The following is a 576,716-nucleotide window of genomic DNA, read 5'->3' as shown; positions in this document are numbered from 1 at the left end:
CTGCCACTTAATACACATTTAAAACTATTCATACTCCCTGAGGTAACTCAGCATCTGAAGAACATAGTATGGATTAAAGACCTGAGCCTACTCCATGGACAAATCTGAGGATCTTTCCACGCCAAGTTTCTTAGCAGTAATATTTGATACCAATTTTTGCAAAAATCTTATGTTGGCCCTAATTATAAAAATCTTATGTTGGCCCTAATTACAATGTGACCCCTGATGTATCTAATTCTGCTAAGATAATAACCTTATTCTTCTGACAGAAAACTTCTCTGGGGCTTTCTGACAATGCAGAAAACTGCTTTAAAAAAAAGAAGCACATTTATTAAACCACTTCATGATTTAAAGAGTACAATTACATATTAGCTTTACTATCTAAAGGCAGCAATGGAAGCAGATTATTTAAATGCAAGCCACACAGATGACCTTGATGCTGCAATCAGACAGAACATAAACTCACTGGTGAAATGTGGAGGTAGGTATTGCTTTCAAGGGTGGTGCCTCTTCAGAATGCATTATTGTTACTGTAATTTTTTAATAACTAGAAATATATCTTAGGTTATAGGAGGAATAAGTCCTTTTTTGACTTCATGGAATTCAGTCCCATTCCATAGTTAAAGAACTTCTTTTTAAATTTGCTTTCTGAATCAACATAGCTCCTGCAGCAAGGAAGACATTAATTCAGCAACAACCTACTTCAGCAAAATTTTTTGTCCATGAAATGATTTTGATTTTGCCCCAAAGATAATTTTGCTTTGTAATAATTTGCACTCTGAGATATTCAGATTGTATTGATATTCAGTTCCTAGAAAAATTATTCTAAAAATAACAATGCAATATATATTGCATGTATGTATTCATTTTATAAAAAATGTATAAAAAGAGAATGTGGGAAAAGAACAAAAGAGATTGAGCTAGAAAATTCAGGGTTCAGTTTCAGTGTTCTGATCCAAGCCTCTGGTGTTTCCTTATGTGAAGAGATTTTAATCAAAATCAGATTTTTCCTGACAATTTCCCTTATGGATTTAATCTTTGTTTTCACCTGACAGATCCTTTGCAGCCCTGATTGATAGAGCTGAATTTTGAAGCAGGCAGCTATAATCCAGATGGAATCTGGTTTTCTTCTCACTCTTCTGCCTTTCTCTCAGCTGTGTTATCTGGGGCATTTCTGCAGACAGACCATCTCAACATCACAATGGAGTTATGCTCAAATGCAAAGAGAAGAAAAAGTGGCAACTCCATCAAGTGATTGATCTGATTTCTCCAATACAGCCTCCATATATACAGAGACTCTTCTCTAGTTTTAATGTTCTGTGAAGGAAATATTTACACTGTTTAGCTCTAAGATTCCAATTTAATAACTGAATCACACTTTCAAGGTACTTAACTCTTTCCATTGTATTTTTACGAAAATTTAGGCTCCTAGAGTAGAGTTCTCTTGAATATATCTTAGGTACGCACTTTAAGAAGACAGAGGTAGGAATGTGTATTAGCTCCTGTGACTCATCCTTTTGACCACTTCTGCTGGTCTACTGGTATTTGATGAAGGTTGTATATTTTCACCTTTAGGTGTCAAATTATATTGCTGTATTTCTGAGTATAACTCTAGAGCGAGCTGTTATTAGAGATTTCTTAAAACTGTCTGGAGGTTCATGTTAATATCGTAAGACTTTGGTGTGCTTGGGGCATTATTTCCCTGGTATATATTAGGAGTAGCTGAATTTTCTAGAATTGTTTCTGCATGTCCTTGAAATAGACTTTTCCTGGAGTGTGTCCAGGTTTTTCTTAAAACATCATGGAGGATGGCATATATTAAATAACAATGAGAATAGAAAGAGACAAGTCCTAGATAGAGAAGTGGAACATAGAATATCTCAGAAATACTAAAAAGTTATTTAGTTAAATTCCTTTCATGATATTAAATTCACGTTGTGACCCATCTCAATCAAAACCCCAGATGGCTCTTTAATAAACATAACATTCACCTTTCAGCCATGTATCAGGATCACATAAAACCACTGTAAACCAAAGTTGTTCTCACAGGCCACAGATGTATACAGCCAGTTTGTGTCTTTTTCCACCACTGCATTAGAAAAACTTCAGAACTCTGCAAAGACAAACTCTATGATTGATAGAAAATTAAGCCTTGAGGGCTGCTCTTAGCAATGCCTGTTCTTACTCAGACCTCATCATGGTAACTGTTCTTAAAGAATTCTTACATTCTTTGTGTTCAGTTTTTCATAACTGGGTCTACTGCTGTACAGTGTTTTAGTCAACATTTAAAAAGTAAACTCAATACAGTTATCCTAGACCACAAAACTTAATGTTTTAACTACTAAATACAGCTCAGCTTATTGAGAAAGGACACACAAGTTTTTCCCCTTTCTGCAAATATATTTGAAAATGTAAAAGAATAAATCCAGAGAACATCCACTATCCATATAACTGGCATTAGTTTTTACAATGGGTCAGAAATGTTATAAGTATTAAACAGAAATTGATTTAAAATTAAAAGAGTAAAAAATAAAGAAAGGAGAAGTGACAAGAACATTAGGACTTTAATGTGCAAATAATATAATGCTGAACTGACTGATGAAGCAAATGGTCTTTCAGGATGTTTAAAATCCACTTGGCATATAAAAGTAAATGCTAAAAGAAAAAAAAAAACTAGCACAATTGAAGCATTTTAAGTTGTATTTATGTCCAGAAACAGGCTTGGAGACTTAAGTTTAACTTGGTTCAAAAATATAAACATATAAACAGTCAGCAAAATAATGAGTTATTTCAGGGATGACTTGTTGCATGAACTAACTTGTCACAAGGTCACGCAACAGCCATTGTTAAGTACCAAAGAAATCACAAGTACAGACACATGAAAGTGGCAGAGGAGGTGCTGGACTATCTTAGCAGCAAAGACCAACTTTGTCAAGACATCAAGCAGTGCCCTTATGGCACCAAGGGTACTGACATAGATGTGCATCATTATAAAGTCCCATTTAATTACATTTGCAAGTTGTCTGTGTCCCTCACTCTACCACGCACTGAAATGTGTTTTTATGATATAAGCATGAATTTCTCTTAAATGACAGCAACTTGCAAGCATCTCCTTGCAGTGTTTTAGCACCATCAAAGACAAGTAGTTCACCTTTCATTCAGTCACAAACTTCTGTAATGGTTGGTGAAACACTGGAATGGTGAGAAGTGTCAGTAAATGCACATAGAATCATAGAATAGTTAGGGTTGGAACTAGATGATCTTAAGGTCTTTTCCAAGGGCAGGAACACCTCACACTAAACCATGTCACCCAAGGCTCTATCCAACTTGGCCTTGAACACCGCCAGGGATGGAGCATTCACAACTTCGCACCATTTTCAGTGGGAAATCAGAAAATCTTTAGAAAAATCATCAGTAAGCATTTCCCATTGTATCCTAGCATTATCTGCACTATCTTTCACCTTTTAAAAAATCAGCATTTGATTCCAATTACTGGGGACATTCAAGATAAAAGATTAATTCAGCTCTACAGAAGCATCTCTGATAGATGAATGGTCATCAGCGAAGATGTTACAGGCAACATGGAAAGACCATATTCTGAGAGGCACAAAGATTGTGCCATATCTGGTGATTTTGACATCATCATCATTAACAGTGTCAATTTCTTGAAAACACTTGGCTATGGCATATATTTCAAAGTTTAATCATCAAAATATGCATTAAAGGCAGTGGGTTTTCTTTTTTTTTTTTTTTTTTTGAGGATAAGAAATAGTCCTAACAGTAGGAAACATCTAAATACGATGGTACAAAACTGTTTTAAATACCTGATTTCATTTACAAAATAATTCTAATATGTTTGAACATAACTTTATTATATAAATTATGGAACGATTAATTTGTCAAATTAAGCACAGATCTTTCCGGATCCTTCCAATCCCACTAAGATTTCTAAATATAAATCTGAAGCAGAAGATATACCATTATTTCACAGGGCAAGAGCAGAGCTAGCCTGAATAAACCCCTGAAAGCCACTGTGAACATCAAGTCCTTGGCATTAGCCATTTTACTCTACAGATCTACTCCTGCTTCACAACAGTACTTAATTATGAAGACATAGCTGGAAACTCAACTTATGTGTTTGGCTCCTATGAGGGAAAGGACAAAAACTTTCGAAGTTGTCTTGAAGATAAAACAAGAGTTCTAGTTCAAAACAGCATCAAACACCCTAAATTCAGCAGAATGTTGATGTACTACCCTTTTCTATTGACAGGTGAAAATAACCTTCCAGAGTAACAACTGTCTCTGTATTAAGGCCAGAAGTTTAGTTAGGAGAAACAATGGATTCTTACAGCATCCAGGATTTTTCTCTCATTTCTCTGTTACTTTGATTTGAAAGGGGAAGTTGGTCACCAGAAATCACACAATTCTTTTTATACATTCAGTATGAAAACAGTAATGTTCAATACATAGCATGGAGGTAGGTCCAGCAAAAGCAGTTACAAGCTAGAGAAGTTGTGTGGCTGCCCCTTTGTCATGCCTACATGCACCATTCTAGGATGCAAACGAGGTGAGACAGCAGATTTCAGCTCTCCTATTACTCATCTGTCCTGTTAACAATGAATGTGCTCCTGAAGGAGATCTCTGGGGATACAGGCTTTAGGAAAACATAAATCAGATCTGCTGTTTGGAAACTGTCAAAAGTACTATTCCATAGAGCCCTAAGGTATCATTGACATACATTATTTTCTAGTTTGAAAATATTATTTCCATTTCCCACATGCCATTTAAAAGACTGCAGAGTATTACTTCACCAGCTTCACTATAGCTAAATGGAGAAGTAAGTGAGTGGCGATCTGCGCTGAGAAGAAGAGAAAAGTCTGTATTAGGATATGCAGTTTTCTTTGGCGTTTAGAATAGCTGTCATCTTCAACTGCGGATTCGTAAGCAGCTGACCTTTCTCTCTTCTGCAGTCTCACTAAATTGACTTTTACATACACTACCTTTTTTAATGATTTCATCACTTCTTTCTCGCCTTCGTTAACATCAGAAAATTCTTCAATTTGAGTAATGGTTTTCTCCCAGCCACTTTGCTCTAAGCAGTGAAGCTCTAGCTATCATGTAATTTCTTCTTTGCTAAAGTCCTTTCCAAAATACAATAGAATCAAAGAGAAGACAATATGTTCCATATGCCTAAGGAAATGAGAAAACACAATGCAGTAACTCTGTATGTAACTATGGCAGTGACTACACACCTTGGAATAGTTCACACACAGATTCCAATAAGGCACCGCAGTATGTTAGAGAGAAATAAAGCCAGTTAAGATACAGGTTCTTAAGCAATTAGAATAATTGTCTAATTGGTGATCCTGAGCACCTTTGACGGTTGTAGAACAAATTATATGGTCAGATATGCCAAGCATGCCTGTAAAGCTGTTGTTGTATGGACAGATACAGCTTAAAAAAACCTAGTGAAACAGGATTAAATCTTCAGGAAGGAAAACAGTTTCCAGAACTATCTTCCTTATATCAAGTAGTCTCCAACAAAAATCAAGGAACTTTCTACTTCTTTGATAAAAGATTGTGCAGTGTTCAGATTTTCACTTTGTCAGACAATGGCTCCTGTAACAATACTCAGGCTTTCTGTTTAGAGGATGACAGAGCTAGCCCTGCAGCTGGTGCCTTGTAGCGCACCATCACAGCAGCAAGGCAGAGAACTACTATGTGAGTCCTGAGTCTTAAACATTCTGATCGGTTCACTGGGTCTGATTTAGACATGGTCAAAGTAGTCCTTTGGGGAATGTTAATAAGGCCAAATTGTAATTTGCATATTTATGCAAGCAAGCATGCAAATGCTGTTGTGTCATCCAAAATGGAAGGAGGAAATGAAGGCAGAAAAAGAGAAGCAGAGGACATCTATACAATTTTGAACAGTTACAGCTAAGAAGCACTATCTTATCCGGGTACAAGAAAAATCAAACAAGTTCTAAATTCAATTAAATATTCCTCTACATCTCAAATTTATCTGTGGCATACTGCAGAGTGCTGTGTATTGTTAAGTGCCTGCACTACCTCATCATAAAGAGCTGCAGCTGACAACAGTAGAACGTTTCTTTCAGCAGCCATTATATAATGAGGATATAGCTCCTTTAAGAATAATCTTTTTACCGTGAAAACATCCAATGATACCACAATACATGTTACACACAGCCATACTTCCACAGGGGGTGCCATATGTCTACCAGAGTAACCTGCAGCACAATCACTTCCATTTGGTCTCTTAAAAAATTCCACCTATTAAACTGCACTGCTCTTGCACAGCTGTTCAGATGCTGTCTCATGCTGAGAAATGTTCTCCAAACATGCTGGTGCTGCATTGGCACATTATACAAAGCAGACTCCTCCTACCTATAGATACAGTGTTGCACCTAGACCATTTCACATAAATTACATCATTTGCCATCCACAATCTCTGTTATTTTTCACTGAATATAGTCTAAGCATGAATTTACCAGCAGGCACAAGTGCTTGAGTCACTCTCATGAGCCCTGCCCCGTACAGCACATGCTCCTGTATTACAAGACCTGTTCAAAAGACAACAGCTGCACAATACCTCTCCTTTTAGCTCCTAGATTATGGCTGAAACCCTCATTTAGTCATATACTTTCTGCTTCAGACAGATTGCAGCTCAGTTGCTTAAATATAAAATAAACACTATTATATCCTTCAGGTTCTTGGTAGCCGGATTACAATTCACATACTCATTAACATGACATACCATACATGTGTGCTCTGACATTACAGCTTCTGTATTTGTATTCTGTATAAATAAATACAACTTCTCTACTGCCACTCCCTACCCTCAGACTCACAAAGCATTCTTCTCAGAGCTGCTTCACATATCCTGCTCTTTCCTGCTGCTTAGCTTGTAATCTATGACCAGATCTTATATGCAGTTCCTTATAGATGTGTTGAAAATTTTGTCTTGTTTCCTTCATTTTTGGGAATAAAAATGTACAACATATTGTGCAACAGCAGATAGTAGGAAAGATTATTTTTCACATGGAGAAAAATAATCAAATAAGGATTAAAACTTTTTCTAGTACTATAAAAAGAAAAAAAAAGGTAAAAAATCTGAGTGTAAAGATGGTGATCCTGAAGAGAAAAAATCACATACATGTTTAAATTTCTTCTTTTGTTGTGCTTTACAAATAGTAAAAACAAGAATTGAAAAGAGCTGCACATGGAATTAAGCTGATGCCATGCATTTATTATCATTAAAACAGACATAAACATGAAACTTCATGTCTACTACAGAGAAAACGTAAGCCTATTAAAGGGCTTGTTTTCCATCCTGGATGGCTCATAAATAAATTGATATCAAAAATGTGTAAGTACAGGCATTTATAACTACTTATTTGAGTCACAAAAATTTTTATCAATCACCATCTCTCTTCATTCCATATGTATGAAGATATTAATAAATTATTGGTCTAATTAAAAGCATGGAAAGATAAATTTCAGTGTGCTTCTTTTAAGACAGGAGTTTGCAGAACTAAAATTGCATTCTTTCAGAAGATCCTGTAAGTCAGATCTCATCAGTATGACTGCTCTGTGACTTGTATGACATTAAGCAAATGATGGCTCTGGTTTTCCAAAAATACTTCTTTTCATAAGGTGATAATTATACTACTATTTATTATAACTACAGCCACTTGCTCAATATGAAGATTTCACAGGTATAAATTGTATAAATTGTTTAGATCTAGCATGCCACAGAAATTTTTATACCAGTATATTTTAGAACTAAGTTTTAATAACATGGAGAGAGAAGTTCATTTCTTGTTTAAAGAATATACAGATGAACTTCACTGAACTCTAGTTCAGCATTCAGTCTTGTATTATGAAACTAAAATAGCTTTATGAAGAACCTCAGGGAACACTTCAGCTCCCTTCAGACATAATGCACTCCAGTAAGATCTGTGGTAATTTTACCTTAGTTTCCAAAAGAGCCAGCCATCTGAATGCTTTTCTGTAAAAGTCAGGAAAACGTAATCTTTGCTGGACGTGGAAAATTTTGCTTTCTCATTGATTATGCCACTCTCTTTTTCAATAAAAAGTTGAAAAAAGGGTGATAAAACCTAATAGCTCACTCAATTAAGGACAAGGTTAACAAACTTGGGGATATCAAAGACAAAGGAAAAGCATATTAATATTGCTGTATAATTTGATTTTGAAGTTAGGTGAAGAAAAGCCCTCCTCCATATTTGGAGTTTTCCATTCCAAAGACCTTTCTGTTACAGTTAAGAGAACTAAAATTCCATTAGAAGTGGTACATTCATGTAGTTTTCCATTGTCAACAAATAAACAAAACTACCCTAAAATAAACTGACTGGGTAAAAATAATAAATAAACCATTTCAAACAAAGGTTTTGTTCAAGATTTTTCAAGAGTTTGCAGAAATCTCCAATATTAATACGCCTATTAACATGCTTATCAGAGAGTATAACGATAGGTAGATTTTTTCAGTTCTAATAAAGATATATGGAAAAAGATCTTAATAGAGCCAGATCTATACATTTTGGTATTTGTTTGGTTATTCCTGTCATTATGCTTATTAATAAGATATAGAAGCATAGACCTTAGCAAGGATGTAGGCCTCCTGTATAAAGATGCTTTTATTAGTGCAAATCAATCCTTTTCTAAAAGGAAAAAGCACTAGCAGTATAACCGCTCAGTTCTACCATCACTGTGACCACAGTGGGGAGGAGCATACAAGGAAAGGAAGCACATTTGTTTTAAGCATTCAATATACATTTCAGTTTAAGAACTTGTGTCTGAAGGCAAGGCCTTACGGTTTTTGTGATGTCTGCCTTCTATTAAACTAATCCAATATGCCTCATTTTTTCATTTAATCTCTGATTAGAATACTCTCCTTTCATACCAAACACAAATTATTGAGCTTTGTTACAATGATAAGCCTACTCTGAATTGAGCACTTTTGCACTGAGACTCACTACAGAGTCCGAAGTCATCATCTCTTCCTGTATCAAACACTCAGCCACTATACCTATGAATAAACATTTAAGATATAAATTAGCAAAGTACTAAAAAAAAACCATGCTTAATTCAAGGCTGACCTTGGTATAACAAACTCACATGCTTAAAAACAAACATTTGTTACAACACATGTTGAAGAGTTTTGCCTACAAAGCTCCTCTGCAGAAAAAAGAAATAAAATCCTCCACTCACTGAGCAGGGGAAGGAGGGCCCAAGCTAGGCTAGAAAACTGCATGCTCTTGAGAAAAAAGTGGAATTACAAGATTCATTAAATGGTGATCTCATTCAATATTCCTACTTTCAAGAGGTTTTTAATGTTGAAAAATCAATGTCCTGATTGATATTCCAATCAGCTTTCCTTTTCATCTCTAGGCAAATGGCATTAATATTGAACTGCTCTGTAGTAAGGTTTTGATCTATTAGCATGCTACATTGCTGTACAATTAGAGGCTTTTTCACTCTCTCCTTAATTTCATAACCTATTATATTCTAGACAGTTAAAAATGTACAGTTTTCCAGAGATGCAATTAACTTGTTCTTTTAAATGAGGGTCATGCACATTTCATACTTGTATCATACCAATCATGTAATTTTTATTTATTTTTATATTGCTATCTTACTGCATTTAAGAAGATGGAGAAAATTCAGAGCTGAGTCTAAAGGAAACAAGATCACTATCAATGACCTCTTTTTCTGACCTCTCTATTTTTTAATTTCGTGTACTCCCTGGACTAAATTAGCCCTTGCTGTAACAACATGGAAGTAAAACAGGATTGCAGCTGGATGAAGTTGACAGACACAGTGCTTAATTCTTTCACCCCATGAGGACTAGGCACAAGATATAGCAAAACGGAAATATCCATAACTGTTCTCTCTCTCTCAGATAGGTTCATGGTGCTTTTGTGTAACTCAAGTAACCTCATAGCAGTCTAAATTATGCTGAACAGTGTCCTGAAAGAGATCTCAGCTGTGAGATACCTTTTTGACTGCCATTAAAGCAGGGTGGAGAGAAATTAGTTCAAAAGCACGAGTCATAAAATGCTTTGGGTTGGAAGAAACCTTACAGATCATCTAATTCCTGCCCCTCCTGCCATGGGCAGGCACAAGCAGCCTAGGGATTCTCTACACTGAAGTGATGCCTCACTGAACCACTATTTTAAAATATTCTATTAGAAAAATTGGCACAAATTTGGAGGCTTAATGACTCACTTGAAACTATTTATTGATAAGCAATGTGCATAACTCTTAGCTCTCTGAATGTTATAGTGCTGTTCTCATACAGTACTCTTTAAACTGCACTTCATTAGCACCTCATTAGAATCATACTAAGTTCTTTCTGTTAAAAAACAAATAACTCCTTTTTTTCTCTTTATTCTTTGAAACCATACCTGCATGACTGTGAGGAAAAGGAGAGAAAAGCAAAAGCACTAACTTAGCCTTTTGCCAAGCATCCCATCTTAGGCATGGTATGTCAGAGCAAGGTTGGTTGTCTGATTAATTTCTTTAAATATTCTGGGGTACCAGATGTGCAGACACTGCTGATACTGTCCCAAATTAATGTGATTTTGTATGATTTTTGTGGAGTTTGTCCTCTTGTGACAAGCTAAGGTGTGCCAGTGTAATGAAAACACTAAAGCACACACAAATGCTGCATGCTCTCTTCACAGTAAAAGAGGAAATAATTTTTTTAAGTATGAATGAAAGATCAGTTCAAAAAAAAGAGGACAGCCTCGCCATGTTTTGCATTGATGTCATCAATGTATTTTTCTCTTCAGGTATATTTATATTCTTATGAAGGAAGCTGTCACTGCAAAATTAAATCTTTGACAATACATTTTTTTTAATTTACTGAGTATTTTCAGCAGCAGAATATTTTGTCACTTGTCATCATTTAATACCCTTACTTTTATACAAATAAAGGGCTCTTCAGAATGAAAGAGCTGCTTGAAATGCTTTATTTTTGATGGATCTTTATGTACACACGGGTATTAGAACCATTGCTTCAACCAAAGGCTAGCTTATTGATGTCAGTATTTGAAAAGAAATCTACTTTTTTTTTTTTCCCCCCCCTGCAGTATGGTGCTGAATCTGGCTTTACCTAGTCCTTCATGAAATCAGATTTAGAGAACATACTGGTGGTTTTTTCCTCTCAGGTAACTTTTAAACCCATGGGCTAAACTTTCAACCAAAGTGGAAGAAAATAGGAGCATTGATACAACTTGTCATTATTGTGCTGTTAGGGGGAGAAGGTTATAGAGAATATGAATGAGACAAAGATCATCATTTGCTAATGCCATCACTTATCTACTTACTGTATGTCAAAAATAGCAAAATTTACTGTAGCCCAAGAACAAAGAACATATCAGTACTCAATTCATTAGACTGCCTAACTGTATCCATATGGTTTGATTGAAAGCAATGGCGCAAAACAAACTTGGTTCAAATCCGTAACTTTCTATTTCAATTGACCTGTTACAATAGATTAAGTTGGAGAATAATTAAATGCATGGCCAGCATTGTTCAATATCACCATGAACTACTAGCACTGTTTTTCTTAATTTCAAAACAGACATTCTAGTATTTTCAAATTACTAACTTCTTTTCTCATCTGAGTTTTTTGGCCATCCAAATTCAAACATCTGAAAGGGTTTAGAAATCAAGGGACTGTCTAGCTGTTGGAGCATCAAGGTTATTTACAGAGGATCAGGTTAGGTACCTAAATGTTGAACATATGAAGCAGGGGAAATTACTCCTCCTGTCTTTTTGTCCTTAGGCAAAAGTTCTTACTAAAAAATTTCCCGGTTAATCTTGTCTTCTATCTTCTCCCCTTCAGTCCACTGCTTTTGTATTTTTCACATTCTTGGTTATGTTACTCCTTAGACTGCCTGTTGACAGTTGGAATTACCTCCTAGGAAACATACAATATTCCATTTATTTTCCTCCTTCAGTTTCTCTCAACAAAGCATAAGTATTTCAGATTATTCCATTTCTAAAGTCCAAATACAACACAGAAAATCTGTAGACTTCTTGGGAACCAGGAAAGCAAGTTTAGTTTAAGGCAGTACAGGGGAAACAATTGCTTCAATAGCTAATGAAACCCCACAGTTAATAATGTAAGGGGGTCTAGATTAAACATGAGCCATAGTAATCCAAACTAAAATAGCTGGATTCCCTATAAAATAGGGAAGAGTGTTAATGTTGGACAGAAGTCATTTTCATTCCTCACATGCTGAGCACAAGGTGATGTGAAACAGGCGTAGAGAGAAAAACAAATAAGAAAATAAATGACAGAAAATAGGAGTCAGAAATAGGTGAAGCTGCAAAAGAAGAGAAATGAGAGAGGAAAGAGAACAGAAAAGCAGATAAAAGCTGAGAGTTTATTTCACACATCAAAATAATGGATCATGACAGGTAAATTTATTTGCATTTGATAGAGTATGTGCTCTCCAAGCATCTGATACACAGATAGTACCCTTCTAGTAACCTGGCACTGTGCCTCATCTGCAGCACCTACTGTATCCTGAATCAGCTGAATGCCACAGCTCTGTCACAAATACAGATTCCTTCTCAGATTAAGCTCAAGAATGCACCATTCAATTCCCTCCTTGTTCCCTTATGCATTTCTATTGCCATTAAAAAGAAGTCTGCATGTGCTACTGGGAAGGAGCCTTCTTCAAGAGATGTTTCAATCCAGGCCCAAATGATAAATGCAGCTCTTAAGAGAAATACTGTATAGAAGCATACAAGTACTGTATAGATAATGAAAAAAAACACCTCCTCTATGCACTTCTGATGGTGATGAGTCTGAAGTGCCAAGGGGCAAATAAAAAAATCGATTTCTGTTGGTTCTTGACCTGGTTCTACCAAACACCAGCATAGATTATTATATGGCTGACCAAGGAGAAAAAGGTCTTAAGAGAACAGTAATACAAAAACAGTCCCTCATCTTAAATGATTAATTATTAACGTTTTTAAGGGAGTTATTGGGGAAAAATTCTGTAATAGTTTCTCTCTTACATTCAGATCCTCTTTCTGCAGCAAACTTGAACATGCATTTATGTCAGAAAGTAACCTCTGACTGGTAAATCCTTGAAGAACAAGTTCCCTTCAAATTTTAGCCAGTTTAATTCAACAGTATATTTAAATATATTATGTAGGACAACAGTTACTTGGGGTGCCTATCTTCATCTCCCTCTGCTCACATTGTTCTTTTCCATTCTTCTTTTCTCTTTTTGGGTGAATGGAAAGTGGCCCTCCAGTGAATGTTCTCTGGTTTATTTTACATCAGTCCTGACTTATACTTTGCTTGTACCAGCAAAAATAATGAGTGAATAATTTAAAAATGGCTTTTGTACACTCAGTGGACTGTAACTCTATATACCAGAATTTATGCCTAGCATAAACATGCATTACTTCTTTTTCCCACCCTGCCAAGCACAAACATTTAAAATGATTGAGTCGAAGTTTGCTTTGAAATATCCCTCATGTCTAAATTTACCAAACATTTTGTTTCTAACTTTTATTTAGCTGTTTCATTTTGTACTTTGCGTGCAATCTAGATACACAGGCCAAAATTACTTTAATACTCAAAAGCTCATACTTACCAGTCATTTGTATGCTCTGTTCAGGTCCTGGGGGCACTTTATGTATGGACACTTTGATATATGAGATAATACTTCAGTTTAAAATCACTCTAGGTTTGCTTTTACTTTTACAAAGCTTTCCTGTCACAAAAACGTTATTGGCAGGGCATGCCTTTTTACATTTTACCATTAAATAAAAAGAGGTCTTACATCAGAATCTACTTACATATTCCAATACTCTTGAGAGTCTTTCTATTCATCCAAAGGCTGTAGATTGGCTTAACAGGTACTGTCGTTGCTTCATGTGCTAGGGTTATACATTTTAAAGAAAGAATATTAGTATATTTTAAAGAAAGAAGGTGGGGTTTTTTTTAAGTTTGTAGTGATTTATTTAAAATACACCAACATTCTGCTTTTCCACAGCAATTTGTGTCTAATATATTAGTCTTTTACGTTTTTTAACCAAGGCTTGTCAAGATTTTTAATGTGTACTTTCCCTTCCCTACACAGTTCACTGGAAGCCAAAAAAAAAGTCTGACCTCAGTTTTCACCTTTATCAATATTTGTGTATCCAGTCACAAAACTCCCCCTCTGGACTACACAGACATTAACACACCATCTACATTTACAGTTCGTCATATATAAGGCTTCTAAGGAGGGAAACATTTAGTGGGAAGCACAAAGGCAACTGCGTCCCCCTCAAAACACTGCCCGCTTTGCAGAGGTTCTCATGCACTTTCTATCAGGCCAGTCATCTGCTCAGCCCTTCTTTTCCACTGCTGCAATCACATCACACCTGCCTCTCCCTATGCTCCCTGCTCCTGTATCAACAGTGGCAGAAGGCAAACCCTCCTCAGGTTGCCTATTTACCTCATGCCCTATCCCGTGCTAAAGGAAACACTTCTGCAGTCATTCATGTCCCTAGCCCTCATTTCGTTTTTCCTTTAACCCCAAATAAACAGCACGAGTGAGGCAGCGGCTACAAAACAAAGGACGAGCACACACAAAGAAGCCGCTCGGCAGCACCCGCGGCCGCCGCCCTTCCCTCAGCGACACTGCGGAGGGGGAGACGGAGGCCAGAGGTCTGACGGCCGTTAGGCTGGAGGCGGGGAAAAGCTGCTTCCATCCTCTTAAGTGAAGCGGAGGCCGCCCGGCGCCCCCCGGCCCCTGCGGGTCACACTGCGGCTGCACGCGGGCCAGCAGCGCGGTGCGGGCTCTTGTGTTCACCGGCAGGCCTGTAGGCACGGGTTAGTCTGTGTAAGGGGGTAAAATGTTCGGCTTCCCCCGGTAAAGGGCCCTGAGAGAAAGGCTGAATAAAAGTAACAGGACAGTGACAAAACATCATAGAACCACAGAATAGCTTGGATGGAAAGGGACCTTCAAAAGTCATCTAGTCCAACCCCCACGCAATGGGCAGGGACATTCTCAACTAGACCAGGCTGCCCAGAATCACAGCCTCCCTGGTCTTGAATATCTCCAGGGATGGTGCATCCACCACCTCTCTGGGAAACCTGTGCCAGTGTTTTATCACCCTCAGTGTAAAGAACTTACTTTTTTCCTCACATCCAGCCTTAATCTCCTCTCTTTTACCTTAAAACCATCACCCCTTGTCCTATCAGAACACTCCCTTTCCCCATATTTCTCACAGGCCCCTTTTAAGAGCTAGAAGGCTGCAATAAGGTCTCCTCAGAGCCTTCTCTTCTCCCGGCTGAAATATAAATGATTTTAAAAATTCTTCAGCTATAGCCCTCTGTGTTGCAACTCTCTGTGCTGTCAGGAGTCTAAAGGAGCTGTATCAGATCACCTTGAAGCTGGGTTCATTTTTTGGCAGTTTCAGGTATGTACAGCTGAGGGAAGCCAGTCTCTCCTGCAAGGTCCACAATAAAAAAGCATCATTATGACCTGTGCCCTTTCCTGTGTGAACGTGAAAGTAAAATCATACTTCTAGTTGTGGACCTGTCTATGCCTGTAGCTGAGGGCAGTGGAGATTAGAGCTGTACCTCAGAGGTCTGCAGATACCACACGATAGTACTCACTTGCCTCAGAAGGTTGTTGACAGGTTATGTTCATTAATGTTTGTGTGAGTCACACTGTTACTAAATTGATAGAGCTGCATAAAAGCCTACCAGTGAACAAAAATAAATAAGAACACTTCTTCTCCCTAACTCACCATCTGCCACAAGCTTATGACACCTTCAAATTACCTCAGGTAGTTAAGGCATATTTCTGTTTCTATAGACTAGCCTCACTGTTTCCATGAAATTTCCTCAGAAAGTGCAAGCCGTTAACATTCCATTAATACAGCCCTGGGGATCCATCCTGTATTTGGTCCAGTTAACCACTTCTGTGGGGTTTTCTAACTGCAATTAAGAAATCATTAATTTCATGGCTCCATGGACATGCTAACAAAATTTACTCAGATACAAATACTAGTAATACTGGTAGGTAGGTATTTTCTGGATTGGTACTGAGTGTGAAGAGCATAAATACATAAATCAGACCAAACCCAGGACTAACTCCAACAGAGACCAAAACCAGGTCTCTCAGGAGTAGCAGAAGAACAAGGTAAGCCAATATGTTACTTCTCAGCAGTGCTTCTCCATCCTCTAGACACTTTCAGCTCTGTCACTACATCTATGTTTGTAGTAACCATTAATAGATTTCTCATCCACAAACTTGACCTAACCTGCTATAAAGCCACATAGATTGTTAGCACCAAAGTAACCTGTAGCTCAAGAGCTCAGCTACCTGCTGCACAAAAAGTCACCTTTTCTGTTTAGAAACAGATTCTATACGTTCCTTTTCATGCCCTTCATTTTTATCCACAAGTGATACATACTTATATAATGTTTCCATGCTGCTCATGATTTTACAGTGGTATTATTTACTAATTTCCAATATGTAGCTCTTCCATATATTGTTCTTCCTTGTTGCCCTTCATATCTCTGCTAGTCCATCCTTTCTGAGATCAAGGAAAGTAGGGAATGCCTTGAGTATTAGAGATGCAAACATACCATGGATTTACACAATGTCAGAGACACTAGAGATGTCAGTTTATTAAAATTTCCTAGTGTTTTATTTGCTCTTTTGATTGATTTCAGGAACTAAAACAGCACTGATTAGACATTGTCTTGGAACCGTCTATCATAATAATAGAATCATAGAATCACAGAATAGTTTGGGTTGGAAGTGACCTTCAAGGGTCATCTAGATAAACCCCAAGTTATAAAAGTTATAATCCCTAGATATTGTTCCTGAAAGGCAAAGTTTAACTCAGAGCCCATCACTTTATATGTAAAATTAGAAACTTTTGAATCAATTTGTATTTATTTCCATTGAATCTTATGTGATGTACCTACTGACTAGTTGTAGCAGCTGCAAGGAAATTCAGCTAACAGCATTTCCTAAACATGGATACCTAACTTAATATAAATACAATTTGTAGCAATGACAGCAGAAAAGGTGGTGCTGTATTCTCTTACTTCTGAAGTGCTGATTTAGGTTTTACATTCTAAATGCAGTAACACCCTGTCACTGAGATGCTTTGCCCAGGATAACTATTCTTCCTGACACAAAAGGGATAAACAGTGTCCTGACTGATAGTGATTTTTTAACTAAGCTATTTTATTTGTAGTTACAGGAATAATTGTGTCATGCATGCATTTAATGTAAAACAACCACAAATGAGACTTCACTCATGCGCAGCAAATACTGGCCTTGCCCTTGGAGACTGTGGAATTTTTATATAATCGCATGAACCCACTGTCAGTAGGGTACAAGAATAAAAGCAAAACTTTTACAGATTTTCATTCCCTTTGAATGCAAATAAAAGACACCTGGACAGCCTAGATTCCCCAAACTTGCATAGCTGGAACATTAAAAGAAATAAGGCCCGATAATTGTATACTCTAGAGCTGGGGAAAGACACAGTTGGTGAGTTGACCAAAAAAAAACTAAATAAAACAAATTAAAAACTTCAAAAGAAATGTGAATTACCAGCTGTCTGTAAGATTTTGTTGACTAAATTTGTTCTGACATAAATAAATAAGTTGAATCACTTTTCTGTCGTATTAACCAATATTTTAAACTGGTTTTATTTAAATACTTAATCAGTTGGATATAAGTAGGATTGCTGAGGATTACGCAAGTTTGCATGAATCAAATACTTAGTGTTTTTACATTTTAGCTTTCATTCTTTCTTCCTTTACAATAAATTCATAATATGTTTGGTCCAGACCTATCTAATTTATTGCACCTTTTCTTCATTATAGTTTTTTCAGCTGTGATGTCCTCTTGAGTTTCAAAATGGGCAGCCCATTTTGCAGCAGTTTCCTTTTTTAGCAGAGCCAGTTACAGTAAATGAGACAGCTAAACTTTTAGAATTATAATCATTTTAAAACAAATGTTTTCTTCCAATACTATCATATCAGCAGAGAATTTGGACCCAAAACATTTTCAGCATTTGGGTACACAAAATGAAGGATATACTTAGGCTTGACGAGTTGCTGAAACAAATCTACAAATTGTTATCTGTTACTCCATTCTTAAGAAGTTATTACTTATTGTGTAGAGTTTTCCTCCACATATAAAATGTTTTCATATTTAAAAAAAAAAGAAAAGAACTATAGAAAATATTTAACATTATTAAAAAATGGTGGTTTTTTACTTTCTAGGAATGCTCTTCAGTGAAATAGAAAGTTAAATAGTTAAACCAAGATTGCCATTGCTTTATGGCCCTTTTTGCCATACCTAACCCCATCTGAAGTTATCATCTTAAGAGTAGCTCAGATGAATGTGGCAACCTGTAAGGCCAAATAATTTACTACTTCTGAAGTATTGCTGCCATTCAAATCAGGTTTAGACTAGACTTGGGATTAGTTAGAAAGATGGTAAAGTTTCAGTTTAGGTGAACAAAGACAACAAAGATGAGGGCTGATACCCACTTAATTAACTTTCCATGGATATTTCTGGAGCAGATATGGGATATTAGACTAAAGCTGGATGGTAGATTAGCAGCCGGTTAGCAGCTAGAACTTGATTAACTGGCAGTGAAGGGCAAAACTGTTGTTGCAACTTACAGTATTTGTAAGGCAAGATGTAGACTGCAGAAGTACAGAGATATGGTTCATGATTTGTCAAAGGTAGGACTGGGTTCATTTAGGCCTCAGTTTTCATGGATGCATCTACTTATAGACCTATTGAGAGGGCCATTATTTACTTATTTTACAACTTACCTGCCCTCATCACAGCACTTGGGTATTTTTCAAAATCCATCAGAAGAGCAAGCCTTTTGGTCCCTACTGGTGTGAGTATTGACAAACCGTATGCCACAACTAAGTCTATATGCTGATCCAGTCTGCAACTAAACATAAAAACCATTGGCTGGTTTTTACTAATCCTTATCCTACTTGAGGATTTTGCATGACCTGTTAATCAACCTAAAGCTTCACTTCTACTTCCATCCACAACTGAACTCTTAACATGAGACCCAGCTGTAAAAATAGCCCTCAGATTTAGTTTGTACCTTACTGTGCTATACCTTACCATGTTATTTGTAGGGATTTTACCCATTCTGTTACTGATCCTAAACTTAGTCATGTAGGTCCTGCTGGAACTTGGAACAAAATGCAAGTCTTAGCACAAAGTTCAGGCAAAATATTTCCCTTAACCAGAATACAGCAGTAGGTAGCTGTCCCAGGGTGCTGGTACATTCCTGACAACAGCTGACACTCTAGATCAGTGAGCCTTGACGAAACCTGAAACAACTATTAGCCATTGCATTAAGCACATCCCCGGCTGCACAAGCAGCACGGACATCCACACCTGTCTGATCAATTACTACCTACTAGTTTCTCAGCATCATGCTTTTGCTCTGGAGGATCTGGTAGGCTTTTCAGTCTAACCCTTACTCTACCTTATTCCATCTTAGCCTGTCCTAGACATAGTGTTACCTCAGAACAGAAAGCATTTTTCCATGCAGTTACTGTGCCATTTCTCTTTGTTTCCCTATGTATCTTCCAGGATTTAACGACTGGCATTAACCTTATCCTCAGAATTAATCAGAAAGCAATTGTCTTGCTGGCTTCAGCATCTTTACGTCTTGCAGTATTCAGCCATAATCATAAATTCTTCAGTGCCTGCTGTTTTAAACCGTAACTCTTAGCCTTGGACATAACCTCCTGTATGCCTGTCCTCCATAGACATAGAATTACTACTGCTGGAGAATCACCATGCTTTTAAAGAACATTATCCTTCAATTATTTGTTCAGCTCATGCTGTAAGAAGCATGTGCTCTTTAGGTTGTCTTACAGCTGAAATTCAGGCTAGAACAAAGTGCTGTCATCAGACTAAAGTGCTGTCATCCTGAACACTACAGCATCTAACTAGGATATAATTTTTACAGTGTACAAGGCAGTTCAAGGCAGCACCACACAGAAATGCTAGATGTGGGTGAAGTGAATTTCCAGTCTTAAAGTCTACAACTTCAAGCCATTAAAAAGTTATTTCTACATTATTTGGGTACCTAAATCTAACGTATGTGACAGTGCCTCCAAGTACATAACTGTGAAACCATGATCTCACTTACAGAGTTAAGCACTTGTGTAGAAATGAGTCTGCTGAAGACAGCCGCAAAATAAGACAGCGATAACACTCTGATTTTGTAGTAGCTGAGTAGCAGCAGCTAAATTCTTTTCTGACTGTATGGCAGATCTTCACAGCACACCATTTAGCTATGTGGATTACTGTAGTTGAGAGTACCAAGATACACCAGTGGAACCACCCTGTTTTTTAAAACTATTTGACGTATCGACTGAAAAGCACAGTGTATATGGTGTGGCAAATGACTTCTTAGGATTAGAAGAGTTGATAAAAGAAGGGACACCTGGGCTCCAGTCTCTTTTTTAGACTGTTTGCACATTTTATTCTGCTACATTTTCATATATAGTCTTGGGACAAAAACCAGGACTCAGATTTTCTCCTCATCAAGAAAAATGTGAGGTTAGAGGGACATTCACAGTTTACTTCCTCCTACACTTAAAAGAAGCTGGTGCACATCTTTATGTACTAAAAGCATTGATATTGCTAGTTCTTGAAAATAGTGGTAGATTTTGAATGAAACACACCATGCAGAATTGGTCAGATAGGCTAATTAAATGTCATACCTGTTCCCAAAATAGTATATAATGTATCTTTGTGTCATAGATATACGAAATACAGAATATAGTGTAAATGAGTGATGTCTCCAGTCATAAACAGAATCCAGTTCACAGCTAGGCTTTTAGTTAAGTGCAAACAGTTAATTTATGTAAGTTATCTTGGAAAATTCTAGTAATAGTGGGGAAGAGGATGGGATCCAAAGTGACCGACAAGCCTCCCTGAGGCCAGTGGATGCCATGAGCACTTTCTGGCTCAGCTGGAGCAATCCAGTCCCATTCTGTAGTATATAAATGGGAGCTATATCCCAAGTACATTGAGCTGCGCAACCAGCACAAAGAACTACCTATGTCAGCAGTGGTAGTGATTGCCATTGCAGGGGTCCTGGTTCACCGATTGCAGCCTGTACAGGAGCAGCAATTGCAAGAGTGAGGAATTGAGAGCATAGAGAAAACACAAGTTGTAGAGATCAGGGACAAGCAATTTGTGAATTTTGAAAGAAATCAGTTGCGCACTGTGTTTAAAGAAACATGACTTTCTGTAAGTAAACAAGATTAGACCAGAGTCTATGCCAGACTTTAGAGTCTGCTTTTTAATTCTAGTGGAACAACTGAAGTCGATAGGTTTGAATCATATGCTAAAAGCAGGTACCATATGCAAGTATTTTCCAGATTTACTATCTTGACTGTTTAAATAAGCCATTAGTCAAAAATTAGTCAAAGCACAGAAAGAACTGAAGGAAAAAAAGAAAAAGGAAAATAAGTGACTTGCCTGCATGCCTCCATTTCTTGTCCATCAATAGCAGTGCTGAAGTGTGTGGCCTAGATACTATAAACGTTATACTCAGGCTTAGCTTTATGCACACTAGTCATACTGAAGACAATGGAATTTTGTTTGAGTAGTTCTTATACTATTTAAGAGACAAATGTGTAAAAAGTACTTCAATACCAAAGTCAGGGAAAGCCATTTATTTTCATACTACTTCTTCCCCTGCGAAGAAAAGGAAAATACATAAATCAGATTAGAATTTTTAACTGAGGAAAACAGGCTTTTCAGCCTTAGCAATGAATTAGCTGAAATAACTGTGGCAAGTTCCATGTTGTTCATGCAGACATTCAAAAGCAAAAAAAATATTATGCTCCTGATGTCAGGTTAAAAATAACTAGGATAAGCTTCGAATGAACACAAATGCATTTCTCTCAGTAATGGTTTTCCAGAAGATTAATGCAGAAATTTTGATTCTACAAGGACCAGTATTTTTTTTTTCATTTATGAGAACAAGCAGTTGAAGTAAAACTGCTGAAATGAGGTGCAATATTTGCTTAAACTTTGCCTTGTTTGATAGGAGACTTGATATAATGGTCAGAAAGAGTTTTAAATCAAAGAAATGTGAAGATATATTTTTAACTGGGTACATTGCAAAAGGAACAACAATCCAAAATCAAGAGGTCATGGTTTTCCTATCAGTGAGTGATGGTATGTGAGTAATGAATATATAAATGGCTTATCAGCACCAGATAGCAAAAATCTGTCTGTTACATCTTAACATCTTGCAAAGAAACAAGCAACTTATTTGATCTGTTTATACCATTCTTCCATCAGCAGAGTAAGTGACTTAAATTGTGTTTCTTTTATTTCAGAACTGAAAGGATGAAAATCACTCTGTCTAGCTTTTAGAATATTGTATTTGACAAAAAAATATTCAGATGTGCATACTGGGAGAGGCTAATGTAAGTCACACTGTTTATGAATCTAGAAGATTGTCTGAAAAAATTGTGTTCAGTCAAAACATGTTCCATCAAAGTGATAATGAAGGTGTCACAACTAATCATATATAAGGAATAAAATGATTCTACAGGGCAACACAAAACGGTAACATCCTATGCAACCAGGATTCCGCTAGTTAATTTGTATATGAGACTCAGAAAGATACTGATCCTACTGAAGATTTTTAGTCCATTTCCACTGGACTAAAGTTCAAAGAGAAAACAATGGATATTCTGTCTGTGTTAGGGAAATGGAATTCTGTAAAAGTCATGCCTTTTATACAAAGCAACATCCACTGTGATCATGGTCTCTTTCCAGTTTCTGACCTATGTTGAGAGGCATATGGATCCAGAAGATAGAGAACAAAACAGGAACATTACAAACCTGAATTCTGTTCCAAGCTCACACACAAAGCTCCTGTATGACTTTGGATGAGTCACATGACATGCCTTCCATTCCTTTATGAACATTCTGCCTGTTGTTTGCCCTTAGATAACAGTCCCTGTGAGACAAAGGCTTTTATTGTGTGTTAGTACAGCACACAGTACAACTATGTCAGGGCTTAAATTAAAGTCTTTAGGTACAATAAACATGGGCATGTTCAGCAAAAATAAGACAAACAGCAAATGATATTGTACATGACAGTATCATTAAACAAAGAAAATGGATTGTTTGGATTTTACACTATTCAGGTGATAAGTGCAATGCTAAGTAGAGGTATATAGTGTAGTTTTGATTCTTGCTATTGACACCAAAATGAAGCTAGAGGGTAAGTTTAGGATTTTTGTGAGTTCCACCTTGCAAAATGTAATTGAATCTATTGTGTCAATTACTCTAAAATGGAGTCACAATTTTCTGTTTGATAATTGAGTTACAAGGTTTGAAAGAGGTTTGAATAATGATGCACATAATTGTCTTTCCACACAAGTGAAATTCCCAGTAAAGCTGATAGAATTATATGAGTGAAAGCTGAAAATTCTGGACATGTGAGAGATGGCAGTTCCAGCAGTTAGGTATTAGTTACTGCTTCTCTTAGATTCACCTAGGTCATTGCCATGTCGTATTAAAAACAATAAGATCTCACAGCACAAGAAGAATTAACTTTTTGAAGACAGATTTATTGCATCAGAGGAGTAAGCTTCTTAATCCTTAGTTTTTCATCACTGTTAGTTGAAGTCTTAGATTTCCTGGGCTCTAGTTAGCAAGCCCTTGGAGATAATAATCTGACCTTGGTTTTTCCCCTTGGAGGGAAGTCTATGCAATGAACAATACATTTGAAGAGTTTGAGGTAAGCTGTGTTGCTGAGGAAAAAATAGTGCATCATGCTGAAGAGGATGAATTTTCCTGAGTATTTGAGATTTCATGCTCATTTATAATATCTCATTATATCTCAGGAGATGAAACAAAGACACAAATAACTGAAGCCAGGTTATTACTTCAAAGTGAGAAAAGTCTCCTAGCCCATAAGAAATCCCAGGATGTATTACTCAGCACTGCTCAGGGTTCTGTATGCTTGCCAAAGTCGAAGATAAATTGTTCAAATGTGGGTGTAAACATTTAACCAAAGCAGATCACATTGCAGCTTCTCCCAAATGGATTCCTACAAGCTTCGTCATCACCTCTCTTTTGCTCAGATTTGCAATAAGGTACTTATTCTATAAAGAAAGACCTTTTTCAAGCATAAAGCCATTCCAGTAATGGCAGTGTTTATGTATGTGGTTTAAAAGATGGAGCATTGCAGGTAAATATTAGCTTATTGATGATGTTCAAGATCATGTTACTTATTTTGATTTACTGGAAGAAGGTAGATGTTGCCTAGGAGCAGCAGACAAGTGATCTTTGCGAGATTTCATAATGAAAACAAATGTTAGTAAAGGAGGATTTTCTCATAGCTACTCTTCAGATGTGTCCATCCAGGAAAGTTTCAAATAATTTATAGGCATCATGTATTTTTTATTATCGCTAGTACTAAGTATATCCAAATCACTTATATTTAAATATAAGTATCTTTTCAATAATAATGAAATACTTTTAATTCCATCAATAAGTAATTCAGAGTAATATTCAACAGCAGGTATCAAAGTTGAGGGGTTTTCCCATATCTGGCTAATGACCTGCTAAGAATTCTGTGAGTTCCACAGTAGAGGTAGCAGAGGGAAGCTGCTTTACAGAACAAGACTGTGGGTCTTGGTGAACAGCAAGTTGAACGTGAGCCAGCAATGTGGCTTTGTGGCAAAGAAGACAACAGTATCCTGGGCTACATTAGGAAGAACACTGGCAGCAGGTCAAGGGAGTTGATCCTTCCGCTGTACTCTACCCTGGTGAGGCTACATCTGCAGTACTGTGTCCAGTTCTGGGCTCCCCTGTACAAGAGAAATATGGAGCTACTGGAGAGAGTCAAACAAATGACCAGGAAGATGACTGGAACATCTGTCTTATGATGGAAGGCTGAGAAAGCTATGACTGTTCATTCTGGAGAAGAGAAGGTTTAGGGAGGGGAACTCATCAATATGTACAAATATATGAAGGGAGGGTATAAAGAAAATATAGACAGGCTACTTCCAGTGGTGTCCAGGAGGACGAGAGGCAGTGGGCACAAGCTGAAACATAGAAGGTTCTGTTTGAACATCAGGAAACACTTTTTTACTGTGCAACACTGACACTGAGCCCATAGAGGTTGTGGAGCCACCCTTCTTGGACATATTTAAAAGCCATCAGGACATGGTCCTGGGCAGCCTGCTTTAGGTGGTCATGCTCAAGCATGACAGTTGGACAAGATGACCTCCAGAGTTCCCTTCCAGCCTCAACCTATCTGTGATTCTGTGACTGCTCTGAGTCATTAATGCCGATGGTCGGTAGTTCTTGGAACACTGGCAAAATTTGAGATAATGGAAGAAAATCTATGCTATGACTGTATTAATAACACCTCTGAGACTTTCAGTCTGACATCAGTCTTGGTCAAGAGACTAGAATGCCTGGAGAGGCCTCTATTATTGAGGAATTATTTGTGACAGTGTAATTACAGCTAAACAGCCTGGGTAAAAACAATGGATATTTTCATTAACCTGATTTTTTAATGACACTACATTTTGTGGTACAAATACACCCCCACCAAAAAAAAATAAATATTGATTTAATAAATGGCTTTGTGTCATTTTTATCAAAAAAAGACTTTGAGAGAATTCAAATTACAAGTATAGAATCACAGTATCACAGTATCACAGTATGTTAGAGATTGGAAGGGACCTCAAAAGATCATCTAGTCCAATCCCCCTGCCAGAGCAGGAACACCTAGATGAGGTTACACAGGAATGTGTCCAGGCGGGTTTTGAATGTCTCCAGAGAAGGAGACTCCACAACCCCCCTGGGCAGCCTGTTCCAGTGTTCTGTCACCCTCACTGAGAAGAAGTTTCTTCTCAAGTTTAAGTGGAACCTCTTGTGTTCCAGTTTATACCCATTACCCCTTGTCTTATCATTGTTTCTTCATTGATTCTTCACATTTAAGGCAGAATACAGTAGTTACATTTGTAATTAATTTCTTCAGGTTTTCATCCCTCACTCTGAAATATAGACTCTGAAATCACTGGTAAAATATACAGGTGAGATTGGAGAGCTGGAAAGTAATTACAAGGACAGATTACTGGCAAAAGTTAATCCAGGTTGCTTGGTGAACTGTTGATATGTGGGGGGAAAAAAGTAAGCAACCGAATTAACTGCCCATCTCAGCAAGAGAATATGAAATGTATTGCTTAGGGGGCAGGAGACTGTATGCAATGCCTTAAAAAGACTGTGTCCTGCAATGAATGGTCAGATCAATATGAGCACACTCTTCGTGAAGCTATGACCAAGAACAATAAGGAAATTATAAGGAACTCAAGACTGTGTAGGTTAAAGCATTACTGCTTTTGGTGTCCATGCTAAGGCTATTAGAGTTGTGTGTCCAGTTCTAATGGCTAAGCCTCAAAAAGAGTAGGAAATAAATTCTGGAAGATTAGAGAAATTAAATCACAAGGAATACTAGGATGTTAAAAACGTTCTTTGCAATGGAGGACTTTCAACTGCTTCCAAAAGAAACCAGACTAACTTATTAAAAATGAGCATAAATATCTCTGCATTACATGGTGGTGAAAATGGCATCATATCTCTGAGATAACAGGTATCCTCAATCCAGTAAAGTCTAGCCGAATGCTGGAACATAGTTAAGTATAGCATCAACTACATTTAATTAGGTATTATGTTTCTCTAATTCTCCAGCCCACCCTTTCAAGAAAAAAACTGCTAGAGATCTTCTCAAGACCTCCCAGTGGCTTATGACTCACACAGTAAAAGAACTTTGTGCAGCAGAAACATAATATATGCACATAGCTTTTCCAGTTACCTTAGAGAGCCCCTTTGGCTCATCTTACTAAGTCAATGAACATATATGCTTTGAATTATAACTTCTTTCCCTTAAGAATTAAAATATTTCTAATTATACAGAGGAAGTCCTGACATTTAGCCTCTCTAAATTGTTCATAACTTTAAACTTCACCAACCTTTTATGAATTTGTCTCGAACTGTTGCTTATCTTTATTTTTCTGTGTTTCTTTTTCAGTTGTTGTAGCGAAGCTCAGATCATGACTTCAGGCAGGACATATCCATGAGGACTTCCTGAATGATAATAAGATTATCACATAGACAGTAAATTTCTTTAGTAATAACAAATGTGGAAGGAGATACAACTAATAAGGAATGGTATTGTGGCAGAACTGTTCTAGTTTATGTCTTTTATAATGTTCCTTGAAGCATCAGGCATTCAAACCGTAAATTACCCAAGCAAGCAGTAACAAGATCTTTTGTGCAGAGAGCATCAAACAGCCCCGCCAACAATACTATTGTAATCCAACAATAGACCTTTGAACTTAAAAAAAACCAACAACAACCATTGAGATTAAACAATTAGCCAAAATCTGTATATGGTAAGAAAAGATGAATGAAGCAACTATTGTTTTGGTTTATACCTACAGCTAAATCTACCTAATATCAATAGCCTCAGTTAGAATCGATTCGTGATATAGCCTGATGTATGTTTGCATGAAGTCAGAGAGAAAATGGTCAACACTATCTCAAAAACTCAATGTAAATGTATTCATTATTTAATAAAGCCAACTTAAGTTTTTTTTAAAGACAATGATTTAGTCAAGGTACTCTGAACCTATAACCTCACAAAAGACATAATGAACTGTCTGAATCCATGATCACTAAACAAAAAGCTCTAATTCCAAACTGCAGCCTCCCTCAACTGAAGTTTTCTAACACAACCAGACACTGTTCAACAATTCCTCCAAATTCTTGCCATTTTGTCGGCTCATTTTCTTCCTTCAGCGACCAGTCATACGTGACTGGTTCTGACACGTAGGCTTGTGACAAATGTACAAACCTAATTCATCATCAGGGAAGTGGTTGAGTCACTATTCCTGAAGGTATTTAAAGAATGCATAGATGTGGCACTTAGGTATATGGTTTAGGGACTTGGCAGTGTTATGTTTAAGGCTGGACTCCATGATCTTAACAGTCTTTCCGACCTAAATGATTCTATGATCTTAAATCAGTTGTACTTATCTACCTCAATGCAAGGTGAAGTAGATTATTATGTTCTGATTGAACAGCACTTTTTGAACTTGCCCACCATAGATATAAATGAGAATGTAGGCTTACGTAAATTTTTGCAGCTTTACTGGTAAAATCAAGTTACTTTAGAGACTAAATTAGCATGGATTGTTTAAAATGTTTGCTACCATCTCATAAAGAGAAATCTGTCATTTGCATGTGTCTCAGCTGTTAATGTATCTGATTTCTTAGTACTGCAGTATATCAGACACAACTGCTAAGTTTGTAAACACCAGCAAATGGTCGGTCCCTCGTGTAGGAGTCGGTTGCATTTTCAGATTAGCCATGAACTGCAATATTAAAACATTGTTTAGAAAAAATCACTTTCCATAGGATGACAGCCTTTGATATCATACTGTTGTTTTCTATTGCATTCTTTGAATTTAAACCAGTGGTGTCTGGAACTAAGCTGTCTTTGCACACAGAGATAGCAGAAAAAATGCCAGGCTGCATCTAAGAGATATTAAATTCTATTAATGGTATGGTCATTTTTAATCACTGTTTGAAAAGTATGAAGCCATTTCATGTTTTATAGCAAACCATGCCATGGCTTATAGGTTTTCATAATGACTTTTGAACCTTTCCTCCGCAGCAATTAAAACCATGAATAACCTTGTCACTGTCACCTGGTTCAGCAGCTTCTCTGCAATTAGCCATGACAGAGCACTTCCTCAGACTTTTCAGTGGAGTCCCACCTAAAGCTTTAATTAGTCTTGTTTCACAGTATCACTAAGACAAAGTCTTTCCACTTCCACACCACCCACCCTAGTCCTTCTTCATCTTCTGTTTTACCCACTGCAGCCTCCTTTATGGCTTTCACAAATACATTTCACTCCACTCTTGTGCTCTGAAAATGCTGGTGAAAGCTCAGTTTCTTGTCTGCCTTCTGGTTCTTCCTCATTCACCAGACTAAAACAATTTCAATTTTGAGTAGCAGAAGTATGAATCTCCATCATGCTCATTTCCACCACTGAAACAAACTCTGCCAATAACACCAGTCCATCTGTTAGATTTTCATACAAGCAGCTGAAAACTTTCTACCATGCCCAATATTTTGTGTATAAAAAGGTCTCAAAATGTACATGTCAGAGCCCTGAGAACATCTCACATCCATGAGGTTTGGCTTCCATGCCCAAGAGCCAATTTAGAGTTGGTGCAACCGACAACAGCTCCCTTCGTCTGGTCCCCTTGGAGGGAGTATACCAGGCAGCACTCTGTAGTTATGTATTGTCATTCTGACTTTTATTTCATGTTTTTACTTATTTATACAGAGTCATGTAAAGGAAGATATTAATTCATGGCATATTCAGTCACTGGGAAATATTATTGGCATTAGAGAAGCTGGCAGCTTGGAAAATCAGTATTAATCATTCTTATCTGGAAACCTGGGGATGTAATGCTGAATTATTTTAATCTAAATTAATTCACTACTCTAAAATGATTTTTTTTTACCTATATGGTTTTGAAAAGCCAAGCAAGAAGTAGAAGGAAGTTGAATATTTTGCATTTTGAGATCTTGTTATGATTAGGTGATATTTAATGCTTTCCACATGGAGCTAGGCAGCCGTTTTTAAAATCTTGGCTGGCTGTACAGTGAATAAGAGTCTTAGTCTGGAGAAGACAGTTTAATTCTACAGTCTGAAGTATTTGATATCTCTGAAAATTAAATATTTTCTCTGCATGTAATTCCTATAATATTAGATCAAATTCTACTATCATTTTTGAAGTGTAAGTCAGAATAACTTAATTGACATCAGACTGGAGACCTGGAGAGCTGTAGTACTTACACAATTTCATGTTTTCTACTGTCATCAAGATGGCAGCCAAACTCTGTATGGATGACAAAATTATATCTCCAGCTACTTCCCCCAAAATGATATTGATTAGTTTAATAGCTTTTGGCACTGTGCCCAGGATTGTCTTTAATAAATAATTTTCCTACTCTCTAAAGATTCTTTTCTGTCTTGAATTTACATAGTTTTTATAACAAGTCTCTTTGATTAAAAGCACTATTAAGTATGGTTAAGAATGAATGGAACCAAATTTGAGCAATTCATCATTTTCAATTCCAGAAGCCAATGTTGGTAAGTATAGAATTGCTCTGGCTGTCCTTCACTGAGATATGGGTAATTTTTCAAAGCATGATGCCTGTCCAACCTGGAAAACAGCCACAGGCTATCTTATAAAAATTCCATTCACCAATATTCTTGCAGCTATGATGCTCAATAAGACTGCAGAGGTTGTTTACTGGTCTCTGTAGAGTTTACAGTTATTCTGTACCGTAAGTGGAAAGTTTACTATGGCTCCCTCTAAGTGACCTTTTTATACGTGCATTCTTTTCATTAATAGTTACTAGATTTTCATTTTCCCAGCTAAGTATTCCTAAACTCAGATACAAAATAGAACTGCAGTGGGACCTGCATACTCAGGCGTGTGGTCTGCAAACTCAGAGAAGGCAAGTTGCTGTTCTTTCACCATCACTGTTTTGTCTAATATACCCAAGCCGTGTTCACCTGTTTCCATTCTGTGCTTGTGGGTATTCTCTGTATGGTGTTAGGATTCAAAACAAAAGTATTTCTAAGAGATGGACAGACAGAGAACGATGTCCGTAGTGGGTTGACCCAAGCTGTCGGGTAGGCCTCCACCATCCAAAACACAGGACCAAACAGGCTGCTGTTAAGAGAATTCTTAGACAAACCCATACAGTGCTTTTCAAAAGATGTTCTTTCCTGAACGACCCCAGGCAGAAGTTAGTACATGGCCGGTTGTTTGGCTTAATACACTGAGGGCATTTCCCTGTTGAGAACCAGGTGTCTTTTGGTGATATTTTGTTCAAGCAGTCTTAAAATTTCAGTTTGTGGGAGTAGTCATTCAGATAGACAAAAGAGGAGTCGAACACTACAGAATAGAAACAAAGTGGACACAGAAGTAGTTATAGGACTTTGCAAAACAGAGCTGAAAAATAGGATTAGTACTATCCCTGACCTGTCAACCTGTCTGTTCACAGAAGAACTGCAGCACAGCAGAATCATGCTCATTTGCAGATACATCTTGACTTCTTCCAAGAAAGCAGATGTGTAGGCTATCTTCTATACTCTTAAATAAAACAAAGCCAGTGAATGGTTCAATGTCAAGTGGCACGGGCTACATCCCCAATGGCTAGCACTTCACCCACATTCTCTTCTGGCTTCTACATGGAGTTTGATTGTTAGTTCTCAGAGGCTGTACTGCCTTACCTTAGAGAGGTGTTTCTGTAGCAGGAGACAAAACGTGTCTCTTCTTGCCTCTCCAAGTGTGATACGAGGGCAGGTAGGAGCATATGAGCTTACAAAGCTTACTGGACAGTGCTGAAAGATAGCACAGGGCTGAAGGAGGTAAGCCTAGTGCAGCATTGTCTGCACAAAGCATTGGAAGTACTCTCTGGCACATGCTTTTTCCTGGACTGTTCCTGGGCATTGTCTCAGAGAGTGCTAGTTGGCACAGACCAAAATAGTGTCAGTAGCTAAGCAGTGTGAAGGAGTAATGATATCTTACTCAATTTCATGTCTTAACCCAGATCTATTTTGCAACATAGACAAAGCCACAGGGTCTGAAAAAGACCTTTTGCACCATAGCAAATAGAGAATGTCTTGGTCTTACAGATGTGGGCTTCTGTTGCTATCTAACATACAGCTTCTCCAGACCCCTATAGTTGCATGGCTGAACAACCATTGGTAAGCAGCTGTTTTGTCGGTAGTGATTAAGGGTTATACTGCTGTTGCCAACTGGCAACTCTTGTTTTAAGAATGTACCTGAAATTAAGTGTGATTTCCAGATAAAGTAGATTTCCCATTGTAGTGTAAGAACACAGATGTATAGAGTTTGTGCTCAAACAAAAGGCAAGAGGCATGTTAGCCAATCTGAGTACTGCGTCGTGGATTTGGGAAACCACATGAACATCACTGCAAAGCACTGGCAAGTTACAGCACAGGATTCTCAGAATATCCAGCATACATTTTTTTTCACCTTGCTAATTATGACGCAGTCATGAGGATGCTTTTGACCAGCCATGTTTGGGGACTTTCTGTCTTTACCATCAGCTGGGAAAGAAAAACCCTGCATACAAAGCATGTGACTGCAAAGAAATTAAAATATGTTTTCAGCATTTTGTCCTGGAACACCTGTTTGAGAGGCTGAAGGAAAAGCAACACTTGATTCAAAGCACAAATTGCAAATATTATGAATATTTCTCAGAACCGCAAGTTCACACCAGGATACCATGTCTACAAAACCAAAGAGAAGTATTTTGCATGCTAAGTCTGGCTGTTGTTGAACTTTTTCACCAGTTCACACAAGTGTCCTCTCCCAAGCAACATGGAGCTAGGGTCAAGAAATATTAAGATGCTGTACAAGTTAACATCTATGCCATATGTGGTGGTTGTAATGAGTAATCAATTGCTAATCTTGTAATGTTTTATGGATTGTGAAATACCTTGGGACACGTTTTAATGATACGTTGTAAGGTATTGAAAAGCCTGTTGTGCTTATTTTTTTAGACTCCTGCTGTGAATGGACTGCCAATCTGCAAGGGTTGCAACATGCCAAATTAATTTTATGGATTGTGTTGCTAAAGATCAATTGATTTAACAAATAAAATATCAGTTAATTGTACCTCTCTGCTTGCTCATAAGGGACATGGGGTACCATTTAATTGGTTCATGTAAATTGCCTGAGCTTTTGTGCATGTCTGTGCACATTTTAATAAAAACTTTTTGCAGATCAGTAGCTTCTTTCTTTTTGCTTTTAAAGCACTGAGAACATGTGCTTGAACTTGGAAAAATACCAACAAGTAAATGTACTTCAGTCACTAAACAAGGTTCAACTGGTAATTCAAAAATGGATGGGAAGGCATCTTTGGTAGGAAGAGAGAAGGATTTCCTAGTAGATCAGTACCGAATTCAGTAGAAAGGGAAATTTTGTGGTTTGCCGGGTGTATTTGGCTGAATTATTCTGCATCTTTTTCCCAAAACTGGATTTCCAGCATTGCCCACTCCAAGGTGGTCACTCCCCACACAAAAAGAAACTGGAAAAAGCATAATCCAAGCATTAAATGTAGCACTGCTTCATAAATCTAACCACCTTAATGTATCATAAGCCAGCTGGGAGTTGTTGCCCACGATCAGATACTGGGAGCACTATTAAACACATCATCAATTTGCACAAAGCAAAATTGCTTTGCTGGGCTGCTGGTTAGTGTCTTTTGTCTTTCATGATAGTTCATTTGGCACTGCTACCCACACCTGTGAATGCCCAGCTGAGCGAGACTGCATTATGATTAATTGTTCTGTTACTGAAGCCAAAATTATGGTGCTTGGCCTATTCCCTTCATCTTGTTCACCAAAATACAAGCATTCCTCTATGTGCAATAGGAGCACATCCTTACCTTCCTGTAACAGGTATTAGTTAGCTGGCCATCAGGAATCAGCAACTTTCTGGTAGTACCATGTAGGAAAAATGAGGGGTTTAATACTGAACAAGGCTTTCAAAACATCGTCCATCCAATGGAGTTCCACCACTATAAAAGTACGGCAGGCAAGATCAGTATCAGTGCAGGTATTCTCTGTATCTCAAGCCGTTGAGAGGGCCTCAGGTCAGAGTTGATCCTCAGTTGCACTGCCTCTGTATTTATCAAGGCATTGCAACTGTTTTAATATCCCACAGATATTAAAACAGAAATGGGATAACTAATTCAAGAACCTTTTTTTATTAATGACCTGGATGTTTAATTAGCGACTGTTTACTTCATCCACCTTTCAGCTGCTTAAAGATATTCTGCCTGCTTATCTTTGAAGTTCCTTGCTTACCCCTCATTGAGTGTATGATGAGTTTTGACATACGGTGCTAATTTAATTTTGTTTTTCAAGTCTGTGGCATGAGAACAGATCTTAAAACTGGGTTTCGTTGTATTTTTATATTCTCATAGCTGAGACATAATCAGCTAGATTCTTCCAGCAGCTCTGGAGGTTGTAGAACTGTCAGTAAAAGAAGATGGAGCACTGCTGCGTCCCAGAGCATGCAGAATCTGCACATGGGCTACACCAAGATGGTCTATAAATATGTGCTGCATGAGGCAGCACAATAATTCCTCCACCTCACACTCCTGACGTGGATTGCCTTTTTAGGAGCTTGAAACATGGCAATGCTATCACCAAAGAGCACTGCATGTATACCAAGACATCTTAATAAAGCTTATGTAAAGTTTGTCACTGGGGGCAAGGCAGCTTTCAGCTGATGGTTTAACTGCAATTATTTGGTGAAGAGTAATTAATTACTGCTGCTATGAAGCATGAATATTTTATGGGTGGTGATATCTGTTAATAATTGAGTGTGTGGAAGTTCTGGGGTAGCAAGAGAAGAGTTAATGCCAGGCTTTTTAGTGTTGAAACACAAATCAGGTATTTCTTGATTTAAATAGACAAGGTAACACTACCTTTCCCTGGTGGAATGAATCTTACTGACAGTACAGTTCTTCTATTGGTATTCATTATGATCTGGGACAAAAATGTAGCAAGTTTTTAAAAAAACAAATCAGTTATTTGAAAATCAGGTATTTTGCATGTTATTTCAAATTAGCATTTATGTAGATGAATGACATTTTAATAGTGCTGACACCTAGAGTATGTTATGACATATATGAGCAGTACCCTTATAACAAGAGTGCAATATTTGGTTGCTTCTATCTTGCATGATGGTGGATTATGCTTGGAAACAGAAGTGTTTTTCAATTTTAGAAGAATGCATTCAAGTATTAATCTTCAGGGTATCAGTCATTATCTGTGATTAATGACAAACTGGTAATAAACAGCTCAAAACAAATTCATATTTTAGCCAAACATCGGCAGATGAAATTTGGTTGAGCAGCTGTGTTTCTAAGTCAACTGTCAAATAACCCGTGTCATAATATTATGAAGGAGGTATTTAGCTTGAAAGAGGATCAACTGATAAGAATGCTGTATTGTTAAACTGGAGCTGGGCTTAACCTGTGAGGACTTTTTTCTTACTCTGACAAGTAGCTGGCCTGTTGGTGAACCTGTGCTGCAGTGTTTTCCTTTTTCTCAGGATGACGGTTCAGACATCAGGCATTCCTCAAAGACAGAAGGAGACCTAGGATGCAAAGCCCTCATTGTTTATACGACAGTTAAAGTGGGAAAGGCAGGTTGATACAGAATACTGCCATCATTTTTTCTAAGAAAACAGGGAACAGGAAAGTAAATATTTCACTGTTATGTTTTCCCCAAGAAGCAGACTAAGGAGAAAGAAGCGGATGTAACTGAAGAATATGCAAGATTTCTGAAGTCCTCCATTTGACACTATTTCTCTTTCTTCCTTCTCTAAACCTCAACTAATATACTTGAGTTCATTCTGTGGGAAACAAAACAGAGGAGGTAATTTTCTTAGGTACAGAAGGAAAGCTGCCAGTACTTGGGGTGATGTGACTTAGAGTTTAGAAAATCATCTTCAGAGTGTAAGAAATGTAAGTTTGTTTCCAGAGCTCTTAATTTATATGAATGCCACCATCAAAGAAGGCACATAATAAATCACACACGTACAGGCTAACATGACAGGAAAGCTGCTAAGCTGGGTTACTGCCTAGAAATAAGTTCCAATAGCACCTTGTTACACAAGCTACAGCCTAAGCCACATAGTGCTTGTGCAAGTTAGTCATACTGAAGGTAATGAGAAAAAGTGTTACACTGAGTAAGTTTGGCACTCAGATTAAGCAGCCTTTTGCCTCCAGTCTGAACTTTCTTGGAGGTATTCGGGTTAAAGTTTCAGAATTACTTCCACAAGCACAGAGATGACAAACATTTTCCTCATTATAAAATAGGAGTGGCCCATACCAGTAACATCATTGCACAGGCTGCAGATTAAATAAGGCACATTGTCAAAAAAGCCTGCATTGTGGTGTGTGACACACTGTGTGAAAGATATTGCTGTGGCTGTGCTACCTAAACTAGGAATGTTTACGTCAGTGAATCACTTCCTCATGGGTAGTTAAACTCTGTATGCTACTTATTGCGCAAAGTTAATTTGTATGGCTTGAATTACCAATCAATAATTTTTCCATTAACTTTGCAGTAATGAGCAGTACTGGAGTGAACCAACTGATATATTCTATAGCTAATTCCCAAATAATGGCTTTGGAAAGGATTTGGGCTGGCATATTTATCACCTATGAGAAAGTTTTAAGTTTCCAATATTTTAAGTTGCCTATAGAAGTTCTAAAACAAAACAAATCCCTCTACAGAGTATTCAGCCATACTAGTTTCTATACTGGCACTGAGTCTTTTCTTCACTATGCTTCTCATCTGCCTGGGTGTTCTCCACCTTTTCTCAGGTTTAGTGTTGAAGGTGTAGATTTTGCTTATGTGCGGACCAGAGTAAAAATACCTATCATTTGTAAGTAATCAGAGCAAAATGGTAAGCCTGCCATTTCTCAGATTCCTGGAAAAGGATCAGATTAATGTCTCTTAGAAGAGACCTAAGACCTAATCATGGATTCCTTGTCCAAATCCTCCATTGACTTCAGTGAGTTTGAGGACTACAAGAAACGAATATATGAAAAGCCTTAAAAAGACATATTATCTCCATGTTGTCAGGGTTTATTCGTGAACAACTTTCCTCTTCTAAGCTGCTAAAAAGCAACCAGAACAAGAAGTCTCATTTATCAAAGACATCCAAGTTTTTCATCCCACCCAGAAGCAGCCTGTAAACCACAAACCAATAGCCTGTAAAACACAGACTTTAAATCTTAAGCCCTTCTCATGTCAGATGACAAACAAGACTCATATTGACACATCCTTCTGTTTACCCTAACTTGCACCTTGTGCCCATATCTACCTGTTTTGAATTTTCTCCAGAGTATACCAACTGAGACAATTGTCCTCAGTGAGAAACAACCTATCTTAAAAATTCTATGGTAAAAGGACACTACCAAGGTTGGCTGTCCCTGCAGCTTTTCTCTGCTTCAAGAACTGGGACAGTCTTTAATTCCTACGGAAAGGTCCCAGCAGAACTGTTAGCTGATTCCTGAAGGTTAAAAATTCAAGATTTCCCAGACTTGGTAAAATATAATCATATTTCAGAATTGGGACTGACCCCTAAGAGAAGAATGAATCCATTTGCAAAGATGCACCGCTAATTCTCAAAATGCACTAGTTTTAAATGGCTTTTACCAAAATCAATTTCTGTAATGTGAAAGAAAAAAACAGATTTTGAATTAATAGCTTTTTCCCTGGGTTTTAACTGAATCTGAATTTCCATTTAATATATGCCATTGAAAATGGCCAGTCCCACATCTCAGGGCAAAAATACTGAAAGAATATCAATGCATAATACATAAAGGGGAAAAAAATAAGGGGGAGGGGGAGGGGAATAGAAAGCCACATAATTCATCTGAGTTCAGGATCAGTTTTACCACACAGTAGAATTCAAAATGAACCTAATGTGCTGATCCTCCTGCAGATTTCCTGCTTCATTACAGAACAGCCTTACCAAGACTGAAAGTTATTACTATGCTCTGTAAGCTTCTAAACCTGCCTGGCTTTTTCCAGTGAGCTGAGAAGAGTTAGGGTAAATAGAATGCTTATATAGTTAATAAATGAAATGCAGCACCTTCTCCACAGATAGACTGCAGTCTTGTGTTTTTACTATTTATTAGCCCTCTGCCTTCTTTTGAGAATCCAGAACTTGAAATTACTTCTAATAACTAAAGTTCCCAGGAGCATTAAATACACAGATCCAAGCCTTTTTTTCTCAGAGGGTAAACCACAGCAGAAAACAGCTAAAGAGAAAGATAATCATGAGCAAAAGACAGCACGCAGGTAATCTCTGCGTGTATCTTTTTCAAGAAGGCATAAAGATGTTGGAAAAGGAGGTGTCTACACTGGAAATTGTTAGAAAAGAAGGCACTTCCCACAAATAAGAAAAAAAATAATCCCTGAAATATGTTTCTAGCCACAGTGCATTGCAGAAATTCATGTTCAAGTTACCCTTTCCACTAAGCTGCAGTGGGCTTCTCAAAGGTGGATAATGGTTTTTTCATAAAGAACGGGACAGAGGGACAGGTGAGGGGTGAGGATGGAGAGAGGAAGGGAGGGAGAAAGGACAGTAGTTAAGGATATGAGGCACTTATTTGTAGCTCAAAATAAAGACAACACACAGTACAGTGTGCTGGGTTCTGATTCACTGCCCTTTTTCAATTTTCAGGAACAGACATCTATAATAACATCTGAAAGCATCTTATTGAGATACTGGAGGGATACACCTCCCTGCCTGCAAACTAATATAAAAATCCTTGTTATCTGTCCTCCACAGGTCACTACTTTTAGTCATTTACAGGTAAGGTTCCTAAGGTCTTATGCATGTTCTTTTCAATATGAGGTCCTAGATTACGAAAGCTGCTTCAGGAGGCGCTGATGTGCAGTCTGACCTGACCTGTATTATACACAGAACAACAGTCTTCAGGAAAACATACACACAACTGTATTCCTATACACCATACTGGGACTTGTACACACTGGAACCTGTGCACACACACAGAGATGCACGTGTAGAGCAATTACATACGTAATTACTAGTTGTTGCTCATCTATAACTTGCTGCTTGTCCATGCAGTTGCTTTAACTGTGAGCAACACCAGTGATGGTTCTGAAACTTTAGACCAATGTGCCATCTAGTGACAATGCAAGTGATCCTGAAAACAGAATTCAGTTCTTTCTATCATTTTATCTGAAATAGAAATCACTGACTCTTGCCACAGGAACTCGCTTAAGTTTGCGAGAGATTGTGTTTTCAAGTTTTTACTTTGTACTGCAGGAGAAGCTTTGGACTCTGTAATCATGAGTTTCTGTACTAACCTGTGTGGCTTTTGGAACAAGGCTTAGCCTGCAACAGACAATTTGTAGCTGCTTTTTTCTGCATCTTGGGTTATGGTTTCTACCCACATTCTTAGAAAATCCTGCTTTACAGTGTTACAAGAACCTCCCAGGCATTCAAATGGTAATCTGGACATTACAATCCTTGCCTGTTTTTTTGCTTTTTCCTGTCTGCAGTTAGAACAGCTTGATTAGGTTATAATGGAGTTTATTTATATGTGAAAATGTCCAATTGCCAGGAAATTGCTGTAGGAAAAGCAGATGAGAGAAAAAAGACTCAGATTTTACTCTGAAAAATGCCCTTAATTTAGATATGAGCAAGAGGCAATCATTCAGCAGAGCAATATCATCATCTGCACGCAACCATACTTGAAGGACAGTGAAAACATACAAGGAAGATGGCAGAAGACTTTGAGTTTAATTTTGCATTTTTGTGACTTGCATAGGGCTTTGTTTTAAATAAAATATTTCTTAACCTGGTTATATATGTGTTAAATATATATACACACCAACATGTACATAAAAGTTTAAAAATAGACACCTGTCAAATTAATGTCTAAATAAAGATTAACTCCTCCGAATAATTCTTGAGTGGAAGTTTCTAAGGGCAAACTCAATAGAGAGAGGCAGAAAACTGTAGTGCAAGGTACGCACCTGTACAAGACAGTTGACATGGGTCAGAACTGAGATGATAAAACACCAGAGCAGTCTTACAAGCAGAGAACTTTGCTATTCATAAGACACACTTCAGTATGAATAAAGGTCAAGAAAAGGAATAAGCTTTTCTCAAATCACTTTGAAAGCAGAAGATAATCACTATTCAATCTTTTCTCCTACAAAAGTAGAACAAGATCAGAAGAGCTGATCCAAGCTGGAAAGTACTTGAGGACCTCAGAAGAAAAATAGACAAATAAGTGAAACAATTGAAAGAGGTCCGGTGCCAGTTCTAAACACCTCACATGTTAAGATTGTTGATTCTGGAGGGTAGTGTACTAATCAGCTCCATTTAATATGCCAGGTTTCCCCACAACTAAAATTTAGCTTTAGATGTGCCAAACAATCCCATCTTTGTAAATACATTATCCTTTTAGTCTTGTATCCAGTACAACAATGAGAATCCCTAAGTCATTCTAAGAAAAAAAATATATGTAGCTTGTAAAAATAGGCCCAATGAATTGATGTGTCTCTATGACAAACTTCATGGGCCAGGCTAACCTGGTTTGTCTGGTGCCTTTCGCTATTATTTCTCAGTTGGTATTATCAAACAGAAAAAAACAAAGGTGCAGAGTGCTGTTTGGGATGACAAGTGATGCTAATTCCAAGCCTGCAGTTAGACAAGCAGAAGATAAGAAGCAAAACTGCTCTCTCACAAGCTTCTATGGGTACAGCATTCATAAAAGAAGAAGAAATATTGTTTCATCTTCTGAATTGAAGCTCCTACACAGATGGTGTTTAGCAGTGAAGATACAGAAAGATGGCTATAGTCGACAGAAGCACAGTGTTCCCTTCCCAAGGATGACTGAGTATTAAAAGGACACTGTATTGACTCAGTCTGTAGTGTGAATACTTCAGTCTCTAGTCTGCATACTTCAGTCACAGGATACATAGCCTTACATAGGCCCACAGAAATTTCACTACTTTCAAAGCTGTGACCAGAAAACCAGGCAGGAATGGTCATGATAGCACTCTCTTCATCAAGTACGTGGTACAGAATGACTTCTCGTAGGGCTGTCAAAGTCCAGGGCAGCATGAAATCCTTTCTCCCTGCTCTGTGCCAGTCTAGAGCAAGCAGTCAGCCAGAGTTCATGGTCTCAGCCAGATCTTTTTCTAGGACTTGGACCTAATGATAGACAAGTCCTCTCCTCTTACTTTCTTTACTGAGGTTTCTTCTCCAAGGACTGATAGGATAGGACTGACTGATAACAGCAGGTTACTAAACCTGACTCAGTGTGCAGGTGGCATACCTTGTCATAGTCGGTACCTCTCCCAGAAAGGATGTAGACCCATGAAAATTCACAGCTGCAGAGGAATTTCAGATATTACTACAGTAAATAACAGATATAATAGAAGAAGAGCTATACAACCTGCCATGTATCTGTATGCAGATTGACAACAGTAAAGGTCAGGTTTCCTCTTACTGCATGTTATTGCTGTTTGCCTTTGGGAAACGCCTTTTTCAATAGCATAGGTTCAGGTACTAACACCACCCCTTTTTGTTAATATAAATGTAAAATTTGCATTCTCAGTAAATCTGTGGCTTGATTCGTAGCTCTTCAGTTTACAGTGAAGTTTACAGTTTACAAGCTGAAGCAATGCACTCCAAGAAGCACGCTGAGACACTGAGGGCATCCTTGATCAGACTCCGGAAGGCTGGTCAGATCCCACTCAGATTGCCCCCCATGATTTCTCTCACCCAGAACTATGAAACTACCAATGCTGTACAGAAGGAAGAGCAGAGCCCCCACTGAGTTCAGCTGGAGTCTAATGGAGGAATTCAGAGTAATTTGCATGTTTCATGGGTTTTGGATAGCTCCCTGATAGCAGAGAAAGAGAGTAATAACAGCTACAGACTAAGCTGAGGCAAGTGCAGCAGTAAGGATAAGGGAAAAACATACAGTGGAGGTCCCTGGCTCCATTAAATCACATACTACTGGAGTACCCCTGAAGAATGTTTTGCACTACCTGTTGCTCTGACAGGCAGCAATCCACAGCGCAAAGAGTCCAGGCACCAGGCAGACACAGGAAACTTATCGTCTGCCTCTTATCATCAGAGAATTATCATCTGCCTGCTTCTGCCCACAGAGGTTAGTGGAAGGAGCTGAGTGGGGCAGGCAGAGAAGGGCTCTGTGGCTGCTGTTGGGGAAGAAGCAGCTCTAGCCCCACACAATCCAGTTCACTCCGCTTTTCTATCCCTTCTTGTATAGCTCCTCTCTCCTCTTGTGTCTCCTTCGTTAAGTAGGAGTGGTAGTGGAAGAAGCTTTCTACATTGCGTATGACAGTGCTGCTTCTCCTTCAGTCCCTTACCTGCTATCATACAGCAGCTGCAAGCCCAAATGATGTGTTCTGTCCCTTTCCCTATGACTGCTGCAGGTAGGACATCATCCTACCAGAGCCTCAAGTGGTTGAAGGAGGTAACACTTCAGTTTCACTGCCCATTGAGACACAAATAGCAGCTTCAATTGCTTTTAAATCCAATACCTGTTTTTAACAATTGTGACATCTGTCTGAGTAGGCAAGGCAAGTTTAGTTTCTGAAAGTCCAGAACAATCCAGCTACAGTTGCAAAACTGGGCTGAGTAATCCATTAGATCAGGTTTGATATTTAGAAACGATTCTGCATTGATGTATACAGGACAAAGCACAGTTCAGCTTTCTGCCACACAGCCCAGTGCTGTCTGTCACATACTGGCTGATTTGAAGGTGTAGCTTTCCTGAAAGAAAGGAGAAAGAGAGAGATAGGGAGAAGGGAAAAAGTATTAGTGCAGAGATATAAAATCTCCAGTCTTTTCTAGTTTATGATTGCTGTTCTATTTCTCTCAATGTGCTATTTCAGCACATCCCAGGTGATTATTCAGCAGCACAGCTAGTGCATCTAATGTGTACAAGACTTGTGTGCTGGCTTGTTTGAGCTCTTTGGTGAGAAACAAGAGCCTGTGCTGGAGAGATGCACATAGTGGAGGGCCAGAGACCTGCTGACTCCCTCATTTTAGTTACAATAAATGTTTGAGTTCTGGATACGCTTGCATTGCAAACAAATCAGGTGTTGAAACACTTCCCTCAATATACACGTGTTAAAGAATCTGGTCTGATCTGTTTATTCTTTCCACAGAAAATAGCATTTTAGTTTGCCATCTGGTGATGTGCAGAAGGTGAGCAGAAGAGTTACTTGTGTGGAGTTGAGACAGAAAAGTTTCTAGGAGAAATAGCACCTGAACAGCAGTAGTAGATGGCACAAAAACCAGAAGACTTGAGCATCTGCCCTCTTTTTCTAAGGCTTCTCCCCTTGTTGGGTTGGGAACGATTGAGAAGCAGAAGAGAGCCAAGTGTCTGTGCCAGCAACCACAACAGCAACTGTCTCATTGTAAATAGCCAGGATAACCTTACAAATGTTCAGAAAAAGCTCAGTATGAACGTGGGCTGACATGGACAACATTTTGAGTTGATAAAGTGTAGCGCAGGCATGAAGTCTAGAATAATCAATCTGATTTTCAGCAGTTCTAATTACTCATATGCCTTGTAATGAAGTGAGTGTCAGTGAAGGGTAAACAGCCGAAACAAGGCACTGTGAACCTTTGTTTAAGTACTAGCAGGTAAATCAATATAATAGAAGTCCTTCTAAACACTTTGTACTTCAGATTTGTGTCTCCAGAGATGAGCAGGAGTTAAAGGGGAACAAAAAATGAAGAAAGGCAAATCAAAACCTGCAAATTTTTGGCTCTGAAAAATCTAAAAGCATGATTTCATATCATATCTGAAATCATAATTTTAGATGAAATGAAATTATTTCACATTTTCTCCTAACCACACATGCCATATTCCAAAGGTCTATAGAATAAAAATCTAAAGCCTTAAATCAGTAACTCAGAAGTGCAGTGGATTAATTTCATCTCTAGATGTTCCACTCACATGTGAAATGAATTTGGTATGTTTAATTTCTTTTCACAGCTAGCAGAAGTCTTGGTTTCTTCCTTAGCACTAGAAATATAAAGGTATATATGATTTGCAATCCTACCTCACAGTACAAATTATGATCAAAGTTCATTGGCAAAGCTGCCAGGAATTTCTTGTAAGAAGTTGCTTGCAGAATGTTATCTACTTGTTTGAATTTGTTCATTACAAGTTCCTCCTACCAATGGAAAAAAACCCAAACCAAACATAACAATCATCTATACACAACATAAAAAGGAAACAGGAGAAAAGATGAGAGAGGTTCCCCATTCCTCAAGACTTTGATTATTATTTACCCAAATCCGGAGAAACTAGCACAAATTCACAGTGTACATGGGAGGTAGGACTGAATACAAAGCACAGTAAATTAATGTTTTTGTCAGTTTATCTTTCATGCCCAAAGGAATACCACAGCCAGAATGTGCAGCCACAGACACCGGTTATTTTTTTGTCAGCCATTTAATATAGCCTCACTATTAATTCTCGTTGTCTGAATTGCTATACTTGGTTGTACAGCTGAGACAGGAGAGTTGAAAGTTTGCAGGAGCTATTGCACTGTGAATCAGGAGGTGGCTTTAATGCCATTTGAGAAAAGCCATGTTGTAATTTGAACTTTAATTTGATATCATTAACTGTACTCCATGACTAATGCTGAAATCCTAAGGGCTGTTTCTCATGGCCTCGAGCTTAATTCCTTGATGATCAACTATCACATTATCCTGTCTGCTGTTTCTCAAACTTGCATGGGAAATTCAAATGTTACAAAGGCAGATTTAATCCTTCTACTGTATGATGGAAAAATCCTTCTACCATATGATGGCTAAAGAGTTATAACAAATCCAATGGCTTTCTTACAAACCACTTTATAAGATTCTTCAAGTTCAGTAAAGTGTCATGAGATAGATAAGAAAAAAATGAAGTACCCTTTAGATGACAGCACGATACTCAAAATCAGATAGTGAACTTACTTGTGTCACATTGTCTGAAGTGTAAATGGGAACAGCAGGAATCAAAGGCTAAGATCATAGCATTCAGCATCAAGTAGCAGATAGCTGTAACTGTCTTGGTTTCATTTCCCTGACAGCAAAGGAGCACCTTCTAGGTGAAGAAAAACCAGAGTAGGAAACTGCCCCAGTACTCTCATCTTCTCACACAAAATTATATCCATCATTCTCAGACCATTAAGACCAGACAGTCCTGCTGAACAAGCCAAAACATACCTAGGACCATCCTAGGTGTGCTGAAATGTGAAATACCAGGGCTTAAGGTTCAATTGTGTCTTAGAAGAAAATGGGGAAGGCAGAGCAACAAAAACAGCAGTAAAAGCTGGTCTTTCTTTCAGTCTCAAGGCTGAAGACATTGTTTTGCATTTCTTACCTTTTCATTTCGTGGTCAATAAGTATCCTGCCTGTCTCCAGCAGACTTCTTTCAAGACCTTCTTTCAAGAAGTTCAAATTCCTCCCTCCTACACTGCTCTGAAGTGTACAAAAGCACAGCCAAGTGCAGCACCAGAAGTTCTGTTCTGTGACCTGGCTGGTGATAGCCAGCCTTCCTCCTGGCCATGGCACAGCCTGGGCTTTGCTACAGGTATCCCTCCCTGAGTGAGCCAGACTTGTTTCAGTCCTTGCTAGCTGGTTGTTTGCAGGAGCTGGGTCTCCACAGCTGTAAGGAAATCAAGATGAGTTATTGTTATTCAGCCCCTGTAGCAATACTAATGTCACTCTTTAAGTACTTAACGCACAATCTCTTCATGCATTCCACTGCTGAGATTACATAGCACAAATTGCTTATTTATAGCAGTTTATTAAAGCTATCTCAAGCTAATCTAAATTAATTCTGCCTGGTCATTCCTCATCTAATAGCTGTTGTTCATCACTGCTCAGGTAACTCACACTCCTGCAAATAGTAGCCCACCCTTCTAATTTCCGTAAGTTTTGAAAGCTCAGTTACAGGTCATTGATTCACCCTTTGATGTAAATAACAATACATGTTGCTGAGACATGACAAATCTGAAAACCAAGACAATTACCAAATGGCATTTTGCAGCACAGGGTTAGCTTCTCAACATGAGCATTTCATTACATTGCCCAGCACAGCTGACACGTATTAATACTTATTGATGTTCCCCTAGAAAACAAAGAAAATTAGGGAGTAAGTACAAAAATTCCAGGCTGAAGTACTGCTTTTGCTTCTTGTGTGATGTCAGTGGGATGAAATCTCTCTGACTGTATCTGTGTGATGGATGCAGTGACAGCGAAAATGGTTTGAACTTGTGGGAGAAGCAGTTATCCTGAAGAGCTCCATTGTGGGCTTTCTTAGAAGTGATTGACTAGAGAAGCTGCCAGCAACCAGGAAGGCAGTGAGGAATAAGGATGGTAAATGGCAAGACAACAAAGAGCCTGAGCTGCTGGCGAATGTGTCATGTAGAAACAACCTGCAAACAGATGAAATAAGAAAGGCTCATAGTTACCCACCGCTGTTGTTTTGTGTCCAAACATCCCATTTCCATTACTGTTTTCGTCAATTCCATAGGAAGATTTGCTGCACACACCAGACAAGGAAGTCAGGGAAGGCCTGGATACTCATGATAGACTCATAAACAAACGGTAAAAATTCAGACCTTTTTGTCATGTCAAATGATAGCAGATGCAGGAGGGGGTGTCCAATGGAACTGGCACTCTCTTTGCTCAAAGAGCATTTTCTGACCTTCTTCAGGAGCAAGTGGCATGCCCCTGAAGCTGCCTGACTCACTGGGACAGGCTCCTTTGTGGTTTCTCTTCTGTTTCTCTGTGAATAAATGAAGACCAGTGGGTTCTTCAGCTCGTTGAGATGTCTCTCTCATTTGTTTATTTGGTATAGGAGAAAAAAAATGTGACTAATTCATTCAATTTCATGTATAAGTGTAGAGGCCAGCTTGGCAAACACGCTCTCAGCTCTCAATATTCAACTCAGATTTGAGATGCACTGAACTTACAGGATTCATTGTACAGGAATCAGGAATTCTTGGCTTGTTAAACAATTCCAAATTGTTAAATATTCTTGACAAGAGGAGCCAATTTTCTGACTCCACAGAACAGCTCCAGGGACCTCCATGCAGTTGGCCAACATATGTGGAATTTGAGGACTGCAGAATTAAGATACATACAACTTTATCCTGTGAATAAGAATTGATTTATCTTGGGATTCTGCTTTTAGAAAGAGCTCTTAAAAAACCCAAATAGAAATATGTGATCTTGTCTTGCTATTGAGAATGTTGCTTGATAATAAAAGAAGAATAAATGACTAATTGGTGTTATGCTAAGATATGGTTTAAAACAACACAAAGAAAATCAGCCAACAAAAGATCTTCTGAGCCTTTTAAGTCATGCTTTGTTTTTTTAAGTTCCTCCCATTATAAAACACAAGAATTATTAATTATTGTAGACTTAAGTAAAAATATAATATGTTGAGGAAGATACAGATTTAGTGACAATCTGGTCAATCTGCTTCAACTTCGCGGTTAGCAGGGAGAGGAAGGTTTGCTGATGTACTGTGCAATGCAGCACTTTATTGTGCACTAACCCTGCATCTATTGTGCTTCATCTCCAGAGAGCAGCTGCTTAATATCCCCTGCTGCTAAATACCTGCCTCCTGAGAGTATCTCCTGCACAGAGAACCAATTTGTGTCTGCATCTTAAATAGCTCGTGGTGTTGCACTGCACCCACCAAGCACATCATTGTCCTTCTTTACAGGCAGTGTGAGCTCACTTTGCAACCAGGTGATCCAAATATGTAAGTGTTTTGGAAAAAACACTCCAGTGCATAGCATGGAGAGACTGTGAAGGCACTGAAAGGCCCCTAAAGTGGACTCCAAACATGATGGTGAACTTTTCAATGCAGGGATATTCAGAACGGGGATCTCATGCTTAACGGGGCACAAGTAATAATTTTCTGAATAAATCTATGATGGATAAGGAACAGAGAAATCTGTCTAATCCAGATTTGTGTAGACCATGGAAAACATTTTTTTGTGCTATTGTAATGTTAGTATTAGGGATTTGATAGCCAGATTATCAGCTTCATTTTGACTTGAATTCTCTGCAAAGCACATTAGGATCTTTTTTCACCAAGCAGAACTTCCTTTGTTAAAAATACGGGAAAAAATCAGAACAAGCAGCCCAGAGAGGGAGGGAAGATTAACTGTAAAATAGAAAAATTACACTTTCTCTCTTGCTCACCAGAATTTAACAGTGACAAGTCCCTATAATCCCATTTTCTAGTGGAAATAAAAGAGGCTGCTTATTTCCACTGTGCTACATTTTGCTGGCCAGGCTAAGGGCAGCCAAATACGCAAGGAAGTGACAAGCAACCGTCAATCACACAAGCACTTCCAGAAACACGTGACTGTTGAGATAGTCCCATTGGCTTTTACTGCACTGCTTCAGTGGTCATGGCCCTTCAAAACTCTTCATAACATCAAATGGAGAACAGGGAGGATGCTTCATAGAACTGCAGTGGGAGCTTCAATCACTCAGAGTGCTGCGGCATGCATATACAAGCTCCAACCAATCAGGCAATCTCTGACCTGCATTTATAGGGGCCTTTCCATGTGGTGAAAGTTGGAAACTGTTCATTCATACATCACTCATTTTTATTCTGAATATCCATCAGCAGGAAAAAGCAAAGTACTTCGAAAAGGTAAGCAACGACTGAAGTTATTTCTTTGTGTCAGTCATGTGCTGCCATGGAGGGGATATCAATATTCCAGTTACCCATGTTCCCAGGAAAAAAAATAGACATAGAAATGATAAACAACTGAATGTGTAAGCTTAGATAGAATGATTCAAATTATAGTTCTGATGTGAGAACTTCATTAAAAAAAACCACAAACAAAAAAAAAAACCTGAGAAACTGAAAAGAAGAAGGAGTTTAAATTTGAGGAAAAAACCTATTTTTTGCCTGGACCACACATATATATATACAAAGGGGAATTGCCATGTGGGGAATACTCAAGATAGTTTTCCATTAATTTTTCTCCAGTTACTTCCCATAATTACATTCTGGCTGGTTGGTAGCACTCTGCCAGCTTGGTTAATGAGACTTCTTGCCCAAAGTTCAGGGTCCAGCTTTCTGATTTTTAGAATCTCAACTTCCCAGTTGTGTTCCCCATCTGACCCCAAGGAATTGCATCTTGGCTTCTCCATTTCTCAGCATTATTTCTACAGCCGGGAAAAACCTTCCTGCCTTTGAGCCAAACCCCTGCTTTTCTTGATTCTGTGGATCCCATTCACTTGTCAAATACTTCTATTTTTTAACACTCCTGATTTAGCAACAACACCTGACTGGTTCTGGTATCTCAAGGTAGCAATGGCCCTTTCCTTCTCTCTTTCATGTTTTTTGACCCTGTTCAAGGGATTTCATAAAGCCCCTGAGGAATTTTCTTTAGTTGCTTTAAGGAGCCCCATTTAAGAGCCACCATTTCAAGGGTTTATAATTTAACCGAACATCTGCCCTCACTTTTGCATTACTGAAGGTTTCACTCACTGTAGGAAACAGATGTAAGCATTTAGTGAAGCTTTCAAAAGTTTTCAAAATGCAATGGACAAGATCAGCACCCTCTTTCTATCCTGGAACTTAGATGTAGAGGAAGTCTGGCTTTCCAGAGCCCTTGCTGGCATTTCCCTCCTCTTCTGTGTCTGCTGGAAGTGCAGGAAAGGCTGTCCCCATCCCACCAGCCCCACAGCCCACCACCGCTCTCTCTGCCTCTGCTCTCCCTGCCAGCTCCAGCACTCCTCTCTGTTTCCCAGTTAAAAACTTAATGAGTTAGAGGAACACAGCCTGCTCTCTTACCTGCCTCCTCCTGGGTGAGGAGAGCCTCCTTCAGGCAGCCCCATCTTCCATCCAGGCAATCCACTTTCACAGGAATCCCCAACGCTTTGAACCTCTTTGCAGTGTGACCTATTAGTTATCAAAATCCAGACTGGGAAAGCGGTAGCTGGGTTTGCTGGTTTAACTGAAAATTTGAGAGAGGTTGGCCCAATCAAATCTTTGTTTTTCTCAGTGCTTCCTGGGAAACCTGTATCCTTTAAGAAAATGCTTTCTGGGAATTTTCTCTCCCTCCCTCCCCCCAGTTTTATGTATTTGTGGAATTTCTAGTCCTGATGGTAATGCGCTTTGGAAAGCTTTGATTCTGGTGAGATGATGCATTATTTGTTGTAGCTTGGTGCAGCAGGAGAACCAGGTCACAGTTTCTTTCCTTAGAAGCTTTGCTGCCACAAAGAGCAGCACTGCTTTGTTTTTATTATCTGCTTGTCAGACTTCAGCACACTGCTTTCTCTTGGAGATAAAATCAGTGAGACAAATCTAGTATATTCCGTGGTGTAATTGCCTTACAGGAAAGCCGGAGTGCAGGCACAGGAGAGGGCCAGGGAGAACCTGACTGTCTTAACCTGACTGTCTTAAAATGACCACTGTCTCTCCTGCCTGATTTTTCCTTTAATAGTGATGGCAAATCACCTTGCACAGAATGTGGGATTATCCACTTAGCTCTGTTCCTGATCCCTGAGTACAATGAAAGCTTGACCTGTGATCCTTTTTGGTTTGTCATTAACTTTGTACAATTGAGTGGTAGCTGTGACAAAGAAATTAGGAAACTTGGTCATGTTTCAAAGGAAGGCAGATTTAATGGGCCATGTGGCCAAGACAACAACGCTAACACCTGAATTCTCAGTAAAATGGCAGCTTAACCAGAAAATTTGAGGGCTTCGGGTTTTCTTTTTCTTCCAGATATAATCACTTGCTCAACAAGGTAAATCACTACATTTTTCTTTTTTCCTGAGAAGCTGGCAGGTAGGGGAATGGCTTAGATCTTTTCTGAACTGTATATAGTCTAAATAACAGTATTATTTTTTTGGTATCATGATCCTGTGGCCATTTAACATACATGAACAATACACATGGAATCATAGAATCATAGAATGGTTTGGGTTGGAAAGGATCTTAAAGATCCTCCAGTTCCAACACCCCTGCCATTGATAGAGACACTTTCCACTAGACCAGGTTGCTCACAGCCCCATCCAAGTTGTCCTGAACCACTGAGGCTCTAGACCAGAGCCTTTCTAAAGAACCCTCCAGAAACAGCTGGGGTCTCCAGCTGCATACTGTCCTGCAGACAAACTGCTTTGTGACTGTGGAGATACAAAATAGCATCTTCCACGTATTGCTGATAATTTTTGGACAATTGAAAGAAAGACACTTGCGTAGATGCCTTTCTCTCTGGCCTTCTGCATGCATTTAGAAACAGAATCCTTGCATTAGAAAACTAAAATTAATGGCTACCTCAGTTCTTCTGCTGTGCTGCAAAACTGGCAGCAAATCTAAAGCCCCGAGTACCAGTGGCTGCAAACTTCTACTGATAGGATCTCTGCCATTAAACCTTAAGATGAAAAACCAAACAGTATCAAATATATGCACATAAACCAAGCTAATTTGCATGGCAAATTAGAGCATATTAATTCAAATAAAACTGATGCACAGCACTGTGTTCTGCATTGAGTAATGGACAGCAGTAGGGATAAACATGAAATAGAAATTTTCAGGAGAGCTGTGAAAATCCTGAGGTACGCACAGCACCGAGGCTCACGCGTGCGACAGCTCCATGTGTCACAGAAAGAATAACCCAAACCACCAAGCTAGCCGCCTGGTCCAGCCAACCTCTGGGGAGGCTGCCAATTACCAGCAGCTACCGCAGCTCGCTGAGACAGACACCCACATTCCAGCAGCTCCAAATGTGCCAGCAAGGAGCGCTATTGGAAACCCAGACAGGGAAAAGAGAGGGAGCAAAATGGATCTGGCTGGAAAGAGATCGGGTCATTGGCTCTGTCACAGACACTCGGGAGTCAGGGATAACTTTGATATTGAAAAATGGGCACTGTCAGATCAAATGGTGCATTACTCCTATCATCAGGCTGTATGTTGTCACTTACTGAGATTTCAGTTGTGGCAAAGCATTGCCTCAGCACCTTCTACAGTGCAATGCAATCAGAATTCTCTTAGTCTATTTTCCCAACTGTACGACCAGGATGAAGCTGTTTCCTCACAGAAATTTCATAACAGAATGAATGTTTGTGAAGCGCTTGAATGATTTCAGGAGGAAAGCACCGCTGGAGGGTAAAATCTTGTAGCTGTTTCTTTGGCTTAAGTATTGCAGAGCCGGCCTGCAAGCAATATTAATGTTTGTAAAACTGCCCGGGCCAGTCCTCAGCGCAGCCGTTAGGGAGGCTCCAGAAAGTGGCAAAGCTGGTTCATTGATCTGCAGCGATTCTCCAAAATTCATTTAGCCTCAGGCTTTTTACTGCATCTCCCTGGAGAAAATCCTTAATGAGAAATTTCCTTCAGCTATGCTTTTTAATCACACCTATTGCTTTATAGATTTTTTCCTCCTATGCTATGCTTTCTGGTTTTTGGCTCACTGCATTTTAAGCAGTAAGACAAGTTCCAGCATGTTTCCTCATCTGGAGAGATTTAAATGTCAATTAAAATAAACCATTGATGTCAGACGGGATGAATTTCTTCTGACTGATTCTAAAATGGTTGCTTTGCAACACCAGGTTAACGCTTATCATCGACTCATTTCAAAATGTTTTCAAACATGCATGTGCTGGGGGGGGCCCTTTTCTGAATTTCACAAAACTGCATCTCAGCAAAAAGCAAGATGCAGTGATCTGGTTTTGCACTCAGTTAAGCAAGCACGTAACTTCAGTCACATGAACCTTTCCTTTGACTTCATGGAGACCAGCTCTGCTTAACTTGTAATTCTGTACTGGAGCATTAGGGGACAAACGCACAATTTTATCAAACACTTTTCTTCCAGTTATAAAAAATCCACGTACTTTCCAAATAAAATGACTTCATCATTGAAAAGGAAACGATGGCTTTCTATGTTCATGAAACCCTGAAATTTGAGTGGCCAAATTGGCCAAAGCTAGAAATCAAGATATACAAATGGCTTGGAAGCCTAAAAATATACTCTCAAACACTCCAAGCAGCAAACGGTTCTTACACCAGATAGCAAACCCTGCTCATGTGAAGTGAAACACAGCACCTCTCCCAAATTCAGTGTGCCTGCTGCTAATGCCAGCACCCAGGCAAGACATTACGCTGCCTTTTTAAATCTGTATTTGAACTTCTGCTGCCCTCGGAATAATAACTTCAGTGAAGCCACAGATGTGATTTTTAATAAAACCCAGCATTTTTTGTTATTAGAGTGGAGCTATCATTGAGGAGGGTGTACATGCAGAAAATCAACTCAGTACAGCAATATTTTTACCTCAGACTCACAATGGGAAGAAAGCAACTTGGAAGGTATGAAGAACACAGCATAAACTGCATTTAAAAAAGCTGATTTTTGTAGATGACCATTTTATCAGCCGTCCATTGGACTGACAGCAGCAATGACATGAGGAGCTTGATTTGCATATAGCCCTGCATGTTTGGAAACCAAGAAAGAATGAACAGGGCTGTGCAGCAAATTTCGGGTAGCACTTGAGCTCCCAAGTACGCAGGCAGTAAGATTACAATATTATACAGCTGCATCTTTAGTCAGTTAAATAGATCTAGTCTGTGAGGTGCAAAAATGATTTTAGAAAAAGAGCAAAAAATAAACTGCACTGGGGGACATTGATTTGTTCAGAGGTCTTTATGGAAAGGGCCTTCTGTTTCTGTTTGTTTGAGAAACTCCAGCTATTCTGCAGAGTGAAAATGATGTGATTACCAACACATTTAATAACTCCTGAGTGTTTCCAGCTGCCATCCTCTGCCAAGGAGCAGGGAGGCTGCCGCCTCACTTGCACCTGAGGCACATCGCAGAGCAGGCAGCGTGTGTCCCTGCCCAGCTCTGAAAGCACCATTCTCATGCCAAACTCCGATGTGCCATCTGCACCCCCCAGATCTCCTTCCCACTAAAGTTGCCTCACATTTGTGACACTGCTCAATAACGGGCACTGGGATTCAGAATTCCCTTCTACCCACACTGACTTCTGCTCATCTGTCATTTGATTTCTTTCTAGAGTTTTCACAAGATTTTGCTTAGCCTTTTGGACTTGACTGAATCTCCTAAGCCAATAATGACTGTTGAGAACATAGTATTTTGCCTGCTCATTTATCAGTCAGTTGTGATTCTGGGAAATATCATTTATTTCATTTTCTCCAAGAACTTTATTAAGATATTTCATTTCTTAACACCTCTAAAACCTCCTGAATTATTTGTAGTCATCTCTTGCATCTCAACAAAATCAGTCACAGATAACCTGAACCACAACTCATATCCACATTACTTATCATAGAATCATAGAATGGTTTGGGTTGGAAGGGACCTTAAAGATTATCTGGTTCCAATCTCCCTGCCATGAGCAGGGACAGCTTACACTAGACCAGGTTGTTCAAAGCCCTGTCCAGCCTGGCCTTGAACATTGCCAGGGATGGGGCAGCCACAGCTTCACACTTCCTCAATAAATTTTTCTTAACTTACAAATAACATCACTTCAGAGGCGATGCCATAAACAAATGCGAAGTCACCCATTAACTTTTATGTATAAACCTAATTCTTTGTGCCTAGCTTCATACAGATCCATGTGTGCACGGAGAGACAAACAGAACTTAGAAACCTCACACTGTACACGTTTTTTTTTAAAACCCTTATTATTACTCCTGCTTTTCCTGTTAAAAACCCCCACATTTTGCTTGAAAGATGTCATGCTGCTGCTAAACCATTATTTTTTAATATAATATAAAGACCTTTAGAGCTGTGATAGTGCCTTTAGCTACTCCATAGGAACAGAAAGCCTTATAAATTATAAACATGTGCATTAATTTTTCAAACAGGTTTAAAAATGCTAGCCCAAAGGAGTTGGTGGACTACAGCAACAGAACTGAGCGAGAACAGACATTCATTGCTAAATGAAAATGTCAGGTTTATCCCTGAAATGAACAAATCTCTATCCCTTCTCTCCACCCCCAAGGGCCTAGAGCTTGAATAGCTTTGGCAAGTATTACTTGAAAACGTTGCCCTGTGTTTCCATGAAGGTATTCAATTAACTACAAACTTGTATTTTAATGCAGCCTCCCCGAAGAGGTCATTTTGTAAATACCCCGTTATTTTAAGAGCTCTCCTCAGACGAGAGGTAAGAACGTTACAAAACAGTAACTGCCCTCGAAGCTGTTAGCAAGACAAAGCAAGCACTGGGTTTAATTCTTCAGTACTAGTTCTTAACTCTGGTCCTCCTTGGAACAGGTAAAGATCTTTAGATTCCAGTTATCTTACCCTGCTTTAAAGTATTTCCAGGGCCGCACAATCCCAGTTGCTTTCTAACTACATCTTTTCTGACAGAAATATATGAATAGTGAGAAAAAAAAAATGCCTTGCTCCCCAACCATTCTTCACTGGCTGTCACTTGCAGGAGTAGCACTGGGTAAGGCTTACCAAATTAAAAACAGAAACGGTTTTTACAACATTACTGAGCCAGCGGGTAATGCTGTTCTTTAGCCTGAGGCAACTGCCCTTGGGCAATATTGCCAAGAACAGCACTGTCGGATGTATTTAGTACCTGGCAAGCGTGGCTGAACTTGCAGTGCTGTATCCCTGTATGTATCCATCATTTCCAGATGTGCTCTACTTAAAGTCAAAGATGACATTCTTGCACTTTTAAAACTGTCATTATCCATCAAAATGAAGCTAAGCCACTTGCATGGTGAGCAGCTATGCTCTTTCCTTGTAATTCTCTTCAGATACAAAAGACTTGCTGCTATAAAATCTCTTTGGCACATAGTGAGTAGCCTTCTTTTGCTCTACACACTATTTCACAGAATGCTCCATGCATTCCTGAGTACCCATTCTTTTCATGGCTGCATGTCGAAGCAGTAATTGTAGCTCCTTCCAGTGCTTGTAATCTTTTCAGTTAAAATTACAAAGGCCTTCCAATGGTCATTGACTGAAATTCAGTTTCTCGTATGCAGCAACATTCTCTTCGGAGACTGAAGTACCAGTTGCCTTTGGTATAATATACATGCCATAGTGAAACACCATCTTGCTGCCATCAGATCAGGCATATCAATTACACTCTAAGCTTTATTTCTGTATGCTACAACTAGATGTGTCATTAGAAGTGTTTGCTGGATGTCTAATTAGAACAGTGCATGTAGCTAGGGGAGGAACCAACAGTGATCATCAGAAAAGATTTGAATTCTCCTTGCTCTGTGTCTCTGCATGTCAGCCCCACTTGCTGATGTCAAAAGGAAGCAGAGGACTGATGCCACCTGGCTGATTTCTCAAAAACATCTCTGCATAACCTTGGCTCAAAGTAGACCGGTGGATCGGTGAAAATACTGTGTGGGAAGAAATAACAAAATGCTCCACTACTGCTCACATAAATGAGGCTCTGGGCATGAGAACATTAACCCAGAAATGCTCTCTTCTTAACTCTGCAAAGCTAGAGAATACTGGCAACACATGAGGAAATGATAGTAGCCAAGCAAGTTGGGGGCTATAAAACAGACCTGAGCACCTGGAAAGCCCTTGTAACTTTTTCATCGGTCTTTCGCTATCATAAACTGGCATCTCTGAACATCAGATGTTCTCCTGCCTCTCTAGAGCTGAGTGCTGTGGAGTGTTACTGTGTGCCATCAGTGCAGCCTGAATGCCATCAGTCTGGGGATACGAGAGAAAACTACGTGTACAGAAGCAAGACAGTGTTGGCTGCTGCTAAGCCACAGCAAAGCTCAGCAACACTGAAATGAGTGATCTGGGAAGGAATCCTTGGAACTTTATACCAAACTCATAGTTTTGTTCTTGCATGAAGCTAGCTAGCTAAAAGGAAATACAGTGTCTTGCGGGAAAAATATGTATGGAGTCAGGGGAGTCGAAGCTGAGACAGAAAAAAATACGCACCAGTCTGGAACCAAATCGGAATGTTCAAGTAAAGTTTTTCAATATATGGAGCAGAAGGGAGGCACAGTCTGAAAGCCATCTAGTGTTGCAACTGGCAGGTGCAATAAAACTCACCTTCATTCTACGATGGGAAACAGTCAACTATTTGGTGACTGACCTAGTAGATTCTTTTTGCCTCTAGCTTTGCACACAAAATCAATTCAAGTGTAGAAATGAACCTGATTACAGGAAAATGGGCCAATACTGTCAGCACTGAATAAATGATGCAGCAGTGGCAATAATATATCTTCTTCCGGAGAAAGGATGTTTATGAAAAATGCCATTCCCTATTTCAGCAAAGGTAACACAGACTGCAGGAAGACTGTGTAAACCTCCCAACTCTTCATTACATATTCACGCATTTGTTCCAGAAACACTTTATTTAAAAATGGAGTTGTAAATGCATATAACAAAATAACATACATAATAAATGTAACAAAAATAAATAAGGAGAACATGTTCATACAAAATAAGAACATAGTAATGCAAAATGCTTATTACAGAACGTAAAGGTATAAACGCCTGAAAGAACACAAACAGAATCTCACATGAAGAGCCTGCACCTTTTACCCTTCCCTAGTACTTTCTTACTTTCCACTCCAGCCTGCAGAAAAATGATGTTCCCAAGCATTCAACAAAAGAAGGAATTATGGTGATGGTTTGGTACACTCAGTTTTCAACGCCTAGCTCTAGTTTCGATTTATTTTTGCCCTTCTGTACCTTCTAAAACTTCTCTTGTAGCCACTGTAAACTGGTGTAGTCCAGGCACCTCCAGTTGGCTGGACTAGAGCATAGTCATACATGAAGGCTGTTTGCTTTTAATATTTTAAAGAAAATATGAAATCCATTATACAACAGATTAGTGGGGTTTTTTTTACATCTCTACAAAAAAAGATTTTGCATTTTTATTAACTGGTCCAACCTCACTGACTTCTGAAAGCCTGTACAATTTAAAAGTGTACAGAAAGTAGTTGGTTTTAAAACAAATGTCATCTAGGATTATTGCTGAAATATTAAAGACCATTTCATAAAAGCTGCAAAACTGTATCTTTAACCTTAATATATAGAGACTGATGCAAACATAAGAAAATTCCAGTCTATTAGTTACATTTAACAGAAATAACATTCCTCCAAATTACAGTGTTCTGGAAATACAAAGTAATTTACTTTTATTTTTTATTATTATTTCCAAATGTTAAGTTACTGGGACAACTTATAAGGAAAATAGGCTTATATAGGAAACTTTAAACAGACTTGCTTTCCAGTGGTATAAGCAAAATGTCTATGTTAGCAGTCGTCTTCCAGAATCCTTTTAAATATGTAAGACAGAGACAGCTTTACTAGCAAGACTACAGGAAAATATACAGAAGCAAATAAAACCATTCACTTGGGAGTGAATCTATCGATGAAGCAAATTATGACAACCCTATTTCCAAGTCCCCTAAAGAAAATTTTACATCTCACAATCGTTCCGAGGAACAGTAATTTCTTCTGTAAGCTATGTCGCATTTGAATTGGTGAAAGCCCATTCCCCTCACTATGCTTTGAAATGCCCCATGTTTAAATTTATTTCCTAGATCCAACAAACATTTGGACAGAGATGAGATATGAAATACTTCTACTTTAATTAACATCAAAAAGTCATTTGAAGAAGATCAAAAAGTGCCAAATAGTCTTTGTAGAAAGTGGATTAAAACACTGCGATGATAATACAAGTACAGTATTATCCATTTTCTATGTACACCAAAACACTGTTTGCCATTTATTGATATCGATATGTTCACCTCCCACTCCCAGCAATCTTAGTGCAAACATAATATGTGAACTTTGTAAACCCCCAAGAAAATTTATGCAGCAACAAGGTTATATAAATCACAGAACTGTTTGAGATTTTCAGTATGCAAGAATGAATGCTTTCTAAAATCTGTCTTACCTTTTGCAGTAATGTGTCATTGTAGTCAAAGATAACATTTCCTATATAAATCATCTAATTCAGAGTCAAATGTAACTGTTCAACAGTTCTGTACAAACTTTAGTGGAGGAAGTCCATTCATCAGAGCAGCTTGGCAGAGATTTGGGGTTTCAGTAACATTAAGTGTTAGACTGCTTGCATGGCTTTTGAAAAGAAATAAATCTATTAAGGGAAAATTGCTGATATTAATAAAACTTTTGCAAAGCACACAACCACAAAGGGCAAACCTGCCACAATCTGCTTTCCTACACTGGTATCTATGCATATCATTATGATTGGAAAAGGATTTGTATGACAATCAAAGCATCACAGTTAAAGAAAACTGGTTTAATAAAACAACTGCTGTTTGACCAAGCTTTTTTCTTTTTTTTTTTTTTTTTAATTATAAAACCAGTACTATATTTTTTTCTTTATTCCTAAACATTCCACATGAAAGGTTTTTCATCAACACTGAGATGTCACTCACGCAGGGTGGCATCTTCCTCTTCCCCATCTGGGTTAAATCTGTTGAAACGTATGCTGAAATCTGACTCGGATTCAGCATTCTCAAATTCCGCTGCACCAGGGCCAGCAGCGGGTTGAAGAGCCCGAGCTTCAGGCTGGCAGTTTGGCTGCACTTGAGGGCGGGTACTTTGAGAAATGGGACTGGACTTCCCCTTCGGCTGAGCTGGTAAGATGGGGCTGGCGAATCCCAAGTTGCTCAGAGCATCCAGGGTACCGTCAGGGTCGATCATAGAATTAATTGCTAAGCAATCAAGAAAAGATGAAGCTTTAGATGAAATGAAGCTACACAAACTAAACACTGCCTCATGTGCAGACAAGAAGGAGAGATGACAGACTATCTAAGATTAGTTTATAGGGACTGAAAGATGAGATTTTTAGTCATGTTTAAGGGGCCATAACATTACCATTATACATTATGCTTCATTCTACACCCCCACTCAAATGTCCATAGCTGCTAATTCTGTGATTGAATGAAATTTGTATAAAGCACAGTCTTTTATTCTATTTAATGCATAATGATGGACTCACTGTCCCCTTTCCCCCACATAGTGAGGGCAAACTGAAATAACTAGTACAATTTCATTTTATCATACTACTAACACATCTGTCATGTTTAACAAAACCTCTCTCTTTTTAATTTCCAAAACTGTACTAAGATCTGTTAGAAGACCACTGCATATTCAAGGAAATGATTTGGCCTCTTTCTATGGGCCTAATTTCTTTATTATGTTCTCTAAACACAATATCATTTCTAATAAGTGAACACTTTTTTAATTATAGCTCCGCATGAAACAAATACTAATTTGTCTCTAAAGGGAGCTAACAATCCTCCTGAAACATTATTTTCTTAAAACATGTTTTATTGTGGGATTAAATCTGAATACTAAAAATAACAAATACAGGAAATTTACAAGAAATACAATAACAGTTATATATAAACATGGACCATTAATCCATTTGACCACTCCAAATTAAACTAAGTATAAACAATACACAAATAAGACTGCAGCTTATTTTTAAAATATACTAAGATTTTAAGTTGATTTTGCTAAATGGAACATATGTCCAAATAGCAGACTTTGTAAGCACAACATACTTCTTTCTATCATACACACAGCTAAGTCTTTGCACGTGAAAAGCAAAGTAACTTTTCCATTTTGTAGTCTGTGGACTCCACAATTGCAAAGAGTGGATTCAGTGGTTTGACAGAAAGATGTCAAGAGCTAGTTCTAAATTTTCATATTATTGTATCAGATACAGGTGGTTTTATCTTTTGAGATTTCCTATAGATTATGGTCCCAGTGCATTGAACTGTGCTACACATGAGGGTATTACTGATGTACAAACACTACTTTAGATGGACTAATCTCCATATTCTCTATCACCTACTCTTCAATACTTACCCATGAAAATATTTCTGTTAAGAATGTTTCAAAATTAATTCCTTTGGAATTCTCTGGACTATTTAATTTTCATTTGAGCCTTTTCTCACCCACATAAGATATCATACCCTTCTGTTTTAAAACAATTCACTGATGTTTCTTTACTAAATGTACCAGGAATTATATTAATGTATGCAACTGGTACTATTAATATATTTTAATTAAAGGCAGTAACTTTTTTCATTACATACATATGTATATATGTACATATAAAAATTGAAGCAAACAATCAAAAAAGAGGAAAGTGAAAAAAGATTAGTACCTTGCAGCTGTTTCTCAACTCGTTTCAGTTCCTGTAAGATTGATGATATTTCCTAGGAAAGAAACAAACATGTTTCATTAAGGAAAAGGAGACTCAAACTACCTGTCAGTAGCAAACAATCCCCCCACCCAACCTTTGCAATAGGCTATTTGGGTTGTCTCCCCTAGCATCAAGAACACTTTTGCTGGTGGTGGCCCAGCCATGTCCACTACAAGTCCTGGGTGGCAGTGCTTGAGACTGGACAGCCATGGCCCACTCTGGAATCAAGAGCTCCCCTCTGCACTGAAAGTGTGTCAACCAAACCTCACTCTCTTTCTTGCTCATTTGTCTCCATGCTTCTTCTCAAGCACAGACTTAGACACTAGGGCTCTGTACAAATAGGGCAAAGTAGCAGCAAACCTTTAAAGGAAAGTTACAGTACAAGCCCCATATTAATGGAATAGGGTGACCCTGTTCACATGTGAGTGAGAACAGCAAGATGATGGCATCAGGATTTTGCCTGTAACCACTGGGCTCTATGCCCACAAGACCCTGTACAGCACCCCAATGTTGGGTCCTCCACACCTGTCTGCCTTACAGATTTTTCTCCTCTGTGCTGCCCTACTTGCTAACAGACATTGCCACAACAATGCACACAACCATCGCTAAGTGTGCCGCATCTTAAATTATAAATATGTAAATCCTACAAATTAAGGATCCCTCACTAAAAACACTGTTAAACCAGATGCTGAGGAGAGCTATCAGTGGACCTTCAAAAGCTGAGAATTTTCAAAGGCACCTATTTAACCTATTTCAGAAACCCATTCTATACTAAGTAATGTGATTTTTGTGGGTGGCAAAGAGACTGATTACCTTGGATTTTACAAAGTCATTATCTTTAAGCAAATTCCACATCTGAGCTGGGCACAAATGTCCCAAGAACAAAACAAGCATCGGTTACAAATATCCTTTATTAACTCTTAACAATATTCTGTGGTAAAAGTAAGCACTGCATTTGAACAATGAATTGCTCTGAAAACTGAGCAGAAACTTGAAGATCAGTGCACAGACAAAAAAACCCTAAACCCTAAGCCATACACTTTCAAACAATGAATTTAATTACCTGAAAAAAGAAATCGTAAAATGCTGAGCTTAGAAATAAATATACAACTAATCATTTTCTTTTGTAATGACTGCCTTAAAGCCCTATTCATGGAATTTAGAATACAAAACACTAAACTTCAATCTTATTCTGGAAATGGGTAACAGAATTATATTTGTAAAAGTAAAAACTTCTGTGAGTAACTAGGTAAATGAAACTTTAAAAAAAAACAAACCCAAAACCCAAACAGCCAGTGTATCTACTAAATACACCGAGTTACTAACGATTTCTCTTAAAAAAATACACCATTCTGCAGAAATTACAGGCCAAGTTTTTAATACTTCCAGGAAAAATCAATTTGGATTAGTTTAATAGCTCATGATGAGCTCATAGAGAAGTGCTAGCCAGTTTGATGCCAGAGGAAATGTGTTCACATTTTACTTCTGAGCGGTCCACTACTAAGTATGTGAGGAGGAGTTTCCTCTCCCACCCATCCCTCAGAAAACTGCCTAAGTTGATGTTCTTAACAGCACGATACTCCAGACGGGATAATATAGCCAGACTCTCTGCCTGCTCCCACATGTACAGATGTTTTTCAAACCCTATGCTCTGTGTGTAGAAGCAGAGGAGAAGTGTACTAGGAAACAACACATGTGCTCTGTTCCCTCACACTCTCACTCAGTCTGGTCATGAAATGGCTCTAATTACGCAGTGGGAGGAAGACATGAATCAGCTGCAGTTGTAGTTGGTATCCTATAGTTATCACTTCTGCACAAATCAACATGATTATTTTTCTCTGAAGAGTGCTTTTATTGCAACGTGTCTACAGATTATTTTGTTTCACATATAGCAAAATGCTATATGAGTTGATACTTAGAAATTAGATAAGAGGCTCAATCAATCCCAGAAAAAATAACTATTCATACCATGCTTGATGTTTTAACAATAGGAACTTCACTTTCAGCTCGCAACTTGTTTTCAATTTCTTCCCAATTTCTGTCTTTGTCCTTAAACAATATCCTAGAAGAAAAATTCAAGAACAGCATGTTTTAAATAGACAAAAAGAAATAAACTAAACTTGAAAGATTAGATAACATGATGCAACAAAGCAGCATAGGGAGCACTGAGATATTGAAAACTGACAGAATCCAACCATAAATTTTCAGGGAAGCATACATGGTTTCAGCAATACCATTATTCTTGACATTAAACTGTCACTTCTGTAGCTAAATAATTGCTTATGGTGTTGGAAAGACACAGCTTATTCTTTCCTCCAGCACTGAGATATTTTTCTAAAAATCCAACTATTTTACAATAGTCAGAGAACTCCCTATTAACACTGTATTTTACAACAACTGCAAAACGCAGAGAAAGATTAACAGTGGCAAATAAATGCAACTCTTTTACATTTGTATTTTATACTACTTTAATTATGAATACTCTCATAACACAATGTCATGGGATTGAGGCAAATGACCACTTCTGCAAGTGACTTTAGTGTATTAATGTTCATGGCACACAAAGAGTAAACATTACTACATACTGCTTCTTGGGGAAAGAGAAAATAAATGAAAAGCAATCAAAACTACAGCAAAGAAAACATGGAACACTTTACGGCCTCAAGTAACGTCACCATCTTGTAACAAAGTTGAACATCAGATGTCTGAGAAGATTGCTTTTATGTTCTGGAAGGGAGTGCAAAAGCTTGCAAAACCATACAGCTGCAACGCTGGACACGAGAAAGTCCAAATACAATGGAAAATTTAGGACTTGTCTGACAGTGATGAGTTAAAACAAATAAATGAAAAGCACAGCCAATTAAATTTTTATAGGACCATGCACTAAAAAGCAGGCAACTCGTAGAAATATCTGGATTCAGGATACAGAGTCTTATACAGCTAAACTTTCTGTACTTTAATAGCATTTATATCACACTGTAAATCAGCAGGAACAGAAAAAAAGGCCTTATTCAGCAGTAAACATCACCAGTAGAAAAATATGTTATTTTGACATTGCATGTTTTTTTCATTTACCTCTTGCCCATAATTATATTGAAATATTTCTACCTTAATGGTGTGATTAGTGCCTTTGCTTGTGTATGTGGTGTTTTCAGTCTTACTCGCTTTTAGAAATACTGTTCTTTCTTTTCTCTTACAATTTGAAAGCTTATCATTTCATAGGTCATTTTATTAAAAAAAAAAAAAAGAAAAATGAAGGAAAAATGAAAGCAGTAATTAGTAATTGTTTGGACTACACTGTGGACAGGCCAATTTGGGTTGGCCTAGGGTTTTTTTTAGGAAGCCTATTTCCTTTATACAACATTTTTCTCGATTCTTCATTTAGTACATTTTAACCTCCTGGGGTTCTTTTGTCTCTTTTTCTCTTCCTCCTCCTAACCAAACCATATCCTAAAAGAACATATTTATAAATGATTGCTGCCTTGTGCTGAACCTCTTCCTACTTTCTGGGGCAAATCTACCTGAACTCGTATTTTCTTGTGCTCAGTCCCCATTTTAGTTACATTGCATTTTGCTGGATGCACAGCAAACTGCAGAGACTGACAATTTGTATCTACACTGATTTGAATGCTTTGCCTAGATTCTGCCTGACTGAAGAGGTACTTGACTGCTACAAGCAAGCCAGTAACACTGCGTTCACATTGTAGAGCACTGAAGACCATGTAGGTCTTTTCACTGCAAAACCTACTTACCTCTTCTGTCCATAATCTCTGAAAATTCCTGCAAACCCATTATAACATATAAAAGACAGAAAAGTAAACAAATTGCATATTGGCTTCCTGGGAACCCACGACAATATTCAGCCGGCAAAGAACAGGTTATATGATATATGGCAAGAACGCTGCAGAATTTTTAAATACAATGCAGTTTCCTGTGCACCAGCAGATGAGAATATAACTGATTATACAAAGTAATGAATAAAAATATATAATCAAAAAGCAATTTAGTACTACTGAAGCTATGACCTTATCCTGAAGAAAATTACAAATATACAAAGGATTTGGTGAAAGGAAAGAACCAGGCACTTGAATCTGTTTAATCTGAACACCATACTAGGACTTAAGGATAAAAATCCAGTTTTGTTAGCACTGGAAGAAAACAGTGCTGAGGAATACAGTGTCAAAAGCTTCTCTCAATCCTATTTCTTAATATAAGGTAGGAATGACTACAGAACTCGGTGGAACTCGGAACATTACCTGTAAATTATAAACCACAAATGGTAGTGGAGAAGCGGGAAAGAAACTAGTCAAGCAAAAATATATATATTTCCTTTTGCCCATACTAATTTATTTTCCTGATTGATTTAGGCTCATTTTAATTTCTGACAGATTTGCTTCTCAAGAATGACTAAAAATATTTATGTTCTTAATACTTCAGCCAAAGAGAAACTGGTCTTTTTGTAAAGCTAGCTGTTGCAACTAAAATATTACAGAAAGAAGAGTTCTCACATTCAGAGGAAGCACATCTTTCTCCATTTGGACTCAGATAGGAAGGCTGACACTTTTTAACATGTATGATGCAACTCGTAGGGAGCGCAACTGCCCTATACTGTCTCTGGTCTGGGGAGCGGCTTAAGTTGGTGAAGAATGTAATTTGAGGGAGGACTTTTAAGACACAGGCTTACTGGCTTACTCTTATTGATGCCTCTAAAAATTTCTTCCCTCCTTTCAGATTCAAGTACTCTGAAAAAACATACACAACTGCTAGCTTGACAAACCCTAACCGATTCTCACTGTATCTGTTCTGGGTGGAAATTTTAACTGGCTTAACTCCAATAAAAGGGACAGAAGCACTGTCAACACAGCTGGCTGAACTCATGGGCATGAAAACAAAGCTAAGGTAAAAATTGTTTTTACCTCATCCTAACTGCTTTATACCCTTTCTAAAAAAAGAAATCCTAAAACTACTGTTATTTTTTCTGACTCAAAATACTAATGACATTAGGAATAACATCATATTATTCAAATCCATTCTGAATAGCAGGAAAAGGAAGTTCTGATCACAGCTCTGGGGAACACATTAAATAATTGCTTAATGAAAGTTTCCCCACTATATTTTGATAGAAATAAGCAATGCCCCTTTCTTTATATCTATATAAAATGTTTATAGGTATGCTTACATTTTTAGTATCATACATGATCACATAATTATTACATTCATTACAATGTAGCTGACTTACCTTTTAAGCTCAGAGAATCAACCAAAACCACGTAAGACTTGATTTTACAGTTATATGCTTTTCTCAGAATGAATTCACATACATAGGTTTGTTTTAAGTCACTATACTGCACTCAGTTTTTTACATTAAGTAAACTAGAGCTGTGCTAGCAACATATTGCAGGTCAGAAACTGCCAGCTGTCAAGAAGAATCAGAACAACTAAAAAAGAGTATCTACTATCTACTGCTTCTGAGGCATTTTAAGATACCTATCATCCTGGACGCCTACGACAAATAAGTCAGTCAATAAGCAAGATTCTTGTTCCAATGATGCAGCTTTAAAAGGAAAAAAAAATACATTGGTAAGCAGAGTTCCTTATGGATGTCACTGTATTTTCCCAAAGAATAACGCTCAAAACAAAACTCAATGTAGCATTTCATTTCTATTTCTAAATTTCAAATGCTTTTTAGAATGACTTTCAAAAAATGGTCATGTTTAAGTACCTTGTCACGTGTGTTTATTTGTTCAGTTTTTGAGATCAGCTATTAAAGTAAACGATAGCATGTACTTAGAGGTTGATTAAACTTGAACAAGTTATTAACTTCTGCGTAATTTGTAATAAATTCTGCATAATGAAGTTGAACTCTGTTAATCTAGCATAGCTTTTGAAAGTAACAGTATCGTACACCTGAATTTCACAAACTCATTTGTACCTGAAATTTACATAGCAAAAGACATTCATGTCTCCTTTGTTTAAGGATATTTAAATAAATAGTATGAATCATAAAAGAATGTATCTGGGGAAACCAAAGAGGGAAACGCAGCAAAGGGTGTACTTCCAGTATTATAATCCTGCAGCCCAAAATGTTGAGTTGGAAAAAGAGAAGTGAGATGAACGTCAGCCCCTGACCGTGTTCCAAGACAGCAGAAATAAGGTACTCACAAGTGTTATCTGTAACCATCAGTGTAAAAAAACAACAAAACCCACACAAAACCACTTAGAACAGAAAAAGTAAGAATGGGCTCCAGGTTTTAAAGATTTGATTCTTCACTCAGTGATACTTTTCTTACTAGAAACAGCAGGACTAGAAATGGCAGATAACCTACAGTTTGTACTGATTCATCCAGACCATTTTTTTCTTCTTGATTTCTATGGACAAGGCTTTTTTGACACTCCCATGAGAATACAATCTTCAGATATGACAGTATTTTGCTGCTTTTACTAGTTACATCACCCTTTGCTGAAATAAATCTGTGATTTGGTGATTAATCTGTCACCCATCTAGGATTTCAACACCCGACGCTTCCTAGATAAATTGACAATTACAGACATAGTATTTTCTCACATTCAGAAAATTATACGTGAAGTTCAGCCCTATGACTTTCTTATATTTTAATGTATCTGATTTTGAAATTATCTAGTGCACAAAGACATGAAAAAGGACATGTGAATAATAAAGCCCTGAACTTTGTATTTAGAATTTTCCTTTATTATTGTCAACCAAAATGGTCACCAAATGGTTGTACACTCACTCATTCAAGTTAAATGGAACTGTTGGTAGAACAACTTGTTATCATTTTTGACATGTCTATACTTCCTGATAGCTACTGTGACATTTTATGCAGGAATCTAACTACCTAAGAAGGAATTTTCAATTAAAAATAACAGATAGTTACATCTGTTGGTTTAGATTTGGAAATTAATAGTGACCACACTGTTTCCTGTGTGAGTTCTTTTTCAGAAGGATTTACTGAAACTGCTCTCCTCTGTCCCAGTATTTTTGATTTCAAACAGGCAATCCCTACAACTTGGCAGAGTACAGGGCCAGATTTACAGTTCAGCAACATTTTAATGTTATCTTTTAAGAAAGCGAGTTTTATAAGGCTCGCATAGAGGTCGTGTAGATTTTGCTCAGTATTTGCATGTGTTGGAACAACTCCTCTGTTGGAAGTATGATGGATATTGCTCGGTCCATGTAAACTTGGCTGATATTTATATAATGTGAAAAAGACTAAAGCAATAATGGAAAAATTATTTTCCCCAAATCTTTCTGAATGCTAAAAAAGCCCTAGGTAACATTGCTTTTTTTAAACCACAAGTTGCTACTAAATACTATCTGTACTATACATATCTCTTCTACTAGTAGGACTGTTGATGAGAGCAGACATTTTCAGTAATAACAATTTTTACAAACCCACCTGATTTTGCCAGCTGTTTTGTCTATAGATTGTCTTATCTTGCGAGAAAATTGGAAGACTGAGGACAAGAGCAAACTGTCCCCCATAACCTGCAATAAGTTTTTAATAAAAAAGTATACTGTTAATTTAACAAGAATATAAACAAGTCCATAAATGTTGAAATACTTTTAACTCAAAAAAATTACTTGTTTCCTATTTAGTATCTTATATAAGACAATTATATTTCAACATTTTGCAAATTAAATAATACACAAATATTTTTTTTCTACCTGCTATAAAGTCGGAAAGAAAGGACACTGTCTAGAATATTAAATGGGAAGGGAATTGTAAAAGCCTGAAATAGACACACTAATAGAGAGAATCCAGTTGTGTACTCACTTCATCTCTGCTCCAAGTCCTTCTCCGGGTAATTTTGGGGGGATCAAGGGTGTCTGTTATCTGAGGTCTAGCATCATTAGGCCGACCATTCCCCTCTGGTGGTTTGGAATGCACTAGTGGAGGGATTTTTCTAAAATTGAGACTTTCATCAAATACTCGGTCAACCAACTGGGGGGTAAAAGAAGAATGACATTTATAAAAACTACTGATACATGCAAAAATCAGATTAATATTCTTTTCTTTCTGAAATAGTTTCCAGGAAGCCCATCAAATAAAAATCATTCTCTTGTCTTGTACAGCATAAAATGATTCATCTCTCATGCAACAATACCTTGTAAAAATGAAATATTTTTTTCCTCCAATTACCAGCCACAGAAACTTTGCTTATGGTCAGGTAACATAACAGTTACCTATAAATTGGCACTGAATAATTTATTCCTTTGATTAATGGAATATATTTGTGGAATTAAATACACTGCTATCAAATTTCAGGTTTTTTTCCCAGTTTAGTCATAGTGTTACAGAAACACCTATACCTACTTAAAGCAGATACTGCCACCTGCAGTATGTACATACTGTACAATACTTCTTAAAGAAGAAAATAATTATTTAGTAACATAAAAATCAGAGTTATCTAACTGGATCTGAGAAAATAAGCACTTCCTTGAAGCTTAGCCTTAAGTCCATGAGAATCTCTGTGAGTGCAGTTATAATTTGAGTTCCCAGCTTACAGGTTTCTTATCACTGTTTATATCTTTTTTTCCACAGAAAAAGACAGTATTATACTATCCAGAGTAAATTAATATATTAACCAAACTTTATGCACACAAAAATGAACAAACACATTTTGAAAGGAATACTATGAAGAAAAAAAAATGCAGTAAACATTTATAACATACAAGGGTGAATTATAATATGGTAGAAAGTGATGATTTAAATTCAGCTTAGCATAGTTACCAGCATTAGACCTGTGATGATTACTAGAACAAGTTAGTCAATATATTCATAGAGCAGCACACCAGAATAGTCAAAGAAAATAAGAATTATTAGAGCACAAGGCAAACTTATTTTAAGGCAGTTTTTGACAATGTTATTAAAAAAGAAAATCTGAAGTGATTGTTAACTGATGGTACCTAAGTATTTCAGTGTTCAGAAGATGAAACTTTTGTCACCTGTGAAAAAAGGGACTTTTTTGTTTTTAATAGCTATGCAAAGTATTAAATGCATACAGGTATATATATTTGCACATACAAACTCGTATCTTCAAATGCACTTAGATACTACCCAACGGTATCTAAGGCTACAGACAAGCAAGAAACAAATAACTATCTTGTCCTATGTTTCGTGGAAAAAAAGAGACAGACAGATAGTATGCAGTCTATTGACAGGTTGTGTTCATAGAATAATTTCTAGGTTGTTTCTTGGAATGTAAAGGAGCTTTAAAGCAAAAAAACAATGTAGAGATCATGCATACGAGTTGAGTGGAAATAACTAAAAAAGGCTATGCAAAATGCTAAAAGCAAAAGAAATAAAGAAAAGGAAGAACCTTATGCATTTCTCCATGAAGATCTCCTACCTCTTCTCTAGTGTCTATGGCAGAGCCAGGGGTGGTGGCAGCAGTGCTTACTGTGGTACTGGGGGCAGTGCCCGATGAAGTCACTGAATCTATCTCTCCTGCTACATCGTTGATTTCCCGTGCGATGAGAGCCAGATCTTGACTGATCCTAGTAATAAAGAGAGCGTTACATTCTTCCCTATGAACGCTTCTGGACCAGTAGAGCCCAACCTGCAACTTTTGAGCTTGTAAGCTCTAGGTCCTGACAACTGTGCTATGAAAATGTGTATACCCTTCTAAACTGAAAGTTTATTGGTAGAACTATGAAAGCAATTTTTTAACTGAAGCTTTTAATAACATGTCTTTCTATACGAAGAAGGTATATGGCAATCTCAAAAGATACAAGTGCATCCTTGTTTTCTTTCTAGGATTCCCAGGTGGAGTTGTGTGCAACACGCACTAAATCTGACACGTGGGATGCACTGCAAATATGCTGAAAATACTGCAGAGACAATCTGTGTACATGCAGTAAATCTGAAATGTCCAGAACACATTTAATTTATACCTCATTTTACCTACTTACAAAAAACTTCCTGAGGACCTCTGATTATCTAGCAGCCCTGCAGCTCACTTAGATCAAGCTGTTTACATGTTTGAAAATCCAGACCAGTACCTTAGAGCTTCAACTTTAGTCAAGACAAGCTTTCTAGCCGGAAAAACAGTATGTCTGTGAAACCTCTGGATATGCTAGCACTACACAATTACATCTGAATTGTCAGGTAATGATTTCTTCTGATCCACCACATCAAAAAATTGCTCTGCTCTGTATTCTGCTCGGCAGAGGGAGGAAGCTTGCCTAGCTCTGCTTGTGCTACTCCTCCCCAGGACACCCCCAAAAAAGGAGGGGAAAAATCCTCCACCACAAAGCTAAAAGCCCCCTCCTAAATATGGCACCCTGAATCTCCACCTTGGATCAAGCAGTTCAGAAGACCTAAGAATTTCAGAGCAGCCCACAAAGTGATCCCCTTTCACACTTCTGAGAGGACTGAAGGCACAGAAGTCAACAGTGCTAATTCTGCGCCACCAAGGATTCTGTGAACAAAAACACCCACCACTTAAGTGAAAGGAGTTGCACAGCCATGTGACAGTGATGCACACCGTGCTGGCCAGTGCTTGTTAAAGGTGAGATTCTTTCTGCTCTTTATTTTCACTTTTTCTTCAAGTCAAAAAGAATGGACATCACTGACCTAAACATAGCTTAAGACAGAGTGAGCAGAATTTAAACCAGAAAGGAAAACATAATTTCCAGTCAAATTTGAACACTAGATTTTCTAGCTAACCATCAGCAATCCGCAATAATGTGCAACCTTGTGCAGCTCAGATATTCTTCTGCAGCCTTACCCCAGTTATATGTATATGTGGCAATTATCTGTTACCACTCCACACTGTATTTCTGAATTCAAACTATCAAAGACTAGAACACAAAAGCAGAAAACAAGTCAACTGCTCATTTTAATAAATTATGGAAAGTGCCTATTATTACTACATCTTTTGGTTCAATTTTAATCTATATTTCATGTTCATATATATACATACCATTAAAACTCCAAGGTTTGAGCTAATATTCTAAGTAATAGAGATACCAGAGCACTTACTTCCTTTTTTTCACACAATCATATCATGTTTTTCTTTAAACACACAAGTTGCTAATAATCACATTTGATTTCTGTGACAAATTTTGGTATTTAATGAATAGTTGTTAAGAAAACAAAACCCAGGAAATCTCAATTATCAGTATATCCTCCAGAAGACAAATGTCATTAAACACTATAATGAGAAGTACTATCAATCAAGTAAGACTTAACTCTCCACAGAAATCAGCAATGCTTCAGCATGCCACAGCCATTTCAACAGAGTTCTTACCAAGCAAACAAAATTACATAAAATGTCAGATGCCTACATAAAAATGAATTTAAATGAATCTTGAAAATATCATAATAAACAACTCTAATATGGATGGCAAAGAACTTGTTAGACCAACATCATAGTCAAATACTAGTCAAGTGAACAAAATCTGGAATTAGTTTCAACTTGATAGTAAGCTGTAGTCAGTACTCAATGTTTCTGTACAGAAACAATATAGAGCACTAAACAAAAAGCACTATGTAAAAGAAAATTAAAAACCATCTAAGAGTTGGGCCTGACTTTTCATAAATGAAGTTTTCAAGTACTTCTACGTTAACTTTTAGAAACAGAAAGTATTGCTTAAGGAATATGTTTTGTATAATTAGGAACAGGAGACTTAGGTAACACACTATTTACTCACTTGCAACAGTAGGTTGCCTTGCAGATTTCTAGCGCTTCCTGCATCACACCTAGCAATCATACAAGGCAAATTAACGCAGGGAGGCAAAACTAAAACATGACTCAAATTTCCTAATACCCCCTACCCTGCTCCAGGAAACACAGTTTCAATACAGCTTTTACCTGTATTGAAAGAACATCCATAGTATTAGAAAAACACAATGAAACAGGAATACTTTTAAGGTACCCATAAAAGTTCTGAACTGCTGGATTACCAAAACCGTTCTTATCCTTACTTTACTATGTCACACTTCCTACATTAAGTCAGTCTTAAAAATCTAAACGTACACAAGTCCATGGCACCTGACAACATCCATCCGCGGGTCCTGAAGGAGCTGGAGAATGAAGTTGCTAAGCCACTGGCCATCATATTTGAAAAATCATGGCAGTCAGGTGAAGTTCCCAACGACTGGAAGAAGGGAAATATAACCCCCATTTTCAAGAAGGGGAAAATGAATGACCCAAGGAAATAAAGACCAGTCAGTGTCATCTCTGTGCCTGGCAAAATCTTGGAGCAGATTCTCCTGGAAAGCATGCTAAGGCACATGAAACACAACAAGGTGCTTGGTGACAGCCAGCATGGCTTCACTAAGGGGAAATCCTGCCTGACCAATTTGGTGGCCTTCTGTGATGGGGCTACGGAACTGATGGACAGGGGCAGAGCAGTTGACGTCATCTACCTGGACTTGTGCAAAGCATTCGACACTGTCCCACACGACATCCTTGTCTCTAAATTGGAGAGACATCAATTTGATGGGTGGACCACTCGGTGGATAAAGAACTGGCTGGATGGCCGCACGCAAAGAGTTGTGGTCAATGGCTCGATGTCCGGCTGGAGACCAGTAACGAGTGGTGTCCCTCAGGGATCGGTGTTGGGACCGGTCTTGTTCAACATCTTTGTCAGTGACATGGACAGTGGGATTGAGTGCGCCCTCAGCAAGTTTGCCGATGACACCAAGCTGTGTGGTTCAGTTGATATGCTGGAGGGAAGGAATGCCATCCAGAGGGACCTCAACACACTTGTGAGGTGGGCTGATGCCAACCTTATGAAGTTTAACCATGCCAAGTGCAAGGTCCTACACCTGGGTCGGAGCAATCCCAGGCATGGCTACAGGTTGGGCAGAGAAGAGATTCAGAGCAGCCCTGCAGAGAAGGACTTGGGGGTATTGGTCGATGAGAAAATGAACATGAGCCGGCTTCCGTGTGCGCTCGCAGCCCAGAAAGCCAACTGTATCCTGGGCTGCATCAAAAGGAGTGTGACCAGCAGGTCGAAGGAGGTGATCCTGCCCCTCTACTCTGCTCTCCTGAGACCTCACTTGGAGTATTGTGTGCAGTTCTGGTGTCCTCAACATAAAAAGGACATGGAACTGTTGGAACAAGTCCAGAGGAGGGCCACGAGGATGATCAGGGGACTGGAGCACCTCCCATATGAAGAGAAGCTGGGAAAGTTGGGGCTGTTCAGCCTGGAGAAGAGAAGGCTGCGTGGAGACCTCATAGCAGTCTCACAGAGGGTCTCACAGAGACCCTTCCAGTATCTGAAGGGGGCCTACAAGGATGCTGGGGAGAGACTATTCATCAGGGACTGTAGTGACAGGACAAGGGGTAATGGGTTAACACTTAAACAGGGGAAGTTTAGATTGGATATAAGGAAGAAATTCTTTACTGAGAGGGTGGTGAGGCACTGGAATGGGTTGCCCAGGGAGGTTGTGAATGCTCCATCCTTGGCGGTGTTCAAGGCCAGGTTGAATGAGGCCTTGGGTGGCATGGTTTAGTGTGAGGTGTCCCTGCCCATGGCAGGGGGGTTGGAACTAGATGATCTTAAGGTCCTTTCCAACCCTAACTATTCTATGATTCTATAATGGTACTTTAAAATCCTTAAATAAAATGTATGTGAAGCTCCTGTTATTCTGAGGGTGTATCCTCCAGGCCAAAGTAGTTTTAAATAAAATGTAGTTATTCCATTAAGCTTTTACAAACATCACTTTCTGATTTTCAATTTTATTAACGTCTGTAAATTGTAGACTCCATGAAAAGTGCAAACTGGGTCAATCTTGGAAGACCAGTTAAAATGCAATATGATGGTACATGGATGCAATGAAATATTTGGCATACAGTCTCTACACTACTTTCTGTTCCACATTTGTTTTATGAAATTATCTGTACACCTAATCAGTTATTCAACATCAACAAAATAATCAGTTTTAATGAGAATGTACAACTGTCTTACTACTTTTTTAAAAACTCTAAACAGAGTTGAAGGGACTCTGATCACGGAGGCTGGACTAACGGCTGGGAAGGAAAAAGAAAACCCTACAGGGTAGACAATAATAGACGGTAAACTATAGTTAGCAAGGCAAAGGGAGCAGGGGCAAAAATATCTTTAGAAGTACAAAAGTTAAACTTAAAACCCGGAGGAGCAATACTTTGCATCAGTACAAAGAGACACAGATGTACGGAAAGCATCAACTAGTGACCTAGAGCAGAGGGGCTCAGCAGAGGCTAACCAAGGAAACTGGCATTTTAAGCAGTGACAATAGATGACAGTAGCCTGGCATTTCTCAACCACTGAGTGCTAGCTTTCTTAACCTAAAACATGCTCAGTTTGCGTAAAATTTCTATACATAATCACAAATTGGGCAATACCAATTTGAGCCTCTACTTCCAATGGAAGCAAAGAAGGTGAAAAAGGCAGGGTAAGTACATGACCTTTAAAACAAATTTAAAACCAGTGCCTAAATGAAGAAAATGGTACGAAGTGCAAGGGGGAAAATAGCCCTGCACAAATAATCATCGAGTAAGTTGAGACAGGATAGTCAATTACTTCCAGCATTAATCTCTCGTAGATGAGCAAAATGTACCAAGAAGTTTCACTGAAATAGAGGTTCAACAGCAATTTTTATAAGGACAAAATAATATGCTATGAGTATATTTTTTTTTCCCCAGATACACACATTCCTCCCTAGATCTATCTCTAGATACTTTTTAGAAAGATGCTTTGAAGATGTTTATTTCATGATTTATCAAGGTGCTATCAGATTTCCTTGAGTATTTTCCTTTTGCAGACAATACTAGAAAAACAAATGTTGAAAAACAGTAACAAGAAGAGGAAACAAAAAATAACCAATCACACTAAGCAAAACGCAATGCTTCACATCTGTGACACCACAGTATTAATCTTAAAAGGAAAACACTTCCCTTGTTTAGGCTTCCAAATTGAGTTCTGTTAAAAACTTCAGAACCTGGACACTGGCATCTAAGTTTTAGATAACGTTTATATATTTACATAGTTTTATTTATCTAGTGCAAGCTATTGGAAGCTTCCACTGCCTGAGTATTGCATAATATGGGAATAATGGATTACCAGAATGTAGAATATTTCTTTGGTTCATCTGAAGCAGAGTACGATTAGCAATAATAGAAGAATTGCTATATTAATCTCAGGGACTTGCAATAAAAGAAATTACTTTTTGATGAGTACTCATGATTTAAATCTGAAATTATCTATCATGAAATAATGTCTAGATAAAAAAATTAAAATGAGAACATGGTCTTTCACACTGCCAAAATCCCTTTCTCCTCTCCATCACATATGCATTGATCTGAAATCTTACCTCAGTATAAATGTATGGGTAGTAAAAAATCAGATATACTTCAACCTCAGGAAATACACCATTACCACAGATGACTTCTGCAAGTCCCACTAATGCAATCAGAAGTTCATTTCTGGGATCTGGCTATCATAAGTCAGAAATTACTATCATTTTCCATTAGAAAAAATGTGCTGGTAACGTAAGTGCTCTGTCTGCCAGTCTCATGAGAACTTTAAATTATTCATTCACCTAGAGAATAAGAACAGTGAGTGGTACAGAAGATCCATTAGCCCTCTTTCTCTTCTATATGTACCTGTATAACCAGCTGGGTACAAATCTTTGTCATTTTAGAGGCACTCCTTTAAAACTAACCTTGCTATTTCTTCTCGGTGGGCAGTCCAGTCACGAATATAGTCTTCCTGTTCCTTTATTCTGTGCTTGAATGTATTGCTACTTTGAGCTGCTGTCCCAGTGCTCTGCAGTCGTGTGGTTTTCAGGGCTGGAGAGGTACGCAGACGGGTATGTTTAGGAGAATTACGGTTTGATCCGAATTCATCTTCTGAGGTGGAAGCATAATCTGTAGGAAAGCGCCTCCATCTTGCACTTACTAAATTAGTTTAATTGTTAAAAAAGAATTATTATTGCAACTTTAATAAGAAAAAACAGTATTATTTTAGTAACATCACAAAAGTACACAACTATTCATTACCAATCCCCAGATACCTCACAAAAGGTTTATTTACTACATCTTAAAAAGAAAGCTACAAAATTTGTGTTAAATAATAAGTATTAATAGAAACGTAAAACGGATGCTCTTTGTATAATGATGAGTGAAATAAGATATAAAAGCCAGTAACTGTATACGAGGTCAAGCAAACTGCATTACAAAACAAGGGCCCAATTCATTAACATTTAAGTATACAGTCAGATTGCACTTTTTCTGCAGATTTTTTCCCCAAGTTTCATTCATGGTTTACATGATACACAGAAATTAAGAGACACGAAGGAAGGATGGAGCTGGCACCAAGCCTGGAATGAATGCTTACTTAAGGAAAGCATATATATCCTAGATGATGCATTATGTATTTAGTACATAAAAAAATGTTTAAATTAAGTGTTATAAAAATCAGCAACACATCTAAAAAACCAGCAGCCTCAGAGAAAAACCCATATATTCTCACATGTAGCACGTAAAGCACATACAGCCATGTTGCCTGAAGACAGCCTGAAGTGTAAGAGAACTGAAACTAAGTAGGAGGCTATTGTCCCCCTGTGAAGTATTAAAGTGTAGAAAATGCTTTTCAGATATTCTGTCCTCAAACATTCCCAGCAGGAAGAGACAGCACTAAGTGTAAAGGAATTCTCATCATGACAACCTGCTAAATTCTTGCAAGGGACTTATCCCCATACTCACTGACATTCACGAGGCTCTATAACTACTGTAGAAATTTTTAAAAGTATGTGATCATCTTCCAGTAATTCAAGAGGAATAGATTCAAGTAATGTATATTTGGCTTAGTATAATAAAAATGCAAGAAGTAATAATGATTTCTCCTGAAACATTTTAAAACACATTAAAATTGAAGTATACATCAATATGAAGTTATGTAACAAATAGTGAAAGTAATTTTTGGTTGAGAAAAGATTTGTGCAATGCTCTCAAAAATTACAATATGTAGAATAATTAGCTTGGTGTATAAGCTTACATCCCTTCCCTCATATAAATAATGCATTTTTAATCACTGAAAACAGAAATATACTGCTGAAATTTTCTTCATGTTTAAATGTGGACTTCAAATCAAGTACAAATCTACTAATTTTTTCAATAACTTTATTGATATATAAATGAATGAATATAAATATATTATAATATAAATTGAATATAAAAATGTCTCTCCAGTCACTTAACTCTTCTCTTTTTAGAGGTTTCAAACTTGTTTTGATCTTAGGGAAGTAGAACATAAGCAGAAAAAGCACATTTCCCCACCAATGGCATGCAAGCAATATGTGACTGAAATCCAAAGAGTTTATGAGTTGGGCCCACATTTTACCATCATTTTTTGTTTAAGTTCTTTGTCCCAGCTCAAATTATATGCATCAAAATAAATATAAAACTTATCTCAAACCTCTTAAGTGAGCTAGACCAGCAACTCAGCACTGTACAATGAGCATATGTCATCATATATTTAAAAACTAAAAACTGAATGAGAAGTGAAATATCAGAAACAGATTTGATTTCTAGTACTCTACCACTGTAAGTTTCAACATCAGGATCTGGGTCTGGGAGAAGCTTGGATTTCTCTGTGTACAAAATAGCGTTTTATCATGTTAATTCGTATTAAAACATTCAGATTAGAAGCATTTGCTTAAAAAAAATATATTGATGAGATTAATCTTAGATCCTCTTTTCCACCCACACTTTTTAGGAAAAGATTCTTAAATTATATTCAATCAAAAAAACCAAATTTTATGAAAGCGTAAACATTTCAGAGACACTAACTGAAGTAACATCAATAACTGTCTACATAGTATCACAAAATCCCTCTACATTTTTTAAGGTCATTAGATTTTAAGGCCTTAAAATGCTGTTTATATATTATCAATGAGTTTCTCATTAATATATGGAAAAAGTTATTGCAAGCTTAACAGCAAAAGTCTCAAAGTTGTACAACTCTTGACAAGCAATATCCAAGCATGTTTCCCATTAAGCTAGTGATATATTTGCACGTATATGCTTTTAATACTATTTCTAAATTAAGCAGCCCCAATATGTCATTGTAGTTTATGCAGATTTCTGAAAGCTATCATGCAAGCTATCTTAGACAGCAAAGACTGTGAATATCAGTACCAATAATTAAAAATCCCTCTAAAACTCTGGCTAAAGTCATCAGCAGACCAACCTGATTTGGGGACTACTCTAGAAGTATAACGTGTTGACAGCACCTTAAGCTGGCAATTTTGATGATTTGGACACCATAATCAGGTCACTTAAGACCTAAGGACAGACTTCATTAAGCATGTCTCTTATACTACACTCTCACTGATGTCTTCTCAAGGTTCACATTTTTCAAAGACCCTGGAATAAGGGTTGTTTTCTCTCCATGTTCAATATTTTTTCCTTTTTCCTCCCCCAACAGCTTTGATCAACTTATCTGCTAGTTATTTGCAATGACATTTAGGTCAGCAAGGCTGCAAAGCTGCTGAACACAACTAGTTGTTCAAGGTCTCTCTACTCTGACTCACTGCTTAATTTTACAGTTGCACTTTTGCACTAGGTCTGATCCTGTTTTAATTTTCCCAGTAAACAGCCCCTTCTGTAACATCAACTTTCCTCTGCAATTGCGAAAAAAGGTCTTTGGTCTTCTCTGTTTTTATTGATCACAGTCTACTATTTGATGATTCAGCCTTGATTAAATCTTTCATTTCTTGCAGTAAAAAAATCCTAATTCTGCTTCACGTGTCTTCATAGTGTTGTCAGTTACCAAGCCTCCTACCACAGAAACACCCTGTTAATTACTCTAATGCTGGTTATTCTCATCCAAAACATTCCATTTATCTGCTTGCCCTCTCATTTAAAAGGAAGCCTTTTTTTGCCCCTGTTTTACAGGGATGTATGTCTGAACATTTAAAAAGATTTGGGAAATGTGGAAATAATATTCTCTTTGATAGACTGGATTGAAGAAGCAGGATTTTCCTGCCAATGGTTAGTGATCTACAATATGGTAATGTTAACTGATCTCTGTTGAGAAGGCAACAGCAACAAGTTTTCTGGTAAAAGATACGAAAAAAATCAACCCAAGCCAACAAACTCTATCTTGGTAATGATCATTCATTTTCCAGTCTTTCTAGGTCCAAGGACAGAGGAAAGTGCATCACCGTTATGCCTTGATTAAATGTGTAAAACACATTCAAACAGTTGAGGCACTTGCATCAGGTACTTCACTAGTAATTGCCTAAAGTGCTAAAATTAAGTGAATTGTTGATATTTCTAGAAACAAAATTAAATTCAGGAATTATATGTTTTGGATTGAAAAGCTTCTGCTAACGTTCTATTTTTATATATTGCATAGAATTAACACATTCCATTAAAAGATATTTTAAATATTTTTATGCAAGGATAAAATAAGTAATATTATTAATAGCTTGATGTGTTGGGTAGTTAGTAGCATCATTGTATAAGATGCTAAAGGAAAAATGACTGACTAGTAGCCTATATATAATAGGAGATAAATACATATACATGCACTCTTACATATACTAGAAGATTATGCCACTTTTAAAGCAGATCAGATTTTCCTAATGTATACTCTCAATAGATGAGTAAAAAAAAATTATACAATCAGCTTACTGATACAGGCAAAACCCAGAACTCCAAATCCTAAAAAGTAGTAAAAATATTCTTTGCTTAGTAACAAGACTTGATTGATTCATTATGCCATGATTTTGTTTTGAAAGTATCTGACTGACTTATTGCTTTCAGATTTTTTTCACCTTTATACTGATACTGGCTTCTCACCGAGTTTGACATGTAAACTGATGATGTGTTTCATGACAGAAGCTATTTCTACTGTAGATTTTTCTAACAACAGTCTTTTAAAAATACCTAGCTTGTTAGGTTGGGGTAGCTCAAGAGAAGATGGCATCTTTTCTTTCCTTAAAAGAGTACTTTATACAAGCTACAGAAAACTTTGTGTAATGCAGGTAAATGAAAGGAATGTTTAACAAAGGTGACTGAGCCTAATAGACTGGGAAGAGCAAGATACACCCACTCCCTTGAACACAAGCAGCAAACCATTTCAATGCAGCAACCTGGGAAAAAATTAGGAAGCATGCAATAGTTTACATGGACACAAAACTCAAAATCCATATATAGTTTTATGAAAAACAAGCAGCAGCGAAGTGACAGCAATATCACAATGTGAACTAGTGCTAACTGTCAAACATATAGGAGCAGTCTTAACTGACAGGCTTCCCTGACCTAATGTTGCCAGCCTTTCAGGCTGCACACATCAATTTAAAACTTAAATTAAAATTGAACACATGCTACTTTTCCAATGATATCTTACAAAGACTGAGGTTTTTTTCTGAAGTTTCACTTTTTTTTTTATCTTTGTAGACACCTGTCATAACACTAAACAGATTCAACTTTATAGTTCAGTGAACACCTCATTAGTATCTCTACAGAAATTTCTATTCAGCTAATGAAACAGCCAAAAGATACCTAGCCAGGGAATGAACACTGCTGAGAATCCTAAGAAGGTATATTTATGATATACAAGCATCAAAAGTGCAGTAGGACTGTGGGAAATTTATCACAGATGTTTATATCAAGCCTGAATGGGAAGGAATAAAGGACAATATATAATTTCAGTAGCAACACACAACACTGGAAGCTATTCTATTTATACTTTTCTTAAATTGTGGATCAGCTTCAAACAAAGTCAAGTTGTTAGTATGACAATTCAAAAAGCAAGAGGTCATCAATTTTAGATATTCACTCCACATGAAAGTTCACTTATTTAGAATTAACTCATTTTAGTTTTGGTTGATCTAATATTGCTATTGTAAAAAAGCTGGCACTCTTTTACAGTACTTTCACTGAAAGTATTATGTTCACTTCTAACAGAAAAGTAGTTAAAATTAATCAACTTATTTTTCCTTCCACACATAATATTACAGTAAAGGAACACAAAAGAAGATGAACATAATTTGGAAATCATGATGAAATCATAAATTGTCAAGATTTGGAACAGAGAACAGAAACTACTCCAAGACAAGGCAAACATTTTAATTTAAATGACTTCACTTTACAGTATGAAGATAGGCTGAGAAAGTTGGGGCTGTTCAGCCTGGAGAAGAGAAGGCTGCGTGGAGACCTCATAGCAGCCGTCCAGTATCTGAAGGGGGCCTACAAGGATGCTGGGGGTGGACTATTCAGTAGGGACTGTAGTGACAGGACAAGGGGTAATGGGTTAAAACTTAAACAGGGGAAGTTTAGATTGGATATAAGGAAGAAATTCTTTACTGAGAGGGTGGTGAGGCACTGGAATGGGTTGCCCAGGGAGGTTGTGAATGCTCCATCCTTGGCGGTGTTCAAGGCCAGGTTGGATGAGGCCTTGGGCGGCATGGTTTAGTGTGAGGTGTCCCTGCCCATGGCAGGGGGGTTGGAACTAGATGATCTTAAGGTCCTTTCCAACCCTAACTATTCTATGATTCTATTTAGGTAGTGTTTGTGCTTAATTTTTCCATATCTACCTTGTTATTATTCTTACCAAAAAATTCTCACTTTCGTAGTTCTGGAAGCTAATCTTAAATGATAAATTATAGTTATCCTACAGATACCTCAGGAAACATTTGCTATTCACCATATTTACAAGCCTATCTTACAAATAAATATTGCATCTTCTATGTAGTTCTGAACTTCTACTATTGTGACTTGAGTAAAGAGATATCTGTTCTGGTGTTGTACTAATGCTGCCACATCCAAATGCAATTCTTTGTTACTGGTTACAAGTTTAAAACAATAACCAAATTGTTAAAGAATTGCAACATCTTGTTTTTATAATTTTAAATGAGAATTGTCCACAAGCCCTGCCCAGGAAGTCTCATACTCCAAGGAGAAAGTCTCCATCCATTAAAACTCAACAAATGCCTCTTAAGAACTACCACTCATTAAAAAAAAAAAAAAAAAAAAAAAAAAAAATCCACACATGAAAAAAAATAAAAGTGTACAAAACTAGTTCAAATAGCGTCACATACCTGAGGGAGAATTATGAGCTGAAGCCAAAGATCTGGATTTTGAATCTGAAAGTCGAGAAATGCTATTGGCTCGAGTTCTAGCAGAAACTTTACTACTATCTCCTGCTGATGCTAGCCTGGCACTACTTCTGAGAATAGCTTCTGGGGTACGAGATGAGGCAGTGCTTCTAGTTATTGTTGCTTCAGAATCACTACGTGCTGATAAAGAGCCAAGTCGATTTCTGCGGGGTTGAGCAAGTAAGTCTATTCTGGAAATACTTCTCCTCCCTGATGGAGGTTTTGACGTAGAACTTGTAGTGGACACTTCGGAAGCCACTGAAGCCTTATCGGCATCAGCAAGCTCACTATCAGAGGCTTCACCAAGCCGTGCTCTGCGCAAGAGAGAAGTCCTTGTAGGACGAGGTCTTGGAAGAGTGGTAGATTTACTAGACTGCCCAAGTGCAACAGGAGAAGTTTTTGATTTAGCTGACTTTCCTTCCATCTTGGAATGTAAAAGTTCATCTGCTGAGGCAAAAGGAACTCTTCCATGTGATTTGCCACAGTAGGTTTCCTGGTCAGATGATAAGATATCAGAAATGGCAGAATGAGGTACGCTAGATGTTTGGTCATCATCTGTCAAATCTACTGATGGTTGTCTCATCCTTCCACTGGACTGCACAGCTTTGCGAGTGTCAGCCCTAGAGCCACCTTCTGAAGACCGACTTTTCGTTTTCTTTTCCATCTTTTCTCTGGCACTTGTTGCAGAAGATTTTAAAACATCCTTTGAAGGAGAACCAGAGGAGCATCTATCCTTATATAAGGTTGTAAAGGTCTTGCGCTTCTGTGTGGATTTCCTTTCAGAGTCACCAGTAACAAGACTGATTGTGCTGGCTGTATCTACGTCAGATTCTGGTGATATGGAATTATCTCTGTTGTAGCTTGGAGTTTCTGGACCTTCATCAGTTTTATTTTCTTCACGCAATTTAGCTTCAAGGAAAGCCATTACAGCTTCTGTGTCTTTTAAAATGAGTGTTGTATCTAGACTGGAATCAGTGTCCATTGAATCACTTCGGTCACGTATCCTGTTTGCAGATGCTAAAGGGGCAGCAGATCCACTTTGCTTATTAATGTGAGGAATAAGTTCTATAGGTATATTTGTGCTAGGCTTATCTATAGTAAAGCTACCTTGCCTCACTAATGGTTTTGAAGATTCTTTTTTTTCTCCTCCAGATGGTTTAGGAGTTTGTCCTTTAATAGTTTCCTCATTTTTTCTTCTTTTTCCCTCACTCTGCAGCAACTTCATTTCTGCCTTATCTGTAATGTGTCCAGGAGCTTTGTCTTGATTACCTGAAGTTTTGGGTGACATAGTGATCTCCTCCCTACCTTTCTCAACTTGGTTTGCAGCAGGTTTTGTAGAGGATAATTTTGTGGGTGTCCAGTGTCCTTGCTCCTTTCTTTCTTGTTGCTGAATTTTTGCTAAAGCCTGTTTCACCACAGAAGTTTCTCTGCCAGCTTCAACTCGCTCTTTACTCGAACAGCTGGGGAAAGAAAAAACTTTGTCTCCGGTAGCTTTGGGCGAAAGACCATTCATTGTTCTGCTGGACTTGGTTACACTTCTGCTATCGGCATCTGAGAGACGAGCTGGAGTTTCCTTCTCCTGAAGTTCAGTGTCTTGCTTTTCACCTATTTCTGATCTCTGATGAGATGTCGGTTTTGCTTTTGAGCTTTCATTCACTTTCTCCTCTTTGGGAAGCTGTGGAAGTGTCCTCCTCTTTCGCTCACCTTGGCTGGTCATAGAAGCAGCTGAACCAGTGCTTCTAACAGAAAGACCAGACTCACTGATGTCTGTGTCTAAAAATGAAAAAAAAAAATGTGAGAATTCATTCAATAGCAAGGTAAAAATATTAAGGTAAGACTAATGTACCAACATAAAATACAACTGAAAAAAGTAGTCAGTCCGTCCCTCTGTTCTACAGCAGGATCAATTAGACAAATAAATAAATGCTGAAAAACACTTAACAAGTTCTTAAAAATCTCAGTTGACGGAAGTTTGACTAATCCTCTAAGCTGTTTGGGTAGAAAACTTTCAAAATAATGTTCGTGTTCTTTAACATGAGCTGGACTTTCTCCAATTTAGCCCATTACTGACATCATTTCCTGTTTACAGGAAAGACTGGAAACACTCCTCCTATGAAAGAGTGGGAATTCTGTTTGTGAATTACATTAACTACCTCCAAACTATAAAGTTGCATGTAACTAGCTATATTATTTCATTTCATTCTTGCAATACATTTTGTGTTAAGAACTTGAGCAAAGTCATGTGCTAACATGGTTTAGAACAGGTATCTGCTGATAAAAGTGATTACATATATAAAAAAATATTTCTCTACTACTAGAAGTAGAACGTTTAGGGTGTCATACAAGAGACCAGTTAATTCTATACAATCCAAAGTGCTGATACAGAACATGTGTCTATGAAAGCAATGTTTAAACTCTTACAATGGAAATACTGCAATGAACTATTTCTGGTTTATCACAGAGATGTGAACAGGACACAAAAGGCCATCTTCTGAACGTGTACTTCAGAAAACTAGCATACTGCTGGAAAAGGGAAGGAGTCATTTGAGAAGCAGGGTAAGAGTGCAAAGAGAGAACAACACCCTGTCTTCCAGCTCTGCTACAAACAGACAGAATTTCTTCCCAAACATGGATAAGGTTGATTGTAATTGAACAATTGCCTGCTTGTGTGGCATCTTGGTCTACTTAGTACCCTGCTGACACTCTGTGGCTGTACACTGCAAAAGTGAACATTTGTGGCATTCTTACATAGGGACTATGGCATTTTTTTCCTGCTTCATTGTAATTTCAGTAAGTATGTTCCATAATATGGGCTAGGATTGCACTCATATGAAAACTTTCCTTTTTATAGATACAAGAATTTGAGCTACATAAGGTATGCTATCCCTCAAATCACTCTCTTTTAGCCAGGTGTGTACACTGGACCGTATATATGAATGTAAAATTTTTACACTCTTGCAGTAAATTAAAATAGGTACAATAAAAATCACTGGTATATCAGCGTACCATTACAATAGGGAGTGTAAAGCAAGTCTTCCTGAACAAATATAACACCAGATTTCAAAGCTACTGAATGAGTAAGATCCTCCTCCTTCCTCACTACTCGCCTGTTCCACAGCTCAAGGTCTTGTCTCAACAAAAGTCTACAGCCTCTCCCCATGAGACATTCTTTCAGCAGTACTGAAAAGCCCCACTCATGAAGAAAGAACTTACTACGGTTGAGAGAGCAAAGAGAATGTTTTTAACCCAAACAAGACACTGTAGATAGTAATATATAGAAAAATGTATAAAAAGTATCAAAAGAATGCAATACTACTGCTAAAGTGCTTTCATTGAATTCTTCGTGGATACGTATTTTTCTTTAGTCAGGAAAACACAGCCATCCCATGAACAGTTGCAAGGAGTAATTGATACTGAATAACCCCATTTTAGAAATGAAATTTTATTTTTCCGTCATGACTGTGCCCTCCTTGCCTGTTCAACAAACATAACAGTTACTCTCTCAGAAGCAAGCACATACAGAGATAATACAAATTGCTCTATAAATTGCTCTGACTTTCAGTGTTTGGATAGAAAATTATTCTTTTTGCAGTTTATTTGCCAGTTGTTGTAATATAATGTGTCATATGTACTAACACACAACTGTCAATTCACTTTACACCAGGAGAGATCTATAAACAACAGTTCTATATAACTTGTTGGGAATCTTTCTATCAAGGCTTGCACCAGCATTGGCTGTTCCAGGAATACAAACTGGAATACAGGGCTTCCCTCTTGCCATGGTTTAAGCCCAGTCAGTAACTCAGAACCATGCAGCTGCTCGCTCACTCCCCTCCCCCAGCTTCTTCCTCCCCCGACTTCCAGAGGGATGGGGAGGAGAATCAGAAGAATTTAACTCCCATGGGTTGAGATAAGAACAGTCCAGTAACTAAGGTATAACACAAATCACTGCTGCTGCCACCAATAATAATGATGATAAGGGAAATAACAAGTGGAGAGAATACAACTGCTCAACACCCACTGACTGATACCCAGCCCGATCTGAGCAGCGATCTATCCCTTCTGGGTAACTGCCCCCAGTTTGTATACTGGGCATGATGCACTGTGGCATGGAATACCTCTTTGGCTAGTTCGGATCAGGTGTCCTGTCTCTGCTTCCTCCCAGCTTCCTCTCCTCCCTGGCAGAGCATGAAACTCAGAAAGTCCTTAGTAAGGGTAAACATTGCTGAGCAACAACTAAAAACATCGGCGTTATCAGCACTGTTCCCAGGCTGAAAGGCAAAAGCACAGCACTGCACCAGCTGCTAAGAAGGAGAAAAATGCCTGCTATTCCTGAACCCAGGACACCTCTCTACAAGAATTATCTAAGCACTTAATTGAGTAACAACCACCATACTGTTTGTATACAGTTGTACATATTGTACAGTTACACATATTTGCTACTTTCTGAGCCCTTCAATCTTTCTTTTCTCTTTGCACAGTACCACACCTTTGATGAAGAATGCAAAATGACTCACATCTTTTTTTGCATAATCCGTCCTAGGATACTCATTTGAGAAGCAGGTGATATCTCTGGAATCTATTAGAAAACCTTCTAATTCCCAGACTGTTTTTCTCAGAAATTATAAAAAAATGGAGGTTCAATGAAAATCAGTATGACTGCTACCCATGAAGACTGACTTCTCTCAGACAGACCTACCAGATCCAATCTTTTACATATATTTAAGCATGTAACTTGTTTCTTGGTGAATTTCAGAGAGTCTTCAGTAAGAAAAGACACAGAGTTGACCCAAGAAGGTGGGTCCTCAGCACAAATGCCCAAAGAACTAAGGCAATTTTTTTCTCTGCAATAGGTCTGACTGCTGAGCATAGTGCTGGGACTAGATTTTCAGTCTAAGCAGGGAGAGAATCACATGGTTCCGCTCTGAGAGCAGTAAAGATTTGGGTTTATTAGTTAAAAATGCAGTCTTCTGAGAGACTAACTTACAGGTCAAAGATGAGGCTAGCTCTGAAATTGTAACAGACATAGATTCTTGAAAAATATAAAGAAAGACAGCAGCTGTAACAAAAAAGTACAGAACACACATTACTCTTCTCAATGTAACTTTTTGGGGAGAATGAAAAAAAAAGAAAAAACCCTAAAAAGCTGCTCAAAACTATAGGAGGAAAAAAAATTACCCACCAATTTCTGACAAAAGGATATTGTACATGTTCTGTCGATAGTAGTATATCTTCAGAAGCAGTGTACACACAAAATCATTTCTACTTCTAAACCATACTTTTTTTTCACCTGATCTTTTAAGCTTTTTTGATGCTGAAAATTTCAAATTTAACTGGAATAAGAGGAAATGCTGGAATTGTAGGAAAAAAAATATCTGTAGTAGATGACTAATAATTAGTTACTTCTTGATCTCTTAACAGCGTATAATTTTCAGAATAAGAAGCGTTCATTAACATGACGTCCCTTTGTAGTTACTAGTCCATTTTATATTGAAGAGGTATACTAACGCCACCACAATTCACAAGTATCAGCATCAAAAATAAAATAGGTACTCATAAAAAATAAAACAGGTACTAAGAGTAAGAAAGCTGTTTATGTAGGTACTCTTTTCTCCCTTTCATAGGTTTCTTCAGCAGAAATTATGACAAAACCAGCTTTTTATACCATTTTCTAGTGGAAGAGACACAGATGACTCCAATCTGATGTCATCTTGGTCATGACGTGTGTGATTAGCAGCCAAACTGGCCCACTGTGATACCCAACGTTTACTTCCAGGGGCAGTAGAACCTCCCTAAAGAAGAAGAAAAGAAAAAGAAAAATTACAACAGTTTGATAAAAAGCATGCCCTCTTTCCAGGTTTGTCCTGACTAGGTATGTCAGAAACTATTTCCCTGGAAGAAGTTGAAGAAGGAGTTTACCTTGGTATGTTTTAAAGTTACCAACTCTAGAATGGCAAACAAACAAAATCTACATAGCTGCACAATCGGCACTGAATAAAGAATACATCCTAGTGTAGCGAACTCTTAAACATCAGAACCTATAGGAAATATGTGACTTTTAAAACGGTTATTTCAGTCCTCAGCTCAGAAAAGCAGGAATGGGGTGTGAGAGTGAGTGTGTTAACTTTAAAAATGTGTTTAAGGAAGCCAAGAAAGTGACATTTTACCAGCTTAGAAGACCTCCATGTCCAGATGAACTATTGTATTTACTACATTAGAGAAAGACTACCTTAAGGACTAAAAGAGTAAGATAATTTATGATTGAAAAGAAAGTAAGATCAGATTATTTGTTTGGCCCTAACGAAAAAGAAAGGAAGCAACAGTTAGTTTTAATCCATCCTACCAGGTAACTGTGAAGTCAATGTAACCAGTATCAGATCATTTTTTGCAGCTGACCTAGAAAGGAAATTAACTTACTTCCTTTACAGTAAGTCTTTTGAACCCTTGAAAAGCTTTAAAATGTTAAAAAAGTAAACATAAAATTAAATCATCTTCTTGTGTTGTTATAGTATCTTAAGTAATTAAGAAACAAACAAAACAAAACAAAACAAACCCCCAAAAACCCTTATTTCCAAATCTAATGTAATATTACTGTTTCACCCAATATATTGTAGTCTCTCTTGCTCACATCTCCCCAAAAAGACAGCAGGCAACTGTTAATGCATATATATGTGCACCTGCACATGCACATTGGACTGTACACTGTCAAAGGCTATATAGAAATTTACATAGTCTAATTTATTGGACTCAAAAGACAAAGCACTGCAAATGACAGAACTACTTGACTACAGTTCTAAAGGAGTTACATAACCATAGGCAAGTCGAATGAGAAATCACAATTCAAGACCAATGAGATGGAAAGGACATGGAGAAACCACTAAGTTGCTTCATAAGGAGATTTGTAGGAGTTATTTCAAAGGTTAGGTGAAGCTCTGCTGCCTGTTCATGTCATGGCACTACTATTCAAAATGCTGATTTCTGCCCAATCCCTTAGCCACTCTGGGATTCTAGTCTTTGACCAGGAACCAACTCTAAATTTTCTAAGATTTATTTAGCAGCAACAGACTGATGAATGATGTCATCTGGTGTAACTTCCTTCAAATTAAAAGTGACTTAGACATTTGAGAAGACTTGAATTTATGATCTTGAATTTCTCCTGATTAAACGAATGACCATAATTAATGCACACAAGTGGAACATCACAAATCTCTTTCAGAATATTATGAATGTAGTAAGTCAGAGATGCACCAAATAATTTATTTGAATTATTATATAAATTTCCACATTGTGAATTCATTTCTTAGAATCAAAATGTTATCAAATTCAAGTCTAATAACAGCAAAGAGAGGCAACTGAACTGAACTGTTATTCATTGGCATTTCTGAACACATTACACGGAAAAGAGTGCTAGAAAAAAATATCACAAAACCCCCAAACGCAAATACGTGAAGCATAAATGCTTCAGATTGACAACTACTGCTGAAGCCTCATTTTTCCTTCATATCTCTAAACTTTCCCCTATTTCCTGTCTGTACTAGTGAACTGCCATCTTCAATAAACCTATTAAGAACAACCAAACCCAAACATGATAGACATCCCCATTACCTTTAGTACAGAAACACTGACTAGCTCCTTGTGTACTGCCTAGCCAATTCCAGAGCTAGAGATATGATATGTATTGGAAATCTGAATTCTACTTCACAATAGAGAAATATATTAAAACTTTGCAGATTAACTGAAGCAAAGCAACATAATAAATTACTTTTCTCTGAAAATAATCACACTAAAAAAAAAAGTTTTCTACTTAGCAGTGGATGTAAATGTGTATTCTGACAACTCTATATACTAAAGCACAAAATACAGAACTATGAAAAGCAGTTTCTTTTGATAGTAGTTTAAGCACAACTGAAAGGTGAAAGAGTTATAAAACACACATTAAAAAAGTCACATTCAGTTATCCTAATGTTCTTTCTATAATCCATATCCATTTACAGGAAAGCAAGCAATCCTCCAAATCTCTTGAATACCAAAAGGAATTTCCTAGTCTTCCAGAAACGCTGGGTTCATGTAAGAGATAGCAACATTTCAACTTCCATGTTAAATCTGCTTTCCCTTTTGCTTACTGCATATACAAACTAAATTAGACTAACAGATCTTCAGAAAACGGACCAATGGATTCCTGTGGATTTCTTGTTCCAGCCTGAAGATTTAGGACTTCAGGCTGTACATTGGAAAAAACTTCACAGCGCACACACAGGACACCTGGAAGCATCTCCATACTTGGCATTTCAAAGCAAAATAATAATTTTTCTTTTTTCAATAAATTTCAACAAGCTGAATAAAAAAAGAATGAGAAGTCCTTTCAGACGCATACTCCAGCCATTTCATGCTGTAAGAATCGTATCATGTCACCCTTTAATAAACTGAAGTGTTGTCTTGAAAGCAGTTCTTTTAGTCCCTCCTCACTCTACCTGCTTCAGGACCATATTATTCCAGGGGTGATGATCTTTTTTCAGATTTCCATGCTCACTTTCTTTTCAGCCACTGTCTCCACATTTGTTCCTGGAACAACGCTGACATCTATCTTAAACAACTAACTCCATCAACTGTATACATCTCAGCCACTACTTTGCTATACTAAATGAATTGTATCAATCCATTCTTGTAAGGTCAATCTCTGTGCTCTTAATAATCTGAGTCGCCCTCTTTGTACCTTCTCTAATCTTGTATTCATCCTTCTTAATCATGGCTGATAAATATTCTATGGCCACTATTTCAGAGGAAATTTCACCGACACTTTCCACCATGGCTACAACACTGCCCTTCTCTACTTGACAATACATTGTTCCAAGGGTCATATTAGCATTTTCATAGCCACATGATACTAGTGACACAGTCATCCTATGTTTCAGTATAGCATCTAAGTTCAACCAAAAGGTACGCATCAAACTTCAGATTAAATGGTTTGCTCTACAGAAGGGCAGGAAATTACTGTAATTAGGACAAACAAAAGGAAATACAGCCTCTGAATACACATGGCAGTTCTCCACTTCTAAGAAGCAGTGTATCAAATATTTACACAAATGAAATTATTCAGTATTCAGAATGTCAGCAGTATTATTTCTTTTCTCTTCAGTGGGAAAGACATGAAATGAGCATTCAAAACAGGAAAGGAACACGGCAGTTAATGGCACTGGTGACGCTGCAGATGCAGAACCAGGTTTCAAAATGTGCAGCAGCCTTTTCAAAAAATTTAAAAAACTCCAACACAAACCAAACAAAAACCAGGTATGTCCTTAGAAGCACATCAAAGACAATGTTGCTAAAGCAGGTACAGTTTTTAAGAACTGTGGTTAGCACAGACAATTGACCACTGAAAATTAAATGGAAGCTGGATGGATAAATCAGAGCCCAAATGTCTACAGTGTGTTTATTAATCAAGTTCACATAGTAAGAATAAATAACAACAAGAACAACAACAATATTCTCTTTGTTATCTATCTTATTTAATTTTTGTTCTTAAATCACACTTACCTCGGTTGGCAAGTGGCAGCTTATAATATAGAAAATAAAAACATTTAAATATTTTAAAGAGATAGATTTAATATTTTTACTGCCTATCTGTAATCACTGGAAAGGCAAGAACCAGTGCATGCAGGCTCAATCCAACTGCGTCAGACATGCACTCTGCATTTCATTTAGTCTCATGACATACACTAACGTACCAAAGCTTGTCATATCAAAGGAAAAGGTGAGAATTTCCTTTTAAGAAAAGCAGTCTTTAAGGTTCTTTCCAAACATGTTATTCATGACACTTCACAAACCCTGTAAAGTTAAGATATTTAAGTTCAGAATAATCTTTCAACCCCAAAATTGTTTTTATAGGATCTTCATTATTTCCAAAGCCATCTTTTCCATTTTCCTCAATTGAAATATCTTAATTTTTTATTCCCTGCTTCTTCTGTCAATCATACTCTACATTTGCCTCATTCTGCTGAATCATCTACAGGTACAACTGTGATGGCAGGCTGGAAGATGGTCTACCCAGAATCTGAGTGGATGCAAGGCTGGAACACTGAGCTACCCTGAAGCCACCACTATTTAGCCAAGATATTCAACAAGGTTTATTAGCTTATGATCTGCAGCCTAGTAATGCAGTAAGTCTTCCAAAAGCCACAAGCAGAAAAGTTTGTACATAATGAGAACATGATACCCACATAATTTACAAACCAAACACGCTTGCCTCTCTCCCTTTCATAATGATAAAACAAACTGACTGTAAGTTTTAGTAATTACTTGAAATATTACAATATTCTCTCAAGAGTTTTCTCATGATTGTTTTCCCATTATGATACTACAAAACACACCTTTATTTTTCTGATTTTTTCTGAATTAGCTTCTCTTCTACATATGTATCAACTAACTTCTATTTTTAACTTTCTCTGGTAAGCTTTTTTCCATTTTCATCTGTCCTCAACTGTTCTTACACTAATGCTTTCTATATATGCATTGTTTCTGTCAGTTCTGATCCTTTATCAACTGATCAATTTTAATTTTTTCCTGTCATTTCTTGTAGTTATCTTGTAAATTAAGACTACACCAAATAACCCATTCCCTTCCTAATGTATGTAGACTTTTGTATTCAGCAAAGCATCCACAGCAATAAAAAGGCATAATTCTTGTAATTTCAACATAAATCAAAGCAAGTTTTAGTATGCTGTTTCCAGAAGGATTCTTACACCTGCCCTATGACTGCAGAAGTCTCAATCTTCTAAAATTAAACCCCATTATTTGCAAATTATGACACCTGGAAAGCTGGATTATGTTTCTAAAATAAATCATATATTCTTTTTTTGCTTGTGAAATTATAGAAATAGGAAAATATCAATACTTTTAATACCCTTGAAAACTGATACAGCACAAAAAAGCTGAATCTTGCAAAAGCCATGAAAAAACGAGAGAGAGATTGTAGTTATAGATTCATGCAAAGAAGCAAGGTGAAAGCCAAAGTTTGTCAAATTCTTCCACGTAATATGAACATGCTGTACGGCAATAATTTACTCCAAGCAGAAAGCTTAGAGAAACTATTCAAAGATACTAATCTAGATGCAGTAACATAGTGTATTAAGACTGCACAGCAGCTAAAGTACAACCATGATAAAGCAGACCTCCTCTAGGAGGAACAGATTCCTAGATACTAACCCCAATGTATTCACATAGGAGGCACACAAAGTTATACTTAAAGCTTTTGATATATTCCAGAAAATTTGCTTATTTATGAAGTTCGCTAATTTACAGGATCATACTTCAGTAACAGTTTGCCATGGCAAGTAGCAGTAAGACTCATGTGCTTCGTTACTTTTACAGATTAATTCTGCTCCAGTGTGAGCCTGTTCTGTTCCCAACACATTTCAAGTTATAGTTTATCCGTGACAACGACATCAGAATGTCACCCAAGATTTCAATATGAAATACAATTAACATCTAGCTTGCGTGCGTATTCCGAGTCATATATAAAGAACAGGCATTTTCCTTTTCCTGATCTTTCACCAACTGATTAAATTATACTGCTTCTGAGGCAAGTGGCTCCTCATGAGTGGCATCTGACTTGAGAACTCAAACTGTGAATGTAAAAACCTGGAGCTCTCTGGCTTTGCAAAAAAAATCTGAAATGTATTATCCACTATTTTTTTCTTAGCTAACTTTGTATCACGCATTAAATTCAGACACCTTATTTCTGAATTTTAATATAGTTACTTGCTTTGGGCTATAAAACATAATCAGCTTTTCCTCAGTTCTGCTGCATAACTTACAAGAAGCCTACGTTATACAAATGTATGTTGCAATATAATGTTGTAAGGAAGCTCCTGCTACATTTCCAATACACTGGTGTTAGTGCACATAGAAAGGTAGCAAAGTTGAAAACCTCCACAATGTAACATTTCTGACAGAGAAGTTCTGATAATGCAATAAAGGCCTAAAAAAAGTAAAATACTTATACATCTGAGCTAATGTTTTCTAGGCATGGGTCTGTTTGTTGTTTAACACTTACTGGTCAGTTATTAGTGCTCTCTCTTATTGGAAGAAAAAAGAAGACCTTCAAAAATTAAATTCTACCTCTGTGTCAAGAAATCCAGTTGTACTCAGTGGTCTTTTTTCTTCCAGCACTACTGTAGCAGAATTTATAGCCCAATCTTTTACTAAATCTTTCTGGTTCTCGTTGATAACAGGCCTATTATAATCCTGGCTGTCATCCACTCCAAATACCTGAAAATGAAACAAATCATTACATACATTAACCCAATACCATCCTGATACAATGTTCAATGTTAATGGATGGATGGTGGCATGCTGGATAGTGAGTTTAAATAGGTTTTGCTGTATTATGCTTATTTGTCATCTTGGTGAAATCTACAAATTAAATAGGAAAAATATATACAGCAATTAGAAAAAGACCATGTCAACATTGTGAAAAGTGAAGGAACTGCTAGTTGGAATGGTCAGATGTGTAAAAATGACACTTTGATGAAAGAAACAAAAGCTAAAGTCAAAATCTTTACAAAACCCATTTGACATTCCATTTCCCAATTAAGGAAAAAGACCAAGAACTGTAACCACCGAATTTTTACATTTTTGCTATTCCCTAATGAAAACAAGAAACACAAATGCTTATACATGTTATTAATATGCTTATTGAATTGTTTCTCTAACACAAAATTTCAGTTTTTAATTTGTTAGGGACTTCATAGATGTTAGAAGTCCACCATCTCACAAGCCATGTAGACTCATCTCATTCAAGATGTGACCTGCCATAGTTGCTCTACTACACTGTTGGCTACTGAAGTTTGCAGTAATCCCTTCTGCTTGTGATAGAATAATTTTTCCATGACATGTAGAAAATATTTCTTAGAGAAAAATACTGGAAAAATGTTATTACCAAGGCAATTTAGTAATAAGTACTTAAGCAGGAAAGCCATTATATTGTCTGTCAAATTTCTTATGAATCACAGATACTAAGAAATATGAATTCCCTTCAGAATCAACACATACTTCAAAAATATTTTAGAGAATATTTTGTATGTTGGAAACATAATTTATAAAATCTATCAATTTCTGCCTAGGCATTAAGTTCACTACTTTACTACTAAGGACTTGGGCATTAAAAAAAATTACAGAATAAAAATGGAAACACACACACAGATTAAAATTAGCTGCTAACATCAAAAATTGTTTTGTTGTAGAGAAAGACAAAGAAAATGAAATAAGGAAATTACTTTCATGGAGGTTATTCTCCTGTAAACAATACTGCTAGTGCAAAGGACAAAAAGACATACCGAATTATTTTCTCCCCCAAACATTCTGTAATTCAGTTTTGCACAGCAAAGCCAGAGGTTTATTAAAAATCTGAACAAGTTTAGTGCATTTTAAACGGATTCACCACTAGATGGCCACAAACCATAATGGTTTTTAGTGTCTGAGAAGTACAAGGAAAAAAAAATACATTAAAAATTAGGCCCCCTGTCATTTAACCCCTCCTTATGCTCTTCTAAATATCCAGTAAGATGTTACTATAGCATTTATACATTTGTAACTGAGGAAGCTTTTTCAAATGCTTTCTGCATTTCTAAAATTCAGGCAATGCTCTCAAATTTTCAACCTATACATGAATCACGTCTAGAGACAATTAGCACCAGTTCCCTAAATTATTTCATAAATATTTATTTTCTTTAAAAAACAAAAAAGTATCATATAAGTTAAGTTTTCTCAATTATATACTCTTGATTTGCACAGTTGTGGCAATTTTTGAAGCTACAAACCAGTTATTGTTCACTACCTCCTTTCTTTGAATATACTACTATTCTGCAGCCAGTTTTTTCCCACTTAATATAGTTCCATTGATTACAGTTTTACATGTTCCTTTAAATGAAAGGAAAATCTGATTTTATCACATAAGCACCTGAATAAAAATATGAATTCAACACTTCCATCTAATCAGGACTGCAGGAGTAAATTGCTGCCTGTAAATTGCTTCATATTATTACCTGGTGGCACATCCACTTACCACGTCAAATTCCTCAACTTGTATCACAAACAACAGCACACATGGCTTCTTTCAGTCTTACCTTTTCTAGTACTGAAATCCTATTCAAGCAAATTTTATTATTTTTGTTCTATTACTGAAATTACTGCAAACCCAAATTTAATATTGTGTATTTTTACTGTGAAAGGTAATATGGGTAGCAGCAAGACCGAAGTAACAGATTTACCTCCTGATACTACTCCTAATGTTCCCTCTGTATATATAGTGGGGATATTAAAGGCCAGAACAGATAAGCAAAACATCTGGTGACACTATTATTAAAAAGGGAAAGCATCTTCTTCAGTAAATGTAAATTTTTGGAGTACACATTCATTCCACATCTAGGAGCACCTGCCCTCTGTTCCATGGCTGCACAACTGTAAAGCACCTTTTCTTAGCAAGAAAGAAATGATTCACACAAGTGTGATCTAGTCCAAAAGACTAAGTTTCAAAACTGTGATATATATATATATATATATATATATAAAAAAAACCCCTTGGAAAAAATGCCATTAATGCATAAGTAAGACTTTAAATATAAAAACCTATGCAAAAACCAAAACAACTTATGTTTAGTGTTTGACAACATCACTTACACACCTGTCACGCATCTGCAGAAAATAAATACCATCAGAATTTCAGGATCACTATTCCACTTAGTACACTGTTCACTAAATAATGAGAGTATAGTCTCAACAAAAACAGCCATGGTGTAACCTTAAGTTTTGTGCTGGAAACCATTCCTCTACCATTTAGGAAAATGCAATTTGTACTTTACAGGTTGTTCTGGTAAAGTATGTGTGTAAACAATGAGCTGTTGTGATTAAAGAAATTAAAGAAAATGGATAGAAACCTCTATCTTCCCACAAATACTGAAAAGCATTCTTCAAGGTTTCCAAGTGTTCAGTCAATTCTGTTCTTTAAATATCTTCACGATTTCAAAGTCATTTAGTGAAATCTAGGAGATAACTTAACCAAACCAAAAAAAATCCTGAGGAAATGCTGATGACACCCATCACTGCATCTTTTATATATATATATATATTTATACAAAAAGACTGAAGTTTCTTTCTGTAAAGCTTGTATTTTTTCAGAAGCAGCAGCTACAGCTTTAAACAGAAGCAACTATCACATATATTTTGATTAACTGTATTTTAGGGAAGAAAAAGACAAAGCCAGATTCCACAGTACAGGTTTGGACACAGCAAGCTGTTTGAAACATGAGAAGAATGCCTTTTTCTGTTTTATTTTTGATAAAAGAGGTAAAAGGGTTCTATGTATTCATTTAGGACTTCAAGAACGTTCCTAATGACCTCAAATCACACATATCCAGCCCACAGCTATCAGTGAAAAAAATTAAGTGAAATAAAACTTTTTCACTTTGTATCCCTGTAAACAATAAGGACTTGCACAAAATCATGGATTTTTAGAGAGTTTGAGGTTTGAGGAGTAATACATTTATTTTTTAACTTAGGTAGCAGTATGTACTGTGAAGAAAACAATTCCTAGAGTTTTAATTTTTTTAAGCAGGTATTAATGCTCTTTCATTACACAGAAATAATTTAAAAACCAAACTACCAGAGAAAGGTATTTCCAAGCTAACAGCTTTCTACAAGCAAACATTCTGGAAAGTTAAGTTTTCTACCGTACTCTGTCTAGTTATATGAGATTGTATTTTAGCAGAAAGACTAGATTTTTTCATCCTGAATGCTTCAATTTTGCTACAACATAAAAAAAAACCCAAACCAAACCAAAAAAAATAAGCCAAACCCCCCAAAAAACCACACACACACAAAAATACCTACCAAAAAAAAACCAAAAACAAAACCAAAAAATCCTCCCAAAACCACCCCAGTATAATAATTTTCCCAGAATCCCTGAAATCTGACTGACAGAGAAAAATCTAGGCACTGAACCAATCTGCACCATTACAGGGGTTCCTGCAAGGTCTCTGCCACATGGCTGTAACGGTGCAACTGTCAGAAACATTGTATAAACTGTGGTGGTGGTGTTTAAAAATAACTACTTTATTGTTATGAAGCATGAAACAATTTCCATTGCAAATCAGAACATTTTGAATAGCAAGGGAACAACAACATTGCTGTAGAAAGAACAAGCCTCACTTATGAAATGTAGTTAACATAATTTTGTCTAACCTGCAATCCAGCTGACCTCTTAAACAAACGGACTAATAGGTCACACTGCATTCAGTTTTGATCCTCCCTGGTACACGAGAGACATTGTCTAACTGGAGGGATCTCAGCAGGGCTCACCAAGATGGTCACGGCCGGACCACTTGCCCTGTGCGGAAATGCTGGGGAAGCTGTACTTGATCAGTTTGGAGAAGGGAAGACTTTGGGAGTGACTAACAGCAGCCCCCCAGTACCTATGGGGACCATATCAAGATGACGGCCAGACTCATCACAGTGGAGCATGGCAGGAGGACAAGGGATAACTCATGTAAGTTGAAACAAGAGAGGTTCAGACAGGACATAAAGTAAAGCTTTTTCACTCTGAGGGCAGCCAAGCAAGTCTCTGTCCTTGTAGGGCATGAAGACCCAAATGCATAAAGTCCTGGGCAATCTGTCTGACCCCAAAGCTGGTCCAGCTTTCAGCACGGGGTTGGACTACAGATGTCCTAAGGTTCTTTGCAGGTTACGTGATCCTACGATCCTTAATAACAGTGGTCCTAGATAATAACTTAGCATCTCAGGTTATCCTTCTGGCTCAAAGAGTCAGTCTTGAGAAAGCTCAAAAAGAAATCCCTTAATTTCTCTATTGCAGAACTGCTAACACTATGGCTGACACACAATAAAGTCTCCTAAATCGGCAGGGGACAACAGAGTTCCTGACACATACATTTCAATTTCAGAGCAATGAACAGTAAGCTCTCCAAAGACTCCCCAGTGATACTCCATTTACATTCTGTGGTCTAACCAGTAAAAGAAAGGGACAAAACACCAGGCTAAAAATTCGGCAAGTCCCAAAGCATCATGCTGTTACTTGCTGGAATGCAAACTCAGCCTGACAAATAGAGAGGTGAAGTATGAAATAACTGATGGCAAAAGAATTGCACCTCGATATAGATAATAATAATCACTTTATCTCAGCACCAGTTTTCTTAATATTTTAAGTGAAAATATAACTTTAAATAAACCAGTAATTTTAAAAATTTTTATCCAATAACAAACAAGAGTTAACAAAATCTATGTAACACAAGATGCAAGCAGTGCAAGAAGCCTTAGCGTATTTTGGGGACATGAGCTACACGACCAAGTCTGAGCACGTGCCCTGCCCTCTTTTGCAGTGGCTAATTTTGTAGAAAGCAGAGTAATATGTTTTGGCAGCCTATACGCATCTCCCTGTGAAAACAGCTCGTGGCTCACAGCAGACCTACCTGTCACCATAGCTGAAACACAGCTTTAACATAAGCTAGCTTTCATGATCAGGAATTGGTCTTCCTCACTCTCCCTTCTTCTCCTCGTCCCCTGCCCCCCAAACAGGTGAATTTTTGTACCACAGATGAACTATACTAGAGGTCAATATGATAACTTCAGGATTAACTATTAAAAACAATGATTCTTTACAACCACAGAAGCTGTTTTTCTTCATTGATATGTATGAGACACTCTAGAAATTAAACAAAAACTGGTCAGAACCATTTTTCCTGAATCAAAAGGATTAGCTACTTACTACACAAAGAATTAGAAGTATTTCTAAGAGGACTAACACAAACTAGGTGCATAAATCTTATTCAAAATACAAATCTGAAGAACCCCATCTAGTTCTAAATTTTTGAGTTTCTCAAGTTTCCCCAATAGTCTTACCACTGTAGTCTTAATATAGAAGATATGCAGTAATTACTAATATTAGTAAGATTAACAGAAAAGCAACAAATAAAGATTCTAGTTGCAATTCAGAGACCTGTAACTAGGCACATATCTGTTAATGATAGTTATTTGTATTTGCATAATTCTCCTTCAATTCTTTCAGATCCTACCAACAGTTACAGCCACAATCTAGAGAGGTATCTGAAAAAGATGATGATTTAAATGCTCTTAGTTTCAGTGGAGGCAATCTGCATACAAGAAGCAGAACAAAAGCCAAAAAGCGTGCAAAAGGGAATTCAAAGATGAACAGTTAACAAAAAGCAAACTAAATCAAAGCAGAGCACAGGTAAGGGGCAAGGAGCCATACTGGACAGTGAATTAAAGACAGGATCACGTAAATAAAGCAAGGACCAAGTGATTAAATTGGAAATAAGATATTTGCCACTGTAAAGTGATGGGAACATAAATTATAATAACAATTATGTTTCATAACTTCTTAGAGGAAAGGAAGATGATGAGTGTATTTGATTGTCAGGGAAGTCAAACAAAAGTATATTTCAGAAGCTGAGCTGTGAACTGATAGTCAGTCTTGGAAACACAAGCTGGATTTGGACACAGTTTGGATGTACTAAGCAAGAAGAAGAAAGTGTAAATAAGCCACACTCAGAGGATGCTTGATTGACAGGAAGAGAAGACTCCAGAGAGCAGGAAAATGGAAGAGGCGTCAGATCCATATTGCAGATCATCTTGGCAATGCTGTGCTTAGTGTTCAGACTGAGCTCCTCGTAATTCTTCCAAAGAGGGTAGTCCAGACATCCATAATATACAGTAAATGGGTTGTTAGAAGTCAATTACTGATCAGATAGAAAAGACAAAAGGCAAACAATTTCTTCCCATCTTTGAGAAAGCGCAATGAGCCAGAGCACAGTGCCGAAGCTCTTTTTGTGTTTAGCTACTGCAAGAACTGTGTTTAACAAACTTGCTTCTGAGAAATCTGAGTTTAATAGTTTTTGCTTGTTCTTGGCAGTTATCCTAGCCATCCCAGGCGAACAGACTGTGTTCTGTGCAGGGCATATCTCATGAATAGCCATGGATTTTCACAGAAGCTGTTTATGTCATTTTAACTATATATTGAAGATACAGAATCAGATGTAAGATGCTCTGGTCTAAAAAAAGCTACATAAGTAAATGAAAACGATCAACATGCCAAGCCTAATAACTTCCTCTTACCAGGCGCCAGTTACATATTTACATGCATACATATTTTGTACCTGTTTGCTACAGTGAAGAATCAATTCTCTTTAGAATTCCAAATTCAGAAGGAAAAAATAAGTTTGAAGACTGTAAGACTCCTTCCCTTGGAAGAAAAAGAAAAATACAAACATCCTCTGAACTCTTGATTAAATTTATGTGCTCAGAAGACCTAGTAGGCTTCAACTGTTCTACTCTATTGTATTCATACAATATGGTCATTCTGTGACCAAAACACTCCATGGGGCTAAAAGGCATCTTCCTATAAGAAACTGCTGAAGCAATGGTAAGACAATTAAACCTAGAGGGTGTGAAAAGACAGAAGACCTGAAAGTAATTTCCTGAAAACAGACATCTGTCTTTTTTCCTTAAACAGTCACAGAAACATGCTGAGATCTCCCACCCCCCCTCCTAACTCAGCCCCTACCTACTGATTCTTTTCAGGTGGTTTGTCATTTCCAATCTTACAAAAATATGCTAAGAAGAGTTCCATAACAAAGCTAATTCCATAACAAGAGGAAGTAGAATAACATGCATATTAAGCATTGTAATGAAAAACATATCCCCTCCTTTCTCCACTTGCACTGTAAATACTAGGTTTTGGACCAAAACAGTTTAGTAAAAGAGTTCAGGATATACATTTTCTAATACACCTTGCAGCGCTTAAAAAGATATTTTAATTTGGTATATGGCTTCACGCTTTAAAATCTGTGCACTGCTCACTATTTGCAAATTATATCTCACAGAATTAGACATATTGGAATGTCACAATGCAATAACATACCTACTGATGATTTTGTCACTCTTACTTTCAAAATATTTAGCATAACATTAATGGTAAACTTGACAGTACCCAATTCTTCACTGAGCATTTATTTAATGCTTAAAACAATATTTCATGCTACCTGCAGGATTACTGATAAAACTTTAATTTTTTCAACAGAGAAGACAAGATCTGGTAAACAAGTTTATGAATGCTTCAAGTAACAACAGCAAATCATTCAGAAGTACACAGTTCTTGAAGAACACATTAGCCACTAATATAATATGGTATGAACAGACATACCCTGGCAGAAGAAGAGTAAGGAGATTCCATTTCATTATAAATGTCTTTTGGAATAGATTCCTATTTGTACACATACTCAAAAAAAACCCAGCCAAACCCAAACCTGAAATTAAACTGAAATAGAACTATCACCATAAGCAGAAAAATGTAGAAAATGAAAAATCTGCTGTCTGTAAGAACACCAACATAGCTTTCCTTCCAAAATTATTAGTTATTCCATACCTTTAAAGAGGAAAACGCACTCAAGATTATGCCAGAATAATATTTATAGACAGAATATAATATAAACAGAATACTTATACCCTTCGCATAGTATATAATGTGCATTAAAAACAAGGTCATTACTATTATGGTCTATCTACGGCAACAAAGACTTTAAAACAAGCATTAAATGGTCACAATAATTCTTTTTGAAGACGGCTGAGAGCTAGATTGAGGTTTGATTTTGGTACTTCTTTTTCAAGTTTTACTTCTGGTTAGGAATCAGTATGTTGAATTTGAGATCTAAAATTATTCCGCTGATGAAAAAAAGTTATTTATCAGGAAAGTTAAACGAATATAACATAATTGAAGAAAATAATTTTGGAACCAAAGAAATACCTAAGCCAAATGTTTCCATATGCGTATGAGCTGCCGTTACATTCTAGATTCCCTGGTTAGCTATGTTGATGAGAATTGAAGTATACATACAGCTTCTATTCTGTTCCTTCCTTTCCCACACAAGCATGGAACCGTTTAACTCTGCTATACTAATTTCTACAAGGTATTTCCATTCAGAAATACCCTGAATTGAAAATGGCTGAAGACCAATGAAAAAACCTACATAAAACAAACAATAAAGGGACCCCCTTTTTTTATTAAAAAAATAGCTTTTTTGTATCAACAAAAAGGAAGACAAACTGGAAAAGCATCATTTTGAATTCTTCCACTCACTGACAGACTTACCTTTTCTGTGGCCTAGGAAGACTTTTTTTACCTGATACGACTGCTGAGAAGAACTTCCTTTCAATAGAACAAATTTTATTTATTTAAAAAAAATCTAAACCAGAAAATTTACAACTTTGTGTAAACTAAAGAGCAATTTCTAAGTGTTAACAGAAGAAAGCACTGAACCTGTCCAAAAGGCAGGATGTGAAGAAAAAAAACCCAGTATGACTGCACCCCATTCAACTGTGTATTTTATGCATTAAAAGTAACACTGAAAACTTACTCTAAATCAAATCAAGATCCCGAATTTGGCTTATTTTGTATTTAGCCGTTAGCTGCAACAATCAGAGTACTATTGTGCTAGAATGAGTTGTGGCTTTCTGAAGCTATGTGAGTAAAGAATACTGGATGGCTGGTATGTTCAAGGTAGTCTTTGCAGTATGTAAGAGCAGCTTTTGTTCTTTACACATTGATAAAATTACTCTCAGTGGTAATTTTGAAAAGAGCTCAACAAGCACAGAGAAGCTATTATTCAAGTATAACTCTCTTTCACATTATTAACGTATTTGTTTTCAAAACCTGTTTGCCTACTAACCAATTCATACCTCTTTATGAAGTGACGTTTGTACACCTGAACAGAAAATCACTGGCTAATGAAAGAACTTTGAGGAGGCAAGGTTTATTGACATTTTTCAAGTGCTCTCTATTTAAACAGAACATGAAGACACAAAGAACACGAGTTTGTGAGGAACAGCGAATGCAAGTAAACTAGTGACAGAAGAGGGAAATGTATAACACATTTCCAAACCAGTAATACTGACAGTATTCACTCAGTCTCAATATATCAAAAAAAAACAGGATTTGAAAGAAACAGTAATGTCAAGTTACTAAAAAATAAAATGCATGTTTCAGAGAAAACGTCTATAATACAGGATGAAGTCTGTGTGCATAGGCTTGTGTTACTTGTGGAACCTACAAAGCTGGATCTATGTAGGTAACCTGTTCTCACCAGTTAATTGACTAAGGAGAGAAGTGAGCTAGTATGGGTAACAGCTGAAGACTGCAACTGTTCCCAAATTACAACCATTATCTCTACAATGGGAACTCTTGAGAAATCTTTAAATTCAGAAGGATCAGGAAATGAAATTTGCCCAAGCAAAAACAAAAAAACATTCTCTTTTCAAAACCCAGGCTTTACAATGGTCAAGGAAAATATAATGTGTGTTTGTTAGTCTACTCCTTTTCTGCTGCAGAGGCAATACTTTTTTTCTTAAGACACAGAAAGAGTAGCAGAGGAAGAAATCAATCCTTAGCAATTTAAATGAAATCAGGATGTTGAATAAGCAGGAGAGCATGCTTTCTGGATTTTTAAAATCTTTTCACATAAGTATCTATTTTCCTTGAATCTAGGATCTTTAATAAAAGGCTACATTACGCAATAAAGGTACTTTTGAAGGGAATAATATAACTCAACATTAACTTCTTTCCTTCCTTTTTTAAAATTCTGTAGATAGGTGGCTTTTTCTTTTTTTTTTTTTTGAGAATTTTAGTTTTTTTCTTTCCCTGCCTGTCTCTCTCGGATTCTTACCTCAAAGAAGCAATATTAATCACACCTTGATTTTTGACAAGTTAATGCCACTCTTGCATTATTGGTTTGTTCTGATATTCCTTCCTAGAGAAAAGAGTAGACTCTGCCTACAAGAATAAGGCTAATGCTGAAGCTTCCCAAGTGAATGAGTCAAACTGAAAGCAATCTTCAGATATTGTGGTCATTTTCACCCTTTCCTCCAGTAAAACAGAAAATAACCTCAAGCCCAGAAGTATTTTATTCCACAGAAAATTCTTCAGGTAAACCACTCATGGATCTTAGCACCACTCTAGTGTAAACTGTTACTGACAAGTCTGCATTATTTGTGCAAATGCTTTAGAAAGTTATTCTTGGCACGTGTAGGGCATTTTCACCCCAATCCTAACAAACGCAACACTTGAATTTCAATTAATCTTGCGACCCAATAAATTGCCTTAAATGAGACTCAACTGAGCAGGCATCGTAACTGCTCAGAAAAAGGAGTGACTTGATAAAAAAAAAAGAGATACTGGAATTATTGATATAATATATACCAATAATTCTCTGAAATCCTCAATAAAGGGTACAGCAGTCACCAGGCTAACTAAAGTCCTTGTCTTAATTCCTCACTTATCTACCTTTAGCAAAGTAACAGAATCCACAGCATTAGAAATTTAAAACAGGATTGAAGCAAAACTGAACTTAGCTGGAGGAAGAAATTTTGGCTTCCGCTTGGTTTTGATTTTCTTCACTTTCTGTTTTCCTGCACTTCATAAAAATGTCATACTTCTTTCATACTACCAAATCAAATATGAATTGCGCAGCAAGACTCTTTGAACTGGGTGTAAAAATACACTGTTCATTAACACTTCTGTACAGATACTAGGTGAAAAGATATAGAAGATCTCAAATAAAAACCATCTCTGCTTTACTTCCTAGTAAATATTTAATTTCTAATGGTGACACTTTTTAGGTTAGCAGTAACGGCTATTTATGATATAATACAACACTAAGAATATTAACCAATACTTTACTACCATTCCTAATGTTTACATTCACCTCCTGTTCCTGAATCTCTCCTGTAACAGGTCACACTTGTTGCAAACAAAAACCAGAGTGTGGATGTCCTGACCAGACATTAAAGACTTCAAATAATTTGAAATCTTACTAAACATTAGACGGTATTAACATTCTTATAAAGTATATAAATTGTTTATTTCCAAATGTTATTATTTTTTCTGGTTTCCAAATAAATCCTGCTGCACATACTTAGCAAAAACAGGACTTACACATTTTCTGATGCAATTTAATTGAAAATTTATAATTTAAGAACTAAATGTGAATATTTGTAGTCACTAAGTCGAAGCAATTATGTTCTTTGATATTCACTTGCTTCATCTGGAATACTTAATAATAGTTCTAAGAAGCTCTTTGAATATTGACTCAAAGAAGTCAAAAGTCTCCTTTACATAACCCGTAAGAGGTGAAACCACGGTGTTCATAATTTTATTGAAGACAATTCTCTTTATTTAATCCCCCTCCTCCACAAATGCTCCACAAACACCTTTTATAAAATAAAACACTCTGCAGTAAAATTTCCCATTGCCTATTATGTCAGCATTTTTCTATGAACTCAATTCAGTGAAGCTAGTTTGTCTTTCAAAAAATATTTTCAACATTTATCCAGAATTCATTCTAAATGTATTAATGTATTTGTTGAGCTCTGAAAAAGTTTTAAACATACAAAATTAATCCTTAGATAATTTCATAACAATTAAGTGATTAATTTCCTGTAAAACTGGCTAGAAGAAATGCCTAGAAGTGAATGCCAGGATTCTAAACCTGTTTAGGAAAAAACAACAAAGGAAGAAAAGAAATCCTTTTCAAGAGTCAGCTAAGCCAAATAATTAAATGTAGCTTCTCTTACCCATATCTTCCTGTTGAATCCAGAGTTATTTGCAGTGATTTAACTGCAACTATGACTTATATTATTATTTATATTGTTATCTGTATTGTTACCAAGAAGCAAAAGTTACGTGGTCACCGTAAGATTGCTAAGCCTAATGAAGTATATAACCATAGTCAAACTAGGAAAATGACTTACTATCAAACATTTCTGGAAAATGAAAGTATTCTTATACTTACCATTTATAATGATGCTGAAATTGAAGTTACTGTTATACTTTTATACTTTTTTTAAAAGGTATAGAAAACATTTGCAATCTATTTCTAGATACTAATTTGGATGGAATCAGTTTATATACTGAAAACTACAGAGACCACAGGAGTTTAAGAGCAGGTGAGTATTCCACAGGGACATAAAAAATTCAACTCTAACAACTCTTATAAAAATCCCAGTTATTTGAATTCTGTTGTCTAGTATTCTTACAGTACTTAAATATTTTGAAAACACATTAAAACTACCAAACTAAAAGAATAGCAGTTTCAAACAGGAATATTTTTCAGCCAAACGCCTACTGCTGCTTTTATGACATTCCATTTTTCATCACTGCAGACTGGCTTAAAAGCTTGTGTTCTTGTAGCAGCTTCCAGTAGAACTGAAGCGGTAGACTGTTGCCCACACATCATATACCACTTTAACATCAGTATACATTTTAGGTTTCTCACCTTGTCAATCATTTTACGGGCTTCCATTTCTTCAGAATTGGGATTTTCCAACTCAATAGTGTAAGTACCTTTGTCACTCTGGTCATCCTCATTGTCTTTTTCAGCAGAAATATGTTGGCTTTTCAACTTTTTGTCTATCTCCTGGTTCTGACTAGGCCTATGCCCAAGACTTCCTGAACTCCTTAACAATGCAGCTTGTAGGACAGGTAATGAGGGTTCTTCTGATTTTTGTTTTAGAAGTTTTGCATGAACACCATGTACTGCTCTATGATGCGATGAGCTAGCTTGCACAGATGAAGGGACTGGTTTCTCTCCTGATGTAGGTTTCACTCTTTCAGCTCGCGCATGAGGTGCTGGAGATGGAGATTCTGGACACTGACCTCCTACATTCTGAGAAAAAGAGTAAGACCGTCTCTTTCGAGGATGGTCTTCATCAAAAAACTCAATCATAAAGGCAGTCTGGCTCAAACCAGCTTGCTCTTGCTGCTTTTCTGAGGAATGGACTTTCTGATGCGACTTCTTCAGCTCTGTGTGATGATGCCTTAAGTGTTCTTCAAGTGCTGCCCTCTTACTGTAATGCCGGTGTGCACCAGCATTTTCTGAATCACTTTGTGTACCGTCATCATGCTTATTCCCTATGAGCAAAGCAAAAGAATATGTAGCACAATCAATCAAACAAACAAACGAACTCCCCAACCCAACACATAAAAAAAGAAACTGATAAAGTAAGAGAGAAATAATTTCAAACTGGTTTTCTGTTTAGACTCCAATCGCTTTCAGTACCTGGCTCTGCGAATTTTGTACAACTCCTGCTAATGCATTCAACTTGCTATGAGTTAAACAATGAATCACGTTAAGTTGATCAGTTACAGCAGTACATTTGAATTACCTTTTCACCAATATTCTCATCTATGAATACTTATCAGTGACTTACAAAAGCAGTATTTTACCAGCTGTACCACAGTATTTTTCCAAATCATACTAATTTTGTTACATAGCCAATTGATTATAAATGACTACTGAAACCTTCTAGGCAGTGTTAAGAGGAAAAAGAAAACCCTAAAACAGTCCTTCCAGCAGCTGAAAATACCCACGGAGAAACACAGTTTATATTGTCAGAGTCCTCACACATTTACAACAGTTTATCATGAGAAATGTCTACTGAAAATTGGAATGAATTCTTTATTACTCTCTCCAAGAAGTACTATGAGCTTTTCCATCATTCACTCCCCTCACCATCTGATGTATGCATGTAAAATGGTTACTACTTATTCATTCCACAAACTACTTTGAGATCTACGAATAAAGACTATGTATTTAATAAATCATATATACGCCTATAATTTGCAATGATACCTGAAAATGCATGGAAGGCTGGATACTCATACATAGTCACATTTAACACATAGCAGCTTCACATACAATGAAAGCATCTACACTTTTAAGTTTTAGGTCAATTCTTGGGAAGGAACTGTTTTACCTTCTTTGAACTCTTTTGCATCAAGTCTTGCTCACGTATACATATAATGAAAAAGATATTTTTTTTTTATATTCCCAAGAGGATAGCCTTTTTTAAGGTTTTCTCACTTACATGGTTAGGATATGCATCTACTATTCAGTTAAATAGTAATCATATATTGGGAAGCTTACTGGACTAACAGCACTGAATATACAACTGAAATCCCTCCTTACATTCCTGACTTCTACTTGCTTGTACAGTGCCTGAGAAAATGATGTGATGGTTCATATACTTTCACATAATAACAATTAATATCAACACCACAGTTAATCATATAACATAATTTTAGCCGTGTGACTTTAGTACAGGATATTGTAAGAAAAAGATGAGGAAAAAAACACAAAGGGTTGGTGTTTTTTTTGTATTTTTTTTTTTTTTCCTTAATCAAACTTTCAAAGTGACTACTTATATTCTCTACCTTTATGATTTGAAAAAGTACAAGGAATGAGTGAGAACACAAACAGATCACAGAAAATTCAAAAAAAATCAGATCTTTTTTATGGCCATATGCACCACATAATTTACATCTCTTTCAGATAAAATTTTATCAAACTTTGAGTTTCTGCCAGGAAAAGGTGAAGGCTTTGTAAACAAAGCCCCTCCTGTTTAGCAAAGTGACATGGCTAATATTTTAAAGAATATTCATAAATATAATACAGTATCATGAGGACCAAAGAATACTCTGTGGTATACTCTACAAGACATACTATTATCATAATGCTAGCACATTGATATAATTCTGTTTTCAAAATATTTTTTTTTAGCTTATTTTGGAAAAGTCAGCTTTAAAAAGCAGACTTGTGATCAGTAAGGGAAGGCATGTTGCACCCAGTCACAACTGGTTTAAAAGCTAGAAATTACAACGTTGCAGAATCAAGGTAAATGGGAATTGCAGAGTTAACCTGCTGAAATTAAATACAGAAAATAAGAGACTTGAAAAAGTTCTTCAGAAGTTTTCATCCTGCAAATTTGAATGTCACATCTTCATCTGAACATCAAAACTACTTTCTTCTCTATTCTGCTAAGTGGCATCCAAAGAAAGTAAACTTATCATGTTTAACATTTGATTTAATTTTATTTGAAGTGTCACTGTCTGAAGTAAATGAACAGGTATAATCACCTGAAACTCCATTCAATAGCAGCGCTCTTATAAATACCATCTTCTGCAAGCTTATTATAAAAATTGAAGCTCTTGATCTATTTCAGATTCTCAACTCAAACCTGACTCCATCATACATGACATATTTAAGCAGAATATCTATACGTTGTATTCTTTGCCAGAAATAATATATTTAGAGCACATGAATATTCACAGAACATATGCTATTGGAAGAGCTGCTAAAAGCATAAATTGAACTTCACAGCTTTGATTCTAAAAAGCAAATTTTAAAGTAATGCATAAAAAAAAGTGAAATATATAAAATTTAACTAAGGTTTGGGTTTCTTCCTTCTCCCTTTCCAGACCAATGTTTTAAATACACCTGATGTTTTTAGCTATACTAGAATATCTCCAGTTAGTATAGTTATTTTAGGATGATTTAGGATTTCCTTTCCTATCCTCTTTTCAAGATTTAATACTTCAGTAGAATTTCCCAGCACAGATCCTTGCATTTATGTGGAGTATTTGTGATTTCAACTGAACTCCTCAGGGGCTCAGGGATCCACTCACTCACTGGATGCTGTTGAGGAATCATTGTTGTCAGAAATAAGCATAGCTGGAATTATTCACTTTACCTTTCAGTCTCTTCAAGTACACTGGAACGTCACTTTTAATACTTTTGGAATCCTCATCTGTTGGTTCCCATATCATTCTAGGAGGATTGTTCTGTGCTAGCCAATCTGCTACTTTGCTTTCTGCAGCCATCATTACTGTTTGAAGCCCAGGCAGGTCCTGCCCACTGGAGGAAGGCTTTTTTGACTTGTGACGCTGTTCTGACGTGAATTTCGTCACGTGATCTTTGATTGTTACTTTTCCGGGAGTGTTGTCATCAAATTCAATAGTAAAGGAAGCGTGCCCTGCACCTGATGCATGGGAGTTTTGGGTGTCTTTTGTTGGAATTTCGTGAATCGTGCTCTCTGCTACCTGTGAAGGTGGCTGGAATTCTTTTGTAGGGATTTCAAAATAACTTGGCTCCCTACAGAAAGGATAAAGTTCTTCACTTGCAGCTGCAGGTTGCTCCTCAGCTTGCTTGGCATCTGTGCTGGATCCTATTAAGAAAAATAAAAAATAGATTTCATAATACTTGGGAACTTCAGGTTCTTCATGAAGTTTCTGAACTCCTGTAAAGGCCACTTGAGTAATTTCTGGAATAAACAGTAAGATTGTGGAGAAGACTGAGCAGCGCTGTTCCAGAAAAAGTAAGTCCAGAATTACATATAAAAAGAATTATTGAAAAGAGAGCATGAGCTCTGGCTGTAAGGAGTGTAAAGTGGCAAAAAGCTCACCCAGAATTTGTCAAAAGAAATTTACATTCCAAGTATTTTTAGACGATGTAAAGGTCAGATGAGTTATTAACACCTGGAAAATGGGTAAGTTACATTACAGAAATAGTTGAGATGATCATTACTGGACTTCTAATCTCCTGGAAACTACCAAATCAAGGGGCACCCCAAACAAGCGCTAATAATCTGGCTTCCATCTCCTGCAGTGGATAGCTAGCATAACTTTGGTAAAATTCTTTAGAAAGACAATTCACACATCAACACAAGATAAACATTAATTCTGGCTTGAAAAGTTTATCACTGATAAGCACTGGAAAAATGCTTTGGAAAGTGTTTTGGAATTCAAGCACTCTACATTTCTACAAAAGATAAAAATGAAAGAATCAAGATAGATCCTAATGTCATCTGCTTTATTTTTACTTGTTTCCATAATCTGTAGATGAACAGAAAAAGTAACAATAGCTGAAAGCATGCAGAATGTTATCAAATGATGCTGTAACTGAGTAAAGGAAGAAGAATGTGGAAAAAGCATGGGGCAGTAACTGAAGTCCCACTTTAAATCCTGAAGTAAGTTTAAAGCTTCTTGTGGTTGCAGCAAAGCTACCAATGTGCCTTTAAGAACACAAACCTTCTGGCTGCATTTCATAAACTGACAAGCTAGCCAAAATACCTGGTTAGAGATGCGCTATAAGCAACAGAAGTTTGAGGCTTGAACTACGGACCAGTGAGTCTCATCTCTGTGCCTGGCAAAATCTTGGAGCAGATTCTCCTGGAAGGCATGCTAAGGCACATGGAAAACAACAAGGTGCTTGGTGACAGCCAGCATGGCTTCACTAAGGGCAAATGCTGACTGACCAATTTGGTGGCCTTCTATGATGGGGCTACAGAGCTGATGGAAACGGGTAGAGCAGTTGATGTCATCTACCTGGACTTGTACAAAGTGTTCGACACTGTCCCACACGACATCCTTGTCTCTAAATTGGAAAAACATCAATTTGATAGGTGGACCACTCGGTGGATAAAGAACTGGCTGGATGGACGCATGCAAAAAGTTGTGGTCAATAGCTCAGTGTCCAGCTGGAGACCGGTAACGAGTGGTGTCCCTCAGGGATCGGTGTTGGGACTGGTCTTGTTCAACATCTTTGTCACTGACATGGACAGGGGGATTGAGTGCGCCCTCAGCAAGTTTGCCGATGACACCAAGCTGTGTGGTTCGGTTGATACGCTGGAGGGAAGGGATGCCATCCAGAGGGACCTTGACACACTTGTGAGGTGGGCTGATGCCAATCTTATGAAGTTTAACCATGCCAAGTGCAAGGTCCTACACCTGGGTCGGAGCAATCCCAGGCACAGCTACAGGTTGGGCAGAGAAGAGATTCAGAGCAGCTCCATGGAGAAGGACTTGGGGTTATTGGTCAATGAGAAAATGAACATGAGCCGGCTTCCGTGTGCGCTCGCAGCCCAGAAAGCCAACTGTATCCTGGGCTGCATCAAGAGCAGCGTGACCAGCAGGTCCAAGGAGGTGATCCTGCCCCTCTACTCTGCTCTCGTGAGACCTCACTTGGAGTATTGTGTGCAGTTCTGGTGTCCTCAACATAAAAAGGACATGGAACTGTTGGGACAAGTCCAGAGGAGGGCCATGAGGATGATCTGGAGTACCTCCCATATGAAGACAGGCTGAGAAAGTTGGGGCTGTTCAGCCTGAGAAGAGAAGGCTGTGTGGAGACCTCATAGCAGCCTTCCAGTACCTGAAGGGGGCTTGTAAGGGTGCTGGGAGGGACTATTCATTACGGACTGTAGTGACAGGACAAGGGGTAACAGGTTAAAACTTAAACAGGGGAAGTTTAGATTGGATATAAGGAGGAAGTTCTTTACTGAGAGGGTTGTGAGGCACTGGAATGCGTTGCCCAGGGAGGTTGTGAATGCTTCATCCCTGGCGGTGTTCAAGGCCAGGTTGAATGAGGCCTTGGGTGGCATGGTTTAGTGTGAGGTGTCCCTGCTCATGGCAGGGGGGTCGGAACTAGATGATCTTAAGGTCCTTTCCAACCCTAAATATTCTACGATTCTATGAGGTTAGCAGCAATAGCAAGTTATATTCCAGCAAAAGATTTTTGAATAGTTCCTACATGATTTGTAATAAACCACATTAGGATGTTTAAGAAATCATTTTAGGTTGACAAGTAAGGGAATAAGAATGCAATTAATAGATTATGGCATTAAAAATAGCCACACTAGATCAGCTGTGATGGTTAACATTTGTGTACAAAACTATTAGGCAACATAGTTGCAACAGAAACATATATGAAGGTAGGAGTTTAAGGGGTAAATGATACAGGATGGCATAATGCACCTATGCTGTTCTTCACAAACACATGCTTGTGAAGATTTAGGAAAAGGTTAAAAATTGAAAAATAAGAAAGGATGGTAGTTTGATACAGAAATACAAGTATTTAAACGATGACATCATACCTGGAAACACTGTTATGGAGTAACAATGAAAATCATACACATTCTTTATTATTGCCCTGCTTGGATACCAACAGGATAATATAATTCTGATGCAGGTAACAGTTATTTTATTTTATCTAAAAGTAGCTGTTGCAAATACAGAAGATGATCAAAATTCAGACAGTTTTTACATTGTGCTGTTGCATTCCAAGAATACTCTAGCTAATGCTTTTCCCTGCACTGTCAGCTAAATAATTTTCAGGCACTACAGCAGCATCTCACTGCTCCTTCCTCGAGAAATGGAATGCCTTTTTAATCCACTTCTCAAAACCAGACTAAGAATATAGAATGAATCGACTGAGGCAAAGGTCATTTAAAAAGCCTCGATGTTCAGGTAGAAGATGTACAGTGATAAACAAAGTCACAGTTTGCAGCTACTAGATTTTAGGTAAACTACCATCACTCTCCCTTTGTTTCATCCAGTTAACAAGCTGGAATGGATCAAGCTCTAGTAGGATCAAATCTAGAGCCAGAATCCTTACAGTATGCAACACTGTCACTGAGCAAAAGAGTAATCTATCAGGGAGCTAATTCATACATAGCTTATTTTTTTCCCCTATAGTGCAATTCAGAGCTTCAAGCCTACAATTTCATGCAATTCCTGTAACCAGTAATTAAGCAAGATAATAATATTCAATGTTCCTTCAAAAGATAACTGGCTGATACAGTATGTTTGAGAAATATTTCTACTTTTGGGCCAGGCAAGAGCAATCTACTGGCCACACAATAAACAATATTATTCAGTAAATATTAGCTGTTTCATCACCAGTATTTGAAAATTAAGACTGCAGCCAGACTGCATCAGACACGGTAGTGTTAGGATGAGAGGATCTGTAACACTGGCTTGTCAGCATTGATGGACAACTTCACAAAAAACCTTTTCTGTGAAATTTGCCTGCACCAAATGTAACATTTGAAATCAACTGTTTCAACTATAGTGATATGCATAGCATCTGATTCTAATATTTTTGATGGAACAGATGCTATAATATAGTTTGAAGCTAATTTATGACAGAATAAGTTTAATCAAAAGAGGAAACTGAAGTACACTACAAAAAAACCTTAGAAATTATTTAATGAAATATACCTGAAGTATAAGTTAAATGTAATTATTTTAAAAATACTATTTTCAGCCTCATGTACGTGCATTTTTATAAGACCTAAATACATCAGAATTGATTAGAATAAGTAATGAGGAAACAAAAAATTTCAGAGAGATTCTAATCTGAACCACCCTTGAATTTTTCACCCAAATTTCAAATTCAAGTGTTTATAGCTTTCAAAAACGTTATTTATAAAATAGCCTTAACATAGAAATCATATTATAAAAAGTCATCTGCCAAGATGAAGGAAATGATATATTAGGCTAAATACAGAGAACCTTAAGACCAAACCCTCAAGAAAATACCAAAGATAGAGGTCATCACAACTCTCTAATTTTTAAACAGAACAAGCATAATATCTGTACAGGAAGAAAAAGCAATTATGTGGAACTGAAAATGCATTTTGGGAAGAAAGAGGGAAAGACAGGTTGCAAACTGCAATCTCAGCAGGGACTGAATTATTTCTGAACTGGCGAAAGTGAAAAAAGGAAAGGGGCAGAAAAACAACCAGCACATCTGTAAAGAAGAAGATGTCATTCTACAAAGGTCTAGAGCTGCAATAGACAACTGTGCAGCAGTTTCTGCAAGCAAGAAAGGAAAAAAAGAACTGCAGCTGATACACAGGTATAGTGAGATTTAATGAAATAATTAGTCTAGGAGAAGCTAGGAGGGAAACTATGTAATGTTTGGGAAACCATAGGCTTAACCAAACAGAGATTCAGGGAAATTCTTTGCTAAAATATAATTTCAGAGACAAACATCAGAAAAGCAACATCTACTTTGTGACATTAGCAGAACTGAGTACACTGTCTATCGCTTTTAAAGTTTTATTTCTTAAGTTATACACACAAATAGAATCTTAAAACTGTACTTTCCAACCTGGACAAGAAATGTCTGTTGCTCTTGTGCTATTCAACACAATATATCAGATATGCAAGAAATTGGCTATATGTATGAATATAATATCATCTGCAAAGATAGAATGAAACCTCAGAAAATATTTTGTATAGTCTTCAGATTTTTCAGATTTTTTTTCTTGCATTAGAAATGTAATTTTGAGAATAAAACTTATAAAAGAAAATTATTTGGAAATTACAAAGCACTTCTTGAAAAAAAAATCCATAAACCTGGAGTAAAATACTAATTGCAGAAGGTATAAGATGAAGCCAAAATATTATATTTATACAATATCCCAAAATATTTTTTGTATTTTAGCTTTATATTTGGTACTCTGCAATGATATGTTTAATGAAAAGAAGCTGAAGCTAGTGCTTTTGAGTGCTTAACAAAATTTCTTTTTTTCCTTCTCTTCTTCTCCATATCACTACTTTTTATTTCCCACTTACCATTTAGGGTTTTTTTTTTTGTTTTATGGCTGAAGCATGTTGTTCATTATTTTAAGACAAGATTGCAAAATTTACATGTAATGATTCACCTAGTACTGCCTTTCAACGTTGTCATAACCTGTCTTATCAAACAGTATAAAAATTGCTCTCTCAAAATAAATAGATAAAATATTATTGCACAGAAACCCCCATCGCTCATAAAAAAATCATTTAACTTCATGGTTTAAAGAAGTTAAAGAAAAAATTGCAAAACTACTCTTACTTAAATACATTGCTGTAATGGTTCTAAAAAGTTCCGTAAGCTGTAATGCAGCACTTGCATGTATTCCAGGCAAAAATTCAGAAAAATTCTACAACACATTTCTAGGCACTTTAATCTTAATACTGGTGATTAAACGTGTGTATAATCTCCTACACATATTGATTACACTAGTATTTTTAAAATAACTGTCAGCATGCTTTACCTTAAAATGACACTGTTTCTTAAATGTAAGAAACATTTAATCTGATACGGTGTTACACAAGGCTGGAATTGTAAGATACTAATACTTCATGCCAAATGGAAAAAATAATTTAGATTCTTAAAGCCTGCTTAAAAACTGATTTCTATCTTTTCTTAGATCTCTGGTAAAAGCATTTATAATATAAAATTCTAAACTACTACTGAGATCAGCAGAAAATGCAGTTTTTGCTTTTCAGAAGTGAGTGTAACACATGGCAATAATAATAATCACAAACCCAGTAAACTTGCCAATACCAAGTTTAATAGCTGCAGCATAAAGGCACACCACAGATGTATATGCAACTGTTCATTTTAACATGTACTACTAGGTTTATGGATCGTTCAATTACAGCAAAACACATCTGAAAAAAGCAAAAAGATTTTTTCCTTTTTCAAGTTTTCCAGGTTTTTCTGATGTTTGCGAATAATTCCCATTAGTGAGTTTCTGTTGCGATAGAAAGACAGTAACATTGAAATAATCTCATTAACTTGAGACTGTAAAGACTAATTGTCTGTAGTTGGCTTAGCAGAAACAAATCTCGCATTTCAATCTCCTCATTAAACCTTGCCCCATCTGTTATAATTCATGCCTCCTTTTATATTCAGTGAATAATCCTGTCCCAAATCATTTAAGCAAGAAACAGATTCTTCATAGGGTTAATTCATTAAAATGATATCAGGCTTTATCAACTTGAGTTACTAAGCAAAAAGTTTAAGAACTTACATACATGAGTTCACCTGTACTGTAGGCAGTTTATATTAGGAAACATGTTCCAAAACAGTGTTTTAAATGCTTCATATAATTTAGCCCATGAAAGAACAAATAACTGCATCAATCTTTAGTGTTTTTTATTAAATTTCATTTTTATTAAAAAAAATCCAAACATGACAGTCTTGTTTTCAATTCAAGTTTCTGATTTCCTTTCATTAAAGCTATATTGACTTCCAATCATTATATTAACCTGTGTTATAAAACCTAAGTGCATGAAGAAAATGCATACTAACTTGTTGAAAATTAACAATGTTTTCACGGAATTAAACTGTAGACCAAACAGCCCCAAAACCTTATGAATTTTATAAATCCCCAAAAACATTCAGGGTATTTTTTTTCCCCACACTTCTACACAAACATAGTTAGTGTTCTAAGACCGAGGAAATGTGTCCATAGAGGCAAATGTCAGCTGTTATCTGGTCTGTCTTCTCAGGCTCTCTGCCAACACTACTAAAAACATCTACAACAGTCAAAACCCAGACTAGTAAAACATACAACTAGTGTCTACTCAGAGATTAAGTGATCAAGATAAATAAACCACTTGTCTATACAAGGGATTTTAGTTCCACATGCTCCTAAATTAAATTGTTTTGCAGAAATGTTAGGTTTTGTTTCCCCCCATCCCATCAGTGTCCTCTTATAACATTTCACATAAGCTTTTGCTTAGTATGCGCTTCCACTCTTGCAAATTTATTAGTCTTCCAGTTCGAGGAAACAGAAGCTATTCCTATACTCAGATTAATTCTATTTGTAGAAAATAAATTTATGATTAGACAACAATAATATAAACAAAAGGGATTTCTAACCTATGTTGTACATGAGGACAAAAATAAACAAACAAACAAAAAAACCCCCATGTTTTATTTGCCAAGAAGCCTCCAGGCCCAAATATTATTTTAATTTATATGGTGTATATATATGGAAAACAAACAAAATCAGTTAAACGGGGTAGAAAATATTAGCCTATTTTCTCTATTCATCATTTATTTTGACAGCTTCACTGATGCAAAGCATGTAAAAAATATTCCCATTACCGACATTCTGTCAAGAACAACATTTTTTGTCTACTACTGAAATAGATTTCATCTCCTTGACTAGGTAGAGAAGAAGCTGGAATCTTATTTTTTTTGGACGTGGGAACAAAGAAAGGAGCAGTGGCCACTTGCTGAAAAATCTTTTGATAAATGAATACAAGAGAATGCAAACCATTTGCAATATTGCTTCTGAAAAAGCGACTTGTAAGTATGAAAACATAAGAATGAGTATGCTACTAAATAGAAGCTGAAATCTTGTGTCATACTTTGTTAATGGTATGGCATCAAAATCACAGACTTTGGAATATTTTTCAATGAAGGCAAATAACATGCATGTTTTTAAAATTAGAACAGCATAGATAAATACACGTGAGTATAGGAACAGGTATTAGAGACATTACTATCCCTGTTCTGGCATATACAGCAAGACACAGAGTGACAGGTTTCACAGCCAACAGTTAATGTTTCCTGTAATTTCAAAAGCTAGGAAAATCATGTGGCTAGCAAGTCTACCAATGGTGCGACTTGAAAGGTAAGATCTTAATTCTTTTTCTTTGTAACTGATGACATATGCACTTTCCATTTCTGTTGAGAAAAATGAAAGTGGAGTAACATCTAACATTCATTGTCTGTCATTATTATGGCCATTAAAAACAATATTTATATACCTTAGAAATGCTTAGAAGTGTTTGAACAACACATTTCTAGACAAGATTTGAACTACAGAGTTATAGATTACTAATGTGAGACATTAAACCTGTAGTTAAAAAGCCTTCACAGAAGCACACAGTAGCATACTCTACTCATGCTGTGTATGGTAGAGAAGTTTTTCACCAAAAAAGCCAACCGAAACAACCAAATATGAAAGTGTCCTATAACTGTACCGCACTATAATGCAGTTCTTTTATATGCAACAAAACTTTTATACTGCACAAAAACTATCAATTTGTTTTCACCTGTTTTCTTTCTACTAGCCCAAATCTTAAGGTACTTACTGAGTCCTTACAACTTCAAACTCATATGAAAAACACCATTAAAGGTTATGACAAAAAGCTAACTCCAAAGACGTTGACTTCATTGCATTGAAGTGTCAATTTAGTTTGATTTTACAGTTTTTAGCATTTACTAAAATTCCTGCAAACAGAATTCATGATAATCAAGGCAACTACTATTACAGGAAGAGAGAAACTCCCACCTGTTACAGTACTTAAAAAAACTGCAAACTTAAAACTATTCGGCCTTAAATGCACATCTAAACGGCTAAATAAACATGATTGAATTTTGTCCTAGCTTGTGTAAGTTTTAAGGTTGCTCTGTGTATTAGAATAGCAGTCTCTTTATTTATATGCCTGATGATAGATTTAGAAGCTTAATTATAGACATTGAGATTTAAGTTTTGGCAATACATATTTTATATAGCCAAGCAAACTAAAAAAAATAATCTGTATTATGGGAAAATAAACATTACCAGTTTAACTTTAGACTATGTAAATCTTTACTGCAAGAATTATGAAATGCAATTCCCACTAATGCACCATTATTAAACTACAGAAGATGTTAGCACAGATCACCTTTATAGCTAAAAGTCAAATAAATATAGCACCATTTAATTTCAGAAGTTATTTCGATAAAATAACCCTATGCAATCTCTACGCTTAAGCACATAAAATTACAAATATTAATTAAATTGATAAATAAGACACTAGTTCAGATAACATTATTTTCTACAATTACTGACAATAAATTGTATTATATAGTATATACAATATAGAAAAATGGTACGTTGTATGTGAAATTGATCTTTGGAAATACACAGTTTCACACAGAATAAATTTCTTTAGCTTAATTTTAACAGTCTTTCATCTATGCAAATTGTTTATGAAAATTCTAAACATTAATATTTGTTTAGTTCCCTAGTTAAGAACATATTCACTTTAATAAAGAGAAGAAATACCCACAAAAATAAGAAAACAGACTTACCTGAAGCCCCTGACTCCTGCGTTTTTTCTTCCTGTTTGCTATCCTGCTTACAACCACTTTTTTCATCAGCTTCGTCATCACCCCACCAGGCTGGCTGTCCGTACAAAGGTGTCCCACGAGGCATGGCAGAAAGATCTATAAAATCAGGCCAAAGCAGAGGAAATTACTTTGCAGTTTAGTTATGATATTTAGGCTAAAACAACATGAAGAGAAAGTAATTTGCTTGGAACGTTTTTCATGGAAGCTGCAGTGAACTGGCCTCATGCATTTGCCTAAATACAAAACAAACTTGGAGGCTGGCTAACTGATCTGGGTTCTAAATATAAAAGCTTACTAATGACCTGATCAAAACGTTTGGCACAAACATTTATGCAAAGGCAGCTGACACCTCTTTTGTTACTCTGATATATCTGTAAACATTATTTTCTGATTTCAGTTTGAAGTTATCAACTCTAGCAGTACACACCTAAAAGCTGTCCACTACTTCTGTAAGAAGATTCTCATTTTTACCCACATTGACCTTTCAATGAAATCTGAACTCACTGCATGAAAAACTGATCAAATTTTGTGATGTTGCCAAGGTTCCAAACCACTGACAGCTACTACAGAGTGCTAAAAGTTACCTTGTGTAAAACATTACACAGAACAACCATTTTATTTTTTTAAGTAGCAGTTAAATTACAGTACAAATAAAAATACTATTTCTTATATAGGTTGTATACACAATTATAAATATCAAATAAGACATTATAAAAATCAAATAAGAAAAAAAAAACCCAAACCAAAACACTGATGTAATTAAGATTTCTATGTTGATGATAAATTGACTAGATTAGCTTTGTCTTTATCTCTGGGAGAATACTTTACCCTACTGAGATTTAGCTATTCTAGTACATACATATGATCTGAAAATACTTTAAACATTCTTCATATAAAATAATGTGATCTGTTCAAATCCAGTTTAGTAGCTTGTCTGTTACTTTGCCTATCATGAATTTAAACATTTTTAGTCAATGTTTTATTCACTGCCACTCCAAAGTTGATATCTAATTTCATAGCCATGTCAGAAATTTCAATATGATTTGAAGATACTAAGTACTTTATTTAAAAACATTACACTTTAGTTAATAATGAATTGTTTTTAAAAATTTGATGGCTGATGCTTGTGCACTGAATTAGCAAGCTAAGTAAACAGCTATGCATATATACAGCAACAGTGAATGAATCCCCCAAAAGCTTCCAAGAGTCACACTCAAATACACATCTCTACCATTAACTTTGACTACTATTTTGTGAAGAATAAAAAGTGAAATGGAAAATGAGGATAAAAAACTCCATTCTTCTACTTTATGAAAATTTAAGAGGACCTCAAAAGCCATATTGAATAGTAACCTTGAAGCAATTGATAGGCCTTACGTACCTTACAAGGATGCCAGATCAGCCAACAAAACAAATAGTTTAATTAATTATATATGAATCCCTTATGTGGGGAAGAGAACTCTTTGAACTGTGTCTTCAGAAGAACAGCCAAAACCTAAACAAAACTATACAGCCTTGACCTAAGAAGTCAGTCCTAGTCAGCTCCACATTAAGGAAGCAACAATACTCAACTCCTTTCTCATTCTTGTGGTTATCTCATGTAGTAATAGGTAACAAAGTAATTTATACTACAGACAAACAATAAACTTTAGCAAGCCTAAGACACCTGCAGTAGAGCCACCATGACACATTACGTAAATATGAAAGATGATGTAGTAACAAGATGAAAGCTTCAGTTTCTACAAATTTTTAAAGCACAATGAAACAATTGGGTTCTAACCTGACCTATCTAACAATGAATGCTAATACCTATAAAACAAACAAACAAAACCTTCACCTGTTATAAAAAGCGAGGGAGCGCAGGGGGAGGTGAGTGATTTTGTGATTTTGGGAAAGAGGAATGTAAAAATCTGATAAATGCTGATGATATGTCCCATTACAAGTTTTCTTAATGTGTGGTTGCTACAGTAAAAAAAAGCCAAAAATTAAATTATAGAAGTTATTAATTACTCTTAAAGTATATTTAAAATTTCACATATGTGGAGTTTTTACTATCTGCAGAATTTCACAAGCATTCTACCAAAGCAAATGAACATCCTTTCCAAGTTTTTGTGCTTCTGCAGCAAAAAAGAGCCTTACCCAATGATTTCTCTTCAGATTTCTGTGCTTCTGCAGTTTTATGGTGCACTTCAGCTGTGGAGTCTGTTACCTTGGACTCTGAGCTTTTGGAGCTGGTTTGCTTCGATCCTTCCACCTCTGAAGATTTTTGGGACAACTGGAGTTGGCTTGTGAATTTTTCATGCTACATGACATCAAAGAAATAAAATAAAACAATAAAAAAAAAATCCTCAAAGAGTAGAAAAAACCCTTATGTTACCAATCACTACATAATGACAGATCATCATTTTTGATCGGCACATTGTTACCTTAAGTGCTTCTTCAGGGACTCTCATCTCTCCCCTGACGACAGTAAACAGATTTGTATGTAGGAAATGCTAAGGAAAATACTGGAAAGATTCCTCAATTCGCAAGACGATTTTACAGAAAAGGAACAGTGCTGAGCATATTCTATCATTGGAATGGTGATGCTTCTTCTACAAGTATTTCACTGTTATGATCCGCATGTACAAACATACTCATCAGAGCAAATGGACAATTATTTACTATTTGTAAATAGAGTAGCTACCTTAATTGATGTAATAATACAAGTTTTGGGTTTTCTTTTTTCCATTTGGTAGTTTGCTGAGTAATTACTCATAACCTTCTCCACCTGTATACAATCTCATTGTATATGATACATGATACATATATTTATGTATTTGCCTCAAATAATGTTTCTTAGCAACACAAATATTACATTAACAGGTTCTAAATTGGAATTGGAGTTTGAGGTTTCATGCGGTGAGAAACAATGAAGTGTACTTTATCAATAGTTCTGATGAAGGTACAGATTCTAGACCCTACTGTTTTCTCTAACACAGGCATTTTTGTAATAACAAGAGAAATATATATTTCAAAGTTACTTCAAATAGTAAAAAGACCCTTGATTTGACACCAGCACACTTTTAACAAGACAAGTGTGTCCTGATGCTGTGCATTTTTATGACAAGGATATCATATCCAAATCTCAATTTATCTTCTAACTTCAGAGTGATGTATGTCTGTTCCGGAATCCTTACATCATTCACAAATGTCTACAGAAATAAATGAAGACAGAAAAAGATACTATTAAATGCCAAAATAATAAAAATGACAAATCACTTAAACAATTTTATAAGACAGTTTCCAGCACCACCAATTTTCTACTGGTGATTCACTGGGGAATTATATGATAAGCTCAAATTGCCACCTGCTTCACAAAAGGTTGCAGAAGGGTTAAGCACCAGTCACTAACCAGGCTGCTGACATCACACTGGCCGTGGAAAGTTTCTCAGAAGTTTAATTCTGTTAGCAGTATTTACTGAATTGCTGATTAATGTTCTCTCAAATAAGCAACTCTACTCATTATTTTTCTTGCAGTTTGCTTTTTTAATCCCTATTAACTGTCCGAATTGATTTGTCATCACATTTGTACAGCGTTTAAGAATGGATACGAGAGTTCTGAGGTAGTTTATAATTTCTAAACATTGTCAAAGGACTTAAAGGAAAAACAGACCAAGTTAGTGCATCCAAGTAACTCCAAATAGTAGTGATAAAGAAATCAGTATATCGTGACTCTCGAAAGAGTAGGTATAACAACATCTGTAAGCAGAAATAACATCATTATACCAGCTATCAGCAAAGCGGAGCAAATTCCGTCAGTTTGCCAATACCTCTTGAAAATTACTGCACAATATGTAATTATTTCCTCCTTGAAATTACCATTGGAAATATAGCTGGAGAAATCAGACAAGCTTTCAGTGATTTGGAGAAAGATTTATGTATCTGAAAGTTTGCCCAGTTTTACCAGTCATATCGGTTGGCTGTTACAGGCAGACTACCAATCGCTCCTTTTTCAAGATTGTGATTAAACCTAACAGCAAAAAGTAACAAGGAATTTGCAAAAACCATGCTGGTATAAATGTCAAGAGAACATTGGAGAGATACAGAATGACTAACTAAAGAGTCAGGAAGGAGAAAGACTAATACACATTCAAGTCAAAATATATTTCAGAGATGTAGTTTGGAAGAGTTGGAAAGCAGTTGCACCTCTGTGGGGGGAAAAAAATCAGATGAACATAAATAGGGCTTGCAGTTATGATTATTCAAGCTTTAAAGAAAATTCTAGAAACTCACCTACAAAAAAATCCAAAACCAGACACAAGCCCTTGTAAGGAAAAAAATGTGTGTCGTGTGTGTGAAGCATATTCCTTCATTGTAACAAATCTGCATCTTTTAAAACTGATCTACAGTCTTAGGAAGGTAGGCTGTCAGCATCAAGCAAACTGCCCAGGTTACTAACATCACCAAGACTTGAAGTTGCCTGAAGTTGACTTCAGATACCAGAAGCCAAGGATGATAACAACATGCTATGGTAGCAGTAGATGTCAGGAGCTGAAAGCGTTCCTCTCACAACTTGCCCTTTTGCTCGTGGATGGGATGCTTAAACCTCCAGTGGAGACTTCTCCCAGAACCTGTCATCTTCTAATGACAGCTCTAAAACTGACCCTTCTGCTCATCCTGAGTCATACCACTGCTCTTAGAACTCCCCAAATTAGGCTGCATTTCTGTGAAACTGACTTGTTTTGTAAATTTAATTTGTTACCTTTACAGAAAACTCTGTATTGTATGTCTTCTGAATTCACTCAGTGATAGAGAAATAGAAAAAGGTGAACACATGTTCTATCTGGCAGAATAGAATGTTAAGCTCTTGATTACACAAACTAGAACTAAGTGTAAAAGTACAAAAAAGACAGTAAATGTAACTACATAATATTTAAGACACTTCCAGACTTACAGGTCTTTGAAGAATCTTTCTATAGTGTAACCTGGCAATAAAACTTCCTGCTTTATTTTCAAATCCAAGTCCACGATGAAGACTGCTGTAACATTTTCACTGAACCAAGTGTGAATCAAACATACAGATATGAATATTCAGGCATTAGGGCATCAGGTGCAGTTACAGTAAATCTCATGAAATTATTTAGGACTCAAAACAAAAGTCCTATGTACTGGTAGTAGCCATCTCCCCTTAAACTTTGAGTTATCTTAAGTGGTTAAAGTGCATTACACAAGGAATGGAGCAGTCCTGTATATTAAAAGTATGTATCTGTTCTCCACAGAAAGGCCAGGCTGGATGGGGCTTTGAGTGACCTGATCTAGTGGAAGGTATCCCTGATCATGGCAGGGAGGTTGGAATCAGATGATCTTTAAGGTTCTTCCAACCCAAATCATTCTATGATACATAATGAAGCAAGCACATAAAGAACGGGTAGAAGACGATGAAGCACTGAAAGAGGAACTTGGCTGCTAGGGAGGTGGTGTTCTCGGTGGAAACAGTGGCTAGACTAAAAGAATTGTTGCCTAGTATTGTACATACTGTTCTGCAATATAATTAAGTAGTGTTACAAAATTATTCGTTTCCTCTTTCAAACTGAAAACCAGGTAGGTAGAGGTATGTAAGAAAAGCACAGTTGAAAAGAGATAGTAAGGGAAGCACTGTGAAGATAAAAGCAAGGACTGAACTCCTAAGACTTAATATTCCCTGACTGAAAGCTGTGGGAAGAAAGAGTTCCTTTGATGTCTCTGGGTAAACAGCTATGGAGCAACTGACACCTCAAACTCGAGAATTAATCGGATCAAGTGAAGCAAACATCTGAAAGCTCTTTATCAGAGGCAAAGGAAGAGTTGGATGAAGGACTTTTAATGTATTTTTATTAAATTCAAGATCTTTGACAAGGCAATGAAAATCTGAAGGCATACCTACTGTGTTACAGGAGTAACAGAAATAGGGAATAAAACCAAATGGCTCAGCAAAAACCTACTATGCACTGAATTAATTTTTGATCACTGCCTCAAAACAATGCACTGACTTTCAAAATAGAGTTATATTAAATATTCAAGGAGCAAAGTTCTTATATGTCTACAACTGTTCAAAGGATATAACCCTTCAGGTTACACTGGTTTCATATGAAATTGAGATTGAGGCTTTGGAACGCTGAGTTAGTTAAATACAGAAAAGCCAGTAAGAAGCAGACTAACAGAGTTTTTCCTTTGAAATGCACTTCAAGATCAAACACCAAAACCTAAATCAATGCTAACAGGCAATAATTTGAGATTTCTCCTTAATCTTCTATTTTTTTTAAACATCTGACAAAGCTATTCACTACCAGTACCTTTCCAAATACTAATTCAAATAAACGATCACAGATGAACTCATTATTTTGCATGCATTCACACAGGTAAACATTTAAAGTTAAAATAACAACCACAACTACTGTGTGTTAAAAAAAAATCTCGTAAGTATTTAAAGGGCTATAAAAATATGACAAAGTTACTCAGTTTTTAATAATCTATTATAATACTAAAAACATTTATAAAAGGTGAAGCTTACCTAGAATATCGTATATGCAATTCATAGAAAAGCCTTAAAATGTAAAATGTCATATGAAACCTTATTTTGCTCACAATTTTGAATTTTTCCTATATTAGTTTGCAGTAACTTGACACTTAAGCGTTACTCACACATTTGATAAAAAGGATACTGAAAACCTAAATGCAAACACAGAATTAAACAGATTTACATATAACATGGCTATGGCTGTTCAATTTTTTTCACATATGAAGTACTTTAACATTCTTGGCTGTATAGAAAAAAAAAGGGAGAAAAAAGTAATAGCATATGAAATAAATCCATTTATTTGATTTGAAATAAATGAAATTTATTTCAATAAGAAATGAAATATGAAATATGAGTAAGCATATGAAATAAAAAATTAATTTCTTAACCATAGAATCATAGAATGGTTTGGGTTGGAAAGGAGCTTAAGATAGTCTAGTTCCAACCCCCTGCCATGGGCAGGCACGCTTCACACTAGACCATGTTGCCCAAGGCTCTGTGCAGCCTGGTCTTGAACACTGCCAGGGATAGAGCATTCACAGCTTCCCTGGGCAACCCATTCCAGTGCCTCACAACCCTCACAGTAAAGAACTTCTTCCTTATATCCAGCCTAAACTTCCCCTGTTTAAGTTTAAACCCGTTAACCCCTTGCCTTATTGCTACAGTCCCTGATGAATAGTCCCCCTCCAGCATCCTCATAGGCCCCCTTCAGATACTGGAAGGCTGCTATGAGGTCTCCACACAGCCTTCTCTTCTCCAGGCTGAACAGCCCCAACTTTCTCAGCTTCTATTCATACAAGAGGCGTTCCAGTCCCTCTTTCCTCAACGCCCTCCTCTGGACTTGCTCCAAAAACTCCATGTCCTTCTTATAGAGAGGACACCAGACAGCAGCGTCGAGGGGAAGAATCACCTCCTCCGACCTGCTGGTCACAGTCTTTTTGATGCAGCCCAGTATATGAACCAGAAATAGGTTTTTTTCTCTTTTAAAATATAATCATAATTCTTCCCCCCTTGCATATCTGAAATACAGAAGAGTAGCATATTCCTGTTGATTCTTTTGGTTTTTTTTTTTTTTTTTTTTACTGTCAAGGCTCTCTTATTAATGGAATTTACCGCAGCCCTTTAAATATCGTGCAGTGGAAAGCTCCTGCAAAAACTATGTTTTCTTTCTGAATGTTCCCCCATTTCCAATCTTGCATTATAAAGACATTAAAGCACACTTAAGTCATACTCTCTTCACTCAAAAAACCCCCCAAAAAAACAACAAACCAACCCAAAACAAAGAAACATACAAAAGACTACAAGGAGCTATCCACTTCTGATGTTAACTTACCCCATTCAAGCTGCCCAAATCCTTCACCAAGTGTTCATCTGTAGAGGCATCATAGTTAAGTACAGCATGTTGCTTGTCCACACTTCGTGACTAAAATGCATTTTAAAAAATTATATAAAATAGGGTATTTAAAAAACAGATCAAGACTGCATTAATGCCTATTTCTTAAAGTAGCATGATCATTTTATTTCTACATAGCACATTTATTCAAATTGCATTACTAAATCCCACATATAAAAAAAAAATAAAAAATCTCTAACTACACCAAACTCTGCCCCTGGGTACCAACAAAGAATCCTACAATTAATTCAGAAGAATTATTTCCTTGATGCTTACCAAAATGTGATTATAAGTCAGATCCAGCCATACCTTAACCAAATATGGTTTTTTTCCAGTTCACTTGAAAATGTTAGCTTCACCGATGTTTAATCTAACATCAGCAACTCCATCTTTATTTCTCTCTCAGTCCTTAACTACATGCGTCTTTCAAAATATGAATATAATTCTGTGGCATTGCTATTTTCCCTGAAACACATAATTTCCTGTCATGCATCTGGGATTCTTAGCAGAGTATGCAAGCATTTAAATTGTTTCTCCTTGATCTCAATTTTGTAAACAAATTAGGTATAGCCTCTTCACCAAATGTCTGAGCAGTTTCTGAGTTACTATTCCCATGGGAATAGTAATCCCCACGAACAGTAATTCATGGGGAATATTCCAACTATTCCCCACGAGTTCTGACCCTCATTATCAGTTGTTCCTTAAGACTTCAGCACTTACCTATATATTTTATTTATTTCACATCCAAATGTCAACCCATATATCAGGAACAACCCCTGTTACTATTTCTTCCAAGAATGTCACCTCCCTAACAGCCAAGTCCCTCTTTTAAAACTATCCATGGCCAAGTATTTGCAGCCTGAGGTGCTGCCTGCAAGCAAGGAAGAGGTGGGGCTGGATGTACGCTTTCTTCATGCACGCATGTGGTCAGCACCTTGACATCTAGAAGACCTCTCGACTGGATGGAGCCCAGAGCTCCTCTTCCCCAGATGTCCACACTTCATCTCAAGTCTGTTTGCTGGTAATTCTGGTAGTGCAGTCTCCTGACATGACTGCATAGCAGCAAATTTCTTCTCACAGCATTCTTTTCAGTTTCAGTTTGCATCTCCTATCCTTGCTACTTAAATGCATTGTTCAGGACTATATAGCACTATCAATAGCAAATATCCAACTGAGACTTCAGTGGGTGTTTCTGAACCAGCACCTGCAGTCTGTTTATTATAAGAGTCCCAGGTTATCACAGTACATTAGCCTATTCAAGACATCAGAACATGCAATCATGACTCCTAAGGAAAATGCTTTCTCTTTTCAGAATCCCACATTTATCATCTCCTTCCTCCTCAAGACTTGCTACTATATTTTCCTTCCTTCTTTTCAGTTTACTTTCTTATACTTCCTTTCCCTGCCATCTTTTGACTACTTCACTTTCTCCTTAAAGAAGTGAAATCAGTCCTCTCCTGGTTATACCATTTTATTTTTAGACTTTTCATTTGAGCCAGTTTGCTCTGAAGTCTTGAGGGGCAAAAAAGGGGGAGGCTGGATATAAGGGGAGTAGGTGGGGGGAGACAGAATTAAGGAAGAGATGGACAAATGAATGACTAGGTCCATGCCAATAAAAGCTGCACTAGTATAGTACATTAGTTAAGTGTTCTTAATGATAAATAGAGATACCAGTATGGTTCATTTTATACTAACTTAGCAACCTCAGGCAAAAACAAGCTTTCTCAATAAAATCAAATTCACTGATGTGGATGTTCTGATGAATCTACAGCGTCAAGTAGAGATAACGCTTTTCCACACTCAAGTGATACAGCAAAGCAAGCACAAGAATTACCTTCGCTTTACCTAAGAACATTTTCTGAACTTCTTTCAATTATTCAAATATATATTTTCTTAGCAAGCAATTATTTTATTATCTATATGCGTGCTTCAGCCTTCAAAAATAAGCTAAAATAAAAAGGACACAGAGAGATTTTTAGCGTTTCATGGTATTTTGTCACATCTTCTAAAATGGTAAGCATGAGTACTCAAGTCTGTGGCTATTAGAGAAACCTGAAGTTCTGCACAACATTAAGGTTCTCCTCAGTCTCAGATTACTGGCATATAATTGGACACATTTTTTATTCATTGCAGACAATCTTTACAGATGCCATTTTTATTTCTGATTTGTTATTACAGCCTTCCGTTCAAATTTGAGGACTAAATTTGTTTTTGTAAGACTGTGGTTCCCTCACTAGCAGCTGATCAGCACACAGCTGTTCACACACTCCCCCTTGCCCCAGTGAGATGGGGGATAGAACAGGAAGAGCAAAAGCAAGAAAACTCATGGGACAAGTTAAATATAAGTTAAGCAGTGAAGGAAAGAGGAAGAAGAAAGAAAAAAATAAGAGAAATCAAGTGATGCAAAGGCAATTACTCATCACCTCCCACAAGCAGGAGAACGCCCAGCCAGACTTTGAGCAGTGGTTACCTTCCTCAAAGCTACCTCCCTCAGTTTTTATTGCTGAGCATGGCATGGACTATGTCATTGGTCAGTTTGGTTCAGCTGTCCTGATGGCATTCCCTCTCAACTTCTTCTGCACCCCCATAGTTACGTGTGTGTAGAAAGAGCAGAATGAGAGAGAATGCCTTGAAACTGTACACACTGCTCAGCAGTAACTAAAATACTGGTGTGCTGGTCACACCGGTGTGTTTTGGTTACAAATCTGAAACATTGTTCCATAACAGCCTCTAAAAAGAATATTCACTGGAAACCAGCCCGATCCAGTAAAAACATTTTATATCTGACTGCAGAAATAATAAAAATCACAGAGTAATTGTGCTAACAGCTGTATGACTGTAAGGAAGAAAACACCATCCTCAGTTAAAATAAATTGGCATTAATAATAGACAAAGACTCTTCAATCCAGACTATTGAGAAAATACTCAGAGTACAGCAAATAATTTGGGAATAATTTGGATATGAATGGTGTAGATTATTTTACCTTGGGGATGATTTTCCCATCAAGATTCAAATAGTTTTCTAAACATAATGGTGAAAGAAGGGGAAAATGTGATATTTATCCACAAGCAGGGTGGTGCACTGGAGCAGCTAGCTAAATACAAAGGCTATGTTTGAGTATATTTACAAAATACCACATTTAAAACAAATCTGTATTCCCAGACACAAACAAAACTTCTTAGAAAAGCATTGTTAGAGACAGATCTGAGGTCTAATTTTATCAAGCATGCAACATAGCTGTAATGTTTTTTAATAAGGCTTTTATAACATGTTTTGTGTCAGGAGATTATGAATAAAAGCATTAAAATCTGCTTTCTTTATCATGCATTGTCCACATGCTTTGCAGTATGGGAACAACCAAATTGTCGAGTGGAAAGGAAGGTCCTACACAAAGAGGCATACACACAGAACAAGAACACATTATTAGATTCTCTTTGGTGGGCTCCTCCCCCTGAAACAGTATGCTGTGTTACAGCCATGCTGGCATGTAGACCTAACAGCAGGCTAAAGAGAGTATTCCTGAAAAATCACCAGCCCCCTTAATTCTTTTTACTAACTGTAAGGTAAATACACAACAAATAACATTTGTAAATGACTAGAATCTATCCACAATATTAATCAAAGAGGCAGTTACTTTTGAAGGTGATAATGACTGAACTTTTGTAACACAATGTAATAAGTGCTTGACTATTCAGCTTCACTCTAACAAGATGAAATGGCATAGGGGAGACTGAAAGAAGAAAAGGCTCCCTTATCCAGAGACATCCACTCATTACAACAAACTAATGGTAAAATAAAAGCATTTTCATTTTTTGCTTATAATCTTTCGGGCAGGAATCAATGGGGTTGGGGGGTTTTTTGAGTTTTGTGTGTGTTTGTTGCATTGTTTGGGGTTTTTTTTAATACTTCTCACATAAATCACCAAGACATCATTCTGACCATCTTTAAAGAGAAATTAAGAGTACTTGCAATTACTTTCTAACAGGACGAAGTATATCACCCATAAAGTCTTTGGATGTCTTCTGAGGTTGAGAACCAAACGCAGTTTACTAGAGATATTACATTCTGAGTAATACACATAAAGATAGATTTCTAGGCACTTCATTTGCAAGTGAGATTCTATTTTGCCCATTAATGGCTGCACTCACAACTCTTTGGAACAAGATTTCCAAACGAAAATATTTTATTGAATGGTAGGAACAGTTGAGGAAAAAAAAGATTAAACTTCAGAACTAATGAAGAGCTCTACAGCAAAGACAATAATTCAAGGAGAAACTCCCAAAATGTTACTGTTAACCATTAAAAAATGCATATACCATAAAGAAGCAGCTTGGAGGACTACAGCTTTGAGTGGGCAAAGTGAATGCAATATGTCTACGTAATAATACAGTTACACATCTCTAATGAGCTCCCCATAGTGATCCTCAACGTTGAGGAAGCTACTAAAGTATCAAACTATTTCAACTAAGACTTGCATTTTTACAGTTCCACTGAAACCATTACTGAGACTGAGTCATTCAACTTCCTTAGAGACAGAGAAGTACTCTACTAATTTCATTTGCCTTTGTACAACAAGACCAGGACTTGGGGATAGAGTGAAATCATGTGACTAAATTAGATTACAAGTTGCAGAAAAAAGAAAGCCCTTTTCAAAAGCATCCAGTGCACTTAGCATTATCACATTTTAGGAAGCACACAGCCTACTTTACTGATCGTATTGCAAAATTTATTTCATCTTCTATTCTTGCATTCGGTACGTGATTTATATGAAGAAAATGTGATCCTCTATACTTTGACAGCAAGTGTGTGATTGATAGCAACGTATTTAAACTAACTTTTTTCTGTGAACACAAAAGATTAATGTGATTGCTCCCCCAACATCTGGGGAATTTAATTTTCAAAAGGAATATAAAACCAGTGCATTAAATTCACAATTCGAGCAGTTGCACAAGGAAGGCTGATGCAATTACCTGTAACATCAGCTCACAGTCATCTCTTCCAACAAAAATCATTTCTCGTGGCAGCCTGTGGCGGGTGCCTCCACTGCTCACCAAAAACCAGGATGTCAAGCTCATTTTCTGCTTAGCTGATAAATCCTAGGCAAAGCTACGTCATTCTGCAGCGAGAAAGAGAGACAGAGAGATTCATTTTAGTTATTTTTAGCTACAGCTCCTGCTCAGCAAACACTGTGAACAGAATACAAAAAGCCTCCGAAAATATGGCATTCTCAATAGCATGTCCTGAATCCAGCAATCACAAGAAGTGACAGGCTCCAAATTTACATAGTCTGAGGCTCTGCTTCATGCAACTAGGCAAACCTAATTGGTGGTAAGCTTCTTGAAAATGAACAAGCAGCTAGTTAATGCCAAAGTCATATGTTAAGTTGTCAGAAAGCTTTTAACATCTGACCACTCATTATCAAGGTAATTGCTACATTAATGCTTCACTATCACAACCAAGAAACAACATGGCAAATATTCACAAAATACAGCAAGTAACTTGCATGCATGTCATTACATTTTCCTGCAAAAAAGAAACCTCTAAAATGTTTTTAAGCCTCTGTACAGCACCAAGAGAAACATTAAAGGAAGTTTTGCTTCTTATTTAACCTTACATTTTCTCAAAAAAACTTGTATCTTGAAAAATTAACAGCATATATATATAGAATTGTAAAGAAAGCAGAGCAAAATCAACAACTTAGAAGTAATAAAACTGAAAGCAACATTCCTACAGAACTTTAATTTTCCAATAAACAACATACTACATACTTACATGCAAAAAAAAAAAAAAAAACAAAAACAACCAAACAAAACCCAAACAAACAAAAACCACTCCATAACAAAATGTCATAAAACACAAAGAAAACAAAAACTGAAAACTGGATAAAATTTTTTATGGAAAACATCTTCACGTAATATGGCCTACTTGCAACTGGATGAAAAATATGATTAAAAGCATTCTCCAGAGCAATACAATGAATGATACTTGGAAAAGCCTTTAAGAAGTATTCCAAACCTCTCTTGAAGAAAAAGCAAGCCAAAGCAATAATTTCATTCATTACCATTGTGTATTCACTAAAAGAGAAGCTAAAGAAATAAAAAGCAACTAGTCTGCATTCCTCTCAGAATCAAATAGCTCACATTTCTCTTTTGTTAGTATGTCACTTAGTGAAATTATGCAAGGGTAGCAAATGTACTGTAAACAGACAAAAGCCTGTAGTGGACTTGAGCATAATCAACAAAGTAAGAACACAGCAAGGTTCTCGAAGACTAATGTGCTTTCAAAATGCTGACTAAGACAACAGTACCTGCATTGCCCCATTAGACAAACTACAATCAAGGACAGATATCACAAATTATGAAAACTTGTAAAGAGGACTGAGCTAAGTCAAAACTGCATCTGAAAATGGCAAAACAGACATTTACAAACAGTAACTCAAAAGCACACCATGGCAGGTGCTAAAAGGAACCAGCACAGCGGTCAGGCCAGTTTAAAAAAATTAATGCGATTGAAATGGAAGACATTAGAAAGATTTAATGTACTAAAGATTTATGTCATGAAAACATAAATATGTATTGCAACAAAGTATTCTCTTACACACTGATGTGTATGAGAGGATTATGTTTCTACATCTGTATCAGAGCACGAAACTTATGTCCCACTTAATGTTCTCCAATTCAACAGAAGTGATACAGCATCTATTATACTTTATTAATAGAAAATATGATTACAAATGACATCTACAATAATAACTCAATGAAATCAAATTTAAAGACATCTAGTTACCAAATAAGTGGTTCTATAATCAGAAGTTTATTCAGCACCTTTGAAGGAAATTAACGTTTGTAGTTTAAATTTAACTTAGTTTAAAACTAGAAGATAAACTAGGTCAATCAAATACCATATTTCCATTCCTTTTCAGATAAGAAAAAGAAATATGAATATGAAAAATGGCCAGCCTAGGTTCTAGCTTATAACAAGTAAATTAAATGGATGTTTGACAGCAAACATACTGTCTAATATCAAAGCTCCTCAATCTGTTTATGTTTTACTGCCTTTTAAGTCTCCCATCTGCTTATCATAGCAACATTTACACCATTTGGCCTTCCTGCTCTAATTGTAAATTCATCTAAAAATCTTCAAGGGAATATAAATTATTAGAAAAAGTTCTTAATCCAAGACTGTTTTAGTTTACACAGGCAGACTGTCAATAAAGGAGAAAAACTATTTTTATTTATAAAACAGACAAGTAGGTCAACAACTAGAGGTAGGGGAAAAAAAACCAAACTCAATCAAAACCCAAACCCCCAAACCTCCCACAAATGATGAAGCCTGACAACAAACAAATTAAATTAAGCTATCTGAAACATTTTTTAAAAAAATGTATTATACCGAGCAATCATTGCCACACAGCTTGGCAGCACATTCGTAGTTAAAAGCAAATCACCACTTCTATCAAACTTAATAACATTGTTCTTTTCAAACAGTGCTGTCTCAACTGTGACGAATCATCAGCCTAGATACATATTTTATTTTAAAGGATTCTTTAACATAAATGCCTTTGATCAAAGCTAAGCTGAAATTCTGCATAGCAAAAGTGGCTGAGAAAAGATACAGTAGCAACAGTTACATAATATGAGAGCAAAAAAAAAAAAGTGTATAAAAATTTTGATATAAAACTGCAAACTTAGTTATATAGACAGTATACGGACAACTGCACAGCACCCTAAAAACTTCATGAAAGCTAACAGTATTTTGAATACACTGCTGCAAAGACCTCTGGCTGTAGTACTCTGAACAATACAAGTATGAAAGATTGTTCACTGTCTAGAAGATTCCAAATTAAATTAAAGTATGACAGGTACAAAACTATCAGAAGAAGTTGCTCTTTATGCAGTGCAAATTTAGGTCATGATAATTCTTGCAATTAAATGTTACAGATACTAAAATATTATGTTGGGCTCACAAAGTAATAAGCATTCAAAGAAGAAAAAAATTATCATGCCTGTTAAATGCGATGACTCCACTCATAGCTCAGGAACTGCATTCATTGTGCATTTTGAGAGGCAGGGAGCATCCTCTAGTGAGGTTTCATTTGCTACAGTCCTACTTAATAACCTCTCTGCCTTACCCAGCCTTCGTCCATGCAGAACACTGGCCAAGGTAGACCTGTCATACTCCAGTACCGACTACACTTTTTAGACAAAGTATTTACCAAAATACTATTTCTACCATAGAAAAATTAATTTAAATGCTTTACTAAAGTGTTTTATTAAGTCTTTCCTAATATGGCAGTACTGTGTTGTACTCTTTAAACAAGACAGTAAACATTTCATCATTAAGACTTGATCACTCAAAGCAATACTTCATTCTAGAAACCCAGAAGTCAGTTGCTGAGACATCTACTGCAACTACAAAATACTTCCATGTCTGCAGAAGAAATGACATTCTACGATGAAGGACTATGAATTTTAAAAGGCAGTAACCAGTGTGTAAGAATGAACACATGGGTAATAAATCATTAGAAACATATGATGCAGCAACAGGGAAATTGGCTGCATCATCCCTGTAAATATAATTCAGTCCTAAGAACTAAAGCCCTGCATTGCGTAGCCAAAGGATGGGTGTAACCAATTTCAAATATGTGTAGAGAAACACTGCCAAGATTACAGTTTTGATACAGTCATGTTATTGTAAGCAAAAATCCTTAATAATCTAACATTGGAGCAATCTACAGTCTACATTTTTCTATTTGCCTGTAACAGAAAACAGCCAATTATCTTCTCCCACTAAACTACTGGCAAGTAATACGACACCAATCCTAAAAAGAAACAAAAAACTGTAGCTAAAATTAAAACTAAACCTAATATATACCTGAAATTCCAACTTTTAAGCATTACAGTCTTACATATTAAGACTGAAAACAGTATTAGTTTAATAGTATGCAATTATGCTCTTACCGTAAAACATATTTCATTTAAGAATATTTTAAAATAGCATTAGAAATTGCCTTCAGCAAGCTTAGACACTGTACTGACAAAGCTGGAAGCCCTAAGCTGCCCATTACTTGCCCTCATAAGTTCCTGTTTCCAGCTGCTAAAATTTTTGCTTAAAGTAAGTTTACCATCTCATACAATTACTTAGTATATTTCAGCTTCAGAAGGAAAACTCAAACATTTCCAAAACAAGGTTAGGGGAAAATATTCTATGTTACTAACTTTAGAAACATTTAAAGTAGGGCCTTATATATGCAAATCAGTAACTGAAATGTGATAGGAGGCCTTAGTATTAGTTTGTACCTCTCACTATTGTTCTTGTGCAAATCCATCCAAATGCAGACAAGCAATAGGCTATTGAAAACTTTTCACATGTCTATTAGTTCAACAAGCACACAGATAAAGTTCCTCAATACATCTTTCTACACAGAGTGTGCTCCACACTTTACCTCTTTTTAAAGTTATAAATCCAATCAGAGCCAAAACCAGAGCATTTTTCCCCAGTACTCTCAATTCATCCACTGTTGATGGTAAAGAACATATATGAGGGTAGAAGACCCAGAGAGACCACCACCACACCTAGACAAGCTGGAGCTAGGTAGACTCTGGAATGAACAGTCAAGAAAGGTAAGCATCAGGTGTAAGCCATGACAAGGGAGAAATCTGAATTAAGAGAGCATTAATGGAGCCAGTAATGACTGCAGAAGATCTGAAGTCGAAGCCGATTCATAAGCCACAAAGAAAAGCCATCAGCAAACAACACCCACTGGAAAAGTGCCTACCATGACTGCTTTATTCACTATCCAATGTGATTAAGGATAATATTGCCAGCAGTTCTATTTTTGACTGAAAGAAAAGAGCAAAGTAAAGGTAATTCCATCCCTGAGAATATTACAATATCAATAAAATTGATTATAGGTTGCTTTTTAGCATCAATTTAAATCTAAGAAGTTACACATTGAAAACACTACAATAATGCTGCCTACTCTGTAAAACAGTTTGAAGTTGAACACTATCAGTGTTTCACGTGCAATCATAATAAACCTGCTTACATACATGCACTAGAAAATAACCTTTAACTACACCACCACATAGTATCTTAATCAGGACCTTACTCACATTGAAACTACAAGCTTAACATTCAGTTGATTAGTATTTTTTTCTCCTCTCCTCATCAGTTGATTAGCCCGTGCCTTATTTAGTGCACATCACTATAAAAACCTTTTTTGTGAATTATTAACTTACTACTGGCTTTATCTGCTATACTCATCACCACAGCATAAGAAATTTATTAACATTTATGGTAAAATCTCCCTAAATCTCTCTATAAAGGCTATATTATAAATGGGGAGCTGTAGAGAGCACTTTCTAAACACTAAAGTATCTTGATCTTGAGTATTTAAGTTCCAAAACCATCAGCATTTCATCTTGAAGTACTTAGTTTTACACAGTTGAAAAGGTGTTCAAATGGTCTCACTTACTTCTATCACAAACACTGAATGCCCAATTCTTTTGCAACTAAGGCTGAAGCCACACATCAGCTGGCTAGAAAACACGGACCACTCTTCCAAAGCATGGGTAGATGGCTCATCTGCCGTCATAGGGACTATAAATACAAGAAAATAATTCATACTCTAGGGAAGCTTCTAGATGTTTTAGTCATTACCTGTCCTTGGTGCCTTCCTAATCCCCTGCTTTCACTACTCACATTACTGTAATACCAGAAAGGTTGACAGGAGGGCTCCACAGATAACAGCCTGAAATAATTCTCACCCATTCCTATGCTAGTTCATCAAGTGAATTTGTTAATAAAGTGGGTATCTTGTGCTGGAAGGGGGGGTGGGAGGGGTAAGGAAAAGAAAAGGTGCATGGCTTCATTGGGAACTGGAATTCAATCTAGATAAGATACCTTCATGCCACAGCAGTGTACAATGTTGCTTCTCAAAACTCTTAAATAAATATCCATCTAAATAAAAGCAGCTTAGGCTAATAATCAATTAAAATATTTTGCTAAGAATTTATGGACCTTCTGAATTCATAGTGTACTTCACAAAGGGAAGCAAGAAAACTTTAGTGTTGGCCATTGCTTGCCAAGCAACACTAGATACAGCTATAAAAGCACAGTGAAAAGACACTACCAAAGTAATGCTTTAATCAAGTCAAGTTACATCAAGTTGTCAAGTTACAATACTTGTCACTTTGAGGGTTAGGGTTAGTTTTATAATAACACCCATTAAAGGTTAATCAAAATATACCCTTAAAAGATTGTAAAAGATAATAGAAAAATGAAATTGATGGAAGCATAAAAAAGGTAAGTAATGCTTAAAAACATTGAAACTCTTTATCAACATCCCCCAGAGAAGATGAACATCCTTGTATGCTCAGGAAAAGTGACCAAAACAATCCTAGATTTTCAGTAGTTGCCCAACAAGATAGAATTGCTATTATCAAATATTTCACTGACTGGAAAAAGAAACCACTCTAAACCACTACCCTGCAAAACTGTTCTCTTTTTGCTCTCCGCCTTTTTAGTCATATGTTTGTTTGGGGTTTTTTTGTACAGAGATGGCAGAAGAATGAAGAGCATTTAAACCTCCTTGAAAACTAGTCAACAAAATCACTGGGCCTTTTGTTTACTGACAGAAAATCTTTCACTTTTAACATCTGATAGATCTTACATTTTAAAAAATCCAACACAGGATACAAACATTACCTCTATTACCTGTAATAAAAGACTAACTAAAACAACAAATTAGAGTTCTATTACATCAGTAAAGCAACAGCAATGTATTTCTCAGGGGATCTCTGGCTAGAAGAGAAAGGAAGAAAAAAACCAAACAAAAATAAGGGGGTGGGGGGGAAGAGGCATACAGTCATACCTTCCACTTTACAGCAATGAAGCTGGAGCATACAGTCTGGCACTCTGCCGATCTGGCCCTAGCGTCAGATTATCACAGCAGACTCCACAGCAGCATTTGCAGGAAGAAGCACTGATTCCACACATTTTCATTACAAAAAGGCATAAAAGCTGCCTAGCTGGCAATGCTATAAAATTCAGAGTTTGAGATCTCTACAAAAGGGACCCAGAGACTCTTCTTTTGCCGCAGGTCACCCCATGCATCTGATGCAAAGAAAGCAGTCAGGATGCTGTTGCCCTCTGTCAATCAGCAAATCTGTCCTATAATGTAGCTACAGCTGTGGGGCTGCACAAGCATCTCCCTCCTGTCCAGGTCAGAATTAGATCTGGATCTATTTTATTGCTATGACACACAGGAATAGCTGTCAGAACAGCAACTGAAATAAACTCCTTTTTCTGCCAACAGTACGACTGCACTGACAGATCCCACGCAACTACAGGCCAGTTAGTCTCACCTTGGTATCAGCAAGATCATGGAGCAGATCCTCCTGAAAACTATGCTAAGGCACATAGAAAATAAGGACGCAATTTGTGACAGCCAATATGGCTTCACTACAGGCAAATCGTGCCTGACAGATTTGGTGGCCTTGTATGACAGGGTTACAGCACTAGTAGATAAAGGAAGATCAACTGACATCATCTATCTGGCCTTCTGCAGAGCATTTGACACTGTCCTGCATGGCATTCTTGTCTCTAAACTGGAGAGGCACAGATTTGACAGCTGGACCACTTGGTGGATAACGAATTGGCTGGATTGTCACACTCCAAGGGTTGTTGTCAATGGCTTGATGTCCAAGTGGAGATCTGTGACAAGTGGTGTTCCTCAGGGGTCAGTATTGGGACTGGTGCTGTCAAACATCTTTGCTGGCAACATGGACGGTGGGATTGAGTGTGCCCTCAGCAAGTTTCCAATGACACCAAGCTGTGTGGTGCAGTCAACATGTTGGAGGAAAGGGATAACATCCAGAGGGACCTGGACAGCCTTGACAGCGGGCCAGTGGCTCAACAAGAGCAAGTGCAAGGTCCTGCACCCGGGTCAGGCAATCCCAAGCACAAAGAGAGGCTGAGCAGAGACTGGATTGAGAGCAGTCCTGAGGAAAAGAACTTCGGGTTGTTTGTTGTTGAGAAGCTCAACATCACCCAGCAGCACATACTTGTGGCCCAGAAAGCCAACCATATGCTGGGTTCCATCAAAAGCAGCACGACCAGCAGATCGCGGAAGGGGATTCTACCCCTCTACTCTGCTCTCATGAGACCACACTCCAAGTACTGTGTCCAGCTCTGGGGCTTCCACCTCAAGAAGGATATGGACCTTCTTGAGTGAGTGCAGAGGAGGGCCAGGAAGATGCTTAGAGGGCTGGAGCACTTCTCCTAGGAAGACAGCCTGAGAGTGTTGGGTTTGTTCAGCCTGGAGAAGACAAGGCTCCAGAGAGACCTTCTAGCAGCCTTCCGGTACCTCAAGGTGGCCTACAAGAAAGCTGGAGAGGGACTTTTTACAAGGGTGTGTAGTGACAGACCAAGGGGAAATGGTTTTAAGCTGAAAAGAGTACATTTAGATTAGATATGAGAAAAGTTCTTTACTGTGAGGACGGTGAGACACTGGAACAGGCTGCCCAGAGAAGCTGTGGCTGCCCCATCCCTGGCAGTGTTCAAGACCAGGCTGGATGGGCCTTTGAGCAACCTGGTCTACTGGAAGATGCCTCTGCCTGTGGCAAGGGGGTTGGAACTAGATGATCTTTAACCTCCCTTCCAACCCAAACCATTCTATGATTCTATGATATCAAGTTTAAGCATACTCACACAACTGAAACTAAGTAATCTCCTATTTAAAGCATCTAAGAAAGGAAAATTAAATGTTACAGGAACTATGAAGACAATCATGCTTTTGCCTTTAACAAACCAAAACCAAACAAAAAAAATGAATTTTAAAAAAAAAAAAAAAAAAAAAAAAAGAGAGGCTACAAGGAAAACTAAAACCAAACACCATAATTTTTAGTAGAAGCTACGAGATCAAACTGTATTAAGAACAGCAGACTGAAACAAAGACTTCAGCAACTTGACAAAAAATAAGATGCGGAGTTATCTTTACACTTCCAGAATACTGACAAACATGCAAATCCTTAAAAGTCTGATACTGTACATGGAAAAGGATACAACAATCATAAGCCTTTTTATGCTTATATTGTTCTAATAATCAGGAGTATCTGAAGGTTACATTTATTTATTTATTTTTAAGGTATTCTCAGTCATTATCAAAGTTAATCTGTTAAAAGCATATTCAGTTAATAGCCACTAGGATAAAGCCATTAAGACTTCAAAAAAGTAATCCTTTTTTATCTTTTGATAACAGACGATAAGGATATTTTGCATTTACTGAAGGAAATGGACAGCTCATTTTGTACTCCTAACCTTTATATTCATAAGCAAAAAATAATTTCTCACTAATATTCTTCTTTGCAGCCTTCCTACACTGAAAGGCAACACTTTTCAAAAGCTGCTGTCAATAAACAATTAAAATAAAGGGTGATGATTGCTTATAAGAGTAGCTTAACATATGATCAATCAAGTGTTCATTTTTTGTCCATCCCTCATTTAGTTTAAGGAACTGCATAAAGAAAAATATTTTTAAGTTTTCCTATTTCACCATGATCAAAACAAGGTCATCTATACAGAGATTAGCATACCCAGTATGCCAATAAAATACTTCATAAGCAGCCTTTAATAATAACTGGGGCATGCAGGCCAAAGAAACTGTTACCAAATAGTTTTTGAGAAAAAAAACTTCCTTTAACAAAAGCTACAGAAATATTTCCTTCCCCCCACCTCCACATCAGGCTATATTATCAGACTATACTGATGCCAAGATAAGCAAAGAGGAAAATAAATAAATAGATACAAATCAGGCACTGCGTTCAGGCAGAATGTAATCTTAAAGAAGCAGTCAAGTCCTCCTCCTTCACTTCCTATTCTCACTGCCTCCACCATGGCATATTCCAAGTTACTTTGTAGGCTATGTGCACACCAAGGAGGTTTTATTTGCATTGGCCAAGTACTGACCACAGCCCTGAGCACTACTGAAAAGACAAACACCACTTTGCAAATAAAATTGGACCTCTTAATATCCCAAGGGTGGTGATTTCACTTTCTCCAAAATTGTGAAATATATGTGGCTTACTCCATGGTCCAAGATACTTGGTAAGATTAAATTACATTCAAGACAACATTTTTTTTTCTTCTTTAATACAGGGAATTAGTTACTTTGTGGGTATGAAGACAAGTATACTCTCCAAAGAAAAACACGTATTTAAGTATTTTTAACATCTCTCTTTCAGTTTTCAATTCCATTTTACTTCTTGACACAGTGCACAACACAGAACATGAAAGTGGAAGTGACAGAGGACAGTTAACAAAAATCAGTGTTAATGATCTCCATACCCATTCGTAGTATTGCAGATATATAACTTGAAAGAGGTATTCAATTATTATTCTTTGCTACATCTCCACTGTTATCATTCCAAGGTAGGCTCCATACAATATATTTCATACATTCTACCCTCTCCCTTACGGAATGCTTTGGAGCTTTTTACAATTATTCTCAACAGCCAAGGCCACAGACGCATTTTTCTTGGAAATACACTAAGTTGTTTGTTCCAAGATCAGTAACAGAGGCCCTACACGGAGAGAGAAAGAAAAAGAAGTTGGATGTACTTATTTTACAAAACAACCAAAGCCTCAAAATTTTACATGACAGTTGTAAGTGATGTTTGCTCTAGGCAATCTTCACTGTCTGAAGACCTGGAAAGTGTGTGCCGGCACAAGTGTAATAAAAGCTCATTTACTCCATGTAAGAAATATGTTGTGCTATATGGGTATTCGACAAAGTATTTAACATCAGGACAAGCTTAAAACCAAAATTCTTTCAAAATTAGCATGGCAGCTGTGAAATAAAGAGAGCAGTCTTCTTTGTGTTCATTTCCAATCTCAGACAAAAACACAGGAGTTGACTTTTAATATTTTTTTCCCCTGAAGTCCGCTTCCTGAAGATTCATATAAAAATAGAGTAGAAAAGGACTTAAAAAGCCTTACATTTTACTTATTGGTTCAGTTCTTTACTTGCATCACAAATAATTCAATAGAAATCTAGTCTTGCAGTTTGGAGTACAGTACATCTTTAATGTCTGTGTTGTTTCCATCTCTCTCCCTCCTCTCCATGGACTGAAACTGAAAGGTAACAAATACAATACACTTTCTCAATGTATGATCACGTGGAAACAAATACTGCCAAAAAGAAAGTATTGAGAATTCAGCAAAACATGAATCAGGGTAAGACATTTGCACAAAGAACAAGAATACCCATGGTTTTAATGCTTACATATTCAAAGATTTTAAACCAGTCTGTAATTAGTACCTAGCAAATGGCTTCCTTGGGGAAAAGCTCTCCCACATTAGCTCGCAGTGCCTTCTCACTCCTTTCTTGTATTCAGCCAACAAACAAGAATAGAGCTAGTAGCATGTAAGACTCAATTCCATCTCTTATACTACCTCTTATTTACTAAATATAATCAAGGAGTTACACGTGAAATTGTCACTACAAATGTTTAGAATTAACACATACAATGTGTATGCTACTTCACCTTTTTTATGCAAGGACTTGTTTAGGCAAGTATATTACAACTCCTCAACTAAATCCCAATCAGAAACCTTCATTGCTATGTAAGAATATTTTCAGGTGTCAGAATATTTTTTATAAGTTGGTTTAAGAATGACTGGTGATTTACACTTCATTTGGTACAGCATTAACATATGTGTTGCAGAATACCACAATGAAAATATGGTTAACTTCAGAACACCCAAGAGCCCACTGGAAAATACTTTTACTAGTAAGTATCATGATATACATTTGTTCAAGACTATTAAATGAATGCAAATGTGTGTTTCAGTAGACACACATCTGGAATTCAAATAGCTCTATGGGAAGAAATCTGTACAGATTTTCCTTTGTAAATTCCAAAATTTAAAAAAAAAAAAAAAAAAAAAAAAAAAAAAAAAAAGAAGGAAGCGGTACTATAACCCTATCCACATGAAGGGATCGAGTCATCCCTTTCATTGGCACAAGTTTTGGGGGTTAGTTTTTTGTTGGCTGGTTGTTTTATATTTTTTAAGAACTACCCACAGTTACTACAGAAGTTACTCATTTTATGTCTCAAACAAAGATTTAACTGGAAACTTAGTTATGCTCAGCTGCCTAAAAAGTAAAAAGTATATTAAGCAACACTGACCATGCTACTGCAACAGAGAAATAGTCTTCTGGTTTACCAAAAATATTTAAAATCATTTGAACGTGGAATTAAATATGGACAAAAGCATAAGGAGTTGATTAAAAGTAAAGATCATCATCAGTTCCCTTTTTAATGGCTGGAACAATTCACATCCTCTGTTCTTTAAATTACATTTCCATGGCATTAAAGTTATTAGTACTACCGACACCCAGTGAGCAACACTTCTGATAGTTTAATACATTGCACCTAACATCTTAAGGTAAATTAGTGCTGCAATTTCTGTTTGTTTATTTTGCCTTGGCTCTTCCTGGATTTTATTTCTCATCTATTTCTATTGAAAATACAGTAATCAGTTATGGAATTTAACTGTCACATACAATACTAGTATTATCTCTTGCTTAATCTAATATAGCCCAGTTGTGGCCTTCATTTTGTTTCCCCAGATGTATTTTCAAAAGGGGTACTTCTTGCTTCAAGCAAGAGTATTTTTTAAAATTATTTATGGGGTTTTTTTAACTGTATTCTCCTTCTACCACAGTTAGTAATTAAAAGTTTTACTAAAACCATTTCTAGTTACCTAAGGAAGTAGGACTTTAGTAGTCACTCTTTTTCCGCTGACTGTTCCTCCCAACAGCAGGCTTTAGAGAGCTGGAGATTTCAGAGATACAAAGCTCTTCTAAGTTTGGGGAGAATGAAGGGCTGAGCTGAACAAGTTCGAAAGAAAAAGCCCATTATCCACTGGCAGAAACACTGTGCTACAGGTTCAACAGTCCCCAGCTCGTTACAGCCTTCATGGCTCCTCTGTGCTCTGCCTTTGCAAGATATTTGCCATTCAGGTTATTTTCCCCACAGAATACTGCTGGTTCTCAATCAAGCAGGCAAGAGCTAGCACATGTGCACGTTGAGGTTAATCCCATTTTGGGATACAGGACACATCCCTGAGAAACCAGACATTACTTGTTCTCCATTTTATCTTACTAGGATTGCTTCACTTTTGAATGAAAAATTTCTGGCTCCCAACGTTGCCAGAAATTCAGAAGTGCCTTTTTCCCTTTAGCTTTGGATGAACATGCCATGTACTAATATAAATTGGAGAGAGAGATAGAACAGGAACATCTTCCCTGTGCTTGATTCACAAGATGAACAGGTGGAGGGCCATGTCATACAAGCACACAGGCATTTTAACAGAATGAGCACATTCTCATGGTATTGCAAGTATAAACAAACAAAAATCATAATAGATTAAACAGATGTTTCAGTAATAAAACTCCAACCATGCCAGCTAATACATTCATAAAAGTCAAGATCTGAAGTTAGAAGCCGCTCTAGAATATACCAGTACCTACCAATCTGCGATCTGTAGGCAGAGAGGCAGTTGAGATTAATATTGAATTATCATAATAAAACAATTATCCTTTATTATTAGCATTTAACCCTAAGTAATAAGAAAAGCTCTATGAACAGTGCAGCTCGAAAACCTGACACTTATTTCCACTTTCTCCTCAAAGTGCTTATCAGATGTTTTTGCAAGTTTGGTTCAGAGAGAAAGAAAACACATCTTATTTTCAAATCCTTCACAACTTCTCGTATCTGACAAGATGATAAAATTCCAGTGCATACATGGTATTCAGAATTGATAATGAGACTGGAGCAGCTTCTGCCCAAGTTTTACTGGCTGAAATGGAGAAGTTAGCAGGATAATGAAACGTAAAGATCTAAATACAGGAACAGTTTACTGGACAGTAGTATGGGATGTGAATTTATATTGTTGCACCTTTACCTTATATTAGCAGCTCATGCATACATGCTTCCACTGCAGCACATCTAACATAGCTTACTTTGTGTGAAATGCCTTGCACTCCTTGTACATGCCACATGGTAGGAGTTACTATGAAAAGTTAATACATACAAAGCTAATATACAGATTACCCTGACATAAGCTGCTTGCAAGTCCAGAACTTCACCCTATTGACTTATTTTCAGCCTTAGTGTTGAAGGCTCAAATGACAGGCAAATAAGCAGTTTTAGCTCTCATCATATAAATGTTGAGCCGAAGAAGCTGCAGTTCCACATCAGTCTAAGCCAGTCTCTCTGCTTCCAAGATCCCAACCCTCTTGCCCTGCACCAGCCACAAAGTCCTGACTACTCCCTTTATCTTGTTTGCAGGACTCAAGCGCCTCTGCAGCTGAGCTATTTCAGCACGTTCAAATAGTGACAAACTTGCATGCTTCTCCACTCCCACAAACAAATGGTTCTCAGAAGGAACACACAGCGATCTAGCACCAAAGCAGAAGGAGTGGGGCTGTGTAACCAGGGATGGGAGAAAAGGGAAGAACAGAGCAGGACCAGAACCAACAACAGCCACTTCTGCTTAGGCTGCTATGAAAACATAGGGAAACTACACTAAATCCATCTAAGTCGAAAAGAACTTCTTTGATTTAGGCAGGTCTCTAGTAACCATAAAAATATCAAATCCAATGATCAAATCTCTAATCTCTTACCTCATGGCACACTAATGGAGTCTTTCTTCTAAACCTACCTTAGGTCAGTGACCCCCAAATGTGAATAAATATTTTGAAAGAAAGGAAGAATTCCTATGGAAGTAACTATACAAATAAAACAATATACAGACATCTTTGAATATATTTTTTTTAAGGCCTGGGCATTGTTCCCTAAAAAATGCCACAGACAAAAACTGTAAGACATAATGCTTTTCTTGGTTTTGGAATGAAACTGAACCAAGACTTGCAAAATCTGGGAAATTAAGAATCTTAACTTGCTAAATCTAGTCTTCTCCTTTAGTGCTTTTTAAGTAATTTTATGAATCCCACTTAAAATAACAGTATGTTTAGGGGGTTTTTTAGGATTTTAGTTTGGATTTTTTTGTTTTGTTTTGGTTTTTGTACTAAATCACAGCTTTCCATTTGCCTCAACTGGGCAAAGAATGACTCAGGACTTCCTGGTTCATTGTCATGTTTCACCTTATTTTTTTCTTACTGCCACCTTACAAAGGAGTTTACTATGTGCCTAGGCAACATGAAAATAAAAATTAATTCACCTTGTCAGTCATTTAAGTAAATACCCTGCAATATTTGCTGGATCAAATGGTTATTGTGTAGGGTGCGTAAACCAGGTGAACAGAATTAGAGACCATGAAAGCAATGTCAGAAGCCCTAGCAGAAAAAAAAATATCCCTTCTTGCTTCTTGACAAACTAGAGCTCAAGGCACAATAAAAAAAACTTAAAAACATTTCTTCTATGTGTGGGTACGTGAAATGTGATTCAGACATCAGGAACTAAAGTTGTTGGATAATTTAGTTCTTAGTTCTGCTACAAACACTGATCTCCTCAAAGCAAGTAAACCAGGGAGTATTTTGAAATGAACCACTTGCAAGGATAATCCTACAAGACATCAATACAAACCAGACTCCAGAGTATCAGTTTGCCCCAAAGGGGGAAGTTGACTGTTGCTATTTGCAGTTTCAGCAATGCAATGCCTGAACACGTTTAACTTTGACAGTTGAAGATGCCAATACAGTATGCTAAAGAAAATGCAATAAGGCCACAACCCCCTCCCCCCCAAAAAAAATTAACCCCCCCCAAAAAAACCCACAAAACCAAAAACCCCACCAAAAAAAAAAAAAAATAATAAAAAGGGAGTATGTTAAAAAAAAATACACCTGCAGCATGCAAGACAGTTATGTGATTTAGAAGTTGCAAATACTGAACATTTTTTATTCCAGGAAAAAAGAAAAAGAAACTATTGAATAATGACAAGCAATACGTCCTATATTAAGCCAAAGAATATTGTGCAATATGATTATATTGGGCCTTGCACTATTGTATAAAAACAGATCCTGCCACACACAGAAATCATTTGCAATACCTTGAGATCCACTGACTTCACCAAGTCCTGGGGCAGACAAACAATTTACCCATGCACAAGGAAATAAAAAATAAAATTCTGAATTAGAAAAAAGGCCAATAAAACAAACAGGGCACGAAGATTCAGCACAGAAATTCCATGCACAGAATATGGCAAACTATGATTAATGGAAAACAACCATACATTTTCTGCAATGGCCACTTTGTTTCTGGCCCCCTTGTTTCAGCTACTGTTATCGCCAAACTTAAAGAAAGAAAATGTTTGTGACATCACTGGATTTCCAAATGATTAATTCTAGCTATACCCAAGCTTAAGTTCAGCCTGACATTTTTCTGTCTGAATATATTTTCCCATTGCTCATTCTTTTTTTTTGTGGAGGTGTTGTTTTTCTGTATCTTGTTTATTTGGGTTTAGTTGGTTGGTTGGGTTTGGGGTTTTTTTACTGGTTTTCGGATTGGTTGTTTCTCTTTTGCAATACACCTACTGACTATACCCAGCTACTCCTTTTCACTAATTCCAGCTCTCTGCCAGCAACATTATCCTTCTTACTGTTCTCCAACTAGGAAGAAAACTGAAGAGAACAAAGCTATGTTGCACTATCTACAGAAAAAAAGAAAAAAAGTTTAAAAAAATTACCATGCCCATGAGAAGCCTCTCTTTGGCTTCACATAAAACATGTGGACACAATTCTCTAAATTAGGAATCTATTTTCAAGAGATGAAAACCAGCCACACACTTCCATTCAAGTGGCATTTCGGATCTTATGAATTTGCACCTCTTTCTGATATGCAACTAAGGTCTACCTGTAGGACTGATATTGGGCATGCAATTGCACCTCTCAAAAGAGTACTCAGCAACAAAATGTTACATATAGGATTCCTTGCAATACATCAGGACTGCAACTGGTCTAAAAAGCGATCACAAGATGTATTCAGAAGCTGATGTATTAAGATTTGATTAATTGAAAATATGGTACAGAATTTGTGATCCAAATGACAGTAGTAAAACTAAAAACATTTATTTTAACAAACAGGCATGAATTACAACAGATTTACAAGTAATTAACTTCGCTAAGGTTGCTGAAGATTCAAGTTAGTGTAGACTTCACCAAAATAAAGGCACTACCTAATTACTCCAATATGGCCCAATAAAATAATTAGCATGATGTTTAAAGGGCTATTTGAGTGTGATGACTGAGCAGCATTTAGAAGAAAACCAGCTTTTGAACAAGACCTTTTATATTTTTCAGAAAGAACTGTGACAGAGAAACAAAGGCAAAATAACCACAAAGGGCAATATCATCTGTAATGTGAAAACACTGTAGTATTTCCACAATTCATCTATCAACCAATTGTGATCATTCTTCCAAACTCTCTGCTAATCCAAAAGCTAAGGAAAAAGTTGTTCCTGGTTCTCAGTGGTTCCTCAATGGCTTACTGAATAATTTCTGCTTACAATTTGAAACAGATTTGCAATGATCAGTTTCACAGTCAACTTAGAACTAAAATTCAAGTTGCATTTTTGACTCGTGAATCATAAGAACAGTTCTTACAGGAATGGTTTGACCCTCATGTTACATGACTATTCCCTTTGGAACCGAAGTACAATCAAAAAACCCCATGATCACTTAAAGACGAGAGGGATGGCAGATGTGTAATATTCATTAACTTCACAGAGCTGGGGGAGCTTTTTTGTAATAACAAAAATCTGTAGGAGATAAAGATTTGAATTATTAGATTAAGCTGGTATACAGATGAACATGTATAAGAAATGCAGATCTGAAAAATATAAGATGCTATATTTATTGAATTGCCTTTTCAAGATACAGCTGAAGAACTGCAGATAAAGTGGAAGAAATAGTCCTTAATAGAAACTACACCTGCCTCAAAAGTTCCAGGCAGAAAATAGATGAGAGACTAGCAATGCCTTAGCACAAAATACCATATATGCTTGCACATTTTTTAGGTCTCCTTCGGCATCAGGTTATAGCTATTCTTGGAGAAAAGATGGTGGGTTTGAGTCAGACCAAAGGTCAATCTATATGGCCATTCTTACATTCTTAGGAAAATTCCAGATGAGGAAACTAAAAATGCAATTTTACCCATTAAGTGTCTCCTAATCAGGAAACTGCATTATAAAATTAAGTAGAATAATTCCTGACATGATGATATAGTTCCATGGGACCAAATAACCAGTTAAGTCATGGGGGGCAGAGGAGAAAAAGTGAGATTAATGAAGCAATAAAAATGTTTTCTTTTTTCTCATGAACATACAACATTCCAACTTCCTGCATTTTAGTTCCTAATCTTGAAATGCAGTCTACATTGAGAAGAAAAATAAGTGTTAATTGAAAATGCTTTGGTTTTGAAGACAGAACATGTGTTTAGATGGCCAAATATCTGCAATTCAATAGGAAGATCAAAAAAATTATTTAATCATGTAATTTTGAGGGAAAAGTCACAAGCATATCTGATTTAATGAATTCAGTGTATTACTACTTTCAGACCGTAATGGTTAGCTAATGGATTGATAAAAAGTTCTTCATGCAATACCACAGCTGAAGACTATAACAAAATATCCTGTGCACCCTGGAAATGCCAGGGAGTGGCACCACTTCCGTGATTATCACTCTGAAAGGCTCAATAATTGCAGTTCTTCCTGGAAAGAAAGAAAATGAGCAGAACCAGAATCTCACTTGGAATGAGGTGCAAAATGAGATACCAAATGAGATGAGATCTGAAAAGCCCATCACACAATCTTTAGAAAATTCAGATATTCGTAAAGGAAAATACCCTTTTAGTTTCATGGAAAAGATCAGAATATAAAACACATTTGTTCACAAGAATGGAAACCTGTAAACAGAGGACCCTATTGCAAAATCACCAATCTTTACAATAAGCACAGCAGAACAAACTGAAGAAGCTTGACTTTAAGAGGGCTGCAGTTGTTGGAACTGAATCAGTTCACTAGGCCCACCAGTGCGTGATGTTGGAACTCTCCAAAGCACCTAGCTAAGGAGAAGTTGGGTTGTTTCGGGTTTTTTTCAGTTAAGAATTTCTAAAAGCAGAAAATGAGAAGGAAAAACAAAGTTGACAAATACGTCAGGCTCACATGGAGAAAAACTATCATGTTTTATTGAGTATTCTATGCAGAGGATAAAAAGAGAGAAGATGTTGTATATCTCTGTTTTCAATAATAAAAATGTTTTCTCTAAATTTCTATCAAATAGCACTTTTCTACAATTTGCAAAAATCACACACTTCAAAACCAGCAAGTAAGCAAGAAAAAAATATGAAAATACTTGAAAAGTCACAGCCTTACATTCTGTGAAAGATACTAATATTAGCCTGGCACTAACCCCTGTTTTTCCTTGTACAAGGGCCACTGAACAGAACCACTTCTCCTCCCTCTTTTCATATCTACATTGCAGAGAAACATTTTTTCCCACACAATTATATGTTCCACGTGTTCAGATTGTACCTGTGGGCATTCTACATATCAAGGGCAGTAAGTAAAGGCTAACAGTAAGAACAAACCCAGCACCTAAATTACTTTGTTTTCTTGGATTTACACATAACCCACCCCTCTGACAATAGTAGTCTATAGTGGCACAGGGGACAGCCAGACAGGGCAGCTAAGCACACCAAATGTATCTTTGCTACTGGAAAAGGCAGTATTCCCTTCTTCCAGGCTTGACGCTGCTGTCCGTATTCAGTGTACTTGCTCGCTGCCACTCATCTGACCACACAATAAGATAATTCAATTTGATAACCAAACAGAGAAGAGGGAAAAAAGGATCAGGCAAAACAAAAAGAAAAGAAATAGCTCTCTGCTGGGTTAGTTGAGTGAATTAACTTCTCAAGTGCTTAGAAAAGTACTACGACAGAGCAGTACATTCATGCTGTATGAAAACCAGAGGGGAGTGAGTAACTGAATACTCCATGCAGAAGCATTAAGATGCGAGAACTGCTAGTCAGTCCCTTTAACATCCACCTACTCCCAGACTTATTCCTTATCCACCATCTAAAAGCCTGCATGATTCACCTCAACTTCAGCAATGCAGCATTGAGAACTTCCCAAATACAGGTCTGCCTCTCTGAAATATAATTATGTCAGCATTCTACTAAAACATCTTTGTGGGTTTCACTTGAAACTTTCAGGACAAGCTGCTTTTGACACACATGATAAAAGATACATATATTAATTTAAAATGCATGGATTTTTTTGAAGGGCAAACAAAATTTTAATTAAAAAGGACATTCTAACCACAATGCACCTGTAAAATAAAAATAGCTTCCCAGCTTTTTGGCAGTAGTCGAAGAAACTAAGCTACAAGAGTAAATCAAATATTTGCAATTTATTTCAGTGTTTTCATGCATTTATAACTGTGCAACAGACAGAAACACAAAGTTGTTGCTTAAACGCAGTTTGAACCCTGTTCCCACCCTAATTTGTGTGTGTTATGTTACAGTTTAAGTCACATGATTACATACTATTTTTCTCCAGGACATCTGCCTCATTCAGCGCACGAAACTGACTCAGATCCAGGGAAACTGTTGGCATTGTGCACTGAGGGGAGCTGCTCTCTGAAGGACCAGCCCATTGAAAATGCATAGATGCACAACGATCGGTATCATCATGTAGGCATTTGATAAGAGCATTATAAACCTAATAGTGAACAAAAGACCCCTGCAGGCTCACTTAGCATGGTGAAGATGTGTCCCTTAGAAAAGATAGGTACATCTAATCCTAGCTCCCAGCTAGCAAATTTGAAGCTACATCCTCCAGTAACAAAGACCTTCCTTTTCTCAGATTTCAAAGAGTCTCCTGGTCACAACCATATCAATTTTTACTACATTATGTAGCAAGTTCTTCAAAGAGGGGGAAGTGCATGCCATTGTGTCCTTTTACAACCTTACAAGTGCTAGAAGCAGATACAAGAATTTCTGCAAGTAAATTCTGCTGTCTGCACTGATTCAATGTCTCATTCCCCTGTCCAAAATTCTCTAAAGGAAAACCAGAATTTCACAGATTTTCTTGGCTGTCTAGCTAAAGTAACACAATACATTCTTACCTCAGTTCCATTCTACCCGCAAAGCTAAGAAATGCAGCACTATTGTGGAAACTGTCTTTTTAGGAAACATTAGAGAGATATTAAGGTATCAGTATACATTAACTGCGTTTTTCCCGCATTTGCAAGAACTGGAAACTGTGCTTCAAAATTAATTTCTGCAGCTACTTATGCCTCAGGTTTCATTCCAGTCATTCAAGGAAGCTTCCTAGCTCCCACCTACAAATGAACATAGACTCTTCCTGTTCACTTTCACAAGCTTTTTATTTTCTGGATTATAGATTATCACCAGACCTGTTAAAAAATTCTGGCTGACAAGTGTGTTACAGCTGATGAAGCACAATAAAGCAAGAACCCATTTTTCTTTGCAAGTCAGAATAGATATGGGAAGCAGTCACTGGCAAAAAAAACAATCAGTACCATGATAAACTAAGTTAAGTAACAATGTTCATGCCAGAATGTTTCTCTTTAAAACAATTAAAGAAAACATTTTAATCTGATTCATTACACATTAAATGTGTGGGGGATGGTGCCACACTCTTTTCAGTGGTGCCCTGTGACACGACAAGGAGCAATGGCCATGAACTAAAACACAGGAAGTTTCACTTCAACATGAGGAAGAACTTCGTAACGTTGAGGGTGGAAGAGCGCTGGAACAGGCTGCCCAGGGAGGTTGTGAAGTCTGCCTTTCTAGAGACATTCAAAACCCGCCTGGACGCGTTCCTGTGTAACCTGCTCTAGGTGGCCCTGCCTTGGGATGGGGGTTGGAGACTGGATGATCTCCAGAGGTCCCTTCCAGCTCTAATGATTCTGTGGTAACTTTCAGATTCTTGAGATTTTGACTAAATTCTGTGTATCTTCAGACATGATTCTGTCTATTCAGGCAGGCTTCCCAACCTCCTTCAGACAAAAAGAAAAAAAGCAAACAAAACTAACAAAACATGTACATGAAAGTGACAAAGTGTTTAAAAAAGAGTGTGGGGTGGTCCTTTGTAGTAGTTATGTTTAACTTTTTTCCCCATTACATAAAGTTGAGGAGCTTTACCTCCATACTAATACAGTTCAGTTCCAGTAAGACAGACCTCTCAGCATCTGCTCATAAAGTAATTCCTAGAGGAAAGTAATCACAGGAAATAACAGGATATTTAATCATGTCTTAGCTCAGTTTACAAAAACTGTCCGATCCCACGTCATTTTACATGGGCAAATCCAGGGCCAAGAACACTGTCATGATACCTTGAAAAGCATTCCAAAGGAGAAAAGGTGTCATAGTATCATGGAATGGTTTGGGGTGGAAGGGACCTGGAAGATCATCTAGTTCCAACCCCTCTGCCATGAGCAGGGCAATCACTGCAGTGCTAGAACAGGCTTTTTTTCTTTCAGAGTAGTTAAATATTTTATGAGTATCTTTGCTTTCACAAGGAAGAAAATAATTTCTTCAAAGCATAGATCAGTGAATGCTACCTGTCATCTCCTGTCATAAGAGAGCAATTCGTATGTATCTAACTCATCAGCCTAGCATCTGCATCTCTTTCTTTCCATGGAGCCATAAAAACAAATGGACTAATTGTCAGCTCATCTCAATAAACGCTTAAGCACCGCCCGGAGGCTGGACCCTGCTCCTCCGGGCCGGGGAGCCTCACACACCCAACAAGCACCCCTTCCTGCTGCCACGCAACGGGCTTGGTCCTCGGGGACGCATCGGGGACACAGCGCGAGGAGGAGGAGCAGCGCCCCCCGCCCGCCCCGCCCCGCTGCAGCGGGCGGCGCGCACGGGCTGAGGGCGGAGGAGGGCCCCGCCGCCGCCGTCTGTTTCCTCCGCTGCATCGCGCGTTCGGCTCGAGGAACCGCCATCGGGTTTTTGTTAGCTCGGTAACCCGTTCGCTCCCGCGCCACAAAGACAAAAGTGGCCCCGGCGCCGCTTCTCGCCGTCAGGAACAAAAAGCGTTATTTCGCGTTGTCCCCGGGAAGAGCCCCAAGAAAGGGGAGATCGCGCCTTCGGGGGAGTACGTTTGAATGCAGAAACATATTGCATCCTCGATGCAATATTCCGCCTCGATGGGGGAAAATACGCAGTAAGAGAAAAGGGAAGACCAACAGATTTTCTCCATCAGCCTTCTCAGGGGACATGATTTTAAGGAGACGGGGGAAGACACCGCCTCTCGAATGACCGGCATCACTGACATTTGGAGACACGCCACCTCCAGCCGCGGGGCAGACTGTCAAATAGGGGCAACCAAAAAAAAAACCAATAACAATAAAAAATTAAACATCTGGAGACGTCCGCTCGAATCGCGGAAATCCGCCCGCGGGAGGGGAAAGCAGGCTGCGAAGCCCCAGTGCCCGCAGCCGGCCGGCCGGCCGGGTGGGTGGGTGTGCCAGTGGCGGCAGCCACGGCAAGGGGTGGCAAGGAGGCACGGGCAGCGGGATCCGGCAGCGCCGCCCGCATCCAGCTTGCAGTGATACCCTGGGGTAGCAGCAGCCCCCCTCCACTGGCCCCCGCCGCTCTCACGAGCGGAAAGGAAGTCGGGGGCGTGAAGCAGACCCCGGACTCAGCGGGGACGGGGGAGGGGGAGCGGGCTGCGCCAACACCGCGCTACCGCCCCCTCGGCCGGCCGCAGACCCCGCCGCACGTCGCCGGATCCCGGGGGGCGAGGGCCGCCTGACACAATAGGCAAAGGGCGGATGAACGGCGCGACCCCGGTCCCTCTCCGCGTCACGGCTCCCGCCCGACCCGCGGCTAGAGTGCCAGCATCCTCACTCACCCCTTCGAGGAGGTTCGCCGCGCTGAGGAGGGGCCGTCCCTAGCGGTGCCGCCGCCGGTGCTCACTGGGCCGGCATCCTCGCGGGGCGGGGGCGGGGCGCTCCGGTCGGTGTCCCTCTGGCAACGGCCCCAACGTTATTCCCTCCACATAGCGGCTAACGGGCAGAGCGGGGACCGACACTGCGCAGGCGCCACTCGAGCTCACACAATGCGGGGGGGAAGGAGGGTGAAGTACGCAGGCGCGGAACGCCTTGCTGCGGGGAAGCCGCGCCGCGCTTGCGCCGGCTGCAGACAATGACTTTCCGTTCCCACTGACTGGCGCCCGTAGCGCAGGCGCCAGAGTACGCGGCGGCGGGCGGTAAAAGCCGATTCCCGCTCCCGTTGCTGTCTGTCTGCCCCCCACCTCGGTCATGACTGGACCTGCGCTATCCGCAGCCACTGCGGGGCCGAGGACGTAGGCAGAAGGGCTGCAGCGCGCGCAGCCCCGAGTGCGACCGCTATCCACAACAAAGGGGGACGAGGAGAGGCTACCTCGTGCCGGCGGTGGGCGGCCGACGAGGGCTCCACCTCCCAAGGCGCGCGGCGCGCTGGGACTTGTAGTTTAGTGCGTTCTTGTGCGCGCGGGGCGTGGCGGGCCCCGAGTGTTGCCTAGGGGCGGCGGGTAGCAACAGCCGCGCTGGGGAGCTGGCGGCAGCTGCCAGTCTCTCGGGAGCGCGGGAAGGAGAAACCCCTGTTCCCCACCAGCGCCTCAGGGCAGCGCCGGCTGCTTCCCCGGGAGTCGGCGGCGTCTTCCTCATGCGAGCGCCCCGCGAGGAGCCCGCCCTGGAAGAGTCCCTGGAGCGGTACCAGAGGCGCCTCCAAGGTGAGCGGGCTCCGCCGCGGAGTGAGAGTGGGCTGCTTCTGCCTCCCGTCGCTCTTGTGGTTCTGTGGGAGGGCTCCGCTGTACCCGGCTGCCTCCTGCCGCAGAGCGTTGCGGGGCCGGGCGGTGCGTAGCTGGGGGCCGGGCTGGGCCGTCCCGCCGCTCCCCGGGGTGGACGTGCTGAGGAAGCGCGGCCCGCCGACTCTCGACGCGGCTGGCGGCAAGAGGGAAGTTGGAAACACGGACTCAGAGCGGCTGGAAAAGTCCTTAAAGATCATCAAGTCCAAGCTTTACCCCAGGACTGCCAAGTCCATCACTAAGTTGGTTTTGGTCCTGCCTGAATCTGATCACTGGTACAGTTAAAGCCATTGCATGTACGTGTACGGTCAGAACTCGGCTGTGACAGGGCCTCTCCCTCTTTTGCCGGGTTTTTGGTTCGTCCAAGGGTGTTAGCTGTCATTGAGATTCCAGATGTGGTAAAGAAGAGGGTACAAATTGCTTCTAACGGGATTGATTGTTTCCTATGTCATAACCTGTTTTCATACCTGCTGCCTTATCCAAGAAGCATAGTATGTAGCCTGAGGGAGAGAGCCTGAGATTAACTCTCAGCTATGACACCTGGGCTTTACCAGCCTTCAGACTGTCCCTGAGTAGCCAGACTAAGTGTCCAGATTCTGAAGAAAGGCGGTAGGTGGGTAAGTCACCCCATTTGGTGCAGAAAGTTGTGGTTTTGACACAGTGCCCACACATCATATGTTGACACGAGTGACTTAAATGTATCGTTGCAATATAGGGTATGTCACTGCAGCAAGATAAAGTAATGCAAGTAATTTTAAGTAGCTACTTGATACTTGATTCTTAGCAGATATTTTTTATTTCCTTTTCAAAATAGTATCAGTCCTTTGCACTGAGGATGGATTTTATTTGCTCCAGAAGGTAGAGCTCTGAAGAGTCACTTCTATGGAAGTGACTTTTCAAAGAACTACTTGAAATGAGGATGGAGCAAGGAGGTGGCTGATACTTCCAAATAATGACTGATAAGACAAGAGGAAACAGCCTCAAGCTGTGCCAGGGGAGGTTTAGAGTTGATATGAGGAAAAATTTCTTCACCGAAGGGTAGTCAGGCATTGGAACAGGCTGCCCAGGGCAGTGGTGGAATCACTGTCCCTGGAAGTGTTCAAAAACTGTGTAGGTGAGGCTCTTAGTGACATGGTTTAGTGGTGGACCTGGCAGTCCTGGTCTAAAGGTTGGACTTGGTTATCTTAGAATCAACTAGATTGGAATAGAATTTTATTTCCTTCTCCTGTAGGTTTAGTGGGCTAGCAGATGCTGCTTGGTGCTTGCAGGTAGAAGAGTTAAAAGAGAATCATAAACTCATAGAATAGTTAGGGTTGGAAAGGACCTTAAGATCATCTAGTTCCTACCCCCCTGCCATGGGCAGGGACACCTCACACTAAACTGTGCCACCCAAGGCCTCATCCAACCTGGCCTTGAACACCGCCAAGGATGGAGCATTCACAACCTCCCTGGGCAACCCATTCCAGTGCCTCACCACCCTTACAGTAAAGAACTTCCTCCTTATATCCAATCTAAACTTCCCCTGTTTAAGTTTTAACCTGTTACTCCTTATCCTGTCACTACAGTCCCTGATGAATAGTCCATCCCCAGCATCCTTGTAGGCCCCCTTCAGATACTGGAAGGCTGCTATGAGGTCTCCATGCAGGTTCTTCTTTTGATATGTAAAAGGAATTAATAAACCCCTATGAATTGCCATACATAGACATGGATGATCTTAGTACTGTATCAGGTTTCCTTTTTCTGTGGGTGAGTATGGAATACCACTGGATAGTTTTCCTGTATTTGATTTGGACTTTTCATGGAGGCAAAGGATTGCCTGTTGACTCCTATTGAAAAAGGAAGAGTGATAAACTAGGATTTTAAAACTGCAATTGAACACATGATTTTTCTGCTTAGTAAATCTTCTAATGGAACTGTCTTTGCTTCGAGGCAGTATTGTCATTCACGGAGACATAACTTCACTTAGAAAGGCTATACTTCAAGGCATTTTGTTCATTTCTGCTACACTAGTGTATAGGTGTAAGTGCAAGCTCAGCCAATGTGGAAAATTTGGTGAATTTCACAAGATAGTTCTTTTTAGAGTGTTTGTGATCATCTTTTGCCTAGAATACTTTTTCATGCTTGTTTGCTTGCTTTTATGCAGATCTGGGAAGAGGCTACACTGATACAGGAAAATTTTAATAAATTCATGTTCTCCTTCTGTTATAGCTCAGTGGTTGACCTGCCTTTCATTTTAGGCAATGAAGGCCAGTCAGTGCTACCTAGTCCAAATGGTGGCATGCAGGCAGTGGAGAAGTCAGGTTTCTTCTGTTCATTCATCCAGGGACATATGGAGGTGTGAATTCTGGAGCTCGCAGGTAGTGTGCTGTGCCAAACATCCATCCTGCTGGGGAATCCACCTGCCACTGGATACAGTGGTGATGTTGGGCTGCTTGAACTAGATATTCTCCATGCAGAACTAGATGTTCTCAACTTCCTTGGGTGCTAACAGTAGGTGAACCTGAAGACTTTTGGTCTCCAAGCCTACTATATATTCCCATAATTTTGGATGCTTAATACTTCTTTGTGTAAGTGTTCTTGTGTGTGTATGGTTTGGTAAGCTTAATAAGGACTTCATAGCTTGTTTCTTGATTCAGGACAGGCTTGTCATGAAAATATGTTTTTGTAGCATTTTGCAACTGAATTCCAATCTTTCTGATTTTTCTCTTAGGCTCTTTTTGTATTTTGAATGCTCCAATGGGACATTTCTCTTTCAGCTAGGAAATCTGTTGGGGTGCTTGGGAACACTCATATACATGATCATAATTGTGACAAGCTTTTAGGCTCTTGATATATGAAGTTTTGAAGCATGCCTTTATGCCAAGTTATCTGGACATTATAAGTAACATATTTAATTCTCTACTATCTTCAAAGGGCCTTTTTCAAGAATTTTGCACCCTGGGCTGCTCAACTGTGTATAAGAGTACCATTAGAGTTCACAGTATCTAATGATTGGTTACATGTGTTCTGTTCACACAACTTATTTTCATTTTATTTATTTCTGACTGGAAACATTATGTTTTTTAAATCATTTTAGAATACAACATTCTGGTGGCTGTTTCACTTTCCATTCTGGGAAACATGGACTTTTTCCATACAGTGCCAAGGTAGACTTGATTTCATACATCCAGGTGTCCCTCTTGGTCAAGTAGGTATCAGTAGGGTTTTATCACAAACATAACCCCAATGCAGCGCGGTAAGTTCCATCATGTTTCTCAATGAGCTGTTTTATTTCTCAGTGATACGAAATTTTTAACCTGTACAGCATTTCTCACATCATTACCATTACTGTTAGGAGTTTTCTGTAGGACAAACAGATGATTGTTACTCTCAAAGTTGTCAAAACTAATTCTTTACCTATTTTTATTACACAGTTATACAGCTTGAGATTTTTCCTCCAAATTTGGGTCATTCCTGTTATCTGGATTCTGTAATTTCGGGTGGCATGCCTTGAGCATTATTTGATGTTTTTGAAATACAATGTTCTTAAACTGCCTGTAATGCTTAACAGTATCTGGACCCAGGCTGATACGTGGCAACAGGTTATTACCACCCATGCTGGAGATCAGAAGAATCATTTTACAGCCTTATTCAGTTTGATGGAAGGGTGTATAAGTTCTCAAAGAGTAATCAATTATTTCAGTGCAGTGACCTTTGTTGTAAAGGGAAATAAGTCCCTCAGAAGACTGGTACATAGGGAGCCCAGGCATTCAGTGAATTGAGTGTGGCGGCCAGAGGACAGAAAGCCGGACTGGAAAAACCTAAGACATAACTGGTCTTAGAGCCCATCAGGGAAGTTCTGAAATAACAAAGGTCCTGTAACATGGCTTTTCCTGAATAGCATGGACCTTTTATGATGAAAGTCTTTAATATTGTGTGTGTAATACAGATTTAAGAGGGTAGTACTTGTACAGTTGGGGTTATTGGGTTACTGTGTAAACTTCTACAGAATTGACACCATTTCAAAGTCTTTGAGAGATCATAACATTTCTATTAAAAAGTTATTCTCAAGGGAATAGAAGTATTTTGTAAAGGAGAATAAGTGCTGTGCTCGTGTATTTACATTAATAACTAAAAACTGGTAGGCATAGTGTGAATGTCCAAGTGCCAAGAGCAGAGTGTGATGGCATCCTGGTGCTTTCCCTTTTTCTCGCAACAGCAGTAAGTATTTGGAGAAGACCATTTAGAGCTTGGTTCTTTGTTTCTAGCATTCACCTGGTTCCTTGAACAGAGAACTATTAACTTACTTTTTATGTTGAATTTTCTGCCTGTTTAGTAAACAGCACTGGCTTACTTTAGGGCCATAGTCAATATAAAAGGAGGAACAAGGGAGGGGAAGACCATCCTTTTTAGGTACAGTGCCTGATAAAAGCATCTTGTAAATCTACCCTAAGAAGATGTGGAAATTACGTGCTATATTCTGCTGCATTACCAAGTGCAGTGTCTTACATAATTCAGCGAATGAAGATGCAAGCTCTGAGACCAACAGGTGAAAATAAAAGACTTGTACAAATAAAGCTGCATTTTGTGGCTGCTTTATGTGACTCCAAAAATAAAGCAGGAAAGATGTGAAGTCAAAGCTGTCCTAGAAAAATGAGTATATGGCCCAGTTACACATTAGCTGTGACACTGAAGCAGCCAAGAATTAAATTGTAAATTGTAATTTTTAATTGTTAATTTTTGAGTTAAACTTTTTATTTGGCAATTATTTTGAAGTATTCTTCTAAATAGCGCAGTAGTATTTATTTAAGGATGGAGAATTTATCAGAATGAACTGGGAAATGCTTGGAGTTTCTCACACGTGAGGGACTCCAGACTTTAGGTGTATGCTTTATGCTCTGCAGAAAGGGCTGGTTTAGGATGTAATGACAATGAATGCTGCAGCTCTAGAGAGCAGTTTCCTCTTTAAGATGATAGTTTGGTCAAAACTGTGTTGAAAACCACCTATTTCTCATATAATGCGAAGCAACTATGAAGACTGAGAAACCAAATTGGTTTATGAATTATTTATTCATTTATTTCATTTATTTATTATTTATTATTATTTATTTCATTTATTCATAATTTTGAAACATCTGAGTGTTAAACATGTTAGGACTTTTTGAGGTCTGGCTAATGAACAGCCATGTGTTGTTATTGTTCAGTGTTTACTACGATTTTATCCTAGTAGCATAGGTAGTAACTGATAGTATACTTTCAGTTTCAAAACTGCCATGTAGTATGTTAGTAGCATGGCAATATACCTGTGTTTGACAGCCAATGAAGAAACATAGCTCTATATTAGAATGGTAAGTAAATTCCAAGACTATAAAACATGATAAAAACTTGACAAGCAAATTCTTAGTTTCAGTATTATTAAGCAATTATTTGGGTCAAATGCTACCCCAGAAGGGGAGGCATGATGTACTATTTCAAAGTGGCAATAGAAACAAATTCAAAGTTGATACTCTTTTGGACATTAAAGTTTTCTTTAAATCATAGAATATTTAGGGTTGGAAAGGACCTGAAGATCATCTAGTTCCAACCCTCCTGCCATGGGCAGGGACATATCACACTAAACCATGTCACCCAAGACCCTGTTCAGCCTGGCCTTGACCACTGCCAGGGATGGAGCATTCACAGCTTCCTTGGGCAACCTTTTCCAATGCCTCACCACCCTCACAGCGAAGACCTCCTTCCATGTCTACCCTAAACGTCACCTGCTTAAGTTTTAACCCATTACCCCTTGTCCTATTGCTACAGTCCCTAATGAAGAGTCCCTCCCCAGCATCCTTATAGGCCCCCTTCAGATACTGGAAGGCTGCTATTAGGCCTCTTCTCCAGGCTGAACAGCCCCAGCTTTTTCAGCCTGTCTTCATATGGGAGGTGCTCCAGTCCCCTGATCATCCTTGTGGCCCTCCTCTGGACTTGTCCCAACAGTTCCATGTCCTTTTTATGTTGAGGACACCAGAACTGCACACAATACTCCAAGTGAGGTCTCACAAGAGCAGAGTAGAGGGGCAGGATCACCTCCTTCGACCTGCTGGTCACTCTCCTTTTGATGCAGCCCAGGATACGGTTGGCTTTCTGGGCTGTGAGTGCACACTGAAGCTGGCTCATGTTCAATTTCTCATCAACCAATACCCCCAAGTCCTTCTCCATGGAGCTGCTCTGAATCTCTTCTCTGCCCAACCTGCAGGTGTGCCTGGGATTGCCTCTATCCAGGTGCAGGACCTTGCACTTGGTTTGGTTAACTTCATGAGGCTGGCGTTGGCCCACCCCTCAAGTATGTCCTCTCTGGAGCTACTCACGTCGGCAAATGACCATTAGTGGCTGAAGATGACCTGTTCAAATCTGCTGCCGTCCCCTATGAGTCAGCTGCTTGCATCAGCTGAGCTGCTATCTCCTGGGCAAATCCTGTTGAGGACTTGAGGCTCCTTTGGTGGTGCTTGGTGCTCAGAACTGAGGCTCATCTTTCCGTTTTCACTAACTGGTCTAATTGTCTGTTTTGTCAGTTACAGTTTCACATAAATTTTACAGTGTTATTTTTTCAAGACCTAAAGAATCAATGTAATTCCTTCTTCCCTAATCTGGTAGGGATGTTTGGTGATTGGGAACCAAGGGGTATCAGAAAGTGAACTGTTTGTTGAATTTACAGCCAGTAACTTCAAGTCATCTTTCTGAAAACATGATTAGAACTGGACCATTACCTTTAAATGACAGATTTATGGCAGCTTTTTTATACAGGTGTAGTTTGTTTTCTTCAATTTATGTTGCTTAACACTTGTACCTGATGGAGTCATTTTCTTTGTGTTTCAGGCAATTCTGTTGTTTTGGATGGCTGATTCCTTTGCTAAGCTCTTTGTTAACTCCCAGAGTATTTTCTATGGTAGTTCTAAGTTCATGAATGAGGTAGCTTTGGTATTTTCATTTAAAGGGGTGCTCCTTATAGACAGCATTGAGCAGTGTCAGAAAAAAACATCTTTTGTTTAGGTAATGCAGACATGGTTCAATGCCTTCTCTGTTTTTATTGTTTTCATTTCAGTGGCAAATTGTTTTTACAATTTTTTTTTTTTTAATTCCTCTCCCCACCCTCAAAGCTGGTTACTAATTGGAACATACAGCCACCTCTTCCCTCTTCTATGTTGTATTTTACTTCAGAGTGTCCCTATTCTAGCTTTTTTTTTTTCTGTGTGTGTGTGTATGTTTTGTTTCTATTCTTCTCCTTTTTGACAAGGTCAGTGGGTCTGTGATGTGTTTCCAATGTAAAAAAAAAAATTGTTATTCAGCAGTAATACTGATTTTCCCATATATGAAAACCTACCAATTATATTTATACAAAGATACTTCTCTGGAAAAGAGATACCTATACTATGTCTTCAGGGAGTGATACTTAGATTTTGTAGTTGCAGTGGGTACAGAAAATAACCAGGATAATCAGTGCTTCTTTCAGGACAGAGGAATCACAGAATGGTTTTTGTTGGAAGTTAACTTAGAGATCATCTGTTTTCAACCTCCCTGCCATGGGCAGGGACACCTTCCACTAGACCAGGTTGCTCAAAGCCCCTTGCAACCTGGCCTTAAACACTGCCAGGGATGGGGCAGCCACAACGTCTCAGGGCAAAGATGTTTGGAAGGATCGGTCCCAATACTGACCCCTGAGGAGCACCACTTGTCACTGATCTCCGCTTAGACATCGAGCTGTTGCCTGTAACCCTTTCAGGGTGACCATCCAGCCAATGCTTTATCCACTGAGTGGTCCATCTGTTAATTCCATGTCTTCAATTGAGCGAAAATGATGTCCTGCAGGACAGTGTCAACTGCCTTGCACAAGTCCAGGTAAATGTGAGGTCAGTCACTCAGTACTCAAAAAAGTGTCTTTATTCAACACGTAGAATATATGGCATGTGCTTTTTGAACATTATTTAATGTTTCTGTCAGGACTATATTGGTTTTGTCTAAAGCATTTTCCTTAACTGAACTTAATCTAGTCCAAAGTTGCATTTATGTTTAGATTAATTGAGGGGAGGAATATCTTCATACCTAGAACGGTATGGTCTTGGTCCTGGGTTCAGACTGCTGGTTGCTTCTGTCTCTGAAATAATAAGAAGTAATGCATTTCTTTCTATTAGGTGTTTGGTCAGCTATGTCATTGTGAAGGCATTAGGTAAGTGATCTGCCTGTCCCTTGTGGCAAGTACTGCCCATGATTTATATGTGGTAGTTGACAACTTTACAGCATTTTTGTGGAGCCATTGCTATTTATTTTTTCCCTGATTTTTATTTCTTATGTATCGGGTTTGATCCATCTGGTTTTGTTGTTAGCTTGCTATTTTTAAAAATCATCTCAGATCCTTTAAACTGAAAACCAAAGAGCTTTCTAGTAAACATGTTTATTTTTTTTTTTTTTAAGTTTTAATCCAGGTAAGTCCAATTTAATTTATATCCTCATCTGTTTCTGTAGGAAATAACACATCAGTGATGTTTTATCAACTACAGAAGTATTTGTTTGGATTTTATTCATAGAGTCATGTTAGGATGCAGAAAAGAAAAATTCTGATTGAATTTTAGATATGCAAATCACAGTACTGCATGTGAGCTGTTTGCTACAGTATGTTTTTACTGAGGCCCAATAAAATGTGCTATTCCAGGAACAGCCTAACTGAAAAAGTTAGGTAAGATGTATGAGCACTTAAAAATTAATGACTTCTATATTCATTACAAAATTATCATGTCTTTAAGCAAAGGTTCTTTGGTGTCCCTTACTTTGCATCCATGGAGACTTTTTTCTACTTCTTTCATATTTAAAAAGAATATTTTTACATTGGCAGAAACAAATTTAATCTTTTAACTTGGCAATGAGTTTTGTTTTGTCCCAGTCCCTTTTTTAGGAGGAAAAAAACCCCAAACTACAATGTGCTTACTCCCTTTTACATGCCCAGTTCAACTTTTAGTGAAGTAAATGTTAGCTTTTTGGTGTCTAATGAATGTAAAGAAAGACCACTGGAAACGCCTAACTCCCAGTTACCCAGTGGTACCACTGGGTGATACCCAGGTACCATGTGGTAACTGAGTAACTTTGCTTATGGCAATGTTTTCTATAATTTGGAAATCAGCAAGTTTTCAAAAATGTGGAAACGTTATTCCAGGGACAGGACAGTGTAGTCAAAAAAAGTAAACATCTGTGTGCCACTGATAATGATTTTAATGTGTTTCATTGCTGCTGCCCAGTAAATTTATGGAAGAAAAGGACAGAGCATAAGATGATCTATGTTATCTTTAGGATAAAGTAGTAGCCTAGAGTTCAGAAGCTGTAATACTACAGAAAGAGAGGAAGCCTGGGAAAAACTGTATATGTGACTTTTGGTTCTGGTTTATTTTGACTTGTTTTTCTCTGGCTGTGGAGCAAATATTGATAGTGTTGGGTTCTCTGATAGAGGTCTGCGGTGAATGGGGAAATGAAGCAATTTATTGCTATCAGATGACACATCCTGTGATAACTGGCATTGGACACTTCTTGGCAACCACTGGTTGTAACATCGTTTTCTAAATATTTAAGCCATTGCATCAGTTAAATTCTTCTACCGTTCCTCAATTAGCTCTCTCGCCCTTGTAGCATCATGGAATGCTCAAGAATGGATGAATAGCTGAAGTATGCCATTAGAGAAATATTTGACCTAACCCCCTCATTTTTTTTATTTTTTTTAGTCATTGCCTTATGAATTGTATTTAGTTTATTATAATAAATTGTAACTACTTAACATATACATTTTATGTCTTCATTTACATTGACCTCATTAAAGGATGGGGTATCCAAAAATCAAAAGAGGTGGCGTGAGTTGTGAGATGACTGAGTCTTGAATGAGTGCTGAGAGAAGAAGGTTGAAGTGGGTAATGTTTTTATTAAAAACTAGCACTGCTAAAAGGTGAGTGGTGGCTGGCATACTGGTCTGAGGACCATGTTCTGAAATATAATGCTTTTTGGGGGAATATTTATAAGCCATTTGTAAATTACAGCCAAGCAGAAAAAAAGATGCAAAAGGACTGTGAAACCATTTTTTTTGGGGGGGGATGGGAATCAATTTCCCAACTTCAGTCAAGATGATGTGAGCTTGAAAAAGGTAAATAAAGTGAAGGCAAAAATACATATCTAGCTTGTCAGGAATAATACTCTGGTTTTGATAACAGAGTAGCTCGTGAGGCAGAGGTTTAAAGCTTTATTCGAATAAAGAGAGATCCCCACCAGACACTCAATTTACTGTAAGTATCTACCTGTTTTATACCTTTGCCATCTGCAAAGTCCCTCCTCTTTTCTTCTTTGGCTTAGATAGTCAGATGTTACAGCTACCCGGTCCGCCTTTAGTGGAATTTTTTATTCTATGTGCGTAAGCAACATTTTGCATAAGATAGGCAAGTTTCACAAAGCTAAGCAAGTTTTGCAAGGTTGAACAAGTTATCATATTATTTACAATGTTTTTCATAGAAACACAAGTCTTTTGTAAGATTCTGTACTTTTTCACTGTTCTCAATAGTTTGTACATTTTTAACAAGGACAGTCTTATTTTGTTGCACATAGCTTTTGGTCTCTGACTTAAACTGCTAAACTGCTATTCACCTTTACATTTTCATTTAAAAGAAATAAACTATTAACATTTTTAACCAGCAGCATGTATTATACTCTGAGGCATGTCTTCTGAATTCTACCTAGCAAATTCGGGACTAAATGAAGAAAATAGCTATGGTTTTATATTTCTGAAAGTGAAGTAAGGTTTAAAGAGTGTAGGGTTTATTTTCAATTATTAGTAACTGTTAACTATTGAAGAACCTTTTCTGATTCTGGGTAGTTTTGAGTGATAATCACAAATGCCTTTGTTATTTGGAGTGATGTAAAATAAGCATGTCTTATATTCCTGTTAAAGTAGCTTTGTATCATGGTGAACAACTGTCTCACTGAGGATGGTATGCTCTGTGAATGATGTATGGGTAGTTTTCTTAGTTCCCTGGGTACTACAGTAGAATCTGGAGGTCTTGCTTTGCTGAGCATTGCATAAAGTCATACTACTTAGGTTACTACTGTCTTTTCTAGTTAGTATATATACTGCTTAAAAGGAAGAGAAATGAAATACTCATTTCCCTTTGTATATAGGCAATTGAAAGAAAGAAGTACCTGAGGTCCAATGGTGTGTACTTGGGAGTATCATTATCTAAAACCAAGTTGATATTTTCTGAATCCCAATCCAGCAGTAATCTCTCAGCTATAAATCCGTCAAGTTTCTTTTCTGGCATATTAGAAATGCTCAGCTCTGTCAGAGTGATATGGCATTAATGACTGGAAAGTTTTTTATATTTCTGAAGTCAGCTGAATCAAATAAAAAAATAAACAGAAGGTATATAAGAAAAAAATATATTGAAAATAAGAAAAGACCATTTTTGTGTCACCCTCCAGTAAGTTAGTTCTTGAAAGGGTACATAAAAGTATTTGTATTTATCTGGAAAGAATTTATTTTTTTTTTTTTTTTTACTTTTTTTTTCTTCCCAGAATGGTCAGTGTTGTTATTTATTTTTCACACTTGCTCGGAAGTCACTGGTCTTTATTTAATCACTGGTTTATGTTGGCTTGGTTTGATGAGTTTTTACTTCATTTACTTTGATTTGATTTTTTTTTTTTTAGTTGTGCTATGCATTGCTTTGTCATGTGTGGTGGCATCATTAGGATTCAAAAATATTTTTCTTGGTGCCCAGACCTACCCATTGTATGAAATAAAGCATGAGCTTTAGGTTCATTGAAAAGTATTGAAGCTGCATACACTAGAAAATATTTGAGGGTCAAGTGTATTATTACTTGTGCTGCTGTAAAGTCCTAATGTATTGACAGGGTAAGATGCTATTTATAGGTGCTTCTTTGAAAATGTTGTAAATATTCCTTCTGCCAGTTGTGATATACAGTAGTTGTTTTGGCTGTTTGCTTTTAGGTAATTGCTTCCACTGGCTGAGTTTAGATCAAGTAGTCAAGCTAGATAGATGCTGAATGCTTTTAGTGCTCACATTTTTTTTGCAAATTTAAAATGTCAGTAAATACTTTCTTTTATGTTGTTTATTGTGGCCAATAATATGTTTGGGGTTTTTTTCAGATCGTGCTAGTGAAAGCATTCATCAACTGAAACATGCCTTGGAGGACAGACAGTTTGGAAAGGGTGAAGGTGAAGTTGAATTTGACCAGTCCTCTGTGGACAAGGGCGATGATGATGGGGACATGAGTAATCATGACAGTGGGAATGCAGCCTGGCAGGAACTGCAGCAAAGTCACGCAGGTAAGATTACTGTAAAAGCAAATAGTTTAAAAATGGTTAGAAATTATGCTAATTTCAATGGGGAAAAGTAAATATTTTTGTTATAATGTTTTTTATCTCTCCCTAGTTAATCAACTTAAAATTCTACTGGAACATCAAGAAAGTATGGAAAGTGAAGTCTCTCTGTCAAGGAGGAAGAGGTCATTCTGTGTATGTTTCTTCTTGTTTCTTTTGTGTTTTTTAAATGAATGGCATGCATTATGAGATCAGTTTTCTAGTATCCAGAAAAAAAAAAAAAAAAAAGCACAGGAGATTCCTGAGGCTATGGCCAGAACTTGGCATGCTTATGACCATACTGGAAGAAAAAGGAATCTGTAATGCCAGATTTGGGCTTTTTTCATCTTTTGTTGACCATGCAGTATGGGTCACAGTCCACATTGTTTTCAGCTTTCTCATGTTTTTCCATCAAAAGTTCATCTTTTTTATTTTGGAAACAATTGGAATTGACTACATGTACAAATTTCTGTAAAAGCAGCATCTGTTTTCCCTCGACTGTTCTATGTGTATCATCATAGTTGTAACTATGCTTTTTCTTCAGAGGATTAGGGATGTTCACGTGAGAATGGGTTTGTAGCTCTCTGCTGAAATGCAGTGGTCTGTGTCAAAGTTAGTTTACACCCTTAAATGGTCTTCTTGGATTTAGCTTTCTTGCAGCAGAACTGTACCAAAGTATGTGCAATGCAAAGTTCAGTTACAGAGCAACTGCTAGATACTAGTATCCTCATAGGAAAATAATTCAAAGGCATTGTTCTTTTGATGGCCTCCACTGACTACTTTTGGTCTATACTAAGCGAGACAAGCAGCTCTTTGTTGTCAAAGTTGAGACAGCAGCAGAATAATTTAAAGCCTCTATTCTTGCTGTGTTGCTTTGAACCTGTGTAATGAGCCTAGCTCTACTGTTCTGACATTGAGAAATTTTATTTAAAGTTCAACTTTTCTAAGTGTTCTAAAATCCATGAGTTTAGACTGGTTGTCTAACATTTGCTTTGTAACGGTGCAGGATGGAATTAGTGTTTTGTAGCTCAAGGGAATGGTGCATCATTGGTTAATCTTGACATGGCATGGATAGCTATCAATTTTTATTTAGCCTTTGGAGGGGAGGGAAAACTTCTTTTACTCCATCTTTGTCAAAGTTTTTACTTATATTGGGAAATTTTAGTAGGCTGGAAAAATTCAGAAAACGGGATACTTTTTCTCAGAAACATGTGATAGTGCTTTCACGGAGTGGATTAAAGGATGGAGAAATAAACTGAGAAAAGACGGGAATTAACTGTTTTGGTAGGGCATTGTCCCATTTCTTTCTCTTGAAGTTTCCAGTGAGAGGGATTCTGTGAAGTGGTGGCCTTAGTCTCCTTTTTAGCTGTCCTCCATCTTCTTGCTAACCAGGATGTGAAAGTGTTTGTAAGACAGACGAAGTGTAAAGCTCAAAAAAAGTAGAATTACAAAAGTATGCATACACCAAAAAATCCCTCAAACCCTTATAAAATACAAGCTTGACTGGTGGTTTGCTGGACACTGCAGAAATGCTTCCTGTGTAAGAAGGTCAGATTCCCTAAAGGTCATAGAATCATAGAATCATAGAATAGTTAGGGTTGGAAAGGACCTTAAGACCATCTAGTTCCAACCCCCCTGCCATGGGCAGGGACACCTCAAACTAAACCATGCTGCCCAAGGCCTCATCCAACCTGGCCTTGAACACTGCCAAGGATGGAGCATTCACAGCCTCCCTGGGCAACCCATTCCAGTGCCTCACCACCCTCTCAGTAAATAATTTCTTCCTTATATCCAATCTAAACTTCCCCTGTTTAAGTTTGAACCCATTACCCCTTGTCCTGTCGCTACAGTCCCTGATGAATAGTCCATCCCCAGCATCCTTGTAGGCCCCCTTCAGATACTGGAAGGCTGCTATGAGGTCTCCACACAGCCTTCTCTTCTCCAGGCTGAACAGCCCCAACTTTATCAACCTATCTTCATACGGGAGGTGCTCCAGTCCCCTGATCATCCTCGTGGCCCTCCTCTGGACTTGTCCCAACAGTTCCATGTCCTTTTTATGTTGAGGACACCAGAACTGCACACAATGCTCCAAGTGAGGTCTCAGGAGAGCAGAATAGAGGGGCAGGATCACCTCCTTCGACCTGCTGGTCACGCTCCTCTTGATGCAGCCCAGGATGCGGTTGGCTTTCTGGGCTGCGAGCGCACACGGAAGCCGGCTCATGTTCATTTTCTCATCGACCAACACCCCCAAGTCCTTCTCCATGGAGCTGCTCTGAATCTCTTCTCTGCCCAACCTGTAGCTGTGCCTGGGATTGCTCTGACCCAGGTGTAGGACCTTGCACTTGGCATGGTTAAACTTCATAAGGTTGGCATCAGCCCACCTCACAAGTGTGTTGAGGTCCCTCTGGATGGCATCCCTTCCCTCCAGTGTATCAACTGAACCACACAGCTTGGTGTCATTGGCAAACTTGCTGAGGGCGCACTCAATCCCACTGTCCATGTCAGTGACAAAGATGTTGAACAAGACCGGTCCCAACACTGATCCCTGAGGGACACCACTCGTTACCGGTCTCCAGCTGGACATTGAGCCATTGACCACAACTCTTTGTGTGCAGCCATCCAGCCAGTTCTTTATCCACCAAATGGTCCACCCATCAAATTGATGTCTCTCCAATTTAGAGACAAGGATGTCGTGTGGGACAGTGTCAAAGGCTTTGCACAAGTCCAGGTAGATGAAATCAACTGCTCTACCCCTTTCCATCAGTTTCGTAGCCCCATCAGGTCAAGGAAAGCAAACTTAGATTATGAGTGACTTCAACCTTTTGCTTTGAGTTATGATGAAGTACCTGATGACTACTAAATAGTAGATGACTGCATGTGTCTATAGGTAAATATAATATTTCACAGGAAGTATACTGTTTAATAAACTTTACAATATTTCATGTGTATAAATAACATTGTCTTTACAAAATTCTTTTATCTTTTCCCTTGATAAAAATTGCAATAGACATCAAATGAGTATGTCTTTTCTTTGATTACACCTACATTATTGGGCAGAAATTTTCCTTTTGCTCTCTACCTCATCACCTAAGGTCAAGGCCCAGCAAGATTGCTTCATACAACAACTGCAGTGCTACATGCTGAGTCTTTGCTAACTGAACTGCACCTAGCCTGGGTTCCTGACACTTGTTAGAGCTGCAGTTCCTATGCTGATTCCCATTGTTTCTTGCCAGTTTACAGGGCAGCAAATTTTGGACTGCCACCAGAAGAATCTCTCATTCTGCTGTGTAGAGATTTGAAATTTGAGGCATTCTGGAAATTCACAAGTTTGGCCAAATTATTTGGGATGTTAGCATAGTCCGCCACTAAACCATGTCACTAAGGACCTCATATACATGTTTTTTGAACACTTCCAGTAATGGTGATTTCACCACTTCCCTTGGAAGCCTGTACCAATACCTCATCACCCTTTTTGCTGACGAATTTTTTCCTAATATCCAGATCTTGTAGGATTAAAGAGAGGCTGTAGTTTTCAGGGAACAATTTAATTTATGACTTTAAGGGCAGTTTAGTAATATTTACTTGCATTCTTTATCTGTACTGTATTCTTAGGTGTAATTGCTGTAAAGTTGTAGAAACTGTGGTTTTCACATTTTGTAAAAAGCTTAATCCCTGTACGAATCTTACTGAGCAAGGCAGAGGTGTAGTTGTTTGTCTTGAATAGACAAGCATTCCCCTCATTACCTTCTTCAACTAGTTATTTGTGAGGCTGTCAAAAATTTTACCTGTTTATAGCGTCTTCAGAAAGATTTTTTTGTCTTTTAAGATGCCAATAATAAAGTTCCTTGGTAAATATAATGCCTATTATACACTTTCCTGTCTTTCTTTGGAGGTATGAAAATTGCAGATATAGTTATGTTTCTGTAGCAATTGTTAATAAACATTTAGAGGAGTTGCTTTGCACATCCAGAACTCATTAAAATTCAAGAGATATTTATATTCATTTCGTAAAGAAAGCACTCCTTTACATGTCTAAAATGGAAGATGCACTTAAACAGCAGTATAAATTTCATTTACAAATCGGTTTGTGGATATCATTTAATCCTGCTTTATGGATGTGCGTAATCAAGCAACTGTACATTTTGACAGGCATGACATATTTACTTTTTGTATTGAAGAATTTTTCTTGATCTATTACTTGGTGATGTTTTATTAAGTATACATGGTATTCTGTATGCAGGCAACATTTTACTGCAGTAAATGGAAAGCTGGAAAGTAACACATGCTATTCTTCACTTCCTTCAGAAACCCCCAGAATCTGCAACTGGAGACTTGCCAGCCCTTTCTGATCTTGTTCCTATAATCAATGATCAGTCACAGTACATTAACCATTTAGAAGCAGAAGTGAAGTTTTGCAAGGTATTAGACAACATTATTTTACCTCTAAACCCCTGGTCCCCTAAATAGGAAGAATTGTTTTAAAAACAGCTTACACTTAATCTCTAGATTGATTGTTGTAATGACCAAAACTGAACCAAATGCAGTTCAGTAGATATACAGCCTTACTATGTGTCTTGGTACCTGTGTACTCTTTAAAGGTCTTTAAAGACATTTTTATGGCCTATCACAAATAAAAAGTTTGTTTTAATAAAGAAATTATACGGAAGTTCAAGGTACAAAAATATGAAATCTGTCTTGAGTATTCGTTTTTTCTCTAAAAGAGATAAAATAATTGAGAATACTTGTCTAGACTTTCTGTCCCAAGATGTATTTAAATGTTGATGGTGTCTCAGGGAGCCTTTTACATGCAGTTCCTGTATCCAATAGGAGGAATTGTCTGGGATGAAAAATAGAGTACAAGTAGTTGTACTTGAAAATGAGGAACTTCATCAGAAATTGAAATTCTTAACTGCGGAACATAAATTGAGAGAACAGACTCTTCTAGATGCCTCGGTAAGTTTTTATTTTTTTGTTGCTTTACTTAGTATTATAGATTTATTTTTTTTAAAAAAAAGACTATGTAAATGATTATCTTCAATCTGAATTTAGGCAAAATTTAATGAAGGTGTGTAAACATGGATTTCTGTGGATAATACTATCGTAGGTTGCCAACCTAATTAAGTTGTTTATTGGTTGTTATATTCTACTGTAATGAAAATTCTAAGATTCAGTACATATATAACTGACATTTGTTTAAAAAAAAAAAACAACCTTACATAACTGAAGCATTAAAAATTTTATTTTATAATTTATTTTATAGGCAAATGCTGAGAACTCTTGGACTGTAGGTGGTAATGACTTTAGCACTCGTCAGCCTGTCACCTCATCACCAGCACATAACAGAGATCAGGCTTTTGCTACATCAGCTGCTGGAGAAATTGAAAAATGGCATGTAGAACTGGTTGGTATTAACTTTCTTTGCAAAACATATCGGTGCTTTTTTGTTGCTGCAGATGCTCTTGATTTTTATTTTTTTTTAATTACTTTTTTTCTCTCTTTATTAATGGAGTAGTATTGCTGTATTTTTGGAAAATCATTGTTAACTGAAACTTCTGATGGTTTTTATCCATGGAATCATAGAATATTTAGGGTTGGAAAGGACCTTGAGATCATCTAGTTCCAACTCCCCTGCCATGGCCAGGGACACCCCACACTAAACCATGCCACCCAAGGCCTCATCCAACCTGGCCTTGAACACCGCCAAGGATGGAGCATTCACAGTCTCCCTGGGCAACCCATTCCAGTGCCTCACCACCCTCACAGTAAAGAATTTCTTCCTTATATCCAATCTAAACTTCCCCTGTTTAAGTTTGAACCCATTACCCCTTGTCCTGTCGCTACAGTCCCTGATGAATAGTCCATCCCCAGCATCCTTGTAGGCCCCCTTCAGATACTGGAAGGCTGCTATGAGGTCTCCACACAGCCTTCTCTCCTCCAGGCTGAACAGCCCCAACTTTCTCAGCCTCTCTTCATACGGGAGGTGCTCCAGTCCCCTGATCATCCTCGTGGCCCTCCTCTGGACTTGTTCCAACAGTTTGTGCATGTGTGTACCGTGGAATTTAAAGGGTACTTAAATTCTTCAAGATAATGATATGTATTTATTATTTTTTCCCAGTAAAATATTTTTGTTGGTCTTATGCATTTTATGCATCATTTAGAGCTGAAAACCTCTCCAGTGATCTCTAACACCTGCGGTTGTTTCAAAGCTAGTTTTTACAGTATGCACTTTTACTTCATCTGCCATATTTAAAGGAAGAGAATCATATTGATTACGACTTTTTTCCTAAACATCACAGCTAAATTTCTGGTGCTTTATCTGGTTCATTATCATCATTGTATTTAACATTGGTGTGGTTGATTTATATACCTAGTTCTTCACCAGGTAATAAGAATAACTCCCTGTATTATAAATAAATACTGCCTACTTGAAGTTCTTCAAGATTACTCTTTTACTTCTGATTACTTGTGGGAAAGTAAGAGCAAACTCAAGACAAGATCATCAGTTTGTGTAAATCATTGTAGAGGGCTGCAGTTGGAGTTGAAGCAATTTACTGTGCAAGGATCTGGCAAGATGTATAGAAATAAAATGAGAGGGTTGTTCATTTTGTAGACTTTCACAAGTGTGAAATATTAGATTTCACTGACACTAGTGATTCAAAAAGGTTGTACCTTCAGGGGAAAAGAATGAATGTGACTAATGTCTAAGTTGATTTGTAAAGACAGTATTATAAAGAAAGTAAAAGACACTTCTTTCCTTGCATCTTTTCTAAAGGAGAAACTAAAACATCTTTATCAAGAAAAAGTCAATATCCTTGAAGCTCAAATAGAGTCTCTAAGGTAAACTGTTTAATTTTTTCCTTAAAATTATTGTTAATAAATTATTACTTCATAACATCAGGAACCACTCTTAATTGTAATTTAAGCAAGAGAATGCTTGAATGTATGTTGTGTTTTCTGATACTGTTTGCTCAAATATAAATATAGCAAAATTGAATGTACTGCTACTATATAGCAGCATTGGCAATATATGAAATTTATAAATTCAATTGAATTGTTGTGTTTATAGAAATTAAAACTTGATACAGAATGTCTTTATCCTTTTTACCTTTTGTCTTTGTAGAAACATCATGTCTGTTAAGGTAGACCAATCAAAGAAAAAGAAGTTAAAAATTTAACTTGTGAACTCTTCCATAGTTAGCTTGCTTCTAGTAGTATTTTATATTTCAAGTTCTAGAAATCTTAAGCATCGAAGTAGTTCAGGCCACATAATAACTTTTGAGCAGGCAAACATTGTTTTGAAGCTCAAAAGCAAGATTTTAAATTTCAGCTGCAGAATCCAATGTGGTTGGTTGGTTGCTTTTTTTCCCCTGCTTGGTTTGACCTGTTATATATACTCAAATAAATATTGGAGGCTAAAATGGCCTAAAAATTGTCATAACTACATTATTCAGCCTCTTGATTTTTCCTAAGGGGCATGATCTTTTGAAATGTAAGTTCTGCAAAGCACTTGAGTTATTTGCTTAAATATTAATTAAATTGAGAAATTATATTGCTTTCAGTGGGACTATCCTTGGTTTTAACTTTTAAGCATGAATTTATGTAGGACCCACTGATTTCTGTCCAAGATTTCCCAACAATAGGTCTGTTGTACCATGACTATCTAATGATATATGCAGAGCAAATTCTGTTCAGGTTATAGTGGATTATATTTAATAGACAACTACTAAAATTGGAAAAAGTGCACAGAAGATTTCCCAGATGGAAATAAGCATGCATGCGGTGTATATATCATGTGCACAGTAAATCCAATGCAACCAGAATGTGTCAGACTTACTATGAGTATGCTGCCCAGATGGCCTGCATAACAAACCAAAAGCTTTGGATTCATTGCAAATTTGTCAAATTGGTCTATGTGCACAGTGTGCGTTTGTCTGGAACTTCCTGATGTCAGCATTCCTATCGCTTGCGCTCTCCCCAGTCTAACAGATGCTTGGAAATTCTGGAGAAAATTCTTCAGAGCACCTGGTAAAAAATTTGGAGACAAGTAAAAAAATTACCCTCATTTTATGGAGATGTGATTGACCTGAAGTTTGCGTGGATCACTGGATCAGAGCAAATGGGTTGGGTACATCTGGATTTTGCCTATGGAGCCTAAGAGGCTCTTACTTTACTTAAGATGGTAACTTTACAGTTAACTTGAGAGTAGAGAAGAAATGGGGAGTGATATTATTAATAAGAAAAACAAAATAAATATTAGATAGAGTGCCGAAATATTTACACAGCTGATAGCGTTTCTAGCTAGTGAATTTATTACTCAGTTCAGAGAATATGTAAGCCTACAAGTTTTTCATCTAATAACTTTCTGTGTAACTTTACTATTTTCTGATAATAGAGGGAAGGAACAAATTAATATAATTTTGCCTATTAACAATTTTGATTGGGCAGTTGAACTATTATTTCTCTGTTAAAGTCTTCCTTAGCCTACTGAATGTGTAAAATAATGTTCATTACAGGGATTTTTACAGTTCTTTTTAGGTAACATCTGTAATTATGTTTTAGATATAAATATAACTTGTATAAATGTTTGATTGCACAAATAATATTTTTTATTTCTTTTTTGTAGAAAAGACCTTTCAGAATCTCAGAAGGCATGCAAAGATTTGGAAGGAAGGCTAAAACATCAGCAGTTACTTGTTTCAGCCACAAATTCTAACTGCGTTGGTGGTCTGTGTCTGAAATGTGCACAACACGAAGCAGTTCTTGCAGAGACTTATTCTAATATTCATATGCAGACCATCAAGAGGGTAACAAAGTAGGTTTAGGGGGGTATTTACTTTCTTATTGAAAGTGCAGTTGCTTTCATTAAACCCTATCTCTCTATATGTTTGATTGGATTCATAGAGAGATGTGCACTTGTGCAGCAATGAACTCCCAAGTTGAAGTTACAATGCTGAAATCAGTGACTGAATATGAGTCTGGATTCCAACCACTTTGCAGTACTTGGTAGTTTTGGTACTTATTTCAACTGGAAAAGAATGTTAGTCATTATAATTCTGATACCTTGGACTGTCTTAGATAATCAGACTGTTGATAGTTTGTTTCCCATAGTTTTTGTAGGAATAAACCTTTCACTCTGTCGTAACAAATATTATGGAAGTCTGTGCATTTTGATTGATTATTTCCTGCAGAAGTTCTTTATCTTTCTGTAATTGAATGTTTTTCTTCTTATTCTTACATTTGGGGAACTTTTAGGATACATCAGCAGTGTAATTTTTTTTTTTTTTCCCTTGAATTTGCTTAGTAGGACAGGTGTTTGGGCAGGATGCATTGTTCCTACCTAAATACAATAAATCAGGGGAAAAAAGTTCCTTTGGATGAAATTATTTGCTGCAGCCTTGTTTTATTTGTAGCTTTTATTTAAATTATTAAAATAAAAAGCCAGCTATATAGCCTGAATATATATATATATATAAAATTCAGAAACCCCAACTGCATTAAAATGTGTTTTTTCTTCAGAAATTCTGCTGGTCAATCATCTTCAAAACATCTCTCAATTTCTACTTGCTAGTAATAATGATAAGATGCTGCAGCTTCCTCAGAGTTTCTTAAACAGACATCTATTTACTGTTAGCTATCTGAAGCTTCTTAGGATTTCTGAAGCTTTAGAATGAGCTTGCTGGAGATGAGGTGATGGGTCAATTAGAAGCGAAAAGACTGAAGGGACATCGTACATATTGCCTGTCAGATGGATATTATCTGTAAGCATTCGATGGCTGTTGCCAGGATTTACGTGTGTTTCTATTGTCAGGTCCAAGATTTTTCTGGGAAAGCTCCCTGTTGCTGAAAAGTTATGTTCCAAAATCTCATTTTGTAAGAAAAGTAATTAGTTGTCATAGACCCTGGAAAATATGAACACATATCAGTACATTTTTGTCATCTTGTATTATAGTGCAGTTTGAAATAAAGTGTTTGAACTGACCTATTTATCTAGCTTAAACCATTATTTCAGTTTGAGATTTAACAAAATCTGAAAGCTACATCTTCCTGCGATGCAGTTTTTTAGTAAAAAAGGTTTCAGTAGGGATTTTCAGAAGAATTTTGTTAAAATATTGAAATGAAATTTCAGAATAGTACAGTTCTATAGCAAATACAACTGTGGTGTTATTCTACACAACATGAATAAAAAAACCCCAAAACAACACAACATCTTGCAGACAGAATCTCTAGTTGCACCTAAACCACAGATAATTATACTCTTAATTTAAAAGCTTTCAATGTATGAAAATAATGGAAAGGTGAAGTTAATTATTACAGTTTTACTGTATGTGCTTCACCATTTGCTGTAGATCTAAATGTATTAGTGAACAAAGGTCCAGAGGGGATGTAGAATCCAGAAGTCTCATTGTTTGGTTTAGTTCCAGTTTGCAGCAAAGAGCTATTTGTTGGTGTTCATTTGATATGCTTAGTGATCTGAATTACTTTTTAAACCTAGCCCTTTTATTTTTTTCTCCCCATTTGGCATTTAATTAGTAATTAAATAATATCATATTGCTCCCATCTATTTCTTCAGAAACATGCCTGTGCTTTTGGTGTTTGTTTGCTTTTGGTGTTTGTTTGCTTTTGGTGTTTGTTTGCTTTTGGTGTTTGTTTGCTTTTGGTGTTTGTTTGCTTTTGGTGTTTGTTTGCTTTTGGTGTTTGTTTGCTTTTGGTGTTAGTTTGCTTTTGGTGTTTGTTTGCTTTTAGTGTGGATCTCCATTTTGTAATGCAAATGGAATGTTGCTCAGCTTAAATGTATGACTTCAGCTCCACTGTCATTACTGGCAGTTTTACTAGTAGTCCACCCTCTGTAAGTGAAGGACTGATCATCAAGCAAAAGATATTTTTGATACTGCCTAGCTAGTAGTAGGCTGTCTTTCACTTTTAATCCATGCTGCCTTTACCACCCTTACGTTTTTTACCTGTTAACATTTTATATTTGATATACCTGGTTTTTTTCTGTTTTTCATTTATATGCAGAGAAAGAGATGACTTGATGGATGCATTTGTTTCATTGAGACAAAACATGAAAGAGATGCAGCAAAGAGAATCTAAAGCTTGTGAGCAAGTTAAATACGCTGTGCAAATGGCAGAAGAGGCTAATTTAGTAAAAACAAAGGTAAATTCGTCAAGAAATGAGAGCTTTTCAGTACTTAGACCTACCACGAATGTTAATTAGTTTTCATGCTAATGAGAAAATACATGCATAAGACCTTTGTCACATGTTGATATGATGTATTAGATTCAAAAGTATTGCACGGTGTGACCGTTTCTGAGCAGTAACATGAACTCTTAAGTTTTTAAATTCTCATCAAGGCTGTGTTGCATTCTTAGGCCATCATTTAAATTCTGACCTATTTTCGCTACTAGGTGATAGAAATTGAATGGTAGAATTTTCCAGGGCATTCATGTCATGTAGGAAGATAATTCTCATATCACATTTCTGAGCTACTCAGGAAAGAATACTTAATGCTTACAAACAACTCTTCTGCATCAATGAGTGCAGTGCAAGAACTGATTAGCTGACAGAACTCTTTGAAGATGAGAATTCCTGTCTGATGCTACCTGCAGGAAACTTCTGGTGCTATGTAAATAATAATGATAAAACTAGTTTTGATTCGATGCTTGTGTTAGTCGTAGTTACTTTATATGATCAGCTAATCTTGACCTAAATTATTTCCTTGCTATTTAGTGACATCTACTGTATTATTAGTGAATTACTGTGGAATTGAGAGGTTTTTTTGTTTGGGTTTGTTTGTTTCTTTTAAATGAAATGCTGTTGGTTTTAATAGTGGGCAAGATTTATATAATTGTTTTATTGATCAAATTGGTATTGTTTGTCTAATGCTGCAAGACTCTGTGTGTATGTGTCGAGTGTTCAACTATAAAGTTAAAGGGGAGGGGGAAACAATGAAATTTGGAAATTCTGTATGCATTTTAAATTTAACTTCAGAGTATTACAGCTCCTTGTTTTTTACTGAAGAGAGAAAGAATCCTTCTGAGCCCACTGTTCACCTGTCACATCCTGTTCCTGAGAGGTTAAATTTTTAAACTGCTTATTTGTTAACTTTTTTAGGGTGGGTTCTACAGTTGTCCAATATTGTAATTGCTATTGAAAACTGCTCAAAATACTTTCATTCTCTGTGTAATAAAGTGAAGTTATCTGATTGTCCTTTTTTCATTTGGTGTTAGAAATCTATTTTAATATTTAAAAAGAAAACATCTATAAACTCTTACTCAGTTTAGGTCATGTTAGAAGTGTGGCCTGAGAATAAAACTTAGTAAGACAAATTAGTAAAACCTTTAATAAAATGGCTCTTTGTACCTATACTATTTCTGCTACATAAAGAAAACAGGTCTGTAGGGTCTCTACTGCCACTCTCTTCACTGCAGAAAGGAAATATGAAGTGCTGTTTGTATACAGGAATGAATAGTAGTCTGATTTCCCATGCTCAAAAACTGTTATAAAATAAAGGAACATGAAGTAATCTTTAATTTAGGCTGCATTAGTTTAGATTTTTTTATTTATATAATGGTATTTCTCTTGATAAGTCCTATTCTACTCTCAAGTATCTTTCTTTGTAATTATAATGAAATCCAATAGAACAGGCCATGTGAGAAAAAGTGAGGAGTTAATATGGGCTTCCAAATGTTGTAACTGCAGTTTCATCACTCTGTTGATAGTCTAACCTCAGGTGCTTATCACTTGAAATCACCTTTTTTTTTTTTTGTCTTATGGCTGTCTGCAGTTTGTGGCCTCTTGCCTGGTTTGTAGAGCAAGGAAGAGATCTGGTAAGGGTAAACTTCAATAGTTAAAACAAATCCAGGAATGTATTTTCAGTATAAATGGAAGAATAACTTTTTGAACTGCTCATTATGTAGTCAAAACAAGATTACCTTGGTGAGGGATAGGAAAGAGACCCTGAGGAGAATCCCACAGAACTGACATAAACCTGATGGAGATTGTTAGAGCATTCTCTAAAAATTATGGTTTAATTTGCTTCCCTCATTAACAGCCCAACACCAAGGAAATTGCGTATAGAGGTTTGGCTTAGAGTAAAAGGAAAATAAGCAGTTTAAAAAGACTATTTTGAAAATAAAGGGTAGTAAAGTAGGATTCCTAGAAGGAGGTTACTTTAGCTTCCTTGAAATAGGATATGCTGAATATCAGTGGAACGATTAAATGAAATCTAGTTTACTCGTGCACTAGCAAGCTGCCTTAAGCGTGCTTTGAATACTTCAATTTAGTTTTAACGGAGTAGTGCATTTCTGATTTAAACTGATACAACACTCAACTCCTATCCCTTTGGCAGAGATGCATCAGCATAAATTGTTGTTTGGGGTTTTATTTCTTAGCTTTTTTTAGAAGACAGTGCCTGCTGTGCTTCTTGCATATAAACTACGTTTCTTCTATTTTGATAGAAAACACATCTGTAACCTATGTTTTAGCACTTCAAATTAAGCAGGACATCTGTGAGTTTTCAGTAGAATTAATTTTTATTTGACAAACCTGAAACTAAGTTAAACTAAAATAAAAATTGTTTCTTTGTATCTTTGCTTACTTTTTCCAGGTTTCTTCTTAGCCTTCTGCACTTAGTAATTGACTTTAGGGGGAGAACAAGCGAAGCACATACTTTACTTGTTTGTTTTTCCTTCAGCTGTGCAGTTATGCAGTAACTGCCACATTTGCAGGGAATCAAATATTGGAGGCTGATTTTAGCGATGTAAAATCAGAAATTTTAAGTGCAAGGCAAATAATCATTTTAGTTTTGGAAGAACAGCTACTTATTTGGAAAATATACCTTGGAAAATGCTTCCATCTTTACCATGGCTCCTAAAATAAATTAGACTTCTAATTATAGTAAGGAATGTATATACATACAAACATATACATCTGTATTCAATTTGTTAGTCCCATTCTGAATGTTAACATAGTGGGGTATGGATAAGCATCATAATAACTGTGTAAAAAAACAAAAGGCATCCTTTCTAACAGCAAACTGGTTTCTCTGAAAGCATTAGATAAATACTACGTTTGTTTAAAATTTTAGGATTCTTCCACTTTAAAAATAAGGGTTTTTTCTAGGCTCTAGTCCAGTGTGAGCAGCTGAAAAGTAAGATGGAACGGCAGAAGAATCGTCTTGAAAGGGAATTAGCTGCCCAGCTAAATAAGATGACTGATGAAAAAGAAACACTGCGGGAGGAAATGAAGAAGGAAAAGGAAGACTTGACAGCAATGGTATGAGTTGGGTTTTATTTCATTTGTGTATTACAATGAGCATATTGTCCTCAAACTTTCTGTTTGATTGTCTTTCATTTTGTTTGTTTTAGATTTGAGACCTCAGTAAATCACTTCTATTATTGCTTTAAAGCGGAGATAGGTGATCCTGTGAGTTTGAACAACTGGATTTTTATATAACTAGATATGTAGTAAATTGTTGATGTTGTACATTTTATTTTAGTTTGCATATTTTCTAATGCACTTTGTCAAAGTAGGGTTAAGTAATATGTGATGCAAGGCTTGTACTTACCTTCTTATGAAGATTATGTAGGTTGGCAGGTCAAGTGTTCAAAAGTAAGCACATGTCACATTTAGGATTCTTTGCTAGTTTGAGCTTACATATACATATATATTAATGTTACAGTATAATGTAATATATGTTATAATTGCATTCTAATATGGCGTTTTTCAGAGTAATCTTACCATATGCTTAATTTGACCACCTGCAGAAATGTATTGGAATCTCTTTTATCACTTTTACTGATGTTTATAAAATCTCTAAGGCAGAATCTGTCTCATCTTGAGGGAAACCTCATGCTAACAGAATGCACTTCTAAGGCAATTGGAGAAAGAAATGGGAAGAAGAGTAGAGAGATGAATGCTTCATGAATTAGTGGGTTACATGCTTGTTTGATGTGCAGCCTTTTCAGCCATTTTCTGGGGGAGGTTTGAAAACAATATAGTGAATTTCTCTTCTCAGTGTAGGCTTTTTCCATATTTTAGGGCTCTTTTTAGAAATAAGCCATACAGTTTATAAAGTCAGGAGCGTACAGACTCAACAGGGTAAACTATTTAAGTGTTTAAAAAAGAGGAGGTTCTTTAGTAGTGTTGTTGCTTGTAAAATGGCCAGAAAGCTATTTAAATAAATAGGAAACCAAGGTGATATGGTTGTATTTCTGGTATTATGAGATGGTAGAATAATGTTTTGGAGCTGCTACAGGAAGTCAAAGCCTTTGACTCTAGTTCCAGATATGAAAACAGGAATAAAGTACAGTGACAGAGGCTAAGGGATATTTAAGAAAGTGGTCATCAGAAACCGGTTGTCAGGGAAACAGAAATAAAAAAAATAACCTTACATGGGAGGCAGTGAGACATTATTAAGCAATTCCTTGTGTGAGTACTTGCTATCTATTGGAATTATCCTTCATATGCACTTAATTGTTTAGTTACAGATCTGCTTTAGAACAGAGTGTGCACTCCAAAATATAGCCTATAGGCAAGCATTTCATACCATTTCTCGGTAGAATAATTCACTTCATGTCATCACATTACTTTGTTTGTCACCACCCACTGAGATGTGTTTTACTGGAGCTGATACCCATTTTGAGTAGTTGCGATATTTCTTTTAAATCCTATATAGATATTAAATAACATATAATGAGACAATGATGATGTGATGCATGGAAGTTAAAGATAAGGGATAACTTTGTAGAAAACTATGATTTATATGCATGATTTATGCCCATATATGACTAACTGCTTTTTTATTTCAGGATTATGAGGTGGTAGAAATGGTATATTGTGCATCAGGTCAACCTACCTGTCAATATTTTATCGCTTACTTTATGAAGTGGTTTGTTTGAAGGGGAGAAGGGATATGATACATAAATTAGGTGGATGTCTAATGAGTGAAAGAGAGTTATGAATGTGTAAACCTCTAGGTTTGGCTTTGAATTCTTGTAAATTAACCTAGAACTGTTAGACACCATAACTTCCACTTAATAAGTTTCAGGTGTAAATGGCTGAAGGGTCACTGCCTCTGTTTCATTGTTACATTTCTTTACTGTTCAGCAGAATTTGATCTGAATTACCTTAGAATTTTTAACATACTATTTTTATGGTTTTTGTATGTCATGCATTGATCTGTAGTGCTGAAATGCTTTCTGAACTTGAAAATTAAATTATCATTTGTGATTGCAATGACAGTTTTCTTTAGCCAGGGGCACATGATTCAGTTTAAATCTATCTACATAAGGGTGGGTAAGAAGGTGTTAAATAGTACTTTTACAGCTGCAAGACTAACGCAACTAGCTGCTTCTGACACTTTGTCTGTACTAACGAGTCGTGGAGACTAGTCCAGTTGATGAGAAGTTTCAAGTAAACTGCTGTGTGATAAATTAATTCAAAATAATGAACCTGTTGTTAAAATCATTTAGCTCTATTCTGTTATATTTTAAAATTATATTATATTTTTTAAAATTATTAATTATATAATTAATATATATGATACATATAAATTATATTTAATTTTTAATTATATATTTTAATGTATATATTTAACATTTTATTATATTTTTAATGCTGTATGTTTTGGCTATGTACAGTTGCCTTTAAGTGGAAAGTCCACCGAGATTTACATCTGTGGTTGGTCAGGTTGCATCATTACGATGTTCTTGGGCTTTTTGCAGGTGACAGCCATGTCTGAGAATGTGGCCATGTTGGAGGCTAAAGTAGAGAGAATTACAAGGGAAAAGAACTCCCTAGCTAACCAGTTAGAAGAATCACAACATCAGCTTGTATCTCATGAAACGGAGATGAATAAGGTAGGTGCATTTATAATTGATTATTGAGCTTCATTTTCCTTATCATTGTGACCTGAAAGATGAGAAATATTTCTGCATTTTCCTCCGTATTGGTAAAGAACATGTGATAAATATAAACTTCATTTGAATATCACAGGGACACAGTCTTACAAGTAAAAAGATAACTCTTTCAGTCTGCCAAGTCACCTTGTGATGCAAAAGCTGACCTTTCTACCCTGCAGACCAAGCAGACCACTATTTAAAACTGTAACCCAGTGTTCATTAAAAATTGCATTCAGTGGGAATGAGACAGTATAGTAGTCAATGCTATCCCATAGTTCATACCTCTGGGACATGCAGTTAAACAAATCACTGTTTTTCAAATACTCTCCTGTAGAATTTGAATGTATAATACTGCTTTATTCGTTAATACTGATGGTATACCTTTTAAAAAGAGATCTTAGTAAGAATTATAGCTTAACATCCATCTGTATATGTGTGTCACTTCTGGGTGCTTCATTTTGCACATTTCTCAATCTATTAGAGCCTTAATGTGGGTCATAACATGAGAAAGAAAAAAACAATTGCCATCCAAAATTTATGCTGGGAGATGACACATTGTTAAAATGATTAGTTTTATTAGCTTAGTTTCATCATTCAGTTGTGATAGAAATAACTTCAACTTTGTGAAGATGAGGGGCTGCTAAATTTCTGTAGAATAGGCAATCTGAGAATTCAAATTTGTTACAGCCTCTTGAAATGTATGTACCTTACCAATAATCCTGGGCAAGTCCTGTCTCCCATGTCATTAATTGAGAGGTTTTGGGGAGCAATTAATTCTTTAGGCCTCTAGAGACTTCTGGAGGCGTTTTCAACAGTTCCTGGCTTTCTCTGCTGTTCCTCCTGGTAGAAATAGCCAAAAAGTATTGCAGAAAATGCACAGCAAGAAGTCATCCAAACTTATTAGAAAATTTAATTCAACTTCAGCTGAAAAACAAACGAGGGAGCATTTTAAGACTGTCAAAATGGTTCAATTTACCTTTTCTGAAACACGCTTCTGATTTTCAGAGTGGGTTCACAGATTACTTGTACCACTTACAGGGGTGAAGAGGGTAAGAAAGAGGTACTAGGTATGAATATCCATTGGTCTGGAATGAACAATTTTGTAGCCTATTGATCTGAAGCTGTCTCCTAGGAGAGTGACACTGTGGTTCCAGTCCCCTTATCAGTAAATATTAACCAATACAAAGTTGAATAGGTGGCCACCTTGCAGTAGCTATGCTGTGTTTTTATTGCATTGTCCTGAGAGATTGGAAAACTGCATTTGTGTACTGCATTGAGAAGACTCAAACACCCTGGAGGAATGTCCTGACCGTTGAGCTGTTGGGACTACGGGTATCACCCTGACCTTTTTCATTGGCCATGTAAGCAACATCTGTGTCCGCTTGTGAATCTGACTCTGATTTCCAGACTCAGTTTGCCATTATTATAAACAGCAAATAGTAACGTTTTTCCTTTCGAGTTTTATCAGAAATATTTTTTCTGCATGCACCAGAAGTCAGGGGAAGAAAGTTTGGAGTGAATCTCTTTCCTTCATTCTGAACTACAAGGAGACTAAAAAATCCATTATTAGGACAGCACCATCTGCTGATTCTTCTGCATTATTCACTTTGTGCAATGTATGGGGAAGCCAAAGGCGAGGATGGCTATTTTTTTTTATTTCCTTAGAGGAAGTGACATATTGCACTTCATTACATCCTTCATACAAAGGAAGGAGGAGGTAGAAAGACAGGATTGGCAATCTATGCAGTTGCATCTTAGGGGTTTTTTAATTGCAAATGGAATTTCAGTATTGAAAAAAAAATGAATCATGCTTCAGAACTTTGCCAATCTTCAGAGCATTTACTACCTTGTCTTATTTGCAACAGGGCTGAATTTGCAAGCTGTCCTTTGAATTTATAAGTGATGCTGCTTCTTAAAGTTGTGACAACTGGTTTTCTTTTTTACTAAGGTGATTTGATTGTGGTATGCGTATTTATTTTTACTCTTATTTTCTTTGTAAGAAGAAGGAAAAAAATAGCAAAAATGAGTTGTGAGACTGAAAAACAAATTAATTTTGCTTGTAGAATTTGTGTGAGGAGATTGTTGAAAAGCACAGAGGATTGTAGCAGCAAATTAAAAATGTGCATGTCTAGGAGGCAAGTTTGGTGAAAGAATGGGGCAGGGAAGCAGAATGAGTTGGAAAGGAAGTTCTCTAAGAGTAGCTGCAAGTAAACACGTTTGGGTTCTCATTACAGAATGTGCATGTATTTATGCTTGGTTAATTAAGGTGAAATGATCAGGCACAGATTGGAGATGATTGCACAGGATAAGGACAAAAAGGGGACAGCTTATCCGCCATCCTTCTCCATTCCCAACAGATAAGATCAAATAGAATCCTTTAAAAAAATCTTAGAGTGGGAAATGGGAGAATAACATCCCTGTACAGCAGCCGTGAAAGTTGTGGGAGGGGTTGGTGTTGGGTGCTTTTTCTTTTTTCCCTTTAAACCCTCTCCAGACCCTCTGAAGTTGAGCTGCCTTCAGGTGGAAAGGAATGAGGAGGTATCATAACGAACATCCCAAACACAGGGAATAACTATTGCCTTCGTAGAAGTGATACTACATTTCTTTAAATGTTGATTTGATCCCTTTCTTCTGGCCCATGCATATATTTGAATTAAGCTGTGTTTTCAAAGAATTTTTCTTCAGTTTGCAGAAAGTCTATAATGCTCTGATCTAACTTTGAAAATTATTACATTAGCATCAAAACATTTTCTTTCTTAACAGTGGTGAAGTGGCAAGATAAGAAATTATGTCCTTATACAGGAGTGTGATAGATCTAGGTTTTGAAACTTTTAGGTTTTGAAAGAGTTGACATAGATTTTTTTTTTCTTGGGATTTTATAGAGAATGGGAGAAGAATATAAACCCAGCAACTGTAGTTTAACTTTATTTAGTAGCATTTACAGCATAAATATTTATACTTACCAAAATCTTGATCCAAATATAATTGAATCTAGAAGGCACTGCATATTTCAAACTTAATGACTAGATAGAGCATTCCGATCCACCTTTTTATATAAAAACATTTACCATATGTAGTCTTAAAATATCTGTAAATTAAAATATATTGCATTTAAATGACCTGTAGAGGGCACCAAAAGATCTAATTGCAAACCATGGGCTATTGATTCTTCAAGCTACAGATCATGTTGTCTGTATAATCTAACAGGTGTGTGGAGAAATGCGCTATCAGTTGAATCAAACCAAAATGAAGAAGGATGAGGCAGAAAAGGAGCTCAGAGAGTACAGAACAAAAACTATAAGGGAGCTTGAAATTAAGGACCAGGTAAGAGATAATACTGCTATAACTTTGCAGTTATTAGAAGCCTAAGTAGGGTTATTTCAGAAGCTGGAATGATTCGTTTTTCTAATAGTGGTCATTTATTACTGTTAAATGGTTTCTAAATTAATGGCAACAAGCCAGCTATTACCATTATATCAATACTTCTTGGTTATCTTATTCTTGTTGTCAGCCCTAGTATGTTCAGTTTTACATAATACTCATCCCATGCTTTCATGTAGAATTACTCTGTCATATGTATTCATACAATGTACTTAAATTGTATGTACTGTATACATATGCTTATACCCTTTTTCTCACAAATAAATCCACACATAATTACCTGTACATGCAGCCTGACAAAACATTGAAGACTAAGTATAACCTAACAATACCAACAATGAAAATCATTTATCGTCCATTTTCTGTAAAGATTTGAGGTTAATGAATGCTGGGATTCATAGAAAAGTTTAAAACAAAACAAAAATAAACTTCTAGAAAAAATGACTATATTAAAATTCCACTAGGCATTAATTGTTGATTATCTAAAACTGTGGTTTATTATAATTCAAAAACCAGTATATGCCTTACAGGTAGTCTGTGAGAAAGCATCCCATGCAGTAAGAAAGATTATTAGAGTAACCTGCAGCATACTTGGCAAACAGCTTGAGCAGGTGTAATCTGCAGCTTTTGAAGTGCCCTTTTTGTTGAGGTTCTATCTGTTTTTCTCTAGGTATTCAAACTTCCAGTTATTCGTTCATAAATTGTGATTTCCACATGAGTGGATGTCTTCTGAATACACAGATGTATAATATGCACATTAGGGTACTTCTTTTTAATATGCATTTTGTTATTAGAGCAGCCTATCCAACAGGTTTTAAATAATTCTTTTTTCTTGTAAATAAGTGAACAAATCCATTCTTTTGTAAGAATATATGTAGGGAAAAATGCAGTATTTCTAAAATTATGTTTTCATTTACCAGTTCCCTGAAATCTTCCTGTAGGACAGTAAGTTTTTAACTTAATAAAGTACGATCTTAAGCTGGAAGCAATATTAATTCAAATTACAGTCAGAAGCTAAAAATCCAAAAGAGAAGCTTATTTAATAAAATAACTGTTCAGTATGTATGGAAAATCATACAGCACAGAAAAACAGCGGCCTTAAAGCATTTTGTTTTCAGGGTTGGCTTTTTTTTTCACTCTTGCATCCTTTAGGCCCAAGGACACTTTGAAAAACAAAAAACAGGCTTGTCGTCTGTGTCTTGACAGATATCACAGATAAAAGAGTTGGCATAATCTTGGCATACAAATAAAACAAGATGTGTTTAATAAGATATTTGAAGAAGTATCTTGGATTTTAAATCCTGTTCTCCAACTTGCTTCAGGATTGCCTTTTGAACAAATTGTAAAATTTAACAAAATATTTTAACCTCCTGTATCGACATACTGGTGCTTTATTCAGTGCGGGAATGAATATACCAAAATGTGATGATTTATAATTTGATATGAAGTGAAGCGATGGGAGGGGGAGTTCCTATAAGCAAAGATTATTAGTGTAATTCATTATTTATGGAAAATAATTATATTGTTCAAATACGATTGTTGGTTCCTCAAAAAAAGGAAAACAAACCATTCTGAAATTATCAGGCTCAGCATCTAGTACCTGTTTTATACCTATGGCTCTATAACCAAGAAAGTTCTGTATAGCTTCTAATATTATTTAACATGGCGAAAGGCAGCCAAAAAGAGTGTATATACATTTTGTGGCTTTGCTTTTTGTTTGTTTTGGTTTGGCTGTTTTTTTGGGTTGTTTGAGGGTCTTTTTGTGTGGTTGGATTTTTGGTTGTGTGGGGTTTTTTGGGGGGTTTTTTTGGGTGCTTTTGTTCATGTTTTTTAAATCAAATTTTAACAAGTATTAGTCATTGAAAATTATTTCATTTAAATGAAATGAAAACAGTTCAATTGCATATATGTTTGTATTTAAAGAAAATCCTAAAATGTTTCATCTTATATGGCACTGAATAGCAAACAGTAGTTGTTCTTTGGTCCCTCAGCCATGACCTGACCTTCTGGCTAAGAGACAGAGTTGATACCTTCCTTTGCCACCATCTGTTCATAATAAATACATACATATATATTTTTTTAAATAGAGAGACAATAACATATGAGTATTTTCATATTAATTCTGTGTTAACTCTGTATATGTGCATTTTTATTTTGTAAAAGCAAAGAATTCTGTTTCATATTGTCTTTTGCTATATACTGAAAGTGAGTTCACTGTTTCTTGGGGCATGGTTGTATTTTTAATTGTGTTTTTAAAAGATGTATTTTAGTTTAATCCCTTTTTAAAAGTCAGTATATGTAAAGTTATTCAGGTGTGCCAGAATAGGCGGAAATCCCCATATATACGATTCAGGATCATCAGATACATCAGTAAATACAGATGTGGATTTATCGTACACTGATATTTGTGAAGTTCTTCAAAACTGGGTTTGTATCAATTAGGAAAATTAAAGGGAGTATATATCTTTGGTCTGAATCTCTTTTATTTTAATATCCCTTTTCCTATCTTTATTACTCAGGACTAATAACAAATATTGGCACCTTTGTATGATTGCCTATTAATAATATTTGACATGAATATTTCTTAAAACTTAAGAAGCAATAAGCAATGTTATCGTTTAAATTGAATAAGTGTTTTGTAATATCATCCATCATGATCCTGATTAACATTAGGATTATGGAGTAAGGTATGGGGAGAGAGACATATACCAAACAGTTTCTCTACACAAAAACTGCATCTGTTCATCTGGCCCAGTATGTTGCGAAGTAGCATAACCTACTGCCCTCTCTTTTTGTCTCTCAGCCCTCCCATTGTGGATGTAGCTGTGCTGAAATAACAGTGACTTACTTAATACTTTTCCTTCTTAGGAGCAAGCTTTTGTAAGTTATACAAGTATAATGCCTTCATGGCAGTAAACTGTGTCCACACTAGGGGTTGTACTAGCACAGCTATATCAGAGAAAAGTCACGCCCTAACCTAAAAAGCTGTTAGCAGAACAAAAATTATGTGGCATATTTGACACAGCAGGATTTCACTTTTATAAATCTTTTTCTGTGAATTTGGAAGCACTGCATGGCATAATTTGTGCATTTTTAATAGAAATCAGACTTCTGACACTATGAAATCGTTTTCTCAAATTAGCATCACTTGCTCTTTTCTGCTCTGCATTAGAAAAATAAAAATGAATTATGCTGTTAATAATTTGCTTTCTGTTTGTCTGTAAATCAATTTTACTTGATTTATAAAATCTTGCAAGTTTCAGCATGTGAAAGTGAAAACAGTTTTGCAGTAGTGGTTCATGTAGTCCCAGCCAATTTGGGTGTCATCCTTATTAAATTGTTCTGACCAGTAGCATTGCACCACTGGGAGTTGTGGTTTCCTTGTAATAAAGGAATAGAACATGTTAAATCCAGCTTCAGAAACTAACAGGGTTTTAAATTTCATTTTGCCATGTTTTGACGTATCAGATAAATTCTTTGTGTAGAAATAAATCCAAGCTTGTAATCTTAACCTGTAAAAAGTCATTCATTTAATACTGTCTTTAAAATTGGGCAAACAATTTGAAGTAGGGGATTACAGAATTCTGTTGCCTACTTTGTAGGTGACAGAAAGAAAAGCTCTAGAATGATTTTTAAGAAAGAGTTCCCTGTATGGAAGTTCATGAGCCCAAATAAAAAGAAGTTGGAGCGTCACTGATACGCACAACCTATACGACTGGAAAGAGCTACACATCAAAGCATTTTGTATAGTATGACAGAGCCTAAATGATGTCTCTGTACACTATAGACTGACAATTTTGCATACAAATAAAAATCTGGCAAAATTGCTGTCCAAATGCGTTTTGCCAAAGGGTATTTTGGGAATGTTTATCTCATTTGTCATAAATCCGTGATTTATAGTAACCTAATTTAGGCACTGTAAGTGGAGAGATTACTGACTCTGTCTTCATCAGAAATAATGCAGGCCAAGAATTTGGGTATGATCCTGGAAATGCTGCAGAGTGCCTAATGCAAGACCAGTGCAACCTTCTAAAGACACTGATTCACTGAAGTGTCTTTAGAATAGGTATCAGGCTTCCATAAGTCAGGCTTTGAAATACTTTTTTTTTTTTTCACAAGCTGGGACATTCAGGATATCACCAGGTGTTTCGAAACTTAGAAGTTTTAATAATACTGGTTAAGACAGGTTAGTGTTATGTGTATTTGTGTAACAGTCCTGTACCTACAATTTTGTGACCTCATTACTTTAAAAAGATGCTCTGGAGGTTCTGTTTTGAAAGGAATATCTGTTAAATCAATAAACATTCATGAATACTCTTTGGCAGGGAGGAATAACTCAAAACCTGGAAGATAGCTTGGAACTTTTAGCATCAAATTTTCTTACCTGGTCTGACCTTGAGTAGCGAAAGGTCTTACCTGGTCTGCCTTAAAAGTAGCAAACCCAAATTGCTATTGGACAAGAAAGCATTAAGAAAATGTGATAACCTTTGCTGTACTGAGCTCTTTTTAATGTCTCATTTTCAGTTTGGGGCATTCAGTGCACTAATTTGAAAATGGATAAATGAGGAGGAGTAAAATGATAGTACTTTATGCCTTGCTTTGCTAAGACATTTCTGACCTGTTCAGGAGAAACATCATTCATTTATATAACTGAACTTATTAGCTCATTTCAAGATTTTTGAGGAAAATCACTGATCTACAACATTGATCTGCAATATGTAACAAAAGAAATGTTTAATTTCGATTGTGATATGGCTGCTGCTGCTCTGCTGTGGCACTGCTTTCCTCTGTCAGCCACACATTCCTGAAGTATCAGTGGTATGAGCAGCCTTCATTAAATTATTTGTCATATTTCCATAAGAACAATCCTTGGGACTGGGATTCCCAGTAGTAAAATTTTCTGTTGTGGTGTGTATCTGTGTTTCTGTACTGGTCTGCTTCCCCTAAGCAGGTGGCCTGCTAGGAGGAATGACCCAGTTGGTAATTGGGATTTTATTGTTCACAGGTGTAGTTGGCTCATGTAATCTTGATGCAGGTTGTGTCATCCAGTGTGATTCACCCCATCAGTGTGTGGAAAGATAAAATCATTTATGTGCATTAAATATTATTCAAAGTAGGAAAAGAATTGTATAGTTCTTGGTATACTGTTATAAGCATTGGTTTTCTTCTGTTGGGTTTTTTTGTTGGGGTTTGTTTTTTCATTTTTTAGTTAGACTCAGAGAATAGTTGCTTTATCAATAGTCCTTGGCCCAGCAACCAGAAGAAAACGAGTGTAAAAGTCCCTGATTATCACTTGTTGATTGTCACTGCATAGGTTTTCTTCCCAGCTGTTCCTTAATGATCTCCAGAAAAAAAAACAATCCCACATCAGTAGTCTCAAATATGTGTGTTTGAAAAGATAAAAGGAGGAAATTTTGTTCTCTCCTATTTTTCAGTAATGAAGTAGGAGTAATCTCCTTCCTTTTTTTTTTTTTTCCCATGCATCTCTCTTTTTCTGAAATTCCTTTATCATCAAGCAAACCATCTATTTTGTACCACCCCATTCTGCCTGTCCCCACCTCCCCAGAGCAGTCCGTTAGAAAAACCAAAACAAACTCTTGTTCCACTGTGGAACAAAATCACTTCCTTATCTTTGCTGATGGCTGCTGAGCTAATCTCTAGTACAGCAGTGTTGTCTTGTAAAATGTGACTGTAGTAATCTCCATGGATTTGGAAGTTTTGTTCATGAAATAGTATTGCAGTCCAAATATTTTGGCAAATTGAAAACAAATATTTTCAGGGAAATAATGAGGTAAAATCCTTGTATAGCATGTTTCAGCCATTCATTCTTGTCTGTTTCCCAGGGTATTTATTCACAGTATCCAAGGGCCATGTTGGTCTTCGAGAGTTTGCGTAATGATAGGCACCTAAGTTTATTGGTAATTAAAAAATAGTGTGTGTGTGTGTGTATTCATATATACTTAGCAGCGTGATTTTTTTCTTGCTTCAGCTAACTATTACAGATAGGAACTTTACTTCAACAGGACTTAAAGATGTGTGCATTTTAGAGCATCCCACCTACATGCTGTTCCCAGGAAGCGCTTCCAGCACCTCTAGTCTTCCTAGCAAACAGCGGAGTCCTGTCTCTGTTAATCCCCAATCTTTTTGGAAGCAGAGGGTTTGTGGCTGCAGACCTTTGATTAGGTAATGGCTCTCATCTTGAGGTTCTGACTTTTAGTGGAGCACATAGGGTGTCAGAGTACTGGGGTGTCATGGTACTGCCAGGTGCCAGTACATTTCTTTGCAGTACAAGTGACAAGGTGGTCACAAAACTACTTCTCTTTGAGGAAGAGTCCCACCAGCTCAGGCTAGAATAACAGCCATCCAATAAGTTGCAGCCGGTGTTGCTTACCTAGGTTATGGCTTTGCTTGTCTCTCTGGTCTTTAGAAGCCGATCAATTTTGGGGGCAGCCGTAAGCAAAATCTGTCAAAGGTGTGTTATTGGGGTTACTTCTTGTATTTCTGCTCACGCTAGTTGCCTTTGTCATGGAAGGTTTTCAGTTTCCTGTTTTGGGCTAAATGATTTGTAGAATCTGCAGTTGTCTTATGTTTTTTGTGAACTGAACTCTTTGAAAGAGTTCATCTTTGTGGACTCTTCTAAGCCTTTTGTATATCATATTTTGTACTATTGATTTGTATATCTTCTTAGCTTTATAATAAATCTGCTTCCAGAAAGGAGGTTCTCCTTTAAAACCAAGTTTAGTTTCCATAACTGCGTTTTTATCCTCATTCAAATTTGAATGCAGCAGTAATTCATACAGAGTGCAGAAGGGAGAAAAACATTGTTGGGATGTGGCAGGGGTTAACCTCATGATGGCCTTAACTCTCTTTAAAAAGTTGGATAGTTTTTCAGGTGCAATATGCTATGTCAGATGGCCATGCCTGGGAGGTCTGAGGTTTAGAGACCACTCAGAACCTACAGTTGCTTGACTGATATCAGGATTAGGATAGAAATGGCTGCAACTGGCCCCTGCTGCATCAGTCTGTACTGAAGGCCATCTTTCCTTCAAATAAAATACCTCGAATTCTTGCTAATAAAACATAGTCTTGTTTTGTTGCTTTTTAAAAAACACTGATTTTTGTATTATTGTTATTTTTCATAATAGGGTATGATTGTTCTGTCTGTGGTTAATTAGTATATCAGAAAATAAAAAAGGGAACATATTGTGATCAGTGTTAAACAGCGCAAAAATTTCCTGTTACTGCTATATATAATATTTAAGTTTATGTGAATGGCCATATCAGTGGCACCTCTTGGAAAGACCTTAATTATAACCTCAGTCCTGTGCAGTGATCTCTTTGCTTTGAAAGGCTACTTTAGTAAATGAAACTAAGCATGTGAGCATGAGGCCTGTAAAATTTTACTGCGTGTTAATTTGAACTGTACGTGCTTTTATAGATGTTGATTGCCTTTTGGGGATGTACCTGCAAATATCAACCACCACAGTAATTATACTTCACTTTTTATTACTTTGTATTTATTCTTCTAATTTTTTGGTTCTAGTTTATGCCCCTTAAAGCTTTTAGTAATGATGAAGGAAGTAGTACAAAACAAAGTACTGTAAATTCACAAAAATATTTTCTTCTTCCAGAATTATTTTACTGCAGAATTTGGGCAATGGTATAGTCAGTGCACAATTTATTTTACAGGCTATATTGTGTCTTTTCTTACCTAATCTGTGAGCATGCTAGAATAACAGTGGATGTCATAAATCATTTGGGTTTGTATATTTTCATTTTTTTAAAGGTCTTTTAAAGTTGTCTTTGCATTTACTTAAGAGTACAAGTTCTTTTATCACTGCTTAATCATTCTCATTTGGTTTTCTTTAGAAAAAAACCCACGTTTGTCTTCTCTGTCAGTTTGCTGCTTTTTAAAATTCTATGAAAAACATCTGCTAGTTTGGAATTTAAAGTTGCATTTTTCTATATACAATAGAATCAGCACAGTATGAAAAGAATTAAACAATTATTTTAATTTGGCTTGTTTTGAATGAAATTATTATTTCATTTTATCAGATTTTATAGAGATAAAGAAATATCTGGTTAATTAGTACATTTTTACCACATACATAACTATTGTTAGGTGAAGATAATTTCAGATAATTTATGAAGAGGATATTTGAAGGTTGATCTCATGTTTGAGAAATCATCATTTATGTTTTCCAGTAAATTGCCTTTATGTCGTTGAATGAGCATCTTCAGCGTGTTCACCTAAAAATGCATTGTGAAAATCAGAAGATAAATCATAAACTAATGAATAAGAACTGAAACACTTATTTTAAGTGCTTTCAGGAAAAAATATAGAAGGGTCCTATATGCTTCAAAGTGGAAAACTTAAAATATAAAGTGTTAATACTGAAAAAAGAGTAATTATTTTAGAACAAAATCTTACTGCAGTGATGTTTCACTATCACTTTAATTTTTGTTTAGTAAAACTTCTTTCTTGTAACTGAATGGGGTATGCATGCAGAATTATGCTGATGTGTTTCAGCTTACTAATAATGATGTTTCTCTCCCTGAGGTTTCGCCTGCCATCTTGCAATGGCAAAGCGCCTGTTGATATTCCTGGGAGTTTATAGACAACTGCAGTGCAAGACAGATTAAATAGTACTTTTAAAATTATGTGCAGAAGTAGTAAGAATATTAAAGTTGTGGAGTTATGCACCAGAAGTTGCCTGTTCCAACCTTAATGTAGTCTTGTTGTACGTATGCATTATGATAATTCTGTTCCTTGTTATACTGAAAATCTGTTTCAGATTTTCTTAAATGCAAGATTGTCATCTGTCTTTTTGCAATTCTGTGCTCCATCTCTTGTCTCTCACTTACATTGAAAAGTTAAGTACCTTGAAGAAATATTCTCTGATCATGTTGTAAAAAGCTGTATCACAGGTGATAGGCACTGAGGGATCAAACTAACACTGCATGAGAAGCAGAGTTGTCAGCAAAATACTTTAGTTGGTTATTTTGTTTCTGTTTCTCTCCCTACAATTATGCTGGGGCCCAGATAACAGCTACAGAACTGCTTGTAGCTTTCCAGTAGAAGAAATGGCAACTAAATGTAACAGAAAAAGTAGTTTGAATCTGAGTGGTTTTGGATAGATGCTGCCTGATAAGGTTCCCCTCAAGATTAGTGAAGAAGATTAATTGGTTCTGTAATTTCTTTGTATTTTAAGTTGTTATTAATTGTGATGACCTAAAGGTGGACTGGACTTGACATATTTTAGGATAGGGTATATTTGTTAGCCTGGTATAGTTTGCAAGAGAGAGAAGAGGGTTGGCTTAAATCGTATGCACAAATCTCAAGTGCTGAGGCTTCATATTTTTCAGCGTATTATCTGAGATTTTAAACCAAAGTAACATGTAGCGTTCAGAGTATGGGCTGTCAGTTTTAAGCATAGTGATTCATGACTCCAGCCAAATTATTTTCAATTAACGTTTTCAGGTGTTTCAAAAGGAAGAATTTAGTTGATATCCTTAAATATACCTGGTTTCTGAGTTCCTGTTAGCTTCTTCTCTTGGGTGGCGTTTTTCTGCCATCCCTTTCTCATGAGGTTCTCTGCTGTTTCTGCCATGGTCATTGCCAGAATCCTTGTGTAGAATTCGTACTTTTCATATATCTCACACTGTGAACACTTCTAAATATTGGTATTTTAAGATATATATATACACAGACATGCACAAACTCATGTATGTGTGTGTAAAGGAGTTGATTCTGAATTTTGGAATTACTCATAGCAGAAGTAAAATTGTTCTTCAAAACCTATGTTTGCTTTCCTGACATTTCTTATAGAAATCATAAGGCTACTTTGAATCTTTAAAGATCCTGGCAAGGAGTCATTGTCTGAGTGTCTCTGCACTTTCATGACAATTGAAATCTATGATTTCAATTCTTGGATGTATTCAGTTCAACACAAGGATGTATTCTTGGGTACAGCCCTGCAGGCTCAACATCTGGTTGATGGAAGGAGAACATTTTCACCAGAGGTTCTTGCACTTAGAATTTGCTTCCCTTCTGTGGGGCTGTGTCAAAACCTGACTGAGCCTGTTTAACTCAAAGGCAATGGTTAAAGCCATCTGTTCATTGAAACTTTTCCCTGAAGGAGAGATCTAGAGTGTATTTATGTTCTCAGCTGTGGCCATGCTTTTTCAAATACTTAGTTGATGCTTTTTGACTAACTTGTGTGTTGGGTATTTTTAAAGGTATGCTGAATGGATGTATTCTTCAAGCAAATTTTAACAATGTTGCACAACTTCCTTATCGTTAACTTGTAAAGACAGTAAAGAACTTGTGTCCCTGTTGGCTATTAATAGAGAAATAACATTAATGAGCTGCTGCTGTTAATAATAAAGTGTAGGGAACCCACTGAGACCTATGTTGTTCTATTTAAAATACACAAAATTCTCTGGAAATAAGTGAAAATGCAAAGTGTATGTAACTGAATGCCTTTGTGCACCTGGTTTTAAAATATTCTGAAAGTGTAATAGGTTGTTATGTTCTTTAGAGGGGAAGAGTACTACTGATTTTGAAGATAATTTCACTATCTTTACATTTGAACTTGGAATTACTGATTTAATTTGTTAGGTGGTCTATGTGATAAAACAAGGTGACATTCAAACTCTAATCAAAAGTTCCTTCATGAACCTTTGTTGAGTTCTCTTGGGGGGAAAACTACATTAAGTAATTAGCAAAATTTAGGAAAAAATAAAGGAACATTATGAAATCTTTTTCTGGATGAAGAGTTTGTATTTGTCTGTGACATCATGACTTTGAGTGGTTTATTTTAACATTTTCATGGGAGGAAAAGAGACTTATTACAGAGGTGATTAAAGTGCAAATATTGGGAACAAATTACATTTGGTTGTTCTTGTAGGATGTTTGAATGCATAATTTCATTAACTAAAGGAGATAGTGAGGCTTGTCTGCATAAGGAAGCTATCACAAAATAAATTATAGTATGGATGTGAAGTATATTAGCTATTCAGCAGTGACTCCTTATATGAACAATTTTATCCTGTACTACAAGTGACCTTTCACAGCTTAGTTAACTAAAAAACATGCAAGCTCCCTCCAGCCCCAGTGGTGGATAAATATTTATGTAGGGAGTTAGTGTGGAATAGTTACTGCATAATAAAATTACATTGTTAACTTATTCTGTACCCCACTGGTCTCCTTAAAAGCATCCTTAGGAAAAAGTATACTATTACATTACTGATGTATTCCTGCAGGTACTCGTACGTTGTATATGGACTTAGAGCATAATCATTCCTTCTGAGAATAATTGTGAAAAATGTTTCAATGGTTGACAAGATAATTCAATTAGAGATTGTAAGTCCTGTATACTTCACTGGAACCAAAGATGCTGGTCATGCAAGCTTGCTTATCATTATTTCTAAAATAAGTGGGCTCATCAACTAAGTTAGATTTACTTACTATGTTTAGTTGGCATATAAGGACTAATGATGTTAAGATTCACAACAGCTGGTGTGTTTAGGATTCAGTTACAAGTCATAAATAACTTATTGTCAATAATGGTAAAATCACAAAATTACCTTTATTCTCTTGCATAATATTATGTGAATATAACAAAGCTGAATTCCCACGTCATTGCTTATGTAAGAAATAGTTATTGTGATAATTTCTCTTGCTTTTCCTATGTCCAGCAGCTTTTGAAGATAGGTGCTTTTCTGCTGCCTTCTGGCTTTTTAACCCAGTGAATCTGGGACACAAATACAGAAGCCTTCACATGAGAAAATGAGAAAGTGATTGATTGCATGTATCTCTTAAGCCACATAAAGTCAGTAACATTGATGTGTATAAATGTCTTTAAATATGATGTGCCTTTTAGGTTTTCATATGAATGTAATTTCAAATATTGCAATTTGCTTGTTTTGCGGTTTTTATCAACAAACTACTTTTGTTCTAGAACTAAAGATTGAGTGATTTTTCAGGAGCTTTGATCACCTTAAGATCTATTGTCTTAAAATGCCTTTCTATGCATTTCTTAAATACATTCTCTTTGGTTCTATAATTTTCTAAGCAAATAGAAAAACTGGAATTAGAGCTGAATGGAAACAAGCAGCGTTTGGAACAAGCCCAGCAGGATGTGGCAGGAGCCAGAGAGGAGTGCCTAAAACTGACAGAAATGCTGAGTAAATCTGAGCACCAACTGCACCTCACCAGGTACCCCTTATCCTATTACATGCTGTAATACCAATTTCATTCTGCTAATTTTTTTGCCACAGGCTTCCCCACAGTTGTTATAGATACTTGCAGTCACTGACTGCTTGGGCAGCCCTCAGTCATGTTAGAAGTGGAGATGTAAATGGGTTACGAACTACAAAATGAGTTATGAACTATAATTTGTGGCAGTAAATTACTGGTGTGAAGAAAAGTTAATGTTCTGCTCTGATGATGGGGTGGCATGCTTTTAGGTAGGAAGAAGAGCAAGGAAGAGTGCAACTACATTCTTCTTGTTGCTGTGTTTGGTAGGCCAAGGATATTTTAAATGTTTGAAACTGTGCTGTGCAGCAGCAGCATTAAGCATAGGAATTCTCAGATTAATAACCTGAGGTTTCTGCCAGGATGTCCAGGAATGTATAAATGAACGTAGTCATGTAAAGCTTCACTGAAGATTAAACAACCAAAAGGTAATTTTACTGTCTATGAATAGGAGGTAACCTCGATTTGTGAGGAGGATGTCACTTGCTCGGTGGAAATGTGGTACGATGCAAACACTATGTGATGTGAGAGTTTGCCTGACCATATTCCATCCTTGGATATAGCTCCCAATGCCATTTACCATACTATTCATTACACATTTCTAGATAGCACCAAAAGGTTAACATACCAGTTGTTTGTTGCAGCTTGAGTTTTGGTACCTGCAGGAATTTTTCCTTTTGCCACAGAAATGCTGTTGTCTGATTGTTTGCAGGAGTTTGGTTGGGGGTGGGGTTTTTGTTTTGTTCCGTCATCCCGCTTCCCCAGGAGTGAGCATCCAGAAACCTGTCAGCTTTTACTCAGTCCTTAAGGAAAAAACTAAGTTAGTTTAAATTTTACGTGGAGGGGGGGGACCCTCAGATTTTTATCACTTCACAGAAGTCTGCATTTTTTTCCAAGTCTTGTACTCTTTGGGCTTTGTGAGAATTCTGCCATTGAGTAAATGGAAGTAAAATAGAGCCTCATCTAAACTATTACATTCAATGAATCATTTTTTTTTTTATTCAGATACATTTCTGTGTAATTCAGAGCACGGTTGTTTAACAGATGGAAGAAAGTACCACTCTAACAGCCTGTATTTAGAGAAAAAATATGCTAGAGGTTAATGAACTTGAAAAAAGTTTTGGGTGAGTTGTTAAGATATCTAAAGTTTGGATTTAGCAGAACTTTATTAATAATGATTTGTTGTGATAGTTAACCAAATGGCTTACCATGCTCCTTTTAGCAAAAGGCTGATTATATGCAGTAAAGCCTGGATATCTTGGAGGAAATCTGACTAGCCAATTTTTTTTTATTTTTTTTTTTTCTTGTGAAAATATTCAACTTGTAAAAATGAGGACTATTGCCTGCCTTTGCATAGCAAGGAACTTAAAGCTGGGTACCTAACACCCAGATGATTCAGGTAGCTTTTCAGTCTGATCTCTGACTCGGGAAGTTTCTGAGATGCAAATCACTGAAGGCTGGGAACAGTATTTTAGGCAAGTAATGCTCTGTGCTGGCCCTGTTCTCATACGATTTCATAGATGTCTGCTTTTTGGGGCAGATGCTGAACTGCCACAGCTTCTTTGACCTAGTGCAGCCGCTCTTCTGCAGTGTCCTGATCTTTATTTTTTTATACTTTGTGTTCATGTTATGGCTTCTGCTCATAAGTATGCTAATAAGTATTGAAATGTTTACTGTGCTAATGTTTAGTTGTTGGAAAAATGTATACATGGAAGCATGAGAAATAGGTTCAAATCTTTCTTCTTGATATTCCCCAAATTTCGTAATACTTTGTCAGTTTTTGTGTCCTCCTTATCTTTGGGATGCCTGTCTACTTTCCAGGCATACATTAGGTGATGTTGCTGTCATGGTTGAAGAGCAGGGTGGGGAAAGAGCTGAGAGATTCGTTGCTGCTGAACTGTTACCCATTGTGCCCATGTACTTAGATTGGTAGGGCAGGGTTAGAGATATTCTTGCATACTAGTCTGTTTTCCCTTCACAGGGGCAAAGATCTGCTGCTGAAATGAAACTTTTCCTCAGTCTGTACTCTTTTTTTATTTCTCTCAGATTACCTGCTGCCAGAACAAGTTTTCTGTATTAGTGAAGGTGTAAAAGTTATATGTCTCTGGTGGCATTAGTTTTGCATTTTGAACTCAGTATGTTTTTAATGGATTGGTACATCCATAGCTGTTGCACATGAACTTTATTCACTCACGGTCTGCCATCTTTCATTCTTTATTCCCTTCACCTCAAATGTCAGCTGTGCCAGTGAAAATACTCACTTGAAGGGTAGTGGTAGTAGCAGTCCTACGGGGGTTAGGCTCATTTATTGTGGCACTTGCCAAGGAAAACAGATTTTAAGCTCCAGAGTCCTGCCTGTGGGAGGTTGCCGCAGAAATTGCACTGATTTAGTGCATCTCTTGGTTATTCTGGCCTTGGCCTCGTCTTGCTGATTCCCCTCTTTTCAGAAAAGGACCAGCTGGTCCACTCCAAGTCCTCTCACAACACTGGACTTGAGGGAGGCCTGTACTGCTATTACAGGGTTGTGTGTAGTCTTTCTGTTGCCTTGCATGACCTGTCTGTGTTGTTCCAGCAAAAATTAGGGGTAGCTGATGTGATAAAGAAAGAATTATTTGTCTCAGTATTTTACTAAGGGGAAAAGTTTTCACTGATTCTATATATGGACATTGTAAATAAACAGAATAATAAAACAAATACAGGAACTTTGGATTTTAATGTATGAAAATGAGACAGTAAATAATATATGAATGGCTTAAGTGAGAAAGAGCATGCAGTCTATGTCTTAATGAGAAAAAAGAAAGTGCTCTGCAGAGCTGCACTCTTTTCCAGGAGTCCCACTTCTCTGCTGCATCCTAGTTTTCAGACAATGTTGATTGATTACCAACTAAACAGCTTCCAAGTTAACAAAATGTACTTGTTAAAAATCAAGAAAAAGGTTACAATTAGCTATTCTAAACCACTGCCACAGAGTTTAAAATTGCCTTTTCCTGTCACCTTTCTTCCTGAAGCAATATGTTGCTTAGAAATCTTTGCTATTAACATGCATTTCCTGCTATTGAATCTAGTTAGTAATTCTAATTTGTATGTCTTCAAATGACTGGGGAAATACAGAACTTGTACTGTGTAGTTTTGATTGTCAGTCATGTAACTTTGCAGATGTCACGATGCTATGAGACTGACCATGCTTGTTTAAAGTATTTATATTTTTTTGCCCTAGTTTCATCTTTGTTGTTATTTTTATTAGTATGATTGGAGACTCTTACAAAATTACTTAAGAAATCAAATTTAAATTGACATCACTTTGGCAAGGTTGGGTTTTGCTAACAAAGCTTATTTGAATCCGCTCTTCAGAAAGTAGAAACCATACAGATCTATTGTTCTTGGTTCATGAGAGAATAATCATTAAAAATCATGTCAGTATGCTAGTGGAAAAGATCACATAAAAGATGCAAGATGTTAACAACTTGCCCAGATCTTAGCATGTCTTCTAATTCAATAATTTTTTTCACTATTCTTGTGTAACCCAGTCATCCTTAATTTTTTTTTCTTTTGTTTCAGAAAAAAAATCTGAAGTTATTGTTTGTTTCAGTTGCAGTCAGATGTAGTTCCTGTTTGCATATGCCAAAGCAATTAAATAAATCTTAAGAAGTGAAGGAATCACTGCATTTCAAAATTGAAATTTTTCTATGCCATCATGCCTTTTCTCAGGCATGGAGATAGGTAGATGGTTCGAGGTATTTTTGACAGAAATGTCATATAAAATTTGCCAGGAGATGTAATTGAGTAGAATTGAAGCAGGTTTAGTTTAGTTTAATTTTTTTATTGTTCTTGTTGTCTTATATGAAACATTGCAAGCAGTATTGAATGTCAACTTGTAGGTGGGGAAAAATTACTAAACAGTAGAAGAATCTTGGGTTCAGGTGATCCATCAAGCTACCCTGAATTCCCATGTCACTCCCTTGAGGGATTACTGTTTATGTTACAGTGAGTCAGCAGGTGGTTTAGTTCTTGATTATTTTCTTCCCACCATTTTGTGATTTCTTCCATATTTTTGAAAACTATGCGATCTTTAGAAAGGAGCACATCTGAGAAAGTGGAGCTTGGGGAGTACAGTGGGTTTTAGCAATGCTATAGCCTTCGTACTGTGTCCTTCTTGCTAGTTCAGTGACTCCACTACGCTAATTTGTATTACATGTATAATAAATAAAGCACATAAATCTTGTCATTCTACCTCTGGGTTCCTGTGGTGTGACTTAGTCACAGAATCTTTGGTGTTGAGCTGTATGTTGTCACCAGTGTTAGTTGTTAGAATTGCAGCATGTCTCATACATTGACTTCCCTATTTAAGCTATACTATTAAATGATAAAATGTAAACTAACTTCTTGGTGATTATACATAGCCTTCCAGGCAGTTGCACAGTACTTAGTATTATCTATTGTTTCTTTTTCTAGTAGTTTCTGTTAGCAGCACCCTTACTGTCATGCTTTTTCCAACAATTCTAGTATGTCAGGAAAAGTCCATCGTCTGTGTTAGAAAGGAGACACTATTCAAAGAAATGCCATTACTAATATTAAAAAGACTGAGATATGTTTTACATTCCCAGACCAGCCCATAATACTTGAACTGGAGAGAACAGGGACAGGGGAGAAGCAGAAATGAGGTGTAAGCAGTGATTGTTTTTCAATTTTTTTTAATATTCTGCTCATCTTGTACAAAACCATTATTTTAAAATGCAGGAGGAGTGTTAGCATGAAACAACTCTGATAACTAATGAACTTTTTAGATTATGCTTCATACGTTTACTTTTCAGTAAATTTAGGGAGGGTTGCAACTATGTTGTTGTGATTCAGTCAACATTTATTTCTATCTGGTTTTCATATACAAAGGCATCGGGATGCCAGAAAATAAACTGTTAACGGAGAATTAACTTCTTTGGCACGCTTTCATACTTATCTTCTAAATTAAAGAAAATGAAATGGGCAGAAGCAGAGTGTAGATTACCTCCTTTTTGTCAAAAATGGTGGGAATTTGAAAATTAATAATAAAAAAGGGAACAGATGCAGTAACATGCCAGAGGGAGATTAATGTGGAGAGTAAAATCTGTGAGCAACAAAACTGAAGCAAACTGAATCAGTGGGAGGTAGTTGTACAATCAAAATCAGGATAAAAGAGAAATTACAAACAACCCTGCACTTGTCAAAGTAGTAGTAATGAAATCCTGACTCTGCCAGCAGCGAGAACCTGTGTTAGCACTTTGGGGTAAGGCCGGGAGCCGGGTGCCAGGTAGGAGGGCAGCGCGAGGCTGCTGGGCGGCAGCCATCGCGTGTGGAACAGATGGCGGGGAAAGCTGGCCGGGGAGGGGCTCCTTCGCAGAGCTAATCAGACAGTAACGGATAGGGCAGCTGGGAGGACTGACCACCGAGAGGCGAGCGGCGGGGTAGCCGCAGCCTTCCACGATGTGTGCAGTGGTGTGCCCATCGGCCGGAGAGAAGACCTTGCAATGTCTTTTCTGTGCAGCAACCGCACAAACTTTGGAGGCGTGCGGTGGCCCTCACCCTGTGGCAGGGAGCAGGGAGCAGCCTGCCTCTGTGGCCTGCGGGGCTTGGAGCTCGTCCCGCATCGGTGGGCTCTGCCGCTGCCTACCTCAAAAATACGTGTCTTTGCTCTCGGTCCCGCCGCGTGGGAAGCCGACGTGTTTTCGTGTTTTATCATCGCAGCATGTTGAATCCAGAATTTAGCGATTGACAGAAATGCAAAAACACGTGGGTCCAGGGACTGATCCAGCAAACCCATAAGAAAACTTTGCTCTTGTTGAAAGCGGGAGAGCTGAGGTCGGCACCTTCCCACAGGGTTGGGCCCCTCCAATGAATGAAACCAGTTTTCTGATGTTTTATTTTTGCTTGGAGGAGGCACTTCCCTCTTCGTAAATGAGAGCTTGTGAGGAATGAATGGAGGTCCGAGCCTTCTGATCTTGAGTCACATGAATAATTTGACTCACGTAAGAAGTAAAGATCAATAGGATTTCTTGTGCAAGTAAGAGGTAGTCATGTGCGAGAGGATTACGAGGTCATGCCCCATGTTGATGACTGTCAGCTTGAAAGAGAAATGAAAACAAAATTTTATCAAGGAAAGGGGGAAATAAAATCCTGAAGTGTAGCAAGGGAGACCTGACCTATTACTGCCCGGTTCTGTTTGATTGGGATGTGTGATACTGTTTTAGACAATTTCAACAAAGAAATCTGCATCTGCTTTTTGAACTTGTGTATCTCAGTCTGCAGAAGGTTTATAGCTTGGCTCAGTTATTCATTTTGAGCAGGGAGGGGAGGAAACATTACAGGGATTTGAAATAGGTGGTATAACATAGCCATATGCTATTTATGCAGCAGTTTCTGCAATAAATCTAATTTGGTGCTGTCAAAAAAAAATTAAACTTATTTGGTATAGCAGCACATTAGTAAATGATTGTGGTAGCTTTGAAAGTTGTCATTCACTTTGCTTTACTTGCAATAGAATCTTGCAAAGCTTTTTCTCTCTCTCTGCTTCTCTCCTGAGGAATTCTGTGAAAATGTCTCAGTTCTTTGTCCTGCAGCTGTAGAAACTGCAAATATTTCCACAGCTGAAAATAAGGTCTTGCTTTGAGGTAATTGAAGAAGGGGATGGAAGAAAGAATATCCTTTGTTAGCAATTATACGAATGTATAGGTGGAAAAATCAATAAAGTGGTGGGGCATAAACTTCTCCCTTGCCTACAGGTTTCATAGTGCAGCTGAAATTGTTTATCTGATTATACAGCATGTAGATAAATTAGCCGCTCTGCGTTATTATAGAAGGTAAAATATTTTACCTGCCATGATAAGACCATATGCTGCTTTATGAAGACTGATACTGAGTGATTTGAAATAGATCGGCTCAGTCGTCTTCTGGCAGTGCCTTGTAGAAATTTTGAAGCTGATACACTTTGCGTAAAGATAATACACAATTATTTATGTATTTTTCTATTTAATTATTTAAACATATTTAAGATGCTTGTATGAACATGTGAAGGCCATTGATGAAGTTTAAAAGGGAAAGAAAATACAAGTGAAGGAATAAAGAACAAATCCAAAATCATGTGTTAATTTTGAATATGAAAGGCTTTATAAATTACCTTTTTTCTTTTTCTTTTTTAAAGGGTTTAAACATGGTTGACAATTGAATTTATTGTTCTACAATACAAAGTTCTCAAGAAAAAGGCAATATTACATTTTCAGATTTTAGTCTTAGATTCAACTAAATTTTTCTCCATGGTATTTAAACTGCAACTGGTCACATCAAATTTCTCTAATGATTTCATCTTTTATACATCGCATCAGGTTATTGAGGCAGCCAAATTACTACTGCATGTAGAGTGTGGTTCAGGAGCAGTGACAATACTTAAAGCGCTTTGGAGCGAGCAGTGAATTCAGATGAAATACAGAAGAGACTCACTACTGTAAAAAACAAACATCTTTATAAGAGCTTTGTTTTGAGCAGTTATTATTCAGCACTAACAGTAATAAGTTTATGCATGTGTATCAAATATTTACTTTGATCTCATTCAAATTAGGCTTTCTATTTGTGTGACTAATGACAACAGGATAATGATTTATTTTTTTGAACCATAGAAATCTTTCAGACACATGTATTCAAGGCTGCTGGATGTTTTTTGCTGAATTTGTTACTGGAAGAATCATTCTGATTTTGATCTTTATTTTTGACTTGTTCTAAGGGTTTTTTTCTCAAGAACCTCTGAAAGCTTGCTTTTACAATAAGCTGAAATGTACCATCAGCACTTGTATTTGTGGACTTAAAGAATTTTAAAAGCTGCTTTGTGCTTTCAAAATTGTATTCAAAGTTGTTTATTTTGTGCAGTCATGGTGATTGCTGGTTTGGCTTTTTTTATTTATTTTTCTCCTTTCTCTTCTGTGCAAGATTCTGCTCCTGAAATTCTTGCCTAGAAAAAATTCAGCAGGCAACCCAAAGGGTCCTCAGCTGGGGACTTCATCAAACTGACATTCAAGAGCATCAGCCTGTAGGTTGTCATCTTTGGAGAAGGTAGCTGGTGAATGGAGGGAGGAGGAAAAAGTCACCTGAGCACGCCAACTTTGGCTGCCTGGCTGCTCTCCTCATCCCCTTGCTTAGTGCCCTTGTGCTGGTGATTGGTCACGAGGAGCGCGTGAGCTGGGAGATGCCTGTCCTGAGCGTGCAGATGAGCGCAGCCTCTGCTGTCAGCTGCCTGACAGGGCTGACCTCCTTCTCCTGGCTGTGCTGGCAGCATGGCAGGAATAATAGCGTGCCACTGTTGGTTGCCCCCCGTGTTCCGGGCGGTTTGAGTAGCAAACTACATTTTTGCGGAAATAGGAGCAAGTGTTGTTGATTAGCTTCTCCTTGTTGTTCACACACCTTCTACAGGGCTTAAAGTAAACTGGGGGATAGGTGTCTCTATAGTTAGGTGGGACACCACTGCATATTCTTTTTGTTCCAAAGTTCCTCTTCTATTTCCAGTGCTTTTGTTCACCTGCATGTAGTTTCTGATGGAAGAAGAAGATCACAGCATCAGAAAACATTCCTTTGCAAATGCAGGGACTAATCCCCATATAAGAGATACAGCAGTATTAAGTTATTATTCAGCTAAACTTGTGCAGTATTTGTCAATGCAGTTGTCATTAGAGCCAGATTCAGACCTAACATAAGTATAACTGCATTTCTGCTAATGAGATTGGATTACCTCCTGGGTTTGCTTCCAGAAAGCTTTACTTTAAATTAATTTTTTTGTGAAAGGGTAATAAAATCGGTGGTTCATTACAATTGCTTACAAAACTTAAAATATTTTTTGGTACTGTATTTAATCGCAGTGAAAGATTTTATTCTTTTTAAAGGAAATTGAAAGGTGTTTCTTATTTTAGAAGAATGAGGTTGTTGAGGAGGTTACTTAATAACTCAGGAACTTGTGGTTATCAGAATGTATTCCTGAAAAGAAATATGGGCACAGGAATTGCTAAAAATAATGTATCCTGTTAACAATATGAATTTACTCTCAGCCCTGACAAAGAATCTTTACAATTTGTCTCTATGTAGAAGGCACTATTTTAACAGAGTTGCATATGTGCTTTTTACAAGGCTTGAAAACAGGAAAAAATATTCAGGATTTTTTTTCCCCTTAAATAGTGTTGCATTTGAAACATCAGTAGGTAAGTTTAAAAAAAAAAATGCTGCAGATGAAATAATTTACAGTGAATGCTGTTGGCTGCTTTAAGGTTTTACTGTAAACTTACTCAGCTGTTCCCATTTTCTCTTTACATTTTTAGTCAGTATCTTTGTTACATGGTGTTAGAGTGAGAGTCAAAAGCTCTCATTTATTCTTTTATTTGTAATATTTTTATTAGCCTTTTCCACTTAATAGCTCTGGAAGCCTTTCTCGGATTCTGCTAATCTTTGCAAGAAGGTGCAGATATATGTATATGAGGAAAACCACATTAGTTGTTGGAGTTAACAAATTATTAAAATCTGTTCTTTTGCTGCTGTATTATTTCTCCTATACCCCAGACCAATCTTCACAAATACAGGACTGTAAAGAACTTCATCTGCTGCTGGTTAGCAGAAGTGGATTTAAATCCACACCGACAGTTCATTTGACAATGACCTTGAGGGGCTTTGCTTCTTGAGGAAGAAAGCAGAAGCTTGCGGTAAACAAAGTTCACTTCTGACAGATGGATTGAATGACAGAAAGGTTGCGAGTGCCAGAATAGCCCTGGCAGAGGAGGAAATGTTCAGTGGAATCCAACAGGAGAGGAGGTGTGAACAGGTGCAGGGTTGCTGACGGAAGGGGAACCAGATGGAAGGAGCCAGAGCCAGTTTATTTAAAGGAAAAGGCAGAAAACACTGAAAGGCTGTGCGATCAGTGGCTAAAAGTGTGCATGGAAGAAGGTAAAAATTCACAAAGCAAAACTGCACAGTGGGATATCTAGCACTTAACATAATGGTAGTAATTTGTGAGTTTCATTTTTAAGTTGCTATTGAAATATGTTTCTCTCTTACTACTGACAGCATAAAGAAGAGAAATATAAAACCTGACCAAAAAAAAAAAAAAATTAAAAAAAAATCTCCAAACCCCTAAACTGTCACACTGCCTGTCTATTATTTCTAATTATTTCTGTACAGACAGTTACAATCAGGGTAATACAAAAATGATGCCACAGTTGACCAAAACAATAAAAGGTGCATAAGGCTGGATTCTTATTTTTAACTCACCTGTTCATATCTAGCTCTTGTGATATGTGGATACATAAACATGTCTTTTACTGGGATGTTTCTGTAATATCCAGAGTAAACTGACAGCAGTAAAGTACAGTGTAATGTTAGCACGGTATTTCTCATCTGTCTTGCTTTTGGTCACAAGTTCGTCAGTTTGGTAGAATACGCAGTACCTTGCTGTAGGATGGGGGTACAAGTCAAGCTTACTCCAGATCAGATTCCCTCAAAATCAAATACTGTTTTTCAAATTGTCATCCTGAAGAATGCTGTGCTCTTAAATTATTCTGCTTCTTCCCAAGCTGTTCATACGAGGCTTGGTCCTTTGGAGGCAGAAAGAACTGTTCCTCCTTTCAGCAGTGGCTAGGGAGAGCTAACAACTTAAAGTGTCAGGCCTATGGTAGCTTAACTGCAGGTTGAGTGTCTAAACCTGATGTCTCTGAAAAATGTAGGTGACTGTTCAGCAGTCATTCATAGTGCATCTGTGATCTACTGGATCATTCAGCTATGCTGAGCTGATCTGGATCAGGTGTGAGAACACAGTCACTTTCCTTTTGAATTAGCTACAGCATGCAATGCAGTGTGTGTGCTGAATTTATGCCAGCTGCAGTAGGACAGATGATACCTGATTCAGCATAAAGCTTGCTCGTACAAAGTTAACATACCAAAAATACTGGTTTTTTTGAACAAATGTAAATTGGGAGGGTGAGTTCAGAGCAGATCAGGTCTCTGCATCATTTAGCTGCATCATTTTTTGATTCAAAGGTAGGAGCCTGACAGTTGGATTTGCTGTATTAACAAGCTGGGCCTTGGAGCCCAGAGTAACAGTTGTTTGAAGCTGATCTAAAGTCTCGGCTGCTGCTGAAAAGGCAAATCCCTGGGGTGGTAGTATGTGGCTATATTTGGCCACATATTGCCAGGCTCTTGCTTGTGCTGATACTGAAAGACAGGCACCTGTATGATCAGGTGGTTCAGGGAGTTAATCAGATTGAAAACCAATCATTTGCTCTTGCAGAGTAAGTTGCATGAGTGCTAATTATAAGAGCATGAAAAGAGGGACTGCACCTTATACTGGCAATGTCGCGGTAGGCTGGCTTAAATCTCTCCTGAAGCTGCATTGTAAGGGACAGCTGGTGCAAATTCAGGAATGACCAAAAGTCAACAAAATTACTCCTTTATTTTAAATATAGTAAGAATAATTAAACCAACTTTGTGTATGCAGAGTAAATGTCTGTAAGAATCTTGTATGGGAAGCAAACATTTCAACATTCAGCCGTTTTAAAAGTTGTTTGTGGCACAAAGATGGGATATTCCAGAGAAAGGGGCACAGCACTGTTAAGAGCTTAAGGGCTACATACTAAAAACTCTTCTTATGTTGCATCTTCCCATGCAAGTTCCATTCTATATTTAGTTGTCTGTTTCTGTAGGGGCCTTATCAGCCAAATAGTTCACAATCTGATGGCAATAACCACTGCAGGATGGGTGTTTACTTACAAGGTACATATCATGCTGGCAAGGCTTATAGATACACAAGAAGAATTAGATTTGGTTTTCCAAGTCAGTATATTTGACCTAACGTGAGATGTTAGGTATTGTTAGAGACACTTTTTTTTTTCTTCTCTAAGAATGAAATAGAGGGCAGTTAATGATAATATTTGTCTGTGACTTGGTATACAGAGATCTATCTGGACTGAAAAGTTGTTACTGTCTACATTGAGGAACTGGTATTTTTCTGTATGTATCTTGAACACCAGAAGAATAAAATCATGTTATAGGCACGTGTTTGCAAATTCTCTTTTATGCTGAATTTGAAGTAAGAAGTCCAGTCATTTCATTTTGTTGAGACCAAGTAGACAGAAGTAGAGATGGAATATACCATCAGTTACGTATATACTCCAGTTAACTATGTTCAAGATTCTTTATACCATACAGACTTAAATAGGAGTAACACTTCTATGTCTCTTGGTTCTTGTACCAGTACAACTTTTCATATTTCTCATGCCCATCAATATCTCCAGTTAGTGATAATTTTGAAGTGGTTCTTAAGCACAGCAAATACTAATAGAGTAGGAATCTTTTTCATGTGCAGGCATTAATACATAATATCTTCTGATGCCTCTGGGTTTAAGGGCAAAGTGGGAGTTTTAGACTTAGTGTTTTATTATTTCTGTAGACCTCCTAATATTATGTAAAATGTAAATATATATAAAAGTTATAAGGTGGTTCCAATGGCGTAGCTGCATTCTAAGCAAAGAAAGCTGGGGGAAAAAAAATCAGTGGTAACAAGAAAGTCATATGCAATGATTTTCCTTTCAGCAAAATTGAAATTCCCAGGAAAAAATAGAATGTAGTATATAAACAGTTGACATTATTTGGATTCTGGGAATAGGGATACAGTTGGGTAGTTATTTGCATTGTGGGGAAACCAGTTTTAACCTAATTTGTCAAATAATTGTAGTGAGACTCTTGACAGAGTTGGAAATGGAGGCAGAACTTAATCTTGGTTTCTCCCCTCAAGTGTTTTTGAAGTGTTTTTGTGAAATAGTAGTAGACTGGCAGAGCTGTGTTTCCCAGTCTTTTATCTCAGGTAGGGTTAAAAAGTTTTGCTTGATTGGTTCATTAACTTCAAAGATATTTGTACTTTGCAGTTATTTCTGTAGCATCTTCTTTCTAGATCCATATTTAAAGAGCTGAATCAATTCGAATGCTTAATTTTTTACCACTTTTAAATGCTTGACCTTTACATAACTTTTCTAATTGCTTGTAGTAGCTTCTGCTTCACATGGTTATGAGAAGAAAAGTCTGACATTTCATTATTTTAGGAAACCCTCTGTATCTCTCAATTAATGTAACTAAGCACCTTATACTATAAAACCAAAAACTGTGGTGTTTTTTATAATGTTTTGGGTTTTTAAGACTCAGTTCTCACAAACAGGACCACACGCATCCTCAACAATGGTGCAGCCCTCCAATTCTACCAATTGAATTAATAATTAGGTGTCTGCAAAATTTGACCATGCAAATGTAGATTGTACCGAAGCTCACCAAACACAGTGTGCTGGCTGGGGCAGTTTCCAGAAACTTGAGCTTTCTGCTGAGAAGACCTGGCAGCCAGCTCCCAAATCAGCATCCAGTCAGCTCCCAGAAACAGACATGAAGAGCAACTCAGTGGGTAATTCCCACAATGGGATACAGGAAGGGCAATTTTTCAGCTCCTTGGAGAGGTTTAAAGAAATGACCTGATCACGATGCTTTTAAAAGATACCTTTACGCAAGTCATGCACAAGCATGCACGTGTGCATCTTTTTTTATTGATTTTTTTTAACATAGTAACATTCACTTCATGCCTCTCCTTCTGCCCTATAAAATCACCATGAGCTGTAAAATCCAGCCAGTCCAAACATGCTGTAAAGGCAAACATGCATTTACAGATGCACAGGAAAAATCAAAACCTTTATTACAAAAAATCAGGTGCCAAAAAATCTGTGGTATTTTGTAAGAGAAAACTAGGAAACACTGTCCAGCTATGTCCTCAGTCATAGCAATCCTAGGTATTAACAAGGGCCTATTTGATGAAGATCCATAGGCATTACAAAGGAAACTAACCAAACTAATGCTAAGCAAAAGATTCCTAGAAGCCTGGCTTAAGGGAAAGGGAGAAATCTCGTAACCCTGAGTCTTATTAGAGAGTTGATCCAAACGTATCAGCAAGATACATGCTCTAGACCTCTGTTAATTTAGAAGAAATCAAGAATTTTGAATCATAGCTACACTTAAAACCAGCATTTATTTATTTACCTGTGGATTTTGGGGTCTTACTGTGTCCTAGTTCCTTATCTAAATGTTTGAAAATATTAAGACTTCGGATAGCATAAGATAAAACTCTGTTAAGTACATTCTCCATTATAAATAGCTGAAGTGGATACTGCGGTGCCCAACTTATGATCTTATTCTTGATACATTCTTTTATGATCTTTATCATTGTGGTATTTGAATACTTACTGATAGTAAAGTAAGAGAGTACAAACATTTTTCTCATGTTTCCCCTTAAAGAATAAGGTAGGTATTGTGATCTCTTTTTTCAGTTTTGGTTTTTTTTGGGGGTGGGGGGTTGGGTTTGATTTGGGTTTCACCATGAATGTTGTTTGGGGGTTTGTTGGGGTTTTTTTTCCTGTCTGTAAGGATATACTCTGATTTTTCATTTTTCCCTCAACACTTGTAGCTGAAATAAGAATATCAAATAACCTGTAAGAAGGTGGCTTTGAAAGCTGTAATGGACAGTCCACTAGGCCTATATCATAGAAAGCTTTCAAAGCAGACTGAATAAAATATTGCTGAGCCTTTGTACCCAAAGTTACTGGTTAAAATCTTTAGGGCTTCTTATTAGATGTTTCTTATTAGGGTTTCAAGTCCTATTTTCAAGTGTTACAATTTATTTGTGCGCCCTCAGGCCAGATTTTGTTAAAGATACTGGGAATTAAGTGCTTGGGTACATTCCCAAAACTGTTTTTCTACACATTTATTTTCAAAAATACTGTGAGTGAAAGCCCATTTCCTCTGGAAGAGCTGAGGGAGGCCTCAGCTGAGGGCTTTCCCTCTTCCAAGGTGTTTTGTTGTGCAGTAGTCCACGGTGCTGGCCCACTTGGCTACATATGATCTAGGAAAGAGGTCTGTGCTTGACCACTGAGGCATGTACTAAAAGTGTCAGTGTTAGAAAACTCGACTGGTCTTCTTGCTGCCCAAGTATGAGTGTTGATGCTTGAGTTTCAGGCCTGGTCATTATTTAGACCAACAGTTCTTTGTTAGTTCAGATACCTGAAATGTTGGGAACACTAAATGCCAAATACTTCTTAGTAGTTTATGAAGTCCAGTTTAAAGTAAGTATATATGAAAGTCTAAAATATAATTACCTTTTTAACTGTAATTAATAAAAGTGAACCTGTCAAAAGTAAGGTTATGATAACCTCTTATGTGCCACTGAACTGGGTTAATTGCTAGAGTATTTTAATTTGTCCAATTGAGTTCATAGTCCTTACTAATGGATCCATTAGCTTTTTACAAAATGCCACATGTTGATCTCATGGAAAAATCAAATAGTCAATATAGAAAGCATGGTTGTTTCACATCATAGTTGCTTTGTTAGAAGACTTACTGCCAACCTCCAGTCAGAGGCCTAATTCTATTTGAAACTCATCCTGTATTATTTGATTTTGTATTTTTACTGTTACCAAAGCAAAAAGGCACTTGCAGAAATACCTACTATTGATACTGTGTCATGAAACACAAAGTTTTATCAGTCTTAAGTTCTGTTCTTTCACAGTCAAAAATCAACAAGCTATTATTTATGCCAAACGTCTTTCACATCACTAGTCTTTACATCCTTCCTTATTCTTTACTGCACAAAGTAGAACATTTGCACAGTACATTTGGTAGATGTCTTTTTGAAAATGGATCTGTGATCCAGCTTTTATTTGTTAGTGGTGGGAAAGGTTTGTCGGTGGGTTTGGTTGTTAAATTTGGTGGCTTAAATTCAGCCAGCATGCTTTTATGTTAGCTTTCCAGTTCTGTTAGATATCCAGTTCATTGAGATATGTGAACAAGCTAGCAAGGTAGGCTGCTCTTGACAGCTGTAACTCAGGCTCAAAGCAATCAGTGTTTAGAATGAAAATCACTGTGGAAAACATGCACCTCAGAGCAGGGCTCAAGGAGAGTTTGAATTTGCCTCCGTGTGAATGAATTTTTGGGTGCTTCTGACTTTACGGGAAAAAATGGAAGTCACCATGAGTTCAGTGCCTCTGCTTTAGTAAAGCTGATCAATGTAATGGCCAAATCCAGTCTATCCAAACTCAGATAGGCATTCATTTTACAACGGGTATTGTGTGAAAGAATTAGAATTTTTGCTACTGTCTCTGATTCAGTGTTTGCATTCTAGCAGAGAAAAGGTGGTGCAGTTTAACTACCGTCTCCCCTTTTTTAATGTCTATAGATGCTTTTAAAAGTTCTGGTACAATTAATCTTTAGCTGCCATTTCTATTTCTGATTTAGATCTTACTGTGTCATCAAAATTAGGCTGTTCTTGCTTTGCTTTCATTGTTTCTATGCTTTCCTTTAGTCAATGTGAGAAATCATGAAGTTTTTGTATGAGGAAACTTCTGGTATCTTCACACTAATGCTGGAGGGGTATAATTGTTTCCTTCTGTCTACAGTCCGTTTTAGTCCAGCTTTTATTTTTCTTAAGTCAAGCTCACCTTCTTTCACAATTCAGAGTAATTGCAAATAGGCAGCCAGTGCCAAACCTTCTAAAACTCCTGCAGTATTTGCTGGTTGTAGCAGGAATGTTACTGATAGTTCCTGAACTCTCTTGGGCTGCCTTCCGTGTATTTTGACCATGGTAGGGTTTTTGTTGTTGGTTTGGGTTTTTTCTTTCTCTGTTTATGTACAGTGTGTTGGGGAATTTTCTGTAGGAGGGTGGAGAGATTGAACTTAGAGAGCAGGGAAGGTGTCAAATCAAGGTGTGGATAAAAGACTTGGGTGCAGTTTAGACAGCTTTGTCTCCAGGAATTTTTTTTCATTCCTCAGCAGCCCTGGGCACCTAAGATACTGCTCTTTGTGTGGCACTGGATATCTCTCAATCCCAATTTTTTCTAGGTGCTAATTGAGACTAGTCAGCTACCCTTCTGTGTAAGACTTACCTGTGTTTTCCTAGTCTTACAGTTGAGCTTTTATCCACTGTATAAACTCATCTCTTTTCACCCACCCCATATAAACTCCAGCCGTAGGGAACTCACCATGCCTCCATGGTTTCTGAGCTCCTGCCAGTTTGCTCTAGTAAGTAGCACAAGTGAGTGGCTTTTTTAGAGGGGTCCAAACAAGAGAGTATTTCCCATTAGCATGTGTTAGTATGTGTTTGACAGGAGAGACCCTAGCACTGGGGAAGGGTCTTTAGTTGGGAAGCTTGATACATGCTGAAGGCTACCCCCAGCAGAAAGCTGGTCAGTCAGCTGTGTGCCACAGGATAGCATAGCACCCAACTGCACACAGCCATCTCACATGAGACACTATTAAATAAAATACTGTGCTACTGCCACTTTCTTTAGCTGAAAGTATCTGGGGGATGTGTTAGGTGCTGGTGTGGGTTTTTGAGAAGTCCAGTGTTCATGACAGCTGTCTGAAAGTAAAAAGATGTTTGAAAGGGATTTAAATAATCTGGTTCCCAGCAAATACGTAAAGATTTTTCCATAATCCTTTCCATGTTTGGAGCTTACGCTTGGGAAGTGATGAAAGCATCACTCCTTAGGATAGCCCCAATATGGTTACAAAGTGATTTGGAGAATGTGATAAAGTGCAATTCAGTGTATGAAACTTCCTTCAAAAATGTCCGTTTGTTTCCTTAATGCTGTAATATTCTTGCTATCTAAATGTATTGTCTTTGTCAAATCATTCTCAGTCTTACCTCAAAAAAAAACCTGCCTGTGATTTCAAAGGGAGTTTTGCCTAAGGTAGGGCTTGCAACATCAGGACCAGGAATTAGTGTAATGTGACCCACCATTTGTATTGCTTCGGGGTAAATTTAAGAGAGAAGATTTAACATTGTGTGTGTCGTGCTGAGATATTGCAATATCTCGGATGGGTTATTAGGCACCAATCCAAAGGTTAAGTGCAGCAACCACATGAGATGTGGCTTTATCCTTATATGATCTATGCCAGTGTTCTGTTTGTAGTCCCCTGGAATAGGCATTATCCCTAGAATAAACCAACATGTTTAGGAGACTTTACTGAAACATATCCCAGGATATATAAGGTATTTTCAGTAGAAAAGTGTGTGCATATATGTATAATTTAAAATCTAGAAATTGATACTTGAATTGTGAACTCTCTGAAATTTTGAATCTGGATCCTAATGTTCACAACCATTGAGAAAGTCTAGATATGAGTTTACAGTTTAGGACCTTTTCTCATTTATATGCATATATTTGGGTGGGGGGCTATTTTCCATGCTGTTTTTGCTTGGCTTGCATTAAATAAAATGCTTCAATGGAGTGTGGTAGTCTAGCATTTGTTTTGCCTCAGGAGTAGATTGCCCCATCTTGCATATCTGGTCAAGTAAATTGCTCTCTTGCCTGTGTACTTCGATAATAGTGCTGGGCTTTAGACCTTCTTGTACAACCCCCCAGTGAGCAGAACCGCAAGGGGCTGGGCCTTGGTGGTGCTAACAATCTTCTCTATTGTAACGGATGCATTCATCTCTTATTTACATAAATTAATAGTTAAAACTTTTTTGGTTGCTTAAAAAAAACTCATTAAGCTTTCAGAGTAGCTGTATTATGAGCACTGTGGCAGTCGCTCCCATTGACTTACCTCCTGCTGGTTCACTGGGAACCAGTCCATCTCAGGGTCAGGTCCCTAAACTTCAGTGCAAAATTAAATAAATAACATTAAAAAGAAAATGCAAAAAATCTGTTCAGTGCAAAGTGGTTGTTGGGGCACTTCTTTATGAAACAGACCATGTTTTGAATTTTTAAATATAAAATTGTATTTTTGTCTGAAAGCTAATTTTTGCTCAGGAAATTGATCATATTTTTTTATCTATTTTCTGCTAGTCACTGGAGAATGTTTGACATTGTAAGAGAAAGGTCAGTTTGTATAACATGAAGTAGGAAGGGAATGTTTATTGTGAAACGCTAGGCCAATTTTTTTTTTTGTTATTATTAATAACCATTTTAATTTATCATCTTCAGTATATGAGGTTTGGTTTTCTTTATTTCCTTTTTTTGTTTTTAAATAGATTGAAGAAAGAGAGCATTGAGCAGAGCATTAGTAATGAAGCAAAGGCCCGAGCCCTTCAGGCCCAGCAAAGAGAGCAGGAGCTGACACAGAAGATGCAGCAAATGGAGGCCCAGCATGAGAAAACTGGTAGGTGGTAGGGAAAGATTAGAGCCTGGGCACTCACTCACAAGCCAGGCCCACGCCTTACTGTGAAATGACATCAGGAACACCTGTAACCTTTGGCTGGCCGAAGGGAGCAGATGCTAACTACACCGGAGATTCCGAATTACATATTAGTTAGCGTTTAAAAGAGAAAATGGAAAGTATTGCCCACTGTCTGTTGATTTCAGAGTGCTGCTCTCACATCTGTTGCACCATCTGGATTATGAGTTTATTTACCTGTGTTCAAGAAACGTAAAGCTGAGAGAGACCACAACAAAGTAGAAAAACAAAGGGCTTGTTTTTGGCTGGATTTTCAGGCACACATGTTATATAAAGAAAATAGCATCAGAAGCTCTGCGGGAAATGCTCTGAGCTTACAGTTAAAGTCTCCTGAATAGCATTGAACAGTTCCCACAGTACACACATTATAGCTACTCTAAAAGCTTAATGAGTTTGCTTCAGCATCCAAACTGGAGAAAAGCTTTAGCCATTAATCGGTTCTTAATTCACTGTCGCAGCTGGATGTAATTCACTGGCTCCAAATTGATATGTTCCTTTATTTAATCTTTGCAGCCTCAAACATTTTTAGCATTACCATGTGCCCCTCCACATACACACCCTCAATCTAAAAGGAAGATCTTTAATCCCTTGCATACTTCAGGTTCTCATAACAGGAGACTTCATTGCATTGACTTAGCTGATCAATAACTTCTAACCTTTAATCTGGAAGGAAAACAGGTTCTCCAATCAAACAAAAAAAGCCTCTTGTTATTGTGAAGTAGTATGCCAACAACATTAAAAAGGTACTTATTATAAACAAAACAAAACAAAAAAAGAAATTTTAGAGAGGAAATCTCTAACTGCTGAGCATGGAAAGGAGGAGGAGCTTCAGCTCTCATGGAACATTATATATAGATATGTGTAATAAAATGTAATTTTTACCCACCAGTCCTGCAATATCTTTAGAAATATGATGTCACATGTATTAATTCTAAGAAGTGGCAGATAATACCTGAGGTAGCAGGCACATCGACATCTGCCATCTTATTTTCTGCCTTTTTTGCAGCATTGTCACAGTACTAGTGGACCTTTCCATGTGTTCAGGGTATGCAAACAGCTACATTATGGCTGCTGTCTACACAGTAGGAAAAGAAAAGAAGCAATCAGAATCATTTTCCCCTACTCTAGCCAGCACATCTGCATATGACCAAATGTAATTTTGCACAAGAGATGTGTAATTTACCCTCCTGGTGCACAAATTGTCCCAATATGTAAAAATGAAACAACCTTACGGCTGAGTTTGTTTTTATATATCTCTAGTAGGATTAGAAGGACTTGAAAATGATAGTTATTTATTATGTACATAAAGAAATCCTTGTGCATTATGATCCTACATACATACAAGGAATTTGGGCAAGGAATTTGGGTAACAGTGGTCTCTCTTCGTCTGATTTTAAAAGCAGAAATCAAGAAACATAATTTTGCAATAGCTTCCTTTTGAAAGAATAAATATGCAAAAGAGTTTTGGTGCAGCCCAAAACAATAGTAACTTAAAATTCATTTATAAAATGGTTTCACTGCAGCTGTCACTGGACAATAAGTTTGTATCTTATCATTAAAGAGAAAAAAATGCATTAATCATAGTAAGTACAGGACCCAGTAAATAAAATAACTGTTTTTTTTAAGTAGAGAATGAAATGAGTCTACAGTGTGAGTGTTTGGGTTGCCAGTGTGTCCTCTGCACCAGTTAAGCAAGCAAAAGGCTGCGAAGACGTGGCTTACCAATTTTATTCCTCCCAGAAATGTCAATGAACTTGCAGCTAAAAAGCTAAACCACCAGATTAGATACGTAGTCTTTATGATGATTCTTCTCACAAGACCAGATTCAGTGGCAACATTGCTTTAACACTTTAGCTTCTTCTGACATAGAGCCTTTATTTGGTGAATGTTGATGTCATTATTCCATGTCCAAACAGTTGAAATTTAAAAAAAACCCACACCAAAACCATAAAGATCTAGAGGAAAAAATTGAGAATATATAATTTTTTTAAAAATTGTCTATAAATTTATGTCATTGCAAAATAAATTTCTAGTTTTATAATTTTACAATTTCTAGTAAATGAATTGGATTCATTGCTGACCTCCCAGAATGCATTCATAGCAAAATTAAAGGAAGAATATTGTATGTTGGCAAGGAAGTTGGAGCAAATGTCAGAAAAATACAGGTTAGTAGTTTTTTCTTGTTCTGTTCCTTTCATTATTAGGATGTGCTTCCTTTTTTTTTGTGTATGTGATTTAATATTTACTATTATTCCACTTGTCTTGGGTATCATGTCAATAGAATATATGCCACTTAAGAAACATAGATAGATTTTTATCCAGGGTAATTCTGATTTTTCACTTTTCAGATTATGTTTCTGGCTATTACTTCAAATTTCTGAGACAATTCCAATGAAAAAATGGTGCTCATATTGGTGCTCATATTCTTAATGTGAAGAGTGGAAAATTGTTAACAAAGCTACAGTTTGAGTTTATCTGAAATTATATGAAAAATACTAAATATTTGAAGTTCTTAAAACTGTAGTCTGTTGTTTTAATTATTTACTTAAAGCTCCATTCACAATACTACACACCGAATAATTATCTCTGAAATAATTGTCATCAAAATTGCTAATCATTGAAGCTCTGGTTGTGCTGCTGCTTGTTATGTGCTGCTCTTGTTAAAATCAATAGCAGATCTCTATACAAAGCCACTAAAAATTCAGGAATAGAATGAAACCTGGGAGCAATAACTGGTTTAAATAAATCCAAATGTATGAGGCTATCTACTTAAAAGTTCTATAGGACAGGGCTACCTTAAAAAGAATAATTTTTTAATGCTATGCCAGTAAATAATTTTATTTTACATTTTTAAGTGTGAAAACAGTCTCAGTTGAAACTTTCTTCAGGGTTCATATTTAAAGTAACTAATAGGACTTTAAGTGGTGAGTTGGCATTTTGCAACTTCTGTAATTTTCATGCAAACTGAATTTGGTAATTAAGGCAAGGATCATCTCACATGGCTTATGTGAAGCAAGGAAAACACTCAGCAAAGACATAAAATTAATTTTCAAGATAGGATTTCTTCTTCTGTTAGGCAGATTTAATCATTCTGTTGAGGTAACATAACAGAGGCAACACTCTCTCATGGAGATAGCTCATTCCAGTATCCTGTTTCCAGGAATGGTCAGAAGGGAATTATATATATATATATATATATATATATATATACACACACATATGTATATATTTTATATATATATATATGTCATATATAAAATATATGATGCTTCCCACAGGTACTGCCTCCACTGCCCATCCTACTTTCCGCTGAATATAAACTGTTGACTAGCTGTTAAGTGGCTGAAGTTGGGAGATGAATCCCATCCAGAGTGTTTGGGGAAAAAATGAGAAACTTAAGGAAATGTAAGCAATCTTCCCTTGTCAATGTTGTGATGGATACTGGAGAGAGAAGCAAACAATTTTTCTTCTGAAAATGCAAGGCTCCTCTGCTAAAGTAATACAAAATCTAAATAGATTCAAATCATATTATTATTCCAGCAATAAAAATGCACACAGACTTTGTTGCTAGAGCTCACAGTCACAGACTAGTAACTGTAAAAGGATGAAGGAAAGACAGAAAACATACTGTGAAAACACATTATTCTCTGAAAATAAATACCAGAGATTGCCAAGTGTTTCTCCACCTAGCAGCATTAGCTGACTATGTCAAGAACCTGAAATGGGGAAAAAAAACCCTCTTGGATCTCCAGAAAGTGGTATATTTTGCTCAAGAAACAGTATGGAAGAACGTATGAAAGCAGTTCTGAGAAGTGGCCCTAAAATAGCTTGAGCTTGCCTTCATTGTAGTGGGAGCTGCTGCAGTCAGTAACAAGAATGGAGAAATAGGTAGGGATAAAGAAAACATGGCAAAATGAGAATAGAAAGGCGGAACTGGAGATGGTGGGGAATGGTAAACCAATAGATGGCTTCAAAATGTGATGTGATCAGATGCAGAAAATGACTTTAGTAAAGTTTTAAATGCATGATCAGTGTGTATCTTTCAGTAGCATCCCTCCAAAAGGCAACCTTCATGCTCATTGTCACTAGATGTAGTGTAAAACCACATTTCTGGGACAGAATGCTGTAGCTTTGTCCTAAAAAAAAAAAGAAAAAATGAAAAAGAAGTAATCATTTTTGGAAGATTTTATAACTTCATCCTCATGTCCATCAATAAAAGCAGATCATGAAGCAGCAGTGTGCCATATTTGCATGGAAAATATTTTTCCCATGTCTTCTGTCTTACCATAAACTGAATTTTGGACCTAGGCATGTATTTTCTTGCTGTACCTCTAGAGTCTTTGTGCCTTAGTTTCCATGTGGTTAAGCAATAACTGTATACTAGCAGTATCATTATTTAATTGGTAAAATACTCAAGCTTTTTTAAATAACAGAAGCACGAGTGAGTTGATATAAAATTTGGGGGTTTTAATGGGAAGTAAAGGGCCCATTTGTAATATGAGTCATTTCAAATTTATCTATGACAACTATATATTTGCACAATTTCAGTGGGATGCCTCTGACTCGCACATATATTTTTATATTTAATACAGGTTTTCTGAGAAATCTAAACTGAAGTCTTTTTGTTTCTACATAAGCTGGAACCTTTTTTGTGAGCTAGCCCCTACACAGGATTAGAAAAGCTTCAGAAAGACAATGTCAGACAAATTATAAACCCCTCAAGATGTGCAGAAAGAAGATAGTGTCTGAGAAGTTTTTTGTATGCGTAGGCATGTTTAAAAATATAGTCCTTTGTTGATTTCTTCTCTGTTTCATTCTTTTTTTTTTCCCTCTGATTGTCACTGTATGAGTTTCTAGGTTGTAGATTAATGCTTAACACTACCCACTGTGTATTTGTGATTTGCGTTTTGTAATTAAGGGGAACAATGGGAGTCCATTGGGTCTCATTATATATAATGGTTGGTTTAATTTGTTTCACTTCTATCTTGTTAATTGTAAATTGATCATTAAGATTTGAATTCTAATCTGTCACCAGGGTTGTGAGTATTGAAGCTAGAGCAATGATCCTGGTTTTAATCACTGATGATGAGAAACAAATTTTATCATTTTGGTACATATTGCAGTTCATATATTTTAACACTCTATTTTATGGTGTTATAAATATTGTTAAATGACTTTTAGTGTAGTTTTACTGTTTGGACTATAATGTATAAATTATATTACTGGTTTGGCAACAGTAGGCATCCAACTGTGTGAGTTTAATTGAAGTAAAGAACACACACCCGGCTGAACTATTTTTCTGCATGTTTGGTTGACTGCAGTCATTGCGCTCAATACCAGGAGTGAAATGTTTGTTGAATGTAGCTGTACGAAGATGTGAAACAGGCTGTCTGAAGGGTCAGTCATTAACAGTTATATGCAACAATACCATATCAGCAGAATGTATTTTAAAGCGTGTATTTGATTGCCGTACAAGTAAACAATTGGTTTTAAGAGTAGGAAAAGGCAGTGCCTAAAAAGCACTGCAATGCCAAAGCTAGTTCAGAGGAGTAAAGGCAGCATTGCCACCTTAGTGTTCAAAAATCAGCTCATCCTAAAAATATCCTGAGACTGACTTTGAAGTGTGGCTGTTTAACATTTGCTGGTTCTTTGCCTCCAATATTTGAGTGTTTTGGAGGAACCTTGGGAGGTTTTTTCCAAGACTCTTCCAGCAATTATGGTAGATAAAAACTGAAATTTGTTTTAATTAGAAGTTGAGGTTTTCTTGGTACTTGAATGGATTCAGAAGTATAGACAGTGGTTTTGTTGTTGTCCCTGTCCACCCCCAAGTCATTATTTTTAATATAGTGACAAGTAAATGAGATTTGGCAAAATATATTACTCATCTACTTACAAGCATGCATTTTACATTTTCATGTGACATTGTAGCTTTGCTCTGTGTAGTTTCAAATTAATATTCATTTTATACAGGTCTTTTGAGTCTATCAGATCTCAAAAGCATACACAGATACATTAATATGACTGTATGACTTGTGGGGCCAGCCGGAGTCTGCAGAAGTGCAACTCTGTGCAGAGTTCAGTTCAGATGGCAGCACTCCAAATGTCTGCACACTTCAGTTTCCTCTAAGTCCACCATGACATACTGCTTGGTCTTTTGGGCCCAGAGCAGCTCTTGTGGAGCAACATCAGCATCTGTGCTGTGTCCTTTAGTTGTTCTGCATCCATCAGACATAGTGTTTAGTGTGTAGATTTTTCTAATTTATATCTGCCTCTGGTATGACATGTGGGCTGTTTCTGAAGTTCAGGACTGTGTGCTTGGGCACCTGCCACCTCTCTCTTTCTCCCATCCCTGCAGTGGCAGCTAGGGAGCAGAAGCATTTACTCAGGACCAGTCCTGCCCTGGCTAGTTGAAATTGCTACTCCTAGTATAAATGGGTTATCACATTCAGTACAGTTGTTCAGGCTTATTACAATTACGGCTGGGTTTGTGTTTGTTTGTGTTTTTTAACCCAACAATTTTGAAGCTATTTAGATATCACATACGATTAACTGTTTTACTTTAATCTTTGGAAACTGAGGTGGACGAATGGTGTATTTAAAGATGCAGAGGGAATCTTTGTCACATGATAATAAAGATTTCTGGTGTGCAGTCTTATACTGGGACCAGTCTGCTTTCTTTAGTGCTGACACACATAAACCTTTTAACACTGACTTCAGGCATTCTGGCTGTCACGTGTGCTGTCCTCCAAAACTTCATCGTAATGAAATACTTGAATCTGGGTGGTCAAACCCTTAGATATTTACTTGGAAGGGATATTATGAAATAATTCTTTAACTGGAATTAATTTTTTTTTCCTCATTTCAACTGTAATTACAAAAGATGTTTTAGGAAAATACCAGTAACATGGTTCAAGGCATCAGGCATTAGAGCTGTATTTCAGAGGCTAGAGATATTGCTATTCATTTTTTTCAATGAATTCAGTACTTTCTTTTGTTTCATTAATTGTAATTTTCAGTAGCATTTTAGTTTTGGTTGATTTGAATCCCTTGATCTTTCCAGAAAGTTTTCAGGTACCTTCAGAAGTGCTGGAGGTAAGTCCTTTTAAAACGCTGGGATTTTTATCACCTTGAAAGTTGCTTCTCCCATTTCCATGAATGAGATGGCCACATACAAATACAGAAAACGAAGCATGATCCCCCAGCTGGGAAACCCTACAAGGATGATAATTTACATTGTTCCAACATGGCAAACGTTGTTGTTGTTACCACACGATTGGCTTTGCTACGTCAGGTCTCTGTTGGGCTGCTGTCCAGTGCACTTTTGCTGTTAGCCACTGATTGTCTTTCTTACGGTATCAGTATCAAGTACAGACTGCATTCCTGCTGTGTGATAACAATTGGTCCAACTGACAATGCTTTGTTAATGCTGACATTGAAGTTACTAGTATTTCTGTTAAATGATTAGTGTAAAACTTCTACTTCAGATGTCTTCCTGTAACATCCTGCCCACTGATATGTACCTGTCCAGGAAAATCCTGTGCCTTTAGGTTTGATGTGCAAATACATCAGCACAATTCTGATGTATTTGTCAGTGATGATCCTTAATAGAGCTGTAACTCCCTATCCAAATTCAATTTCATACAGTGTTCTTCCAAAATTTCCCTTGCTAAGTTCTTTTAGATTCACAGATGATACCATGTATTGTTCTCTATTTAAACATGAAAAGATTATGTTGTCATTTCCAGATTTGACTTGTCAGTGTAACAACATGTTTTTGAGGGGAGGAATATTGCTTCCCCCCTGCACTTTGTTGTGTTTTTCAGAATGTCAGTTGTTGTTGCATTCTGTAACAGCCAGGAAGGTAAAGTATCTTTCTGCTGTAGCTGCAGCATATTTAAGTTTATGATTTAAAGATATATCTGAAGCTTTTTAACCTCAAGATCTGGAGTGGCAGATGCCATAAAACAAATTTGCTTGCTTTTGATTCTTACTTTCTGATGGTATAGCAGATTCTGACATGTTCTCATTAACCTTTTCCAAAGAGTTAAACGGTACAAGTGCATAATGTATATTTTATCACAATTTAATCTGAGATCTTTTCCTGATATTAAGAAACAGCTCATGCCTGTTTCTCCATGGGCTGATGGTTAGAGATGTAGCAAGTAGCAATCCCAGGTCATTCATGGATCTGGTGTCTCTGCTCACTCGTGAAGAATAAGAATTGCTTAGAAGTGACTAATTTTCTTAAAGGCTGTGCTGATTTTTATGTAGATTAGGGTGTGCCTGTATGATTTGTCCCTTGTTTCTTAAAGTTTTATTAATTTTCCTCTTAATGGCGGTAGGAGGGGGGCTGTTTGGAGGTTTTTTGTTTGTTTTTTTATCTGTGTAATGGTATTTTGGATATCTTAGCTTAATAGAGTTTTGAAACAGTACCACTACTGAAAGTTCAACCTGTACAGTGCAGTAAAGATTAAAGAAGTTTTTAATAGCCATTTTTAAAACTAGATTTTAGCTTTCACTAATAAAGAATTTGAAATGTGTTTTCAAAATGCTGGCCAAATTCTTGCTGAAGTATGAATTTACATTTATTGATTTTCTTTAACATCAACACATAATGCCAAATGACATGACTGTTTGAAATAGGCTGAAATTAGCCTAGCCAACCTATGACTGAGCCGGATACTCTTCAGCATCATGTTCTTTTGTCTTAAGATTATTTGAAACAATGTTTTGTTTCTGTAAGTTCTAGTAATAGCCTGTTTATGCATTACATATACATGTATGAAATTTTATAACTGCTGAAGCCACATATTGATGGCACGCTGCAGGATGAAATCTGACAACATCCATCATCACTGTGTTTTACTTCTGTAGATCTGAAGTCAACCAGCTTAGTCAGGAAAAAGAGTATCTTCATGGCAGATTGGAGAAGATGCAGAAACGAAATGATGAATTGGACCAACAATGCATCCAGCATGGGAGAATGCATGAGAGGATGAAGTCGAGGTAGGAGGTCCTGTTAATCTGTCAGTATGTGGTATACTCTACTGTACCTATTGTATAAAGTTAAAAACGACAGTAGGTTGTTTGAAAGTAGTTATTTCCTTATGAAAATGACCACCCTTTCCCCCTCCCCAAACATTCTGTCAGGTTTTTTTTTATAACATCTTTTGCTTGTGCCATTTTGGATAAATAAAAGGAAAGCTTGAACAACATAGTCTTCCAAAGAATTTAAGCCTAGTGCATATGTGTGTGGGCTGCTTCGGCTGTTCTCTGCTCTAACTTGGATGAATTGTCTTACCATATTAAAAAAAAAAAAAAAGGAGGGATGGGGGGAGAAAAGAGGAGGTTGTTCAGTGGTATGAATGTAGAGTACAGATGTGGATTCTGTTAAGCCATGTAATAGGTGTATTTTGGGGTTTATCATAATTTAACTTGTATAAACAGACAAGTCTTACTGAAGATCTTAGTCACCAGAGAACTGTTAACAGCTTTCAGGCACCACTAGCCTTTTCAGAGAAGCAGCGACTTCCACAGGAAGAGCTGTGGAAGCAGCTACAGCAAGACCAGTATGGAATATTTCCACCAATACCAATTGACTGTTCTGTCTGGAGTGTCCAGGCTGATAATGCCTTGTTCCATGATTTGGATTAGACGTCCTTAAAGATCACTGTGGAAACTTTTCTTTTCGGTACCAGAAAGTTAATCTCTTCTCTCTTGTTCTGCTTTCCACTCCACATTCAGTGTAACAGGCACTTAGGCATGGTTGGGGAGGTAGAGGATAAAGTCAGGAGATGACTGATAGGCAATTCTGCAAACCCAGTCAGCCACGGTACCTCTGGTCAATAGTGAAATGCAAAATACCGTTTGACTTTATTTAGGCTAGATAGTCCTGACTGGGAAAAATTCTCTTTGCTTTATTTCACCGCTGACCACTTTGTTAGGAACAAAGCTTGCATGTATTGAAGCAGCCAGTCTTGTGTGCTCTATCTTTTTTTCCAACTACTAATTATTTCTTTTTACTTTTCCCCCTGCCATCTCTTCAGTCTGTCCAAGTCAGCTTGTTTCTTGCAAGTTCTCCATGCATTCTTTTCAGTCATCCAGACCCCCTCTTGTATCTTCCTTTTCACATCTGTCTCTACCTCATCCTGTGCTTCTATAACCTAGGATTGTCACTATCTTTAATAGCTCAGAGAACAAAGACATTCAAAATGCTACAACTGTGTCCACAGTCTGTATGACCACATTCCATTTATCTCACCTCCCTTTTGGTTTCTTTACTTGTGGTAGATTCTTAGCATATGGGGGACATGCACTGAAGAGTCAGGGTTACTTTCAGTGAAAAAAAGCCACATCTTTTCTCTTCCTTTTTTTTTTTTCTCCTAACTGTTCTTACGTAGAATTATCAGTATCTAGTTTAATGTAAGACCGCTTTAAGTTTTTAGGACAACCTTTCCTTTGTCAGAACCAAATAAAATAGATCTACTGGAAAATGTTGCTCGTTCTCTGCTGCGACAGCAATGATTATACACTAGAAAAGATTGAAAGCATTAATCCAGAACAGAAAGTGATTTGAAAGCAGAGTGGTCATGCTGCAGGCAGTGCCTTACCTTCTGCTGCTGTTTTGCTGACAATGAGGAGAGAAAACAGGGCAGTGATAGCATTTGTCTTATTTAATATTTTAGAATACATAAATATGACAGAGATTATCAGGTACTTGAATCATAAACAGTATATTCTACCAGAATTTTAAGCAGGGAGTCTTTTAACATATTTTTAATTACAATCTTGTACTATATTAATTTAAAATCCAGGTAGTAAGTAACAAAACTGATATCATAAACTGCTTTAAAAATTCAGTGTAATCGAATTTCAATTTTCATGTGAAAACTGTAATAGATTTTCAGTACCAGTTCTTAAGTGCTATAAATTGTCTATGAAGTATTCAGATGTCAGTGAAGAAAAGCAGAAAGAATAACTATTACTACAAATGCATTTCCCAGTTCCTTTGTATTTTGTTGAAGGTCTTCCACCAAATAAAAATAGTGATTTTTCTCTTCTGATTTCGAAACTAGAGATCTGACTGTGATATTTAGTAAAGGCAGAATGAATAATAAATAATGTGCTTTGCCTCAGATTTTCATTCATCACTCAGATAGGAGTAACCACAGCAAAATAAGGTACAGGATGATTTTTTCTTAAGACAGTTTGTTTGCCCTTTGTATGCAGCTACAAATACCACCAGTCTTTCTGCAACGCAATCCTGCAAAGTGGGTTCCTACCTAATTTCCTATCTGTTGTTATTCTGGCTTTCATTGGAAAGTTTCTTATATCAAAATTTTTTTGACTTAACTTAGGACCTAACATTTGCATTTGAATAATATGGTATTGTGGTATTTGTTTAAAAAGAAATCTCTGTTGCTACTTGTGTTCTCCTAGAAGAATATAACAGGGCCCAATACGACTATTTTGTGGAAGGAGCAATATGTAATTGATCAGTTGGACTTTCTTTTGGAGCAACAATGTTTTGGCCATTGTCATAGTTGTATTCCTAACAGTGAACAAGATAACTCTTTCTCTGCTGTTCCTATCTTTCTGTCTGAATATGTGATGCAAATTAATACAGTCCAAAATGATATAAGCAGGTTTTAAAGAAATGGATTACTTTTACCTTTTTTCAAGATAAGCCAGCCATGCCTTTACTTTTTATCAAGCAGAAAAAAACCCCAAAACATATGGACAGTAGTTTGTATGAAGTACAAGGCTTTTTTGAAATCTTTTTAATAAATCATAATTAGAAACTTCTGATGATTTTTTTTCCAAATGTTTTTCCAAACTAAGTTCAGTATATGGTGTCTGGGGCTATGATTTTCCCTACAACGTTGGCTTTGGTGATTCGAATTGGTATTACTATTGGCATTGCTGTAATGTGTGTGATCACTGTCCAATCTGTGTAACATTAACAATAATAATGCATTTTATGCAAATTTGTATGGGGCTTTTTTGTTGTGGTAGCTTTTGGGGGCTGATGGTGTTACATGTATTTCGACTGTATTTTTGGTAGCTGAAGTTAAAAAGAAGAGCCTACAGGACTGGCAGTTTGGGGCAGATGTGTGTCTATTCCTCAGGCATCAGTGGTTGTAAGTTAACTATAAAAATGTTACAACCATCTGTGTAACAAGACGGCAGAGATCTGCTCTTGCCTGTTACTATAAATAAGAAGGAGATTTGTTTGACTTCATAGACATTGGATTTATAAAGACTATATGTGTCAAATTGTAACTACGTGCCATGTTGCTGAGATGTGTCTGCAGCCAACTACCTGGGGTGTCTTCCCCTTCAGACACTCTAGTGTAGTGCAGCAACTGTGCAGAAATGTCTGTATAGCACAACATGTGACAAATTGTATTTGTTTTCTACCTATGGGGAAATATATGATTCTTATGGATAAGTTTATCTGGAAGAGTAGCTAAAATGGATTCTTAAATAGAGCACTCAAGGAGTTAGAGAGAAAATGTGACATGCAGTTTGACAATGATTTTAAAGGGTTTTCCCACGATTAAATTTAATTTTTTTATTGTTGTTACTAAGTGATAGTATATGAGAGAACACATATACATGAGAATTGAGACAGAGAGAGAGAATATACCAGCAGTGTCAAGTAACTGATACATCAAATCACAATTGCTGCTTTGCTTGTCACCATTACACTTCTCAGTCGAGATTTTGGATTTCTTTGGCAAATCTTCAGTAGCACAATTGATTAAAATTATTTCTTGATAACTGAAGCAATCAAGTTGCATTTAAAATCTTACATTTTCTGCTTAAAGCTTTTGTCCTACTTGTGTGTGTGTTTTCAAGAAATAATGTTGGGTGGAAGAACTCAGTTTTTGAAAGAAAAACCTCGTGGGTTTTTTTTTTTCAGTCCAGTTAGTTTGTTCTTTGAATATATTGTTGCCCTTATTTTTATTTTACTGATAGGTTAGTGGTTTTTTAAGTAACAGTAAGACAAATTATTTTATTTTGTGGGACAACCATCTGTTCTGAAATGCAATTATAAAAGTGCACTATATTGTGACTTTTTAGTTTAAACTGGATTTATTTTTATATTAACAATAGAAATTAAGATAGGTAGCGTCCATAACATCTTTGCTATTAAAGTTGCCTCAATGTTTAAAAAGCGGTATACTTCACTTTTTCCTGAGCATCATTGTTCATACCCATATATCTTTGGTGTCGTTTCACTGTAATGGGACTGCTATAACAATCAGAGATGGACTTGTTTGTATGGCCTTTCATGCAAGGAGTTTGTAAACAGCTTTGTGGTCACTGTGTCTGTTGTTGCGGTGCAGCCAGATAAAACTCTCTGGCCCAGAATTTGGGGTTATCACTATCACTTAATTTTTTATTACTATTTAATAGACTTACATTTAGGTTGAGAAATGTATACTCCACAGAAAAGTAGTTAGGAAATAATCAATGGATGATGTGTATATGCATGCACACGTATACATATATGTTGCAAATCCTGTCAGAGTCTGAAAGTTGTGTTTGGCTTTTATTTAGTGTTTGGGTGTTTGCACACTGTTCACATCATCTGGGATAGAAACTGGATGTTCAAAATCTCTCCCTCCTTCTTTCTGTTCAGTTCACTAGCCATCTACTTACTATATATGTTTGTCTATTCCCTCCCTTCTAAATAGATGTCTATATATAGTGTATATATAAATGCCTATATTATTTATGTTTTTATATGTAAGATATTCCAGTTCTAAATACTTAATTCTATAAGATTATATAAGCCCCCAAATACTGTTTTTAAAATTTATGCCCCAACTACTTGAACAGTAGACACATAAAGCAAACATTGTTAATTGTTAGTAAACCTGAAAATGTATACCAATATTGAGTCTTCAGAGAATGCTGCAAAATAGTATGTAATTAAGTTGCTAGCCTTCTTAAGAAGGAAATTACAAGCATAGGGAATTATCACATCCAATTTTCAGATAGACATTTTAGGGAACTTAATAATGTTCTTTAAGATGTATTCTAGGTCACGAGAACTCTGTGTGTGCATATAAAATATATATATATACTTAACAGATATAGGTTTTATATATAGATAGATTCCTTTAAGAATGTATTGAGCTCCTTTGAAAAAATCATTAAGCTGCTCCAATTTTGACAACTTCCAGTACCTCTGATCTTCTGATTGGGATTCTTTTTGGTCTTAATTTATTTGTGTTTGGCTTGTACTTTATTTGTGTTTGGATCTTTGACCCAAAATTGGGGTAAATCGTTCTTTTGTTCTGCTTTTATTTTAGCTGCACTGATAATGCAGATAATTCTAGACAATTGTTGTATCTATTCAGTCCTACTTCTGATTAATAAGTAAAGCCTTTCTTCTTTTGTTCTTTTTGTAGTAAGCTCTCCATCACCCTCAGTTTTCTGACTGTTGATCTTTTTTGAATATGCGCAATCAGAACTGTCTACAGGGGTTTGGATGAAGGCATCTGAATATCTGAGATTATAGAATTGATGTATTTACTGGAAATTCCTTGACTGATAGATCATGTTTTGACAGCTGCATAATATTGGTGGCTGATAATCTTTCTGTATCCAAGAAGTGTGTTCAGGAACTCCCTCACAAGTAAATTCAAGTTGTTAGCAGAAACTTTTGCTATGAATTGAGAATACTTGATGTCCCTAGTGTAAGACTTGGTACGATAAAACTGCACCCCGTGTCTGCTGTTCCAATCTTCTGAGTCATCTGTTTCTTTCTGTGCAATATCCCAGACCTTCTCTGGGCTGATGGCATCTCTTAAACTTATCGGCCCACTCCCACTTTTTGTGTTGAGTCATAATTCAAAATATTCAAAAATCTGTTCAAACTTGAAGAAATCCGCTTACAATTCTTCCTCACCTTCAATTGTTCCTGTTGGCTGTGGTCTTTATTTTAGTCAGTTGCTTATCAACAACCGCTTGGTTTACAAGTGCTGGTGAGGCATGATATTTAATGTTTTGCTGAAGTTAAAGTAGGTAACATTTATTCCATTTCCTTCAGCAAAAAATCAGATGTGAAAGAATTTAGGATTGGTGTGACAGAATCTGCTCAGTCTAACTTACGTGTCATTCCGTGATGTTTTTAATTTACCTTCATGTCCTCATATGTTCTTTTTTCTTCAAAATTTGTTACAGGCTTTTCGTGCATTCAGGGTCAATGTTAATGGGCAGATAATCGTCTGAATAATCTTCTTTAAGGGTTAGTCAATGCTGCATCTGTTTTAATTGCATAAAAATATAGTCAATGTGAGGAAGAAAGTGTAGAGGAGAAAGTGAGTGTCTGTGTTCAGCTTGTGCATCTTGACAGCTGGCCACCACAATTTTATTTTAGAAACTGGAGAGTAATATCTGGGAAAGTGATAGCATAAACTTGGGAACAGTCAATGCCTCAAAGAAAAGCTATGTGGAAAAACAACCAGGTTTCTTGCTTCTGTGTTGAACAGCTATCAACACTCTGACTAACACCCCCTCTGCTAAGCCTAGTAATTGTCCACTCCCGAGAATATCTTCTACTCTACTGCTTTGATGTACTCTGCTTTCTCCAAAACAGACAAGGGTATAGTTCTTATTCATGCCATCAACTTCTTTGAGTCAAAGCCTTCAGCTCACTAATAGTGAGCTTGTGTTCCTGTCTACCAGGAATGTAAAAAGCCCTGAAATATGTGTGACATAAAACAGCACAACATAAGGTTCCAGGCTGTTCTTGTTACTTTCTGTTGTCAGCACAGTTGTTGGTTTTCAAATTTAAATGTTAATTTAGCATTAACGAAGAATTCTTGATTCTCTCCTCTAAAATGGAGGTGGATAAAGGTGGTGCCTTTGACAGCTCAGCCCAGACTCTCCTTGTTATGGCAAGATCTAGAAATGCTTTGCACTCTGCAGATTGACGCTGATGCTGAAAAAGATGTGCATCATTGGGCATAAGTACACCCATAGTTTTCCACTGAAACTCCATTTTATTCTCCTACATTTGCTAGAAACCTGCAACTGTTTTAATTTAGGTGGGGGTTGCTTCTGGTGGTTATATATGATCCTTCTTGTGTTAATCCACCAATTACCCCTTCACCACCACCTCGTCTTTTTTGAACCAGTTTGCCTTCAGTGCCTGGTGGTAGTCATGGACCAGTCTTCCTCACCACTTTCCCCAGAGATGTGATATAAAAAGTGAGGAGGCTAGATCAGTGTTCCTTTTCTGTTTTTTTCATAAAAACAGTTGTCTAATGGCAAGAAATAGCACCAAAAAAGCATGTCATTTAAGTTATCTGCTAAAAGGTATCCGGAGCTACAGAATAAAGGTTTCTACCCAGGATAATAATCTTTCCAATGTAGTATAAAGTTCGGAGCACAACCTTTCCTATGTTCCTTGTAGAAGTGTACACCATTTAAAAATCTTTAGCAAGTCTTGATTGTTTAGACCATCTAAAATATTGTTGAAATCCCTCTTATACTCACCTTATTCTATTTCTTCCAAATTGTGTTGCATTTTTAAAGTTCATTTTTTTGTACTGCATTTCTGTGCTATCCTTGTGATGTATCAGAACATTAAAAAAATATGTTTTCAAATAGCCACTGTGAGACTAACACTGTGCAGTAGTTCAAAAGCAAATATCTAGTTGGGATATTTAACAGTAATTGGGATCTTCCTATTGGGCCTTAAGTGAACTCCCAATAATAATAAAATCTGACTATTAACCCATTTGGCAAACTACTTTAAGCAGGAGCAGATTTCCTTCCGGTTTTGAGATTTTCAGACTAAGGCTATTTAAAACTCTTCTTTTCCATATAGTGGAAACTGAAAATGAAGACAGATGAATGACATTTAAACAGCTTTGCAAGTGTGTCATGAAAATTTACCAGCTCTGTAACAAAATCTATGCACCTGCCTGCTTTCAGGGTTATTGTTGTAAGAGAAAGAGACCTAAAACTAATGACAATTTTTGTTTTTAATACAATAAGAGAGTAGATTTTTGCAAGGCTGTCAGGAGGCTGATTTTTCCTGATAACATCAGTGGCTTGATTGCTTCCGCAGGGTTCATTTCTGCTCCTATGGAAGTTGATGTAACTGTGGATGCTCTCATTTTCCATATATAAATCTAACCTGCTTTTAAATCTTTGAGTGTCAGTAGTTCCATAACTAATGTTCACTTAAAGGTCTGAGGTTTTTTTCCCTTCATGCTTTTTATTTTCCATTTTTCAAACTATTTGGAAGTGCTGTTGTTTATGCATTATGGGACTAAAGACTTATTTTTTCACTGTTTTTTTTCTCTTAAACACAGATAGGATCTTCTTTTGCCTATTACTTGGTTAAATGATCATTCTTTTCTGGAGCTGCAGTCATATTCATCAGTTTGAGTGCACTCTAAAAAGTTGCCATCTTAAAATATTGAACACTAAAAGTAGTTGTGTTTATTGTGCCTTGTGGTATTGCTAATTGGTAGCAGCCTAATAGTAACTTAGAAATAGAGATTAGGGAAGTGGCTATAAGGAAGGACAGTATGGAATTACCTGCTTAGCATCTACATTTCTAGTGTACTCAAGAGTTGTGTGTGCGCAGGGCTTCCTGGTTTGGTTCTGAAAAGTAGTGACGACACAAAATGTGAAAGAAATGGAAAAGGATGAGAGATTATTTTGTGTTTGTTCTTCATAAACATTAAATTCATCTATGGAGGAAAAGAAGGGAAATTGTTTTGTTTTGGTTTTGTTTTTTGTTTTTCTTAGAGAAGTTGTTTTTAACCTCAGAGAGCGATAATTAACCTTTAGTTATATATATATGGAAATACATTCTTGCCCCAAATATGTTATCTCATTACCTGTGACTTGATCCTGGACAGAGTTTAGAATTCTGGCTTGATTCAAGTCGAGGTTGCTAAATACTTCCAGTTCTCCAGTTTCAAAAGGCTGTCCCAGTGTCATGGCTGAAATTACAGTAATCTTTGCTTATGTAAAGCAGTATAATCTTTTTGAGTACTACACTAGCACTTCCCACACGACCAGGGATTTAGCCTTAGTTTTCGCTGTGTGACTTGCATGTAGTCAAAAACAACTTTCAAGTTTTTGGGTTGTTTTTCTTCCCTTTGCTCAGTTCACTTGAGAGTCTGACCTTTCATATATATATTTAAAAAAATGTATGTGTGTGTGTGTATATATATGCATACACACAGTTTCAGAACTAAAAAAAAGCTTATCTGTAAGTTGACACCATGCATTGGCAATTCAACAGAATAAATGTTTGGAAGCATGTGACTTAAAAGCACTTTGACTTGTAACTTTTACCATCGTGAAGGCTGTTGTAATCTGCTGTGCTTTATCACACGTGTTAGATGTTGCAAATACTTGTCCTTCCCAAATCAGTTTTATGAATAAAATGCACAGGCAAGCTGAGCAGAGGCATATGTATCTCTGGGAAAGGGCTTTCATAGGCTGGGCAGAAATGGAATTTCTTCATTGAGTTTCTGTAATGGTAACCCATGTCAATAAAATCCACAGGAAATGTGTGTAACATTTTTGTCCTTTTGAAATTTCCATTTTTAATAGCAAGAAGACACTCCAGGCAATGCATTTCTGGGGGACTATCACATTTCTCGGGTGGCTGAAGTCACTCACCCCTTCAGCCTTTTGTCTCACAACACACCCGAGGAGAGCAATAATCCCCAGCAAGGCACTGCCTGTCTTATCTTATTGCTTAATTATTATACCTATTTAATGCTGCTTAGAACATTGTCAGCTGTTGAGAAAAGGTAATTATCACTAGTCAAATGAAAAACACTTTTTTGGCTGCCTTACGGATACACATTTTACTGGTACCTTGATACATAATGAAGCCTGATAGCAAAACTTTTGCTTGTCTCTTCTTCAAGCCACAGCTGTTTCCCTGCTAAATTCATCCCATCTGTCTCCCCTTCCGTAAGGCTGTAGGCAGTATAGCATAAGTACAGAAGCAGTTCAGTGCTATTTTGGATAAACATAGCTGAAATTTGAATCTTTGCCATTTGCAATGCACACATTTTGTTTTACTGCTGTAAAGAGAGCTGTCAAAATAAAAACTACATGGATAATTTACTGAAATACAGTCAAATAAAGGGATGATCAAAGGGGAAAAATGAAGATAGAATATAGGGTTACTGTTACTTTCATGGTGTATTCCGAACAGTGTAAATGTTGACCTCTTGACATTGCTGGGTTCAGAGAAATTGGTAGTGAATAACAAACGTAGAAGCCACTGAATTAGAATATATCATGAAGAAGTCCAGACTTCTTGCCAAAAAGGATAATTGTAGCACGCAATTATTTGCAAATGTGCCCTGTTGAGATATCTGACCAAGATACAGTTCTTTGCTTGTTTTATAAGGAGTATATAATGATGTAAGATAATACAGCTTGGAAATTAAAGAAAATATTTCTAGATGTGACAGTTTGTCTCTGCAAATGGAAGGACACCCTAATGATCACTGTGGGGCAACAGTTATCTACACCCTCCTTTATTCTTTGCAGTTTTAGTTGACGTGGAAAAATATAGATTCAAGCTAAATACAGTTGTCTTCATTGAGTTTGTTGTGCTAAATTGGATTGATGGCTAGTTACTCAAGGCTTGTGTTTGAAATTCCAGACTTTCTGGAACAAAAGATCCAAATCCCAGTGAGGTCTGCTTGACAGTCCACCTTTGACTTGAAGAAATTGAGTTCTGTACAATATACAATATTGGAGAATCTTTCAGACAAGCCCCTGTTTTAAAAAGTCCTCTGTTCTGCTGGAGTGTTAGAAATCCTATGGTATGTCTACAAGGAGAAGGGCTTTGACCACTACATCTTGGGTATATTTTTCTTTCACTGTGTTACTGTGTTCTGTGTAGCCCATCTCAGAGAAGGCTTTATTCCAGTCTGTATGGCTGGTAAATGCTTATGACTCTTTTGTAGAAGAACCTTGTAAGCTGTTTCTAGGTTAACCCTGATACGTGTTTGGGATAGTTCCATGTTATATGAAAGTTAATTCTTAAAGGCTAGTGCTTCCAAATGCGTATTGTGTTAGGTAAAAGTGAAAAAACCCATGTCTGTCCTAACCTAGAAGATGATCTCTTTGACAGAGAAAGAAACAGATGAAGAAGTAAACATCAGTGGACAGTTAAATGATCTCAATATAAACTTAATCTCAACGTTACAATCAGAAAGCTCCTTTGGGAAAAAGCATTTTGTGGAGTTTGGTACTACTGAAATTTTGATGTTCTGATTTTGGTGTTCTGTATTGACATAGAGAAGAGGAAAAAAAGGATGTTAATCGTTAGCTTCTTCAGTATTTACAAGATTCTTTTCAAGCTGTATCAAAAGGTACCTGCAAAGCTTACACAGTGATTTTCCTCTAAATTTATGTAAAATCAATACTCTGTGGCAAGAACCAAGACCATATTACTCCACATTTGCAGGAAAGTTAGAATTTCTCTGTCTTTATAGACAATTATTTGAAATATATACAAAGGTTGTGATTTATTATTTTAGTTTTGTTCGGTAATATTAATATAAATAAGGATATTATAATCTGGGAGATAGAATGCTGTTATTTAGTCCTCCTGTAACTAATTCAGGAGCTGGTAACAGCTACTGCACCAGAACAGTACAGAAATATACCCCCATGTATCAGTTTAAAGGAAGAAAGATGCCATTGGTTTTGAAGGAAACCAAATTCTTCAAGGACTCCACCATATGTAAAGGCATCTCCCCCTTTGCCTCCTTCTGGGCTTGACTGAAAGAGTAGTTGTATAGACTTGTCTGAACACTTACTAGGTACCAAAGTATTGCAGTAAACACCCAGGTACTTGACTATCTTGGAACAACTGGCTTTCTGGTAAATATATTGTGATATTCTTGAAAGTCCTACTAATGCCTGAGCTTGACTTTTAATAATAGTGCCTGTGGTTTGGTCATCCACTTTCATATACAACTGTGTAAGTCTTGCAGTAAAAGAGAATGTTTAACATCTGATGGAACATGTGCATATACCAACTTAATGTTTCAAGAAACTTAATAAGCTTCCCCCCCTCCCCTCCAAAATAAGACATTTACTTTTCTGCTGTGTTACATATTGGAAATGGCTAGCCTCTGTTAGAATCATTTAGGTAGCTGCTGTAAATTTACATGGGAGGCCCTGTCTTCATGCATAACATATTTGACAGATCGATGCATTTTTTCCAAACGTGGTTCCAAAGCTGCAAATATCTAAAGAAAAGTCAATTTTTACAAAGAGTTTTACCGTCTTACGGGGTTGGCACAAATGAGAATTAGAGTTGGAGGAGTGAACAAAAAGAGCAAAACAAGTTAAAGTGGTTGTCTTTCCTATGTGCAATGTATTAAGGAAGCTGTCAATCTTATGCTTTTTACACATTTATTACACTTTATTTTTGCAGTCCAGAGCACCTTACCATAAGCACGTGCATTTGTTGATGATAAGATCAACAATACAGGACTATGTGAGTTCCAGGTGATTCTTCATATACAGCGTTGATTATGCTCCCACTCCTGGGGCTGTTAATGGTGATCTGGACCTAATAATGAGACTTCCTTTTGTCAAACCTAGCACTTCAAATACTTGTTTCTTCCTGTCTGGCCATCATCTTTTTACTGATGTCCAGGATTATTATTTTTTTTTCTGCCTATGTGTTTTTAGATCAGACAAGGCCCTGTATTTCCACTCTTTCCTTCTGCAGGTTAATAAGGACCCAAAAAATATTATAATCTAGTAATATGGAAGAAAATGCTAAAGACAAAAGAAGAAAAAGTCTTCTTACAGTGCTGTTTCTGTTCCTTTCCCTTTAACTTTTTCATGCTTTTATTGGTTTAAATTAATTTTAGGTATTCCATCTCTGCATATGGAATGAGTGTTTTCTGATAAAAATGTACAGAAAATTTCTGGATCTCCGGAGGGGAAAATAGTTTGAATCTACACAGTGAACAAAAATCTCTGCTTGTTCAAAATTTTCCATGCAACTTGTTTGCTCACTTGCTTGTGAATTATATGATCAAAACCAAAAGCCAGTACAATCTCTATGGAATTTTATTACTTTTCAACTCTCTCTTAGCTGTCTTCTCCCACTTTTAACTGCCTCTATGTTGGCAAATTTTAGACTTTGTTGTTGTTATTATTAATGCTTCGATGTTCTGACTAGATATAGTTTGAAAGGTCCGTTATTTAAAGTAATTTTTTTAATAGCAACATGACATGAACTGAACAATACATTCCACGTATGTGGTACATAAATGTTTGGGGTTTTTTTTCTTTTTGCCTACATTTTCCCAAACAGACAAATTACAGCAATTATTATAAGAGCTTGCAGGTCATCTATAAAACAAAATTAAATTCCCTTTCATTCAGCAGTAGTCCAGGGGGGGACTTTTTCTATTAATAGTGCGTGTGCAAAGCTTATCTTATATTGTGTTAAAATGTTTTCCTCTGAACTACAGTTCTCTGAATTGTCTCTAGACACACCACCACTCTGCTCCATTTGAGCCCAACCTGATGTACAGAAGCTACCCCAAACAAAGTTTTAAACAACAGGGACTATTTATGCAAAAGCAGAGGTAAACTAATTTTGGTAACAGCAGAACTGATTAGACTCCTGATAGTTAAAATCATTAGCAGACTCCCAGTTCCAGTTCTCTTAAAGCTGTGTTGCAAGATAAATAAGTGATCCTTCTCATGTTACTTTACTTCCATTTAATAATCAGTTGAACTTTGGTTGCTGAAAAGGTCTAAACTCATTCAGTCGCTTAAACAGAACAGATAAATGTAGAGCAGAATTGAAAATGAGGGCTACCTAAGATGTTAGTGTTAGTTATGTGAATATATCATCTTAAAAATTCCATTCCACTACAATTTATTCTCCTATTAAGCTAATTTCTATTCATATTTTCAAGTAGCACATCTGGGGATTCTTTCCTTTGTAATCTTTATGGGAAGGAATTTTTTCCTAATACTTTAGTGACTTTCTGCATCAGATTGGAGGGTAATATTACAGTCAGTAATGTTTACATCAACAAATGTAAATTCAAATTAAATCTATTATTTAAATAGCATAATGGAAACACATGGTGCTTTGTAGTCATGTAATTAAAGAAGATCTGTGCCTCCAGGAGTTTATGATCTGAAGATCAAAACCAGTTCCACATGCAACAGACCTCTTCTAAATCTTGGTGTACAATTTGGGGATTTTGTCTTGCATCTACTTTAGCATAAATTTTACTCTTGAGCAGAGATTTCACCCAGGCCAGTGCAGTACACTGGAGATGTAATGCATGTTTTGTACTTGGCACTTGTGCAGGGGCAGTTAACTCAGCACAGAAAAGCTTGGTGTTTTGATGTCAAGATTTATACCTTGCTTATTTAACAGTAATGATGTGAACTAAACTTTGTGGATGATACTAGTTTAGTTAGGGAAAAACAAATCACATTCTTTAACAAGGAGCCTGACTAGCCGTGTTTGCCCTTTTTTTTTCTTCCCTAGTTGTGAAAGTAATTTTGTGCAAAATTGCATTGGAGTTAAATTATTCACTCATCCTGGGGCGATAGCCTATGTTCAGTTTCCAGCTGAGCCAACTAAAAATATGGGAAACAGACCAGCCTAGTATTCCATTGTTGCCTTACATAATATGGTGTTTTGGAAATGATGATGAAGGCAACCTGGATATTTCATGGATGAAATAGTAGATTCATAAACTGAAAGCTTTGGTTGCTATTTGTAATGGTGTTTCCTCCCTTCCTTTCAAATCTCTGTGCTCACAAATCAGAGATGTTGCTTTTATTTAAAAAGAAAAGAAGAGGACAAAGAAAAACGGGCAAAAAATCAAGCCTCTTTATCCTTTGAAGAAATCTTTGCCTGAATTTGCTGGCTGAGTTCCCTCAAAAGGCCTGGACTTCTTCAAAACTTGGAACCAAGTTCAGACCCCAACTAGGTAAGGTAATTTGTGTAGTGTACTTTAAGTCTTCGTTTTCTCCCCACAATATGCTACAAAAGAGTCTGGGTGTAAACACATAGGTTGTTATCATCAAGCGTGATGGTTTGGGATTTCTTCCAATTACCATCCTAATTAGGACCCTGAATTAAAAAGAAATTTTCATTTCTTTTGGGTGTGGGGAGCTAAATGAAGACCTGTCTGTGACCCCTGTGACTCATAGGTGGCTGCAACCCATTAAGCCCCTTTGTTGCTGTAATGACTTAGCTTCAAAATAATTCAGCAGCTCTAAGAGGCAACTTTTACCTTGAACCTCCTTGGCTGAGGATTTTCCCTGAGTTAAGGTAAACTTGGACAGCATCTCTCATGTTCACATGTTTTGTTCTTATTCCAGTGCTTTTTTTCTCAGTTGATGCTGTTATTTAGGATTGCACAGCTTGGAGGTGCTACTGTGTTTGGTTCTCTTCAGTTATTAAAGCCATAAAACATGAATTCTGGTCATTTCCTGGTCCTCTGAATGCTTTTTGTTCTGGCAGCTATCAGTGGCTTCTGAGCATTTTGTTTTGAACTATGGCAGTTCTAATTCAAATGTTGCATTTTTACCCATACTGTGGTACAGATCCTGGCATTGCTGGTTTTAAGTCATCTGTGTGCTGTGTGGAAATAATGCTGTACTGATCTTTCTTAACGTTCTGCATGTTATGAGTGCTAGGCATTAATGAATGTTGGCACTTTTCTTCCAGACCTGTCCGACCAAAATTTTTGTGTTTTGGGTATGGCTATACACTAGTTAAGGTAATGTCATAGATTTTCCCACAGTAAGCCATAGTGTAAGTCCTACCTTCTGCATGTTTTGCACATCTGCAACTGGATTTCCTTTCTACTGCACTTCTCTTTTTTTGCTTTCTTTTTTTTTTCTTAATAAACTAGCTTTCTGAGCAAACTGAGCCTTTGGGTCACATGGCATGTGGCTTCACACGAACTTTTACTACATGACAGGCTAACTTAGCAACCAAGATTTGTTTTCCACTTCTTCCTACTCATTGCTTTTGTCCTGTGCTGACATATTGGACTCTCTGCTCTACAAAAGGAAGCTCAAAATGACAGCTAGTGTAGCATTGAGCCTGGGACCTATGTCTTTGGATCTAGACTCTGATGAAGGACTTGGGCTCAAAACCATCAGTACTTGACAATCCCAAATACCAAGTTTCTTTTGTAAAGTTGAATCAGTGGTAATCTCATGGTTCTAATGCAACATTGCAAGCAAAATCCTTCATGAGTTGGGGTACCTTAATAATTTCATAGTGCTTTGGGTGGAAGAATAAACAAGAGAATAAGATTTCCTAAGATGGTGTGTCATTCATAGTTCTAAATAAACAACCCAGTCCCTAAAAAAACCAAACCAACAACAAAACAAAAACCCCAAACTACAAAGGTCCTATGAAAGAAGCAATAATTCTGACATCAGGCAGTTAAGTAACAGACTCTGATGCGGAAAACTGTCCCAGATTCCAACATTCCTTTCAGCTGACATTAGAAAGCAAGGTAGACTTAGCATGAGAAATAGTGTCTTTATATGAAGAGATTGCTCTTGTTAGGCCCATATGTGAACCATATATCCAGATTCTCTCTACATCCGCTCACATGTCTCCCTGTCAGCATCTGAAGAGAGATCCCCAAATGTTCAACTGTACCTTTCAGATCAGAGTTTAATTTTAGAAGACTATCTTGGCCTATTAATTTTGATTATAACAGTGCTGTGATGGAGGAGACATCAGATTGCAAGTAAAATTTCAGAAGTCAAAATGCTACAAAGCTGTAGAGGTAAATGCAAGTGCAGCTTGCAGTTATAGGTTGCAATATTGTATGAGGTAAAATATGTATATGTAAAAGATGTCATTATTGAATAAGTAACAATTCATCAGGGAGTGTATTGTTCATATACACTTTGTATGTTACAAACTGCAACATGGAGGCCAAGTACTTCCGTGATCTGTATTTGTTAGATGAAGAAGGCAAAGTTTAAAAGCCTAAATAATTGTTCCAGAACTGACACTCAGAAATTTGGAACATCTTGGGCATTTTTGGAATTTCTGTATTTTCTCATATTTAATCTGCTCTTTTCAATTTAATGACAAGCTTTAGAATATATAAGCATAAGCCAAACTTGCTGGACTGCTTCTTCCAAAAAAAACCCAAAAGGCAAAAAGCTTACTACTTTGTATTTTTTAATGCACGTAAGTGAAGTAAGATCCTAGACAATTCAGAAGAATCACCCTGATTATTAAAATATGATCAAGTAATACCCAAGAGTTAGAATAATAAAATAAATACATTAGAATAGTTTGAATACCATGAAACTTGTAGAAATAGTAATTGAAAATTTTCAGGTACATTATTGATTACTTTGTTTCTCTGTAAAGTATATTTTCCTCCTGTATCCTTAAAATTAAGTACCTGAAGTCACCATCCAGAACTAGAAATAATACTAAAACAGGAATTGCAAAATTATAAATGCCAGTATGAAGTGTAGTCATTTTTCAATGTACTGGTTCTCTGCTTTCTGTTTTGATGATGGATGTCTAAGGGCATTCATCTGGTTATGAAGGAATAAATTAATTTGATTACTAATATCCCTACTTCCCCATGCAGTCCTTTTCAAATTGAAGGGGTTTTGCTTTCAGTTCACCGTTCCTCTTTGCCTTAAAAGAGGAAAAGCACTCTGTTATTTCTATGACCAAGAAATTACAGTGGATTCTTCATCAGACCCAATATTCTTAAGTGATCCAAACTGCAGTCCAATGAACTCACTGGCACTTTTGATTAGAAATTGTTTAGGGTGAACATGTGTCTAAGCAGTACAATTACACTCTGCAGTCAAGGGAGGAGCTCTTGATGTACGCTGCACAATCATAATGTTCCATTGCTTGTCAAGAGAATAAAGTGTATTATTTTTTCTTCAACTGCAAGCAATAAGAAAGCATGCAGTATTTACATTATTTCTACAGTAGTCAGTTTGCAGCAAGTTTTGGCCAAGACTTCACACATGGTTTCTTCTTATTGACCTGTTCTGGGACAAGAAGATACAGTATATACAACAGAGTTAATTTTCTCTTTTGTGCCTAAATCTAAGAACACTAGATTTTTTGCTTAAACCGTAACTTTAAATTCTGAAATGCTTAATCCACTATATGTTTCACATATGCAAAGGGCCTCTGTTGGCCAGCCCCTCTGTTTCAGAAATTCCATTTCTGACATCTTTATGGGCTTCTATTGACGGTAAGGGTGGACTTGGCCTTGCTGCTGAGGGACTGGTATGGGGCGAGGTAGCCTGCATGACAGCTCTTCAAGCACATCTTTTTCCAGAACTTCAGTCACAGCTTAAGTTCAGAGACGTGCAGTCATAGACGATTGGTTTTTACTTGATCAGTTGAGAAGGCATCCTGCTGGGTTGATCACTGCCTTGCTATCCAAAGCAACCCAGTGGATAAAAGAGACCTTTTAAACCCATTAAGTGCTATTGAGTTGATAGAGAATCTCTCAGGAAAATGCAAAGATCCCTCCATCTAGGAAAACAAAGGAAGTTTACAATCAGGTGATTGGAAAAAAAAAATCATCTCCCAGATCCCTCTAGGAAGACTGGAGCAGGTGGGCCAAGCTTGGCCATTAACACCTGATATGAAAATTGATTTAATGAGCAGAAATGTGTGCAAAACACACAAGGTCTGAAAGAGACTCATCCAAGAGGTTGGGGTGGGTTTTTGTTGGTTTCTTTTTAATGTAATTTCATTATTTGGAAATTTTGAAGATTGTGCATAAATCTTAATCTGTAGTTATTTATAAGTATTTCTTGTTACTGTAAACACCCTCTTTACAGTTCTTCATTTATTGTAGCTGGTAAATCAAGCCCTATCAATTTTAAACTGAACTGAATTGCTGCATCATTGAATACGTTGCCACTTTTTACATTTTGAAATGCAAGTGTGTTTTGAATTTCTGTCATCTTTGTATTGAAGAAGAGGCGGCGGAATAGTGGGATTATAGGAGGAGAAAGTGGCTTTCTAGTTTATATTTATTTATATAAAACTATCAAAAGCAATTTTGATGAAATTTAAAATAGTCTTGAGACGGGAGAGGGAGGGTGGGGTTAAGGAAAATACTGGCCATTAAAAAACAGCTTAGTAACCTAGTACTGTGTCCTCAGAAGTGCTGGTTTGATCCAAAGCCTCAACATTGGCCTGCTCTTCTTTCTATGAGGGTAGAACATGGTCTTCCCATCATTTGTTTAGGAACTCTAATTCTAATAGCCAAGGGAAAAAACAATTTGTTCATTATGTAGTCAAATACAAGCATTCCCATATTGTAAGGAAAGCTGGTTTTGTGAAGGCAGAGGAATGTTCTGTGCTCATTGCAATGGAAAGTTGATGTGAGGAGACTATTTGGAGTAAATACATGTCTAGTTTCTATTCTTCTTGAAAAATGCTAGAGCATACACATGTGCTTCATGGTCCTTACGCTACACACTGCTCCTCTCTGCACAGTCAGTCACACAAACAATACATGTGAGCAGCATTTGAGGTAGAGCTGTTATCTTTTATCTGTTATCTCTTTGATGTCTTATTTTACTGATGCATGAAAAGTTGAACGAGGAAATGGTGTTTCTGAACAAAAGGTGCTGCAAATCCTCAGCAGACAGAATTGCAAAATTGTGCCGTCTGTCCTTACAGATTTCCGTCTCTGCCTGTCCTTCGTCAACCAATATGGTTATTCATCACAGAATGGTTGATGAGAGTTTTATAGGAGCATTTATTTATAATTTCCATGTTCTAGGTACTTTTAAAAACAAACAAAAAAAATAAATCGGGTTCCAAAGTGTATATTTTCTTTTCTGTTATAGTCAATTATGTCATAATGGTCAAGTAATAGCTCATCACAAAAAAAATTATTTTTGCAGCCTGTCTTCCTAGCGTCTGGATTCTAAAGAAACAACCTGGATGCCTGCATGCCAGTGCAACCAGGATTTCAACAGCGTCAATAATCCTTGCTCATCACACCAAAAAAATCAGTGTGTCAGTGTATTCCTGCAGAGTCATTAGCATACAGACTCACTCTGCTTGCTTAACAAAGCATGGGTTGGTGTATTATAGTTTCCTAGTCTGCTTCTCTGATTCACCTCTGACAAAAGCATGGGAGAGAAAATTCAGTCCCCTCTTCAATGGCACACTAATGTGGGAAATAAATCTTCGGGCATAAGGTCTGAAATTGCACTCATTTAAATAATTCAAATGCAGCGATCATTTTGCCCATGTGCCTTTCATTTCTTTGTTTTGTTTCTCTGTATTTCTCAGATCACTAAGAGGGAAATGATCTTCTGCAACAATCTACATTTTTAAACTATCTAGAGCTAAATAATCCCTGTCCTCTTTAAATGCAGTTTAACTGGTTACATGTTAAATAATTATTTGCTCTCTCTTTTGTGGTGTGGAGGGGGGAGTTGGAGGGGAGAAGTAACATACAAGCAGATGTGCTGCTAGATCTACAGGCTTCTGCCAACCATATGGCATCTTAAAGAAAGATGGTTGGAGCGTCTGGATTAGCAAAGAGTCGGGATGGAAAGCCATGTGTCGTGTTGGTACAGGCAGTTGTTTTAGCTCTCTGTAAAAGGCTTCAGGAGATTGTGTAATGGAACAAATGGTACTGCAAGCCTAGTAACAGCCTTACCGCTGCTGGAGAGGCAATTGGCCCCCAGGCGGGTACTGCTTCATCCTTGCTTGTTGGTTTTTTGTGAAGGATTTTTAGATCATTATTCTGTGCACTTCTTTTAATGTACAAGGAAACTTGGGGGATCTAATTCTGAACTTTAAACTTGAAAGAGAGCTATTGTGTGGTTAGGATTTTTTTGCACTCTCATTTTTTATAATGAAAACATACAGTTTCCCTCTCTTTTAAATGAGAAGCTCCTGCCCTTCTGCAAATTTCCTGCATCCTTTACAGACACTTGGAGACACCAATTCATTGAATTTGTAGCTGATGCCCAGATTTTGGGGGAAAACTTCTCTCTCTAGGATATGCTTAGTTAAAAACAAGATTTGATCTATTGTGCTTGTGGCTATAACATACCAGCTTGGCATTTGTATTCTGTTTGACAAGTTGCTCTTCATGCAAACAAGCGGCCTGCCCCTATTAAAGGCAAAATTCCTTTTGTTTTTAGTGACACAGGATTGGGCTCTTGGTGAGGTTTTGTGTGCTTTACAGGAGTCTCTGTCATTCATGTTACAGCTTATGGGAGTTATTCTGGATCAGGATGAAAGCTTTTGTGTCTAGATCTTAAACAGAAATAGGCTTTAGTCGGTTCTCTTCTGACACACAATAGAACTCTAAATTCCTCTGTATGTCTCAATGAAATCGGGTCTCTTAGTACACCTGTAAATGCAGTTTTATCTCACTGATACTATTTGTTTCAAAGGAAATTAAAAATCTGATGTTGCAGTACAGTTCAGTAAAATTCGGATTACTTTATTTGAAGAGACTTTAAAGTACATTATGATCCCATATCACAATTTTTATGTAGGGAGATCACATGAGGGATGCTAAATATTCATTCATAGTAAATACTTGCTGAGCTTGAACATTATGGTTTCAGAGGCATTAGAAACAAACTATTAACTACAGAAGCATCTCCCGTATTGAGGATCTTTGCTGAAAAATATACTATCTTAAACTGAGACGCATGCTGCTCTAGTATACCCTGAATTCCAATAATATAAAAGCAAAAGTACAATTACTGCTCTTTTTTCTCTTTCATTTTTTTCTTAACTCTCCAGAAGGCTCCTTATCTGGAGCTTAGGAAACAGCAGTCCTCAGCTTAATCTGCAGTTTAGTTACAGCAGTGCACGCTTTTTCCTGCGCTGCCTGCATGCCCCCCTGCTCAAGCCTGCATATGTTGCTCAACACTGATCAAAAGTAGCCTCCCTCAGGAGGGAGGCTTGGGTTTGTTTGGTCGGCCTGTTCATTACCTCGCCCCAGCCGAGGCTGAGCCAGGTGTGATGTGGACAGTTGGCCACCAGGAGCGGTGCCAAGACCACCAGTATCTCTCTGGAAGGCTCTTGCGGTGGCTACTGAGGAGTGGAGTCGGAGCAGTGAACCCCAGTAGGAACCTTGGACTCTCTTGGGACATCTGCTGAGCTTTAACAGTCTCTCAGAAACCCAGGCTGTGTTTTCTGCACCATGTTAGCATGTGAGTTCACCAGTGTCATGGTGTGCATTAGTAAAAGTGTGCATTTCCTTCAGAAGTACGCATTTCTCTGTGTAGTTTTCCAAGTGATTAATTTTGAGTAATGGTATACTTGTGCTGCAGAAGCAGCATTAGATATTATCACATCTACAGAGACAAGTAGCTGACTGATAGTAGGTGGATCTCTTTTTTCGTTTTGCACCTGTTTGTCTTCCATATCCCTACATAGAACAAAAACCATGTTTATGTTTTTAAACAAAGAGACACAGCTTTGTTTTCTTAAATTACAAGTAGTAATTTCAGGCACTTAATTTTTATTGTCCAACTACTTACATGAGACTGTTTAGTTCCAAAAAGCATATTGAGACTTCTGAGCTTTCTTGTTTAAACATTTCTTTCATAGAACTCTTACCATTGCTTACCACTGAAAGCCTAGAATGTGGGGAAGTAGTATGAGAGAAGCATAATTTACCTAACAAAATTACACATGACCTTTTGATGTAATCTAAGGGGAAAAGTACTTTCCCTTTCTTGTAGTTACGTTGAAGATGTGACATGAAAATTAGTATTTGCTTTAACTTGTAACATCAAAGAGACTGATAATTTTGGGAGGATTTTTTGACAATAATTAAAATCCAGTGGGAATAGAAGAGTCTGCATGCATGTGCACAGTGGTGGACAGAATGACTTCTTCTGTTGGAAGGTGCCTGTAATCTTACCATGGTGGGATGCCTGTGCAGGGTCCAGTGACTGCTGCCTGATGTGCCAAGCCATGATGTGGGAGAGCTAGGCTGGAGCTATGTTTGTGCTCATTCTGTGCGGTACTCCTGACAGCCCTGTGCTGCTACTGCAGAGACACTAGAGTTGTTATTCTCATCCACAAGCTAAGCTGCTGCCACCAGAAAAGCATAATTGACCTTTGCCACTGGCTATGATCTGAGTGTGTTGATACTCGTCTCTGAACTGCCTCCTTGCAGTCATATTCCTTATTGTGGAGAGGTTAATGGTTATCTGAAGATAACTGTAACGATATTTGCTTCTAAAGCAGCAATAAACCTCCTCTATTTCAATAGCAATGATTGACTTTAGCCTTCAGGCTCAATGCAGTATATTCAGAGCACAATTGAACTAATATATACATTTCATGAAATAGCCAGTCTCTTACAGAGAGTGTAATACTGTCTATAATATACTAATACATTTTTAAGATGTATTTTCTGTTAAATGCTTCCCTGCTTTCCTTTAATACTTCTAAGCAATTACAGGTTCCACTAACTTCACGTATAAATTCACTGTGTTTTTAATATAGGCCAAAACGAACCACTGAGTAGACTCTGTGTTCACAAGAGCTGAGCTCCATGAAGGTGGGCTGACAATACTGCTCAGGTCCTCCAGCTTTTCTCATTTTCTGGAAAAACTCTGGTTTCTCAGGATGAAACTCCTTTCATCTCAGCCCTTCCCAAGCTTGCTTTCTAACCCCTACACTTGGTCTTCCATGTTACATTTCCCCCAGTTGGTGTTTCCTTGATGCTGAGACTCTCCCTTCAGTCTCAACAGAACTGGTTTATGGCATACCCAAGGGACCTGTGGAAACTGGAGCTGGTCCCAGTCAGCTACAGCCCTGGTCCAGAGTGCTGTGTTGCATGACAGGAGTAGCTCCATTTGATGTGGGAGCATGCTTGCTTTGACTAGCCAGCCCTGTCCTGGGTTCAGCAGTAGCAGTCATTTTTCTCCTTCTTAGTAGCTGGCGCAGTGCTGTGTTTTTTACTTTCAGCCTGGGAACAATGCTGATAACACCAATGTTTTTAGTTGTTGCTCAGCAATGTTTACTCTGACCAAGGACTTTCTGAGTCTCATGCTCTGCCAGGGAGGAAGAGAAGCCGGGAGGAAGTAGAGACAGGACACCTGACCCAAACTAGCCAAAGAGGTATTCCATACCACAGCACATCATGCCCAGTATATAAACTGGGGGCAGTTACCCGGAAGGGCAAGATCACTGCTCAGGTTGGGCTGGGTATTGGTCAGCGGGTAGTGAGCGGTTGTATTCTCTCCCCTTGTTATTTCCCTTACCATTATTATTATTGGTGGTAGCAGTAGTGGGTTTGTGTTATACCTTAGTTACTGGACTGCTCTTATCTCAACCCATGGGAGTTACATTCCTTCGATTCTCCTCCCCATCCCGCCGGGAGCGGCGGGAAGAAGGTGGGGGAGTGAGCAAGCGGCTGTGTGGCTCTGGGTTGCCAGCTAGGCTTAAACCACGACAAGCCCTAACAGAGAAGCAGAGGCTGAAGCCTCCTCAGGTCCCTTGGATATATCCTTTCATATCTGAGCACAGATCTTCCCTACCTCTCATGCACATCCTGGGCTTCTCTGCCCACCTTGACCAGCTTCCCACCCATTGGTGTAGCTCCTCACTCAGTATGTGCCCTTTATTATCATTTTTGGTTCCTAGGCAGAGTAACTTTGGAAAATAGAAATATGTGATAGAGCTGTATTTGAAGGGGAGTAGGCCAGGCTTAGGGTAAGTTCACAAATGGAAGCAATCTGGTCTGTGTAGGGGGAGCTATGGGGCCTGTATGGAAAACATCTATCTGAATATGCTGCACAGGAAAATTACCCCTGTCACCAATATAAACTCATATTCCTCTTGTATGTCACAAGCATAAAACTACCCTCCACGCAAATCCTACATCTATTACTTTCACTGTAATTTATGAAAACCACAATAACCCTGTGTGAGCCCTGAAAATAAGCAAACTTTTATTGCCTGCTGGAGCTTACAAGCAAAAGCACTTGTTTGAAATGAACTGGAAAGAGGGCCATATTTACACCTCTGGTGTGGGAAATAAGGGTGATGGGGTTTAGGCAAAGGAACTAGTAAATGACACACAGATATCTAACACTGTGATATTTTTAGAGCTTATTTTCATAGTGGTCAAACTACACAGTGTAGCAGCCTTGGTTTTATGCTGAAGATCATTTTTGAAAGCCTATGATACATAGTTATTAAACTGGGAAGACTCCCTTGCAGATAACCAGCTCCAAAGGACCATACCTGGCACTGTTGAGCTCCCATTTGCAAGGTCACTAGTGAAAAACATTTTACCTTTCAAACACAAGTACTAATAGCTATGAACATAAACAGAAGCTTTATACTCTGTAATAGGGAGCCTGCAGTCCTTGCAGGTTGCTGCTAGGGTCTGGACTCGGTGAGGACGGCAGGACTGAATGCAAAGCTGTTCTGTTAGTCTGCAATTGTGACTGTCAGGAACAACTGAAGCAGTTGTAGCTCAGCTGCACTACCCTTTCTAGCGGTGGTATTTTTTTAATTAAGACAATGTCTGACAAAGTAAATTAACAGAAGCCGATGCTTTTAGCAGTTTTTTTGCTTCAAATGCCTGATGTCAGCTTGGGCCACATGTACATTCTGCACATGCCATGGGATAGAAAAAGTGAAGACTTCTTTTTCAATTCTCTGCTGCCTGCCCAAACACCACATGTACTGTCTGTTACATGTCGCTTCTGATGAGGTTCATGCTGGGAATTTCTTTTTAAAGGCAAAGTGCTTCTGAAGGAAGGAGTTCAGATTGGGCAGATTGCATTAAAAATTCCTCAGCATCTCTGACTCGAATACAGTAATTACTTTCTGTGGACACAAACTAGCAGTTTGTAAAGGTTCCAGTTTGTCTGGTAGTAAAAGAAATAAGATGAATCGGAGTAAGCAATGGGGAAAATTGAGCACACATTTATAAAAAGTAGACCGACCACAGAAATTGTTGTAACTAGTAAGACAAGCACAAGAAAAATTATTTCAGTAAGGTACATACATACTTTGCAGAATAATCCTTATAAACATGAGGGGGCCACTTTTGAAACCTTGTTAGGATATGCGTGTTTTAGCATTATTAAGACTCGGTTTCCTGATTGAGAAATTGTGCAAAATCTGTTCTGTCTGGCACATAACAAAATCAGAGAGAGGTGAGCATCTTTTAAATTTTAAAAAAAAATAGAATCTGACTATAAGATTCATTATATTCCTGGAGCAACATCTGCTGCAAGCACTGCCCTGCTTTGCTTTTTTTTTTTTTTTTTTTTTTTTTTTTTTTTTTAAGGTATTTTACTGCATTCTGAATTAATAGCCAGCCCAAGTGATCTGGAGAATTGTTTTCTTAAGCACTTTTCTCATACAGGCAGAACTATTTTTGCTCTAGAGCAAACCTGATCCAGAGTTTGTATTCTTATCATAGATCACATTATTTTGAATTCCTTTAAAGGAGGAAAATCCTCATCTTCAGCCTAGGGATTTGGACACAAATAGACATTAGTGAAACTTTCACTCCTTTCACCCATATCTTTTCCGGCCTGCTGTCCATTCTCTTTCATTGTTTCCTTCCTGTCAAAACCCAGGAGGACTAAAAGTGACCATCATACCAGCTAACCCCAGCTGCTACACACTCCTTCTAAAGAGCAGGCTGATAATGTTTTCTCTTCAGCACGTTAGACGTAAGCTATTAGAAGCCCAGAAATAGATCCAGGCTCAGGTTGCTTACATGATCTACTTGTTTAACCTGCTGGACCAGCTGTGGAAGTGAAGATATATTCTAATAGTGAGTGTTGACATCTGAAACAAAGGGGAAACCACTGTTCCTATGTAAAATTTTAATTAAACACTATTCATAATTGTTGTTATGGTATGTCGAGATTATTATTTTATTGGAGATGATGTACTATACGCTGTTCTTTAAAAATGTGGGGGAAAATGAAGACTGCCTTTAGTAAAAGTGAATTTAGAGGTTACCCAATACACATTAAAAAAAAATGAGAAAAATAAAAAGAGTGGTAGAAATCCACTTGGATCAAGGGTTTTATGGTGAAATGTGGACATTTTCTTCTTAGGTGTCCAATTCCAAACTGTGCAAGGGGTATTAGCCTCTAGTTACCATCTGTTAATGTAAGCTGGATGAGTTTGTTCCACCTGTAGAGCTGGGCAAGTGCTTACCTTACTAAGCTAGAAGTGGTATAGATTGCATTTCTTCTCTGCCTGAACAGTCTTGGCCTTCTGTGTAGCAACAGAATGTTGACAGGGATTTCAGAGGGTGGGAAGTGCCACAGAAACTTGTTTGTGTGCCCTAAACTGTCTTCCTGTCCTGTTAGAAATCAGGACTTCCAGTGTAACAGAAATGAGGAAGCTCGTTCACTGTCCAAGTCCCTACTCACTGTTACGGGGTGGGGTGGTTTTGGTCTGTGTGGTTTTTTCTCTTATGCTTTGTTTCTTTAATTTACACGAGAAGGGTATATCACAGTGTTTGCTTTTGAAGCTAGAAGGGAAAATGGAGTTTGGTGCACAGATAGATTGTATAGATGTTTCCATTTACATTTTGTGAGCATATGGGGACTTCTCAGATATGCTTATCACTCAAGGTTGTTTCAAAGTCCTGATCTATGGATCAGGATCTCAAGCAAATAGCAGTTCATGACCCTAGGGAAACTTTAAGGGGTAATTTGCTATTTGTCTGCTTTCCCGAATTTATAAACTCTTAGTTACTTCAAAATTTACTGTGTGAATTTGTCAGTGCTGCAAAACACAATGAAGGTTGCTCGTACAAGAACTAATTTTGCTACTGGTTTAAATGTCCTAGTTGTCCACAGAGCTGATTCAAGATACAAAAGGGTGATGAATATCACCTCTGCCTTAATGAAAAAGACAACATTATTTTCCTGCCTTAATGAAAAAGACAACATTACTTCTGCTATGAAAAAGGAAGACAGAAAAGTAGCAGAGTTGAGGTGGAAAGCAGAGGAGACCTGTGCTGCAAGAGGAGCTGGGAGTACCAATGACTGTTGTGGCTGCAGAAACACGGTCACCACAAGCACCAGCCATACACTTTAACTCTTGGCATGGCAGCAAGTCTGGCTTTCCAAGATCTTCACATAGGCAAAGCAAGCCTGATCATGGATTTGTATGTAGCAGGAGATAATCTTAGGCAGTGCCTGCTCTATCTGTGCCAGGAACTAACTGTAATCACTGGAGTTTGCATTTAAGGTTGCATGGTGCTTCTTGTTATAAGGAACTGCTGAAGTTCTTTGTAATTTCATTAGACTTGCCAAAACATGTGGTTTAGACTGAAATTGTTCAGAAGGCTTGTAGTGGGTAATTGCCTCAGGAAGAGACCAGTTAGGGTGGCCAGAGGAACACCAGTGGAGGTGGGAGCCAGGGTGGGAAGGAGTTGCAAGAAAACCTTCCCTTTGGGATTTCCTAACTCCTGACTATTTGAGTGTAAAAATTAACATCCTTTAATGGGTTGCAGTGCAACTACCTGTTAAGCACCACTACTTAAACACTTCCTACCACATGACATGAAACTTGTGGGATGTCCTGGAAAAAAATTATAAAAGTGGGTAGAAGTTTGCTGGGTTTTGCTTTCTTTTCTAATTGTCTTGTTCCCTCTTTTTATAACAAGCTTGTCCTTAAAACCTGCATTTGCTTTTAAAATTCAGCCTGTTGAGAAAATCTAAGATTCTCAAGCGGCCGATTACCACATGTGGCACTGCCGCCATGTTGGGGCAGGGTCCCCTCAGTTGCGTGCCCACAGCATGGCGGTGGTCTGCAACATCTCCCTCGGGTTTCCATCTTGTAACCAGAGGCAGCCTCTGATCGCTGTGTCCACCTGCAGACAGAGAAGCAATGGGAGAGCAAGCTTAGACATTGGGAGCTTGGCGCTCTTACCCTGACAAGGGAGGTGTGTCCTGAAGGCAGTGAGCACACTGTTAGGCGATGTAGCCTATCCTCGTGACTTGGGTTTTGGTAGCTTTGTGGGCAGCAGGAGCCTTGGCCCCTGTGCTGGTGGCCCCTGTGTGTGGCCCCAGGCCTCGCCGCGGGGTGCCGGGGGACCTGCTGGGCGCCATGGGCTGGCCTGTGTTACCGTGGCAACCGGCAGATGGGGGCTTCACCAGGGTCAGCGGGAGGCGGCCGCAGCAGCGCTGGCCCAGCCGCTCAGCAGCAGCCCCTCCAGCTCTGACAGCTCTGCTCTGGCTGGCCAGGAGTAGTTATCAGATTACTTGTATTAAAACCTAATTAAGATGTGTGCCAGTAAATGCAGCGTGATTATTGGATTTGGTGATTTAGCTGCTGCAGGTTGCTGCAATCCCGTCACACCATTTCAGCAAATTCAGCTCTGTGGAGCAGAGTGAAAACGTTTTACTGTGCTGAAAAAGTGAAAAACCTCCTAATGGCTCTGCTATGTCAAGGACTGATCCCCACTGCCAGGTGAATGGGCACTGCCCACAGATCATCGCATATTAATTTCTTTCAGATCAACTTTAAAACCCAGACGAGGGCTCACAGTTGTATGAGTTTTTCCTTCACTGCAGATTGCCTGTGAATTGATGGACCTGTGAGTCCCCCAGGGCAGGGAGCTTGCAGCAGGAATGTTGTGGGTGCCCTTATTTAGCAATGTGTTTTTATAAAATAGAAGGAAGCTTTTGGTTTTGTCTGTAGGCCGCAGGCAAGGGGACAATCTAAATGTAAGATGGAGGGGGGGCCAGTCCAGCTCTGTGGTGTTGGACATAAAGGAAGTTTATTCTGCTGAGTAGGATTCACGTCGGTACCAAAGCTCTGCTTTGTGTTTGATGTTTCACCTAGTTTCTGCAGGGGCTTGCAGTGGTTGTCTACCCATAACTGTCGAAATGTAAAGAAACCTATCTGTCCCTTTCCATTTCATTTCTGGACAAGCTAGGGTATAGCCTAGTCTCAGTTCTAAATTGTACTGCTGTATGGAGTGAGAGATGTAGTCTCCAGCAGGTTGTAGCTGCACAAAGTAGCAAGGTAGCTTGGAGCTGTTCTAACATAAAACTGCATATGAGCTGCATATGAGCTCCAAGTACTGAGAATCAGAGCAAAACATTTACCTTGAAGCATTCGTTACAGCTTGTGATGCCTCAGTTTTGTTCTTCTTCTGTAGAACCACTCATCTCACAAAGCTGCCTCTTTCTTTCCTCCTTGTAGAAATAGGAATTTTGGTTTAAAGTGGTTAATGGAAAACTATTTGAAGGGTAGTATTATTACTACTAAATGAGAAATTACTCTGTAGTGCCAGGTTGTGTTGTAAGTAGTCCAAACATAACATGGTTCAAGAGCTACATGTCTTCACTTTGTGCCTTCAAGTAACATGAGACAGTGTGGAGTAAATTCCTGTCCTTCAACACTCCCAGGCCAAGGAGGAGCAGCCGCTCAACATCCCAGCTGGACAGATCTTTCCACCTTGGTGGAAAGATCATCTCATTTGGAATAGAGAGTGAGGAGGATATAGCGGTCACTCAGATGCTCAAGACGCAGTACACGTTTGTGTAGTAGGTAGTGTTGCCAAAGTGAACGTGGCGACCGTGCAACCTTACTCACTTGTATTAGCAAAATGTGCAGAAGGTTCTGTCACCCAGTTGTAAAAATGATGGCAGGCATCGATGTGCAGTTGTAACATATGGGAAGTACAGTGAATGTGGGTGGAGCTGTTCATTTCTCATCTTGAATCATTTACGAGATCAGCAGGCAGGCCAGATACAATGCATATGGGAATGTGTGGCTGTGCTGCACATGTCACACGTAATAGCAGATACTGTGAGAGGGCCCAGAGCCTGTCCTCGGGAGCTAAATGCACTGGAGCAGGCTGGTAGTCTCAGTATGTGGACTAGGGGCCAGCTTGGCAGCAGTTTTGGGATAGCAGACTGACAGAATTTGGAAATTCACAGACTGGGGTCTGCACTGACTAGAACTACTCCCTTGTTACCCATCGCAACCCAGAATTGCAGAAAGGAATGTTATTAACCCCATACTCAAGCACTGGAGAGAGATTCAGATGATAGTAAAGTTGTGGCATGCTCGTCAAACCCAGCACGGTGCCTGTATCATCTTTCTCCCTCTGCTCAAGGGGACAGTCTAAATGTGACGTGGTGGGAGGTGAAGGTACAGAACAGAAAAGCATAATTGAGTAGTACTGCCATAATTAACGACTTGTCTGTTTACAGCAGTTTATCTGTATCATCCTTAGCATGATCTGAAAGGATACAGAGCTTTGCAATAGAGCATGATGAAGCTTGTATCCAGTCATGTTTCTGAAATTTGCATGGGCTGCCTGTGGGTATCTAGTAGAAAGTGTTGTTTTGATGTGAAATTCACATGAGCTGGAAATGACTTCTCTCTGGGTGCCAGAACTGGAGGAAGTCCCTCACACTGACGTGGTGGCTCTTCAGCTGGAGCCCTCTCCTGTGAGAGGAGAGGCATGCCAGGGAAGGGCCTCTCCTCAGGGCTGTGACAGCAGTGTTTGCACCAGCATGCTGGATGAGCCCTACCACAGTGATGAGAAAGGCTCATCGGGTTGCTGCAGAGATGTGGGTCAGGGTGCTTATGTGTAATAATAAAATAACTGTGTAATAATTTTGTGCAAGAGGGTCTCTCAAAGACTATATAATTGTTCTTAAAAGAGACTGAAACATTAACAGAGCAGAAAAATTATTAATTGAATGTAGAAATCAGCAGAAAGTTAGATTCTGAGGGCCTAGAATCTGGACTGTAGTTGGTTGAGTCAGGCTGTCATGCATAAGGAGGATTTCATGGCCTTAAGACTTCAAATAGTAGGGCAGCAGTGAGGTTCTTCCCTTGACTGCCTGAAGACAGCACTTCCCAGTTACACCTCCCTACCAGTTCTGCTGTAAAGTAATAAGTATGTTAGAAATAAAGGACTGAAAGATGTCTTTATTACAGATGAAGAAGTGCAGTAAAGTCTCTTATCTTCCTCAAGTTAAATGGATTCTAACATAAGAAGGATATGGACCTGTTGAAGTGAGTCTATAGGAGGGCTGGAGCATCTCTGCTATGAAGACAGGCTGAGAGAGCTGGCCTTGTTCAGCCTGGAGAAGAGACGGCTCAGGGGAAACCTTACAGCAGCCTTCTAGTACCTAAAGGGGCCTACAAGAAATCTGGAGAGGGATGTTTTACATGAGCAGGTATGGATAGGAAGAGGGGGAATACTTTAAACTGAAAGCGAGCAGATTCAGATTAGACATTAGGAAAAAAATCTTCCCTGTGAGGGTGGTGAGGCATTGGCACAGGTTGCCCAGAGAAGCTGTGGGTGCCCCATACCTGGCAGTGTTCAAGGTCAGGTTAGATGGGGCTTTGAGCACATGGTCTAGTGGAAGGTGTCCCTGCCTATGGCAGGGGGGCTAGAAGTGGATGAGCTTTAAGGCCCCATCCAACACAAAACCATTCTATACTTCTGTGAAATCAATGGCAAAGCAGTGAGCAGAGCTCGGCTCTCCAGCCTAAAACTATGACGTTGCTTCCAGCAAACACCACTGTTGTTCTTCCACTCCCTGGGATCAAGATGCTCATGGAAAAGCTCCATCTTTAAAAACAAAACAAAGAACAGTACAAGGGTGGGGGGTTGTGGGTGGGAATTTTGCTTTGTGGGGTTTTTTAATTGAAGTTCAATGCCCCTGATATCACATTTAGTAAAGAAATGAAGCATAAACAGCTCCTGTACCAATATGGCGTAGTTTAGAAGGTACAGGGTGTGTGAAATTAGACACAGAGCATCTAAGTGTGTAGTTAGTAGAATATCCTGTGCTATCAAAGCGGTGGGTTTGTTTGCTTCATTGGACATTTACAACCAGCTGTCGCTGTTTGCAGCTCGCTGCATTTAGTTTTGTTCTGATCCCTGAGGGATGGTCCTGCAACTCCTCAAATCCCTTTTGCAAGGAAACATTAGCAGAGAAACAGGACACTGAAATATGAGTATTCAGTGTTCGCTACGTGGTTGTTGTGGTTTGATTGCAAGAAGTTGGCTGGCAGATACAGATCAGTAAATACCGGCTTTGACATCGATTTTGGCAATTTTGTTTCAGCTAGATTTTCCTAGCTTTTTATCAAGACATTTGGGGGTGTTTACTAATGCAGTTCTTTGAACAATACTGATAAGAATGTGGATATTCAGAGTGATGAGCTTAGCTATGACAGCTGTACAAGTCAAAACTACCACACAGAACTTGAAAGTAGAAGGGCTCAGAAAATCACACACCTTATTGTAAGCATATAACTAATTCCATTAAAAACATAGCCTGTATGAGAGACACAACCTAAAAACCATGTCCAGCTGAAGCTGTATTTCAACATATTGCACAAGAAATAGTTTACAAAAGCAAGTGCGAAGTTTAGATTCAGAACTAACCTTGACAAAACCAGTCAATTTATGCTCCCTAAGAGCATAGTGGTTAAAGCGTGTAGGTTTTTCCCTAGAATACTGTTATTTTAAGGCAAGAAGCTTCTAACATATCCAGAAGGACTTCTAATTAGACATTTGTATTTGAAGAGTGAAATGTATTTAATATAAAAACACAATTTCCAGCTTCTTTGTGTTTATGTCCCGTGCTACAGGTTCCAAACAGACTGGTCTTTTGTGGCAGGAGTAATGAACAGTCACTACAGCCATAGCAAGCCATACTCACTTTTGTGATTAAAGAAGTAAAGGTGGCAGTTGCCCTGTGTTGTCCCAACTTGGGCACTTGTTTTCAAGTGTAAGCAAAAGTCTCCTGCTTATTCTTTCTACTCTTTTCATCCTTTCCCAGGAATCCCTGTTACACTATTAAAGGATCTACACAGACTTGTTTACTTATCATTAAGGTCACTCAAAATCCATGTTGTGTTCTGTAACAAGTTTTGGACATGAGCAGCTTGCAAAGGGCAGTGGACAGAAAACAAGTTTTTGTCACTTCAGGTCCAGTTTGGGATACTTGGATTTGTACCCTGTGCTAGTGCCTATGTTTCAGGAGGGGAGTTATTGAAGCAGCTACTGAGCGTGCAGCTGACTTAGCTACAGGGATCAGGATGCAGTCCTGCAGGCTTTACTGATGTCACTTAATAGCAAAGCAAATTTGCTGTCATGTCATGATAAGGCTTCTAAATTAGAAGTGCAAACCTGTAAAAGTGCTCATTTAAGGTGTAAAGATAAAATATATTGAATGCCCATCCTGGGAGTAATACTTCAGTCTCAGCCCAACCACCAGACTGAGCTCTGTCAGCTGGGAGCTGCACCCGCCAGCACAAACATCAAAGCTTCTACTGTGAACTCCAACTTCAGATGCTCTGCAACCCTTTTATCTATTTTTTTCCCAGGTTACAGCAGCTTGACAAGCATTGCCAGGCCACTGCCCAGCAGTTAGTGGAGTTGCTCAACAAACAGAATCAGCTCTTCAAAGAGAAGCAGCTGCTTACAGAAGAGGTGCAGTTTCTGCAAACACAGGTACTGTGCCAAAAGAAAAGAAAGTGAGGGGAATATTCTGCAGCTTTAGCAGAATCTAGAGAAATCTGCCAGCAGTCTCATTTCAGATGTTGGATTTTGTGCTGTTGTTGTTTTAAATAAGGTGTTACCTTATGAAATTAAAAAAAATAAGAATAATCCCTGTTTAGAAAGATGACTGGTAGCTGAACCTGAGCCTCACTTAAACCTAAACTAAATAAAGTGTTTTGAAGGGACAAGGAAACAGCAGAAACTATTGTTGATGACAGTTTCTAGCTTTCTTATCAAAAGATTTTCTGTTCCTTTTTCAGAGAAAACGGGTATTTGTTCTTTAACAGCATTAATGTTTAAACAGTAGCTTCATGTTGAAAATTTCGAGCTTATTGCTGACATTTATCTGACTTAAATCCCCCTACCACTTTGTGGTATTTTTTTCCCCCCTTATTTTTAGAAGTCGTTTATCTTCCCTGCTGCTCCATGACCCCTCACCCAACAGCAAGCATGGAATCAGTCTGCCTGAGCACTGACCACTGCACTGCATCTCTAGCAGGCGTGACTCTGCTTCCAGTGGTCTCTAGGAAGCTGTGGCTTGCCATGGGCTGTTGTTGCTTTGGTTTTTTTTGTTCTTCAGCCAGTCAGTACTTTGGAAATAAGGGAGAGAGCTGCAGGGTTTGGTTTTGGATTTGTTGTTCTTTCTTTAACTTGTTTCAGAAAAAGGAGGAGAACTAACAAGCACAGAATGAGGTTTTCAGTTAAACTGCCAAATAATCAAACCCTTGTTCTGGAACTAAGTAAATGAACTAATTTGACCATATCATGCTGCTTTTAACTTCCAAACTAGTGAGTTTGCCCAGGATCACTGGAACATTCAGTGTAACAAAGGACATTCAGTGTAGGAAATTAAGTGCTGTAGCAAACCCAGCAGTAAATAGAACATTAATCACTTTAGAACTTTGAAAAATGGTAGGATTTAAGTATTTTATGGGCTTTTTATCTTAGAATTTAGTAAATGTTTAACCTAGGAGAATAAAATCCATACTTTGTTATGCCTTTAATCATGACAGTGTGTTTGGGTTTTACAGAATTTCCTGTCGTAGTAGACAAACTTGGTAGCTCAAGATAGTGTAAGGTTATCAGCATGTAGTAACTATGGGCAAATTTCATGGCAACTGTATTGTTCTCTCTGTAAGGTGGTTGTTCAGAAAAGAAAATTAACATTTCTGTTTTAAAGGCAGCACTCTGGGTAATGTGAGCAGACTTTACATGGTCCATGGGGATTGTGTTATTGATAACCTATTTTATCTGGAAGTGAGCGTGCCTTTATGAAGTTGGGCAGAAGTACAGGAAACAGACAAAACAGGAAAAAATCATTACAATATTACACTACTATTAAGGCCTGACAGGCAAAAGCTTCCTTCTTTATGTTCATTACTTGTGCTCCAGAGAATACTTTTAACTTTGGAACACTCCAAAGAAGTGTGATATAACGATATAAAGATATATAAGAATGATATAAAAAATAATTACAAAATGAGTCCTAAAAATCTATTTGCAGCTATTTAAAGTAATGGTGGTTCTCTGGGAATTGGAATTCAGCCCAAAAGAGCTGCCTGGAATATCAGACAACTGTTTTAAGAAATCTGAAGAACCGTTCACCACAAATGGGAGCTCTGAACTACAGAAGGATGCAGTCAGTGTAGAAATATAGTTAAAAAAATGTATCAATCTCAGAGTCAGTGTTGATTGAAGGTAAAAGTGACATCATACTCCGCATTTTACTGTATTGTTCAACATTTCTTCTTTGTAATGAATTTATTTTGTTTTGGTGGGGGAGAAGAGGGAGAAACCTAGTCATATCTAGTCTTTTAAAAATAATGTAAAATACACTGACTAAATGTGCTGTTGTATCTTGGAACATAAGCCACTGGTAACTGCAGTTGCATATTTCAGGGGAAAAAATGGGATGCAGATCTCAAACAGGACACAGATGGAATCCAGTAAAAACCTGGATGGATAAAGAGAAATGAGCAGAAGTAGGTATTTTTTCTGTATCCTATATATAGATACAGGGGAGGGAGAGGAAAGGAGGACTAAAACTATTTGCAGATGTGGGTTGAATCTGGCAAACACTTCAAGACAAAAGGCAGAAGGAAGTGTTGGAAACATTTTTGGGTTTGAAATTGTTGGAGCTTTTTATGTTTGTTTCTTTTTAAGCACTTAAAAATGTAGGACAAGGACTCCACTGCAAGAACAGGCTTACCTGACAGAATTAAAAGAAAAAAAAACTTTAAAGATGTAAATTGAGAGGGGAAGGAGGCCATACAACTCCTAGGCAGGTGAGAACTTCTAGAAGAACTCAGATTTTACCATAGGTACTTTTTGGTCTGGATCATAACTGTGTTTGTGTTTTGATTTGGAATTGGTGAATTTTCTTGCTTCCAGTAGTATTCTCCTTCTAAGGAAGCTGAATCCTTTCTGTTTCTTCAGAAAGGCTACAGTTTGTTTTGGGATAAATCATAAAACTTCATGTCATGTTGAAAGATACGTTATATAAATGATTGTATTTGGAGTGGTACTGTTGGAGTTACAGTATTGATACATGCTTAGAGCTGTTCCTGTTGCCTTGGAAAAGTTACTTAACTTTAATGTAAAAGTCCCATATTTTAGAATTGCATCATTTATTTTAATCTAGCTGATGGGGGTTGTTGGGAAGACAAATCTATAGGATTTGCTTTAAAAACTCAGGTCACTTCCACTGCAATTTCTGTTTCTAGTGTTAGTGTTTCCTGTAAGGGGGCTAACAAAGAAAGGAAGGAAGGAAGATTAGTCTTTAAATCCAGCTACATTCTGGTTTGCTGGGAGTCTGTTTTTCATGGAAAACTCATTTGACACTGTTTGTTAGGAAAATTCTGGGGTTTAAAGTGAATTTAAAAAGTCATCATGAAAGAAATAATACCTGATCCTGCTACATGCTGAATTCTCTTATAGGTAACCTGATTTAAAAGACATCTTTATTGAAGGTGTAACCAAGACAAGCACCACAGTTTTTGAAAACACCTTTCCCATTCTCAACAGTGAATTATATGCTTTTAAAGGAATAATATTAAATCTTCTATTACAGAAAGAAGCTCAGTGTTATTTCTGAATAACCACCTGCCTACATGATGAAGATGCTCACTCTGTAACTTTCATTTTCATAGAGTTAAAAAGGACCAGTATGAAAATGTGTCCTGACCTTATAGCCTGTGCTGTGTGTCAGGCCATTACAATAATATTCAATAGATGGCACTACTATTTAATAATGGAATACAGTATAACGTATTCAGGTCCACGTAAAGGTAGTCAAAAGTTTAATTATGGGATTTACAATTCTTGTTTTGAAGGTTTTCAGAAGATTCAGATTTTGAGTTTCTTCTACCTTTGAAAGTCTCTCTTGCATTGCAACTCACTCCAAGTCAGGAGAGTAAGAGCTATTTAGCTCCCCTCCTGTATAGGTATTAACTACAAATGTACGTAGCAGAGCAAACAAACATCTAAATGGAGATGATTACTAGAAGCCTCAGTGCTGTGTTTCTGAAAGCTGGTATGCTCCTTGCTAGCAGGACCTACCTTGGTGTCCATCACTTTGACAGAAAGTATGTGTCCCAATGGATAATCCCCTTGCAGACCCCAGCCGCTGAGCCAGCAAGAGCACAGACCCACAGGAATAGGACCTGGGGACTGCCCCCAGCTCAGGCTGTTGTCCTACGCTGTTGCTCTTGCCTCCCCCCCCCCCCAAAGACTTCTTCCTGCGAGCCAACCCCTCGCTGGCAGGCACCCATGCTCTTCCTATGCTCTCCCTGTGCTCTCCGTATGTCCAAGCCACTAAACCAATCTCCTCCCTCATTACAGATGTCTTTTTCACAGTGAGCATGTCTGTGAACAGACCACCTTCCTTCTCAACAGAAGTTAAAATACACTCACCCGTGACTGTATTCCCATCCTTGCCCCTCCAGTCGCTCAGTGGGAGGTACTTTCAGAACTACCACTGTTCCTTAGCAGCAGTTTTGTTTTCTTATGTCAGCAGGGAATTTCAGCGAGGTCCCAGCAATGAATGCAGTGTGTAATGTGCTCCATTTGCTTTTAGAAAGAAGGGGAGCTTTATGTCCAGGAAGCAAGTAGCTCGTCCATCTCTGATGTCAGAACGGTTTCAGGTTGATCCTTACACAGTCATCAACTGTTCTTAGGAGGCCTGAAGACTGCTTAGGTTACTGGGGAGAGAGCTTTGGGGTTTTTTAGTAGAGCTGGAATGCACAAAAATAGTGCCTCTACCAGGTATTTGTAACACCCTGTGATATTCCACAGATAGGGGCTGTGGGTTGCATTTTTGTGGTTTATTGTTTGGGAGGTTTTAATTAGGTGAAAGTCTTCATCACTACCTGTATAGTGTGTAGACAGAGGTGATGAGAGTTCAGCTATGACAGGAAGGGATAAAGACAGTGCAACTGCTGCATCTCCCAGTATTTTGCTCTTCAGAGTTTGTGAACCTGCAGTGTCTGGCCAGCGGGCAAAGCTGGGAGCAGCTCAGGAGCTAAGCCTGGCCCTCCTGAGAGCTCCAGCTTGGCATTTGCACCTCTGCAAATAAGGACTGAGGCACCTAAGCCATCTGAGTGCTTTCTAACCAAAGAACCTAGTAGCTTCTCTGCCCTCCACTGAGAGTTAACGGCAATGAAACCATTCAGCTGTCCATGGCTCTGCTCTTACAGACACTCTGAAGCTGTACACCTGAGAATAACCAGCACCCAGAGAGATCAGGTGCTGCTGAGGTGAGGAGGTGGTGGTGGCAGGAACCTGGGCACTCTGTGCTGCAGAGGTCTGCTCACTGTGTACCAAAGTACTGGTGAGTGGATGAGAAACTGTAAGACGGAAAGGTCCCTCACCAAACTCATCTGCCAGTTACGTGGGCATTAGGAGTGACACCATTGTGTCCATTTAGTTACAGAACTGCACAGCTTAAATGGCTGCTTTAGCATCCAGGCTGCTGTGTAGTGGATTATGATGATACCCTGCCGGTATTTGTGCTTTATTGTTAAAGCAGTTGTGGCCAGGCTGTGGTCAGCTAGAGGAATTCCTACTTCGTCACTCAAGCTGAGGTGCTGCATGTCAAAAAGAGTGGAGGGGTAACTGTGGTGATGACAGATGTGCAGGCACCCCGAGGCTTCGGGGTGGAAGTACTGGCACTGATCTGATTTACAGGCAGGGCTAATGAAATGCTTTTTGTAACTGTAGGTGACAAGAAGCAGAAAATGGGAGGTTTTGAGTTAGAGGAATCTGTGACAGTCTGACATTTCCAGGCTAGAGATGTTTTGAAGCTTAGTGGTATGAAATATGGTCTGAAGAGGAAAGCCTAGAAAGGAGAGCCTCTACCTTGCGGCACAGGGGGCATGGTTGCTTTAGTAGCGAGAGCAGTGAGACATGTTGGGCAGTCATGAAGTGCAGCTGTGTGGAGGGGGCTGGCTGGGCACCCACCACAGTGCCAGTTGCCAGGAGGCTTCTTCAGGAGCTGAGTGTTGGGGCTTTTGCCTTTTTAATCTGCCAGTACTCTTACGCTGGCTGGGAGTACTGCAGTGTGGCGCTAGGCCTCCTCTCACTGGCACTGACACAGAATGTAAGCCCCATGGCTTCCTGTAGCTGTAGTTCATTCTTCCTTGCACTGGGTGTTGGTGCATGTATTTTGAGGGAAAAAATCCCATGTTACTGTTTTTAATTAATCCTTTGTATAAAGCTGCAACTTCATAAATTCTTTTTTAACTCAGCCATAAATCCCTTATCAAGTAAGGAGGGCGAGGGAAGCGAACCCTTCTGCCCTCTAATGCAAAACCAGACAAAGTAGAAAGTTTATTTTTATTTCTGAGGTCATTTACATCTCTTAAATTCCAATATCAGAACTCCAGTGGCATACTACAAGGTAGCTCCCCCAGCTCCAGTAGAGTTTGATGTGTTGCTTAAGAGCCACTCCTGAAGTGCTCTTGAAGAAGCACAAACAAGAGCTATGCAAGAGCTTCAGAGGGGCACATTAGCCTTCCAACCAGAGGTTTCCTCCTGGCCCAGGCAGTCGCTTCCCGTTTTGCTGCAGCTCCCACCCTGTACACACTCCCTCCAATTCCCATTAAACATGCTCTTAGCACAAACCTGTCGCCTCCTTCCTGGGAGGCAGAAGGGGCAGGACCTTAGATGTGCCCCAAAACAAGAGCTCAGTTATTTACTGCTAAACATGAGCCATGTCTAAAGCTCGTGGAGATCCTGTTAGTCAGAAATCAAACAGTTCTCCTTGCTACCTGTAAGACTTCTCGTCTTCAAAAGCAGTGAGGGCAGCAGGCCCACGGGAAGCACTAGCTTCAAAACAGCGTTTGTTTACACTGCACTGCCACAGCCTTACCCATTCTGTATTTCTCTTCTAAGAACTCACCCACAGGCTGAAGGGACACAAATGAGAAACACAAGCACTGCAATACAGACACTCACACGCCCATCTCTTCCTTTTATCTTTCAGGGCTGCTCTGCACCTGGCTGAAACTGGTCTGAGGCTCACCCAGAGTCACCTCTGCAGAACACAGGCATACTTGCTGCTCAGTTCAGCTGGTTTCTGTTCAGTTTTAGCTACAGAATCCTAAGTACTTTTAAGCCTTACCAACCTACCCACCTTCCTAGGAAGACAGCTGAGACCATTCTGAAGACCGGGCTTGCAAGTGTTGGAACAGCAATAACATAGCATGGACTGAATTTGCAATCTGTACAATTTTCTATAACATGTTTTTATCTATTTTTATGATTGAATGTAGATGTCTTATTTACAGGCTGAAATACCAATAAACTTAATTGGATTTTTACCTTTCCTAATCCTGAATCCAAGGGGAGGTGGGAGAAAGGGACTGCTTATAAGCCCTGCACGAGCCAACTGCATTCCTGTCTATAAACTCATTACCAGAATCTACCTGGAAACCTTATATTTACAAGGTATTTGTCACTTTTTATAACAAAAGTGAGAGTCCCAACCACCTCTTACCCATCAGAAAAGCCTAAGGATGAGTAAGAAATACTCCATATAATGTGGAAGCATTTCCATGGGCAGAAGTCACTGGATCAAGCCTTTAAGAGAAAGGCATCCTCATCAGGTAGTACAGATCAGCTGAGGGGGTGACAAGAGACTTTCCCACCTTAAATATTGAGCAGTTCTCTGGGATGGGCACCAGCTGAACTTGGCTTCAAATTACTGAACCTAAAACATTTGGAGGATATACATGGAGGGCTTTTTTTCTGGTTAACTGCACACCTGTGTTTTGAGAAGTTCCTCTCCAAATACCAGACAGTTTCAGAAATAATTCAGCTAAATCTTCTGCTAACTAGCGTAGGATAAACTACATACATAAGAAAAAAGCTTCTACATCTATTACCTTCAGTGTAGCTGTAGAATTGCATTAGTAAAAAGGAGAAAAGTGCAAAGAACAGTTCCCCATTAATAAAGCTACCTCAGCCAGCATGAATACATCAGATATAACAAAAATAGGAGCAACAACACATGCAAGAAGTTACCGTTTGCTCTGTGTGGGGGACAATCTTTCCTTGGCTTGTATTTTAAGAATTATTAGTGGTACAACCCTAACATCAAAGTGGGCTTTCCTCCCTACTTCAATTTCCTGCCATATTAAACTGCCAAACACATCTGATTGCCTCCTTGAACTGCTTCCAGTCTGACAATAAACACGCTTAAAATGGCCTCAAGTCTTTAGGACAAGAAAGACTGACCACAGTAAATTCAGTCAAAAACTGGGTTTTCCACAGTAATCAGGCTGACAATTATTTAAGTGTCACTACTTTATGGATGGTTACACAGGTATAAGAATATACGTTTATAAATGTAGGAATATGCAAACTTATTGTTTAAATCTATTTTTTATTATTCCACAGCACAAATCTGTGTGTAGATAGGAGAAAGTGCCTATAAACTACACACCCAAAAGAACTTGGCACCTAGTCCCAACATTTAGGCTTCACCGAGATCCTGGAGCTGCTGTGCCCTGGCCCAAGGCACAGCTGGACCCTCAACCTTTCGGACCTGCCTCACCTACATGCACAGCCATGCTTCATCTCAATGCATCCTGGGTTGGGAGGTGTTCACACTCATCTCAGGAGTAGGCTCAATCCAGTGCGTTGCTGGGAGTCTAGAAGGAATCAATTTCCAGGCAGCAGCTACTCTATTTTGTAGCAATTAATTAGTCATTAAGCACAGGCAGCACCAGATCTACCTGTCTAAAGCTCTCCCCCACCCCACTTCTCCTTAGGCACAAAATGCTTGGGTTTAGAAAGTTTACAAGTGTCAGACCAGGTGACCAAATCCAGGAGATCCCACATCCACAGCCAGAGCAGGATCCTGTGACACAGGGTGCAGCCTGGCCAGACAGTCCTGCTGCTGCTGCTGCAGCTGAGTTCTGATCACCAGTCACCTATTCCCACCAAACTACTGGCTCATGCACTTCCTTATTACAAGGTGGGGGAGAAAACAGAAGGGAAAAAAAAAATCCAAACCCTGAGAGCTGGATGAAGCACCTCTAATTCCAAGGAAGCCTTCCTGCCCAAGACCTGAGCTACAACCCAGGTCTCTAGGGACACTCAGCCCTCAGAGCCAGCTGGTACAAATGGCCTTGGGCCAGCTCATGGGCTTCAAAGAGTCCCACTCCGAGGTGCCCTGCAAATCCCACCTGCCCATTTTTTCCTCTCCTTACCCTAAGGCATTACTTAGCTCCAGGATGCAAGGCTAGGAATTTCATCAGATGACAAATCACTTCAATCGTGGGTGTTCTGATAGGAACATAGCCCATCATTCCTTCCAAAGTACAACCCAAATTTCCTTTTACAAGTGACATGCACCTCATGGAATTAACATGATCCATCTGTATGGGAACAGCCTCAGTCTAAAGCACAGATACATCTTGCTTGGTCATAAAAACTTTTTTTTTGACAATACTGTAAATAATGTACAAGCTGAAACTGATCACCCAGCATTTGAAATACGTCACAGCAAGTTACAGTTATCACTAGGACTTCACAGCAAATAAAACTTGTAACTAAACATGCACAGGTCATTATATACACAGTGATAAAAAAATAATGATGTACATTTTCTTGTAAGAAGAAATTAAGTAAATTCTTTGTGCATTTCAGGATTGAAATGTCTAACCTATATAAAATTACTTTAAAATATGAAGTAAATATTTAACCCAAAACTCGAGAAATCTTTTGTAATCTGCAATATAGCCTTCTCATTTCAGTTTTTCTTTCTCTGACACAGAACAACTTAGGAATTTTATCCTCTAAGATATTTAATAGTAATGTGCAGATATAAAAAAATACGTCCTTTGTGGCAAGCTTGAACATATATATATATATTTACAAACCTCCAGAACAAATTAGCATTAAAAAACACAGAAGTAGCAGATTGACATAGTGCTTTATTTAAGCTGTCTGTACGAAGGAAAATAATGTGCATCCCTATCATATACGTGTAAAAATACTAAGGATGTACAGTGTACAAAAACAGTTTCTTGTAGTTATTTCACATCCTTGTGGGTCATATACTTAAGGAAATAAACAGTTTAAGTATGACCTACAGTAATACGGTTCCTTGGGTTCATAGTCGTGTCTGCTTAATATCCTTAACCATATGACTAGATCTTGCATGGATCTAATGAAAGAACTAGCAAGGTCAAGAAATGTCACAAACTCTAAAGCTACAGGGAGGTAATTCAATTACCAATTTAGAGGTTTTTATTTAAATAAATACTTTACATTTCATGCTTGCCTGTAATGCACTACCAGGAGCAAGATAAGGAAATTCTACTGTAGACAGTACAAACAGTAGCAGCAAAGTGTGTACATTGAGGTGTAATATATAGACCCTGCAGTTAGTAAGGAAAGACCTTACTTTTGTACTCTAGGAGAAGCACATGGCCCCTGCAAGAACAGTCAGCTTGAAGAAGCCGCAAGTAAAGATGGAAAAAAAACCGCAAAAAAATACTGGAATAAATGTTCTTTAAGCGATAGGAATGTACTGGAAGATGGATTAGTGTGGAAAGTGAAGCTGTGTGCAAAACTGCCAAAATCCAAACAGAAATGACCTACTTCCTCCGAGATGGCTGCAGTACAAGGAGGGCATACTCTAGGTCATGGAAGTCAGTACAAGCTGGAGTCAAAGTCTGAAACATACTGTGCTCCAAAGGCTCGCCAAGGTAACCGCCACCACCTCCCACCTAAATCCAACCACAACTGCAAACAGCGAAAGAAGAGCTTCAAGAGTTTCTTGTGGCACCGCCTGCCCGCTTGTCTTTCATCCCTTTCTAACACTGGTAAGAGAGAGAATTCCCCAACCCTGGGCAGCACGAAGTGGCCGCTGACTCTCTCTGTAGCATAAACTTGCTCAATGATGTTCTGGAAGGCAGACAACCCAATGCAAAGTGAAGTCTTCAGAGGGTTTTGAAATAGCTCACTGACAGGTATTTACTGCAAACCGCACTCTAGCTCACTACGCAATGGTGCACTAACCACAGGGCTGCTTCTGCACACAAGGAGCGGCTGGCCAGAGGCACGGCGCTGGCTGGGCATTAGCTACAGGAGCCCTGTGTCAAGAGACTTATTGCTATTACAAGCTGACAACACAGGGGGAAAAACACAGGCATGTAACAGATTTTGAATCACCATAGTTTCAGTCTGTAAGCACGAGGCCTTTGCAGAAAACTAATTAATGCCCATCTGATTGATAAGTACTCAGTTACTTCAGTCAGTCACTCACTGCATCGGCACAGCCACCTCTATGCCACCAGTGCCAAACAGACCTGCAACGCATGTGCTGTGCTCCTCTTTCTGCAGAGGGATAATCTAATCCCTAGACATGTTTAGTGTTACAAGGTGACAGAAGGAGATCTTATGTAGTTAGAATATACATCATGATATATTTCTGACTGATTATCCATCCATTACTAAAGAGAAAACACAAAACATGAAAAACTCTAAATTAGTCTGTGTCTTTAGCTGCCTTGCTAAATGCCCGTCTACCCCTTGACCGTCCCAGCACATGCACTGCCAGCAGTGGGCTTCATGCTAGGGCACGCAACCTTCCACATCAAGAGGCTAAGGCATCTGCAGAGGAATATCTCTCTTGACAGACTCGTCTACTCATTCACACAACACAACCAGCAATACTCTGCGCTATCACAGTCTTCGTAGGACCTAACACGATCCGAACGCAGAGATACGTTGAATGATAATCCCACAGAGTCAGGGGGTTTGGGTGTCGTTAGCAAGGACACGTGCGCACTATCACCGCACTGCCTAACGTCCCGACTCCTAGCACCAAAGGGTTTATTATTAAGATTATCATTGCTGAAGATCAAAGCTGAAGTTTATGCACATGCTTTTTAGAGACAGATCTTCAGAAATCAAAAGACCTTTTCCTATCAGTGGAGCGTTTCTCATGATGCTTTAAATTCAATCAATCAGGTACCACAGTTAATGTAACATGATGGGTTTCGGGACTCTTTTGGTTGAGGGCAAACCTTCCTTGAGAATGGCTGATCCCAGAAATTTACTATTTTAATCATTAAAATAAAGTGCTTTTCTTGTAATCACGGTGGTCTTGTTGTTCAAATGCAATTCCTTCATACAGAACAGAAATTTGCTATTGTGCCATCAGCCTCTTACATCACATTTATGGAGCACAAGATGTAGCTTTTTTGTCTGCTTGTTTTTAACCCTTTGGCACATGAAGTTGGAATTCCTCACCTCCACTGCCAAATGATTAAACAACAGTATTTCTTTCATAAAAATCTGATTCTAAGCAGTGTGTACAATTTCAGAGCCTTGTTAAAATTTCCACATGGGAGAAAAGTGCATTATTCCCTTCAGCTTGTACAGTCCTTCCATATAGTACAAAATTAACTGCTCTAAGCCTGTTCTATCTAAGATGTAGCAGCATTTGCAAACATGACACATACAATCCTTATCTCTAAAAATAAATACTACCGCAGTATAACCAAAAAAACAACCAAAATAAAAAGACTGTTCAGAGTTAAACACCTGGAGAAAAAGCTAATTCACAACCTCAAAAGAAAAACGAGTAAGGCAAACACCTGTTTACCTTGGTGCACACATTTTGGTGAAAAGCAATACCATTATGCCTGTCTACATTCTTCAGCCATCAGAGGTGATGTATATCATGAAAGAAAAAGAAAAGCATGAGAAAGATGTTATCTGGTGCAAATTATAAGACCCCTTAAACTTCTGCTTTTATGCCTTCATTTCTTGCATGTATAATGTTCGATTCTCCATGATTGCACATGAACCTGGAAGTTCTAAGTGGCAGGCTGGGTGAGCCCAGCCCTTCTGCTTCTTCTGTAGTATCCAACAGTAATTAAAAAATAATATATATATATATTTATATATATCAACAGTTTAAGTCCTTCTCGCAAACGTTCCCCAAACAAATTCCAGCCAGATGTTAATGACAGAGACCTGCTTCAAGTAATGATATGCCTAACAAAAACCTTGCATATGTACATCACCACCCCTACGTTGCCTTGTTCTAACCAGCACAAACAGATGCAAGGAAAGGTTACCGACTAGTCTCTTTAGACTATTACATTTTTGATACATCTTCTTGAAGAAGATAAGCTGGATCAACATGTTTTTTGTTTAGCTTCCACTGTGAGGAAAAATAGATGGCTACTTGTGCACAAGATGTACATTGCTGAAGCCAAGTCATCTACCTTCAGAGAAACTGTTAGTAACCTCTTGACATTGCTATTATACTGAGACTGTGGGCAGCAGCAACAGCGGGAGAGCGTAGTAGAGAAATTCTCCTATTTCATGCAAACCAAAATGGATTTTAGGTAGGTTTGGGAAAGCAACTTGTTCAATTTGGAATGGTCTCTGAAAGTGCCCCTGCTATCTTAAATAGTATCTAGTACTGGTGGTGATGTTCAGGAACCATTTTCAGTGATAAAACTAAGATGACAGTGAAGCAGCAGAACAAAAAAGTTATTCTCGTCCACTTGCAGAGTAGGAAAACTGAGGGAAATGTGGCCGCCTCTCATTGTCCATGCAGTCCATACCATCCTCGTCATCTGTATTAAGGGAGAAGTTCAAAACGTCATTATATTTGCAACAAAGTTTTATTATTCCCCTGATACTCAGCACATCTTTCAGTGTTCAATGCCGAGGTTAAAGGTTCAAGTTGAAGCAAGACTTTAGTCATGTAAGCTTACACTTACACAGTAGAGTGACGCTCACTGGAAGGATTTGAATAAGTCACCATCTATTTCAAGCTGGGTGGGCTGGTTGGTTTGTTTTATTATGACTATCACCTGAGAACTTCAATTATTACTACCCCTTCTAGGCTATTCAAAACATGCCAGCACATCTAGCTTCTGGTAGCACAAAAGCTGATGGCTGATCGAAGCAGCCAGCTTCATTGTTTCTTAAACTGAGTTCGGGAAATTATAATCTTATTTCAATATTCCTCCATTTCAAAGGGAGTTAAAAGGAAAAACAGCTACAAAATGAACAGTTCATGCAGGTTCTATGTGTTTCAATTCTTACATATCATTTCTTAGTAAACTATTTTTACAGTATTTACTGGGATCAGAGGAAACATGGAAAAAGCCAAATTCATAAATATTTTTATTTACATAATTCCTGCAGTGCCAATGGAAACCAGGCACCAGATGTTGTCTAACTCTGAGAATTTGGATCTACATTCTCACATGGATTTTTGTGCTTATCCTTAAAGACTCCTATTGAAACTGTTATTCTAACAATGTATTTATATACAACCTTTCACAATTATGTATCTTTTGTATCTTTATACATTCTATGTATAAAAACCTAGGGTTAATGCAGGTTGGAGCAATTGCTCTGATTAGGCCACCTGACTTCAACAATGCTTCAGTTCTGTAATTTCAAGTACAATCTCCCTTTCACACTGTCAATTTAAATTAGGTTAACTAACAGAGCCTGTTTTGCTCAGTTTGATTGCTGTAGATAGAAGATAGAGTTTCAGTATGCACTGAGCATGATTTGTAAAGCTTTGGTATCTAAATAACTGGCCTGAATGTTATAAAAATTATTTCTGTAACTATACAAGATCTTTGGTTCAGCAGTAACTTTAACTTTCTGATACACAGTAACCAACTCAACCTAAAACACATTTCAAGCCCATTTTGCGTAATCACAGCAGGCAGATATAACGCCATATCGTACATAATACATTTACTTGTAGATTTTAAAAGAAAATAATTTAAAACCATTTCCTGCTGTGTCCTGGGTTCAGCAGCAGCAGTCAGTTTTTCTCCTTCTTAGTAGCTGGTGCAGCGCTGTGGTTTTGACTTTCGGCCTGGGGATAATACTGATAAAGCCGATGTTTTCAGTTGCTGGTCAGAATGTTTACCCTGACCAAGGACTTTGTGAGTCTCATGCTCTGCCAGGGAGGAGGGGAAGCCGGGAGGAAGCAGAGACAGGACACCTGACCCAAACTAGCCAAAGAGGTATTCCATACCACAGCACGTCATGCCCGGGGATGTAACTGGGAGTTACCCAGAAGGGCACGTCCTCTTCTCTGTTGGGCTCATTTCCAGCGGGCGGTATCGTATTCTCTTCCCTTGTTATTTCCCTTATCATTATTATTATTGGTGGCAGCAGTAGTGATTTGTGTTATACCTTAGTTACTGGACTGTTCTTATCTCAACCCGTGGGAGTTACATTCTTTCGATTCTCCTCCCCGTCCCTCTGGGGGGGTGGGGGGGGAAGTAGACTGCGTGGTTCTGATTTACGGCCTGGGCTTAAACCACGACATGCTGCAATACTCAGAAAATGGAAACCCCTGTAGTCCTTGAGCCACTGCAGCTCACTGAAAGTGGCAGCAGTTTTCCAGATCTACCTGGCACAAGAGAACTTCCACCTCTGTGCTGCCGCCGATGCTACTTACCGCAGCCTTGGGCAATGCAGCCCTGCCAGCTCTCTGGGAGGGCTTCCCCCAGTAGCAGCGCTGCAGCTGATCTCTGCACTGCTGCTGGGCATCACCCCCCATTGTATTATTCTCGTGACTGGGGTGAGGTTGCAGCCCAAGCCATGTTTCATTCTGCAGCAGCCAGACCATCACCAGAGGCCAGGGTCAGTACTTCGGGGAGATCGGTCACTTCCCTGCATGGGTACTGATCATCTGCTCTGCATTCAGTAAATGTAAAGCTGAAGTCTCGGTAGCCTGTCACATATTTTCTATTGCTTCAGCCTTCGAGGGATGAATAGCCATTCTCATTGCACATGTGAAGTTTCAAGAGATCAGGACTTTATGATACAGAATCAACAGGTTCCAAGTTAATCCAAATTTTAACAAAATTTGTTCAAATTACAAATATGACCAAATTCTCATCAAGATGAATGGGAGAAGAAAGGTGTATTTTTATCACAGCAGGGAGACTTAAAATCACTTAAATGACTCTGTTTAAACACTGAAATGCAAAATCCAGAAAATACTCCAGATCTGTATGCCAACAGAAAACTGCAGCTAAACCTGGGGATCCTAAAACACCGAAACATAGCTAGCTCTATGAAAGGGTAAACAACTTTAACCACAGCCTTTATTGTCCACCTTTGTGATGCTCCTTCCCCATCCTCCAATCAAAAAAAATAATAATAACAAAAAAATCTCACTTATAAGGGAAATTCAGTCAAGAACTTGGCAGCGAGATTTTAACTGCTCTGCCTTGGTAAGTAACTCTGTTAAGCCCTAGCTTGGCCGACTGGATCATGATTCTTGTGTATGTAGGAGAAGATGACAAAAATACAAACTATGGTGACATTACACTCACTTCAACAAGGAAACTGCAAGGCCCAGCAGAGCAGTTACATCTATATTGGTAACGTCTTTTAAAGCTCTGCTGAAGCACACGACTTTGTCAGGAAATTTCATTTTCAGGTAACTGACACCTCCACAGGAGTCGCCCGCTTGTCTCTGGTGCCTCTTTTTTTATTTTACTCCTTTTGTCTTCGAAGTAATTTAAAACATGTCCAACTCACTGAACCTAGAACCCCCTGATGCCACCAGCAGCGGCCAATGTGCTTAAAGCAGTGCCCATGCTCCAAGTACTTTGCTGAACCGGGACCTTGATGCCAACCAGCAAACATTTGAAGCTGGTGTTTTCTTTTATTTAAAAAGACAACAAAACAAAAGAAAAATAAAACCACACCAAAAAAATGCCCCCAAAACCCAACCCAGAGTGATCTAATATTCTAACCTTTCTAATTACTCCTTCTTTAAAAGAACACTGTCATTGAGAGTTACTCTTATGCACTTCCATACGAAGATTTTTATTAGTAACAGTGAGAAGAGCTTTTCCATTCAAACAGAAAAACCCTTATACACTGCTTTATTAGGATTTTATTGTTTTTAAATTATGCTTATGTGTAATTTCTGACTTACATTTTTCAGGTGGCGTTATTGTAATAGTCTGAGCTGTAAATTCTTCATCAAAATATCTGGTGTCTGTCTCCGATGTCACTTGAGGTTTAAAAGGAGGTACAAGCTGAAAGGGACCAAGAAACAAAATTCAATTATACCTGAAACCAGCCAAATTAGTACCAGGAAAACAAGTTTGTTCTTTTTCCCTACACCCAGATCAAACAAGTAGAGCGGCTGTCGATAGGCAGCTGAGTCTGTAGCTTCTAGTAAGAGATAGAAGCCATTAGAGTCAATCCCAAAAATGCCAGTTCAAAATCTAACTAATAGCACAACACGACTGAATTCCAAGTATCACTCTCATGTGACTTGCAGATAAATTCAGCTGCATAATTACCTAGAAACTCTTCAGGCCATTCTATTTACCTGCATAAGTGTCAGAGACAGGCACTTCTAGGTACTTCATCACAACTGGGTAGTATAAACAGCTAAGGCAAAAAGGGCTACACAGAGAGCATAGAAAGCATGATACCTTCTCTTGTTCTTATTTAAGAGTTAAGGCCTAGATCTGAACTTGCCTTTAGAAGAAATTATGAATGTGAAAATAAGTTTTATATTTGAAAAAAGGCCAGTTCATGCTTTAGTGGATCTAATCCTGCCCACTGCTTGCACCGTACAGCGTGGTATTTCCCAACACCGCATCACTAGTATTTGCTCACAGCTCGACTTCCTTGTCTCTCTTCTGAATCAGACTGGTTATATCCACCTTCTCCTCCAGAACAACCACCTACAGGCCAAAGATTTTAACGGGAAGGCATATTCAGTATGGAATATCACACCGCCTCGTGCCAGTCCACCCCAATGCAGCAGTTTAGTACGTATGGCATTGCAAATGCCGGGGGGAGGGAAGGAGGGTAAAGAAGGGGACAATGTTTTGGCTGGTACCTTGAGCCCTTTGGTGTTATCTCCTCACATGCAATTTAAAATACAAATACACACCCTGAAGATAGTGTATCAATTTCCCTTTCTGTGTAACAGGTTAGATTATGGCTCACTGATACTATCAGAGCTTGCTGTGGTTTACACTGGTTTCATGTTATCTCTCTCAACTCCAGAACACTAACACCAAACAATTAATTTGTGCATTTTCCCCACAGCAGAGGAAGTGAAACTGCTGTTCCACCCCCTTCTGTCCCTAGTTCAGTGCACCAGACACAACTTACAATACACAACGCACACTGCAGAAACTCTTCTTTTTGATGATAATTTTTTACAATAGTAAGAATTTTCCTTATTTTACTATGTTCAATGCACAAGATTTGTTGGGGTTTTGGTTTGGGGGTTTCTAACAGGCTGGAGAGATCTGCATGAACTGGTGAGTGTTAGAAGCAGCTGTGGATCCCAGTGATAACCAAAAGAGGCTACACAATACACAAACAGAGCCATCCAAACAAGAAACCCTCTAGCCTGCCCTAGGAGGACTAGACTGTGTAAGTATGTAGTGCTGCACAACCAGCCAAAGAAAGGTTTTCAACAAGATGCTCTTCACAGTGTATCTCTATCCAGAAAATCATTAATATTAACTCCTAATGCTTCATGGATTGGGATGAGGCATAAAAGATTAAAATGCAGTAAACTGCATAAACAAGGCACTTAAACAGCAAGACAACAGGAAAATAAACAAAAGCATGTGGAGGTGCACACACTCACATAAAACCTCTCCATTTTTTTCACCATTACAAATGCACCCACAAACTGCCATCATTCCCAAATCCAGGTTGAAAACTGCCACCCAGTTCTTCTCATGTTTTCCCTCTCACACAGGATGTACTACACTGACAGCTGGTATTGTGAAAGCCTTGTTAGCTGGAGAAAGATGCCTTCACTGTACTCTGCAATATGAGAACCACATCAGAACACCGAGGTTTTTTGGACATGGGACCAGATTCTGTCACCATTTCTCCCAGGATACGCTTACAAGTCCTTCAACATTACCCTTCATTCAACAGTTTGACTCTCTTCTCCCTCTGAGTACATACTAAGACATTGAGTACATACTCTATTTCATCTGATTCAAACTTTCAGTAACAGTCCAAGCAATTATTAAGCAAAGATAAATCTATCACTTGCGTATATTTAATAGCACAATAAATATGATTAATACTTTTACAAAACTAATTTCAGTTTTTCCTTACATACTCCTGAATGGAAAACATACCACAGCAGAGGGTATCTGAAGTAAAGGTTTTGAGCACAGTAGGATAAATGCTTAAGGAGCTAACGTACATAAACTCAACATCAGAATAATCTTCCAGGCATAAATCCAGTTACATTTAGCATCCAGAAACAAGCTGTTCTGTTTTAATGTACGAATTCCTGCACTTCTATGAAAACGATTTCTGTAAGTATTCTGGCCATCCCATCAATTCTGCACTATTCAAACAGATTTCCAAAGTCGTGCATCCCCCCAGCAAAGTGGCCACACAATTGCTGTGCACAAAGGTACTCCTGTGGAACATCCCACACTGCTGTTTCTGTCACTTTTCTCTCTCAGAAAACACTCAGAAAGCTACAAAAAAAAATATTACATGAAGCCAGGCAACGTACTCTACTCAAGGCCACGTGCCCATCACTACACATCCTTTTAAAAGACACTTCCACAGTTCTCAGCAACAGAAGTAAACATTAGATAAACTCATTATAAAGAAACCCAAACCACCAGGTAACAGGTTCATGACAATTTTACTGCCTCCTTAATGGGGACTGTTTTTCCAGATCAGAAAGGGGAAATGCCATTTCACAAGAATTAAAACTTCTCATGTGAAAATAAAAGCTTAAGAAAAATGTTCTTGTTTTTCAAGTCAAGGACAAGGAGCAATGTTTTTCCAATAGTGCAACACAGCAGAAAGTAGAACAAACCACTCTTGCTCTGAAGTAAAGCAGAGACCTTTCATGTTACAATTACTATGTGAAGAAAAGGAGAAAACACCCACTCTACAGTCTTTAACGACTGTAGTTTAGCTCAAAGAAGTTAATTAAAAACAAATGGAAAGGCAGGGTAAGACATACACAGCAACTTGTGAATCTGCAATGGGAGCGGAAAAACGTAAGGCATTAGATGGCAAGTTTTTTCCTCAAAAACTTACTGGCTAATTCCTGGTATTCTCAGTAATCAAACCACAGAACCCTGTGGTTTGATTTTTGTTTTGTTGGTTTGTTCGTGGAGTTTCTTGTCCACAGAAACACTGGGCCTCACTACAGGTTTAGATCACCTCCCTTGTTGGTTATGAAAATACTTCAAAAACTTTATTTTAGAAAAAGAAGCACAGCTCTAAATGACTCTTAAGGAACAAATAATTACAGTAGTAATTTCAATCACATATGAAAAGCACTATTAAAAGAAAATTCATCAATCACAGGTGATGGGATGAAGCTGGTGCTCCAATTCGACGCTCGGTAACTAGGCTTAATAGAAAACTGTTTATCGATAACATCCAGAAAGTAAGTCAGCTGATGAAACTTCCAGCTATGGCAGAAGTTTGGCTGTCTGGGGCACTGCAACAGGTAAAACCAAAACTCCAGGCTATAACCAAGAAGAAACCCAGTGCAAATTTATGTCACTGGTGTTTTAGGATTCATCCATCTTACAGCAGTAACTTTCGTATCCGGGACATTGAAGGCAGTGGGAAACTTCCAGTGACTGCAATAACAAACCATGCAGCCCTGTGGCTCCCCCACAACAACTTACACTGGTGTTTATACAAGCTATAACCTCACATACACCAACCATCCCCTGCAGCCTATGGGAAAGAGGAAATGATTGCTGAGATCAAGACACACAGATACAACTCAACAGAGAGCTGCTGAAAGGTTTCTTAATTCTTTCCATACACTTTGCCTCCTTCCCTCACAGTATCATTTCCAACAGCCCCGCCGTGAGGATAGCCAGAACAGAGGATTGTTCCTTTCTGTCTGCTCTACCCCAGCTACATCAAACCAACTGTGGCTGTAGTCTTGTGGACATGCCACTCCAGGCTTCTCATCTGCCACCAAAGGAATGCTTCCCTCTAACTCAAGGACATTCTTTTTCTGACCTTCATACAATCATTGGGACACTTGCAAGGCACACTCCCAGTTCTAATGGGAGAATCTTCACGATAATTCCTGTCAAGGAACTGGCACACAGAGCTTGGGCATCACCTCCAGAAGAAAATTAGAGAAATGTACTAACAAATCCTTTTCTAACAACCTTTCAGGCAAAGCAGAAGCACAGAGTATGATATAAATGATGCATGCAAGTGTACACAGAGCGATAAGTACTTCAACACCACATTCAGAGGACTGGGGACAGAACCATTCAAGACAGATTTTGTAGACCATGTCACCAACACACACGGTCATGACAAAGAAACTTGGCAATCATCTTTCTGGAGGAGTGGCTCCTTTGTTCATTAATTGTCAGGTTATATTGAAAAACAGTAAAATCTCCACAAATTTCAGCTGTAATAAAACAGTCAGAAAGACAAATAAGGTGCAACTGCTGCAAACAGCCACTTAGACTGATACAGAACCTCAGTAAGAACTCAGAAGCTTCTCTATAATCCCAAGGGTCATTTGAACTTTAATTACACAGAACAAAACACCCAACATTAACTACAGCTCTGATGATCACAACATGAAGATGCCCCTCTATTGCCAGTGGCATTTCATGTTTGGTGCCACAAGGAAATGGCATCCAGGCACGACTGCCACAACTTTTCCCCACTTCCGTCCTGAGAAGGCAGAAAGTCCAAGAGTAACATGAGCACTGCAAGGCACACCCAATAACCTGCTCCAGAAGGAGTAAGATGCGCTTTTGCTAAGCACAGGCCTAGTCTATCTGTGAAAGAAGCATGCTGCTCAGTCCCAGCTGCCAAGCCTTAGCATGGGACAATTTCCCTCTTCTAGTGGTCTGTGCAAATTCAGGCAGAAGACTCTAGAATCAGACAGCAGACGGCACCTCCAGCACGCATGAGTTACTCAAAGCACCAGAAATACAGATTTTCTGCATTCATGCATTACACACACACATATACATGGATACGTATATGTGTGTACAAATAAAGAAATAAAAGTCTGAACTCTGTGTGAATTAAGAGTTGATGTTCAAGACAAAAAGCATTTCACACCCATCTGTCAAGCTGAATCTGCCCCAGCCATTTCCAAGGCTTGATGTTAGAAATGACAGCAGAAGCAATATCGAATTCTTAGTGTCTTTATTATTTCTAGTGAATGGGATTTCCATTTGGAATCCATCACGAGCAGCATGTGAGAAACACCACTGGTTTTCTACAGCTTAGGGTCTGGGAAACCTGCCACCCATCCCTCCGGGGAAGGACAGCGGCAGGTACAGTACCTGACTGTTACCATCACACAGAGATGAACAAACAGGCTCTGTCCTACACCTTGAGCTTTCTCACATTTACTGAACAACTGCACAAATACTTCAGTATGAGAGAAAATATGTTGCATTATTTGCTCAGAGATAATCTGACAGGAATCATTTGTCTTGGTGTTGCTGAAGCTACTTCAAAGTAACTGTGATGCACTTGATCTTCCAAATGAAAAATATGATGCTTAAGAACATCAATCTGATCTTCCTTCTCCTTTTAATGTAAAGGGAATTTTCCTTCCAACAAACTCAGAATTAGCACTACCATAAGAATCTCATTCACCAACAGACTACAGCTGCATAGTATTCTGAGATAAAGTGTGAAAGGAAGAGGAGCAGCTATACACTACCCCCACTGAATTATGCATTTAAATAAACAAGATAACTAGATTATAATCTCAAAACTCCCAAAACACACTAATTCTTTATGTGCCATATAAATACAAAAGAGTGAGCACTGTTGTTCAATTTCAGGTTTTATTCCTGAGGAGTAACTATTTGAATCTTACTTATGGTTCAACTTGGTATGACATTCCAAGTTGTCTGATCCTAAAAAGAAAATCTCTGCTGCATCCCAACCGATATGCCTCTTCTTTATTAATAAATTACAGTGTATTAGATGAATTCTGCTTTTCTTACATGTATTTTGAAAATCTATTATAAAATAACTACAACACAGGTATTTCAGTAAAGCCTTGTACTGTCATCATATGCTGCATTTAAACAATTTCCATCCAGTTTATTATTCAAGGCTGATGTATGTCAAAAACAGTGTCAAATCTTACAGTCTTTTCTGACTATGAAAGTTAATGATTTGATGTCCAGACGTCAAACTTTCATCTACCTTAAACTTTTCTGAAGAACCAAACCTGCAAAGTTGTTATTTTCTAGAATCAAACAGAAGAGACAGATCAGCCAAATCAGAATGGTGGGAAAAATAAAGTATACTGTGAGAAGAGAATGGGGTTACATCAGTGAAACACACCTTTGTATTTACACACACGCATGCTCAGCTGAAAGTGCTAAAAACACGTCACGGTTCACAGGCAGACTTCCCAACTCAAACAAAAAGAAAAGTATTTGTATTAACAAACCAGCTAACTTACTAAATGATGTTCCAAGTAAACAGTCTATTCGCCCAGAAACTGAAATTCAGTAACTTACAAAACATGCTACTAGGACACTGCATGTGGTTGTCCTAGGCAGGGGAGGAGGAAGGGCTGGGATTTCAGTGGTGGAATGACTCACGGCACAAATCCACAGCAAGGCAGGCTTCAGCAGGGGGTTTTGCCCATGGACAAACTGTTTTCCAAGTGATAACATGCTGGTACCACAGACAGAGAGAAACCACACTCCCAGGACTACAGCAACAATGTAAGAATCAGACACTATTATGTATATTTTTCTCCCTGTAAATTTGAGCAGCTGGGGTAAAGGGTGGTAATCAACCACTAGGTCTGCCCCATATAGTCTGAAGTATCACAGGAAACACAATGAAAAGATCTGACTGGTTAGCAGTTCTCTGATCTTTTTACTACTTCGCATGGCAACAACACAAAAGCAAGTAATGAGGGTCATTTCTGCAAGCTTTGTTGCACTGCAGGTAATTGTACAAAAATAGTGAGACTCAAATAGCAACAGCCTAAAACCAGATGTTGGTATTTTCCAATTTCCCTCATTTTCTCTCCTTTCAATATGAAAGTACCTCAACATGCATTTAAGGTTATAGCTATATTGCAGATTTTGCCAGGCCTGAACCCAGGCTTCAACCATGGGATTTTATCATCTGCTGTTGTTCTATCTTAAGTAAAGCAAAGGTAAGGAAGGGTAAGGAACGGCTTCTTGCAGCTGTCAGACTCCATGCTGAAAGTCGCAGCCTCCACACTGAGGAGTGTGCCTGCAGCCAAGTCAGACAACCCAGCTTTTAACCATAACTGACACTTGTCCCTACTCCCTTCCCAGTACTAACTAATAAATATATTAGCACTCCCTAATTTGCTTCAGAAACAATCAGAAATCAAAAGGAGATATCTGTATCTCAGCCCAAATTCCCATAAGGTTTCTTTCTTCTTTCATCCATATTACATGCAGGAGGAAACCCAGGCTTCGCTACAAGGGCTGGATCTCCTTTGCCATGAGGCTACCTAAGTGCTTCAAGCTGCAATCCTGAAGACATACCCAAATTGCTATCTTTATGCTAATGCCTGTGTGTTTTTTGCTCAGTGAAAGACCCTAGACAGAATATCCAACTACTTAAGAACATTCTGCAACCCAAATAAAAATAAACTAAAACAATTCCTAAATGAGTAACAGAGAAATTTTTAAAGCTTCCTGATCCTAGCTAAAAATAAAGCAAATATTTTATTTAGCAGTATATGGGGTTTTGAAGTCTTCAGAGTTTGCCAAACTATTCAATTTCTCATACCCAGGCACAGAGCTAAAAACTCATCAGGGCTGAGATGATCACAGGAAGAACCTGGCACAGACTGCTCTCTTTCATATGCCCTCACGTTTTTTCTGCCAAAAATAAATATATCTGATCACAAATGCTAACTACTGTACATTTTTCATTTAAAGGCAACAACCCTCTCTGCTCCAATGTGCCCATACAATGTTTTATTGTCATTGTGTAGTACCAGATTAGTTTAACTCTTTAGCAGTATCAGAGAGCTAATAATTCCATTTGACCATTTGGATCATTTACCCTAGAGAGCTACTGTTTATTGCATGAAATACTCTTAAGTTTACCGATCTATATTTGTGTTTCTAATCACATCAGTAAAGCGATAACCTAGTAAATACAGAGATGTACTAACCGTAATCTCTAGCAAAAAATGCTAAAATTAGTGGCACAGGAGCAGAGTGTGCACATGTACTAAACCATCCCCCAGCAACTACTTGGAACACACATGATATTTTGGTTTCCACTACTCTGAATATGAACTTCAGTTCTTTCATTGCTAACAGCAACACACTCCTGAAATGCAGCCAGAAAATTACAGTTTCATGGTGCATAAACCTCAGGCAAGAATACTGTGAAATATTTTTACTATGCAAATAATTATATCAACTATCAATTTCATCAAGTGACCCTACTGCTGAAGACTATACTACTAATAATAAACAGCAACAGAAGCAAGCATAGAATAAATCTATTTGAAAATCAAATTTTTTGGACGCCCATTCCTCCTGAGTTATTTTAGAATACCAAAACCTCAAAAATATTCATATAAGCATCCTAATAAACCTACTCAGTGAAAGTTCATTAACCTTATTATTATGTTTCAAGTTTGTATTTCAGAGCAGTTTTACTCTTTGCATACTTCAGAGCTGGTAAGACTGTGTGCGCAGAAAGAACAATTGGGTATTTTAACCAGCCAGACAAATGGCTTTGTAATAGGAACAAAACTATTTCTTAATTAAACAGAAAAACATACTGTCAGAAGACATCTTCATGAGCTGTTCTTTCCATAAAGAATACATGGTGTGCCAGTACTGCAGAAAAACAATTCTATGATCCCTGAAGTTAACTGTTCAACTGAGGAAATTCAATTGATTTTTTTACTGGCAAATTTAGTTTCTCAAAGGAACAATAGACAGAGTAAACAACGAATGACTACAATTTCTCCTGTTATAATACTCTAATAAGCCATATCCACCTCCATGAGTACAAAAGCAAAATACCTGCAATTACATATATTTATATAAATTTTAATATACCTTTAAATGCCTGCAAAATACCCCCTTTGATTTTAATAGCTCAGAATAAGTTCTTGACTGAAAGACATTTGCCATGGTCGTATGGAAAGAATCAAAATGCATGCTTAAAATTTAAGAGTATCTGTATTTTCCTAACTAAACATCATGTTGAGTGTAGAATTGAGAATTCTATTTCTAATGTAGAATAATTAAAAAATCTTTTTCAACAGAGCAAGAGTAATGCAACAGCTTTTTCTTTCTCACCCACTCCTAGCACATTGCAATCCAATTGATTTTAGTGGGGTTTTTTTCAAACTTCCAAGGTCCTCAACTTGTATTTTTAGATTTTATCCTCAAAGTGCTTTCCTCCAGTGTCCTTAAATAACCAGCCAGTGGTTGAGCTCATAAAGAACCTGATTATTATACTTGCTCTGATTATTTATTTTAGAGTTTCCTGAAACCTCATGATACTGCCAGGGAAAAATCACACTTGTACCAAGTAACTTCAGAGTACCATATTTTGTATCATTATATCCAGGCTCCTATTTCAATTCTGGTATTTGTCAGAGAAGTACCACACCAACAACCACACATTTTCAAAATTCCAGTTCAACAACAACTGAAAAAACAGTTTGTATCATTGACGTTGTAGCATAAACATATTCTGCTCATTCGTATGTCTTCCATTTTCCTTCTATTTGAACAAAGCAAAAAAAGGAGAAAAATCTATCTTTTAAAATTACGCAGCTCAACTGACAGATTAACAATGTAAAACAGTTGGGGTATATAAAAAAAAGACTTTATCAAAATAGAAGGGGTTTATAGCAACAAGTAAATTCTTACACAAGTACTGAGATAAAATCAGCTTCTGTATATAAAACAACTTAAGTCAAATTGAGTTTCACTACTGAGTAAGATAAATTCATTTTCTAAAATCATCCCCAAAGTGTTGATCATTACAGGAACAGGACCGGGTTTAGAGAAAACTGTTCCAATTGAATTCCCAGTACTTGCTTTCTCCACAAGCTGTTTTGGCTCAGTGTTTTAATGCTATTTTAATTTTCTTAGATATCTCTTTAAAAATAAGTTTGAAAAAGATTTCTTCTTAAACACAAACAATCAAAACCCAGGGTTTTGCTATGTGTCCCTTCCAATCACTTAATTTTCCTGTTTCCATAAAATAGCTTTTCAATAAAAGGCAGAAATAAAAAGACAATTCAGGACAAACTTCAATTCCATATTCTGCCATTATCTTGAGACACCTACTTTTCTCTTGAAAGCCCAGGAAGTAAAAAGGAAAGGAAAAGATTTGGACATTTACAAAATAAAAGAAAAAATCTTTGCTGAGTTTAAGTAGGGTTTCAAAATTCATTTTTGTTCCGCTGGAAAATTATTACTAAAACCCAAAAGATTACACCTAATTCAGAACAATTATTCATTTGTATTAACACTAAAAGTTGCAAAGAAAAACACTAACTTCGGAGAGCAGCAGTCCTATGACTATCCATGGAAACCACTTTGCAGAAGCCAGATTATTCAATGCCATGTAAAGACATACCTTTTTATCATATACATCTTGCCAGTTTACTCCAGCAAAGAAACTATGACGCATGATTTCTTTTGCATCATCTGGGCCTCCACCAAGTCTAAAGAGAGTGGAAAAGAGATCACATTAAACAAGCATTACTCCAAAGAAAGATTAGTGACCATTTGTTTTTTACTACCTGGGAACAATTCTCACCCTCTTAATATGCAATTCTCGCCTGTTTAATACGAATTCAGGTGATCTAGAGATAAAACGTGATAGCAGAAGTATCTATGCCATGCTGTATTGTATTTTATCATTCCAACTACAATGTTCATTACTGTCCATGATAAGCTTTTTTAATAATTCATTCATTTTAAAAACATACTTAAGTTTCGTTTTCTTGAAAGACCAACTGTTTTCCTGGCACTATTAAAAACCAAAACCAACCCAACAATGCTGACATAAAATTTTGCCAAGGAGGTGCCAGGCACTGAATCAGTAATGACTCACGCATCATTTTTATACAGTGTTCACTGCTGTTGCATCTGGGTGCTGTAACAATTAACCAATTACCATAAAATAGTCTCAATCTGAGTCAATTAGTATAAATTAATAAATTGTAGGCCTGCTGAGAAGGTTATTTAAAGGCCATTGTAAATAACCACACTATTCAGTGTGGCCCATAGCTTGCCGAAGCCAGACTGTCTGGTAAATCATCTTAGGAACTGAATTCAAGGAAGTGGCCACTGCTGCCCAAAGAGGGTCCCACCCCTGCCTATACCTCTCCCTTTTCACTTGCATCTACAGCATCATTTCCATTGATGACTCAGCTCAGAGTCAGCTCACTTACTTAGAAGAAAACTAAACCAGCAATGAGAAAACAAGACAGAACTGTCAGGTTTTTGTTTCATTAGTAAGTCAAATTTGATTAAACAAGTTTAGTGAGCATCCCTGAGCTGCTGCTGGTGGCCAAGAAAGAACCACACATGGATCTCCGCCCCTTTTAACAGCACATGGACTCTCAGCACTGCTCAGCTCGCATCTAACTTCCTCCTGAGACTGGCTATCCTACTGGACTAACAGAAAGAAACTGCAACAGGAAAAAAAGCTAATCTTAACTGAATAAGCGGCCCATGTATACTAAATATGGACAAGAAGAGTGACACAAGCAATCTGTCCTTCATTAAAACGCACTGCTAAAGACATAAAGAAAAATTTTACAGCAACTTTTTAAGTAAGACAAACTTCTCTCTAATGCATTTATTGCAAGAAGCAATAATTCCCACAACCAAGGAAATAAAAGAATCCATGTTGGTACTACCCTGCTGCCAAATTACAAAAGTATTCTGGAATACTCAGTCTTGCAGAGGCTGGGTGTAAAGTTATTTCCAAGCTGTATTCCTCTTTGTTTCTCGATTACTTATTGTAAAATTCACTACATCTCTGCAAAGTATTCCAGTTAGCCTGCACTCTCCAGACTTCTCTCATTATCTTCCCATCCAGCTGCTCAGAGAAAAGCTGAGCTGCAGTTAACCTCTGTGCTCCCACCCTATTTAGCATTAGCTAGAATGAGAACTTGAATGTGAATAAGCTTGTAAATGTAAGTCTCCAATAAACATTACTGTCTGCAAAGATTAATTACAAAGAACTATCCTTTAAATTCTAAAGGTTTATATATTTGATGGGTCAGATTGTTTGGAGGTTAAAAATGCATTAGAAGTTGCTGCAGGAGCAAATTTTTACTTTACTCTCCATGTATTTGGCTGGTTGGTCACAGTTTGCTTTCAGTGCACATGGAAAATTCAGTTAAACAGGCATTGCTGGGCAGCAGCGGGAAGGCTGACCCCTTGTGCTGTCCTGGCTGTTGCACTTGCCTGCATTCAGGCAAATCCCTTGGAGTGACACAGCAACATACCCACTACTAAAAACTTGTTGAGAACAAACTGAGGACGCGAGAGGACTAAAGAAGAGACAGACAGAAGAATGCCTGCAGCCTTAAAACATGCCAAGAGACTTGAAAGCACAACAGAGGGACTGGGGAAAAAAGGAGACCTACAGACAGGTCTTACCAATTTACAAAGACAGAGATCTAGTTCAGAACCGCAGGGGACCAGATGCTGCTGGTCCAGTGCAGGAGCCACTGGAAAATGGTTCTCCTAGGCAACAATCCCAGAGGGGAAAGCTCAACACAAAAGGGCACAGGCAGCAGCTGTATGATACTTGCTTTCAAACCACTACATTTAAATTCCACTCAGATATATTTTTTTAATGTTACTAGTTTACATGGTCTAATATATGATTTATGTGCCCTAATGAAATTTACTCTATATATGTCTTCTAGCATGATCACTTCCAAGAAAAACCACAGCAGTCCCCATGAGACACTACAGCGAACTCAGGGTTAAATCACACTCTGCAAAATGATTGAGAACTCCCCCTTTGTTCCAGTACACAATCTAAACCTGAAAAGATCCCTATGAATGACTAAGAAAGTGTTCTTTTCCATATGATTTTTCCCCTTTTGCTCATTAAGCTCACTTCGTATATTTCTGCTGTATTGAAAAAGTGGAAAGCTGAGACGGTATGGATGCATATGGCCTTTTCCTGTGACTGAGAGGTCCCTCAGCTAGGAAGGCTGGGAACCATGGGCCTATTTTTACATTATCCAGTACAACTAGAGTATTTATTGTGCCAGTATACCCAAATAATTTCACTTACCGCTTATTTGGATCCTTTATCAGTAGACCTGATAGTAATGATTTTGCATCTGCAGACAGAGTTCGAGGAAATTTTATGTCCTCCATTAGTATCAGTTCAAACAGTTTCTCATGATCTTGGTTGTAGAACGGTAGTCTTCCACACATCATCTCATACATGACAACTCCTAATCCCCACCAGTCCACTGCACGACCATAGTCATTATCTTCCAACACCTAAGACAGAAACCAAAACCAGCTGTAAGACATGCACTATTTCAGACATGATCATTTCTGTCTATTTGATACATCTCATTACGAATGTGTTTCCAAGGCTTTATTTTCACAGTGGACTCTCACATTCAAGGACTCTCAGAACCGGGCTCAATATATGCAACTGCAGTACTGACACACCTGAGCTCTATGAAATTCCAGGCATATTGCTAAAAGCAAAATAAAATATTTAGGGTGACCTGCTCAAAATTATCATGACTGCATTTTCCCCTTTCTTATGTCCTCTATCATTCCCTTTATAGTGTACACAACTTTAGGAAGAGGCACTATCTATGGGTAGTACTGCCTCAGTTAGAATTCTTCTGGGAGAAGAAGTGAATCATCTCCTTGCTCAGTCACTTCTTTTCTCCTTACCCCACGTGTAAGAATAAAGCCTCAAATTTACAAACACTTTAATCTTACTAAGACAAGCTTAGCTTCTTTATGATCTTTGTTTATATTAGAAGTCCTCAATGCGTTTCTCCTGACAGTTTCATTATATTCCATGAAATAGTCCAAACAGCTGGCCTGCATTATTGCAAAGAAATATGACAATGTTTACTATGATACTATGTTTATATGATAGTATACGACTACAGAAACATGGGAATGTTTATATCATTTGTTAACAAGTGCCTCCAATGCTATGTTATCTAAAAACAACATACTCCACAGTCCTCCTTCCAGCAGCCCCAGAGAACTGGAAGAAGGAACCTAAAGAGTGTGTCTTAACCTCAATACACCTCCATATTAAATTGTAGAAATGGAGAAAACAGCAGCATACACCTATAATGAAACCATAAGCAATAAGGAAGCTGAAGGCTACTGAATATATACACATATAATTCCAATTTCTTGAACTTCTAGCAGATCATACCCTTTCATTTTGAAAGGAACCAAGTTAGAATTTAATAAATTGTAACACAGAAGGCAAGACAATTGTACATGCCAACCTGCCAATATCTGCTGCAGAAAGATCTACTGAAGAGGCAAAAACCTTAAACAAGAAATCAGACTTAAATAATAAACAGTAAGAAAGAGAAGGAAACACAACTAATAGAGTTGGACTATATTTATAAAGAATTAAACAATTCTGCATAAAGAATTATTTCTACATCACTAAAAGACAGCTTCTGAAAGGCAGTACATAACTGATTTAAAAATAAATCTAAGAAAGCAGCAACAAACTAATCCTTAGAAAACAAAATACTTTTTACAACACACAGACACATGCCATCACCACCACAAAGAGCTCACCAGATTCAAATTGTAAGCAGACACATAGGAACAGTCATTTAGATATATAGTATTAAAAATCTGGCAATGTGTAGCAAAGTCTTCAGGCTTTAAGGAACAAGGCCACCTCTAACAGATCAGAAACCTTTTGCTATGAGTAAACCTTTTGCTACAATTTTGTGATTGTCTAAAAAGTGTAAGATGACTGCCAGTAATTTCCTCTGAAGCAAGGATAGACAAAGCCTTTGCCCATCTGGGGACATTAAGTGGGTGTGACCACACCATAGGACACACCCACTACCCTCACCAGTCCTAACGAGGGTATTGAGCCCGTTTTTCTGCCTCCCCATTTTCTCCCCCAGTAAATCCAAGCCTGCTCTGAAGTATCTGGTACATGCTACTAGCAGAAACAAAATGCTATCTGATCCAGTATGGCAATTCTGATAATCCCATAACAATTAATGCATTCATGTTCTCAGTCTTCCCTGTCCTTAAGGATTAGTAGTAGACACATCATGAAAAGAAGTATATTAAAAATCCCTCTTGTGTATATAAGACTAAAAAATCATAAATATTAACACATTAACACATACTATTTACAACTGTGCCAAAACAGACTCGTTACATCATTCATATTTTCAAATAGAAGGTGAAATTTTGGAAAGTGTAAAATACAACAAATTATCTGAATAAGTACATATGACAAAGCTAACTAAAATAACTCTTGCATTTTAAAATTAATTAAATGTTTTATGAGTTTGAACATATTGCAAGCTATTTGCTGAAAAACTGTATATGGAATCTGTGACACTTGTCTTTAAATCACCATTTCTTCTGCCACAGAATAAAAGCATTCTATATTTTTCTCCTACACCTATTAGCACTGTTACTATTTCTCCTATCTGTACAGTTAGCTACTCTTTTCCTTTGCAGCTAGTAAAATACATAAAATTGAAGGCAGTGGTAGATTATTTTAACAAGTAAGTTGAGGTGTGGTTTGCATGTGCGATTTATAAAAGAAGGCAATGGGAAGATAAAACATAACATTCTCTGACCAAGGCAAATCACATGGCTAGTAGCTAAAGCAAACTGTATCTGCGGCTTTACCTAATTTATGCAGGACTTTACCTAATAATAATAAAAAGTACGAGCAACCTTTTGCTGCATTCCCACAACAGCAACAAAACAGTGGTACAAAGAAAGAGCCAAATGTGATTTTTAACCTCTTTTTACATAAAATCATAAAAAAGCATAAAAGCTGGATTAACTGCCTCCCGAACCCACATAGCACCAGCCGGGTTCTCATCCCCAGCTGGCAAAACTGGCAACTCTTTATTTTTGTTTAAATACCTGGTTTACAGCCAGCCAGACAAGCAATGGCATCAAAAGGGTTTCATTTAGGCAAAAGGAAAACAGCCTGAAAATAGTGTAAATAAAGCAAAAGGCATCTCAAATTATTTTAATATAAATGTAATAAAATTGTACATAATGCATTCACAATAAATACACACTAGTATTTTCTTTAAGTAATTTCTACATCTCATGGTGTTAAGAAACTACAGGATTTGTAGACTGGGACAAATCAATGGAAGTGCTGGAGTCCTGCAGCTCCTATAACCAAATCCATACAGTTAGGGCAGGCATGGGAACATGACCATACACACTGCCTTAGCATTACAGAATCCTTTCCAAACAGATCTTGGATTTGAGGGATTTGTTTTTAATTACAAAGAACATAGGTCAAGAAAGCTCCAACTCAGTGCTAAAATGAACATGACACACAGCTGCAGGCTTTGTACCTATGAATAATTCAGGTTTTTGCCTATCGTGAAGTGGATACTTGCTTTTAGAAATACCTTCTTTGGCTGTGAGGACCAAAAAAAACCTGCATGTCCCTCCAGTATTTGTGGAGTATACTTGTATATAAGGGGTACCAGCTTAAGCACCTGGCCAGGCACAGTGGAAAGTTTGATGTCCTGAACTTTGTATGCTGCCCTTAAAAGCTGCCTCCATCATCTCCAGCCAGTTCTTGTCCCTCCCCTGTAAGATTCCACAAATCCGTGTTTAAGCAAATACACTGTCCTAACAACTCAGTCTCTTCAAAGTCACAGCAGGAAAGGCAGCAAGCCCACCAAAACCATCATAAAAGGCAGAAGTGCAACCACTCTGGAATCTACAGGAAGAGCAGCTACGCCAAGTACATACTCCAGCCAGGTGAGTTTTCATGAAGTAAAGATGAAGTTACCTGCTTTCTTTCACAGTATTTGTTTAGTCACGTCATTCAGATATATGACTTCCCTTTCTTCGTCTGCTTCACACACCTGGGGTGTCAAAATCCCAAGGAACCTCGTCAAGATCTAGGTGAGGTTTTAGGACATGAGACCTCCAGTGCGATGTGACATCAGTGCATGGATAACATCACTCATCCCTGTTTTACACCTCACATCATCACTGTACCCAAGTGGCTTCCCAGTGTTGAGTAAAGCAGGAGGTGGGCTGACTGCAGTTCAGTCTGGATGATACATTTGTATATGGGCAATAAAATTCAAAAAATTATCATAATTTTTATTACTTGAGGGAATCTTACTCCCTTTGGTTTTAGGGCTCTAGTGCAAGAACTGGTTCTTTCAGAGGCAGTGTCAGCCTAACTCACACTCTTGTTTCTTTTCCCTTACCACATCTCCCCTTATTTTAACAAAACTATGCAACAGGCATCTGCTTCCAAGCATAAACGGGCACTTCAGTGTTTTTGTGGATGTTTTACAGGTGTTAGACATTAGTTTCAGCTGTGGGAAAACTATTTATTTACCTTAAAACTTTCATTTATATTGTGGTCAAAAGGCAACTCAACTTTATTCAAAAATAGACAGCTGTAACAAGGGAAAACAAAGTATTCCCTGATTACTCCACTGCCTGCACACTTTGAGGTTTCTGTGGAGAATCACTGGCAATGACCATGTATACGACGGGATAGTGCTTCACACACAGAGCAAAGACCATCAGGCCCTACATATTCAGTTCACAGCCTGAACCTTGCCTTTCATACAACTAGATAATACACACACACGGCAGAGCTGCTAAGATCGCAGCAATTCAGTTGAATTTACCCCTCAGATGTAACAATTCATTTTGCTAACAAGTAGCTACAGATCAGAAAAATACTCTTGTATTTGCATTTATTGACAAAAAAAGCAATCTTCTAATACTACTCCCCACTGCTGAAAAGTCCAATGTCTTGGACTTAAAAATATTAATAAAAATCATCAGTACCACTGGAAGTCTGCTCCTTCCCAGAAAACAAAATCCATTAAAAAGACTTCCTCCACTACTTCACCAGTGGTTGTAGATTTTAATTTTAGGTTTACCAGTCAGTACATCTCCAGGTTTCCTTTGCTTTACATATGTCACTGCTTTAAGAGCCTAACATACAGTCTACAGAATTTGATGTAGATTTAATTTTTATGGTGAAAACCAATGTCCTGGGTTCAGCAGTAGCAGTCATTTTTCGCCTTCTTGGTGGCTGGTGCAGTGCTGTGTTTTTGACTTTTGGGCTGGGAACAGCGCTGATAACACCAATGTTTTTGGTTACTGCTCAAATATTTAGTCTGACCAAGGACTTTCTGAGTCTCATGCTCTGCCAGGGAGGAGGGGAAGGCAGGAGGAAGCAGAGACAGGACACCTGACCCAAACTAACCAAGGAGGTATTCCATACCACAGCATGTCATGCCCACTATAGTAACTGGGGGCAGTTACCCAGAAGGGCAAGATCACTGCTCGGGTCGGGCTGGGTATCGGTCGGCAGGTGGTGAGCAGTTGTATTCTCTTCCCTTGTTATTTCCCTTACCATTATTATTATTGGTGGTAGCAGTAGTGATTTGTGTTGTACCTTAATTACTGGACTGTTCTTATCTCAACCCGTGGGAGTTACATTCTTTCGATTCTCCTCCCTGTCCCTCCGGGAGCTGGGGGGTGGGGGAGAAAGGCGGGGAGTGAGCAAAAGGGCTGCGTGGGTTACTGACTGCACTTAAACCACAACAACCAACAAAAAGATAACTTTCATCTCTTCATCTGGTACCTAGAGCTGAACTTTTCTGAGAGGCAGCAGCCTGAGACATACCTGCAAACTCTTACTTACAAGGGCTTGAGGCAGAGACTTATGAAGCATGAAAATAAATGAGCCAGCCAAAGGGAAGTTGATACAAGCACACAGAATCATGTTGGAAGGGACCTCAAGGATCATCTGGTCCAACCTTTCTTGGCAAAGCATGACCTAGACTAGATGGCCCAGCACCCTGTCCACGCAAGCTTTTACAAGACCCTGTGAAAATAAGAGGTTAGGAGGTTAGCCAGCAGTGGAACAGGTGAAGTCTGTGACCAGCAGCCTCTGGAAGATGTTTGGTCACACAGCAGAAGTTCACACAACCAAGAAAGGTACTTCCCACAGACCTCTAAACGGTGGTTAGTTGCTATAACTTCTGGAGTCTGCACAGACAAACTTAGAAATACCCTTGAGCATGAAAGGCTTCATAAAATTCACTGTCAAACTTCTACAAAGGGTTGTCAGCACTAGGTTTTATCTTCAAAAGAACAATATCAAAACACTGGTTTCATACTTTGTTTTAGATAACCAGGCAACTTATTGGGAAAACAATTACATTTTTTACCTAATTACGGTTTCTCTTAATAATGTTAGATATAGACTTTCTGATAGGACACTACAAGTAGCTTGTTGCTCAATCAATAATTTTGACAGAACAGATGGAAAAATATTTAAACATCTAAACAAACTGTCTGCACACCTATGTTGTGAAAGAAAACTGAGAACTTGGATACACCAATGTACTGTTAATTTAAGGGGAAAAAGCTGTTTTCAATTAACCTTACAGTTCAGGTGGAATCTATGTTCCTTAGACATTCCTGATAACCCTTCACGCATTTTTATTGCTACAGTTGTTGGTCTGCTAACAAATAGTCACCCATATATTATCCAACAAAGTTAGAAAGTTCTAGCAAGTATACTTCCCATCAATTGTGATATCAACTACAACAAGAACATTTATAATTAACACTAATGAACCAAGGAAATACATATTTCTTTAGAGAAACAGATTTTTATCCAAATGTCTGAAAACACTTCCTGCAAAAGGTACGTTTGCCAAGTATTATACAAGTTTAGTTACTACAACTGTAACTGGTATGAACTGGTATAATTGGTATGACCGGTGAAAGTATTGCTGCAACAATGGTAAAAAAAGGCTTGAATAAATACTCATTGCTTTTATTATATTATTGCCTTTTTTTATTATACAGAGCTGAAAATATGAAACATTAAGGTTATAGATACCCTGGGAAATGGCTACCTGAGAATTAAGTCAAGGAAGAAAGTTTTTTATTACTGCTCTAATCTGTGTGGTAGTTTTTCTCCATTTTCTATCTGGCTTATACTGCTGGTTTACTTCTGGTCCCAGTGCAGACCATCTTCCTAATATATTTTTGTACTAGAGATTTCCCCCATCTTACCCAGCTTTTTGTTATGTAACCTTAAAAAAACAAAAGGCAAACTGATTTTTTTTTCATTGGCTGGCACATGTTGTGCTGCATCAGAAATGGAACATTCTGGTATAAAAAGCCTCCTAGAGTAAAGAGTGTGCAATACTAATTAAGGTGTCTAACCTCTTACATCGGACTCTGACTTCAGCAGAATTTGAAATATTAAAAAAGACAAAAAGACCCAAACAAAACAAAACAAACAAACAAACAAACACCAGAAATACAAGCTATTGCAAATGAAAAAGGTGTTCTAACCAATGAGTGCAAATCAATGGCAACCCTGGTGATCAAAACAAAGAAAAAAAACAAACCAACAAACAAATAAATAACCCCAGCAACAACAAAACCAACAAGAAAAACTCACCAAAAAGAACCAAACCAAAACACCAAGAAAACAACCACATATTAAAAGGACACCTCAAAAATAAAACCTATTCAACGGATAAAACCAAACCAAAGCCCAGAAAGTGAAAATAACTCTGTTCTAGAATAAACAGACACCTTTCATAGAAGGCAGCAAGTAAAAGAAAATGATGATTTCCATCTACAGAAAGATGGCATTTACCTCTCATAAATCTACCACTCTACTACTGGAAGAAAAACTGCAGAGCTGTTCATATCTGTATTAATTATCACTGCAGTAGTCTCTAGAACATAGACTGCCATAAGATGTAAGATGTGTAAGAAGTAATAAATAATGATAATACTGTGATATTTCTTTCTGGTTGCTCATTCTTCCTGAAATGATTTTGAATTCTTACTGATGTTAAACAGCATTTGTTCAGCTTTTATTTATGCTTCATTACTTCTGGAAAAACTAAAGGCTTTTGCTGAGATGGAAATAATGTTTGCATTGATTAAATGAAAATTCATGAAAAAAAGCTGCAAGCATGTTATCAAGACAGTCTTTGTAAGAACTGTCATACTCACATTTGTTTTACCAAAAAAAAAAAAAAAAAGGGGTTTATTAGAAAATTGCTCTCTGCTTTAAAGTTCTGGCTTGCATACCACAGTTTATTGACAGGCAGTGTGGAGCTAATCTGCTTTTTAGTCTTTTGCTTGTTTTATTATTTTTGCATATTTGTTACATCTTTCCCCTTGAGAAGTCTGATACTGCTTGTGGACAACTAGTTTTTGTGTCTGGTAAGGTTAACCAGATTGCATGAAAATTCGAATTCTTATTACCTTATTGGTTACATAGCTTCAGGAGAGAGTCTAACTCTTGTGCTAATTTATCTATTGTTGCAGCAACTCTTCCATATGTGTAATTGAGCAATGTTTTCATCCCCCATCTAAGTGCTCTCATCTTTTGATCTTGATACTGGTTATTGCCAATAAATGATGTTCTGCTCTGGATACCTTGCCTTGTCCACATTCCATCATATTCATCTCAGGGGCCCACTGGCAATGCCAAACTGACAAACATTCCCAAATTCAAATCACCTGCATTTTTGATGACTTAGGAGCATAAGATGACACAACACGGTACACTAAAATATACGAGGTGATAACAAAATGGAAAAAAGACCACATTTGAATTTTTATGAGGTGCTAGCATTTCAGGATAAAACAACTTTTGAATTTCCATTTCCTTTTAATATTAATAAAATAATAAACAAATTTGATATTCGTAAAGAGAAAATTCCATATTGTGAATCTCCCATAAATCAGATGGGAAAATATTTTCGGACACAGAAGCTACTCCTCTTCACACCCCCCACTGGTCCTCACCCAGAAATAAAATGTAGCCAAATATACAACAGACAGCTGTCCAAGAGAACACGCCAACACTAAACCACACTTCCACAGGTAAAATACATTCTATTGTGCCTCTGCTAAGAGTCAGATTATGTATGAAGCATCTAGGTAAACAAAGAGTAAATAAACTTGAACTATCCTTTTGAAGCCAAAAGAAAATTAGTTAAGCAAAGCACAACATAAATACAGTGTCTGGGTACTGAGCACACTAACTATACTTTCAGGAAAATTAGTACAAGTTATAAGAGGCTGGAGCTCTTTGGTTTTAAGCAAAAGTCAGCAACCAAAAGCAAAAGCCTCACCTCATACTGTAGGTACTGTCTCATACTATAGGTAAAGACACTCAAATATAAAAAGAAAAAATGATTATGGCATCAGTGGTGCTAGAGGACTTAGGAATTAAATATTTGTCATATTAGATACTTTCTATTTTATGGAATAAAATAGATCTCATCACTGAAAATTTTTTGTAAGGAATCCTTTTTTGTTTATATAAATAGATATGAACATTTAGACTCCATTAAACTAATGTAAAGGAATAAGCAAAATTTCAGTCCACACAGTAGGTCCTCTGGTGTGATGGTTCACACATAAAAGATGATATTTTTTTGTTGATTACACCTTCTCTACTTACTCAGCTTTACATTTGCCCATATGACAAAGAGGTAATGCTGCCTGGTACACATTACTTCTAGTCATACGGGTATACCCACCACACATATTTATTTTTTTACCATTATAATCAGAAGGTTAAAATCTTTTCTTGTGACATCAGAAGAAAAATATTATCACAACCTGCAACATTACCAATATGCGATATTAAAGAAGTACCCTTTAGACAGCATTCTTTGAGCATGGAACACAATTGATTTGAATGCATCATTTTAAAAGGAAGAAAGAATACAATTGCCACCTTTCTAAGTCTCTGGCTGATAAAAAGTAATGTTCTATCCTTGGACAAAGCAACACTTCATAATGTACTTTCCTAAATAGACATCGAACACTCGTAGGTTCCATTTCTTATCGTAAAGTTTTTTGGGATGGGGTAGGTTTGTTGAGGATTTGGGGTTTTTTTTTGGGGGGGCCACTCTATTTTGTTCATTCTAACTTGGCAATCAAAGAATTTTTATTTTTACACTATTACAGAAGTGCATTTTTCTAGGTTTCCAAAACCACCTTATTCAACCTTCCCCATCTGTCACCATCTGCTTCTTTTTAGCATGTACTTTTTGTGTGATCACATAAGCATGTGAAAAATAACTAACATTCAGATGATTGTCTGCTGGTACATTTGAGGACTGGGCATAATAAAAGTGAACTGCCAAAACGTACTTAACACTTCTAATTTTGTTGGGTCTTGCATGTAAGCTACATTTGATTTTCAAACTGTTTTACAGTTGGAAAGTTGATCAGGTACTCTAACTCAACAGTAAAACTGAGACTACATAATTAGCTAAGCACTAAGAAGATTATATTCAAAGAGAGGAACAAAACCCAGAAATACATCCACACGAATTCACACATCCATCTTTACTGAGTCTGTCTGCACAATGTTGCCTGAGGCACAGGATAAGACGCTACAAGCAGCCTACTTCTGGACAGTCACAGCCTGTGTCTTCTCTATTCCTTGTTCCACAGGACAAGGAATAAAGGACTCTCATAATTACAAGGTGTATGAATCAACACAGACTATTTGGTGGCATGTCTCATTATCTTTTTTCTAGAAAAAAAAATTAACAGAAGTGAAGAAAATAAAAAGAAGCACAATAACAACAGGAACTGCCCATTCTCCTAAATAAACCCCAAAAGCCACTGACAATCAATCATTGATGCTCACCAGAGGTAACCAAATATGAGTGAGAACTTGCTCTCCAGAGCATGGTGGAAATCCTAGCCTAAAAAAGTTTCTCTTCCACTGTCTTTATAGTATCATTCCAACTCTTAGAAGTTCATACCAGTCTTAAAGCCTTGCGAATGCACATGCCATCTGGCAACATCTTAACAGCTGCTTTTCCTTAACTTGTGCCATTTTCCACAGATTCCCTTTTCCTCTATTTACGTTTTCTATCCAGTAGTTCTAGAGGTGGACAATAATGACACACACCTACTATTTATATAAAAGTTGCATAGAATTTCAAAAAGCACGTTACTTAGATGCCTCAATTATCTTTAAGTCCAAAATGAAATTTAAAGGAAAAGAAGGTAAAAAGGAAACTGTATAAGCTACAACAAAAATTATTCTGGCCTTCAGTTCCTCTATGTTCCTAACCAAACAGCTCTCTAGCAAGCTCCTCTTCAGTTGCCCATCAATTTCTCCTGCCTTTTGTGTCTCTCTGCAAAACATTCTATTAGTTTCTATTAAAAGAAAATAAAGAACATTTTTTTTTTAGTTCAAACTCTGTTCCCTGACTACGATCACATTTTTCTCCATAAGAAAAACCTTCTCATCTCTAAGCTGTGTTTTCTGGGCTACCTCAATCTACCTTTGAGATCATTAGATTCATTTCACAAATTTATCTCCTGTTCATCTCCATTGCTATCTTCCTATTTTACTCAAATTCTTTATGAAACTTTGTTTTCTCTGAAGTATAACATGCTGCTCTTTTTACATCCAAATCTTGGCTGATCTCTCTAAATTGGCCTGCCTCAGTTTATCCATGGCTGTTTTCATCAAGTTCTTTGCAAACAAGCACTTTCATGCTTTTCCCCACACCTGAATGAGCTCTTCTGCAAAATTCACATTGCAGCTTCTATCTGCATTAAAATCCCTGTTTGAAACACTGCTTTGCTATGAGACATGTATATGTGCCTGCAGAACCTGAAAACTTCGATTCCCATGCTAGCCTGTCTCAGTGTATGTATGTTCCCTCTCTGTGTATCACTTAGTTTCAACTTGTATCAGACCAGCTATACGGCAGATTATTGTATTCTCAGTCCAAAAATTTACCATGCTGCCCCTGGCAAATATCCTCATCCAGTATGTTGAAAGAATGAAATAAATGCATAGCTGCACCAGTGACAAAACATTTTTTCTGCTTCTACTATAACTTTTTATAATCTGCTTATGCCACATCATTCTTAGAAAATTCAACTTCAAATCCTGTAAATGGGAGAAAAGTGCTTTTTCTTGCTATAACCATACCTACAGTATAGGGTACTATGCTTCCTCTTGCTGAAATTTAGCCACTGAACTCCAGTGGCCAAGTTCTAGATTTTGGATCACCTCTATATCAAAGCCATATCCTTCCCAAAAAAAGAAAAGTTGTAAGGAAGAAATTAAGTGAAAAGTGAGGAAAGACAACAGTTGCCTCTTGACAAAAGAGTTTTTACCTTTCATTTCTCTGAGATAAAACTCAGGGAGATAACTGATTACACGTGATATCTCTCACTCCCATTTCGGAAAGAAAGATCACCAAAAAAACATACTGGACAAACAAGCTTGTGTAACTGATCTTAGTATTTCCTTCACCTCTGCTGGTCTCTTCCCATGCCTATGGACAAAGGCTACTGTGGTCTTACTTACTGTCACATATTGCTAAGTGATAGTTTCTGCATAAACTAGCACAGCCAGTCTTAGGTCCTGTATGAAAAGTCTGGCCCTATCAATGTGAGATGAAAGAGCCTTTTAAACAGTGGGTGGGAAGGACTACACTGGTATCAGCAACATAAGGTTTTGTGGTGAAAATGCAGCAACAAGAAAACTTATTTTCTGATTAAGAGTAATCCTGTAATCACCTTGGGAAATAATTCTGTATCGATCCACAAGGACGCCTTCACCTTAAACAACGTCATGCACAGAGGAAATCCACCTTACCCTGGCTTAGCTACTTCCCTGTTTTCTTGTTGGAAGCAACTGCAGTATAATTTTTGCAAAAAGATGTAACACCGAGCAGGACTCTATGTCTCAAACAATGGTCCAAAAAGCATTTGAAGAACCAAGTTCAAGTTTGGAACTGAGTCTGTAACACTGAATTAATACAAAAGAAAGGATTAAGTCAGTTCTCAGGCTAGGTATAGATTTCTGCCAGGGCAAGGTTCCTGGGTCAACTGCTTCCTGGCTGGTAGACTGCAGCCTCAGGCAACCCCTATGTGTTACACAGTACACTGTGCTAGTGTCCTCTACCACCAGCCAGTAAGTACATGGGAAAGTGAACCAAAAGGCCTGCAGAAGGGATGCACTCATAACAACTGACCTCGATGAAAGAGGAGGAGCAAGGGTATTATTAAAAGGACAGATGCTGAATGGAATTCACATAGCTGGAGAATACCTTGTTTTTAAAGGAAGGCTAAAAGGTATCTGCCTTTACACTTACCACAACCAAACAAAGAATGAGTATATGCTGCCATTTGACTTGGGATAAACAAGCAGGAATTCAATGTGGTAACAGAATTAAAGTCCAGCTGTAGCATGAGGTTCTCATGACCTGCACTTGTCAAAAGGTAGTAAATCTTTGGCCTCTGGTAATGATTTCTGTGACCTGAACTGCAACGAGAAGTCACTTTTGTGCATTCATTTTCTGACACATGCACATGAATAGACTGGAGGACCCAGTCTCCTGATGAGACCATAATGCACTGGTAAACACTATTGTAGTAGCAGAGAGTACGAAGGAAGTTTACATTTTGCAATGGTGTCTGTATACCACTAACTTCACCCTTTTACATTAGAATGTGTGGATAAAGGTGTTGAGTCATCTTACACTGCATCAGTAACCTGTCTAGGTTTGCCTTAAACCCTTCACGTCTCAGGTAAAAGGGAGTTCTATGGTTCCCAGGGTTAATGAAGAGTCATTTCCTTCAAGACAGATCTGTGCAGCCTGGGTGTCCAAAAATGCAATGGGAGGAGGACTTCTAGAAAACACAAAGGCAAACTGGATCAAGTAACCTGTGGTAAGTGTCTAAAACCCCAAATGACCCCTTGCCAAGTCCAATGGGAGAGAGCTAACATGTTTCCATAAGTTAGAGATGCAGGAGATGAAAGCAACTGAATGGGATATTTGCACTCTTTGAGAGTGTTTTCAAGACCGCTGATAAGAGACAATGAGGGGGTAAGAGCTGGCAATGACACCTGTAGTCTATGCCAGTGATGACAGTATCATCCCTTGTGTTCTTGTTGTTGAAACAGATTACGGGTGTGGAACACAAGAAGAGCAGCCACTCTACTAAGCTAAACAGGCAGATCTGCAACTTCTAAATAGCCATAAAAAATTCAAAAGGGGCTAAGAATAGTTCTGAAATCCTTAAATGTAGATAGCTGCTGAGTGTCCCTAAAGACAAAGGAGATGCCAGAAACTGACAAACAGAATAGCAATAATCTGTAACTAAATCTTCCTTGGAATCTATGGGATAGGATTCTGCAGAGGACACAAGCTATCAAGTGAGTTTGTCTCATAACTAGAGCAGCTGGTCAATCACCAAACATGAAATGAGCACACTTAATCAACCAAAATTATTTAGGGGCTTCAAACCTGCAGTGTGAGAGCATGACCGCTCAGATTTCTATTCTCTGCTGAAATAATCATGGAAGATGGAACCGGATGGATAAAGTTAGTGGCTCCTAGGAATACTGATGCTTCCTTTATAGTTGGAGAAAAAGAATGTATCAAAAGGCCTTCCCATGATTCAAACTGGTTTTAACTCTACATACCGTATTAACTTATAACCAATTACTGGCAGTTTCAATTTCCTTCAAGTGCAAATTGGAGGAGACTTAATTTGCTTTAAGAGACTTTGAAAGACTCTCAAACTCGCAAACCTGACCATCCTAAAACCTTCATTTCCAGCCAGCAGTACACAAAAGGTGATGTGTACCAGCTTCCTTGACGTTCCTCAATTGTAAGGTTCAGAATGAAAAATGAAGCACAATCTAAACTTGCTTGTTGAAATAGGTTCCAGGGCTTGTTGCCACTACTCAGGATTCAATACTTTTGAAAATAAGAGGGTAAAGGGCTATGCTGAACCAGCGCATCCTCACCTCTTCCCTCCAAACTAAGGCATATTCTTCTTCAAAGACGATATATAGTAGAGACTTTCTGGTGGTGCTGAGTTGCTGCAGAGGTGGGGAAACCTTTGGAGAATCCCTATTAAAACAAATGGTAGGAATGAAGGGTCTCATAAAGCCCTTTAGGTTGACAAGAAAGTTATCTCAGTGTCAGCCGTGTATCATGTTAATTAGCAATCGAATGCTGACAAGAACAGAAATCAGGGCTAATACAGCATCCACAGAATCCTTGGCATTAAGTAAAAAAATAATGCTGTCTTTCACATTAATACAGGAGTTGTTCTTGTCATCCCCAGGGGAGAGGCAGAACATCATTTCCCAACACTGCAATTAGTACTGTTGACTGAAGATAGACAGGACAAAAGCACAAGTTTGAGAGTGCTTCTCTTGCTTTTTTTTAGTAGGCATCAGCAGCAGAGCTGTCAGCACTTATCATTTGGGCTACTTGAGCTTCTACACAGACTCTACAGTAGCCAAACCAGAGCTGTTTTCAACATCCCATCCATTTGTTTTATCATTCCTCGAGAAGTGTGATGTTTGGCACTCCAAGTGCAACCTAATGGTAAAGATGGGGTGGCATACTCTGGGATGCCACTTCTGCTTAATATTAGGAAATAGCTAAGTTTTGGTGCCAACCTCAACCAGTTCTGAGGTTGATACACTCAACTGTTTCAGCAGAAATATATGAAATGCCAACTCCCTCCCTCTGCAACTGGGAAGTTCGGATAAAACCCAGAAAACTCAGTACTTTCCTATCCCCCTCGCCTCCACTGAGGCTATATAAATGCTAGTTATACAGCTCAGTCAAGCAGGATCATATGTTCCAAGTGACAGACAGATGGAAGATTATTTTTGAAGAAATCATTGGAAGATAAAAACTTTAACAGACGAAGGCAAACATGAAAAGGAAAATGCATGTTAGAGGCCTTTTTAAACACTAAGAAGTGCAGCATTGACATCAGACAATCACCACAAAGAATAGTAGCACATACAATTCTGCGTAACAACTGCATAGTATTAACCAGGCAGACTGTCAATTCTTTACTACAATGAACAGTTTTCAGTATACAAACATCACGGTCTAAAATTGATTGAAAAACATAAACATTTTATACTGTATTACAAGAATATATTCTAAATCATACCTCGGGTGCCAGGTATTCTGGAGTACCACAGAATGTTTTCATAGTTGCTGCGTCTGTGATTCCTTCTTTGCAAAGTCCAAAATCTGTAATTTTTATGTGTCCATCTTTATCCAACATTAGATTTTCTAACTGTGTGTTGGGGAAAAAAATGATCCCTTAGTACTTTTTAACAGGACAGGCTGACGCATTGTATCAGTTTTGTCAAAAGGTGCAGTATAATTGTTTGCAATAGAATTCGTTTGTGATTTGTTTAAAAAAAAAAAAAAAAAATACAGCATCTCTTATTTTACAGCACTCAATGGTGTTTACTGTTATACAATTTAAATATGTATTTAATGATTCAATACAGCTTACAAGAGTAAATCCCAGTCAATCAAAGTGTGACCCTTCATTCTGAAGTTTTACAAGTTTGGGGCATCTTCCATAGAACAAAAGCTAAACAATTTTTTTAATATTCTCAAGACAAAGTCAAGTAATTCAAGGTTGCAGTCATGGCTGTCATTTGGCAAGAATGCATAGGTTTCCTTTGCTGTAACATGACCTTCATTTATCAAGACGCATTTTACTTACTATATTGTCACAAAACAGTATATATCCATAAATCCTTTAATCTTGCACAATCTTTTCATTAACAGACAAGCTACTGATAAAAAAAAAACCCTGAGGTAAACTCCTCCTTGTATACTTGCAAAGGACACTGTCCTTGAATTGTGTATGCGTACCTCTGCATGTTCTGCATGCTTTTGAAATACACCATTCTTGCTTTGAAATGTGAAAACAGAATACAGCCAATTATGAAGTACTTAAACAACAGGAATAAAAACTGCTGCAGTGTTTACTGTGGACCATCTCAAAAGCATGGCTAACATTGTTTTCCCAAAAGCTTTTTATTAGCAGTACTCTAAATACAGATAGAAGTAAAACCAAGTAAAACATACTTCTGAAAAACTTTTCAAGAGAAAAGGCTTTTTTCCCCCTAATTATAAGGTGTGTAGTGAAATTACTAACAAAGAACAATTATAGCCCTGTCCTCTTATTATCATTCCTTGACTAGACAATTCCGTATTTTTCCAAGATGTCACAGTATTTCATGTTATTACAACAGATTCTGCTACAAACAAGAAATCCAGTGTTTTGTTTTCTACCTGCCTCCCCGAGCAGAACTTGTCTACCACTGCCTCCTTCTCCTTGGTTTCTGTACAAAGGAGTCCATGAATGAACTCCACTAGGCGTGCATGTACAATGTGAAAGCACAGTTCCTCATGCAAGAAATTAAAGGCTCAGCACAAAAATAAAATAGTCTTCTTGTGGAATTTAAAAGTTCCTCCCACGTAAGTCTGAAAATGTTCCTGTTGAAAGCAGAGGTGATTTTCCATAGAATTTGGTCATACTGTGCCACAGAGTACTTGGAGCTTCAGGCAACAACAAAGGATACACAACTGTATACATGGGCAAATCTAAGACAAACTATATTCCAGTATTATGAAACTTTCCCAAGATACAAAAGACAAAATAATTTTTTAATTGACTGAAATTCTTTTCCAATTGAAGTATTCTTAATTGTTTAAAATGTTTTCAAATCATACACGAACATAACGCTTTGGTGAGATAAACAGAATGTAGTCACATTGCCCCAATTCCCCATTTCCCTTGTTTGGGGACATTGAGAATTATATTTAAGATTTATGTTGAAATCCAAGTTAAGTTATAAGTAATGGAGTAAAAAATTAAAAAAAAATAAAAAATAAACCTATCAGAAGTTTAAACCTCCTTCAGTGCTATGACTAAGATACAGTGTTTCTGGGTTTTAATCAAGATAAAGTCAAGTAATGTAGCCGTCTAGAGATTACTGTATCAAACGACTTCCTTCAGCACACACAGAACTTTAAACTGAACACCGATTTTTTTCCCCATTAACTCTGAATAGTGCAACTTTATAATTACTTTGTGTTTGTCCCAATAGTCTCTGCAAAAACAAAAATTTGATTACTTTTTTTTTTTCTCCTTTTTTTTACCTTGAGATCACGGTACACAATCTTCCCAGAATGCAGATAGTCCAGGGCAGAGACAATTTCTGCACCATAGAAGCGTGTGCGGTCCTCTGAGAACACCCGCTCTCTCGACAAATGGAAAAACAGCTGCAGGGTAAACAGCAGGGACAGGATTGTAATAATTACTGATTTAGTGGGGGAAATTAACACAAACATAAAACACCTCTCATCACCATATTGTGATGATAGATAGTGTACTCTCAGTGGACACTCAGCACTCTTAGACAGCAGCTGGCTTATCTTTTCCAGGTTTCCAAAGGGAGAAAGCGAGCTGTTAAATCAGCGTTTTAATCAATATACCAATCTTGTTTAAGGCATTCTGCTTGCTACTCATTTAACCTTCAGTTACCAGAGGAAAAAAAAAGTAGGCAGCAGCAGCATCATTCTGTACTTCTCCCACCAGCACTTCTCAGATGTTTATTTTAAGCCACTGAGAAATATCACTAGAACAACCAGATTCTGGTTCTGCCTTAAGTTTTCCAGTAATTTATTAAGTTTCCTTCGAACTGACAAAAGTCTAGCTCTTCTGTGGACTTCAACTGAACAGGTGAACAGACATTTTACAAAGCCAGCATATTCATATTGGTAGGAATATTCTTAGTCACTATAAAAAAACAACACAACAGCAGCTTATAAAAACAAGTCTATGTATTTAGTGTATTCATTTATTAGCGGGAGTTGGAGGGGTGGGGGTTGTCTCTTCTTTAGTACTTTATAAGTAACAGACCTTTGCAGATACTTTTTCAACTAAAGTCTTTCAGTGTAAAATATTAGTCATTAAATGTTGCCAGTATATTCAGCTGCAGTGAAAAAGTGTAAGGTCAAGGTCCTGTAAAGCTGTCAGCATCTTACTGGATAAAACGTCACCCTCAGAACCTGGAACAACACCTAAAAAAGCAGAATTTGGCTATTTAAATGCTCTCTAAAATGGCTAGTTTTATTTACTGTGTTAAGAAAACCTGGGAAAGTCCTCAAGCAAAGATTAGTAAGTATGTCTCTGTATTCTGCTTAAGACCAAATGGATTGCCTGCCTTACTCCTTCAGGTTACGACGGTTTTGATTTTACAACAGGTAACAGTCAACAAAACAGAAATACACAAATGTGATCATCTATAAATTAAACAAGAGACAAGGAAATCCATATCAATAAAAATAACAAAAATGTGCTTAATTTGTCATGACCACATCCTACTTTACATCAGTAGCAAACCTACACTGCTGACACAGCACAGAACAGTGTGAGAATTTCTGCAGCTCTTTCCAGAATGTGGATTTCTCAAAGGGTAATTACAAAGTCAATCCTACAAACAACCAGAAGTCAACTTCTTTCCTGAAAATTTTATTTCAAAAAATGTATATTCCTTTCTTCTGGACTTAAACAAAGTTCCCACTAAAGTAAACCTTTTGTCAACATATATTTGTATAAGCAAAGACTTAACAGAAACTAGTATGGTTCAAAGAGAATATTTCATTTCTGTTCTTTGTACCTGAATTCCCCTTTCAATTTCTTTTTGAATTCTCAAGACGCACTGTATAAAAATGGAATACCTGCACGACAAGGAGGATCATTATTTTGTAGGTATTTCAATAGCTCCTGCTGCTCACTTCCCTGTTTAAGCACCCATCCCTGGTGGCAACATCAACCCTCCCTGTAGTAACCTGCTGTCTGTACTGAGGACTTCTTAATTGCCAGTGCAAACACAAGACCAGTACAGACTAAGTCTGCCTTCATGAAGTGCCTCACATATGAATTTGAGAAAATAATAAATAATTTTCTCAATTTTGTGGGTCTTTTCCACGCATTTCTGCAAGATTTCAGTAGGAAACAAACACCACTAAGTAGGTCTTCATCCAAGTAAAGCAAAACACAAAATTTGTGTAATTTATGCATTTATGACCATTCAGTGGTCTCTTTCATAAAAAATGAGGTAATATTAATAATTTTAAGAGTTTTGTTTATTTTGATGGACTCGAAGTAATCCAAAATAAAGGCCAACTTTCAGATCACTTTTGAATGTCTACAAATAGCAAACACTTCCAAAAATTTATAATATAACCTCCAGTTAGCCCTATATTCATATCTATGCAAAACGACTATTGCAATTTTCTGTATGAAAGAGACAAATCCAGGAGCTGAGCAGCAAAGTCTCAGAAAATTCTAAAACCTCAGGATACTTGTCAGCAACAGATGTATTAGTTTACATTAAAAAAAAAAGAAGTGTTCTGCTTTGAATCTGAGAGTTGAAAAACTGACAAGTCAGCATAACAAAATTTCATTTTCTTTAGCGTTTATTTCTAACAAAATATTCTTGACATTCATTCTAAATACTAACTTCAAAGTAAAATGACCAGCTAGAAACAACTAGCAACAGTTTTCTGTTTGCAAGAGACCATGAGTTCCCAAGACAGGTTATTTTAACATTACATATGACATAACAGTCACTCTTCAGAAGTATTTTTCTTCTTATTATAGTAACAATACTATACATATATACCAGTTTTGAAGAAAAAATTTATATTTAGATATAAAAATGTACGTGAAAAGTGAATTCATACATTCATACACTACATGCTAAAGATACTAAAGCAAATTTTAAAATTATAATAAAAAATCTAATTCAGTGAGATTACAGCATTATTTTCAGCTAATTATTTCATCAGTTCACTATTTTGGAATAATTATGCCACCAGGCTTTATTTACAATTGTCAGAGTAAGAATTAGATTTATTAAGTCAGAGAAGGAAAAAAATAAATCTGATGGAAGGATATGAAAAAAGCTAACAACATTTGCACTATTTATTGATTTACAGTTATTAAATATATGCTATAAAGTCACTGGAATTGCAATAGAAATAGCTTTGGCACAAAGAAAGCCATTTTGCACATTACATTTTTGATGGCATATATGAGGGTGCTATAGTTACAGTGAGGGCTGAAGCTATAAATTTCCTGGTATGCCTTTATTTAAAAACTGAAAAACAACGTTGCCATGGGGTTTTTTCCTAATAAAAAGTCTTAATGGAAAGATTTGAACACATAATAATAAAGATCAAACATAAAGGTATATCCAACTGCACTACCAAGCATGCCAAACAGATAAATACAACCTTGTATCAATTGATAAGTTAAACTTCTACAATGCTAGTGACATATTTAGCACAGTAGAAGTTGTATGACTGGCTCCTACTGTTGCATATTGGGTTTACTCAGCTCTGCAGTTGAACACATTTTATATTTGTCTGCTGATCTGACTCTTTAGCAAAGCATTTTCAGTAGCAGCTTTGAAAGAAATAAATATAGTACCCTTATCTTGGACTAGCATAACTTTATGCTAAGAAACACTCATTTACTTAAGTGTTTAGGAAAACAAAACAGGATACAAGCAAGATAAAAATGATAAAGCTTACAACAAAACTCAGCTATTTTTCATTAGGTATGTTGTAAATTCTCTATCTTTTTTCTAGACAGTAATAGCACTTGTTCAATTACAACAAACCATTTAGCTCTCTCTTGCCTAATGAACTGAAGTAAGAGCCACGGAAAATAAAAAATGCCAAGCGGAACAGAGATTCAGAATTCCGGTGTGCAAAAACTATCTGAACAAATTTTAGAGTCTCATTTATTATACAGATAATTACCAACCGAGTTTGTTACAAAGTATGGAATTTGGAATTATCCTGAAAGAGCAAAACAAGGAAGTTAATCAACTTATTAGTCAGCTGAACCAGTCTACTCTGCAGAGAAATGTAAGTAATAGATTACATTCCTAAAGCTTTTCAACCTTTAAAGCAAAATACTGGGGGAAAAAAAAAAAAACGGGGAAAAAGACAGTCCAAAAATATTCCAACAATAAAGAGCCATTCTTAGAATGTAATTTTTTATAGCACAGTTTATACTATTCTGTGGCCTGGAAGTTGGGGGAACACTATCATATACTACTAACATACTGTAATCACATCGTACTCAAAACTATAGGGGTTACAAAAGGAAGAGGAGGCAAATCAGGAAAGCCATCAATACATCCTTACACTTTCTTTTTTTTCCCCAAAAAAATGTTGATAGGACAGAGACAGCAAAAAATGCATAAAAATGAATGGGACTTCTTTTCTTTAAAGCAGGCCTGTGTTCATCTGTAAGTACTGATAGTTTTACTTATTTAAAAATATGTACATGAATATTCTATATTTTGAACCAAAGTGAAGAACACAGTTTACCATGCAATACTGTATGCATTTTTCACCACACACTCATAAAATATATGCCATTTCAAAGTCTTTATAATAGAATGTGGTCATCTCAACTACGCCAGCTGAGAATTAATTTTTTTCCTAAAATCAAATTTCAATGTCTTAACACTACTTTAATGTAATTCCTTCTCTATAACAATGCCATTGATAAGTAACCACAATGTTAGAAGTATCCTTTAGCTCCATACTGTAACATAGTTTATGATCAACAGATATTGCTAAGCGTTTCATCCAGAGTCCAACAGCAACACTACAAGAAGTAGAAGTTTTCAGTCCAGAACAAAGATTTCATGATTGGGCCCTTAAACAGAGAAAATTAACTGTAAAAGTTGTCAGTATAAGGAAGACATATTCAGTATTTCCGTCTGAATAATTTGGTTGGAAAAAATCCTCTAATGTTTTGCTTTAATATATTTAGCTACAGAATGTGCCTTTGGATTTTCTTTTAAAGAAAATCAAAAGATAATTAGACACTGTTTTTACCTTGTAAAAAAGCACACACATAGACCGGTAGACTCATACAATTACACTTTGATTATAACATGTTCCCTTACTAACTGAGCCTAACTAATCTGAAGTTATCTTAGTTATCTTTGCCTTATCTTCAAACTACCTATCTAATCTGAAGGTAAGGCAAAGATAAATTGCTACTATTCTGGTGGGACATTAAATTCAACATGGATCTAGATTTGTAACAGGTATAGATGATTCTCGTTTATAACAATTTTAACACAATCTCTTCTCCTCCGTAACGAAATTCAGTGACCCCCTTTCATCAACTGTTTTCCTTCTTAATCACAGGAAGAGGAACTGAAGACTCCTAGTACCAACTACACTTTTTAATAATACACTTTTTAATTAAAAGTGTAGTAGGGCAGAAACCTAAATGGTGGCATCTTGTTGCTTTCACCTGGGTGAGAGTCAAGAATGCAAATGTAAAGCTCAAAAAGTCTTTCATTCGGAGGACTGTTCAATGGGCTCCTGAAAGACATAATACATGAAAATTCCCAAGCAAATTACTCAGGCACAATTGTTTAAAAAGAAATCTTTAATCTAAAGGAATTTTAAACAGAAACACACTGAAGGTAGTACAGCTCTGGAGAGAGAAACATGGTACTGCTACAGTCAATTTTCCACTAGAAGGATATAATTAAAAGATGAATTTTCTAAACCTTCAACAGTGAGAAACCATTGTAAGGAAATGAAACTGTCTTTGAACAGAGAAAATGGTAGAGGGAAGCAGCAAAAGAAAAAAAATCTGTGTACCATATAGAAGATATGCTCAGAAATGGTTAAAATGCTCGCTAGAGTTTGTGCAACTTTTATTCAGTAGTTCCAAGTAAATAACCAGGGTACAAATATGAAACCTTTTGTATTTTTTAGCAGAGAGTGACTAAAGTCTAGAATTCACAGAAAAATTTAGTAAGATTAAAGATTTTCCTATTAAAAAGGAAAGTCTGTCCAACTTACTATTCTACATCTTTAGCCAAAAAGAAGCACATAAGCGAATCAGGAGAGTTTCTTCAAAGAAAATTGCCTCCTTAGTTAGGGAATGGTCATTATTTTCCACTGTGGCAAAAATTTAAGGTTAGATGCACTGAATTAGGCAACCACCAGCAAAGAAAAAGAGCAACTCTAACAAACAAGAGCATCACACCTGAAAAAAGCGACCCACCCTTGGCAAAGTACATTGCAATTATTTAAATCCCAGTAAGCAAAAGCAGGCTGCCACCAGGAGACCCATGACACAAGACGTCTGCAGCAGTTACCACAAAGGCACGCTACCCAATGCAGAGGAATGCAAGAAACACCTGATCAAAACATAGTGTCAGAGTATTCAATCATAAGAAAGGAGTTGAAAACATTATCTCTGGGCTCTGCTCTGCATTCAGATAGGGCAGAAAAGTATCTTGCAAAAAAGTAAGTGTCTGAACGACAGGCTGATTTTCAAAACACTCTCAAAGTACATCCCCTGAGATTACAGAAATCCAGTAAGATCTTACACAGACAAAACTTAAGAGCAATTAGCTAATTCATAAGGCGCCACTTTTAAAACTCACTGTAAATAGCACTGACTTAATATTGCTGGCCTAAGTTCAAGGTTAAATAAGCCCGCTGAGTGTCCAAGAGAAGGCTGTTATCTCATTACTGCTGAGGAAGATTTTTGTGTCTAGTCCAACTAGCCAAAATGGTTAAATGTCTGTGATGTCCAGAACTGGGTTTATATATATTGAGTCAAAAAGCCATCCTCCCATTCAAGAACCCTATAGTACCACCTTTAGTCATGGCTGGTAGAAGACCATGAACAAGTTAGGATGTAAATGAGCTTCAGATTGGGCACTGAAATCACCAAAGCAACAAATGCAAGACAGGCACTCTGGGCGTGCTCAGGCATTAGGGTTATAGCTGAAGACAGTTTTATTGTAGGAGAACACAGCAAAAAGATAACGAAAAACATGGTACCATGCTGCAGCAATTCCTGAATGAAGGAATAGTTTTCTAATAAAAAAAGCTAGTGGAAACACTTAGTACTTTAGTGTTATTATGCAGCATATAGTAGACAAAATAAGGAAAACCCCCTAGTTAATGCTGTAATCTGACACAGTCTGAATAACAAACAGCACTTAAAAGGGAGATGAAAGCCCTCTTCTTAGATTGCAATTCTCTTTAAATCCACTTGACGGATATAGTTTTGATATTACATTCTTCAGGAAATAACTGGAGGACAGCAACGGCTTAAAGGCTAACGACATTAATAAGTTTAACACTTAACTTCAAATTTCCAAAGGACACAGCAAGTGAAGAGGAAGAAGTAATGAAAAATACAAACACTTTTCTCATACATATTTGCAACAGCTACAGCAAAGGAGAAAGCACATATTTCACATTAGGACAAAAATAAGACTAGTCCAACATTATTTTTGCTTGTTTGCACTAGATTATGACCATTTCATGCCAGAACATGCTATAATGCGCTTGAGGAAAAAACAGTAAGATATTTGTAATTATCTCTCTACCATGAAATTATCTTTCACAAATCTAATTTTTCCAGAATAAGAACTATTTTTGATCAAAAAACTGCCTTTTTTTTTTGACAGCACAGTTGTAAAACACATCCACATTTTTTTTAAATAACAGTTTTAAAAAATACAAAGAAAAAAGACAACTTTCAAAGGCACTAGAAAGCAAACAAGGCAAGAAAAATAATATCTTTTAAAGTGTAACCCAGTGACAGCATTACTATTAGAAGTGCAGAACATCTTTTTTCTACTTACCTCTCCTCCGTTAACATACTCCATCACAAAACACAAACGATCCTTTGTCTGGAAGGAATATTTCAAGGACTTGCAAAGAAAACAGCAAAACCGAACAATTATCATCTTGTATTAACACAATTTCTTGCACTTAAACTGTAGCAAAATTTAATTTTATCCTCTTAAGCAGACAATTCTGATTTGGTGAGAACTGTCAGAGTAATTAAAAGTGGAAATTCCTATCTGGAGCTTGTGACGAATTAAAACCTTCATGTCTTCCTTCATCTCTGCCACATGCCCACTGATATGAAAACATCATGCTTGTTATAATAAAATTCTACATAGTTACTAAAATTCACAATTCTATATGGCTTTCTAACTGCCATATATGGAACCAGCTATTCTCACTCATTTTATGATGTCCACTTCCACGATGCCCATGAAGAGAGAGATTGCCATGCTTTTTTTCATTTCTCCCATATCAAAACTTAAAAGTGATCTAAACCTCCAGCCTGCTTTCATATCCAAAAGGAGTCTCCAGTTTCACATACCATGCAGTGTTAAAAACATTGACAAATGAATATATTTATTTACATATCATTTAAAAATTGTAACAAATGTTATTAACTTAATTAAAATTTTTGACTTTTCAATGTTGATTTCATTTAGCTTTGAAAAATTACACCAAAGCAAATCTACAGATACAGTTCAAAAGAAACAAAACACAGTAGAACTACACATAACAAAATCATTAGGAGACTCGTGTGACTTAAAATACTGCATTTGTCCTTAAAATATTTGCTTAAGAATATCAGAGACATTTAAAGATACAACGGCAGTAATTTGCACAATTTGACTGCAATTAACACCTACTCCTGCTTACCTTCACACTCTAAATTAAGTAACTTTAGGGGATCTCGTTTCTTTTGATTGAATTTCCAAGAATATTTTGGCCAAGCAATGTGAATGCAATCCTCTGCTTTCTAAAGGGTTTGGTTCATGATTTTCTAAATAGGAAAGCTTCCATGTTATACTCTGGTATTTTAATACAAAAAAGAAAATCATTTTTCCCTACCTTAAAATACATGTTAATCATCTTTTGAAACCAATGAAAAGATTTTCTAATACATTCTCAGACCAGAGGAATCAGAATTACTTCTACATAAGTCAGTTGTAAAATTAAAGCTATTAATCATGATTTGTCATGAATCTCAAAATTTTCAACTTATTTGCAATAGCTTCAATACCTTCTATTAAATATAAACCATATGAAGACAATAACACTGAGGTAGTGGGGTTTGAGCTTTGCTGCTCCATGGGCTACTTATGTTGAACAAGTATTAATTTTTATCTTTTTATAGAACTCAATTTTCTTGATAAAAATTACTTGATATTATGTGATATCAGTAACTTTTATTAAGAAAATGTTCAACTTGTGATTTTTGTATATGAACAACAGTTACATTCTACAGTCAACTGGAGTGCAGCTGAGCTGCACAAAATGGTTAGAAACTTACTTTCTGAACTCTTAAATACATATTCTGATAAAGGACATGAGAAGCACTAGATAGCCACTACTTGTTTACAAATAACCACACGAAAGACTTCAAAATTTGTTTGTAAATACTGTTCATAATGAAATACCCATCATGTTGAAAATCACCTGCTAATGTACTTAAAACTAATTCCTAATACTTACTGTTAAAAAAGGGTGTCTCGTATTTTTCAATACTCTGCTTTCTGTAAGTGTATGAGCTACTTCATCCTGAGAAATAAAGAGTAGAAGAAGTAAGTCTGAATTAACATATAAAATTGTCATTGAATTATTTAGGAGGAAAAGGTCAACACTTTCAAAAAGAATAAGCTTCAGTACAGTTTTGGAAAATGATCAAACTTGAAAGAAGCATGAAAAATAATTCACATTTTCTGAGAAAAGATTTTAAAGTAAATTTAAGTTTGGCAAAATACAATTAATGGGTTTAATTTTAGTTTTTTCTTATTTTCTTGCTTTAAATGAAATCTTTAATTTTATATCCAGTGTTGGGAAGTAAGAAATTATAATATTGGATTTGATAGTTTGAAAATACAGACATCACAACTTCACATTTCTGGTATGAATCATCTGAACGACATATCTACAGGGAGATTGAAACAATTTACAAGAAACGTACACGTAATAACTCAGAGGCATCCATAAAACTTAGCCTAATCTAGTCTAATGTTAAGTAAAGACAGTTTTGCTGTTTTTAAACATGCACTTGTTTAGGTGTTTGTTTTGTTTTTCTTTAACTTTCTTTTATATGTAGCCATCCAAAACTCACTCCTTCCCTCCATCCCTCATCCACTTTGGCTGTCCTTAAGAGCCAAGTGAGCAGTGCTAACCTGACTGGGAGCGATACCCTTCCTCAAGGGCAAACACCCTGTCCATGGGAGGTGGGAAGATGTCCATACAACCTCACCTCCTTTCCAAGCAGATTTTGAGAAAGAGGCCCTCTCACTATCCCCCCTGCCAGGGGGGATACCAAGAGAGGTACACATGGGAGGCAAGAAACAGCCTGGAGGGATGACGGGGAGCCCCCAGTGGCAGGGCTATGGCCCCTCATGCCACCAGGTTTGCAGAGAAGAGGGCAATGCAGGGGCAAGGGGGAGAAGATGGCAGGAAGAGAGCTCACCCTGCACTACATTTTCTGCAGGGCTAAGCTACCACTATTATATTATGCAAAACTGAAGACTAACATAGTGCAACTCAAACCTCAACAATAGCCCTTCAGAAGTAAATATATTTAGTCAGAGTATACTTTATTATTCCTACAAATAATATCAATATAACATTATTGTACTACATGCTTAGCAGACAGTGCTCTGCAGATAAGGTATTACTAAACTAGAAAGTAAACACAGATGTCAGGAGTTTTAAACTGGACTTAAAAAATTGTCAAAATAGGAAGTTAAACAACAACAGAGTTAGTGGTAAGAAATTATGACGTCATTTAGCTGAATCAGTGCAACCCTGAGTCTATACACTACAACCACACACTGGGGTTAAAACAAAAAACTCTTCAAGGAGATAAGCAAGCCTAAATTTAGTTCTATTTATTTATTTTTCAACCTCAGTGTTTCACCAGATACAGGGCATAAAAAGCTGGCAATGGCCAGTTTTTCTGGAATTGCTTCAGAAGTTTGTGATACTGGTAGCAATTTCCTGGTAACTGTACTATTAATCTGTCATGAAAATTTAGGATCAACAGATTTAGTTTGAACTGAGCAGATGCTATATAACCTTCTAGATACAGCTGTCAATGCATCACTTTTCTCCTTTATATTATGTTAACTGTTAGGGTATGACCTTCTACAGTGCATATTGTATCACATTATAGGCTGGGTTGGAACTGCAGATCTCTACCTAGTGACAGTACCCTTAGCACTGATCTCCAGAGTTAAATGTTATTGATAAATCCCCATGGCATACTTACACTGGGTTAGACAGCTAAGTTCAGGCCCAAGTCTGCTTATGTTTTCAGTTTGGAAAGGAGTGGGAAAACTGGTATTTGGTGACTGTAGGTAAAAAACCAAAATCCCTTCACTTGTGAAGATCTAAGCATAGTCTATTTTTTATTTTTTCATTAGTTTCTTATCAATATACAGCCATACTATGATAAACTTAGAGGGACTCCATCCAAAATAAAATCCCAGTTTTGAGGAAGTCAAATTTAAAAGACTGAGGTGCTCCCATTTTCATCACAGGATGAAAGGTGTCTTTCCTTACACACTTAATCTTCTCACTGGTCAACAAACAGGCAGAAAAATGACCCTGGGACTGGTTTTAATTGTGTCTCCTGGTGATAAGAGCATGTAGGTTTCTTGCTCTCAACTTGTTCTATGGAAGTGGGATTCAAAACTTTAGAATTGCTACAAACAAAGCTTAGACTAGATGATCTTCAAGTTTAAACTTCTTAACATTACAACCAAGCAAAAGAGCTAGTAACACTGCACTAATCAAGCTTAATTGACTGGACAATGCAGTTTAAACCACTTCAACAGACATCTGTTTCAGACTTGTCTTGCTCCTCAAAAACTGAAAATAATTGAATTTCTAGTCCCATGCACAGCCATCTTATCTAACTTAGCAGAACAGAGCACAGGTCCATTAAATTAGTTTTATTTATCAAAAAAACCCCAACACAGTTCACTTAGAATTTTTTTCTTAAGTATGTAATATACCCTACAATGCATTTTTTTCTGGTTTTAAACTTGAATTGCACTGTCTTTCTACCCAGTGAACTCTCTCAAAATTTTGGCATACTCTAGATTGTAAGATCCTGGAAAAAAGGCATGCAAAATGGGTACACATACTAGTTTTTGTATTCTTGTTTTCTGAAGATACATAAATATTTCTATCCATTTCAGTTACCATCAGAAATAAAATATAACTTACATATTAGATATTGATCATAATATTTGAAAATATTACCCAACATTAAAACGATGATCTTCCTTACCTTTGCAATAATGACTTCTTTTTTCAAAATCTTCATAGCATAGTATTTCCCACTAGCCTTCTCTCGGACAAGGATAACTTTGCCAAACGTGCCTTTGCCCAGTAGTTTTAAATAGTCAAAATCATTCATTGTCTGTAAGAGGCAAAGAACAAGGATTAGCAAGACTTATGTTATCCATTTCCAACATGCGTAAGTGTGTCCACATATAATCAAATGCTGTTACCAAAATAGTAACACTTTACAAAACCAGGTACATTTCTATGATTAAGTTCATAATCATAAAATCATAGAATAGTTTATGTTGGAAAAGACCTTTAAGATCATCAAGTCCAACCATTAACCTAGCACTGTCAAGTCCACCACTAAACTATGTCCCTAAGTGTCACATCTACATGTCTGGGTCTTTTTTTTTTTTAAATACTTCCAGAGATGGTGACTCAACCATTTCCCTTGACAACCCTTTCAGGGAAGGACTTCTTCCTAATATCCAATCTAAACCCCCAGTGCAACTTGAGTCCTTTTCCTCTTGTGCTTGATTGCATGTTATCTGGGAGAAGTGACCAAAACCCACCTTGCTACAACCTCCTTTCAGGTAGTTGTAGAGAGTGATAAGGTCCCCCCTGAGCCTTCTCTTCTCCAGACTAAACCTCAGCCATTTCTCATAAGACTTGTGCTCTAGACCCTTCATCAGCTTTGTTGCCCTTCTTTAGACACGCTCCAGCAACTCTTATGTCTTTCACTGGCCTTCTTGGCTGCCTGGGCACAAGATGGCTCATGTTCAGCTGGCTGTTGATCAACACCCCCAGGTCCTTTGGCATTCTTATGACCCAAATGCAGGATTGCAACTTTGCCTTGTTGAACTTCATACAATTAGCCTCAGCCCATTGATCCAGCCTCTCCAGATCCCTCTGTAGAGACTTCCAATCCTCAAGCAGATCTTGTTTTTACAAAGCACACATAGAACAAAGCATTTCATGAATGCTCCACATCTAAGAAAGCCTATCAAGTCCTGTATTACCAGGGACACAAGAATGTATCGGTAGGTTCTGCATAACACCAACCACTGTACTGACTGTTTTTGTAAAACATACCTGATCCTTAGTGCAGTATTATACCAGTAAGACTCTACTGAAGTCTTTGTATTAGAACTGGACTTTTAAAAATTTGAGTACAGATTATGATTATATGGTTTTTACATTAATCAATTTGGCTCTGAAAGGAAAAGGTATCAAGTTATCCTCTCTCATATGACTCCATTATAGTGACCATTCAAGCATCTAGTACTGCCCTAGTTTTGCAAGTTAAAAACAGCACATCCGAGAGCTGGTTCCACTATACAATTTGAGTCTAGTAGGTTTATCAGCTCAACTGGAGTGTCACACATTGAAAGCGTATGACCAGATGATCTCAGATCCCAAAGCAGTTTGGTCACTTTCATAAGCACAAAGCCTGAGTCGATAATTATCTTAATTCTGCAAGTTCATTTCACAGCCAGTTCAGAAGCACACATCCTATAGTCTATGCATTAGATGCAAAGACGAGGATATTGGAAAAAACAGCACAATACTGAGAATACAGTGACTGGAGAGGGTCACCTTGGAATGACAACTAGGTTATTCTGGCTAACTCAGGGCCAAACATTGTTTCCACCATGTACTTCAAAAGACCATCTTTCAGTGCACTGTGTTACTGGCTTCACTGCAGCACCACATCACACAGGCACCCAGGAACCTTGAGGAAATCAGTTAAAAGCTCTGGAAGACAACACGTTCACCTATTCTTGTTATAGTACTGTCCTGCAGTGCCAATAATCTTCCTTCTTTTGTGAATAATACACCATGAAACATTTATGAAGAGTAATTATGCTCCAAGTCTCAGTTTTGCTAAGTTAAATATACTTAATCCTTTCATGTGTGAGAAAAGAAAAGATCGTGCCTTATCTTTCATCTTCCTAGAGTCCCTTTCTATCACTAGTTACTGCCTCAGTCAGTTCTCTTGAATACTGGCATTCCAGATAAACTTCTACTTGTGCCTTCCACAATGTAATTAATAATTTCCTTATTTCTATCAGAAACACCTCTACAGTGCCTACATGTCTCACACACAATTCCAAGTGTAGAGATATTGGGCATATCCCCACTGTGCAATCACAAGCAATGGTAGAAAAATATATTCTCATGTGAGAAAAAATTAAGACAAAAATCTACTTCTGAAATTATTTATTCCTTTAAAATTGAGTCAATAATACTATTACTGTGGATCTGAAGCTGCTGTCGACAAAGGCAGTGCTGTGAAAATAATACATGCAATGGCTCACTCAGAGTCAGTCTGAAATCTGCTCACATAAGGGGAAGAACTGAAGTTTCACCAAACACATGAATGCTGTAATTCCTTAGCTTTTACATATTCAACCTACAACTTAAAAGTTGCAAAAAAATCTCCAACAGACTACTTAAGGTAACACCTGGATAGCCGGATATTCGAAAGCTTTATTTAAGAGAAGATGCTTTCCATATATCAATTTTCCAGCTACATCAGCAGGAATTAAATCTTTTTCCAATGTAATGGTTGATGGGTAGCTTCTAAGCAATCTTGGTGAACTCCATTCTTTGCTCACACATAAACACACTTAAACATTCTGCAGTGACAGACCTTATTTTGCTGCCAAAACCACCTTACATCAGGAAGAACAAAACCATGTTTATCCCAGTAAGAAATACGAGTAACAGAGATGTCAAAGGCTTAGTATACTTTCTACTTAAAGCAAACTCACTTTACACAAGTCGGTGTAAGATTAAAAGATTATGACCACAAGTCCTTCAATGGTCACCTTTTCCAAAAACTAGCATAATGTGTTAAAACCAGTGATGCATGGTGCAGTACATAAAGTTGTAATCCAAACGCTCTGTGGCTACTTAATCAGCTAAAGGTAAGACTTCACAAATATCACAGTCAGAACTTTGGAAAGTTAGGTTATCTACTTCAATAGTTCTATAATAACCATAAAGCAAACACAACTGCCTTTGTGCTGAAGGAGTGAAAATTGACAAAACCACATGAAAAATCCACAAAGCATTCAAAACATATTTAGGCAGTGGATGAGTAATTCAGAGCAGAATCCTCCATATCTTCAGTCATAAGTTAACACATTCCTTGACAAAGAATGACCAACAGTTTTATTGATAAAGAATACCGAGTTAGTGACTGTAACAACTTATTACTTATAATAGGCAAATATTCATGGTATCATAAGCAGTCTCAAAGGCCTTCTTCCCACATTTCTGATCTTTGAGAGGCTGGACTTAGAGAGGGATCAGAATCTGAATAAAACCATCTCAAAAGCAGCCCTCTGCCCACACACAGAAGGAGGATCTTGGCTCAGCTGATCACAGACATGGGTTTTATGCTAAGGGCAGCAAGCCAGTCAAATTGAAAGACTCATTTGCCTAAAATTTGCTTACATAATGTTAATCAAAGCAGTCATAAATCTAGCTGTAAGCGCTGTAAAAGCAAGTTAAAAATATATGTGTATTTTTAAGAGGAAGGTAATAAGCTTGCAAGATTTTGATCCATGGCTTAACAGCAGGTTATGGTGGTAGTCCTAGTTCTAAGAATAAAGTCTCCTGATATTCTCATTCTTTAGAAGCTCAGCCGAATGCTTAGAAATGATACACAGTGCAGGGTAACTCAGAAAGTCTGCCAAAGAACACAAGACCTTGGGAGATAAAAACACAGATGACATAGCTAATGGTGTATTGAAAACTGGTGGAGAAATGGAAATATGTCCTAAACCTAAGGGATGTTGGTAAACAACTCTGGAGGCTCCCATAAGACTAGATTCTTTCCCCTTGATGATTTTCCCACCTTTTTCATTCTTACCAAACTCTGGGAATTTAATCTTTTTCCTCATTATATCATTCTTTTGTTTCCTCTGAAAAATCTATTATTTACTCATCCTGCACCCTGCAAAACAAATTTGAAAACAAAGGAAAAGCAACAAAGCTACAGGAAACTGCACTAACCAAAGAACTGCATGGTGTTCAGCCTTCTCTAAAGCCTATTTACTCCCCTATGGATGACCTGTTCAAAAGAATACACCCTACTACTGGTGCTGAAAATTCCTACCAAGGAACTATTTTTAAAAAATTCCTGATTTGCATAAAGATGATACCACTGGGAGTTCTCATCTGATTTCATGAGGAAGAAACTCTACTTACAAGAAATAGTACAGCAAGAAACTAAACCAGTTTGCTAAGAATTTCTAGTGCTCTGAATTTTAGAGATGCTACTACTGTAAAACTTAAGTGGTACACTGACACCGTTGAAAAAATGAGGGAAAAAAGAAAGGAAAAAAAAAAGAAAAGGAAAAAAAAAAAAGGCTTTTGGTTCTTCAGCTGATCTCGTCAGGGACATTGCTGTCAGGTCTGCTCAAATCAAGTTCCACATCCTAAAGACTGTGTTCTTTGTAAATCTTTTGCTACCTTTTTAGAGAAGAGCAGGCCCACTCCTCTCTGTCTTGTTTCTTATTTCTTAATTTGATTATGCTCTTCTACTCATATGTATACCATCTGGTGCACGCACAAGCAAAATTCACTGGGCTCAGATGTAAAAATCAGGTGACAAAACCAGCTTGTAGGACACATTGTGCAAAAAATCCCTGAAATGAAAAGAAATCCAATACCCCCCCCCAAAAAAGCAGTAAAATGCATTAAGTCATTATAACAGAAATGGTTCCGATTACATTAACAACTACAAAAGCTTAAACAGAAGCTTTTCAGAAACATTTTGACAAAACAGAAACAGTTCTAAAAAAAATACATTTTTCCCAATTTCAATTAACACAGAAGGAGTGACAACTCCCTGTCATTATATTATTTGTGATTCCAAGAACTTTTGAGGACCTTTTGCTAAAGTCTTCCAATAGTCAGAAATCTGCAGTGGGATTTTGAGTTCTGGAAGAAAGAAAATCCTTGTGGACACCAGCATGCTCTTCACTTGCTACAGAAACTCCATTCTGCTCTATTATTAAGTGTTGAAGATCACCATTTTTCATTTCACCTTTGTTTCACAGAGTTTGCTCTTGGCTTGTTGTCAAAGCCATTAAATACTCTGCAGCACTGCACACACATTGTCCCAGTGGCTTATTTCAGCATTTCTTAAAGCATCAGCGCCAAGATAGAAACAAAACTGATCTTCCTCCTCCTTTTCCTGTTCCCACAACCCCTTTTATTGTATGAGAAAATGCACTGCACTGTGAACAAGGAACACATACACACCAGATAAACTTCTTATATTAGAAAGCATTAATTCTGACACCCTGAAAATGCTTGTTGTTATGCAGTGGTTTTGTACTCCACTAAGAGGATACACAGGCTTGGAACAATGCTCTGATATGTAACAGAGCAAACTCAAATCCCTTCCACATAATAACACTGCTTCTCAGAAGACTGACACATCTTGAACACTGCCTCTACCTTGCTGTCACTTATCATATTGTACCCTGCAGCAAAATCATTAAATATCTATGTCTCAAGGCTAAAAGTTCAATGTCAGCCTGACAATATATGATAGGAGTATTGTTACAGCTGTATATAATTAGCTTTCACCTTCTTCTATAGCAGAAAAAGGTTAGAAAATTGCATACAATGAAACAACAGGAAAGAATTGTTTCTCAGAAGTTAGGACATGACAGAACTAAACTAACACTTTTATTATATTTGTTATATTCATAAGAGTATAGTTTTCAGCCACTGACGTTTCTATGATTCTTGCTTCATACACTGCAACAAACAAAACATGCTCTATGAGTAAAGGAACACATTCACTATTTCTTTTCATTGTTCATCATTCTAAAGCATTCAGTTACATTAGCTATAAGACTATTTTCTTCTCTCAGCAGACTTCCTCTTAGTTTTCTACATGTTTCACACTTCTACTTAAAAGAATAAAGCCAGTCCTATAGAAAGAGATTATTATTTCTCATGCAATTTCAATGCATTTCTTGAGTCAAGTCAACCCTGTATAGTAAATGAGAGACGTCCATTTCAGTGATCCATTCTTCAAGAGTAGTTCATACTTACAGAACCACAGGACAAAATGGAAACACAAAATAATAATAAGCAAATTTCTCTGTGGCACTGAAGCTTTAAAACATGCTCTTAGTTGTATGTTTATCACGATGACTCTGAAGATGCAACTACTAGTATGTTATAGCCAACAAGACACATATTCCTACTTACACCGAAAGCTGTGAAGGATTAAAAAAAAACCCCAACATTGTTTTCCCTTACTTCATTGAAAACTAAAGCAGAGTTATTTTCCCAGTTAGCAAAAATCAAGGTCATTAAACCCCAAATCTTGCCAGCCTTTTTCATGCAAATTATCTAATTTGTACTGGGTATCATTTGCACGAGAAAGGGTGCAAATCTACTTGTCTAAATAAAATATTTTATTACCATACTTCTAGAAGAGTAAACAAACAAAAAGGAAAATAGGAAAATAATACTAAAACAATAAGCAGAACATTAACATGTGCCTGAACAGCTTAACTTTGTTTTTCAGAAGTGCTGTATCGGAGAGCATAACAAATAAACAAAACTAGAGCAGTTCACCTTTACTGAAAAGAGTAAAGATTAACTTTCTTACAAGGGTAGGCAGTAACACGACAAAGGGGAACGGCTTTAAGCTGAAACAGAGTAGATGTAGGTTAAACATTAGGAAGAAATTCTTCACTATGAGGGTGGTGAGACACTGGAACAGGCTGCCCAGAGAACTTGTGGATGCCCATCCCTGGAAGTGTTCAAGGCCAGGTTGGACAGGGCTTCGAGCAACCTGGTGGTTGAGCCTGTGGCAGGTGGATTGGAACTAGATGATCTTTAAGGTCCCATCCAACCAAACCATTCTGTGATTCTAGGATTCTATAAAATAAACATATATGTACTTTTATGCCTATAATACATTGAAATGTATGTAGAAATACTAGTCCCTGTATATTGTTTTACCCAACTAGATCATTCTACAGAAGTTATTTTATGTATCAGTCTTGTCAGTTCTTTTTTAGTGTCATTACCTTTCTTTTATGATGGGTTGTTGAAGCATCCATCTCTTCTTCTCCTATATTGTCTATCTGTGAAGTTGGACTACAGTTCATCCTCTCCTCTTCTTGCCTCTGAAGTCTGTCTGCTACAGCCTGGATTGCTTCTGTCCATTCTTCCCTACCATGAACAAGCCAAAATCCCTATCAGAACTCATAAATCACAATAAATGATTTATAATGTTTTTCACATGCTACATCCTTTAAAGTTCAATTCTCATGTTACACAGCAAGAGACTCATATAAATCCATCACTTCAATTTCTTTCCAAATTCTGCATTATGTTAAAGATGGTGAAGTTGAGCAGCATCAAAAAGGATCGCTGCATGGTTAATTTCAAGAATTACCAGTGTCTGATTTTGTAAATACATTAACAGTAAAAACTTGAAAACACTTGCTCCAGGTATAACACAGCTCAGAGGACAGAATGTCACCTCCTATCCAATACTATCTGATAATAACTTGGTGTTTTAACAGACTTTTTATAAAATTCTCCTTCTCTGTGAGACATTTTCACAGAAAAAAAAAAAAAAAAAGATGTATTAAACCATGTTGTGCATTCAACTCTTTGTCTGCCTTCACTTAAAACTCAACTTGCTGGCTAATTTCAAATTCTCCCAAGAAAGAGGTCCTCAAAGATAACTGAATTCCTACAAGCATCATAAAAAACAGTAACTGCACAGAGAGGTAGGCCTAGATGAGGGTTTCTGTGGAGGCACTAGCCAGGGCAGGTGAGCCCATGGCTATTCTGTGTACTGGCTAACCAGCACAGACACACCAGCCACCCCATCAGCACACCATAGCCCTACACCAAGTGCAGCACCTCCTGTTTCTGCTCAGCCAGCAAGGGATACAGGAGGACTCTGGTGCTACTACTGAAAGCTGTCAGAAGTACTAAGCTGCATACACAGAAGAAAGACAGGGTGCAGAAAAAGTCTAAAGTAGAATTAAAAAAAAATCCCAAGTGAATATACTAATGACAGAGAAACAACAGCAAAAGTAAAGTCATTGGGTTTTTTTTATTGTTACGAACAACTTGAATAAAACCAAATCATAATATTAATCTCAACAGGACTGATGCCCACAGTGGGAAGACTCAGTGCATCTAACCAGAGACACAGGATAGAACATTTTAGCAAGGTACACCATCCCGTAACCCCTACATTCTTTTGGTGCATTAAATAACCTCATACTTATGAGTTTGTGTATGTTTAACAAAACAAGAAAAACGAATAAGCAAACGTAAAACAAATTATATCAAGCATGGTGCTTTCTGTGCCAAAAAAAAGGAGCATATTAGGATGAGAAAAAGGAAAATTTAAGATAGCAAGCCTGGAAAATCCTTTAATGCAGGCTTTGACTGTTCAAAATTTAACACTTCAGAGACATATCATGACATGGTTTTGGCTTATTTGAACACACTCATCCCACCTACTCACAGGCAACTGAACACTAGCTATGAGCTCAGACAATATATTACAGAAGCTGACTTATAAATTCTTCAACTAACTGTTCAGATGTGCTCACAATGTCACAGTTCCAAGTGCTGATCGCTGTGCCATCCCAGTAGAGACTGTGTTGAGGCTTTTGTGTGAAGAATATGGAAAGCAAAGCAAAAATAAAACCCTCACCGTTCCTCTGGCGTGTCTACGTGGAACGTCCTCTCTATGACAGTGGTCCACTGAAGACATCTGATAATGAACGTGTTTGGTTTTGGTCGCTCTGTTTTCATTAGCTGACATTCTAGAGAAATACATGACATTGACACTTTTAGACTTTGCCAGTTAATGGATGAAGAGCAAATGAAATTACATAGACGAAATACATACAGCTTATGTATACCGACCCAGCATGTATCCACTACACATAAGGAAATACAGTATGGCAATATAACCATAGGCTTCAATAAAAGGTAGAAGGTAATAATCATAAGGTGAAGAAAGCAGTCAGAGGAATTGATGAAACATGCATAATTGCCCATATGAAGAGTGCAATCTCCATTTGCAAACTAGGTCTGTGTTATAAGGGTAAGAAGAGTATTACAGCCCGGATTGCCCTAGTATGCCAAGGTAACAGCAGTAGCCACAGGCATATTTTTCCATCTGTACCTGGCAGGACGAATATGATATTTTCCCTTCAATGGTAACCATGTCACAATTACCCATGCTACTGTCACTTTAGGATTAGATTTATTGTAAAATACCCTATTTGAGAAAGTTCAGATGTTGAAACTAGCTTGATTATTAAATATAGAATAACCATACACACACAGGGGGATTGTCCCAGGAAATCATCCAGTTCTGTTGGTGCCCCAGAGAAGAATCAGAATCTATGCTATTTCTCGTAAGTATTTCCCTACACTCTTTCTACAGTCCCCAAAAGGTAGTAATTTCAAAACCTTTGTAAGCAAACTATTCCATCCAGCTATAAAGAAATTAATTATTTTTATAGCTGGATTTTTTCCCTAGTATTTATATGTAACTGTTTCTATAATTTAAGCATATTGTTTCTTGCCCTATTGACTAATTTATCTTTTCAGTAGCTATCTCCTTTAGATATTCAAACACTATTTAGTCTCTCTTAAGTCTTCCCTGGCCTAAATCAATTCAACCAACTTAACCTCACAGATTGCGCTTTCAGATCCAAGATCTTCCTTGTCACACAAATCTAGACATACCGCAGACTGCCTATTACTCCTCTCTCACAAGACCACAACACTGGTAATTCAGACAATGGTTCAATTAAACTGCATATTAGATTTTACAGTGTATCACAGTCCACTAAATATTACATCTGCAAAACACTACCTACTTACTCTTTATTTATGCAAGTATATTTAAACATTTTTGTGACATTAAGGTTACTCTGTCAAAAGTGTAGTTTGTTTTCCTACAGCTACCATGGAATAGACACAAACACTGCATCTCATGTTCTGGAATACTATCACTTGTTCAAAGCTGAACCAGACCAAACGTGTGATCTAAAATGATTCATCAGGTTCACAAATCAACCAATAATGAATATGGCAACAGATTTCTTGTTCACTTACAATCGGCTGTAACTTCCTTTTGGTAGATCTACCAGCTACCAGCTGACCCACACCTTTTACTGATGTGGCTGACTATTCTTTAGCATGAAACCTTACATCTATTCTTAGTGAATTACATTTTGTTTATTCCAGTTAATGTCAACACATTACAAAAGGCATGTGGTATGACATGTACCACTTCACAAGGCACGCTCTTCTCTCACAGATATAAATTATATGTTTGATGTATTTTTTCTTCACAAATTCAGGGTCCTGAAACCTCAACTATCACCCACAATTTTACAGGAATGCATTTTAAATATTCTCCAAGGAGCTTTGTAAGACCCAGCACACTTCCAGCCACCCAACATACCTAAGTACCGTCTCCCTCGCTTTTGCTTTCTTATGCCTTTATTGTCGTTGTTAATTGTACACAAGATGCATACTCATAGCTGACCTTCTGAAACGCAGCTGCATACTGAAAATACATTAAAGCAATTCCCTTTTAATATTACTAGCTCATAACAAGCTTAAAGCCTTAGTTCAAGGCATTGATTTGTATATATGAAAATCTAAACAATTTGGGACACAATTATGTAAGAAATTACCTCTCTCTCCACGACATAAAGCCATACTAAGTATCATCAGACTTACTTGTACTGGACCATCCTTAATATAGGCATGAAAGAACTGATGTTAGGCTAGTCTTTGTGAGGACACCTTGATTTAAGAACTTCCATGCATACTGCAATTTTTATAAATTTGAAATTTGAAAAAGCAGAGAGTGGAAGTGGATATGTCTGTCAATATGATTTTTTTTCTGCAGCTTAGCAGGACACCTCAGAAGCTTTACAGACACATAAGAGAGAAACAAAGGAAACATTGCACTGCAAAGGTGTATATTATTTGATGCAAAAACTGTTCATTCACCATATACTTAGGTAAGTCAGACTGCTCACCACTCAAGGGGGTGATATTACATTTCACAAACCTGCATACACTGTGGAGACTCAAAAGAGAAACAGAATCCAACAGAAAAGAGAAACAGTAATCCAACCACACTGCTTTTATAAACTCAGGTAGGTCCTGGGTGGGATGAGAGGCATCCTCAAAATTTAGACGAAAGAGCTACAGCAGGATGGACACAGGAAGAGGGAATTTAACACAGAAGCTGGAAGAGAAACAAGGAGGACGGATGCAGATGACAGGAACTTGTAGCATGATGAAGTAGAGCTGTTTAGGATACATAACCAGGCTTGCAGCTGAGTGCAAATACTACTCATGAGATCAAAGAAACCCCATCTTCAGGGATATGATTGAAGTCCAAGTTATGAGCGTGATGATGGTGATGGTGAGGCTAGGGTTAACAGGCTATTTGTTTTCTTAACTCAACTGTAGCTCTACAGAATGTGTTTAGTTACCTTCATAACAGAAGAGACTAGAAGCATTGTCTACTTTAAGATTATCTCATCTTACTCCTGACAAAACCATCCTCTCAGCTTTAATCCTATCACACTTCAATCATGTAGTCTGAAATTGTCTTTGCTGGGTGTCTGCCTAAAGCTGCACACTGCTGGAAAATACTACTTTTTGGAGACAAGACTTAAAACTTGGCAAACCAAGACCTTTGATATTCTTTTAGTAATCCTATGAAAATGTAAGGCATCTGGCCACACGACATGTGGGAGGGATGAGAGTGTAGAGGGAGGAGGGTAAAAAATTATAATAACAATTACTAAAGCATAAAATCATTGAAAACCTATGCACTGAAGTATAATCCAGAGGTTACAGATATCTCCTGCCTCTACACCTGCTAAATGGAAAGCTCTTTTTCCTATATTTATAATGCCTCATCCTATTCTATAGGCAATAGTAAAAAGAAACTGCTTTGTTGAAGCAAAATCCAATACAGAAAAATGGTAAGTTATTTACAGAAGAGAAGTTGAGAACAGAAGACTAGAGAATGTACTAAGGGAGAAGAGTAGAAATGGGGCAAGAAAAAGACTGGAAGCTGTGCGAGGAAAAAATTATTGGGGTTAGCTACAATACAGCTAAACTGGAGTAGCTAGTTTAGGAGAAAGAAGGTAAAAGAAGCTGTTGGGGACAGGAAAGTGAGGTGACTACGTTTAGGTATAGTCAAATCCGCAGAAAAGGCTATACCAGTTGAAAAGTACATCCTTTCCAGTGCCTGCAATGGAATCAAAGGTTTTAAATTTCACCATTTTCTGATTGCAAATACATACAAAAATACATACATTAAAATGGCATTAATGTAAGTTTGCCAACTCAAGCACACAAAATTGGAACTAACAGAATTAAGCCTGCCTGTGTCCAAATGCTATCTATAATATGGTCTTTATCTATACATTTAGTATAGTAGATATAGTATAGTAATTAATATATATATTAGCACATAGATTATGTAAATCTGTATCTAATATATTATATATGTAGCTATATTATTGGTACTACCCATATTATTTTTTTCAGGCAGTCCTCAAAGTGAAGATGCACATTATTAACAAGAACAAAACATATGGATACATATACTAAGCTCTGTAACTACCAGAGTATTTACTCTCTGAGTTTTCATTACAGATGATTAACTAAATCAATTGAAGGTAATATAAAATACCTTAGCAATTGAAAATGGCACTGAGAAAATATATATATATATATATGTAAAATGCCATTCCACTATCACTGAAGGATGCTATTAAAAAAAAAAAAAAATCTAACAAAGCTCAATCAGCTTTTTAAATATTCTGTTAAAAACAGCTAAAAGTTAAATTTCTTTGTGGAAGGCTGAAATTAAATACGTATTAAATATGTTTGTATCCTTACAGTCTGAAGCAAAAGAGTTTCAGAAAGAAGTGGAGGGCTACCTATCTTTCTCAACTAGATGAAAGTGACTGAAGTCTGGTGATATTTAGTACACCCACATTCTTCATGTGCTGCTGTATACAAATGGTATACAAGATTCCTGTCAGGACTGCAACATGAATAAAAACTTGTTTGTGAATGTCTTTCACCTACAGCTAGAGGAAAAAAAAAAAAAAAAAAAAGAAAAAAAGAACTATTAAGATGAATAAGTGCTGTAATACACAGTTACTGCTAATTATCAAAATATTTTTCTACTAATTACTGGAAAAAAACGTAGTAGTTTAAGACAGAGAGAATAGTTTGGAAACTACAAAAGAACAGAAGAATGAGTGAAACTGGCTACTGAGAGCTGGCTCTGAACACTCGAGTGATAGTTGGGTCATTACCAAGAGTAGAGAACACTCTAACATAATGTCTTCAAGTTTGCTACTATACATAAACATATGTAATTAAAGGGCTGAATCTCAACTCAAAACAGTTGGAAGTCTAAATTATCATTCAAAAAGATGAGTAAGCCAGTAAACAGACAGACTCAACTTCATGTTCTTGTATGCTAGCCATCTCCAATTTGGAATTACATGTTTTAATCCTAAAGCTTTTTGTCTTGCTGGGATTAAACATCAGTCATGAGAATTCTGCCCTTTAACATTAGAGGGGATGAAAAAGCTTGGGGGAGAACACTTGCTCAAAGGAGCAAAATACAAAATCAGTAACAGAAACTGACAACTTTGTTCCAACAAGTCTGTAGCACTTGTTTGGCCTTTTGGGATCTATACAGAAAATGACAAAACTGAAACAAAAACCAGTATAAAGAAGTGCAATGGATGTTTCTCAAGTATTGAACTTCTCTTTTTAAAATAAAATTAAAAAAAAAAAAAAAAGTCAGGTACCTAGCAGAGGTTAATTCCATCTCTGTATCCACACAAAATCTGACAACTCTAAAATGCTAGGCTATCTTTTTCCAGTAACTGCTACTATCTAAATTAAGTAGTTATGCTAGTTTAACTCTCCTAAGCAACTCTAACTACAAACTGTATTTCAAAACGTTCTGTTTACTTTACACCATTCTGAACCACAGATGACAAAGTTTGCTTGAAGCTGTAATTACTCTGCAAAGCTGGGAAGCCAATTAGAGGGCCTGAAACCTGCCAGCTCCAAAAAAAAAAAAAAAAAAAAAAAAAAAAAAGCACAGATCATCTGTTCAGATTTTATTAAAAAGTTTAAAGTTTGAATTCGGTAACTTTAACCATGTACTCACCAGTGTTCTTTTCCTAAATACATTCATCCAGCATAAAAAAAATACACTAATGCCATTTTATTATTTCATACATGGAAGCTTACAACATCAGCAGTTTGTTGATGTGGCTAGACAAGAATACTAAACATACAAGCAGCCATAAAAAACTGCACTAAAAAAACGAACAGAAGGTTGCATATCTGAGAAATTATTTCTAATACAAACTGAGGGTAAGTACAAAAGATAACTTCCTGCGATTATCATATGATATAAAAAGAAATCGTATTAAACCACTGTTTATATTGTTTAGAATATATGCACTTTTAAATACACAGAGTGCTACCTATATACAGATATGCGTATCTATCCATGTGTATATCCGGTTGCCTTATAATTTAACCTTAATTTCTTATTCTTCTCTTGGTTTTTCCTTTAAAATATAAAACACTTCTGTCCCAACCTTTACCTTCAGTTGCTACTGCCATTTTTTCTTTCTTATGTCAAAATTTAATGAACACACTGCTACAAATACCTTTTTCCATTACTGCTACTCTGCACTTCAAATCCTCACTTTTCTCTGATGACCTTTTTTGTTAGACAAGTAGTAGAGCTACTACACCATTTTCATAACATTGAGACAGATACATGTGCTTTTGCTCATATACATATGAAAAGCCATGGCTTTTATATATTTGTATGCACACCCACACACACCCCCTTTGCTTGGTCCTCTCTCTATTCTCCCACTTGTTTACCGACTCCCTACTGGAAAACTACCTTTCTGATGCTTTTCAAAATGTTTTCTCCTTTCTCACTACGTTTTATCTATGAGGAGTATGACCCTAAAAGAAAATTTTGTCACATGGAGATTCATGTGAGCAACTTAATATCCCTTTCTTTGGTTCCAAGGAATGCAGTCTTCCCCTAAAAATGTCATCCCCAAAACTGCTGAACAGATCATTTTTCTCCATTGTCCCTTTGATCATATCACTCTTCTCTTTGCATTCCATAAGTCTTACCCAGCTCTATCATATCAAATATATGTAGCTTTTCAGCATGGTCTGTCCCCACAGCCTCCCCTAATCCTTGGTATCACTCTTTATCCAACATCAAAATGCCACCCATCCTTCTACTGCTCCAATTTCAGCACCACTTCTCAAAAGCATTTTTAATTTCTCTCTGCTTGCCATACTGGTTCTCTTTTAAATTCTCCTTAAAACCCACCTTCAGCGTGTATTAAAAAATGGGAGGGAGGGAAGCAAGGAGAGAGAAAAGAAGGGAGAATAGAGTAAAAACCTAACCTTAACAATGGATTAGTTGTTGATGTGTTGAGACCACTGCCTGTACTACAGGCTAATACTGTCTCATTGTTTTCTCATACTCCCCCCATCTGTTTGCATCCATCTGCTGTCCCTTGTTTTATATTTGGAATTTCAGTGTTTTGGAGCAGGGACTGACTTTTTGTTCTGTATGGGTAGAAATCCCACTTTTGTGGGGCTTGGCTCATGACAAATACTTATACATGCTACAATGACACAGCAACATATATGACTGATAATAATATCTATAACAAACACCAAAAAATAATTATATTCCTTGAAGCTGAAAAAGATGATCCTTACTGCAAAAATGAAGTCTTTTTGTCATTACAACTAGTTTGCCATTTGTCCCCACATGCAAAGCAGGAGAATGAAAACAGATTTCTGCATTTTATTGTTGGGGCTTGTATGGGGTTTAGTTTGTTTTCACAGAAAAATTATATATCCTTCTCTTTCATGCAAACACCCCAAGTTTATTAATGCAACTGGGTGTATCACATCAGCATAAAATCTCTCAGACTTGGCTGTAAAATTTGACCTGCCTTGCTCATACCAGGCCCTATTTAGAGATAACTGGAAATTACAGTATGCTGTATTGGTGTCTAAGAAAGCACTGTCCATTAAAATGGAATGATGAGACCAAGGAACTGATTTTAGTTCATGACCCAAGCCAATAACTGCATCCAAACTTCTAAGTCAAATGGCAAAATATCAACTATACCACCTAGAAATCACTCATAAAGTAATATGAAAGTCTCCTAAAGAGAACTATTGGTCTAGTTTTCAAAAAACCCAAAACATTTCCCCATTCAACACAGACAGTAATACTGGTTATACACATTAGAGTTCAAATTTCCATAGATGCATTTGCATATGCAGTGTGTTATACAGACTGCCATTTTTTTCCCCATAAGTATTTTCAGTATTTAATGAATATTATTCAATTGTACCACGATTATTTTGGAATGAAATCTACACTGTAATTATAAGTATCTACAGTTACATGCTTATTTCTGGGTTCATGCCATCCCGTGTTGTGACAATTAAAAAAACCTGAGACCTTAAACTTAAATCTCATTGAAAAGTTAATTATGGAGTTGCACACAAGGTCCTATCTAATGCCGACGCATCCTGATGCCTAATTTAATCTCACTTAAAACATACATATATATTTTCCCACCCATTTCTTTAGAAAGTGCCTTCAGAATTCTTTATAGCCCTAACATCACTCCCCTGAAACCTTTCAATATTCATGTTTTGAAGATTTTTAAATCCTCAAAATAATGAAACCTTGTCTGTTGCCCACTGAAAGATTAAGACTGGAATCCTCAATTGAGAATAGCCAAGGTTCATTGATAAGCATTTCTGCAGAGAAGAAAAAAAAAAGGGGTTATAAAAGGTCACCTTTTCACAATAACTAAAATTTGCTTTTTCTTTTCAAAGACAAGAAAAAGGGTAGCTGTAGCACAGAGTGCTTAGAAAGCACTATCTTTCAAGACAGGAAAGAAATTCCAGGTGACATCATTTCTGGCCAAAGCTCAAAGGCTACTGTGAAGGGATACAGCTCTTCCCAATTATTCCGCACGTAAAGATCAAAATGAAGGCAAAGGGCCAATTCTTCTTCCTCATCCCAAATGTGCTATGTGATTACCTACATACTCACTGCATATGTGAGAAGTATTTTTTATCAATAAAGCCACAAATGCTCCTTAAATAGAACTGAAGTAGAATTCTTCCCCACTCTGCTTCCCCTAATAATGATGATAATCAAAGACTGAAGTGGTTGACACAAAGCAACACTGGACAAGACAAAAACAGTGTTGTGAGATTACATTGATTTGGCAGGGGGGTGGCAGGGTGTGGGGTGTGTGTCACTGAGGGTATACCTCCTGTCACCCAGAGTACTAGTTTTGTTCCAAAGAAGCATAATGGAGTTTTAAAAGCCAGATTTTTTTTTCCCCAGGCCTCTTCCTATACAGATAAATTATACCAGCAGAATCCAGATTTTTAATCTGGTTCTGGCTGCATAAATGCCTAAGCAAAAGCAATTTACATTAACATATTTTACTTTGCAGTTGAAGTGGGCTAGGAATGCACACCCACTCAGTTACCGTGACTCAATCAGGAGCATCTCCTTAAGCTACAATAGCTTGATTACTTGCAACTGCCTGTCTCTACCTGAAAAGAGCTGGTTTTTAACCAGTCAGTTCAAGAAAGCTCACATTTCTAAATTTACCTCTGCAAACCAGTATCAACTAGTTTTAAGCTTCTGCAACAGATTTCCCACCATTATAATTACATCACCTTCTCTTATCTTTAAAAGATATATTTATATCTTTAAAGACATATATAGCACTGGAAGCACTGTCAGACATATTTAAAATAACTTATTCTCTCTGGCCTTCCTGTCATTCACGATGGAGTAAGCAGACAACACAAGACCAGGGAGAGAGTAATGCTCAGGTGTGGGACTTTAACTAGTGTGACAGAGCTGGATATAAAAGTTTTAAACTACAGAACAAGTATCAAACAAAGCAGAGCTGTGCAAACTTTCCAGTGTTCAACTCCACCAGCACTACAAAAATAATGCCACAGCCTTGGCCTTTTCTGCTTAAATAACAAGCTGTAAGCAAGAGCCAAAGATGTCTATCATTTGGAGAGCAGAAAGTAGACTGAGACCACACTCTCACTTTACAGATAGCTACAAAGATTACATGAAGATAGGACTGTAAAGACATATCTTTAAGTCCCTGCCAACCTAATCAAGATGGTATTAACAGTGATCTCACACTCCATCTGCCTGGCTAGTAATTTATGAAAAATGTACTTCACTATTGCAGGAAAAATATGTTGCACTGCTTGTGGCCACAAACCTACTGCAGCAGCTCAGGAACTCTTGGATCAGAGGCCATGTGACCAGTTCTTGACATTTATCAGGTACTGCCCATGAGATCCGATTCATTCACACAGCGATTTTGCTTGCCCTACTCATGACTTCAACTTCAGACAGATAAAGTATACGACAAAATACTTACAGTCCCTTGCGATTTAGAGCAGTTTTGTTTTTCATCCTGTGCATTCTACATAGGTACTTCACTTATCTTCATGGGATTCTTTTTATGAGTGAAAAATCTCCCTACTCTTGCACTGATCAGCAATCATTTCTGTTTAAATTACTCCTTTTCCTGCCAGAAAACCTCATCTTGCTTACCAAAGGAGTATTTCTCCACTTAATATTACATGACTGTTCCTTTAGCTTATATTGCCTAAGAATCAGATCCATGGCACTTGCTAGTTGCAGAAAGGATTTTTTTGTTTGTTCAGTTGGGTTGAGGAAGGGGTGGGTAATGGTGGTGATGGTGTCATTGTGGAAAACAATATGAATCCTCCAATTTCCATCAAGGCAAAGTTCAGGGGCGGCATTTTAATACCAGAATTACATAAAATGACCTTTGGGTATCAAAATGACAAAAGTGACAAAACAAGCCAACAAACACACACACCAGTATCAACACACTGTAATTAATTGTTAATTATGCATTTCTTTGCTTAGCAGAACTACCATTTGGATCATCTTCCTAGCTGCTGCAGCAAAGAAATACATGATATGCAATAAAGAACATGGTAAAGCAGGACAAAAAAAAGCCTGCTGTAGTTCTACAGTAGTTCTTTCTGCTGCACACTGGAGAAAAAGTATCTAGGAAAACACTAACTGCAATAAATGAGTAGGTCAGGATTTTCAGAGCAATAACTAAGGAGTTACAACCTATGATCTAGTCAATTCCTACTCATATGAGCAAACTGAAGATATCACTGCTTTTTATGCTGAATAGCAAAAAAGGTCAATGAGTATCTATTATTATTAGAAGACTTGCACGCTCAACATCATTTGCATGACTTCTGTCACAATCAGAATATGCAGTTTCCATTCTCTAGCTGTGGGAGAAGACATGGGCTTGGAGCATGAGATCATTTTCTTAACAAATAAAATACACAGATTACTTTGTATACCCCTCCACAAAACTAAACACCCTCATTTATTATACTGCAGTACATTAATGCAATTTTGAAAGAAACTGGGTAAATCTTTCAGTGTTCCTTTAAAAGTTTCTAGCTATAATATCCACAACTCATATAATACAGGAAGATTTTTTGCACCGTTATATTTCCCCCCCTTATATCATTCCCTTCATTCCTGTTCAGAAACACTTATCTACCAATCTCACTTTGCCAGATGAAGAAAAGCCCTACAGATTTATCTTCTAGAAACATTCTTGGAAAACAAGAAATCAAAATGTCTTCACTTTATCCAACAGATACACACTTTGTAGCTTTGCTAATATATGCAAATTGTCTGATTGCTTGAAATTACTGATTAACCAGGCTGGAGAGCTGATTACCTGATTATCCAAGAGAAAAATAATTTAGCGTGATTTTGTGTCATTTGAAAGTCTAGATAATTTTCTAATTAATTTGAGTTTTCAAGGGAATTGAGAGATACTACTGAAAAAGAGAAAAGAGGTCAATGATCAGGATAAAAGTAAGCTTTCCAGGAATTTTCTTCTTACAATAATAATTTGTCAAGTGTTATTGTTAGACACAGACACTTCAGACACACACATGGACAAAAATGAGAACTCAGACTTTCAAAAATATTCAAAAAAACACAACGCAGAGCAAAATCTTCAGTGCTCTGGTAAAGATATCTTGTAGAGCTGGACGTAAGATTAGTGGTGCACTAGTCTGACACATGGCATGAAACTTGCAGTGTTACCAATATATTCTGAACTACACATGAAGCAATATGTAGCAGATATTTTGTCAATATGCTGAGAGAATAATAAATACTGGAAATACATACTTGCCACTGAAAAGTTGTTGAGTGGATATGGCAGATCCACATCCTGGGGCTTCTCCTTATAGCCTATGAAAGAGCCATCTGTCTTTAGCAGGAAATATCTTGGCCGCCAGTTTTTTATATATTCTCCTAAAGGAGAAAAAAAATGTTCATTAATACTGTAGAAAAAAAACCCAATTTGATATTAAAAAACATAACATACTATCAGTGTCTAACATTAATTACACCCAAATCTTTTCAGACATTTTCAATTTACAGAAATCTTAACTCCCTACAAAATGGAACTGCAATGGTTAGCTTGGACTATACAATAATGCCTCTGGAATAAGAAGTTAGAAGTACTGTACAGTAATATTCTATAATTCTAAATTTTATCACACTATCCTCTTCAAAATCCTACATCTTTGCACGCATAAACACTTTGAAATTTGCTGCAGGCAAAAATAAGCACTACAGCTTGATTTTTAATGGCAAAATGAAATCTAAACTACGACAAGGTAGAACATTTATCCTGCTGAGCCACAGCAAAACCTACTGATTTCCTCAAATCATACACTAAACAAATACAAGAAAATTTTTTGGTTAGTAGGATAACCTACACAAAATGTACTTAACAAATATATCTGAAAGCAGAAGGAATAAAAAAGAAAAGGCAAATCCAATTACCTTCTAAGAGGTAAGTCCCTCAACAAACTCACCACCTCCACCTTACCCCTACCCCAGTCTGAGCAGAAGATTCTGCAAGCCATGAAGTATTCAGGCAGAAACATACAGAACAGATCAGCAAATATATAATAGCTTCATTATTGCCACTTATTTGCTATTTAAGGGTGGAAAAAAAAGATCTCTTTAATAGCATTATACTTTACAATGCCACACCAAATTCTCAGCAACAATTTCATTTATATAGTGCAATTACTCAGTTAAGTACAGGTGAGTTCATATCTGTTCGACTTTCTCTCTCTTTGATTTCCATCAGCTATGCAGAGTAAATAACCTATGCACAAGTACTTACTAAGACTTTAAATAAGCCACAGTTTCATCATTATACAATTGAACATATTAAGAAAAAAAGTGTATTAACAATTTCCAACTGTGCCAAGGACTTCTCACTGTTTGCAAAACACTTAGAAACAGACCACTCTAGCATCCTGTTAGCTGTAGCTACTTAGCTTGTATACAATTCAAAGGTCAGAAAGAAGTTTACATCCATCTGACATGAAGATTACTCCATTGGAGGCTAATTAAAAATTCATTAATCCCATCTTTACCTTTCTATGAGAGGAATCACTTAATTGACACTGAAGTTCAACATGGGAATTGTTAATATGGCCTATCTGAACTTGATCACAATCTGTAAAGATTTTAACGCTGCCCACGGGTTAAAAATCTAACTAAAGCTATTTACATTTCTGATTTTCAACATGTATTTATGCAGAGAAGTGGGGTAGGGAGTAGGAGAAGAGGAAAAAGAAAAATTAATACTAGGTTATTCATGCTGAAATGTATCTCTTGCCCCTCATAAGCAAAACTCTTCCTATTTAGTCCTGCTTCTAGATAGCAGGGTATCTACTTGATTTTTTTTTTTTAGTCTATTCATGGAAGTACAAAGAAAATTGAAAACGTTACTTAATTTGACCACAAAATTAATAGAGCTAATATAACACTAGTTACATTTGTATTGACTCAGAGCTGTCTATCTCAGTTCTCTGGGGCTAGTTCAGCTGGAAACATCACTGCTGACACTGTCAACTTGAACTGATTTCACAATGGGAAATCCCAGCTAACATAAAAGCAAACAAAACAAACAAACAAACAAAAAAAACCACCAAAAAAAACACAAAATGAACAAACAAGCAGAAAAAACAGGCATGACAGTTTGTAAGTTGGAGAACAAATACAAACGCAGTATGGGAAAACAAACATGCAACTTTAATACCAACAGGGAAAAACATATAACTATTACATGAAAAAGAAACGGCATTTTTTGCATAAAGTTTGCTGAATACTTGAAAACGAAATAATCATAGGCTTAAGTAAAGGTATGACTCATAGTAAAGAATGTTTAAAAAATGCCCTATGACAAATTTGCTGAAATCTGCATGAACTCTAAAGTTGAAGCCAAAACAAAACCTTATGTATCAGATCACCCAATGTAAGTTTTAAAAATATTAATATCCTTGTTGCTTTCTTAAACAGACCATAACAAGACTCTTCTGTACAATTCTAATAAATTATATCTTACTTAGTTGGAACAGTAAGTTACAAGAGAAAGTGCCTGTTCCTAGGTTTAAAATCTATCAAGATCTTAGGCTTCTCTAGAAGGTGAACTAAATGGTAGGCAGGCACCTAAGACTACTGAAGAGTTCAAGGACAGCATGGAGAGAATACCAACATGCCTAAAACAGGTCAGCCATCCAACAGTTTAGGTGTCAAAGACAGTCCTCCCTTCTGTAAGGAATAAACTGGCCAGGCTCTGTTCTAAAAATCGGAGCTGATAGGGTAAGTACGCTTATTAGTCAGTTCAAGAAAGAACATAAGACTTCGTTTACTCACATACACACTCTTCAGAACTAAACCTGTAGAAAAGGAGACCCTTCTAGCAGGTGCTGTTAGAGATCCACCCCAGTGCACATTTCCCTGATCACTTAATCCCTCTTCTCCTCTTAGGACAACATTTTAGATTGTATTTGGCTTCTACTAGGTACTCAAAGACTCTTAATCAGGAAAGAGAACAGATTTTTTATCATCTACTGAGTTACGTAGCTGATGATCTGTCTGGAGAAAAACCATTAGAAAAGTATGACTAGCACTTTCAAGCTCCTCTGAAGGGAGCTAGCAACTTCAGAAAAAAGCTAATCACAAGAAGATATAAATATTGAATGACGTACGAGTACCAGTTTTCTCGTGAGCACAGCTGTACCTCTGTCTTCACCCTGCAAACTACAGCCAGACAGAGGAGATGTAATTTAAAAGCAATTGCAAAATACTATGTCTTCATAAGGATCCATATATTTCTTTCATAGATACATTTCTTTGAAGAATGTTTCTCCTAAACAATTCCCCAACATGAATCGCAGTCAGACTTTTTCAAGACATCTGTACAAACACACACAATACACCAAACCCCCTAGTTTTGTCTTGAAATTACCAATATTCCAATACCTCCTGATGGCCTATGCATGAATATTTATCATTTGTCCTTTATTTATTTTGTAATTTAATTAACAAATGGGAGAACACTTTTGAAGACTAAAGTAAACAGTGGTATCAGTGAACAGTTCACTTAGCTGCTCAAGTGGTTTAATGGCTCTCAAGATGCACTCTAGGTGCTCTCTTACAACTGCATTCCTTCTACAGAATCTCCTTAAAGACAGAAAAACATGTTAGCCCATACTTCACTAGACATCTTGTTATGGAACTGCTTTGAAAGAGAAATCCTCCATACAAAAAAAATATTAAAACACAGCAGAGTATTTGAAAAAGAAAAAACTTCCGCATGTCTTCTGACTTACCAACGCCTCATTTAAAAAAGCGTATTTTACAGTATGCACAATATTAAATTACTTTAAAGATACTTGGAGTGGTTGTTTATCAAATACCTCAATACAAGCTAACAACAGGAAATTTACATCTAAAATTCATTAATTCAAGTGAAAAGAAATTCCATGCAAAAGGAGAAGTCTAGGCACGCCAACCAAAACACAAGATACCCTGACAATTTAATGAATAAGCTCCGGTACTTAAAAAAGCAGTGGATCTGCCATAGACAACTAATCAGTTTGTACCCTGCTTCCTGCTGAGTTAATGTAAGCTAAATTATTATTTTGCTTAAATTTATACCCTTCTAAGTTGAAAAACATGTTCTTTTAGGACCTGTTTACTAGACAGTAAGAAGAGGTCTGTAATTTCAACCACTGCAGCAAAGAAAGCCAAGCAATTCCTACATGATTTTAATTCTAATAAAAGTTTTTAAAGCTACTTGAGAAAGGGACACTAGAATATATACCTCACAGATATATACAAACAATAAATACATACACACAGAAAACAGATTTGGAATCAGGTTTAGATTATTGGTGGCTGCTTTTTTAATAACTACCAAGAGAATACACCCAACAGATGAAATAAGGCACAAAATACATGAAAATGCAATCTGATCTTCATGCAAAATGCATCCTTATAACATGCAACTCTTTAATTAGTGTTGTATTTAATAATACACTTGCTAACTACACTAAGAAACAATGCTTAATGAAAGTTTATTTAGAACATGATCTTTGTGGCTGGGTCTGTATTAGCCTCTGTACTGCAAGTTTAATGATTTTTCTTTTCTACCTGTGACAGCTAGTAACAAGAATCCTGCCTTCAGGACATTTCACAAAATATGTTTGCTCTAGTGATGCAATGCTTGTAGCTTTGATACTGCTGAGGAGCTTCACAAACAAGAGCTTTCTAAGAAACCATATGAGCAGTCAACAAATCCATGTTAGACAAATGTACCACTCAGGGTTCATAATTTTTTTACTTCATCTCAGAACTCAAACTCTCTCTTCAAACATACACTTCACCTCAGATTCAATGGTTGCAATTGTTAGTCTCACCACTTCTCATCCTAAGCATATGGAGATTTAGCAATTCTTGAAAAATTATTCAGTAATTTAAAATTAATCTTATTATTTAAAAAAGTTGGGATTTTTTTTTTTCAAAATCACTTCTGCAAAACATCTACATTTTTCAATATGTAAATGGCTTTAGAGGTGTGAAGGAAATGTCTTTAATATACAGTGCTGATAAGCAACAGAAACCTGAGTTCAAAAACTTGTTTCCTTAAAAGAAGCAACAGCTGCCACACAGACATAAGTGAGATTTAAGGGAAGGAGAAGGGGGGGGGGGGGGGGAAAGAAGAAGAAAAACAGAAAGAAAGAAAGAAAAAGGGGAAAAAAAATGCCTCTTGTCCGTGTCATCAATTTACTAAAATGGATTAATAGAAATAATATTATTTGCCCTTTTTTCTTTTTCTTTCTTTTTATGGCACATTTTGTTAAATCAAGACTCCAGTTCCCCTACACTAATATTTAATACCAAGCAGAGGTGGGGAAGAATGAATTTATTTAAGCAAGTTAAAAAAAATTACATAAAAGTAAATAAAACAACTTAAAACCAAGCATTTTTCTTTAAAGAAAACAACTGTAATTCATGTCAGGTCAAGTAAAATATCAGGAGTAATGCCAGTGGTTTTGAGATTGAATTTACTCACCTTGGCCCTCTGAGGGCAGTGTTACCTAACACACGATTAGAAGCATCAGCAGGCTATTTGATTAAGTCAGCAGACACCAGCACTTCTGTTAAATAATTACTTATGTCTGATTTAATGATAACAAACTTGCAAGATAGTTCAAAGCTACTGTAAAAAATAAATGTTTTAAAAAACCCTAAAAAGTATACCTGTGCTCATGACTCTTTCAATCTAATATGAATGTGCAATTACACAGCATACAAAAGATTTGACAAAATCTCAATCACACCAAAAAATTAATTTAAGCTGGTATTTTTCCTACTGTGCCTTAGCATTTTAAAAGCTATTTTTATTATACACCCCCTCCCAAATATTTGCCAGCTGTTCAAAGAGAAGCAGAATTTGGAACTAACGTTTTCTGATTGTGTCTTTTCTACTGTGAGACAGTGATTATTTATTTATACTAACTGTTTTCCCACAGATCCCAGTAATGCTAAATGACATTTTCAGCACATCCGTACTTAACTTTAGACAAATTAATTTTTCCACTCACAACTGGGAAACAGGAAACATTTTATGCGAGGTGTGCGCATCGGCTTATACCACAGCTAAGATTCCATTCAGTTTCCTGCAAAATGGGGAATTAAGGTAAGAAAATTCAAGCACCTTTCACTGCCCACCACATCACAGCGATCCAGTGCAGATATAAAGACTGGTCAATTTATGTTCAGCAATTCACAGCTGTGTGGCCAGAAATCAGTGAAAACTGCACAGATGTTGAGATTCTGCAGAAGGCAGCAAGCAGCTTGGGGAAAAAGATCTAGAAGTTCCTCAGCTGATCAAAAGGAGGGACAGGAAAGGAGGGACAGCATTCTCTTCTCCATGCCAGCCAAGATACACTGAAGCAGTAGTAAGTATTGATCAGATATGCAGGCTCCTAGTACTAAAGCAACGTACTTTCAAGTGAAGAGGTGGAGCCACAAGGCAGCGCAAAGCCAGAGAAGTTCTCCATGGTCTCAGTATGCTCCTCTGCAGGTAAAGTGATGGAAGGACCACTCTCCTCAATGGAAAGTTTTTCTCTGCTCTTACCATGGAGTTTCTTCCCCCTAGGTTCTATATGCAACCTATGTGCCCCAGCTCAGTAGGGTTCAAAGCACCAGTCTCCCATTTTTTCACCAGGACTACTGGTGTGATACACTGCACTGCCTTGTGCAAATGCATCAGTACTTCAGCTCCTGCTTTTTATTCAATGCTTTCCTGTTGCATTAATAATCTTTTCTCTAAAATACCAAAAAATCTAGAGGAAAATATTCAATAACAGAGAGACATGCCGCTATTCAAACATAAATAAAGTTTTCAAACTGGTCATCTACAATATCCACACAGAATTACTGATGTTTTTGGGCGTCTCATGGAAAATAAATGTTCACAGCACATACTCGATTTCCATAGTCAGAGAATTTTGTCCTTTTAAAAAAATCATACCAGAAATACCGAGTTAGCTGACATCCTGATAAATTGAGAATCGACCTTTACCTTGTCCATTTTGAGCCAACAGGAAGAAAACCTTGCCAATTTCAACATCACTCTCACTTCCCCTTCATTCTTTAAGGATAAGAATGAGAACAATAAATAAATTTAACAGAAGTTGGTAGTAGCATACACTGTCTGGAACAACAGAGATCTGGAACAACAGCATCCCTGAACAACAAAGGAGATCAATATTTTCTAAATAGGCCTGCTATTCAGGAACTGAAAACCAAGGTCTATATCTCCTGGAAACATTTAGGGACACTGCTCACATTTTCTAAATTTCTCTCTTGCATAAGGCTTTATCGGATCAAAATTCAAAACACCATTTAGCAGCTTCTCAAAGCAGTTCTGTAGGTTTTAATAGTGTTGTGATATATACGTGGTAAATGCAAAAAACCATGTAGAATATTGTCTCACATCATCTTTTTATAGCTAAAAACCTCCACATTCTCAGTACTTTTAAATATTTGTATTTTTTTTATACAAGATGATCAGCATCAAGTGGTACTTTGTGTAACAGAAAAAATATGACTTTCTTCTGTTTTTAATGAAGTGCTAGTAGACCAAAGATCTTTTTTCAGATTTTGAAAATATCTTAAGAGTAGGACAAGAACACAAATATTCATCTCTAAATTACACTAAGACAGCTACAGCAGCAATGACTTAAATACGTGTAGTTGGTATGAATGCATACATTAAATCAGACAATTAAAATGTAAATGCTTTTTACATGTAGTTAAGTTGAATTAAACATCTTCTTAATATCCTTTACTTACAACATTTTGTAAAACAGCCAACGGTAGTTTACACAAGAAATCTCAAACTTTCCATTGTTTGCAAAAGGGTATGATAAGTTTGACAATAGCATTATCATTCAGCTGAGTTTCTTTGACAGATTAATGTGTTGTCAAAAATTATGTGACTTTCCCCTCTTAAAATTGGTATACTTGCTAGCATGTTTTCACAAAGCAAGCCGTCTCAATTTAAAACTCAGCACATTGCAATAATTTTAAGATAGCTCCTCTGAACTTTCTCCTTGTCTCTGACTCAAGCACATTGCTGAAGTCAACCTTTTTGCTTTAGCCAGCATTATGTGCAAAGAATCAGTCTAAGATACGCAGAAGCATTCCTCAAACTGCTTGAGTTGAAACAACAGCTCCATTGCTGCTGTACACATCAGGAGAACTCTGGTTACATGAAATGCTTCACGATGAACAGCAATGCAGCACTACCCAAGTAACTTGGCCTGCACACCAGCAATGACAGAACAGAGAAAACAGCACAATTCGATGGAGAAGAACTGACAACTCAACTAATGGGCAAAAAGCAATTCTCCACTTGTAGTGCTGGTTGACCTCTGCCTAGGCTCAGATGCGGAAATCAGCTCTTGGGTAGGAGGCAGCCGCACCTGAATTTTCAGTCAGAATTAAGCTGACATAATCCTAAACTGACTTCTGCCACCCTGTCACAGTGATAATAAAAGGGCACATCAAATGCTCCTATCAGTAGTTATTGTTATCAATAACTTACAGACTTGGTGCTTCTTAGACCTGAGACGGAAGACACAATAAAAAAGGATTCTTTCTCTTTCAATGGGAGCTTGGTGAAAAGAGGTGCTTAGGTTCATTCAGATAGTACTGAAGTCATGCTGTGACTGACCAAAAAACCCTGATAACTGGAAGAAATGCCTGCAATCCATAGCTACAGTGCACCTCAACCACTATTTCATTTTCCATTTTTCAGTTCAATATAGGTATCAGAACATTGAATTTCACATTATATTACAGAAGAAAATTCAGTATTTCAAAGTTTCCATTTTTATCTTTAAAGTAAGAGATCACCTGGATAAGACAATTAGCCCTTCTGGGCTAATTTAATCTCCCTCCATGACTGTATCCTTTTTCACATTTCTTTCACATTATCCTAGAAACTTGGCAGCACCAGAAATCACCGAACAAGAAATAAGAAAGGATTTTAGTGGAAGAAAGAAAACTGTATTCCTATAGAGCCATCCAAATTTATTTTATGTGCAACTGTCAAACAGGAAAATGTAAGTTATGCCTGACCAGCTCCTTGCTTTGGAGAAAGAACTGAAAATAAGATCAAGTGAAAGAGAAAATTAGTTGCTAATCTCATCTAACCCCTAGCATTTACTTGTCTGCTATATAATACTAGGCAATCACCGATTGGCACTTTCTGCATAAGAAAAGCTCAGGATGCAGTAGCAGGGGTATGCAACATATCAGTCTTGAGGTAGACAGACAAAGATATGTAAAAACTTGTAATAGCACCTGTCCACCAAACATCTGAGACTGAAATAACTGCATCACTCTTTCTGCTTCCACAATACCAAATTTATTAAGCTGTTGGGTTTTCTTTTTTTTTTAAACACACCACATGGAGAAATCAAAAGTTTTCTTCCCTACAAGAAAAGGCTCTTTTTAGGAATAAACAACAGAGGGAGGGAAGATATTAAACTCCTGAACTAATTAACAGAAGTAAAGGAGGCGGTGGGGGACAATGATAATTAATACGTACCCTCCTCCTAACCAAATCTCCACATACATTCATTCTGTATATGCACACACAACAGCAGCATCATAAACCGTCTCAAGTTCTTGCCATTATTCAGTTCGACATCTGCACATGTTTATGCGTCTCTCCAAACAACCTCTTGAACACCCTGCTGGAGCTGTCATTTTTTTCTTCTCCCTATCTGGCAGATGGCAAGTCAACAATCGGCATCAACAGCAGCCGAATATCTCCCCCCTCTATCCGACCCCCCTAAACAGACACAATAATAACTTCTTTGTGCTTCCCCACAATGCAGCTGCTTAAACCATTTCGCTACAAGGCTGCTTTGCCTTAATAAAAAAAAAAAAAAAAAAAAAAATCCCTTCTGTCAAGTCTAAAAAGCAGCATAATGTTAAGCAAGCTAAAGCCACAGCACAGCTGCAAACGGGCAGACACATTGACAGCTCCTCCCTTAACAAAGCCCTGTGAATTGAAGGGGGTTCATCTGAGGCTCACACAGTAATTAGTATAAAAAAGTCCGACAGCCTCTATTATGCTAGGAAAAAAAAACTGGACAGAACTGGGCTGCTGTTTTGCGTCAAGAGTTCTGCTGCAGAGTAGATAAATCATGTTGGGTTTTTTTCCTCTCTTTTTAAAGACAGTAATAAGGAGGATGAGAGAAGCTAATTTGAAAACTTGGACACAGTAATTGTACCATATGGTGAGCATTTATCCCTTCTGAAATACACGCTAACAGTCACTTACATGCACAGTGCTTTGTTTTACAGTTGTTATTCTCTCTACCATATTCATAAAATGGATCTGAATATCCGATACTCCAGAGAAGTTGTGTGTAATTAGCAGCAAAACTGCCTGAGCTTAATATATTGGCCTACCATAGCAATCTAGTTAATTGCAGAAAATCCCATGCCCCCAAATTTAAATAGTGTCCACTTCAAGGATTTTTTATTTCTCTCAAACTGGCTAAATATCACACATAATAAAGTTCAGAGAAGTAATTTATTGACACTAATGCTCCTTGAATCTGTTGGCTCCAAAATGCATGAGTGGGAGGTATTTTCCTTTTCATCTATCCAGTACAGAGGAATTAATTCAAGACCTATATAACAGTAACCACAAAATATTTCAGTTCCATTGTACTTGGGTAAGGAATTGCTCCGTAAACTTTAAGGTGAAACTAAACTTCAGAATGGGGCACAGGAGGGAGACAAAGACTTCAAATCCACTCCCCTGCTTCCATCTCCATTTTCTTCCTTGATTGTACTTTGTAGTATTTTTATTAGCAATCCAAGCACTTCATTCATAAGGACCATCAAAATTTGGAAAATATACCATCCAACTCTCAGGGTCTGCTTGCTCTTTACCACATACTTCCAGCTTTTCAGCCTGTTCATTCCACCAAATCATCCTGGAATCACAGAAGGTAAGGAACCAGTTGAGCAGAGCCGAGAAAATGTAGGCTTCTTTAAATAAAGGAATCACTGTAGTTAAACGTCACAATTAATAAACCTTGGAAGTACTGCTTACAGCAAATAAGATGTAGGGAACTTCCAAGCAAGGGAAATACAAAGCTTAAGCAAAATAAGAGATGAAAATTTGGTGAAAAATTAACAAGACACAAAATGAAGTCTGCAACTGAGGCAATGGTATTTGGAAAGAACCAGAATGGTTTCTTCTATTGGTTTTTACAACAACAGAAATCTGCTTCAGGGAAGAGACAAATATTTTCAACTCTCCGGATCAAAAAGGAAGTATTGGAGCAGAGTGCTAGGTACTAAGGAGTCCCAGAACTAGGTAGAATACATCTACAATTACTAAGAAATTGTAAGTGAGGTGAAAACCACTGGCAAAAACCAGCTACCTTTCAATGATGACAGTTAAGATGAAGGATTATAAACAGAGGATTACACCCCACACCCCCAAGAAGAACCAAGAAAAAAGGTTAATAAAGAAAATTTGAAAATTTCAAGTCAATTACCTGGATGTCAATCAAAGAAAACTGTACTTCTGTTTTAAGTCATACACTTAAATAATGCAAACTGACATAAAATAAACAGTGCAGCACTGTGTTTGAGTAGAAAAATCATGCTCAAGATACATATGGGATTTCCTTAAGAATATCAATTAAAAAAAAATGGTCAAGACTGACACCATTTATTTCAACTTTTTATAAGCTTTTAATAAGTTTAAGGGAGCGGTAGTTGTGTGGATGAAAAAAGCTGTGTGATGGAACAGAATAGAAATAGGAAACTGAGTAAAAGGAAGAGAGCAAAATAGGATTACATAGTCAAATATCCACCCATGATGCCCTACAGTTCTCTGTTAGGAACACTTTAGTGAAAATATATGATAATGATCTGGGATCACCACCGCATATATTGCAAGACAGTGAAACTATTCAAGTTTATTAAGAATGTGAAGAATTTCAGAGTGGCAAAGCTATGCAAGTGAGCTGAGAAACACCAGATGAAACACAGTGAAGAATTACTTAAATTAATAAACAGTTACAGGAGTAACCTGAAATACTTATACACCATGTTTAGGCTTAAATTAACCACTAAAGAACAATTAATGTAACCTTTGCTTAACTATGCAGTACTGAGATGAAAGAAAGAAGAATATTATAATTTGTAAAGTTACACAATATTAGGAACACTGAAAATATTATTATTTCCTGATAAATAAATTACAGTTTTGCTAACTATATTTTTAAAAATGACAAAAGAACAGAAGGGCTTCAGAGACAAAACACACACACAAAAACAGAGAGAAGCAGAGTGAAGAGAGAAAGACTGGATTAGTCTTCAGTTTCAAAGGATGGACTCTGACAAAAGGATTTAACAACACAAATGGCCAATAGTAGAATAATCAGTCATCTCATAGCAGCATGTTTTCAGAAGAGTTCAAGAACAGATTTTCAAACATTCAGCATCTACAGTTCTAGCTGGATCCTGTAACATCACCACGTAACTAGCTGTTCGCACCATGGCAATGCCAGCCACTCTCCCACCAATCCAGCACCCACCACCTACTAGCACCTTTAGAAAAAGCCAGCCTCTCCTTTAACACTGTGAGGCATCTCCAAATTTGTGTGAGCACTTATTCTTAAAAAAATTACAATCTCGCGTTCAGGAAATTGGAGTACACATTCAACACAGCCAGGTTCTTCCTTTAACTGCTATGTGGTTTTGTCCTGTACTAGCCACGGAGTACCGATGGTGAATGAAAGTTCCAGTCCTTCGCCACTGTGGTTCACTTTAAATACAATCTACTACCAGCACACTGCATGTGGGAAGGTGAAGAACACTTGTGAAGGAAGCGTGCAGTGCATCCCATGTCCCACTCCATGATGTCAGCACTGGAGTCCATGCAGCTGAGGCAGACCTACAAAATGATCTAACCAAAAATACACCCCAAGAAAATAGGATTTGACCACATCAAAACAATTTCAGTTCACTCTACAGCTAGTATCAGCACCAAGGAGAAACGACTAGCTAGGCGGAAGAAAGAAGCAAGGGAGAAGGGGTATCAGCATGAACCTAGGCAAGATTAACTAATGATTAGCTAGATTGATGGTCTACCTTGTGATTGCAATTCTTGTTTTCCAATTCAGTTAGAAAATCAGGTTCAAGTGATTCAAATTTCTAATATCAACTGCATCTCTAGGCAACGATGCCATGATTGTTCTGACACAATATTAAACCAAGAATTTCCTAATACAAATTTGTCTAATACAAATTCGCCTAATACAAATTCATATTGTATACAAGCAAAGAATACTCTGGCACACATGTCTTTGTATAGAAATTACAGATGAAAATATATGTCAGCTATAAGGAAAATGTACAAATCTCAGCACTCTGGCAAATAATTGAAAAATCACTTAGAATTTACAATTTGAAAAAAGCTAGAAATACAATACCTTGACATGCATTTCTGAAGTGGCTATTATGATTTAATGATATTAACAAAATCTTAGCAACACAGAGATCTCAATATAAATTGACATTTTGAGTAAGCCATGTAATACTTCCCATAATAGAAGCAGTGCCAAGAAGATAAAAACTATTTGGTCAGTATTTTCTTAAATTTGCAGCCTACAATTAAAGTAATGAAGCTAAAAAACAAACAAACAAACAAACAAAAAAACCCTCACGTTTTTAATCTCAGTATTCTACATATTTCCAAAACATTTCACTGCTTTAAATTGAACAAAACTGTTCGTAACACCCACATAAGAATCATAATACAGTTCAATTTTAATATACATATTTTCCAGTATTTTCTATTGTATAATTTCATTATATTACAATTGCAAGAAATATCCAGCCAAGTGAGGTGTTCTTTTGCTTCAAGTTTTCCAGTCCTTTGAATTAAAAGAAAGCCTGACTAAAAAGCAGAAATGCAAAACTCCTATGCAATTTTACTAGCACACAATTTTTGCCTCATTTTCAGTCACTTAAAAAACTTCTAAAACAGAGCCATGAATTATGAACCCCAAAATTCCAGTGACAAGATAGAACAGAAAGATGAGTGACCTGGATAAGACATGTGAATTTATCTAGCCAGTATCAAGGTTAAGGTTTGTTACTGGTTTTCTGCTAACAGACATGCATTTTGTGGGTTTTGTGCTACAAGCATGTATTTTTTTCCTAATCCGAATTACCGAAAAGCTTTTAAGGACAGCCTCCAAAATAGTTTTGATGCAAAAGCACTCTAATAACTTACAGGATGACCTTAAATAGATCTCAGCAAACTCTACAATTACATTATTCAATGCAGAAGTCAGATTTCATACAAGATGAAACACTTCCTACATCTGGCCTTTCTGAAATTCTGATTATACATACAATAATTAGGTGGCACCAAATATTAAACATTTGTTACACCAAAGTAATAGGGACCAATAGGAACTGTAATTTTCAAAAAATGTATTTGCATCATTTTTTAATTAACTAAACAGATTGATATGGTTTTAGTGGATGCTTTTTCCTCTAGAAAGTAAACAGCACAATTTTCTAGTTAAAAACAAAATGGAAACTGACTTACAACACTGACTTCAAAATCCTTGTGAAAGTCTGTACTGGTGATGTCACAAATGCTGTCACATCTGAGCAGGTATTGTCTGTAGAAGGTTCAGAAATGTCCATTTTAATCAAAACATTTATTAGAGGTAGTTGCGTCTTTTGTTTTTCATTTAATGAACTACAGAATCCCTTAAGAATCATGGTTGCAACTCCCTTTAAAAATAATAAATTAAGTAAAATCTAAATAAATGAAATAGAAGGATCTCATCCATAATGGATACAGAAACTGATGTAAGAGTGAAGGGAAATCCATACTTTATACTTCCATCAGCCTTTAACAATGATGTTTGCATAACACTGATGTGACACTCACATTTTCCAACTTGCTTAAAATGACCTACAGATTATTCCCTCAGAGTGCTAAAATGCCAGTGATGGACTACTAGAAGACAGAACACGCCATTTCTCCAAGCTTCCAGTCATTAAATTTTCAACTTCATGATACTTCAAAGCCACATATTAACTTCCATTTCTCCGCACTGCAAAACACTAACTGCTAAACAACTACTTTTCTTATGTCAAGAAATCTTCACGTTGCTGGTCCAAATCCCAGAGACAAAGCTGGGGACACTTGTTCAATTAGATGCAAGTTGCAAGTGTCTGAAAAAAGCCTCTTCCTTCTCTCCTTTTTCCCTGTGCAATTTGGGAGCATGGCACCACCAAAAGGACCATGCTGCACTATGAGAAGGGATTTGAGCTGTGTAGGTGGCTGAAGAACTCTTAACATTCATCCTCCTATTTAAAGCATTTAAAGTATAACTATTTATATACTTAAGTTTCTTTTGATGCAAGTCATCTATGTTCTATAATTGTTTCTGTATGTCCCCAGTACAGACAAGCAAACAAAGAAAGCTTTCCCAGTAATGACTTACAGTGAGAAAAATAAACTTGGGTACAGAAATTATTAAAACATCTTTTAAAATTTCATGTCTGTGACATAAGAACTGTAACAAATGACAATAGAATAAAGCTATGCTTTTATTTCAAATTCCAAAAAGCGGGAAAAAAAAAAATCTCATGCCAGAATGAGGTAGAGGACATATGGGCAGTCTATCACCTGGCTACCAAACAGCAGTACTAAAGCTGACACATGTTTGTTAATCCCGAGAGGTAAAATGCTGCTTTGTCTTCCCGGGATCGTGCTGCAGATGAGTATCAGTTATGATGCTGATGCATTTTTCCATGCTGATGTTCCCCAGGGAATCTGAGCTCCCCATCAGGGAGAAGCGACACAAATTTTTCATCTCCTCTAAAGAGACTTCCACACTTTTGCTTATCAAGTGTGCACATAAGAATAGCAAGCATCAGCAGCACAGCTGAAACACTTTTAACAAAAGCTTTTCTTCTGGATGACTACAGTTTAATTCAGTTCAATTTTATACCAAGACTATTTAGTTTTCAGTGACAGCTTGATCTTGTACCAACAGATCACAGTTTGATAGGAAATGACTGAAATTTAGTCACACGATTATTGGTTACAGACAGCAACCCCTCTTCACACAATCAGAGAGGATTAAGTGGAGGAGCATCTCCCAGAGATCTGGTCATTCTCTAATACACTTTTAATCTCTGTATGGGGCAGAATAAGGTGAGGTCAAGGGATCAGTGACAACTAAGACAGAGAAACGCTCTAGTTCTCTACAAGTTTCTAATTCTCCTTAAATAAATCTGTTTTCAGACTCTTCTAGTCCCAACAAAACTCCTCAGAGACTTTCAGGTGCAATTTTTCATTATACCTCAGCTAATGTGGCCGAGGAAAAGCCCTCCTCCTCCTGCCAGTCCTGCAGTCCAGTGGTCTTCCTTGTCTGATGTGCCACTTGTGCAGCTCACTAGTCCAACAGGAAGAAAAAAAAAAGGGGGGGGGGGGAGGGGAGGTGGCAAAGCAGTTACGTTCCATCCAGGGTCTAGCTGAACCTCTTCCTTCATTAGCAGCATACCATTAGATCTGAGATGGTATAAAAAGAAAACATTCTCTGGATATTGCCTTCAAAACTTCCCTCCCTTCCTGTCACACTGGGCATCTGTTGAAAGGATCCGGTTATGTGAGTAACACATGGGAGGGCTGTATGTGTATCTATTGTTGATTGTACAAGCACCAACGCAGATATCATACACTTCTTGTTGCAGCCTCTTTTTGTGAAAGGATGATTGTGCTGCCTGGTTGCATTCTTCATGTGTGTTTGCTCCTTAGGTCAAAGCGCAGAAAGAGTAACACTCCTGCCTTCATTTCAGGAGGAAAATTAACGCTGACTTACACAATACTTCTATACCATTATCTACACCTGTATTTGCACCACCACAAACAGAATATTTTTATTCTCAACCCAGGAACAAACCATGCAGTAGAGGAAGTGCCTTTGCAGTGCCTTTAAACAACTCCATTTACTTAACATATCAGAACAATATGAAGAAATTACTTGATTGCTATGAATCAGTACCTTCACACAGTAAAGTGTAAAGGACTAATAGACTTTACTTAGTATAAAAAGAAAACAAAAATACACAGCAAAGGAAATATCTGGACACTCCACATTCAATAAGAGAGCTCTAACTGTCCATGATAACGAATATGAAAGTGCCAAACTGATGGCAACGGCAGTACCCAGCTAAGAAAGACTATGAAACACACAAGGAACTACACTAATTTTATCTTTTTAAATTGATACAGTGTTTCTCAAACAGCATGTCAGAGGGGAGCTCAGCAAAGAGCAACTGTATTTTTGCTGTTTCATTTGAGTAACACTCCAAGCAAGTCTTGGACAAATTCTCAACAAGTTTACATTTCATTGCTAATCTGAGTATCTTGTGCAAATCTGTATAGGACATTTTGTGATTTTTATTCCCAGTATCATGTATTGTAAGACAAAAATGAAAACTCATCATTTCAGTATGACCTCTTCAAGGAACAAGTCCACAGAATTCTCCCCTGTTATGCATACAGTGGTAAAAAACTATCTGATTTTTATTACTTAATTTCCAAAATGTACTCTGTTTTGGTTTGAGGGTATCAAGATGTAGTTTTCAATCTTTCTCTCAGACGCCCTCATTTTGGTTCTGAATAAGTCTGGACTCAAGATTCAGTCACAGAGCCCCATTACTTCTTTTGCTGCTACATTAAAGAGCTCTCTACATTTTCCCATTAAGTTTCTTTCTCATGGCGAGGCAATTCCATACTGCTCAGTACCCACAGAGGTTCTGAGAACCTCATGTTCTAAAGTCATTTTCTCTAACCCAAAAACATTATAATTTTTCTTCTCTCCTATTTCTCCAGGATGTTAACATTCATTTTAACGTTCAATATTAAAAGAGAAACTGGACTGGAGCTCATAATTCCCGTCCCCCAGTGCTAATTTATTTCTCTGTATTCTTACTATGCATCTTGAGAAGCTGCAACGAAACCATTTTCTACAGAACTTGACTATGAATTCTCAAGAATTACAAGCATTAAAGAACCCAGAGACTTTATTTAACACAATGGCATTTAAAATTTCTCAGTTCATGGAACCCTAACATTTTCCAGTAGAAACAAGGAGTCCTAAATACCAAGAGTAGTGCTGTGTCCCACACCATGGACATGTTGGCTGGGTGTTGCTTCAGTAACCTTTTGTAGATTCCTACAAAGCAGTTCAAAGATCTCCCTAGATCTGCAAATAGGATGGAAACTACTATTATTACTTTTAACTACCATTAACTTATATTTAAAATAATACTGCTTCTGTAGTGGAAGATTTTTTCATATGATGAGATTCATCATACTCCTGGGAAATGAGATTCTTAATGACTTCTTCGCCTCAGACTTCACTGGCAAAGGCTCTCACCACACCACCCAAGTCTTGGAAGGCGGACGCAGGGACTGTAAGAATGAAGACCTTAGGCCCAGTGTAGGAGAGGACCTGATTCGAGACCATCTGAAAAACCTAAACGTACACAAGTCCATGGGACCTGACGAAATCCATCCATGGGTCCTGAAGGAGCTGGCGAATGAAGTTGTTAAGCCACTGGCCATCATATTTGAAAACTCATGGCAGTCAGGTGAAGTTTGACAACTGGGAAAAGGGAAATATAACCCCCATTTTCAAGAAGGGGAAAATGGATGACACAGGGGATTACAGACCAGTCAGTCTCACCTCTGTGCCTGGCAAAATCTTGGAGCAGATTCTCCTGGAAGGCATGCTAAGGCACATGAAAAACAAGGAGGTGTTTGGTGACAGCCAGCAGGGCTTCACTAAGGGGAAATCCTGCCTGACCAATTTGGTGGCCTTCTATGATGGGGCTACGGAACTGACGGACAGCGGTAGAGCAGTTGACGTCATCTACCTGGACTTGTGCAAAGCCTTCGACACTGTCCCACATGACATCCTTGTCTCTAAATTGAAGAGACATCAATTTGATGGGCGGACCACTCGGTGGATAAAGAACTGCCTGGATGGCCGCACACAAAGAGTTGCGCTCAATGGCTCAATGTCCAGCTGGAGACCGGTAACGACTGGGGTCCCTCAGGGATCGGTGTTGGGACCGGTCTTGTTCAACATCTTTGTGGGTGACATGGACAGTGGGATTGAGTGCGCCCTCAGCAAGTTTGCCGATGACACCAAGCTGTGTGGTTCAGTTGATACGCTGGAGGGAAGGGATGCCATCCAGAGGGACCTTGACACGCTTGTGAGGAGGGCTGATGCCAACCTTATGAAGTTTAACCATGACAAGTGCAAGGTCCTACACCTGGGTCGGAGCAATCCCAGGCACAGCTACAGGTTGGGCAGAGAAGAGATTCAGAGCAGCTCCATGGAGAAGGACTTGGGGGTGTTGATCGATAAGAGACTTAACATGAGCCGGCTGCAGTGTGCGCTCGCAGCCCAGAAAGCCAACTGTATCCTGGGCTGCATCAAAAGGAGCGTGACCAGCAGGTCAAAGGAGGTGATCTTGCCCCTCTACTCTGCTCTCCTGAGACCTCACTTGGAGTACAGTGTGCAGTTCTGGTGTCCTCAACATAAAAAGGACATGGAACTGTTGGAACAAGTCCAGAGGAGGGCCACGAGGATGATCAGGGGGCTGGAGCACCTCCCATATGAAGATAGGCTGAGAGGGGCTGTTCAGCCTGGAGAAGAGAAGGCTGCATGGAGACCTCATAGCAGCCTTCCAGTATCTGAAGGGGGCCTACAAGGATGCTGGGGATGGACTATTCATCAGAGACTGTAGTGACAGGACAAGGGGTAACAGGTTAAAACTTAAACCGGGGAAGTTTAGATTGGATACAAGGAGGAAGTTCTTTACTGAGAGGGTGGTGAGGCACTGGAATGGGTTGCCCAGGGAGGTTGTGAATGCTCCATCCTTGGCGGTGTTCAAGGCCAGGCTGGATAAGGCCTTGGATGGCATGGTTTAGTGTGAGGTGTCCCTGCCCATGGCAGGGGGGTTGGAACTAGATGATCTTAGGGTCCTTTCCAGCCCTAACTATTCTATGATTCTATGAATATATCTTAGTGTTTCATGAGTAGGTTTAGAACTGGTGTGTAAGAAAGATGCACAAGGAAAGCAAATATTCAAATATTGGACATCAACAGAAAAATATAGATAAAAATAAGAAAAAGAAAAAAAAAAAAGAAAAAAAAAAAAAAGAAAAAGAAGTGGGGCAAAGGACCAGATGAAAAGACCTTACAAACAGGCAGTAGACTACTGAAAATACTATAAGGCCAGAATAAATGGCTGCCACAATTCAAAAAAATAAAGTAGGTCTCTCTTCCCTCCCCACCCTCCAAAATCCACCTGGATGTCTTAATGGAAATGTCAAAAGGTGATTATAGGGAAAAGGTCAGTATTAAGAATGAAAAGCTTGCCCAAATAAGGAGGAAAAGGTAAGACAATAAAATATGCCAGGACAATGTAAATACAGAACTGAGACAGATAGAAAAGAATTTGATGAGCTTCTTGAAAAAGATGCTAATCATCAAAAACAGGAAGCCAGGCTAGAAATCAGTGGAACTGCTCAATAACAAAAGTACATAAAGGGAACTCAAGGATGATAAAGCCATAGCAGAGAAGCACTATAAATTACTTGCCTGGTTTTTACTGCTAAACATGCTGGAAAGATATCCAAACCCAGACCCTTTCCCTGTCGTAGACGAGTGAAAGCTAGGTGATTTGATTTAAATATGTAGGAATTACCAGATGTCAGCAAGTCACCAAGAGTGGACGCCAGGAGTGCTGAAGGAACAGAAATGTGAAACCACAGAGGTTGCTGGCCAAGAAGCGTAACCCATGGGCCACATGCCCAGAAGATGGATTGCAAACACAACCTCAGACAAAAAGAGACTCTAGAAAGGATCCCAGAAACTGCAAGTCTGACTCCTGCTTCTGGTAAGTAACTAGAGTCTATAATAAATAAGATCACAGAGCACATGATACAATGTAGATCTGCTGGGAAAGAGCCATCATGGCTGCTTTGAAAGGGAAGCCTGCATCACTAACCTGATGGGAGTTACACAAGAGAGGCAACAAATATGAGGGAAAGGGCACCCAGTAGGCATGATAAGTTTGTCAAGATTCCTCCCCAAATATCAGTAAAGAAATTAAGTTGCACAGGAGAAGAGGTTCTTATACAGTCTGAATGTTGGATGAGTAAGAGGAAAAAAAAGATCATAAAATCACAGAATCATAGAATAGTTAGGATTGGAAAGGACCTTAAGATCATCTAGTTCCAACCCCCCTGCCATGGGCAGGGACACCCCACACTAAACCATGCCACCCAAGGCCTCATCCAACCTGGCCTTGAACACCGCCAAGGATGGAGCATTCACAACCTCCCTGGGCAACCCATTCCAGTGCCTCACCACCCTCTCAGTAAAGAACTTCCTCCTTGTATCCAATCTAAACTTCCCCGGTTTAAGTTTTAACCTGTTACCCCTTGTCCTGTCACTACAGTCCCTGATGAATAGTCCACCCCCAGCATCCTTACAGGCCCCCTTCAGATACTGGAAGGCTGCTATGAGGTCTCCACGCAGCCTTCTCTTCTCCAGGCTGAACAGCCCCTCTCAGCCTATCTCCATACGGGAGGTGCTCCAGCCCCCTGATCATCCTCGTGGCCCTCCTCTGGACTTGTTCCAACAGTTCCATGTCCTTTTTATGTTGAGGACACCAGAACTGCACACAATACTCCAAGTGAGGTCTCACGAGAGCAGAGTAGAGGGGCAGGATCACCTCCTTTGACCTGCTGGTCACGCTCCTTTTGATGCAGCCCAGGATACAGTTGGCTTTCTGGGCTGCGAGCGCACACTGCAGCCGGCTCATGTTAAGTCTCTTATCGATCAACACCCCCAAGTCCTTCTCCATGGAGCTGCTCTGAATCTCTTCTCTGCCCAACCTGTAGCTGTGCCTGGGATTGCTCCGACCCAGGTGTAGGACCTTGCACTTGGCATGGTTAAACTTCATAAGGTTGGCATCAGCCCTCCTCACAAGTGTGTCGAGGTCCCTCTGGATGGCATCCCTTCCCTCCGGCGTATCAACCGAACCACACAGCTTGGTGTCATCGGCAAACTTGCTGAGGGCGCACTCAATCCCACTGTCCATGTCACCCACAAAGATGTTGAACAAGACCGGTCCCAACACCGATCCCTGAGGGACCCCAGTCGTTACCGGTCTCCAGCTGGACATTGAGCCATTGAGCGCAACTCTTTGTGTGCGGCCATCCAGGCAGTTCTTTATCCACCGAGTGGTCCACCCATCAAATTGATGTCTCTCCAATTTAGAGACAAGGATGTCATGTGGGACAGTGTCGAAGGCTTTGCACAAGTCCAGGTAGATGACGTCAACTGCTCTACCGCTGTCTGTCAGTTCCGTAGCCCCATCATAGAAGGCCACCAAATTGATCAGATAAGGTTTAATTAATAAGGTCAATAAGGTCACTGGTCAAGATAAGGGTTAATGGCCGTTTTTCAGCATAAGAGAGTCAGGAAGTCTCCCAGTCGTCCCATGCTGGCATCATTTTTATATGACATCTTCATCAAAACCTAGATAGTTCTGTGACCCGTGAAATCCTACAGCTTAAGGATGATACTACACTGTAGTGGATAGTTAAATGTCATGTTTATGGCACAGAAATCAGAAGGATCTCACAAAATTGAGTGGACAAAGATGACAAATGAATACAGAGTACATAAATGTGAGGTAATGTGTCTAGGGAAAAAAAAAATCTAAACTATGCCTCACAATGCTTACCTTAGAACCACAAATTATAGTTCAGTTGAGTCCTAGATTCAACACTTACAGCTCTAAGAAATAGTAAGTTCATGTACAGCAGCAGCCAAAAAAACTGTTGGGCACGTCAGAAAGGATACTTAGACAAGATAAAGAAAACACTGCTGTGCCCACATCTTCATTACCCTGCACAGTCTTGTCTCCACCTCTCAGCAAGAAAGTAGTGGAATTATGAGAAAACACAGAGAAGGGCAACCAAAATGATCCAGGGGATGGAGAAACTGCCTTTTCTGAGAGAGGATGAAAAGACCTCTCTCTTTAGTTCAGAGAGGACAGAGGGCTGAGGTTTAGAAAATCATGAAGGCAGCTGGTAAGAGCAGAACTACTGTTCACCAAATACCACAATACAATAGCTAGGGCACTTGGTGAAACAGTTCCATAAATAGATACAAGATCATACAGAGATATACCATCTAACTTTACTAATGCAACAGTTCTGGGCTCTGGGAAAGTGCAAGAGAAATTAAAGGCAAGAAAACAGCCAAGCTCACAAGCTCTCCCTAAACAGCATCTCCTCTGCCACTGCAAACAAAATACTGGGCTAGGTGGGTCACTGGTACAACCCAGTAGGCTATTTCTTACATTATGCATACATAAAGAGAAGCTTCCCTGGTTTGTAAGGCAACTGTCCTACAACAATATAAACCCATAATTTCTTCTCCTCTGTGCTGTACACACGAAGAACACATTATATTATCACTTCTCTTTTCTTATTTAGCCTCAGTAACTGCAACTCATGCAATTCGGGTCACACTCCCTAAATTGCTGATCACTCTCATTGCTGGTCTTGAACTGCACCAGCCAGAAATGGATGCAATTTTTCAGCTAGGACCTTAAGTGCTCAACAGAGCAAAAAGATGCATCTTACAGGCTCTATTACTGTTGATGAATGCATGCCTGTGTTTGCCTTCTTCACAACCCTGAGATATAATTAATACCCGGTTTGTTATCCACAGTACCTGCTGGACTTTTTCTTTACAGCTACTTACCTAGCCACTTATTCTCATTCATTCCTTCACAAAGTAGGCTATTCTAGAGTGCACATCAAACTTGCTTCCCCTGAACAGCTTCCAGCTACTCTCACACCACATCTTCACATTACCCATACCATTCTGAATTCTAATCCCATCCTCCAGCACACCTGCAGTCCCTTTCATTTTGGAGAAACCTCAAAACATGAATAACCATTCTGTTTTCCATTACTTTACCTCATCAATGAGAGTAATGCCTAGGCAGAAGTCAGGTAGCAACCTAACAAAATTATATTCCACTTTTACTTCCATTTTGATACTGAATCTTTAATAATTACTCATCTGTTTTCTAACAGTTTCGCTCTTACAAACAAACTCACAGTTATTTCATCTAATATATGACTGCTACCTTGTCAGTAAAAGGAAAATTTAAGAGTTTGATACAACTTAACCTTGCAAAATTCAGTGACTCACCTCATTTTTCAGATGTTCATAAATGATCTACTTGCTTTAGTATTTTCCCCAAGTTAAACTGGTGATAAGCATTTGCCATATTAAAACACATTTTCTTTGAGTATAAAAAACTTCAAAAGCAATCCACATAATTTTCTCAGTGTTTTCTATTACATTACAGTCTATATTACCCGTAAATTCTATCACCGATGATCTTGTGTTTTCTAAAGTACAGAACCTGACAAACAGATCCAGTCATAAAACTGATCACTGCAGAATACAAAGAGTGATCATATATCATCATATGCAGTCATATTCCAAATTCTTATATATACCTTCCAGTTTGACTTTGGGTTATATATAAATAGGAAAGAAAAACAAGATCCAGCTTAGTCTCATAAAATCATGAAGGAAGAAAGAAAAAATCCAGCTTTCATCTCAAAACAAGCAAATGATCTACTAAAGGTCTTATTCCTTTGCGTACAATAGGCCACATGACCAATCTTTAACTCTGACATTAACACAACATAGTAAGAGTGTTCCAGAATAATGGTGCAATTAACTCAAAATGCCTACTGCAAATATAAAAGAAAAACACCTTCAAATATTCAACAAATAGCACCTTGCCACGACTATTGTTATCTGCTGCTGCCAATCAGTATTGTTATGGTTGTACAAAGACTCCAGTGCACCAGACTGTCGCTAATTATGTATATTCAAGTGATTAGCAAGCACTTGTTGCCTCGTTCACACCACCCTCCAAACAGCAGCCTTTGAGAGGAGAATAGACTGCAAATTTATTGAGAGAACACTGTTAATCCTTTGGGGAGAATGTAAATGTAAACAGGACTACTCTACATCAAGGTGCTTTGACAACAAAAATCATCTGCATAAACACATGCTCAACAACAAACAGGTGTTCTATTTCACAACTAGCGCCCATTTGATGCTTTCAAGTAAGCATTATGCACAAACTGTTAGAAGTACTTTGAAACCAGCTGCAATTACTATAATTAGCTGTTTTTCCTACACTTTGGTGGTTTTTTTCCCCTGTACCTGTTCAGTATTGTGTTAGCTGCAATCTGTAAACTCAAGTGAAACAAAGGTTCTAGCCTCCTATTTAAAGTTTACCATACTCTCAGTTCAGCATGCACTATGGCAAATTCATATTTTATCGTTAAAGTGCCACTAGTTATAAGATGATGTTTGCATTAAATAGCAGCCCTACAAATGTCAGGTCACTCATCTAACACTCATCATGAATAGGAAAACAAGGACAATTGCCAAAATAGCACCATAAAAATAGTAAGCCTTCAATGTTCAGGATTTCCCTTTTTTACAGAAGTGTCGCCAGGAACTAACAAGACTTATTTTTAATAACACAAACTTTATTTCTAGTTTTACCAGACAATGGGTTGTGAAAAGTCTTGCCTGTAGACAGCTCCTTGTTCTAATATGCTTCAAGTAAATGTTTTTAAACTTATTTGATCAGAATGCAAATGCTTCCTTCCATTTAATGAATACAAAATACAGGCAAATCATCCCTACGTTATTTTTTATTCTTATTAAAATGATGTATTCAAGTGTCTTCCTGTTCTTACTCAGCCCTTCATGGCCTCTACACAGCTCTTGGTTTTCAGCAGTTCCAAATCCTCCACCACAGTGATCCGTGCGTTTCTACAGGTGAGTTCAACATGAACAATGAAAAATTCTAGTGGCTTTTTCTCCAAAGTCAAACCTTAATATGCTAATTCTGTAAGCCTGGCAATGCCACCTACAGACAGCTAAAATCCAATTCTCCTATCTTATGATTTGCCAGATTTTAATCACTGAACTGAATAATTCCATATTCAGCACCTGCTGAGAGAAGTTTGTTTGGGGTTTGGTTTGGGTTTTTTTTCTCCCCACAATGAAAAGCTTAATAAGCAAAGACTGGCACTGCCCAGGGAGTAAGAAGATAGCTGGGAGGAAGGGCTAAAGATGATAAATACACAGCACTAGAAGGACAAGATACAGATGACAAAAGAAAGAGGCTCTTCTACCTCAGGCAAAACAGGCAGGAAAATCTACGATCAGCACAGGAACATCTATGATACAGTACCTTTCCAAGACTAGGAGACAGCCTACTATTGGCAGCATAATTTGACATGCTCCACCAGTATCAAAATGTACCTGAGGTCCCCATAATGCTTTTCCCATCTGTAACCGAGAAGTTCTACTTTGGTGGACATCTACTACGGGTGATTTAGAAACTGTGTATTTTTAACAACAGCTACTATTTTCTTCCAACCAACTTCTGCTCAGCTGGAAATGATATGAAAGCCTTAGTTCTGTTGGACCAGCCAAGCAGTACACACTATATTCATAGTCATTATTCCCTAAGAGACTAAAAGAATGACCAAAAATTTTAATAAAAAGTTGTAATATTACAAAACTTTCCACAAAAATGCAGGGAGCATCATATGTCTAGAAAAATCCAAGCAAAGCTAACTTTTGGGCTTCTTCCAGGAAGACGCCATCCTTTGAGAAGCCCAAACAGGGGGTGATAAACCAACAGTTACTCTCATTTTCTCTACTAGCTCTTGTAACAAAGTATGTAAAATGTAGCTAACCCAGCAGCTTCAATTGTACAAACAATCCCCACAATGACATGGACATTTCTTTTTCTTGGACTTTTCTTTCTTGACAAACAGAAAAATCTGGCAAGTTAACAATAAAAAAGTATCTACAGCTTGTATATTCAAATACGAAGAAACACCAGATTCAGAGTTACCTTAAGCTTTCAACATACACTAACAGCTGTAAGTTAGAGAATGTCTTGCATTAGAGTCATCTTTGATTTGCATTCCTAGCTCTCACACTGTAATCCCAAATCAAATTTTACAATACAGTAGCACCCAGCCACTGTAAAAATGCAAACTCTGCCTAGCATCAATATTACCATTCATTTGACCTGCAGTAAGGCAATTCAAGGATCTAGACTCTTCTTTTGGGTATAGAGTATTTTTTTATGTCAGTTTAATTCCCTGAATCAACACTGCTCACTTAGATGAACACTGCTGCTTAAATCAAAACATGTAGCATATGCAAAGGTAGAAGTTAGCAGCCCCTTCTCCCCCCTGCTAGAAAGACACAGGCATTAGTTTTGCTAATCTAAGTATATCATAATCTCTCTGTCTTGGCACATGAACAGGTATGTAATGGCTTAAGCTAACCTTTCTGATTCTGTAGTAAAATAGATTAAGCATTAGTAATTTGTTACAGAATTTCTGATGGGAATGGTTACTTCCGTTGTCACCACATAAAGGGGTTGGAAGGGGGGAACACACAGCTGTGAAATGCTTAAACAACTCCAGGTACATATACAAATACGGTTTAGTTACTTTATTGTCAAATAAGTCAGCTATGTGCTAAACAGAAAACAGGGCTATATAGAATAGAATAGAATCATAGAATAGTTAGGGTTGGAAAGGACCTTAAGATCATCTAGTTCCAACCCCCCTGCCATGGGCAGGGACACCTCACACTAAACCATGCCACCCAAGGCCTCATCCAACCTGGCCTTGAACACCGCCAAGGATGGAGCATTCACAACCTCCCTGGGCAACCCATTCCAGTGCCTCACCACCCTCTCAGTAAAGAATTTCTTCCTTATATCCAATCTAAACTTCCCCTGTTCAAGTTTTAACCCATTTCCCCTTGTCCTGTCACTACAGTCCCTGATGAAGAGTCCATCCCCAGCATCCTTGTAGGCCCACTTCAGATACTGGAAGGCTGCTATGAGGTCTCCATGCAGGCTGAACAGCCCCAACTTTCTCAGCCTGTCTTCATACGGGAGGTGCTCCAGCCCCCTGATCATCCTCGTGGCCCTCCTCTGGACTTGTTCCAACAGTTCCATGTCCTTTTTATGTTGAGGACACCAGAACTGCACACAATACTCCAAGTGAGGTCTCACGAGAGCAGAGTAGAGGGGCAGGATCACCTCCTTTGACCTGCTGGTCACGCTCCTTTTGATGCAGCCCAGGATACAGTTGGCTTTCTGGGCTGCGAGCGCACACTGCAGCCGGCTCATGTTAAGTCTCTTATCGATCAACACCCCCAAGTCCTTCTCCATGGAGCTGCTCTGAATCTCTTCTCTGCCCAATCTGTAGCCATGCCTGGGATTGCTCCGACCCAGGTGCAGGACCTTGCACTTGGCATGGTTAAACTTCATAAGGCTGGCATCAGCCCACCTCACAAGCGTGTCAAGGTCCCTCTGGATGGCATCCCTTCCCTCCAGCGTATCAACTGAACCACACAGCTTGGTGTCATCGGCAAACTTGCTGAGGGCGCACTCAATCCCACTGTCCATGTCACCCACAAAGATGTTGAACAAGACCGGTCCCAACACCGATCCCTGAGGGACACCACTCGTTATCGGTCTCCAGCTGGACATTGAGCCATTGACCACAACTCCTTGCATGCAGCCATCCAGGCAGTCCTTTATCCACCGAGTGGTCCACCCATCAAATTGATGTATCTCCAATTTAGAGACAAGGATTTCTTACTACTCATTCACCTCATTAACACACATAAACTTACATGCAGACACTTCCACTTACTGTTTGTTTAGTTAAGACTCTTTGTGAGACTCAAAGGCAACTAATTAGGAGAAATACTGTATTGAATTCCGACATAAGGAGGAGTTTAGAGCCTGGTATCCCATTTACACACACAACCATGTACTGTTCCTGTGCTTCAAGTAAAAGCTATGAGATAGAGTAAAAGAAGAGTACATAACAAGGTCATTAAAAGCATTTGCAAAAAAATGCACACTATTTGATAAAAGTATTAAAGCTTTATAAACTCACAGCATCCTGAAAAATCCACGCATATGTTTATATTCACTTTATTACAGGGTGTATGTTTAAGCATGCATAAGAGATTGATCTAAATAAATGCTTTGACATTGCAAGTCTTAAGAGCATGAGTCAAAGAAAGAAAATAAACCAAAAACTAATCAGCCATGGATTCCAGAGAAAAAAGAAACATAATTTTAACATGAGACCATTCTGAGGTTTATAACATTACAGTTACCTCTGATTTAATGCATTTCATTATACTCTTGTCTTAAAAAAAACTTTTCCTTGTATGCTGCATCCAGATTTTTCATTTTTTGCATGTGTTCTGGCAAAAGGTGAGCTCTTCCTTAAAACAGAGCTGGGTAGATGAATAATAAGCTTGCATCAAGCTTATGTTCTTAAGCTAATGTTCCCAGCAAGTCTCATACCATAGTATTGTTTTAAGACTGTATTCTTCCTGCAAAACTATATAGTGGTTATGCGTGCATTACATCCAAGGTGGTCAGACCTGACTGCTGGATTTCCTCAAGAAGAATGAGGATCTTTAGGATAGACCAGCTGGCTCCTTCTAACAGCTCAGGTAAGCAAGCAGGGTTGAGCCTGAAGAAGACAAGTAGCCCTACTTTCAGGGATCCAAAAAGTAATTTGTTAGCTAGCATCCATCAGGAATGAAATGGTGACTAGATGAGCCAAAGCATCACACCTTGAGTATATGTCTTGTATTATTTTGGAAGTCTTCCTGTTAACAAGAACTAACTTCCAGCGCCAGAGAAATTATGGAATTTATTACTATGCTGAAGAAAGCACAAGCAATCCAACTGTATTCAGTATTCTCCAAATGAAGTAATGTAGCTCACAGCTGTAGCCTTTAAGCTTTGGTGACTAAACTTCAGCCAAAGGTTTTAATGAGGTAAAAGTTTGTTCAATTGTTGGTAAGGAAAGGAAAATGCTTTTTCAGAAAGTCCTTCGTTTGTGACAAGGCCTCCGCAGAGGTTGTGTACATGACTATCTACTGCAAAAATGGAACACTTAGGGCTGCTAAGAGAGGAAATCCAAAGCAATAGAGGAGTTGCAGCTAACAGACTGGGTGACAGAGGCATAGCTAATGGGAGCAGTTAGACAGCACCCCAGTTTCTGAAACAGGCAGCAGTGAACAAATATAGCAGGAGCAATTAAAAAGGCTGTCAGAAACGACTTGGTATGGATAATGCAGTCTTCAAATCAAACACTTCAGAGCACTAATGCCTACACAAGAGTGATCACCTAAAGCTGGAACTCTTCACACAGGCCTGGCAACTGGGACCAATGAACTACCTTGCTCACGAGGCAGGACTGCTCCTCCAACAAATCAAATGAAATACAACTTCAAGGTATGGGATTAGTGGCAGGCTACTTTGGCAAGGCCTCAGAGCTGTAGGAGATCTGGAGTACAGCCGACATGTTCTGGGCATGATTACTGATACTGTTACGATATTATCAATGGTTCAGACTTCCAAAACTGATCTTTCATTGTCTTTTACTACTTTTAATGATATGCTGCAATGGGGAAAATACCGCTTTCAGACCAGCTAAAAAGTGTAATTTAGTGTCTTGGTTTTCTAGGTAAGAAAGAAAGTTGTCAAAGTTTAAATGTTTCTGTAAAGACCCCTAAGACACTTAACAACAGGGTTTTGGCAGAACAGCATTCTTCCTCACAGACCAAAATTCTGGAAAGAGAACACTCCCCCCACAAGAACGTATGCTGTAAATTGTGCTCTCTGGCTGCCTTCATACTCCACTCCTCCTAATTTCCTGCAAAGAGAAAAACCCAAAACAAACGAGATCATATCCTTACAGCAAACATACATAGTCTGAAATCCTTCTTCAGCAGCTCTGGTGTAAGCACTCTTCTAGTTTGAGTTTAACAAATAAGCAACATCTAGTGGTTAGAACAGTATTTAAAAGGGGAGAGACAGCAGTATTTGTACAAATATTTAAAATAAGTACACTTTCAAAACAGGGCCATATTATAACTAAAACACTATAATGCATTTACAACTAAGGCTGACTAAATGAAACTTGCTTATGCCACACCATCCATGGCACAGCCAGCACATTGTGATGGAGATTAGAGCCTCCTCCCCCCCCCCCCACCACTCTAACCACAGTGTACTCTTTCTAAGTAGCCTTTGTGGTGCTCACTTTCACAACCCCAGTGCAGTGCAAAGCAGTTGCTCCTCTTATATCCTGTTCCCAGAGCAGGCAGGGGCTGTAAGAGGATTTCATTCGGAGCAGTGCCCGGGATGATGTCACTCTGGTTCTGCAGGGGAGGAACAGTACCAGGAAGCGTCAGACCCTTGCATTGTTCACGGGGATCAGCACATGGGGGCAGGTTGTAAGTCTGGCTGTGGACCAGCGAGACTTTAGATCAGGATTTCACTCGAGAAGGCAGCTGTAGCAATAAACACAACGTTCGCTTCTGTTCCACGGGATGCTTCAAATGTAAACATTCACTCTATAGCTGAATTCCCAGTTTACATTACACTAAGCACAAAGGAGAAGAAATGCAAATAGCTGACCTCTAGCAAAGGTAATAAATCTCTAAGTGTTGATTTTCAAATACTTTCAGATAATTCCCTTCCCCTCTTCCACAAAATACCTCTGGAGTGACATCACTACGGTTTTAAACAGCAAACTACATTTATGACCCTGAGAAGTTAAACAGAAGGAGGAAACAATGAATGAGATCATCAGGAAAGGTGGGGGATGTTTCTTTTCACAAATTACCGCCACTTTCCCTTTCTCTTTTTTAATTTTTACTTTAAAAAAATTTGCATCCTAAAGCTTTTCTCAGTCTCTCCATTATGTAACAGTTCTTTAGGAAACCGCCAGCTACCCTGACAACTGGGATGTTTTGCCAGAGTGGCTTTGTCTAAATCCTAAAGCAGTCCTTGGCTATGTGTTGAGCCCAGTGGCTGCCTGTGATCTGAATGCCAATGAAGAGTGCTGCCCCTCTTGTCTGACAAGTCAGAGACTTAAAGGTCTATCTCAGGTCAGCAAACTGTCTGGGCTACTTTTGTGAGCTTAAGAGACTGAGAAACACAGCCAACAACACAGTCCTTTCCTTTCAAGTGTCACACTGGGCAAAGAGTGTTTCATGTCCAATTGTCGTTGCGTTTTACTTAAAGCAGAAAGAAATATATTCTTCATGTTTTGCTTCTGTTTGCTTCCAAGTCTTACTTTCATTCCCCACATCACCACTGAAGTTCAACCTCCTAGTGGACAGGTAGGGATAAAGATTACTTGCACTTCAAAATCAATTATATAAACATACATCCAATTAAGATTATCAAAAATTAATAGTGCAATACATAATGTGTCCAGTTTGGCATATAGTCTCCCAGTCTGGTGTACTGGCTCTATACTATTTGACTCTCCAGCTTTTCTTTGAGTCCAATTCAAAGAAGCCCTATATCCTATACATATTCTTTTTTGTTGCTGTTGCAAATCATGAGAAATAGTGCAGCAGGCCAAAAAGCGCTCAATGCTTTGCCAAGATTTGTTACAAACACCTGGAAATTCTCTTTTTTGACACTTACAAGAGATCTCTTAAGATGGCAATGGATATATAATCCATCACTATCAGCAGTTATGAGGAAACAGTAACTTCCTTTCTGTTCTTTCATATCATTTCTACTTTTGGAGGCAGGGATATAATTATCTGCTAGCTACACAAAATGTTAACTTATTTTCTTTCTTACTATTGCTTTTTACATAAACTGTGAAATCTTACTTTGTTTTATGAGCTTTACAATGCATGCCAACTTTTTCCTAAATATTTAGCTAAAGCTATGAGCTGAGACTACTTTCTAATCTAAGAAATCATACTATTTGCATTCCCAGTTTTACCACCTTTCCATTGTAACTGGCAATTTAAGCTTCAGTTCTTTTCATGGGAAACTTTAAACACTGAATTCTTACACATGAGCATCTTTAATTAACCCCAAAAGGAAAGGATACCTTGCTTTCCAGGATGAAGACTGAAGACAACTAGATTTCTCATGAGATATTACTCTACTCTTTTCATGAAGGCTTAGTGAAAACCTGCTTTACTCGCATTTACCACACAGAATTCCAAGAAATGAGATGAAGAAAAATTGTAGTGTATCTATTGATTTTTAGAAGGCATTTCAATATGAGACATTAAATCTTAAAAATTAATGAAAAACCCCAAAGCTGGTATTGACTTGTCAGATACAACCACGAATTAAAGACAGAGCTAAGAGAACAGCTTTGAAACCACAGCTAAATCTCCCACTAAGAAAGGCTGCTAATTATGTTTGTGAACTTGCAAACTATTCCTTGTGCAGCTACATGAAGAAAAGAACTTTCAGTGATATATTTTTGGCATATGATCTTGAGGAGGAGGTTGCTTTTTTACTTTATTTTACCTACAGTAATTCATTCATTCTCAATGTTACTGTGGGCAAGAGGGAGAAGTGCTTTGGAGTAACAGTTATGTAACTGAAAAACAAAATTCTGTGTGATATTTATAAATACATAGATGCATATTTAAATCTGCATTAAAAATACTGAAATGAGAACTAAGTTATAGAACTGTATCTTTTTAAGGAAATAATTTAATAAAGCATATCTTGTGGGGTTTTTTTCAATCCATCACCTTCATTATTGGGATTCTGTGATTCTGTGTGATCATAATACCTTAATTTTCCTCATTTCTCAAACTGTTCACCCTAATTCCTAGCCAGAAAGAGCATTTCAAAGATATATCCTTACACAGAACTTCCACAAAACTTACTGAAAATATTCACAAATCTTCCTCCCAATTTGAAGTCAGACCCCCCAGCACTTCTGCCACAGATGTCTACAAAACACAGTATGTACACCTTGCATCAGCGAGCTCCTTTCTGAACCCTCTTGGCTTGGTAAGACACATTTCCAGCTTCTGTTCACTCTTTCATGTCCACTGGTTGTTGAGGTCTTGTAGAGTTCTTTCGCTCTCCTAATGAAGTGCTGAACAAAATGCTCCTTAAGTCAGCATTGTACAAGAAAGTTTAGATCTCACAGAACTGCAACTGAAATTGCATCATCATTAACGTCAATAATGGCTTAGGGCCAAAACATCAAATTTCCATTACGTAAAACTGAGGCATTTTCTATCCCAAAGTATTATGACCTTCTAAAGTGATCAAGAAGGCCTTGTGTGACCATGGGAAAATAACCCTTTATCTGATGACTTTCACAACCTGTTAAAAGAGTGGGAATAAACTACTGAAAAAAGTAATAAAATCAATAAATCCTTCACCAATTCGTAACCTCAGTATTCAAAGTCTTCAGCCATGCTTTCAGTACTGATGAAAGGCACGTGTCTGACACGAACAACACACACCTCCAGGCTTGCAGTCGACTGATGAATCATTGACTGATGGTACTGAAAGACAAACTCCCAGAAAACAAAATTCAAGCTTCCTCCACAGTTTGAGGTAATCATTTCAGTCCCCTGGTGCTCTTGTCTTGGGATGAATTCCCCAGGATTTTCAGGATGCTCAAAGTTTTGCAGCCTCTATGTTAGACCAGGACTGCACTACTAATTTATCTTAACAGCCACTTGATTGCTGGCTGCAATATATTACATGAAACCTAGTAAGAAGAATCCTATGACAAAATTAACTGCTCGTTTTCATCTCCTTCCTTTGTCTTGTCTCCCAGTATCCATGCAGCACCACAGTGGTCTCAGGAGAAAAACTGTTACATGTTGACATCACTTACAATACTAAATACACGGCCACAACCTCCACCATATAAGCTAACAGACAAAACCACTGTGCTCAGCACTATTCAGCAGTTGGAACACAAAAATTTCAAAGGCTGCTGACCAGCAAAATATCAGCTGATACCTGAAATACAGACAGCCAGACAGGTTTGATGAAGTCTCACAGTTACAGTACAATTTACTTAATAAAGAAAAAAAAGAAAGAAAACCATATTTTTACATATTTTGGGATACCTATTGTGATAAATATTTATGTATTGAGCATAGCAGTTTGCTGTGTGGAATATAAATTGTGCAAGCAAGCCACATTATGTCGGCAACTTCATCTGGACTCACTCTTTTAGGAAGTAAGAAACAAAATATATTTCCTCAAACTGCTTTTTCCTTCCTCAGTTCTCCAGTCTGCATCATCCTGCAATTTCATCTCAAGCCATGTACTTACATTTCAATCTCCTTTTACTCACTTCATGTAAGTGCAGAGCTACCGTACTCTCAACAATTTTAAGAAATGCCTCTAAAACGAACCTCCAAACTCCTTCAGCAAACTTAAAGGACTTTGCAGAACAAATTCCTAGAGCATTAAAAGCCAATGTGCTTTCTTCCAATGTGAAGAAGTCCACGTCATGAATCTTTAAAAGAGATTGCAAAGAGAGAGAATATCCTTGACACAACGTATGCCTTATGCATGAGAGCACAATGATCCCCTCAGATTTTGGGTTTGCAACTGAATCACATTCCCTGACTTTTGCTAAAATTTTGGATATGACAGGACAAAAAAAAATGAAAAATAAATCCCAGGTGAGAACATCTTACATATCTCGACAAGAAAATACCATAACTGTTCACTACTGATTATCACTACTCCTTTCTGATAACTTCAGACCTTTTGACAGTAACTCCTCGAGGCAACTAAAAAAAAATACTACAGATTTACAAGTTTGATCACATTTTTGAGAATTTTCATCCAAATGGCTGTGCCAGAAAAGCATGGCTCCAAACTTCTTTAGGTTCATATATCGATACAGGAAATTGGATCAAGTGCTTTATAGAGTCTCTTCTTGCTAAAGATGAATGAGTTAGGCAGTGTAAAAGGTAAGAGCTCTCCTTCAAAGCAAATACTCTTTGGTGTCCTGCGCATCCTTTCTAACCTTTCACGTTTGTGAAAGGACATTCCACCTTTGCATTAGTTTACAGGTGTTGATAATTCCAGAAGTGCTACTTAGGTAGATTATCCTGAGCAATTCTGATTTCCTCTGCACTTTTCCAATTGTAATATAGCTCAAAGAAATTCTAATTTGAGTTCCAAAAGAGATTCAGAAAAACTGCAAACCAAAAATCTCAACATCTGAATTGAGCAAATTTGTATAAACTATTCTTAAGAACAGAACTAGTGGGCAGACAAAGCAGTATGTAAAAACTATCAGTACAATCCCTGTAAACAGAAATTATACCTCAGAAATCTGAGGTCTCTTTTTAAAGAGTCAATAAGCATTTAGATCAGGAAAAAAAAAACAAACCAAACAATTGATATAGACTGTGCAGGTATCCAAACAACATTGAACAATACCCTTAACCTAAAAAACCTAAACTTCCACAGGACAAAGGGGATGTATACTGTATTGTGTATACTTGCTAAACGTGCTTAGTAAGGAAGTACCATTTTCAGATCAGAATATGGCAAGATTGTTCAACCTCTCTACCTTTCTCCTTACCAGTGTAACCACCATCAATTTCTGGAATAAAACCTGAGAGTGCTGAAGGGCTACATCACCATATCCAAAGCATGAAAGAGCAGACAGAAGCACACGGCTGTCACCACCTCCTTGAACAGGAGTAACCTCAGCAGCCTGAGCCAATTCCCACATTACCTGGAGGTAGTCTTTCCACTCATTCAGCTGAAGCTGTATACAAGTTGTTATTTCCCAGGGAATTAGGGGAAGCTACAATGTCATGCTACTGTGTAAAAGCATTATAGTAAACCTTCTGTCAAAAACCTTTATAGTAAATAGGCTTTGAAATTTAACTTGGAACTTGCAGTGTGGCAGGGGATTCACCTGATGTCAGATGCCTACAGGAAGAGCCACCTAAATGTGATGATTATTAAAAAATAATTAAAATATATATATCACTTCACACCTGCTAAGCTAAGACTTGTTGAGTCTGGCAGCCCAATTCTCCAAAGGCTTGTTATGCAGACCATTTTCTCTCCCTGATGCAGGGGCTGACCAGGTCATTTCCTGCAATTGCTCCTTCTGACAATCAATTTTCTGCAACAGTGCCAGAAAACTGAATGAGAGCAGAGAGGCTCTTTCTTGCACTCCAAATATTACATTTAGTTATCATCAGGTAGCATGGAGATTAAGGAAGCAGTTCACATGAAATAATTCAGGTTGGGACAAATGAATTGCAGAATTCTGAATAGGCAACAGAGCAGCATGGGGATAAAAAGCACAAGAAGGCCAGAGTGGGCAAGTCGATGGCCAGAAAGTTTAGGAGTTGAGAGAAATCCCAAATAGTCATAGAAATTATCTGGGAGCACAGACCAAGAGCTGTAATTCAGGATGGTCCAAGAAGCCAAAGAGAAAAAAGAGGGTGAGATCTGAAAGGTGTAAATGCAAATGAGTAGCAGCAGGGCAAGAAAAAGAGGAGAATACAAATACAGAAGGAAAGATAAAGTGGGATTAAGGAGAAGGCTAAAGAAAAGTGAGTGGCAAGCTCAGAAAGTACATTTCCCAGAAAGATCTGAACTTAGGGGTCCAGCATTGTTACATTCTTCTGGCAGCGTACAGCTGTGAAAACTTCTGGAAGTAGTGTTTCATTCCCCCCGGTAGCTAATTTTCATTACAGATAAGAGTTGCAGCTACCAGTGACATTTTTGAAGTGCAGCTATCTGTTCTAACCCAAACTGAGAGATGATATAACTCCATGTGATATAATTACTTTTCAGTTGACTCTTCAATAGCATCCAAAGCAAACTCCTTTAAAAGCCTGACTAGTTAGCTACTAAGTGAAGTATTGAAAAAGTTTTAAAAATGCAGAAGTAAAGCTGACTACACAGACTTAATTTCAGGTATATATACATTGCTCCTGGCACTGATCAAGAAGCTATTCAGTATTTCCTTTATTCTTTATTTAGGTGTTAGCTCTAACTGTTTCATATTGCCTGTTCAAATTCTCCAGCAGATACACTGAACCCTCACACAGTTACTTATTAGAAAGCCTACCTTGTATGCATATTAAATATGGTCTTAATTTTATGTGTACGTGTTTGACAATGAATTCTCAATGTTAAATTATTATATACCTACATTCATGTTTTTATTTCAGAGTAACTGTTGATGCACTGTGTTTTTCCTTGCATTTCTGTAGCTAAAGCTCTCCCGAGGGAAAAACAAAACACACACAACCACCGCCCAAAAAAGACCCAAAACAAACAAAAAAATAAATCAGTGGCAACTGCAATAACAGCATTCACTCACAGTATTCACTCACAGTATTAAATAATGGAGAACTGAACAACAACAGAAATTGTTCCAGTTCATACATCATCTAAAATACATGAGTGTATCTTTCACAGTGTTGAACTGCTGAGGTAAACCTAAAAACAAATAGGACAATTTTCCTTCCTTATTTTCCACAACTGCACGTTTTCTCAGCAGGTAGCATAGAGCTGGCATATAAATATTCCTGTAGATTTTTTGAAAATGCAGAACAAAATTTGCAAACGGTTATCACATTCCACCCCCAGTCCCAAGAAAAACCCCAAACCACAGAAAAATGGTAAACACAGATCTGTTCTTCGATGAGAAATGTCATATGCCAAATGTGATATTTTAGCATTTGAATGTTTGGAATTGTTTCAATGCTGAAAGGCTGTTTTAAAGAGAAAACAAACAAATGAATACAAAATTCATGCTTTGTTAATTCCTGCTATTCGGAATTCCTTTAAAAAAAAAAAAAAATCATTATGGGGCTCATATGAGGCAAACGAAGTTTACGCTGTGATCTAACACCTCTAACAAAGTGATCAGCAACAGAACAAGAATTTACTCTGAATTATGTCAGTCTCCCATAGGAAACTATGAGGATTTTTCTTTCATGTATCTTTTCACAAACTACTGCTTCCTTTGAATGTTATGGAGCCTAACTGGTCTCATGTACACTCTTAATACACTTCATCTTCCTAAGCAAATGCAGAGAGCAGATTTGTTTCTTCTAACAACTGACCTTTTATACCTCTTTTTTGTTTGTTTGTTTGTTTGTTTTAATTAGTTTCCTAACTTACGAAGACAAAAGAATGCTAAGCTGAACAGTCAAGTTTTAAGTAGAAAGCAGTATTTTGTCAACATTCCTTTTACAATGTTTCAACTCAGAAGAGAAGGTGCCGGAAAAGCACACCAACACTGGCATGGAGGGGATCTGGTGGTGACTCATTTTAAATGTGATTCATCAAGATTTTCCTCCCTCCTATGATTTATACAGCTATCAGAAACCACTAAGAGAAACTCAACCTTTCATTGTAGAATATATTTTGTGTTGTCTATAGAGTACACTTATATTACCACTCCTTTTAAAAAACTGGATTTCTCATTTGATCAAGATATCACAGTATTTTACAGTAAAATGGTATCTGGTGAAGAAAGAAATGTATCAGCATGATCTCTTTTATCTGGCTGATGCATAATCAATGATCCTCCCTCTACAGATGGCTATGAAAGCATCCAAAAATGCTTAGATGTGAGAGTTCAGCATGTGCCACAAGATGCTTTTTTTTTTTTTCCTCCCCTATATTTTAATTAGATTTTTAAACCTACACCCTCCTCCCTGATCACCAGTCCCTTCAGGGCTTCAGCAACTTTTAACAGTACTAACCAAATATGTGAATAGCTGGAGTCCTGACCTCATCACATCTGGCACTACAACTTATGCACAGTAAGTATCCTGTTGATGATTTCAGATGTGAACAGTCAACACTTAAACACACCTACTTGTAGGCAAACAGAATTAATTAAAATCATACAAATATCTCATGTAATACAGCATGAGACTTACCAGGATTGAACAGAACTGCCTTAAGTCTTCCTCCTCACACATATCCCTCTACCTGCATACACATATACCTCACACATATCCCTCTACCGTCAACAGGTACTTTCTGCTACTGAGTCACTTACAAAATTGAATTTTAGACAAACTTATCCATTAAAGATTACAGAAATATTTCTAATTTAACAAAAAGCAGAATCAAGTGTTAAACCAAGTAAGACTTCTAGACTTTAAACTGCTTCCACTTATTTTTATCTGTGATCATGCTCTTAAAGCATTAGCAATATGCAGAAATAAATACTTCAGAAAAAAAATAGCTGGATCAGCTGGACTGTTTAGGTGGGAGGTAGGCTGTGAGAAACTTAACTCTAACTGAAATTTACTATGCCCATTAAAAATATTTTCATGAGTAATCCTTAGTACATGTTGCAAGTGCCAGGCATAACTAAAGGAAAGCAAACAGCAAAACACAATTTCATTGGTAAAAATCATGATTTGGTTTTCTTCTCTAGCCAAACAGCCTGCCAGAAAATATCATCTGAGCATCTTATACAAAAACAAAGCAAGAAAAACACTAAAGCTTCCTTTTTTACAAAAATTACCTAAAAGATAAATGAAATGTAATCAAATGTAAGAGTGAAAGTCCAAATGACATTGTACATAGTGCTAGATATCTTGGCTGCATGAAAATGGCACTCCCAGTCTTATGTTTCTCGGGTTGTTTTCCTCTCCATTAATACCATAGCTACCAGGGCACAATTCTCCATTTGCTCCTTCCAAGCAATGCGAGCTTTTTTCTCTCTCTCTTTCTGTAAGCATGAGCACAGATTTTTCACTCTCCTGTAAGAAAATGATGGCCATATTCAAGTAATAATTGCTACTATGCATCTTGTAATAGTTAAAACCCCTTCTCCATTCTCTATGAGAAGGCTTCAAAAGTGAAAATGCAGCTACAGAATTCAGATTCTGTGATAACCCAGCATCATCTCCAGCAATGCAAAATGATGAGCAATAGAGTTCCTTTAGAACCAAATTAGCTGTCATTTTATAGCAATAAAACCCCCACATCTTTCATCTCATTTGATACTGAAATACAGACAAAAGCATGACTTGCAAAAAAAATTCTTATTCAACTCAGAACACAACTCCCATACATACTTAGACCCCATCAACTGCAGCCTTTACCTTTTTCCACCACAAGCAGCAGCTTTCTCCATTCTTTAATTTCTCCAACCCCTCTCTCTCAATAAACACCTTTCATTTTGTTCCTCATTTTCACTCAAAACATTTCTATTTCCTTCCTCATTTGTGTGTCACTATCACTGAATTATATTGCTCATTCCACTTGTTGATACTGAAAAAATGTTTAAAATTTGCTCTAAACTATAGCAAGAGATAAATGAAATTTAATAATAGGTAAAGGTTCTGATTACTTTTCTTACAAAAGAAAACATTTATTTATTCTAATACAATCTTTACATCCAGACTCCTAATGAATGTCAGAAGATGAAACATGACACAGTTTATTATGGCTCCGTAAACTGAATGACAAATTGCCCCAAAAATACCTCTGTCCTCCTTTTTATAACATAGTCAATTACAACAGCTTTTTAAAGTAAGTTTTAACATACTACAAATAGGGGGAACAACATGCATTTTCAACCAATCTTTCAAAAATGTTCTCAATCCCACTTTTGAGGACACACACCTAAGGCATTCAGCAGCAAGTTTCCCATTTTACAAAATACAGGTCAAAATGTACATAGCCTTAATTAATGCTACCAAAATCAGAAGGCTTTGACAAAGAGCGATTAATTGTCTGGCTCAGTAACTTTCACCAAGGCACAGCACTGTGGTAGTAACATTTTTTAAATTTCTTACAAACATAAAGAATCCTATTTCATGCACAACAGAAAATAAGAGGACTTTAAATTGTAGTAACAAAGAACCACTAATAGAAGAAGTGAAAAACTGGGAAGTCTATATTTAACTTGGTGCTCAGTCATTAGAAAGGTGCCCCGTAACGACCATATGTTACTCAAATATGTTATCACACCTACAATTTCATCATATGTCTCCCAAGAAATTAATTAGCTCTAACTTTTTCAACTTTGACAAAAATGTCTGCACTAAGTCAGATTACTCGCTGTTGCAAATGCTTCAAAATTCAAAATTCAAAGCTTGCCTCAGCTTTTATTTAACCTTTTAATTACAATCACTGAATAACATTTGGAAGGCAGATGTTCCTTTTTTGCATACGTAGTTAATAATAAAAAGACCATTTATTTAAATTATTATGACTTTTTCAACTACAAAAATGCTACAAAGACAATCATCATTTCATACAGCGAAGAATGTATCATCAGCAACATCAAAATACCAGTTACCTAAACTGGACCTGGAGTAACCTGAAGAGAATGAACTGCAACAAAAAAACCAGTGTGATACATTTACACAAAAGACTGGGAGCAGATTAGGACTCTCAGCTGATCAAAATATACTGAGGCAATACAGAAAAGCTAAACTTTCAGCTGCCACCTCAGTTCACAAAAAACAGTGAGAATTGTATTGAAGATTATTAACACAGGTATGACGGGAATCGACTCATTTCAAGTTTCTGAACAACATAAAATAAAGGCAAAAGTCTCAAGGGCATGGCACCAAAAAAGGAATGATACATAACCTAATCTAACAGTACACACTGAACTACCACCCCAGCAGTGGAAATCAAGCCTATCTCGCAACAAACCGTTAACAGTCCTGGTAGCTGTCATTCAGATATCTGATTTATTTTGCTGTGATAGTTAATGAACATGTGAAAAAGCTATTCCTGCCAACTTTTTAAGTCTAAGAATTACCCAATGAATCATTACCTATGGAAAGAACACTTACAAAGTTATTTTAACACAGGCATGGAGACAAATTCTAAATGTTTTTACCATAAAACACTGAAATTTCAGTCTCAATAACTAATATTAATAAAAATGAAATTAATTTTACAATTTACAATTCCTCAATTCTTGAAATGTATTAGGCACACCAGTGTAGAGCTCTTTGAAGAAAATTAGTACTTCACTGTAAAACCATCAAACAGGAAAATAAAGAGGTTACATCACTGTTGGCATCTAGAGTTTCTTGAGGAATGATTCTATAAAGTTATTAAGCTTGCAAAGAATTAACAACTGAAAGTTCAATGAAAAATCAACACTTTCACTTAAAACAGTGAAACAATAAAGTCTTGACCAACCTTTTCTTAAGAGATCATGATGTATCATGTCACCATAGAAATGAAACAAGTAATTTAATACTTCATTATTTTCTCCAAGCTTCATCCCCCCTTTACTATGAGAATGTAAATCTAACCATAAATCTAATGTACATATATGCAGGAGCACACATACAGAAACACTAAAATTTAATATTTTTTTTTGAACATGTGTGAAAAAAGCCGTATTATTCATGTTACTGTCTACAAGTCTTAAAAACCTAAGCCATAAAAGTTAACCCAAAGCTTAAGATAAACAGTCATTTTAAATTATGGAAGGAAAAAAACAAATAAATGAAAAAGAACGAACGAAAGAACAAAAAAGTGTCTCCCAAAAGGAAAATTAATTTGAAAGCTCATTTGGGTCTGTACATTTTCAAATACTATAATCCAGCAGTTACAGCTACTGGAAAGCATTCTTTCAAAATCCTCTGTATAGCTTTATGCTTATTTCATTCTAACTTTCTGCAAGATTTTCTGTATGCTGGAATTGGTTGAAACATAAATTTTTCATGTAGATGCTGAACTCTGATTCCATCTTCCTCTTTTTCTCTAGAAATGTCTATATTCTTACCTAAAGAATAAGCTGGCGCTATGCAGTATTTCTAGTTAAATCTGCTACTTTATAGTTGGGTATACCAAATAAAATGGGCCAATTATAGTAAAATATGATTGCATCCAAATATAATTTCTGGAGAGTCAAACATACAGGGACAATATGAGACTACGAAATTGACTTTAAAATAAATATTACAAAATTTGCAACATTAAGAGAAAAATTCATGAGTGAAAATTCATGAGCACAGCAGTGTTATAAATAAAACACGAAAAAAACATACATTAAAAATGAAAAGCAAAAAAATACTGTCTAGACAACCTCTCTAAAACCAGCAAACCATTACTATCGCCCTCCTCATAACTCACTCAATGCTACATTATAATTCCAAGTGGCTTTTCTACATGTCTCCTGCACGGAAACTAAATCAAAATGCAAGTTTTATCTTCGTCTAAAAGAAATCAAGAAAATATTGAATTTAGAAATGTTGCTGTGGTGTCTCAGGGAAATTAAAGTTCAGCCAACATATGCTCCAATTTTCTCTTTGAGATAGCTTCTGCAGCAGAATTACATGTTTCATAAGGCAGTGCAATGGCTGAGCAAAAGAGGTGAATTAAGTGAATTACAGGAAACACCATTTTACCAGAAAGCCTGGCCAACAACAGAGACCAAGAAAATTAGATGCTCAAATAGCAATACTTTCTTTCCCCTATACCTTTTAAAACCAGCAGCTGATATCATCTAAGTGTGACAAAAAGCAGGCACCTCTGAAACATTCCCGTAAACCTTATGAAAGTGGACACCCACATCAAACAGAGGGAAGGAGAGATGCGTAACCAGTTGGGCAGGAAGTAAGTCCTCAGTAGAAGATATAACAAAAGCGGACAAGAGAAAACTCTGCACAGGAGAGATCAAACATGGGCAACAAATGCAGGAACAACCTTTAAACCAGCTTTCACTGACAGTGGGGCACAAGTCCTCAGGGAAGCCCCATCCGCTGCAGCCCCCGGGGGGTCAGCAGGCCACCCTAACCCACTCCCTCCAGAGGCTGAAGACACTTAGAGCCCATAATGATCTGGGGGCACTGTCCTCAACACCAAAAGCCAAACTAACCAGACCATCTGCCAGCGCTGCTTCAGCATAAACAGACTACTAATTTTTAAAAGTGTTCATCCTATGAATTGCGCTTAGGAAGAAAAAAGTCTTCCCAATCTGAAAAAAAACCCTGGGGTATAAAAATCATGCACCTGTGTGGGTGTCCATTTAAAATATAAAACTGACTTCACAATATTTTTCTAATAACCAGTCTCCAAACACTTCAGTACCAATATAAACACACAGAGGTTGCTTTCCTGTCCTCAGTGGACACACAGGTGTTCATTCATGTCTCCATAGGAATGTTCTAAAAGAGCAGATGACACCTCATTCTGATAGAAACCATACCTACTTTCAAAAGAAATCTTTAAACAGACATGTTTTACATCCTTAAAGTGCTCTGAAGGTAACACAGAAATAGCTTTGTTACAGTAAAAAAAAAAAAAAAAGAAAGAAAAAAGAAAAAGATAACCTTTTAAGAAACTTATTTTTGAACTAAAATTTTGTGTGCTAGGAATATCTATGTATTTTGAAAAAGCAAATGCTAATGTTTACCATCATCACCTAGTTCCCTTTTTTTGAGGTCAGCCATAAAAGCAGCGCAACAAAACCCAAAGAAAATCAATAATGATCCAGACTACTGTAAACGTATGAACATGCAAACCAAAGGTGGTGTGCAAGCCACGTGTTTTAAATGGTAGCACAAAATTTTGTTTGGTATTCTCAAGCAACAATCCTTATAATTCTGCATCAGTGAACTTATGGCAACCACTAGTAAATACTGCTCAGCTTTTTAGTAGCCAAAGACCTTTTTGATATTAGTAATTCTAATTAACCATTTTTATATTTCTAATGAATATCTGTTAAAAATCTATTTTTATTAAGATACAGGATATATTCTTATATTATATGCAACCTCTCCAACGTCTTCACATGTTCTCTGATTTTATAATAAAAAAAAAAAAAACCAACCCAAACAAAAAACCACAACAAAAAACTACAAATGCCAATGCATCATCCACCCATGTGGCAGTGTGGATGTGGATTTATCCACAGTGAAAGGAAAATGCCAGTTCATTAAATGAAACATTTTCAAGAAACATTTTTCACCTCACACTGGAAACCAAGATTCTGAGCACAAGGATCAGTAGAAATTATGTGTCTCTCTCAACCCCAATCTACAAAATCTGAGAAAAAACCCACAAGATACCATGTCATAATCAGTATAGCAAAAAGATGCCTACAAAAGGAGGAAACAAATCCAGAAACATGTATTCTGCTCAACAAGTACCAAGCACCTCATGCACCTATCCATGTGGCTATTCCCCTTTTCCACAGGGAAGGCACCATTCTTCCAGTGTCTCTGAATACAGCGCTGTAACTCCCAACACAGAGCACCAAAAAGAGAAGATTCCACTCTTCTTGAAGGCCAGGCAAATATGGGTATTACCAGGAGTTTTGCTAAAGAAGCCCAGAGTTCTAAGCGTGGGGGCAAAATGACACATTTCACCAAAAAGTTTCTGCAACTGCCCCAGTTAAACTCTCCAGATGTAATTCCTTTTGTAGCAATCAGACTTTACTTGTTATTTCATATCCTAACCAAAACAACACAGACAAAAATAATTTGCTTACTGACGACACTTTTTTTCTTTAAAACTGTCTTTTTTATGCTCTTCCTCTCCCACTTTCGCTGCATTGAAATAGCGACTGACATCAGAAAGCAGCTGTGCTACACGCACCCCGCCACAGCACCACAACTGCACAAGAGCCTCCCAGCCTCCTGCTGAAAAGCTGAAACCTAATTAAGATGCTTAAGATAGCATTATGGATATGGCAAATGATAAATAACTAACCCAAACATATAAGCTATCACAAACGCAATGGATAATTTTTTAATCTTTTTTCATCTAAAAATATTCTGGTGTTCCTACATGTTGCAGAGAAAACAATCAATGCCACTTGAAAAAAATGCTTGTTTTTCTATTTGGCACCTGCACTCTTCTGCTGTGAAAGCATGTTTCACATCAGGATTTTTATCACCGGCTCTTGAGGTGGGTTGAATGAGAGTAACAGTATTTCTGGAAAACAGACCAGCAATATACTATGAGATTCCTGTGCAGATATAAGTAAGCAATAAAACATCTTCTTCACATTTTTAAGAGTATTTTATGGTTTGTCTGTATTCCATGAGTTTGCAATTATGTGAAAAGCAGACATAAAAACATTTATCCACTTTTAACATTAAAGAAATTATGCATACAAATATTCACATAACTTTGTAATTTTGTGAGTAAGCTACATAAGCATTATATTGTTTGAAGACAGACCCTAACTCCTTATTTAGGCACTTCAATGTTTAGAGACATTCCAAGGTGTCTCAGGCTCCACAAAAGTTAATACATGCAGCAGGGGAGCAGTACCTTCAGAAAAACAGAGAGCTTATTCCCTACCCTTAGGGATGTAAAATTCTGGTACTGATGTTTCAACATCCTGGTAACTAAAGAGAGGGGAAAAAGACAGAGAGAGAACACAGAACACATTATTGACCAAAGACTTTACTCATTCAAGTAATATGATAGCAGAAGCCTGGTAAAAACAAGATACGCCTGATCCATCACACTTACCTCATTTAAGGTTCTCTGATCAGCCATCAGCCCAGGTCACCTCAGCAGAGCTCAAGCAAACCTCTGCCAAGGTGCAGAGACCTACATGGCTCCAGCCACAGGCAGAAGTCAGTTATAAGAAGCCCCAAGGAAGGCAGTACCAATCTGAAAGCAGAGTCTATGCTTGTTTCGCAAGGTCGGGCCCTTTGTTCAGTGTTCTATTTTTATGTTTCACCCTAAAACCTTAGGGTTTGTCTATGATTCTAAAACCAGTCTTAAAGTATGTGTATTTAAAATGCAGTGCCATATTAGCTCAGAATCTATTATTTTAAGCAGTAAGGCTGTGAACAGTCCAGAGCGATGCAGTGGCAGTGATTCAAATTCATCTCAACAGAGCTCAGCAGACAGCAAAAGACCCATACAGGCAAAAAACTGCAGAACATAAGCATTCAATTACAAGATATACTAACATTACAGAATTCAATTTAACTGGTATAGGCTTTCATGTTTTTATCTACGCAGTGTTTCACTTGTACCTGTAAAATGTTAAGATATGCTCACAGTTTCACATATAACAATACTACAAATTTCTACAGGAACTCTCATAATTCCTATCCATCTTAGAAGCATCATTTCAAGGTCTGAAGCCTGATAATGAACTTCTTAAATGTATTCACTAGTAAATTTTTATTATTACAAATACATTAAATATTTAATAGTTACATCCCATTTCCCTTACACTCCCTTAATGCAGTGCAAGTCATAATCTGCATTGCTGATGTGAACTAGTATTATTTTACTCAAATGTCTTCATTCAGGTCCTTCCTCCCCACCCCAGACATGGATGGCTGGAAGTGTAAGCACTACCTTCCCCCTCCCTTATCTGTGTCCATCACACTTCTTTCAGGTTTAAAATAAGTCTTCCAAATCTAATGGCAAACAAAGCAACAAGTCAAGGTGCTACATAACCATGCAAATACTTCTCTGTACAAGGACCACATTCATAGTTCAGACATTTGTACCAAAACACAAAGGATCTTCAGAATATGATGAAATAAGTGAATATTTGAAAATGTAATTCACTTTCCAATTTGTAATTTGTGCAAGCGTACTAGTTTACAAAAACATCCCTCATATTCCATTAAGAAAACATTACTTTATAGAAGGTAATGACAAAACACAGCTCTTCCCATAAGTATTATTTCTTCAGAAAACATACCTGTCAAAATGAGCTCTTAAAGTAGAAAAGGAAAAACTTGCTACTGCAATGTTAAAGTGAATTAAGCCAGGATGCAAAACTGTTCCAATATCACCATCTTACGCTACTTCAGTGTAAGATGAAGTAGTTACTTATGTAGCAAAGGAAAAAAAATGTACAATGTTAAACTGCAAGAAAAGACTTTTCAAGTAAGATTCAGGTTAGGTTTTTTTTCATCCAGAAAAGTTATTCACATAATGTAAAGTCATCCTACATTGGAGATATTCAAGGTCCGGCTGGACAAGTTCCTGTGTGATGTACTCTAGGTTACCCTGCTCTTGCAGGGCAGTTGGACTAGATGATCTTTTGAGGTCCCTTCCAACCCTTGGGATTCTGTGATTCTGTGATTATAAAGAAGTATCCGTATAATCATCTAGATTGCTGAAAACAATGCCAACTGGGTCACTGGACACTCGTATCCAACAAAAACAATCTGATTCCGAAATAAGTTTATGAAAATTTAAAAATACAGTATGACCAAAGTTTGCAGCCCTTTTTCTTCTATTCCCATGTTCCGTACTTATTGGAGGAAGGACTTCAAAATTCAGAAGTGGGTTTCAGAAAGCTGATTCACACTCCCAAAACATTTTACCCATTTGCAAAAGCATAATTTAGCTGATTATGGAGTCCATATTGTGTTTGGCTCCACAAACACAGCAACCAGCTACATCCACAGGTAAGAATAAAACAAACTTTTTCAGACTAGTTGCAGCAACAAAAACCAGATTTCTAAGCATGTAAGAGCTGGAAGAACAAAGAATGGAAAAGGAATTGACTATTTTACACAGAACAAATAAAATAAAAATCTCTGCTGGCTGGCTTTCTCAGATTAAAAAAAAAAATAGAAAAAATTCAAAAAAGGGAGAAATAATCATCAGCTGTTGGAAAAATAGCTTTAATGAGCACTTGTAGCACCACATTAAAACACCCAATTTGCTTAATAAGTAGGGGATGTGAGTCTAAAACTACAAAAGGAGTGTGAAATGCCATGCTACAACAAAAACTGCATGAGAAGAGGACAGAGCGCACTGGATTTAAGTACAATTCTACACAGAAATGTACAGTAACTTCCAAGGAAAAGTATATCAAACTTCCTACCTGCAACTAGCACTACATGGCACTTCCTATCTCCAAAATAATCCAAGCTCTCAAAAGTAACTGCTTATCAATGTTTTATGTCAGAAGTCCCAGGTGATGGAGATCAGGGAAAGCTGGGAGCTTGGAGTCAGGGGAACAAGAATGGAAATCAGAACAAACCTCTATAAGAAACAGTGTTTACTGATGGCTACACCTTCCTAGGAACTGATGTATTGGGGCAGCTGTGATATACAAGTTAAACCTGACTGCCCTATCTGCAGGTTTTGGAGCTTCTCTTGTTGCCAACTAGAAGGCTAGAAAAGGAAAAGGAGTATTAAGAGGGACAGGCCATCCCTATTGGGGCTGGAATCCCAAACATTTCTGTAGATAACCAAAAGCTAAAGGTGTGAATGGCAAAAAACACTGCTTTATGGGAACAAAACTGTTTCTTTTAAAAGTAAATAAAAAATAATTAAATAAGAAAAATAAAATCTCCATGTTAAGGTTTCATCTGCTGTGAAAATTCCTACTGATATAGCTGTCCTGTTGGAGAAATGCCTACCCACTGCAGGAAACCCCCATGTTTTACTAGGGCAGACTCTGAAGGAATCCTCTTTTGCTAAGGGATTCGTTCTGGGCTGTAAGAAGATTATCTCCTCAGGTACTATGGATGATTCGTCGCTGACTGCTAAATGGAGCAAGGTGAACTACTTGCTACAGCAAACAGTCACATGTGACTGCTCTCCTAGGAATTACCTTCCTCAAGCTCTAAAATAAGGTGTTTGACAGAGAGATGTCAGTGAGAAGACTCTCTGCAAGTATCCCAAAAAAGGGAAATATATCTGCTAAACGTTCAGGATACATGCAGGAAACTTCAATCACACTAACATTTAGCAACACGGATATACTGGGTGCTCCCTACTTTACTTTGATCGAGGCAAGATAAAGGAAATGAGGGAAACACTTGAGAAACTTTCCTGCATAACCACATTTACAAGCTGCTGGTACAAAAGGAACAGCCAAGGAGACCACAGCATCAGAAAGAAGAGTCTCCTAGATCCTCAAGTCCACTCCCACGCCGATCGCAGCATTGAAGCACAGAGCCCTTATTTGCAGACACACAAAAAAAAAACAAAAGGCAAGACACACGTACAAAAAAATAAACACCACACAAATACACACGCAATCTCACCAAAAAAAAAAAAAAAAAAAAAAAAGATAAATTGCCATTTTCTGTTAAAAATTAGCACTAGCACAAACCTGGAAGGCACCCTCAAGCAGAAGTAAATGCACTGAAATAACATCCCACTTAAGGACAACCCCACTTTCAAAGAGATTTTGTAAGCCTCATGCAATGTATAAATCTATTAAAAATACCTCATAGTAGGGGTCCCAAGTAAACACCATCTAATCTTTCATCAAAACAAGAGCTCTACAGTGATGGCTGACCAAGGATTTTGTACAACGTTGCTCAGGGTATCTCCGCCACCTTTGACAATCCAGACTATCGCTGCATTTATTTCCCTCATGTGAAATCAGTATGCTTCCTATGAGCAAACTTTGTATCAGAAATTGGTAATTTTTTTCCAGGTCATCTCTTTCTTTATAAAAGAGTAAAGATTACTAAAGTATCCCAAACAGAAACAGAAGATTAAAGAAAAACCACAAACAGTTAAAACAGTGTTTCTAACTCTCTTTATAATACATTAAAACAAGAAAACAAAAAAATCCTTAGCAAAAAAAGCCCATAGCAAATTTAAATGTAATAGGATCTGTTAATAAAAGACAAAATTAAAATAACATTAGCACAGTTGATGGATATAACAGATTTTATAAAGTATTTTAATATTGTTCATCCAACTTCCCAGAATAAACAAAATATTCTGATCACTCTGGTGTAACCTCCCATTAAAAGCCAACCTAACTAATTTTGTCTCAGATTTCACACACCCCTCCTCAACATTTTAAATGATAGAAGGAAGAATAATTCACCATTTCTTATTTCTCAGAATTCTGTATTTACTGATCAGTGAATTGAATGTCGCAGATAAACTGAAGAGATCATTTATTTTGGGGCAGAATGAAGAAAAGCTATTTAGCTTTAGCATAAAAAATAGAAAAATACATATCAGTTAAGTACATATTAAATAAAAAAATGAAAAAAAAAAAAAAAAAAAAGAACAAACAACTTTGGAGCGAAACAGCTGCAGAACAATAAAAAGCAAGACAAATATTCCAAAAGGAAAAAAAAATAATAATCCAGGTACAAATCAGTCAGTTTGGAGACACCCAGACAGCAAGAGTTCTTCAGAAAAGTAGTCCAGATTTAGAAATTTCATTATCTTCGAAAAAATCTGAGATGAACAAACAATGCAATGATGTTACAAAAGAGACAAATATCGTAAGAGACAAATACCATTATGCTACATATTAACAAACATTTTGTATGTAAATCAAGGGAAAAAATAAACCAAGAATTTGTTCCTCTCTATTAGGCAAAGATAAAAGCTCCAAAATATCACCATTTACAAATTTTGAACACTAACAAATTAAGGGGAACAAAAATAAAGCTAAACTGAGAAAAGTCCTGAGAGAGCAACAAGTCTATAAAGTTTTTAATTTGTTTGCTTATAAGAAAATACCAAGTTTGAAGTACAGTTAAAATAACTGTCTAGGCTTAGTCTAGAACAGAGAATATGGTAGGGAATAAGGGGGAAACAGACTATAAAAATACCACAATATGCAAGTCTCATAAGGAGGACTGATTAATTGTGCTTCACATCTACAGATGGCAGTACAAAAAGTGATCAGCAGGGAAATTTAGATTACGTATTGTTAGAAAGTTGGTCCAAATAAAGTTTGTAAAGTTGCAGAACAACTTTGTGTCGGAAGGGTGCTGGAGCTTTCAAGAACACCACAAACATCATGCAAGGACATTTTCTGGTTTTGACTAAGCATCAGAAGCGGGAAGGGTGGTGAGGGCGGAAGCAGAAGGAGGGTGCAGACAATTAACACTCAAAATTTCGTCCAACACTACATCTTTAAGTCAAATAAGAAAAAAAAATATCAATACATAATCTAAATTGGCAGCCTTACTGAAAACACAGGCCAATATGTTTGAAGTTAACTAGTTATTTGGGAGGTCATTTGCTATAATAAGGACAGCGATCCTAGTTCACCTAGCTTAGTGAGGTTAATAAGGAAGTGATAGACTTTTCCATTTTCTTAGTAAGACTCACATAGCGACACTGCAACTGAACTGCAACTGTCCATTTGTTCAACATATTTTTTATACAAAGGAAGCACCATAAGTACCACCTTGACAATAGTCATGAGTCACTTTCAAACATTATATAGAATTAAGCATCATTTAGATTTTAGGAAAAGTGAGTTTGAAGAGGGATTTCTATTTTGTTTTTTAATTAGACATGAGTTACAGTCCTTACTTCACTCAGCCTTACTGGAGAAAAATATGGAGCACCTCTCAAGTGGAACCATTCACAAAGGAAGAGTCAGTCACATCTTCTCCAGCCTGGATACAGAAACAGCTATGGGAAGCAGCAAGCTCTTGCTGAACTTCATCCAGAGCCCTTAATTGAATTAAAACAAAAAGGTGACTTTATCCATACATCTCCTCTCATATTCCAACCCAGTGCTCCAGTTACTCATCTTGGGAAGAAGTCAGCTCTCTGTATTTGCTTCTTGCTGCCCACCATTGTTATCTATATTAACCTTAACTATAGGTAAAATTTTCTGGGAAGAGGGAGTGACAATGTCCAGCAGTACACCCAAACAGAAAGTGGAAAGAAATGCCTGTCTTCCTTCACAGGCAATTCCCAAAATATCATCTCAAGCCAGCTACAAGAGGAATAAAGCAGAGTCAGGGACAAGTACAAAATAATGCACATGTGCTAATCCTACAAAGCAGAAAGACTGAAGTACTTTGATTTTATTACAGAACTGATATAATCAAAAGTCTGGCATAAACTAAGCAGAGCTGTACTCTGGGAACCCACACACTCTCATCCATGTAAACCAGATTTCTATATTAGAGAATGACTCATTCAAGACCACCAACCTGGCAATCCCTCTTGAGTTGTAACTAGTACCCTGAATGTCTAGTTTGATTTTTGACTCCACAGCAAAATGCGGAGACAAAACCTTCCCTCAGACTTCAGCAAAATTCAACTGAGGGTCTCCCTTCATCCTACTGAAGATCCTCTTTGTGGAGGGACCTCTCTTTTAGAGATCAAGATTCTGTTAAATTAAGATTTTGTACTAAACTATTTCAAAACACTGCAAGGCAAATGCACATAAAACCCCCCACATTTTCCACAAACAAATACTTCCTCAATAACTAAGATTCAATACTTTTCAAATTAAGATTTATACAATGTTTTCTTTGTGTTCCTTTGTTTAATGCAATCCAACTGAATTCTAAAAAAAAACCAAAACAAAAAAACTCTTTCTTCAAGGTGTGTTTTTAATCCTCTGCTCCTGAAAAATAGTATATCAATATTTTTAATGATCATCCTATAATTGTTCTCTTCAAACAAAACTTGAACAAACAATACAAGGCTATTCCTGCCAAGTCACTGACCACAGGTCAAAGTATGCAGTAATCCTGTATTTTTAGCTCTTGAATATTTTTTATTGTTACATACTGTTCAGCAAAAATCTTTACCAGTGAGCACAGGACAACTGCATTTCAAAACACTAGTCAACATGTAACTTGAAGTAGTATACCACACAGTATCTTTTCACTTCTTTTCTTTCCAGAGACGTAACTTGTAAGCCTGTCTTCCATACTCCTGAAAGTACTTTATTACAAAAGGAATACACAGACATTTCAGTTGCCAAGCACACAAAAGAGCAAATGGTCATGGAAATGAAAGGAAAAAATACTCAGGGATGTGCTAGGTTTATTTTTCTGTATCATATAACCAAAGGCTGTTCTGAATTTGGCAGAATGGACAACCTCTGACAAAATTTTGTTAACCAAAGTTTTTCCTACAGCCCTAATTGGACCTAATTACAATAAATCAGAAGCAGAATCTGTCCAAGTAAAAAATTCATGACCATGTAGGCTCTGAAGGACAGACAATAGCTAGGTGCCTTACCTCCAATTCATGGAAAGAAGGAACCAAGTTCCATCAATACCAAAAGTGTAAAAGGGATAAAAATATCTGAAAATATTTTTAAAGATAAGTAAAAACAAATTATGTTTCCTGAATGCTGACCCTTTAAGTGCAGCCAAATTGCATTTGAAAGCTTTTCTCACGTTTATGAGGCATTAAGAAATAATCACTGTTAACACTCAGCATATTGTAAGCGGAAGAAACAGAAAAGCTGCAGCTATCAATACACCTTTGAAATGTTTGAGGAGTTAGTCGCTTTGCCTAAACTTGTTACCCTGCTGAGTGGAACTAACACTCTTGTTTCACTACTTAGACTCATAAAATGCATCTAGAAGTTGAATGGGTTGTTCAGACTTCTCATCGGAAGCCTTCATTTGTACATGTTAGTTTGGGTATCAGTGAGATGATCCAACACGGGAAAAACGCAAGCAACTCTAAAAAGCTGCATCACACGCTTGTCTCCACATTACAGGGTGAAGCCTGAGGAAATAAAAGAACACGAAACAGTGCTACTCACCAAGTCTAAGACATTTCTTAATACTTTGGACAAACTCAGTTCAGATTGTTGTATGATCAAGTGACAGACTCATGTAATCGTTTGAAAGCTTACATTTCAACTAGAAGTCTTTAAATTCTGCTAAGGTCTTTTTAACACAGACCTCTGTAACATGAGGCTAACACTAGGGCAAGTTAAAAGACAGTATAGAGCAAAGATCTGTTAGTTCAGAAACTCCAGAAAGTAGCAAAATACAAAAGCAAGTGTTTCCAAGAGAAAATTAAATCCATAGTACTGTCACTAACTACAGGTTACTTGGATAACTTAATTCTGGATTTTTATCCAAGTAGTCCTGAAAGCTTTATTATAGATTGAGCAAATCAGTGGGAATACATATGAAGATTTGTTTAATTACAGTCTTATTTCTGTTTTCATAGCTGAAGAAATTATATACAAATTCTGAAAGAAATTAAATGCATGACAGATACTGTACTTAATTGCACTTTTTAATTCTGACCTTCAACTTTCAATCATCCCTTAATATTTGCAACCTTAGCAGAAAACAACCCAAAACCTTTAGTTTACACACACTGAAAACAAAAAAATAAACCCCAAAAAGCCCTGTGTAGTTTTTGTGTACTCCGAGCCACTCCTTGTGCATCCAGTGCGATGTCCCACAATTTTACTTTCTTTTTACCTTAGGCATTGTTCAATGGAGGGGCTCTTTCAGTTGGTGCTTTTTGAGTGTTCCTCCAGCTGCCCAGTGGCATGCTTTCCATGACAGATGCTCTGGCTTCATTCTTAACATATGTTCCAGATGATAATTCCATCTTCTTTTCTGGATAACTTTAGAGCCAAGGGGTTTTTGAGCTGTCTAATGAATCTTGGCATCTGTTATAAATTCATCCCATTTAATACATAGTATTTTTCTAAGGCATTTGCTTTAAAAGGCATTCAGATGTCTGTACCTTTGTTGCATTTCCAGCTTTCACATCCATATGTTGAGATGGAAAGAAATGTCTTGAGTTGAAGTTTCACACCCTGATCTTTAAAACATGGATTTTTATGACCATATCTTATTTAGTTGGTAAATTAAACTGTTGCCTTGCCTATTTGTAATGCTGAAATCCCCAGATGATGGACACCTTGCTACCAGTATACATAAATTTATTCCCTTCTCGTATTCCTTCACTTTCCAGTATAATATTTGAGCAGGGACATTCCAGAGATTAATTATATTAGTTGAGATTTTTTTCCTTTATAATTACATAATAGCATTGGTTTTGAAGCAAAATAAACAATTTTTTTTTAAAAAAAAAAAAAAGCTTTTCATTTCTCTTCAACTTTTAATCACTGAAGTATAAGGCCATGTTGCAGCATCTCAGAAGCTACTGCAATTACCATGAATTTTTAATTTGTTCCAGAAACTTCTCATGATTTTTCAAGTAATTAAAAATTACCAATCTCCCCAATATAATCTTTCAGGATTTTTTTCCTGAAACTCTATATTCACATTAAACTTCCTCAATTTTCTTTTCTTTGAACCTACTGTATCTCGCAATAGTTACTTCATTCCCAGCCTATCCAACCCATCTTTTAAGTCTCTGCAATCTCTGTATCCTTTCCATTTTATCAATCACTCTCTACCCTGGAAAAGCCCACCAGCTCCTTAGAGCCATGCAAAAACAGTAGCATTTACCAGTTAACTCTTTCAAACAAGAACAGAGAATAACTGTGGCCAAGGCAAAGATGTAGCAAAACTAATGACAGACTTTTATGCCAGGAAGTAACCGACAGCAGTTACAGTATGAACCAAAAGGAAAATATCCATAAAGCATTCAAATTCTTCCATTTTTATACTTTTGAACCAGGAACAGAATCTCTAACTACAGTAGAAGCTGAAACTATCACTTCATGTTTCTCTTTGAGAAACAGAAGTGCTCTTCAGCACAGCATTTTAAAGGCTATTTTTCCTTGGACACTCCTCACAATAGACTCTGAGAAACTTCTGATCTTTACTGCACTCAGTACCTGGTCCATACCCCAGCCTCCACAGCAGCTCACACCATTCCAGAAGTAAAAGGGCACATCAATTTAGTCAAAATTGAAAAAAAGTATCTCACACTCTTTCTCATCATGAGGACTTAAGGAAACTGCTATCTTCACATGCTTTGTTGAGTCCTATCTTTCCAATTTTAAGCCTCTGTAATGCTTTATGTACACTAAAAGCATTTGTATTTAAGATAGCGCATTTTTAAACACCATTCTCTTCCTATATGCCATGTTCTAAATAACATTTAATAATGTGTTCTTCAAGCATTAGTTAAATCATGAGGCATTGAATTTCTTGGTAGAGAGTAATTGTTAATATTTATCTACTCTGAGGAAAGATTAAATGTTACTGAATGGATTCATTTCTTGCTTTATGTATTAAAAAATAAAATACGCATACTCCAAGTGAAGAAATACAAACATATTTTCAAGGAACTCCAAAGATGACAAGATATTTGGAGCATTTTTAAATATGTTGATTGGCAAAAGACAGAGATTGTGGTTAGCCACAATTTTTATAAACTGTGCATCTAACCAGTTGTCATGGTTTAAGCCCAGCCAGTAACTCAGAACCATGCAGCCGCTCGCTCTCTCCCCTCCCCTTCTTCCCCCTGCTCCCAGAGAGATGGAGAGGAGAATAAGAAGAATGTAACTCCCACGGGTTGAGATAAGAACAGTCCAGTAACTAAGGTATAACACAAACCACTAAACCACTACTGCTACCACCAATAATAATAATGACAAGGGAAATAACACGGGAAGAGAATACAACTGCTCACCACCTGCCGACCGATACCCAGCCTGACCTGAGCAGCGATGTAAACCCTTTCGGGTAACTGCCCCAGTTTATATAGTGGGCATGACGTGCTGTGGTATGGAATACCAGTTTGGCTAGTTTGGGTCAGGTGTCCTGTCTCTGCTTCCTCCCGGCTTCCCCTCCTTCCTGGCAGAGCATGAGACTCACAAAGTCCTTGGTTGAAGTAAACATTACTGAGCAACAACTAAAACACAGCACTGCGCCAGCTACTAAGGAGCAAAATGATTGCTACTGCTGAACCCAAGATATCAGTATAAAACTTTCCTCTGCACTACAGCTACAAACATATTGACATCAAGATCTACCAACCACAAATGGCTTTTAGGGAATAAAGTGGATTGCAAGAAAGGAAAGGCTATTAACATGCTAAGGCTCTCATGTAGGATCATATTTACTACAAAAAATACAAACATCCATTTTAAGGCAATGATTTCACTGAGTATGAAGACCTGCAACTTTCTATCCACTTTATTATAGAGATATTTTCCTTTTGTAAAGAAAGGTCAGACACACTATGGGCAGCCAGAGAGTAATGCTTTGGCACTCATGTTGCCTCTCAGTAAAAAGACCTTTTTTCTTCCCTTTATTTTACCCAGCTTTGGAGTAGTAACTTGTTATCTCTTTTACAGGAAAATTCATCACAAGAAACCAACACAAATTCATATTTCATGTTCTTAAGTAAGGATAAGTCTAATTATTGAAATATGTTCCTTAAAAACACTCAAAACACCTATTAATATTATAAATTTTTAGAAAGCAACCTTGTTTGAGTGCGTCAAGCTTTTATTATCAAAGTTAATATTATTATTTGCCTATCTACAGCAGATTATTTAATCTCTCACTACCAATACACTAAACATTTGTGGTTTTATCTATAAATTACTATACTGACACTCGGGAGGCTGGCACCAAAAAAAATATGTCACTAGAGCTTTTAAGTAAGTACATATTACACAGCTATTATATACCACAAATAATACACCTTGACCATAACTGCTTCCCTAACTCTTTCTTGGTAGACTAAAAAATATCTACAGCTATCTTCTTGGAGAGGTTGCTGTAGAAAAGTGTTAGAAAGGATTCCAAAGAAAAGCTGAATTTGTTTGGTTTGGTTTTGTGGCTTTTTGCTTGTCTGTTATTTTTATTAGAAAAGAGAGCTAGCATTGTGATTGTGGCAAATGGGAAACTACAAGGTGTCTGAGAACATGACACTCATTCACCATGCAATTTATCTATCTTGCCTAGTAGCAGCATGGTTGCCCACACTGCTGCACGTAACAGCAATCCCCTGTCTGCTTTGGAGCAAGGATGGCTGGATCAAGTGAGGGAGAAGTTCATCAGCCTACATAAGCCTCTTTGTGCCAACAGCAGTTCCACATAAAATCCTATGCAAATGGTGTAAATGAAATGTGCAAGATCTTGGCTGTGACTGAAAACCATCCCAAGGGATCCCAATTACAAATGTTTACAACAAAAATTCATTTCAAATATTCATCATGCAAGTTGAAATCATAAAGAGCTTGATCATTCTCCAAATTTTGGTATATAACCAAACAAACCCAGAAGTACGTTTTCAAAGAATGAATTTCAGCCAAAATCCACCCTTAAAGGAATTCTATCAAATGTAGCAGAAGCTGTACAGAAAACTCAAGAGGCTTAAAAACTAACATCATCTGAAGTTTCACTGATTGTCCACCAACACAGTATGTATATTCTAAACTCTGAGAGCACTAAGTATAAATCTGATCTCCAGTAATACCCAGAAACCAGCAACTCACTAGCCTCAGAGTATATCACAAGCTTTGGGTGGGGTCTTTTTTTTGTTAAAATACTCTTTTTAAACAGCTTCTGAAGTCTACACCCAAGAGGATTACAAAGCTACTGTATGATTTGGATTAAAGAAACACTCAATGTTTCAGACATTAGCCAAGTCACTATTGTGTTAAAAAATAATGTTCGTTTAAAAACTATAAACACACAGGAATAGGAACTAGCTAACCTCCTGGTGGCATTTAGGGCTAGCACAGACAGTAAATCAGTGGCCCTTTTCTGAACATGAACTTCAAAGAAAACCATCCTGAAATACAAACTAGTTGTGCTGCAGTCTGGTTGTAGTGTTAAAATAAGTTTTAGGTTCAATTCTATAACCGATTTAGTCTTGCAAAGGTGGGGGCTGCCCCTAGGAGGAAGCTGTCCTGCCCCTCCACACTGCTGCTCATGCATCCCAGTGTGTGCTGGCACTACTGTTTGTGCAGCTACACCAAGAGTCAGGTCACGGAAATGATCCATCTGAAAGTTAGCTAGGAAAATAAAAATAGATTCATTTTTAACCAAATAAATTTCCTGCTATGATTCACCATGTCACCAGTACAAGCACAAGTGCCAACACAACCAAGCAAGAAGAGGACATGACACTTCCCCCATTTCAGCAACAGCTTCCACTTAACACAAGTTTCAAGTAAACATGGAACTGAATCTATCGGGGGCAAGTTCACAAGCTCCTAATTAAAATACAGTAGTTGCTGCTGCTCCTTAAGATAAGAATAAACTTGTTCAGAAAAGTTTCCAATGTATTAGTCAGCATACATAAACTGGCATGATATTATAAAAGCCAGCACAGTTCAAAGCAAAGTGAGTGAATACTAGCTTTAAAGTAAAACTATCAATGCTGTATGAAAGCATGCTATTTTGTAAGTCTTGTCACATGTGTACCAGGTATACCACTAATCCATCCGCATGGTTTCACAGGGTCAAAGAGTATAAGTGGAAATAGTATGAAGATAGGCTCAGAAAGTTGGGGCTGTTCAGCCTGGAGAAGAGAAGGCTGCATGGAGACCTCATAACAGCCTTCCAGTATCTGAAGGGGGCGGGTTCAAACTTAAACAGGGTAAGTTTAGACTGGATATAAGGAAGAAATTCTTTACTGTTAGGGTGGTGAGGCACTGGAATGGGTTGCCCAGGGAGGTTGTGAACGCTCCATCCTTGGCGGTGTTCAAGGCCAGACTGGATGAGGCCTTGGGTGACATGGTTTAGTGTGAGGTGTCCCTGCCCATGGCAGGGGGGTTGGAACTAGATGATCTTAAGGTCCTTTCCAACCCTAACTATTCTGTGATTCTATGATTCTATGTTCTCATGTTCCTATGGATTACTCTCCCAGTGATCGCTGCTCAGGTGTTTCCTCCAGTCTCTGGAAGACATCTAGCAAAAAATCCTAACTTTAAGAACTGATAAAGGACAACTGGGTTTGTGCATCTTATTAATAACTCCTCCGTTTCTGCACCCTAACAGATTTCCCCTCTTCCTCTGCAACATGTCAGGAAGATAATCAAAACCCAAAAAATCACCATCAGGCTGAACTTCAACTGCCATCAGACTCATTCTGCTCCCCAGATAAACAACTGCATTTTAAAAAGCCTGAATATTGAAAAATAAGGCGCTCAGAAGTTTCACAAGGATGAATAAACATTCAGGAAGCCTCTGAGATGAAGTAGCACACTATTTCCATTTTACCTGAGAGAAACTGTGACTTAGACAAATTCAAGTTAAAATCCACAACACTGACTGCCAAATTTAAGATACTGTTCGCCCAATTCTTCACATAATTTACCATCTTACATGTCTGTCTTTATTACATAGTTTTCTGTGAGTTTATTGCAACAAAAAACACAGCACTTGTACAGAGTAGCAATTGGATCTCTCTATGGTGGTGTCGTTCTCATTATCTAGGCCCAGTTAGCAGCTATCTGTGAAGACTGTTCTGGTTTCAGTAACTTTCTTAGTATGACAATGTCAATAGAAGACCAGCAGGAAGCTATCCCCAGTAAAAGTTTCACACTTCAACTATTCAAATGTGAATAACTGAGGATTACACAGTTTGAATTTTTTGTGCAAAAATGGTGACAACTATTGAAGGTGGGAACTTTCTAATTTTACACGGTTAATATGCTACCATATTGAAAATAACTATTTTGGGGAAGACTACCCCCAAACGCAAGACAGACAACATTTTGAAAGTGACCTGAATCTATCTTGAAAAAGGGAATGTGTTTTCTTATCAGTATACTGGCATCTGACACACTCATTTCCTATCTTCCTATCAGTTTTAGGAAAGCACTCTGTAAGAAAGCAAACTGTAAATTCAGAACTCACTGTAAACAAGAGTTCAGTTGCAATGATCTGATTACAAAGAAATTTACTTAGATTTATAAAAGCAAGCAAACACTGCCCTGATCTGCAAGACAAGTAATCAATAATAACAAAGACTAGCTAGTACACAGAGATGCTACTGAAAAGGACTGGAAAAAATTAGACGTACATCTACATTACAGATTAAGAATTTACATTTGAAGTATATCTCAATTATCAACCATTACAAGCTTTGGCTTACACTGTGACTGCACCTCACACATTCCCACTGTCAAGAGGCTCTCAGTTCATAGAAACAGACATGACAGTGTGTCCAAAGTTCTAAAAACATGCACAGATAGTACAGACACCAAAATCTAAGCACCTCTTGACAGACTTGCTCTGACTGCATTACATTATGCGCTAATGGAAACCTAAGAAACCCTCCCAGCACAAGACAAGGTCTATGCTGCTGGAACTGAGCAATACTGTTTTACCTGCACTTTAGGAAAGATCAAACTGCTCTCAGTAAGCTGAACACTGAATAAATCTCAACTCCTACCACCATCTTCTTTCCATGTTTTGGTGGGAAAACAGCTCTCATCAACAACCAACAGATTGCACAGATGCTCATGAAGGGTTAACAGTTCCTCCAAGAAAACAGAAGGCAAGCAAGACAGCACTTGAATGGCTACAAAGCATTCTTCCCTTTTCCTCCACCTTCTATCCTTCTATTCATTCCCTAAACCACCATTAGCCTGATCTCTTCCCAAAGCTTTTTTTTTTGATATCTCAATTTGCAGTCTTAATTGCCTCTTTGATATACGTGCCCTAAAACTTTGACTTCTCAGTCCAGTGAAACTCCTTCAGGACCTAGTTTCAAGTTACAGCTGTTGACCTTAATAATGTTTTTGAAGATTACAGCAGGGGTAGCATAAAAAGTGGGTCCCACAGAGGCATAAACTGACTGACCTAGCAGAGGTAGAAAGGTACGTTGATTTGCTTTGAAATAAAAGAAAGCACAAAGACTTGGGAGATTTGCTGACCTGGCATGAAGATATATTGAGGGAAGATGATTATTTAATGAGATATCAAAAGCCCTGGTACTGCAAGCAAGTTATCCTTACAATAATATCATTTTCAATGTGAAAGTGACATAAGTACAAATGAATTTAAGTTTAATCAATGGACTGCAGTATGCCAAAGGTATTACACAGTGTGACTAAGCTTTAAATAAAAATAAAAAGCATGAGTTTTATTTAATAGAAAACATGTATTTGGGAAACAGTTCTTCAAAACTGTTCCCCACCAGCAAACTTTTGACATCTGCTGGTCATGCAGTATGTCAAAAAAATTGCATCTGCCAGGCCATAAGGATTTTGAGTGAGAAAGGGACAATGAATTGTTAACATCTTGCTTCCCTAATCCCTGCAACAGAGAATGGTAACCATGCTTCTTTAGTATTGCCCTAAAATGGGTAACAAAGTGGTATGAATAAGAGAAGCCAGCATGAATGGGGAAACCCTTCAGAAGTTGAGCAATCAGGCAGCATTCATTACATAGGAAATGGAAAGGAGATACAAGCATATGTAACATCAGATTGTTCAGAACACTCAAAAAATCCAATTGCCTACGTGTTCTCCTGTGTAACAAACAACTTGTTGTCAGGAACAGTAAAAGCACTTTCCTACCACAAAACTCAGGACACCTAAAAGCCCAAAGCCCAGGGTGATAAGTACCAGAAACACGCCTTACAAACCACTGAAAGAATGATATTAAACAGGGATGATGTTTAGATATTAGACAGCTTGCACTGTCATTTTTTCTTTCTTTTGTCCTCACGGAGCTGCTTCTTCTAAATTCACATATTTCACTGGAACTTAAAAGTAATTGGCATTTCCTATTAGACAGAATTAGAGTAGAAAGATTACAATGAGAAAGGTTTATTTAGTTTCAAGTGGTTCATCAATGAAAACTTTACCTTAAACTACTATTTGCTAAGACAATTAGAAAAAAATAGTTTACATTTCTTCTATTTTATGTAGCAGATGTTCCAAGACAGTCTATTTAAATTTGTCTGTCTTTGAGGTGTGTTAAACTACTCAAATAATTCAGACAATCTGCAAACAAGATTTCTGACAGGTTGTGAATAACACTCAATTAGTTCCATAACTTCTGAAATTAATTTTTCAATCAAGGCATTCCTGTCCCCACCAAAAAAAGGAAAGAAAAAAAACCCCACAAACACATGAACTCAGTCTCCAGTGTGCATTTCCAAAATTAACATCTGTTTGGCCTCAGTTCAACTGTAAAACCCAATGTCCATTAAATACTTGGTTCTTACTTGGTTCTTTTTCTGGATGGGGGGTGAGGGAAGAGGGGGAAAGATATGTTATCCAAAGACTGTAAATAATTTGTATTTTAAACAACAATTGTATTGCTATTTGGAACAACAGATACATTCTACTACACCATTTATTATTCTATATAGTAGATATAACAACAATAGGTATTTTCCACGTGGTTATTTCTTAAAATCCCATGATACCTGCATCATGTCCTGAATTGCAAAAACGAAAACAGACCAGCAAGCAGTTGAGTGAGTCTCATCACAGTAAGTCAAACAAATTATACAAACTCTATGAGTATAGAAACACTAACTCTACTTCAGGTAATTCAGTTCTGGATACTAAGAAATTACAAAAGACTGTATTTAGGGAAAAAAAAAAAGAAAAACTTTGAGTGAAAAATGGTATTACAGTATGTCAGTGATACACTGTGTAGAGGACAATCTCATTATAGGAAAGCTTCATGATATCTGTTTTTTAGCACCATCTCGTTACATCAAACTTCTTCTTAAGTTACCATGGTTAAGCCAGAGCAATTTTATACTTCAGTTCCCTCTCTATAAAATTAGTACAGTAGTACTTCTATACTTCAGGTGAGTGTTGTGAGAAAATGAGGACGGGAAAAATTGTGAGATTATATTAAGTCACCTCCATAAACAAGTCAGATACACTGTTTATTCAATATAATTTGGGTAAAAATATATTATGTAAGACATGTAAAGATTGCCATAACAAACAGCATCATCTAATGCAACACACTAAAATGCAGAATCCCAAACAGAGGTACAGTAACTGAAGTATGAGGACAGAAGCACTGCCTGAAACGGGCAACATTTTGCTTTGCCTTTAAATAATGATTTAGCCATCTTGCTCTGCAGTACACATTAGGTATATTCTCCTAGATTTAAAAATAAATAAATAAATAAATATTCAATTAAAGAAAAAGTTAGTTGACACGATAAATCTAAAACTGGGTCCTTTAAAATTTACCATCTGTGTCAATTTTTCCTTGGTCCCAAATGATCCTTTAATAACATGGTAGCAAAGATTCTTAAAGCTTTTCACATGTTTAAACTAATTGAAATCTTGTGCCCAGGTTATATATAAAGAAATTAGGTTGCAATTAAGCATAGTTATTAGTAATTCTTAAATCTAATCGTTGTGACTATTATAGACCACAGACAAGGTCAACTCTACAACTCAGGAAACTTTAGCTTTAAAGAAAAAAAAATGCCATCTGAATTATATGCACAAAACCCACTTTTGTAATGACATACCTCTAATCGTACAAAATATGTTCATCCATTTAAAAAAACAGCTGTTTCCAAACTGATCAATTAAGAACATATTCCCCCTCAGTAAAACGTAATTTAGTAAAAACACATTAAGTAAAATTAAAAATACTCTTACAACAATTTAAACAACACTCTGCAAAACATCATGCTTATAAGCAAATCTAAAATGTAAAAGTCATTTCAGCAGTTACTGCAGAGTCCTTACACTAAATGCATAAAAGTCAAATATGTGCTTTAATTTCTGCATATCAGCAGCGAGGTTCGGATTATTGTATTCCAGATTTTTAGTCAAGATCACTTCCCTTTCACTTGTATGCATTAGAACGAGAAACACTGGTGTCATCTAAAAAGGAAACTCATAAAGGAAGACAACACATCTCTCTCCTAATATGGCTACAGGAATAACTGGAAAACAGAAAGAAGAAGGAAAAATTATTATCCTCTCTGAAACAAAACACTGAGCCAGTGAACTGCAAGAGCACCTTTGCAGCAGCACAGGGACACAAGGCCATGAGATGCTTGGTTCTTACCACTAGATGTAAGACAGTAAGTCACAGACAACCATACAACCATCCGTATGAGCATCCTGAGCAGAAACCTCGCTCTAAGAGGACTGCTCCACTGGCTCTTCACTTGTAAAAGTTCTGGTATCTCACAGGGTGCATCTGCATTAGTATTTTAGTTCAGATAGGGAGAGCACTTTTGCAACCGATCTTCCCATCGTCCTCATTAACGCACTTCCATTTGCTGCCCTGCATGAAGCAGTCCCACACTTCACAAACCTGGTTCCTTTTAGATGAAACTAAAAAACGCAACATGTACTCCAGGAGCACTGACAAAGGGCACAAGAGCAAAGAGCAGCCAGTCCAACTAACATCCACTTCACTTTGCAAACACCCTGAGTATAGATAGATATCAGGTCTTCACCAATTATTTCATTCTCTGAATCTGCTCTCACTGGACTGCATTACTTGTTCAAGCAGGCCCAGTCACTGTGCTTCAAGGTCTCCTTTCACCTGGAAGATGAGACGTGACTGCACCTGAGGTTCACTGAGCTTCTCAGCTTTGCTTCCTCTCTTGGCTTGTGTTTTCCATTGTCCAAAGTTCTCACCTTTCTGCCTATCATCTCTGCCTGTTTGATCATTCACATATAACAGCTCATTTTTCCTCAGTATAATCTAGCCTCACCACACAAACTTCTCCTAAAGATTATTCAAAGCCCAAGCATGATGATTCTTAATTAAATAAACTTAATTCTGCATTTTTTTAACTTTGAGTGCTGGCCAATTTTACAATAATAATACTTTAATGGGTTCATCATTTAAGCACACAGAAAAACAGAGCATTGAAGCCAACTGTGTAGCATCACATCAGTTCTTCTGTGCTCGACAACAAAGTTAAAAAATTACACACAGCCCTCAGCCCTCTATTACTGACACGGATACAGCACTAGGGGTAATAAAGCAAACATTTTCTCAGTGTGTTTCACAGCCATTAAGAATTGTATCACTGTGCCTTAACAGACCTTGTTTTCCCCAGCCTCTCTCTATCAGAGCCTCAACCCAGAGAGATCCTCAGCTCAACCTGCAGTGCCTTCCTCTCATTCCTACATTCAGTTCACTCAACCAGCTCTTGTAACGGCCTGTCGTCTCAGTCAACTAAATGCAGCTGCTGCCCAGGCTCCTTGTCTGAAGCATGTAGGGTTTACAAGTTTTATTTCAAGTTAAATTCAGCCTGGAGCCTCAGACTGAACACTGCACCACACACACGGTTCAGGGCTGTCCAAAGGACCAATCACTGGGGCTGGAGTTCACGTGGAGTCTGCCTGGAGAGCTGATCCCATGCTAAGCTGCCTCCAGCAGGAATCTCTTTTGTAGCTACCGGAACCCAGTGAACTGAGCCAATGAGTATCAACTGGGGATGATCAGAGAATTCACCTTAAAACTGTAATAGCATGATAACTTGCAGAAGCAGAGCAGCTTTACCCAATCCCACAATGCTTCTGTATACAGAGAAAGAATACTTAGCTGCAAAAATAAGAAGTGTCTGCTGAGCATATTTCAACTTTCAAAATTTAGATTAAGATTGGATACTTTTTCTTGGCAACAATGAGATTAAAAAAAAAAAAAAAAAAGTGCTTGACAACTTTGATCCTCTTGCTTCCAAGCAAGGTCAGGGCAGAAGGTGCATTAGATGAAATGTATAATCACTGAATTAAATGCTTACAAAGACTTGGCATTGGAAAACAATACTGCACTTTTCCTATTGTTTTCAGAAATAAACAAAACAAACACTTTAATCCACCAGCAACCAGAACAAGTCAGACACAGAAAAATAAGGGCACTATTAAATCTAATGAAAAAAAAGAACATCCTACTTAAACCTACACAGTTACCTATAGCAAGAAGGAAAAAAATATACATTCACTCAAAGTTAATTAAAATAAGGAAAAACGAATGTCATGAAATGTCTTTACTAAGAAAACAGTTACTAGCAAAGCTGACATCAAAATGTCCACTCAGGAGGCTTTTCTTCAATTAATATATAGTAAAAAAGCGTGTAGGAAAACCTTTATTTAAGGCTCAGAATTCCAAATATTCAGTAAGACACTGACTTTCATTGTACATTGTCCTCTTCCGGACCCCAGTGATTAAAACATGCATGTCCAATGTTCACTGAGTTGATATCAGGGTGTAGCAAGAATGAGTGATATTATATAAAGGAACTGATGTCAAAAAAATTATTTGGATCATCCTAATCATTCTAATACATTTGAAAGAAATTTATATGAAATAATAATAAAAAAAGAAATCAGATACCCAAACTGAGTAAACAGCAAAAGGATGGGAAGGAAAAATAATTTAATATTTTAAATTGTTCCTGTAATGTAAAATTTGATTTGTTATAAATATATACTCCAAAATAGGAAGCAGGCCTTAAGCTTCACACAGTTTAGCCCATTCTTATCTACAAAACCCATAATGCATCCTGAAATACAATTTATGCAGGAATAGTAACAGAATAATGAACTTTTTCTCTCATCCTCTTGGCTTCTTTGACATTTAATGTCAATCTGCAATAATGATCTTTGTCTTAACACTCTGCTGTTGAAACTAAGCATTTCTTTGTAAATTAAAGGGTAATTTTGTTCCCACTATTCCAGTCTAAATCTCTCTGGGCTAGAATCACAGAAGCTCATGGCATAAATCACCCTGTAATCCAGATCACCTTCTCTCTGCAAGAGAGATGTTCTTTTGGAAATAATCATGTGCGCAACCACAACTCAAAGCAGAACAGCATGAAGCATGGAAGATTTCATCCGAAGTTCATTATATGATACAAGTGCCAGATAGTTCTAGAGGTTTCCCTTTCAAAGCTTAACATACAGCAATCTTCCCAAATTTGCAAATCACATGCTGACACATTATAAAGCAACATCTCAAGAATTCACAGGAATTCAAATGTAACAGAAAATCGTATTTTAGACTGGCTTGTAATAACAAACACATTCTCTTCTTATATGGCTTCCCCATCTGCAAAGTAATATAGGTGTATGCTGAGCTTTATGCAAGCATTACATTGATTTTATGGAGACTACTTGCATCTGCAATACAAGCTGAGCCACAGACTATAATTTTGGCATCTAGGAAGTTTCACAAAAAGTATCACATCCACAACAGCTTCCAGGCAACCTTCCATTGTGCACCTCTACTGCTACCTCTTCCAGCTGCCACAACAGCTAACTTAGTCTGATACACGGGTGACAGCAGCAACAACAGCAGGTAATTAATGATTTCAACTTCCTCTTTACTGTCAGTTACCCCTATAGAGAGAAGTCCTGCTACGGGTTAAGTATTAACAAGACCAAGGCCTTAATGGCCATTAATTCCATATGGTCAGATTACGTTGCTGCAGAACAGAAGATAAACCAAGAATGCTCATATGTGTAGCCATGGAATGCCATTGAGCACTGCATATGGTACATCAGAAGAACTTTCCATTAAAAGGTAGAACTTACCCCTCTTCTGAACCCAGCCTTCTTTCACAATGGTAACATCGCTCATGATGGCTCCACTCTGAACCCCCAACTCAAAAGAGTACTTCTTTGAGCTCTCAGCTTGTCTGTTTGGCTTCTCTTCTGCAGCTCTTCTCAATTTCTACTGATGAGTCAGCCTGGAAGGAAATATTAGAGAAAGAATTTAAGTCTTTTCTTTCTTTCTCACTTGACAGCCAACAAAAAAGTCTTTGTTGATGTCTTCCACTGACTGAGCTCATATTAAAAATCTGGCTTTTTTTAATTAACCATATAACAGAATCATGTTTTTAGTCTTACAGCACATTTTCCATTAATATTGAAATACTTAAGCAGAATGTGTTAAATTTTAAGTCATATGCCACTTCCATAAAATGCACACAACAGAATTCTCTCATACTAATGCATAGGATGCTGATAAATGAAACGATGCTGGTACTCCTTCACAGGTCCAACTCAGACCTGTGTCTCCACAGGAGCTTTAACCATTCCCATATTTGACTAATCATGTCAAAAGTACAAGAAAATGGAAGGTTCTGTAAAGGAACTTAAAACCAAAGCCTTAAGTATTATGGACACAGTTATCCTTGTAACTGCTAAAACCTGCAGTAATCAGTTTACCAGACATGCAATTAGTTTTTTTAATTAAATTAAAAAAAAAAAAAAAAGGCTACAGAAATATAATATTCTTCCTAATTACACTATAACTGCATTATAGCCAATAGAAATGCTTAATTTATTGAAGTTTTTAAAAGAGAGCATCATGTGTGAGTACGTGAACTAAACCACTTCTTACGAGTACAAATTAACCAAAAAGCCAATGTTTCATTTATGAAAAGGAGAGTTTATTCTAGCAAGACTTTAAGCCAGGCAGTGACAAAAGTGCTCTTTTCCCTACAAAGCTCAGCTTGCGGCAGACAGACGGGAAGTTAGCCCTAGAATAGGACATGCCACTCTCAGAAGCCACAACCCCCTCTTCTGACCACCTCACTCCCAGAGTACTTAACAGCTGTGAAGAAGAGATAAATAGCACTACAATCAAGTAGGGAGAGAAGCCAGAGGCAGGAGAGGTTTCCTTTTGCCAGCAGACTGCCTTTCCCCTCCATCCTTCAAAATAAAGAGGAGCATTCAAATAACACTCATCTAGAAAAGGGTGGGAAGCGAGGAAAAGGGGTTTCTCTGGTGGTGGAGGAACACCCTTCTATCGCTGTACAGACAGAAGAATGTGCATACACCCTGTTAGCACAGAACAGAAACCCGCACACCAGTTTAGCACTACTGAATGCAGCACATACGTATCCATTTAGAAGACTGACCAACAAATGTAAACGTGATAGAAACAAACAGGACTGTGCTGACAGCAATCTGTGCAATGAATGAATTGAGAAAGAGCTGGGAAATAAGCTGTTTTAATCCAACCAAGTACAGGGTGAAAACTTAGCCATTACACACATGCACGTTATTTTTATTATCACTTGAAAAAAACATGTATTTGCAGCACACAGCAGCTAGATGGAAGGCTACTTCTGTACGGACACTGTGCTGTGCAAAATAAAACTTGGTATGAGTAGTTTTTTTAAGTGGTATGCAACAAAAAATGCAGTACAACCTGATTTTACAGAAACCCTGAAGAGTGTCCATTTTACAGCTTTGCCTTCACCGAACTATTTTTTCAAAAACATGTAATAGTTCAGCTGCATAAAACTAAAAACCACAGTGCTAAATTCATTAATACTGCAAAGTTTAAGTAATATTGAATATTTCATCCTCAAGACACCTCCACAGCACCGGCAGGTATGACCTATGCAGGTGATACACAGCATTTGGTGGGTCTAAAAGGACACCAGACACCTGTGCATATGCTACTGAACCCTGCCTTAAGACTTACATATTGTTCAAGCTTTCATAAGAGTTAAAATGTTAGATACAAGGTTTTGGAAGGATGTGAGTGCTTCATTACTGTTAACTGATCTCACCAGCTGTTTAGACTTCGTGTTATTTAAGTCAGAATAGCAGAAATAACCAGAACATGCATTTCCACATCCTTCACCTTACCAGTGTGAGAGTTATTTTCTGGGTCATACATTATCAGAACCTTTATCTGCACACTTCAAACTAAAGATAAGCAAGTCTATCAGCTGTGAATGGAAATAGACCCCAGCAGACTGACACATGACTGAAAGCTGGCTGCAGTCTTGCCATTCTGGATCACCACAGCTTTTAGTACAAACACACAAATCTTTACAAAGCTATAGGTGAGGGTCAGACAGCTGTGACCTAAAAGCAGCTGTTCTGTGAAGGAAGTGTAAGCACATCAGTATCCAAATATCGGACTTAAGTTTGATTTCCCTACAAGACTTTCAATGCATTCTTTAAGAAGTGTTCACAGGTGGCTTTTTTTATTTCCAACTATAAAGACAAAAGAAGCAATGTAACACACAGTACTTAGCTTGGGCTGGCATACACTGCAGTATGTTTTAGCCTTTTGCAAAACTTAAGTGCACTAATTTACTCTTATTGGTAGAGACTAAGCTGTAAGAAATGAACTTCTGTACTTGGTAGCAATAACCTTGTCTGCCCACATACTGATCATTAAGACCATGATTTCAGTAGATGCCCAGTTTTAATGAATGAATTTATGCTTAAAGCTCCCTATTTACCCACTGATTACAAAATCTGATCTATGACTGATTTTCATGTCAGTGTCCTAACAACCTCAGGTGTATGTCTGTAGGACTGCAGCCCACCCATCACTTGTACTACTGTACTGGAGTTCGAACAAACTCCCCAAAATACAAAAATCAGAAAAATATGGTGTGACAAAACTGAATTATCTTCAGTTTAGCTTCACAATATTAAAAGGAACAATTCTAGAATTATCAACAGTTGTATGGTTATATTGATTGCTCTCTTAATGAGTAATTAAAAGTCAAAATGAATTACATGGGAAACTGAAGGAGATAAAATTAAAACATTAAAAGACTAATGAAAATAAAGGTTATATGTTCACACTACACTTTCAAGAAGCCATTATAAGCATCTGTAGTATTATCCCTTATTAAATTCCTCTGAGGCTTTCTAAAAGCTGTATTCCTTTACCTTGAAAGCCACTCAGCAATGCTCTGAAAGAGATTTTGGAGAATTACTTCTTATTATGACAAAAATTGACCTTAATGAAAAACAGTCATAGAGAAATCTTCTTCCCTAAAGATAAAGCATTGTCTATAGATGTAAAGGAGTTGCTTGAAACATGTGGAACAAGAACTCTCACATGAAAAATAGCATTTCATCTATAGTTCAACCATTTCAAGAAAAGCTAGAGATATGTTTATTCTGCACAGCTGGCATAGAACTTAAATACTTGTTAGCAATCAACTCTGCTCTCCCGAGGTGCTTCAAGATTCAGCAGCTGGTATATAATTTTTACAGTTTCCCTTATTGCTATAATATGAACCCACAGAAGTATGGAAAAAATGTGTAAGAACTGAAGCTGAAGATATTTTGCATTCCAGCTGCTTCCTACAGGGAAAAACTTTATTTTTATATATGTTCCAGGAACAGAAGAACAGGTTGGATTGCCCTTGTCTTTTCCCCCTTGTTATCAAACAGAACGTTGAAGATACTTTTCCAGCAGCATATAGCATGTATTCTGCAGACAGTATCAGAAAGTCATATATATGCATAATACATACAAGAGCCTATTGTCTGTATGCTTTATGGTGCAAGTGTAAAAATTTACTCCATCACAGCCAGTCATGTGAAGAAAACACCTGGGGTTTTCTGGATCTGGTAAAAAGCAGTAACACTCGTTTCTTCTTTGGAAAGCTATTAAGCCACATTTATAGTGCTAGACGAAACAATTCAGCACACTTCTAAAGAGCTGGTATTACACTTCTAAGTTCCTAGCTCTAGAGGTTGCAAAGGCATTTTTCTGAACAAAGATTAAGCAGAAACTATTAGATGCAAAGGAGTTACAGATCCCTCTGCCAAGGCCTACAGTTTTCTCAAGTCATGGTGAAAACTAGCTAGCTCCTTTTCAATTTTCACCTTGAACTTTAACAGTAACAGAAATATAGAGAAGAACCAGCTCACTTCACAATGAGGAACTGTTAAGACCAACCATTATAAGCTGAGTAATGGACCATTCAGTAGGAAAACACCTTTTCCTCGACTTGTATTTTTAAATTAAAGGAGGCTGTCATGCACATCACAGCACTCAGATACCTCCACAGACCCAGTGGATATGGAGAAGCAAAGAAATCCCATCTAAGCAGGACTAAAAACAGTGGTTCAGGTCTACACTTAACAACCACTAGGTGCAAGTGAATAACCAAGATGCCTAAGAACAGACAGCATTCCATTGGAATCTGGGCATCCTCCCATTTTCCTTGTGACAAGAGACAGCTGAGTAAAGAAGACAGTGCCCATAAATTCAGTGTAAATTGTATGATTCAGGTCTCTGTTGTAAGAACTTTCATAAACAGAGGCTCCTACTTTCAACAATTTTGGAGCTGAGAAAAAACAGATACTCTCACATTTACCAATTCAAATTATCAGAAAGAATACCAACAGTATCAGTTTCAGTGCTTCCAGAAACTATACCTATAGCTTCTTGTAGAATTACCAACTTAGTGATTCATCCAACCTTATTCTCTTCAATATATAAGGGAACCACCCTCTTCCCTTTTTACAAGTAATCATTTGTTTAATAAAATGTTTGGGGGAAAAAAAAAAAAAAAAAAAAAAAAACCAGTAAGTGAATCTTTGTGATTCACTTTGCCTGGCTCACTGAGATTCTTTGGTCCTCAACATAAGCAGAGCCAAATCTCATCATCTCCCTCTCCTTATTTCTCAGAAAGGCAACTGAAAACTTTTGTGTATGCACGCAAAACACACGCTACCCAAAAAAAGCAGCTCTCAGTCATCCTCTAGAGGCTTCCATCACACACGTTTGCTTCCTTGCTTTGGGGGCTTTTTTTTTTTTTTTTTTTGTGGCAGATCAAGCTCTTAAAGAGATTTTCTCAAATCTGAGTCTGAGTCCTCCAAAACAACCAAACAGGCTGCAACTGTCTCCAGTGCCAGCTGCAATCACAGAGCAAGGAATTCAAAAGACTCTAAACTAAAAACAGAGTTGTCTTTAGAATTGGAAGCTGAGATCCAAGTTTTATTTATATGAAAAACGCATGCATATCCTCTTCCCCTACCCAAATTGTTATCTGAAGTCAGGTCAAACAATTAGAGGATATATTGCACATCATCAAAAATTACACAAAAGACTACAATGCAGAACAGAGATTGCTACAAAACCCACTAAATCAAATTAGCCCATAAAGCTAATGGAAGAGTCACGTTCAGTTGAATGCTTTATCTAAAAAGTATAGAGTAGTCATATAGCCTTTTACGAACTCTCTATTCTGGTTATTCTTGAAATAGAGCAGAATGGATCATGTCCCTTTTTACAATCTTAGGACCAACTGATTCTGACTGATTTCAATACTACCACTCCATAGATTGAGAAAAAGGAACCTTGGAGCAGAGAGCATCTGTCCAACATTACGCACAATTAAAAAAAAAAAAAAAAAACAACAAAAAACCACAAAAAAAAACCCACCAAAACAAAACCAAACCACCAAAAAAAAAAAAAAAAAAAAAAAAAAAAGAGAAACCCACCCCAAAACCAAACAAGCAACCCACACTCAACGCAACACAAAACATGAACTGGTTTGACAAGACAAAGGACTCAAAAGAACAGGAATATTAAAAAAGAATATATCTTAAGTTTGTGAAATGGTAATCTTTATGTATGCACAAGTAAGACACTTAAAGATACCCCTAAATACTAAATAGAAATGTTCATACTTTAGAAATTTTAAAACAAATGCAAAAATTCCAAAAAATCTCCAAGATAGGCACTGCAAATAATTTTTAAATTATATTTCGTACTAAAATCCTCAATGTCTTCAAGAATATTGGTATCAGAAGTTTACTAACAGCTTTATTTCTTAACCCTTGACTTGGAATAATGTGGGGAATAATAGGGAAATGGCACTGCCTACACCCTGTGGTAAGAAAAAACAACATACTTTGGAAAAGATAAATAGCTTTTTAAAGCACGCTTACGTGTATGCTTTGTGCCTTAATGTTTTCAGTGTTCTATTTTCATTTTCAGTATGTCAAAGAGCTGCATATAACTAAAATATGCCTAGATAAGCCTAGTTAAGAGACCACAGGCACACTGTATTAATATACATATGAGATGTTTTATTTAGAGTCTGCAAAACTGAAGAAGTTTATCAGGAAAGAAACCATCATTTTGTATTTCTTTTCCTATTATAATGACAAAGCAAGTTATTTTAAGGGACAAAGGTATAATTAAAGGTAAACAAAGCCACCCCTGCCTTTGTTTACCAAGGTATAAAGGAAGTTTCTAAATGTAACTAAATTGTTCCTTCAGAATCCCAGGTGAAACATTAACAACCCATTGTTTTGCATTGTGTTTATTGACAAAAATGCTTCAAATCCTTTTTGTCCCCCTCCCAACCACATAAAACAATAGCTGAAAATCAGACAGAAGCAGAGTGGTGAAACATGCAGAGTATAGGTCTGAAATTTAACCAAAGAATACATTTAAAGTAAAAAAGGCAAAGGGAGGGCTAGAGTTACACAAAAAAAAAAAAAAAAAAAAGTTACTGAAACAATGAACTTGGGAGAGTTTCGAGACTTAAAGCAAGTCAAGTCAAGGATTAGCTGAGCTGAGTATCACAGCTATGATACTGTTATTCCCCTCAACACTTCAAAATACATCTAATAAATTTAACTAGCTGAAAATTAACGTAGAAATACTAATTCTTTTTAAGACCAAGTCCCTTTTCCCTTTATTACTAAAGTACTAATTTTTTTAAAGTTTAGTAATGACTCAAACAACCAAGCAGAATTAAACTCAAGTTCTATATTTTTAAAACAAACAAAAATTGGCTTTCTATGTCTAGAATACTCCATATAAAAGGAAATCTCATTTTCAAAAGTTTAAACACCCTAGAAATTCCTATTCATTCTGAAATCAGGGATTTTAACAGGTATCTTCAAGAGATACAAAATAAAAGTTTCATTAAGTTCTTATATTTAATTACTTGTATGGCACTAACTTTTCTAAAGCACAACATCATATTATACATAAAACACAAAGCACTGTTGGAGGTAATAAAAAACAGAAGTATGTGAAGTGCTCTGAATAACAAGAAAAATAAAGCATGGAGATAAAAATGTGTTCTCAAGCTATTAATATCAAAGATGGAAAAAGTTCAACGACATGTCTACCAAGTGGCTTTCTTTTAAACTCTTATAGTAGGATTTATTTATTGTCTGGATATGGAACAAACTAAATTCTGAATTGCCTTGCAACAATAGGAATGAGCTTTGCGCTTCTTTCCTACAAAGCAGTCAAACATATCTGAACTTACTAATTGCCAAATACTGACACTGTAGTATATTACTAGAACATAATCAACTTCTAACCTAAAACCTTTGGATCTTCTTGTTCACCCTCAACAGACATTATTGTCATCAACTTGCAGTCTGAATTTCCTTAGCATGGAAGGAATTCTCCACAACCTTAAATGAAAACTGTATTTTTCAAAGGTATACTACTGCTTACACACATTTAAAGCTAGATGCAGAGCTCACCAGATGAAGGTCTTTGACAAATGTTACACAAAAACTCAGATTACATGAAACATGCATGCAACCTTAACTCTCTCCCTCAAAGTATATCAACACAATTAGAAAAAGATACAATTACAATAAAACTTCCCAAGGCAGGCTGCACCCTCACCTGGAGAAGCACATTAAATCCTGAGGGGACAAAAAAAAAAATTATGTGTTGGTAGAAATTGTTTTGCTAGACTGTGGGACTCAACTGAGAAATACTGTATTAATTCTGTGGTGCTAAATCAGCTGTATAAGTAGTTTTTGACTGTTGGGCACTGCTGCCATTCCACACCTACAAAAAGGCAAGACCACTGATCTCAGTGAAGCTGAAGCAAGCTCTTCATCTCTGCTCCTGCTATAGGAGGCACTTGAATAACTTTAGCACATGGACAACACAAGGAAGTCTGACAAACATGCTGTCAATATATTCAGACATATAAATGAAATACTGAGATCACAGTTGCATTTGTAAGGGAATTCAAAAATTACTACTGTTCTTTTGTCAGGATATTACAACGAAAAAAATCACAGAGCAACAACTTGTTCTTAATGCTATTTTTGATCAGGATAACTCACACCTAGACACATAGAAATACACGGAGAAAGAGGACTGGTCAAGATGGAATTAACATATATTTCGACATTTAATCTAAACATAGCAAGTGTTGACAGAAGTAGCACCAAGAAAGCAAATAACTATTTAAAGTGACCAGAAGTAAGCATCTTCATATACAGAAGCCAAAAATGCTTACTCTCCTTGACAGTAACGTTTAATAAATATTCAATTGGGGGGGGGGGGGGGAGGGATTTTTCCTTGTTAAGTATTAACTTTGCCACAGCTTTCTACTAGAGCTGAACAAGGCCTTTACATAAAAAAAGACAAAAAGAATCTGTTAGAAACCCATGTCATGCATCAAAACTACATGAATGTCCATACTTAACACTGATCTAGAGCTGCAGAACAAGGACAAAATGCCAACTAAGTGGCTACTACACCCTTGCATTTTCTGCAATCTGTTTCTTAGTATGTATTAGTGCTCCGTCTAAATAAGCTTCATTTATAAACTCTTCATATAGGTAGCCCAGAATGTTGTCCACACAGTTAGTCAAGATGAAAATATAAACCAAAACTTTGAAGATTACTTTTTATACTATGTGAAACACTAAAAAGTTAACTTTCACATTCAGTGTTTTATTATTTGCCAATAGGTTTTGGTATCTCTGAATTCAACTTAAAAAAAAAAAAAAAAAAACAACTCACAACAAAAACAAAAAATCAAAAAATTGAATCAGCTTTTCCATTTACTATGTAACTTATCTTTAGAAAATAATCTCTTCTACACCACACCAAGTTGTTACAAAGAAGAGTAACTAGTGCAACACATTTACCAAGGCGACCTTGTGATTCTGGGGAAGTCTCTTCTGGACAAGAGTCCTGGTGGACAAGAGAGGTTCTCACCGAAAACACACCTTTCCTCACAAGCAATGCAGAGCTCCCTGAAGCACAGGCTGTGCTAGGAAGTATCACTTGCCCCCTCCACAGTATTCTTATTAGGCATATCCTAAGAGAATGAGAATCTGAGATGACACAAGTAAATCTAATATTCTAGAATGGTTTTAAAGGGCACTTCAGTTGGCAATCCTTTCTTACTGAAACAGTACAAAAACAGTAAGTGGGTTGGAAATTTCATACAAACACTGAAAATAAAAGCAACGTTTTAATGTTAAACAAAACTCACGGATGCACACATTTAACTAGTCCCCTCTTCTTGAATTGTTACTGTTGTTTGCAATAGAAGGACTGCCCATTTCAAACAGAATGTTTGATTTATTAGTTGGGAAGAAGAGAACAGAGGGCTTTTGGCATAAGGGCAACTAACACACACACAAATACAGTTACAGTACAGTGCATTGCTTTTAATACAAATAATCTATGCATTATCCATATCAAAATGGAAAAATAGTACAAGTACACTCAGTGTATTTCAATGTCTTTCCACTCTCCAGTGACAATTAAAATTAGCAGTAAGCCCAAGCCATAGAAGATGCCAACGAATACTCAGTCTCTGTCACAAAACTGAAGGAAAGCTAGGCTACCATGTCACCACAGCCACTTCCCCTTGTTGCATTAACAGCACAAAATGAAACTATAACCAAATACAGTTATTAAGAAATAGTTATCTCTGTGCTGTTCTTAATATAAAAGAGATATTTCAAATGTATTTTAACAGTAATCACTGAAGTAGTGGCATCATTCCTTCCAAAACAATTGAGTATTTAAAAATCATCCAGCAAGAACTGCTTCCTGGGTACAGAAATGATTATTCAACAGGTCTCTTCAAATTGGGAAAATGTGCATGCAGAAAGTGAATGAACGCCCAATGAATCAGTGCTAGATAAATTCCAAGTAGTCTGAAGGATCCTTTAGTTATTATTCAAACTTCAGACACATGCTGTTTCAAACTGTAGTCGGAAGTCAAGATAAGCTTTATGGTAACATCTTGCAAACAGAAGCTTGGGTTACAAACAATAGCAGAACCCTAGTAAGTGGTTTTGCATTAAGCTTAAAGAAAAAAGAAAAAAAAAAAAAAAACACAAACCACCAAGACATTTTCCCTTTCACAAAGCATTTCTTACAGTGTCAAAAATGTCAATATTTTCTAGTGCAAATTAATGCCATTCAATCCTTAAAACTGCATCTACTTCAACTGGAGCAAAGTGCAAACTAGTACCTGCCTGAATTCTCAACAGCTTCCTGCAAAACAGCTGCTTTTTCTTAAAAACATCATCTTCCCTCAAAACACAAAACAAATGAGGGAGTAAAGCACTGAAATACTGCTTTCCATGAACCTCTTTATGAAACTAAGGTGACTACTGAATTCATTCAAACCTAGTCAAAGTAAGTAGGAATACACTGAAGAATAAACTGTCTAAACCAAGAGTCTTGTTAATGTTACCTGTGTACATGCACGTACCACGCACTTGTATTTCATCAGAAAATGTGTTATTCAAATGTTATGTGTAGCCTTCTAGGAAACAGAGATATTTTCTTATCTCTACAGGTTTTTGCTGGCCCTTACTTGAACTTGGCTTACTGGCTGCATCCAAGCAAAATATATCCACATGAACTATAAAATTAGCAACCCAATCCAATTAAAGATATTTGGGTCAACATAAATGCTCCTGCCAAAAAGGCAAAGAACCAAACAGTCCTACAAACAGAATCTTCTTAAGCAGTGCACTTACTTTAAAAGTCAAAATAAATTTTCTTCTCTATCTCATGTACACTCTTTCCACATTCCAGTGCAGAACAGTCAGAACCAGCTTTTACTGAAGCTGGCAGAAACAAGAGATAATAAAATAAAATAAACAAGAATGCATAAATGTTACTTTTCAAAAGTGTAGATCTATTGATTTGCATGATTCTTGCCTTGAGAAATAAAAGACCTCTGTAGGCAAAACAGAGGGAACTGTGTTTGCCTATTAGCAAAGTTTTAGGGAAAGCAGAAGAGACTGCTGCATGTTTCTTCAGTACTGAAAAAAAAGCTGGCAATGTAGGTATCAGGTCCATCATAACAAAACTCTTGAACAGAGGCCAAGTGAATCAAGTCAGAGATATGTTTTCATAAAAACAATGAGATGATGCAGATATGTACAAGTAGCCAGCCAACTGATTATTAAAGAAAAACATTTAGAATAAAGGCCAAGAAAAATTAAATTCTTTATTCCTTTACAGCTGTAAGAAAGTAAGTGTGGGGGAAGGAGTTTGGGTTTTCTTACATACACCCTTGAAATAACACATAACAGGAGAACGTGAACTGGCTATTTCACGCCTCTCAGATTCCCATCCCAAAGTAAACTCATCAGCACAGTTCATGTAAAGCAACCGATCAGCCTACAAGCCTGTCACTGCTCGTTACATCACGACCATTTGCATTGAAACTACTGTATATAACGGTGTGATCCGGTATAACTTTTTGCTCAGCGGCGCTGTGCTGACCCGTCGGAGCAGCCCCGTACCACGTGTTCCCAGCATTCCTGACCGTGTCCCTGCACACCGGGGCACCCCAGGGCACCCATGTGCTCCGCCCCGCAGCAGCACCTGCGGAGCCCGCACCGCGTCTCGCCTCTCGGCAGGGCAGGGCAGGCCTCGCCTCGGGGCAGGCCCCGCCGCAGGCCCGGCCCCCGCTCCGCATGGCAGAGCTGCCGGTAGCCGTTAGCTGCCGGCGGCGCATCAACTTTAGCATGTGGGCCGCGGCCTCCATGATGGCCGGGGTGGGCGGGGGGGCCGGTTTGTTTACTTGCAGCCAGAGCCGCCGCCGGCGGCAGCAGCAGCAGCGGCGGCGGCAGCAGCAGCAGCATTAGCAGCATCACTTGAGGGAGGGAGGGAGGCGCTGCCATCAGCGGCCCGACGGCCGCGCTGCTATTCTTAGCGCAGGGGCGCGGGCACACACACACACACACACACACACTCGCTGGCGCACGCACCGAAGTTCCCAGCGGATAACACCGCTCGCAGCACCGCCATCCCGCCCCGCGGACACCCACCGCACACGCTCGGCCGCAGCAGGCAGGGGTGGGGGAAAACAGAGGGTATAGGTTGGCGCGCGCCCGGCGGGGAGGGGCCGCCGCGTGGGAACCGACAGCCCGCGCAGGCAGCGCCCCCGGGCGCGCGCCCTGCCCTGCCCCTGCTCCCCCCCCCCCCCCCCCCCCCCCCCCCCCCCCCCGTTACATAACCGCTCCCCGCCCCGCCCTTCCCCACCTCAGCCCCGCGCCGCCGGCACGGCGACCCCCTCCCACACCCAGATCCGGTCCCCTCCCTCCGCTCCCGCCCCGCCGGCAGCGCTAGGCCACGGGCGCCCGCGCCCCCGCCCCGCGCTCCCCGCCGCCCCCGGCCGCGCCGCGCCGCCGCCCCGCATCCCCTGGCGCGCCGCCGCCCAAGCGCCCCTCCGCCGCCCGGCCCCTCCCGCCCCGTACCTGCAGAGGCGGCGGCGCCGCGGGCGCTGCTGCGGGGCCGGAGGGGCGGCGGCGGCTTCGGGGGGAGAAGGGGAGGGAGGGCGCCGCTGCCTCCTCCCCTGTCCCCCCGCCGGGCTCGGCGGTCCCTGGCGGCCGGTGTCTCCGCGGGGGCGGGAGGAGGCGGCTCCGGCCCCAGGGCGCTGGCGGCGGCGGCGGCTACATGGAGCTGCGCGCCCCGCTACGCAGGGAGGCGCCCGGGCGGGCAGCGCGGCCGCAGCATCGATGCGCGGGGTCAGGAGGGCGGCGGCGGCGGCTCCCCCCAGCGCACTCACCCCGGAGCCGCCCGGGCCCCGCTCTCGGCTCCTCCCGCCGCCTCCGCCGGGCTCGTTATTGACTTTCAGGAAAACTCCCGACGTCACTGGCTCCCCCCGAGTGTCTCCCCCTCCGCGGCGGCGGCGGCGGCGGCATCCCCAGCTCTCGCGAGAAGCGCAGCGGGGACGGGGGGGCCGCCAGACAGAGCAGGGGGAGCCAGACAGAGGGGGGCGGCTGAGGTGAGGGTGGGGGAGGCGGGGGGCCGGCGGCTGCAGGCAGGGAGGGAGTGGGGAGGGCGAGGAGAGGCGGCCCGCCCGGTAGGCAGCGGCGGGAGCAGAACGGGGCGGCGTGTCCCGTCCCTCCTCCGAGCCGCGGGTGGGAGCGGGAGGATGGATGCAGGCGGCGGCGTCCGCCGGCACCGAGCCGGAGTCTTATCTTTGGGCTGCCTTCGGGCAGGCGGTGCCTGCCAGGCCGGGAGACAGCCTGCCTGAGGCCGGGGAGCCGCTGCCGGGGGTCCTGCCCCTGGCCGGGGGCCGCGGTGACAGAGCTGCCTCCGTCCCTCTCAGGACCAGAAGCGCGGCCACTGGCCCGTTTCCCGCTGCGGCTGGGACGAGCTGCGGCACGTCTGCTGCGCAGACCCGCGCGTTCGGCCCGAGGGTTATGTCCTTTGTTCTCGTACTTGTGCATGTACACATTCCCCTGCCTTAGCGGGGTACCCGGAGCCGTCCACTTGGCTCTGCAAACTCTTCCAAGAATAAAACTACCAGTTACACCGCGGGAACCTCTAAGGCATCCCTCACTGAAGCGTGCAGCCGATGCACCAGCCTCGGTGTTGGTAAGCGATCTGCAGACTTCGAGTTATCCCACTGGGTAAATAAACACCTAGAGAAACTGTATACCACCGTTTATCAGCTCGGAGCTCTCTGACGTTTCCTGTTGCCACGAGCAATACAGAAATTTGAAACATCAGTCCTCCTTTTCCCTGAGCCGCTACAGGGCTTCAGAGAGACTTTTTAGAGCATCTGAATAATCATATGAGTTGGCACAGGACTGGAAAGTTGCCTCCGGGGGCAGTGAATCCTTTCCCTGTCTGCGGCAGGCAACCACACCAATAATCCCATTCATAAATATGCTGTTTCCTCTCAGAAGTTTGTTTGCTGCACTGTTCTGACTAGCAGGCTGCAGCCTAAGCTCGCCATATCCCTAATTCTGAAGAAAAGCAAGATTTATTTATTATTTAATTAACTCATCTTTTTGAAAAAGCAATTAAAAAGGGCCTTGCCAAGCGTTACTTCCTTTCCCAGAACTTACTGCTTGGTCTTCCTCTTTCTCAGAAATACTTTACTAAAGTGATCCTATCAGCTATCAATATTTACAGACAGCCATAGTATCAATTATTAAAATACGTTTGTTCACTAATGTCTCCTTTGATTGTTGTGGCTATGCTGCTCCAGAAAAACTAAAGGTGTAGTTCTTGGAACGTGCCTTCTGTTTGCTGCAATTCATCCAAAGGACACGGAACCTAAGGCAGGGTGAAATCTGTATGGGCAGTAGCTGATAGACTGCCAATCAACAGTCCAGGTGCCAAATGCTGAGTGTGAAATCTGGGCCCACAAAAAGCTGTGGTGTTTGGTATCAGTCAGGTTGGGAACTTATTTCTATATTAATTCCTGCCACTAACAGTCACAAATTTCTTTTTAGTAAAGTATATTTGTATAGCTGATCATTTAGTTTATTTCTCGTAATTTGCAAAAGCCACCCATGACATGCTTCTTTTCTGATGACAATAAGTTTGCTTACAGTTATAGACAGATACTTGGTGTAAATTGCTCTGGAAAATCTGGCATCAAACCATTTGGTTACATTGTAATAAAAAGGTAACATTTGGTTACATTTTTAAGAGAAAAAAATAAACACTTGCCCTGGTAAAAATATTTTTATTAGCAAGGGCTACATTTACCTACCGGGAAAGATAGTCTTTGACATTTTATTTTGTTGCAAATTGGTGAAAATGAAACAGTGGGCTGTAATCTGTCCTACTGACCTGGAGACTAAACATAACATTTTTCAGCAGTGCTTGATTACGATGATTTTGATTTAGCTCTACAGTGTGGACAACTATTTATGGGCAAATCATTTTTTTGCTCAGTGTGAGTTTAAAATCAGATTCACCAACATCTTACTCCTTAGAACTCAAACATCATTGCTCTGTTTGGCAATTCATGGTGACTAGATAGTCCTAAGTTTTTGATCCTGCTTAGCCTTATATATTTATTCCAATGTGCTGAATCTAACCTCTCTTTTTCTTTTTTTTTATTTGTATGGATTATTAAATACGCTATATAAATAAACATTACCATGCAGAAATGTCTTTCTCTTTTTAAAGCATATAATAACTTTACTGCTTAGTATCTTGCTCCAAGGCTTCAGAATGATTTCTTGTAAAGAGTTAATTGCTGTAAATTGGGCAGAAATGACCCCTTGATTAATAACCAAATAGAGGCATACCTCTTTCAGAAATAACATGGCTGTGATGTACATACTGTGAACATAATGAGGTTGTAGGTTCTGCAGAAATAACATCATTTTGAGATTAATTACAATGTGACATGAATTTAATGAACATATTAACAGCATATGCTAATGAAGAAAGTATTGCAGTTCACGTGAGGACAATAGGACTGCATTTATATTGCGGGAGAAATAGGAACCTCTGATGTTACATACCAAATACAGAATTGTGAAACAAAGGAGATAAAACTTGTTCATTGTCATCTATACTGGCACCACCAAGAAGGTTAATAAACTTTTACACGATCACTTGTAATCACAGTTTCAACAGGAGCTAAAGGGAAAACCTGCAGATAATCTCTATAAATTATGTGCATTCTAAGGCAAAAAAGGGTGTACCTCTTGTTTCACTTAACATGTTTATGTTAAGCATTATCCCTACCAGAGTGATAGGGTCTAAGACTACACAGATATACATCATGAAAATAAATAGTTAAATAGCAGAGATTGTGCCTGTGGAGCACCAGTTCTCTCCTCCTTTATGAACTACATCGCCTTCTGCTTAATTTCATTCCTTATTCTTCATGTCAGCTAATAAACTTGCTTACACGTAAGAATGCTTTTTAAAATATATATATATCCACATAACTTGAAGTAGAGGAATTAAAAAAAAAGAAAGAAAAAAGAACAGCAGATCAGATGACAATATACGGTTTTAAACCCCTATTACTGTCTGCCGTGTTGTTCTTCAAAAAGCACACACATTATCAGTGGAAACTAAGTGACAGGAGAGCAATTAAATTTGCTCCTCATAAATTGATGCATAAAAAATATATTACAGATTTTGTTACAATGAAGTTAAGGTGTTACCTGCAAAAGTTGTGGCTTAAGTGTTACATATATGCATCACTCTTTAAAAGCTGAAACTTGTCTGTTAGTGAGCTTATGTTCAACCTACTGCAAGGTGTGTACATGTTCAGGTAATGTTGATCTGTGACTGGATTCTCTATATTGTCATAGGCATACAGACAGTTCAGGATTTTCGACACTGCCAGTCAAATTGTAGTTGTCTCCTGTGACAATTGGATTCCTCACAACAAGAAAGCGTTTACTGTAAAGCTGCACAATTCAGATAAGACATGTAAGAAAAACATGGGCAGGAGATGTTGAAATCCACTGGATACTGGGAGGAAACAGAATTTACTGTTGTCAGTTCTTTTTTTCCTTTTCCTTTCTATTAGATTCACTCCTAAACAATTTCATTGCTGTAATCTCTTTCTCCTTTGTCTTCACTTTCTTTGAGTCTCAGTTAATTTATTTTTGGCATTTCTGCCTCTTTGAGGCTGTCTTCGAGGGCAATATCCCACTCCAGATCACTGGATATTTGTGATATGCTTAGACAAAAAACCTTAGAGAGTCATTTATACATTTCTTATATACAAAGAGTTGGGGGTAAAAAAAAAATGAATTCTAGATTTTGCATCTGCAGGCTGTGTTTTGCTATATATGCCATCATTTCCATGAAACTGCTTGAACATATCTGTCAGTGGCTGCTGGGCTGACCCTTGTTGCTGAGTGGATCCTATATATACTGTAAAAATTGTCTGGACACAAAGTTCTGCTTTCTGCAGGTGATCACAGTTCATCCGTGCTTACAGAAGCTACTAATATATAAACTCATATTATTATTATTTTAGACCTGCAGAGTGTAGGTTAACTGAATATGCAGTAAAGCAAGATAGCAATAAAGGAATTACTATTCTGTCCACCTGTATTTTACTGAGCAGCACTATAATTATGCTGAACACAGTAGAGACTTTAGATAAAAGACTGTGTAAATATCGGTTGATAGCATTTATTTTAAAGCGTATTATTATTGCTTTCGTATTTATCCTCTGAAGATCTTCTTTCCCGTACTCGTACGTACTGGAGCTCTACAAACACAGAGGAAGGCACGTGCCCTGCCCCAGTGACCTTACTCTGCTTTGAAACCAGACATGACAGTAAGGATGATGAACAACGGGAGGGAAGGATGGGAAGAGGGCAGTAAAATTACACAGTTGCACAGTTTAGCTATATGCTTAACTTGATGTATAGGCCTTCAGCTGAACTTGGAAATTTTTCCTGAGTGAGAAAATAGTTTCCATGGTGCACAGATTTATCTGAGGGAGGTCAATCTACTACTGAAGCAACCTGAAAAAAAATTAAAATGCCAGCCTTTCTGCCTGAGCTTTTTTCTCCCCCTCTTTCCTATCCTATTTTAATTTCAAAAACATGGATAAAATATGTCTTTGAATAAGATTCTGCAATTACCAGCATACAGTGATTTCTCACACAAAACCTTATCTGTGTCCTGGTCTCACTTAATTGAGGTCAATGAGAAAATGCCAGTTGAGGCTACTTAGGAGGATCAAGTTTGTAATGCATGAGCAAAATCAGAGAGTATAAAGCTTACATAGAGAGACAGAATTTTAAACAAATGTCTTCTCTTTGGAGGTTTTGTGAGTAGGGAAATTTTCCCCATGTGGTGATGAGAGGGTCATGGCTGCCAGGAGAGTTAGAAACAAACAGCTGAGGAGAAAGCTGGCTGCTTTTGGAAAGCTATCTATTGCCAGGTTTAGCTAGGATCTTCGCCTTTATTTAGAACATTCCTCTGTCTTTGGCAAATAATCAGGTTATCAGTGGTACAGTGCACTTTACACTTTGAGTGTGTTACTTGGAGCACCTTTCATGCCCCCTGCTACCACGCAGACTTCTCAGTGTGATTTGCTGGACAGCTTCCCTACTGCATCAATCACTTGATTTGTAGCTGAGATAGACCTCTGTCTTTCCAATCTGTAAGAGAGTGACTGAAGTACAAGGAAATTGTTTTAGTGTCAACAATAAAAGTATTCCACTAGACTAGACTGTTGGCTACTGTCATTGCCAAATGCTACCCTTGATCCATTACATGTCAGAAAGTACCTGCATTTTCTGGAAACTAAGTTGTGACATAAAATCAAAGAATTAGCACGGAAGTTTAGAAAATGAAGACAGATTGGGGTTGTGATAACAAGGACCTCCTCAGTTATGATAAGTATGTTCTTGTTAATAATAAAGTATAACGAGGTACTAAAATATTAACGGAGCATTCATTGATAATCTTCAGAATTGAAGGACAGATTGACTTGAAGACTTCAGTTACCTTACACTAGTTTGCCTGGTTTAACTGGATACAGAACTGCTTTCCAAAAGGCAAAGCTAACAAAAGAAAATGCTGAATCTATCCCTTAATACGTAACTATTGTATACATGAATCTGATATGAAATAAGTGAAATGGTTACAGTACGATTTTTCTGCTAAATTTGTTAGCAGTCTGTTTAGTAAAACTTCATGATAACAGAAATATGATCAATTATTGACCTCTTTTTAACTTTATTTACCAGGAGCTGAAGGAAGGAAAAAAAAAAAAAATTGCATTAGCAAAGAATGGCAAGTTGTGACTAAGTGCAAGAGACAAAAGTATTCATCCATCCTCTCCTAATGCCAAGATTTGAACAGGGTGCTCCTGAGCAGATGGTTTAACAGACTAAAGCATTAGTTTGCTGATCCTCCATGCTTGCTAATTAATTCTTCAGTTTACTAGGATTTAAGATGATTGTTAAAAACAAGGCTTCTCTTAAAATAAACTTTAGGTAAATGTTATAAAATGGTGGTTAAGATTATAATGTCTGTAATAAGAATGTTGTGTATTTTCTAGAAAACTCATTTGTTATCTTAATATCCTAAGTACTATTCTTAACAATTCTGCCTCTGAAATCTTCTTCTTACAAGAATTTGCTTTTGTTTTCCTAGCTAATTAATCCTCTGACTTCCTGTTGACACTCTTGGGTCGAGATTATGTCCTTGACTTCTCTGAGAATGATATATACACAACCATGGAAAGGATTTAATCTTTTGTGACAAAGTTATTCCCTCACCCTGAATTGTTTTAAGCCTGTTATCATGTAAAATGTAAAACTGAAATATCTTCTTCTTTGTTTTTAAAGTCATTGTCATTCTAAACAGTTAAGATTTCATGTAGTAATTTATTTCAAGTTAACAAATGCTGAATTCTCATTGAATATATTAAAATGCAGTATTTAAATGTAGCTTGCTGTCTATTAGATTTAGATAGTGGGCAAATAATTTATTTCAGATTTCATTTTTATAGCAGTTTATAAACTGGACACTAATCTGAAGACAGAAGAACTCCACCCAATGGAAATTATGTAATTTATACCACAGAAATGAAAAAAAGAATCAAAGAAAAATTATTATGATAATATAACATTTTAAAACAAAGTAGGAAGAAAGCAAAATAACACTAGGAAAACCAAGATCTTTACTTATTAAAGCTAAGGCATAAATTTTGAAACCTCCATCCGTTGCTTGCAAAGGGCTGATCCATGCTGATAGTAGTGGATTTGAAAATTGTGAGTGGACTCTGAGAATGTCACTCCAGTCGGCTCGTGATAGCTTAAAAGAAGCTTCTCATCTTCCACAGTCTCGCTTTGCCACAGGAGGCACTGTGAAATTCTGCATTTGATTTTCATGTCTGGTTTTGCTACATATGTGTTTGTGTGCATTTTGTGATATCTTCCTCCAGGTAGAGGTTTGGATTTACTGGTGAGAATTCAGAGTTTTATGCTATCTCTGTAACTGTTCTTTTGTCAAAAACATTACTGGTTGTTTGTTATGTCAAAACCTCTTGGCAATTCCCCTTTCAGAACAACAGATAAGAATTCTTATTACTATTGTAAGGAATTCATTACTTGCCTCATTCTATAATCTATTCATCTTGTAAACCAAGAAAAAGCTATTATTATAGATGATTCAAAGGTGAGCTTTTTAGTAAGCTGTCAGTATATTGTCTTCATAGAACCAGTCCTCACCTCCTTTCAAAAAGTAATTTTCTTATCCAAAATAACTGCAAGGAATTTGGAAATAGTTTTTAACATATCGTTAACAGGGAATCTACGCTGACGTCATTGAGAATACAATGTATTTATTTACATGACATCTGCATTAAATGCAAGTAACACAATAAACTGCTTGGGGTGAATTAATGTTGGTAAACTTGAAGGGTTAATTTTAATAATTTCAGATAGGTGTGTTATTACCATCTTAATTAAAGAAGCACTAGAATACATGTCCAGCCAGTGCTCACATTTTAAAAGCTGCTGGATTAAATAGAATTTAAAAATTGCTGATCTGATGTTGAAATCTTACTTTATGGTGAAAGATTACAGTGTGATCTCTTTAAGAAAGGAAGAATTAAGATTTTGTAACACGTAAAATGTTTTTTCTGTGTAACAATTTACAGTAGAATAATCAGAGTACTCTGCGGAGTACTCCACAATTCAACAAATAAAGTCAAATATCTTTATTATGGGTCTTTGGGAATATTTGGTGAATAAAAATTGAGAGAAGACAGACTCAAAATGAAAGTATAGCTTTAGCAGTGAGCAGTATTAAAATTCAGAGCAATATTATATTGGAACAATTTAAGCAGTGTGTGCTACATTCCCTGTTACTTTAGGTCACAATTAAATAGCCTTGTTCAGCTCACCTGAAATTATAAACTTGATCAAGACATTAGGAAGATGCTGAGGTCTGGATTAACTTGGCAGTCCAGATCTTTTCTCGGGCTTGTAAACCATTTGGTATTTTTTAACTTTGAACCCAAATACAGTGATCTGAAGAGAAATATCGGCTGCTCTACGTAGACAAATAAAAGTCAAATTATGTCTTGCAAATAGTGGAACTGAAGAAGCTAGGACTCTATATAGATTAATTCTGTCCTATTTCCCACATTATTACACTTCTTGACTCCAGCTGCTTTCCAGGTCCCTAAAATCTCAGCTCTTCAAGAATACGCTATGTCCTCCCTACGTGCCTAAGACCACTACGATTCCTTCTGTTAATATTTCAGACTTTGCTATATAGAAAACACTAACAGTAGGAGGTCCTCCACTCAGTGACCAGTTTCCATGAGAATTTTAGGAATTTACTCTCTCTGAGACTTTCGCCTCTCTTTGAAACTTGTTCGGAGGAGAGAACATAGATTAAAAGCTATTGGAAGAGAGAGGACAGGCAGGGAGGCAGATGGGCATAAACATAAACAGCACAAGAATTTCCTTAGTTACCAGGCTGAAAGTGATCAGAGAAGTTGGCCTTATATACCTACTTGACTTACCATAAATTTTAGTAAAAACTCCAAGAGGCTGAGATGCTTAAATAAATATCAATTCTAGGAAAGATCCTATGCTTCTACCCTATGCCTTACACTAGTACACAACAGTATTGGAGTATTAAATGTCATTTTACTCACAAACCAAATCTAGTCTTTTCTGAGTTAAACAAGACAGCTCACTTAACTGCACATTGCAATGCTACACAACAGTTTGGGAGGGGAGGGAGAATAGAAGAAAGTTATATTTAGAATTCTGAGCATATTTAAGAAGTCGAAATCTTATTTCAAACTGTGTTACTTGATCTACAAATCTGAAATACATACATGGGTGATATTTTTCTATTACATAGCATTTATTTCTGGAAGTCTTTTCACTTTTGTCCCTTTTTGGTCTGAAAAAACATTTCTGGCATGGCCTTAAGCTGAAATTTCAAATGAATATGAAACATTCAAACTCCCTTCACTTGCCAGTAGGGACAGCTATCAGTAGGTGCTCCAACTATAATATCTCTTATAAATCATTGGTATGGGATTACACTTACAGCAAAAACTTTTCACTCTTTAACACACAGAAAAGAAAGATATTGTGAGTTGTGAAAGTGATTTCTACTATATTTTTCATTGGGGTTATCTATTTGACAGTGACTTTTTAATCATAGCTAATTATAAATGATTCATCATAATGTTTAAAATCCTACAGAAATGTCTAAATAACTCATGGCTCTTAATGCATGGTAATACTTTAAAATATACACTGATCTTAAAAGAGTAAATGCACTTTACACTGTTGTTGTTCTTGCCTTCTTGAAGCAAGTTATAAACTGATTCTTTCAAATCATCTTGGTCATCTACAAAATGTAGCACTACTAATAAACTTCACCTGGGCTGTAGCTTCATAGAATTTTTATTATTCATCTTGTTTTCAGCTTATTTATTCCTCACTATCCCTCATTTGTGCAAATCAGTTCTATATGAATGAGCCTGCCTCTTCTACAGCTTTTTCTTTTCCACTTGCCAGTTGTGAACAAAGCTAGAAAAACTTCCAAATCATACTAAAGTACTGGGCTTACTTATGCATAGGTTATACATGGCAATTCTAATAGGTTTTTTAGCCGTCCCAGTCCTTGTACCCATTGGTAGGTTTACTTGTTTGAAAAGGCTTGTAATTAAGAATTCCTATAATAACTCTTCAGCCTGGCTATAGGGTTACAGATAATCAAGGGAATGAGATGAAAATGGATTTCAGATCTCCAGTCTTGATTAAACTTCCCAACTGCACCTTTAGAAGTCTAACTTACCATACTAGTTAGAAGGCACATTCCCTGAGGCGTTCTGTGTTGTTAATGGAGTCCTGCCATGAATCCCCTTATAGAAGAACCTGCTTGCCTCCATTTGCGTAGTGGGTGGTCTCAGAAGATTTGCTTTTAGATTCAAAAATGTAATTTTGGAGTCTAAAGTTACACAAGGTGAATATTGTCTTGCTTCCACTTGTCAATTCCACAGCAATGTCTTTAATTTTAAATAAATAATTCGATAATAAAGAATGCTGATACAGAAGGAAATAATGTTTTAGTGCTAGGCTAATTACCATCTTGATTTGATTATTAGATTATATGACACCAAAATAAACATCCTTTGTTTCTTGTAGTGTGAAAGATAAAAGTTGATTGTTAAAGAAGATCCCTATCATGGCAATAAATCATTGTCACTTTAGGTTAGAAGAAATTATAAACCCTTTATTCTTAACCCTTTTCAGTATTTCTTACTGTGTGTGAGATGATTCCGAAATGTTTAATAAATGTTGTCTCTAAGGAAACTCAAATATTGCAGCAATGAATGGGAAGAAGTCAGAAATCTGGGAATGATGGTAAACAACGTCTGTCCAGGTCCACAAGACAGAAGGCAGGTTTTCCTAAGACTGAAATTTGAACTAAACTGGACTTCAGATGAGTTTGTGCAAGCTGTATAGTTGATGCAGAAATATTTTCACCTCCCAAACAGAATGTGACAGATAATTACTGAATTCAATATGTAGGGTTTTTTTCCCTTGGAGAGGTTGAGGAAGCATTTATTTGTTTCTCCTCCTTGCCCAGCTACAGATTTTCACAATGTTTGTAGAAATATAATGCTTTTGAGATTTCTATATCCCTGCCAAATTTTACTGGAATTGGATAATGATTCAAAAGTTATTAGGTACAACTGGAAAATGAACAGAAAACAACAATAACATAAGACAACTAGATAACCTTATGAAACCAGGCTAAAACCTATAAAATTTTGATGCCATTAAGTTTAGAGGACGGTACACCAGCAGAGCTCTTTGGAGTGATACTTTATACTTGTAAGCATCATTGTCTTCACTGCTTTTTGCTTCTCAAATGGTAAATGAAGTGTAGACATAAGTTTCCTCAGCTTCAGCACGTGGGACTATGTGGAACATCTGGTAACAATATTTTTAATTTCCTAGGAGTGGAGCAGCACAAGCTTTATGACTAACATTCAATGTCCTTTTATCTTCTAGTGGAAATCTGGTTTATTTTATAATCAAGGAAGTATATCATAACCTAAGAGATTTCTCCAGGAAACAACAAAAAAGTAGACGTAGCTGTTGCTGCTGGGACTAAAAAGGTACAGATGCAAACACCTGAGCTTTGTCTTACCAATCTCAAACAACACTTCCTTTAATCTTTATCTTGCAAGTCAGAAAGATAAGTCTTCATCTCAGTGTAATCTGTGAGCAGAATTTCTCAATCTTCAAACCCTAAGTCTAAGTCTTAATTATCTGGGATAGCAGATTCATTGAGAAGTCAAACAAGTAAATCTGTAATAAGATTTCATCACCTCTCTGTGGTGATTTTGCAATTATTTTATTTCATGTCTCCCTTTCACAGTTAAGTGGCTAATGAACATGCTGATCACCATTCTTCCTTTCTTAAGTATTCCTACAGCTATGGGAAAGTTGTCTCTGGCTGAAAGGGACCAGTTCTTTGGTGGATTCATCTCCTGTCCATGAGCTGTGCTCCTGAAGCTACTAATGATCCCAAAAGAAGGATAAAAATGTTTTGTTTTGTTCACTTTTGAAACTCCAGTTGAACCTCCAGGCATTTGCAAAACTACATTTCATATGTGGTACCAAGTTCAGTAGTCCTTCACAAAGATCATCAATGTATGCAGTGGAGAAAGTGATTTCAGAACTACCCACAAGCGCAGTAAAATTTTTTTGGAACTGCTGAAATCAACGAGAAGAATATTCTTAAAAGTTTAGTTTCAAGCTCACATGCTTGGTATAAGCATGCCTCCAAGAAAGTCTTTGGTGTAGTCTTCATTAGTATTTAAGAAGCAGTTCTTCAAATAGATCATATAAGTTTGTTTCACTGCTTTCTGAAAATCTTTAAATTCATGTTTTCTGTGTTTCCAATTATAATGAACATTCTTTTAATTGCACTTTGGCCTGATTATTCTTATTCTCATAAAGAACTCCTGTGTCTTCCAGTCCAGAAATATCTTTCCACTTTGTCAACTGCTCTTCTTGATAAAGTACCTAGAGAATTGCTTGTTGATTAAATTCATCCTTCCTTTATACAGTCTCTTGAATCAGGTGTCCAAAACAGTAATTAAATGAGAAAGAACTGAAGAAATATTTTTAGTAATATTTTTTGCTCCTGTAACTTAGTTCCTTTTGGTGACAACTCTGACACTATTTTGTGATTATAATATGTGCAAGTTTTTTCTTAAACTGTAATTCTGGTAAAAGTGTCTTCGTATTACTTCATAATTTAAAGTATTTCCTGACATTTTAGTGTTGATATACTGCATTGTCTTCAGTAGTCCTGATATTCACTGGTTCAAGAACTATGCTGTGTCTTTTGTATGGGAACTTAATACAATTTCGGAAACACAGTAAGAAGTGAAGAAAGCATTCTAAATAAATTACCTCTCAGGGGTTGTGTTAGGGAGACTTTACTGATAAATGCTCCCTGAAATTTGAGATAGTGGAGTAGTACAAGTTTAATTTATACCATGTTATTTGTTTTAATTAGGTTAGTGGACAAGAAAAATCAAATTAAAGGTAAGTTAAAAAAAAAAAAAGCACCATGTAGTTACCCATGGAAAAGACATCAACGGCCCAGCAGAGCAAGTTTTTCTGAGTAACATGACTGTTATTCCCAAGCTGTGATTCAGAGAATGGCATGAAAGTGGGACCGACAGCTTAGTCAACATTCATATTCAGTCCTTAGAATCTTCATTAAGGCTTCTTAAACTCTTCATTAAGGCTGCAAGATTGCCAGCTGGTTAGATGTTTAGATGCATATTTCCACAATAAGACCACCATAACTTATAGGAAATATGCATCATATGTTAAGCAACTTGGACAGTCTGTTCAAAGCTTGAACTGCTGTTCCACAGTGTCAGCTCATGCAGCTCAGAACCCTTATATAGAAATATATATACAATCTATGTTATCCTGATCTTATGTTATGCTACAACTTTGGACAATAAATCTGAAAAAAAAAAAAAAATTCACCTCAACATCCTTTCATATAAAAAGTTAGTACTAAAATGGAATGGAAAATGAGTGCAACGCCTCAGTTTTCAGCACAAATGCTCATAAAATTTTTTTGTTACATTTCTTCAGACTACAAAAGCCACTGCCAAGTTAAAAAAAAGTTAGGGGACATATGCAAAGAAAGAACAGCAATGTTTATTAATAATGAACATACTGGTAGCTCAGGGCTCAGCGAGAACTTTCCATTATTCAGCTTGTCTGGCAAATCTCATTGGTCTGTTTTCCAGGAACTGAACATCCATGAAAAATCCTTCCCAAATATTTTAAATCACAAAGATGATATTTTACATTTCTAAGGTTGCTTAGTTTCAATTTGCTTGCTTTCTCATTTGTACTCTGTCGAATATGAATGTGATCAAAATATAGGTATAAATTTAAATCAAAGTTCTCTTCCAAGACCAATACTACTCATTTGGAGTTAAAATCTTTAGCTTTTAAATAAATACTTTTTCCACCCATAGTCGATTAAAGATTTTAATTCAAAACATTAATGTTTTCAATCAATAATAATACATTCCAAAGTCCAGCCCCATGTTCAGTACCTTGGATAGCACCCATGGTTCTTCCGAACTCTTATGATGGTGCTCCCCAAAGCAAAAACAACCCAAAGAGAAGAAGACTGCAACAAAGTGATTAATTTTTAAATGAGAATGTTAATAATCTTTGGAGTCTTGCAATACATTGAGATCCATCTCTTGAAAGAAAAATTGTTAAATTACTTAGAGAATATCATACATGAAATCACATTTGCATGTTCTGGATAATCTGCTTGCTTCATCAGTTTGGTCAGTTGAAAGAATTCTAAAATAATTTTCTCATAATAAGAATTCATTCGTATTTCCCAGGTTGGCGTGAAGACCACTGACTGTGACTTGCTCCAATCGTGGGAGAAATATGGGACAGACTTTCTTCTGATAATATCACAGCACAGGAAGATTCTGTTTCAATAAAGTAAAGATGCAACAGAAATGAAGTAGTAGCTCTGCCTATTGAGACAGATCTGGGTTAATTTGGCCTTCATCTCAGAAATGGCCAAGAAGACATCTGTATTTATATGTGCACACTATTTTACATCCATAGCAGTCTGTCTTTTCATTTTCATGCAATAACCACTTTCCTAAATGAACAACAGGAGAATTTTCAGACAACATTAGCTGCAGTCGAGACTTTTCTGTTTGTTTCTACTATTGTAAAGCTTGTTTCAGACTGAAAATAGGCTGCAGAGTGGGAAAGCAGCAGCCTCCATTCTGTGGCAGAGAGGTAAAGCAGTTTGTCCTGATAATAATTGAGTGTGGGATATCGCCGGTTATAGTCTCTAGGCATCCAGCATTCATAAGATTTCTGAGATAGATGTGGAACCTGCAGAAGTCCTCTACTTTTCTACAGTGGCAGCACACCAGAAGCATATAAACCAGCACATATACCTATGGTTTCTGGACACCATCCTTTAAGGTTAATGGCAAATAAACACTTTTTCAGAAATAAGGGGAGGAGGGGGGAATGAATTTGTAGACAATCAAGAATCTGTGTTACTTTGAAAATGTTCCATTTACTACTCATTTAGGGCTTGCAAACTTTGTATGTTGTAATAAACCAGAGTGCTTATTTAAATCATTGCAGCTACAGCAGATATATCATACCTAACCCATATTTCAGAATGAGTGGATTTCCCCCCCTCTCCATTTCTGTCGCATTAGAAGACTCTAATCCCAAAACACCATTTTTCCTTTTTTAATCTGTGTTAAGGAAAGAAGTAGTTTGGCTATACTGCCTTAACTGATGAAACCCCTATACATGAATCCTTAGATTTCTGGGTTTTTCCTGAGACAGTGGGAAACATCTTGTGGTTTCATCCAGGACCTCAAACTCATGGTCATGGCCATATCAGAAACAGAGTTTGAGACAGGTTTAAACAGCTCAGTCAGAAAGCCTGAGATCATACCAAGTTCATAAAGCAAAGTTCAATAAGCTAACGACAGGGAAACTATAGGTCATGCCATAGTTTAGTCAGAGAGAAACTGATAACGGTGCCCAAAGCAGGATGTAAGCAATAAAAGCTGATGATCTGGAAGATGGCTCTCGATAGTCTATAACTTGATGGAGTTGGGGGCTTTCATAGACTATAGACTGTGAGCAATATTTGCACTTCTCACATGGAATCAGTGACAAAATTTTCAGGTATTTTCTTGGGTGTTTGGAAAGTATCCTCCAAGGGCATGACAAAGCATCAAAAGGATAGAGAAAGTGGGCTGGAAGACTTTCAGACTGAAAACTGGTAGTTTTTAGCCATTTATTTTCTGTTCAATTAATGGTTGCAGTAACAAGCCAAGCAAAATCCTAATGTAGACAAACTGCTATCTATGAGACAGTGTTTGTGTCTGTAAAGGCAGCAGCCAATGGCTGCCTGCTTGAGGGATGATTCAGTCCCAGGTGCTGAGGGGATGATTCATCTTCAGTTGGGCAATGACTCACTACAACTTTCTGCACTGGTTTGAGTCTAGCCCTTGAACACGTATACGTAGATGTTTGACATCACACGCTGATACTACATGTAACAAAATTCTCTGAAAGATAACAAATGGTCATCAAACATAAAAAATTCCCAGGTAATTTCCCTTAGCTTGAATCCAGAGAAGGGTGCTACATAAAGATGTGGAACTGCAGAAATATAGTGAAATAATTATTGTAATCAGGAAAAAAAAAAAAAAAGTAATTCAAGTTCTGCTTGCTTGCAACCAAACTTAGAGCATTTTCACCACAATTTCTACCATAAGTTAAAATTGCATAAGCGTGGAATGTTAGGTGGAGTCTGAAATTCATCGTACCTTGAAGCTTTAAGGGCCTTTTGATTCTCTGAAGATACACTTGGAGTTTATTCTCATGTGATGTCAATTAAAGGTATACTGGAAATAACAAGCAAAGGCATGTAAAAGAACTGTCATGTCTGTATGTTAATTATTATTCTTTTCCTCATTATCTAGCAATCCAGAGTAATGAGATGCTCTTACTCAGTAGCCACTGGCTTTAAATGTCACTCTTCCCATTTCCCTGTAACTCAAGAAAACATAGTCAAAAGTAAGTAGACAGGTTTGGTTTCATGTTTCTGTTAGTGATTAGATGTCAATCTCTTTTGTAAGCAGTGTAACGTCTCTTGATTTCTCTTGTGGCCTTTCTCCTATGTATTTCTTCACCTTTTTTTGTTAGTTCAATATGAACTGGTTATTTTTACACATTTTCTTTTACGGCATGTACATCTCTATGTTTAGAACCATGAAAAATATATATTCATATGAACAGCTTCACAGCCGTATATTTACAAAATATAAGCGTATATTTCCAAATACCCTTAAAATCTTACAGAAAAATTGATCAGTGTGTAAAGTGATGTGCATATGTACATATATTGCATATATTGATACATATGCGTTAGCAGGGAGTAGAACAGGGAAGCTGAAATCTTCAAGTCCAACAGTCACATTTGTTGACAAAACTTTAGGTATGTTTTATGATAGTCCTATCTGGAGCTATAGCAGAAAACTGAGGAGAAACTGACACATTCAGATCCAGCTAATACGAAACTGGGGTAAGGGAGAAACTCAGCAAACCTTTATAGTTAAACCGGAAAAGAAAGCCTTAACTACAACTTGCCTTTTGGTTGCCATCTTTTACATAACTGAATTACAGTATAAATTTCTCTGTGAACATTTGTGAATTTCAAATGAATCTCATAACTTACACATCTGCTTAAAGTTTCTGTAGACTTACTTGCATGGATAAAATGTTGGTGAAAAACACTTGTTTTCAATATTTTTTGTAAGTCTGAAAAAAACCTCAGACTCATAGTTCCTAATATTATTCAAATAAAACTCCACTTTTCCAAATTACCTGCTTGTGGGCTTACTGGTATTGAGTGCCCTCCTCCAATCAGAAACATATCTGTAAAAACTCTATCTGTCGGTAGAGGCAAAGGCACAACCCTGCAAAGGATGACTACTGGTGCTTACTTCACCCCTGAGATAGAGGCACTGCCCTGGCCACCCACCCCCGTGAGCCACAGGCTGATTTTCCTGCAGCTCTACTCAGTCCACCCATCGCCAGGGTCTTGCCTGGAGGTTGCTGGCCCCTAGCTAATTTTGGTTATTGCCTCCAGACTTTTTCCTGCCTTGCTGAACAGCAAAAGCGGTTTGGAATGGGGTATATGGTCTCCCCAGACACCCATTCCTGAGTGTTCCCCTCCTGCCCAGCCTGTGCCTCAGCCACACAAAACGCTCATCCTCCTCAGCTTGCCCCAAATAGCCCTTCTGCTGTTATTCCCCACCCTCTGAATCCTATCAGCTCTCACACATCCAGGCATATGTAAATAATTACCTTTAAGAAAATAGTTTTAATGCCTCTGATTTATCTCATATATCCAGATGACTTTCCTCTCAAATATCCTGTCCCTCAGGGGAGGTGACTCAGCCCTACTGTGCTGAAGCAACAACTCCACCTCCAGAACTTTGTCCAGCATCCGTAAAGAGAAGGTTATGCTTGGTTTACACGGTAGTCCTGGCATATCTTGCAGAATTTATCAGAGAGCCTGACTTCCCTCCTCCCCGCCCGTCCTCTCCCTCTGCTATAATGGCTTATTCAATATTGCATTTCCAATTAGACTCTTTAGTAGGTGTATAAGTGGGCATGAAGCTTGATATACCAGTAGAGAATAGACATTTTCAGAATATTTTTATTTAAAGGCACTACCCCTTCTACCGTTTAGGCTCCATCTGAATCCCTAACTCTCAGGGCACATTTCCATGAGACACCCTACATTTTGAGACAGCTAACCTAGCCATACATACTTTATATTGCTTAGAAGTTCCTCCATGTTACTTAGAGAAGTTCTGTGGCCTCGGGCAAAGTGGGAACTTTGAGACCACCCTTGCTGGTGCAAGAAATACACCTGAAATAAAACAGCAATGCCAAGTTGTAAACAACTTTCATAAAAGACAGGCAAAAAGCATGCTGTCCTTGGATTAACAAAGCATGTAGATACTGATGCACTAAATTTGTTGTGAACTGTTACTTGCTTGCTGTGATATTAACCCTCCCTCAAATGGAAAATCTTGAGAAATCTCATAAAATATTGTAAAAGTCATGCAATGACAACAAAATTGCTAGCCAGAAGGTAGAATCTGGGATGCTAGTCACAGCCTGCATACACACGGTGTGAACGGAGTTGGTACTTATGCTCTCTCATTCATAGGTCAGCTCTCTCATTCATAGGTCAGCTATGCTTTCCGTGAGCTACAAAAGAAATCTTTACATCTCAAACATTTGTCATCTAAGAGGAGATCTCCTCAAGTTTCATTGTCCAGATCCTATTCTGGGACTGCTCCAATCCTTCGAGACCTGCGGCCTTTGTCATCCATCATGTTTACACTACAAATGCACAGGCAGTGCATCCTGAGCTGCGTTAGCAGACACGCATTGCTGTCCAGCAGTCACAGGTTTGGAAATGAGAAGAGTGCTCTTCTGGTCTGAACCTGGTCAGTTCCAGTGGCTTTCAGGGGCTAACGTGCAGGGTGCAAAATGCAAAAATGCTCGAACACAGACCTAAGCAGTTTTATCAATTTAGTCCTCACTATCTGATTTCTTGTATAAGCAGCCCCACTTCGAAGCAAAATAATTGCATACCTTAAATGTGTAAATGAGAAAGTTTTTTGCTGTTCTTTGATGATGCATATTTTAAGCCCTGTGAATGTATTTGGGAGGTTTTGCTTCATTTGAGTTCTTAATTGACTTTTAACCTGTATGGGAATTTTACTATTTCCATATTTTTCACTAACTATTTAGTACTCCTTTGCTGCTACTTTTCACTGTAGCTAAAGAAAACAACCATAAACAGAAAATCATTAAAGAAATATTACAGTTAGATAGAGGAAAACATAGTAATGAAGATATAAAAGTCATAAAAGAAAGTTTGCTATGGGAAATCAATTATAAATATCCAAAGATTGCTCTTATAAAGATTATTTATTAGGGCACTGCATTTTTTTCCCACCTTTTATATTGATCCTGCTTCCTTTAGAAGTTAAAAAAATAGACTGTCTGTAATCTAACTAGAAAAAAACAATACTGCATCCTGAGGTTAGGTATGAGCTCAGAACATGAAATTCAGGCTCTGAGTAATACCTGTACAGCTACAGTCTTCATGAGTCTGAGCCAAATTGCACAAAGTAAATGAAAAGAAGGTGTTTCAGCAAGATTCAGATCAGGCCACAAGAGTTCTGAAAATCTGGCAATAAATACAATCAATCAAAACTGAGGAAACTGATCTATTGATGAGACACCACATTGCTGCAGTCTGAACACAAGCAAACAGTATTAATGTTGTTGTGTTTCAGGCAAACAGATGTGGCTGACTACAAACTGCTGAGCAAAAAGGTACCATTTTCCAGCACTGATTTTCATTGTACTGTCATACTTAGGAACAATTTTTTCCCAGACTGCAATGGCTTCAGATCTCTTGAGGATTAATTTCTCGTTTTTTTTACTGACTTTAGCACATGCAGCACATTCCTCTTAGGAGAAACTTCTGAGTTCACCAATTAAAAAAAAAATAAATACAAAGGAGAGAGAAAATGATCCTAACACAGGACTAACTTACACGCTTTTCAGCAGGAAGCCAAACTACTTAGTCATTCAGCTGATTACACCCTTATCAGCAGAAGGGCCAGGCTCACTGTTCAGGATGACACTTTTCAAGGTGATGCTAATGGGAGTGACTTCCAGCCCAGTCTCAGAGGGGCCCCCTGCCCCTCGTGTGCAGTTCAGGTGCATTCATAATCTGCATGCGTGGCAGGAACTTGATGCCAAGATATGCCTATTAAAAATTCACAAGTGCTATGCAAACATGTGTGTGTATCTGCAGTGATGGATGCATGTTTACATGCTTGTACAAAGCCTCTCCTTTCATTCTCTTGTAGACTTTCCTTTTGTTCCGTTCACTCTTCATCCCTACTTATTTTCCGTTTGTATTCTTTTCTTCCTCATTTCCTCCTTCCGAGATTTTTTTCCTTTTATAGGTTCAATACCTACTTTTATCTTTATAAAATACGGACCTTATGATCTTTTTCCCCATGCTGGTAGTTATGGGAGCACTGCAAAACTAATGTTAGCAAGGTCACTGCAGTTCCTCTATGCTCTACTTACTCTAGCTACAAATTCAGGAGGAAGGAGTTCTATCCCTTCTTATGAAATGCTTTGGGATCTATGAATGAAAAAGTGCTGCGTATGTCCTGAGCAGTACTATCTTGCAATTTTTACTTTATTTTCCAATTTCACCTATTAAATATTTGAAGTCAGCCTGCTTTCTGTCCCTGTCGGTACTGATTTACAGTTTCTGCCAATTTGTGCTATTTTCTGTCAATGATAGCTGTGTCCATCCTTTCACCTTTGGAAAGGTAATGACTCTTCTGGCCTCGTTCATTTTATATACCACCTAATTCTAACAATTTATGGCTTTTTTCAAGGAAATGGATCCATGTGGAAGGATCCATTTCATTGGGTAGGGCTTTTTGATTTCTTTTGGATTATGCAGATGCAAATATTCACATGCATGTTTCCACCTGCAGATGTTTGCCTCAACCTGGCTGCAATTATTTGCTTATATTGATCTTAATGCACACTGATATTCTGATGTTATAGTCAAGTTCTGCAATTCTGCACAGACTATGTGTACATTTCGTCTGTGCTGGTACACTGAGGAGATGGGAGTTTGCATGCCACTATGATAAAAGACTGATTTTCTAGCTCATATTCACAGGACCTTTTTAGTCCTGAGGTTGTGGATTTGTTTCCCATTGTATCAGTCAAGAGCTGCTTGAACTGCGCATTGACATAACATTGTGAGCAGACGTTCAATTAGCAGGTTACTCTGATACAACTTACGTTATAAATTTAAAATTCAGAAAAGCCACTTGTTCTAGGTTTTTTGTGTATTTTCTTTTTTCAGTTATGTTGGGGTCAGCCTAATCTAACTCACTCTTAACAGAATGACTCAGATTTCAGGAGTTCAGGTGAGAGAAGTTGCACCAGGTTCTCTGAGGTATCTACAGAAAATTGTTCCTTTGACTTGAATTTTTTTAGTTCTCTACCTTGCTATCGGAAGGTGTGTACTGTTTTAAGTATTTTAGAGTACAAATTCTCATGGGAGAGAGCCTCTACAAGAGTTAAACACCTAAGCAGACCTTTGGGAGTCAGGGCCTTTGCTCTGTATCTCCTTCATTAAACCCCTTACTGCTGTGCAGAAAAGTTCAAGAGTTTACTTGGACTGAAGTAATCATTTTTGGCCAGGAGTCCTTTGTGAACACAGATGGCCATTGCTCATCGTGTTAGTAAGAAGGCTAATATTTCTGTTCTTCAGCTGTTAATGGTAGAGTGTCTGGAGTAATTCTAACTTCAGGTATCAAATCTGTTTCTCCTGTCTTTTTATACCCAACAATTTATAAGAATGTGCTGGGTTTAGGAACATAACGTATAACACAAAGCATCATTGTAAATGTTCTTGCTTTAGCATGTGAAAGGAATAAAGAAGGCACTACAGATCATCAGATTTTATTAAGATGAAAAACAAGGAATTATGTCTTTTCAACAAAAGATGATATCTCTGAAATAATTTTTGATGAGACAAGGGAGTTACCAGTAGATATTTAATTATATTTCAAGGTTTAGAAAATAAATTACTTCTTGTTTATTGCAGGTTATTTCTTAACACATTTGTAAAACCAGTGGTGTCTTTTATTTCCATCTTTTCATCAAAAGACAAAAGAAATTGCTGCTCCTTTAATTTGTGGCACAACCTTTCAAATTTGTGCATAATTGTTTGTAATTCTGACAAGCTCCAAAAACACTTCTGCACAAGTAGCTTGAGACAATAAGCCTCACTCTGTTCAATCTGCTCTTGAACGTCAACAAGAGCAGCTCAGCAAAGGGTAATAGTTAACATTCAGCCCAAGAAAAAGAAACGTGATTACCCTGTCTTCTGATGACAGCTCATGGAAACCATTTTAATATGCTAAAATGAAGTTTTGGGAAGAAAGAAAAATGAAGGATCTGTTAATAAGTGGAAATTTACATGATGCCATGAGATTGCCATGAGCCCACCAAGAACAGTTCAGGATTTACAATGTTCTTTTTAGTGCATTCCTGCTCATTTCTGCTTGTTATACACATAAGCAAATGTCTTGCCAAGTTATTTTGGGTATCGTCTGTGTTTTTCTGTTGCAGGTTGTGTAGAATTGAAAGAAAATTACAAACTACTTTGTGCATGCTGGCTGCAGATTACTGGTGCTCACAAAGAGAGGATTATTACTTTAAGTGGAGAATGGGGGTTACTCTGTTGATACTGCACTACAGTAACCTCTGTTCATTCTTTTCATTCCTTTGAAGAAGCTCAAAATATGATCGCACACCATCACAACCCCTGCCAAGCCACATCGACTATAGCAGCCACAGGCATCCCACACCTGCTGCCTGCTAAGCCTCTCACTGAACAGCAACGTTGAGTGGCCCTTACAAGCAAAGGCTCAGACAATCCCTCTCCTGGCTCAACCATGTTCTGGAAGTTCACCAAATCTCTCTTCATTTTAGCCCTTTAAGGCTGTTCTGTCACTTGAAGCAGTGTCTTCAGCGTATCAAAGTGCTGAAGGCTCTACTCCGTGATTTCCCTGTCTGTAAGTCTCAGGCCAAAGTGGTAAACATTCACATATTTTCCTCAATTAAGGGAGAGGAGGTGAGATGGATTTCTGACACGAAGAGACACTTTTAAATATACAGGACAAGTACAGCTACAGATGCTTCTCTTATGGTGGATGGTGCTTATTGCAACCACTGACGTACCAAGTCACAGTGTTCACATTTCTTTGATAAATAATTCTTTGATCTTACAAATAATAGATGTCTCAGTACCATAACTTGCCACCACCCTGAGTTCTATTTACAGCTCTTTTTAATCACACGAAAAACTCTCAGTGATTCATCCTGGATGTTTGTTTTCCCTTTAGGATTTTTACTTAAGTTCCTAGAAAAAAAAAAGGAAGCTGAGTTTTGGAGACCTTGATAATCAATGATTAGACATTACATCTGTCCAACAGAATTATAATGCGGTAAACCCTCAGCAGACACAGGGCAGTGCAACTCCGCTGAAATCAGTGGTGGCTTTTTAAGGTGTTAAAGGTATGTTACAGCTGCAAAGGCAAATAATCACAGTTAGGAAGAAGGAACTGTACTATTGTCTATGAAACTTTAAGTTGCCCCCCTCGCAGGGTGTGAATTAAACTCTGCACCGAATGTCAAATTGTTATCCTCACCATTTTCTCCTCAGAGCTCTAACCATGAATTCTGATCACTGTCCTTCACAACACTCCTACTACCACAAGCACCTGAATTATACTCATGTTATAGAGAGAGACCTGAGACAAGGCAATTCAGGCCAGCTATCCATTTGTTTAGGGCTCCCGTCAGCCCTAAGTGAGACCTTAAGCTCTGGTTTCCAAAGATACACAGAATTCAAGGATTTCTTCAATTTTTGCCATCCTTCCTATATGTTCTCAGCAGCGTCTGTGCAGACAGCAAGCTGATACACAGAAAGGCAGTCTCCTCTGCAGCACCTGGACACCACATACCCTGAGAAGGGCTCTGCTGTCAAACACAATGTCATCCAGCACTCAGAGGTTGCACAAGCCACTGGAATGTTAATGTTGATCATGGATTTGCAGAATGTAGAGCTTAATATTTACATAGCATCCAAAATACTGGCTGTGTCTATGCTGTACCTGAAGCACTGTGACTGAAGACCTTCCTGAAGGTGAAGGCACCCCAATGGCAAGAACCTGGCACTGCTGTAGACTGGACTGAAGGCCCTTTGAACCCAATTCAGCCTCCGGCAGATCTCATCTGCCTTCCAGGTTAGCTGGTGGAGCATGATTGCACCCCAGGAACCAAGGCAGAACAAGGTGGGATTCTCAAGGTTTTCTTCAGCATAAGATGGGTACAGTCTGGTAGGTGCTAGGCTTTTCAGTTCTGCAGGTGGCCCAGCTTGCCCCCAGGGAACAGCACAGAAACCAGACAGAAGACAGTCTAGTCTGCCTGCCTGCAAGGATTCTGCAAATCACTGATAATAAGCAAAATGGTCAATACCAAGTTAAAGAAATTGCTGCACTTCCCAAAAAACCTATTGTTTCCAAGGGTGTAATTGTGATAGTAATTTTCCTCTAGCGGAGCTATGCAAAGGCAGGTTATATTTTTTTGGCATCTGCTAAATTTCTAGAAAATTGATTCTGAACTTGGAGCTGCTAAAAGAAGGGTTTGCATCATTACCCCTTCCTCTGCACCTGCGCTACAATAACATCTCCTGCTACAGCCAACAAGTCCTTTGGAACAGAGAGGTCTCCATAAGTAAAGGCAGAAAATATATGTTGTCTCCACTGCAACAAGAGATGTGGGAGCAGTATTTCTGCAAAGGAAAGTCAAATGATAAACTAGCAATCCAGTTCATAAATACTAAAATGGTACCTGTGATCATGTCTTTTAATGCCATTTCCCTGTGGAGAAATGAGGAACTCTCTCCAGTTCATTGACACAGTCAGTCCTGTGAAACCTCCTTTCTTATGTTCCCTTCTTGATTCTTCGATGTTCTCTTTACCTTCTCATCAGATGACAAGCTGTGAGCTTTCCTGGTCAAACCCTGAGCCTTTAAAGATACAAGCCTTCTGCCAGCATTTCTCCATACCTTGCTGTCTTTGTCACTTTGTTGTCTTCTTTCTTGCCATCCTAGTCCACTCAGGCTCTCTTTTTCTTAAAGATTATTTGATTAGATATCACTCCTGACCTGAACTTTTTGAACAATATGGAATACCATCTAGTGGTCCCTATGGGGGGAGAAGGAGAAGCATTCAACACAAATTACAGGATATTTCCTATGAACAGTATAATTTATGTTCAGCTTCCAAGACGATCATGACTATTGGTAAATGACAACATCTTTGAAATTTCATATTAAACAGCATGATGTATGTCAAGCACCATTTCAAGGAAACTCCTATTTGTAAAACTCAGGTGACACAGCTGGGTTTCCAAACACAGTCACTGCAATTATTTTCCTTTATTTGCTGTTCAAGTTACAAGTTTTATTGAAGCTGGTGCTTGCACATTAAAATCCTTTTTAAAAACAGTGGAAATCTAAAGAACAAAATATAATATTTTAAATGCATATGACAAAAATAGAAAAAAATCAATGTATTTTTCAAAAACTGGCGTATTAAATATAATCATAAATATGCACTTCTGACCCAATCTTTCTTTCATTGCAGAAAATATCATCCTTATATAATATGAACAGCATGAGTCCTATGTACTATGACAACCCCACTAATAAAGTGATCAAGGACTTTAAACTCCATTTGACTTGCGCTGGTCTTCTGCATGCAGATAGCTTTCTTTTGACATTACATAATTATATACAGCTTCAGTGTTTCAGCTTTCAGAAATTTCTTTGGTGATGAATAGTTTTGATGTCAGAATCTTTCTTGATCTTCCATGAGCTTTTTATCACAAAGCCAACGTTTAATTCAGGAGATAAAGTCTCTTCTCTAGAACTGTACAAAAGCATGTATTTGAATGGATTAAGGAATTCAATAACTATCTCTAGCTATGCCCTTATTAGGCAAGCACACCTTTGATTCTCTTCTTACTTGGAGAGGACCCAACACTAGCACTGAATGTGTGTTAACCTTACTTTATTTAAGTGAAGACCTCAAACTTATTCCATATTTGCACCCTTAGAGATGCTGCCCATCCCCACAGTTAAAATACTTCGAAGAAGTGATTTGGATGTGGTTACAAATTTGTGCTTTACATGTTGACAGGCCTCTCCTCTCACCACCACACTTGTTCTTCTATTATCAATTACCTTCTCTCACAGTTTGACGCTGTGGGTTATGAAGGGCAAAACACAGCAATCAGCATAACTCAAGGTGCACAGGAGCTTCTAATGACCCACTTAGCACTGACAGGCATTATACTGAACCAAATGTGAGTAAAAAGCAACAGGGTGAAAACAAATACAGGCATTTTTATGATTCATGATTTTCATGATTTTTATTCATAATTCTGGCCTATGATATGCCTTTTAAAATAATGGCCTTTTAGAAGAGCATTTTCCAAACCACTTTTTCTTTCTATTTCATCCTGCAGTGAATCTATACTTCTGTTTTTACATGACCTATTGGGATGATAAAATTCAAGAGTAACTGGTTTATCACCATTATTTAATTGTGAAGTCAAACAGAAAACAAAGGATGAGAGTCCTTATTTTCACTCAAAACAACTGTAGTGCTTTGCAAAGAAGAAGAATAATCAGGCGAGGCACATTAATGATCTGCCAAAGGCAGTAAAAGCTTTGTCACCAATTTGTAAAGGTACAGCAAATACTTGACTCTGAATTCAATATACCTGTGACCATGCTCCACTGATCTCTAAATAATAAAAACCTGCAGCTATTACACTACAAAGAGATCTGTTGGTTTTACACTTACTTACTTTTTTCATTTCAGTTCATAGGAGCTTCAAGAGTTGAAAGTATAGAAAAATAAATAAATGCACATGAATTTAAGCAGACATCTCGTGCAAAAATTGAGTTATGCTCATAAATTGAGTTATGCCGGTATCTAAAACATAAAATAAATTGGATGTCCAAAGGGAGCTCATGGGTCTTGGAAGGGACTGTATCATGCACAGCTTAGAAAATCCAAGCCCTAATAAGTATATATTAAACACAAATGAGCTATTGGATTGGCAAGAGTACTTGGTATTGAGTACTGAGAAAGATAAATAAGAACAGATTTGTCTGAGTTCTTGTTTAAGACAAATTATAACTATCCACAATGAAAAGCTTTAAAACAGTTTTTAAAGCTTCCTCAAATTGAAAATAACACAATCTAAAATCAGAGAATAAAGCAAGCATCTGGGAAAGCATACTTTGAGGTAGTCATTGTCTGTATATGAATGTATATATACATGAACAAATAAATAGGACATGCACAGAAAAATACAACATAAAAGAAATACAATAAAACATATGTAAGTTTAATTCTATTGTTCTGTGTAGTTTGAACTGGAAGTCACAATGACTGTAGGCAAAATGAACAAAAAATCATAATGTTATATACTTTCTAGTTCTTGAAATCTAAGACAGCGTATCTGAGAACACTTTGAGTTTACAGAGACGTGAAGAGCACATGAAAACTTTCACTTGACTTGTTTCTAATCTGGGAAATTTACATACAAAGGAATGACAAAATAAATATTATCAGTAACAGTTTTAATGAAATGCATCTAATTTAGGTAACATTAATGCACCAACAATCTCTCTAAATATTGGCAGAAGCAGTGAAATTAAATGAAAACAGTTAGAAAGATTTTTCTCTTCACCGTGACGTCACATAAGACAATTGGGGAAGGAAGATAAACTTTTCATTAGAAATACAGAGCAGATGCTTGCAGAGTATGAGCCTTCTTGCACTGTCTTTTTAGCTTTTTTATTTTTCATGGCTTTATTGGACTACCAATAAAGTAAGAATAAATAAAATTTGCTTGATTTTAACCAGGCGTTATCTTTCGTTGTCAACCTCTGCCATAGTGTCCAACAAGCATAGCTTTGAAGTATTCTTCCAGCATAAGAAACTTTTCAGGGATAAATGTGCATTTTGAAACATGTAAGAAACCAGTGGAAGCTACAAGTTGACTACAGGAGGAATGAGAGATCCAACCAGTATTTGTGAGTTTACCACCTCAAAGAAATGGGAGATTCAGTCAGGATTAATGAAGCCCAAGTGGCTGTGTACAAAACACAGGCAACCTTGCCTGACCCACGGCCTGAAAGAGGGAGGACACATTGCTCAAGGCTCCACTTCTTTCCAGTGACCTTCTAACAACAGTTCTGTTCTGAAATCATTTCTATCCCTTGCAATTTTGCGCTTTAGCTGTATTTGACATAAAATGCCAAGTACAGTGACTGAGATTTACTCATGCTTGCAAACATTGCTTTTATTTGCATTGACCGAATCCCCTTGGGCATCTCTTATTTTGTCTGTAACAGGACAAAGTACAGTCATAAATATTCATGCTGCTGAAAGGTATTCCAAGATGGAAAGAGTAGTACATAAGACCCCAAACAGCCCCATCCACGTTTTCCAATTGCCTTTGGTTGTGCCATCTCTCACATTGAAAAGATAATTCAACCTTTTGCTCCTTGGTTCCTGCCTAATGAGACTGCCAACAGGAGCATGCCAGTGATGGTGATTTGCTTTAACATGTGGACACTTGTCCAATGGAAATGCCATGAAATCACCAGCACATTTTACATAAGCCACTGAACAGTCATCAGCGAGTAGGAAAAGGATGCTGCGACATGATCAGTAAATAAGTAGGTGAAATTCTGTCTTGTCTGTAGAGATGTTGGAAGTGAAATCTGCTGCACAGCTTGCGGGTTTATATGAACAGTTTGCTAATTAGAGTTGTATAAAATGACAATTTTTCAAGAAAATTTCCACCCTTCATAGCAGCCCAGTGTGAAATCTGATATTTTTTGAAAACCCAACAAATGAGCTATTCTCATATTTTTTAAAAAGTTTCTACAGGCAATCCAATACCACTGCTGAATGCTGCAAATTTTCAGTACCACCTAAATGGGTTTTTTTGCTGCATAGATACTCGCCGGTTTTTGGCACCCTTCAGCTGCTTTCCTCCTCTCTCCCCTGCCTATTTCTGTTGCCCACCAGGATAATAAGAAAAGTGTCAGGAGAGCTCACACAAACTCACTGTCATTTTTAAAGCTGCAAGTAATGACATTCGTTAAATGAATGCAATAAAAACTAAATATAACAAGTTGGGTTCATTCTTTTCAAAAGCCTGGGTGTTTGCTGCTGCAAGAAAAGAATCCTTTCCAGGCACACCCATCGGGCTTTTCATGTGCAGAGTTTCCTGTGGAAATCCCTTTTTTAAGGAATTCTTATGGAGGATTTTAAAGAAGATGCTTCTGTCTTTGTTACCATCACCCAAATGAAACCAGAAAGATGCAAAAAAGCTGAGAAAGAACAGGAGCCATATAAAATTCTTCATCTGAATCTCAGTTCCGATTACATTCCTTTTCCATTGCTCTGTTGAGCTCTGCTGAGAATTTCCCTGTGGGGGCAACCAGAGTAGGAGAGTCTCTTGATGAAGCATCCCTGTTCATAGGCAGAGCTGCCAAGGGTGGATGAGGACCATTATTGACCTTTGGCCAGATCCAAGATCAGGCCAGCCAGAGAAGCTAATTGGGATGAAGTACACTGCTTTTGCCAGTGTGCAAACCCTCCCTCTAAGTGAATCTGGATAACCTCTCTATTGAAAGAATGGAAAAGAAAATATTTTTAATTTTTTAATTCCTCATACTTTCAATTCTTTTGATTATTTATAAAATGCTATTTAAAAATAAAAAAGAAGAAGATATCTGAATATGATTTATGCCCAGTGAACTCAAGAGCTGGACTTTAATGAGCTCTGGCTTGTGCTGCCTACAAACACAGTAGTAAAGAGACAATCATTTGGGGGTGTGTGAATGTGTGCACATTCATGTTAGTGTTATTGGTAGCAGTGGCAAGGAGCAAACGGAGTATTTTTAAATAGATAGTGCTTCACAGTGCCAGGTTTTAAGACACAGACCTCTCAGCCATGTTCTTCATTTTAAGCACACAAGCTAACCTCAAGCTAAAGTGGGAGCTGTTCTGTATTTCTAGTCTTGTTTGGGGGTTTGGGTTTGGGTTTTTTTTTGGGGGGGGGAGAGTTTATTTGCTGGGTTTTGGTTTTGGCGATTTTCTTTGTTGTTGTTTGTTTTTTGGGGGGGTTGTTTTGTTGAGGTTTTTTTGTTTCATTTTCTTTTAGTAAATAAAAGTGACCTACATTTGCCAGCTAGGTGTCAAACAGTGTTATCAAAGGGTCAGCTGTGCTGCTTGAGACATAAAGAGGGAGATCCATGTAATTCAAGAAGTCTTGAAAGGGGAAGAAGCAACGGCATTAAGGAAAAAGAGTATAAATCTCTTCAGGACACAACTGAAAGCTGATAATATTTTCAGGGCTCTGCTACAATTCCTTCTCTTAAAAGAAAGGCTGGTTCTCCATCTCCCTGGCCTCCAAAACTTCTTACTTTTTAAAGTGAAACATGGAAAGAACCCTGTATGTGACCCATCATCAAGGGCAGCATGAAACAATGGGGGTAACAAGCCCTTCTTCGTGTCCCTGCCATTAGGAAACAGGTCAAAGGGGGCAGTGAAGATGCCACCTGAGCATCCAGTGGGATGGTGCTGCTGGCAAGGACTACCTGTGCTGCTGAAGCCAACGATGGGAACCAGTAAGGAGATAATCACCTCCTGCCACCACACAGCAGCCACAGACGGTGCTGTACAGCAAACCCAGGACCTGCAATAAACACTGAAAAGCCAGTGAAAGGCCAATGGAGCAGGAGAGAGAAGTTGCTTCAGCTTCTGGGCTATGAGGTAATCTCCTGGATGGCTGCAGGAAGCAGAAAGTGTGACAGAAAGAGGCAAGACATGCCCCGAAGTTCCCAGCTAACCTGACTTGGAGGAAAAAAGGTCCTTCTTATGCCTGGGACAAAATCTTCTCATCTTAGCTGTTGAGGAAGACAACCTCATAAATGTTTTTCAAGGCCTCCTCCATAGGTCCTGCTAAGGAGGGAGGGATGGGCTGAAGCCCATGCATTGCTTCACAGCTGTGCAGCGATGGGATAGCCTACGCAGATGACCATGAAGCAGAGAAAGGATTATTTGGTTATTACTGTCAGATGGTGTTTTGCAGCAGTCAGAGTGAAACCCAGGGACACACTGTTGTAAACACCATAGAAATAAATAGTTCCCATCTCAAGGCATTTGCTGTATGAGTAAAGACAACGCCTGGCAGGTGGCTGCCAACCACAATGGCAGAGCTCACAGAGCAGGGGACGAGGTGTCCTCCAGTTGCACAGTTTGGAAATCCAAGGAATTTCTGAAGCAATGAATCGCAGATTTCAGCCAGAGTTTTGCCTGAGAAGCTGCAGGAGCTTTCCTAATTAGAAATCTGTCCCTCTCATTGGCTGCCAATTCAGTTGCCCAAAGCAGAAGCAGAAAACCTTTCTTATTTGCTCCCTCTGTTTTCACTCCCATGGAAGAAAGGGACAGATCAGACAGGACTACACTTTGGAGCCCTTGCATGCAGTAACCTCCTGGAGCTCAAGGAGCTTTTAAGATGAGATTCATTGTGACAGCTGCAGGACAAGACTGAAGTTGTCTGCAACACCACTGGAATCCTCTCCCTCATGGGTCTTTGCTGCTAGTGGAATAGATCCCTGGCATGCACTTCTCTGGGGCACTGCTGGACCTCCAGCCTCCTTCTGTGCCTCCCGCCTTCCTCTCAATTAAATGACTCTTTCTCCTCTGCCTCAGTCCCCTTTCCTAAATTAACTGAGTCACTACTTTTTAATCTGTACCTTCCTTTGACATGGAGCTGTCAGCTCTGCTCATTTCAATAGCTCGGAGCGGCAGACTGAGTTTATGCAAAACCATTTTCTGGCTCCCCACATGGCAGAGCTGCGTCTCTCCAATGCCACACTGCTGTCTGAGGTGGGGATGAGTAATTCTGCCATCATGGGAGTGTGAATGGGACCACAGTGACACCTCCAACACTGTAGGTCCAGGACGCCAGGATGCCACTTATGACTCCCAAGCTGTCGAGCATGCTCGCGCCTATATGGGGCCATAGGTGCTGACTGCGCCCAGTTCATTGCACACATCAACTCACAGGTTGGACCATGGTGTCAAGAGTTCATGCTGGAGCTATTGGATCAGAGCTGGGATCCACACGGATCAGGTCTGGGCTTGTCACTTTTGCTGAACAAGCACCATGCGATCGCGATCACCTGCAGACCTCAGGCCAGCACAGAAAGCCATCTATGTCCTACTTACATTTTATTGTGAAAGCTATTTTGAGTGGTATTAGATGGATGCAAACCCTGGGCTTGCTCTCTTATGCACAAACTTTATATTGAGATACCTAGCAGTGGTGAATTTTGACTTTCCCTACTGACCCAGAGCATCGTATCCCAGAGGATATGATGCACACAGAAGTCTCATCACCTTCAGTGAGCACAGATGTGGCCAAGGACACAAACTGGGACAGTCCTTTGAGTAAACGATGAATCCAAATAAATAGTGACTCATGGATTTGGCTTTCCAATATTATGTCATTAGTGAAGCACAGAAAAGGCAGACCACATGTAACCCAGATCAGTACAGGTTAGACTTGCCAGTAGAAAAGCTATCAAGACCAGGTGCAGCCACGGGGTGATTGTGCAGGGCCAGTGGCAGCACAACTCCCTCTCTCCTGAGCAGGACAGTAGTGGGGAGAACAGATCTTTAGCAGAGCCCTGGTAAACATGCCCATGGTCAATACATATCTACAGCTTCGCTTTCCTCTGTCCCGTGCAGCTTATCATACTCACTACAGCTAAACTGACATCAGATGGGCTTCTCCTGGTGAACACTGATGGACTAGGGCTCTCCTTGTCAGTATATCAATGTGTGGACAATTTTTACTGTAACCATGGGGATTATTTACAGCCTGAATACCATGACCCTTACCTTTTTCTGTTAATTTCTCAGCAACTACAGCCTCTACAGGAAAAAAATAATCTTTTCATGTAGACAGAACTTCTATCATCGTGCACAATTCAATAAAATCAGAATAATTTTGATCAAGCGAGGGATGTCAAACAAAGTTCTGTTTATGGCGAGATAGATGTGAAGCAGTTGTAGTGGTGATTTAGAATTGATTCGATCTAAGTGCATCTCAAAAAATTGTGAAATAGAATCTACCAGCTAAAACTAATGAGCACAAAACTACATTGATTTGGCCCAGGGTGGACAAATAGAACATCTGGCATATTTGGCACCGATGACACAGCTGGCATTGTTGGACCCGTTTCTGCAGAAGGTACAGATGCAGAAATGGGAGAATTGGTACAAACAGTGCAGATGGAACAGTTGGAACAGATGACAGTGGGCAGAGCTGGCGATGCTGGCACAGGTGTCATAACCTCAACAGCTGGCACAAGTTGTGACAATCCTGGGATTTCTTAGTGCAAGGCACATGTTCATTTTGGCTTTGGCTGCAGAGAGATAAGAGCATTTTATAATTAGTAAATGTGCCATTTAAAAAAGAACTTTTTTCCCCATCCTTAAGGACATCCACCTCCAACTGTTACAGCCTGGAATGTGGAGCATTTCTGCAAATTACAATTTCCCAGAGAAAGCTACAATTGATAAATACAGATTTAATATAAGGTAATTAGACATTTTTATTCTCATATAGATAATAATCATGAATAGGATTTCTTCATAAGAGGTTTGTTAAAAAACATGGTCAGATCTGTAGCTTGATCATGGAGATTAAAACAAGCTTTGTCTTAAAGCCAAGGCTTGTTTACCACCAAATTGGTGGGCTATATTTTCCAAAAGTCCAATGCTTCACAATAAAACAGAGTTAGAAGCCACCAGGAAGAGCAGGGCACCGGGTAAGCACCGTGGAAATGGTTAACTCTTCGGCCGAAATATGAACCATAACTAGGGCATGAGTGAAAAAAATGGAGAAGCCATGATATTGCCTTTTCTTTAGCAATGTGGTTTTGTTAACCGTTATTGAAAGTACCACCGGTGAGAATCTGATTTTCATCTGAGAGAGCAAATACCTTGTTCTCCCTCAAGCCCCTACTCCGCGAGTAGCTGTAACGAGGCAGGATCCTGTGATTCCCATGTAAGATGCGTAATGAGATGAAGTTGCTTGCCAAGAATTTAAAACAGAAATTAATTCCTTGTTTTATTTCAGCTGTTAAATGCTGTGGAGAGCAGACAGGAAGTAAATCACGCTGAACTCTGGGGCCTGATCCTGCAAAACCTTATTCATGGTTGTCTTCAATAGCAGCACAAGCCCGCAGTGGAAGGGCTTGCAGGATTCGGCTTCCCTTTTCAGAAGACTTACACCCTGCAGAGAGCTTACTTGTTGGATATATTTCTGAATGCACCTTTTATCATGCTGCTTGCACAAAACCAGTTTTCACCAACCTGATTTCACCGCACAAAGAGACTGTTAGTTGGTATTTTTAGTACAGTGAATTCACAGGGAAAAGAATTAAAAAAGCCCAAACCCAAAAGGACAAAACCCAGGACAAACTAATAAAAAAACTGAATTGAAAAATATTTAACAGCTCAAAAAACCTCAAATGAGTACGTGCTGGTGCGGCTGGAGAGGTTTTTAGTACTCAGCCATTTTAAGCAATTCTTTGTCCTCTGTTTAATCATGTGCTCCCCTACCTTGTACTGTATGATGCAAACCCACTAGTTAGTCAGTCACACTTGATATTAAGTGGTAACTATAATTTAAACCCTCATAAAACAAAAAAGGAAATAGTTTGGAACAGAGGAAATTGAAACTGTGTTGCTCAGCTGCAGTCACAGATATACCAGAAGGAATGGTGGTATTCAAAGCAAAACTCTAATTTCTTGACCCTCCATTTCAAGCATGGATAGGTATCAGTCTTGATGGATTTCTGCAAAATCCAGCCTATAAACATCCATAAAATTAGGCATAGGTCCTTCATACTGGTGTAGCTGCAACAACTTTTCCAGGCTGCCCATCTGAAGAGCTGACCCTGGCAATTTAAAACAGGTCCATTTCCTTCAAACGAATTTCTCCTGGTTTCCCGGACATGGCCACACAGGCAGCACCACTGCCTGATCCTGGAGGGGACCAAGAGCACCCTACAGCTGATCACATAGCCACTCCTTCATCAATGTCAGCTAGCACTGGCCAGTTACCACCTGCCATGCATGAGCAGTGGATCCACAGCGGGAGCCAACCTGAATGCTTGACATGAGAGGAGGGTGACAAGGACTCTGCCTAGGACACTGCTTTTCTGCTCTCTGGGCTTCTTGAGAAGAAATGAACATGTGGTTTCCTGTGTTGTGTGAGTGCTTTGCTCTCTGACTTTTATTTAATAGCAGTCTGCACACCCAGTGCTTCATAACCTATGGATGCCTCATGAAAACATTCCTCTCTTGCTTCTGGCTGCAAGCTTTTATGACATGCTTTAATCCCCTCTTCAAACAGTTGTTGCACATGCTGGCTCGCTGCTGTCCCCCGAGAGCTACTGCCGGGGTGTGATATTCCAGCTGGGGTGGCAACTGGGGGGGGGAGGCAGCCAATCCCCCTTTGTAAACTGGCAGACACATCCCAAAGGAAATTTCTATCAACTTTTGGGTGAGCTTCCTGCTCCTGGTGTGTCCTGCAGTAAAATGCAGCCATTTGCTCAGGGAAACAAGGTAATGACAGACTCATCTTTTTCCTCTATTTGTATATGCAGTAGGTGTCCCTTCATGATACACAACGACCTTTTACTTTTGTGTTAGGTGTTGCATTTTTATTCAGTCTTCCTAAATTTCCGACTTGATTCCACCATGTTCTAAACAGATCAAAGCCTACTCATAAAATTAACTCCTTTGCACTCTTTTTATTCCACTTAAGCCTTCAAAACAAAGGTCACGTGGGACTTAATTACCGTTCATGATGGCTGCTGCCTCTCTGCACATAGACCGCATTTCACCCATCGCCCCAGAAAGGAAGCCTGTTAATCATTCTCAAGATGCTGCTCAGTCATCACAGCTCAACATTTTCTCTTATCTCAACATTGTATGATTGAGGATCAATTTCCCCAGCAGATATGAATCGTTACATCTTCTCCAAAGTCAACACAACTCTGCTGATTGCAGTATTGAGGATCTGGCCTTGTATATTATGGAGGCAACATCTACATGAAATTGATTTTGGAAGCAGAAGTGCAATTTTTCTAATATGATTAAAGCACACGCTGTTGCAACAGCAGGTACAGGTTGGACATTGAGTTAGCAAATAATGAGTAATGGCCCCTTGTACGCACACACAGTGGCTGATCATTCCCTCCTCTACCCAATCCACATGCTGCCCACTGTGAATGGTGTGTTCTCCCATGTAAATCTGGTTGTCTGGGTACTGGTTTAGGAGCAAGCCTGCTCCACCACAGACTTCTTGTGTAACCTGGAGCAAGTCTTTTGTGTCCCTGATATTCCTAGTGTGAGAATGTGGGAAAACATCCAAATTCCCAGGGCTTACTGGGTACCTCAACCTACTGGGACTCACCAATACCCACTCATCCTCTCACCTTTGCTGCACTTCTGCAAAACAGAAGCCCAGGTGTAGCGGACACAAGGAGCTATGGTGTGCCCTGGCCAGGTGGCTGACCCCGCCTGCCTCAACAGCCATGGAGACCAGCTTTTCAATGTCAAAAAAACCCCATGAACAGCTTTTATTGAACCATCAAAATAGCTCCACTGGGTAACACTGTCACCTTATTATTTCTATCTCTTCCTTGTATCTTTGCAACACTAACACCTGGAATAAAAGGAATAGTGTCTTCATTTACCGCCATGAAGTGCCCAGGGCCTTGGAGTCACTGTAGTTGCAGTAAGCATAACAGTCACCAACTAATCATGATCAGAGTGGCACTAGTTTTTGCTGTCATTCTATACCTTACCTTGAATCGATTCCTATATTGATGGCATTAATCCAACTTTCTAAATGAATTTTTAACCTGATTTCTGTTCATTGAAATGATGAGCACTCTTTCATTTAGCAGTGAAACTTCTTTGTCGCTATTTCAGAAAATTGTCTATTTTTCCACCACCACCACCACCACTATTTTATGTAGATCTTAAATTCAAATCTGGACAAGGCTGTTGCAGGCTCTGATCCAAAACTCAATTAGATCAACGGAAGTCTCTCCTTGGGCTCCGAATCAGGGTATTTGCAAGATTACCTACTCCTCCCATCATTTCCCCAGGACTGGTCAAGGGGCTTAGGCCACATGCTGGGGATCTTCTTGGGGTCCTGGAGGGAGGAATGTGGCTCACTTAGTCCAACATTAATCCAGAGTATTCACACTTCCATCCAGAGGTGTGTCTGGCTTCCTGTCTGAACAGTTTATGGAGTTAAATAATCAGGAATTGACAGCCTGTGCCCCAGAACACACTCTCCTGGCCTACAGGGCAGGTGTGATTTTGCAGTAAATTCCCAAATTCTGGAAGTCCCTTGCTGACCTTGCTTTCAGTGCAGTCTTCAAGTGTGAGTCAGAGAGGTAGATCTGCCTCTTTCCTTGCTCTGGGTACTCAGTGAAGTCTATTATCAGAGCACACGCACACACAAATAACTTCCAGCAGCGTGTTGCATCACTGGAGTTAGCACTACGCAAATGCTCAGAAAAGAAATGCTGGTGCCTTCATACTGCGCAAATCTGACTCCAGAAATTGCCTCAAAGACTTCACTGGTGCTGTTTGCTGAGCAAAGTACTGTTCTTCTGCATGCTATCAAAATACAGCCCTAAGTGCTTTGCTGGACCAGGGCCCAATACCTGTACATTTGTCTTGGAAGATAAAGTAAGTAATGATACATAGGGCTGGGTGAGAGTCATCTCATTACATTGACTGCTTTTTCTTGGCTACTGCAATTTTTGTGATGTGCCTGTGGCTGAGGGAGGACAAACGTCTCTGCAGGTTCTGTCTATGGGATTTACTGGGCTTTGCACACTCAAGAACTGCACAGTATTTTTTCCAGTCTAGACTGGACCTTCCTTTCCCATCAAATATGAAATTTCAGCATTGAGTCTACCCAGAAGAACCACATGTCCTGGCTCTTCAGAGGTCTAGTTCTGTCGTGAGACAGTAGATGCCATCACTATGGGAAAGACAGCCTCATTTTTGTCTCAGTGTTGGATCATCTCTGCCATCTTAAGCCTCTGAGACCAGCCTCCACTTTCATTCTAGGTGGCCCTTTTCACTTGTAACCTGAGAACGCAAACTTGCGAAGTGCAAAGCCAGCTCCAGCACTCTCTCACTCTTTTCAGATCCAAGGCACCGTATTTCATTTCAGTTGATGAGCCTGGGCAGGGTTTGCACAGCCTCTCCTCCCCAGACCCCGCAGAGGAACCTCCTCCAATGGGGAAATGCACTCACTGTTACAAACGGCAGCGTAGTGCATGATAAAAGCTGATGATGCTTGTTTTGCCTCACTGGGATATCCTTTTCTTCACTTTCTGGTACCCAGCATACCAGGATCTTGGTTGAAGCACAGTTTATTGAGATTTCTGGTACTGATACTGCTGAATTATGTTTAATTCAGCTCTACAGCCACAAACCCTCAGTGCTGCAGGGTTACACATGCCTTCTTTTTGCTGCCTTACAGTAGGTTTCTGTATTCTTTGGTCTTTTCATCTGCAATGCTCCCTTAAAAGCAGCTGATGTTCAGCATGTAAATTATTAGAATAATCTCTTTGGGGCTACTCATTGTTGGCATTTTGATACCTCTTCCTGCAGTAGAGTTGCATCTTACTTATGTTTCCATGTGTTCCTGTATTTTTAAGCATTTCTAGCCTGAAGTGGGATCCTGATTCTGGGCCCAGTACTTGTGCAATGCATGTTGCACAGTTACTACTAAGAATACTAATAGCAATACTAATAGCATGCTACCGAAGGCGAAACGAGTTCCACGCACACCATCAGGATTAGAAAATGGGACCGCTCATTTCCTGTAGCTGCGGTGATTTCGTACCCATAACTAGCATAAAAGAGTAGGATTCTTGGAAGGGAAAAGTGAGAAAAAAAATAAGTGGAGCACAGAGGGTATCTAGAATTTACCAGAAGAGTCTAGGGAGAAGCCTTGTGTGGTTTGACAGAAAATACTTGACAATCACTTCTGTTTTGAGGGAGGGGGAGATGGAAGAGAAGAGGGAGAGAGATAAAAAAAAGGGAAAAAAAGGGAACAGAAACGGAAAGTGAAAGGAGAAAAACAGGAAAAGCAGCTTGCTCCCAAAGAGACGTTTTACACCAGCTTTTGCAGTAGTACTCTTTGAAATCAACGAGATTGACTGATCAAGGAGACAGCTGTCCATTTCCCAGGACTGCGATCCAGAAGCTGGCAGTTTAAGAAACCAAAGGTTAAAGGGAAGCAAACGCTTGGATAAGGAGGAGAAGGAACAGCTGTTTCCTATGTGGGAGGTGATCAGCACATAAAAATGTTCGGCAAAGGGGCACAACACCAGCACCTGGCAGGGGCAGATCAGCCTAATCCCTGCCAGCAGCTGGCCGCACGCATCGCCCCATGCCCTGGGGAGGACCTGCTGCGGTCGGGATGTCCCCGTGCTGCTGACTGTGAAACTTAAAAGGCACTTGTGGCTCTCTCAATGGGCCCATGGACACATTTGCCGCTGCAGCCTGAAGCCCTGTGGTTTCCCTGTCTACATGAGCTGTTTCTACCATCGTTCACTGTGTGAGTAGAGATCACAGAATTCAGCTTTGTCATACCTTTGGGTAATTATGTAAATAGACCATCTAATTCACTTCTGTCATAACCACCCACTAATCAGTATGTGTGCCAGTCTTGGAGATACAATTTGTGAAACTGGAGGACAAATGAAGGGACAAGGCTGCACTCACTATTCAAGTGTCTCATTCTTCCACACATGCCAGTTGTGCATCATTTGCTTGTGGTACAGGACATACACTTACGTCCACTGCCTTGGCAACAGTTTTGATTTGCACCACCATTGAATCTGGATGAGAAAATACACAATTATGTGATCTGGTATCTTCAGATACCTTATCAGCCAAAGTTTTAAGGTTCCTAAACACCAGGAGACAAGAATTGCACTGAAAAGGCATTTTGTGCCAATTAACACTTTCTCTCTCCTATCATCCCTGCCTGTTTCCACAGGACAGGAGCTTTCTTCCCAGCTTCCATGTGTGATCACTTTCAGTGCTGTACCTTGACTCTGTATTCAGCAAACCTGACGAAAACCTGTGCACCAATCCCAGACTTTCATAGCAGTCTGTGCATATTATACATACGCACACAATCTCCAAAGCCCTCAGTGAGTTTATGTAATGCTTTCTTTCATCACACACTGAAACCACAGAGGTGTCTCCTATGAGACATCTTCCCTCATGGAGGATAATGAAGATGAGATTTTGTAGGAAAAAGTAAGGGGTTTCCATTGATCCAGCTGAAGTACCCAGGGCAGTCATCCACTAGGCATCAACAAAAAAAAAACCATTAAACCAATTAGTGTCTGTACAGTTTCTTTACTTGCAATATATGGGAAAAACATAATCAAAACCTGATTTTTTTCTAGACCTGGTTGAACTCAGAGTGTAATAAGTAGCTGGAGAAAAGCTCAGCAAGTCTGATATGGTTGTTATTGAAGAAAAGCCAGTACAGAACCTTGTGATTTGTCGAGGCAATTCTGTATCCATAACCAATGCCATCATGCTGGCAGGCATGTTTTTTGTTAGGCTGTCACATCTACGTCAGTTCAGAAGTGGTGTCAGATATTGCCACAACAAATTCTCTTGTTATAAAAAATTGGGGTGCATATTTTTGTAACATTAATATATAATACATAAAATGGTTGGAATTCATACCAGTTGGCACTCGGTATAAGAGTCTTGTTTTGGCTGATATATACAGCATATTGGGAGAGGAGGAAATTTGCTTTCTTTGCAAACACGATGACTTTCCACAAATCAGAATTCTTCCCCTCCTGTTGAATATTGCGGGGGTTTTCACAATTGAGTGGAACAAATTTAGGGCTGTAAGTAATTGAGAGTTGGCTGCTTGCACACAGGAAAAAAGGAAGACAAACAAAATGTCACAGTGATTATTTTTATCTCTGTAAAGTGTGTGAAATTAATTTATGAAAGCAACATTTTTGCCCTTTTGAAAGTATACGTGCACAAGTTAGAAGTCTGGGTGGTTCTCTCCAGGCTACCAGGGAAGCAAAACATGTACTGTATATCTGCCCTTTAATCTAGCAGATCTTTATTTGCAGATCTCGCTGCGCATCATGTTTCTGTATCTGTGCTTCTGCCAAGTGCAGAACCAGATTTGGTTCTTAGACATACTGGTTCAAAGCTGGAGGAATCTCACTGGCTTCAGCATACACTGCTGAAAGAGAAGTGGGCATCCTCTCCATTTTACCCCAACCTCTTCTGTCCAGAGGGATGTCCCTGCCTATGTGCGGTTTTCCTTCTTAGGTATTAATTATTTTAGGTATTATTAGGTATCATGTCTGTGGTTGGACAGATAGGAAGAAATGAGGTGACGCTTATGGGAGTTGAAGCCCATGAGCTTTACCTCTTTAGCCTCTGTCAGCTCATTCTCAGTGTAAGATGATTCACTTTAGCTAGCCTTTGATAAAGCTGTGAAAGCAGAATTGTTGCCCAATAATACGTCAGCACAGTATATTGCCGGTCATCTTGTTAAACCATCTTTGTCAAGGTCATTAGGAGGATTCAGGGATCAAACTAAGCAAAACAGCCCAAAGTAGCAGACAGGTCAGTCTGTATGAGCTTGGTCTATGTAAGTTAAGTTGACACTGGTTATCTGGGGAAGGAAGTGTTCTGAAAGCCAGGTTTACAGCATGAAACCCAGAAACCATGGACAACTGTGAGGAGGCAAGGAAGCTGCTTGCTGGGAACACTGAGCTTCCTTCTGTCCTCCTTGGAGAATGCCCCAAGCTGCTGCCAGCTTAAAATGCTCCATCAGGGGTTACCCTCATAATAATGTAGCCTTTTAAGGTCAAACACAAGTAGAACTGTTAGGGGAGAGATTGTAGTTTAGCTTTTTAAACAGCAGATTCTCTGTCACAGGGAAGGGTGGAAGAAGGGGTTTCATTTTTAGGTGAAGCTCAAGCAGTTCACCTCACAGAGAGAATGCCAGATGTGCTCCTCTGGGGAAGACAAACTAAATCACAGTGCAAAAGGTAATCCAGCAATCTACTCCTCTTCTTCCTCTTTCTCCTACCCCATCTGCTCCTCAGATTTGCTCACTTATTTTCCCTTCCTTAAAGTTTCCTGCAGTTACTTATCTTTCTCTAGAGCTATTCAGGGGTTCAACCTTCTCCGACCCCTTGGAAAATCTCTTTTTCTAATTATTCCTACCCTGCCCCTAATGATACCAGGTACTCATTCACATCGCTTGTAAAACAGTGCCCCAAACTCTGCAGAAACCCTGTTGTGTGTTTTGATGTACAGGTACACATGCTGGTGGCTCTAATGCTTTTTAGCTGGTGGGGAATCTCAACAGAAAATTTTGTAATAGACTTGGGTATGTAAGCGTGTGTGTGTGCGTGTACATACATCACCTAAGGTTTAAGAGAGCAATGCCATACAAAACAAGAAGAGCACAGAGTATTCATTGTCAATAAAATGCTATCAAGCTGAGAATGTTTAGTTGTTGTATGATGGAAAACAGCAAAAGTGGGCATTATTTTGTAAAGGACCTTGTGGCTTCCTCCTGCTTGCCCCTTTTCAGGCTCACCCTGTCACTGTGGAGTGAGCTCAGCGATAGTAAGGGAAACCTCCAATAAGAGCTACTATCCCGGCATCCTGTGCCTTCTCTGCCAGGGTGTAATGGCCTTTCCATGGTGATCCATGGATCACCATGCTGGGCTTGGCTCTAGCAGGGGCAACACTTGCACTTTGTGTATGAGGGAAATGAGACTCAAAGATTTCACCAAAGGCTGTGAAGTTCTGGTAGGGATGAACCAACTGTCCCCATGCTAAGAGCACAGTCTGTTTGAATAGTGGGGTAAGGAGCATAAGATGAACCCAAAGGCAGCATCAGCTGCAGGCAAGCAAAGGCAATGATGGTCACCAAGGTGCTAGAGAGCAGCCTTAATTCCTTGCAAGATCCACGAGCCGCAGCTGCCAGCAGAGTTAGAAACTCAGAGAGATGGGGATGGGATGGGGACAGATAAGAAGAACTGCCAAACCTGCGTGCTCCAGATGACAAAGAAACATTGCTCTACACGCTGACCTTCAGATGCCCTCCCTCACTCAAGTTAGAGCTTCCTCCATGAGCAACTCTGCTGAGACCAATTCACTGACCAAGCTGCTAGTCCAAGTGACTCAGAGTACCAGAAACCAGGCCATTGGGAGGTCAGTATTACCATTTATTCATGATTGTGTCAGAAAGCTTTCTTGCCCTTGATATTTTAAGAAAGCATGAGGGCAGCTTTACAGAAGTATTGCTCATCTTTCAGGGCTGCTGGTTGGAGAACTGTTCCTATACCAGCACTGTCACTGACTTGGTTACTTTTCCTAAGACTTTTGCATGCTCATTCCACCACTGGTAAACTGAAAACACCAGTACTTGCCCATCTGCTCTATCAATAGCACAAGAAACAGTAAAAACATGAGAACTGTAACATAAATCCAAGTCTTCAATGTGAAAGCTTTGTAAACATTAGCTATTACTATCTAAAAAGATTAACCAAAGAAATGCAATCCAAGTGCTAACAGGGACAAATTCATCTAGGCATGGAGGTTATTCAAAGTTTCCTAAGATTTTCTAAATATGGCCAAAAAGAGGAGTTTTGTTACCAGTTTGCTGTCTTAATTAACAAGTCTATTGAGCAATAAAATGCAGAAAGGTCTTGCCAGGAACAACCATCAGTTACTGAAAAGCATGTTACTTTGGGGAATCAGATGAGGAAGTGGGTGCCCTGGAAGCACTCCTGCATGCCATGGTGTTTGATCAAAGCAGGTTGTAACTGTTCTGCTTGATCAAATGACAGCTTCAACAGAAAGCAATCAACGCAGCAGGAGAGACAACCAGTATAGATTTCTGCATTTGTTATTTCTATTTCGTATTTGTTATTTCTTTCTTGTTTATTTTTGAAAGCAAGGGGTTGAGAAAGCCTTTAAAATAAAATGGACTTGGTGGTGTGGTTTCTGAACTGTAGTTTAGATTTTGGCTTCTTGTTTCCCAAGTATGTCAGTGAATTCTCTCTTCACCCTTCCTTCAGCTAAAGGCATCTCCAAAACATACAAGGGGAAGAGATGCTCCTGAAGAAAGGTAACCCATTACTAGTAACATGTTTCCAAATATAATACCCCTATTGTCTTAATTATGTTACTATGATGGCCAATCTGGAATGCAATGGGAAAGCTTTTGGAGGTTTTCCATGCCAGATTCCCTGCCTTGAGCATAGAGCAAGCTTAGTTTGCTCATTATAACTAGAGCTCTTCCAGACATCATGCAGCTTCCAGCCAGCATGGGTGTGATGTCTGTGTTCCGATGGGCATGACCTCATCTCACCTAATGCCACATGTTTCTTCCAAGGTGAACCAACCTTCACATTTCTGGACATGAGCAGCATGTAAACCAGTTTATGCCAATGCCATGGGTGGTCTAACAACAGGGGAAATGTGTGAGATTAAATAATTATGAGTCATCTCATTCTTAATAATAATTGAAGTTGAAATATTGAAAGTAGTTATAGACACAACGTGAACCTATGTATGATTTAGGGTTGTTTGGTTTGCTTGTTGGTTTCTTTTTTCCCCCATTAAAAATGTAATTTAACTTCCCCTTTGTAAATGTGCCTATTACACTCTTCCAGAGCCCAAACCCTGCCATCCTTACTTGGAAGACCTCTGTCTGGTTCCAAGTTTCCACCTAACCCAAGCTGCCAGTTGTTCTCCACAGGTATTCTTGTGCTCCACACAAACTGGGGTTATAACAGAGAGTAATATATGGACTGATATTTTCTTTTGGGTCTGACTAACACTTTGAAAAATTAAACTATGAGGAAAAGTAGGGCCACAGACCTTAATTTTGCAAACATTGTGAGCCTAAAGCCATTACTACCTCTTGGCCCCTTGCCACCACTCATGGCCTTGGGATCACCCCAAGTTGGTTCTATGCAGAGTTAGTCACATCGACTGAAACCACATTTACCACTGATTTGTGCTCACTTAATGCCTGGGGAGAAGGAGGAGTACCAGCTTTCCCATGCCTTGCAGAAGAAAGGTGGAAGCAACCAGCAAGGACTGGTGATATTTCTGAACTTTTGCAAGGTAAATGGGTGTCTGTGGTCCTCTCACTGTTGGTAACCTCATCTTTAGTAGGCACACAGCTTTCCACAAGTGGAAGGCTAGTCTCCAACTGAAAACAGTAGGGAAGATTAGGGCTTAGTTTGATATATTCAATTTGTCACCATTATTGAGACCTCTCTCAAAAGAATCTGAAGAGTTTTGCCCCAAGGTAATAATCCTAATAGACACACTTAAAAATGTCCACAATCACTGAAAGTACATTTAACTGAAACGGGATTTTTACTGCAGAAAATAAGGATAATGTTATCAAAGTTGCTGCAGAATATATACAATGTATGATGACATTCGTTGGGTTTTTTTTGAAGTGGTGTTTGTCTACCTACAGTTGCAACTATGTCCTTCAGAATACACAATATAATGTGTTGTTGCAGGAGCCCTGATACTTCAATTATTTTAGAGCAGTTATGTCAGAATGAAAGGGGAAAAAAAAACCCTTCTCAGTGCTTTACATTTAAAAACTACTGGCATGACATGTGCTAATTCATTAAAAAATCTCATTCATCAAAACAATTCATTTTTTGTTTGAACAGGCTGAATAAACAATTTCTTACAGATTTAATCCTGGCAGCCTTTCTAGCGACAAGTGGCTCCAGTTCATGTACAAGCACCACAGTGTCCTTAGTATCACGCACAAATTGGGTATATAAAGGACATTTAGTGATCACCTCTGCATAACTGCCCAGCATTCCCACCCGCCTTTTTCTCCCCCTTTTTTCATTATTCTTCTGTTGTGGCAAATGCCGTTAAAATCTTGAGTTTATCAGAACATTCTGAGAAACATCTGGGTTGGATCCTTTCTTTTCTTTCTCCTGCCAATGATGGGCTGACATAGCACCAAACATTGTCCTGAATCAGCAGTAGACTGTGTACTTTCAAAAAAGGTCACAGAATAGTGCTGGAACAGTGAAGGGCCGCTTGGAAATGTGCTTACTGTAGAGCTCACTCTTGTGAAAATAGAGGAAAACTTACAATATTTTCAATACTTTGAAATGTATACATTTGTTTTGATTATTATTTCATTTTTCAATCACCCAGAAGCCATAAAGGCAAAATCTTCATACACTGTAGCATTCAACAGCTACACAGTTGTATGGCAAAAAAAAAGATAGTACATTAAAAGTAGGAGAACACCTAGTCCACTTGCCCTGGTCAGGCAGTTGGACGAGATGATCATTGCAGGTCCTTTCCACCTGAACTACTCTAGTTCTGTTCTAAGTAAGTCACTTGGTCCATCTCTGAGCCAGGTCCACTCAATTCAAGGAGAACCACTTCTCATACTAAGTGGCTGTCTGCCTCCATACTCTGAACTTCTGAATGGGTTTCTCAGTTTGGCACTCTTTGGCTACTCACTACTCACTGCACCATCTTTCAGGACAATTTTGCCTTGAAACTGGTATGAATAAATGGCACCCTCTTACACATGCAATCTGTTTCTTTGCTGATATAGTCATGCTACCGTTCTAGTGACAAACATAAATTTTTTCTGAGTTTTGTGGGAGCAAGTTCTGAAGAGCAATAGCTTTCATGCAGTGGGCACCTGGGCTGTTTTCCTTTTGGTACACCAGCCATAACCTCATTAACCCTAAAATTCCATATGCAATATCCAATTTCACCTGTGAAAACCAGACTATTCCATGGTAACTCAGGGCCAAGACAGGGAGAAGCAAGGAGACCTGGGCTACTTGATTAGTAGTATCCACAGTGAAATGGGAGCCAGCAGAGGCCAAAATAAAAAGTCAGCTTATTTCATCTAACTAGAGCCAGGAAAAAAAAAATCATCTCTTCTTTCACACTGCAGTCTACTTTTAAGGCTTGTCCATTAACAGTGATCTTTTTTTATCTTGTCAGATACATTTTATCATCATGGGAAAATGCAAGAGTTCTTCATATCCATCTTAATAGTCAATTTTCATCAGAAGATTTCACGTAGTAGCTTATGATAACACTGATAAATAAAAATGTAAACCTTTCAGTGTCATCCTTCACTTAATTTTCCCCTCACCGACCAGGATTCAAGGCTTTTCCAATTAGAAAAATATCAGCTTAAATATGGGTTTGCCAGAAGCAGCAAAAATTAGGTTACAATTTCAAGAATTAAAATGATTTTCCTACAAAACCACATGCATAAGTAAGGTTTTTTTTCTGAACTTCTCCATATGTCCTCACTGCACATGTCCTTAAAGCTGTATCACCTTGAGCTGAGCAGCTGATACTTGTATTAATCAGTACTTCCAACTATAATTCTCATCTTTAAGAAGAAATCTCACCCTATTTTAATGGGAACAGATTGAAAAAACAAGTAATAATGACAACAAAAAAAAAAACCTTGAAAAAGCTCAGCTCTGCCCCTCCTGGGTATGCTCTAAGCTTAGATACCTTCCTCTCCTCCTCTTCCAAGTGCACACAAGGAAAGAAGGAAGCTAGCAGTTACCAGGTGATTTACAGAAAATAAAATCAACACGTGAGACTTTCAACAGGCTTATAAAAACATTTAGCTGCTTATGTTCAAATGAAAGCCCACGCAGGGTTTTTGGGTTGGGCTGATTGGTTTTTCCATGAAAGTCATTTAAAGCTGATGGTTGGAGCCACTTTTATTTTTTAATTAAAGCTTAATGATGGTAGAATGCAAGGAGGACTCTGCCAGCCTGATAAAAGTAGTATGGATGAGTCTGCCTGAAAGACACTCATCCCAACATGCAAGCTGTGTGCACCACACAGTCTGTGCACACATTGGGTAGCTGTTACCATTACATTGCCATTAATCTCACATGGGGAAAACCCTCAGTACTGATTTTGATGATAGTCTCCAACAGTCTTCAGACAGGAAATTAACCAGGGGAAAAGAGAACAGCTAAGTGGCCAAGGCAGAGAGCGCAATGGAGGCAAGTAGTCCAAGTTCTTACACCTGGGAAGAAAAGGCATAAGCTTTAGATATCATGCTTTACAGACTCATGGCACAAAAACATATTTTCAGAGAGTACTGATGGGTGACTGGCTGCAGAACAAGAGCACAACCCTTGGGAAAAGCAAATGTCAGAAGAGAGACTTGACCAATCTGCCTTCAGACACTGCTCTTTTCATGGTCCCCAGTAGAAGGATATACACGTCACATCTTCTAGGGGATCTGCAAACTGAAGGTAAGGAAGGCTTTGGAGGATTGTTTTCACTGAGTATTAGAAGGACATTTATAATGCAGTTTGAGCTCTTCCACTATTTCAGAATTAAAAATGGATCCTGCATCCAGATGGGGTAAGTTTTGCATTCCTGTGTTTCCTCATCTCTTTTGTCTCTGCCATTTCTCCTCAGAGCAGGCTCAATTCCTTCTTATCTCTCCCATAGCCACCTTTGCACACAACGTTTCTTCTTCCACCTTGCATCTTTTTGTCCTCCTTCTCTTTTACTCTTAAGCTTCCCCTTCAACCCCAGCTTCCTTTCTGTCTCACCTCTCCTTCCCCCATCTCCCACATCCTCTGCACAGTCCCCAGCTCCTGCTGCTGCTGCAAGATCAAGTGGTGCTGGAAAACACTCTCCTCTGCCATGGGAGGAGGTGGCAGGTTTAGGAGGGCTGGTGGGTCCTGGAGGAATTTGAAGCAGTGACTCCTGCACAGCTGCCTGCGGGTGCAGAGAGACCCAGCATCATGGATCTCCACTCCCTTTGCTTCTGAAAGATTTTTGGTAGTAATAGTGGGAGGAATTAATTCCTTAGGAAACATCTGTTGCCACATAATATTGGAATAGAGCAGCAAAAAGGGAAGCTTCTCACCTCAAATTGTGTCACTTTAAAAGCTGCCACTCCCAGTTTTTGCAGCAAAACAAAGAAGGTCTTGTTGGGGTAGTGGGCACCACTTCCCCTGCAGCTGGTGCTGGAGGTGGAATAGCTTTCCTTGCCAGTTGTGGGCTACTTCACAGATGTCCTTTTGTTCCCCTTTCACACTAGCCACAATTTCCTCTTAAACTTTAATCCTCTCTCCGTTTCTAATGTATGCAAATATATGCCAAAAATCAAGTCAGGGATACAAGACAGAGCAAGTTATTGGGGTGGGGGTGGGAGGGAGGGAGACAAGGAGGCAGTGGAATTTCTTTGTTAGTACAAATGTTTCAAGGATCAAAACTGTTTAGAAAAATATCTGAAAGAAAAGAGTGAAGCGCCTTTATTATCCGTGCTAACCTGGGGGAGCAGCTGAATTTTCTATACTGCAGAGTTTACATGAAAAGGGCTCTCACAGCAAGGAAGAAAACCTCTGCTTCTGCTCCCCATATGCCTGGTTTCAGCCAATGTGCCGATGGAGGAGAGACTTTCCCCCTCCTGGGATTCCTCAGGATTCCCATTTTGGCTCCTCCTTGTCCCAGGCCAGTGGCATGCCTTGTGTCCCATGGCTGCTCAAGTCACACAAGCAGCTGCTTGGAGGAACTAGCTCTCTAAGGACACTGATACACATGGTCATCTCCACAAACAGATGAAGAGCATGAATAAATGCCTGAAACATAAGTAAAAAAAAATCCAAATTGAACAAAACAAAGCAAAAACCAAACAAACAAACGAAAAAAGAATCATAGAATAGTTAGGGTTGGAAAGGACCTTGAGATCATCTAGTTCCAGCCCCCCTGCCATGGGCAGGGACACCCCACACTAAACCATGTCACCCAAGGCCTCATCCAACCTGGCCTTGAACACCGCCAAGGATGGAGCATTCACAGCCTCCCTGGGCAACCCATTCCAGTGCCTCACCACCCTCTCGGTAAAGAATTTCCTCCTTGTATCCAATATAAACTTCCCCTGTGTAAGTTTTAACCCGTTACCCCTTGTCCTGTCACTACAGTCCCTGATGAATAGTCCCTCCCCAGCATCCTTACAGGCCCACTTCAGATACTGGAAGGCTGCTACGAGGTCTCCACGCAGCCTTCTCTCCTCCAGGCTGAACAGCCCCAACTTTCCCAGCCTGCCTCCATACGGGAGGTGCTCCACTCCCCTGATCATCCTCGTGGCCCTCCTCTGGACTTGTTCCAACAGTTCCATGTCCTTTTTATGTTGAGGACACCAGAACTGCACACAATACTCCAAGTGAGGTCTCACGACAGCAGAGTAGAGGGGCAGGATCACCTCCTTCGACCTGCTGGTCACGCTCCTTTTGATGCAGCCCAGGATACGGTTGGCTTTCTGGGCTGCGAGTGCACACTGAAGCTGGCTCATGTTCATTTTCTCATCGACCAACACCCCCAAGTCCTTCTCTGCAGGGCTGCTCTGAATCTCTTCTCTGCCCAACCTGTAGCTGTGCCTGGGATTGCTCCGACCCAGGTGTAGGACCTTGCACTTGGCATGGTTAAACTTCATAAGGCTGGCATCAGCCCACCTCACAAGCGTGTCGAGGTCCCTCTGGATGGCATCCCTTCCCTCCAGCGTATCAACCGAACCACACAGCTTGGTGTCATCAGCAAACTTGCTGAGGGCGCACTCAATCCCACTGTCCATGTCACCCACAAAGATGTTGAACAAGACTGGTCCCAACACCGATCCCTGAGGGACACCACTCGTTACTGGTCTCCAGCCGGACATCGAGCCATTGACCACAACTCTTTGCGTGCAGCCATCCAGCCAGTTCTTTACCCTCCGAGTGGTCCACCCATCAAATTGATGTCTCTCCAATTTAGAGACAAGGATGTCGTGTGGGACAGTGTCGAACGCTTTGCACAAGTCCAGGTAGATGTCAACTGCTCTACCCCTGTCCATTAGCATGAATTGCTACTGAAGTGGGAAAATCTTTCTGGTGGTGTGTCTGAAGGCCAGGCCAGTGATGTAGGAGCAGGTGAAGAGATGAGAGATTGGTTCCATCACTGACTGCCACTACCTTGAGTAGTTCATGTACCTCCTAACTTCCCAGAATGTAAACCAAGAATTTGGACACTTGAAACTGTGAAGTACTTGAAGATCTATTCAGAAAAATTAGGAGATTTTTGTTTTATCAACCCTGAGGGAACAAAAAGGAAAACAATTATGTTGGATGCCCGTAACTTCCCGCTTTCCACCTTCTGAATGACCCCAGCATCCCAGCCAAAATTGCTGCCACCCTAAGTTGGGGGCAAACCAGGTGCATTGGAAGAATTTCTGTCTCCTCATCTTTCTGCAGTGCTTAGTTTTCCTCACAAACCAGAAATCTATGATAACTGCTGAGATGTAAGGCTCTTGGAAACTTCTTGTCCAGTTCACACACATCTACTATGTTCTTTGTCTCCTCATCTCCTTTCAATGACTCCTGCTTTCCTCTGTTCTCCTCACCTTTCTCTCATCCGCCTTCAGTTCCTTTGGTTGACCTCATCTCCACTTCTGCCAATATGTTCTACTGTTTTACTACCTACTAGAGTCTTCCGCTTCCCCTCAGTCCCTTAAGTCCTCCACATTTGTGAATATCACGTAAAAGAAAAACCCTGTGCAACCTAAGTCGTAATTTTGAAAACCCCCGTAGTAACCTTTTGATAGAAAGGGATCTTTTGGCCTCAGAAACACTGGGTTCTACTAAAGAATATGGAAGAAGAGGAGTTGAAAAACCTGGTTTAAATTGGTTGCTTGTTGGTTCAAACTGGAAAACATATGTCAGAACATCTCTCTGACTCCTTTGTGCAGAATTTTGCATGGCAGGGGAGTTCTGTATGAAATGATGCACACCTATATGGAGAAACACATGTGTCTAAACAAGAAACAATGCTGTTGTGGTCTCACTGGGTGGTAGGTGTTACCCACTAGTTCCATCACATATCTTAGACAAAAGGCACAGGCATACCTTGTGGATACAAAACTGAAATAATGCTTTTAAAAAAACTACAGATACAAAATATGCTTCAGAAAATGATAACCAAGGGAAAGAGTCCAAGTCTGACAGTGAATGCCAGATTTGGGGGGAAAACTGCCAGAAATAAATTAAAAAAATAAGACCAAGACTGGTAATCTATTTCAAGTATATGTGTCTCTAAGTATTGATTTGCTGGTGTTTAAGACCTCTCCAATATCACACATGTAACTTCTGATTTTGGGTCACTCACTTGTTCTGAGTGACCTGTTTGTCAGAAAATGTTTTTGAGGTAGACCAGAGTAGTAAGACAGGCATGGCTGCTGTTTTGGATGTTCCTGACTTCTGCTCTGATGTTCTCCTAACACTTTCAGGCACTAATGGCAGTCTGAAGAATCGTAATATTACCTGGTCTTACAGAAACCAGCTTCACTCTATTCAGGGAGGAAAACTATGGATCCAAGACTTCCATAAAGAAGCCTAAAAAAAGAGTTTACTAAAGGCTTGGTAGCTGCAAGGTCCACCTGAGCTACAGTCACATATAACCACCATAAATAAAGCCAAGACCCAGCAAATAGATGTTCTGATCTTCAAACCCACTCCTGACAGACTTCAAAATCTTCAGTGAGATTTCTGGTGCTTGGTCAAAAATCTCTGAGCCCAATTCTTCTTTGGAAGACCAATTCCAGACCCCTGTCTAAAACCCAGGAAACAACTCTGAAGAAACAAAGGTATATGGAGTAGATACTGATTCTATATATTCTTGAAGGGCAGATGAGTAGTTTCTAAAGTAGCTGTTGCATGAAGTTCATGATCAGTTAACTGCATTCATTAGTGGTGCTCCTTGTTAGCCATGGATATGTTCTGCAGACCAGAGAGAGATAACTGCAGAGGGACTTATGCAGACACATGGAGCAAGGTGTAGAGTTCAAGCTACAGGCACAGTTACGCGTGTATGCCTGCTGTTCCAAAACTTCTGCCACTTGACCCACGCAGAATATTTTTAAACTTTATTTTTTGGCTGATAAGTATTTCAATTTTGTTTTTTGCTGAGAGAACCTCTTTTTTTATTTTATTTTTCAGCAGGAAGGCAAATCATCTTTGAATACTGCCAAATATAACAAACATCTACAGATGGGTTGGTCTGCAGCTGGAGGCTTTAACTTTGTAGTATTTATTTGAAATATCAAAGCCAGCAGAGCAAGGCTAAAACATAGTGGGCACAATTCACAGTGTTTTGGCTCTTGAGCAAATAGCAGTTGAACTTAGAGGTTGGGTTTTTTCTTTCCTGCTGAAATGGAATTTATGCAGATGTGCTTTGCACTAAATTCATTAACAATTACATCCTGGTGCGGTTTTCACATTTTTGTAAGGGATCTGCATAAGCGCTAATTAGATCTAAAACAATGTTACTGTGCAAATTACAGTCCTGATTGTTCAAGTCGCCTTACATTCTGCATCTGCTTTGCGATGATGATAACATAGGTGCATGCAGTACAAATGCCAGCTTTTTATATTTAGTGGGACGATTTATTTAAAAGATAGCATTGAACAGATAATGCTGCAGTTTAAATTTCTCAGAGCTGCTTTTAGGTAATATTGTAAAATAAAATAAATACTAACGCTAATAAGTTGCACAAACTAATTGCCATTTCATTAGTCAAGAGTGATCTTCTCTGAGGCACATCCACATTCCATTTGGCAACAAGTACCAATTGGGTATAGCTAAATGAAAGCAGCGCTTTGCAAAGATTGCATTCTCACTTGAATGAGGAAAGGAGGAGAGAGAATCTCTCAAATCTATTGCTTAAAACCATGGAAATTAAATCATTGACTCACTTATTCAACTTCAGTTCCAAATAACGCATAGTGGTGGAAGGTCACTGGGAATGTAATCTATCTTTTAGGAAACACTAGTACTTGAGTATCTTGGTTCCCACTCTGTCTTTAATGCCCCAAAGTGTGATAAGACAGCATCAAGCTTTAAAACCACTTTAAAGACAAATTCAGTCATGGTGCTTCTCTCCTTCTTAATTTTAATGTGAGTTGAAAATGTGGTACGATAGGATTGGGTCCGAGATGTCACGATGACATTCATATATGCGACGAATGATACTGTCGGCCCAAATTCACTTTCAGGAGGACTCATCCATAAAGATGTTCTTGCCTCCCAACAAGTCATACCTTCACTCAGGATACTAACCAAGCACACAGACATGCTGGCGGTGTCCTGGTATGCACGTCTCCCCCAGCCTTCCCACAGGTGTAAGTCATGCCAAGAGACCAGTGCATGTGCGTGAATGCAAGGCCACCATACTCACACTGAGTGCCTTAGCCATCATTTTCAGGGAAAGCAAATGTTCTCCTCCAATCAGCTGAAGCCTTTGGGAAGGGCAGGGTAATCTGCAAGAAATTTTCCAGTTTAGCTCTGTCATGGTTTAAGCCCAGGCCGTAAATCAGAACCATGCAGTCCGCTTCCCCCCCCACCTTTCTTCCCTCCGCTTCTGGAGGGACGGGGAGGAGAATCAAAAGAATGCAACTCCCACGGGTTGAGATAAGAACAGTTTAATAACTAAGGTATAACACAAATCACTACTGCTACCACCAATAATAATAATGATAAAGGAAATAACAAGGAAGAGAATACAACCGCTCACCAACCGGTACCTCGCCCCCACCCCGCAGTGATCCCGCCCTTCTGGGCCCTCTCAGTTCTACATCCCCGGGCATGACGTGCTGTGGTATGGAATACCTCTTTGGCTAGTTTGGGTCAGGTGTCCTGTCCCTGCTTCCTCCCAGCTTCTCCTCCTCCCTGGCAGAGCATGAGACTCACAAAGTCCTTGGTCAGTCTAAACATCGGTGTTATCAGCTCTGTTCCCAGGCCGAAAGTCAAAAACACAGTGCTGCAACAGCTACTAAGAAGGAGAAAAACTGACTGCTACTGCTGAACCCAGGACAAGCTCCCTTACAGAAGAGGCCAGGAGGGAACTATGTTTTAGAGGAAGAAAGGGTTTCTGAGCACAGCTACTAGAGCACGAAGGATGTCTCTTCTCACGGGGCTCTCTACAGCTGGGAAGGGAAAATACGGTAAATGGAAAACACAAGGTCTTAGTTTTTGTGGTAAATACTGGAGGAATATCGGCAGCCCAAGAGAACCACCTGCAGAGACTGAGACAGGAGTTTAGCTATCTTTCCCTGGGAAAGCCACATGCTAGAAGTAGCACATCTACTAAAGCCTAACCATTTTCCTGGTTCCCTATTTACTTCTGCTTAAGCATTTCTGTTCATCAATCCACTCTAGTTCTTCTTGAGCAAAACAACTTAATTTTCATCTAACTTGTAGATTCATGCACATTGCATAAGGAATGATAGAGTAGACGAGGACTCTTCTGCCTGGAAAAGAAGGGGATATTACAAGAATCTAAAAAAATGAGTTGCATAAAGAGGGTGAATAAGGATGGATTCTTTATTGTGTCTTCTGACACAAGAACTACACTGTCAGATGTCAGATCCAAAATACATGAAAGAAGATTCACCACCTTGACACACAGGATGTGTTTTAGCTAGAGATGGTCGGCCACAAGAGGCTGAAAGTTTATATAGGCTGAAGAAGCAACTGGAAAAATTTGCTGAAGAAAAGAAAACCCACCGAGGACAGTTAAACACCAAGACACCACCTCTGGTTCAGGTCACTGAGTTGCAGATAGCTGGAGGCTGGAAGACTGCTATGGGGGAATGTTTCACTACATGCTTCTCTTGCTCTTATAGTCTTCCCACAACATATTTTGCTCACTGCTGAGTGCAGAATATGTGACTAGATGGACACCTGATCTGACACAGCATGGCTCTTCTCAGGTCCTTCATATCCTCTGTTCATACCATTGAACTTGCACTACAGAACTTCAGCTACTGAACTTCAAACACTTATTGCACATAGTGACTTCTGTCTCACCTCTACAGACAAACACTTGATGCATAAAAAGCAATGCTAGCCTATTCCAAATACTTCTGTTAGACACATTGCTCAGCAGCTATTCTCTGCTGTGTTTCCCTTATGGCAATGGAGAGAGGGAAGGTCCTTTCCTGGACACCAAGTTGGGCCCGGTTCTGGAGTGCAGATCTAATGAAGAGACCTCAGGGGAGTACCTCCCTCTTCATTGATCAGAAAATCTTGGGAGCCTGTCCTTATCAAATTAAAGTTAATATTCATGAATAGCTTTCTGTTTTATAATCACAACTGTCTTAAATGCCTAAATCCTGCAGACTTTCATAAGCAGGGCTATCAACATGCCTAATCTCTTTGGGTTTAAGCTCTGCAGTCACTCACATACAAATCTTGTATGTGTGTTTGAAATAAAAAAGGAAGTTGCAATAATATTTAAAATAAAATTAAATATAGTAGCATACTTAAACCGTAGGCACTTTTCTGCTTTTATAAATGCACATTAATCTCCCAAATTTAATTAAGCCAGTCTGAGGACATGATGAAAGGGTTCTTTAGCATAAAATTCCTTGAAGTTTCTAGAAAAGAGTGAGGTATATAACTCTGAATAAGGGAATCCCACAAGATTTCTCTGTGCTGAAATTAAAGTGCAAGCGCTTACCTCAAGAATGCTATTTCCATCATCTCCAGGGTATTATTAGCTTCTGCAGCACATGCCGCTAGGGGTTACACTGCATTGCCCACACAGGCCGAAAGGACAGAGAAAGAGAGAGGAGCCAAATAAGCTGTAGGAATCTGCTGAAGTAAAGGCTGGGGGTATGTGCATCGTCGTCTCTCTCTACCCATGCACTGGAGGACATTTTTACTGTGTGGTCTCACCTCCTACCTTAACCACAAGCCAGCTATTCTTTCCTTCTTTTCACAATTTACACCAGGTCAGCTCTAGCAGAGGTGGGAGCCAAATCCTGGTTTCTCACATGGCACATTTAGCCACTTTTTCTAGCTCTGAGGCTCCAGCAGCTGCTTTCCTTTAATTGAGAAAAGACTCGGGAGTCTGGTTCTCCAGAACATTATTGATGCATTGCCAAATACTTGCAGAATCTATCACTTAATTCCCTGTCAGATTCTCTTCAGTAGCTGGCCTACATAAAATACATTAGTCGCTTCCCTAAGTAGTATTTATCTGATAAGATAACTGAAAGTTTGTGTTTTAAATCTGCATGATGACATGAGCTCTTGTCTTCTTTTTGGTATTCCTTTTTTTAAACCCTCCTGCTTACAAAATCAAATAGCATCCTTCACACAACTTTTGCCACTAACCCCATGCAAATCCATGAATTGGCTAGGTGGGGAGAACCGAAGCAGGTTGCACTTTGGTCTTCTGTCACGTGTTTTGACGCTGGTGTCACACTTTGACAAACCTGAAAGGTGAGAAGCAGATTCCTTCCTGCTACATGGGGCACGTTTATGCTCAGAGTCTCCTGCCATTACTCCTGACTTGGTGTAGGTAAAACATACTGATTTCTGGAGGATTATCCTAGCTCAGGAAATCTTCTTGAGACCTAATTGTTGTAATGGTATCGGGGTGTTTTCACCAGCTCCCTGGAAAAATCCAGTTATTACCATCAAGCAGCGACAATGTGCACATATTGCGAGGTGGCAGAACTCTTGTGTCATGAATGTAATACAGAAACATTTGCCTCCAGCTCAGACACATTCTGTCAGAGCATCCTCGATGCATCTCTCCCAAGGAGTCAGATCTGACACTTGGGATGGCTGGCTGTCTACTCATCCACCCACTTCTTCTCAGGGTTTCTCCTTGCCTAGCAGGAGTGGGTACAGGGTTCACTGAGAACCCTGAAAGTAGGCTATTAAGTGACCTAGATTATTGCAGGGGGGGTTCTATTTCTGTGCTTCTCGGCCTATGCGTTTATGTTAGTTGCTTTGTCTCTAGAGCAGCCTCTACCCAGCAGGAAATCTGGTAGGGGGAGTGGAAGATGTATTAGGGAGAGCAGCAGGCTGTCTAGAGAGAGGAGAAAAGATGATGGTGAATAAAAATAATGGACCTGAGGAATAACTGGAATACAAAAATGCAGTTGAAATCCTTTCTTATGTTTGTGGCTTAACATGTGTCAGTTGGCACATTAACAGTAGCATATGGGTTGCTCTGATGTGAGTTACTGCATACAGTATGTTATGTTCAGGCCTAAAATGTGTAATTCTTTTGGATTAGTGTTGGCAGATTTCAGTGTGCAGCGTACAGTAAATGTTCATAAATTTAATATATTTATAAGCTTTTCTGTGGAGCTCATTGCCGTCTGATCCGAGATCCTCCCAAGTAGCTTTACAGAGCACAGCACTGGTAACTGGAAACTCCTTTATCGAGGTAGAGGATGCCACAGGGAGTCTGCTGCAGGGCTGAGGGCACAGCCCACACCATCTCCCAAGTCCTAACCGGGGGACCTAAACTACTTGATCTCTCTTCTTGAGGTTCCTACAGGGAAACCCCCATGTCACTGAGGAAAACATAGGTTTGCTGGTAAGCTGGTGGCAGGTAATGTAGATTTAGAGCTTTCCACCATGCCCCTCTTCTGGATACTACAGTTGAAACCAAGCACCTTCCAGATAACTTCCTTGCAGCTCATCTCACCATTCCTACAAAACCCAGTCTGATCACAGAGGATGCTGTCCGAGAGTGTCATCTTTTTATGGAGCACAGCAACAAATAAGCAGCCTCCATACAAGCTCTGTCCTACAGGACAGGAGTCAGTGTTTCTCCAGAAACGAAGTGTCCAGGTTAGACCTTGCTTCCTGGCTCCCACCCCACTGAGGGGTGGTGAGTGGCAGGGCGAGGGTGCAATCACGTGCCCCAACCCATCCTGAAGCTGAGTAAGGTCTCAAAGAAAGAAACAGCAATGTTCCAGTATCTAATGCTTTTGAAATAAAGGCAAATAATGTATCTCTTTAAAGCTGATTTCAGTGGAGTCTCTCTGTTCGTACCTTTCCCCGATACTATTGCTAACCCCATGCTTTTGGTGAAGTGGGAAAGCTGTCTGTGGCCAGTTCCCAGAGGTCTTTGTCACATCAGCAGAAGGCTTAAGTATCATCAGGAGAACAAAATCCTTGGCAGGGAATATCTCAAAAGCATAACACTATTGCTCAGCGTTGCAAAATGTTTGTTCATTTGGCTGGGGCAAGGAATATTTCCTAGAGATGTGCATAATGTTTTTTCAGTCTCTTGATAAATCGGTCAAATTGACTTCTGTGCTTGGAAAAACCATATGATTCCACATTGAACTGGCTACTAGTAGGGACTGATACAAGAAACTTTTTGTTTCTTGTTTCGATGTGTACCACTGCATTGTGGTGCTTCCAGCATTTTATGACAACTAGACACAAAATAAGACCAACCAGTGGAAAAAAAAGCTGGAAATCATTTTTGTTAGCAAGAAAATGCAACCTAACAATGAAAATCAACCACACTAATCTCCATGAAAATCTAAAATCAAGTGGTTTGTCCTGGCTCCAGGCCATAGTCCAGCCTCTCCACTAAAAGCTGCCTTAACGGATTTGAGCTCCCTGTGTCACATGAGAGACCTGGAAGGTTTCCCCAGCCTGCCCTGGTGCCAGGCACCTAAGTCCAGAACAGCTGGAGACTGAGGAGCATAGGCAGAGGGAAATGAACGGTAAATCTGCAGAGGCATCTCTCCACATCATCCCCACTGTGGGGGACCCCCACACACAGGGGCTGCAACTGGCACCCACCCCCTGAGGGTGGCCCAGGCTAGGCTGGATGTTGATCTGCCCATTGGGCATCTGCCCATTTTCAAGATCCCCAGGACTAAGAGCAGGCCAACACGCAGCATCTGCAGCTGCACCTATGGAGCTAGCACAGCCCTTAGGCAGTGCGGTAAGTACACAAGACAAAGAAAAAACCAAAACAAATCAGCTTCTAAAAACTGGGGAGAAAATATTTTCAGTACTGATTTGAATCCTGTGCATCAGACATGAAGATGTCAGTGGAGAAGGTTACGCAGCTTGACAGCCTGCTTGCTTTCCCCTGTACTTTGGGTTTTGCAAGTTTGCTTGTTTTTCTTTACAGTGATGAAATGCATACTTTACTGTTTTTCCTTCCTGAAGCCCACTTGTACCTGTTCATCCTCAAAGCCTCACTGTGACTGCCTCATCAGCTCTGAAGACAGATTTCTGAGTTTTGGTTGTTATCTTTGCCTTTGTTTTAGGGTTTGTTGGTTTAGGATTGGTTTTTTGGGGTTTGGTTTGTTTTTTTTTTAAAGTACTGGCAATGAGATTTTAACAATGAAAACTCAGGTTTTCTTGGGTTTTTTTTTAGGAAGGAAAAAGGGGTTTCTGTTTTGTTTTGGTTTGGTTTTTTATTACTAGTAGGAAATTAAACCTACTTATCCATAACATGACAGGCAAACATACAGTCAATAACTGACATAAATAGTGTTGACAAGGACCAGTTTTAAGTCCATGGCCCACCAGCTAGGTCTCACTCCCCTTTAAACATGAACCAAACTACAGTATCCTCAAGGAAGTGGGTGCTGGCAGAGTGAGATGGAAGGGGAGAAGAAACATTACCCCAAAACAGCCAAGTGTTACTGAAAGAATAAGGTGTTCCTGCAGAGCATGTTCTGCATAACAAGGCTTTATTAAGCAGGGAGTGAACTCCAGCTTTCCTCCTTCCTTGAAGGAAGGGAGAGGCAGGGCATAGTGAAGGTGACTGGGGAAACCAGGGAAGCACGTCTGTGGGGCAGCTCATCCCTGCCTGGATGTAGGAATGACATTGCCCCCCCTGGGCTGAGGAAGCTTTTGTTCATTATTCTTTTTGCTTGCTTTGCCTAGTTTGGTTCTTCCCCAGGCAAATATACCTTCCTGCCTGTTGATGTGATTTGTTCCTGCTTGGTTATCTCCTCATCCAACACCCACAGTATCCTTAGGAGTGGGTGAAAGCTGCTGGGAATGGAGAAACCAGCTCCAGCACCCTTTTGGGAGCCAAGATGCACACAGCTACCTGGAAATGGCCAGCCCTTATTTTCTGATAGTCTTGCTGCTGTTCATCACTTTCTGGATTTAAATAATGCTAACTAGCTCCTGACAGTCACCCAAAGCAGCATGGTGTATTTCTAGTGGAACTGCGAGCTTAATGAGTTGGCACCTGTTCTCATTACCTAGTTTTCACCTTAACTCCAGCATGAAGCTTCACTTGCTCCCCTCTGATGGCATTTGCTAAACTCACTTCTTCCATCACAGAATTGTGGACTCATAAAATGCTTTGGGCTGGAAGGGACCTTAAAGATCATTCAGTTCCAAGGCCCCTGCAATGGGCAGGGACACCTTCCACTAGACCAGGTTGCTCCAAGCCCTGTCCAGCCTGGCCTTGAACACTGCCAGGGATGGGGCAGCCACAGCTTCTCTGGGCAACCTGTTCTCACTGGATTAGAAAATGAAACCTATCCAGGCATGGACTGAGCTCACTAGGCACAGGGCTGGCACATGCTGCCACGTTGGAGATACAGCATTAGACACCCTTGCACTGGACCCCTTTAGCTCTAGGAAGAAGCTGTGAAGATGGCACCCAAAAGCCTCTGCACATCTACAAACCTACTCTTCAAGTGGTGTTAGGTAAAAGCATGACATGCAATGCTAACAACTGCGGTCTACTCTCACATTCACCTGAGCGTGCTGGAAGGGTTCTTCTCATTTCTTGTAGTTGCATCACTTCCTCAGTCTTACACATGAGTTCACAATGTGACATAGGAGGAAAACACTCCAGTGACACCAAACCCAAAACAGACCAGATAAACTGCTGATGGCTTTGCAGAACACTCCAGTAACCATACATATGTAACTGAAGGTAAACATCAATGAGTTGATAAACCTGAGAAGAATCTACAACTGCTCACAGGCTTCAAAGGCCTAATTTCTGAAGGAAATACTAAAGAGAAAAGTGGAAAACTGCTATGTGTCAATCAAATTTAGGGCATAAACCTGCTAATGTTTGAAAACTATATGGGTAAGAGAAAAAGGAAATGGGAAGCTTGACTCAGCAACCTAGATTGGGCAAAACACTCAAAATGGAATAATCAGCCACTTGCAGTAGGAGGGATGGAAAGGGATGAGAGGATTTGATACATTTTTCTGGCTCTATTTCATTACTCAAATAGTAGAAAATCAAATTAAGTTATTGCTAAAGTAGTTATTTGAATTATAATGTTCTGTTCCCATTACTTATGGTTTTCAGAAGTTTCCTCTCTGGACTGAAACTTGTGCTGAGCATTAAACCAGAGAAATGTGTTTGTTTGAAAACTTGAGCAAGCCCTCTTTTTTTCTGTCAAGAGAATGGAGTAAAATGGGCACTTTTGCTGGTACATATGTACATGCACCCATTCTGAAAGGAGTTAAAATGGCAAGTAAAAAGGTCTTCTGATGTGCAAACACAGCAGCATTTTCACGTGTGTGTGTGTCTACAGAGAGAAGAAAGTGCTGTGTGCCTGCTTAAAGATCCCAGGCATCGTACCAGGTATACTTGCAGGGCATTAAAACGTTGACAGGAGATGTGTGTGGATATATTGTGGAAGAAAAGGTAACCATTTTTATGGGATGATTTCCCATATGTAGGGGAATGGGTAGCACTGGCACAGAAGACTTAAGTGTCAGATGAGGCTCATGAAGCGCATGTATGTTCAGAGGCATATGGGCACATTCACAGAGCAGAGTAAGTGTTTGTGGATGAGGATGCAGAATGTACAGCTATTGCTTATGGTATCGTGGTCTCCAGATTTTAGCCTTTAAGAACTTAGGCAGGGCTTTTTTGTTTTTGTTTTCCCCTTCCCTTAATTGAAGGGAAGAAACTTGGGTCAATTTGTGATGAGGTAAGTGAACAGATTAAGTTTGCAGTGGGTTGTCTCTCCCCTCCTTTTCTCCTGAGTGGCATAAAAAGGAGCCTCCATATTCCTCTCCCACATGCTGTCCTGAATTTCTCTCCTTTCCTCAACACTTAACTTTTTCTTGGAATGCCTTTACGTGCCAGATGACAGCGAGTTACTGTGCTAATTGCTTTATTCTTCAATAAGGACTTTTACTATACCAAACTCCTACAATACTTATGTGTAAATTAGAATTTGGCCTTGGAACAGCCCTCTTTCAACAATTTAAAAGCTTTCTTGAATGGATAGCTTTATAGATTTAAAAGGCTTTGCCTTGGATAGATTTATTTTTCCCCTTTTCTTTCTTCTCTTCAGCATTAACTGGCCTTATGTGCCCTTAGCAGCCAAGAGAAGAGTAATAAGTCTCACCAAACTGCTTTTGTTTATTAATAAATCTGCATCCAGATCTATTCCACAACACAGAATTATGCAGCCCCGTGTACAAATTCCCTTTCAAAATAACAGTGGTCTTCAAATGCATAAGCTGAAATTTTAGACTAATGTTTATCAACCTGTGAGCTATGCTGAACAGGGTTGCAGCTGCATGGTGAGCGCTGAGAGCAATGGGGAGTAAAAGAGGAACTTACCACTTAGTTCTTTTTGCCCAGAGAAGAAATGATAATTTTAGTTATACTTTGCTCGCTTGCAACAATAAAAACAAAACGAAGCCACAGAAGAAAACTGTCATGTTACACCCCTTCCATCTGGCCTGTGCTACACACCCACATATCCCGTCATTCTACAAATTAATCTTTCACACATTTTTTAACAAAAAAAAAGTGTTAATGTTATAGAAGAGAAAATAAGGTAAACAGAGAGCTGTGTAAAAATACATTAACATTAAAATATGGTGGCAGTTATGGATTTTCTTAATTGAATAGGAGAGTAAATATTCACATCAAATCAATGCCAATGGCATGCAAATTAAAGCTACATTAGGGCAGCCTTGATATAGGCATTACCATTTTTGACACTTCTCTGATTTAAAATAATGTGCAGACTTTGTTCGTTAATTTTTTCCTCCCTTCTTTATGTTATTTTTGAGTGGGTAATTTGCCATTACAGAGCAAAATCCTTCTCCTGTGCCCTCTTATGTTACACTACCTTGTTTTCTCCTCCTGTCAGGGAGGCCTTGTGAGCGCTGGCTCAGTTTAATCTAAGGTTAATACTGAAGCCCCCCATTCGTGGCAGGACAGACCTCTGTGAGCAGCTGCCTTCAGGCTGTACCTGGCCCCAGCACACAGCCAAACAACCTGTTGAAAGAGTATGAGGAAAGGTGCCCGATTCACCGCACCCGGTACTACAGGCATCCCCCTCTCCTGTTTTGCACCTACTGGTAGGTAGGGCTTTCTTCCACCTCCGGTTCAAAAAATGCTTTAAAAAAAAAGAGAACAAAAGGGAGCACCCCAGCACCCCAAGGAGGAGAAACCTGGCAGGGGCTCTTAGAAGCTTTATGGCTCCAGAGGTGAAAGTAGGAGGTATGAAACTCACTGCTTGGCATAAAAAAGAACTCCACTGTGCAGGGAAGTGGGACTGATGGACCTATATGGGACAGAGATGAAGGAGTATGCAGTCGATGTGATGCCAGCAGCTGGTGAGTAGAAGTTGTACCGTGGTGTGGTTTATGCAGATATTTCCTCCTGGACGACCAGAGGGAAGTTCAACCCCTACCCTGCGTGGCAGCAGCACTGTCATACGTGTGCAGCCTGTGCTCCCGTAGCACTTTGTTTTCTTTGGAAGCATTTTTCAGCCCTGGCACTTTTTCAGTCCTCATCAATCACTAATGCTTCTGCATGCTGTCTCCAGATTTTATGAAGATGGTCACAATTACACCAGCATGCTCCCAAGAAGAAGCTACATGCACAGGCAAGCTAATACAGCAAGAGCCAGCTCGCGCCTTGAAGTCCTCTCCTCACAGGACCAAAAAGCGGTCAGATGGCCTGGAGAAAGCAATTGCAGGAAGAAAACACAGAACAACACTATATCCCAGATTTCACTGTTCACCCCCTTTCATACAGACTGAGGAGGTGACGCTAGCTTCTTCTATAGTACACATACACAGCTAAAAGCTCTAAAGCTTAACATAGAATTGATGGAAAGAAAACTTTGAATTTTTCTAACACAAAGTCACAATAAAAAGGTTCTGTACTGGAACTTGCGCATCTGAAACCTATACAAAGCTAAGAGCCAGCATTCAGATTTTCTTTCTGCTGTTCAATACATCCCAGGAAAATCAGGTACAAATTAATTGCAGGGTCACACTACAACTGTTAGCTGGAGGTTGCTCATCAGGGTCTACACAAAAGATAAGAAAGGCTCTTCGCTGCAGCAAGGACAGCAAAACTGCCACCGCTTAGCAGGTTTCAGCAAAAAGAGAGTCTGTGAACCTCTGCTTCAGAGAGCATCATGCTAAATTGGGTGACCAGCAAGATTAGGACAGATGAGTCTGTGAGGAGCCTTTTCTGCTTCGTTCTGGTGAGCCCTGTCTCATTCACCAAGGCTGATGTGACTGGAGAGAGGGGGGATAGCGGTTGTAGAGGGCTGTGAATATACGTTTTTAGTTTCAGTGAGCACCTTGCAGCAAAGCAGGGAGTTCAGAAGATGCTCTTGAGGTTTCTCACGGGCACTGAAAACTATGTTTCTATACATTAACTGATTTCTTTCCCTTTACTGTTCGATTTCTTTCCCTTTACTGTTCAATTTCTTCTAGCTTTAGCTTTACCTCAGACTCCCAATCTCCTTTTCTTTCTCCTCAGGTCTTCTTTCCACCTCCTTCTCTTGGCTTTTTCTCCCTCTTTTGTATTTTTTTTTTTTTTCCCCATGCATTCCCAGGTGAGTGGGGGCGCTGTTTTGGGGCTTTTCTTTCTCTATTACAGAGAAATGAGGGGATTTCAGAGTTAGGAAGCCAGGATACTGAGTTGTTATAGCTGCCTGACACCTATTTACTGCCTGAGAAAAAAATCCATCTCACAGCGCATCTCTGCTTTTTAATCTTAAGAGCTGAGATGTTAAATGCCAACTGCAAAGGCGGTTGGCTGTAACAGTTAATGTTTGTGCAACACTTCACGTATCTAACCATTGTATCCGATCTTCACCACCAGAAACATGCAGAGCTGCTGCCACTGCCACCCAGACGGTCTCTGAGCGTGATGATTAATGAGCTCACAGCCCTATTTTGCTGTTGAAGTTAATGTTGCTTCCTGAGGGCAACACGCCTGATGAGAGAATTTGCAGCAGTCCATACGCTATATTGATTCAAAATGCCACTGTACGTTTTAATTAGCTTTTAACCATTAAAAAGTGGAGCTGGAAATGAAAATGGCACATATGCTTATGGGGCACGTATCTGCACCAAGAAGGTGAGCATTAGACCCAGTTATCGACCTGTATGCTGAACCGCCCCTGGCAGTTAAAACCCGTCTTTGTGGCAGTTAATACATTTCCATGGCTTTTCCTTTTGTTAGCTTTATGACAAATATCCACTTACATCTATTTTCAAGCCTTGAGGAATGTATTTTTTCACCCACCCACGCTATCTTTTGAGAGTTCTAACATGCTAGAAACTTTAATTTTGCAGAGTTGTGATTTAGGAGCTAACGTGAGGGAGCGGGCTCTGTTGAGAAAGTGGTGTGCTGGGATGAAAGGCTGCACCATGACCCCTCCTTTGCACCACCAAACACTTTCTATCAAGTCATTGATACGGTGCTCATTATTTCCTAACCTGTATTGTACTTATCTGTCAGCATCTGAATTGCCAAGGTCTGGCTGAAGCAATCTCCTGATCAGTAGCAGTCATTTTTGAGAACTCATGGAGGACAAGGTGGGTATTTCATCCTTCGAAGAGGATGAAAAAAGAAATATGAGCCAGTTATCAAACTTGATTTCTCAGAAAATACACGAACAAATAATTAAACACTTCAAAACTACTAGAAGACAACAAGGAGATGTGCATCAGTCCACACTGATTTATCACAAATGAAGCATGTTAAACAAATCCAGTTCCAGTCTGAGACAGGTTAAGAGGCCTTGAGAGAAGGGGAGGTAATCAAAACTATGTCTTGCCTCCAGCCAGGCTGTTCCTTGCCCTAACTGAGGCTCCTGTGACTAAACCAGGGAACATGTTTAAGGCCAAACTAACCGGTGGTGGCTGAAAAGCCATATGCAAGGGGTCACTACCAAAAATTCACTGCCAAACAGAAGGGCTACACTGAGTCCAGTTCTCTAGGTAGCTAGATTTGATACAATTATTTTTTTTATATTGACGATACAGATGAATAGATTAAAACTACAACTGTTAAACTTTCAGATGACATCAGCTTGGAATGAACTAGAAGCACACTAGAGGAAAGATTGCAATTCAAAATGGTCCTGGCAGAGTGGAAAATGGTCTGAAAAAACTGGGTGCATGGCAGATAGGATGGAAACAAGATTTTCTGCTTCAGAAGGAACTGTGTAAGTGCAGGATCCACAGCCAGGGCATGTGCAAGAAGGATGTGAACCAACTAGTAGACGAAAGACCTATAAAGGAACATGTAGGGTTGTTTAATCTGAAGAAGACAAGGTATGATTGCTGGCCTTCAGTACACAAACCATTAGGGTACAAAAGAAATAAATTCTTCTGCATGGCCACTCTGGGTAGGACAAGAAGTAACAAGCTTCTTACAATAATACTTGCAAACGACACCAGGAAAAACATATGTCCGTAAAGCCTTATGGAGCGTTGGGAAGGATTGCCTTTGTAGACGGTGAGGTATCCTTCACTGGAGATTTCCGAGAACAGGACAGATCAGTGTTTCTCAGAAACAGCCCAGATACAGATGATCCTGACAGCGATCCAGGCAGGGGATGAACTAAGTGATCTCTTGAAATTCACTCAATCTTTCTTGTTTTTAATTTCTATGTTTCCCACAGGAGGTACAGAACTACTTTGTGCCCCAACTCCACCGTGAAACTCCAGCTTCTGTGAAACAGAAGTATCAGGAGCCAAATTAAACAAATCAATGAAAATGACTTGCATTGAGCTTGGCTGTCTCAAACTAGTTAATCACTTGGGGTTTGCGACTCATACAATTTATCATCTGTGCCTGCTTTATCACCAAAAGCAGATATTTGCCAATTATACTGTGGAGAAAATCAGATATTGTTGTCATGACTGAATGCTCTTAAATGCATTTCAAGCTTTACAGACTAGTTATAATGTATATTTAAAGTTCTTGAAACCAGCAAAAGATCAGATTGAGGAAGGAGAGAAAGATGGTAGAACAGTGACACTGTGCAAGTTAGTTTAAATAAAGAATCTTATCAAATCCACTGACTAGTTGTTCACATCTGTCCAAATATAACTTATGCCATATGTCCTACTATATAAGTCAGCTTGGAGGCAGGACACTTCCCTAAGCAATTCACTTCCTGAGTCTGCTCTATCTTCTGGAGAACAGAGAGGGGGGAAAAAATGATACATTTCAGAAAAATCTGAGAAACAAACAAAATAACCTTCTAAAAGCCTCTGGGAAATAAAAATCTTTTCTCTACCTTAACCATATGGTTAGCTGAATCTTTTGTCTTTTCGTGTATTAGGAAGAGTAATCACAGAGATGCTGTTCTTACCATAAGTCGCCTTTGAAGAAACCAGATGCCTCAGTTTTACTTCACCTTTTCAGCCTGCCAAAGGGGTAAATATTCTCTTGCCAGTCACCTCACTGACCATCCTCCCATCATGAACCACAGCTTACAGCTGCAGCCTCTCTGGTCAAACTCCCAGGTATGGCCAGTCAATCCCTCTACCATTTACAGGTCTGCAGGGGCTTTGGTGTTACCCTCAGCAGCAGGCAGGGGAGGAGGACCAGCCCTGCCCAGACATGGTGCTTCTCACTGAAATGCATCCCAATGGGAGCTTTCAGCTGGTAGTGTTGGATAAAAATATCGGCATCAAAATCCTGTTTCAGATACCAGAAGCCTCCTTATGGCTCTAAGAGTTTAATTTTCATTTAAACATCAATAAATAGAGGCATAAGGGTTTAAGATGAATTATGTAAGCCCGTTAGCCACAGCCATTACATTCTGCCACAAAAATGAGCTGCTGTTCTCACTTTGTTTTATGGGCTCACTGTAGCCTGTTGTTATTGTAGCTGACAAATAAAAACCAGCAAACCATGCAAATGAAAATATAATCTTTTTTTGCTTTCATAGTCTTAGGATAAACTGGTATGTGCAGTTTTAGAGGAGGGGTTTTTTTGCAGTCTGTAGTGTTATACCCCTGTCCTGGGAGGCTCTAAAAGTGCAGAGCAGCAGTGGCTTCTCTGTGAAGACACCTGGGTCAACTGCTCTCCCGTCTCCAGCTGCAGCACTGTGACGAGCTCACAGGCAAGGAAATACACAATAGCTTCCTGAAGGTATGAAGAAAGGGTGGATTACAGGTCCCTTCATAAAACTGGAAAGTTCCCTTGCTTCAAGAATAATAGATTTTCCACCTAACTTCTCTCCAGCACACACACACCCCCCCCCCCCCCTTCCCTGACAGGAGCACACACCCCATGATTCGCTCTGAGCTGTGTGTTTCCTGAGGGTCTGTCACCCAGCAAACGTGCCAAGACAGAAAGCCACGCAAAGTAATTGTGACAGGGAACAGCAGCTGAAGCCAAGTGGTAAAAGCATATGACTCTACACAGAAATACCTGGGACAAAATGTGCACCAGTACATGGAGGGAGGGAAAAAGAAGAGCCAAGAGGGAACCAAGTCAGGAACAGGGTCTTATTCATGCAATGTAAAAAACGGGACTGCAGGCATGGATTAATGCACTTTCAAGCTAATTACAGCAGAGCACAGCAACTGTATTGATGGCAGAATACTGAGAATATGAGCCTGTGGACTACCATGTAACATTTAGCCCATAACCTTTCCACCCAGAACTGAGATTCAAAGATTGTCTTCTTCACCTTTGCAATGTCTTGTCTCTTTTGTCTGTCTAGGTTTATTTTCGTAGTCACATTCACTGGTGATAACATTTTATATTTTGTGCTTCCTAGTGGGAGCTATGCTGGATGCTGACACCCACTCTTGTGCAGAGAGTTTTGCATATTTTTTTTTCTTCCACCCGTTTTACACAAGATGGTAACATATGGCCTGGGGTGATTAAATGATTTAGTGAATGAACTGAGCAGAAAGAGCAGGCTGATTGGAAGAAGACAGCTTCTGTTTAGGCATAAATGTCTTTGTAATCTGTAATGATAGGAAAAAAATTACAGAAAAAGCACAAGAATTTAATTGGGTTTTGGTTAAATATTGTATTTTTCAGGTCTGCTTTAAATATAGTGAAATAATAGTATAGCGGCAGTTAATACTTATTTTGTTTCTATAGCATATCCTTGTAGAAGAGGCACCCCCTAAATGCACAGAGATGTGTACACCCACACACAGCATGTAAAGAGAGAAAAATTCAGCAAATGGTTTTGTAAAACTAAGTTGGCACTTTATTCATTAATTTCTGAGCACGGCAATCCTGGAGAGCTTGGTGCTGGCCACCACACTGCCTGAAAAGGCTTCACACCTCCCAGCTTTCTCAGTATTACTCTGACTGCAACACTCAGTCACAACAATGTGACCTCAGCAGGACCCAGAGAAGGTTTTGTGGAAGGAAGGTCATTTGGGTATCTTTTGAGCAGTCCCACCCAATACATCTCTGCCACTGTAAGGGCTCAGGGCACACATTAACAACCACTCTGGCTCTCTTCCTTTTGGGGCATCATGACTTGTGTCTCTTATTTTTTTGACATCTAGGTTTTGCATTTGTAATATATGTCTAGGGATACACTTGTGTGATCTCGTGCACATAGTAGGTCATGGTAGTCCAGGGTTGGGGGAGACTGGACTCCAGCAGGCAGGTGTTCCCAGGCTAGAAATTAGAAGCGAATTCCTCTGTATCTAAAACAAGCAATCTTTTCACAGAAAACATTTCTATTCTAGTTTCAGTGACAGTGTGCACATCATTAATACTCAAACAAATCCAACTGAATTCTGTTTCACGTCTCCACCCATGAGGCCAGTTCCATTCTTTATCATCAAATTTTTACACAGACCCTTGAAATTGTTTTGAGACACCACAAAGAAATCACTGATCTCAGTAACTATCCCTGTTTGAAGCAGAAAATGTGGCTTAAAGCTAGAAAAATCTCTGCTCCGGAAAAGGACAGCTGTACCCAAAGAGAGCGTATCAGTGGTGCCTGTCCTCAGCTTGCAGCATGAATGCTAGCAGCCACCTTGGTGATAAAACTTGGGGCCTGGTGCTCCTTCTCCTTTATGTGATAGTGTTTGAGAGGAGAGAGAAAATTTTGGCCCATGTGCCAAGGAAAGCTCTTCACTGAGCACATCCTGGTGGTTTACCCAGCATAGCTTGGGCTGGTAAGAATTACTGATCCAGTCAGACTCTGGCACAATAAGATGCACATTTAGCCAATTCATGCAAAGGCTGTATTATATTATCTTGGCACTTCCTCAGCACTGGTTTCCCAGAGAGAAAACTCAGTTCCATGGTGACATCAGCTGAACCTCAAGTGTGATGGCAGCTCCAGAAACTATTTATCTTTTAATTTTTCTGAAAACCAGACTGCTGTTAATTAACTTTCACTACAATTAGAAAAAATGTATCAAAATTTTAAAAAGTAAATAAAAAAATCAAGAGTGCCATGATCACAAGTCCTAATTTTCACATCCCTGGGATACACAACCCTGGAGGTATTTACTGCTGTACCTCCAGTCCTATGAGTCAAAGCATTCTGGGAGAGTGTTAATTTACCAAGGGGGTACCCACTTTCCATTGTCCTATTAATGAAAACAGTGTAACAGTATCTGGTCCAAAATAACCTGTTGAGCATAAACCTGGGATATTTGACTACAGATGACCAGTTTCCATTGTCTATTTCTTTTTTTTCTATGGAGAACCAAATGGATGGTATGTATGGTAGTCATTACAGCACTGCTCTACAATTTGAAGAATGTAGAAAATTGGGTTATAGCAGGTGTAAGAAGTATTAAAGGGCAAATTTCCAGCTGATTCCATGGCATAACTGTGTTGTGCTAACAATCTAAATCTATGGCTCTGGACCCAAACATTACACAGGCACTTCTGACCTTTGTCAGCTCAGGCTTTTAAGCGGGACTGTCCTCAAGAAGAGTTTCCAAGAGCATATAGCACCATTCAAGCTCCAGAAACAAATGCACCAAACACCTTTTGAGGCTTGCAGGCAAAACTGGCATCTGTAAAGCAGCTTGCTATGTATTAATCAATCTTGAGCAGCACCAACCAATACCGGGAGATTCACCACACCAACCATTTTAGAGAAGTTGCCAAGAAGCCTCAACATTCTCAGATCAGAAGCGAGCAGAGAGGCTCTACCAGAGCTGCAGGCGCTCCTGTAGCACCACACTGCAATGTCAGCATTGGTGATGAGCCAAAGGCCTTCAGGCTTGCTTGTTGCCTGGAGGATATAAATGAAAGTCAGCAGGTGCAAAGGTGCAAGAAGTGCAAAATTGCATCATGTCTTTCCAAACTGTGTTTGTGCAGTAAATGAGACTCATTTCTTTCCACACTATATAGAGAACATTTTTATTTTCTTTGGCTTATGAACGTTTAGTTCAATTTTCATGTGTGTTCTCTGCGGTACCTTGGGATGCCCCAGGTGATTTATAAATATGTGTAGAGACCAGGTGTATTGCCAGATGTTTATGTCCCTTTACAACAAGGCTTCACCATCCCTTCCAATGGAATGCTAGTCTTACATTATTTTTTTCTAACAGATGATCAACTGGACTACAGGGTATTTGTGAGTTTTCCCCGTGAGGGATTTTTTCTTAGTTCACTTTTCTATCATCTTGTTTCTGTATTTAAAATAATGCTAAGTCTTTAAGCCTCTCTATGTACTCTTAAAAAAATTAGAGTTCCTTTCACATAAAAAAAAAATACCACAGACAAATGTCAACAGCTCCAGGTTTAAATCAATGAAGTCAGACTCACTGCCAAAAAAGATTTTTAATCTTAAAGCGTTACCTACACTCACTTTTTTTCTGTTTCACTCCATCTCCTAGTTAGAAGTAGTAAAAAAAAAAAAAATGTTTTATTGTAATAGCTGTATAAACTGTAATTGCAGATCATTCTCTTAAATATAACTGTAGTAAGAAATAACCTGTAGCTCCGAGGACAAACCAGTCTGAAGAGGCAAAAAGAAATAAGTGATTTGGCCAAGGTCATATAGTCAAATGATAGTATGGAAAAGAAAATATAACCTGATCTAAATAGCAGTCAGCCCTGTAAAGGCTAGGTGAGGGGCTGTAAGATTTTTCTCAGTACATCTTATAAGGAGAAGTGTATGTGCATGAGGGGGAAATAATAAGTGATCAGAACATACAAACAGTAATGCCCCATGAAATTTTATTGTAAGATTATTTTTAAATTCCAGGTCCTGTAAAAGTCTATAATGAACTGAGAAAGTCCATTTGCTACACGTCCTCTGTAGCAAATAAATTCTTTGCATTTTTTCACATTAAGCAGCCTAATTTTTCACAGAGTTTTGTATCATGAGAATGACTAAACCGCCTCCCTCAGTAAAGCTGCATTTGTATAAGTAAGTATTGACAAACTGAGGTCTTAGTAGGCGACCCCGAGCAGTTGGTGAGATCGCTTATACTAGGAAGCATGAGGCAGGATGCAGTTTAGAGATCTAGGACAACATAGTTAATGTAATAAATTAAAGCACATTCACTGGCAGTTCAAATATATATAGATAACTGCATAAGTCATTTGTATGTTTTAGATTAAAAAAAAAAACAAACTTCAGAACTATTTTCAACAGTATTTCATATTAAAATGCTTTCAACATTTATTTTTGCAATTGAAAGAAAAAGCAGTTTAGCAGTTATAGGGAAGATGCTCAAGAAATGATGGGCAGCAGGGAATAGAGTACTGATTTTTCTCAGATGAAGTGATTATTAGCACTGAGGAGACACGAAACATGAGGAGTCAGCATCTTAGCTGCTCTGTCTTGAAGACAAGGACAAAACCCCATCGTGTTCCAGGTATAATGGAATATGGAACAGGATGCCAATGGGAAAAAAAAAAAAAAAGGAAAAAAATGCAACTTACAGATGGAATTGTATCAGTATCAAAGAAGGACTGAAACACTTTGAGGTTAATAATTAAAAGATCCCACACCAGGTCTGTATGAACAATCAGTTCACCAAAGGATGGAGAGAAAGTGGTTTCTTTTGTGTATCTACATATTTTTATATATATATGTAATGCTTGAAGCATATGGACACCTATAGCTAGATGCTAGCTGCTGTGTGATATACATAGCAGTGCTCTCAGATAAATTAGGCACAGCTAGAATTCAGTATGTTTCTTTATAATGGTTTCATATTACTGAAGGAGAATAAGTACGTGCCTTCAGCTTTTATATCTACTCAATCAGTTATTAATACATAACTGAGCTCTTTAAACTCCTGAGTCTCTGCTGGTGAGCATTGTTTTATTCAAAACACTTTTCAGTGCTGACTGTTTACCTGGAACTGAAGGGGAGATGGGGAAATACCCAGTTCCTTGGATTAATCTTTTCCTAAGGAAGACCTTAGCTCTTCAGGCCCGGCCCCGCTGCCCCACCCTGACCCATCACTAAGCCGTGGCATTCTCTAGAGGTGCTGACCTCAATCTGTCTGTGAACCACCGCGAGGTCTGGAGATCTCTTTGTATGCTCAGGTGCTGCCCTTCCCACCGCCGCCCAGGAGCGGGCAGGCCTGCGCGCTTACATCCCAAAGGGTGCCGACCGGCTGGCACTGCTCCCGGTAACCTGCCCGGCTGCCGCGGGAAGCACAAAGAAAAGCAATACTAGAGGTGGAAACTCTAACCCGGGGCAGGGCAATTCATGAAGAGAAGCCAGAGCACGCTCTCATCACACTCCTGTTACAAATTCACAACTGGCCTGTGCCAAATGGGGAGAAAAGCTACGACACAAACTACGGGATTACAAAGGTGAATTTATTCACGTGCATGAGGTGCCCCAGCCAAACTGAACTCATCTCAGGGATTTTTCTTCAGGGATTTTATACAAAGGTATGATGAATTGCCGACCTACCTACTAATGTGCATTTTTAACTGTCCAACCATAAATGTGGCAGGGCAAAGCAACAATGCGTTTGTGTATCTTGCAACAGCAGCATCTGTCAGCATCCTGGTGTCTTATCTGTTAATCCAGATGTTTCTGCTGTCAACTTCTGCAAAGTTATCAGGCATCAGCAACTTGTGTTTCTCCTAGATATGGATCCCTCAGTGAATTTTGTGAAAAGTGGCTTTATCTTAGTCCATCACTTGCTCCTCTTAGTAGGGGCAGGTGACGGATCTTAGGTCTTGAGATAGCAACACAGCAATTATAGCTAATGATATTCTTGACTCCTAGCGAATGCTTGGTCTCAGCCATTTACATCACACTCCCCATCCCACACTGCCCGAGGTAGCACAGCAATTCCCAGCTGCCCGGGCGTGTGGCAGAAGGGGCTCGGCAGTTTCCCGAGGGTGGGCAGGCCGGCTACCCCAGCCAGGCCAGGCACACTCACATACTACAGCACCTCTAACAAGCCTGTCCCGGCACAGGTGGCCCCACTACAGGCATGGCCAGGTCATGGGAGCAGGGGCACACCAAAGGCGACCGACCCCACGCCCCGGATGGTGCAGCCCAGGACAGCCCTGCCCCGCCCGGCCGCTGCCGCACCTGCCGCCCGCCACCCTCCGCCGTCCCGCCATGCACCGCGCCAACCCCCCCCTCGCACCACCCTCCGGCAACCGGCGCGAGGCCGCAGCCCTCGCGCGCCCTCGGCAGGAAAGCCCCGCCCCCTTCAGGCCCGCCCTCTCCATCCGCCCCACCCTCGGACCCGCCCCTTCCCCGGGCTCCCCGGGGCCCCGCCCCCTTCCGCCTCGGCCCCCCCCCCGCCGGGTCACGCCCCCTTGCCTCGCCGGGCTCTGCGATTGGCCTTTCCGGGCCGGCCTCCTCCACTCAGCGCCCGCCGCTGCCCGTCACTCATCGGCGGGGCGCCGCGCCGGTTGGTGGCGGCGGCGGCGCGGGCGGGCCGGGCTGTCAGTCAGGGAGCGGAGTCCGAAGTGGGGAGCGGGGAGGGGGTGAACATCTGTCTGCCGCAGCCCGGGCCCGGCTGTGCCGCCGTCGCCGCCGTGCGTGCGCCCGCCCGCCCGTGCTGCGTGCGCCCGGCGCCCCCGCCCGCCAGCTCTCCCCCCCGGCCCCCGCCCCTCCCCCCTCCCGCCCGGCCCCGGGCTCCGCGCCGTCTCCGGCCGTCGGTGCCATGGGGAGCCGCTGAGCTCGGGGCCCGCTTCGCTCCGCCGGCTGCCCCGCTCGCTCCTCAGCTGCCGGCAGGGGGGAGGCCGGGGGGCGGCGGCAAGCGGGCGCGGGGGGCGGGCGGGGGGAGGGCGGGAGGGGGGTGAGACGCGATCCCGGAGCGGCAAGTGAGCGAAGAGGAGCCGGCGGGCGGCGGCGGGAGCGCGGGGACTTCGGGCCGCCGGGGAGTGTGAGTCCCGCAGCCCCCATCCCCACACACCCGCTGGGGCGGGCGGAGTTGTCGGCGGGTCCGGCGGGGGGTGGGCGCAGCCGGGCGGAGAGGCGGGGGGGCGGGGGCAGCCCTCCCCGGTTGGCGAGACCGGCCGCCCCGGCGCCGCTCCCGGTTACTTTTCTTTTGTTGCCGCTGTGACCCGGGGGCGGCTTTTCCTGAGCGCCGGGCAGCTGCTTCCTTCCCCGCGGGGCGGCCGCCGGCGCGCCCGGCCACGGCCGCGGGCGGGGGTGGTGGCGGCGCTGCCCGGCAGGACCAGGCCCCCCTGAGCGGCGGAGGGCGGCCGGCCCTGGTCCGAGGTGCCGGGCAAGGGTGGGGGTGGCCCCGGCGGAAAGTTGCCGTCGCCTGGTGGGGATGGGGGGGGGCCGGGCCCGCAGGGAACTTGCTGTGCGCCGCGGGGCCGCGCCTCCCCTCACGGCCCGGCCCGGCTCGGCCTGGGCCGGCGCGTCCAGGGGGACGGCGGGCAGGTGAACCATACGGCTCGGTAGACGCGAGTGTCACTGAAGGGGCCGGGGGAGGCCGAGGGGCACGGCGAGTCCCGGGCGGCTAGCGGTGGGGGAAACAGGGCTGCCGGAACCCTCGAGGCTGGGGCCGGCGTCCCGGTGCCACTGCAGGCAAGTAAATGACAACCTGACCCCGGCGGGGAACAGCAATTTTGGGGTGAGCTGAAGGCGCGGAATAGAGCCCCGGGCAGGTTAGCCACCTCGCTGCTGTGGCTGAGCCTGAGTTGGAGAGCTTGGTGTCACTTACGTTGTCTAAACGTAGAAATTGAAAGGACCGGCGGCGCGGCGGGGAGCCGTGGCTGGAGTACATCGGTTCGGCTAATGCCTGCTTTTGGCTGAACCCCCGGGCTCAGTAAAACCGAGCTTTTTGGGTTTCTCGGTAACCCCGTGGCTGGGGTATGCTGTCAGCGTGTAAAGCGGTCCTCCAACTTAAGGCAGAAGTGTTGCTATGCTGCAAATACAGTAGAGCCCCATATGTTTAGGATTTTCTTTTTTTTTTTTTTTTTCCTCCCTGTTAGAAAGTTTGAAAAAAAGAGACTTTGAAGTATTTTGTTTATACTAACAGAAGAGAAAAGTTCTCCTAAGAAAAAGCTGGTGGCAGGAGTGTAGAGGAGTAGCATATGGCATTAAAAGGAGCACAGCTGGAGGTAGCATTTCCATCTGAACATGATGTCAGAGCAGCTGACAGCCTGCCATCCCTCAGCCTTTTATTCTAACACACAGACAGGGAGTTAGTGTGTGCAGATCTGTGTGTGGAGAAGGTATCTCATTCCTCTCTAACATCATCTCCACTTTGCATCTGTCTCTCCTAGTCTGCTTTTTTTCCACCGATCTAACAGACCTGGAGCCAGCAAGACTCAGAGGAAAGGACTTAATCAGGTTTATGTGTACTAAAGGTAGGAGTAGCAATAGATTAGATACAGCATATTTCTGTTTTGGTGTGTTGTTTATTGAATTTCAGAAAAAAATCACATTACTTTTCTAACCAAGTACAGGGGTAATATATGAAATTGAGTATTAAATAGATGAGTGGACTTAGTCAAAGGGCTTGGACCGCAGTTGGAGAGCATCAGTTCTTGGGCACGTTGTTAGCATTAACTTTAATGCATATTGTGAGAATGTCTTGGTTTGGAAGAAGGAGAGAGCAAGTTCATTCTTCATTTCTGAGACCAAAACTGCACTGGATTTAGGGGCAAGCCTAAAGAGAGTTCTGCTTTATATTCTTGTGTTGCAGCTTTTAAATGACTTTACGGGGGTTTTAGTGAAATACACAAAAATGTGCTTTTTTTTTTTTAAAACGGGACTGTTCTGGCTGAAATGTGTTTATGGGGAAGTCTTTCATTAAACTTCACGGTTAAATATCCTGCAGCTCAGAGCCGTAGTGTACAGCTGTAGTGCTTCTGAAAGGTAGAAATCACTTATGTGTTTAGAAACTTTTGTACCCGGGAGAATGGCTTGACTGGTTTCCTCTTTTCTCTCTCGTGTGTAGCACTTGCAATCTTTTATTCCAGCATAACAATAATTATTTGAAGGAGTTTTTGTATTTGCGACTAATTTAGAACTTGTAGATTTGAGCTGCCTGAATTGGCCAGACAGCTGTAATCGCACTCCTCTATTCTTAATCTCTTTATCTGGGCAGCAGCTGCCATATGGCCACAGTCAGCTGGATCAGATGTTTATAAGCTTCCTTCTTCGTCCCTCTCTGTCCTTTCAGCCTCCTAATTTGATCACAGCTACCTTGTGAGCTGCCCTCCAATCTTTATTTTTAGCCCTCTTAAGGATTAGGATTGATGTTGGCTGTGGGGCACTTAAAGTGATTGTATTGTAAATCTTCGTGCTTTACTCTAGCAATGGTATTTTACAGAAGATAGTAGGGGTTGTGTTATAAGTTTTAGTATATCTTGGTTTGTGAGGGAAGAGGATTTTTCAATAATATCTGCCAGCCTAGAGAGCCAGGATCTGCTTAAGGTGTTTTGGGAGACCATTGCTATCAATCACAGAAGAATAGATTAGACAGGTTTTTAAGAGATTTTACTTTCCATTTGAGTTTTGACTTCCCTGCTTCTTGTTTAAGTTTATTTTTTCTTTCTCATCAAGGAAGGTGAATAGAAAAACGCTTGGGCAAGGACAGTTCTTGGAATACTGGTTGTAAATATGCACACAGGCTCACGTTGAATGACTTTTTTTTTTTTTTTAAGTTTGATACTGCAGACTCTGCCTGGTGTGGGAGGGGAAGGAGATTTCTGTCCTTCTGCACAGGGAAGCAGTGCTCGCTGGCTTTCTGGATGTTAGTTTTATTTTGTAAATTCTGTGTGTTGGCAAAACCTGTTCATGTTCTATTGTACAGTGTGGAGAAGGCTCAAAACCTGAAACTGTACTTACTGCGAGAAGAAAACCATGCAAACTGAATTTCTAAAAACCTCTATTTTCCTGCTAATATATACTGACACCCATAAATAATTTTTATACTTCATGAATGTTAGACCTTCAGATTTGGGTATATTGGCATTTCCTCATGCGCAGACTTCTCCTTTTGCTACAATTTGACTTTAAAAAGAAGGTTGATGATCTGATTTTATTTTTTTTTCTTTGCCCTCTGTGATCTCTCAAACTTAGTGTTAAAAAAAAAATACAGATTTTTTTGGGGGGGCTCCCTCCTAGGGATGCAATCTGGAGGAAGTTCCCTAAAAAAAATCATAGTAACTGTTGAACAGATTTTATGAACAGTCGTGATACTTTAAAAAAAAAATTACAAATGTTGTACCTATGCGCTTATTTACCACAGAATGGGAGTCCGAACTTCAGTGGTTAATTGGAGAAAGAGTTGCCATCGTACATGCGTGTTAAATAATCTTTGCATGGTGGCAGTACCAGAATTCTGGCAATATAAAGGCGAGGTTTTTGGAGTGGAATAACTTGGATTCGTAAGTTCCATGATTCCGACCTACATTTAATTTTTAAAAATCTCATTGCTTATAGGTTATGAAGACAGTATGGAGTTTCCTGACCACAGTAGACATTTGCTACAGTGTCTGAGTGAGCAGAGACATCAGGGTTTTCTTTGTGATTGCACTGTTCTGGTAGGAGATGCCCAGTTCCGAGCGCACAGAGCTGTACTGGCTTCATGCAGCATGTATTTCCACCTCTTTTACAAGGACCAGCTGGACAAAAGGGACATTGTTCATCTGAACAGCGACATTGTTACAGCCCCAGCTTTCGCTCTCCTGCTTGAATTCATGTACGAAGGAAAGCTCCAGTTCAAAGACTTGCCCATTGAAGACGTGCTAGCAGCTGCCAGTTATCTCCACATGTATGACATTGTCAAAGTCTGCAAAAAGAAGCTGAAAGAGAAAGCAACCACGGAGGCAGACAGTACAAAAAAGGAGGAAGACGCTTCAAGTTGTTCAGACAAAGTGGAGAGCCTCTCTGACGGCAGCAGCCACATGCCAGGAGACTTGCCCAGCGATGAAGACGATGGAGAAGATGAAAAATTGAACATCCTGCCTAGCAAAAGGGACTTGGCGGCGGAGCCTGGGAACATGTGGATGAGATTGCCCTCAGACTCAGCAGGCATTCCCCAGACTGGCGGAGAGGCAGAGACGCACGCAGCAGCAGCTGGAAAAACAGTAGCCAGCCCCTGCAGCTCAACAGAGTCTTTGTCCCAGAGGTCTGTCACCTCCGTGAGGGATTCAGCAGATGTTGACTGTGTGCTGGACCTGTCTGTCAAGTCCAGCCTTTCAGGAGTTGAAAACTTGAACAGTTCTTATTTCTCTTCACAGGACATGCTTAGAAGCAGCCTGGTTCAGGTGAAGGTGGAGAAAGAGGCTTCCTGTGATGAGAGTGATGTTGGCACTAATGACTATGATATGGAACATAGCACTGTGAAAGAAAGTGTGAGCACTAATAACAGGGTACAGTACGAGCCATCCCACCTGGCTCCGATGAGGGAAGATTCGGTCTTGAGGGAGCTAGATAGAGAGGACAAGGCAAGCGATGACGAAATGATAACTCCAGAGAATGAAAGAGTCCAGGTGGAAGGCAACATGGACAGCAGCTTGCTCCCTTATGTGTCAAACATACTTAGCCCCGCTGGCCAAATTTTCATGTGTCCTCTCTGCAACAAGGTCTTTCCTAGCCCCCACATCCTGCAGATCCATTTAAGCACGCACTTTCGAGAGCAGGACGGGATCCGCAGCAAGCCTGCTACCGATGTCAATGTCCCGACCTGCTCGTTGTGTGGTAAGACTTTTTCTTGCATGTACACCTTGAAACGTCATGAAAGGACTCATTCAGGTGAAAAGCCCTACACTTGCACCCAGTGTGGGAAGAGCTTCCAGTACTCCCACAACCTGAGCCGCCACGCAGTGGTTCACACACGGGAGAAGCCTCATGCTTGTAAGTGGTGTGAACGCAGGTTCACGCAGTCCGGAGACCTTTACAGACACATTCGGAAGTTTCACTGTGAGTTGGTGAACTCATTGTCTGTCAAAAGCGAAGCACTGAGCTTACCTACTGTCAGAGACTGGACCTTAGAAGATAGCTCACAAGAACTTTGGAAATAAAATTTTTATATATATAAATAATATATATATAAATCTATATAGTTGTGGTACAGTCTAAAAGCAATCTTGTTTCCTTGAACTGAAAGTTTGGCTATTAGCTTGTTTTTTGCACTTTAAGGCAGCATGAATATTTCGCTAATTTAGCACTCCAATAAAAATGAACTGTAGAGGTAATCCGACAAAGTCACAAATTACGGAGCGTATTTTTCCCCCTTTTTGGAATAGAAGCCAGTGGATACTTTACTTCTAAGGAATCTTCAATTCAAAAAATTTGGACATGGCTTTATTCTCCCCAAAACATTGCGTTCTTTTATAAGCTCTCGATCTTTCTCCTCTTTAAAATCTGAATGTAGAAATCCTCTCCCAATTTTGTCAGTTCCTTTACATTTCTATAATTGCATGAGTCCTTTCTAGCTGTTGGAAACCTGAATGCTTTTAGACCCAAATGGAAAATTTCTGAAATGCTGGATTATCTATTTTTAAACAAGCGGTTGACTTAAAACTTATTATGGCAACTTCTGGATTTCTGACAGTTCCCACTGGAAAAAAAAAAAAAAAAAAGAAAAAAAAAAGAAAAAAACCCACAAACAAACAGAAAAACAAAAAACGACAAAACAAAAAAAGGCAACAAAAACATAAAACAAAAACCCTGAGAGTACACTGGGATCACTGGGACTCTGTCTTACGTGAAGGTTTGCTTGGGATGAAAAAGGATATTGCAGCTTCAGCAGTGATGAACTGTGTGTTTAAAAAATGTGAATTACTGTTATTGTATACTGTAATTGATTACATGGGCCGGGGGGAGGTATCAAAGAACTTGGCAGGTTGTGTTGATGCTCTTAGTTGAGTCTTGAAAAGTAAATATTAACGCTACAGAAATGCATGATTTTCAGTATATTTTTGTCTTTGTTTGCATTGTATAACTTTAACGAGTGAGTTGAAAATTATTTAATTTCCTTAGGAAAAAAACCCGACACCGTTGAAAATGCCAGTGTTACGAAGAAGAGAAATGCACTGTTTTTATTTTATCTAATTTAAAATTACTTTCCCACTGTCCTTAAGTTGAGAAGAACTTAAGCTGCGAGTCGCCGATTTAGCTACGTTAACAAGGAAAAAAAAAAAACACAAAAAACCCCACAAAAATACTGAATGTTTACAACCAGGCTTCGAGATTTGCATGTGTGGTGTGCATTTACTAACCCCAGCCCCTCCTAATTGCACAGACCTCACGCCAGCTCCAGCTGAGGTGCGTCCATTTCCCCAGATGAGCATTCGTAGGATTCCTGCTGCACCGCTCCACCACAATAGGTCGTTCTTTTTTTTCCCCCCGCGTTGAAAAGAGGCTGTGGACTGAAAAAAAAAAAAAAAAATTAAAAAAGAAAAGAGAAAAAAGAAGAAGAAAAAGCCCTGGGCTGAAAGGCCTGGGCAGGCCTGAGTGACAGGGGGGCCGGGGGAGGGCAGGGGAAGGACTATGCGTATCCAAGCAGCAGAGACTGCAGCCTGACGTGTGGTTTTAATGACCAACACGCAGGTCAAAAGCATTTTGCACAGTGTTTGTTTTCCTGTCTTGCACTTACAAATAAGGTCTATGGGAGTAGCATGGAAAACGTTTGCTGTTTTTCCCTTTTTTTTTTTTTTTCCCTTTTTTTTTTTTCTCTGCTTTTGTTTAAAATTTGATCGCCTTAACTACTGTAAACATAGCCTATTTTTGTGCTTAAGATACTGAATGGAAAACTCCATTGTGTATTGCTGGACTGTTTTGGAAATATTTGGTCAAATGTGTGTTAATTTGGCTGTAATGGCATTTAAAACAAAACAAAAAAAAAGCTGTGAAAATGGCCTTGGAGCGTTATCTTTAGTTACTTGAATAGTTTCTAGGTTTTAAAACTACATTCTTTTCTTAAGTTAGAGAAGACAATCAGTGTCTGAGGAAAATGGACTTTCTCTTGGATTTTTTTGTGGTCCTCGTGAGTGATTGCTTTTTTCCTTTCCTTAGTTTCACATTCTTCTTTTGTTCTAAAACTTAGACTGACATCTAGCTTTGACAATCATAGTATGTTTTATTTTCCTGAGGGGGGAATAACTTATAATGCTGTTTAGTTTTGTACTATTGGTGTGTTGGTGAATTTTTAAACTGTGTGCTAACTGCAATAAATTATATGAACTGAGAAATCAATTCCCTTGTCTTTTTTCCCTCTTTTAAATTATAGTCACGGAGTATTTTTTATAATGTGTAACTTTATTACTTTTGTACAGACTTCTATTGCTAACTGTGTATGGAATATGTTTTCAGTATGCTTTTGGGCACTTTGTTGCTAACGTACATATTTACATCTCGCTTAACATTTAAAAAAAAAAATTAAATGCTTGTGTTTTGAAAGCATTTCTGTGTGTGCAGCTCTCGATCTTTCCGTAGAGGTATTTTTTTGTTAGTTTTTTCTTCCCCAAAGACTTTTGCAGAAGCAGTCTATTAAAATCCAGACACTTTGCTACCATGCAAATATCTAGGCAGACACACAATTCCTTTTCTGGGCTTAATTTCACCCTAAGGATCTCTCTTGGGCTCACTCTTTTGTATTCAGTCTCTATCAGAACAGTAGAGCAGAAGGCAACAACTTAATCTGAAGCACTGGCCGGGTGCTGACTGGCCGTCAGCATTACAGTAGGCAGTGAAAATGCCCAAAATACTGGTAATGCATCAAAACTCTGGCCTACAGAGGGAAATTGAAATAATCCTGCGTCTGTTTGGGGATTTCTCTTACAGCCTGAACATTTCTTTAAAAAAATAAAATGACGCTTGCCGAAACCTTTGAAAAAGACCTGGGTTAGTTGCTTGCTGTAGTATATACCCAGAATTCTTGTTTGAGGCCGCTCTATCATAGGAACAAGCACTGCAGAGCCCAATGGGAATATGAAAGTAGAGCTAAATTAGAAGTCTGGAACAGAGACAGCAGGACTAATTTGAAAGGGAAAAAAATATCTTAATTTAAACATTTCATTACATTTGTCATCTGCTGAGGTACAACTGAAGTTGTGCCTTGACCAAGCGAATCTCGGTGCCTAATGCTATTCTGCTAATCTTCCTACATTTACAGTAACTTGTACGTAGCCAAAATGCTCTTTTTTACTGTTTTATTCTTTATAATAATTTTCAATCATCATTTTCTGTGTTTGGGCTTGGGGTTTTTTGCATTATTAGAGATATTTTGAAAACATTTCCTTTTGTCAACATTAGCGTCTTCCACCGCATAGATTTCTCTTTTTGTAGCAGCAGACCTTTTCTGCAGGCTTTCATATGGTAGAATATTATGTGTAGTTAAGATGGTTTAAAGTATCGTCAAGACTGCGAAACGGCTAATACTGCAGTTCTGCAATCCGTGCAGCTGATGAGCTCTGGATGTGGCTCTAGGCAGATTCACCATTTGTTCTCCAACATTAAGATTTTCAAGAACTGTAGATTCCCAAATGAAACTAGACTTAGAAGAAGCCCTTCTTCAGAAGGGTAACAGAAAACATAATTTAGCCGTTAACGACATTAAAGGACAATTCAAAATATCCTTTATACTTTTGGGTTTTAGGTCTATACATGTGCAGCACATACTTGCTCATGGCTATCAAAGTGTTTCTTCAATGCAAAGATGAAACATACTCCTGTGTTTTGCTTCTCTCCATAAGGTTTAATGTATTGACGTATCTAACTGTATACCTAGCTGTAACTTTTTTTTCCTTTTTTTTTTTCTTAATACAGTCCCTCGATAACGAAGCATGAGAGAACATTTTATTTGTCTTTTTTGTGATAACAAAATCCTCACCGCTCATGTTTCCATGATGGTTGAAGGCAAATCGCGGGATTGGAAACGGTGCGCTCTAAACTCCACAGGTTCAGAAGACTTTCTCTGACCGGTCATCACGTTTTCGCTGTGAGTCCTTCTAGCCCAAGACTCACATGGAGCATGCTAAATACATCATTCAGCATTTTTTCTAACTGCCGCCTGTCATAGCTTAATGTTGTTTAATTATGAATTATTTCTCTAAACTCGAGCTTAGGGGGTTTGGTCTAACAGAGACCTTTGGATCTGGTATAGCATTATACAGACCACCTACTTACTGAGACCTTTGTGTGCTTTAGGTGCAATTTGAAGTACTTGGTAGGAGTTTAAACTTTATGGCAAAGGAAGGGAAAGGTTTCTCATTGCTTTTCCTGCTTTCCTGCTCTCCTGCATGAGGGTAAAAGCGAATACCAAACAATCCCGTATAGTTTTGCTAAGCCTAAGTGAAACCAGCATATCCCTTCAGAACCCTTATTGCCCTGCAGGAAGCCTAAATAAAAATTGAAAATCAATTTGCAAAGTGCCAGATTCCCTTTTCCACCTGTGCTACCACACTCCAGCAGCCGTGCGGACTCACCTGCTCAGGAAGGACACCACCGTTTCCTCCCCCTGCCACAGCGTACCCTCTGCTTTCCTTCTGCGAATAATGGATCAAGTGAATTCTCGGTGGTGGTCTGAGTTCCCCCTTCCCCTCTATTAATTCTACAATAATCAAATGTTCTAATGTTCTAAAGACTTCTAATGTATAACTTATAAAATACATTTTTCCAGCCTACGTCCGAAAACAAAACCCTGAGCCACCGATTTTATGATCAACGATGCCATAGCAATCGGTAGCTGAGGAGAACTTGGAGAGAAAAATATTCTACCTACTCCCTTCCCTCACTTTGGAGCAATACAAATTTCCTCAGAAATAAGGTGAAATATGTGTCAAGTCTGCAAAAATACCCCAAAATTAGAAAACAGATTCCAGAGTGTTGTCATGTAGTCTTCCGTAGCAGGGTTCTCAAACTTATACATTATTAACACTATTTGTCCACGTGATTTCCAAACTGAAATATTTCCAGAGAGCATGGTCTTTTAGTCAAGAAATCTAATCAAAGCCTTAACGTTTTTTTTACAGGGATGGTAAACTTGAATTTTAACAGAACTGTTTCATATTTTTAAAGGGAGGAAAAAGTGATGCACAAATATTCTGTGCTCTTTTAAAATATTCTAGTCCAGGAGTCCTTTCTTAAATATTTTGTGCCTCACTCATATTTTAATCATGTCATTAAATGTGGTGAGTTTGGTAATAAAGAATATTTTCTGGATGGTAAGAGAGGAGTTTCTTTATTTGCATAAATGTTTTTAGGCAGAAGGTGGAAATGTTCCCTTTTGCCGGCAAGTGAAGATAATCACAGGAAGAAGAGCCCTGCTTATTAAAACCTACAGCCAGCAGCTCCTGCTAGTGTGATAAAATTCAGCTAAACCTGTTAATGGGTCTTATAGATGAGAGATTATGTCCTTTTTAGAAAGATTATCCATTTTAGTCTCGTAGGCTAAAAAAGAAGCATTACTTTTAACCAGTTGTCAAACCAAAATGCTCTTGGTGCAAATAACACACAGCTTGCCCAGCTCTGCCAGAGCAGGATAGGGGTGAGTCTTATGCACAGTGAGACAGCTCTAACGCCCAAGGTGGTGCAGGCTTCACTGCGAGAGTGACGGCAGACGCTGCAGAGGTTTGGGGTGATAATCACGTTTGTTTGCAAAAAAAAACAAAACCAAACTTCAGGGTTTTTTTTTTAAAAAAAAAAAAAAAAAAAAATCTGTGTTTGACCTGGAGTATTTCTCTTACATTGGAGTTTCTTGGGTGAGTTGATTTTTTTAGGCTAGCAGACCTTGCCTAGGTTGCCTGCTTATAATCTTCAGGTTCATTTTGCTTTCTTCCTTTCAGTTTTCTTTCTTTAGAAAACTGTCAGTGCTCTACTACACCATCGTCTTCATGCAGAACATACACAGGTTTCGCTCTTGATAACTCCTTAACATTAACTATTTGTAGCAGGGGCCACAAGTGCTCACCCTTGTGCAAAAACACTCCCCTGTCTGGGGCAGACCTGGTGCCTCTCCTGTACCGTGGCTGTTATCTTGGGGCCAACTTTGCTTTCTGAGATTTTACAGCCTAGCTCTAACAAGCTTTTGCTTGGGGCTACAAGGGAGAACGTGTGCATTCTAGCCTTGGAGCTGAAATTTCCATGTGATTGGGGCTTTTGGGATTGCAGGAAACAAATAAATGATTAATTGCAAAATACAGCTGGTGATTATTTTTTAGGATGTTTTAATGTGCAGCATTTTGGTATTTCTTACACTCGATGTTGCACTTTAAAATACATATCGTGTATGAACATATGTGAGTGCATGTGAGGAAGTAGTTTAAAATAACTTGCTAATTTTTATTTAGGTGTATATCGGAATCACAGCCTCACTTATTCCTTAAAGATCTCTAGAAGACGCGTTTAGTGTTCGTATGTGGCAGGCAACATGACGTGGTCTTGTGCAACCTATTGCTTGCGATTCCTGCAGTTATCAGCGCTAATCTGAGCACCAAGAAGGATTTTTCATGCCAGATAGGGATTTACACAGCACATCCCCAGCCATTACAACCCAGTGCATAAAACCCAGCTTTAAATTAGTAAAACATTTAGAGAGCAAGTTCTACGTACATCATGACTTCCAAAAGGATTCAACTGGCAAAGCAATATGTTACTGCCTCAGTACTACGGAAGGTATATTAAAAGGCTTAACTGTCTCAAAACAGCTCTATGGCATGGTGTATGCTGTATCTGGATGTAAATCTAGATAGGGATTTAAATATTTCTTTCACAACCTTCCTGAAATACATTTTGGTTAAGTCTTATTTACAGCTATTAGGAAAATAAAAACTAGCCTCGATGCTACATTTTAGGCTTTTGTCAAATTGTCTTCAATTTTAGCATTAAAGCTACTTTTTATAAACTTTTGGATGTGTTCCCAATATACATTTTACAATTTTAAAAATGTACTTTATCTATAAATAAAACCCCTTGAAACTGATAGAGGTTTATCATACAAGATATGATTTATTTTCAACTGCATTTGCCACGTACTCACACTTAGTAAGGAAGGATTCATGTCGAGATAATTTTGGAAATTCATACCAAGATAAAATATAGTTAAAATCTTAATGAACCATATCCTATCTTCATAGGCTATAGCTACCAGGTCTTCATTTTCCGTAGCTTATTCTCTCTTTTTAAAGAAGTTTGACTGGCACTGTCTATCCAGAATCTGATTTCTGTTCATAGATGATTTTCAGGCTTATATATATGACAGCTTGAAAACACTATAAATACCAGTATTTCATTATTTTGAGATGACTGAGTGACTTCTACGAAAGATCTGTGTCATAACGAGCTGAGGCTAGCTAGGCAGTTCTTAAATTTTGGAGGAAAGGAGAGTTGTACATCTCTCTATTAATTATGGGGATGTCATTTAATGAACACGTGAATGCTGGGCTCCCTGTTGACAGGCTGACCAACGTACCTCTGCAAGTGCTGGATAGCTCACTGCGACTCACTTCCAGGGATTTCTCAATACCGCTACTCTATTCTTAAAAGGCTCCCGAGACACAAGGTGAACGCAGAGTTTTGTTTGGCTCAGTTCAGTGTGATAAACATAAATGTGTTTCTTTTTCATTAATGATTGGGAAGTCTCACAGAGAGAATGCTTTCCAAAAACTGAGGACGAAAAGTGGCATAAAGCAATATTACACTTAGGAACTTTGTTATTCTTAGCCTAAATTTGCATCAAGAAGCCCATGCATTTTAAAATCTCGTCAAGAAGACCTTTTGAAGCCCATAGCCAGCAGTTAAAAAATCAAGCCTTTTTCTCTTTCGTTTTTTTTTCAACAAAGTGGTAAGTTTATTGTGCTCTTTCATGCTCTCTAATATATAAAATGAAGTTTGCAGCTTGGAGGAAAAAGTGGGATTCCTGCCAAGCAGAGAAAATACAGCAACGCCACATTCACCTTCCAGCCTGAGGGCATTGTGTCGGGGTGAGGGTACGAGGAAACACTGGGGACATCTGTAGGGCCAAGCTGGATGGGTCCCCACTCTTTGGCCAGCAGCCTTGCTGGAGGTGAGCACCTTGTGGCGAACACAACTTTCATCCCCAGGGAACAGCAGGTTTGTAGGCATGCTGCTGCAGGAGGGGTTGGAAATGACTGAAGTGCTGCTTCTGGAAAGATGTTGGATAACGCGGAGTGATTCAAACAAGGCACTAAAATACCAGCAGGGAATGGAGGTGGGAGCGCTCGTGGCCTGCCTTGGGTCAAGGGATGTGCATGTCACAGAAGTACCCGATGATGTGAGCTGATTTTAAAGTGTTATGCTCTGAACTAACATTGTCACTGAATGGTCTGGAGCTGGATATCTGGGTGCTGTATTGCAATGCTATTTTTAAAATGTATATAATGAATGTAAGGGTCTGATCTCTCAGCCCTTCTTTGTCGAATATGAGCCTGAGGGCTTGAGGGGTTGTTAACATTCGGGACCTACCTGGCGTGAGTCACACTCAAGACAGTGAGTAGATGACTAGCACCCATCCTAACGTTAGCCTTCTATTTTAGGTTGACGCTTTTCAGATTCAGGGCTCCCCCACACAAAAGCACGACCATTTAATGTGTTGGGGGCTTTTTAACAAGAGTCCTTATAGGACCTACAGTCGCTCGTGGCTGAGCCAGATTCATCTGGTCCAAAACTGCCCTTTAATTAATGGCAGGCAAAATTTTGCTGTTGGAAACACCCAGCTCCTTTGGGTGGCTGTTGTTACTCCCAGAACAGGGCAGGAGTATGTCTGGAGCAGAAAAAAAACTATTTACAAAGACATCAGCTTAGCATGTATTGCTAAAATTTAATATCAGTGCTCACCTTCTGAAACGATCTTATCTCCGGTCTTATCTCCCTTTATTTAGAAGAAGGAGGAGGAGCCTGTGCTTTGGGCTGTGGTGAGGAGAGCGAACATCTGTAAATGATGGCTTTTTTTTTTTTTTTTTTAGGAGAGGGATAAGCACATTGTTAAAAGAATGAAGGAAATTACAGAAAAATGAGGTTTAAGGGAAAGCACATGTTGAAAGACAGAGCACATTAATCAGGCTGTGGGACTGGGAGGTATAAAGCCTCTTTTCTACACCACTTTGATTCTTATTAAGGACAAAAAGCATTATGAGGTTTTTTCCTTTTCTTTGCTGGCTTTTAGGAAGGAAGCAATATAGCACGGCAAGTTTGTGAGCCTCACTCCTGATGCAGCTCTGGAGGATGGAGCATTTTTCATTCATCTCAAAGTCTGCTTTTCTTTTTTTCTTTTTCGAACAAAGAAAGTCTCCTCCTCATGGCTTTACAGATGGCAGAACCCTGGTTTTGAAGCCCACGCTTGAAGTCTCATGACTGGGTTAGTGCAAGACCCCATCCATGGAGCAGAGGTCCCTGGCTTTCCCCTGCTCCTCCTGAGCGAGGCAAAGGAGATGGGGAGCCTGTGGCTTGCTAAACTGATGTGGCTCATTCAAAGCCACTGAACTCATTGAAGAAGGATGAAGAAACAAAAAAGAAGTTTAAGTGAAAGTCATGTTTATCCTGGGGCTGGATGCAGGGTTTGATATTTCAGAGTGTTTTCACCACATTTTCTGTGCTACCTCTCCAGCCCCTTTGTACACCATGTTTGATGCCTGATGTTAAGCTTGGCTCTGTGCCTTTCTGCTGTCGGCTGATCTGAGCTGCACGTGTTCTCCCAGAGATATTTGTTGGTGAGAGAAAACAATTTTCAAGTCCTCTGGAGAACACTGGAGGTGTATGGTTAAATAAAAGTTCATCACTGGGTTCTGGGCAGAAGTTAAACTAATTATGGAAGCGTTTGCTCCACCACAAAGCCTCCTGAGGTACTTGCTGGTCTTCAGTGGGCACTTGCTGGAACTCCTGGTTTGCATCCATGCTATTTATATAGAAAAATAGGAAGGGGCTAATGACTTCATCTGTAGCATTTTCCAGGTTATATGGATACTACTGTGACTGCCACGCTTCATTCCCACCTCCCCAGCCCCATTTTCCCTAGGAGACCATTTTACCATCCTGGGCTCACACCGCGGATGAGGCTTTCGCCCGTCGCACTGCTCGGAAGTGGGCTGTGAATTTCGGCAGTCGGCGCAGGCTGGTGCCTGTCAAGCATCTTGTTAGCACAGCATCCGCAAGACAACTACTCTGAGAAGTACAGCCGGGGGGTTGGAAATCACTGCAAACCCCCCACATGTTTTTAAACACAGCTCTTGTGTGTGGCTGGTGGCAGGGTGAGGAGAAGGAGGGAACAGAGAGGGAAGTGGAGCCGCCTAAAATTGGGGTTTGCTTTCTGTTGCAGTGCTGTGGGAAGCCTTGCTGCTGCCTGAGCCCATAGCAGCTGCACAGGGCACGGGTTGTCACAGCCGGGCAGAACAGAGGCTGGTGGCATCTTCAGGACCCTATTGCTGTCCCACAGGCAGGGAGAGGGAAGCGCTCTTGGCCCCATGGGGTGGCAGTGGCACGGGGAGTTTCCTTCGCCTTTCCCAGCCCTTTGGTGCAGGATGGGGATGCTGCAGCACTGTGCTGGGTGGTTTGGCCCCTGGCTTTCCTGCACCACAGCCACATGGTGTATTTCTCTGGGCCATGTGCTGCTCCTGGGCGAAGGCTCCCCCTCCACATCCAATCACCAGGTTCTACCCTACATCTTGATCAAAGAGAGCAGCCTTCATCTTGTTATTCTCTTGGGTTTTGCGGCATCTTTAGTATTTTGGAAGCTCTTGACTGCTGATGGTCTCAGAGCGATTTCGGGCTCCCATCGTCCATCCTCTTGGGGCCTTGGCTTAGGCACATTTGCGAGGCAACCAACACCACAAAAACATCCGAGTGCGATCTATTTTTCCTTCTCCTTTGTTGCTTAATGGATGACTCAACTTTCTTTTGTGACTGGATAGCTTTAATTTATAGTTTTTAGGCGAGCGATCGTTCCTCTCATTATTTCGGGTTAAATATTCTTATTTGTTGATTATTTAATAGCTTGTTTGGATAAAGATGGGAAAAAAAAAAACCAGCTTGGTGCCATAGACTGAGTCCAAAAGAAATTAACTGCTCTGCTGCACATATTGGAGCAGGGAGTTTGTGGAGAATGCAGCCCCACTAATGGACTGGCAAACTGATAAAGGCTTTAAAGATTCCATATAACCCCACGCTGCTTCGTTTTATTAATTAACTCTCCTTGCTTTGTAGCAAGGTTGTCCCGGCTATGCAATAAATGAGCGAAAGGGCTGGCCAGTATACGTGAGACGTCATTTTACGCTTACCTTTGTGGAGCATTAGGGTTTGCGGGGGTTTCGGGGTGGGGTTTTTATTCCCACACATCCTTCCTCTGCTAGGGTTTTTCTCTGGGTGGGAGTGAGGAACAAGTTGAGGGATTGCATTCGTGGCCCCTCAGTGCCATCCCGCAAGTGGTGGCAACGCCGTGGCCAGGGCACTGGGACGTTTGAGCTCCCGCGCCTGGGGTTGGCACATAACACATGGGCAGAGGGGGAAACAGGGGCTTGGAGTACCCAGGAGGCGATTGCAGTTGTTATAGCGAGGGCAAGGGAAGGAGCTGCAAAAGCCAAGGCTCCACGCTCAGCCGCGGTAAGCGATCATTCGCAAACAATGATTGACTTCTCAGTTCTGCATCCTGGAGAACAGGCGCTGTTTTGATGGACTGCTTTATTTAATCACTGTTTAGCTGGAGAACGGCTCCACTAAGGCATTAAATATTTCCATGAGATAAAGGTCATTGGGATTTAAGTTTTTAAATGATTCACTAGATATTAAAGCTGATTTTATTTTAGCTGCATTAATTTTCTAATATTGCCTCTGTATGTTTTCCTTTATAGGACGTACAGATTATTGCAAAGCCTGTCAAGCAGAAAGGGGCAATAGTTGAGAGAGAAATGATTTGTTTCTTTATTTCTGTAAATGTCTGTGATTTGTGGGACAAAGTTCAGCGATGTATCACACCATCCACTCTCTGTCTGGACCGATGCAGGGGTTTTTGTGGTGTTTTTTTATGGTGTGGGGTTTTTTTTTCTAAAACATTACTTCTTGGCAAACTAGATATGCAAATGCCAGAATACACTAAAACCACATTTAATTGGACCCACTTGCCAACTTCTTGAACACAGCTTGGATTATTTCACTGGAGGCTGCTTCTGTTAAAAGATGGGGGAGGAGGAAGTGGCATATTGACAGGGCTTCAGATAATTTCTTTTCCACTAGAAGTACAACGATGCCATGAGCCAAGTTTGGAAGTATTTTACTACGTTTAATAATTATTATTATTAAAGGATACTGTAAACATATGCATTTAAGTGGAATGTAACGGGAATACAATCATGTCACTGATTTAGCTTTGGATTAACTTTCAACTTTTTTTTTGAGGGGTAACCAGTTCCCACAGTAACTAAACCTGCGTGGCGCTGTGAAATGCTGCTTTAGCAAGAGGACATGTATCCTTCTCCCTGCCTAAATGAGCTGATTAAAAATACTCATTCTCTTAGAAGATCTGTGAAATTTTCATCTCTGACTTGCAATTAATTAAATATAAACCGTATAATAGGATTAATACTACAAGGTTTATGGAGTTCCCAGAAATTTCAAGCTTATGTGTGGATGCACATGTTATACTTCAGTATTTCAAAGAGAAATAGGAAACCTCAATAAATTATTGCCCTAATAACACTGATGCTGTGAAAAACTAATAGAAGGGGGTTGGAATCTCTTTCCAGAGCCTGTTTTTTATGCTGATGGCCACCTGCAAATGTGGGCAAGCTGTGGGGCCCCAATAACTGTGTTCCTGGTGCTGGTGGAAGCCAGGAGCCTGTATAAGGGCAGGAGACACAAACGCTTTTGGGGGCTCAGTGCAAACTTTGCCCCGAGGTGACAGAAGCGGCCCTGGGGTGCTGCGGCCATGCTGCTGGCAGCGATTTAATGGGTGCCCTTCTGGCCTCTGCGACTAATTACGCCTGACGCACCCGGGCAAGAAAAGGCGCTTTGTTTCCACCTTTATCCCTACCGGAAGGAAAGCCTTCGGCACAGGCAGGCTGCTGCCCTGCCCGCCCTGCCCGCTGCCGTGGCTGGGCAGGGATGCTCTCAGCCTCCGTTGTGCCGAACTTCTCACGGCGACGGCACAGCTCCCGGTTTTCCCCAGCCGGTAACCTACAGTGCCGGCCGGCTGCCGGGAGCTGCGGGCTCCCCCCCTCCGGCGCGGTGCCCTGTCCCGCTGGGACGTGTGGCTGGGCCTTGGCATCGCACCAGAGCTGGATGAACAGGAGGGAGCGGGAGGCGAGACAAACAAACAAACATTTCTCCGTGCCTGCAAGTTGTCGGAGATGTCGGTCCCGGCTGCTGTTTCCAGGGGCAGCCGCAGCTTCTTTCTGCAGAACCATCTCCCAGTTAAGGGGGTTTGTGCTCCTTTTTATTTCCATTTGGGATTTGGGGCAGCAGATTGGATGTGGCGGGGTGAAGCGAGGAGAGGAGCAGAGTGGTCCTCGCAGCACGGCACGGGCAGCATCAGGAGGTGACCCCCATCCCCTTTAGCAAACGCTACCTCTCCAAGCAGAGCTCGCTCCCGAGTCTAACATGTGGTTTTATCATCTACACGGGTTTGGGGAAAAAAAAATTAACCTCACGTAATGGTGGCACTGCAATTAGGGAAGAGGCGTCACTTCAGATAATGAGCATCTTTTTAAGGTACTTATGCAATCTGAAAAATCATGGCTGGGCTGGATGTTCTTTCATCTTGCCATCCACCCAAAGCAAATCTGCAAAAGAGGGGCTTTATTGTCATTAGAGGAATTCTTTCAGCTATCAGAGGAGAGAACAATTTCTTTGTCATTAGCAAAATCCCTGGCTTTCCTTCGGCACATAAACAGTTCACACGATGCGGTTTTAAAATGTGCTTTTCTGTGAGCCTTCGCAGGAGTCTGAATTGTGAACATTTCAGCGTTTGGATGTAAAATCTGGGATCTCAATTTAGCCTTCTGTAAATGCAAGGATGAAGGGCAAAGCACAGATCTGGGCATGAATTTTTAAATTAAGGGTATTCAGTTTCACAGTTTTAGGATGGCACCTATATGCAGTCGACAACCAAGATGTCTGAGCAGCTCACAGTCTGGAGTTTATTCTTAAATAGTCTGTGAGGCCTGGATTGCCTATTGTCCCTCGTACATAAGGTTCGGAGATGCATTGGCCCAGGCTACACCAGCATGCAAACCTGGCAAGTGGTGGCAGCAAAAAAGGACTGAAATAGTTCATGTCCCTCCTCACCATACTTGGGCTAATCACAGCCTAACGGGCCTGCATTTAGAGGGGTAAAACATTCTTCCCCTGGGTTAGAGCATTACACTCGGGGAGCAGGGTTTTTAAGGATGTCCGAGAAAAAGCTGTTGCTTGCTGCATGGGCTGTGATTGTGTTTGGGTGGTGGAGCTGTGCTGGCAAGCCCTTTCTGGGGCACTCAGAGCCAAAGAGACCAAGTGACCATTCCAAGCCTTGCAGGAAGCCAGTGCCAGGAAAGAAATTGCAGCACGGTCCCTTGTGTTCATGCTCAGTGTCCCAAGCACTGAACCGTCCCCTCTTTAGCCCTAACGCTGCTTAAAAACAGCAAAGGGGTGGTGTTCAAGCAGAGACTTGTGTTAGAGCTCGATGATCAGCCCCCAGAGAAGAAATCAAAACCTTCCAACACAATACAAATCAGTTGCCCAAACATAAAGATGAACCTAAGCCAGTAACTGTGGCAATCTGTGGCCAGTAAAAGTGAATGCAATTTATTTTAATTAATAGAGAAGTCTTTTTTTGAAAAGAGCAAACGTGTTTATAAGCTGGTTCCGGAGGACTGGTGTGTGAGGAAGGTGGAGATACTCAGTATGAGTTGGAGGAGGGGCTAAGAGAAGTGGGAAATAAATCCACTGGTGTGTGAAATGTAAAAAGAGCCAGGTAGAGGCTCTCACGGAGATGAAATGATACCAGGGACATTTTATACTGGAGCTGCATGGAAGGCAGGATGGGTTACACTGTGCAGTAGCTGGAGGACAGGCATGCAGGAAACCTCCTGGGTTTGGATGAATTTGGTCAGATACCAATCTGAACATTAGGGTCATGAGGAACAACCAGAGGGTAATGAATGTGCATCCTCAGTGCAGGGGGGCACAACCCCTCACAGTTGCCTTTAGAAGTAAAGGGGGTGAGATGTAAAATTTTTTGGGAATTGCATGATGGAAAAGACCAAGAGGGCCTCTAGGAGAGGCCCCTTAGCATCTCCAATGTCCAGACTGGGCCGGGGAGACTCAGTATCATGAGCAGGGAGGGGTCAGTGAAGCGCTGCTTCAGTCCTGCTACAATCAATGTCTGATCACGGCGGTGTGGTGTGTGTCCAGGTAGAGCCACATTCACAACAGTTTTACTTTTCTACCTGTGTGTAACGCTGAAACCCATCAGGTTCAGCAATAGCTGTTTCGCAGCTGAGGATGTGGCAGGTGACTTGTTTCTTTCTGGCCCAGGCGTGCTCACCTGCTGTAAATCTTGTGGGGCAGGAGGCACTCTCCCCGGCCCCACGGGACACCTGCTGTCCCAGCAGCCCCACAGAGCGGTGACTGGGGCACAACCTGTGCCCAAGGCAGGACCCGGGGTGCTGCTCTCCCCCCTGCAGTGAGCCTGAGCTGCAGACCCAGGCCAGCTCTGCAGCACACACAGTCCTCAGCACTGGTTGCTAATTAAGCTGCTGTGACTGCTGAGTTGTGGAGGCAGATGTGCTATCATGGAGTCACAGATCACAGAAGGGTTCAGGTTGGAAGGGACCTCTGGAAGTCATCTGGTCCAACCTGCTGCTCAGGCAGGGACACCTGAGCAGGCTGCTCAGGACCACGTCCAGACAGCTTTTGAGTATCTTGAATTGCAAACATTACACAAGACAGATGTCATTCTGCTTGGCCAGCTTGCTTTCTCTACAGAGAGCTGAGTTTTTGCATGGGACCAGAAATGAGTCACCTCCAGCTGCATTGAAACCTGAGTCTGTGGAAGTCCAGTACCAGCAGGGACCACCTGCCCACCTTCACACCATGGTATCTCCCGCACTGCTTATGATGAGGGGCTGTCAATAGCTCTTCTAACACCATGAGGCAACAGCTTTGCACTGCAGACACATAACATCTGCAGGGCTGAAGCAGTTTTGGAAACATCTGAAGGCACAGCAGCTCTTGGATATGAAGGCAGTATTTTGGAAGGGGCAGTGGACAGTTTGCCTTCTTTTAAATGAGCTGTGATCCAGGGTAATGGCAAGACACCTCCCAGTTGCAAACACGGCTGGGGAATGTTATCTGCCTTTTAAAGAGCTGAACAAAGTTGCTGTTTTCAATAAACTTGAGTTTGAACCAAACGTGAAAGCTGGAGGTCAAATCTGACTTGAAAGCAACGCTCGCAACCCCTGATTAAGAAAGGTGGTCAGATAACATTTGAGAAGTCAAAATCTGAGCCAGATTTTTTTAAACTGCAGGCAGATTTCAAAGGCTGGGTCATCACAGAACGTGAGATTTCTGTGAATCAGCATGTTACATGGTCTGATGTATTGAGACTCAAACAAATGTTAGACATATGGGAAGACCTCTATATAATGAGAGATGTGAAAAACAGGATGACTGTTTAATTTAGAAATAGGATAAGGAAAAGGGGCACATTAGAGGTATCTAAGGCAGTGAATAGCACAGCAGAGATAAGCCTGTACTTCTGTTCATTCTGTACAAGGCTGTAATTTCTACTTACTTACACACGATCGGCACTAGAAATCTTTTTCCAAGCATGGGTAACATACCACTGGAATTCTGTGCCACGAGGTACCCATCCTTGGAAGAGCATGAAAAGGTTACAGAAAGAAAAAAAAAAAGTATGCTTTTATGGACGCTAAGCTATAAATCATGCTTTAGGAAGGCAGCCAACCAAAGGTTGGAAAGAAATATCCCCCGTGGGCCACATGTTTCCCAAACTGCCCAATATGGGATTCTTGTACCTTGCTCTCCAGGACCTGTGGCTGTCAGCAAGAGCAGAAGGTGAGGCAGGCTATTGATCTGCCCGGTGGTCTAAAATTATGCTTTTTCAGTAATAACTGCATCCCAGATGTCCTTCTGCACTTGGGAAAGAGCCACTCAACGCTTGGCCCAAGGGGACCAGACATGCAACTCCCAGGGCCCCAGCAAACATGGAGCAACCAGTGGCTAGAACAACCCTCCTGCCCTGGAGGCTGCATTTGGTGTGGCTTGAAAAGAGACTAGGGACTGCCAAGTGTATGCTGGCACTTAAAGTGGTGGCCACCTGACAGCCTTTCCCGTGCCTGGTTTGGCTGGTCCGACTGCATCATGGTGGCACCTGCTGAGGGGCTTAGGTGGGTCTCACCCACAGCCTGTGAGTTTTGGTGGGTTTTGGACAATGCTACTCTAATTCTTAGCATCCTTTGCAAGGCTAGTAAGGACCAGCCCTCTCACTCACAAGTGGGAACACATTTGGCCTTCTCCTTGCTGGATGGGAACTGTGTTAGGAGCCAGGATGGCTCCCTAAGACTGGTTTTCTGGGAGAAAAAGCAATGTGGCAAGAAACGTACGTGCCCGGACCAAATGGCAGCAAACTTATGGTAAAGCCCCTGCATATAATCTATATTCTAATTAATACTCTGCATCGTCTAATCAACAGAAATCTTCTGGCACACACAGTCCGGTTTGCAAACTATTCATCAGAGAGGCTTTTCTAGCCTCTCCACAGATCAGGGTAATTAAGCAAAGCTGCTGGAGGGGCTTCCCTCTGCAGCTCCTTGAATACTGGGAAGGGGGAACAGCGCTTGAAAACCCAGGCAACCTCTGGCAACCTCCCTCAGCCCTGGAAGGCTCTCTGGAACAGAAAGGGGGGAAAATTGCCTTCCTTCACTGCTGCTGTTGAGCTGGTCTCGCTCCCGTTGTCCCAGTGCCAGCGCTGAAAGCCCATCCTGCTTCCCTTGCGTCGAGCGTACTGTCCGTCCTAGAGCAGATGCAAAGGCGGCAGCGGGACCGCTCAACTTCAGAGCCTCTCCAGCAGCCTCCGAAGTAGAAGAGCACAGCTCTCCTCACAATATGCTGTGGGGGAGGAGGAAGGAAGGACTTTGGCCCTGTTTGCTTGTGCTAATTGATGGCTTCTGTTGCAGCTATTCACACTTTTAAAAAATGGTAACAAGTCTACTGATTTAGAAGCAAAGAATAAAAACCCAGCAGCCTCCCCAGCGCGCTGGGTGCAGACAAAGCTGTGTTCAAGTGGTGCAGTGAGTGGCTGGGCAGCAGGAATGACCCACCTGCAGGTGCTGAGCTCCGCACAGATGTGCTAAAATCCCCCAATACGCTGTTTTGCTGGGATACGCAGGGACAGGATCCTCTGCAGTGGTGGGCTTGCAAGTCGGGGCTCAGCCTCAGTGCTGGCCTGCTTTGTGGCTTCACTTCTGCCTCATCTTGCTCAGCTGCTCCTTTATAAACTGAGTTTTGTGCCTTAAGACTTTAGTGCTTTCTGGGTGAGCAACATCTTTCTTGAGGCAGCCTTCTCCCCGTATGCTGGGTCTCTGTGCTGGCATGGACAGGGGCCTGGGAGCCATTTGGAGAAGGGTTCTCGATCCCACATTCTTTTCCTTGCAGGCAGACATTGTCTTCTCCTGCTGGGAGAGCACTGTACCTTGCTTAGCAGTTTACATGGTAAGTCTATATTGCAAGTCGGAGGTGTGATCACAACATGCCTGGGTGAAACCCTGCTTGCTTTAATTTAGCTAGCTGAGATATTAATTTTGGAGGAAGAGGCAGCAGTATGCACTTTGGAGCCTATGGTCTGGGTGGGCTTGCAGAGCCTGCGGTGTTTCAGCTTCCCTGGCATCAGTACCCAGGCAGCTAGACAGAGCGAGCTGGGATGTGTGAATAAGCAGCTCGGCAAGAGACGACAGCGCTGAGTGGAGAGAGCTGGCTCCAGCCACGCGCCAGGGACGCGGCGGGCTGAGCGGGGCGAAGCCTGGGCGTTCAGCAGAGCGCTGCTGCCCGCAGCTCCCCTCCTTCATGGGCAGCCACTACATCCCAGGGAACTGCTACCTGCTAGTTCCTACCAGGAGCTACCAGGTCCCTGGCTGCCAAGGTCAGTAATGCTGCTTTGAAAAAGGCAGAGGTGGTTCTCATGAGGAATTTACCTCTGTCAGAGAGGTCCCCAGAACCCCACTGAGGTGAGTGAGCTGCTGCCAGCTGCGTGCTGCGTGCCTCTGCAGAGGCTGGGGAAGAAGACAAGCAGCATCCTCCCGCCCTGCTTCCCTTGACACAGCCCTCAGCAGCATCCACACAGCGGCCTTCGCCTCTTCTCACAGCCCTCCGCACACTCCTGGTGATTCACATCTGGGTGTACTCAGCCTGGTAATTCTTTTTCTGAGAAGGTCACCTGAAATACGTGTTTAACAGAAGCATTCTCTATTTTTAACATAGAGAAACCTCATAAAAAGTCAGAAGACTAATGCAAAATAATAAATGAGATATCTAGTCATAGGTCTCCATCATATTCACATTATAAAAAGCTCAGAAATGATTTCTACTTGTGAGATAAGACTTAATTGTAAATCATGGGAAATGGTGAGATATATATCGCCTGGAGCGGGGTGGTAAACATATTTCTGGGCCTGGAGGGAGAAAATAAAGCAAAGTGTGTGCTGTAATCAGGGTGGGCCCTGAGCACATTTAAACCAAACTGCATTTCAGCTCAGGCAGTGGCTGCCGTTCTCTAGAGGAGGACCACCAGCGTTCTGCTGGAGGCTCTTTCTTCTTAGCTATATTGAGGAGCGCTTTTCCACTGTGATATCATGGTACCCAAGGCTTTGTTACTGGTTTCTTCTGAGGAAGCTTCTTTTATTCCAGCTTAAGCTGTTCCTTAAGCAGCATGAGACCAGCTCACAACTTAAATGGCAAATGCACGGCAGTAACTTTCCTAGCTGCAGAAGGTGATATAGACAAATCTGTTGCTGATACCAGCAAGCACTGAGCTGAGCCCCTGTTTCTCATTTGGAGTGCATTGCTGTGTCTCCTCTGACATGTTTCTTCATAGCACTGAAAAAGAGGCACTTGGAGAAACAGCTTTTCTACTCGGAGAAAGCTTTGACTCCAGGGTTGTAAATCAAGTGCTGTAGTAAGTAATCTGCAGAACTCAAAAGGCTTACATGTTTTTCCGATGCAGAAAGAGGAAAGATCAATTTATTTAAACTAGCAGAAACCAATTTTTCACTTGGGTAACCTGTTAGCCCACTCCTACAGGATGACACCTGGGTAGGACAAACTCTTGGATTGCCTGTGCACTTATTTTGTGGGTTTCAACCACCCAGTCAAGTCAGGACTGCTGGTGGAGTGGCCAGTGGTGGTACTGCTTGAGCTTCTCCTGCCAGCTGCCCACCCCGATACTCAGCCACCGGGGCTCAGCAAATGATGCTGTGACCATGGCTCCCCTTCTGTGTGATGACTGGAATGAGGAAACAGTTCACTTCAGTCGGTTCCCTGCTTACCCAGTGATTCAAACAGGGAGGAAACGGCAACAGCTTGGAAAGGGGGGAAGCCCCAACTCGGGAGCAAACAGCTCTCCTAGTGCTGAAAGCAAATAGGATGAGGAGAAGAGAAAGAAGCTGTTGGGTTGTGCCTAGCCACGGAGAGGCTCGAGAGTCTGCCTGATTGAAAGCTTTAAAGGTGATAAGAAGTAGACACTTCTCAGACCTTTTACCCTACTTTTCCGGGGTAGTTTGCTGTTCTTCACACGCTGCTTCATGCTGCAGTTTTCAGCGGGTTCACATATATAATATTTCACAACTGAAATAGTACATCATAATTTAGGGCACGTTTAAAGCTCCATGTTTATGATACAATCCATCTGCCTTCCAGCATTTGGGAAATTTTAACACTGGAATGGCTCTAACCTAGCCATGTCCACCCAAACACCTAAGCAGTGCTGCAGAACTGCATCCCCCTTCGCCACCCTCCTGCCTCCCTTCTCCCGGGCTTACCCGGCTCCAGACAACGTTGCCTTGTGATGCACATAACTTTTTCACTAACTGGAAATAGGAATCTTACTCTATCCATTAGTTACTGTATATGCAGTTTGTATATATAATATTTATATTTTTTCCCCAAAGTTGTGAAATATATAAAATATAATTCCTCTAGCTGAGAGCTCATCATTCCCATGACAAGGTGCAATCAATAAATTATGCACCACTTGTGGTTATTCTGCATGTCAACTCATATTTCCATGTCGCTGTCCTGACTGTTACTGAGTGTTTGTGTTGTTGTACCTTTCCACCTCCTCAGTGTTGATTTAGGAGTTATTATTCTGGGCTCATAGTAACTGCAAGAAAATCAAGTTCCAAGTGTTTCTGCCAAAAGAAGGAAATGAAATGAGCAAGTCAACAGAAAATTCCACTTGTCAAACACCATTTGCTTACGACTATGGCTTTGTTAAGGGAACTTGTGTTCGGACAAGTTGCCCATAAGAACCAACTCGGCTTTGTGGCGGGTAACCCCTATGCACGGCATGGACTCTTGGTCGTGACAGCTGTGGTCCTCAAATGAGCGAACAGGAAAAAAACCAAAGCCACTTCTGACACTTACAAATTATATCTCCTGAATAATGCATGACGCATCCAGATTGGCTACAGGAGGGGGAACGGGGGGGGATGCTTTTTCAATGGACAACCAGACGGATAAGGATTGTATTATAAGAAGAGTTTGACATACCAAAAAGGGAAAAAAAAAGCAGAAAAAAAGCCCAAGTACTCGCACACACTTTGAGATTGACTGTCAAATCATTTCACATCTGTACCTAAAGCAAACAGACATAATGCTAACAGCTTGCTGGAGCTCAGAAATGCCACCCACTAATCAGTCCACCTGTGGAATTCTCAGTCCATCTTGCAAGTCGTGTACCCGATTGCCAAGACGCCTGACAAGAAAATGTATATTAAAACGTTGAGTAAGACTGGAAATACAATGTGGTGTAGTATAAACAGAATGTACTTGCTGGGCAGGGAAGCAGAGACGCCTTTTAATTCCTCTTGCTGTGACCCGGTGCCGCTCGCTCCTGCCTTTGATGGTGCTGAGTGGTGGGGACGGCTCACCAATCGAAAGGCACATTCACCTCCCATGCAAAATTGTGTCTCCCGCTGCTTTTGTGCAAAATAAAATCAATAAATAAATACATAAACACCCCCAAACTCCCCAAAGCCTCCGTTTCTCTTGTCCCTCTTAATTACTTCTCTTTTTTTTTTGCACATGAGTATAATTAACAATTGCTTAAATATAAGGCATTGGTGAGATAAGTCTCAGCAAAAAAAAATTAGTGAGAAATAATCTCTCCTGCATAATGAATGCGCCCTTCGGGGTAAGACAAAGAGGTAATTCAAAGGAATGGTTTGTTGAGATGGTGCGTTGCGGGAGCACAATTCTTGCAGACTAAATTACATCAAGGATTACAGCACCGGATTGCCAGTCGCTATTTAACGTGCTGGCAAAACGATCATTTGCTCTTTTCATCTCCAAAAGGAATATAAAGGAATGAAAGGAGAAAGTTTACTGGGATTGTAAGAGGAGGCAAGAAGGGCTGGGGAATGCCCCGGGGAGGATAATTATTCTGTACAAGGCACCATCAGAAGGTTACGGGGTTTGTGGTGTAGCGGGAGGCAGCGTGGCACAATTAGATGCTTTAGATACTCTTTTCTATACATCCCGAGCTTTTACATTTGCACAGTAGCCGTTTTCTGTCGTTGAGTACAAAATGCTATTTTAACATCTGTTCTTTTAAGGCTATTTACTCTGGGCAGGCAGTGTGTTTTGCCATAAATTTAGGTCATTAATTTGTATCTGTTCTTTGTTTATTTAAGAAACAGGACAAAAGGGCAGCTGCCGAAACATTTGGCTGTGCCGAGGGGTAGTGGGCTCGGCATGCTGGAGTTGTGCGCATAACCAGCTTGAGTTTGTATCCGCAGCTAGAGGACAGAACTTTATGGGAAGCCTTTGCCAAGGCATGTGGTGCTCCCCGCTCCACCGCAGCACTGCTCTTCTCATTACCTGCTTTTGGAGGGGTGGCGCGGGGGGGGGCACATGGTGAGGGCAAAGCAAAAACCTAGAGAGCTGTATGGGCACACTGGTGTTGCTGTTGTTTTTAGGAGAGGCTTTTACTGCCTTGAGTCAGAGGGATGCAGTTGTCTACCAAAGGTAACATGCTACAAGCAAGTCTGACCTATTTAATTAGACAATTATAAACAGAAGCACAATAATACCTAGTAAATTGATTGGTAACAGCATTTTATGCTCTTAAATTGGTCATTAAGTGCTGAATAATTTCTGGGGTATTATTGATATTATGAAGCATTAAGAGAGGGTTTATTTATTCTTGTAAGTCTAATGGACTCAAACAAATGGAATGTGTTTGAAAAGGTCATTTTTTGCTTGTTGATTCTGTGGCATCTTCTAATCAGTTTAATCAGATCAAACAGAAACAACCACACATGTATCTTGAAGCACTTTCTCTTTCCAGCTTCCCATTAGAAACAAATGGGTGTATCTTTGACAGTCTGAAATTACCAACTAAGCATGAAAAGCCCAAGCTCACCATTAAAGGCTGATGAAGAAGTGCTGGTGTGCACACTGACTTGCACACAGTGCCTGCAGGCTAGCTGGGATCCAACTGTCTGCTGCTCAGTGGGCATGGTGTTTTACTTCTCCCCTGAGCCCATGGGAACCAGGGAAGATATACATTAAATAAAGTCCAAGTCAACAGGAGAAATATCACTACAATGTGCCACTGAGCACGTCATTTAGATCTGGTCTGGCTTCTGCTGCAGACAACAGTTGGTCTCATGGCAGCAGCATCAGACCCAATTTGCAGAACAGGTCCCCAAACCCAGACTCAGTATATTCTTCATTGACACTGATCTTTAGAAAAGAAAATTAAAGGCAGTACTTCTGACAGTTCAAAGTATGTTGCGTTGCCATTTGTGTTCGGCGAAGATTTTCTCTGATCTTCACTGGGTCTTTAGATGCAGTAAATCTTCAAGTGCTTCGGGTGCCCAGACACACATGGCAGCTCCCAAGGGCAGATTTTTAAACCAGTTTAGGCTTTTACTTCTTTAATCAGTGGGAAGGAGCACCTAAATGTCTTTATAAATCTGACTCTGAATCATGCACCACTGAGGAACATAGTATTTAGCAAAATCCCAGTGTAACTATTATGAGGGATGAAATCAAAAGTGCCTTACAGAAGTGTTTGGAGTTAATCCAGCAGTTTGCAGCAGATCCACCATTTTAAATGGGACTGAGCAACACTTTTTAGTTTGCTCATCTTAAAACCTTACTCTTACCACAGCTTGACTACCAACTTCTAATACCGAGGTGCTTCTGATTGCCACCAGACTCATGCCTCTTTTCTGCTCTTCCTAATCACACTACAGCCCAGCCTTTAGAAGATCTTTCTTCCCATATGCCCATAGGGCAGGTCCTTCTGGCCGCTTTAGCTACTACATCTTTTCAAGGCTCCAGCCATGTTCATCCCAGATGTGGAGGTCACTCGGGAGGTGGGCTGGGAGCCAAAAGGAAGCAAAGTTGATTGGGGGAAGAAGCCTGGAAAGCAAGTGAGCAGCTGTGAAGAAAAAGTGGTGGAGGACTCTGGTTAACACGAAACTACAGGGGTGAGCAGCTCAGGTGAAGCCTATAGATGCAAAAGGCAGAGGAAGGGACAAGTTGGAGGGCTGAAGGCATTGGGCTCAGGGGTGCTGATACCTTAGTTTGGTCCTTAGTGGACCTTGAGGTCCACCACAGACCTTAGTGTGTGCTCCTCCCCTGCCCCAGCCACCCCAACCAGCAGGGAAGTGAAGCTCAACGCAGGCCTGGAGCCCAGAGCAGTGACTACTCAGATCCAGGAGCTGGGCTGGTGCTGGCACTGGCTGTGAGCAGTAGCTCGTCCAGCACAGAAATCTGCAGCAGCATGGGCTTTAAATTTGATGAAGAAACAGTGAAAATTAAATTCATCCAAGACCATTTCTGGTGTGAAAGAGGAAGAAGGAAGAGGGAGATGGGAGCTTCTGCTAGGGTTTTACACTCTAAAGCAAAGGCAGCCCATATGGGTAGTGGAAAGGTGTTCTTCTATTGTTCCCCAGCCATTGCTGGCAGAGACTATGCAAACTCGTGTCTTAAAATCAGACTCCTCAGCAGACCAGATCTGGGCAGATCAGTCATATGAAATTGTGCAGATTTCAATATGTAAAAGTTTGTGGTGGAGACACCAGCTCTGCAGTCTTGGGATTCTGGAGGGCTTCTTGCTACACACATGCTCCAGAATAGACCATCTATGCGGGACAGCTCATTTTTATCTGTCTGGGTAATTTGATAAAACAGAGAAAGAGGCAAAACTGATCAGAGAGAAAAGAATAAATGAATGGTTCAGAGAATCAAACAAAAATTGTCCAACCTTTGTGAAATCAGGACCCTCAGGAACATGCAAGTGTTTTGTGAAAGATGTGGACGATTGTAGTCATATGCTTTAAATCTAATTTTCACAAAGAAGAATTATTTCCCTGTTTCGAATAATACAACATATTGCGAGCGTAAGCTATTCCGTCGCTATAATTTAAAGGGTAAAGCCTACAGCTCTTGCTCATTCCTTACTCAAGCACTCCTACTTACTTGTGGATAAAGAAGAGTTTTAGAAAGTGAATTAAATGGTGCACGGGTGAGAAGAGGACTTAGGTGCAGATCTGGGAAACAAATGGCATGTACTATCTGAGGTTTTGGCCTTGTTTTTTTTTTTAAAGAATAGGCTTCTCCATTTGAAACATGTCAAAAGTTCCTTGTTGCTTTCCATGCTTTCTTCAGGTACAGTGAAAACCAGCAGATGGAATGGGAAGATGAAATGCCTGGACAAAACTGTCTCATTCTTCATTCAAAAGCAACAGGTGGTTTGCTGAAGATGGCAGAGGCAGTTCTTCTGCTAGCTGGGAGCTCATTTACTGGTTATTACATTCAAGAAAGCAATGTGCTTTGCACATGTAACCTCTCTGCACTTTAACATCCCCGTCTGTAAAATAGGAGCAGCAAAATGCAATACTCAACTTTCTGAAGCATTGTGGGGTCTTCAGATGAAAATGTTGTATAACTACATCTGTGTGTGCACATTGAAATAGACACATGTGTATGTGCAAATACACACGAGATTTTTTCTGAATGACAACATGCATTACATTCTTTATCTTCATCTTTAATACAACTGTATTTATATTCCAGTTCCTGGTTTACTCACGTCATCCCCATACAAATACTCCTTTCCACCTAGGTTCTTTCCAACCCTAACTATTCTATGATTCTATGTTTCTGTGATTCTATATCTCACCATCTTTTCTAGATCATTTTAAAGGACAGAGATGTCTGAGCAGATTATTCATTACATTCAAAAGTCATTGTCTCTTTGATTGCAAAACTTAAAAATGCCTCGTTGGAAAATGCTGTAAGGAAGAAAGATTACAGAACAGCAAGAAATACCAATTTTATTAATTTCTGTGTCATTCTGATTACAAACCACTGTTACAGAAGAGATATACTAGCAGGAAGCATCCTGCCCTTTTTCTTCTCTGCTAACACTGAACTTTTTCACAGGAGCATCAGGAGATTATTCTGTAGGAGCTATTTCATGTTTTCTTACCATTTTAAATTGATTTAATCATATTTGAAAAAGGGTCCCCTCCTCTATTTACATACCCAGCTCCCTCTGAAACAAGAGTAAATTCGGCTAGCTGCTTTGGGAATAGGTCATGCTCCTACGTAATTATTTTTTTTCCCTTCAAACTAGTATATTTTTCATCAACGACACTTCACAACAGGGAAGAACGGGTGTCAGGTTTCAGTCTCATATGTTCTGTAATTTTACATTCTGTGGCAATGCCCACGGTGCTGGAATAATTTGAAACAGAACTACAATCTTTCCAAGTTTTGTAGAATAAATGTTTAGAATTGGTAAGAGTTTTGAAATGCAAATGTCAAGATTTTTTTTCAAACAGCATGTGATTAATTCTTAAAGTACTAACAATGCTTGCCTGTGCATGGGATTAGTGATGGGGATGGAGACAAGATACCTGCAGGTAAAAGAAATGTGGGTGCAATTTTGGCCAGGGAACCTGCAGTGCTCATTATTTAAAAGCAAAGACCCAGCCCTCTGAGAGAGGGATGTTAAGTCTTACTAGTTAAGGGATGTCCCCATGCTCCTGAGCTCCCCAGCAATATGCTTCCCAGGACCATCACTACAAAACCAGCCCTGCCTGACTCCATGGGTTGAATCTCACAGGTGGGGAGTCCACAGACACCAGCCTGGCATGGGTCTGCCCAGGAGGACACCCAGAGACCCAGAGACCATCTTACTGCTAAATTGCAAGTCAAATAGGGTTGTTGCCAGCAGAACCACCATGGTACCACCTTCAGCCAGGGCTGTGGAAGGAAGGGGAGACACAGGCAAGGTGAGGTCACACCTTGTTAAGAGCTGTGACTCACCCCATTGCAGATTATCTCAGTGATGGGTGAATTGCTACTTCATTCATACGAAGAGTAGAGAGGCCCCAACCTCCCCCCCTTCCTCAATTAGTAGCACTGCTGATACCTGCAAGCTGCCTCACAGGGTCTGGTAGTAATGGTCTGAGCCAAGAGCATCCAGCATTGAACTAAAGACGACCTTCCTATCTGGTAGACCTGAAGAGAATCACCACATAGGCAGGGAGCTTCATAGCCCTTGACCTACCTGCAGTGGCCTGCAATTCACTCCCCGGCACCACCTGGATTTGCTTACCAAGACTCCATGAAAAGGAGTCCCCTGGCCCCAGCTGCCTTGTGGGTGGACTGGAAAGCAAGATAAGGACCGGCGACACACAAACTGCACACAGTAGAAAGAGGGGAGATGACATATGAAAGGCAATAAGACTTCCTGGGTATGAAGCACTGGAGGAGAATCCCTGCTATCCATGTGTTGTGCCAGGTCCAACTGCAGGACTGGAAGGCCATGTTCCAACATAAAGGATACCCAGCAAGTTCAGAGCTGGAAGCCTGAGGAGCAACCAAAACTGGTGCCAGGGATCACAAGACTCCTTTTTAGCCAGACTGCTGCCATCAGTCTTTATAGGGTGCGAGAAGTCATGGACATGGCTTTCATGCCTGCACTCCATTTAACTTTCCTTCCTTCTCCTTCCTTTTACTACAACAGGAGAAAGTCTCTCTCTCACTGTTGTTCAAATACTCCCACTATGGTTTTGGGAGCAGCTGACACCCCAAAGACTACCCTGTTATATCTTCTTGACAAGAGCCTCCAAATGCTCTCCAAACACCATTTGATTGTGACACCCGAGTAACCTGAGCAGTTGTGCTCTTTAGAGACACTGCTGGGAAGCTTGCTCTCCTGAGAGACCACAGCAGGCTGTTAGACAGAAAGAGTGGGGAACCCTCCAGTTCCTCCACCATGCCAAAACTTCGTCCCATTCCTGTCCCCTCTCCCATCCCTCACACTTGGGGATCAGGCTTAAAACAGGGACAGGCTGGAGTTTAAAAACTTGTACCTGGCCCTCCCATTTGGGTTTGCAGAAATTTGCACATGAATTTCCACCAAGTGTTGTGGGATTTAGAATTAATTTTAATACTAATTCTATTTTAGCCTGACAGCTTCTCCACTTAATGCTTACTATGGCTGTAAGAAAAGTCTACGGGGCAAGCAGAAATGTGACATTTTCTGCTTTCTTCCTAATGTTTAAATAAAAATATCCCATCATGTCAATGCAGACTGCAAGCTAGGGATAGGTCTTGCTAATCCACCCAGTTGTACTGGCTGTTCCGAGTATTGACTCCCGAGGTTAGGGCTGGAGTCCCTTCTTGGTAATCGACCCGCTACATAACACTAAGCTTGGCTCTGCCTAAACATCTCTGCTTGGAGATGATGCCAGTTAATGCAGCTTTCAAATACAGAGATCACCATCTGTAAATACAACATTTGTCATCTAAAGACTTCAAAAAACCTTTTTATTTCTTGTGAAGAGTGTTCAGTGTAAGAATAAAGAGATACATTAAAGCTAATTTGGTATTATTATCTACAAGCACTAGCTTAAATGAATAATCTTATAAACTGCCAGCAGTTTACTTTATTGAAATCCACTGCAAATGTGCTTCAACCCATGATACCTAATACAAATATTTTTTCCCCATGATTAAGTTGGAAATGGTAAATATTATATTTTTAGGTCTTTCGATTTGTTATACGGGGATTTTTCTTGATTACTTTCTTGATATTTGCAAGGGCTTTTCAGGAGTAAAGAGTCTGTCTTTCTGATTGTAAAGAGAAAACAGTTCATGTGACATGAAGCTTTGTCAAATGCATGAAAAAGCTGCCTGGATTAATTACTTTGCTTTTGCTCACATTGAAAGCAAAATCAGTGATTTTAACTGTTTCTTTAAAGTACAAAGGACGGGGGGGAAGGCGTTTCAAATATAATAATGCTGTAATTCTATGACATTCTATGACTACAATGTCATAGAACAGGATTTAACCAAAACAAGGAGGTGTTCTAACTGTAACTACAGACATTACTTCAATGGAGACATTTTCAACAGTACAGATTATTTCCACCATAATGTAAGTGCAGCATAATTTAAATTAATATAAAAGATCCTTTGGGGAGTTATATTTTTTAATTGCAATTACACAATGAATATTTGATACCTATATTTGGCATATAATGAGGATTAAAATTATATTCCCCAAACAGAGGTTTAATAACAACGTAAACTACCAAGAACTTCATTAAAGGGGCTAAGGGATTAGAAACAAGATTTAAAGGTGGCCAAGGGGAAATTCAGAAACTTCAAACACCTCTCCTAATATAAATTGCAATATTTAATATAAAACATGAAGAATTGATGCTGCCTCAATCAAAGTGCTAAAACGCTGCCTTTGAAACTGAGCTGTCTCCAACTGAAACCTCCATAGCTAAAGACCCTGCCCTCACCCCGAGGACTGGTGTGCTAAAAGCCCAGTTCCAGTCTCTGCCCCCGCAGCCAGGCTCCTGCCTGCAGCTCGGGAGCACACAGGGAGGATCGTGGTGGCATTGGTGCTGCCAGGCATCCCTGCCAAGGCTGGGGATTGCACTGCAGACCTTCATGGCATAAGCCTCTGCAGCTTTCGCTAAAGAGCATGTCTCTTGGGTTGAGAACAGGAGCAGACTTGTACTTTGTGGCGCAGCCGTAGAGCAGGATGCACAATGCTCACTGACCTGTGGGGGTATTATGTTTTATCCAGTGCATTTGCATTTGCTCCTTCTCCCTGAGCCAGCTGTGAGCCGAAAGCCCGCTCTGACCCAACAGCAATGATACCTGCCCAGGGTAGAAAGCCCAGCCACGACCTCTTCGTCTCCAAGAGGGTCCTGTGTACATTAGATTGTGCAAAGGTGCAAAACGCTCTCTAGAACAGGAAAGCACAACATATATTCTGCCTCACCCTATTTTACAGAGGTAGTTGTAACGCCTATGGCACTGGTGCTGCGGTTGGGGTAGGTAGCTGGAAGGTCCTCATGTTTTATTCAAGTATTTCAGTCATTCAAAATGAAGAGCCAAGGTTTTCAAAAAAGAATCCTCACACAAGGCTCCTCGGTCAGTCTTCGGGTATCTAGACAGGGATTGGAAAGCACAGAATAATTGGCAAGCTCTCTTTAGGTTCAGCAGCCTCTCCAGACTCCGGCTACCTATTCTTATAAATATGTCTGCACACAAGAGCCCAGTGTCAGGCACCTTCTTCTGCCCATCTCAGGTAAAACAGACCACAGCAGCTCATCTCCTTCCAACACAAAAACCTTTCTCCAACACACACTGGGGACTCCTGCACAGCACCGTGAGGCCATGGCGCGCACATTCCTACCTGCCTAAATCCTATCCTGCAGCAGGAGGTCCCCCTTCAGGTATTTCATGCCAGAAGCAGTCTTACAGTAAATAATTACTCCCAGACCCAAATGCAGCCAAGGTGTCTCACAGATTGCTCCCTTCTCCTCCGACAAAGGCTCTGAGGCAGCTCACATCCCTTGAACACATTTTCTACCACATAAATAAGTCTAAATACATGCGTGCCTTTTCATGAGCAGACAGTGTTATTTCCAGCTGCAGCAGTTTGCGTCACTTGACTCAGATATATATACACATCTATACATCTATATGTATAGATGTGTGTATGCATGTGAGTACATACACATGCTGTATATAGATGCATATATACCTGTATGGCTTGAGTGTGTGTGAATTTATGTATATATGTATCTATGTGCATTCACCTGGCGTGTTCGGCAGAGGAGGCAATTCAGAGTGTGCATCCATACTAGCTTGGCAAACAGCATCATCTGGGTGCTGTCTGTAATGTTTCACATCTAGAAATGAATGATATACCTGCAAAGTGCAAAGTAGTGCCTTCTCTCAGCTCCAATTGCTTTTGTTTTTACTTCTTCATTAATCATCTCCCACAGATATGTGGGAGGAGATTCTGACGATGAATATGTGTTAAATAATTTGCAAGCATTCATTTTCTTGTCCTGGTTTTCCAACGTAGCAAACTGGCATAAATATTGGCAAAATTTCCTCTAATCCTCCAAGGGATCCATGCCTCGCTCTCCATCCCGAGTCCTAATCTCTCTAATATGTTGTTGGGTCAGCTATCTAAGATGGAGGGCGTACATCCATTCCTGACTCATTTTCATTCTCTTTCCCTTTTACTAACATTGGCTTTGACAGAATTGCCCCTTCCCTCTCTGCTCATCAGATAAATCTGCATCCCCACTCTACACAGAGGGGAGAATGGATGGAGTAGCTAGATTTTTTGGACATGAAGTAGTACCTTTGCAGGTCCCTAATTCACCCTTCCAAGTCTCATAATTGCCAACAGAGGTCTTTTTTCTGTCTCATAATGTACAAAATGATCTGCCCTTTTATGATTGCCTTGAGAATATCCCACAAAGCTGACGGTGAGGGAGCAGATGCCTCATTCAATTCCAAATAGAAGGAAATCTGTTGTCTCAAATAATCCCTAAATTCAGACACTTTCAGCCAGCTATTACCAAGAGACCACATTTTAAGAGCAGATGTGTTATTAAGGCTGAGAAATGTTATGAGTACTTCGTGATCTGACAAATGAATTCAGGCTATCCAGCATTCCAACATTTGATCTTTAAATAATTCAAAAAATGAAATGGAAACCGCTGGGATGGGAGGGGGGGTCCTTCCACAAGATACTGACCTGGAATTTTAGGGTTCGCTTACATTTTCTAGAGAATTTGGAGATTTGGGCACCTGCTACCTACACCGATACTGTCATTTCTTCCTTGGGACTGCTAGACCTCTGCCTTACAAGTTAATCTCATGGTTTTGCTGCCCAGTGCTGTACATCCCCCCAAGTGAAAAGGTTCATTTGGGTACAGCAGCATTTAGAGGCTACTAAAAAGGCAAGTCTGGTTCTCATCTCACTTAGGCCTGTGTGACTGCGCTGCCTGCCACGAAGCACTTCTGCTTCACACATGTGTAAAGGAGGTTGGACACGGGGCCGGGGTCATGCCCAAGGGGCATGAACAGTCCATAGGTTTGCCTTGCCAATGTAACAGCTAACTCATGTCTCACTGGGCAGCGCATAAAAATTGCTGTAACTGCCTTTAAGTGGGGGTCTGTGGAAACTGCTCATTTTCTCTCCTGCCATCAGGTTCCTCCCTCCAGCTGATGCTTGAGCTGGTGTCCTCAGGGGCAAATGGAGCATAAGTGGGAAGCAGGTGAGGAGCAAGCAGCGCTCAGCCCTGCGTGATGTGGAAGTCTGTGAGCAAACGTGTACAAGAAGGGCAGGAAGGCACAGCAGTAGGAGGTGCTAGGGCACTGCTGTCTAGACAGCAACCAAATGAGCAGTCTGGGTGTGCAGAGGAGCGTAGGTGGTTGTTTACCTGGCTGCAGTAACTTAGCTTGCTCGCTACTGGTGCTGCCCATGGGACAGCTTGCTGTGGGTTGCTTGGCTCCAGGCTGTCATCAGGAGTACTTTGTCCTACTCACAGACACAAAGGTGAGGAAGTCTCCCTCACTACCCAGTTGCTGGGTTCCATGGCATTGACTTCATAGGTTCCCCGTTCCCCTCTTGTGTCATTTGAGCTTCCAGTGCTGTATAGGTCCTATCTGGGGAGACAAGCAAGCTGTGACATACTGAGCCTTCCCAGCACCAGCAAGCTCTTTTCTCCTATTTGTGCATCTCCAAGACAATGAAAAAATCTGCTGCTTTTGAAATTTTCTCCAACTCTGCCAGAGTCACCCTACAGAGGAGGGTACATGCCACCATTCACAGTGTGCAGACCAGGAGACCACGGCACTGAGAGGGTTAGTCGTTTCTTCAGGAAAGAAGTACCAGAGTCAGAAGTCAGAGGCACTGTTGCATCACCTGGATTATTACACTCATGCTGCACAAAACCCCAAAATACACAGAGTCCTTTCCCATCACATGTCCTGGGCTCCACACACCTCTAGATACTTGCAATGAGAAATTCTTGGAGATAAAGACAGACAAATCCCTGCAAAAAAGAATTCCAGTTAGATACTGCATTGCCAGGGACCATCCCTAGAGCAGGAAAGCTACAGATAAAGCTTTCAAAGATGCCTAAGGGACACAGGTGCTCAGACTGAAAACTGTTCGGTGCACTTCTGGGATTCCTGCTCAGCATTCCCACAGAAAATCTTTCAGGGTTTCCTCAATAACCCCTTCAGCGTTTGCTATCAGCTTTGCCACTGGCAGATTTGGGGTTGGAGAAGGGGGCACATGACCGAAATGAGGCAGCGCTGCAATAACCCCAGGGAGACTTTAGGAGTGTCTTGCAGCACCCCCATCTCTAGTAAGCTGGATTTGCCACTACCAGCAGCAAGAACATGCTGCGTTGGTCCAGGAACCAAAGCCAAACGCTGCTCAGACATGCCATCTGTAAAAAATAATGATACCCTCCTCCCCACCATTCTGGGATTTTTACTCCAATTCGGTCATTCTGACCTTTTCCGATGAGTAGAGAAAGCCTCCAGCCTCTAAGGAGGTTTGCTCAGAAAGCATATTTTGACATCTTTTACTTCTGAGCAGAAAAAGAAGCAGCCTGCATAGAAACCTAGTTTTCCTCACTCAGATGTACCACATTTTAAATTCAGGAACAAAGAGATGCACATGGGTAAGTGAAAGCACATCTTGCAGAGATCATCCGAGAGCTCCTACATCTTTCAGGCTACTACCATAAGCACAACTTGCCGACCACTCCATCTGAGGGAAGAAATGAGAAATTACGAGGGTCACTGAGCACTCCGTGTATCTCCAAGTGCTGCAGTTATTTAACGAGCCGGCTATTGTAGCGGTGACACCAGGAGCAGGGCTGTGCTCCTCAGTGGGCTCCACACGCTCTGCTGCCTATGCACTGAGGTGGCTCGGCCACCACAGGGAGGAGAGTTAGCAAACCCCCCCAAACCAAGACTGTTTCCCGACAGCCGGGGCTGGGGTGTTATCTTCGTGTTTGTGATTCTTTTTCACAGGAAGATTGCAATGTGTGGGGTTTTTTTCTTTCTTTTTAAATGCACATTTAGTCTGAGCAGTAATGCAGGAGATCTGAGGTGCTAATATATGATGTGAGGAAGGACTGAAGTCTCCTGGAGGGGGGGGTCTTTTTGGCAATGACTTGCCTCAGTGAGAGATTTGAATGAGGAATGCTACGTGCACTGAAAATCACTCACAGGACACATGAATACAGAGGTGAAAGCTCGGGTGGTGGTGGTGGGAGCTTCCCCTCCTCGTGAGGGTGACCCCTCATGCCCCTTTTTGCCCATCCCTGGCATACTTGTCCCATCTGGATTTCTCCATTTCCCTCTTTTCAGCAGCCATGCGATGCTTCCCCAACAAATTCTTGTGTGGGTCAGACCTGCTGGTACACATGGTGCTGCAGGAACAGGACTGGCACGTTTCCAGGTCATATCTAAAACGGATGAGGCTTAATGTGTGCGTGAGAGGCTGGATTTGTGGGTAGAGGTTAGAAAAGCTATGATTTTCCAAACTGGATTCCTTACTCCTCAGGACAAGCAGCGATGCCAGGTTTTCTGCTGCAGACATAACCATCATGCCGTTGGCACAAGCAGCCCCACCAGGTTGCACCAGCTGTAAATCAGTTACTAAAATAAATAGCAGTACTAGTTAAATTAGTTATTTCTGGTCAGAAAATGAAGATTAATTAGCAAAACCAGATCAAATACTGAAAAAACCTGACATTTCAAATTAAGATTTCAAATTAAGATTTTTTTTAAGTCAAGATTTTGAAATGGAAAGTAAAGGTTTTAATAAAGCAAGCAGTAGACATTTAAAAAAATGAGTGAGCCCCCACATGCTAACTCCCCTATATTGTACCATAATAAAATGCGTCTCTGTGATCACAGATGATTCCATCAGGAGTGTTATGATAGGTGTCCTTATAGAATGCATATACTCTGTTTACACATGAAAGCTCAAAATCTTCCTAATTGTTTTGGTGTTTATAAATGCTAGACTGCTTGCTCAGAATTTGTTTAAAAGGTAAAATCAGGGCAGTGGTTTAATTGCAAGGTAGTATATTTGAAAAAGGGAAGTTGCTTTCAGTGTGGTACACAATGCTGAGAGGTATCTGGATAGGCCTGAGAAAGAGATCTGTGGAAAGGACATATCTAGTCAGTAGGCTTAAATTTGCTGCTCAGCATGTTCAATAGTATCACAGAATCACAAAATGCTTGCATCAGAGGAGACATCTGGAGGTCATCTTGTCCAACCCCCACTGGCTCAAGCAGCCCAGGACCATGTCCAGACAGCTTTTGAGTATCTCCAAGGATGGAGGCTTCACCACCTCGCTGAGCAACCTGTGCCGGTGCGTAAGGGTCACCTCCATAGTGAAAAAGTGCTTCCTGATGTTCAGACAGAACCTCCTCAGTTCCAGTTTGTGCTTGCTGCCTGTGTTCCTGTCACTGGACACCACTGAAAGTAGCCTGGCTCCATCTTTTTTACACCCTCCCTTCACATTCTTGTACACATTTATGAGAACCCCCTCTGAGCCTTCTTTTCTCCAGGCTGAACTGCCCTAGCTCTTTCAGCCTTTTCTCATAAGAGAGAGGTAGGAGAAATGCTCACAATCCTTAATCATCTTTATGGCCATTTGCTTGACTGTCTCCAGTAACTCCATCTCTCTATTACACTGGGGACCTGAACACAGCACTCCAGGTGTGGCCTTACAGGCACTGGGTAGAAAGGAAGGATCACCTCTCCTGACCTCACGGCAACACTCCTCATGATATCCTCAGCCGCCTTTGCTGCAGGGGCATGTCACTGGCTCATGTTCAACTTGGCGTCAACCAGATACCCCAGGTTCTTTTCTGCAAAGCTACTTTCCTGCCGGTCGGCCCACGTATGACACATGGGGCATGTTGTAGAGTGCAAATCTAGGAGGCAGTTTGCTGTAATTAGAAGGGTTTTCTCAGCCTTGATGTACCGTGGTATCTTGAACTGGTAGTGTCCTCAGCAGTAGGTACGCAGGATTCACTGCTCTCTGTAGTGATATATAGGGCATACGGCCATCAGCAGTGAGCAGAGTTAAGGTTCAGAGAGTTCTGAGGCTGAATCTTTTGAGTATAATTTGAAATATCTTAAAAACTTTGTCTTAGCTTAGAATTTCCAAACTGAATATGAAATAGACTCAACATAGGAGACTTTTTTTTTCCTCATAGTACATATCTGCATTTACAGCCCAAGTGTGTTAATTAAGCATTTGATATACAATTTTTTAGGGATTCCTTCCTCTACATTTTCTTCAAAAATCTCTTGGTAAATCTTGCCTGTGAAGGGAGAACGTCATTATTCTGAGCAAAAAAAAAAAAAGGAAAAAAGTCTGTTCTGTGCATAGCTTATGTGCTCTGCAGGAGTTCATTTGTGTCGGTTACAATCACAGAAGGAGTTCTGGGTGATAAATATGTCCGAGCCTTCAGTGGCTGATCCTCATCAGTGCTGTAATGCTATACAGCATTAATGCTGTATTGTTAAAGCATCTGGGTTTTCCCATGGACAGTGTTTCTTCATCTGTGAACTCCAAGTTACATAAACCCCATGGCCACTTGTTTCCATGTGTAGCAAGATTTGTCTACTTTAAGGTACACTTAGGGTATATATTCTCCTGAAACTCCAGATTTCAGTGTCACTACAGTACCATGAAAAGTCAGAGTAGCAGTCACTGCCAAAAGTCAGTGGGCAAGAGGGCCAGTGTAAATAAGATTTCTAACTCTTAGGGCAACCAAAAAATTAGATAAGGTATCAGAAAAAAACATAGCCTTGCTTTAAAACATTCATGTTGTCAGGAAAGCAGGTTGTCTTGATGCTATTTTTGAAAGCACAGCAAAACACCTAGGAAAAGAGTAAATCTATAAACCCGTAAACCTATTCAGGTCAGTCATTTTAGGTTAGATGATGCCATAGGGATAGAAATTGCTTTTTTACCAGCCATCTAAGTACATCGTCATCTACAGAGAATTTACTGTCTCCCCATAATAATATCCCATCTCTAGAAATACACTTATCTCTTCAAAACAATCAGTTGCAAATTTGAATATAACCAAATTCTGTAGGGACGCATTTTAGCTATGCATATTTTCCAGTATTGCTCCCTTCTCTCTTTCTCTTCATTGCTGTTGGTGATGGGCGATTTGGTGTAAAACCACACCAGGCAGCAGGACCTTTCCGCACTTTACCGCAGCCTTCTTATTACACCGGCTTTGCACCTTTTTTTGTGTGAAGAGGAGAACTTGCCTTCGCAGCCTTGCATGCAGAAAGGCCTGTCTACAGCAAATCAAGTTACAATTTGGAGCCACATTCTGCTTTCCATGTTTGCATAAAACTCCCACTGACATGAATAAGAGTTCTGTGTATATCATGCTGTGTAATAAATAGCATTCAAAACAGAACCGGTGCAAAGCTTTCTCACTGTTTTGGGCTACCGATTTATCCTTGTATTTACAGAATATTGATGTAAGCAGATGCCCAAACTGCCTGTCATTTTTAAAATATGCAGAGATGACTGGTGCAGTGGCTACTGACTACAAAACCACCACAAACTCGCTGCGGCTGTGGTGGTGCTGGCCCCTTTGCTCCACTCCTCCAGGCCACAGCAAAAGATGCCCTTGCACTGACTCAGCTCCGTGCACACAGGCACAGTCACCCGCTTGGCAAATGATGTGCGGCTGAGCTCACCCTTGCCTTTACTGGCACATCAATGTCCTCGCAGCTATGTTGTCTCTAGGTTGGGGATGGGGGAGGAGAAAGAAGTATAACTCCTGATCCAGCAGGTTTTATGTGGAGGGGCTTTGTACAGCTCTGTCTGCCTGTTGAAAGAAGCAGATCCTTTCTGATTCTTCGGGCTGTGAACCAAGAGCAGAGCAGCAGCTTCCACAGGGATCAGAGACACAGCAGAGCGGTTCCCTCATCCACAACCTGTAGACTTCTGACTTCCTTATTTCCAGCATCAGAGGGAATACTTTCCTTTTTTCCATCTACTACATCCTCTCAAAGTTTCTAGGTTTTAATAAAGCAATTGACAAATAGCATCAACACTGCATAAATCAAACACTAAATATTTATGTGCCATGTAAATCTCAGGGAATTCTGTCATCTTTTGTCTACCTGTTTCAGTGCCTCAGCGTGCTCATTACTTGTGATAAGGGGGCTGGGGAGGAAATGAGTAACTAAGCTGGTTACAACTGCAACTTTCCTCAGTGAAGGTCTAATACAAACATAATGAGAAGTGAGTGGGGCACACCAGATTTATCTATGGAGACTGTCATCAGCAAGCACTACACTTGGAAATATAGGGATGGCTCTGCTCAGTGTGATACCCTGTTTCCTGAATTTTTGTGGATATTATCCTTTGATTAAAGCTCTCCCCAGTGGGTTTTGCCCTGGGGCATGAGCTCATTCCAGTCAGTGCTCTCTCCTCCAGGAGGCCAGCATAACCTCCAGCTCATTGCTGGCACCTTCCAGTGCAGTGTCTCCCATGGGGGATGCTGGTCCTGGCTGTTCTGGTCCTGCCTGCCCTGCTGGGCAGTGGCAGGGGAGCAGAGGACAGGGCAGGACTGCTCTTCCCAGCTGTGACCCACCCCTAGAACAGAACTGAGAAACATTATTCAGTCCAGCATCAGCCAGCAGCTCTTTGACTAGTGTCCTCCAACACTTGACTTCTTCCAAGTCAGCAAAATAGCTCTGTGCCTGCAGCCCATGTGTGTCTGTGTGTGTGCCTGCATGCCTGGGTGCATGCAAATAAGCTTTCCAAAAGCACCCTGTCCTTACTGAGTGTGCTTTGGAGGCGTGCCACTCCACAAATATTGGAAAAGCCCTGTGGAGCTATTTTATTTTATTTTTTGAGCATTGCTAGTAGATGACGACGCCGCTTCCACCCTTTGCAATTTTCCACAGATGATTTCTACATTATTTCGTGTTGCTTCTGAAACCATTTAATAGGGTTTCCACAGAGCTCGGCCATCTTGTGAAGGAAAATAAGTGGTTCTGCTCCACTGGGGAAGCCAGAGGAGATGAGTCTCAGAGAGGTATCTGAATGCACGCTTTGTATTGAGGGAGAAAAGTCACTGAGACAAGAGTAAAAAAATGTAGTCAGTAAATCAGAAATTAAAATTCAGTTCTCTGCCCAGGAAATGCCACTTCCAAGTCAATGAAGTCCTGGCTATACAGCGTCCATGGCAAGGCACCAAGTGGTAACACCATGCATCATGAGAGGACAGATACAGCAACACAGTTGTAATGCTGTCATTGGTGGCACTTATTTTAAGAGCGGGACCCTTTCAGTTAGTGACTGCTGAGTGATAACGGGCCCGTAGGTGTCTGCACAAAACTGGCTCCCATGAAACTTTTCAATTTTTGAAATTTTTCTTTTTTAGCTGCCTCGGATGTGGTAATCCATTTTGGAGCCAAGGAGACACTCCCGTGCATTTCCATGAAAATAAGTCACTGTTTGGATGTTTACTCAGAACAGGATGAAAAATATTTAGTGATTTTCTACACCTCACTTATTGATTGTACAGCAAAGAAGTTTGACATTTGTGAGGTGTGCTTGTGTAATGAAAAATAGCAAATTCCCAGTGTTCTCTTTTGGTTCGTAACTTTGATTTTGGTTTTTGAAAGTAAGAGCATGGTATCTATTTCCATTGTGTTATTTTAATGTGAAGTGTTAACCTTACAAGATCTTTTAGGATGCATGAAAATCCGGTTTAACTTGTAAACAACAGGGAAAGACAGAAACATACCAAAACCGAAAGGGACTGATAATGATGTTTACAAGTGATTTGGAGTTGCTGTTGATTATAAAAACTGCCCACAGCTTTGTATTACAAGACCATGGTTTTGGCAGCTTACAGCTGTGCCAAGCGTTAATGATTTGAAGTTAAGTTTACCATATAGTTCAGGTTGATTGATCGGTTTTTTGGTTGGGTTTGGGTTTTTTGGGTTGGTTTTTTGTTTGTTTGTTTGTTTGTTGGGGTTTTTTTTTTATGTCTGATTGATCAGCTTTAGCCTTTCCAAGAATGAGGTTTGGAAAAATATGTTGTTTTGCCCAAATTTAAATGTTCTGACAACTTTTTCTTAGAATCATTGTAGCATTCCCATGCTTTGAAGCAAGGCTTGAAATCTGGCAGGGGATTGGCCTCAACTTCAGGAATATGCCTTGTACCATCTTTCTGAAAATCCACCTAATTTGGCCAACACATGCTTTTTTGGGAATAAAAAAATCTCACTTCATAGGTGCTCAATGGAGACTCTATAGATGTTAACAGATAAAGCCCCCAAGAATGCCACTGTCGTGGAGCACACTCCATCTTGTCATTAACTCCAAGAGACAATGGAGACGGGACATGTACCTGTCCCTGAAATAACAGAGCACATGTGAGGCCAGCATTATGGGATAGAAGCCAGTGTTTCCCTGTAACAGCTACTCTAGAGCTAGAGCCAGCACTGAGAAGAGAGGCCATATCTGTAGTCTACGGGGCTATACTTGTATGATACTCTCAGGTTATGTTTATGCTGTGGACCTGCAAGCATGTCCAAGTTCTTGTATTGGTTATTCATCAGGTTGCCACTCACCCACCTTCCAGAGGGGTGGGCAGAGGCTCTGTCAAGATCTCTGACGAATCAGGACTGCAGATCACAAAACCTTGAGTACTTTCTGCTCAGTCAGGGACACTCATGATAAGGGTTGTTCAAGTTGGAGGCTTAAAATGCAAAGGAGATCACAACTGGAATAAATAAGAAAGAGATGGAAAGACTGGAGCAAGGGGTCTGTTAACACTGGAGCTAGGAGAGCAAAACCAGTTGGGGTTGGGATTAGCTGGACAAGTAGGCTGGGAAAGGGAGCCAAGGCAGGAAGCAACAGTAATGGAGTGAACACAGCAGAGGTGCTGTGGGCAGACAACGGGATCATCTGTGGAGCTGGGGCAGGAGGAAGCCTGGGTCACAGGGAATGATCAGGCTGGAGGTGGAGAAGAGGACTGGGAAAAGGAAGACAAATGTGGTAAGGAAGTGGTTACAGAGGGTGGCCTAGGAACAGGAAGTAAAAGTACCAGAGTGGTGATGAAGACGAGCACCAAAATGACAAAAAGCTCAGGAAAGCTTAACTAGGCCTGTTGGCCAGTATGAGAAAAAAGGTATAGACCATAAATCAGAGAGCAAGCTATCAAGGAGGGACTGAGTCTAGTGAAAAAGTCTAGAAGGAAAGAGAAACAGGAAAGCAAGAATAGGGAGCAGAGAGGCTGGGGCATAAATCATTTAGAGGGCAGGAAACAGAACTGGCCAAAGTATGAAGAGGAGTGGGCAGACCGACCATGACCAGCAGAGTGCATTTCTCAGTGACTTTCCTACAGCATCTGTAAAGAACTGTACTGTTATGGGACATCCCAATGGATTTCCAATTTGGATAAATGTGTTCCCAGGACAGCACTGTAGATGAGACTTCTTTAACACAAGAGACATGGCAGCCAACATGGAGGAATTCCAGTCTGGACTTCCTTATGATGTGTGAAGATCAATGGACTGGAAGTTGGTGGCTGCTTAGGGACATTTCTTGTGACCTGACTGTACTCACTACACCAAAACCAGTATCCCCTGTAGTACATATACTTGGCAGTTGAGAAAGGCTTATATCTCAGGGTGATAAGAAATGTGAGGAAAACTGGGAGTAAAAGTTTGCAATGACACCAAGAAGGGTGTGTAAGAATACTCAGGCCATTATATGGTCAAGCCTTCACAATTAGGAAAAAGGGCAGATTTGTCTGACAACTCATTCTGCATGTGAGGCAAAGAGGAGCCATCCCTTAGAGGGAAGAGTGCAAATAGAAGGGCAAGAGAGACCAAACAAGAGGCATTATAACGTACCAGTTATTATTTCTGGGAAATATTTGTATACAAAGGAAATCCCGTGAGGCTCCAGAAGATCCTACATGATGTAAGACGAATCATGGAAAGTAGATTTCCCGCAGTGGATACTAAGATTGTCTACTACAGTCTTTTGTGTAGAAGTCCTGAGCATGAGCTCCACACATGCAGGTTGGCATCCCATGTGCGGAGCACAGGAAGCCCAGGAGCCCCACAGGGGTCACATCGAAGAACTGTACCCTTCTCATTGTCTTGTGCAATCCAGCATCTAAAACCAGGAATAATTCCACCTCCCCATCTACTTAACATGTTGTGAAAACAAAGCCCAGTGGTACCACAGTGGCAAGTACACCAGAAGAGCCAGCAGGAAAGTGAGTCCTCCATCTTCACATCAGGGTCTGAACAGTGTTCAGTGAACAAGGCACAGGGTCTTATGCTGAGCACAGACCCAATATAAATAGCTGCTCATTAAGCGAGCACCACCTGCTCCATGAGCTGGAGGAGGCAGGGGTTCTGTGGGACAAGCAGTGCAGGATTATGCTCATGTAATTAAAGACTGCCATAACGTGCGTGTGCACAGACGGACCAAACTGAAGCTCCACAAGCCAGCCTAGCAGTGGCCTTTTCTAGCTTCTCAGTGCTTGATTTTCCACCCTTAGTAATGAACTTCCAGTGCACTCTGTGTGTGTAACGTCATTACGTAGTCTTTGGTAAGGGACCAAAGCTGATGTGGCATTGTGGAACTAAGTGGAACCTCTTTTAATTGCCTCTGAGACATCACTGGTGTGAAGCAAGACAAAATGTGGTAGAGGAAGTAGACAAAAGGAACTACAAGACCCCTCATATTCTACAACACATCCAGTGAGGAAGTGAGAAGAAAAAAAGAAAGAAAAAATGACAAATGTGATCCGTATGTGAAAAATGCGAACAAACCCCTGTTTGTCTCCCTAAGACCCCAAACTTTGTGGAAGTTTGCCTTCTGATCCTGGTTCCAGCTCTGTGACTCAAGCTTCACTCTCTAGATCTGCAGTTTATCTTCCTATTTATCTCTAAGACAATTTCTGAGTCCTATATGAGTCATCAGTGGGTTTTATATAGAAACCAAAGAAGGTTCTTCCAGTCTCTCAGTAAGATATGCCGTGCTGCCAGGGAAGCACTTTCAGTTGTTCTGACGAGCAATTGTAACTGCTCTGAATTGCCAGAAATACTGTCTGAAGAGCAAAAGGATCATCCGCCATCTAAATACAAACGGGTTTATAATGCAATCTTTGTGCCGCCTGAATGCGCTGATCCCACCTTGCAATCACCAATATTAAGCTTTGCAAGCTGGCCAGATCCCAGTGAGTATAAATTTCAGGCTGGCTAACTTACAGGGTTCGAGTGATGCCACTCGGGGGCTTGGAGCCAGCGGAGGGGAGGGGGCAGCGTGTGACACGCGGGAAGGGGTCTGAGTCAGGGCTCTTGAGAGCAAGGAGACCTGCCTCCTCTCTCCTTCCTGCTTCTGGAAGCCACTCCTCGCAAGCCTGGTCCTCTGCTGACAGCCACCTACCCTGCAGTTAGGTCCTGTCCTTTCTCAGCTGAGACAGGAGGGACAGGTGGCCCATGCCGGAAGCAGTGGCTGCGGCACAGGAGCAGGGGGGGATCCTGGTCGAGAGCCCAGAGCCGCCATGTGACAAACAGGAGGCCAGGTATTAACAGGTGGGTGAGAAGACAGGGCCTGGCTGCCTGCTTGGGGAAGCGGCCGTTTTAAAACCAAGGCGGCAAGGATCACAGGGAGAGCGTGCACGGTGGGGAGGGCATATTTTGAAGAGGAGGAGGAAGGAGCTGTTTTGGAATTGGGTGTAAAGCCATTTGTTTGGAGGGATGCCAGGGTAACAGTAGGTGCCCAGAACAAACGCGCACAGCCATCCCAGCACTCAGCGCCCGCATGCTCGTCCTTCGCAGTACCTAAGTAGGTCAGCCCATTTCTTCAACCTTTCCTCTTCCCTTTCTCACTTGCTCTCTTTGTGGGAGGTGGCGGTGGCGGTAGCAGAGGGGCTACACCCGTTTTCACTGATTTCCAACACTGTCTACGTGTGAACAAGAGAAGCGGAGAGAAGCTAAAGCTGCTTTCTTATTAACAGCTGGTGACAGTCCCCTTACACAGTGCGTGTTGCATTTCTTAGCCGAGGTAGAAAGGAATGAAAGAGGAAGGCGGTTATTTAAAGTTTAACATTACAGATGAATTACAAGGATATTCTGAGGCTCACAGTCCCCCTCAGCAACTCTGTGAGCCCCGAGGCTGGCCTCGCCACACCTTTGCAAGCAACTATTTTAGGCAAGTGTGCTCATCGGGTTCGGGAGGACGACAGCTCCAAGTAATTCTGGGATGCAGGTTTCGCACCACAGGATGCCAGCGGGATCCAGTGAAGGTTATGGACTGTCTAGCCTGAACTCCATCTGTGCCCTGAAGTTTCCTCTTGGCTGGGCACCACTGAAGGACCAGAAGCAGCCAGTAGGAAGCAGTAGGCACAGGGGCTCATGGGGAATTCAAGCCATCTGAACGTGGCACTCAGTTTTTTAAGACAACGTTTTTTAAACACTGTGAACATATTGCACCCAATTATAATTGTGTTATGTACTCCATGCCGTGCTATGAGTGCGTGCCTCCTCCTAGCTATGGAGGGGCAAATCCGACATACATACAAGTGCGCTGTGTTCTCCTAGGTGGCTTCTCCCAGCCTGTGTATCGTGATAGTATTTGCATGCCTCCCAGTAGGGCACTGAACTGTGTGGCTAACATCTGCCACGTGCTGTTTGTTCTGTCCTCCTCTCCCAAGGAAGGAGGTGAGTGTACTGGAGCATCTTGTTTTTGCAGCACATTTGTTCAGCTTTTGCTTTCCCTGCATGCAGAGCCATGTATTTGCATTAGCGAAAGTAAGGGCATAGAAATGTGTCCTGCAATTGAAAATGCCTTTATTTCAGTAAGGGGAATTACGGGTAATTAAGTCAAATTAAAAAGGGAAGGGAGACTTGATTTTCTTTATTCTCAGCATACTCTGTTTGACAAATGGGTCTTAACCACAGATGACAGTATTAGCTTCAGCCTCTCAGACAAGGAAATCTTGGCTGCTATTCCCTCTGCCCATTTATCTGCGATAAATTTAAAGACACATGTTCCCCCTTCCTGGACAAACACTCTTCAACTCTTTCATTTATCTAACAGTAGAATATGCTTGAAATCTTTTTATGTGTGTCCTTTTTCCCTTTCTTTGAATGGGCAGCCTTCTACACTATACCCTCCATGGACCTTGCCAAACGCTAACAGTCTCTGTACACAGCTCTGTACCATGGCAGTTTGGGTCTGCAAACTGAAACGTCATTTTTTGAGTCTAGAGGTAATGTCCTATGCACTGGGTGTGTGTTTTTTCAGCTCTTACATTTTGATATTTTTTTATCCAAGTCAACTTTTCGGACATTTTCTCACTATCAGTATAAAAACAAAAACGTATCCGTGTTACTGTTAACAATAAGTTGATTTACGCTTTTTCCATGTATGTTTTGAGACGACCTTATTCTAAAGGGTTGCAGTGAAAATTCCTTTGTTTTAAGCTGCAGTAAAATGCTCAGTTTCTTATAATCTTTGCCACTGCCTTCCAGGTGCTCTGTCTCATGCTGCACTTGCTGGGTTGGTGTTATGACAAAAAGGAAACACAGGTTCACAAAAGCATTACAGGAAACAAATAATGCCTTTAATCCTGGAAGTGTTCAGCCCAGCGGCAGCAAAGCTGAGACTTTCCTGACCTCCATCATAGTGCTCCAAAGAGGGTCAGGATCCAGCCTGCGCTGATGGAGCCTGGATTTGGAATGCTTTGGAGATGTGCGCTGGTGAGATCTGTTCTACATCTCTGAGGTCCAGCATGGCATGTAGCGTTTATGTGCATTCGACAACAATTAAAAGACTCAGTCTCCAAGATTTGCAAGAATGTAAGACTGAAGTTACCACTTTATGACTGTTCTTTCAATGTTAAAATGCTTTTAGAGGAGAAGAAATGCAGCAATTACAGGGAATAACTGAACATCAGGACAGGGAAATGCCAGGTGCATTCTGTAGTTGACCTGGGGCTGATGGAGGAGTGTCAGCCAAGCCTGACTGCAGGCATGCTGCAGGGTGGTGAGATGGGCCCCTGCAGAGGCCTCACAGCTCTGGGACAGGCCTTCATTGCTGGACACCCACCTTGCCCTCCATGGCCTCCCAACCTGGCCTCGCACCCTGCTGTGCCCTGCTGCCTGGCAGCCTGCCTGCTGCTCCTGCTGAGGGCAGGAGTCAGCACTGCTCTTCCCTCCCTCCCCCCAGACATGTTTGTCTTAAATACAACGTTTTTTCCCTTGGGCTGTCACAGATTTTCCACCCCTGCAGCCAACCAACGGCTGGCGAGGGACGTTCATTAGCGGCCATGAGGAAGGTCGTGTCTCCCAGTGCCTGGCCTTTCTGGTGAGGGAGGCAGGCAGCAGCTTCGCGTAAAATGCCAAACAACTTTCCTTGTTTTCCTTGGTTGCCAGGGTAGGAATTGACATTGTCCCCAGCGGAGCACAAGGACTCCCCGTGACATGGCGGGGACAATGGGAAGGTATGTTTTCTTGACCTGCTGCAGGAAATCCTGTGCGTCTTGCCGGGGAACGCAGCATTTTCCTGCCCTGTCTGTGGCCGGGCTGCAGCTCCAGGGGCCTGCAGCAGCCTGCTTGGGCGTGCCGTTTTGAACCTGTCTTAAATTTTAACAGAATCAGCCCCATTTGGTGCCCAGGCAGACTAGGGTGCTGTGAAGCTGAGGCTGGTGCACTGCAGCGATGCTGGGTGCTGGTAGGGAGGCAGCCTCGTCCCTCCAGGGTTGAGGGGACGGTGCATGCAGAAAACAGCGCTCAGCTTCACTGCTATTACCTGGTGCCAGTTGTAGGGGCGACGCTGTCTCTCCTGCCTGGAGCTGAGCCGATCGTTTCACTCTGCATTACTGCTGCTGTTGATTAGCTGGTTTTGATTTTTTAAAGGAACAATTCAGAAAGTGACGCATTACTTCTGCCTGTGGACAGAGGGAACAGCTGAAACGTGGGAGTCCAGACTACAGCTGTGTGACTACAGCTTTTAAAAAAAAAACAACCAAAACCACATATTTTAGTGAATAAAAACTACTGATTCCCTCTGCTGGTGTTACGGACCTTACTTACTTACCAGGGTTGTGGTGGCTGTAGTCGCCACACTGTGAAAGAAAAAGTGAGACAGGTAAGAGAAGCCATGACCTCTTCAGAAATGAGGGTGTTTAAACCACAGCAGTCACCCTGCCTCTTCTCCTTCCTCTGCTCCACCCCTACATCTATATTTTCTTGTCCTCTCTTGGTCATTACTTAGGGTCCTGTCCTGCTAAGCAGCCTAACTGCCACAGATGATTGCATGCATCATAGGAATGGCGTCACTGCTAGAAAATAAATATTCACACAGATCAGTTAATCTCAGAAGGGCTTCTGCAGCCGTTTGGAAAAGCCTCATACTCTACAGACCCATCAAATGTTAGGGAATGTGTGTGGATAATGTCTGACCAGGAAAAAATAGAACAATTTTTTTTTCTATGGTGACCACTCACAGAGACAATGCCATTAAGGCTGGATAACAGATCCATTAGAGAACATCATTAGCCATGACTCCTAATAACCTGTTTCCTGACAAATCTGGGGTAACATTTTTACATGTTTCTCCTTTTTTTGCCCTAATTCCTTGCCAGGCAGCTATGAACAGGGCATGCCCATGAACTTAGTGCACCCTATGTGCAAAATTCATGCTGCAAAAAGGCTTCATTTGTTAGACAATTTGTTTGCAAAAGCTAATGGGGCTGGCTGAAATCCTCCTTCTACCTTTCCACTTTTCTCCTTTAGAAAAAATGCAGGAAGAGCAACATGTCCTGGAAACATTTGTGCCGGAATCGTGTGATTCCTTGCACTTCCAGAATCACCTCCCTTACACAAATGCCTGCGGTGAGTATATGCCATTAGAGCATGAGGGACACCACCTTGCCTACATGCTGTCTCCTGGCAGCAGTGCAACAGGGCAGCTACCACAAGCATAAGCTTATCATTAATCTGTGGATCAGGGACAGACACAGGCTGCTCGAGAAGGAGCATGCATGTTAGGAGGACCTCATGTAAACAGCTCCACAAAACAGATGTGATATGCAACGTGCCACTGGACCTCAGCATGAGCAAGTTTCCTCCTGCCCCAGGTAGGGCTGGCTTCTGGTCCCATGGTCAGTGGACAGGGAAACGTGTGTTGCTTTCCTGGAAATCAGGCTTTAAACCTGGCAGCTAGAGAGTGAGAGAACACAGGAATTGGGACTTCCCTCAAGCATTTCCACTGACATGGTACACAGGGGTACATCCTTTGACATATCGACATCTAACCATCTACTTCCCCAGCTGTCCTTCCTATTGACACTGCACCCATCCCTGTACCCAGGAGATGAAGGAGCTCTGGAAAGAAATGTTTGCACAGGGAAAGTACACATATGTTGGGGTAGAATTAAAATTGCTGAAAGACTTTGTTATGTGGCTTTTTGCCCTCCATTTGGTGGTTCCTTCCCTCTCTGCATCTTTTCATTTGCTCTCTTTCCTCATCTGTCCTTTGTCTCCCTCTTCACTGTGTGTCTGTCTTTGTGTCCTGTCCTGCCGGCCCTTGCCCTCCCTTTCCCTTCTCAGCTCTTCTGCCTTTTTCTGAGATCCTGTTGCTTCTTCCTAGTGCTTGGAAAATGAATAAAACCCCTGCAATCTCAACAGGAAAAGAAAGAAAGCAGTTGCAATAAGCAACTTGCCTCCTTGGGAGCAGTCTGACCAATGAGTTATTCCCAGGGCTTTTGAAAATGACAACAGGCATCTTCTCCTGTCTTTACTACTGCTGCCGTTGTGTTCTTTGCAGCAGTGCTTACCAGCCAGTGGAGAATGGGGCCCCCTTATGCTTGATGCTGCATAAATCATTTTCTTTAGTCTGGAGAAAAAAGAGAAAAAAAAAAAAAAAACAAAAAAACACTAAAGAAGGTGAATGTGTGATTCAAGGATTTACTGCTCAGATTGCTTTGGGGGTCTTCTATTCCTCACCCTTTCCTGTGTTTCTCTCCAAGGCTGCCTCTCCTGCTGGCCTAGCCCTTCACCCCACCACATCACTCTCTCTCTTATATCTGGTGGCCCCCAACTATTTACCTTCCATTCATTTTGTCCCTTCTTTGTCCACCTTCATGTTTCTTTTGCTGTCACTTGCTCCCTCTCCTGTGTGGCCAGAATCCCCTGATTGCCTTCTCCATTCTGCAGTACTGGGTAGCTTTTCATCACCTTGCTGGTGGAATCAAGAGATGCAAAATATTCAGTGTGATGTAGACACTGAATGGTTAAAACTTGGCAAAGTTATAGAAAACTGAAAACAGGCTCTCATAGCAGAAAGTGTCAGGTACCACCAGCTCCAGCTAAATTAAATTCTGTCCCTGTAGTGTGTATGCACAGAGACATTTATATTCATATTTTTAACAGCCTTCTAAACTCTGCAGTTCACTGACAAACCCTTCATGAAGCTATCATTCCTTTTTTAACACCTGAACTTTAAAATGTCACATATAGCATTTAAAAGGACAGGCAAATAACCAAGGAAACATCCTAGCATGCATTTTACTTCCTCTCCTTATGGTTGATCTAAAGTCCGTGGAAATCAATGGCAGCCTTTCCATCTAGTTCAGCAGAGTTCGCATCCAGTAGGTTGGTTCCTCCTAAAATTTCAGATGAAAAAGACCCCACACAAATGTGGGTTTTTTGAGTTTCCTTTTACTCATATATCTGGCAAGACTGATGTGCTGTCAAATGATCTTTTCAGTGCTAAATATACACCATTAACTACTAATAAAAAAAACAGGCTTTAAAAAATCATCTCTTTTTGGCATCTGTACAGAGCATTCCACTTGATCTCACAAGATGTATGGTTTGCACTAGGATTGCAGTCACAGTTTTCTTGTTAAAGCTGTCAACCATTCCAGTGTCTATCTTTACAATGCAATTCAAACCTTGGTTAAGAAAATAGGCATTTTTGCTTGAACTATGATATGAAGATCCTTTGCCAGCCCTTTTCTGTATCTATTCGCTGGCTACAGCTCCTGTTAAAACTAGGTTGCAGTGTGAAAACACGGGAGGGAAGAGTCTGATCCATTCTGTTTGAGGCACTTTCTCCGAGTGGCAGAGATACTGTGGACATTAAATTCCTCCTTCAACATGCAATTTTTTTGGAAAACTGTTTCATTAGAACCATTTACAAGGCAAAACTTCTCTGTCTTATCTTGTTAAGAGTTACAAAGGTAACACCAGGGCAGAACATTGCCTTTCAACTCTCTTAAAACCAACAGAGAAATTCTCCTGAACGTTAGATGGTTTGCCATAGCATTACATTGGTATCCAATCGGAATCGTTAGCAAGATTTGTTAATGGCATGGGAGAGGCAGAACCAAATTGATCATTGTTTTCTTGTGAAAACTCATCATCTTCTAAAGGCAAGTGCCTGGAACATTTTTGACAAGCCAGTGTAAATCTTCAGTCAATATTGCATGAATCGACTTTAATGTAATGACATAAAGCAAAGGGAGAATACAGGTACTGCACAAACATATGTCTTCTAATGCTTAGGCACAATGGGGAGCCCCCTTATCTGCTTCCATAATGCGCCTTATTATGCTTAAGTAATGGGTATTAGAAGCCAAGCAGTATGTTACATCTCCTCCTACATGGTACATTCCCATACTGCCTAGATACATATGAATCCTGCATGTCACATGTCATTACATTTTCTGAGACTATATCTCCATCCATGCTAAAAATACACGGAGAGAGAGAACTTGAGTGTAAGCAACAGATACTTCTGCACAGACCCTTGGCAATACCAAAGACTGAGAGATTATACATGTGTTTATTATTCACCATTGTCTGAAGGAGAGCATTTGTGAAGATAACCGGCCCTAGGGGTTTTCACAGCAAGCGCCTGCTGGGTGCCTACACCCATCCATTTCCAAGCTGGATACACTCAAAGCAAAGCCCTCTCCACCTGCCTTTTCATCTACATGGTGGCCTGATTTTTTTCTGCTTAGTTACAGAGCCATTCCCATAAAAATAACTCCAGAGCTATCCATAAATACTCTCGCTCAGAAATCCCAAGCAGTGAACAAATCTGTGAAACTCGTGACCTGCTGGTGTCCCGCTCCTCTGCTATCGAAATACAGGGATCGCAGAGCCCTGAGTCTGGTCTGGGGAAGAGCCAGCTTTCAGCAGCCTCTACTCTGCCACCTCTCCCTTCTCCTAGCAAGGGTCCCTGCTGCAGGGCCACCCACCAACAGCATGGGGTGGCCTCCAGGAGACCATGTTGTGATTGGGATGCAAGGCAGACTTTTTGGACCAGACCCTGCTTCCCTCCCCCAGAAAACAGGGAAATCATTAGTGGCCTAAAGCCTCGCTCTAGTGACTTCGGCACTGGTGCTCCAGAGTTGGATTTGGTCTTAAGTACGAGAGATGGGAGGAGCAGTGGTCCCTGGTGACATGTGTCAGGCAGGAACATGGCACATGCTCGAAGTACCCCGGGTGTCCCGGGCTTTTGCACTTCTGCGTGAACAGCCGAATGGGCAGACCCCTCCTGCTCGGCTGCAGCAGATGGAGCGGCGAGGCAGGCTGCGTGTCTGCAGGGCTGGGCAGTGGAGCTGTGCTCTCAAGCTCCAACTAATGAAGCTGATTTGATGAGCTGATTATTCTTGTGTATTAGTGCATCGCTGACATGGTGCTCCACTCTGTACCAGACACAGAAGGAAGGGTACAACATGGGCCCCCTATCGAGCTTTCCACCTAGGCGAATGGACCAGATGATCCAGAAACACAGGGTTCTGGGTGATGATGAGGAGGAGACGGAGCCCTTCTTTGTAACAGAGCGCTGCAGCTTTCTGAGCTGGAATGTAGCGGCATTCCTAATTTAGATACTCTGGTTGAATTTTAAGTGGAAGGGAACAAAACATTTGAAAAGCTGTCCCTGTTCTCTCAGCAGGGAGACTTCGAGAATTTTCTGGGTTTGGGAAAGAAATGCTGGCACAAAACCAGCCGGAGTTTTCCCAGGTAGAGATGTGGTTCCTGGAAGCAAGCAGGGGTTTTCTAGTTGTGATGGATAAAAACAAAGAGGGCTTGGTTATCAGGAGGTGATTCATGATGGGAAGGATAATGATGAATAGGTGTTATGACAACAACTGCTCTGCAGCTGTAGCTCTCTCCTCTGCCACAAACTGCCAAAAATTCACCAGCTTCCTCCTGGGACCTTCTAATAGCAGTAAACAAGGCTTGACAATGTCCAACACAGAAGGTACATGACTGTTGACCTCCTCATGGCAGGAGAAAATTGGCTAAATAACATCAAGATGTGGAATTGCAGATACCTGTTAGGTCTCTGGGATTTTGCAGACAGCAAAACATCCTCCAGACAACATTATTCCTGGTTCACATAAGCCATTAATTATGTTAATAATGTTTCTACCTGTGCAGTTTCTCCAATTTTAGCTCAATATTCCTCCTTCAAAATGCAGGAAAGTGCCCTCTGGGAGCACAGGAATGGCTTTCTTTGCATTTTTGTTCATTTCCACTACAAATTGAACAAGAGCAAGCCCCGACAGAGTTTTTTCTCAGGCAGAGTGGCAGTTCTGCTCTTGCTGAATCATCTGTGACAATGATTAGGCAAGAACACAAAAATAAATATTCCTTGGCAGCCAGGCTTCCATCTCCCCTACAAAGTATCAAACCCACCATTTAGAGATCAGCAGCAGAGTTTGAAAAATACTGTGCTAGGTGGCTTGTTCCGTGCTTGGCCCGAAGAATAAGCTGTACCAAACAGGGAGAAGCTCAGCACAGTCCAGAGGAGGAACCAGCTATACACTAGTGATCAGGTGCTCCAACAGAGCTACTCTGTAGTCTCCACTACGATATCTGGGTGCGTGCAGGGTAAACAGGGGAGATTGGCTAGAGGGTCCAATGTGAGGCTGAAAGCACACAGAGGTCTCCTGGGAAGCAGGGCTGACATATGATCGTGTTGCTCATAATATTGATGCATTCGTATATAGCTGAATATCTTTCCAGATTCCCTTACTTCAAGTGCCTTATTCATGCGAATCCTACGCTTCACCCGATCCAGGAGGTTTGTACTCGTCAGCTCCTCAGCTCTGTCATTCCTCATTACAACAGTCACCTATGAGAATAGGTAGAGAAACAAAAGGCCAGATGCACAGCTGCACAGATGAGTGGAGCACACTGTAACAAAGGAGAGCAACTCTCTTTGGACATAACTAACGTGTGAACTTGCTTGGCTGTTTGTAATCCCTTTTCTTGCTCCCTGTTCTCACAGCTATGCTGAATTTAAACATACAGCATTTTCCATCCACAAGTGTCCTCTTCTTCATGTGATAAGGCCTACTGAATCTGTATATTGAGGCATTCAGAAGAATGGGGATTCATGGAGAAGGGAGGACAAACGGGAAGGAGGAGTGAGGACTTTGAGTCAAAGTCACCGAGTTCCTTCCTCAGTTCTACCAGAAATTTCTTGCATGCTGTTGGCACCTGCCACTTCGGCTACAGCATCTCTGAAATGGGGACACCAGGCAGCCCACACCATGAGGTCTTGTTGTGTGTCCTTGGTGCATGTTTGTGAGTTTCTGAGATTCCACTTAGGCTAGCACCATAGACAAGCTTTTAACTGACTAGGCAGAAAACGAAGCGGAGGCTCTGAGATCTGGAAACATCAGTCTGAGGATTCATGCCTGGCAAAGAATGTCAATACTATTGCCAAGCATATTCTGCTGAACTTTCTGTGAGGTTACTGTTCTTGTTTCTGCACAACAGCAAACATCCTATGAGGTATGAAAGACCGCTGCCATACACCTGCACCACATTTCCACTGAAAACCAAAATACTCATTGACTAACATTCCAAAGAAGTCCTGGGATGGGTGCAAGGAGTGGCGAGTTCTAGGACCAAAATGAAGGGAAAATTCCGATTTCCAATGCTATTTTCAATCACTTCCGGAGTCATTGTAGATCCAGTGGCTTTATAGCTGGAAAGTTGTGTTGCACAGAAAGGCTGAGTTTCCCACACAAAATCTGCAAGCCAGCATCTCCTTCGTGGCAGAGAGTCACAGGAGACCTTTCCTTGTGCCTTGGAAAGCTGAGATGAGGAGGAGGAGCTCAGACAGGAGATGATGCCAGCTCTCCAGGCACCCCTCTGCTCTGTAGTGGGATGGGATTGGTTTGGGCATGCACCTGGTCTGCACAGCTTCATAGTGCAGGCTTTTCTGGCTCTCTTACCTCCAGCAGCATAAGTCTGGATTACACAGATAGTCCTCTGGCTCAAGAGCTCTGCTGCCAGTCCTGAGCTATTGGCCCAGCACAGGAGCTGTATGGGGGAGCCACAGCTGCAGAGCACGTCTTCTACAAGGCCAAGATCTCAACATACCTGTGAGCTGCTCCAGGAGCTTCCTGCCACAAATTGTGTGATCCTCAGTCTCATGATGATTTTGGTAAGACGCTTCGTGAGCCAGGGAAGCTCCTGACTTCTCCGTATCTGTGCTGTTGTGACAGTGTAGGGCCCCACATTTTGAGGTTGGGCAGAAAGTGATAGATAGCTCCAGAAGACGCTCTTATCTGAGGTTTTTGAAGTGTCTTCTTAAATAGCTGCTTTCCAGTCTATCTTTCCATTGACTACATAGGTTACCTAAGGTATATGTCTCTGGGAAGTGTCTCAAGTCTCCTCCCAGATCTTTGGTAAGATAAACCCAGGCCTGAATGTGCAATGACCTCCACAGTGGTAAATAAACTGGGTGTGCTGTGTCTGCCTCCTTGTGCCTTCAGCTGTGCCTTTCTGTTTGCCATGCATCCCTCTTCCCCTCATTCTCCCTCTCGCTCCTTTTTTTTCCCATCTCTTTTTTCAGAGATGAATACATAGCTCCCCATCTTTTGTGAAGTGGTTATACAACCCCTAGAACAGCTCCCAGACACGCCATGCTCTGGTCCGTGCTGGAGACCTCTGAGTGCTCCTGCAGTGCCTTAAATCTGACCTTCCAGAAGCACCTGTTACCAACTGCTCGCTCTGAGTCAGCTTCCTCCACCATCATGTGCATGCAAATTAAACATATTTTTCTGCACAGGCTATGGAGAATAACATGAGTGCTTATTTTCTCATCCATGCTATAGCTGTCTTCTTGGTAAAACACAGAAAGTTAATAAACATAATAAGCATGCTCACTTTAAAGGACTACTGAAGGAATGCCTAATGGGTAAATGAGGCATTTCTTGGCTGTGAAGGTGACACCTTTCCATGACTTCCCATGATGAAAGCTTTGGGAGTGATGACCCGGTATGGTGGCACATTAATGTGAACAGCCTCTATCAGCTACACATTTTGTGACAGGATCTGAAGAGTGCAGAATTAAAAATATATTCATTATCAACTGCTTTTTGGATGAATTTCTTAATACAATAAGACTTAAAGGCAAGCTGTATGGTGCTGTGAAATCTACAGATATTCATGAAGCAGTGAGCAAACCTAAAGGGCTGCGTTTTTTGAATGTGACTTAGCAGAGTTACAAGCCAGAAAAGATCTGCATTGGTATTATTGTTTTGAAGTCTTGTTCCTTACCTAAATCTTGAGTCAAACTGTTTCTGATGCGGAAGTTGGATGGAAGAAAATTCCTCTACCCCTGTTTGCACCCCCTGTGCCCTGTGCTAGAGCTGAAGTGTTAGTGAGAGTTGCCAAGAAAATGCACAGCAGTGTTTTGGGATGGAGGGGCACAAACTTAAGCCAGGACACCTGGGGGAAGCTCTGATCCATCCCATGGACCTCCTTGGCAGAGTGAACCAACATATCAGGAATGTACTAATGCCTCATTTTCCCTCCTCTTCTTCATTCCTCTAAAACCCAAGTTTTGTCTTTAGGGCGCAACCAAGCTCTAGAAAAGTTTACTCTGACATCCTAATTCTGAATACTGGGGGTTTTCCTAGAAGAACGGAATAAATACAATGGAGCATGAAAGATACTACAGCTCAAGTGAGGCAGAAGCTTGTGTAAGAGAAGATTAACGCTGGAGAGGTGGCTAGGAAGGGGACAGAGTAAATCATTTCCCTTCCTCAGAAAATTAAGCATATGCAAAGAGTAGCAGACAGTGACTATGGGAAAACCTTTCAGAACAAAGTAGCACTCTTCCATTCTCTCCTACCTACAGACACAGCCAAGCACACAAGAATGGGGTTGGGCTTGTTCATAAATAGTCTGGCTGCTGTTTGTCAGAGGCAACAGTTGAAATGTCCGTGCACAATTCCTACTTTAGCATGCGCTAAAAATGACAATGGCATCCAGTTGCAATGGCCCCACTGAGAACTGTCGTTCTAAGTCACAGTCATAAAACTACTTGTGGGTGGTCTTCATCTCTGCTTGTCCTCATTATCATTTCATTGTGTTTCTGTGGCCCACTGCACCGTGGCACTCCCTGCATTTTAAAGCATTTCATTGACGGGGCAGTTTGACATTCATATTTATATGTCCTTGTTGTATTGCAGTGGTTTTTCCTATTCTTGTGGTCAGAGCCTTTTGTGAAATGGTGCGAGGAAGATGTGTATTCAAATCTTGGCCCAATGAATTGGGTATTGTCAGGAAATAAGAGAAAGTATTGAGGATTTAACATCCTGGACCCTCTCCTGCTGCTGTGGAACATAATGGAATTGTTTTTCTTGCCAGGGACTGAAAGCAAGACTGTGGAAGAGGTCAAATGGGCAGCATATACCTGGTTTGGGGTTCAAGAGCAAAGTTACCAGGTTACAATGTTAACAGGAGGCAGTCTGCTCTCCATTCTCCTCCACCAGGAGTGGACAGCAAAGCTCCCATTGCCTCCACCACCAGAAAGTCCAAGCCCTAATAATGTCTCTTTTATTTCCCAATTCTTGATTAACGTGCAAGTCAAAAGCTAAGCAAAGCCTATATACATCTCAGTGACTGGGCAAAGCTTGAGCAGTAAAAGCAAAAGGTTGCTTTTACTGCCCAAGTAAAAGCAAAACCTGTGGAAAATAAAAACAAGGGACAGCTTACACAGTAGAAAAGGGTGGAAAAAAACCCCAACAACAAATTATTGAAACCTGAAGATGTACTTCAGCTGTGTTACTTGCACTCTTGGATAATGGCTCCTCTGCTTCAGGAGCAGGACAAGAACAGAGGATTTGTTCCTTCCCTCATTCGTGGGGCAGGGTGGCTTGGGGGCACAGACTTGATGCATGCTGGGTTGCCTTGCCCTAGCTGGAAAGCACAGTAAAATGGGCAGGCATAGGGGGCACGTAGGGCTTCTGCCATTTTGCAGGGCCAACATGTGCATAGCTGGCTTGCTGTGTGGCAAATACCCTGGTTCTGCATACATCAGACTGCACTATACGGCTCTTCTGACTTTCGTAGTTTTGCTTGTTCCAGGCACATAAAGGAGCAGCTGCTGCTCATGTGTGCATGCGTTGTTGCCCAGTGGGGAGTTGAGAATGTGTCTTGGCAAATGGCAAGAGCCTTAAGTTTGCAGGTAAAATGCCACAGAAGGGAAATTAGAAGATAGGCCCAACTGAAAACATAGGAAGGTGTTTGTTTAAATGCTCCACAGATAACTCTTCGAACCTGGGCAAAACACAGCTGGGAAATCGAACTAAAGAATGAATACAATATATTACATGGGCTTTCGCCAAATTTTCCTTAAAACAATTACTGTGGACAAGAAGTCAAAGGTCTGTTTTTAGCCCAAAGACCAATCTGCTCCAGAAGCGCTCCTTTCTGGAGTGTAGCTTTCAAACCTGGCCACTTTCTCAAACCATTAGTGAGAACGCCAATTTGGTAGAACAGCTCGTAGCCCCACGAGATCATAATTCCCTTCTTTGCACAGAGAACAGGACCATGCAAGAAGGTGTGCAGGCATCTCACATTGCTCTTCCAACATGCCTCAGTCCTGATCTGCAAGCTTTCAGAGTAGAATTCATCCCCTATGCTCATTCAGTCCTTGGCCTCAGCTAGTAGTGCCAAAAACGAGAGTGATGAGAGCCAAGTGGGATGACAGCTTTTGTGCTGTGCTCCTTGGCCCACTAGAAACTGGACAGTGAGACAGCAATAAAGATGCTTTTCTCAACCATTGTGCCTAGATCCACAGCAAACCACCAGCAGCAATAATAATCCTGTTCTTTTATGCTTATATAAATGACCCGAGATGGGAGAGATGGCTCTGGACATGCAGAGTGGGCCAGGACGCATTTCTGTGGAGCATCTCTGACATCCTCTATAAACTCAGGACAGGAGATTCCTGCCTAACCCTCTTCTGTGAGACAGGAGTTGTGCACAACAGAGCTAGCAACAAGCAATACTATTTGTTTAAATATTATTTGCCGTGGCTGTAGCACTTCTGTTGGTGAATGATCGATGAACCAGCTGGAATTGCATTGACCATATTTGTTAACTTTTTGGTATATTTTTGCTTTTAGCTGTCAATGGTTTAGACTCACGATTTTCTTCTTGCGCCTTATTTATGAGCTGTTTGAGTTGACAGTTTCCTATTTGCCACTCACCCTTCATAGTATTGAGCTGATCACCTAAACCACACAGTACCCATTCTGTTTCCCTGAGTCAGAGAAACTTGTCAAAGAGAACAGTAAACAAGGAAATACCACGAAAACATGTAAACATTTGTGGGTTTTATGTGAATAAGGATATTACAAAGAGTAACCAACCGCTCCAACAACAGCATAGTCAACCCTCGCTTCCCTAAGGAAATATCCAGAAGACACAGCATGGTATAAGAATTCAAATGGAATTGAAACAAAAATTCACTAATCCTGTTTTTCAGCACTTAACCTGCTCTGTTGTTTGGTCCCCCAGTCTTTGGACATGTTGGAGTCTTTCCTGGAAACAATTGTAGCTTGTATTTTTAATGCTAGTGTGTGATTTCCCCATGAATTCTCTTACTACTAGTGCAGGAGAGGGGAGAGGTTCACATTAAGGAGCCTAACTGGGTATTTGGTTATTATTCTGACCTGTGAAGTGTGCTTTTACCCGCCAAAAAAAGAAATTAACTTTAGACAAGGTTCCGACCTATGTGCAAAAATAAGATCTGACATTTGAAACTTATTAAGCGCTTTAATTTAAAAGGCAAGTAATTTCATCAAATGCAGGTAGCTTCCTCCCATGCTTGGAACTGCACAGGTGCTCAAGGCCTTCACCAACCCGGGAGCATCACTCATTTTAAAGGTGAATCACTTCCCTTCCCCAAAAACAACTGTAAAAGAGAATCTGTAACAATTTTGTTGTGATTTAACTTTTTTCCTCATGTTGCTAACAAGAAAAAGAGGGGGAGGAGAAAAGTGTCAGCCATTAGAGCGACGTTATTTGACATCCTGCCTTGATTCATTTAGGAAAGGCTGCAAGAACACAAGATTGTAAGGAAGATTGTTACAAAGGATTGTGAAAAGATGAATCTTAGAAGAGATTGCACAAGAAAGATTGTTATAAATCATGTGCAGACTGTCTATAGACCGCAGGGAAATAAGGAAAGGAAAGAAACCTTTTTCCTAAATGCAGAAGAGACAGGTTTAAAAAAGGAAGCAAGGGACACCAGAACACTGCTGCTTTGAATGTTGCATTAGGTTTAGTTGGATTTCGTGTAACACTGTGTGTCACTGACGTGACTCCTTCAGTGCATACATAGGGATAGAAGTTTGTGCAGTGGTATTTTACATTGTGTATAGAAAGAGAAAAATAGAAGTACCCTTTTGAAAAAGTGGTGTTGGTTTTTTTCACTTTAATTTTCTTTTGTCACCATTGGCACTGGAACTTCCGCTTGTGGATCCTCTTGTAATTAGGGGAGGGTTTGCTGTGCATTGTCCTCAGTGCCTGGCTGGCTGCTCTGCTCACTTAGAAGCACTCAGCAGGGAAACAGGGTCATGTTGGGAATCAGCACGGACAGCTGTGACCCAGCATGGCCCAGTATCCAGCATTACCAAGAGGGCCCATTGTAGGTGGGGGAAGTGCCCAGGTCCCCAAGCACCATCACCTATATTACCGTATGTACACTCTACTAGGGTGCCAACAAGCTCCTCACACTCCCCTGCTCCCCATAGCCCCATCCCACCCACTCCTCAGGGAGGCCAGGTCCTTGCACCTCCCGCGGCTCAGTGGGAATGTTGCTTCCCAAAAAATTAAGCTACTTCAAAGGCACGCGTCCCATGACTGAAAGCAGCTGTTCCTGGTCCGGCCAGTGTGTGGAGGTGTACACACTGGGGCTCGGGATCCAGAAAGGTTCCTTCCAAAATGCTAGGAGTCACATTGTGTTTTGAAGGCTTAATTTGGTAATTGGGCAGCCCCCCCGGCCATCTGTGCCGAGCAGTATCCGGACTTGCTGGCTGGGCAGCAGCACTTGGCTCCCCCCCGACAACAGCCTGACACCTCCGATTAGGGAGCACAGCCTCCCCAGCCCCCGCTCTCCCCCCATCCTCTCCTGCCAGGGGCTGCTTGGGTGCCCAAATGTGGGCAGAAGGGTGGCCAAACCGGGTCTCACCGGCAACACCCCTAACACAGCAGGGGTTGATAGCAGGTGCTGAAGCAGGAGATGGGTACAGTGCTTCCCTGCTGCACCCTTTCCAACCCTCAAGGGTCTGCAGGTCGGGGAAGCAGGCAGGCTGTGTTCGCGGCCACAGCTCCCTCCGTGTCCACCGAGTGTCTGATTTCAAAGCTTTCCTTCCAGGCCTAGGCACTGTTCTTGTAAGCGGTCCCAAAACGGTATTGAACCTCGGTGTCCAGAAACATCAGCAAGAAGCATTTTTATTGTCATGCAGATGGTTTTGGACATACGCTTGATGTTAGATTGTCACGTCTTCAAATGATACCCCTTGAAAGAAGGGAAGGCGAGTGTGGGAATGCCTAGGTGATCTGAAAAAACCTGTGGTGCTGTTTTGATACCAGTGGCAGCATTGCATTTCATTCTGAGAGGAATATTCATGGCTAAGCTCTAAGCCTCTGATTTATAATGGAAATACTGATAGATCCAGATCCATTTGCAGATGCTATTATAATGTTTCATCCTGGGGAGGGGAAGGGGAAGGGAAACAGCCTCCTTCCCCTTTCATTTTAAATATCAGTACACTCTGATATCGGTTTCATGAAGCATTTGGATGGGTCCTTATTCACAAATGAATAAAAATGAGTAAAGTCCTCAGAATCAAAGGTAAGCCAAAACTGGCACCCATAAGCACAAGGCAACCCAGAGAGCCCATCTGCAGCCAAACCATGCAGCAGACCCAGACACAGCTTAAAGGCTGGCAACAAGACCGCCTGCAGAATCTGCCAAGGAGCCAGATGCTGTTGCTTCCCAAGCTTGGCATGAGGGTTCCTGATTGCCATCCAACAAAGAGGAAAAAGAGGAATGATATAATGTGGTGGGATAAAACACATCCCACCTCAACCTCCTTTATTGCTCATTGAAAAAAAACGTGGAAGATACGATTGGAAATGTATCATTGTTTTCAGAAATACATACATTAGCCACAACAATGGCCTTGCCAAATGGGAAAAGTAGGAGCTATTTAAATGTATGTGCCATTTTAAAAAAAAATTAAATCTTCATATGCTGTGTTTTGGGTATGGATGTCTTTGTGTCTTTTGTTAACTGCTACAGTGATAACCACTAAAATGAATACAAGTGTGGCAAAAAGCTTCCAGTTTTTTACAGTAATATTTCAAAATCCCTTGCCTCGGCACAACTGTCTAGATCAGATAGATCACGGTGATGGCTACCGAATGTAAAGAAGCCAGGTTTGTAAAACGGGGTGCAGAGGCATAGAAAAAGGAAGCTGTAAATAAAGATGGGTTCTGAGACAGACATAATGAAACAAAAAAAATCAAGGCGTTATACAGATAAGGGCTCTGCTTCTTCCATGGTTGCAGAGCTCTGTGTTGATGTTACTTGATTTCATTGGCATCGCACCTGGGGAAACTGGAGTAACACTGTGAAGGATTTAGCCCAGGCAAAATAAAAAGGAGTCTGCGCACCTGAGGATATACAAAGCCATGAGGGCACCATCACGTTTGGCAGTGGAAAGGACAAAGCAAAATAAATAAAAAAATGTATATAAAATAATATGCAGCCAGCAGGTAAAAGGAAGGCATAAAAAAGTGATGCAAAAGAAGAAATAAGAAAATACTGGTAGAGTTACCTGAGCAATAACAGCTGTTATTATTACTCTTATCATCATCATATCATATTTTGGAAAATGCCAGGTGCTTCCATAAATGATATTTCAGGGCAGCTCAAACATATTTGCAAATTCAAGTCAATTTTGCCAGAGACTTTCAGCTGAAAGAAATACATCAGAACATGGTAGACAAACCAGTGCTGTAATTTCCATTGCTAGCTGTTTTAGCATAGTCAAAAGCCTGTTAAAAAGGGAAGGCTTCCTATAAAAACAAGGACAAGGGATCCTCTTTCATTCAGTAGTGGTTAGAGCAGTTGCTGAGGACAAGGAGACTCGGCTTCAATTAAACCTGTAGTCCTGCGTCCAGGGTGTTGTATGAGCAGGGCTGTGGTGTGGCTTCACATCTCTTCTGGGCACAGGAGAATACTGAATATTAAACCTGAGCCCTCCACATCAACAGAACTGCTCTGGCTGCTACGATACTGGCTCACAGGAGCACTTTGCTACCATTCTGCCATCCCAGCTTTTACATCCCTTGGCTTTCATTACTATTTTTATTGTAATCATTTTACTGTGATTGTTTTGGCTTAGGAAGATGTTTCATTTTCTTTACCTGAATCAAATCACTTTTAGATTTTCTTTTTTTTTAATTCTTGTCTGGTTTTGGTCAGTCTCACTCATTTTATTTTTTTATCAAATCCAATTATTCATACTTCTAATACACACATTCAATAACCCAATTAGTTGCAGAGTCCTTGCAACATTTTCAACAGGTTAAGTTGAAAATACTTGGTGAAATAGGAGGTATGGGAATATGTTTATTGTAAAGAAAGAATATAAAATAGTGAGAAGTATGTTGTAAACTGTTACATACTTAAAGATATAAGATTGCTTTTGGTGCATCTTTCCGAGTTTCAAACACATTTATATTTACAAAGCTATATGTGATATTTATATTTATCACTATAGGTGATAAATTTATTGTATGAGTAAAATGCCCAGTGTTAGAATTTTAGTGGCAAACACATTTATGCACCGGGAACTGAAGAGATGCAATACCATGAGAAGGTGTATCTGAAATGGCTTTGCAAGCCACCAGGAGATGATTCCTTTTCTGGACCAGAACATTTAGGACTAGTAATAAGGAAGCCTTCAATTTGAAAAGTTGCTCTGTGTTCTTATAGCTGACCACTCCAAAGTATGTAGCCTAAAATGTACTGTGAAATACTTCAGATATGCTTTCTTCTCTGTTGGGATCAATATAACTCTCTTCTTCAGGGACAACATTGCCTACTGTGGTAAAATCATGATATCACATTATAGAATGCATTACGGTATTACAGAAAACACAAGTCCTAATGAGCCCTGAAGACGATAAGGATTGCCCAAGATTTTCTATTCTAAAATCTTGCTTTGTTATAGCCTTACCTTGGCTGAACATTCACCACTTGAGGTAAAATTTTCCATGATGCTTGGCTGTCTCAGGCTGATCATTACAGTTCTTGTTTTGCTAAGTTTTAGGAAAAAAAGCTCCTTCTTTAAGTAGGGCCCTTTCCTCATGTGAAATGAGTTCCTACATTAATTGACTGGCTTAGGACTTCCGTTCTTTCATGGAAGGAATAGGAAATCATCTCTCAGTGATTTGATAACAATGTGGTGTATCAGCAAAATGCCGCCGGGTCTGATCATGTTACAGCTTTGAAGAAACCAGGTTGGTTCTGTCCAGCAGAGATGGGCTGGAGGCAAGCACTGAAATGCTCTGGGCAGACCTGAGCAGATGTCACTTTGGGGTGGTGTGCCTACATCCTGCTCCCTCACCCTTGCTGCCCCTGCCTACTGCTGCTGCCTGCAACCCCTGCCCCTTTCCCACTTTGGGGAACGGAATCCACCTCCCCAGGCTCCAGCCCTACACTGAAGTGCTTTTAGGCTGCACAGTCAAACACTGGCTTTCATGGCAGGATCATTTGCGCTCCTCCAGGTGCATCAATCGCT

General features: G+C 39.0%; 4 protein-coding genes across 18 annotated transcripts; 2 read left to right on the top strand and 2 right to left on the bottom strand.

The window, feature by feature from the left end:
- Nucleotides 1–58,619: 58,619 nt before the first annotated feature.
- On the bottom strand, nt 58,620–134,731 carry CEP170 (centrosomal protein 170). Its single transcript, XM_080616498.1, has 19 exons — nt 134,592–134,731; nt 129,561–129,650; nt 124,803–124,883; nt 124,116–124,172; nt 123,829–123,991; nt 121,651–121,785; nt 111,698–112,171; nt 108,915–109,079; nt 108,445–108,746; nt 95,213–95,362; nt 88,761–88,887; nt 83,039–84,868; nt 76,652–76,886; nt 70,347–70,494; nt 68,771–68,938; nt 68,393–68,481; nt 62,943–63,036; nt 60,936–60,987; nt 58,620–59,472 (listed from the first exon to the last, which is right to left on the bottom strand). Exons 1-19 carry the CDS (start codon nt 134,694–134,696, stop codon nt 59,186–59,188), a joined length of 4,752 nt encoding a protein of 1,583 aa, XP_080472624.1. The 5' UTR covers nt 134,697–134,731; the 3' UTR covers nt 58,620–59,185.
- Nucleotides 134,732–159,186: 24,455 nt separating this feature from the next.
- On the top strand, nt 159,187–274,013 carry SDCCAG8 (SHH signaling and ciliogenesis regulator SDCCAG8). 7 transcript variants are annotated; one of them, XM_080616862.1, is made up of 19 exons: nt 159,187–159,396; nt 171,620–171,799; nt 171,906–171,988; nt 176,138–176,251; nt 176,660–176,785; nt 177,093–177,233; nt 178,605–178,669; nt 180,456–180,644; nt 182,849–182,987; nt 185,955–186,107; nt 188,558–188,692; nt 191,942–192,058; nt 204,193–204,335; nt 223,429–223,556; nt 225,688–225,796; nt 232,506–232,637; nt 267,028–267,154; nt 269,102–269,184; nt 273,684–274,013. In XM_080616862.1, the coding sequence occupies exons 1-18, from the start codon at nt 159,330–159,332 to the stop codon at nt 269,150–269,152; spliced, it is 2,199 nt and encodes a 732-aa protein (XP_080472988.1). In that variant the 5' UTR covers nt 159,187–159,329; the 3' UTR covers nt 269,153–269,184; nt 273,684–274,013. The 7 variants fall into 7 exon arrangements, with proteins under 7 accessions (XP_080472988.1, XP_080472989.1, XP_080472991.1 ...); XM_080616863.1 differs by lacking the exon at nt 273,684–274,013 and adding an exon at nt 269,366–269,471; XM_080616865.1 differs by lacking the exon at nt 176,138–176,251.
- Nucleotides 274,014–279,364: 5,351 nt separating this feature from the next.
- AKT3 (AKT serine/threonine kinase 3) lies at nt 279,365–430,257 on the bottom strand. Its single transcript, XM_080614898.1, has 14 exons — nt 429,989–430,257; nt 417,290–417,444; nt 347,425–347,550; nt 335,728–335,839; nt 334,073–334,217; nt 327,004–327,135; nt 324,204–324,269; nt 322,526–322,594; nt 314,967–315,089; nt 312,952–313,080; nt 297,011–297,225; nt 294,323–294,410; nt 283,659–283,761; nt 279,365–280,305 (listed from the first exon to the last, which is right to left on the bottom strand). The coding sequence occupies exons 2-14, from the start codon at nt 417,333–417,335 to the stop codon at nt 280,220–280,222; spliced, it is 1,440 nt and encodes a 479-aa protein (XP_080471024.1). The 5' UTR covers nt 417,336–417,444; nt 429,989–430,257; the 3' UTR covers nt 279,365–280,219.
- Nucleotides 430,258–505,375: 75,118 nt separating this feature from the next.
- On the top strand, nt 505,376–514,193 carry ZBTB18 (zinc finger and BTB domain containing 18). Of its 9 annotated transcripts, none has more exons than XM_080614632.1 (3): nt 506,348–506,913; nt 509,654–509,742; nt 510,435–514,193. In XM_080614632.1, the coding sequence occupies exon 3, from the start codon at nt 510,449–510,451 to the stop codon at nt 512,015–512,017; it is 1,569 nt and encodes a 522-aa protein (XP_080470758.1). In that variant the 5' UTR covers nt 506,348–506,913; nt 509,654–509,742; nt 510,435–510,448; the 3' UTR covers nt 512,018–514,193. The 9 variants fall into 9 exon arrangements, with proteins under 9 accessions (XP_080470761.1, XP_080470758.1, XP_080470756.1 ...); XM_080614630.1 differs by lacking the exon at nt 509,654–509,742 and adding an exon at nt 508,268–508,351; XM_080614633.1 differs by lacking the exon at nt 506,348–506,913 and adding an exon at nt 508,301–508,351.
- Nucleotides 514,194–576,716: the final 62,523 nt, after the last annotated feature.

Source organism: Psittacula echo (assembly GCF_963264785.1).
Source record: "Psittacula echo genome assembly, chromosome: 4".
Lineage (NCBI taxonomy): Eukaryota > Metazoa > Chordata > Aves > Psittaciformes > Psittacidae > Psittacula > Psittacula echo.
Note: the sequence above shows the minus strand (reverse complement) of the source record. Positions and strands in the feature narration are given on the sequence as shown.

Coding starts and splice junctions, on each gene's coding strand:
- CEP170 (XM_080616498.1), bottom strand. CDS start 134,696: ATGAGCTTGACATCCTGGTTTTTGGTGAGCAGTGGAGGCACCCGCCAC. Junction 129,651..134,591: donor ACTGTGAGCTGATGTTACAG/GTAATTGCATCA, acceptor AATGCATTTTAG/TCACGAAGTGTGGACAAGCA. Junction 84,869..88,760: donor GTCTCTTCCACTAGAAAATG/GTATAAAAAGCT, acceptor TTTCATTTTTAG/ACACAGACATCAGTGAGTCT.
- SDCCAG8 (XM_080616862.1), top strand. CDS start 159,330: ATGCGAGCGCCCCGCGAGGAGCCCGCCCTGGAAGAGTCCCTGGAGCGG. Junction 176,252..176,659: donor CAGAAGTGAAGTTTTGCAAG/GTATTAGACAAC, acceptor TGTATCCAATAG/GAGGAATTGTCTGGGATGAA. Junction 180,645..182,848: donor ACCATCAAGAGGGTAACAAA/GTAGGTTTAGGG, acceptor ATTTATATGCAG/AGAAAGAGATGACTTGATGG.
- AKT3 (XM_080614898.1), bottom strand. CDS start 417,335: ATGAGCGATGTTACCATTGTGAAAGAAGGCTGGGTTCAGAAGAGGG. Junction 347,551..417,289: donor AGGCTGGGTTCAGAAGAGGG/GTAAGTTCTACC, acceptor TTTCTCCTTTAG/GAGAATATATAAAAAACTGG. Junction 327,136..334,072: donor CAACCCATCATAAAAGAAAG/GTAATGACACTA, acceptor TGCCTCTTACAG/ACAATGAATGATTTTGACTA.
- ZBTB18 (XM_080614629.1), top strand. CDS start 509,631: ATGACTTTTTTTTTTTTTTTAAGTTTGATACTGCAGACTCTGCCTGGT. Junction 509,743..510,434: donor TGCTCGCTGGCTTTCTGGAT/GTTAGTTTTATT, acceptor CATTGCTTATAG/GTTATGAAGACAGTATGGAG.